This window comes from Castor canadensis, chromosome 6, assembly GCF_047511655.1.
Source record: "Castor canadensis chromosome 6, mCasCan1.hap1v2, whole genome shotgun sequence".
Lineage (NCBI taxonomy): Eukaryota > Metazoa > Chordata > Mammalia > Rodentia > Castoridae > Castor > Castor canadensis.
In genome coordinates this window covers 144,452,423-144,910,992 of record NC_133391.1, presented here as the reverse complement: position 1 = coordinate 144,910,992, position 458,570 = coordinate 144,452,423, and the positions used below count along the sequence as shown (strand labels likewise).

Below are 458,570 nucleotides of genomic sequence, written 5' to 3'. Positions count from 1 at the left end.
CAGGGCCTCACACTTGCTAGACAGGTGCTCTATCACTTGAGCCACTCCACAGTCCAAAGTTTTTTTGTTTTGTTTTGTGGTACTTGAGCTTGAACTCAGGGCCTTCACCTTGAACCACTCCACCAGCCCTATTTTTGTGAAAGTTTTTCAAGATAGGGTCTCCTGAACTATATCCCTGCGCTGGCTTTGAACCTCAGTCCTCCTGATCTCTGCCTCCTGAGTAGCTAGGATTACAGGCTTGAGCCACCAGCTCCTGGTAGTCCAAAGTGTTTTAATTTTATTTGATCCCACTGGTTAATTTTTGCTTTTGTTTCTTGTGCTTTTGGAGGGCTAGCCAGAGAATTCATAGCCTGTATCAGTTATCTGTTTTCCATTTTCTGTTTCTCATTTCAGAGTTTCAGGTCTTATATTAAAGATCTTAAAGATCTTTAATCCATTCTAAGTTGGTTTTTGTATAGGGTGAGATAGGAGTCTAGTTTCAGTCTTTTAGTTGTGGATGACCAGTGTTCCTAGTACCACTTGTTGAAAAGGCTGTCTTTTCTCCAATGTGCATTTTTGGCATATTTGTCAAGAATCAGTTGGTGAACTAACTGGGTGCTGGTGCCTCACACCTGTAATCCTAGCTACTTGGGAGGCTGAAATTGGAGGATCAAGGTTCAAGATCAGCCTGAGCAAATACTTCTTGAGACTCCCATCTCCAAAATAACCAGAACAAAATGGATTTGAGATGTGGCTCAAATGGTGTAACAGTGGCCTAGCAAGTGCAAGGTGCTGAGTTCAAACCCTAATACCATCAAATAAATAAAAAGAATTAGTTGGCTGTAGATGCATGATTTATTTCTGGGTTTTTTGTCTACTCAACTGGTGTATGCATCTATTTCTATACTAATATTGTGCTGTTTTTTTGTTACTATGGTTCAGTAGCGTGTCTTGAAACCAGGTATTGTGATAACAACTTTACTATTTTTGCTCAAGGTTGCTTTGACTATTTAGGGTCCTTTGTGCTTCTTTATGGACTGTAGGATATTTTTTTCTAGTTGTATGAATAATATCATTGACATTTTGATGAGGATGGCATTGAATCTGCAGATGGCTTTGGGTAGTATGGACTTTTAAACAATATTAATTCTTCCAATTTATGAATGTGGGAGTCTTTCCATCTTTTAGAGTCTTCTTCAAATTCTTGCTCCAATGTTTTATAATTTTCATTGAAGGGATCTTCCACTTCATTAGTTAATTTTTTCCAAGGTGTATGTATGTGTATGTGTGTATTATGAATGGGATTGCCATGATTTCTTGGTCAGCATTTCTTTCTTTTCCATGATTTCTTTCTCATTTGGTTGTGTATAGGAATGCTACTGATGTTTGGTGTTGTATTCTGCTGCTAGACTGAGTTGATTTATCAATTCTAATAGTCTTTTGGCAGAGTCTAGGTTTTTCTATGTATATAATCATATCATCTATAAACAAGGATAATTTGACTTTAACTATTTGTATGTCTCTTATTTCTTTCTCTTGCCTAATTTCTCTGGCTAAAATGTCTAATACTATTGAATAAAAATGGTGAAAGTAGAAACTTTTGTCTTCTCCCTGATAGGAAAAAATGCTCAATACCATTAGCTATCAGGGAAATGTAAATCAAAACTACCAGAAGATACCATCTCACCCTAATTAGAATAGTTATTATCAAAAAGTGAAAGATTCTTGGGCACCAGTGGTCATGCCTGTATTCCTAGCTATACAGGAGGCAGAGTTCAACAGAATTGCAGTTCAAAGCCAGCCTGGGCAAATAGTTTGTGAGACCCTATCTCAAAAAAAAAAAAAAAAACCCATCATGAGAAAGGGCTGGTGGAGTGGCACAAGGTGTAGGCCCTGAGTTCAAGCACCAGTACTCCCTGCCCCCGCAAAAAAGCAAAAATTAACAGTAGTAATAATAAATGCTTGAAAGGACACAGAGAAAAAGGAACTCTCATACAATGTTGGTAGGAAACAGTGGTTTTCCACTATGGAAAACAGTGTGGAGATTCCTCAAAAAACATAAAGTAGGGGCTGGGGACATGGTTCAACCATCACTGGCCTAGCAAGCATGAGGACCTAAGTTCAAACCCTGAGTTCAAGCCCCAGTACCACAAACAAACAAACTTCAGACTGGTGGAGTGGCTCAAGTGGTAGAGCGCCCGTCTAGCAAGTGTGAGGCCCTGAGTTCAAACTCCAGTACCACCAAAAAACAAACAAACAAACAAACAAAAGTTCCACAGCAAAGGAAACAACACAGTGAAGACAAATGGTACAGCATGGGAGAAAATATTTACCAGCTATTCATATGACAGCTATTCAGCATATATAAAGAACTAAAAAAAGTAACACTTATCTAGCAAACATGAGGCCCTGGGTTCCATTTCCAGAACAACAAAGTAAACTAAAACAAGTAATCCAATTTAAAAACAGGCAAATGTCTAAATAGACATTTCTCAAAATAAGAAATGCAAATAACCAATAAATATATGAAAAATTGTTAGTATCATTAGCCATCAGGGAAAACGTTTTCTTGTGTGTTGTGAGTTGCCCACTTCATCTGTGGGGAGCAGAACACAAACCTGGAGGTCCCCACCAGGGAAGTGACAGCCTGTAAATTAGGTATTAGTTATTAAGGCTCTCTGCAATGTTCCACACTGTCCCTGGGTACTCAAGATTATAGTTCAAATCCCAACCACCACCACACACACACACACACACACACACACACACACACACACACAAATAGACCTATCATTTTACCTAACTGTCCTACTCACAAGTATGTATATTTCCAAAGTAAAAAAAAGTCAGCATACAAAAGAGATACCTGCACTATTCACAAGAGCTAAAATATGGAATCAACCTAGGTGACCATCAACAGATGAATGGATAAAGAAAATGTAGCATATATACACAATAGAGTGTTATTCAGCCATAAAGAATGAAATCTAGCTGGGCACAGGTGGCTCACGCTTGTAATACTAACTACATGGGAGGCTGAAATTAAGAGGAATACAGTTAGAGGATTTCCAAGATGGCAGCTAGAAGGAGGAAGCAGAAAGCGTGCCTCCTATAGTGAAATCTTGGAGAGACACTAGAGACACACCTTGCAGGCAAGGCCACCGAGAAGAGGCAAAACTTTGACCCCTCCACACCTCCAGCCTGTGCAGAGCATGGAGAAATCAGGAGGGCCTCCGAGCTGCCACCAGTTGCCCACGCCCAGATGGCTTGGGAAGACGTGGACCACAAGGTGAGCTAAGCGGTACATGGTACTCCCATAGACAACCCTGGGCCAGATCAGCATAACCCCCTGGACAGACCGACCCCCACCCAGGGAAAAAAGAGAACAATAAAGACATGTAGTAAAGATGGTGGGGCACCTGGAGTGCCGAAGAGGCGGGGAGGGGAATCCCTCCTGGAACTGTAAATAAACAAGCCGGGCCTGGCTGGAGAGGGTGGGAGTGGGGGCGCACACCTAGCAACCAGAAGTGGGAAAGCTTGTGAGAGTGGTGGAGTGAGGAAAACTCCACAGGAGAGGGGGGAAGACCCACCTCCCACATGAGCTGTAAATAAACACACAGGCCTGAAAAAGTGGGCACAGTGTCGCCTCCCCCAGTGTGCTGCAAAAGGGGAAAGCTTGTAGCAGTGGCATCGTGCACAGAATTTTGAGGAAACAAAGCCTGATGGGCCAGGAGAGTGCTAAGCTCACTCACTCCTGAGATCTGCATAAATAACGCCTCCAGCAACAGCAGGCTGACAACACCTGGCAGGCAAGCTACAGCCGCAGATAGCCATTCACAGACCTGTCTCCAGACTCTTTTTTTTTTCTCTCTCCCTACCTTTGATGAGAAAACAACCGAACTACACCTGCATGCTGAAAAACTTACTGAAACATACTGCATTTGAACTTGAGACACTTTGTGGGTTTTTTTTTTTTCTTATGTTACCCCTTTGATGAGACAACTACAGGACAACATCTGAGGCACCATCTCCAGGACTGGAGGCTGAGGGACGAACACCAAAATTATTAAGACTGAAACTTCATTGCATTTGAACTGGGAGGGTTTTTTTTTTTATTTTACTTATTTTTTAATTTTTAATTTTATATTTTATTTTATTGTTATATATATACATTTTTTCTTTCATTTACTTATTTTTTATTTTTATTCTTATCTTTATTCTTTTTATATTTTATTTTCAATCCTCTCTCTGTCTCTCTAATGCCTTTTCAGCTTACTGATGATTAGTACACTGTCTCTCCTGGTTTATATCTTTGAAACTTTTTTGTTTACACCTTTGTTTGCTTTTTGTTTTTTTCTACTTCATTATTTGTTTTTCCTTTTTCCTTTAACTTCTTTGCTTTCCATCCCCTCTCACCCTTCCATTCTAAATATCACTAGTGCTATTATTACAGCCAGAAAATACTTAATTGCACACAGTACAGGGACAATAACAACACCAAGGGCAATGATGGGAAGACAGAAAAAACAGGGAAACCAGATTCCCCACAGCAAAAAATTAGTACAGGAACCAGAGGGAAATGAAGAAAACAGATACTCAGATCCAGACTACAACAAAATGAAGATAAACTATGCCAGAGGACCCAATGAAGCCCACAAGAATAATTTAAAAGAAGACATACTACAAGTACTCAATGAGAATTTTATAGAGATGATACTGGATAGGATCAACCAAAATGTACAGGAGACACTCAAGAAATTCCAAGACAACAAAAATAGAGAATTTGAAAAAGCAAAAGAAGAAATAAAGGAAACCATAGAAGCACTGTATAAACACCAAAGTCAAACAGAGAACACGATTAATAAAGAGATAAATGAACTCAGGACAAAAATAGACAACATTAAAAAGGAAATGACCCAGGATATGGAAAACCTCAGAAAAAAGAATGAAAGAGAACTGCAAAACAAAATGGAAGTCCAATCCAGCAATATAGAACAAACAGAAGACAGAAGCTCAGAACTTGAAGATGAAATGGTAATTAAAGGAAAAACCAAAGAACTATTAATTAAACAACTCAAAACCTGTGAAAAGAGAATGCAAGAACTCACTGACTCCATCAAAAGACCAAACTTGAGAACCAAGAGGAAATTAATCACCTGAATAGATCTATAACACAAAATGAAATTGAAGCAGCAATCAAGAGTCTCCCCAAAGAGAAAAGTCCAGGACCTGATGGATTCTCTGCTGAATTCTATCAGACCTTTAAAGAAGAACTGATACCAACCCTCCTTAAACTGTTCCACGAAATAGAAAGGGAAGGAAAACTGCCAAACACATTTTATGAAGCCAGTATTACACTTATCCCAAAACCAGGCAAAGACACCTCCAAAAAGGAGAACTATAGGCCAATCTCCTTAATGAACATTGATGCAAAAATCCTCAACAAAATAATGGCAAACCAAATTCAACAACACATCAAAAAGATTATTCACCATGATCAAGTAGGCTTCATCACAAAATGCAGGGGTGGTTCAACATACAAAAATCAATAAACATAATAAACCACATTAACAGAAGCAAAGACAAAAACCACTTGATCATCTCAATAGATGCAGAAAAAGCCTTTGATAAGATCCAACACCACTTCATGATAAAAGCTCTAAGAAAACTAGGAAGAGAAGGAAAGTACCTCAACATTATAAAAGCTATATATGACAAACCTACAGCCAGCATTATACTTAACAGAGAAAAACTGAAACCATTCCCTCTAAAATCAGGAACCAGACAAGGATGCCCACTATCTCCACTCCTATTCAACATAGTACTGGAATTCCTAGCCAGAGCAATTAGGCAAGAAGAAGGAATAAAAGGAATACAAATAGGTAAAGAAGCTGTCAAAATATCCCTATTTGCAGATGACATGATCCTATACCTTAAAGACCCAAAAAACTCTACTCAGAAGCTCCTAGAAACCATCAATAGCTACAGTAAGGTAACAGGGTATAAAATCAACATTAGAAAATCATTAGCATTTCTATACACTAATAATGAACAAACTGAAAAACAATATATGAGAACAATTCCATTTACTAGCCTCAAAAAAATCAAATACCTATGTGTAAACCTAACAAAAGATGTGAATGACATCTACAAGGAAAAGTATAAAGATCTGAAGAAAGTGATTGAGGAAGACTATAGAAAGTGGAGAGATCTCCCATGCTCATGGATTGGTAGAATCAACATAGTAAAAATGTCTATACTCCCAAAAGTAATCTACGTGTTTAATGCAATTCCCATCAAAATTCCAATGACATTCATTAAAGAGATTGAAAAATCTACTGTGAAATTTATATGGAAACACAACAGGCCACGAATAACCGAGGCAATACTCAGTCAAAAGAACAACACTGGAGGTATCACAATACCCGACTTCAAACTATATTACAAAGCAATAACAAAAAACAGCATGGTACTAGCACAAAAACAGACATGAAGACCAGTGGAACAGAATAGAGGACCCAGATATGAAGCCACACAACTATAACCAACTTGTCTTTGACAAAGGCACTAAAAATATATTATGGAGAAAAAGCAGCCTCTTCAACAAAAACTGCTGGGAAACTGGTTAGCAGTCTGCAAAAAACTGAAACTAGATCCATGTATATCACCCTCTACCAACATTAACTCAAAATGGATCAAGGATCTTAATATCAGACTACAAACTCTAAAGTTTGAAGTCTGGAAAAGAGTAGGAAATACTCTGGAGTTAGTAGGTATAGGTAAGAACTTTCTCAACGAAACCCCAGCAGCACAGCAACTAAGCGATAGCATAGATAAATGGGACCTCATAAAACTAAAAAGCTTCTGCTCAACAAAAGAAATGGTCTCTAAACTGAAGAGAACACCCATAGAGTGGGAGAAAATATTTGCCAGCTACACATCAGACAAAGGACTGATAACCAGAATATATAGGGAACTTAAAAATCTAAATTCTCCCAAAACTAATGAACCAATAAAGAAATGGGCAAGTGAACTAAACAGAACTTTCTCAAAAGAAGAAATTCAAATGGCCAAAAAACCCATGAGAAAATGCTCACCATCTCTAGCAATAAAGGAAGTGGAAATTAAAACCACACTAAGATTCCACCTCACCCCTGTTAGAATAGCCATCATCAGCAACACCAACACCAACAGGTGTTGTCGAGGATGTGGGGAAAAAGGAACCCTCTTACACTGTTGGTGGGAATGTAAACTAGTACAACCACTCTGGAAAAAAATTTGGAGGCTACTTAAAAAGCTAAACATTGATCTACCATATGATCCAGCAATACCACTCTTGGGGATATACCCCAAAGACTGTGACACAGGTTACTCCAGAGGCACCTGCACACCCATGTTTATTGCAGCGTTATTCACAATAGCCAAGTTATGAAAACAGCCAAGATGCCCCACCACTGACTAATGGATTAAGAAAATGTGGTATCTATACACAATGGAATTTTATGCAGCCATGAAGCATAACGAAATACAATTCACGGGTAAATGGATGGAATTGGAGAACATCATTCTGAGTGAGGTTAGCCTGGCCCAAAAAACCAAAAATCATATGTTCTCCCTCATATGCGGACATTAGATCAAGGGCAAACACAACAAGGGGATTGGACTTTGAGCACATGATAAAAGGGAGAGCACATAAGGGAGATATGAGGATAGGTAAGACACCTAAAAAATTAGCTAGTTTTTGTTGCCCTCAATGCAGAGAAACTAAAGTAGATACCTTAAAAGCAACTGAGGCCAATAGGAGAAGGGGACCAGGAACTAAAGAAAAGGTTAGATCAAAAAGAATTAACCTAGAAGTTAACACCCACGCACAGGAAATCAATGTGAGTCAATGCCCTGTATAGCTATCCTTATCTCAACCAGCAAAAACCCTTGTTCCTTTCTATTATGGCTTATACTCTCTCTACAACAAAATTAGAAATAAGGGCAAAATAGTTTCTGCTGGATATTGAGGGGGTGGGGGGGAGAGGGAGGGGGCGAAGTGGGTGGTAAGGGAGGGGGTGGGGGCAGGGAGGAGAAATGACCCAAGCATTGTATGTACATATGAATAATAAAAAAAAAAAACACACTAAGATTTCACCTCACCCCTGTTAGAATAGCCATTGTTAGCAACAGCATTAACAACAGGTGTTGGCGAGGATTCAGGGGAAAAAGGAACCCTCTTACACTGCCGGTGGGAATATAAACTAGTACAACCACTCTGGAAAAAAATTTGGAGGCTACTTAAAAAGCTAGACATTGATCTACCATTTGATCCAGCAATACCACTCTTGGGGATATACCCAAAAGACTGTGACACAGGTTACTCCAGAGGCACCTGCACACCCATGTTTATTGCAGCACTATTCACAATAGCCAAGTTATGGAAACAGCCAAGATGCCCCACCACTGACGAATGGATTAAGAAAATGTGGTATTTATACACAATGGAATTTTATGCAGCCATGAAGAAGAATGAAATGTTATAATTCACAGATGAATGGATCGAACTGGAGAACACCATTCTAAGTGAGGTTAGCCTGGCCCAAAAGACCAAAAATTGTATGTTCTCCCTCATATTCGGACATTAGATTAAGGGCAAACACAACAAGGGGATTGATTACATGATAAAGCGAGAACACACAAGGATGGTATGAGGATAGGTAAGACACCCAAAAAACTAGATAGCATTTGTTGCCCTCAACACAGAGAAACTAAAGCAGATACCTTAAAGCAACTGTGGCCAACAGGAGAAGGCGACCAGGAACTAGAGAAAAGGTTAGTTCGAGAAAAATTAACCTAGAAGCTAACACACATGTACAGGAAAGCAATGTGAATCAACTCCCTGTATAGCTATCCTTATCTCAATTAGCAAAAACCCTTGTTCCTTCCTATTATTGCTTATACTCTCTCTTGAACAAAATTAGAGATTTGGGCAAAATAATTTCTGCTGGGTATCGAGGGGGTGGGAGGGAGAGGGAGGGGGTGGAGGGGGTGGTAAGGGAGGATGTGGGGGCAGGGGGGAGAAATGACCCAAGCATTGTATGCACATATGAATAATAAAAAAATAAAAATTAAAAACAAAAAAAGAGGAATACAGTTAAAGGCCAGCCCAGGCACTCAGTTTGCAAGACCCCATCTCCACAATAACCACAACAAAATGGACTGCAGGCTGGCTCAAAGGGCAAAGAGTCTGCTTTGCAAGTGTGAAGCTTTGAGTTCAAATTCCAAAAAAAAAAAAAAAAAAGAATAAAATTGTATCATTTGCAGCAAAATATTTGACACTGGAGGACACCATGTTAAGCAAAATATGCTAGGCATGGAAAAAATCCACATGTGCTCCTTCATATGTGGAAAAAAAAAAAGCTGACCTGAAAATAGAACAGTTTCATTGCTCTATGCATTTATTCACTTTTGTTTTTTGGGGGGAGTATTGTTAGTAAAGCACTCTAGCTAACACTTGAGCCATGACTCCAGTCCTTTTTGCTCTGGTCATTTTGGAGATAAGGCTCACTTATTTTCCAGCCCTACACCCCATCGAGATGGGAGTCTTAGAAAGTTATTTTTTGCCCTGCCTGGTCTCATGGTAAGGCTCAAGTGGTACAGCCCCTGCCTAGCAAGTGCAAGCCCTGAGTTCAAACTCCAGTACTTCAAAAAAAAAAAAAAGAATTCATTATACCAACTATTATATTTCATCTATTCGAAGATATACTTTTCCTCTCCCTGTCACTTTAACCTCTGAAACAGTAATCAAAACTTGCAGAATAGAGCTGGTGGAGTGACTCAAGTGGTACAGTGCCTATCTTAAGCTTGAGGCCCTGAGTTCAAACCCCAGTGCTGCCAAAAAAAACAAAAAACAAAAAAAACCAAAGAAAAACAATAACAAAAAAACTTTCATAGTGGTTACCAAAAGGCTTGGCAGATAATTCTTGAGTCAACAATAGAACACCCTTAAAAAAAAAACCCTCATCGCCAACATTTTTGATGAGCAGAGGTTGGTAATTTAAGTTCTGGAGTCTGGGATTTTACCCTACTTGTAAGCTGACAAGATGTACTGTTACTGTATCGTGGATGTTGGCAGAAAACACAGGACTGTTGGGATTAGAGAAAAAGAACAGGCCTTTCTTCAGGCAGTGATAATATGGTGTTCCTGAAGGACTCTGTGCCTCCCAGTTTTCATGGGACCAACACAGGAGGTTAGATGGACAAGGTGGGGTGTGTTATAGGAGAGGACCAGTGAATTGGGGGGATTAACTTTTTTTTTTTTTGTAGTACTGTGGTTTGAATTCGGGGCCTTCACCTTGACCCACTCCACCAGCACTTTTTTGTGATGGGTTTTTTGAAATAGGGTCTCATGAACTATTTGCCTGTGGTTTGTTTCAAACCACGATTCTATTGATCTCCGCCTCCTGAGTAGCTAGGATGACAGGTGTGAGTAGCATTTTTTATAGTGAGAGCTGATAGCTGGGCTCCTTGTTTGGGACATCACCTTAGCAATTACAACCTTGAGAACTGGCCAGGTAAAGAGTGTTCAGGGCCTTGCATTTTTGCCAGACCGTGGGAAGGTTTGAAGCACTCAGGGTCATGATGATTGCCACCACTCCCAACAAAATGTTTTGAAAAACACAGACATCAACATCTGGGTCCAAAAAAGTAATTCAGAAGAGTTGGTCTTTCAGTATAACAATTATTTTGGAAATACCCTTTAGCAACTTATTTAGCTTCTATTTTTAAACTAATGCACAAAAATAGCATAAAATTTTACACACTTAAAGAACTCCCACAATAAGTGCAAAATAAAATTTGTAAATAAGAATGCATTATGTCAGTTTAATTGGCAACAATTTTCTTTCTTGGTAATACATAGAGTAAGGTGTCTTAAGTATTTCACCTTTTAATATTTTTTCCTGATAAAACAAATCTAGAATTTGTATTAGTTTTAAACAATTGCCAAGGCTGGAATCAAAGATAAAAAGAAGGCACAATTTGCTCTAGTTTTTTTTTATTTGGGGATTTTGGGACTTTTATTTATTTGTTTTCTTTTTCTTTTTTTTACAAATACAAATGAAACATAAAAAAACTACTTCAAAAAATCTTAACATGCTGGGTGCTGATGCCTCATGCCTATAATCCTAGCTACTCTGGTGGTAGAGATCAGGAGGATAACAGTTCAAAGCCAGCCCAAACAAATAGTTTGCAAGACACTACCTGGAAAAAAACCCATCACAAAAAGGGTTGGTGGGGTGGCTGAAGGTGTAGGCTATGAGTTCAAACCCCAGCACTGTAAAAAAAACCGATCTAACAGTTCAAGTAAGTCTATCCGTTGTATTCTAGACATTTAAAACCTATCTCATGATTTAAATTTCAATGGTAAAAACAGTAGGTTTCAAATTATTTTTTGATCACATATCAAAAGAAAAAAGTTCTATTAACATCTTTTATTCAGATAACCACACCAGCCATTTTCCAAATGGCATTTTTTCCACATCAGAAAGTAGTCATGACTCAAGAAATAATTTGGATTGTTTATCAAAGCCTGTATTTGTCACAGAATTTTGAAGCACATAGAATATAAGAAATATTCCAATGAATGAAACATACCAAATATCAGTAATAAACAAAACAGATTGGTTTGGGGAAATAGCTGTTTTTTTTTTTTTTTCTCTAATCCAGTGTATATATTGCAAAGTAAGCAAATTCGGTCTTTTTTTTCCTTTCTGCTTAAAAAATCCGTTACTACTAAAGTATTCCACAAAATTGGAAGTGAAGGACTAAAAGGTCAGGAGAGGGAGAAGGCAGACACTATTAACACAAAAAGAAATAAAATTGTAGAACCTTAAGCAGTTAATAATTGACTAGGATCATCATACTCCAAAGAGAGCAAAAGCTGGTTGAAGAAATTGACCATTCTGCTGGAGCTGGGGTTTATGTGCTGCCTGACGATATGTGATAAACTATTCACTGCCTTGGCGCAATCCCTCTTCCCATTCCAAATCCTGATTTCTGCACCATGCCACCTGTCATCACCTGAAGTTATCTAGAGTCACCAGAGACTTCAGTGCTGGCACTCCCAGGCCTGACCAGGTTGGTTTTGACCTGATAAATGCACACATTTTCCCCCAAGCCCCTGTGAAGGGGGTCAATGCTAGTGGGAATGCATTAGCTCTAGAATTACCACAGTTATCCAAGTAGGAGAGGATCGGGCAACCAAAGGAACCGTAACTGATTTAATGAGCCGTTTGAGTTTCACTGTACTGGCACATTTTAATGTAAATATCTAATATTTCTTATCATGCATGTGATTTCTTTCACTATACTTTCTAGTTTCTGTTGTTGAAATGTGGAAATATATTTTAGCCACTTTGCCTGGCAATTTGACAATCTTTTATTTTTCCTTTTTATATTAGGATAAATTAATTGTGCAAAGGGTTTTCACTGTGATATTTACCTACGTGTATATAATGTACTTTAGTAAAATTCACCCCCTCTATTTATTCTTTCTCAACCCCCTCCCTATTTCTCTTATTTTCTTTATTTTATCAAGTCATTTATGTTGACTAGCTTGGTTTTTCAAGATAGGCAATTCTAGTTTTTTTGTGTTTTTACTTAATTTATCCTTTTACACTATAGCTTACAGCATTCCTTTTTTGTATATATATAACAACTGCCATCATCTCCATTACTGTGTTCACTGGAAATGATGTCAGGATAGACTTTGATCCTTTTCTTTCAGCAGATGAGTTATATACAATAAATGCATTGGCAAAAATATTAACCGTGATGAAACTGGAAAACAATGTGTAATTTAATTTATACATTGCAAATTTTAATTCTCCAAATTCTTATTACTTCTAAAAGATTGTGTGAAAAGAAAGAAAAAGATTGTACTATTCCATACATAGAATTTAGGAATTTTCATTTAAGTCACTTCTCAGAAGTGATATAATCATATATTTTATGTCCTTTTGACTCTACTCATGTGAGCCTGCACACTAAAAATTTTTCAACTACTATTAGAAATTATTTTTCATCATAAAATATTCAACAAACATTTGGTAAGGCTCCTATTTCTTAAAGACTATTTGTTAGGCTGGGAAATCAATATAAAGATGAATAGAACATAGCCTTTATCTTAAAGGGCTTAATTTTTCTTTTAGTGCTGGAGATAGAACCCAGGACCTCACAAATTTCCTTTAAAAGTTTATATGTTTAAATGAGTTTTTAATGACTACATGATTCCTAATTCAAATAATGTTTAATTTTTAAACTTTTAGTTGTAAAATGCAGTGTACACAAAGAAGTATATAAAATGTATATAAGTAAAATACATGTTAAAAATATAAACATCTATTACAAACACCACCCAGATGAGATGGTGTTTCTTCTAGGTTCGTAGAAGGCACACACACCCATGCCCCCATTGTCCTTCTTCCTGCCTGGAGGTAAATATTAGGCCAACTTTTATATCATTGCATTCTTTATGGTTTTGCCACCTACTTATACATAAGTGAGCAATACTGAGTAGAGTATTTTTGTTTTGTTTTAGAAAATAGAAAATGGAATCATATTGCAGGGAGTCTTTTGTTAATTCTATCACTTAACGTAATATGGTTGCTTATAGAGGCATGCTAGCCTATTGGATCAATAGATCATATTTTATCACCTATTCAACTATGTAGAGATTTTGGTTGTTTCCAGTTTGGAAATGTTAAGAGTGAAGCTGCTATGAACATTCTTGCACAAGTTTTTCTGTGGACGTGTCTTTATTTCTCGAGTAAGTATCTAGGAGCAAACTGCTAGGGATGCTGGGCCACATCCATAGATGGTTAACCTTAAAAGAAACTGCCGAACTTTTCCAGAGAGACTGTGCCGTTTTGAATCCTTAAATGATATATGAATTCCAATTACTCTACACCCTTGCCAAAACTAGAAACAATCATTTACTTTTTTGTTTTTTCCATTTTTGTTAATGTGTAGTAGCATCTTATCATAGGTTTAATTTGTATTTCCCTGAATAATGATGTTGAGCATTTTGTAAGGGGTTATTTGCCATTTATTATCCATTTTTTGAGTGTGGTTTTTCTTTCTTTCTTTTATGTAGTACAGAGGTTTGAACTCAGGGCTTTATGCTTGCTAGGCAAGCACTCTACTGCTTGAACCACACCTCCAACCCATATTTGTTGAATTTTACACACAGAGTTCTTGTTTTTGATGGTACAGGGGCTTGAACTCGGGATAGGGTCTAACAGACTATTTTCTTGGGCTGGTTTTGAAACATGATCTTCCTGGTCTCTGCCTCCTGAGAAGCTAAGATTACAGATGTGAACCACCAGCGCCCAGCATTTTTTATACTTAACCATAGGCATAGCTGGGCACTGGTGGTTCACACCTGTAATCTTAGCTACTGGGGAGGCTAAGATCAGGACCATCAAGGTTTGAGGCCAGTCTGAGCAAATTATTCACAAGACTCCATCTCCAAAATAACCAGATCAAAACTGACTGGAGGCGTGGCTCAAGCAAGCACAATGCCCTGAATCCAAAACCCAGTCCCACTACTAAAAAATAACAACAAACCATAGATATAGTGGGAAATTATGCTGTTTAGTAAAAATATTCTTTTCTAACGTAAAAAGTTATAATTCAAGATATTTTTCTCCTTTAAGAAAACTTATTTTCTGTATATTTTTAGGTCAAAGCCAGGCCAAAAGAAACTCTTAATATTTATTTTAGCAATGAAAAAATATTTTTTCTATACTACTACATACCAAATTTATTTTCATATGTGGAATAAAGTAAGGGATGAGGCTAATTTGTGTGTATGCGTTCTGGGGATTGAACCCAGGTCCTCACGCATGCTAAACACATGCTCTGCCACTGAGTTACACCCAAGCTGAGACTACTATTTTTCATGCAGATATTCAATTGTTCCCGCACTGCTTGTTGAAGACTGTTCTTTCCACCACTGAATTAGGTTGGCATCTTTGCTAAAAATTGATCATCCATATGTTAGCACTATGTCTTCATTCTGTTGCATTAACCTATCTATCCTTATGCCATACCACATTTTCATGATTACTATACTAGTAAACTATTAAAATTAGTAGAATATGTTCTCTAACTTCATTCTTTCATTTGAACACTGCTTTGGTCATCCTTATCTGTCATTTACAGATAAATTTTAGAATCAGCTGTCAATTGTTTTAAGTCTGCTTAGGATTGCATTGAATCTGTACATCTTATTTGGTGAGAAATGGTGTCAGTATTCCAGTTCATCGATGTAGTTCTCACTTAGGGTTTATTTCTTCTAGTACTGCTTTATAGTTTTTAACACATTAAAATTTAGCTCAAATTAATATCACCTCATGGCTTTTTATGGTACTTTAAACAATTTTTGTTTTTGAGACATGGTTTCAGAATGCTGCCCAGGCTGGCTTTGAACTTCGTGCTAAAGTGATTCTCCTGCTTCAGAGACTCCACATAGCTGGGGTTTCAGGTACATACCACCGTGACTATTTACAAAATTTTTTTTGTGTGTGGTGCTGGGTTTTTTTGATAGGATCTTGTGAACTATTTGCCTGGGCTGGCCTTGAACTGTGATTCTCTTGATCTCTACCTCCTGAGTAGCTAGGATTATGAGTGTGAGCCACCAGGCACCTGGCTGTTACAATTTCTTTAGTTGTTAGTACACAGAAATCCAGTTGAGTTTGTTGTACATTGGTCTTTTTTCCTGTAACCTTTGCTAAACTTAGTTCTAGTAGCTCTGGTTACTGGCTCTAGTATTTTTTATATAAACTATTGTTATCTGTGAATTAAGACGTTTATTTTAGTCAGGTGCCAGTGCCTCAGGCAAATAGTTTTGAGACCCTATCTTGAAAAACCCCATCACAAGAAGAGGGCTGGGTAGAGTGGCTCAAGTGGTAAGAGCACCTGCTTAGTGTGAGGTCCTGAGTTCGAATCCCAGTGCTGCAAAGAAAAACAGACATTTATTTCAGCTTTTCTAATTTATGTCTCACATTTCTTGTTCCCAATATTTTACTGGTTAGGACTTCTAAGCACCATAGTGAATAGAACTGAATGGAGAAATCCTTGTTTTGTTTCCACCTTTAAGGAGAAAACATTTAGTTTTTCATCGTTTAGTGTGATTTTTAGGTATATGTTTGTCATAGATGTTGTTTATCAGGCTGTTTCCTTTTCTTCCAAGTTTCCTGAGAATCTGATTATGGTGCACTTTAAGGTGATCTTGTATTTGCTGCTCCACACTGAGTTTCTTGGACCTGTGGGTTTAGTTTTCATCAAAGCACAGGAACAGTGGTAAATTAGGCAGGCACACTGACTCATGCTGACATCCAAATCCTCCAGGACGCACTTCTTTCCTGTACCACATGGTGTAGGTGATGCTCCTGTACTACCCAAGACCAAGGCCATGACTAAGGCTTTTCTGTTAGCTACACTTCTGGGTCAGAGCTAACAAGACAACACTACCTGTATTTTCCCAGGAGTCATGGGGCAAAGTGATTGAAGAGACAAAGAATGAACATGAAATAAACAGTGAACTGTATGAATGATTGTAATCCCTCACTCAGGAGGCTGAGGCAGGAGGATCATAAGTTTGAGGGCAGTCTGAGCTACACAGTGAGACCCTGTCCCCAGAAAAGAAGTGCAGCACAGAGCTAGAGAAAGCACTGAAAAGATTGAGGTTCTCAATCCAGCCATGTGGAAATAGCTCTATACTTTGGCTTTTTGGTTTTGGGGGTCAATATATTCTTCTTGTACTAAAACTAACTGGAGATTTTTGCTACTTTCATTTTTGCTCATATGCAATGCAGTCTTCATATGCTACCCTATGATTTCTTCTGAGGGAAAAGGAAGAAAAAGGGGGATCAAACTAGAGACAGGAAGTACACTTAGACATATTGCAGGAATCTAAGTGAAATGGGATGACTTGAATAAATCCTAAAAACCTAAACTATTGAGACAATTGGATAGATTATGGGGGACACTAAGAAATAGACTTTCTTAGAAACTGATGACTAATGGATTTATGGTAAAGGTGATGTCCATATTTCTGATTTGTATAATTATATGGTAAAGACATAGGCACAAAATAAAGGAGGAGGACCAAGAGTGAACAGAGGGCAGAGAGAAACAGGAGTGAGCCCAGACTTGGTCATGTTTTGAATGAATGAATTAGGAGGTCAAATATGGGTTGGATCCCACATGATAAATTAATTTCAAAGTTAGTTCTCTTGCTGAAAGAAACTGCCAAAAATGCAAAGAGTATGGCATAGTTTTAAGACAAATGTTTAATTTCAAACATGCAGCACTGGTACAGAAATGGTGATTAGAAATGAAAAAGAGGAAAAATAATGATAGTATACTCTAATATTTGAAGAACATTAAAACTGTAGAAAAATAAATAACCATAGTTCTTGCAAACTTTTGCCTTTTTTTTTGGTGGTACTGGAGTTTGAAACAGGACTTCACACTTGCTAGGCAGGTACTCCAGCCCTAAAATTTGTATTTTAAAGAGCCTTATAATTTAGCTTCAATCTTATTTATATATGAGGAAAATAAAACCCAGAAGAGTTTAAAAGAAGCTGGGCATGGCACTGCATACCTGTAATCCCAGTGACTCTGGAGGCAGAGGCAGAAGGACTATATATTGGAGGACAGCCCAAGCAAAGTTAGCAAGACCTGATCTGAGAAAAAAAAAAAAGGGACTGGAGGCTTAACTCAAGTGGTAGAGTATTTCCTAGCAAATATGAGTCCCTGGGTTCAAATCCGAATATAGCAGAAAGAGGGGAAGAGTTTAAAAGATTTATCAGAGGACTCAAAAATATTCTCAAGTTTTATTAAGAGAATTTAAATGAAGATACTCATAAAGAATGCAAAAGGAAATTCTAAATTTTCAAAATCTTTAGATTTGGTGTTTTGGTCCTTCACTTCCTTGATACTTCTATAGGAAGTATCCTATCAAAGAGAATGAGTAATCTGTGAAAGTCTCAAGACTAAAATATTGAGATGTTTATGTGATCAGTGGATGTATTCAACGATCAAGTCACTAGTTGACTTGACAACAATAGAAATGTTAAACATACATTGCATGCACATCGGGGTCAATATCCCATACCTAGTACAGCTATTCAAAATGGATTTTCCTCTTCCCTAACCATTCTTCCATACTAAAATGATCAATTTAAAACACAAATACACCACAACCGAGAGTTTCAGTGACTCCTGACGGTGCAAAATGAACGTACTTTCATAAACTCTATCTATGATTCACTGTCTATGTTTGTTTAATAGTCACTATAAAGAACAATGTGTTGCCCAAACACTTAATACAAAGTATACTTATGCAGTGAATAAATACGCTAGAACAATGCTATTGCAAGTCTGACCATTGACTGCCAAGATCAGCATCCCTTTGGAGGTAGAACAGAAGAATCTGGTTTGATGGGCTATGCAGGTGACTCTTTTGAATGTTAAAACATTAAAAACACTGTTCTAGAAGACTAAAAAGGAAGGGAGCTAGTTAGAGATCTGACCTCCAGAGGGTATTACAAACAATATGTGCCTTGGAATTCTTAAATCTTCTCAAAATGTGCTATGTGAATAAACAGCACCATATGCAGATTTCTATCATTAAGATATGACAGCTTGTAGCTCTTTCAAAAGGTGTACCTTCAATGCACATACTTAACAGATATAATGTATTAGTGTGTAAATGTGCTTAAAAGAAAATTGGAGATATAGAATATGTATTTCTTACAGAAATGGAGGCACATCTAAATTACAGCATTTAAGCAAGACCTTCATTTTCAAAAGACATGACAATTTTAAGTGTACAAAACTAATACACAGCATACATTCACTTTATATACTCAAAAAAGCTAAACTAAGGAAATAAAAAGCTGAAAAATATGAGGTAGTGGTACCCAATGAGTGATATTTTTGACATTCTGTTAAATATTATACATCAGAAAGTTACAGAAGAGAAGCTAAATTCTAAGAGAAAAAAATGTGGAGAAGGCAACTGTATAATATAGGAAAAGATTAAAGGCAGAAGTAAAAATATATTCAAGACATATTTTAAAAACTGTTCTATATGCATCACTGACAATAAACAGAAAGTAGTATTCCCAGTAGTATAAAAGGAGAGCAGAAAGGAGTACATGTTTTTCCTTTTTTTGTTAGCTCTAGTCATTCTTATTCTTTCTTCCTCTTTTGCCATTGCCATGATTGTGGAGCACTTGGTTTAGTTATTCAAAATTGTTAAAGATGAATGAAAGGGATGGGGGTATAACTTAGTACTAGCAAGCACTGGGTTCAATTCTCAGCACCACAAATTAAAAAAAAAAAAGAGAAAAAGAAAAAACTAAAAACTAGATTATTAACATTTTTACCCAAAATGGTATGTCTTGGGTAAAACTTGGTTGTAGTTACTGATAAGGAAGGGAAGTGGAGGAATAAGACAGGGAACTCAATCCATAAACTACGGAAAGCAGTAGGATCTGCCAATGGAGTGGGTTTTAAACCTGATGTGTACCCTAATCCCCGGACAGCTTGTTAAAGCACAGAAAGCTGAGCCTTATTTCAGAGCTTTTGATATTGTAGTCTGAGGTACAGCCCAGCAATATGAATTTCTAACAAATTCCTGGGTGATACTGCTGGTTTGAAGCACACACTTTGAGAACCATGCCTCTAATGGAAAGAGTAGTCAAAGACCAAAGAGCCAGGTAGACACTAATTATAATATAGACACTTATTATAATATAAGTATAGGTTTTCAGGACACAGAATATTAGTTGTAAGTTTATCACACGCTCAAATAACCAAATATATAAAAATCAATCTCCAAGGGCTGTACATGATAAAATTAGTGAATGAGAAAATTATTTTTCAAAGATGAACTAAAAAAAAAAAAAGAAAAGATGCTTTCTAGCACTATCTTGAAAAAAGAATAATATAAATTAAAAATCTTCGTCTATGGTAAAATTCAAAACAAGAACATCACCTTTATCCTTGTTCTAAAATTATACACAGTCTTATTTCTGTTGTTTCTTACACCACTTTTTTCACCTTAATGGTGCTGGGCATTACACCAGGGCAATGAGCTATTCCTTCAGCCTAAACCAATTATTAAAAAACAAAATGAGAGTCACAAAAAGAACTCATGTTGCGAAAGTACTGTTTGTAGATATTAGCCATTATTAAAAACATATTTCTATTAAAATTATACCTAAATTTTTACATTTAGAACACCTGACATCTGAACCCAGCTGAGCTTTTATTTTACAGACCAAAATGAATGGATGAAAATACACTACAAAAATTAATGAAGTCGTTCTAATTTTGCTTGAAGAGATTTAAAATTTCCAGTGATGGCTTGTACTACTACTGATGAGCTCATGGACTGAAGTTCAACCAAATAACCACATACGGCATCCAGACAGAGATTTGTAAATCTTCTCCTGTAAAGGGAAAAACAGCTGTTGACTATCTGTAAGTTTAGAAACATTTCCTCCCATAGGGTTGCTTTTCCCCCAAATCTCCTACTCTTACTAATAGTCCCACAGAAAAGCAATACATGCTTAAGTGGCAAATACTTGAAAATACTGAGAAGGAAATGTATGGGGAAGGTTGCTTACCACATACCCACCGTTTTCCAGTTGAAGATTACTATAGTGAGAAGGAGGCAATAGGGATGATTCCTACTAATATTTAAGATATTTATTCTTGGGCTGGGGGAGTGGCTCAAGTGGTAGAATGCCTGCCTAGCAAGCGTGAGGTCCTGAGTTCAAATCCCAGTGCCACCAAAAAAAAAAAAAGAAGATATTTATTCTTTTGGCCTTTTCAAAGAAATACCCTTTAAAATGGCCAATCATATCATGAAGACATAATTGAAATATCTTGCTCCTGGGTCATTAATTTAAAACAGAAGGAGTTTAGAAATAATTCATAAATTTGTTCACTTATAGAAAGGATCTAGGACAATGATGAATGTCATCCAAATAGTTACTGCCAATGTACATAAGAACTCAATCCTCTATACTTCATAACCTTCAAATCTTTCCACATTCTCTCCAATTTGCTTACCTAGGTATTTATCAGAAGTACTTTAAAAGCTTTTGCTAGAAAACAATATTTAATTCATAATTACCTCTCACAATTTAAAACTTGGCTAGGATTCTCAACATATCTTGTCAAAAGTACATGGATACAATCCAAAAGGTGCAGTGGCTTCTTTACTCTGTTCCAGAAAGGATCCTATAAAGAAAGAAAAAAAAAAAAAATACACACACACACACACACACACACATATGCACCTCCAAGCCAACTCTCATTAGTTTTAAAAGCCTGAACTATAATTTCTAATATTCAACCAATGAAGCAAATCTCTGCTCCAATTACTTGGACTTAAATAAGATACCTACAAATATACAATCAAAATACCCCATACTATATCTAGAAAAAAATTACTTGAATTAAATAAAGAAATTAACTTTATTTTACTTAACATTTTCCTTACCCGTGATTTGAACAGCTGATCATAAACTTCCAGTAGTCTAGGTAATGGCACTCCAATTTCATTCATGGTCTGTATTACAAAGCCCACATCCCAGTTCAATGTACAAACTTGCTGCTCTAACAACTGTATAATAAAATCTGGAAAGGGAAAAAGATCGGAAATCTGGATTTTTAACATTTTTATAGTGAGCAATTTATTTTACTGTATTCTTTTTTATTAGCATACATTAATGGTACAAAGGTGTTTCACTGTGCTATTCCCACAGGTGTGTACAATGTGGTTTTATTAAATTCATTTCCTCCATTATATTCTGTAACCTTCTCCCCTCCCAACCTCTTCAAACAGTATTTAGCAGATTTCATTACAAAATCTTGGATTTTTAACTCTTGATACCAAAAGGTAGATTTTATTTGAAACAGAGTAGTTTCTAGGGGGAATCTTCTAAAAATCAATTTCAAAACAAACTTTGGGAGGGGTTATAGATTGGTGGCAAAGCACATGCCTACTATATACAAGCCCCTGGGTTCAATCCTCAGAACAAAAAAGCAAAAAAAAAAATATACCAGAACAGGCCAATCTAGAGATTGAAAGTAGATTAGTGGTTGCCTATGTTTGGACAGTGGTAAGGAATGGGAAGTAACTAATGAGAAAAGGTTTATTTTGGGAGGATGAAAGCATCTTCAAATTAGATTGGGTAATAGACAGACAAGTTTGTGAGTATGCTAAAACTATGAAATGGTACACTTCATAGATATATTAAGAAAAAACCATGACATCTTAAAAAATTTAGACTACAGAAAGGCACAAGAGGAACACAGAGACCATTCACAATCCCACTACTGGAGAAAACCTGATAATTTTTTCAAATATAGATATATCCTTAATTTAGCAGCTTTTCAGAAAGGGATATTGAATGTTGATTTAAAAAAAATTAAATATGAGCTGGGTGCCAGTGGCCCACATGGTAATCCTAGCTACTTGGGAAGCAGAGATCAGAGACATCGAGGTTTAAGGCCCCCGGGCAAACAGTTAGCAAGACCCTATGTCGAAAATACCCAATACAAAAAAGGACTGGCAGAGTGGCTCAAGTGGTACAGTGCCAGCCTAGCAAGCATAAGGGCCTGAGTTCAAACCCCATACTGACAAAAAGAAAAACACACACACAAAAAAAACAACCCTCTAAACTTTGATCAAGTTTGGGGTCTTCTGGAGCTTGTTTTATCATTAAGGTACTAATAGAAAGGAAAGGATTCTTCTACTCTGAACTTTTTGAATTCAAAATTTAATTATCTAGGTTGGGCATGATGGTTCAAGCCTGTAATCCTAGCTATTCAGGAGGCAGAAATAGGGAGGATTTCAGTTTGAGGCCAACCTGGGCAAAAAAATTTGTGATTTCCTATCTTAAACAATGATCAAGTATGGTGATATATATCTGCCATCCCCAGCTATGTTGGGAAGAATATACAATGACAGGGTTCTAGGGTGGCCTGGGCATAAAGTAAGACCCCCATCTAAAAATAACCAAAACAAAAAAGGCTGGCAACATGGCTGAAGTGGTAGAGCATCTGCCTAGCAAGCACAAGGCCCTGAGTTTAACCCCTAATATTGCCAAAAAGAAAAAAAAAACCCAAAAACTATGTTAAAGCAGAAAAACCCTCAAAGGGATTGTGTACAACATGCCCTCCTTTCTTATTAAAAGTACCAGTTTCACATACTTATAAGTATTTATATAAAAATATATGTATCTGAACTGGGTGTGTTACATGCCTACAATCCCAGCACTCAGGAAGCTGAGATAGGAGAATCTCGAGGCTGAGGCCAGTCTGACTTACATAGCAAGACCCTGCCTCAAAAAACAAATCCAAGCTAGAGACATAGCTCAAGTAGTAGAGAACCTGACTATCCAGCATGAGGCCATAAATTCAAAAACAAAAACCGTAAGTGCTCCAGCTGGTAGAATGGCTCGAGTGGTAGGGTGTCTGCCTAGTAAGTGCAAGGCCCTGATATCACATCCAAATACTGCCCCCAAAAAAGTGCTCTTTTATTACCAATAGCATGGAAACAGTGTATTCTGAATATTGTACCTACAAGTATAATTATTTTTAATGACCAAGTCCAACAAATAGGACCTTAGAACTCTGAGATGGTCTGAAAAAAAGTTTGAATGTTCATTAAAAAAAAAAAAAAAAATTGGAGCCTGGAAGTATATCTTGCTTAGCATGTACAAGGCCTTCAGTTCAATTTCCACTACCACAATTGGCAAGTAAAAAACAAATAAACAAAAAAATAGAATCTGGTGTTATATTGATTTGATTTTATGTTATGAGCATTTTCATGTTCCTCAACACTTTTCAATTACACAAAAGTACTTAATATTCTATTTCATGGATGTGTTTTTGGTGCTTCTATTTTATGACTGGGGAAAAATCGTAGGTTGGCAAAAAGCTCATAATAAATAATTACCTATATAAAACTGCAGTAAGTGTATTTGGTCAAGAAAGGGGTTCATATAATTAAAGTTTTCACATAACTATTTGCTTTCTTGAAGAAAAATACAAAGCTGGATGTGGTAGCACACCCTTGTAATCCCAATGCTTAGGAGCACAGGGAGAAGAATACTAAGTGAAGAGGCCAGCCTGTGCTACAGGACCCTGTCTCAAAAAAAAAGAAAAACAACAAAAAAAAAAACCAAAACCAAAAACCAAGGGCTGGGAATGTATCTCAGTGGTAGAGCATTCACTTAGCATGCAATAGATTTTGGATTTAATCTCTGGTACTGCAAAAAAAAAAAAAAAAAAAAAAAAATTCTTGGCAAGGTGGTACACACCTGTTATCCCAACACTCAAGGGCTGTGGGAAGACTGCTGAGTTTGAGGCCAGTCTGGACTACACGGTGAGTTTGTTCAAAAAAAAGAAAAAGAAAATACACATTCAATGTAATATAGAAACTGGATCAATCACAAATTACCCATGTCTAAAATACTAGCCATTTTTCTTTTTTCCTCAAAAGTTGTATTGGGTTACCAACAATCCAGTCACTTAGAGTTTGTCAGTCAGTAAAATCCTAAAATAGATACATGAACTTAGAAAGCTGGTTAAAAAAAAAGTTCCTACTTAACTAATAAACAAATGCTACTATTCCTAAGGGTTTTTTTCTCTTTGGAGAGATAGGATTAAAACTGCTGAACTCAATAGCAGCAACAAAAACACTACATTTTATTCTAAAGATCATCACTATTTTTCAATGGAGAAAAACTATCAAAACAGAAAATAAAACAAGACAGCACCTAGGTTACTGCTTACCTAATGGAAAGAAGCGAGGTGTGCCAGCATAAATTTTGCCAAGGAGGACGATCTTGAGACTAAGAGCATGCATTCTATCTGGGGAGCTCAATGTTACACTATCATTCAATTCTGTAAGAAAGAGACAGATCAGTAGAAACCCCAATTATTTTCAATGTGAAATGTTTGCATTGCTTCTTAATTGTTTCAAGGTTCAAAATACTATAGAACTGATATTCACATTAGTTAGCAGATTCTGTTAGTGTCTGATATACTCTCTAATCTTACCAGGGTACTGATTATGATATTCTGAAGGAAGTACCTTAGTATCCCTTATTAGGTGGCACAAATCAGAAAAATGACTGTGCCCCCAAATATTCACAGGGATCACTCTGTAGGAAAATCTTTCCACTAGCCAGGTGTTGGTGGCCCATGCCTATTATCCAACTACTTGGGAGGCAGAGATCAGGAGGATCATGGTTTGAGGCCAACCTACGCAAACAGTTTGCAAAACCCTATCTTGAAAGTACCCAACACAAATGGGCACTGGTGGCTCATGCCTATAATCCTAGGTGTTCATGAGGCAGAAATCAGAAGGACTGAAGTTTGAAGCCAGCCCCCGGAAAACAAGTTTGTGAGACCCTATCTTGAAAAATACCCAACACAAAAAAGAGCTGGCAGAGTGGCTCAAGTGGTAGAGTGCCTGCCTAGCAAGTGGGAGGCCCCGAGTTCAAGTTCCAGTAACACAAGTTTAAAAAAAAAAAGTTTCATGAGCCCTACATATATTAGCTACACCTTGCATTCTTCTACCAATTCACTAAATAATTTGTGTTAATTTATCTATAATTAAACACTTACCTTTCTCTATGATATCTTGCCAAAGTGTCTGCACCAGTATGGGATCTGAATATCCAGCACAATGAATTATTGCAAGTTTACACTCTGCAAGTTTAAATGGGTCAGCAAATTCCCCATAAAGCTGTGGGAGGAAATCTCAAAATTAAACATCTATCCAGACAAAGGTCAGCATTCAGAGATTAACATAAAGCACTCCTTCAAAATTAAAAATAATCAAATACTTTTAAGTATCTAAAATGTGACACAGGTTGAAGATCCCATATCCAAAATGCTGAGAACAAAGAATGCATTTTAGAGTGTGTGTATATACATAAGATTATTTTGGGGATACAGGATATCCCCAAGATATCCCTACACATGAAATTCATTTATGTTTTATATACAACATGTACACTTTGCCTAATGGAAATTTCATACAGCATCTCTAATAATCTTGTGTTTGACTGTCTCCCATCACAGAAATTCTAGTGTGGAATTTTCTGCTTTTGGTTCTCAAAGTTTCAGAGCATTTTCAATTTTTTTGTTGTTGTGGTTTGCTTTTTGAGACAGGGTATGCAGTCCTATAGCTGCCCTGGAACTCACTATATAGCACAGGTTGCCCTCAAATTCATATTCCTTTTTTCTCAGCCTTCCAACTACTAGGATTATAGTGCATTTCAGATCAGGGATGCTCAATCTGTAAAAATATGGTCAAAATTCCAGATTAAACACAGTGAATGCAGGTAAATATATTCAAGTAGATTTCAGTCTTTGTGTTTTTTTTTTTTTTTTTTTTGGTTAGGAAGATGCTGCATGACATTTATGTTAGAATTAGTTGTCTAAACTAGGGGAAAAGAATCATGGGAATACTGACAAATCTCAGGATGCTTCAGGGTACTTGGATCATGTATAAGAATCACTGAAGAAGAACTAAGAAGCGTATAGAGCAAGAGGTTTGGAGAGTGAACAAAGTTGTTACTTTTTTACAAGGCAAGAAGCAAGGACATAAATTGGCTTAACATAACCCCTATGTGAGGCTAATAGGTTCTTCATAGTGACCGACCTGGCAGGAGCAGCTCAACCTCTAGAAGTCAGCTGCTTGACTTTTATCCGTCTAATGACAAGCTGCCAAGGAGGGCTTATTTTGTAGAGATAGGCTAATCTTTCCCACGAAACAAAAAGCAAAATGCAAAACAAAGAATTTTGAGAAACTGAAGTTCTATAGTGCTCACCTTATTTCTTTTTATTTGCTTTTTATTACCTTAGTTATGTCCATTAGCTCAGAATCCAGCTGAGAAATTGCATCCTGTACAGAAGAATGATGGGAATACTGCCTTTGTAGTGTCTCTTGTATCTGAAGTTGGATCCTAGCAACCTAGTTTGGGCGGAAAATAGGATGTCTTAATTTCTGTATGATAATTCAACAGGTACTTGAAGGAATGACTTCTGTTATCTGAGTTTAAGTTTGCTAAAATTAAATAATGTATAATATAGACCTCTATTGTAGGAAAGTAGCCTAAGAGACTTCATTGCAACATAACAGATGTCAGAGGAAGTGTACTGTGGCAGAGAACTTTGCTGACAACAAGTATTAGTTATGTCCACGACTGTAGCCAGACAGTTGGCTATAGGACTTCCCAGTCGCCTCTGCAGGGAGGTATGGCCATGCCACCAAGTTCATTTCAAGGAATGAGAGTGGAAGTTAAGTATGTGACATTAGGAACTATGGTTTTGGAAGTTTGAATCTGTTTCTTTTCTCTCTCTCTTTTTTTTTCCTTCCTCTCTCACATAAAGTAAAGGTCCTAAGGAATGAGTACCAACAGAACTTGGGTCCTCAAATCAACCATGTGGAAGAAAGCCAACTGCCAATCAGGAACATCTACTCAATTTTTACAAATGACAAATTAGCTTTGGAAAATCTTAAGTTTTTTAGTCTCTTAGTTAAAGCAGTTTAGCCTACTCCATAAATTTGCTTATTAGCTCCTAGAAAAAATGATGAATATAACCCAAATGCTGTTGGAACAGTTGGAAAAAAAAAAAGAAAAATGGCACATAGGAAAAACTTATAAATTACAGCAATGTGTCTGTGTCCCAAATACTGCTATCTTTAAAATCTTTTTATTTACTTATTTTTGTTTCTTTGAGACAGGGTCTCACTATGTAGCTGAGACTGGCCTGGACCTCATGATTCTGCTGCCTCCACCTCCCAAGTGCTGGGACTACAAGTGTGTACCATCACACCCGGCTTCCTTAAAATCTCTTTTAAGATTTATATGTAAACATGAAAATGAAGATAAATATATACAGGCAGAAGAGACTAGAATTAATAATACTGACTTCTCTACACCTATTATTTACCCAGGGAAGATGGGAGAGTGAAATGCCTATGTGACTACTACACTATGTGGATATAGCTTAAGTATCTTTAGAACTTACTTCCATTTTTTCTTCTAATTCATGAAGGAATTCACCATCTGCAGCTATTGATGAAATGGCAGTGGAACTTTTGGCACTAAGAATGGCTCGAGCAATGTACTCTAGTCGTTGCTGAAGTGAAATTTCTGTGCTATGAGAGAAAACCCTTAATTTTAGTTACACAATTTCTGAAGGATTTATGTTACAAACATGCTGAGTTGGATGTAATGTTTTAAACCAAATGAAAATAAAAAGCCATTTCAAACTCAAAATAATTATTAGATTCTTTTCTAATATATGTAATTATTTTAGATTTCTATAAAAGATTCACAAATTTAGGCAATATTTTTGTTCATATCTAAAACGTAACTTCCTATTTTAAAACTTCATTTTGGTGTATTAAAACACAGATACTAGCCAGAGGTGGTGGTGCATGCCTATAATTCCAGCACTTGGAAGGCAGGAGGATGAGCCTGGGCTACATACTGAGACCCTGCCTCAAAAAACAAAAAACAAACAAAAATCCCCCAAAACTTAGATTGTAGCTGGGCACAGTGGTACGTCTATAACCTCTGCTACTTGGCAGTTAGGGATGGAAGAATTACCTAACCCTAGGAGTCCATGACTTGAGCAACATAGCAAGAGCCTTCCCATACCCCCTGCTCTCTCCAAAACCGCTAGTAGTCTAAAATTAAATTAAGGAAAAACATTCTTTTTATTCCTTACATTCTTCACACTTCTACCTTAGTGTGGCCTACATGAGTTCCATTTTCCACTCAGCATTGAGTGGCCACTTGAAAACAAAATCAGATTATGCCACACAGTTTCTAATAACCCTCTCATCACCTTCCCTACTCCCTCAACTTCATCTCCTTCCACGCACTATCCCCAATCTAACTTTCATTTTTGTATCGCTGACACAACAAAACTGTATTATGTAGTGCCTCTGCACAGACTATCATTACTGTGCTTGGGCCACCTTTCCTCTGTTCTGTATGTAGTTGCCTACTTGTTGTCATTGTAATCTCAATTCAAACAACACTTTCTCCAAGACCTTTTCTGACCACTTGTACCTAATGCAGCTACCCCTTCTCCCCAGGGACCTTCTACTATATGATCCTATGTTTTCTGTATTTATTGAACCTGAGCTCTTTCATCAATGGCCACTACTTACTAAAATGTGAGAGGAGGAACAGTGCTGACCTTGTATATTACTGCTTCCTACATGACTTCAACAACACTGGCACTTAAAATGCATTTGCTGGCAGACCTGCTGCCAGGTGTCAGAAAGCTCCAAGCATGGGTCCCAGGGCTGCCAGCTCTAGTCCTTTCTAATCCCCTTACTCTGCCAGATCTAGTTCTTTGACAGCATAAAGCAACTTAGAACGAAAAGCAAACAAACTCACTTACTTTTTGGGACTCACTCAGATCAATCAGTATTACATTTGTCTTTTTTTTTGTTTTGCAGTGCTGGGGTTTGAACTCAGGGCCTTGCGCTTGCTAGGCAGGTGCTCTATACTTGAACCTTGCCCCAGTCCTAAATTTGTCCTTTGTAACATGAGAAAAAAAAACTGACTTTCTTTGCTTTTGAGGCTGCCTTACTTAAACTGCCCTTAACTATAGTTACGGTTACTGCATTTTTATCCTTTCAAATAGAAAGCAAAGGAAAAAAAGCTTTTTTCTCTCTTCTATCTTCCAAAGTAGAAGGGAGTATGACAGTTATTAGTACTGATCAGCCCTTGAGGTCACACATAAAGCACTCTGTACATCTAGGAGTCCTGCTATTAAAAAGGCTTTCCTGCTAGGCACCAGTGGCTCATGCTTGTCATCCTAGCTATTCGGGAAGCTGAGATCCAGAAGACTGTGGTTTGAGGTCAGTCTGGGCAGGTAGTTTTTGAGCCTCCACCTCAACCAATAGCTGCATGCAGTGGTGGGAGCCTGTCACCCCAAGCTATGTGGGAGGCTGAGAGCAGAAGGATTGTGGTTAAAGGTTAGCCCAGGCAAAAAAAAAGTTGATGATGATGAGACCCCATTTCAACAGGAAAAAGCTGGATGTGGTGGTGTGTGTCTGTCTCCCAATGACAATGGGAAGCTTAAAACAGGACGGAGGTCCAGGCTAGCGTGGACAAAAGTGACTCTATCTCCAAAATAACCATAGCAAAGAAAACTGGAGTTGTGGCTCAAGTGGTAGAGCACCTGCCTGGCAAACACAAAGCCCCAAGTTCAAACCCCAGTACCACACCAAAAAAAAAGAGAATTTCTAAGTCCAAGAATATAATAAATTTTTATAACGAGAAGGGTAATAACTACTAAAGGAAGGGCAAGAAAGAAATACTCTTTCAAAGCAATACAACATAATAGAAATGCCTTACAAAGATCTGAGTGGTAATGGTGTCAATGACTACCTAGCTAAGAATGATTAAAAGTAATCCAGAAATGAGATACTGAAGGCCTGGGTTCACCTTCAGTCCCTATGTACCTCTAGCAGAATACAGCTATATAACAGGCACTCAAAGCACTGGATCACCCAACCTTAGGGTATAAAGGTATATAGCTACAATGAATGAAATGTTTAATAACAGTAATTCTTTTTTCTTTTTTGGTGGTATTAGGGACTGAACCCAGGTTCTTGCTCAGGTTAGGCAGGAGCTCTACTGCAGTGCTACATTCTTCATCCTAATAATGTTAACTATTAATTATAGAAACTATAAACTAACCAAAGCTTTTAGTCGAAATTGCCTTTGGCAGCTTAATGTGTTTTCTTTTCCTTAAGAAATTAAAGTCATTTCATGTTTTGCATGTGAGAGGGAACTTTTAAAAATTAAGCAACACTTACGGCTCTGGAAGGCAAGAAAACCAAGAAAGTTTTGGACTCAAATAGGTAATAAACACCTACATTAACACATATGATGTGTACACTATACCTGTAAACACTCACACTTCTACTAACCACAATGTTCTTCAGGCAGGTCTACCAAGGCTGAAATGATCCTCCTGCCTCAGCCTTCTGAGTATAACTAGGACTATAGTGTGCTACCATACCCAGCTCCATAACTGGATTTTTTAAGCAACTATTCTCATTGATATGGTTTAATACTAGCTCTGTTTTACTACCTTCTCAGTCTAATTTAACCAACTTTCCAAAATAGCATGTGTATTATTCCACATGGAAATTCCTTATGAAAATAGAGGGTCAAATCAATGACATGTCCAATATTTTATTAAATGATCTTTTGATATGTCAATCTAATTTAAAATTTTCACTTAACAGGTGTCTTTAAAATCCTCAATACACATTAAGACCTTTTTAGTAATTTAAAAGAAGCTGGGAGAGGAAATTTGCCTAGAATTAGTAATACATTTAAAATTATAAAGCCTTTGAGAAGTTCGTGTTTTTAAATCAACTGTTGTTACTAGGAAAGGGTCTAAAAAACTTTAAAGGAGTTAAGCATAGTTTGAAAAAAGGATCTAATGAATACTTTCTTAAGTACCTCCTGAACATTATTAAAACCAAGAGAAACAAAAGTAAAGCTGTAAACATTAGGTAAATCCAGGTAAAGGCATATTTTATCTAGTGTGGGAAATCTGGGTTTAACTCCATGCATCTCTTTCTTTATTCTTCACAATAATATTATGGCATACCTATGCATGTCGGCCAATTTGGACAGGACACGAGCGGCATTACTAAAACTTCTGTTCTTCTCATAATACCTCCAGAGTAAATCCATGTAACGAACTTTGTTTTGATCTACTTTGGCCATTCGGACTAGATGTGGCTCCAGAAATGGGGATGCAATCTAGGAATTGTACAGTTACTCAGAAAAATTTTCTGACCATCTAGGTGCTTTTTAAGTAGAAAATACAACTTTTTTTTTATTCATATATGCATACAATGTTTGGGTCATTTCTCCCCCAAAGTACAACTATTTTTAAGATGACTACAATTGTGCCTTATTTCATGAGAACAATTAAAATTATAATGCAACATTAATACATAAGAGAGATTTTTCTTAAATGATCTTTGTTTTTATATAGTTAATGAGAGAATTTCTATAACAATTTCATTAGGTTGGTAAAAATAATTGCTATACAATTAAAAATCTATTTTTAAAATTACAACTCTTAATAAACTTCAAGAACACAGTTATTGAAGATTCCTAGTCTCTGAGTTCAAAAGTACCCTTCAAAGTATCGAATGCTATGTACTCATTTAATAGACACAGAAACACTCAGACTTAGAATAAGGATATGTTTGAAGTCACACTGATATAATAGCAGAACTAAAACAAACCTCAGATTTTCTAATTCAGAATCCAGTGACTTCTACCCAACAATATAAAGTATCTTAATCAGCTTTCAAAGAAAGAGAAGATTAATTCAATAGTCTCCTTTGCTTCTTACGAGAAGACATTACATACTTAGCTTTATACTAACGTCTAAAGGGAGGCAAAGGATGAAAAGATGATTTTCTTATAACTATACATGTGCTACAATTATTGATGTATGCTACTTAAATATATAAAATAACATTAAAAATACTGCAACAAAAAATGATTTTTACCTGTAGTAATTTGTCTGCAAGGTCAGCTTGTATTAGCCAATTATAAAGAGCAATACTAAAGAGCTCATCCTTGGATCGTTGAGCCAATTTAAGCATTTGTTCAAACTAAAATAAATAAAACAGCAACAATTAACATAGTTAAATGCTTTCTTATTGGGCATTACAACACCTTAGCTCTAAACTCCTGATAAGAAATCAAGTTAAATGGTAACTTCTCAAAGCTTCTATCTTTCCAAAGGTGATTATGCTACCACTTTCATACAGAACTTCTAAAGCACAGTGACCATTCAGAATGGAATTATGCTATGTCCCTTACATGATGTCCTGCTTCTTCATTACTCAGCATGTTGGGATCAGATGACAAGACTGGAGGACCGGGTTTTTTGGGTACACTAGGAGACTGAGGAGCCGCCTTACTTTGATTTACCAGTTCTTGAAGTGTGTCTGTAATGCACTTGTAACTGTTTAATCTGAAAAGGAATGGAAAAGGGGAAACTATATGATTTAACTAGAAAGCAACTGATTTAATTTAAAATGTACACAAAAATTTGAAGATGATTTTGGAGAATATGTGTACGTATCTAGTACTAAAAATAATACAAATCATGTACTTTCTCAATAGATTTGAGAAGTATTTGATTAAACATAAAAGAATAAAGCCACAAAATGAATACATTAACAAGAAACATGTTTTAGACATGTTATATATCTCCTTTATGAACATACACTTTACTGTTTAACAATCTACAAACTGGTGAAAACTTAAAAATTCTCCTTTCAAATAAAATACTTTCCTTCACCTGGAAATAGAAACTGGGGAGCAGGAGAGCAAGTTTTGTTTTCAAATAATGGATCCCATTAAAAATAACATCAATAGATCTGGGTGCATGGCTCAGCGGTAGCAAGTGCAAGTTGCTGAGCTCAAACCCCAGTACTGCAAAAAACAAAAAACAAAAGCCCAAAAACCAAAACCCTAAAAAATAACATCAATAAAGTCTCAAAAGATAACAGGAAACAAACAAAACTATATATAAATCCTTAAAAATTATCGTCAGACTAAAAAAACATGTCTAAGGTAAAAATTGTAAGCCTGATATAGACATTGATAAAAACAAGTCATTTTTTAAGTAAAAGCATAATTAAATTTTGTGAGGGTAGTACTTAACAATATTATTGTACTAATGCTATCAATTAGAACTTTACACAAAGAAAAGTCTGCATCTAAAATGTTGACAATTCACTAAGGCAGAAGAACTCACCTCTCCTGGAAAGTCTGGAGCCCAACTACATCTTCCTCTGGCTCTCCATGTTTATAAAAATGAAGTCCAAGACCCTGAGGATCCTTTTTCTCTGCAGCAGCAAGAGAAAGTTCTACCACACCCTCATAAAAACGCACTACATGAGAAAGAGAAGAACAAGGACTTAGAGCTTATTAGAGCTGGATATATTTTTTCTTAGCTGGCATATAAAAATAATCATCAATGCTGTATCTCTACTATAAACTGGCCACCCTGGTGACACTATTATAAAATAGTTCTGATGAGTCTACCAAGGAAAATGGTCCTAATATACCTGGATGGCAATTATGCTCCTTCTTTGATAAAAATTTTCACATTTGAAGTAACAGGACAGTTTTAGATCTTTGTTGGTGGAAAAAAACCTTGGGATTTAAAATAATACTTGTATTAACAGTCATAGCCTTTACAAATTAGATTTGATTTAAAGTAATTTTAAAGAAACCCTGAAGTTTTTATTTTTAAAATTTAAGCATCTTAAAATAAATTTAACCAGTAGTTTAACTAAACAAGAACTGAATCTCCAATGTCAAAAAGTTACACATTTTGGGCTGGAGGTACAGCTGAGTGGTAGAGCACTTGCTTAGCATGTGCAAGGCCTTATGTCTGATAAATAGCTCTGCAAAAAAAGTTAATATCTCAAAACATCACTGGGTCATGAATGTTGAAGGAAAATTTGCATCTGAGAAGAGACTCTTCATTATCATCTTGCTTTATTCACACATTGTCACACAAAGAAAATTTTGCTTCTTACCTTGTCTATATTGAGCACATACATTGGGAAGGTCCACTTGATTGCTGATTTTTTGATACTCCTTTAAAGATTCCCTTAACATCCTTTCCTTTTCAGTTTTATTTTGAACTTGTCGGGAACGCTGGAGAAGCTCATTTGCCTAGAAGAAATAATAAAAGGAATAAAAATCAAGCAGACAGATGATGTTGTCAACAGAAATTTTAGGCTATGTCTAAATTGATATATTGTTCATTACCATTATAAATAAATTGATATATTGTTCATTACCAATATAAATTGATATATTGTTCATTACCATTATAAATAAAAACTCTACCAACTTACTTCTTCTTAATTTTAGGCAGAAAAGTTTTTGACCAAAAATTCCTAGCTATTCTTAATTCCTTTCACAAATATGTTAAGCAAGATAGTTTTGTCTGGTAATTCTTTTGCCTAGTCAATACATTATTGGTCAGCAGGCAGTCGGTGTGACACTGATTTATTTTTTTTTTCCACCTGTAGGAGAGGATCAATAAAAAATTGCCCCATTAACTTTAATTCACTACAGATAAAGTATTAGTGATTTTCCTTAGTTTCTAAGGAGAAAAACTAATTATTTCCTAATTATTAAAATTCCATGGGTGACCAGTGGAGTAGCTGAAGTGATAGAGAGCCTGCCTAGCAAGCATGAGGCCCTGAGCTCAAACCCCAGTAACATCAAAAAAAAAAAAAAAAAAGAAAAAGTTCCTTAATTTCTAAATTTAGTGATTTTCCCTAATTTCTAACTGTTCTCTTTTATAAAACACTCTAAAAACACTGTCAGAGATTCTCTATATGAAATACTTAAAAGTATATGGATTTGAAGAAATTATCTTTTCCATCAAGTCCCCTTTTTAGATGAGGTTTCTGAGGTCAGGAGATTAAGAGATCTCCTTGAGGTCATATATTGAGTAAATCAAGAGAGTTCCTGAATCAATGTGAGTCAATGCCCTGTATAGCTATCCTTATCTCAACCAGCAAAACCCCTTGTTCCTTCCTATTATTGCTTATACTCTCTCTACAACAAAATTAGAGATAAGGGCAAAATAGTTTCTGCTGGGTATTGGGGGGGGAGAGGGAGGGGGTGGAGTGGGTGGTAAGGGAGGGGGTGGGGGCAGGGGGGAGAAATGAACCAAGCCTTGTATGCACATATGAATAATAAAAGAAAAATGAAAAAAAAAAAATAATAATAATGCAGTAATATCATTTTTAAAATAGAAAAAAAACACAAAAGTTTCCATTAACAGTGGTTGGCTCTTGAATTAAGACTTTTTCTTATAAATTTCAGAAATTTCTCAAAAAAAAAAAAAAAAAAAAAAAGAGAGAGAGTTCCTGACTCCCATTCTAGGGTGCTTTTCATGAAACCTGTCAACAGCTCAGAAACAGTGGCAGAGCGTCATACCTTAGAACAAACAGCATCATCAGTGCTGTACAGCAGAGGGCAAATGTCCTGTAAATGTAAACTAATGCCATCGACAGCAGCATTGTCTCTGATGTAGCAGTTGATAAGAGAAGCAATCAATGCCCCAGTGAGTTCTTTGTCCCGGATTACCAAATCTTTAAAGGTGGTGATTTTCAGCTGCTCTTGAAATTCCTAGGAGGAGAAGAGAAAAATCTTTCTATGACAATTATAGGAATAGTGTATTTCCATGCAGAATTAAATTTACTTACTAACTAAAAACAATCTGAACATGAATAGATTCTGTAATGCAAAGGAAAAAACAGTGATGGGGCTGTAGCTCTTTGGTGAGCCCTAGGTTTAAGCTCTGGTAATGAAAAACAAAACAAAAGAAAAAAAATATACTATAGAAACAAACTTCCAAACTTGCATATAATCACAAGGAACTTGAAAATGCACATTAGATATACTTTAAATCTCTCACATTTTCCTTTTTATTTGGTGGGACTGGAATTTGAACTCAGGGCTTCATGATTGCAAAGCAGGTGTTCTACCGATTAAGCCACACTCCCAGCCCATACTGCTCTAATTATTTTTAGAGATATAGTCCTTATGAACTGTTTGCCTGGGCTGGCCCCAAACTTCCATCCTCCCAATCTCAGCATCCCAAAGCCTCTTTTTAAATGAGGGAAGTAAAGTCCAGGCAGAGCCAAAAGGACAACTAACTTTAGTTATAACCAGGAAAAAACAATCACTTGGCTACATACTTGAAAAAAAAACAAAAACAAAAAACTTCACAAAGCCCTGGATTCAAATCTCAGTCACACGAAAAAAATATTTTTTTGAGCTTAGGGCTGGGGATGTAGCTGAGTAGTAGAGTGCTTGCTAAGTATGGATGAGAACCTGAGTTCAATCCACAAAAGTGACAAAAATAAATAAATCTTGAGCTTGCATTTTATTTTCCTAAATAAGGTTAGAGGCCTTTTAACATTTATTTATTTTCCTAAATAAGGTTGAGGCCTTTTAACACTGAGTTTGATTGGCATTTTGGACAAGATGACTTGATAAAATGGAGTTTTAAAATATTAAGATGATCTATACTACTTATATTTTACTTATATTATACTGCAAGTAATATATTTTGCTTAGTGATTTCACTGCTCTCTTCTACAAATAAATGGACTTTAACCAAGCCTGAACAGACTTAACCATCATTTTATATAAAATGCAGGAGACAGAGAAACAACTTCATTATAGCAAAAGTAAAAAACCAAATTCAGAATGCTAGTCATTAAAAAAAAAAACAAAAAACAAAAAAAAGACAAAGAAGAAGAAGGCTAGACATGGATGACCTGATTTCCACAAGGCAATACTAAGGGGAAGAAAAAAAAAAAAAAGGAAAGACTGCTCTAGAATGAAAGAGACTTAACAGAGACAAAAAAAAAATCAAACTCAATGACTGAACCAACTAATTAGATACTGATTTGAATGCATTAATCTATAAAAAGATGTTTTAAGACAATTGAAAAATTTTATTTTAGATGTTATGTGCTACCAAAGAATTACTTTTAGCATTAGTTAAGTGTGAGAATGACATCGTTATCCAAGGCAATGTCTATGTTTTAAACTACACATAGTATTTCTAAATATATGGCATAAAGTATGCAAAAGTGAAATGACATGTACAAGATCTAAGTCATGAAAGAAAAAGAAAAAGGATAGATTAAGCAAGGCTGGTAAAATCTTGAAAATGCTGACTATGAGACAAGTGTATGTAGAAGCTAGCATTTGCTATAGTATTTGTTCTACTTTTTGTATATACTGAGTAATGTTTACCCTTAAATAAAGGTAGAAATATATTGTGTTTCCCCAAATGTCCTAGCATTTAGATGAATGTTAATTATCATGACACTTGAAAAAAGATTCAAATGAGGATTGCAAGAGAAATACAAAGCATTCATTTCCTACAGTGAGAAACATGTGTCTTTTTTTTTTTTCATTTTTCTTTTATTATTCGTATGTGCATACAAGGCTTGGTTCATTTCTGCCCCCTGCCCCCACCCCCTCCCTTACCACCCACTCTGCCCCCTCCCTTCCCCCCCACCCCCTCAATACCCAGCAGAAACTATTTTGCCCTTATTTCTAATTTTGTCGTAGAGAGAGTATAAGCAATAATAGGAAGGAACAAGGGTTTTTGCTGGTTGAGATAAGGATAGCTATACAGGGCATTGACTCACATTGATTTCCTGTGCGTGGGTGTTACCTTCTAGGTTAATTCTTCTTGATCTAAACTTTTCTCTAGTTCCTGGTCCCCTTTTCCTATTGGCCTCAGTTGCTTTAAGGTATCTGCTTTAGTTTCTCTGCGTGAAGGGCAACAAATGCTAGCTAATTTTTTAGGTGTCTTACCTATCCTCACCCCTCCCTTGTGTGCTCTCGCTTTTATCATGTGCTCATAGTCCAATCCCCTTGTTGTGTTTGCCCTTGATCTAATGTCCACATATGAGGGAGAACATACGATTTTTGGTCTTTTGGGCCAGTCTAACCTCACTCAGAATGATGTTCTCCAATTCCATCCATTTACCAGCGAATGATAACATTTCGTTCTTCTTCATGGCTGCATAGAATTCCATTGTGTATAGATACCACATTTTCTTAATCCATTCGTCAGTGCTGGGGCATCTTGGCTGTTTCCATAATCTGGCTATTGTGAATAGTGCCGCAATAAACATGGGTGTGCAGGTGCCTCTGGAGTAACCTGTGTCACAGTCTTTTGGGTATATCCCCAAGAGTGGTATTACTGGATCAAATGGTAGATCCAGAAACATGTGTCTTTTAAGTAAGAGTGTTTAATTTGGTCTGTTTGGACCCCTTGAAGTGACAGGAAAAAATTTATGTCATTCTATCTATGTGCATTTCTTTGATAGTGAGAGAGACAATTTTTTTCAATTCCCAAAGGATCTGCATCTGAAATAAAGGTCAAAACTCAGGTATTTTGAATGTAAATAAATAAATAAAGTAAGGCTTCATGCACAAGTTTTCATGTACACTAGAAAACTTGTAGCTTTGATAAAATATTTTCCTCAAATTATCACATATTTTGTGCAATCTTCCTATATTGTACTAACTCTATCATAAACCTAAATACTTTCTAAACCCAAGGGTGAGACTAAAATTCATGGAAAAAGAAAACAAACTTAAGCTTGTAATTCTAGCTACTTGTGTGGCAGAGATCAAGAGGAATGAAGTTTGAAGCCATCCCAGACAAATAGTTTGAGACCCTATTTCAAAAATACCCGACACAGAAAAAGGGGTGGTGGAGTGGGTCAAGGCCTGCCTAATAAGCAGGAGGCAATGAGTTCAAACCCCAGCAACACCACCACCACCACAAAAACAAACAAACAAACAAACAAAAAACACTTGGTATTATCACTATGATCATAAAGAAAAAAACACAAACCTTACCTTTTGAAGTTCTCCTACAATGATGGTGAATTGATGTTCACAAAGAAGTTTCCACAAAGCCAGAGCCTGGTATGATTTTCTCACCAACTGCTGGATGGCCTGAAGTGAAACCTTTTCACTCAGTTGAGCCTCTAATTACAAAATGCAACCAAAGAAGCTTTATAAAATGACATAGGTTAAACTATTTTTAAAATTACAAATAAAAATGATATAGCTCAAACACAAAAGAAAAAAGCAAACAAAAAATATAAAGTTCAAGTTACCATTGCTTTCCTCCATGCCCCATGACCATCAGTTGTCATATTCATGTTTTTATCCTCCTCCTTTATGTATGTGCATCTGTGTTTGTGTATGTATACACAAAAAATTAAAATATAGCTGTGTTTTTAACGATTACACTATCACATTTTCTACCCACTTACATGTTCATAGGCTATCCATACTGATGAATATAAGTGTAGTTACTTTTTATTGCTGAATTTTTCATCATAAGTCTACCACAATTTGGTCTATTTTCCACCTGAAAGACATTTGGATTGGTTCCAGTGATATGCTACAAAACAATACAATAAATATTCTTTCAGGTGGCCTCCGAGAAGGCACAGTCAATTTTCTCCAGGACTGAGTAATACACATTAGTGAGTCATGAAATCAATTCAGTGTCATGATAGCTTTTACCCCATCTATCTACCTATCTATCTATCTATCTATCTACATACCTACCTATTTAAATACCTACCTACCTACCTACCTACCTATTATTGATAGTAAGGGGTGATTTATAAGCAGAGCATAAGTATACCTTGTGATATGAGGTAAGGAGGTTGATAAGGGTAACCACTTTAAGAGAGACAGTACACCTCAAAGGAGGTAAGGCAGGCAGTTGGATAAGCACCAAATGCCTACTCCATCCTTTAAACAGGAAGTACAGCAAAATAAAAAAAAGGGCCAGCAAGAAGGGAAGTAGCTTGGGATAAAATGGCTGATCTTTAAGAATTAAAAAAAATTCCACTGGAAGAATAACTGTCCCTAATGATGAAAAGAAAGGAACTTAGAAAAAAATGGAACAGTGAAAATTTTAGTAAAATTATTCTACTCATATCTGAATATCTGATGATTATGAGAACCTCCCGGACCTTTTCTTCTTATTTATTAGTATTTATGATAGTTAAAAATCACAACCAAATAGTTGATACCTTTTCTTTTAGCTCATATCTCTAACCACTAGGGAAATAAAAATCAAAATTGTAATTGAGTACCAATTCATATCCATTAGATAGCTATTATATATCTAAAAAATTGTCAAAGATGTGGAGAAATTAGAACCTTTGTACACTGCTAATGGGAATGCAAAATGTTTCAGTTGGTTATGGAAAGCAGTATAGCAGCTCTTCAAAAAATAAAAATAAGCTGGGCAAAGTGGCACAAACCTGCAATACTAGTTATTCAGTGGGCTGATGTGGGAAGACTGCTTGAGTTTACAAGTTCCAGATTAGCCTGGGCAACATAGTGAGAACCATATCAAAACAAAACAAAACAAAATTAAAATTAGAATTACCATATAATTAATTCTACTTCTGGGTATATACTCTTAAAAAGTGAAAGTAGGGACTTGAATTTGTGTTTCTACATCCATGTTCATTTTATTCACAGCAGTCAAAAGGCAGAAGCCCACTGACGACGAATGCATAAACAAAATGTAACACAACATAACAGAATATCATTCAGCCTTAAAAAGGAAGGATTCTGCAACAATACGGAAGAACTTGAAGGCAGAATGCTAAGCAAAATAAGCAAATAATAAAATGAAAAATACTTCATTATTTCGCTATATGAAGTATGTAGAGTAGTTAAATTCACAGAAATAGTAAAATGGTGGTGGCCAGAGGCTGGGGATAAGCAAAAAAATAACTGCTTCATGAGTACAAAGTTTCACCTTTGGGAAAAAGTTCTGGAGACAGATGTTGATGATAGTTACACAAGGTCAATATGCTGAATGCCAATCAACCATACATTTGAAAATAAAATGGTAAATTTTATGAAACATAGGTTACCAGGATAAAAAAATAATCATAAAGAAAAAAGTGGTCAATCATGTTTTCTCATGGTAGAAGGGACAAAAAAAGTCTGTAAGTTAAAAGAGTTATGGAAACAAATAATTTTCATAATGTGCCATTTTCCCAATCACATTGATACTTTCATAAAAAAAATTGTGTTATCAGATGACCTAAATCTTAGAGCTGCCTACTGTTTCGCAGTCAAGTAATAAAATTCTTTGACAGAGCCAGGTGCTGGTGGCTCATGCCTGCAATCCTAGCTACTGAGGAAGCAGAGATCAGGAGGATCATGGTTTGAAGCCAGCCTGGGCAAATAGTTCGTGAGACCCTATCTCGAAAAAAAACCTTCACAAATATAGGGCTGGTGGAGTGGCTCAAGGTCCAAGCCCCAGTACTGTAAAAAAAAAAAAAAAAAAACCCCAAATTCTTTAATGCGGCCATGTACATGTAAATAATTTACCATGAAACTTCCTCTGCAGCTCCTGTTGCATTTGCTGAGTATTTCCATTTTCAGGACGCATGAATCCTATCAGCCTCTGCTGCACTTTGGCGGTAGTACTGAAAAAGAAAGTACAGAACATGTGTGTGTGCATAACAGCTGTACTGGAAGTAACTCAGATACCACACAATTCAACCATTTAAAGCATATAATTCAAGTTTTTAAAACGTAGTCATAGTACAAACGTTAACTAAAGTGAATAAGGAAACACCATTAAGTAAGAGTTCTTAGAATTAAAAACAACATGGACAGAAAGAAAATTTATCAAAGACTGAACAGCTGCTACTTAAAATAACTGAGATTTAGTCAACTAAATGAGAACCATTAACTAAAATTTCCTGCTCTTGAGAGCTGAGCATGGGGGCACACACCTATCATCCCAGCACAGGGAAGGTTGAGGCAGAAGAATCCTGAGTTCAAGGACAGCTCGGAATACATAGCAAGTCCCCAAAATAAACCACAAAAAAGACAAAAGATATTTTCCTAATCTTGAGGGAAATAAAAGATCAAAAAAGAAGATGGGGGGGAGATGATGGAGGAGAAAAACTGAGACCAGAATGGAACAGATGGTATATTAAAAAAAAAATCAAGCAATAGAAGAAAATTTACCAAGTTGTAGTTCTCAAGGCACTTGAAGCACTTGAAGGAAGACATATCTAAAATATATCATGAGGTGGCCAGGTGCTGGTAGCTAATGCCTGTAATTCTAGCTACTGAGGAGATCAAAAGACAGCAAGGGCAAATAGTTCAACATATGCTATCTTGAAAATACCCACCCATAAAAATGGGCTGGTAAGTGGCTCAAGTGGTAGAGTGCCTGCCTAGCAAGTGAATTCAAACCCTAGTACCACCAAAAAAAAAAAAAAAGATATTATGGTGTAATTTCTCTCTCTCCTTCCCTTCCCTTTCCTCCCCTCCCCTCCCTTCCCTTTTTTTTTTTTAAAGGTCAGAGAAGTTTTATTTGCAGAGAAAAGAAAGGAAAGGCCACATGGGGGACATGCAGCAGGACCCAGAAACGGGAAGTCCCTAATACCTGAAATTCAATAATAAAGAAATAAAAAGTACAAAATGTTTCAAAGTAAACACAAATCACTTACAGAGGGAAGCGAATCAGATGTGTCAATCTTTGGCATTAAACTTTGGGAAGAAAAAGGTATAAAAATGTACATAAAAATCTGAGAAAAGTGGTGTATGAGCTTAAAATTCCCTGTTAGGGAGTAAGAAGGAGTAATATACTAATACATGTTACAATAGAAACCTCAAACAGGAGTCATAAATACATGGTAAGTGAAGGAAGCCAAAATCAGAGACCACTCACTGAATAACTGCATTTATGTGAAATGTCAAAAATTGGCACATCTATAGAGAGAGTAGATCAATCAGTAATTTTCTGGACTGGAGAATGGGTGAAGGGAGTAACTGCAAATGGACAAAAGGTATTTCTTCTGGATGATACAAATGTTCTAAAACTAAGTTGTGATGATTACATAATTTTACATAAGTCATTGAATTAAACATTAAAACATGAGAATTTTACAGTATATTAACTAGATCTCATGAAGCTGCTAAAAAAAATACCCATGATGAATGAAACTAATGTTGCAGGCACTCTAGGGTTGATTTAAAATCATGTATAAATATTATGAAAAGTAAAAAATTATATTATTTCCTATATGCAAAATTCAGAAAAGATGTTTTAAAAAAAAACAATATTCATTTATGCTAAAAAAAGCTCATCCTGGGCACCAATAGCTCACACCTGTAATCCTAGCAACCCAGGAGGCAGAGATCAGGAGGATCGTGGCTCAAAGCCAGCCCAGGCAAATAGTTCCTGAGAACTTATCTTGAAAAAAACCCTTCACAAAAAAGGGCTGGGAGAGTGGCTCAAGATGTAGGCCCTGAGTTCAAGTCCCAGTACCTCAAAAACCAAATAAACAAAAAAACCTCAGTAAGCCAGGTGCTGGAGCTCATGCCTGTAATCCTAGCTACTAAGGAGGCAAAGATCAAGAGGATCATGGTTCGAAGCCAGCCCCAGGACCCTATCTAGAAAAAAACTCATCACTAAAAAAGAGCTGATGTGGTGGTTCAAATGGTAAGAGTGCCTGCCTAGCAAGCAGGAGGCCCTGAGTTCCACCACAGTACCCACACCTCTCCAATAAATAAAAAATAAAGTAGCAATGGATAGTAAGGGAAAGAAGCCAGACATAAAAGGTCATATTATGTATTTACACTATTTCATTTACAGGACATATTCAGAATAGGCAGGTCCACTGTGACAGACAGTAGATCAATGGTTGCCAGAGGCTGGGAAAGCAGACATGGAGAGTGATACTACACTAACAGGCAAGGGGTTTCTTTTAGGCATGATGAAAATGTTGTGAAACGAGAGCAGTGATGGCTGTATAACCTTGTGAGTGTACTAAAAACCTATCCTTAAAAGGATAACTATGGTAGGTGAAGTATATCTCAACAATAAAGAAAAAAGTGAATAAATAAATGAGCCCTATTTAGCTTACTTTGGATTTCCTAATGGTCCTCCTGCAAACTGGGAATTTCTGTCAAGAAATTCCTGCAAACCTTTCAGTTCTTGTAGCACTGACTCCAGCAGCTGGGAAGGCACACTACTTTCAATCTGTAAGAATGGAAGATTTTTCAAAAGATTAAGAATGCTGAAAAAGTATACATATGAAGAACAAACGCTGTACATAGCTGTAACTGAATATATAAAACTTTAATTTTGAGGTGTCTTATGTTCATAAACAGCTTGTTCTTAAATCAATTCACATCACATCGACCATAACAAAGGGTAATGAAGGATACCAATATCCCTCCCCTCCTACTCTTGTAAGCTTAATGTATAAATTACAAATAGTAAAACACAAAAATTATGTGAACATCCTGATTACTTTTCACATCTTTTTTTTCTGGCTGTACTGGGTTTTGAATTTAGGGCCTTGCACTTGCTAGAAAAGTACTCTATCATTTGAGCCACACTTTTAGCCCCACTTTCCACATTTCATGGCCATGAACCTGACCACAATACAGGATACTTCCAATACCCAAGAAGTTTCCTAATACCCTTTTCTAGTGATTAGTCATCCCATCTCCAAGGTAACCAATTTACTTTTACCTCTATATATTAGTTCTGCCTGTTCTTAAATTTAATATACTATGATAGATAAAAAGTATTCTTAGTCTTAGCAATATGAACTTTTTAAAAGACTATTACAGTAAAAAAGACACTTAGGCCATGCATGGTGGCCCACATTTGTAATCCTAGAGCTCAGGAGGCTAAGGCAGGAGTATTGAGAGACCCTGTCTCAAAGAACAAAAAAATGAATGCAATCAAGCAAGGAAGGAAGGGTGCGAAAGAAGATAAACTTCTAGCACCTTTCTATTTTAAATAGAAAGAGAGCATAAAATAAAAATTGTTCATATTCCAGATTCTTTAAAGAAATCTGTGATAAGACAAAGTTCTACAAGATTTTTGTTTTAGTGTTACTGGGGTTTGAACTCTGAGCCTCATGCTTGCAAGGCAGGTACTTACCACTTGAGCTATTCTGCCCGCCACTAAGACATTTTTTAAAAGCAACGTGGGAAGTATGTTAATGTAAGGAAATCAGAGCTGGGTTCATGAAGGTATTGTGTATATTAGTCACAGTAGAATATTAATAAATTTCTGAGTGAGATTAACTATTATCACTTTTTTTTTTTGCAGTGCTGGGGTTTGAACTCAGGGCCTATACCTTGAGCCACTCCACCAGCCCTTTTCTGTGATGGGTTTTTTTGAGATAGGGTCTCATGAACTATTTGCCCAGGGCTGGCTTTGAGCCTCGATCCTCCTGATCTCTGCCTCCTGACTAGCTAGGATTATAGGCATTAGTCATCAGCACCTGGCAGTATTCGTACTATTTATCCCTCCAACAACCTTATGAGGAAAACATACTAGTCTTTCCATTTTGCAGTGAGGTATCAGGCTGTGAAATGTTAAAGAACTGACCATAATCAGAACTTAAAGAATAGAGACTTAAACCCAGGTAGATGGCTTACTGGGCAATATAGACATCTACATAAACATAAAAGAATCATTACATCTTGTTTACAACATTGAGAAATGTGAAACAATTTAGCTATCCATTAACACCATCTACTGCTTACATGCAAACCATGAGATAATGTTCACACTTACTGCAGTGATCTCTTTGTTGCCACTCTTGAATACTCTCTCCACAACTAAACTAGCATCCCAAATATTTCTGAAACAAAAAATGTTTTAATGACTGTGCTGTAAATGAATAAAAAAACAACTATGGTAGGTAAGAAATTCCTTTCTGTAGAAACATAGTGGCTATATTCAGTTTTTTGGGGGGAGGGCAGTATTGGGGTTTTGAACCTGGTCTCATGCTTGCTAGGCAAACAAACACTCTATCATTTAAACCATGCCCCAGTCCTTCCTGCTTTCGTTATTTTTCAAGTAGGGTCTTGCACTTTTGTCTGTGGCCCTCCTTGGACCACAATCCTTCTACTGCCTCCCAGTAGCGGGGTTACAATCATGCTTTACCATGCCTAGCTTATTTGACAAGATGGAGTCTTGCTACCTTTTGGACCTGGCTGGCCACAAACCACAATCCTCATGGTCTCTGGCATTTGCCATCACACCTGGCCTTTATTCATCATTTAAAACTTAGCAATGGTCTAACATTTACTAAGTTACCTAGAAACAGGAAAAGTTTCAAGCCAAGTATACCTAACTTATTTCAGATAATGAAATGTTGCTGAATAAAAAAAAAATCAAAAGGCTATAGGTAACAAATGGGGAGCCTATAATGAAAAAGAATTCATAAATCTATAAAAGGGTTCTGTACTGTTTCACATTTTTAAGCAAATGATATAAACTAAAACATACTTTTCAAATCAAAGAAAATATATACTTTGATTTATAGTTTTACTTTAGGTTTATGATAATAATTAGATGATTAGACTATCATCTACTAATCAGGTAGACTAATTGCAGAAACAGATGTAATTCTTTATCCTTTCCTATACCTCGAACCTATACTCTCAAGGCTGGCCTTGAGACTTTCATCTAGCCAAGAGAATGAAGTAGAAAAGTGAACAGTGGACCAGTTCTGAGCCTAGGCATTGATAGGCTGTATAAGTTTCTATTCATCTGCATGGAACCTTACCAATGGCAAATGAATAATGTTTGACTGGCTGGTTGGAGGATGAGACCATGTAGAGAACAACACAGTTGTCTCAGCTGAGGTCACTCTAGACTAGTCAACAAACAGGCCCCTAATCACGTGAGAGTCTAGTCAAGATAAACAGTGCCCTCTTCCCCTCACAGTTTAACTGAGTACTCATGAGTAACGAAATAAAACCAAACTGTCCAGTTATTTAGATACACCATTGAGTTATGGGGTGGTATGTAATTCTGTTATTATTGTGTATTATTTCTCATCACACACACATGTGCACATACACACACAAATAAAACAGCAAGGAATATAGTTATATTTAAAATAAAAAGGCTAAAATGAGAGAAAACAATCTTATCAATGGATAAATGAACCAAAACTAAAATAATAGGAATAAGTGATGTCCCAAATTTAGAATTAAAACTACTTCACTACTCAAAGCAGGACAAAGTTAGCAATAATTATTCCATGGGAAACTTACCCCACAATTCGAGAAAAGTAAATGCAAATACCATTGTGTTTTCCTGAGAACACAATCTCTGGTCCTGTCACACAACTCATACTTGTGGCCGAAGGTGCTGGGTTTCCCACAGCACACAATGGAGTTGACATGGCAGGAGGCTGTATACCTTGGACACACACAAAACAAATCTCTTCAAAAATCAGATTCTTAATAACCCAAGTTTGTAATATCTAAACACAAAGGTAGGAATATTATTAAAAAGTGGAGTAAATACATATTTAATTTTGTTTTGTTTGATACAGAGACTTAGATGGGTCATCTGAGGTACACTTTTAAGTTCTGGCAATGCAGAATGAAAAGGGAAAAAGTTGCCATCACAATCCTAAGGCTTGAAGGGAAACATAATAATTTCAAGGCCCAGTTAAGTCCTGATACCCAAATAAGAGAATTTCCAGGCACACTATTGTAGAAGCTTCAAAATAATGGAAGATATTTATAGCTAAATGCCAATACTTGCTTGGATATCACTTCTATTAAATGATATTATCTCCAATGGATAATGATATTATCCCCAATGGATAATATCATTTAATGGAAAAGGTAAGTTAATCTTTTTAATGCTAAACATTAAGGATAATGACTCATAAAATTAACTCATCAAAAATGAACAGTAGTAGTGACCCAAAACAAAGAAAAAAGATACCGTGGGATGGTGTTCCCAGAAAGGATGGATTTGGATAGGGACTACCACTACTAGGAACAGGAGAACCTAGAAAAGGAAATAAGAATATAAAACTTCATGAGATAATTTCCCAATCTTTTGAATGTTATCAAATTAGATATATTTATAAACATAAATGAAGAGTGGCATCACCTATGATAAATATAAGAATTAGGGATTCATCTTATTTCCCACTCGATGTGTAACAACGGTTTGGAAATTTGTTATTGAATTATTCATCTCTTTCCCATGGAATGAATACCAGCTCAGCACTGTAAATACTATTGTTTTCATCTTGTTTTGCTTCTTATCATACATTAAGTATTTAGTATTAATATATCATCACTTTTAAGAATCATAATCTATTGATTTATTCACCAATAATACAGTAGCAATTATTAAAACATAAAAAGCTTCACTGATTAAAATATGCCATGGAGTTTCTAAAAATAGAACTATAAGAAAGTTTCATTTCAATGTGTCATACTCACTAGAATAGACAGGAGACCCCAAAAGGGGACCCACATTACTTGGAGTAGGGAGAGTAGCTGGAAATCTCATCTGTGCTTCACCACCATACCTATTTGTATAATAAAACAGACTGAATTATATTGAGTAAAACTGCTCATCTGAAAACCTGGAGTAACTCCTACTCCTGTTTAGCTTCTAAATATTAGAGAATTTAATGTATATTGATGACAGTAAATATATGCCTAAGATACATAATAAATACCTATTCAATAAATGCTGACTTGAAACTACTACCAGGAAGAATTATGGGACTCTAGTAAACTTTTTTTTGACTGTACTGAAGTATGAATGCAGGGCTTTGTGCTTACTAGCCAGGCACTCTACCATCTGAGCCATTCCACCAGCCCTTTATATGCTGGTTATTTTTAAGACAAGGTCTTGCTTTATGCCAGTTGGCCTGAACTGCAATCCTTCTATTTACGCTTCCCTTTATAGCTAAGGTGACAGGCACATGATGTTATGCCCAGCCATTGGATGAGATGAGGGCTCACTAACTTTTGGTACTGGCTAGCCTCAAACTGTGATCCTCTTGATCTCTGCCTCCAAAGTAGCTAGGATTACAGCCTTTAGCCACTAAGCCAGGCAAAACTCTGGTAAACTTCTAAAAAAGAAATCTGTGATGCATAGAATTTATTTAGTGAAGAAATGCAATTGTAATTTTCATAAGAGATTATGGTTACAGTAGATTTTTTTGCTTGGCATGGTGGTGCACACCCATATTCTCAGCACTCAGGAGGCAGAAACAGGAGCATGTAGAGCTCACAGCTAGTCTGAACTATAGAGTGGGATCTTGTCTTAAAAAACAAACAACCCCAAAAAACGAAGGGTTGGGGATGTAACTCAGTGGTAGAGCACTTTCCTAGTATGCATGAGGTCCTGGGTTCAATTCCCAGCACTGAAAAATTAAAAATAAATTTTTAAAAATCTCTTTTATACAGTTTAACATGATTTAAAAATCCCTTAGTACAAATGATACATATATAGCAGCAATGTTCATTGAAGAAGTTTAAAAAAGACAATAACTAAGATAGAAAAAAGTGTCAAAACACTAAACAGAAAAGGTTAAGAGAACAGAATCCATAGAAAAAGTAATAATGCATATACTGTGCTAGTCAAGCTGTTCCATCAGCATCGTAAAATCTTTCCAGATTTCAAATGTCTGGCAAGACCTTAAACTATCACATTGGTAAAACAACATTTAACAAAGTGTCCAGTACCAAAAGAAACCTTGGCATATACCTGAAGAAAGCCCGGGTGGCCCAAGCAGATACTTCTCTATCACAGGCAGCATTGGAGCAAGCAAGGATAAGGCAAGTTGCACAAGCCTGGTCTTCCTGTTTTAAAAACGAAAATGTCATCACCATATTAAACATAACATTTTAAAAGGAGTTTTCTCACAGAACAAAGCAGGGGCTCAATAAATAATTGTTGACTGAATGAAATCAGTTTTTTTTAAGGTGAAATTTAACTCATTTTAAAGTTTTTAAGGCTAAAAATGTGAACTCTATTAGAAAAGGAGTGATTTCGTTATAACACATAACTTAATACAACTTTTGAAAAAAAAATTATTGCAAATAGTATTTATTAAGATTCTGACTTACTTTCTAGTTTACTTCTCCATTTTTTTTTTACCTCACGGTTTTCCGAACTTCTAAAAAATATCAGTAAGAGCTAACGTTTATTGAGTACCTATGATGTGCTAGGCACTATTTTAAGAGTTTGGGATATATTAATACTTATATCATATGCTACTATCATACTTTATGTTTAAACAAAAAAACAAACAAAAAAAACCCCACTGAATCCTAGAGAATTCAAGTAACCCAGTAGAGGACCCGAGATATTTAACAGGTGGTTTGAATCTCAGTTCTGTATACTTTGATCTGATTTTCAGCTAACCACTCCCAGTTTTAACATCATCAGTGGCAGTTGAAATCATAATGTGCTCACATAATTACTTGGAGCTTCTTCCTCAGGTCATTAAGTGTACTTGTGAACACCTGTCTAGAAATGTAATGTCTTGTGCTTTTTTTTTTTTTTTGCAGGGGATTGATACGGGAGTTTGAATTTAAGGCTTTACACTTGCTAGGCTATCTTGGACTTTTAATAAAAACTATCATATCATATAACTTGAACATCAGATTCTTAACTACATTTTAATAAGAATGTATTATACCAAAGAAAGAAAATCTGAAAGACTTTTAACGTTAGTTCTGCTTTCAAATGTCATTACACATATAGTTACTCAGGTAAAGAAAGAAAGGAAAACTAGAAAGATTACCTGTTTATTATAATATTTTAAGCCCAATACATGAAATTTTACTCTTATACCCACTGTTTCATTGTTTAAAATATCATCACAATAAAAATATGGAATTACCTGATGTAATTTAAAGAATCTTTCAATCTCTTCCCCATCTCCGCCAACATTACTCACAAGTAGATGCCTCAGTTGATCTACAGGTCTGAGTTTATGAAACATAAGACTCCCCTAAGAAATAAAACAAGAGAGAATATGAATAACAAATCTACCAAGGTTGACTGGTAGAAACTGACCATGCTACTAAATTCCAAATAGATAAAGACTTAAAGGAAAAAAATCCAAGTACAATAGTACTAGAAAAAAAACAGAATAAAAAATAGATAAATTCTTTAATATACTTTAGGAGGAAGCACTTGAATAGAATAAAAATTCCAAAATAATTATTAGTTTTGACTACTTACAGGAAAAAAAAATTTCATTAAACCAAGTCAAATGACAAATCAGGAAAACTATTTGAGGCTAAAATCACAAAAACTTGGTTTCCTTGATATGTAAATCCTAATAATTCTTCATTCTATAAATGAAAAAGACAACTCAATAGAAATGTAGGTATAATAGTCCCTTCTTATCCTAAGAGGATACATTCCAAACCTCCTTGGATATCTGAAAATGTGGATAATACCAAACCCTGAAAACAAGCACTGTAATACCAAGACAATCTGATAACATACACAGCTAAGTGACTAAAAGGTGGGCAGCATACAGAGCATGCATACTTTAGAGTAAAGAACAAGTTACATTCTGGGTGGGCTGAAGGCAGAAGCACAAGATTTCATCACAATACTCAGTACAGCATGCAACTGAACACTTATGAATTATTTATTTCTGGAATTTCCTGTTAATTTTCAGACTATATTTCACTGGGGGTAACTGAAACTTGGGGGAAAAAAACTGCAGAGAAAGGACTACTATTGTATAGAATAGGAACAAACAGTCATTGCAACAAACACTTGAGAGTCAATCTTACTCTTAATGACATAGCATAATGAACTGGGAGAGGTTGTAAGGAAACAGGTATTCACAAATATCATTAGTAACTACCTATGGGGAAATCTTGCAATATCTAAGTTATAAATGCTCATACTCTTTTTCCACAGATATAACAGTACAGCTTTACTCACACTCATGCAAAATAATATATGCACCTGACTATGGCATTACTCTTATTATTATTATTATTAATTTTTTTGCAGTGCTGTGGTTTGAACTTAGGGCCTACACCTTGAGCCCCTCCACCAGCCCCTTTTGTGATGCGTTTTTTCTGAGATAGGGTCTCATGAACTATTTATTCGGGTTGGCTTTGAACTGTAATCCTCCTGATTTCTGTCTGAGTAGCTAGGATTACAGGTGTGAGCCACCAGCACCTGGCCTGTACCATTATTTTTAAAAGCAAAAGATAATTCATTAACAGGGGACCAGCTAAATGTGGTACAGCTAAAGGAATACCCTTCAAGGATACAACAGAATAAGAAAGTATAAATCTATATGGAAAGATCTTGAAAATATATTTTTGAAATATAAAAAGCAATAGATATATATTTACATTGTTTGTATGTTGCTAACATATCTCTGGAAAGATACACAGATACTGATGACATGGATGTCTGGAGGGAAGGGAAAAGGACTGGTATTTAATTGTACATACTTTCTTACACTTGAATATTACCAATGCATTATCATTCAAAAATTAAACTATTAGGAAAAAGTTTTTTAATAAGGAGAACTAAGATATATTTTATCTAATTGTTCTTAGAAATAAAACTTAGTTTATGGCATATATCATGTTGACGAACACCAATGACAGAAATGCTATGTTAGAAAAGTAAAACTCTTATAAAGAGCTAGCTCTTTTTGTAGCACTTCTGGTATTTACAAACGTAATTCAAGTTATAAGAGCAGACATTCCAAAGTACTTCAGAAGATGACTTCTTCAGGTGAGAGTACTTGACAAAGGCATTAAACAACCAGGCTGGGGAGTTTAGTGGTAGAACCCTTGCCTCCTGGGAACAAGGCCCTGGATTTGATCCACAACACTGCACAAAACAAAAAAACTCTAAAATATTTAGCATCTCTCTTCTTTTTGTCTCTACTATAAGGATATGTACTTACCTGTGCTGAAAGGAGAACAAATTTCTTTGGCGGTAACATGTGCTGCTGTACAACAACTGGTGAATCGGTTATTGGAATATGATCCTTATTTAAAGGTGTAATTATTTTATCTACTTTTAATTCATCTATGGCAGAAAGAGCCCAGGAATGACCATCAACACGGATTGTCATCTATATAAAAGAAACACTTTTTACTCATCTTATTGAAGTTACATAAAGCAAAAGTTTCTGAAAAGAAAAAAGGAGACTTAATCTCTTAAATAAATGCAGATGTAATGCATTCATAAATAACATAAATATCTTCAAAATATGTATTTAACTTTCTATTTTCTACTACACTGTTTTTAAAATCAGGTATCTTCTATACTAATAATCTTGTTTGCTTTTCTTTTTTGAGACAGGGTCTTGCTTTATGGCCCAGGATGGCCATATTCCCAGCCAAGCATGGTGGTGTGCACCTCTTATTCCAAACTATTTGGGGGGATGGAAGCAGGAGAATTAAGGCCAGCTTGGGCAAAGTTAGCAAGACCCTATCTAAAAAACAAAAAAAGAAAAGAGAAGGAAAAATGAAAAGGAATGGGCACTGCTCAAGGTAGAGTGCTTGCCTAGAAAGCCCGAGGCCCTGGGTGTTCAATATTGTCCCCCTCCAAGTCACCAATTTCCTAATGTAATCTAATATACAGCCAATATAAAATTTCCTGTTGTATCAATGTCTTTTATACCTATTTTTAGAAAACTAGCATTTGATCAAAGTTCACACAGTTTTTCTTTGTGTGTGTGTGCAGGGGGGAGGGAGAATTGTTTGTTTTTTGTGATACTAGGGTTTGAAGTCAGGGTCTTTCATTTTTTGGTACGCAGGTACTCTATTACTTGACCAATGTGGATAGGGATAGCCAGGCAATTTTATGAGTGCTTTCCATGTGTAAACTCATTTTACCCCATGACAGATCCAGAGAGGTAGGTAGTACTATAACTAGTACACGTAAGGAAAGAGAATGCTAAAAACATAATCCTTTGCTACACAATTTAGGAGGTGAAGCCAGAATTCTTGCCCTCCTCCCAATCAAAACATTCCTACCAGACAGGATTTGAATCTCTGAATTTTTACATTGTATCAAAATACAAGGTGCTTAGTAGGTGCTCAGTAAAGTTCAAAGGAAAAAAGAAAACAAGAAAGGCATTCTTCTCACCTTCTTATCTATCTCATTCCCTTATACTGGCTCCTTGAACCATGTCAGAAACTTGGAAGAGTTCATTTAAACCACACTTCCATCCCTGGGAGTTGGATGTTTCCTCCTCACATTTACACAAACTTTTTCAACTCCTACTAAATGAAAAGGTTCAAGTTTGAGAATCACCAGGAAGGAGCCAGTGAAGGCTAGAACCAAAATGCCTATGAAGAGACAGCTCTAGAGAGAGAGTATCTCATTCACACTCCAGTGGGATTAGTTTATCTGGTTTTATCAGCAGGTTCTGGCACTTTGCAGGGGTAACTAGGAAGACACAGGGATAGGCGGAGGACATCAAAGAGAGAAGAGATGGTGCTTCCTCAGCTCATTGTGGATGATGGACTACGATAGATGGCCTAGGTTGGTGCATGGTAGCACGGCTCCTCACCCAGGATGGCCACGTTGACTTCATGGTGGTAGATACATTTAAAATACAACTGCAGCCAGGCATTCATGCTTGTAATCCTAGCTATTTAAGAAGCACAGATAAGGAGGATTGTGGTTCAAAGTCAGCCCTGGGCAAACAGTTCTCAAGACCCTATCTTAAAAAAACCCACTACAAAAAAGGGCTGGTGGAGTGACTCAAGGTGAAGGCCCTGAGTTCAAACTCAAGGACCACAAAAAACAAACAAAACAAAACAACAAAAAAAACCCCCACAACTGTATGTGGGTTTATGTATGCTTGTGCATATAGAAGAGATATACGTAATGAGAAAAATGCTGCTCTTATGTGAAATTTAGTTTAGTACTGAAAGTGAAAGTTTCTATGAAAAAACTTTAGAACTTAGGCAAAACTATGAAGATACTCATAAAATAAAACTCTAAGTCAACTCTAATGGATAACACAATAATTAAATAACTAAAATTACAATAGGTTGAAATGGGATGAAGAAGACCATCTTAGAAAAGATGCATTTATTTTAGGAACATCATGGAAAACATTTTCTAATGTTTTCTTTAAAGATGTTTCCAGTGATTAACACAATAACTTCTGATCTGACAGAGGAAAAATAAAGAATTAGCAGTATGATTTCTAATCGTGTATTATTAGAGGTAAACCAATAAATCAGAAGATAAAGTTCCTTATATTGTTATTCTTGTTCTTTTTTGGCAGCACTGGAATTTGAGCCTTATTCTTCATTTAAAATTGTACATTGACTGGGGGTAGAGATAACTGGTAGACTGCTTGCCTAACACGCACAGGGCCCTGGCTTTAATCCCTAGTACTACCCACACACAAAAAACATTTCTTTAGAAATCTCAGGACAACTTACCTGGGTTTCCATCATTGGCTTTTGGAAAGGAAATGTATCATGGTTGACACACCACAAAATGTCATTATCCTCATTTTCTGAAGCCGTCATCAGTAAAATACCTAAAGTTTAATACACAAAATTTTATTACATGATGTCTAATAATATTTATCCCTAATCATCTCATTAATAATTATTACTAACAGTAACATATACAATGTTAATCTTTAGGTGCAAACAAGTTACAAAATAAGCAAAAATAAATTGTTCACAGACTATGCAATTAGACTGGGGGCATGATTCAAATGGTGGAGTTACTGCCTACTAAGTATGAGGCCCTGAGTTCAGACTCCAGTACAGCTCCTCTCCAAAGAGATCTAATTATTAGTAGTTCTTGATCTTGTACTGTATTCTCTCAGAAGCATATATTTACATTTTAATATTTCTGAAGTTAGAATACAGTTTGTAACTGGTGGGTTTATCAGTTTAATTATTAGCATTATAAAAGCTTATTTAGAACACAAAAAGTGTCACTTATAGTCAACTGTATCTAGTTGGTAAATGAAAGAGTTTAATGTACTGATGAACTCAAACACACATAAATGATGAAGATGTTAGTGGGATGGGAAAAATAAACATACTATAAAAGCAGTACCTAAAAGCCAATCTTACAGTTTGATTTTGAAATATGTTCTTCTATGCTCAATTCTAGCCTCTCCTGCTAATTTACCCCCTTAGACTGACTTTAGGGGAATCAGCCTTGAGTTCACTGGATGGTTTTAGATAAGGGGTCCATAATTAATTAGTAAAACATATGGCTTGTAAAAAATTGAGAGTTTATATCAAGGTGGCAAAAGATGTTTTTTAAATATTAGCTTAAGCCAGGTGCTACTGGGCCATGCCTATTATCTTAGCTACTCAGGAGGCAGAGAACAGACAGACTGCGGTTCAAAGCCAGGCTGGGCAAATAGTTCACAGACTCTATCTCAAAAAAGGCCCATTATAAAAAAGGGCTGGTGGTGGAGTGACTCAAGGTGTAGACCCTGAATTCAAGCCCCAAAATAAAAAATAAAAAAAAATTAGCTTGTGGGAGTTCAAAAACCTCCAATTGTTATTGCATTGTGCACACAACTAAAACAATAGTATTTTTTCTTGCATATATTTCTAACTTAATTTTATTTGTAATCACCATCAAAAAAAATAAAATACTTAAGAATAAATTTAACAAAGGAAGTGCCAAAATTTGTACACTGTAGAACACTGAAAAAAATTAAAGAAGTCTAAATGGAAAGGTATGACATAATTATGGATTTGAAGACTTGATTAACATTCTCTAAGTTGATCTATAGATTCAAGTGTCAAAATCCCACATTTTTTATGTAGAAATTAACATATGAACCTAAATTCACATGGAAATGCAAGAGATTGAAAATAGTCAAAATAATCTTTTTTTTTTTTTTAAATCAAAGTTGGAACGAAGGGTAATTCTAACTTCAAGACCTACTACAGAGGGTGGGCATGGTGGCCAACATTTATAAACCCAGAGGCAGAGGCATGAAGATTGTGAATTTGAGGTCAACCTGGTCTATATAGTAAGACCCTATCTCAAAAACAAAGAAAGAGGAAAACAAAACCTACTATAAAGCAATGATAACCACGACTGTATTACTAGCATAAGGACAACATAAGGTCAGTGAAATAGAACTGAGTCCAGAATCTATACATTTATGCGCAATTCATTTGAGACAATGGAGCCATGACAATTCAATGAGAGAAAGAATGGTCTTTTTTTTTTTTTTCTTTTTTTAAACAAATGGTGCTTGGAAAACTACACATCCACATGTAAAGAATAAAATCAAACCCATTCCTAAGGAATGGAAATATAACTCAGTGCAGAGTTCTTAAATGGTATTCTCTGAGCTCTGGGTCGAGTCCCCAGAACTATACACAAAAACAAAACAAAACAAAGCAAACCCCTCCTTGAACAGGAGAGGTTTCAAACAGATCAAAGACCTTAAATTGAAGAGTGAAAATTGTAAAATACAGATGAAAATAGGGACTAAATCCCCATAATCTTGGGTTAAGGAAAAGTCTTCTTGACATGAATTCCAGTATAGCAGAAAAAGAAAAAAACAAGAGCGAGATATAAATTTGCTTTAAACAAAATTAAAAACTTTCCTTCAAAGGATCCTATTAGAAAATAAAGGAGGAGGTGGAAGGTATGGCTCAAGTGGTAGTATCTGCCTATCTAGGGTGAGTCCCTGAGTTCAAACCCCAACACCACCAAAACAACAACAACAACAAAATAAAAATCTGCTGTAAGAAAATGAGAAGACAACCCATAGAATGACAGAAAATATCTATCTACAAGTCATATACCTGATAAGGGACTTACGTCTACAATATACAAGGAACTCCTACAACTCAATAGTCCTTTTAGTTATTCCACCAAAGGAGATACAAATGGCACATGGAAGGCTGCTCAACATCATTAGCCATTAGGCAAAAGCAAATCAAAATCCCAATGAGACGCCAACCTCACATTCCACAAGTATGGAAATAAAACGACTGAAGATAAGTATTGGCAAGGATCTGGCAAAACTGGAATGTAAGATGGTCTAACTGCTATTGAAAATAGTCTAACAGTTGGTGGGAATGTAAGCTAGTACAACCACTTTGGAAAACATTTTGGAGGCTCTTTAAAAAAACTAAACATAGATCTGCTACATAATCCAGCAATATCACTCCTAGGGATATACCTGAAGGAATATGACTCAGGTTATTCAAAGGCACCTGCATATCCATGTTTATTGCAGCACTACTCACAACAGCCAAGCTATGGAAACAGCCAGGATGCCCCACTACCAATGAATGGATTAAGAAAATGTGTATTTATACACAATGGAATTTTATTCAGCTACAGAGAAGAATGAAATTTTGTCATCCACAGGTAAATGGATGGAACAGGAGAACATCACCTTAAGCAAAGTTAGTCAGGCCCAGAAAACAAAAAGTTGCATGTTCTCCCTCATGTGCAGATTATAGACCTAAAACAAATGTAGTAATATTATTGGACATGGGTTACATACTAACTGGAGAACACGCACAGGAGGATTAGGGAAAGGGAAGGAAACTGAAAACTTGAATGTGGTTGATATGCTCACTGTAGAGGAGTGAATATAGTAATCTCAAACTTGATGAGGCCACCATGGGAAGGGAACTGGAAGTAGTGAAGAGGTCTGGTAGAGATAAACCAATGTGGGTTGTAATACACATGTTCGTGGAGGCAATACTAGGATCTCTCTGTATGGCTATCTTTATGTCAAACAAAATTGGAGACGCGGGTGGAACAGGTTCTGCCTGGAAGAGGGGTGGGGAGGGTGGAAGGGGGTGGGGAGGTGGCCCAAACAATGTATACCCATGTGAGTAAATGTAAAAATGATAAAAAAATTTTTAAAAAGTCTAGCATTATTCAGAGATAAAACGGAGTTACCTTAGGGTTCAGCAATTACAGTTCTACGTATACATACTCCAAAGAAATGAAAACGTATGTCCTTATAAAAACTTGTATATGAACATTTATAGCAGCAGTGAGATTCACAGTAGCCAAGAGAGTAGAACATTCTAAATGCCCACCAACTGATAATGCATAATATATGATATATTCCCATAATGAAACATTATTCAAGAATAAAAAGGAAATAAAAAACTGATATATGCGACATCATGACTTAATCTTTAGAGCACTAGGTTAAGTGAAAATCAAAGCCAGGCAAATACTACAATTCTATTTACATGAAATGTCCAACATAGGCAAATTATTAAAGAAAGGAGTGATGTATAAACCTGAATAAAGTAAAAATCAATGAATTTATACTTTTTTTTTTTTTTTTGTGGTACTGGGGTTTAAACTCAGGATCTCACATTCAATAGGCAGGTGCTCTATCACTTAAGCCACTCTACCAGTCAAAGCTTATACTTTGAACATGCTGATTTTGACAGGTCCCTGTGGCCCATACCTATAATCCTAGATACTTGGGAGGCTGAGATTGGGAGGACTGAGGTTCCAAGCCAGTCCAGGCAAATAGTTTGTGAGACCTCATCTCTAAAATAACCAGAGCAAAAATGGACTAGGGGTGTGGCTCAAGTGGTAGAATGCCTGCATTCCAAGTGTGAAATCCTGGGTACAAACCCATCCCAAAAAAACTCAAAAAAACAAAAAACCCTGGAAAAATCCCAAGATATTTTAAACTTTGTTATTTTTCCAATGCCTCAAAATACCTTTTAAATTTTACCAACTTGTAAACTCTGATAGTACTTTAGAACTTACCTTTACTATAGAGAGCTTTATGTACTTTTGATGGCTTCTCCACTGTTGAAGATGCTGAGAATCCAGGAGGTAAGCGGACGTGAACCAGAGTCAGAGTATTGGGTCTTGCTAATGGCTGTCTAAATGGACAAGTGCTGAAATATAACCTAACTCCTGATGATGGGATAAAATGATGCATTAGTAACAGAATAAAGGACCTGAGATACATACATACTGAATTAATTCTACAGAAACCCAGGACTCTGTTAAACCATACATCACTTTCCCCAGTTATCTTAATTTCTCATCTGGACTATCAGATGAAACCCATTTCTAAGAGAATAGCACTCGAAATTGAGAGGTGAATCAACACATTTCCATAGAAAGAACTTGTTATGACAAGCCAAGCAAATCTGCATTCTAGTTCACTGAATATGAGCTACTTTACCTTTCAGCTCTGGATAAGCATCTACAAAAGGAGTTGCTATTTCAGAGAAACACTTCCATTTTTCAAAATCGTAAATTTTATGAGTTATGACATAGAAGTAATAGCACTTCTAATCTATACTTCCAAATTCAAGTATTGTTAAAATTGTAAAAGCAATAGCAGATATGTAAATAAAAATATATACCTGCATGAGTGACAGCCAGTAACTGACAGTCCAATGATTCAGAATTTTCAATCACTGCTATCTGAACAATTGGCTTAAAAACAGAACGATCAATGGTCCTAAAAGAAAAAAGTGTATTTTTTAAAATGTGTCTAACAACTCATAAAGTACAAGTTCCATCAGTAATATTGCAAGTCTAAATATGTGAAAGCATTTAGAATTAACTGCTTAGTAAAGTTAATCTTTATACACCTAGCTCCATGTACCAGTTTTTATCATATTGTTCTTTTATTAATTTTTCTGTGAATTTAGAAAGTCTTCCAAAACAAAGTTGGGGACAGCCATCAGGAAACCTTGTGTTTTTGATTGTCTCATTTAGAATTTTTTGTCATCAAAGAGAAAAAAGAACATTTTTCATTATGGCTGACCATTGCTATTATCCAAGTACACAGACTAAGGTCTAAAAAGTTGAGGCCTTAATTAAGTGCAAAAAATGTTTGCCACTGACCAAGACAGTGGGAAAATATGTGAAAAGGAATACGGAGGGTTCGACACAGAATTTCTTGGCTTCTAGGTTGTGCTGCAGCACTTTAAGAAACCTAAGGGAAATCATTACATCCTTTAGTTTGCTTCCTCATGAATAAAGTGAGGACATTACAACTGTGAAATTCTGTACTCTGTGCATTTGAATAATCAGAACTGAACTTGTACCACGCAGGCATGTCAAAAGAGTGAGCAGTTACAAGAGGGAGGCTTGCAGCATCAGAGGTACAGCCTCTATAAAACTTGTAACCAATCACCTAAAGCTTAACTTAAAGCTCCAAGACAGAGGGCATGAGAATGAGGGAGGAGGTGAATCTAGTTAATATATATTGTAGGCACACATATAAATATCACAATGAAACCCTCCTGTACATGCTAATATGTGCTGTATATGCTAGTAAAATTGTTTTAAAAAGAAAAAAAGAAGCTCTAACAAAAAAGACTGGGGTGTGGTGCTAGGGTGTGGGTCAGTGGTAGAGTACTTGCCTGGCATGCCAGAGGCTCTGGGTTTCTTTCCTAGCAACATACACAATTCCCAAAGAAAAAACATATCAAGCTGTACTTCATACAATATCAGTCTGTCTCATGTTTCAAACCATCAACATAAGAATAAAACAGTTCTAGAAGTTCTGTTACAAACATAATCTAGTTGTCCCCTTCAACATTCCTTATCTTTTCAAGATGTTTGTTTGGAAGAAATAATTCAATCTTAGTATGCTACACATAAATAGTATCATTGTATCTGCAAATCAGAATAAATCACATTACCTAGCAATGTTTCCAGCAGCAGAGACAATAGAATTCTGTGAAACAGAGGCAACTCTACTCATTCCCTGTCCATCATGGCCCAAATCATAAACCTGTGAATAAAAAATTGTTTTACCTTAAACAGGATTATATATTACAACATTTTATTTAATAAATTTTCCTTTCTAAATATCCTTAAATTTTGTTACTTAATTCAGATGTGGAAAAATTAAGATACTTGAAATCTCATAAAAAGGAGCATTAAGAAGTAGTTGGGGATATTTGTTTTAAAAAAGCACACAGTTACCAAAAAAGCTTAAGAGTGATTATATCTTCTTTCTTATTAAAATAGGGTTATTTTTCTACTCTTAAGAATAGCATAGTATGAATATTTACCTGTATTACTCCTTTCTCTGATCGTGTATACAAAATGTTTCTAGAATTATCAATTGCAATTTGAACAATAGGATCTATAAAAAAGAAAGAAAATATCCCAGAAATTAACAAATGGAACACAAAAGCCACTTATAACAAATAAAACTTGCTGAATTTGGACTTTGAAGCCAAGGGCTTTCATCTCTTTTGCTTGGTAGTTAAAACCTGCAATATTTAGTGCAGGACCAACGCAGGAAACATTTAGATCAGACAGCAGATGGCAAATACTAACAGTGTCATGGACATTACAAGTTAGTCAGCACTAGAAATGAATTTCAAACAAAACCAAAAACAAGTTCTAGATTATTTCTTCATTCAACAATACTTAATGAATGCTCATTATACACTAAAAACACAGACTATACTTAGAACTTGTTTTCAAGAAATTTCTAATTTAAATAGTCCATTATATAAAGGGAACTAAATTAGTTATGTGCCATATGAGGACATTTTGGACCACATATACATATAATGTGGTCCCATAAGATTCAATCACCTAGTGATGTCATAGTCATGTTAGTTTGTGATGCTGTATTACTACAACAAAATCACCTAACAAGGCACCACTCACAATATAACCTAGCAACTGAGGAGCTCACAAATAAAAATTCAGTCACATTGACATTTTTTAAGGTGTCTTATCTCACCAAAGAATTTTGAAATTATTTCACCCATGTAAATCTCTTAGTTCATTAAAAACATGTAGCTGGGTGCTGGTGGCTCATTCCTATAATCCTAACTAGATGGAAGCTGAGATCAGGAGAATGAAGGTTTGAGGCCAACCCAAACCAGGCAAATAATTTGTGAGACCCTATCTCCAAAACAGCCAAAGCAAAAAAAAAAAAAGATTAGAGGTCTGGCTCAAGCAGTACAGTGCCTGCTTTTTAAACACAAAGCCCTGAGTTCAAACTCAAGTTCCACCAAAAAAAAAGTGTATTCCTTTCACGATAAACTTTGCTATCACTTAAAAAAAAAAATCAGATACATTTTAGACTGGGAATTTGTTCTGAAGCAGTGAAAACATTTTTTTAGAGGATGGGTGTAGGGGAGGGTAACTGGTGCTTGAATTCAAGGCTGCTAGGCAAGCACTCTAACAGTTAAGCCACCCCACCCTCCGTGAGCGAAATATTACCTTCCCCTCTCCCTCGCTCGCCCTCTATCTTTCTCTCGCTCTCTCTCTCTCACACACACACACACGCACACACACACACACACACACACACATTTAAGTATGCACAGCTGTTTTGGACACATGATCCATGAAATAAGTATAGGAAATAAGTAACTAAAGAATAAAAGCCACATTTTCTGTAGCTTATAATTCTTTTATCCTTTAAGAGACCTTATAAATATATAACAAATGTTACTTAATATGATAGTGTTTTAATTAAGAATGACAACTTCTGAAGAAAACTGTAAGTCAACAGCATATTAAAAATTTGTTTCCTACTTACCATCTTCTGAGAATGTAAACTGTAGCAAGGAAGGAACAAGGAAAGAAAGTGAGCTCTTTGAGTGGTTTATCTTCCTACATCGTTGACTGAACCAACCCGCTTCTGCCTTAAAAGAAAAATACAGAAAGAAGACTTATAAAGGTATATCTCATAACAACTACTGAATAAGCATGTTTATTAAAATCCTCATCTTCAAATGAAATAACAATGATTGTAAGTAAATAAAGTGAAACATACTATTCAAAATTAGCTATCAAGTTGTACACTGGTGGCTCACGTGTATAATCCTAGCTACTCAGAAGGCAGAAATCAGGAGAATCAAGGTTTAAGGCCAGTCTTGGCAAATAGTTCGAAAGACCCTATCTTGAAAATACCCAACACAAAACAGGCCTGGTGGAGTGGCTCAAGTGACTGACTACTAGCCAAGAAAGCATGAGGCCCTGTGTTCAAATCCCAGTACCACCAAAAAAAAAAAAAAAATTAACTATTGAGTTTTGTTCTGTAATTAAAAATATCTACCAAATACTGACAACAAAAGACTTTCCAGACACATTATAAAATGAAAAGACAATTATAAAAATATAAATAATAATTTAAGCAAAACCACGCATTTGCAAAAGCATACCATGTATTTGTTTACTTGTATACATATACATAAACACATGTGGCTGGAGTTATACCTCAGTGACACAGCATTTGCCTAGCATGAGCAACACCCTGGTTACAATCTGCAGTACCACAAACAAAAACCAAAAACAAATTTTTAAAAAGTAACAATGATTTTTACCTCTAGAGGTTTTGAAGGCATGGAGTAGTGATGGAAGACTTACAGCTTTAATTGTATATTCTTGAATGTTTTACAAGAATAGATTATATTTAAAATCCACCTTTCCCTACTCTATCAAGAGGAAAGTAAAGAAAACTGTTTATAAATGTTAGACTTACTTGATATGCTACTTCGTATAAACAGCCATCCTTTCCAGCCAAAAAAATTCTGCCATTATCAGTAGATGTTATTGTTAAAAGGTAAGTGTTATCAGTAGGAAGAGAATATAAAGGATCTGGAAGCAACTGCATTCCACCAGACATACTGTCATTAAGAATTCCAGAACCTAATTGTTTTGTAAAGAAAAAAGACAAGAATTGGCTCCTTAGGTTTTTTTAAAGTTTAAAAGCATTTTTCCATTATCTTCAGAATTTTTAATAATATGATCAAAAATGTCTACAACATCCTTCTAAAATTACTACAAAATGTCTCCTATTATTGGGGCTGGAGATATGGCTTAGTGGTAGACCACTTGCCTCACATGTGCAAGGCCCTGAGTTTGATCCCCAGAACCACAAAAAAAAGGCTAGATATAAATAATTTGATAATTTAAGTTAAAGAGTACATATATATGCTGTGTTGTAAAAAAACATTAAGTAAAAAACTAACCCACTTTAATTTTAAATTATAATAATTGGTCAATATATTGTTATTTAGACATACACAACACATGGGTCACCATACCTGTTTGCAAATTAGCATAGCTAAGTCCAAGAATTACTATATCCACAGGGGTTGCCAAAACTAAAAGGTGTCGTACATGAGGCTGAAAGATGCCTAAGGTAAAGGAGACACAGAGAACGAATTATATTCTGAAAAATATCCAGCACTTAGGTATTAAAAGAATATGGTTTACCATTAAAGTAAGCTACTAATTAAGTGGGATATGGAACATTTGATTCCAGTTAATTCTAATGTTAAAATATCGCCATATTTGATTATTTAAATAAACAGTAGAAAAGAACCATCTTAGGAAATAATCTGTTCAGTATTTAATATCATTTAAAAATAGTTTATTAAAATATAAACACTTGTATTTACTCATACATCCATGTTCAGAAGGGTGTTATTTACAACAGCCCTAAAGGTGAAAGTAATCCAACTGTCTCTTGACAGATGAATAAACAAAATGTGGCATATACATGCAGTAGATATTCAGCCTTAAAAAATTAAATTCTGATACATGCAACAACATGGATGAACCTTGAAGACATATGCTAAATGAAGCAAAGTAGTCACAACATGAATCCAATTTAAGAAAACCTAGAGTAATCAAATTCATATAGACAAAAGTATAATGGTAGTTGCCAAAGGCTAGAAAAAAGAATAGGAATCATTATTTAATGGGCACAGAGTTTCAACTTTGCAAGCTATAAAAGGTTCCTGACATGCATGGTGCTAATGGTTGCATAACTGTGTGAATGTACTTAATACTACTGAAATTTATACTTAAAAATGGTACAGATGGCCAGTTACCAGGGGTTCACCTGTAATCCTAGCTACTTGGGAGGCTGAGATTGGGAAGACAGGTTCAAGTCCAGCCCAGGCAAATAGCTCACAAGACCCCATCTCCAAAAAAACCAGAGCAAAATGAACTGGAGGTGTGGCTCAAACTGTAGAGTGCCTGCTTTGCAAGGGTGAAACCGAGTTCAAACCCTAGCTCCATTTAAAAAAAAAAAAAGTAAAGATGGCAAAGATAGGTTCTACACATTTTAACAAAATTTAAATGTATGCATATAGATTTTATTTTTCAAATACACTAACAGGAAATATAGTTACTTCCTAGAGAAACTGCTAGAGTACTAACAAGTCTAGAGGGAAACTTACACATTTATGCACATCTTTTAGAGACAAATGAATTCAGAAGGGGACTAAAACAAGCACAGAACATCTTTTAGCGCTGGGGATGAAGCTCAGTGGTAGAATGCTGGCCCAGCATGTGCAAGGCCCTGGGCTTCATCCCCAGCACTGATAAAAATTTAGTTTTAATCCAGGCTAAGTTACTAACTTTGAAGTGTGGGATGGCATGATTAACCATGTGCAATTTTCACTGTCATTAAGTTATGACATCCAAAATGTGTCTCACCGGATGTAAGGGCGATCTGGCTGCGACATGTCACCCCATTGATCGCCAGGGTTGATTCAGCTGATCTGGCTGGCTAGGCAGGTGTCCCCTTCCTCCCTCACTGCTCCATGTGTGTCCTTCCCAAAGCTGCGCGCTCGGTTAAAGAGGATGACCATCCCAGATAGAGGAGGACCATTCTTCGGTCAAGAGTATACGAGTAGCTGCTCTCCCCTGCTAGAACCTCCAAACAAGCTCTCAAAGAGTCTCACCAATAGAAACAAAAGTAAATACATTTTTTTTGGCAGTATTGGGGCTTTAACTCGGCCATGCACTTGTTAGACAGGTATTCTACCACTTAAGCCATGCTTCCAGCACTTTTTGCTCTAGTTACTTTTCAGGTAGGGCCTCATATTTATGCCTGAGCCAGTATGGACTTGATCCTCCCATTTATGTTTCCCAAGTAACTGGGATGACAGGTGTACCCCCACTAAGCCCGGCTTAATGACCTCAAAATACACTTGATATTTCACAGTAAGTTGGTTTGCAAAGTTTGAACTTTATGAAAACAGATTTTTTTTTTTCCCTAACAAAAGCCCTATCTCAAAGCATTTGGTCACAATGCTGTGTCAAAGTATTCGTCTGATTACAAAAACTTTAGTCAAGTTGGAATCTTATAAACGGAACAGGTTTAAGGCCTGGAATAAAGGAAGATGAATAAAACCATGCCTGTATCGAATCATGTCACCTACTCTGGATATCTCAAAATTCATTCCAGCACTTTGAAATGGGAGATGGTAAAACTGGAAGCCATTTCATTTTAAGATGCAACAGGATCCACTGAATCACATTTCTCACTTCAGTCAACTTTCACTTCTCACCTACAAAGTGTACCTTTTTGTTTTGGGCAGTAGTGGGGTTTGAATTCAGGGTCTCACACTTGCTAGGTAGGTACTTTTTACTGCTTGAGTCACACCTCCACCCCCCCAGTCCTTTTTACTTTAGTTATTTTACAGATATATTACAGTCTTTGCAAGGGGCCAGCCTCAGACTGCAATTCCCCCTACCTCCACATTCTGTATAACTGGGATTATAGGCATGTACCACTATTCCCTGCTTGTTTGTTAGGATCAGGTCTTGCTAACTTTTTGCCTGGGTTGGCCATAAATCACAATCCTCTTAGACTCCACATCCTCAGTAGCTAGGATTACAGACATGAGCCACCAAGCCCAGCCAATACACATCTTATGAGCACCTTTATGAAACTGACACAATTGTTTATCTTATCAAAAATTTGAAAGAAAATGTTTAGCACTTATATACAAATATGAGCATCTACAATCTTTGCTACACATCTTTTTTTATGCTCTGATAAAGAAACACAATATAAGGTCAGAGTTTGCTGAAGCAGGACTGTAACTCATTGCACTTTACAAAGGCTTGCTTTGGGACGAAAACCTTGGGCAACTGGTGCCCTCAGCTTCAAAGGCAGCTTCAGTGGTGGCAGCAATGAGTCCCTGATAAGAGCTTTGGCTGAGAAATAGGAAAATGTAAAGCCCTCTTCTACAGTGAGCAGCACTGCTTCCCAGAAATAGCTGACTACTGGAGGCGGGAGGGTTACTTTTTTGGAGAAATAAGGAAAGATTCTAAAAATAACTTGCATGAGGGAGTTGAACACATCATTTGACCTACGTGTCAATTTCACTGGGTCATACATAAGATAAATCATTTATCACATATTTCTATTATCAGTATAATAAATACTGCCCCCAAAATGACAGGCTGTTTTGACCTACTCCCTAGAAGATAGGACAACTCCCTGACTCTTTCAGTATACAAAAAACATCTTGTTGAATTGAGAAACAGTAATTAAACTTTTTAAATTTTTCCATAGGTAATAACCTATAAATGGTAGAATGTTCTGAGAAATTCTTGTGTTTGTTTATCATAAAACTGAAACATTTGCTTCGACAGAAAGTATGGATAAAAAACTCTTGTTGAAAAGCTTGGAAAAAGATGACTTTAACAGAACAATATCCCCTTATAAAAGGCAAACTAAGATATGGACTTGCTCCTAATAACATATTTTTAAGCCCGAACTTCCAATATTTGTTAGTAAAAAATGTCAAAATACTTTAATCAAAGATAACAAATACCCTTATCCCAAATCAAAGACTGCCAGTAAAGGGCGGACTACAGGAGGTCCACGTATTCCCAAAAGGTGTCAATTAGCCAAGGGGAAAAACGCCCCTTCTCCTTTCCAAGAAGCGTCTGTTCGCACCATCCTTGACATCTGTCCATGCCAAAATCTCAGCCCTTGGGCAATTTAAAAAAAAAAAAAGGACCCAGGGGACCACCGGTTTCCGGATCCCACTGCATGGGGTCAATGCAGCCTTTCCTTGCTCTTCTCTTCAAATAAAACCTTTTTGACCCTTGCTTGAGTCCGCCTTTGATTTCCATCTAAGAATAGAACAAGGACCCTCACCAAAATTTCCCTATTTGTTTCAATGGACAAATTCAATTTATTACAATGACTTTTATATTTGTTTTATTTTGTGGGGCTGGGGTTTGAACTTAGATTTCACACTTGCAAAGCAGGTATTCTACCACTTGCACCATGTCTTCAGCCCTGAATAAACCTTTTGGTTTATTGTTTTGGTGGTACTAGAGTTTAAGCTCAGTGCTTCACGCTTGCTAGGCAGGTGTTTTACTACTTGTGTCACTCTGCCAGCCCTGTTTTGTGTTGGGTATTTTCAAGATAGGGTCTCTTGAACTATTTGCCTGGACTGGCTTCAAACTGTGATCTTCCTGATCTCTGCCTCCTGAGAAGCTAAGATTATAGGCCTGAGCCACTCACACCTGACAATGAATAAACTTTTAAATGAAGAAACAAGTCACAGACACATCAGGGTGAAGATTGATTCCAGATTATTCATAAAGGAAATAGGCTTTCAATGTAATCAAATAAACTGTTTATAAAAATGTATGAAGTTATAACTCTCAAGTGGCAGTGATCTTAAAATTTTTCTTTACCTAGGACCGACCAAGAAGTGAATTGTCTATTACTGCCTCTTGTAGGAAGGTATATTTAGGGATATATTTTAAGTTTAAATCAATCCGTTCTGCTTGTCAGTAACTCTGATAAGGGATCTGGTGTTTTGAAGGTGATGCTGTCAGTTAAATAGTGCTTTAATGTTTCTGAGGCTTATTCTGAACTCTGTTCTCACTCATGAGCTATCGAGACTAAGAATATGCAGAGACAAAAACTTCAGGTAAATTAAGAAAAAGTAGTAAAAAGTAAGCAAAATGAAATTCAAGAATTATGAACAGTTAAAGAATAAATTCACAAAAAAAACCCAAAAGAAGCAAAAAATGAAAAAGACAAATTCAGACAATTATTGCAAGTTAATGGTTAATTACTTCTAACCACTTTATACATTTATTAGAATTCAGAATAAAACTATAATGGGAAATTCAGACACTTAAAATGTGTCCTTATTCAGTCCTAAAACATCTGGAGTCTGTGTGTATAGAAACATAATCTCAAACCTTATTATTTTTATTACTTACCAGCTTTTGGTTTCACAAGCCCCACAGCAAGAATAGTCTCACTAAGTCCATCAAAATAGGCAAGGTCACCTCTGTCAATGATTGAAGAAAACATGTTATACATATAAAGAAAAAGTCTTATTTACAAAGAAATTTATTAATTAAATAAATTTACATGTAGAACATAATGAAAAATTAATGCAAGTAAACAAAACTAGCTCAGGACTAAGACCCAGGAACACAGAGCTGCCTAAGGCTAAGCATGAACTAGAAAAACAGAGAAAGCTGTGCTGCATTCTAAACATCTCCCTAACTGGGCTGAAAGCATCCATTGTCAAGTAAGATCAACCTATTGCTGGAACAGAGGCAAAAGTGTGGAGAGGACCCTCTCAGAAGGATGGGCTCAAGGGAAAGAACTAGCATGAAACAGGAACACTGTAAAAAAAATCTCCAGTAACCCAATCTGCTCCCTAAACACAAGGTTATTCTAAAACAATGTGAAACCTATAACTACAATAAATTGCAAATTCAACTAAACTCCTGACTTGGATAAAGATATTTTCTCCCACAATTAAGGTCTACCTGCTATACACCTTAGCAAAAGAAGAGACATACCCATCTGTAAGGATGAATCCTATTTACTGTGGTATCTACTGTCTGACATACAATGTCTGGCTTTTAATAAAAAATTATGAGTCACAAAAAAAAAGAAAAAGAAAAAAAGCAGCATGAAAAAGACTTCTATCTCATCTGGCCAGAGCCCACCACTCTGTCTTTCAGTGTTTCTTCCTGTCCATACTTTCTTTTTTCAATAAAATTATACTACTGCTTGAAAAAAAAAGTAATAACACCCAACAGTCAAAACAAAATAATCAACAAAACTAGACAGCGTGAGTGCTGAAGACTGAATGTTTATGTCTATCTCAAATTCATGTCAAATTCAAATTCTCAATCTGAGAGTATTTAGAGGTGGGAGTGAACTTTTCATGAATGGAATTAATGGCATTGTAAAAAAGAGACTCCAACAAGCTCTCTTCCTTCTTTTGCTATGTGAGGACAAGAAGAAAATATGGTAGTATGTGAACCAGAAAGTGCGCCATCACCAGATAACATATTTGCTGGAACCTTGATCTTGGACTTCCAGTCTTCAGAAATATAAAAAATAAATTTCTATTCTTTATAACCCATACAGTCTGTGATTTTGTAGTAATAGTTCACACTAAGATAAACAGCAAAATTGAACTGTTTGTTCTTTGTGAGTAGGGCCATGTTCATCTCATTCAGTACTATTCCTTGCAGAACAGCATGGAATATACGATAGCTGAATAAATATTTGTTAAATGAATATGTTAGATATTAATGAAAATGTAAAAATTTGGTCAAAGTGAAAACATTTTAAGTGGGATAGTTATTCTCACATTTAACTATTCTGCAATTTCGTTTGTTTTGGGTTTTCTCAAAGAGCTACATATGTCAAATAAAATTATTTATTCTTCTGCGTTTTTTTTTTGGAAGTACTGGGGCTTGAACTCAGTGCCTCAAGCTTGCTAGGTAGGTGCTCTACCACTTGGGCTACTCTACCAGTCTTGTTTTGTGTTGGTTATTTTTGAGATAAGATCTCATGAACTATTTGCCAGGGCTGGCTTCAGACCTCGATCCTCCTGATCTCTACTTCCTGAGTAGCTAGGATTACAGGCATGAGCCACTGGTGCTTGGCTAAATTACTTATCCTTTAGTATAAAAATGAGTATGTCATGGTAACAACAAACGGAGGTAACACTCAGGGTACAAAAGGAGCAATCATACATCACTTCTGTTATAACTGTAACATTTCAACAATAAAAACAGCTATCGAAACCAAAGTTAAAAATTGGTTATACTGGCTTTACAAATATCAAGTTGTCAGATAGTTTCAATTTTGATCCAATGATACAGTATTTTTCTATGTGAGTGCATGCATGCCTGTTCCTGTTCCTGAGAGAACATTCATAATTCTCAAACTCTTGGGCAAGAGTAACATTTAACTATATGGGCCTTCCTATGGTTATTATGCAACTCATTTAAGGATAATATGATGTAGAAGTTAAGTAAAACAAATTTACCTCTAAAAAACCAGAGGGATATTACTAGATTGATGTACTCTATTTAAGCAGGATTGCCTTGGCTTTCACTTACTCTATTCTATACACTTAATTTATACACAAGGCCAAAACCACAAAATAACAACAAAACTATTAAGTCACCAATAAATTATCCGATGCTCACGCCATGGAAATGTAAGAAACACAGAGGTCTTTAAAAATATCAAATCATCTTTACTATAGAACAAGAGTTTGAGACCTAGACCTCTCAATAGTACTTCAGGTTGGGGATATGGCTCAGTGGTAGAATGATTGCTTAGCATTCCCAAGGCCCTGGACTGGATCCCTACCATCACTAAATAAATAAGAGTAGTACTTAGACTTTCAAACTTGTTAACCTGTGGCTTCTTGGGCTTAACTCATTATTAAAACAGTATTTACCCTTTAACATCCACAGATGACTGATACACACATTGAGAAACACTGACCTAGACATTAGATTAATGAAAGACAAACTAGGCAGCTTCCAATAAATAGCTAGCTTCAGTAAGCAATAAAAATTATCTGAATTCAAATCACACCAAAGCAAACCAGCCTTAAATACATACCCATCCTCATAGTTCCACATGAATATGTCACTGTCAATCGTGAGCCAAGCTCTGCTGATAGGAGGGAATACACCCATCATGCAATTACATTGCATATCTGAGGAAGTATGGATGTAAGGTAGAAAGAGTTCAATTTCATTTTTCTTAATCTTGTTTGAGCTTTTGATTTAAAAGTTATTTAAAAAATCATGATCTGGGGGCTGGAGGTGTAGCTCAACAATGGCAGAGTTCTAGCTTACATGTATCAGGCCCTGGGTTAGATGCTCAGCACTGCAAAAAAAAATAAAATAAATCATGATCTACCTTTTTTTCCCTTTTTTCTCTTAACAGGGTCTTGTTACGTTCTCAGGCTGGCCTCAAACTCATGATCCTCCCAAGTGCTGGAACTATAGGAATATACCACAATGCCTAGCTTGTTGCTTGTTTTTTTTGTTTTTGGCAGCACTGGGGTTTGAACTCAGGACCTCACATTTGCTAGGCAGGTGCTCTACCATTTGGGCTATTCTGTCAGCCCTTTTTTGTTTTGGGTATTTTTGAAATAGGGTCTTTGGAACAAGTATTTGACCTTGCTGGCTTCTCACTCCTCCCAATCTCAGCCTCACAAGTAGTTAGGATTACAGGCATGAGCCAACGATGCCCGGCTGTTCACTGTTTAATAATTAAGAGTAAACTACTCATGTACTTAAACATATTTTAAATAAGACGTGAATTTATAGACAATATTTAATTAAGCAAAAATAAGAATTACAATGAAAATGCCAATTTTAGCATTTATCAAGTAGTTAAATATAAAGTAACAGGATACGTCCAAACTGTTCCACAAGTTCAGGTGGTAGAGGAACTCTTCGGATGGAACTGATCTCTGGAAGGTTGGGTACTGACAGCAAACCAGGTCCTTGTAGAGGATAATCCATATCTGACATGCCTGAAACAGTTGGATTATCTACAAAAAATAAAACGAAGAATTTATTTATAAAAAATTTATTTATAAAATTAATATAACTCTCATCAACTGAATACATGGAAGCAATTTTTTTGTCTTTTTGGTGGTACTGGGGTTTGAACTCAGGGCACTTACTTAGCAGGTGCTCTACCACCTGAGCCATCCCCCTAGCCCCCTATATAGAAACATTTTAAGGCATAAAAAAAATTGTGCATGTGGTAGTCCTGAAGGTACAAAGAGAATAAAGGATTTCTAATCTGACACAAACCAGTTACTAGTTTCAATCCTCACTGGAATGTTATTGTTAGTTAGCTATTCACCATTATGACTAAAATATCTGAGAGAACAACTTAAGGGAAGAAGGATTTATTTTGGCTCACAACTTTCAGAGGTTTCAGTTCACAATCCTGTGTGTTAGATAAAACTTTGTGGTAGCTAGAGGCTGGGGTGGAGGAGCTTTTTCACAGAGGGCAGGAAGCAGAGAGACAGAGGAATATAGAAGAATTCAGAGCACATATATCCCACAAGCATATACCCCAATAATTTACTTCCTCTAACTAGACCCCATTTTCTACCTTTTATTACCTCCCATTAATGCCATAATGTATGAATCCATAAAGGGATTAATCCATTCATTAGGTCAGAGCCCTCATAATTTAATTTTCTCTGGAAACACCATCAAAGACATACCCACGAGTGTGCCCTGCTAATCTAGGCATTTCTTAATCCAATCAGGCTGATGATCAAATACCACACAACCATCATCAAACACAACCATCATAGTTATATTTCACAAAGACTTCAATAAGAAAGGAAATGTTTAGTTTAATAACTTACTGGGGAATTTATTATTATTATTTTACTACCCTGAAACAGGAAAATATTTATAAAACCACACTGGGATTCAAACATAAAGCAACTATGAGGGCAGGGCCCCAGTGGCTCATAACTGTAATCCTAGCTACTCCAGAGGCAGAGATCAGAAGGATCACAGTTCAAAGCCAGCCCAGGCAAATAGTTCCCAAGATCCTATCTCGAAAATACTCAATACAAAACAGTGCTGGTGGAGTGGGGTTCAAGTAGTAGAGGACCTGCCTAGCAGGACTGAGTTGCTGAGTTCAAACCACAGTACTGCAAAAAAACCAAACCAAACCAAACCGAAACAAAAAACCCTTTGAGTGTGTGTGATACTGGGAAATGAATTCAGGATCTCCCATTTCTAAGCAAGTGTTTTACCACTTGAGCAATGCTCCCAGTCCTTTTGCTTTTTAGTTTGTTTTTCAGGTATGGTGTCTCGTTAACTTTTTCCTGCCTTGGAACTGTTATCCTTCTGTCTCCACCTCCAAAGCAGCTGGGATTACAGGCATGTATCTCTATGAACAGATCTGCTTTTCTACTTTAAATGTTTATAGATTAAAACAACTCATGACTTTCCCTTTTAGATTTCTCCCACAGACCAATATACCAAATACAAATAACACTACACAAGCAATATCTCATTGGGAACAAAACCATGAATTGCTTTCTATAGTTTGCTTTACCGTCCGGTCCATTAGCACTGATTTCTCTGCTCTCCTCGTGTAGATCTTTTAACGCCTCCCGGAATTCCTATCACACTAACTCTACAAATAATAAAGCATATTTGAGAGAACATGATAGATTTCCAACTTCTTTGGCTCTCTAAATTTACTCATGTATTAATACAAGAAATAATAATGATGGAGCTTGGATCAGAAAACCCTTCTCATTTGCCCTTATGCTAAATACTTGACAGCAGTGAGAGGTTCATTAGGGTTGAGTCTTTGCCTCTCTTGCGAATGTGAATCTGCTCTTCATCCTTGCTCTAACATCTACAATGAAGAAAATGACAGGAAAAAAACAGCGAAAAGAGGCTGTTAGCTCTTCTTTAAAATGCAGCAAACAGCGCCCTAAGTCTCAGCATATCCAAGCTAAGGACCAAGCTGGAGAATCAGGCAAGAGTCCTTTTACCCGAGAAAGCAGGGGCACCCGAGAAAGCAGGGGCACCAAATGGGCTACGATCACTTACTTGGGGCTGACACCATGAGCAGTTCGGAAAGGTCCGGGTACATGCGGTCTTCTTGCAACTGACGGTCGATAAGCCGCCCGGCATTTTCCAAAGCTTCCTGCAGGGTTGCGGCAGACGTAGAAGCCGGCATCACCGTGCCCAGCAAAGACGGCATCTCGAAAATCGCAGACGCCAGGGTCCAGAAATAGTCAACACCTAAGAATAAACGTGAGAAAACCCAACAAGCTAGGTTAAATCCACTGGCTAGGGCGCGCGCGCCAAACGAGCGCTCCGGCGCCTCGTCATGACGCACTTCCGGATCCTCATCATGACGCACTTCCGGATCTTTCTGCGGGGAACTGGAAGACGCCGTTTTGGAGCAGGGAACAGGAAGTTGCTGCAGGGCTGGACGTTGGGGGTGGGGCGAGGGGGCGGGAGGCAGTTTCGAGGGAAGGAGGTGAGGATCGTGGGATGAAGGAGTGTAAAGTTAAAAGAGGTCGTCCCAAGAAGTGAGGAAAGGAAGGGGAAAAGGGAGGGAGTGAGGAAGGAGAGGGGCGGTTAGGATGAGGAAGTGGGGGAATCGGGGGGAGGGAGAATCGGGAAGTGGGAGCCGGGTAGTGCTGTACGCAGAGGGCTGGGTGGTTTTCACCGCGTGCTATGTCCTTGGCCTCGAGCTTCTCAAGTTGGAATCCCTCTAAGGCAACAGTTAAAGCATCAGTTACATTGGCGCGCGGACTAACTTCCAAGGGTAGTTAGGAATTGGTAGTTTGTTAAACAGGTTACAGGGGACCCAAAAATTCACAGTTCTCCACGAACAGCGTATTAAATGAGAATTAAACTCTATTTGTGTTTCTCTGTCGTTGGCTTTGGGACCCGTTTTTGTGAAAAATTATGTGTTTCAAGGTATTTGCAGCATACAGGTGGGGCACTGTGTGTGTTGTGGGGGGTGTTCCCCATTGCATAGAGGGGGGAGAATTCTAGTTCATCCTTTTATCCCCAGCAAATAGTACAGAGATTGGTATAATGTAAGCACCCAATAGATCATCTTGTTCTTTTTGGAAGTTGAGTATCTACTTGTGTTTGGCGTCATGTCTGGTGCTGGAAATATCTTAACACATTTCTCTCAAGGTGCTTCATTGAAAAGACAGACAAAGCAAGTGCATCACTAGGGCTTGGTGTGGAAGCTACAACCAAGCCCAGGCTACGCAATGAGGTCCTGTCTCAAAAACTAAAGGAAATTTAAAAATATAATTCATCTTATTTTTTCCCAATGGAATATGCATAAACATAAGTAGAAGGATAAGAGGAACAAGGGGAGGCAAGAAAGGATTCGTTTTCTATGGAAGGCAACTTGAGCCAGTAAATCAAGGCATATATCTTCAAAACTCACCTAGGATTCAGAATGTCACCTAAGTGAAATTCATCCACTTCTTTGTAATTTAGCAAATCAATAGTGAATTACCCTACATTAGCCTTTTGCCATTTGAACTTTTTCTCCCTAAAACAAAGGCTTGTCTACATTTCTAAATGTTAAAAGTTTTGTGACATTACTAATCTATACACTTAGAATTTGACTTCATGGCAAGTATACGGTAGTCCTCCCTTATTTGAGAAAGATAGTTGCAAGCACCCCAGTAAATGCTTGAAACTACAGGTAATATCAAACCCTATATAAACTTAATAATTTAGGCACAGTAAGAGATAACACCAAGCTAGGTGCCAGTGGCACAACCTGTAATCCTAACTACTTAGGAGGCAGAGATCAGGAGGATCACAGTTCAAAGCCAGTCCCAGAGAAAGAGTTCGAGGCCCTATCTTGAAAAAACACCCATCACAAAAAAAAAAAGGGGCTGGCAGAGTGGCTCACGGTGTAGGCCCTGAGTTCAAATCCCAAAGGAAAAAAAGATAACAATATTAACATAAAACAATTACAACAATATACTGTAATAAAAACTGCTTAGGGGGTCATTTTTTGGCAGAACTGGTATTTGAACTCAGGACCTCACACTTTCTAGGTAAGCACTCTACCACTTGAGCCACTCTGTGAGCAGGGGTCATTATTAAGTAAAATAAGGGTTAATTGAACACAATTACTCTGACACCTTGATAGCATATACAGTGTGGATAAGCTGGACAAAGGGCAGGACAATAAGGATGCCACAAGATTCCATTGCACTCCTCAAAACAACACCCAATTTCAAACATGACTTGTGTGTTTCTGGAGTTTTCCATTTGATTTTTTTTTTTTGGACTATATTGACCCAGGGGTAACTGAAACTTCATGTAGTAGCTACTTTTGTGAAAAACAAAGGGGTAATGGGTAATTGTTTATTTTGGATGACAGTTTCAGAGATTTCAGTCCATAATCCTTGGCCCCATTGATTCTGTGCTTGTGGTGAGGCAGAACATCATAGCAGCAGACATGTGGAAAAGGAGGCTGGTCACTTCACCTTGGACAGGAAGCAGAAAGAAAGGAAGGGACTGAGGCCCATTTATAATTTTCATAGGCATGTCCCCAGTGACCTTTCCTCCAACTGGACCCCAGCTGAAATTTCCAGAAACTCCTAAAATAGTGCTCCCAGTTAGGGACCAAGATTTCAACACACAAGTCCATGGAGTATATTTCATATTCAAACTATAACTCTGCAAAGAAAGAAACAAGATAAAGGGGTCTACTGTACCAGGAAAAAGATAGAATTTTTATTACTGTTGTACAAACAGTTTGGTATCCAGCTGTAGATTTTGAATTTGGTAGATCACAGGTAGAAATATGATGGCCTGGAATAGTTTTTCAACTCTACAAATTGGATGATCTAGCATTGTGGTCTAATATTTCTTCACAGCGACATGGTTCTCAGGGGTCTAATCCAACCACTGCTATTTATTGCATGTTGTCTGTGGCTGCTTTCCCACCATAACTGCTGAACTGAGTACAAAAACAAAGCTGCAAAACTTAAAATATTTACTGTCTGGCCCTTTATAGGAAAAGTGCTGACCTCTCAAACATAGACTAAAACTTTCTGGTCTTAGGACCTCTTGATTCCCTTGAAAAGTACTCAGAATTCCTAAGAGGTTTTGTTTTGCATGTGTTATTTTTATCAGTATTTGTTAATAATTAAAAAAATTGTTGAACTCATTTACAAGTACAACAAACCAAATTCATGTTAATGTAAATGATACATTTTATGAGAAATCAGTAGGTTTTCTAAAAGTAGTGTCCTGAGTGTGACGCCACACACTTGTAATCCCAGTGCTCTCGAGGTTGAGGCAGGAGGCTGAGTTGCTATGAGTATGGACTGCATAGCAAGTCACTGTGTCAAAAACAAACACAAACACTAATGAGAATAGTGGCATTAATTCATATTTTTGCAAATATCTTTAATGTGTGGCTTACTGACAGATGGATTCTCTTATCTGTATCCACTATCAATTTGTTGTAACATGTTGTTTAGTTGAAGTATATAAAGAAAAGCTAGCCTTGGTTACATTGCTTGTAAATGAAGAGTATCTTGGGGGAGATATTTTATTTATTTATTTATTTATTGGGGGGGATATTTTAATACCCCTTTTAGACATTAGTGAATATTGTTCTTTGTACTGTACCAAAACCTGTAAAAGTGGTAGTTTCTTTTTTTCTTTTGAGTCAGAATCTTTTCATAACAGCTCAGGCTGGTTTAGAACTCACTTTGTAGCCAAGGCTAGTTTTGAACTCAAGATCCTCCTGCCTCCATCTGCCGAGTTCTAGAATTAGAGTAATGCACCATCATGCCTGATCCACAAGTGGTAGTTTCCTAGTTATAAAGTGGAATTTGAAACATCAGTGTATTTTTTTTTTTTTACCATGCTGTTGGAGATCAAACTCAGGGCCTCTTATATGCTAGCAAGCACTCTACAACTGAGCTACACTCCTGGCCTGTAAGTGGATTTTTTTTGTGCTTTGTTAAATTAAAATCCATGTGTCTTACCATTTACTTTGAATCAATCTTTTATCCTTGCATGTTTCTGTAACATGTTTGTCATTTGGGAGATATTGATTCACTAAGTTATGTAGAACTTCCAATGTTCACATATTTAATTAGCAAATAGAAAAAATTAACATGTTAATATCATCTGTCTCATCACTTTAAATATTGAGAAACTGTCAAACTTATGGTGACTGTTACACGTTTTTGAACGTTCCAATTTTCTCTTGAAAACTCAAATTCTGTATTTTGCAATAAGTATAGTTTTTTTTCTCATGAAGTGATAAAAGTTTTTCCATTCATTTCAAGAAAATATTTGCCAAGTACATATATATCTGAATAACTGTTTGTAAGTCACCATAACAATAATAAGTGTTTCATGAAAACTCTAACAACCCAATTTTAAGTATTTTTCTTCTAGATAACCATCTACTTTGATATGTATCAGAAGTGCTTTATGTGTACATCTGCCACATAAAGTATTTTACCACCAGAATATTAGGAATACATATACTCAAGGGTCACGATTTATAGTGGCTTTTGTTTGTAGTGGGTATGTAATGTAAATGATTATACTGAGTATTACATTTGCTTGCCACTGCCTTGATTTATGTTGAGGCTCTGGCAGTTTTACTCTGTTGAAATGATTAATTGGAAGGCCAGTAGACTGAGCCAGCTCCAGTGCCCTGTTTTGTTTTTTTTTGGTGGTGGTACTTGGGCTTGAACTCAGGGATTGGCACTTGCAAAATGGGTTCTACACCATGTGACCCACACCTCAACTCCATTTTGCTGTGGTTATTTTGGAAATGGGGTCTTGTGAACTATTTTCCTGGGCTGGTCCCACACCTCTATCCTTCCACTCTCAGCCTTTCAATTAGTTATGATTATAGATGTGAACCTCTCTGTGCCTGGTCTGCCCTGGGTTCTAACACAAGCAGACCAAAATCCAGTTCAGTACAGTTATATTCTGCACCAATCAGAAACTGTGAAGTAACCACTAAATGGAGAATACTTAAACTACTTAAACCAACCAGAAACTGCCAACTAACTGAAGTACTTTCCACTGGAATGATCTAAATAAGGCTACTGTTAAACTTTAACAAATCAAATATTTTCTTTGCTCTGGTTCTGTATTCATCCTATGAAAGCCTTCTCACCTGGTGCTGGTGGCTCACACCTGTAATCCTAGCTATTTGGAGGCTGAGATCAGGAGGATGGCAGTTCGATGTAAGTCTGGGCAAAGAGTTCATGAGACCCCACCTACTTTAGTACATCCCTGTTTATCTTTACTCAGAAAAGAGGCATTGGCATTAATAACTTATTTTGGTAGAAAAGTGAATTAACCTATTTTTTTTTTGGCAGAAATGTTGCAGGAGTTTGCTAGCTGAGATACAGGACTCTTGAGGCAATTAGCAGGAAGCAATGTTTTATTGTGCCAGCACAGACTCAACGTACTCATGTGCAAAGGCTGAGCCCAAGAACAAAGGGGTCTTTCTCACCTTATATATGCTTGCAAGCAGGTTACAGAAGCAAAAAGCAAGGTATAATCCATATATGGTTATATTTAATTTTATTGGCTACTTTACCCTAGTGCTATGTGACTTTCCCCTCCCTGATGCTACATGACCTTCCTCATGCTCAGATTTCATCTCTCTGTTATGCCATCCCCACCTCCGTGCTACTTTCTCAGGACTCAGGCCTAGTCTGTTTTCTTTTGATCCTCCTCTCTCCTACATTATTCTCCCCTTTGATGCTTGGACCCACTTAGGGTCAAAGAGCATCATCTTAATTTAGGGGTTTGTATTTTTAAAACATCATTACATGTAAGGCCATTTGTCATCTTTTTCTCAAGCCCAGTGGTCTCCCATGTTGGTCACCCCCACAAACATAGCATAAAGTGACACTTAGTGTCTGGGCTCAGTCAGTGAGAGGAACAAGTTTTTAGCTTTGGCAGAGATGGAAAATTCATTTTTCATTTCCTTATAAAAGGAGTGAAAAACTTGGTATGAGGAGCTCTCATGGGTAACAGTTACTAATTTGAGGTGAATCACACTCTCAGGGTCGAGACCCTTTTTAATCTATTTTTATACTAATTACTTTTCTCTGTGTTTAATCAGTTGACTTAAGTACAGTGAAATTTACAATGTTACAGTTGCCACGGATGTAGTTAGGGACAGGTTTTCCTTATGAAGGAGGGCTGCATATTTTTTCCTTTGTTAAACCAGATCAGTAACAATAAATAGTAATTATGCAAATAAAAACCTTTTACCATGAGATCAATCAGCCGGTGGTGGTTTCTGCCAAGCATATGGTGAAGACTAGGGTGAGAACTACAGCAGCAGATACAGACAAAGGGTGACAATGCATTACAGTGAGATAACTGGGATGATAAACAACCTGTTTGTCCTGTTGGAGAGTTGACTCCTCAAGACTAGTCAGCTTCCAGTGGTGACTACTGCAGGGCTATCGTCCTGTCTTCTTAGTCCCCTGTTGTTTCCTGGGATGTGGAGTACTGCAGAGGGAAGGTGCTCAGGTTCTGGAGAGTGAACCTACACAGTGAAGCTGGATCAGGGATTCACTACGACTCAAGAGAAGCTGGCTTGACTTGACTGGTGGATCCAAGGAGCAATCTCTGCTACTTTAACTGTGGTGGGGGTAGACAAGATAACAACAAAAGGGCCCCTCCAATGGGGTTTTAATGGTTGGATATTTTATTTTTTATCTAGACAGTATTTTTTCTGTTAACTGAGTAGAATTACCTTGGCCAACAATATACTGTTGGTATATATGTCCAAGAAAACTCATTGTTTAAAAAAGCTAAAACCACCATCTTTAAGTATCAAAGGACATGTTTAGAGCCAGTAAAAATTGTTATTTTGTCTCTATTTAAGTAAAAGACCCTGTCTAAAAATATGAGTTTGTATCTGGAAGAGCTTTAATGCCAGATAGCCACACATACATAAGAACCATTTCTTTATTTCTCTCGGCCTTGGTTATTTTTGGGAGGTCTGGCATCAGTGACTCCATTTGAACTTTGATGGCATTCCCCCCTTTGTCTCCAAATGCTTGTCTCTAAACAGTCTCTTCTAATCTGTCTTCTATCCAAGTACTAACCAGGCCCGACTCTGTTTAGCTTTCAAGACCAGACGAGATTGGGCACGTTCAGGGTGAAAAGGCCTTCGACTGAAGATCTTTCTTGATTGGTCATAGTCAGGATTTGCTTTTTCCTGGATTTTGTTTGTTTGGTTGGTTTTGGTCCCACATCGGGAGGGAATAACGAGCAGATCAGGTGGGAGTCAGTGTCAATTAGACCCTTTTGGCCAAATTTAAGTAACAAAGAGGCTTAGAAGGAGTGGCTCTTAGGCAGCAGGCTTCTAGACAAGGACAATACAAAACAAAATCTAACAAAAGCAGATGTCTAAAAAGCTAACCTGGTTGACACATAAGTAGTTATTAGGGTAATTTTTTAATAGACTTGATTGTAAATGCCCTAAAAGGATCAAAACTGTAATGACAAAAACTTAAGAGTCATAGTTAAAATTCTGATGGACAATTTCGCAACTAACAGAACAGTATATCAGTACCACTAACTTTTTGTTACCATGTTTAATTAAATTTTATATTTTAGAAGGCTTGATTTATGTTGAAAACATAAATATAATTAAAATATAAGAACCAGCAACAGCATCACAGTTTTTATAGAGGTTATATATACATATTAGTTTAGTTGTTGCTCTTGAAGTAAAACCTTAGATTTTTTCATTTTTGGGGGGGGAACAGTGTCAGTGACCCCAAATAACCCAATCACAGACACATATAGGGTACCAACTGTGTTAGAATCTCCCAAGACAATAGTTGTTTAACCATGAGGTCATCTAGAAAGTTTTATATAAACTGTTAGAAAATAAGAGGCATGGAAGAGGCAGAGAGATGGCTCAAACACAGTACAGGGTTTATTGTTTAGACAGGAGCCCTGTGGAGGGAGACCCCAACAAGAGATCTGGAGCCCATTGCCATACACAGGCTTGGGCTAGATATAGGGGGCTAGTGGAAAAGTATCAGGAAGGTCACTAAGGGATATTGTTGCTGGGCAACCAAGAAAGATAAGTTGTAGTTAGGTCACTGTCTACCCAACTGTCCTTGGCATCTATCCAGGGAGATAAAGGTAAGCCATCTGCAAGGAGGAGGTGGTCTGGTCCTAACATGACTGTCTTCATTGTTAACCCCAACATAAACCAACTCTTACATGAACATGACTTAGTTACCTTAGTAGTTAAAACCCTGACAAAAATAATGAGAGAACACAGGTAAGTATTTATGGGGACCAAGTGTGGAGTTAGGAAACACAGTGGCCAAGAATTATGGCTCAGATGTTGATAAGGGCTCACATCCAGATTGTTGATATTAACTATTGGCTCATGACATACAGCAGGATCCCACCAACCTGTAGCCAATGGAGCCCCCCCCCCTAAAATGACAGGCCCAATCTGGCCATCCCAGAGCAAAAAATTCCCTCCATCCAACATGTGGAAGGAGTAGGACTAACACCTTCAATCTGTTGAGGCCAATAAAAACTGGAGGTCTTGACTTCAGTGTAATGTTCCTTTTTGAGTTTTTTTTTTCCTATCTGGAGGGTGCACTTTGGCTTTACATAAGTAAATTTGTTTTAACTCTTACATAAGTGCAGCAGTATTCCCTGTGCTCATCTGCCTCTTGTTTTTCTGTGTTTTAATAAATTCTTGTTGTTTTGCTAAATTTGTAGATTAACCTGTTGCACCAAAAATTCCCTGACAGTTATCTTGACAAAACAAAAACCATTGTAAGATAATTTTTTTGTAAATGTTATCAAAAACAATACAATATTTTAAAGATAGCCTTCTTGTTATGAGCTTAGAAAATTAAGTTTTTAGTTTAACATCAGTACATTAAATTTTGACCTTACAAAACCTTTAATGTAACTGGATTTTAGTTAATCACTTACATAAGCATTTATAAGCTCCATCTTTTATGACAACTTACGCTGTATCTTTATGACAACTTATTTTGTATCCCTGGGGGAGCTTGTCTTTATCTCTTTTTAAAGTATTTTTTTTATCCTTTTATTTAAAAAATCATATCTTTAATATCATGTTACTTGTTGAAAGTAATTTATAAAACCTTTTAACTTAGAACCTTATATTTGTATGGGTAAAAAAATAGAATGAAAGCAACCTTAAAATTATTTTTTTGTATAAAACGAATTTATAGAAAGCCCATTTGTTAATAGACCCCTGTATTATAAGAGAGAATTTAATTCCAGATTGTATTTATGGCAGAATTAAACATGTGAATGTCATTTCCATACCCAAATTCCATGATTTTTGCTGCAGGCTGTACTCCCCTTTTTTTTTCCCTTCTGAATGCCTGCGTCCTAGTGAGACCTGATTGAAATAAGTTTGAAAACCTGTTTTCTTAAAAAATAGCAGCAGAACAGAGTAATAATTTTTACATTGACTCTATAATACGGACTGTTCTCAAGATGTTTACATATTTATGTGTAAAAAGCCTAAGCAGTTTATAAAAGAGATCTTTAAAATAAATAACCTGCTTTTTTGTTACCTTGAGTATCATATTAACCTTATAGCCATAGTTGAAGAACCATTTTGAAGATACTTACACATACACACACACTGTGAGCACACCATTAGATGGATGCATAATCTGACCAGCTATTAGCAAGGGAAACATAAGTATCTCATAACTGTCTCAATAACAGACCAAGCTTACTGTACCAACCTTTTGGAATAGTTTTTTTTTTTTTTTTTTTACCAGCAACAGTCAAAGTTGCTCCTTTTCCCACCCTTTTAGGTAGGTTTTCCCTGTTTATGCTGTCTAGAAGTAAAGGCGCCAGCAAGTTTAGTATTTTTGGCATATTTTAATAATCCTAAATTTTTTGTTTTTTTTTTATTTTTAAGACATAAAAACTCAACTAAAGGAGTGTATTAAACCTTTCATCCTTTTCTGTCTCTAAACATTTTATGACATTTTGGTTTTTTTCTCTCTCTCCCCTCTTTTTCTCTCCTCTCTCTCGCTTCACTTCATCCATGAAGTCCTCATCCCAATTTTGTTTCCATTTCTCCATTTCCCTTTCTCTTCATTCACAACCCTTCTGCAACATTCCTTTTCTTTCAAGTCATACCAGATCTTATGTGTCAGTGCAAGTCCATCCTTCATGTGTTAATTTTTGTAAGAGCTCAGTTAGTGCTGAGCCTCAGTCCTCCTTCAGGATGCCCATTTTGGGTGAGGATGTGCAAAGTGGGGCACCAAATCTGAAAGACTGAAAGACTCTGATTTCTTCTCAGTCTTCCCAATAAATTGCTACCTGAACTTCAATAAACAACAAAGTCTGGTTTTTGAAGACCAGTTTTAGCCTCTTGGCTTTTCCCATTCTCCTGGGTGTTAGGGTTTTTTTTTTCCACAATTACTCTGAAAACTTTATTAATCACAGTTTTATCTAGTGACCCTTCCAGGGGTCATCCTACACCAAAAGCAGTTCAACTACTTCACAAAAGACCGTTAGCTTGTTAGGAGTTAATTCCATAGTCTCCATTAAATCCCTTTTTAAAGTTATTAAGATACACTCCAAGGGAGTGTTTTCACTCTGATTTCCACATATCTCCTCCTGTTACCAGACTGTCAGACAGACATAGAGTGGGAGGGAACTGTTCACTCACTTCACAGCCTATGTCTCAGCTCGCATTTTCATATACTCTCATACAGCACCATACTTCCATACCTCTCCCTGAACCTCAGAAACATGGTTTCACCCCAAAAATGGTGGTTACTAGGATGTCTCATTGGGAGGTGATCAGATCCACTTCTGTCTCCTGGGGCAGGCCTGATTTTGAACCCGGGTTCTTACCAGTCCAATGAATGTACTCCCCATCCCTCCCTGGTTCCTGCACCTCACTGGGTTCCGTTGTGCATCTGAGGCCCCTTACCCTGATTCGCTGGGAGGATGAATCCCCCTCTGGATCAAACTGTCCGTTGGCACCTGGTGGGATCTCCTCCTGGCAGTCCAGGGGGACCCACCCCAGTGACAAGGGAGGTGATAACTCACCATCTCCACAATCCTGGATGAGCCCCCAAGAGATGTTGTGGGGGTTTGCTAGCTGAGATACAGGATTTGAGGCAATTAGCAGAAAGCAATGTTTTATTGTGCCAGCACAGACTCAGTGTACTCATGTCCAAAGGCTGAGCCCGAGAACAAAGGGGTCTCTTTTACCTTATATACCCTTGCAAGCAGGTTACAGAAGCAAAAAGCAAGGTATAATCCATATATGGTTGTATTTAATTTTATTGGCTACTTTACCCTAGTGCTATGTGACTTTCCCCTCCCTAATGCTACATGACCTTCCTCATGTTCAGATTTCTCAGGTTTTATCTCTCTTCTATGCTATCCTCACCTCCCTGCTACTTTCTCAGGACTCAGGCCTAGTCTGTTTTCTTTTGATCCTCCTCCCTGCTACAGTACTGGTGTTTGAACTCAGGGACTCCTGTTTGCTTGACAGGTGCTCTACCACTTGAGCCACTCCACCAGCCCCTGAATTATCCTATTGATTGAAGTTCATGTTTACTTTGTGGTTAAGTAATCTCTTGAAACCAAACTTTGTTGCCCCAAATTATATAACATCCTTCATGTAAGAGAAGTAACTTTTGCCTATACAACTACTTTCTTTCACTTAGCAAACACATGCTCAGTGCCTTATCAGGCATTGTGTTCTGAAGGGAGGAGAGAGGGACCTAATTTAGACCAAACAAAGCCTACAACAGTCTATAAATGCTTAAAGAGCAAGTGAAGTTTAGTCTGAAAGCAAAGTTTTGGAAGTCATGCTAATATTGTTTTTTGTTTGTATTTTTGGTGCTGAGTTGTAGATCCAATAGAAGGCCTTGCTCATACTAAGAGGGCACTCTACCATTGAGCTACATTCCCAGCCCCATGTTAATAATTTTGAGTTTTATTCTAAGAACAATGCAAATGATATTAGACTTGGTCATTAACACTTAGGTTATGTAGATGAAGCATAAATTGAGGTTGAAGATTAAAGTTAATGGGAGGGGCAATGAATAATTTTATGAAAATATTTTCATTTAGTAACATTTATTAGGAGTACACATAGCTTTACCAGAGTTTAGGAATATAAGGATAAATAGTATGCCATTAATTCATTGTATTGATGCTAGTGATGGTGGCTCACACCTGTAATCCTAGCTATGTGGGAGGCTGAGACTGGGAGGATTGTGCTTCTTGGCTAGCCTGGGAAAAAACTTCTTGAGACCCCATCTCAACAGAAAAATAGCTGGGTGTGGTGATGTGCACCTGTCATACAAGCTATGAGGGAGGCTAAAAGGGAGGACTGCAGTTCAGGCTGCCCTGGGGTAAAAGCATGACCCTATCTCAAAAATAACCAGAAGTAAAAGTGGTTGGGGTCATGATGCAAGCAGTGGAGTGCCTGCCTAAGAAGGCACAAGGTCTTGAGTTTAAACCCTAGGACTGTCCCTTTCCCCTCCCCCAAATTCATAGCATCGGTAAGGAGTCACATTGTAAAGAAATCAACACCAACATAAGTTGGAAGTATAATAGATATGTGAATAAAGTGTTTTGGAACCCTTGCTTTATAGACAAGCATAAGTAAGTCAATGAGGATCTTTGGCTAATGGAAGATGCTTTAGGGCATTGTCTGGCAATTCTTTTATCTACTCTGTCTTCTTGGTTTCCCTCCGAGTGCTCTTGAGTCATAAAGTAGAGACTCAGAATTTCTTCTTTAAAAATATACTCAAAAGTGTATTTGAGGGAAATATACTCACAACTGTGGATTGTCGTCACAGATTAGGATAAAATGAAAAGAACGGGAGAATGTTGTCCTCTGTTTAGAAGTGTGTGACGATTGTCACTTGGACGGGAGACGCGCCTTAAAGTCAAGGATTTAGAAAAACTCCAGTTCAATTTCTCCTGCATTGGATTGAATTGGGCGCGGTGTGTCGGCTTTGGCTGCGCTTCCCCGCCACACCGCTAGGGCGGCGCGTATCTGAACAGCTGGGTTCGCTCGGCGGAAGGCGCCGCTCTTGGCGTCGGCGGCGATCCTGACGGCTCTGGGGCAACACTTCCGTTCCGGTTGCCGGCAGCTTGTGAGGAGTGTCTGTTGGGCGTCCTGTGGTGTGTGGGCCATGGAGAGCTCGGGGCCCAGTGAAGGTGGGTTTCGTGAGGCGAGTTCAGGTGGGTGGGCCGTGTTGCGGAGAGCCGAGGCGCCGCAGTAATGAGGTCTTTTCTCTCTCTTGCTGCAGTGACGGGCGCAGACGCGTCGGGACCGGACCCGCAGCTGGCGGTCACCATGGGCTTTACGGGGTTCGGTGAGTGACTGCCCTGGGAAGAACCCAGGCTTGCTATGCAGAGGATAGGAATCGATGGGAGGCCGAGCTGTCACTTTGCAACTCCGAATTTTGCTAGCTCCAGCCTAGTCCTTGTAGTTTCTCGATGCTCTCTCTTTTTCTCTTTTAACCTGCCTATCTGTTGAGACCAGCTCAGATGACACTTAGGAGAAACGGTGAGAGAACGGGGTTGCTTCGTGACTCAGTGGAGGAGGATGTTTGTTGGTGGCTGGTGTTAGCGCTAGGGACCGAGCAGTCCTTAAAGAGGTGGCCCTTTTTGCCATTAAGGGATACCACAATGTCTTATTTCCTTTCTTCACTAGAAAGGATTCTAGTGGAGAATGATTCGTCTTCTCCACTAGAATCGTCAGTCTTTCTGTAGACCCTAGCCATGGCACATCATGAGGTAAAGAAAAAAGCCTCAAAAGATGTAATCTTCACTTAAACACCGTCACTCAAAATCAAGTGTAATTGTCTCCCCTTCTCATTTGTGTTGGGAAAAAATGTCAGGCCAATGTATCTAGGTTTCTTTTTCATTCACTCACTCATTCATTTATTTATTTAACTAATGTCACAAGCCACATATTTACTATCTTCTAGATGATCATATCTGTAAAAGGATATATAAATGTGTGTGTGTGTGTGTGTGTGTGTATTTTTAGTACTGGGGTTTGAACTCAAGGACCTAAACCTTGAGCCACTCTGCCAGCCCCCTCCTTTTTTTAAAATTTATTTCATTTTTTTAGGGTCTCTGAACTGTTCACCTGGGCTGGTTTCAAACTGTGATCCTCCTGATTTTTACCTCCTGAGTAGCTAGGATTATAGGCGTAGGCCACTGGTGCCAGGCTTTCTTTTTCTTTTTTTATTTTGTGATATTGGGGTTTTGAACTCAGGGTCTTGTGCTTGCTAGACAAGTGCTCTACCACTTGAGCCATACTACTAGCTCTCTTTGAGTTTCTTTTTTTTTTACTCAAAAGTTTGCTGTTAGCCAGCGTTAATTTTTATTTTTATTATTATTATTCATATGTGCATACAAGGTTTGGTCATTTCTCCCCCCTGCCCACACCCCCTCCCTTACCACCCACTCCGCCCCCTTCCTCCCCACCTACCCCCTCAATACCCAACAGAAACTATTTTGCCCTTATTTCTAATTTTGTTGTAGAGAGAGTATAAGCCATGATAGGAAGGAACAAGGGTTTTTGCTGGTTGAGATAAGGATAGCTATACAGGGAGTTGACTCACATTAATTTCCTGTGTGTGTGTGTTACCTTCTAGGTTAATTCTTTTTGATCTAACCTTTTCTCTAGTTCCTGGTCCCCTTTTCCTGTTGGCCTCAGTTGCTTTTAAGGTATCTGCTTTAGTTTCTCTGCGTTAAGGGCAACAAATGCTAGCTAATTTTTTAGGTGTCTTACCTATCCTCACCCCTCCCTTGCGTGCTCTTGCTTTTATCATGTGCTCAAAGTCCAATCCCCTTGTTGTGATTGCCCTTGATCAAATGTCCACATATGAGGGAGAACATACGATTTTTGGTCTTTTGGGCCAGTCTAACCTCACTCAGAATGATGTTCTCCAATTCCATCCGTTTACCAGCGAATGATAACATTTCGTTCTTCTTCATGGCTGCATAAAATTCCATTGTGTATAGATACCACATTTTCTTAATCCATTCGTCAGTGCTGGGGCATCTTGGCTGTTTCCATAACTTGGTTATTGTGAATAGTGCTGCAATAAACATGGGTATGCAGGTGCCTCTGGAGTAACCTGTGTCACAGTCTTTTGGGTATATCCCCAAGAGTGGTATTGCTGGATCAAATGGTAAATCAATGTCTAGTTTTTTAAGTAGCCTCCAAATTTTCTTCCAGAGTGGTTGTAGTAGTTTACATTCCCACCAACAGTGTAAGAGGGTTCCTTTTTCCCCGCATCCTCACCAACACCTGTTGTTGGTGGTGTTGCTAATGATGGCTATTGTAACAGGGGTGAGGTGGAATCTTAGTGTGGTTTTAATTTGCATTTCCTTTATTGCTAGAGATGGTGAGCATTTTCTCATGGGTTTTTGGCCATTTGAATTTCTTCTTTTGAGAAAGTTCTGTTTAGTTCACTTGCCCATTTCTTTATTGGTTCATTAGTTTTGGGAGAATTTAGTTTTTTAAGTTCCCTATATATTCTGGTTATCAGTCCTTTGTCTGATGTAATACTGGCAAATATTTTCTCCCACTCTGTGATGTTCTCTTCAGTTTAGAGACCATTTCTTTTGATGAACAGAAGCTTTTTAGTTTTATGAGGTCCCATTTATCTATGCTATCTCTTAGTTGCTGTGCTGCTGGGGTTTCATTGAGAAAGTTCTTACCTATACCTAGTAATTCCAGAGTTTTTCCTACTCTTTCCTGTATCAACTTTAGAGTTTGGGGTCTGATATTAAGATCCTTGATCCATTTTGAGTTAATCTTGGTATAGGGTGATGTACATGGATCTAGTTTCAGTTTTTTGCAGACTGCTAACCAGTTTTCCCAGCAGTTTTTGTTGAAGAGGCTGCTATTTCTCCATCGTATATTCTTAGCTCCTTTGTCAAAGACAAGTTGGTTATAGTTGTGTGGCTTCATATCTGGGTTCTCTATTCTGTTCCACTGGTCTTCATGTCTGTTTTTGTGCCAGTACCATGCTGTTTTTATTGCTACTGCTTTGTAATACAGTTTGAAGTCAGGTATCGTGATACCTCCTACATTGTTCTTTTGACTGAGTATTGCCTTGGCTATTTGTGGCCTCTTGTGTTTCCATATAAATTTAATAGTAGATTTTTCAATCTCTTTAATGAATGTCATTGGAATTTTGATGGGAATTGCATTAAACATGTAGATTACTTTTGGGAGTATCGACATTTTTACCATGTTGATTCTACCAATCCATGAGCATGGGAGATCTCTCCACTTTCTATAGTCTTCCTCTATCTCTTTCTTCAGAAGTGTATAGTTTTCCTTGTAGAGGTCTTTCACATCTTTTGTTAGGTTTACACCTAGGTATTTGATTTTTTTTGAGGCTATTGTAAATGGAATTGTTTTCATACATTCTTTTTCAGTTTGCTCCTTGTTAGTGTATAGAAATGCTAATGATTTTTCTATGTTGATTATATCCTGCTACCTTGCTATAGCTATTGATGATGTCTAGAAGCTTCTGAGTAGAGTGTTTTGGGTCTTTAAGGTATAGGATCATGTCATCTGAAAGTAGGGATATTCTGATAGTTTCTTTACCTATTTGTATTCCTTTTATTCCTTCTTCTTGCCTAATTGCTCTGGCTAGGAATTCCAGTACTATGTTGAATAGGAGTGGAGATAGTGGGCATCCTTGTTCTTTGAGTTTCTTAATAGCTTTCCCACCTGATTTCTAAAGTAATACTTAGAGTAGAAAGTCTAGAGAACACAATAAATTATAAGGAAGAAAATAATCTCTTAAGATCACAATCTAATAATCATGACTTAAAATTTTGTTTGTTTGAGTTTTTTCTGTTGTATATTAAGACATCATACTTATTATTAATTTTTTTTTTTTTGCCAGTACAAAAGTTTAAACTCAAGGCCTTACGCTTGGTAGGCAGGCACTCTATCACTTGAGCCATGCCCCTAAACCTGTATAATTCCTAAAGACAATATTTTGGCCAGGTTTGGTGTTGTGCACTTATAATCCCAGCACTTGGGAGACTGACAAGAGGACTGTGAGTTTCAGGCCAGTCTGAATAGTAAGAGCTACATAGTAAGACCCTGTCTCTTTAAAAAAAAAAAATAAAAAGACAATTTTTAAAAAATTTTTATTGTTTTATTATTCATATGTGCATATAGTGCTTGGGTCATTTCTCCCCCCTGCCCCCACCTTCTCCCTTACCACCCACTCTCACCCCTCCCTGTAACCCCAACCCCCTGGATACCCCACAGAAACTATTCTGCCCTTATCTCTAATTTTGTTGAAGAGAGTATAAGCAATAATAGGAAGGAACAAGGGTTTTTGCTAGTTGAGATAAGGATAGCTATACAGGGAGTTGACTCACGTTACTTTCCTGTTCATGTGTGTTACTTTCTAGGTTAATTCTTTTTGATCTAACCTTTTCTCTAGTCCTGGTCCCCTTTTCCTGTTGGCCTCAGTTGCTTTTAAGGTATCTGCTTTAGTTTCTCCACGTTGAGGGCAACAAATGCTAGCTAATTTTTTAGGTGTCTTACCTATCCTCACCCCTCCCTTGTGTGCTCTCGCTTTTATCATGTGCTCAAAGAAAAAAACAATATTTTTGTTTCTTTTTTTTTTAGTGGGACTGGGGAACTCAGCTAAAGACAGTACATTGAGGATTTTTTCCCCCATATTATAAAATGTTCTTCTAAAACATGATTTTTGCTTTTTTCTGGTGCTAGGATCAAACCCAGTGCTTATTACATGCTAAGAAGTTACTGTACCATTGAGCTACACTTCTAGCCCCAAACATGATTTTTAATGGTTGGATTGCAGATCTAAGTAGAACATAATATTTTTAACTTTTAAACTTCTTACCTATGTAGTTTCTAACTTTATGTTTAATTTTTCTTTTTTGAGATTGAATCTCATATTATAGCCCAGACTGGCCTCAAACTCATGATCCTTCTGCTGAGTGCCAGGATTACAGGTGTATACCACCATGTTCAGCTTTTCTTGTTATTTTTTGGTTATTCTGGGGATTGAATCCAGGGTTTCTTAGACATGATGGGTAAGCACTCTATCACTGAGGTTCACCCTAGCCTGAAAGTTTCTTGATTCTTATTGCCAAAATGCCCTTCAGAAAAGTGGTTTCAATTTATACCAAAGTCAACAGCATGTATAAATGATGTTTTTACTGTATCCCTACCAACACAGAGTGTTATTTTTAATAAAGAAAAAAAAATGAAGAAAGCAAATAAAACTTTACTAACTTGATGAATGAAAACCTTTTTTTCTTTTTTACTTTGTATTTTAAAATTTCAAGTGAACACAGAGATTCTTTCTAATTTCTTTCAACCTTTTCTCAAATTGTAGGAGTTCTATTTTGTATTAATTGTATTAGTAATAATTAAGCATTGGATTTACATGTTTCATATCAAATGTTTTGCTTGTTGTTTTTGGACATGGGTTCTTACTATGTTATCCAGGTTGGTCCTGAATTCTTGGGCTTAAGCAGTCCTCCTGACTCTGAATCCCAAATAGCTGGCACTACATGTATGCAGTTAGAAGCCAGTGTTTGAGAATTTACAGTGGTTCATCTTAGATTATGTTCACAAATAATTGTTCTCTAGTTTTTAAATCCTTCATTATAAGACCAAACTTGGTGGTGCATGTTTGTAATCACAGCACTTGTGAGGCTGAGGCAGGGAGATCACGTTTGCGATCTCATTCCTTTACTCAAGAGAGGGTGTATAAAGATGTTTATGCCAAGTAGGGGAAAATTTTTTAAGAGTTTTAACAAAGTTACAGGGAATTGGCTTCAGTTCTGCAGCTTCACTTCTCACATTTAGCCTCTGATTCTTTGAGAGTTTTTGTTTGTTTCTTTGTTTTGCTTTTGGCAGTACTGGAGTTCCACCAGCTCTCTTTGAGAGTTTTAATACTACATTTAAGATAATATACTAATAATTACCTTTTTTTTTTTACTGCTGCTGTATCAAATTACCAGAAATTTAGCATCCTAAAATAACACAAATTTATTATCTCATAGTTAGATGGGAAGTACATGTGATCTATGCTGGTTTCTCTGTTACAGGTATCAAGGCTGAAATCTCAGACCTCTGTCATACTTGTTCTGTATCTTTGCTTTTAAGGGCTCTGTGATTAGAATGGACTGACTAGGACAGTCTTCCTGTTTTTAAAATCTGTTACCTAATTATATCTTCAAAGTCCCTTTGCCATGTACTGGAACATTTTTTCAGACTCCAGGGATTAAGGTACTGACATTCTCCATTCTGTCTAACACACTAGTATGTTTCAAGGGGTAGAAATTTAGATAAATTAGAAGAGGATTAAAAAAAAGTTGCTTTGTTAATGGTACAGATTGAGCATTCCTAATTCAAAACTCTGAGATTCAAACTTTTTGAGCATATGTCATGGCTCAAAAAGTTTTGGATTGCTGCTGGGCACTGGTGGTTCATGCCTGGCTGAGGTCAGGAGGATTGAAGTTTGAGGCCAACCTGGGCAAGTAATTTGACAGACTCCATCTTCAAAATAATCAGAGCAAGACTGGAGGTGTGGGTTAAGCAGTAGGCTGCCTGCTTTGCAAGTGCCTTGCCCTGAGTTCAAATCCCAGTCACACCAAAAAAAAAGTTTGGATTTTGGCTCGTCATGGACTGTATGCTAGTAATCCTAGCATTTAGGAGACTGAGACAGGAGAATTGTGAATCCAAAGCCTATAGCAAGACCCTGTTCCAAATTTTTTTCTTTTTTTTTTTTTTTTTTGATTTCAGAGGATTTTGCATTTTAGATTTCAAATTAGGGATACTCATCTAGTGAATTCTATGTAAATATTCCAAAATCTGAACGTCTCTGAAATCTGCAACACTTCTGTTACCAAGCATTTTGGTTAAGGGATATCCAACTGGTTCGTTGTAATAAGACTACCATTAAAAATTCTCTATAACCTTAACTCTTTGTTTCTTAATATTTTGTGACTACCTTGAAGCTGTAGACTAAGTGGTTATTGATATGTCAGTATGTGTTCAATATCTAAAGTTTTGGCCTAGTCATAGTCTTGCCACTTTTCCTGTTTTAGGGAAAAAAGCTCGCACATTTGACTTGGAAGCGATGTTTGAGCAAACTCGAAGAACAGCTGTGGAAAGAAGTCGGAAAACACTGGGTAAGAAGTTCAGATAGTTTCCCTTTTAAGTACTGTATAATGTTACGCAAGTATGTTGACAGTAAAAAGCCAGGAAAAAGTTTTCCAAAATTGTTAAAAGAACATATGTGCTAGTTTCTTCACAGAAGCAGAACTTGAAGCATCTTTTAAAAAATGTATTTAAATAGAATACTACATACTAAAATCTTAAAAGTATGTTCGGGGAAGAAACATGTTCTTAGTTAATTTATAGAGTCAGAGTAGCAGTTTCTTTATTATCACTCCTCCTGCCTCTATCATTTCATTTTTTTTTCTTTCCTGCTTACAGTGAATCAGTATTTGGAAGGCTGGGCCAGAGGTGGTTCTCAGATATGTATATACAACCACCTGTTGACCCCAGACAGTGAAGAAAATTGAGACATACAGTTAATGTGGCTGCTGCTGTTGAGTCCCTGCTTTAATGAGTTGTATCAGACGTTTAATGAAGGTCTTTATTTCCACACTGTTTTGATAGCAGATGGTTGGCAGTTCTAATTTGGATTATTTATTTATTTATTTTTTGGTGGTAATGGGGGGTTGAACTCAGGGTGTCACAGTCACACTTGCTCACTAGGGGCCCTACCACTTGAGCCCCTCTGCCAGCTGTTTTTTGCTTTTTTTTTTTGTTTTTTGCAGTACTGGGGCTTAAACTCAGGGCCTTCACCTTGAGCCACTCCGCCAGTCCTTTTTGTATGGGTATTTTTGAGATAGAGTCTTACAAACTATTTGCCCAGGTTGGCGTCAAACCTCTTTCCTCCTGATCTCTGCCTCCTAAGTAGTTAGGATTATGGCATGAGCCACCAGTGCCTGGTGCTTTGGTTATTGTTTAAATAAGGTCTTCCTTTATGCTCAGGCTAGCCTGGGCTGTGATCTTCCTGTTCCTTTGTGCTTCCTTTCATAGCTGGAATAATAGGCTCATGACACTATGCCCAGATGTTGGTTGAGGTGGGTTCTCATGAACTTTTTATTATCCATTCTGGCCTTGAACTGTGATCCTCCTGATCACTGCCTTAGTAGCCACTCTGCTCAGCCAGATCATTCTTACACAATACCATTCTTTAAGGGTGGGGGGATAGCATTTAGACCTAATTCCTGGAAAAATTTAGTTTAAATGAATGTTTTATGCTACTTGGGTTTTATTTCATTTACTTATTTAGTTTTGACTGAGTCTTGCTATATTATTCTGACAGGTCTTGAGCTCATGTGACCAAGCAACCCCCAGCCTCCTGAGTAGCTGGAAGAAAGCCTTTATTTATTTATTTTTGATGAAAAGGCAGCTATACGTGTATTCTTTTTTTTAACCCTTCAGTATTGTGCAAAATATCAAAACCACAAGTACAGTAATGAACTACAATTTACCTGTCACTCATATTTTAGCTACCGTAATCACTTATGTATAGTGTTTTTTTTCCATTTTCTTACCCTCTGTTTATTTTGAGGGAATTCCTAAACATATTTCATCCATAAATGTTTTAGTATGTATCTTTTAAAAATATTATTAGTATGTATCTTAACGTGATAAAGATCCTCTTAAAAAACTTAACCAAAATACCTACTAAGAGATAGGAAAAACCAAACCATTTTCCTACTTTCATATACTACCCAGTATTTCACTTTTAACTCAGACATCAAGTAATTCTTCTAAGAACATCAACTGGATTTCCAGTAACTCAATTTTGTTCTGACATTACCTACCTGGAGACAACACAGGACTACCTCCACTTAAGATGTTAATCATAGGTACCAAGGTGTAACTTGTGCCTCTGATTTACTGTCTGTCACTTGGGGGTTCCCATCACTCCCCTCCTTCTTTTGATAATTTGCTAGGGCCGCTCACAGAACTCAGGGAAACACTTTACTTAGGTTTACTAGATTATAAAGGATATTCTATAGGATACAGATGAGCAGGCAGATGAAGTGATACAGTGGGTAAGGTATGGGGTTCTGGAAGATTCAGGGCTTCTGTGCCCTGTCTGGGTGCAACCACCTCCCAGCCCCTCCACATGTTTAGCAATACTGAAGCTCATCAAATCTATTAGTTTTCAAGAGTTTTTGTAGGTGTAATCTCTAGACTCCTCCCCCTTTGCCCCATCTTTTCCCACAGCAGTCCCATCCTTATGTCATTTAGGGGTCCTACCCTAACTACCCTCAGTAGCATAGACTCTGCTGTGATCAAAAAGGGCTCCTAAATAAATAATAAAGACAATTCCTGTCATCCAGGAAATTCCAAATTTCAAAGGTTTGGGGGACTCCGACAGGAACTGAGGGCAAAGAGCAAAAACATTTCATGTTTTCACAATACCATTATCACATCTAAAAATTAATTTTTATAGCAAGCAAGATACAAAGATGTGCTGTTTGAGTCATATTTGCAAATACTTCAAACATTTAATTTCTGACCATTTTAGTGAATGATTATACTACCAAAGTATAGGTATCTTGTATTTACTTCTTTATGCATGTCATACAAAGTGCTTGAACACAGATTATCTTACATTCAGCTAGGTAAGTTTTAGAGTCCCCCAGTTTGAGAGTCTATATATATATAGATTCTCAATATATATTTGTGGAGATTGAATTGAATTTAAAACTATAATGCTACCTTAAAAAATAAAATCCTGCTTATTTGGAGAATATTCGAAAATGGCACAATCTATTTGAAAAGGCTTATGTAATTGGAGAACCTAGGCTTAAAAATCAGTCCCACATTCTACTAGCATTAAACTGACTGGGTTTTTAAATTTCTGATCTTTAATTTCCCTGTCAGGTGGATATGATGATTCACCTTAGAGGTTCTTGAAGTGATTAAAGTGTTGAGGCATAGTATTTTGTAAACAGTAGAGTACCTTATACATACCATTTTTAATTTTTGTAATTGTTCTTACTAAAGTAGGTACACATGCTACCTAAGAGGAATTTCAAGCAGTTATTAGGTTTTTACATTTAAAAAAATTGTTTATATGTGTATAAATGTGTATCCTACGCTGACCTGGAACTCACTATATAGTCTAGACTGGCCTCAAATCAAAATTCTTATGCTTATACCTCCTGAGTGCTGGGATTGTACCATCTCCTATGTTGTCCTGACATTTGTGGACAGATTAAATATACTGAACTTTCTTGATTTAGTACTGCATCCTTTGACTTGGAATGCTGTTTCTATGTCTGATCTAAACATATGAACTGAACTTGAACATATATTGGAAAGATCTACTTAACTTTAGCATGTACATTGAGAGCTCCAAATCCTAGCTACCAGACCACCATGGAGCATCTATCATGTGCATTGATGATGCTGTTTGGGATAATATGTAGGGGTATGGTAGCAATCACCATTTTGTGGGAAATTACTTACTATAAGTTGTTTTTGTGTTCTTGGCACAAGAATTATACTAGACTATGAAATTAAAAGTTGATATACAATTTCGCTGACAAATTCTAATACGAGAATTACTCATCTCATGATGGTATTGGAGTTTTTCCTTGGGCATTGAAATCAAACTTAAGAAAAATAAGACTTTACCCTTTAATAGCAAGTTTGTCTGTGTGTGTGTGTGGGGGGGTAATAAACTGTTCTGGCTACTAAATGCTCTAGCAGAAAGGATGAATTATTATAAATTCTCACTAAAATATGATTTGTGAAATGTCTGGAAATTTAACTTTACAAATTGTTTTTAAATGTTTCTTATATTCCTGAAAGTTAGTATGTTTGGGACAAATGAAAGATACAGAATTTTTTTAATTGTTCTAATATCAGAACAAAAATGGGGAAGAAAATTTTTCTGTTATTCAAGTACTTACTTTGGATGTGGCTATATATTAGATAGATTATGAACCTTTTCTATTACGTTACTGGAAAATGGATTAGAATTTAATGTCAGTGGATGATTTCAAGACTAAAAAGAGAAGTTGTAGAAATTTTAGAAATTAGATGAACTTTAGAATTTTTGTTTTTTATCTGAAACCTTTTTCCTCTATTTAAATGCTACCTTTTCCTATGAGCCTAGCTATGTCTCTTAGCTTTTTTTAGAGTGATTCCAGCACTTCTTTGGGCATTAATTTTTCCTTGCTTATGCTTCCATAATGTTTAAAGAAATATAAATAAATATTTCTCATGTCTTGAGGATAAAGCTTTGTTTTCATACATAAAAGTCCTAGCATGGTCCATATTAGTTACATCTCTAAATGTTGATGGAGATATGTGGGTGATACAGTTAAAATATTCTCATCTAATTTTTTACTTCTTAACATTTTGTTATTTAAACAGATTTAAAATTTAATGAGTTAGTATAAAATCGTATTTCTTCCTAGTTAAGTAGTTGCTGTACTGATTGGCTTTGAAATCTTCAACTGCTGAATTACATTCATTTGCAATTTGTGTGAAATTAGTTCAGATGGGACATGGTAGTTTTGGACCGTTTGCTGTTAACTTAGATAAAATTTGCAAACACATGGTGTGCTTTTACAGAAATGGCTATTTAAACTTGCTAACTATTTGAAAATAGAGGAAATGACTATGATAATAAAGTGAGGTGCTTGGAAGAATAAAGGGTGTTGGGGAGTAGGTTAATTCACTTTTGTTAAGGAAAGAGCATATAGAGTGTTTTCAGTGTCCTTGGTTCTACATTGGATAAGAATAAATAAGAATGAATGAAAGTCTTTTCTGTTAGGGCACTTAAAATCTGTTGAATTCTGTTTTGCTTTGTCAGCCCATAGTGAGAAAAAGAAATATTTTTTTTGTAAAATTTCTTCCCTGACTTTTTTCCCCCAGTAGCAGATGTCAAAAGAACATCTCTCACTTGAATATGTCGAATCATTGCTAGTCTAAGGAAAATTAATTTTTAAATAAAAAATCAGATCCTTTACTAGAATGAGACAAGTAAAATTTATAGTATCCTGTGGTGAGAAATCCTAGTTAGTGGGTGGGTCACAGTTTCTATATAGGTTGGTGTTGGTGTACAAGCAAGCAGTAAAGGCTATACATTGGAGGGAGAAGCAAGCTCACTATTACATAAGTTAGGTGATGCTTGCTGGATAATTTTACAGTCTCTGTAGACATTCTGGTCACATCAAAAGGACCCAGTTGTGGAGCCAGACTGTCACTGCAATAGCAACTAATACTTCTGTTAATTGGCAAATTACTTAATTTGTCAATGCTTTGAGTTCTTTAACTGTACAGTGTATTGATAATGCCATCTACTTGAGAGGTTGTTATGAAGACTAAAAGAGTTAATTTATAGAAAATGGATAAAACTGCTTTGCATATAGTAAGCTCCCCATATGTATTAACTGCTGTTATTTGTGTTCAATTAAGGCAGAAAGGTAAGATGCTTTTGGTTACTTGCAAAGAAATCATAGAAGATTATGCCTGTAATTCCACCTGCTTGGGAGGTAGAGATTAGAGGATTGTGGTTCAAGATCAGCTTCAGGGGAGAAAGTCAGGCTCCATTTTAATAAATAAGCTGGGCATGCCAGTATGCACTTGTGGCTCCAGCTAGTCTGGAGGCTATGGGTAGGAGGATCTTGGTCTACCTTATCTGAACAACAACTAAAGCAAAAAACAGACTGGGACATGGCTCAAGTGGTAGAATGCTTGCCTAGTGAGGGCCTGAGTTCAAACCCTAATACCACCAAAAAAACCACAAAAACAAAACTTAAAATTTAATATGACAATGATTCTAGAATGGTACTCTTCTAATTCCTGACATGAAGGGGTTTGTTTTTGTCCCTTTTTCTGCTTTGCCAGAGAGCTTTAAGGTATTGACTTTTCTTTTCTTTTCTTTTTTTGATGGTACTGAGGTTTGAACTCAGGGCCTCATGATTGCTAAGCAGATGTTCTACCACTTGAACCATGACCACAGCCTTTGTTGGTTTTTTGTTCCCAGCTGACTGTCCTCATGATCCCAAGTTGTCAGAAGTTTTAATTGTCATATTTAGGTGATCACATTTATAGTCAGCAAGGGGTACCGTTTGAATATTTCTGTTTTGTAGTGGAAGATGTATGTCCAGTACCCTCATATGCAGTAGTGTACAGCAAGTCATTTATAAAACAGCCATTGGTGGGGCATTGTGTTTTGACTTGGAATCAAATATCACCTTCTCCAGGGAGAATGTGCCTCTTAGCTGGAGAAAATTGTAGTTTTCTTACCAAGGAAAAAGAGGGAGCCGGGTGCTGGTGGCTCACAATTATAATCCTAGCTATTCAGGAGGCAGAGATCAGTAGGATCACAGTTTGAAGCCAGCCCAGGCAAATAGTTCGAGAGATCCTATCTTGAAAAAACCCTTCAAAAAAAAAAAAAGGGAAGGGGAATGGTGGTTAAGTATAAAGCTAGTAATTTTTGCCAAGGGAGGGGGAATTGACTGAATGAGCCAGACGAGGTTAGGGGTCAAGCAGGCCCACTCTTCAATCTGGTCACTGTCACTGTGCTTCTGGTTTTTTTTTTTTGTTGTTGTTTAATTTTGGTTTTGTTTTTCTCCACCTCCTCCAGCATCATAGTGTAGGATTTTGACTCTTGACTCACATTAGTCCAGTGAAGAGAGAGAGAAAAAAAAAATCAACATGAACTAGAGCTGTATTATTGGCCTTAACTCCTCCTGCAGGGTTTTTCTCTTCCATGCTTGACATGAAAGACTAGTTCCTTATTGATATTTGCTGGTTATCTTCCTCATCTTTCAAGGCTAAGGAATACAGCATTCCAGATAATAAATTGCTAGTGTTTAACTTTTGGTGTATAGTATTGTATTTCATTATTAAATGAAGGAAAAAAATTAAAGGTTACCTTTTGTTATTTTATTTACTGATTTTTGCAGTTCCCATCTCATATCTTTGGTTATTGAGGATGATGGCAATTGAGAACCAAATGATTCATACAATTCTTAAGTGCCCTCCCCAAGAACCATGCTCCCCCAGCCCTCCATTTTTTTAATGTCGTGAAATACAATGTAAAATTTACTATCTAGACCATTTTTTTCCTAATATATTATAGGAAAGGTGAGTGGCAGCTACAGGTGTTGTTGTAACCTGAGCTGTCAAAGTCTCTCCAGGTGTCTCCTGCATGCAGTTGGAGATCCCGTGGCCACAACAAGCCATAGCCCTTGGAAGCATTCTGGATCTTAGCCATTTTTTTTTTTTTTTTTTTTACCTACTCTTCCCACACTTGCCATCCTTTACCCAACCCACACTTATGGCCTCATGGAAATGTCTGTATGAACAATTGTCTGAGGAGAAAAAGGGAAAACCTGGGAGCAGATGGATTGATATGAGATCAGCCATAGCTAGCAGCTATGGCTGCCCCAGTGGAAGCTCTGATAGATACAAAGAGCTTCTATGGTGTCTTAAATTCAGTTTGCCCAGGGGACATGGCTTGAGGTAAAGATCACTTGAGGGACAACTGCAACTGCTTAGCTAGATGGTTGAGAATACTTTTTTAATGGCACAACTTATGGCCCATCTCACCCCAAGAGCAAATATGGCTTGTAGCATGAGTCATACTGATTTACAAAGAGCCAGCATTTACATGAGAGAGCACACAGGTAAGAAGGAAGACTAAAGCACTGGCAACAAGATGCCTATAATATGGGAAGAGTATGTGGACGAATATCTTGAACAAAGAATAAGAGAGAGTATTGGGTTCCAGTTAAACACTTACTGGAGAGGAGACTTTAAAAATCAGGTAGACAAAGTCAGGCTTGGTGGTGCATACCTGTAATTCCAGCATTAATGAGGCTGACTTAGGAATTTGAGGTTAGCCTGGGCTACTGAGAGAGTTCAAGTCCAGCCTAGGCTATATATTGAGATACTGCCTCAAAAAAAATCAAGCTGACATGATAAATCACTCTATAAATCTGTATCTGACACTTTCTGCAGTGTCTAAGGCTTTTTTGGGGCTCATAAGTGACCAGATCTTAGCCATTTTTAAGTGTGTAGTGTTCTGTAACTTTTGCCACCATCGATACAACTTTCTTAATTTGTAAAACTGAAATCTGTGAACATTAAACAACAACTTCTCATTCTTCCTCTCCCAGCTCCTGGCAAACCACCATTCTACTTTCTATTTCTGATTGTGACCATTCTAGGTTACATAATACAGCTTACAGTTTTTGTATTGTCATGCAGTATTTATCTTTCTGTGACTAGTTTATTTCCATTATAGCATCCTGAAGTTTCATGCAAGTAGCCTATCGCAGAATTTCCTTTTAAAAGCTGAATAATAGAATAATGTTTCATTGTATGGATACACACACACACACACACACACACACACACACATCTACAAACACACAGCACATTTTGCTTATCCATTCATCTATAGATGGACACTTTGGCTGTTTCTACATTTTAACTATTTAAAATAAAGCTGTTATGAATATGGGTGTACAAATATCTCCTCAAGACCCTGCTTTCAATTTCAATTTTTCTTCAGTATTTACCCAAAAGTAGAATTGCTGGTCTGCCTGATAATTCTTTTTTTTTTTCATTTTTCTTTTATAATTCATATGTGCATACAAGGATTGGTTCATTTCTCCCCACTGCCCCCACCCCCTCCCTTACCACCCACTCCACCCCCTCCCTCTCCCCCCACCTCAATACCCAGCAGAAACTATTTTGCCCTTATTTCTAATTTTGTTGTAGAAAGAGTATAAGCAATAATAGGAAGGAACAAGGGTTTTTGCTGGTTGAGATAAGGATAGCTATACAGTCTGCCTGATAATTCTGTGTTTAACTTTGTGAGGAACTGCCATACTGTTTTCCATGGTAGTGGTGCCATATAAATTGTTCAATTTTTGCTGTTACTAGTAATGCTGTAAGTCAATTTTTTTTGTGACTAGGTTAATTTTTAGCCTAACACTGATTAATCTTAAAGTCTAACTGTTGGAAACTTAAAAAAATAATCTTTTCAGAAGCAAGAGAAAAAGAGGAAGAAATGAACAGAGAGAAAGAATTAAGAAGACAAAATGAAGATACTGAACCAACACCGTCAGGCTCAAGTGTAGTCAGAGGTTGCTCAAAGTCATCATCAAGGTGCCTGATTTTCTTTAAAAGGATTCTTTTAACTATCAGTTTCTAGGTGTTCATAACATAATGACATTAAAATCTTGTATGATTTCTCTCATTTTAGGCAACCTTGTATTCCTAGGTCATGTGTCAAATTTGGAATCAGTGGAATTTTTGAAAAATGTATTGCATATTTCCAGACATAATATTGAAATCTTTGCTTTGTGACTGCAAAACATAATCATATAAAGTTGGAGAGATGCTGATAGGCTTGAAATTTTTGTCATGTATATTTTAACATTTACACCTGCATTCATGATCTTTTATTTTTGGCTGTACTGGCGTTTAAACTTGGCCTCCACTTGCTAGGCAGGTGCTCTGCCACTTGGGTCACCCTGCGCAGCCCTGTTTTGTGTTTTTTGAGATAGGGTTTGATGAATTATATGTTCAGACTGGCTTTGAACTACAATCCTGATCTCTGCTTCATGAGCAGCTAAGATTACATGCCTGTGCTTAGCTATAATCTTTTTTGATAGGATCCTTTGTAGACATGGATTGTAGGAAGAACATAAGTGCGGGCACATTGTAAAGTCTACTAAGTTATATGAGAAAGCAGCCATCAAAATTACTTTAAGGCCTTGAGTTCAAACCCTAGTACAGGAAAAAATACTACTTAAAGGTGAAATTTAATATTATGTTACTTAATTATCAAGAACTCAAAAAACTTAAATAGGTACATAGATACTATAACTGGATGAAATAATATAAGAAATCTAATGTTTTGATTTTTTGGTTTGTTTTGACGTGTTGGGGATTGAACCTAGGGCCTCATGCATAATAATTAAGCCCTATACCACTGAGCTACATCCCCAGCCTTAGATATATTTTTGACATATTGGTGCCATAAAGTTTTTCATTGGTTAAATATAATATGCTGCACAAAATATAACATTGAATTCACTTCTGTTCTTGGTAGAAAAAATACAGAAAATATCAGTTACACTGTATAATTTCATTTTTTGCTTACCTGGTTTGTGGTGCAGATCTTTAGTATCCCAGTTGAGGTATTTGAGTAGAATCTGAACTCCATAATAATCTTGGTGTCTTCTACAGTTTGTTGCTGTAGGGAAGAGAAATGGGAGTACAACTCAGATTCTTCCTTTTTATAACAATGCTACCCCAATACTTGTGTAGTTTCTAGAGCATATGGTTATCTTTGTAAATATTGCTAAAGAAAAGGGGGTTAGCAAATTCTTATCAAAGACCAGATAGTGTTTTAGGCATTAAGGAGCCATACAATTTCTCAACTACTCAACTCTACTGTAGATAATATATAAAGGAATTGGTGTGACTATATTCCAATAAAATTTATTTATTTATTTATTTTCTCCTTTCATTTTATCGTTTTCACATTTACTTACAAGTGTATACACTGTTTGGGTCACCTCCCCCACCCCGCCCCAGCTTCCAGGCAGAACCTGTTCCACCCTCTTCTCTGATTATGTTGAAGCGAAAACATGAGATATTATAAGAAAGACATAGTGTTTTTGCTAGTTTGAGATTAAGATAGCTATGCAGAGAGATTCCTAGCGTTGCTTCCATGCACTTGTGTATTGCAACCCACACTAGTTCAATTCTACCAGACCTGTTTGCTACTTCCTGGCCCCCTCTCTATAGTGGCCTCTGCCAATTTAAGATTACTTTATTTGCTCCTCAACAGGGAGCACATCAATCACATTCAAGTTTTAGGTTTTCTTTCCTTTCCCTATTTCTCCCGTGCATGTTCTCCTCTTAATGTGTGACCCATGTCCAGTAATATTAATGCATTTGTTTTGGGTCTATAATCTGTATATGAGGAAGAACATGCAGTTTTTGACCTTCTGAGCCTGACTAACTTCACTTAACATGATGCTCTCTGGTTCCATCCATTTACCTGCAAATGACAAAATTTCATCCTTCTTTGTGGCCGAATAAAATTCCATTGTGTATAAATACACATTTTCTTGATCCATTCATCAGTTGTGGGGCATCTTGGCTGTTTCCATAGCTTGGCTGTTGTAAATAGTGCTGCAATAAATATGGGTGTGCAGTTGCTTTTGTAATAACTTGAGTCACATTCCTTTGGGTGTATCCTTAGGAGTGGTATTGCTCGATGATACCGCAGAGCTGTATTTAGTTTTTTAAGGAGCCTCCATATTGTTTTCCAAAGTGGTTGTACTGGCTTGCATTCCCATCAGCAGTGCATAAGGGTTCCTTTTCCCCCCGAATCCTCGCCAGCATTTGTTGTTGTTGGTGTTATTGATGATAGCCATTCTAACAGGTGACGTGGAATCTTATTGTGGTTTTATTTGCATTTCCTTTATAGCCATGGATGGTGAGCATTTTTCATGTGTTTTTTGGCCATTTGGATTTCTTTCGTAGAAAAAATTCTGTTTTGTTCAGGTGCCCACTTTATTGATTCATTGATTTTTGGGGAGTTTAGTTTTTTGAGCTCTTTGTATATTTTAGTTATCAGTCTTTTGTCTAATGTATAGACAGCAAATATTTTCTCCCACTCTGTAGGTGGTCTCTTCAATTTAGAGACCATTTCTTTTGTTCAGAAGATTTTTAATTTCATGTAGTCCCATCTGTTCATCCTTTCTCTTAGTTGCTGGGCTACTGAAGTTTTATTGAGGAAGTCTTTGTCTATACCTGTTATTTCCAGGGATTTCCTGCTCTTTCATGTACTAACTGCAAGGTTTCAGGTCTGATATTAATGTCCTTAATCCACTTTGAGTTGATACTAATATGTGGTGACAGGCATGGATCCAGTTTCAGTTTTCTGCAGGCAGATAGCCACTTTTCCCAGCAACATTTGTTGAAGAGGCTGTCTATTCTCCATTGTATGTTTTTGGTGCCTTTGTCAAAAATAAGGTGGGCATAGCTGTGTGGATTCATATCTGGGTCCTCTATTCTCTTCCACTGGTATTCATATCTGTTTTTGTGCCAGAACCATGATGTTTTTATTGCTCTGTCTCTGTAGTATAGATTGAAGTTGGGTATTGTGATACCTCTGGCATTGCTTTTTTGACTATTTGCAGTCTCTTGTGTTTCCAAATGAACTTTAGGGTAGGTTTTTCAATCTCTGTGATGAATGTCATTGGAATTTTGTTGAGTTGTGTTAAACATGTAGATTGGTTTTGGTAGTATAGCCATTTTTACTATTTTGATTCTGCCGATCCATGAGCATGGGAGATCTTTCCATCTTCTCTGTAGTCTTCCTTGATCTCTTTCTTCAGTGGTTTGTAGTTCTCCTTATAGAGGTCATTTATATCCTTTGTTAAATTTACTTCTAAGTATTTGATTTTTTTGAGGCTATTATAAATGGAATTGTTTTCCTATATTCTTTCTCAATTTGTTGATTGTTGATGTATAGAAAGGCTACTGATTTTTGTAAGTTGATTTTGTATCCTGGTACACTGCTGAAGCTGTTTATGGTGTCTAGAAGTTTTTGGGTGGAGTTTTTTGGGTCTTTGAGGTATAGGATCATGTTGCCTGCAAACGGGGATATTTTGACTGTTTCTTTACCTATTTGTATTCCTTTTATTTCTTCTTGCCTTTTTGCTCTGGCTAGGGATTCTAGGACTATGTTGAATAGGGGTGGAGATAGTGGGCACCCTTATCTCATTCCTGAGTTTAGGGGGAATGGTTTCAGTTTTTCCCCATTAAGTATGATGTTGGTGATAGGTTTGTCATATATAGCCTTTACAATGTTGAGGTACATTCCTTCTGTTCCTAGTTTTCTTGGAGCTTTTATCATGAAGTGGTGTTGAATCTTATCAAAGGCTTTTTCTGCATCTATTGAGATGATCATGTGTTTTTTTGCCTTTGCTTCTATTGATGTGCTATATTGCATTTATTGATTTGCATATGTTGAACCATCCCTTCATCCCTGGGATAAAGCCAGCTTAGTCATGGTGAATGATCTTTCTGCTTTGTTGTTGGATTCGGTTTGCCATTATTTTATTGAGGATTTTTGGAATCGGTGTTCATTAAGGAGATTGACCTGTAGTTCTCCTTTTTGGATGTGTCCTTGTCTGGTTTTGGGAGGAGTGTAATACTGGCTTCATAGAATGAGTTAGGCAGTGTACCATCCCTTTCTATTTTGTGGAAAAGTTTAAGGAGTGTTGGTATTAGTTCTACCAAGCTCTGGTAGAATTCAGCTGAGAATTTGTCAGGTCCTGGACTTTTCTTTTTTTGGGAGACTCTTTATTGCTGCTTCAATTTCATTACATCTAATAAAGTTTAAAAATAATCAGTAAGCTTGTTAGGTAACCCTTGCAATAGCATGTCATTTCATATTTATTTTTCTTGTGCTGGGGATCGAACCCAGGGCTTTGTGCATGCTAGGCAGATGCTCTTCCATTGAGCTACATCCTCATTCCATCCTTTCTTTCTATACAGTTTATGTGTATATATATAGTTTGCATTATGTATTGTTTCATATCCATTGGTAATCTCTCAATGTCCTTGGTTTCAATATGATAGGAAAGAGAATCTCTCCTTTTTCTTAAAGTATTTAATATTTACATTAGTTTCCTACTTTTGGCATGATTTAAGATGTCAAAAGCGCCAACACAGTGGTTGTGGGAGACTTTAACACCCCATTATCATCAATAGATTGATCATCCAAACAAAAAATCAATAAAGAAATCCAAGATCTAAAATATGCAATAGATCAAATGGACCTAGTAGATGTCTACAGAACATTTCATCCAACTTCTACACAATATACATTCTTCTCAGCAGCCCATGGAACCTTCTCCAAAATAGATCATATCCTAGGGCACAAAGAAAGTCTCAGCAAATACAAGAAAATAGAAATTATACCGTGTATACTATCTGATCACAATGCAGTAAAAGTAGAACTCAACAACAAAAGTAAAGACAAAAAACATGCAAACAGCTGGAAACTAAATAACTCATTACTTAATGAAGAATGGATCATCGATGAAATAAAAGAGGAAATTAAAAAGTTCCTGGAAGTGAATGAAAATGAAAACACAACCTACCGGAACCTATGGGACACAGCTAAGGCATTCCTGAGAGGAAAGTTTATAGCCATGAGTGCATATATTAAAAAGACTGAAAGATCCCAAATCAATGACCTAATGATACATCTCAACCTCCTAGAAAAACAAGAACAAGCAAATCCCAAAACAAATAGAAGTAGAGAAATAATAAAAATAAGAGCTGAAATCAATGAAATAGAAACCAAAAAAACCATACAAAGAAATAATGAAACAAAAAGTTGGTTCTTTGAAAAAATAAACAAGATCGATAGACCCCTGGCAAACCTGACTAAAATGAGGAGAGAAAAAACCCAAATTAGTAGAATCAGGAATGCAAAAGGGGAGATGATAACAAACACCATGGAAGTCCAGGAAATCATCAGAGACTACTTTGAGAACCTTTATTCAAATAAATTTGAAAATTTTAATGAAATGGACAGATTTTTAGATACATATGATCATCCAAAACTGAACCAAGAGGAAATTAATCACCTGAATAGATCTATAACACAAAACGAAATTGAAGCAGCAATCAAGAGTCTCGCCAAAAAGAAAAGTCCAGGACCTGATGGATTCTCTGCTGAATTCTATCAGACCTTTAAAGAAGAACTGATACCAATCTCCTTAAACTGTTCCACGAAATAGAAAGGGAAGGAAAACTGCCAAACACATTTTATGAAACAAATATTACACTTATCCCAAAACCAGGCAAAGACACCTCCAAAAAGGAGAACTGTAGGCCAATCTCCTTAATGAACATTGATGCAAAAATCCTCAACAAAATAATGACAAACCGAATTCAACAACATATCAAAAAGATTATTCACCATGACCAAGTAGGCTTCATCCCAGGGATGCAGGGGTGGTTCAACATATGAAAATCAATAAACATAATAAACCACATTAACAGAAGCAAAGACAAAAACCACTTAATCATCTCAATAGATGCAGAAAAAGCCTTTGATAAGATCCAACACCATTTCATGATAAAAGCTCTAAGAAAACTAGGAATAGAAGGAAAGTACCTCAACATTATAAAAGCTATATATGACAAACCTACAGCCAGCATTATACTTAACGGAGAGAAACTGAAACCATTCCCTCTAAAATCAGGAACCAGACAAGGATGCCCACTATCTCCACTCCCATTCAACATAGTACTGGAATTCCTAGCCAGAGCAATTAGGCAAGAAGGAATAAAAGGAATACAAATAGGTAAAGAAACTGTCAAAATGTCCCTATTTGCAGACGACATGATCCTATACCTTAAAGACCCAAAACACTCTGCTCAGAAGCTTCTAGACATCATCAATAGCTATAGCAAGGTAGCAGGATATAAAATCAACATAGAAAAACCATTAGCATTTCTATACACTAATAATGAGCAAACTGAAAAAGAACGTATGAAAACAATTCCACTTACCATAGCCTCAAAAAAAATCAAATACCTAGGTGTAAACCTAACAAAAGATGTGAAAGACCTCTACAAGGAAAACTATACACTTCTGAAGAAAGAGATAGAGGAAGACTATAGAAAGTGGAGAGATCTCCCATGCTCATGGATTGGTAGAATCAACATGGTAAAAATGTCGATACTCCCAAAAGTAATCTACATGTTTAATGCAATTCCCATCAAAATTCCAATGACATTCATTAAAGAGATTGAAAAATCTACCGTGAAATTTATATGGAAACACAGGAAGCCACGAATAGCCAAGGCAATACTCAGTCAAAAGAACAATGCAGGAGGTATCACAATACCTGACTTCAAACTATATTACAAAGCAGTAGCAATAAAAACAGCATGGTACTGGCACAAAAACAGACATGAAGACCAGTGGAACAGAATAGAGGACCCAGATATGAAGCCACACAACTATAACCAACTTGTCTTTGACAAAGGAGCTAAAAATATACGATGGAGAAATAGCAGCCTCTTCAACAAAAACTGCTGGGAAAACTGGTTAGCAGTCTGCAAAAAACTGAAACTAGATCCATGTATATCACCCTATACCAAGATTAACTCAAAATGGATCAAGGATCTTAATATCAGACCCCAAACTCTAAAGTTGATACAGGAAAGAGTAGGAAAAACTCTGGAATTAGTAGGTATAAGTAAGAACTTTTCAACGAAACCCCAGCAGCACAGCAACTAAGAGATAGCATAGATAAATGGGACCTCATAAAACTAAAAAGCTTCTGTTCATCAAAAGAAATGGTCTCTAAACTGAAGAGAACACCCACAGAGTGGGAGAAAATATTTGCCAACTATACATCAGACAAAGGACTGATAACCAGAATATATAGGGAACTTAAAAAACTAAATTCTCCCAAAACTAATGAACCAATAAAGAAATGGGCAAGTGAACTAAACAGAACTTTCTCAAAAGAAGAAATTCAAATGGCCAAAAAACACATGAAAAAATGCTCACCATCTCTAGCAATAAAGGAAATGCAAATTAAAACCACATTGAGATTCCACCTCACCCCTGTTAGAATAGCCATCATCAGCAACACCACCAACAACAGGTGTTGGCGAGGATGCAGGGAAAAAGGAACCCTCTTATACTGTTGGTGGGAATGTAGACTAGTACAACCACTCTGGAAAAAAGTTTGGAGGCTACTTAAAAAGCTAGACATTGATTTACCATTTGATCCAGCAATACCACTCTTGGGGATATACCCAAAAGACTGTGACACAGGTTACTCCAGAGGCACCTGCACACCCATGTTTATTGCAGCACTATTCACAATAGCCAAGTTATGGAAACAGCCAAGATGCCCCACCACTGACGAATGGATTAAGACAATGTGGTATCTATACACAATGGAATTTTATGCAGCCATGAAGAAGAATGAAATGTTATCATTTGCTGGTAAATGGATGGAATTGGAGAACATCATTCTGAGTGAGGTTAGACTGGCCCAAAAGACCAAAAATCGTATGTTCTCCCTCGTATGTGGACATTAGATCAAGGGCAAACACAACAAGGGGATTGGACTTTGAGCACATGATAAAAGCGAGAGCACACAAGGGAGGGGTGAGGATAGGTAAGACACCTAAAAAATTAGCTAGCATTTGTTGCCCTTAACGCAGAGAAACTAAAGCAGATACCTTAAAAGCAACTGAGGCCAATAGGAAAAGGGGACCAGGAACTAGAGAAAAGGTTAGATCAAAAAGAATTAACCTAGAAGGTAACTCACACGTACAGGAAATCAATGTGAGTCAATGCCCTCTATAGCTATCTTATCTCAACCAGCAAAAACCCTGGTTCCTTCCTATTATGGCTTATACTCTCTACAACAAAATTAGAAATAAGGGCAAAATAGTTTCTGCTGGGTATTGAGAGGGTTGGGGGAAGAGGGAGTGTGCGGAGTGGGTGGTAAGGGAGGGGGTGGGGGCAGAGGGGAGAAATGACCCAAGTCTTGTATGCACATATGAATAATAAAATTAAAAAAAAAGATGTCAAAAGCATCTTAAATCTGTGATTGTCTCATCCTCACTTCCAGTTAGAGAACTTGAATGACTTTGAGTCAAGAATGAAAGTCATGTTCTGGGAATTGGAGGAGCTCTCTGTTTAGTATTTAGTTAGTTATCGCAAATGTATTCAGACTTTCTACTACTCAAAGCACTAGTAAATTAATGCTCCTGACAGTTTTCAGATTAGGGAAATACATGTAAATATCCAAAAATCAGTAACTTTTGTAAGGCCAATGATTGATATGTACTTTTTGCTTGTACTGTTTTCCTCTCCTCTTCTCTGTACTCTCTCATCTCCTTTCTGCTCTTCCACTCCACTCCCCTCCTCTCTTTTTCACTTCCCTTTCTTTCTTTTTTCTCTTCTCTTTTCTTTGATAAGTTCATTTAATTTTTTTATTTGTTAATTTATATTAATTACGCAGAGAGTTTTCATTGTGACATTTCCATACATGCATAGAGTGTACTTTGATAAAAATCATCTTGTGTATTTTTATTGTTGTTCTTGGTGGTACTGGGGTTTGATCTCATTAGAAAGGGGATTTATTACTTAAGTCATGCCCCCAGCCCTTTTTTGCTTTCGTTGTTTTCAGATAAAATGTTGAGTTTTTGTCCATGGGTCTGCCTTGGACTTTGATCTTCCTACCTGTGCCTCCTGTGTAGCTTGGAGCACACCACCATGCCTGGCTTGTTGGTTGAGATGTGGTCTCATTATCTTTTTGCCTGGGTTGGCCTTGAAGCATGATCCCTATAATCTCTGCCTTCTGAGTACCTTGGATTATAGGTATGCACTACCATTCCTGGTCCTGTATCACTCATCACTCTTTCCTTCCTCCTCCTCCATTTTTTAAATGATTTGAAATAGGTTCCAATGTTCAGTTTTCATACATGTACATGGAGTGATTTAATAGTAGTTCATTCCTCTTCACCCACACTTTTTGCCTTCCCCCTCCCTTGGTCTGCACCCCTAAACTCTCCCTACTTTACACTCCTGTCATTTGTTTTTTATAAATTTAAAAAAGGTTTTATTTAGGTCTTGATTTTGCTCTGAGTTAATTTATTTTATTTAATTTTTTTTGTGGTACTAGGGCTTAAACTCAGGGCCTACACCTTGAGCCACTTCACCAGCCCTTTTTGTGTAGGGTTTTTTCAAGATAGGTTCTCACTACCTATTTTCCCAGGCTGACTTTGAACCAGGATCCTCCTGATCTCTGCTTCCTGAGTAGCTAGGATTATAGGCATGAGCCATTGGTGCCCAGCTTATGAGTTGATTCTTAAAAAATTATGAAGTTCTGCCAGTGGGCCATACAGCCTTCTGTTTATTTATTTATTTTTGGTGGAATGGGATTCGAACTCAGGAATTTGTGCTTGCAAAGCAGGCACTCTACCTCTTGAGTGACACCTGCAGTCTGCCATACTGCCTTCTAGACTCTAAGAAATAAAGACAATTCAGACCGGGTTCCTATATATAACTACTTATCAGGACAGGATTTTTTTAATGCTGTGCCTAGACAATTGCTTTCAGTCCCTTTTAGGTGTTGAATTTACATTTGATAATAAAAACTGTTAGTTACCTGTTGCAAAGAAGATAGGGTAAAGATAGCCATTTTTTGTTTTAAGCAGTTATTCTTTCTTTTCAAAGATCTTTAGCTCTAATTAGAGATTAGCAAGTAAACATTATCAGATTTTAGTTTTCCGGAGATCTAAAACAGTTGGTAACTTCATTTATGGGTTACCATAGTACTGTGCATTGGCGCTGTCTCTGAAAAGGGTCATGGTGACCATTTTCCTTGAGGGAAAACCACTGATTAAATTTCCTTTGAAATTTTGTAAACCAGTACATTTTAAAATAAAAAATAGGACAATAAATGTTAGTTGAAAACTTTTAAAACTTTTATGCCAGTGAAATGCTGAATAGTTTAAAAAAGTAATCTTTTTGCAGATACTAAGAAAAAAGTAGCAATATAAATAGGCAGAGAAAAATATTTAAGTTGAATGATTTTAGGGTACCTTAAAGTGGAGTTTCTCTTCACTTCTTTTAGACTTATTTCTTCTTTTTTTTTTTTATAAGGTTTTCTTTTCAGGGATTTTCCTGATTTCTGCCCTCTGATTTAAACGGTAGATTTGTGTGTGTGTGTGTGTGTGTGTGAGTGTGTGTGTGTGTGTGTGTGTGTGTGTATGTGTGTGTGTGTGTGTGTGTGTGTGTGTGTGTAGGATTTGAACTCAGGGCTTTGTGCATATAAAGCAGATGCTCTACCACTTGAGCCATACCTCCAGTCCAAGACAGTAGATTTCTATATGAATTTTATACAGCCAGCTTTAATGACTTGGGCCAACCATCTGGAGAAAAACCATTAGGTACATTTGCTCAGTAGCATTCTTTTCTTAAAGTGTCAATTTTTAGTTTTTCCTGTTTTGGATGGTATGTATTGTCCAGAATTTATCATTGTTACCTGTGCTTTTTTTTTTTTTTTTTTTTGGTGGGACTCGATTTGAACTTAGGGGTTCGTGCTTGCCAAGCAGGTACTTTACCACTTAAGCCATACCTACAGTCCATTTTGCTCTGGTTATTTTGGAGATGGGAGTCTCTTGAACTGTTTGTCCAAGCTGGCCTTGAACTTTGATCCTCCTGACCTCAGCTGCCCAAGTGGCTCTTATTGCAGACATGAACCGCCAGCACCCAGCAGAAATTCAAAACTTTTGATCCCTGACATATGCTCAAAAAGTTTGAATTTCAGAGTTTTGAATTAGGAATGCTCAACCTGTACCATTAACAAAGCATCTTTTTTTTTTTTTTAAATCCTCTTCTAATTTACCTAGATTCCTACCCTTTGAAACACACTGTTGTGTTAGACAGAATGAAGAATGTCAGTACCTTAATCCCTGGAGTCTGAAAAAAATGTTCCAGTACATGGCAAAGGGACTTTGAAGATATAATTAGCTGACAGATTTAAAAAATAGGAAGACTGTCCTAGTCAGTCCATTCTAATCACAGAGCCCTTAAAAGCAAAGATGCAGAACAAGTATGACAGAGGTCTGAGAAACTCAAAGTGTGAGAAAGACACGAGGCACTAAAATTGGCTTGAAGATAAAGGGGGCAACATGAGAGTAGTGCAGCTATTGTAAGGAGCTAGGATACAGAGAGCCAGAAAGAAAAAGGACACCTCAACCCTACTACAAGGAACTATATTAGGCATGCAAGAAGATTCTTTCCTTCCCATATACACTCTTCCAAATCTCAGCCTCCCAAGGATAGCTAAGATTACAGACTTGAGCCACAGCGCTTGGCTACAGATTGTTTCTTCTACTGTGAATTCATGTCTGGGATTGCTCTTCTGGCTGTTCTTCATTTCCTCACTTAAATATTGTAAATAATTATCACGTTAGTTCTACCCTCCCTCACCTCCCCGCTTTGTGACGTTTTGAGAGTCAGTTTTGTAAAATATATAAATAATTTTTTGAAAATCTGCAGTGTTACTGAAATTTGGTTTAGATAAAGATAGTCATCTCACATTTCCACTTTTGGATTTAAAGACATATTATGTGGATACAAATTGCCCCTCAAGAAATATGTCACTTTTCCTGTGAAATACTGCTTTAGGATAGGAGAGAAATAGTGATGTATTTATTCCAATTTGCAAGATAGGAAATGTTTAAGTATTTGCATTTCTTTTTAAAAAATTAATAGTAGAAACAGTGAACTTTGCTTATGAATTTAGTTCCTAAGTTGCAATTGTTCAATTATTAACATTATTAATGCTTAGTTAAAATCTCTTTAATACATCTATTGAGAAAAAAATGGAATTTGACTCCTAGCTGTTTTCTCATCCAGTACATGCAATGTCTCAGGCCCTAGTTCGTGTTTTGGCATCACTTTGAATCAAGGCGTATTTCAAACATGGAATGAATTGTTTTCTATCAGAGATATTTTTGGTCATAATTTTGTAGACTTTGTTTTTCAGAATATTGAAAATATGTTAAAAATTCTTTTATTTTTTTGGCTTGAGCATATTAGAAGCAAAAAAGCCAGAAATGGAATTAGAAGCTGCATAGAAACTTGTGTATCCCATCCAGATTTTATGTGGACATTAGTGGGTAATCAGATGAAATCAACATGGATCAATTGAGTTAAAATCAGTTTAATGTTAACTTCTGAATTGATCAGCTCAGTTAACTTAGCATTGCTGTAAGGATCAGTGCCTAAGTTTTAGAGCTGTGATGGCTTGAATAATTTTGCGCTAAAAAGGTCTGTGACTTCTAAACAAATTCAGCTGGAAACTTGTGCTTTAATCACAAGGCAGATAGAGTGTAATATAAAATTATTTGATTAACTATTATTCATTGAATATGTTCTGTGGTTTGAGTACTGTTTTAGGTGCTGACAATACTATAGTTAGTGTGTCAGATAAGACCTCCATTCTCACTGAGCTCATATTAGAGGGGGATTACTTTAGTGGGTAGATGATACGTCAACAACTAAATAACCAATCAAATAAGATAATTTATTGTGTATATAATGAAAGTAAACAAACTAAGATTTTTAAGATACTGGTAATCGGTGTGGTGTGTGTAAAAGTTCAGAAAGGTGTGCTTTGAGGCTTCTTTGAGGAGATGATAATTCAAGGAAGCCTGAAATGGTAAGCCATATGGGAAGGTGGGAAAAGTGACCCAGCAGAGGGAGCTACACCTTCTCCTGAAACCCCTCATGAGGGTGTACAAACACCCTCATGCTGAAACAACTTTAAACTGCCCAATTAGAAAGAAGGCATGTGGGGCTGGATATGATGAGTGAGGACAATACAGCTCATCTTTGGGGGGATTGTCAGTCTCTTTGTGTGGGGATAACATTTATGTGAGCCTGTACTCCTTTCAGTATTGAACCTAGATGAAAACAAAAAGAAAAATCCCATTTTTTCCATTTAAGTAGTTATTGTTTGCCTTATATATCTCACGAAATTGCAATGAACAAAGTAGAGATTCCTGCTTTCTTTCTGTTTTTTGTTTTGTTTGTTTGTTTATTGGGTCTCTTGAACTATTTGCCTGGGGTGGCCTTGAACCATGATCCTCCTGATTTCAGCCTCCTAAATAGCTATGATTATAGGAATGAGCCACTGGCACCTGGGACTCAGTATGGTATGCCCTAGAGTAGACAAGAAGGCTGCATTTAATCTTGGATTAGTACAGATAAATAATTTGTGGTTTGTATTGAAACATTCGGGGAGTAATATTAACTTCCTTAGATTTATTAGCTCCTTTGACCACAGCAATTGGATTAAAATGCACTTAATAGAGGCATGGTTGTCTTAGTTATTTTCACTCTTATGGGTCTAGTATTGTGAATTTTTCTTCTATATTCTATTCTCTTTTCTCTTTATGAGTGATAATGACTTAATGAACCTGTAATGTATAATTGTTGTGGCTCTTTATCTTTGACTTTATGTTTAGGTAAGGCCATTAGATAAGTTTTTTTAATACTTTCTTAAGGTGAAGTAATATTTGAGTTATATATTTAATGTTTGAGTCAGAAATTGAAAAACATTGGAAAAACTCATTCGTTAAATGAATGAGTGATAGGATTTCCTGAAAAGACAGTACTGTCTTCAGACATTACATTGGAAAGGCAAAGAATAAAGTAGTAGAGACAAAAAATTTCTGTTTCTATGTTTTCAGGGATACAAGCAGTGAAAGTGAAGACAGTTCTGATTCTTCTTCTGATGAGTTAATTGGTCCTCCTTTACCCCCTAAAATGGTAGGAGAACCAGTTAATCTTATGGAGGAGGATATCCTTGGTCCTTTACCTCCACCTCTTGATGAAGAAGAAGAAGAAGATGATGATGATGATGAAGGAGAAGATGGAGAAGAGGAAGTAAGTATTCACTGGGAGTAAATTAGTGTAGAGATCAATTTTCTTAGTGAAAATAAATCTTAATCATTAGTGAAAATAAATTAACATAAAAAACTTATAGCCTTTATTTGATAGGATTTCAGAAAGAAGGAAACAACTCAAAAATCATAGAGAGCAAGAAATAATGTGTTTAATGAAATTACTTAATATAACATTTTGTTAAGTTTACTGTGTATTGAGCATAACTAATGATGATGAAATTTGAGAATATTTAAAAACAAAGTGGATCTAAAATTATCAGCACTACAGTGGAAGATAGGAGGGTGGGATCAGAGTTCATTCATTTTGACATTCTTATATTATTTGGGAAAAGTGAAGAGATACTAATCACCTTTATATTAGTTTAAGGTCACTATGCAAATTATAATTTTAAGAGTAATTGCCCAAAGAATAGAAATAAGGAATATCCTCCAAACTAGTAAAAAGGAAAAAAATGATAAAGAAAACTAATGACATATTTTGTGTATTTGGTACCTGGAGTAGATAGTTTTTAAACACTTTACTTCTCTATGTGACAAATTATTTTCAGTGATAATTAAGAAATGAACAACAGGTCTTAGAAAAATGACCTTTTTAAAATCTGTCAGAGACTTCATCAAAATTGTTATTCTTGAATGTGACTATTCTTCAGTATGCAGGATGCCAGATTTTTCAATCTATGTGTATAACTGATCAAATAAAGCTTTTAAATTTGTAAATTTTTCTTTTACATGAAACAGTAGGTATATTTATGTGTGTCTACACATTAGTGTGCATACATAAGATTAGGAAATGAGGGCTGTCATTCTAGCTACTCCAGAGGATTGAAGTTTGAGGCCTATCTGGGCGTAAAGTGAGACCCTATCTCAAACGTAACTAGAGCAAAAAGGTGGTAGTAGAGTGCTTGCTTAGCAAACACAGTGTCCTGGATTCAAACCATTACCACCAAGAACAAAACCAAAACAACTTAGGAAACAAGAAGCAAGAATAAATTTGGTGATTTCATTGAAAATCTTGTTTTATAATAAATTTCAGAAATTATAACATTGACTGTATCTTTTTCCTTTGATATCAATGATAGAGCCTTTTAAATACCTCTGTTGAAATACTCTCACTAAAATCTCTTTAGTAGAAAAATTCTTCATTTTCAATTTGCTTTAGAATGTTCTTTTTTTTTATTTTTACTTTTTTTTTTATTTTTACTTTTTATTTTTTTCTTTTACTCATACAATGTTTGGGTCATTTCTCCCTCCTTCCCCCTGCAACCTCCCTTAACCCCCCTCCCCCTCCCTGTCCCCTGCTACTCCCTCACTACCAGGCAGAAACAATTTTATCCTTATCTTGAATTTTGTTGAAGAGAAGAGTATAAGCAATAATAGGAAGGACCAAGGGATTTTGCTAGTTGAGAAGATAAGGATAGCTTATCTCAAGTACAGTTGACTTGCATTGCTTTCCTGTACATCTGTGTTACCTTATAAATTAATTCTTCTCAAACTAACCTTTTCTCTAGTTCTGGACCCCTCCTACTATTGGCCTCTGTCGCTTTAATGTATCTGCATTAGTTTCTCTGCATTGAGGGCAACAAATGATACCTAGTTTTTTGGGTGTCTTACCTATCCTCATACCTCCCTTGTGTGCTCTCACTTTATCATGTAATCAAAGTCCAGTCCCCTTCTTGTATTTGCCCTTGATCTAATGTCCGCATATGAGGGAGAACATACGATTTTTGGTCTTTTGGGCCAGGCTAACCTCACTCAGAATGATGTTCTCCAATTCCATCCATTTACCAGCGAATGATAACATTTCGTTCTTCTTCATGGCATAAAATTCCACTGTGTATAGATACCACATTTTCTTGATCCATTCATCAGTAGTAGGGCATCTTGTCTGTTTCCATAACTTGGCTGTTGTGAATAGTGCTGCAGTAAACATGGGTGTGCAGGTGCCTCTGGAGTAACCTGTGTCACAGTCTTTTGGGTATATCCCCAAAAGTGGTATTGCTCAATCAAATGGTAGATCAATGTTTAGCTTTTTAAGTAGCCTACAAATTTTTCTTCAGAGTGGTTGTACTAGTTTACATTCCCACCAGCAGTGTAAGAAGGTTCCTTTTTCCCCCCGCATCCTCGCCAACACCTGTTGTTAGTGGTGTTGCTAATGATGGCTATTCTAACGGGTGAGGTGAAATCTTAGCATGGTTTTAATTTGCATTTCCTTTATTGCTAGAGATGGTCAGCATTTTTTGATGTGTTGTTGAATTTGGTTTGTCATTATTTTATTGAGGATTTTTGCATCCATGTTCATTAAGGAGATTGGCCTATAGTTCTCCTTTTTGGAGGTGTCTTTGCCTGGTTTTGGGATAAGTGTAATACTGGCTTCATAAAATGTGTTAGGCAGTTTTCCTTTCCTTTCTATTTCATGGAACAGTTTAAGGAGCTTGGTATCAGTTCTTCTTTAAAGGTCTGATAGAATTCAGCAGAGAATCCATCAGGTCCTGGACTTTTCTTTTTTGGGAGACTTGATTACTGCTTCAATTTCATTTTGTGTTATAGATCTATTCAGGTGATTAATGTCCTCTTGGTTCAGTTTTGGATGATCTTAAGTTTCTAGAAATCTGTCCATTTCTTCAAGATTTTCAAATTTATTTGAATATAGGTTCTCAAAGTAGTCTCTGATGATTTCTTGGACTTCCATGGTGTTTGTTGTTATCTCCCCTTTTGCATTCCTGATGTTATTGTTTTGGGCTTTATCTCTCCTCATTTTAGTCAGGTTTGCCAGGGTCTGTCAATCTTGTTTGTTTTTTCAAAGAACCAACTTTTTGTTTCATTAATTCTTTGTATGGTTTTTTTGGTTTCTATTTCGTTGATTTCTGCTCTTATTTATATTATTTCTCTCCTTCTATTTGTTTTGGGATTTGCTTGTCCTTGTTTTTCTAGGAGTTTTGAGATGTATTATTAGGTCATTGATTTGAGATCTTTCAGTCTTTTTAATGTATGCACTCATGGCTCTAAACATTCCTCTCAGGATAGCCTTTGCTGTGTCCTATAGGTTCCAGTAGGTTGTGTTTTCATGGTCATTGACTTCCAGGAACCTTTTAATTTTCTCTTTTATTTCATCAATGACCCAATGTTCATTAAGTAATGAGTTATTCTGTTTCCAGCTGTTTGCGTGTTTTTTGTCTTTGTTTTTGTTGTTGATTACTAGTTTTATTGCATTGTGATCATGTAGAATGCATGGTATAATTTCTATTTTTTTATATTTGCTGAGGCTGCTTTGTGTCCTAGGATATGATCTGTTTTGGAGAAGGTTCTGTGGGCTGCTGAGAAGAATGTATATTGTGTAGAAGTTGGATCAAGTGTGTTGTAGACATCAAGTAGGTCCATTTGATCTATGGTATGTTTTAGATCTATAATTTCTTTATTGATTTTTGTTTGGATGACCTATCTATTGATGATAGTGGGGTGTTAAAGTCTCCCACGACCACTGTGTTGGAGTTAATATATGCTTTTATGTCCTTCTTGGTATTTTGATGAAATTGAGTGAGTTGACATTGGGTGCATATAGGTTGATAATTGTTACTTCCTTTTGGTCTATTTCCCCTTTTATTAGTATGGAATGTCCTTCTTTATCTCATTTGATCAATGTAGGTTTGAAGTCTGCTTTGTGAGAGATAAGTATTGCTACTCCTACCTGTTTTCGGGGGCCATTGGCTTGGTAAATTTTCTACCAGCCTTTCATCCTAAGCCTATGCTTATTTCTGTCAGTGAGATGGGTCTCCTGTAAGCAACAAATTGTTAGATCTTCCTTTTTAATTCATTTCATCAAACAGTGCCTTTTGATGGGTGAGTTAAGTCCGTTAACATTAAGTGTTATTACTGATAGGTATGTGGTGATTCTTGTCATTTAGTTGTCTTAGTTGTTTGAGGGTTTGATTGTACCTAAATCGAGGTTACTCTTTACTTTCATGCTTTTTCTTTTCCTATCGTTTGGTACTGCCTGCTGTTTCATGGTTATGTTGAGTTTCACTTTTTGTGTGCAGGATCCCTTGAAGAACCTTTTGTTGTGGTGCCTTTGTGGTCATATATAATTTTAGTTTCTGGTTATCATGGAAGACTTTTATTGCTCCATCTATTTTGAATGATAGTTTTGCTAGGTAGAGTATCCTAGGGTTGAAGTTATTTTTATTCAGTGCCCGGAAAACCTCACCCCGAGGTCTTCTTGCTTTTAATATTTCTGTTGAGAAGTCTGCTGTGATTTTGATGGGTTTACCTTTGTTTGTTATTTGTTTTTTCTATCTTACAGCCTTCAGCATTCTTTCTCTGGTCTCTGTAGTTGTTGTTTTAATGATAATATGCCGTAGGGTAGTTCTAATTTGCTCAGGTCTGTTTGGAGTTCTGGAGGCTTCCTGCACCTGTATGGGCATAGTTTTTTCAGATTTGGAAAGTTTCTGTTATTATTTCATTGAATATATTAGACATTCCTTTTACTTGCATCTTCTCCTTCTTCAATGCCCATGATTCTCAGGTTTGGTCTTTTGATGGAGTCAGAAAGGTGTTGCAGTTTCTTTTCACAGGTCTTTAGTTTAACTAATAGTTCTTCAGTTTTTCCTTTGATTAGCATTTCATCTTTGAGTTCTGAGATTCTGTCTTCTGCTTCTTCTAATCTGCTGGATGGGCCTTGCATTTTCTTTTGCATTTCGGTTTCTTTCTTTTTTTGAGGTTTTCCATATCCTGAGTCCCTTCCTCTTTAATATTGTCTATTTTTGTCCTGAGTTCATTTATCTCTTTATTTATCATGTTCTTTGTTTCACTTTGGTGTTTATACAGTGCTTTTATAGTTTCTTTTATTTGCTCTTGTGCTTTCTCAATTCTCTATTTTTGTTGTCATGGAATTTCTTGAGTGTCTCCTGCACATTTCAGTTGACCATATCTCTATAAAATTCTCATTGATACTTTGCATTCTTTTTTTTTTTTATTTAGAGTTCACATGGGAGGTGTTCCTCCCCCTGTCTCCAGTGTAATGTGCCACACTTTAGCTACTCTTAGAAACCTTCCCCTCTCCAAGCACACTGGGGGAGTTGGCGCCACTCCTGCCTTCTCCAGTCGACTTGTTTATTTCCAGTTCTTGTGGGGACTGCCCCTCCCCCAGTCTCTGGTGGAGTGTGCCACACTTTAGCTGCTGTTACAAGCTTTCCTTTCTTTAAGCACACTGGGGGCGGTGTGCCACACCTGCCTTCTCCGACTGACTTGTTTCTTTACAGTTCCATGAGAGAGTGCCCATCCCCCACTCTCTGGAGCTCAGGGTGCCCTGCTCTCTTTGCTCCTTGTCTTGTTTTTTTTTTTTTTTAGCTGCTTGTTTATTATTCAGTTTGTTTCTTTATCTTTTTTTTCCTGGGTGGGGGTCAGTCTGTGCAGGGGGCTTGCTGATCTGGCCCAGGGTTGTTTGTGGGAGTACTGTGTGCTGCTTAGCTCACCTGGTGGTCTGCTTCTCCTAAGCAGATTAGGCGCTAGTGTCTGGCAGTGTGAGAGCCCTTGTGGTTTCTCCGTTTAACGTGAAGTGGGGATGCTATGCGCAGGCTGGGGGTGTGGAGGTGTCAGAGTTTTGCTGCCTCTTGTGGTTTTTCCTGCAAGGTGTATCTCCAGCATCTCTCCAAGTTTTTACTTTAGTAAGCATGCTTTCTGCTTCCTCCCTCCATTCGCCATCTGGAATCCTCCTAGAATGTTCTTAATGAAGGCAATTGAGTCATTCAAACATGGTTCTTTTGAATTGTTCTACCATCTTTTGCTTTCTGTTTCTCCTAGTTTTTTTTAGAAAGCAATTGATATTTTTTGTCATTGCTTATTTTTCTACTTTTTAAATGCTGGAACATGTTATACAGCAGTGATTAGAGCTATAAAACTACTGTTAATGTACAGTTTAATGATTTTTGAATTATTAAAAATATAGAAAAACCTGTGTAGCTGAGTGTGTATGTGTATGAGTGTGGTGCAGACTGTATAGCTTGGATGTTTTCCAAGTTAAATGATACGTAAAATAATGTTAATTGAAGCTTACATATATTACTATAGTTTAACTGTAAGTACACCAAAGAAAAAAGGAAAAAAAATCCCACAAAAAACACTTGACTGACATTGTCATGAATTGCTACCACATAGTACCAATAAAAAGCAGAGTTATCTTTAGTTGATTTATTTTGATTTTTTAAGGCAGATTATTTGTTTATTTATTGATTTTTTTAGTGATTGGGATTGAACCTAGAACCTTATGCAAGCATGTTACTGCTGAACTAGATCCCCAGCCCTTAGTAGATTTTGTTATTCTTTCTGAGTTCCCTACTGAAACTTTACACTCTTATTATCTGTGTCACTTTCATATCATATCATATCATATATCACTTTCATAATACTGCATCAATTCTATTGATATTTTATTAGAGAAAATTCAGTCATCCCAGTGAAAGGCAGGAAATGAGAAAAAACAGAAGTATTGATAAGTAGATATTGCAAAATAAGAGAGTAGGCATGAATACAGATATATCAGTATTTATAATAGCTGTTAATGAACTAAACTTACCACCCATAAGACTGAAATTCTCACACTGAATTGAAGAATTCAGGTATTTTCTCTTTATTAATAACATGCCTTAAATATAATTACACAGAAAGGTTGAAAGTTAAAGGAATAGAGAGGAATATACCAGGGTTAAGGGCGTGGCTCAAGTGGTAGAGCACTTACTGGGTAAGTGAGGCCCTGAGTTCAAAAGCTCTGTGTATTTTAACACAGTATTTCACAGTGCAAAGCAAAAATTGGCAGAAAGAATATATCCGTTTCTCTTATATAAGTATACAATTATAATGGAAGATTCAGAGATTGTTAAAACAAACTAATAAAGAGTGTAGATTTGAATAATGCAAATAAATTTGATCTCTTGAATGTATGTAGAGTCCTCATTTGCATTTTATTTTCAAGCATGCATGGATAATAAAAAACATCCAGAAATGTCTAGGCACGAAGTGCTATGGGATATTACTTCCTGTGGATACATGAAGAAAATGTAATTATTTTGGGTAATTTTCAGAGTACTATGAAATGTGAGAATGCATCTTTCCTCATTCTTTTTTATTAGTGTGTATTAATTATCTAAAGGGGTTTCATTGTGATATTTCCATACATGCATATATGGAATATATACTTTGATCACATCCACTTCCTTCATTACTCTTTCTTATCTCCACAGTGTGGCTGAATTGGAGATGATGTTTCTAAGGAAGTAAAGTAATTAATGTTAAACAAGGTCATGAGATCCTGATCCCATAGAATTAATGTCCTTATCAGATGAGACACTAGAAAATGTGTGCTCACCCCTCCTCCCAAGGTAAGGAGGAATGGCTGTATTAGGACACAGCAGGTGTCTGTTTACAAAGAAGACAGGTCTCACCAGAAGCCAAATTTGGTAGTACCTTGAGTCCAGACTGTGAGAAAATAAATTTCTGTTGTTTAAGTCACCTAGTCTGTGGTATTTTATTATGATGTATTGAGCAATTAGGGACTTGCAAGCAAGGCTGATAGGATGCTGGTGAACAGAGAAGGGAAACAGGAAATATATAAGCAGGAAATACATTGCTATAGTTAAGATCCAGATGTATGCAAGTACAGTTATTTTGGTGAAACGTGGCTAAGTTTTCTTGCTAGTGGGAATATGAGTGTGATGAGATCAAATCCAGAGGCATGAAAAAATACTTTCAAGAGGAATGGAATTAGAGTGACCTTTGAAGAGTTCCTTTTATTATTATTATTATTTTTTGTTTTAGCATTCACAGCTGTTAGTCAAGTATATCAGGAGACTGAGTAGGAGCTTTCTGGTTTTTATAGGATTGTATATATTGGTTCTTTTCGGAGGCCAGTCTTTCTCTTTTGTAAACAAAGTAAAAAGAAAATACTGCTAGAATTATATGGAGGTCAAGGCAAGGCTGTTAGGGATGTATAACAACTGTTTCAATTTTAAAATTGCACACTACTGGGTAATGCAAAGTTTGTTAGTATTGTTTGTGGCTTACCTGAAACCTTTAGAAGGGAGACAAAATGGGAGTAGGGAATTCCTTATTTATAATTCCATTTTTCCTTTTTTTCCTTTCTGATTTACAGCACAGCTAGTATTTCAAAGACTAGGGCAGAGGTGGTGGGTGAAGCAGATAGCTTAAAAATTTGGAAATATGAATGTAGCTTTGCAGTGGCCTTCCTAGATTTCAAGGAATTACATTGACCTTCTTAAAAATGAAGGCTTTCAGTTTTAAGATGGTGTGGTTTTGATGATCAGTGACAGCCTCAGTCTGTGTTTGAGGTTCTGAGTGAGAACATAACTTTGCTGCCTTGTATTCTCACGTTGAGTCAGATATGTGGTGCATTGACAACCTGCTAGATCAAATAATAATAGAATCAGGGATAATAGGCAAAGGAAATCTATTAATGTCTTGAACGTGAATGTTATCATGGGATTATAGGGAATGAATTGGCATGATTTATTGTAGGTAATTTATATAGCAGTGTTTGGCCTGTATTTTAACATTGAATTCAAATGACCTTACAAAGAACTTTGTTTTGTCAATTGTACCTAGGGGCTAGTAGTTCTGTACCTGTTTATTTAGAAGCTAAATTTTATTCCTTAAAGAAATCACTTTGAGATAATGCTCAGAAAAATAACAAGAGATTGTTTTATCTCTCACGATATTAGTTATATTTTTACAATATGCAGTGATGTATCAGAATAGTCACATTTGCTTATCAAGGCTTAAGCATTCTGTTGGTGTCCTTGATTTTCTCTCTTTTTCTGTTTCTCTTGGTGGAACTGGGAATTGAACTCAGGGTTTCACACTTGAAAAGCAAGCATTCCAAAATGGATCAAGGATCTTAATATCAGACCCCAAACTCTTAAGTTGATACAAGAAAGAGTAGGAAATACTCTGGAGTTAGTAGGTATAGGTAAGAACTTTCTCAATGAAACCCCAGCAGCACAGCAACTAAGAGATAGCATAGATAAATGGGACCTCATAAAACTAAAAAGCTTATGTTCATCAAAAGAAATGGTCTCTAAATTGAAGAGAACACCCACAGAGTAGGAGAAAATATTTGCCAAGTATACATCAAAGGACTGATAACCAGAATATACAGGGAACTTAAAAAACTAAATTCTCCCAAAACTAATGAACCAATAAAGAAATGGGCAAGTGAACTAAACAGAACTTTCTCAAAAGAAGAAATTCAAATGGCCAGAAAACACATGAAAAAATGCTCACCATCTCTAGCAATAAAGGAAATGCAAATTAAAACCACACTAAGATTCCACCTCACCCCTGTTAGAATAGCCATCATCAGCAACACCACCACCAACAGGTGTTGGCGAGGATGCGGGGAAAAAGGAACCCTCTTACACTGTTGGTGGGAATGTAGACTAGTACAACCACTCTGGAAAAAAATTTGGAGGCTACTTAAAAAGCTGGACATCGATCTACCATTTGATCCAGCAATACCACTCTTGGGGATATACCCAAAAGACTGTTACTCCAGAGGCACCTGCACATCCATGTTTATTGCGGCACTATTCACAATAGCCAAGTTATGGAAACAGCCAAGATGCCCCACCACTGACGAATGGATTAAGAAAATGTGGTATCTATACACAATGGAATTTTATGCAGCCATGAAGAAGAATGAAATGTTATCATTCGCTGGTAAATGGATGGACTTGGAGAACATCATTCTGAGTGAGGTTAGCCTGGCCCAAAAGACCAAAAATCGTATGTTCTCCCTCATATGTGGACATTAGATCAAGGGCAAACACAACAAGGGGATTGGACTATGAGCACATGATAAAAGCGAGAGCACACAAGGAAGGGGTGAGGATAGGTAAGACACCTAAAAAACTAGCTAGCATTTGTTGCCCTTAACGCAGAGAAACTAAAGTAGATACCTTAAGCAACTGAGGCCAATAGGAAAAGGGGAACAGGTAGTAGAGAAAAGGTTAGATCAAAAAGAATTAACCTAGAAGGTAACACCCACGCACAGGAAATCAATGTGAGTCAATGTCCTGTATAGCTATCCTTATCTCAACCAGCAAAAACCCTTGTTCCTTCCTATTATTGCTTATACTCTCTCTACAACAAAATTAGAAATAAGGGCAAAATAGTTTCTGCTGGGTATTGGGGGGAAGAGGGAGGGGGCGGAGTGGGTGGTAAGGGAGAGGGTGGGGGCAGGGGGGAGAAATGAACCAAGCCTTGTATGCACATATGAATAATAAAAGAAAAATGAAAAAAAAAAAAAAAGAAAAGCAAGCATTCTACTGCTTGAGCCACACCTCCAGTCTATTTTTTCTGGTTATTTTGCAGGTGGTTGGGGGAGTCTCACAAACTATTTGCCTAGGCTGGCCTCAATCCTCAATCCTCCTGACTTTGGCCTCCCAACTGGCTAGTATTACATGTTTGAGCCACTGGCACCTGGCTTCTTTTTTCTCTTATATTTGCATTAATTACCATCAATCATTTGTATGTCCTCCCCTCACCACCCTTTTATTTTTGTTTTCAGCCTTTTCCTTTCTATTTACCCTTGTCTCAAAGCAAACTTACTAAAATCTTCCTGTAACTCAGTTTTCCCTCCAAAGTACTGCCAATGTCTTTTTATTGCTAAATGTCTCAAAAGTGCTACTTTGTCACTACACATTTTCTCTTTAAATCTTTGTTGTTATCTTCTGCCCTTTTTACTGAAACTCTTCTCTCAGAGCTCCTCAGTGACCAATCCAAATATCCAAAGGTCCTTTCTGAAGTCTCATTCTATAGTGTTATAGCTGTAACACTGGACACTGTTGAACTCTTCCTTGAAATTCTTCCTTTCTATTTGTTTGTATTCTTGGTTTCCTGCCTATTTTTGTTTATTCAACAGATATTTATTAAGTACCTCTTGCTAGTGAGGTACTTTTTAGGCACTAGGGATCTTGCAAGTGATAAAGCAGACAAATTCTAATAGTGTTTACATTTTTGTTAGAACTTCATATAGCCTTACATTGCTTAGCCATAAGCATTTTCCACAGATCTGTACTACTCTAGCTTATTTCATTATTGGCCTGGGTAGAGTTTCTCACATTTTCTTGTTCTCATTAATCCTGTTCATTCAGGGTATCTGGTGGTATTGCTCCATCTCAATGTAACTTCAGATCCAACTTTCTAACTACTCGTGAAAAAAATCCATATTTAAGCTGCATATTTAATATTCTAAGTTCAGCACATCTAAGATTAAACTCAGGGCTTTGGTATCTCCCACATAAACACCTATCGTGACCACTTAGCTGGTCCCTCTGCCTCTAGGATCTTCTGATTTTGTTGCTACAAGATTAAATCATCTGTAACATAAGTCATATTGCAAATAATAGTACTCATTCCCTAAATAAGGAAAAGCAAGCCAACACAGCAGACAGGACTCCCATTTAAGGATTTCTAAATGCAATTTGAGATTTTGTTGCTCAGAAATTTGCAAAACTTTGTGACTATATAGAGAAACATTCTATGTCATAGGAAAGCAGCCAAGTTTACAAATTTGAGTGACTAAATATTTCAGCAAGTATTACTGAATTTAATGTTAGAATATTTGAAAAGCTTTCTTTATACCAGTGCTTCTTAATCTAAATGCAAGATTTGGTGCAATTAAAAACTATACATGCTTATATCCTGCACTTTCAAGATTAATTTAGTAGAATTGGATGGATTCTGCCTTCACTCTTATGACCTGTGTTGTAATAGAAGTTTCTATAAGTAGGTCTAATTCACCTTTTCCCAATCCTGTTGTGGCTACTTAATTAAATAATCACAGTTAGAGCTCATAGATTAATATTTAATGTACCTCTATAGATAATTACCTGTGCCATGTCTTGTGGACACTTAAGTATATGGGATATTGCTTATAAAGTATTGTTTCTTAAGGAGGATAAGGTATACTAATAATGAGCTCACTGAGAAAGGAATCAGGAAAACAATCTCCTAGCCAAGGAGTTGAAAGACCACTACAATGAAAATTAGAAAGCACTGAAGAAAGAAATTGAAGACCTTAGAAGATGGAAAAATTTCCCTTGTTCATTGATTGGCAGAATTAATATTGTTGAAGTGGTCACATTAGCCAAAAGTTACCTACAGGTTCTTTTCTTTTTCTTTTTCTTTTCACTGGTACTGGAGTTTGAACTCAGTGTCATACTTGCTAGGTAGGCTCTCTACCACTTGATCCACTCTGCCAGCCCTCCAGTGACTTTCTTGACACAACCAAAAAATCATAAAAGACTCCAAATAGACAAAACAATCTTGGGCAAAGAATGCAACGCTGGATGTATTACAATAACTGATTTCAAATTAGAGCCATAGCAGCTAAACAGCATGGTACTAGCACAAAAATAGATACATACATAGACCAATGAGATAAAATAGAGGACCCAGAAATAAACCCATATATATATCATGTTAAGCAAAATAAGCTAGACTCAGAAAGACAAGCATCCCATGCTTTCTCATATGTGGAATCTAGGGGAAAAAAGATGAATATAGAAGGGGGATTATTAGGGCAGAGGAAAGAGGTCAGGGGAGTGGTGTAAGGCAGGATAAGAGAGGGTAAAATGAGGGGGTGAATATGATCAAAGTATGTTATATGCATTGGAATATATCACAATGAAGCCTGTAATTTTATACAATTAATATTTATGCTAATGGAAATGTTGAGAAAAAGGATGTTAAGTTGTTGCCCCGTTTCTCTATGACAATGGAACCACTTTGAAAATTTTATGTAACGTTTATAAGAATATTCTTCCTCCCAAATAGCTCAGACTTAGTTTGGTTTTTTTTGGGGGGGGATGACACTACTGGGGTTTGAACTCAGGGCAGGTGCTCTCCCACTTGAGTCACAGCTCCAGCAGCCCTATTCTGTACTTTTTTTTTTTGTAGGACTGGGTTTTAACTCAGGACTTCATGCTTGCAAAGCAGGCCCTCTACCACTTGAGCCACACCTCCAGTCTATTTTGCTCTGGTTATTTTGGAGATGAGGGCTCAGGAACTATTCGCCTGGGCTAGTGTCCCAAATAGCTAGAATTATAGGTGTTAGCCATTAGTGCCCAGATAGTATTTGTTTTAATTGTTATTTATTTCTTCCTAAATATGTGAAGAATGATGTTTCTATAAGTGTTAGTATTTAATTCCTTCTGACACTGGAAAGGCTGTAAGCTCTTAGTCTTTTGAATCTTTCATTTCTATATCCTTTTAGTGTCTGTGTTGAATTATACATACCTATTAAGTAATAATAATCATAATCTCTGAAGGGCTATGAATGATTAAATATTCTAGAAATTGGATTTATAACTCTGACAGCTTATTATTATTATTTTTTAAGATGGAGTCTCCCTATGTAGCCCCAGGCTGGCCTTGAACTTGTAATCATCCTGCCTCAGCCTCCTAAGTGCTGGGATTATAGGCACACACCATCATGTCTGGCTATTATTTTATTTTATTTTTGGTACGAGTGAGGTTTGCACTCGGAGTCTCAGTTTGTGAGACCCGAAGCTATGTCTCCAGCCCCTTCTTTTTTTTTTTTTTTTTTCAGACAATGTGGCTTTTTTTTCCCCTGGAGCCAGCATCAAACCATAATCCTTCCCATCTTCACCTCCCAAGTAGGTAGGATTATAGGTGTGTGCCACCACCACTATCTTATTTTATTATTATTTTTTCTTTCTTTCTTTCTTTTTTTGGTGGGACTGGGTTTGAACTTAGTTATTTATTATTTTTGTTGGTAAGTATCAGGCTTAAAAATATATATTTCCCTAAATTCAGTAATATTTCTTCTATGATTCTATAGTGAGGAAAGAATAAAAGATTTGGACAGAGATTTATGCACAAAGATATTTATAGCATTACTACCTCTAGTGTTGGTTTTCAGAATGTATTCCATGGAACTTTATCCATGAGTGAGGTTAATAGTAGATCTCTTCACTGTTTTAAACAGGTCAGTTCTGTTTTATGTTCAGCTTCCTCCAAGCTTTTTTCTTCATTGTTTTTTGAGATAGAATCTCTCTACTTAGCCCATGCAGCCTTAATCTCTTGATCCTCCTGCTTCAGTCTCCCAAATAGCTGGGATTACAATTGAGCACCACTGCACCTGGCCTCCTCTGAGCTCTTTTGATATTAGTATTCCATGTCTGAAAGTGTTTTAAAACAATGGAAAAACACAAAATATTAACATAATTAGAAATAATGTAAATAAAAGGCTAGTAATAGAAAGGACCACTAAATTGTGGCATAGTTATATAAAATACATATTCAGTAATTATACATGCTTTTAAAAAATTCAGTAGCATTAGGAAGTGATGTAGAACTGAATAAACAGTGTGATTCAACTTCCAATGATACATTTGTATAGGGCAAAGTAGTCCCATTGCTTGCTTCTAGATTGTAAGAGTGAAGATGTTTATTTTTTCCATACTTTTAAAAATTTCTACATTGCTCATAAGCTGTGCCTATAATTAGAAACATTAATGGGATTATGGTTAATAATAGTCCTTTGTTATAAGAAAATTGTAATCTCAATTCAAAAATCTAAAAGAGATAAATCCGAAGCAGGACAATATTGGATATGAATATAGAATTAAGTCTTAAATACTAGTGAATAGTTATTTGTACCGTACCTTGTTCCAAAATGGATTTAATGAAGTGATATAAGGAAGCATAAACTAGGAAGAATGAAGTTGAAAATTGAAATTGTGGAACATAAAATTAATACAGAATAGAGTAAACTGTTTCAAGTATTTGCTGTGGCTACTTGCCATCATCACTTCTTCCCTTTCTTATACCCCACATCCAATTTCTCATTCGTTAATAAATCTTGTTAGCTCTGTTCCAAAGCATATCTTAGATCTTGTCACTCTTTTTGTTTCCACTCTACCACCTTAGTCTGATCCTGTATCCTTTCGACACCAGTAGCCAATTAAGTCTCCAAGTTTTCACTCTTGACTGGACTATTGGATACAGAGTAATACAGGAAGTGAACAATAGCAAAATACAGATAACAGGGGACATTGTAGAGAAGTGATAAAGAGAGTAGTCCCTGTGGCTCTTTCACTTTAAATCCATGTGTTTTTTTTTTATTAGTTTGTTTTTGAGACAGAATCTCGATATATATTCCAGGATAGACTAGAACTGTTTAGTCCTCTTGCCTCAGCCTCCCTAGTGCTGAGTTTACAGGTGTAAGTCAACATGCCCAGCTTAAAGCTGTGTAATTTTCGGATAATTATATAACCTGTTGGTGTCTAACTTTCTTTCCTCCTCTATCAAGTGAGACTGACCAGATTCTTAATTCTAGTTATGTAGACCAACTTGAATGTATATAGAATCCTTAGAATGGTGCCTGGTATTTAAGGTGCTCAACTAATGTTTGCTATTATCATTAACATCATCTTATTTTAACGGGTAGCAAAAAAGGAAACAAAAAGTATTGAAAAATGAAACTAAAAGGGAAGTTTCATGTCATATTAAATAATTCATTCATGCTTTAACAGCAGTTAGGTTTATACATAATTCAGGAGCAGGAGAGGTACTTTCTTTAAAATTTTGAATAAAGTAAAGATAATTTTCCCATTACTATTTAATATTCTCTCTCTCTCTCTCTGTCTCTCTGCCATCCTCAATAAATGGGCTTCAAGATGGATCCTCAAAGCTATAGTCATTTTACAGATCTGTCACCAGGAAGACAGAAGGATAAAGAAGGCTACTTATTTTGAACTTCATATCTTTCTTTCATTTATGAAGTATAGTATTTATTATTGGAAGCCTCGGTTCCAGTTAAAATTAATACTTTCAATATAAAGGATGGATAATAGAGGGTAACTTGCAGCTGTGCACTAAGCATATATTTATACTTCATGTACCACACAATTCTAGCAGAGGTAAATTATTTACTTTGGATTAAAAAATTTTTTATAGCCATTATGAATAGTACTTTCATTACATGCATGAATTTCATTTGAATTATTTTGGACCTCTCTGGTTCTGCTCTTTGCTTATTCTATTGTTTTTTTCTTCAGAAATGAAGTATATCTTTTTGATTCATTTAAAGAAACATTTCATAAAACTAGTCTCAGCAAAGATTGTAGTCAAGTTTGACTGTGTGTGTCAGTTTTATTTACAAACAAAATCATTGAAATATTCATAAGGGAAATGAAACTTTGTGAAAGACTTTTTTTAACTTTATAAAAGAGCTTTTTTATATTTATAAAATAATTTTCAGTAAGAGATCGTAACAGAGAATGTGAGTTTTTAAACGTGCTTCTTTAATGAAGGAAGTTATATCTATGAATAAAATAAGTAATCTTCCGTCAGTTGAATTTATTATTATTATTTTTTAGTTGAGATTTTTACCTATTCCCATATTATTTCTACAACTAACATATAGTTCATTTTTCAGTTAGCACTGGCTCTATCTGTAATTCAGAATTTTTTTTTTTCAAGCTCTGTGTGGTGGCAAATGCCTATGATCCTAGCTACTTGGGAGGTAGATATAGGATTATGGTGTGAGGCTGGCCAAAGTGTGAGACTTAATCTGAAAAACAAACTAAAAAGCAGAAAAAAAAAAAAAGATTGGGGGCATGACTCATGGTTCAAGTGTAGGAGCATTTGTGAGAATAAGGCCCTGAATTCAAACTCCAGTACTGCCAAAAAAAAAAAAAAAACCCAAAAAAAATGTATATACATATTTCCAAGTACATGCCTTTTTGTCAGAATAGGTTGGTAATATAGAAGACCTGATTGATAAGTGTCTTCGACATCATGAACTGTTTTTTGCCCATTTTCTCTTGTAGTCTGCTGGTTTTGAATTGATGTTGACCAAAACTTCAATGCTTATTTCTCATTTGTCCAATTTCTGCTTATTAAAATTCTGTCTAGCTTAAGGGACCATTTCAAATGTGATTTCCTCCAAACAGCCTCTGCAGATGCCATCTGCATTTGCTGTTTCCCAGGCTTTGTTTCTGCCATCTATAGAAAACTTAAATTGTCTTCCCCGTTAAATTATTATTTGTGTGCTTGTCTTAACTCCTCTGCATTCCTTTTGTAATCATATGAAATATCCTTCTAGTACAGGGACCTGTGGATAAAAGGTACAGTAATATTTAAAAAAGCCTCTAATGCAGTGTCCATAGAGATAACACTTGTTGAGTGAAATGGAGTATTTTTGGTTTTTGCAATCAAAATGCTAATTTTATGACATCAAAGTATGTTTTTTCTTGATGATACATTAATCCTTAGTTTTTTTGTTCCCCCCCCCATGGGAAATAGGGATATAGGAGCAAACAGGAAATGTGAGCTAGAAATGCAAGTAAATATCTGTTTCCATAATACCCACAATATATACCTTTTCTTAGCCTTGCAATTCAGTTGCAAAATAGTGTAATAATTGCTACCCCAAGGAAGAATGAAATTAATTAAAGTTGTATAGATTATAGATTATGTGTTCCTCTTTTTTTTTTTTTTTTTGGCGGTACTGGGGCGCTCTACCTCTTGAGACCTTCCTTTAGTTTTTACGTAATGCAGTTCACTTCAGTTACTGGTCAGCAGTTGGGTTTAGTATTACTGTTTAAGTCACTGGATTGGAAATGTTAATGTGTATCATAATTTCTTTTGATGACAAACTTGCTTTTACTCATTCTTGCTTTATTTAGTTTTATCTACAATGGTAATATATTTATTCTCTAAAATAGAATTTGAAGTTTATTATTTTCCTTGGAACTGAAAAGTAAGCAGAAAATTCAGATGGGAAACATCAGAGAAAAGATGTGAAAATCATTTTAAGCATTCCTATTTGTACATAATTTTATTTTTTAAAAGGAAGAAGGTTGTAACTCAGTTAAACAGAGACTTTAGGATTATTTAAAATTTTCATTATCCTTGCTGTCCTGTTTCCCATTATTACAAAAAATTGAAAGTTGGATTTTTATGACTGTAACTAAAGGCTAGATGTAACAGTGACTTTTTAGTTGTGAGCACCTGTTTTCCATGAACTTTGTGTGACTCCTTGGCTGGCACGTTCTGTGGTTGAGAGTCCAAGTTTGGGCCACCACTATGCTTCTCTGTCTTCTAGTCTGAAGCTTTTCATTCCCTTGGCCTTGATCACTGCCAACCACCTGTATTAGTCAGTCTCTTTTCTTCATGCACAGTGAAAGGTTAAAGAATTAATGTGAATAAAAACTGTCTTTTAGTTTTCAGGAGTTGTTATGGGAATGAAATGATTCATGGAAACACAAGATAGGGATTGGCACATTACTAGGTATTTGGATTTGCTGGATTTTATCATTGTTTTCATCATGATTATCAATATTTGATCGTGACCAATTTTAATTGAAGCTGACTACAAAGAAAAGTTTATAAAGAGTATGAGGAAGCTTAATGATTTTAGCTTCAAAGGAGAATTAATATTTTATCTTTATTTAATGTCACTTTTTTATTGTTGTGCTGGGGTAAATTATGACGTTTACAAAGTTCTTACAGTATATCATGGTTGAATTCATCCCCTCTATCATTCTCCTTTAATTTCCCCTCCCCCAATTCCTGCAATTGTTTCAACAGGTCTTATTTTTCCATTTACATAAATGTGTACATAATATGGCACCATATTTACCCTGTGACACCCTCTTCCCACATCCCCCTTGCCACAATGGTACCAATCCCCCAGAATGGACCTGTTTTGCCTTCCTGTTCTTCATTTTTGTAAAATAAATAAATAAATAAATAAATAAATAAAATAAAAACACATTGTTTAAGATAGTGGTACAGGGAGTTTCCTTGTGATTTTTCCATGAATATAACCCTAATTGGTTCATTTACTCCATTTTTCTCCTTTCCGCCCTAGTCCCCTTCTTATAGTGATTTCATCAGGTTTAAAAATTCTATATTTATTCTTATAGGAAGTGCACCAACCATATTCATCTTAACTTCCTTCTTTTACTCTTTGTCTCTTGTATGCGACCTTTCCTTAGCATGACCTATTTTTCATAATATTGCTTATATTTGTAATAGGTCTATAGAGAATTTTTTTAAAACAGAACAATTTAATTACATCTGCAAGGTTCTGTCAGCAGAGGATGCTAGAAGTTCTATTGCAAAATTCAGTGAATGTATTTCCACAATGGTAATGTGTGAAGATCTTCATTCTTTGTAATGGGCACTAGGGGGCAGAAGAAGCATTTTGGCAAGAATCCATTTATTTCCAACTGTTGCCTGTGAACAGTAGAAGGGAAAAACAAAGCAAAACATTTTTTGTTTGTTTGCGACAGAATCTCTCTATTTATCCCAGGCTGGCCTCGTTCTTGGTGATCATCCTGCCTCTGCCTGCTGAGTGCTGGGATTACAGTGGTTTGCTGCCACACCCGGCCTGAGAATCTTTGATAAGTGATGTTTTCTACAAACTGGAACAAGTGAATTGGAGATTGAGATTAATGCTGGAATAATTACTTTTATATTCTTTTGCAACTTAATAATATTATAACAAAAACATTTAAAGTTTATCTTAAAACTTTTTTGTGATATTAGGGTTTGAACTCAGTGCCTCATGCTTGCTAGGCAGGGATTCTACCACTTGAGCCACTCCTCCTAAAATTTATCTTAAAACTTTTTAGGTAACAGATTCTTAAATAGGGTAAGGGTTAATAGTTGGAATTCTGAATATACACACTTCATAACTTAAGGATTTTACTTTTGTTTTCTGGTACAGGGCAGGCACTCTTGAGCCACACTTTGAACCCATTTTGCTTTATTTTTCAGATAGGATCTTATGTTTTGGCCAGGAGCCAGCCTCTGACCATGATCTTCCTACCTGTACCTCCTGCATAGTTGAGACCACAGACACATGCCATTACATCTGGTTGAGATGAGGTCTTGCTAACTTTTTGCCTGGACTGGCTTCTAGCCATGATCCTCCCAATCTCTGCTTCCTAAATAGCGGGAATTACAGGCATGTGCCACTGGACCAGGCCTAAGATTTTTATTTGTGAGATAAGTAAGGTTTATTCTTCTGATTGTTATTGTAATGCAAATTTTAAAATATGCATATCAGATCTTGCTACTTCCATGCTCTAAACCCACTAGTTTCTTCCTACTACATTGAAGTTCCTTCCCTTGGTCTCTAAGGCCCCTGCATGACTGGGTCTCCACAAATCTTTTTGACTTCATCCCTTCAATGTTTCATCTTATTCATTCCTCTTTGTTAACACTGATTGTTCTGCTTTTCTTTGAACAACTATTTTTTTTTCTTTCTTTTTTTGGTGGAACTGTGTTTGAACTGAGGGTTTCCTGCTTGCAAAACAGGAACCACATTTCACTCCAGGCCTTTTTTGCTTTAGTTATTTTTCAGATTGGGTCTTGTGTTTTTGCCTAAAGTCTACCTTAGGCTATGATCCTCTTACCTTTCTTTGCCTGCTGCATAGCTGGGATTGCAGATTCACAACCCTACACTTGGCTTGTTGATTGAGATACGGTTTTGCTAATCTATTCCTCCTCCCCACTGCTAACCACCAAACTCCCAGTCTCTGAGTAGCTGGGATTACAGGTGTGAGCTACCACAGCTGGCTTCCATTGAAGGTTTTGTTGAAAAATGACATAGGAAGAGTAATACTTGTAGTGAATAATGTGGAGAGCAGCGATGAAGATGGCAGTCAGGAAATGATTTTTCAGTGACATAGGCAGAGCTCACATTTTCACATGTTTAAAGATGAGTCATGTCATGCTAGAATTCTTGATTTACCTAGTTTTTTTTTTCCACTCAGAAGAGTATGAGTTTCTATGTAGTTAAATGACTTGCTGAAGGTTTCAAGATGAGTTATCACTGAACCCTGTCTAGATTGTTGTATATCAGGTTTACAAAGCAAATAAGAAGAGTTGAAATACTCATAGATTTGTAGGTTGCCAGGAAGTGATTAGGGTATATTCATGGTAGTTTTTGAAATAAATGTATCATTTCTTAATAAGTTCTTTTGGCTTATTTTTTTTAATTTTTATTTTATTCATATGTGCATACAATGTTTGGGTTATTTCTCCCCTCTTCCCACCGCCCCCTTCCTTACCCCCCCTTACCCCTATTACCCAGCAGAAACTATTCTGCCCTTATCTCTAATTTTGTTGAAGAGAGAGTATAAGCAATAATAGGAAGGACCAAGGGTTTTTGCTAGTTGAGATAAGGATAGCTATACAGGGCGTTGACTCGCATTGATTTCCTGTGCCTGGGTGTTACCTTCTAGGTTAATTCTTCTTGATCTAACCTTTTCTCTAGTTCCTGGTCCCCTTCTCCTATTGGCCTCAGTTGCTTTAAAGTATCTGCTTTAGTTTCTCTGAGTTGAGGGCAACAAATGCTATATAGTTTTTTGGGTGTCTTACGTATCCTCATACCTTCTTCGTGTGCTCTGCTTTATCATGTGATCAAAGTCCAATCCCCTTGTGTTTGCCCTTGATCTAATGTCCGCATATGAGGGAGAACATTTCCTCTTTTATTTCATCTATGATCCATTGTTCATTAAGCAATGAGTTATTCTTTTTCCAGCTGTTTGCATGTTTTTTGTCTTTATTTTTATTGTTGAGTTCTAGTTTTATTGCATTGTGATCAGATAGTATGCGTTATAATTTCTATTTTCTTATATTTGCTGAGGCTTGCTTTGTGCCCTAGGATATGATCTATTTTGGAGAAGGTTCCATGGGCTGCTGAGAAGAATGTATATTGTGTAGAAGTTGGATGAAGTGTTCTGTAGACATCAAGTAGGTCCATTTGATCTATTGTATATTTTAGATCTAGGATTTCTTTATTGATTTTTGTTTGGATGACCTATCTATTGATGATAATGGGGTGTTAAAGTCTCCCACAATCACTGTGTTAGAGTTAATATATGCTTTTAGGTCCTTCAGGGTATGTTTGATGAAATTGGGTGCGTTGACATTGGGTGCATGTAGGTTGATAATTGTTATTTCCTTTTGGTCTATTTCCCCCTTTATTAGTATGGAAAGTCCTTCTTTATCTTATTTGATCAATGTAGGTTTGAAGTCTACTTTGTCAGAGATAAGTATTGCTACTCCTGCCTGTTTTTGGGGGCCATTGGCTTGGTAAATTTTCTTCCAGCCTTTCATCCTAAGCCTATGTTTATTTCTGTCAGTGAGATGGGTCTCCTGTAAGCAACAAATTGTTGGATCTTCCTTTCTAATCCATTTCATCAAACGGTGCCTTTTGACGCGTGAATTGAGTCTATTAACATTAAGTGTTAGTACTGATAGGTATGTGGTGATTCCTGTCATTTAGTTGTCTTAGTTGTTTGAGGGTTTGATTGTACCTAAATCGAGGTTACTCTTTACTTTTGTGCTTTTTCTTTTCCTATAGTTTGGTATTGCCTGCCATTTCATGATTATGTTTGGTTTCACTTTCTGTGTGCAGGATCCCTTGAAGAACCTTTTGTTGTGGTGCCTTTGTGGTCATATATAATTTTAGTTTCTGGTTATCATGGAAGACTTTTATTGCTCCATTTATTTTGAATGATAGTTTTGCTAGGTAGAGTATCCTAGGGTTAAAGTTATTTTTATTCAGTGCCTGGAAAACCTTACCCCATGGTCTTCTTGCTTTTAATATTTCTGTTGAGAAATCTGCTGTGATTTTGATGAGTTTACCTTTGTATTTTATTTGTTTTTTTCTCTCATACAGCCTGCAATGTTCTTTCTCTGGTCTCGGTACTTGTTTTAATGATAATATGTTGTGGGGTAGTTCTCTTTTGGTCTGGTCTGTTTGGAGTTCTGGAGGCTTCTTGCATCTGTATGGGCATAGTTTTCTGTAGATTTGGGAAATTTTCTGTCATTATTTCATTGAATATTTACACATTCCCTTTGCTTGCACATCTTCTCCTTCTTCAATGCCCATGATTCTCAGGTTTGGTCTTTTGATGGAGTCTTTGAGTTCTTGCATTTTCTTTTCACCGGTCCTTAGTTGTTTAACTAATAGTTCTTCAGTTTTTCCTTTAATTACCATTCATCTTCGAGTTCTGAGATCTGTGTTCTGCTTGTTCTATTCTGCTGGATTGGCCTTCCATTTTGTTTTGCATTTCTGTTTCGTTCTTTTTTCTGAGGTTTTCCATATCCTGAGTTGCTTCCTCTTTAATGTTATGTATTTTCGTCCTGAATTCATGTATCTGTTTATTAATCGTGTTCTTTGCCTTACTTTTGTGTTCATACAGTGCTTCTATGGGTTTCTTTTATTTATTCTTGTGCTTTCTCAGATTATCTACTGTTATTGTCTTGGAATTTCTTGAGTGTCTCCTGTACATTTTGGTTGACCATATCCTGTATCATCTCTATAAAATTCTCATCGATTACTTGTAGGCTTTCTTCTTTCACATTATTCTTGTGGGCTTCATTGGGTTGTTTAGCATAATTTATCTTTGTTTTTTTGGAGTCTGGATCTGCATATCTGTTTTCTTTATTTCCCTCTGGTTCCTGTACTAATTTTTTGCTATTGGGAAACTGGTTTCCCTGTTTTTTCTGTCTTCCCATCATTGCCCCTCATATTGTTACTGTCCCTGTACTGTGTGCAATTAAGTATTTTCTAGCTTGTAAGAATAACAGTGGTGATATTTAGAATGGAAGGGTGAGGGGAGAGGTAAAGGAAAGAGGTAAAGAAAAAGGGAAAAACAATAAACAAGTGAAAAACAAGCAAACAAAAAACCCATTGTCAAAGATATAAACAGACATTGTGTACTAATGAATAGTAAGCTAAGCAGGAATTAGAGAGACAGAGAGAGGATTAAAAACATGTCCAAGTTCAAATGCAATAATGTTTCAGTCTTAATAATTTTGGTGTTAGTCCCTTAGCCTCCAATCCTGGAGATGTTGTCTCAGAAGTAGTTCTGTTGTTGTCTAATCAAAGAGGAAAAAAAACCAAAAAAACCAAAACAGCACAAAGTGTCCCATGTTCAAATGCAATACAGTTTCAGTAAGTTTTTCAGCATTAGGTATTGTTTGGTTGTTGTCTCATCAAAGGAAGAGAAAAAAAACAAAGAGTCTGGAGGCAGCTTTGTGAATGTCTATCTGAGGCTGTGGCTCACCTGCCTATTACTTTCAGCCAGCTGTTGCTGCAGGCTTTATTGATTGCAGATCTCAGGAGTGAGCTCAACACTCACCTAGCTCCACAGGCTTTGTTTACTTAGAGTTCTCTTGGGTGCAGCAGCCACTGTTACAAGCTTTCCCCTTTCCAAGCACACTGGGGAAGTTGGCCCTACTCACACCTTCTCCAATAGGCATGTTTATTTACAGTTCATGTGGGAAGTGACCCTTCCCCCCTCTCCTGTGGAGTTTTCCTCCTGCTGCCACTTTTATAAGCTTTCCTGCTCCAAGGTTTCTGGGTGGGTGCCACCACGCCTGCCTTCTCTGGCCAGCTTGTTTATTTACAGTTACGTTTGGGATTGCTCCTACCCCCTTCGGCGGTCAGGGCGCCCTGCCCTCTTTGCTACATGTCTTTTTTGTTGTTGTTGTTATACAACTTGTTTTCTTCTTTTTTGCCTGGGTGGGGGTCGGTCTGTCCAGGGGGCTCTGCTGATCTGGCCCAGGGTTGTCTGTGGGAGTACTGCGTGCTGCTTCGCTCACCTGGTGGTCTGCATCTTCCCAAGTGGTGTGGGAGCTGGCATCTGGGGGTGCGGGAGCCCTCCTTGTTTCTCTGTTTAATGTGGAGTGGGAACGCTACGTGTGGGCTGAGGGTGTGGAGGAGTGAAAGTTTTGGCTCTTCTTGGTGGTTTTTCCTGTAAGGTGTATCTCCAGCATCTCTCCAAGATTTTGTTTTAGGAAGCTCGCTTTCTGCTTCCTCCCTCTAGTCACCATCTTGGAATCTCTTTTTTGGCTTATTACCTGCTTTTGTTATATGACACATAAACATAGAAGGTGTCATTTTTGTATTATCATTGATGGTATCCTGTTACTCCAGAGGCACCTGCACATCCATGTTTATTGCGGCACTATTCACAATAGCCAAGTTATGGAAACAGCCAAGATGCCCCAGCACAGACGAATGGATTAAGAAAATGTGGTATCTATACACAATGGAATTCTATGCAGCCATGAAGAAGAATGAAATGTTATCATTCGCTGGTAAATGGATGGAACTGGAGAACATCATTCTGAGTGAGGTTAGCCTGGCCCAAAAGACCAAAAATCGTATGTTCTCCCTCATATGTGGACATTAGATCAAGGGCAAACACAACAAGGGGATTGGACTATGAGCACATGATAAAAGCGAGAGCACACAAGGGAGGGGTGAGGATAGGTAAGACACCTAAAAAACTAGCTAGCATTTGTTGCCCTTAACGCAGAGAAACTAAAGCAGATACCTTAAAGCAACTGAGGCCAATAGGAAAAGGGGAACAGGTACTAGAGAAAAGGTTAGATCAAAAAGAATTAACATAGGCAGTAACACACACGCACAGGAAATCAATGTGAGTCAATGCCCTGTATAGCAATCCTTATCTCAACCAGCAAAAACCCTTGTTCCTTCCTATTATTGCTTATACTCTCTCTACAACAAAATTAGAAATAAGGGCAAAATAGTTTCTGCTGGGTATTGAGGGGGGGGAGTGGGAGGGGGTGGAGTGGGTGGTAAGGGAGGGGGTGGGGGCAGGGGGGAGAAATGAACCAAGCCTTGTATGCACATATGAATAATAAAAGAAAAATGAAAAAAAAAATCATTGATGGTATCATGTAATGTTCAAAGGTTAATTTAGTTTCTGAAAAATATAAGCATGAACTATTCTTTTTTGAGTTTCTCAGTCCTCAAACAAGTTTAAAATGATCATTTAACAGTGTACTCTCAGGTCATGTTACTGAGAAATGTGCTCCATAATTGTAGTTTGTAGTAGGGCACAAACTATTTGAAAATAATTTGGAGGTAGCTTGGTAATACTTCTAATTGAAGGATTGTAGCCAGCTGCTAGTACTACACAGGAAGGTGTCTTTCTTTCCTGAAATATTTTAAAAGTATAACTGTAGATGTTTTGAACGAAGATTGGATAAACATTCATCAAAACATTTGATAAATGATTCGTTTTGAAAGTTGACTAATATTTACTACAGCACTGAGAAGTATTTAGGGTTAATATGCATCTTTAAAATTTTTGTTTTATATGGGTTATATTTAAAATTAAAATTGTGGTAAAGTACTGAACATAAAATTTATTTACAATTTTAGCCTTTTTCAAGTGTATATTTCAGCAGTATTAATCACAACAATCCCTTCTATATCTGTGATTTTTTTTTTTCTGCTGGTACCGGGGTTTGAACTCAGGGCCTCATGATTGCTCAGCACGCTCTCTACTACTTGAGTCATGCCTCCAGCCCTCTGTGGTCTTACTTTTTGTGCTTCAGTTATCCATGGTCAGTTATTGGCCAAAAATACTGAATGGAAAATTACAGAAATAAGCAGATCATAAATTTTAAATTATGCATCATATTGAGTAGCATGATGGAATCTTTGCCATGTAGCTTGGAACATGAATTAATTCTTCATTTAGCACGTCTACACTGTGCATACTACCTGACTGTTAGTCACTTAAAAGCTATTGATGATTTAAGATTTGCTGATGTGATATTGTAGTTCTATGTGCAGGTAACCCTTATTTTAATTAATAATGACTCCAAAGTGCAAGAGCAATAATGCTGGCAATTCAGATACTCCAGAGAATCCACAAAGCGATTCTTGCATGTGAAAAGGTGAAAGTTCTAGACATAATTAGGAAAGAAAAATAGTTGTATGCTAAAGTTGCTAAGAATGAATCTTCTATCCATGGAATTGTGAAGGACAAAGAAATTCATGCTAATTTTGCTGTTGCACATCATATGACAAAAGTTATGGCCACAATGTGTGTAAAGTCCTTAAGATGGAAAGGGCATTAAATTACAGGGCTTGGTACTATCTGGGGTTTTAGGCACTTACTTGAGGTTTTTGGGCCATATCTCAACTGTGAAGAGGGAGCTACTGTACATTCATATTATTTTGTAACCAGTTGCTAGAACTTTTTCATCTTATATAACCACAATTCTATGTCTATTAAATAGCAGCATCCCATTTCTGCTTTCCACTAGCTTCTGACAGCCACCATTCTTCTGTCTTTATGAATTTGATTGCTCTTGATACCTCACAGATGTGGAATCATGCAGTCTTTTTCATTTGTTTTCGTTTTATGTGACTGGCTTATTTCACTTAGTATAATGTTTCCAGTGTACAATATATAATGTACATTGTAGCATGTATTAGAATTTCTTTCCTTAAGGTTGAATGCTATTCCATTGCATGGGTAGCTATACCACATTTTGTGGATCCATTCATCTCTATATGTATGCTTGGGTTGCACCTACCTTTTGGCTCTTGCTAATTAATAATGCTGCTATGAATGTGGTTGTATAAATACAAACCCTGCTTTCAGTTCTTTTGGGTATATACTTAGAAATGGAATTGCTAGATCACGTAATAAATGTATTTTTAGTTTTTTATGTGGCACCTCCTTACTGTTTTTCATAGCATTTGCACCATTTTACATTCCCATTAGGGTTAGGGAAATGGTGAAAATCGTTTAGTACCTGGCTAGCAAGTATTAAGACCCTAAGTTCAATTCCTGGTACTGTCCCCCCCACCCAAAGTTCCAGTCCCATTAAAATGTTCATACTTGTTGTTTTCTGGATTAAAATTTTTTTTTTTATTTTTAGTAATAGCCATCCTAATGAGTGTGAGGCATTATCTCACTGCATTTCCCTAATGGCTGGTGATGTTAGGTATCTTTTCATGTGCTATTCAGTTATCTTTGCATCTTTTTTTGGAGAAATACCTATTCAAGTCCTTTATCCAATTTTACACTTGATCTTAGCTAAAAGGCAGAGAAGAGATCCCTTCTCCCTTCTTCCCCCATTTATTTTTGCAGCTACTGAGGCTTGAACTCAGGGTCTACACCTTGAGCCACTCTACTAGCTCTTTTTTGTGATAGGTGTTTTCAAACTATTTGCTTGGGCTGGCTTCAAACCCTGATCCTCCTGATGAGCCACCAGCACCTGGCTGCCCATTTTTGAATTGGGTATTCTTTTGTTGTAGAGTTGCAGGAGTTCTTTATATATTTTGGATATTAATCTATTATTGGAAATATGATTTCTTTGGATTGCCTTTTCACCCTTTTGATAGTGTCTTTAGATGAACCAAAGTCTTTTAATTGATTGTGTCCGGTATCAGTATCAGATCCAAGAATTTATTGCCATATCCAATTTCATGAACTTTTCTTCTTTTATTTTTAATATTTCTAGAGTTTTAGCTCTTATATTCAAGTCTTTAATCCACTTAAGTTAATTTTTTAGATGATATAATAAAAGGTCTGGCTTTACTTGTTTGTATGAGATTTTCTAATTTTTTCAATACCATATGTTGAAAAGTCTGTCCTTTCCCCTCTGAATGGTCTTAGCACCCTCGTCAAAATCATTTGACCATATCGGAGAGTAGTGAATTTGAGTTTATGTCTTTACTCATATTTCCTAGTGTTTGCTCTAAGTACTATCTTACATATACCTTATTTACACATCTCCTAGTGTCATTTTATTTGAGTGAATACAGAAACCTTATGTCCCTTTACCTGCCATCATTTGTAATATAATTATCTGAAGTATTTCTTCTGCATGAATTTAGACCCACGTCTCAAGTTTTATAATTTATGCTTCAGCTGTTAAACATAATTTTCAAAATTCAAGCAGAAAAGTAGAGCCTATTGTATTTATTGAATGTTTTGCTTATTCTTCCCTCCTTCACTGCCTCCCTCCCTTTCTCTTTCACCTTTTCCTTTCTGTATAGAATACTTCCTTTAACTATTTCTTTTTTTTTTGAGTAATTCTGCTGGTGATAAATTCTCTTTGTTTTTTGATTTCTTATTCTTTTTTTGGTAGGACTAGTTTGAGTTCAAGGCTTCATGCTCATGAAGCAGGCACTTTACTGCTTTAGATGTATCTCCAGTTCATTTTGCTCTAGTTATTTTGGAAGTGGGAGTTTTGTGAACTATTTGCCCAGGCTGGCCTCCCACCACAATTCTCCTCATGTCAGCCTCCCAAGTAGCTAGGATTATAGGTGTGAGCTTGATTTCTTATTCTTGAAGAATGATTTCACTAGCTACAGAATATTATGTTGACATCCTTTTCTTTTAGCACATCAAAATATTACATCACTTCCTTCTGGCCTTCATGATTTCTTATAAATAATTTCTTGTCATACCAATTATTAATCTCATATTGATAAAGTATCATTTTTCTTTGTTTATTCTCAAGACTTTTATTTCATTTAAAAATGTTTTTATGGGGGATGAAGTAGAGCAGCAGAGGGTGTGAATTCAAGTATGATATATTTCATACAGTGTAAGGACCTTTGTAAATACTCCAGTGTATACCCACCAAGCATAACGATAATAAAAATATTCTTAAAAGGGGATTTATTTGAGAAACATAAAACATGATAGTAGTCTACTTAGTAAATGGCAATAATAACATACTTTCTTTATATTTTTATTAGCATATTTTAGTTGTATAAGGGGAGGGCTCTAAGTATTTGCTGTCATAGGTTAGGATGGGGCCACAGTTTTTTGTTCTGTAATGCTGACTATAATAAGGAATTTATTGTTTAAAAGCATTCTGCCTTGTTAGATTGTCCATTTCCTTGTCCTTTGGCTACATAAAGTAGACCTTTGTTAGGATCTTTTTTTTTGTTAGAGTCAGTGACCTTTTTGGACAACTGTCATTTTAAGCCTTAAAACTGGGATATTTGGTACATAGAACAAACCAAGGAATTCACTACCATGGTGTTCCTCATGTCTTGAGGTCTCTAGCCATCTGCCACCTTTTTTTCAATTGTATGCCTGTTTTATATATAATCCAGGGTTTAAGTTGTCTGTAGTAGAATGAATAGGAAGAAGTACTTCCAGTCTATCATCCCAGAAAGCAGAAGTCTAGTGCTTTAATATTATTTTAAGTATAGTTTTCTCCAATGTTTGCATTGCTTTTGGTTTTTCCCTAAGTTGATATATGCATTTTCCTATCTGAAAATTAGAAAATAAGAACGATTCATTTCCAAATCATTTTTATAAGCAAATCTGGAGTAGAAAGCCATTCATGGAACATTGCTTAGAATTTAATTAGTAAGGTTTTGATATGTTTAGACCAAGAGTGCATCCAGAGACATATTGAGAAATCCACCTCTAGAACCTGGAGGTGTGGCTCAAGTGGTAGAGTGCCTGCCTAGCAAGCATGAAACCCTGGGTTCAACTGCTAGTAGTAGCAGAAAACAAACAAACAAAGACATTGAAAAACCCACCTCTATAATATCTACTATATCAATCAACTAAGAAATATGTTTCTTTTTTCTAAGGTCTTAAAAAATACAAATGATTTTATAGCTGACAGACACTTAGAAAGCATGTCCCATTAATTGCCCTATTCACAGTCACATCAATAGTTTGTGACAGGTGTTTTTGAGAGTGTGTGCACAGAAAACAGAGATGGGGATGGGCTCAGGAGGACAACTGATACTGCAAGCTACTAAGCATGGAAAGAGGTTCCTGGTAATTGTTTTGAGGTGTGGAAGGGAGGTATGATTCAGTTCAAATTAGAGCCAAATATTATGCAAAGCAGGAGATAAGGCATGGCACCAATAAGTATTGCCATCCCTTGCTGTGGACTTCCAGTTTTGAATCAATATTACTTATACTGTTTTGGTCCAAGTAAATGTTTTTTGAGAAGTTATTAGTATTAGCGTCGTTTTCTCTAGACTAAACATGTGTAAACTGAATCTTAGAAAAGTTGTTATTTCTTAACCTTACTACTATTGACACTTTATTCTAGATAAATCTCTGTTGCAAGGAGCTGTCTTGTGCATTTTTAGAATATTAATAGTCAGTATGACCTCCTCAGTTGTAGCTATTAAAAGTGTCTCGATAGAGACAGACCTCAGCAGATATTCCTGGAGCACAAAATTCTTCCCTGGTTGAGAACCACTGAGTTAAGGCCATATATCTAACAAATGGGAGAATGTAGATTTGCATCCAGGCCTGTGATTCCAAATCTTGTGCATAGTAGACTAAATGATGCTAGTTTTCTCATTCCTTTTCCTTTCCACTACACAAAGCTCTCCATCCAAAGTTGAGTAAATCATATTCCCTGACCTAAAGGAAGACATAATGTAAAACTTTTGGGAGAAGTGTTATCTCTCATGATCTCCTGAGGCTTATGCTAGGAAAGGCTTCCTAGTATGGTCTACATGAATTGGGATTAAAGCTGAGGTAGACACTGTTGTTAGTTGTCCCCCAACAAATATTCTTCTTTCCTCTGTAGAAATAGAGCTGGCACAAGGCTTCTGAGAATTAAGGGATCAGTTGAGGCCACGGGAAGTTGGAAGGTAGGAACTTATTGGAGGTGACACTGGGATTGAATTTACCTTTTCTTTCTGCCTGCTTTTTTTTTTAAACTTCTGTTTAGCTGAGCTATTGGTATCAAGTAGAGAAATCAGTCAAGTCTGTAACGAGGACATACTGTGAGAGAGGGTATTGTATGCAACAAAAGCATCAACTCTATAGCCATATAGCTTTCCTTTCCCACTTCTACACCTCCTCCCCTACATCTCCACTCCATACTGCTTTCTGAGGTATTTTAGACTTTCTTATGGAGTGAGAGGTGAGGTCTTGGGCATTTTGTATGGAGTATAGAGGTTGTGTGGGTGTAGTGAGGGTTATGGTCTCAGCAGGCAGCAAAGTCTGCAGCAGCAGTAGTAGAAGCAGAACAGAGAAATGCATGGGAGCCAAAAGAGATGTTTGTTATATTTGATAAATGATGGAATAAATTAAAATGTGGCTGAGAAATCTATTCTTTTAGCTGACTTTATTAAAAAGAGTTTGAGGTGATGTCTCATTGTGTTTCTGTTTGCATTTTCCTGCTGATTTGTGATACTGAGAATCCTTTCATGAGCTGATTAGCCATTTATATATCTTCTTTGGAGAAATGTCTTTCAAGTTCTTTGCCTATTTTTGAATCTGGTTGTTTTATTATTGAGTTGCAGGAATTTTTTAAAATTCTGGATATAATACATATAATACATGTGATTTGCAAATATTTCCTCTACTGTTCTTTTTCCTGCCTAGCAATTTAAACTACTCAGGAAAAATATTTGAAGTTCAAAAGGTGTCAAATTCCTGTTATTTTCTCTAGAGAACCTATATTCTTTTTTTCTAAAGATATCTCAGATATCTTTTTCTAAGCACCCCGAAACAGAATGGAATGAGCACTGAATGCTGTGTGGAACGAGCAGTTGTAACATTTTCGTTTGCCTATACTTGGTTTGTGCATATAATTAAATAAGTGTTATGTGAATGTATGACTAGTGATTGAATGAATAAATGAATTCATTTTATGTGAGATTTATTGGCTCTTTACAGTTATGTTAGAGTGACTTGCTAATTTTGATTGCCTGTGGTCCATTATGGTCCCTGTAACCTAAGTGATTTATGGAAGAAAATAGTCCTCATTTCCAACGTTTCTTTTTGGTGATCCTCATTTTTTTCTAAGTCCAAGCAACTCTGATAGATCTTTGTTAGTGGGTAGACTTCTTATTATGGCTTATAGTAGCATACATACACAACTTTCTTAACTTACGGCTTTACCCCTGAATGGTTGTTTATAATTTGAGTCTTTTAAAAACACTTTAAGGATGTTCATCAGATAGAATTGCTCATGTTATCCCAAACATGTTTACTATTATTGTTGTTTTTTGGGGTAGACCAAAGAGCCTGGGAAATAATCCTTTGGTTGGTATTTAAAACCAAACCAAAACAAAAAGTGATACCTTTTCCCCTTTTCCATTAAAACTGTAGCTTTTGTTGTGGATTCTGATAATAAATTACTTCATTGAAATAATTTAGTTCATGATGTTCCTTGGCAGGAAAATCTTAAAAAATATTTTACAGTTTACAGTTACACTTAGCCATATTTCAAAAAGTCATGAGTAGAAGATCTGGAAGAAGCACAGTCACCATCAAGTGATATGCTACCAAAAGATGGATTGCTACTATTTAAGATGATTTAGTTGTACCAATTAAATGGGTTTTTTATGAGTTATGCCCAAAGTGATTTCTAGTAAAACTGAGTTTAAATGTAAATAACACTTACTTAAACATTTAATTCTCTCCTAATATAAATTCAGAATTCTGTGTTTTTGTTGAAATTGTCTATATATAGGCACATACTGCATTGAATTAAATGAAATAATTCTCATCCCAACTTTTTGTGACAGTATTTCTATTTATTGAATGATGAAAAGTGAGCCTCAGATTAGTTTCTTCACTAAAACATTTCAGCTGATCTGGTTCTTGCAATAATACTTAATACTTATAAGTTTTCATAGGTTAAAAGTATTGTCAAGTAAAAATGGAGCAACGTCCTACATTATTCAATGTAGGGTGAGTCCAGAATTCATTTAATTTTTAAGGTATTTTTGAATTTGTGTTGGAATAGTGACATCTCTGAAATAGGAATATGTAGCACTTTTAAAAATATAGTAAACTAAAAAGCAACATCTATGTCTTGAAAGAAGCTGAAAATCCCCAGCCGTTTGTTTATTCTTGTTCAGTGCCTTCCTGGTTCCTAATCTCTTCCTTTACTAACTTGTGGTGGTAATGAACTCTAGGAAACTCTCAGACGCAAACAGTTTAAAGCAAAATTACCATATTTCTCTGTTGTTGTAATTTTCAAAGTAATTTTAGTCTGGGATATAATAACTTGATCTTAAAACAGATTTTCATTTTTAGAAATCTGAAGTTACTTACTGCCACTCACTTAGCAGACTGATCTATATATCATCTGCTTTTTTTATGATCATAACCATTAATCTAAAATTTGTATAAATTTAAAGATTACAATCTAATGTGATCAACAAGGTAGACAGGCCATTTATCTATTCCTAAATTTTGTGTATATACCTGCCATATACCAGCTATTTTGTGTTTTGAGGATGTAGAGATGATAGATATATACATAGTCTTTGAGAAGTTTAAAATTTGCAGTTTGGTTAGGGTGTAATGGGAAGGGAGGTAGATAAAAAATTACAATGTGGTGTAAGTTCTTTTGATTGAAATAAGGAAAGATTGTCATGGGAGTGCCTAAAATGTCCACTTAACCCAGAATTTGAAATGTTCCCAGGAGCAGATTATATTTGAATTAAGTCTTCAAGGTGAATAGGAATTAGCAAGATACAGAGAAAGACAAGTCTGGATAAAGACTAAAATAACATGATGAAAGAGGATATTTAAATGATTGTGGTTATCATTTATTGAACCCTACCATGTGCCAGACATTGAATGAGAAGCTTTGTATCACTAACTTCACAGTAACCTATTGGGCAGGTGCTATTATCCATAGTTTGCCAGTGAGGAAACTGAGACATATAAATTTCCTGAAGTAATGACATGATTAATGACTTGCAGAGCTAGAGTTACAAATGCTAACTTTTCCACCTTTTTGTCTAGCTGTTTCCTTCCAGGAAAGGACAATTTCAGGACAGAGGAGATGAATAGTTACTATGCTATTGAAAGGTCAGGTGTGTAGGCTAAGTTCTGAAAAATGTTCCAGAATATTTACAGTGACTTGTTTATTAATTTAAGAACTATTTACTGAGAGATTCCTATGTTCTAAGAACTGTGTTAGGCATTAGGATTAAAATGACAAGTGCAAGGTAGTAAAGATAGAGGATGAAAGAAAGAGACACTGAATGAAACCATAGTTTGGGAAATCTTTTTTAAAAAATTAAATTATTTAGTTAATTAATTAACTTATCTTTATGGTACTGGGGTTTAAACTCACGGCCTTGCACTTGTCAGGTAGTCGCTTTACCACTTGAGCCAAGTCCCCAGCTATGGAAAAATCTTTATTGCAAAGAGAAAGATAGCGAGTGGGCAGTAAATGTTGTGTTTTGTTTTGTTATGTTTTTCCTCAACACTGTGTCCCCAATTTGCAATATCGACCAGGAACAGCACCTGGGCTGAAGTGTAAATGAGGTAGGTTTACTCTTCCTCCTTTTCTGTTCAGTTAGGAGGCCTATATTAATATGGGAAGTTCTTTGTTTATATGCTTAAGAGAAAGAGCTATAACAGGAGAAAGACTGAAGATGTAAAAGAATGTCTGTTAGATCCCACATGTTTAAATAAGTAGATTGCAAAGTAATCTATGAATTTTTAAATTTTTATTTTTGGGAAAGATTCTCACTGTGCAGTTCAGACTGGTCTTGAACTTAGGATGCTTCAGCTCCCAAGTATTGGGATTGCCTGGCTTCTAGTTTATGAATTTGTAATAGGCATAGAATTTTAGTATAATTACCATGCTCTTGACTAATTGAGACTTGAATAACTAATGAACTCTCTTATTCAAATGGTCATTGTGACATCTTATGGGTAGTTTATGCATCCCTCTTCACTATCTCTCAATTATTTTGCCCATACCTGTCTGTCATAGCATTGTTATATTGAATTAGAGTCACTTATGTCTGCCTCTTACACATATGCTGCTTCTTGGGAGAGGGTGATGAGTAAAGTCTCTGTCTAATGCCACCTAGTGTCTAGTATAATTTCATTTGAATAAGTACTAATGACTGTTTCTTATTTATACCATTACTGAACAACAAGTCTTTTTTTAATTTTCAAGGATTAAAATGTATATAGCTACCCTGTGAAGATTTTGTTGTCTATTATATATTAAGTCAGAGCACTTGACAGTATGTTCAAGTACAAATACAAGGAAGACATTTTTGGGTGCTGAAATCCAAAATATGACTATTTTAAGGGAAAAATCTTTAATGATTATTTTACATATAATAATTACATTTTTAAAATATATTTTATATTTACATATTTTTAATATATTTTATATTTAGGTTATAGTATGCATAAAATTTATTTATTTCTTTTGGTAGCCCTGGGGGTTGAACTCAGTCTCATGGTTGCTAGTCAGGTACTCTACCACTTGAATCACTCTGCCAAACCCAAAATAAATTTTGATATCGAAGTATGATTAGTAGTCAGAAAGTCAAAAGTTTCATGTTTTCCCTTATATGTGGAAGCTATAGACCTGTAAGTTAAATGTATATATAGATACATATATGACATCTATCTATCTATCTATCTATCTAGTGATACAATACAATACAAAATTGTATTACTCTGAGGGGACTGTGAGAGGCAGTAGAGGGAAAGAAAAGGTTACAGAATGAAAAATACTGTAATAGCTCATCTATATATGATTATAATATAATGTACTATACTGAAAACTGTTGAATGTTAGGGGAGCATGGTGATAGTGAAAGACTAAGCAATGGGGGAGATTAATTTGATTAAAGAACAAAATATACAGGCCTCAAGTACCAAGGCAAAACCCCCTTGGACCATCCATATACACTTAAAGAAAAATGAAGGGCAGGAAGGAAAAATACGTCTTTTTAGGGGTTGGGTACCAGTAGGAGGGGGGTGGGCATATGGAAAGGGTGAATGAGAGTGAATATGTTGAATGTATTTTGTATTCATATATGAAAATAGAAGACTGAAACCTGATGAAATTGTTTTAAGAAAGGGGGAATAAGAGAGGAGGAATGATGGAAGGGGTGAATTTAACTAAGATGTATTGTAAACACATATGTAAATATCATACTTATCCCCCCATACAACTATTATATGCTAATAAAATTAAAAATAAAGTATGTTGAGTAGTATCCTAATTTATGGATTCCCTCAAGTTTATGATTAATCTTTATGAGATTTTCTGTAAGCGTAGTAAGAGAAAGATTGTGTTTAGTAAGACGTTACCAGATTTTATGGTTCTATTTTATTATTTATTACCAGGGAGCAGTGTTTCATAGAAAGTATTTGTTTTATGCTTTCAGCAATCATAATTATTAGGGTATTTTTAAATGCCAGCTGCAATTCATAATTTAGTCTATTGTTTCTCAATGTGGGCTTTTTTTTTTTTGTGGCGGTAGTGGGGTTTGAACTAAGGACACTCTACCACTTAGAGCTGCCACACCTTTTTTATGTTGAGTATTTTCCAGATAAGGTCTCTTGAACTATTTGCCTAGGCTGGCTTCAAACCATGACCCTCCTGAGGAGGCAGAGGCCTCCTGAGATAGGTAAGATTACAGGTGTGAGCCACAAGTGCCTGGCTGTTAGATTCTTTTTGACTTTTATTTTATAGAATTTTGAAAATTATCCCTCCAAAGTTCTGAGGTTTGCTTACCTTAAACATCAAAGCAAGTGTATCTAAAAATATGTGGAGAATTGTAAATTTTATTCAAGATTTTTTACATGTGAACCTTTGATACTCCTTGATTTTCATAACTTACCTTAAGGAAAAACAAATTCCTAATTTCTCTTTGTCAGCACTACTGATTTATTTTCAGATTAAGTTACAAGTTTAGTTTATGTTAACAGTAAGAAATAATTTCATACAACCTGAAGAGTTTCTTAGGGTTATCTTTTTTAAAGATTTAAGATTTATTGGGCTAAGAACAATGACTTATGCCTGGAATCCCAGTTAATTTGGGAGGCAGAGATTGGTAGGATTGCAGTTTGAGGCCAGCCTAGGCAAATAGTGAGATCCCAACTGAACAAAATTCCTGATGAGATGGTGCACGTCTGTGATTCCAGTTATAGTGGGAGCTTAGATAGGATTGCAGGTTTGAGGCTGGCTCAGGGCAAAACCACAAGGCCCTTTCTGAAAAATAACTAAAGCGAAAAGGACAGGAAGTGTGGCTCAAGTGGTAGAGTACCAGCCTAGCAAGTGGGAGGCCCTGAATTCGAACCCCAGTATCACCCCACTCCCAAAATTCAATTACTAAGTTAATAAGTTAGGGGTAATTATACATGCCTGAATCCTATTAAAGAGGGTAAGGCAGGGGGATTGCTTGAGACTAGGAATTCTAGAGCAGCCTGGGTAACATAGTAAGACCTCATCTCAAAAAATAAAAAACAAGAAAGAATGCTTTAAATCAGTTTATTTAAATTATAAGTGATGACTTTAAATTATAAGAGATGAATTATAGTCTTAAGAGTGTAGAAAAAAAATGCCGTTCTTTTTTTAAATTACTGTTTTTTTAAAGCTTTGTGTTAGCCAGTGATGCAATTTGAAAAATTATATATTTCTTATAAATGTCATATGTAGCATTTCCCCCAAATACATTATTTTACTCATTGGTATCATGGAATTTTCCTGTTTCAGAATCCTGTCCAAAAGATTCCTGATTCACATGAAATAACCCTGAAGCATGGCACTAAAACAGTAAGTTTAAAGTATTAGGTTTTCTCATAGTAATAGAGCTTTCATGGAAAAGTGAAGTAATAAAATACATTTTAAATTAAAGCAACTGATGTAATATAAACTGTAGACATTATGAAAAATAGAATACTTAATGCTCAATCAGAATAGCCACTGCCTTTCCTTAAATGGGGACATTTATTGTCAGTGTTATTGTTGGCTTTTAAAACCTCTATTCTTAGGCACCTGCACATCCATGTTTATTGCGGCACTATTCACAATAGCCAAGTTATGGAAACAGCCAAGATGCCCCAGCACTGACGAATGGATTAAGAAAATGTGGTATCTATACACAATGGAATTTTATGCAGCCATGAAGAAGAACGAAATGTTATCATTCGCTGGTAAATGGATGGAATTGGAGAACATCATTCTGAGTGAGGTTAGCCTGGCCCAAAAGACCAAAAATCGTATGTTCTCCCTCATATGTGGACATTAGATCAAGGGCAAACACAACAAGGGGATTGGACTATGAGCACATGATAAAAGCGAGAGCACACAAGGGAGGGGTGAGGATAGGTAAGACACCTAAAAAACTAGCTAGCATTTGTTGTCCTTAACGCAGAGAAACTAAAGCAGATACCTTAAAGCAACTGAGGCCAATAGGAAAAGGGGACCAGGAACTAGAGAAAAGGTTAGATCAAAAAGAATTAACCTAGAAGGTAACACCCACGCACAGGAAATCAATGTGAGTCAATGCCCTGTATAGCTATCCTTATCTCAACCAGCAAAACCCCTTGTTCCTTCCTATTATTGCTTATACTCTCTCTACAACAAAATTAGAGATAAGGGCAAAATAGTTTCTGCGGGGTATTGAGGGGGGAAGCGGGAGGGGGTGGAGTGGGTGGTAAGGGAGGGGGTGGGGGCAGAGGGGAGAAATGAACCAAGCCTTGTATGCACATATGAATAATAAAAGAAAAATGAAAAAAAAAAAAAAAAACTCTATTCTTTGATGTAAGAACATTGCAAATAGAGAGAAGAGGTGAACTCAAATATAGTTTTGTTTTTAATAGTGTGGGAAAATTTCTCATTCTCTTAATTTTTTTCTTTATCAGTAGAAGGCTTGAGTTTGTCCACTTTTCAGATGAATATTGAGATAAGGTACAAACTTTATTCACTGCATTGCACTAAGACTATATTACTTAGTTTGCAGAGTTTTCAAAATATTATCTACTCAGGTTATTTAAAGGTGAATATAAAATATTTGAGGTGCATGATGAAATAATTGTATCTTATTGCAAAGTCACTGAAAGGTGATAGTCAAATGAGTGAAGAAATGTGCATATGAAATGAAAGAATAAAATTATCTTACTTTCCCTTTTCAGTGAAACTACCCTTTTCTTGATTTCTTCATGTAAGAAGAAAACACATTTTAGTGGGTTTGAATTTAGGGCCTTGTGCTTGCTAGGCAGGTGACCACTTGAGCCACGCATGCCCTCAGGCCCATAAAAATCTAAATTTCTAGTGGTGAATATTGATATGCATAAATGTTATTTTCTTTAAAAAATGCTCTTTGGGGTTCCAGTAGATTTGGGTGTAAATGGTCTCAACAGATTAAAAGTAAAAGGCTCTCAAAAAATGTTTTAGAACTACAGCCTTCATTTCCTTCTGATTTTTTCTTTTTAATTTTTTTTTTTTTTGAGATAACCACTGTTAGTATTTTATTTTTTTTTTTCATTTTTCTTTTATTATTCATATGTGCATACAAGGCTTGGTTCATTTCTCCCCCCTGCCTCCACCCCCTCCCTTACCACCCACTCCACCCCCTCCCGCTCCCACCCTCAATACCCAGCAGAAACTATTTTGCCCTTATCTCTAATTTTGTTGTAGAGAGAGTATAAGCAATAATAGGAAGGAACAAGGGGTTTTGCTGGTTGAGATAAGGATAGCTATACAGGGCATTGACTCACATTGATTTCCTGTGCGTGGGTGTTACCTTCTAGGTTAATTCTTTTTAATCTCACCTTTTCTCTAGTTCCTGGTCCCCTTTTCCTATTGGCCTCAGTTGCTTTAAGGTATCTGCTTTAGTTTCTCTGCGTTAAGGACAACAAATGCTAGCTAGTTTTTTAGGTGTCTTACCTATCCTCACCCCTCCCTTGTGTGCTCTCGCTTTTATCATGTGCTCATAGTCCAATCCCCTTGTTGTGTTTGCCCTTGATCTAATGTCCACATATGAGGGAGAACATACGATTTTTGGTCTTTTGAGCCAGGCTAACCTCACTCAGAATGATGTTCTCCAATTCCATCCATTTACCAGCGAATGATAACATTTCGTTCTTCTTCATGGCTGCATAAAATTCCATTGTGTATAGATACCACATTTTCTTAATCTATTCGTCAGTGCTGGGGCATCTTGGCTGTTTCCATAACTTGGCTATTGTGAATAGTGCCGCAATAAACATGGATGTGCAGGTGCCTCTGGAGTAACAGTCTTTTGGGTATATCCCCAAGAGTGGTATTGCTGGATCAGATGGTAGATCGATGTCCAGCTTTTTAAGTAGCCTCCAAATTTTTTTCCAGAGTGGTTGTACTAGTCTACATTCCCACCAACAGTGTAAGAGGGTTCCTTTTTCCCCGCATCCTCGCCAACACCTGTTGTTGGTGGTGTTGCTGATGATGGCTATTCTAACAGGGGTGAGGTGGAATCTTAGTGTGGTTTTAATTTGCATTTCCTTTATTGCTAGAGATGGTGAGCATTTTTTCATGTGTTTTCTGGCCATTTGAATTTCTTCTTTTGAGAAAGTTCTGTTTAGTTCACCTGCCCATTTCTTTATTGGTTCATTAGTTTTGGGAGAATTTAGTTTTTTAAGTTCCCTGTATATTCTGGTTATCAGTCCTTTGTCTAATGTATAGTTGGCAAATATTTTCTCCCACTCTGTGGGTGTTCTCTTCAGTTTAGAGACCATTTCTTTTGATGAACAGAAGCTTTTTAGTTTTATGAGGTCCCATTTATCTATGCTATCTCTTAGTTGCTGTGCTGCTGGGGTTTCATTGAGAAAGTTCTTACCTATACCTACTAACTCCAGAGTATTTCCTACTCTTTCTTGTATCAACTTAAGAGTTTGGGGTCTGATATTAAGATCCTTGATCCATTTTGAGTTAATCTTGGTATAGGGTGATATACATGGATCTAGTTTCAGTTTTTTGCAGACTGCTAACCAGTTTTCCCAGCAGTTTTTGTTGAAGAGGCTGCTATTTCTCCATCGTATATTTTTAGTTCCTTTGTCAAAGATAAGTTGCTTATAGTTGTGTGGCTTCATATCTGGATCCTCTATTCTGTTCCACTGGTCTTCATGTCTGTTTTTGTGCCAGTACCATGCTGTTTTTATTATTATTGCTTTGTAATATAGTTTGAAGTCAGGTATTGTGATACCTCCTGCATTGTTCTTTTGACTGAGTATTGCCTTGGCTATTTGTGGCCTCTTGTGTTTCCATATAAATTTAACAGTAGATTTTTCAATCTCTTTGATGAATGTCATTGGAATTTTGATGGGAATTGCATTAAACATGCAGATTACTTTTGGGAGTATAGACATTTTTACTATGTTGATTCTACCAATCCATGAGCATGGGAGATCTCTCCACTTTCTATAGTCTTCCTCAATCTCTTTCTTTAGAAGTGTATAGTTTTCCTTGTAGAGGTCTTTCACATCTTTTGTTAGGTTTACACCTAGGTATTTGATTTTTTTTGAGGCTATTGTAAATGGAATTGTTTTCATACATTCTTTTTCCGTTTGCTCATTGTTAGTGTATAGAAATGCTAATGATTTTTCTATGTTGATTTTATATCCTGCTACCTTGCTATAGCTATTGATGATGTCTAGAAGCTTCTGAGTAGAGTTTTTTGGGTCTTTAAGGTATAGGATCATGTCGTCTGCAAATAGGGATATTTTGTCAGTTTCTTTACCTATTTGTATTCCTTTTATTCCTTCTTCTTGCCTAATTGCTCTGGCTAGGAATTCCAGTACTATGTTGAATAGGAGTGGAGATAGTGGGCATCCTTGTCTGGTTCCTGATTTTAGAGGGAATGGTTTTAGTTTTTCTCCGTTAAGTATAATGCTGGCTGTAGGTTTGTCATATATAGCTTTTATAATGTTGAGGAACTTTCCTTCTATTCCTAGTTTTCTTAGAGCTTTTATCATGAAATGATGTTGGATCTTATCAAAGGCTTTTTCTGCATCTATTGAGATGATCAAGTGGTTTTTGTCTTTGCTTCTGTTAATGTGGTTTATTACGTTTATTGATTTTCGTATGTTGAACCACCCCTGCATCCCTGGGATGAAGCCTACCTGGTCGTGGTGAATAATCTTTTTGATGTGTTGCTGAATTCGATTTGCCATTATTTTGTTGAGGATTTTTGCATCAATGTTCATTAAGGAGATTGGCCTATAGTTCTCCTTTTTGGAGGTGTCTTTGCCTCGTTTTGGGATAAGTGTAATAGTGGCTTCATAAAATGTGTTTGGCAGTTTTCCTTCCCATTCTATTTCATGGAACAGTTTAAGGAGGGTTGGTATCAGTTCTTCTTCAGTTCTGATAGAATTCAGCAGAGAATCCATCAGGTCCTGGACTTTTCTTTTTGGGGAGACTCTTGATTGCTGCTTCAATTTCATTTTGTGTTATAGGTCTATTCAGGTGATTAATTTCCTCTTGGTTCAGTTTTGGATGATCATATGTATCTAGAAATCTGTCCATTTCTTTTAGATTTTCAAATTTATTTGAATATAGGTTCTCAAAGTAGTCTCTGATAATTTCCTGGACTTCCATGGTGTTTGTTGTTATCTCCCCTTTTGCATTCCTGATTCTACTAATTTGGGTTTTTTCTCTCCTCATTTTAGTCAGGTTTGCCAGGGGTCTATCGATCTTGTTTAGTTTTTCAAAGAACCAACTTTTTGTTTCATTAATTCTTTGTATGGTTTTTTTGGTTTCTATTTCGTTGATTTCAGCTCTTATTTTTATTATTTCTCTCCTTCTATTTGTTTTGGGATTTGCTTGTTCTTGTTTTTCTAGGAGTTTGAGATGTATCATTAGGTCATTGATTTGGGATCTTTCAATCTTTTTAATATATGCACTCATGGCTATAAACTTTCCTCTCAAGACTGCCTTAGCTGTGTCCCATAGGTTCTGGTAGGTTGTGTTTTCATTTTCATTGACTTCTAGGAACTTTTTAATTTCCTCTTTTATTGCATCGATGATCCATTCTTCATTAAGTAATGAGTTATTTAGTTTCCAGCTGTTTGCATGTTTTTTGTCTTTACTTTTGTTGTTGAGTTCTACTTTTACTGCATTGTGGTCGGATAGTATGCATGGTATTATTTCTATTTTCTTATATTTGCTGAGGCTTGCTTTGTGCCCTAGGATATGATCTATTTTGGAGAAGGTTCCATGGGCTGCTGAGAAGAATGTATATTGTGTAGAGGTTGGATGAAATGTTCTGTAGACATCTACTAGGTCCACTTGATCTATTGCATATTTTAGATCTTGGATTTCTTTATTGAGTTTTTGTTTGGATGACCTATCTATTGATGATAATGGAGTGTTAAAGTCTCCCACAACCACTGTGTTGGCGTTTATATATGCTTTTAGGTCTTTCAGGGTATGTTTGATGAAATTGGGTGCGTTGACATTGGGTGCATACAGATTGATGATTATTATTTCCTTTTGGTCTATTTCCCCTTTTATTAGTATGGAATGTCCTTCTTTATCTCGTTTGATCAATGTAGGTTTGAAGTCTACTTTGTCAGAGATAAGTATTGCTACTCCTGCTTGTTTTCGGGGGCCATTGGCTTGGTAAATCTTCTTCCAGCCTTTCATCCTAAGCATATGCTTATTTCTGTCGGTGAGATGAGTCTCCTGTAAGCAACAAATTGTTGGATCTTCTTTTTTAATCCATTTTGTCAAACGGTGTCTTTTGATGGGTGAATTAAGTCCATTAACATTAAGTGTTAGTACTGATAGGTATGTGGTGATTCCTGCCATTTAGTTATCTTAGTTGTTTGAAGGTTTGATTGTGTGTACCTAACTTGATGTTACTCTCTACTGTCTTGCTTTTTCTTATCCTGTGGTTTGGTGCTGCCTGCCTTTTCATGGTTAAGTTGGGTGTCACTTTCTGTGTGCAGGATCCCTTGCAGAATCTTTTGTAATGGTGGCTTTGTGGTCACATATTGTTTTAGTTTCTGCTTATCATGGAAGACTTTTATTGCTCCATCTATTTTGAATGATAGCTTTGCTGGGTAGAGTATCCTGGGGTTGAAGTTATTTTCATTCAGTGCCCGGAAGATCTCACCCCACGCTCTTCTTGCTTTTAATGTTTCTGTTGAGAAGTCTGCTGTGATTTTGATGGGTTTACCTTTGTATGTTACTTGTTTTTTCTCTCTTATAGCCTTCAATATTCTTTCCTTAGTTTCTGAACTTGTTGTTTTAATGATGATATGTCGTGGAGTAGTTCTATTTTGATCTGGTCTGTTTGGTGTCCTGGAGGCCTCTTGCATTTGTATGGGAATATCTTTCTCTAGATTTGGGAAATTTTCCGTTATTATTTTGTTGAATATATTACGCATTCCCTTTGCTTGCACCTCTTCTCCTTCTTCGATGCCCATGATTCTCAAGTTTGGTCTTTTGATGGAGTCGGTGAGTTCTTGCATTTTCTTTTCACAGGTCTTGAGTTGTGTAATTAGTAGTTCTTCAGTTTTTCCTTTAATTACCATTTCATCTTCAAGTTCTGAGATTCTGTCTTCTGTTTGTTCTATTCTGCTGGATTGGCCTTCCGTTTTGTTTTGCAGTTCTGTTTCGTTCTTTTTTTCTGAGGTTTTCCATATCCTGGCTGTTTTCTTCTTTATTGTTGTCTATTTTTGTCCTGAGTTCATTTATCCATTTATTCATTGTGTTCTCTCTTTCACTTTGGTGTTTATACAGTGCTTCTATGGTTTCCTTTATTTCTTCTTTTGCTTTTTCAAATTCTCTATTTTTATTGTCTTGGAATTTCTTGAGTGTCTCCTGTACATTTTGGTTGACCCTATCCAGTATCATCTCTATAAAATTCTCATTGAGTACTTGTAGTATGTCTTCTTTTAAATTATTCTTGTAGGCTTCATTGGGTCCTTTGGCATAGTTTATCTTCATTTTGTTGGAGTCTGGCTCTGAGTTTCTGTTCTCTTCATTCCCCTCTGGTTCCTGTACTAATTTTTTGCTGTGGGGAAACTGGTTTCCTTGTTTTTTCTGTCTTCCTGTCATTGTCCTTGGTGTTGTTACTGTCCCTGTACTGTGTGTAATTAAGTATTTTCTAGCTTGTAATAATAGCAATGGTAATATTGAGAATGGAAGAGTGAGCTGAGATGGAAAGCAAGAAGTTAAAGAAAAGGGGAAAACAAATATACAGACAAGAGGGAGAAAGCAGAACGAGGTATCAGACAAGAGAGTTTCAAAGGTATAAACAGGGAGTGTTAATGTACTAATCGACAGTAAGCTGAACAGACAATAGAGTGACAGAGAGAGGATTGAAAATCAAAGATAAAAAAAATAAAAAATAAGTATATGAAAGTAATATCTATTTATAAAAATGAATTAAAATAAAATGGAAAATAGAAAATTAAAAAAAACAAAAAAAACCCAAAAACCCAAAAAACTTCCAAGTTTATATGCAATGCAATTTCAGTCTTAATAATTTGGATGTCCGTCTCAATCTCCAGTCCTGGAGTTGGTGCCTCAGATGTTGTTCTGTAGTTGTCTCATCAAAGGGGATGCATAAAGTAGAACAAAACTACACTCACACACACACAGAAGAAAAAAAAAAAGCCCCACCAAGTGTCCCCAGTTCAAATGCAATACAGTTTCAGTAAGTTTTTCGGCTTGCAGGTGTAATTCGGTTGTTCTCTCATCAAAGGTAGGGAGAAAAAGAAAAAAAAGCGTCTGGAGGCAGTTCTGAGAGTGGTATCTGCAACTGTGGCTTGCCTGCCTGCTGCTCTCAGCCTGTAGCTGGCGGCGTTATTTATGCAGATCTCTGGGGTGAGCTAGCACTCACCTGGTCCCACAGGCTTTGTTTGCTCAGAGTTCTCCTGTGCGGGGGAGGGGGGCTCGTTTATTTACAGTCCCGGGAAGGATTCCCTTCCCCCAATCTTCAGCGCTCAGGGCGCCCCACCCTCTTTCCAGCGTGTCTTAACTGTTCTTATTGCTTAGTATTCAGTTTCTCTTTTTTTCCCGGGTGGAGGTCAGTCTGTCCAGGGGGCTATGCTGCTCTGGCCCAGGCTTGTCTGTGGGGGAACCGAAGCTCACCTGGTCCGCGTCTTCCCAAGCCGTATGGGCGCCGGCCACTGGCGGCCCGGGGGCCTCCTCGGTTCTCCGTTTAACGTGAAGTGGAGATTCTCTGCGCCGGCTGGAGGTGTGGAGGAGTCAAAGTTATGCCTTTTCTCAGTGATTATGCCTGCAAAGTGTGTCTCCAGCGTCTCTCCAAGATTTCACTATAGGAGGCTCACTTTCTGCTTCCTACCTCTAGCCGCCATCTTGGAATCTCTTTTTAATTTTTGTACTGGGGTACATTGTGGTATTTACTAAATTTCTTACAATATGTACAGTTGAATTCATCCTTCCATCTCCTAATTCTTAATATTATATCTGTTTATTAAATTCGATGATATTTTTATTCTGAAGCTGTGATAATTCTAATTTTCATGGTATTAAATAAATGAAGAAAGGAATTGTAGAGTATTAATATTAAGAAAGAATCTTTTCTATATTTAGTATGGAGAATTTTATTACTGAAGTAGATCATGACTTTCGTATATATGTAACTTAAATACTTCTTTTTAAACTTTTCAAATCAAGTTTAGCTTGTAGAACAGGTAATTTAAAAAATACTTAAGTGTTTTACACATACTATTTTTTTTGTGTGTTGAGTTTTTTTTTATTGTTATTCATATGTGCATCCAAGGCTTGGGTCATTTCTCCCCCCTGCCCACACCCCCTCCCTTACCACCCACTTCGCCCTCTCCCTCTCACCCCCACCCCCTGAATTCCCGGCAGAAACTATTTTGCCCTTATCTCTAATTTTGTTGTAGAGAGAGTATAAGCAGTATTAGGAAGGAACAAATGTTTTTGCTGGTTGAGATAAGGATAGCTATACAGGGAGTTGATTCACATTAATTTCCTGTGCGTGTGTGTTACCTTCTAGGTTAATTCTTCTTGATCTAACCTTTTCTCTAGTTCCTGGTCCCCTTTTCCTATTGGCCTCAGTTGCTTTTAAGGTATCTGCTTTAGTTTCTCTGCGTTAAGGTCAACAAATGCTAGCTAATTTTTTAGGTGTCTTACCTATCCTCACCCCTCCCTTGTGTGCTTTTGCTTTTATCATGTGCTCATAGTCCAATCCACTTGTTGTGTTTGCCCTTGATCTAATGTCCGCATATGAGGGAGAACCTACGATTTTTAGTCTTTTGGGCCAGTCTAACCTCACTCAGAATGATGTTCTCCAATTCCATCCATTTACCAGCGAATGATAACATTTCATTCTTCTTTATGACTGCAAAAAATTCCATCAGGTATAGATACCACATTTTCTTAATCCATTCGTCAGTGGTGGGGCATCTTGGCTGTTTCCATAACTTGGCTATTGTGAGTAGTGCCGCAATAAACATGGGTGTGCAGGTGCCTCTGGAGTAACCTGTGTCACAGTCTTTTGGGTATATCCCCAAGAGTTACACATACTATTGAGGTAACTCATTTTCTTGTCAATTCACTTTTGCCCTTCATGTATTTTTTTTCTTATTCTTCTGTCCTGGGGATTGAACTCAGGTTCTCAAGCATGCTGTGCACAAGCCGTACCACTGAGCTTCTTAGAACTCTACTTCTTATATAAATGTCACATAATAGGAAAGTGACTCTTCTCCCTGGCCTGGTCATTTTTATTTTTGAATTAGTTATCATAAAAGCATTCATAGAGCCAGTCTTGTTTCTTATATACTTGACATAGTACCTTCCTCTCCCACCTTGAAGGATTATTTACTTTTTGTGGCTTGGAGTAGGGGGGAAATTGGGGTTTGAACCAGGGTTTTGTGCTTGCAAAGTAGGTACTCTGTTTCTTGAGCCACAACTCCAGTCCTATTTACCATTTTTTAAAATGTTTATTTTTTTTGATTTTTGAGATATGGTCTTGCTATGTAGCTCAGGTTGGTTTGGATCTTGCTATGCAGCCCAGGATAGTCTTGAATTCACAGTCATCCTATCTCAACCTCCTGAGTGCTGGAGTTATAGGTGTCCCACCATGCTTGGTTGAACGATTCACTCTTAAGAGAGTTATCTTGCTGGGCATGGTGGTAGCACATGCCTGTAATCCCAGCACTCAGCATGCTGAGGCAGGAGGGTGTGAGTTCAAGGCCAGTCAGAGCTATATAGTGAGATCTTGTTTCAAAAAAAAAACCAAGGACTTCTGGGCACTGATAGGTCATGCCTGTAGTCCTACCTACTTAGGAGGCTGAGATCAAGAAGATCACAGTTCAAGGCAAATACAGGCAAATAGTTCGTGAGACCCAATCTCCAAAATAACTAGAGCAAAATGGACTGAAGGTGTGCCTCAAATAGTAGAGCATCTGCTTTGCAAGTGTGAAACCTTGAGTTCAAACCCCAGTCCCACAAAACAAAAACAAAAAAAATAAGAAAGGCTGGGGATGTAGATCAATGACAGAGCACTTGCCTAGCATGCACAAGACTCTGATTGGATCCCTAGCACTGGAGAGAGAGAGAGAGGAGAGGGAGGGAGGGATGGAAGGAGGAAAGGAGGGAGATTTCTGTTTTGTAAGATAGTTTAACAGTTTAGTATATGTTATGAGCTAGCTACGTCGGAAACATAAATGGACATGTTTTTGTCTTTCCACAGCATCAGAATTTATTAAATTACAAAAAATTCCCAAACTATGTCAGTTTTGTTGGCTTTAATTCATGAAGTACTACTGATTTCACTTTGTAGTTGTGGCTCTTCACACTCACAGATTCTTTTCTTCTGATTTCAATTACTAATATTAACTCTCGGATCACACATTACATGTCACATAATAATATATGCATGTTTATAGATAGACATGTATTATGTATTCATATATATGGTCCAGAATGGCTATGAATGGCTTAAAGAGGCCACAAAATTCAGAGGAGCTGTTACTGAAGGCACAAGCAGTAAACTGATACAGATGCAAGAAGGAAGTCTCAGAGGGGGCTAAATAAGAAGTTTTATGAACTACAGGCACAGAGTTGTTCAACATGCAGAGTTGTCAAATAAAGGTCCAGATGACAGGTTGTTTCTAGTGTCATTTGGAAGTGGGCTATTTGTCAGGGGCAGGAGAAACTAATATGGACCTGGCGCTTGGGGATAGAAGTGGAGGTCCTTCCCTGTGACATATTTCCTAGATGAGGATCATAGGAGTGACTGGGTGATGAGTTAGTGTGTCTGCCATGTTTCAGTCTTGGTGTACTCCTTTTATAGTTCTAGGTGAAGAGGGTTATATCTGGTGTGATTGATAAGCTCATGTGTCTGTTGTTTCTTTTTTTCTTTTTATGATGAATAAAGTGAGAGAGTTTATTGAGATAGAAAAGTGTAAAAAGGGAGAATTAAGCCCCCAGAGTTGGGGGAGGGTATCCCAAGGAGGGTGCCTCGTCTAGTGTTTCTGATGTGACATGTTTACAGGTATTATTATTTATTGGCACAAATAGATTACTTATCAGTTTGTATTTCATGTTGCACTGGGAGATAGTGGTTGTTCACTCATATAAATAAGATACAGATTTGTTGTCTTGGCACTTACACTCAAAATGGGAGTAACTTAGTCAAAACTCAAGACTAGGCACAGCCTTAAAGCTGGTGTTCTATTCAACATAGAGTAACTGGATCAGGCTCAACCATTCTCACTGTAGTTTTGTGAGAGGTTTAGAAATTGGACAGTTTAAACCTTTCAACTTTGTCCTGATTTTTCATAATTGTTTTGGTTATTCTGGATTCCTTGCATTTTCATATGAGTTTTATAATCAGGTTGTCAGGTGTTTAAAGAGATCTTCTGGAATTCTGATGTTGTATCTGTAGATCAATTTGGGAAGTATTGATAAGTATTGTTGTCTTGGCACTTACACTCAAAATGGGAGTAACAATATTAGGTCTATTATCTTAACAATATTAGGTCTTCTAATGTATGAACATATATCTTTATGTTTATTTAGATCTTTAGTTTTTTTAAACAATATGTTGTAATTTTCAGTATATAAGTTTTATACTTTGTTATACCATTTATTGCTTAATATTTTATTCTTTTTGATACTATACATGCAGTTTTCTTAATTTCATATTTGATATTTTCATTGGTAGTGTATAGAAATATAATTAATTTTAGTATGTTAATCTTATTTCTTACAACTTTGTGGAACTCATTCTAATAGTTTTAAAAATCAAATTTCTTAGGATTTTCTGTTATTCAAAATGAAGTCTGTAAGTTCAGGTAGCTTTGCTTATTTCTTTCATTATGCTATCTGTTATTTCTTTTTCTTGCACTGACTAGAAGAACCTCCTGTACATGTTAAATAGACAAGGCAAGAGTACATTCTGATCTTGATCCAAATGTTAGGAAGAAAACCTTCATTTGTTTATCATTAAGTATGACAAAAGCTGGTTTTTAGATTTTTTTTAATCATGTTGAAGTATGACAAAAGCTGGTTTTTAGATTTTTTTTATCATGTTGAAGTATGACAAAAGCTGGTTTTTAGATTTTTTTTATCATGTTGAAGTATGACAAAAGCTGGTTTTTAGATTTTTTTTATCATGTTGAAGTATGACAAAAGCTGGTTTTTAGATTTTTTTTAATCATGTTGAAGTATGACAAAAGCTGGTTTTTAGATTTTTTTTATCATGTTGAAGTATGACAAAAGCTGGTTTTTAGATTTTTTTTATCATGTTGAAGTATGACAAAAGCTGGTTTTTAGATTTTTTTTATCATGTTGAAGTATGACAAAAGCTGGTTTTTAGATTTTTTTTATCATGTTGCAGTAGTTTCTCATTAATTCTTTATTTCTTGATGTTTTAAAAAAATCATGAATAGGTATCGGATTTTGTCAGATACATTTTTGGAATCTATTGAAGTGATCATTTAATTTATCTTTTATTTTGCCAGTATGGTATATAACAATAATTGATTTTCAGGTTTTAAGCCATCTTTGTATTCCTTCTTCTAGTAGTAAATCTTATATGATAATGGTGTATATTCCTTTTAATATATTGATATATTCGTGAGCTAGTATTTTGTTGAGAATTTTTGCGTTTGTCTTCATTAAAGAAATAGTAGTTTTCTTTTGATGTCTTTCTTTTTGATGTTGAAGGAGTTAGGAAGGATTTTTTTCCTCCTGACTTGAGTTTGTAAAGCATTGATACTAATTATTCTTTATGTTTTTAAGAAATTATCAACAAAGCCATCTTTGTGTAGGCTTTTCTTTGTAGGAAGATTGAATCCAGGGCCTCACACATGCTAGGCAAGTACTCCACCACTGAACTACATCCCCTGCACTGTGGGAAGATTTTGATTTCTAAGTCAAGACCTTTATTTGTTAGAATTCTGTTCAAATGTTTTCTTTTCTTTTGGTAGAACTGGGGTTTGAACTCAGGATTAGCCCTTGTAAAGCAGGCACTCAACCAATCCATTTTTCTATGGGTACTTGATATGGGACCTTTATCCAGAATAATGTGATACCAGTTTATAGTGTTTAATGTAAATTAAGTAATCATATTTTTAGCTCTATTTTTCACATCTTTTGTTGTAGACCAACATTTGTATTATATAAGTTCCTATTTTCTTTCATTGGGATTAATATGCACTGGAGAATTAGCTAAACTTTCTGTATTCTTTAATTCTTGGGGACACAGGGAGTGAGGATTATAGTTTAGCAGATCTTGTGGAAATTTATGTATTCTCTAATGGGAGAGAATATCTCCCCCCCCCCCTTCTAAGCTCTCATTTTCTGTCTCATTCAACGTCTTTCATAAGACATACCCTTTTAGTGTATGTTAAGTACACTGCTACTTAAGAATGCTAGCTTTGAAAATATCATTTTGTCACTTTGCTGTAGAATTTGCATCATTTCTTTTGTCCATAGGAGGATAGTCAACTTTGAAATTTATTCTGTTGTTCTTTCTTGGTAGAGGGGAATTTGACATTTGACAGACTACATTGTTGTTTGTGTTTCATTAGGTTTTCAGATTTTCAGTCCTCATTCTTTCTTTTAAACAAATCTTCACTAGAGTTTCTGTTTTGTATTAGGCCCAGGTGCTAGCAGAAGACATGGTCTACCGTGTATTTACTACCGTTAAATACAGGTTTGTTTGACCTGTTAAATAGAGGTCAAAAACAGTAAGCTACATATTGGACCAAAGCAATATTTTATGGAACTGATACAACTATTATTATTGATACTATTATATATACACTTAGCTATAAATTTTGAGCTTTAAAAATAACTTTGAAGGTGAGTATACCTTGTTAAATAGATTTCTTAAAGCTCATGTGGCATTACTTGTTTGGTGAATTAATTATTTTGTAGTGCTACAGTTCGAACACAGGACCTTGCACATGCTAGGCAAGTATTGTTTCACAGAGCTACATCCCCAGCCCATTTTGATGATTTTAGATTCCCATGGTCTCATTTAGTTGTACTACATTGTCTTTGAAAGTCTCCTCAAGATTGCATTTTGAGAAAGCTGAATTATTTGTGAGGTTTCCTCTTACAAATACAACCTGGTCTTTCATGTGGAATTGCAGTGACAGCTCTTCTTGAGTATCTGGTTGATAAATTGGGCCAAAACTGTCAATTAGATTAAACTTAAAATTATTTGTTATTTCAAAAGAAATAGTACTTGTAATAACAAAATCAAATAATACTTATCTATTTTCATTTCTTTTGAACCAGGTTTCTGCTTTGGGTCTGGATCCTTCGGGTGCTCGTTTGGTGACTGGAGGATATGACTATGATGTTAAATTTTGGGATTTTGCTGGAATGGATGCTTCGTTTAAGGCATTTCGATCCCTTCAGCCTTGTGAATGGTATGTATTCACTTGATATTTTCATATTTGTCTTAACCTCCTCGTATTTGGAGATAGTGCTTTTGTTACTTGAATTGCCTATAATGATTTGTACCAAAATGTATGCTTGTGTGACTTTATACTGCCTTCATTATTCAAATGCAAATAAAATGAACCTTAAATTTCTTTCTTTTAATTTCATTAACCTATGTTTTAGAGGTATGATGTGTCTGATTTTCTTTTCGTTTTGTTTCATTTCATTTCGAGTCAAGATCTTGTTATGCAGGTCAGTCTGGCCTAGAACTTGCTATGCAGCCCAGACAGGCCTTGAACTTGCAATCCTCCTGCCTTTGCCTCTTAATTGCTGGGATTACAGGTGTGCACCACCACGCCTGGCTATCTCTTTATTTTTAAAAAAATGGTTTTATTTAGAAACTGTTCCTTTATTTATTTTAAAATACCCAAATAAATAGTGTGTAATGTTATGTTTTTGTGTATGACATATGGTAAGCCAGTATCCAAGTAGTGATTGATGCTGCATTGTTCTGGTATGGTCAATTAGCATTGTATTAGAAAGGACTTTTCATGTTGCTAGCATCGGTCACCCTCTTATTTTTGTTTCTGACCGTATTTGATCTTAGTACCATAAGTAGTACCATAGTACTACTTCCTTATGATATAGTTTAATTTGTTCCTTTATCTTCTCTCCAGCACTTTCTAGAGAAGTTCAAAGTGTTGATCATAATGTATGTTGTATCACATCAAATGGCATGTATTGTCAAGTTGTTACAATGTTAATGACTAGAAATTAAGATAGAACCCTAGATTAAGTTGGTAACATGTAACTCCTCCATTTTAAAGTAAATATCTTATGCTGGAGTTTGGAAAGAACTTTATGGAGAAATGCCTTTGTGCTATATAAAAGATCCAGTTTACCATCATCCTTTTACATAACGAGTTTATCATCCACTGATGGTTCCTGCCTGAATTAATTACTACATTGAGGGTTACATGTTGGTACTTTTCTAATTCTGTTATTTCATCTACACTTACTTATTGGCATTCTTCTAAAAGAAGAGATTTTCTCATTAACTGATGTTATTTGGTTGCCCTGAAATGCAGTTCTTACTGGAGTATCAGGATAAATGCTTAGTTATTTCATGTTACCATTTTCAGCTTTAGGACTGATGGTATTAAATGAGTTGCTACTCTTATTGGTAATGATAATTTTTCTTTTTTCTCTTTCTTTTTTTTTTTAAGGTAGTCTGTCAAATAGGTAGACGAGATTGAACTTGCAATCCTCCTGCCTCAGCCTCCTAAACGCTGGGATTTCAAGACCTGGCCGCCATGCCTGCCTTTCCTTTATTTCTTTTTTTTTTCTCTTCTCTTTTCTTTGCTGTTCCTCCTCTTTCTTCACTTTCTTTTTCTTTTTTTTTTTTAGTGTCAGTATTTTTTTATTTTCATGGGTTTCAGTCATTGGAAGTGTATAGTCATTGTTCTTTTTGATTTTTATGTTTTTTGTTGTGTTTTTGTTTTGGGCAGTATTGGAGATTGAACTCTTCCTTATGCTTGGTAGGCAGATGCTTTCTACAATCTAGCCATCTTTGTCTCAGATCTGGCTAGTTGAGTCCTCAGTTACTATGTAATTTATATGTCTGTAAAAACTTTATTTAATTATATGTCTTTAAAAGCTTATTTAGTTTCTGATGCAACATGATGTAGGCTTCCTGGCACATATCTTTCCTAGTCCTGGAATTAGCATTTCCTAAAGTAGCCCTACCTTCTTTGCTGGGGAATGGTATTTAAAGACCAAATCTGGATGTTGCAGTGTTCACTGTCATTGTGATGTCATTGCTTCTTGTTTGAATGGAAAGAGGTACAAACTATAGATGTGTATGTATATGTATCTCTATATATGTACCTGTGTGTGTATGTATCTGTGTTCCTAACAAGGTCATATTGATATTAGTATTTCAAAATCTCAATAAACTATTGATTTCTAATTTTTGTAATTTACAGAAAAGCTACAAAAAGTAGTACACAGTTCATGCATGCACCTTACCCAGTTTCCTTTATATTTAACATCTTGTGTTGCATGTTCATCACAATTAAGAAACACATTAGTGAGTTTCTATTAATTAAATTCCAAACTTTATTTGGAGTCCATTGTTTTTTTCATTAATGACTCCTTCTAGGTACCATTAGGTTTAATCCTCATATTTGTTTAGTATCCTCTGGTCTATGATAGTTTCTTAGTCTTTCATTGTTTTTCATGACCTTGTTCATTTTGAGGGATACTGGTTTGGAATTTTCTAGAATATGCCTCAATTATTATTATTATTATTTTTTTGTAGTACTAGGGTTTGAATCAGAGCCTCATACTTGCTAGGTAGGTTCTTTACCACTTGAGCCATGCCCCTAGTCCTAAATTTGGTTTTATCTGATTTTTTTCTCACTGTTAGGTTGCAGTAGTAGGTGTTATAGTTTGAAGTGTATCCCTAAAAGGCTCATGTGTTGAAGGCTTGCTTACTAGATGGTGGTGCTATTGAAAGGTGATTGGATCATGGGAGTGCTAACCTCATCAATGTATTAATCCATTAATAAGCTTATAGCTGCTCAAGCTATTAAATGGTGAGGCCTAGGGGGAGGAAAAAGGCTCTGGGGTTGTGCCTTTGTAGTATATACCTTGTCTTTGGCCTCTTTCTGTCTCTGTCTTTCTGTCTCTCCCCCTCTCTCTCTCCTTTCCCCTCTCTTTGCTTCCTGGCTTGCTGTGAGGTGAGCATCTTTGCACTTCCATGCCTTCATACTGCCCTGATGTTCTGCCTCATCATAGATCCATAGCAATGGAGCTAGCTGACCAGAGCTGAAACCTGAAAACATGAGCCAAAATAAATCTTTCCCTCTTTTAAATTGTTTTCTCAGGTATTTTGTCACAGCAATGAAAAGCACAATGGATGGTTGGTGAGAGTAACACATTATATCAGGGTTATATGCTATCACAGTTTCAAGGTTCTTCACTGTATAAAGTTACTTTTTCCTTGTCTTCATATGCTATTATTTAGAAGCAATCTCTAAGTACTGCTCATACTTGGGGCAAAATATTCATCTTCACTTCCTGGCCTGGGCAGTATTTAAATAAATTATTTGGTATTCTTCTGTAAGGACAATTTGTATTTTCTTCTCTGTTTATTTATTTAATCATATGCTTTTTACCAATATCAACTACTGATTTATACTTTTGGTTATTATCTAATATTGTTATTTATTATGTTGCCCAGATTGTTTCAGCTTTAGACATCGAGATTTCTTTTAGTTTGGCTCTCATCTTTAATTTTTGGTAAGCTTCAGGCTCATCTTATATTTTTCTCTGCTGTAGTCCTAGAATTAGTCCTTTTTTCCAGGAGAAAGAAAAGAGCAAGCAGGATCTAGATTACTTAGGGGTTTTGCCCCAGGAATATCACTGCTCTTAGGAAAAACAAAACTAGGAAATAAATGCATATAGACTAACTTAAGTATGTAGTATATTTGTAATTATTTCTGTGTCATTCTACCTGTCTTCATTTTCATTATGCTAAATGTGAGGCACACTAATATGTCTGGTACTAATCCAGTACTACTTTGGTTCACTCTGTCCTTCCCTCTTTTTTTTTTTATCTTCCTTTTCAAACAGTGAGATTCGGTTTGCAAAGTATTTTATTGAGGATTTTGGTGTCTATATTCATCAGGAATATTGGCCCATAACTTTCTTTTTTTGATGTGTCTTTACCTAGTTTGGTTCAGGTTAATACTGGCTTCATATAATGACTTTGGTCGTATTTACTCCCTTTGTATTTTTTGGAATGGTTTGAGGAGTAGTGGTGTTAGTTCTTCTTTAAAGGTCTGAGAGAATTCAGCAGTGAAATCTTCCGGGCGTAGGCTTTTCTTTGGAGTTTTTTTTTTTTTTTTTTAATGACTGTCCAATCTTGTTACTTGTTGTAGATCTGTTTAACTTGTTTATGTCCTCTTGGTTCAAGTTTGGTGGGTCATATGTTTATTTATTTCTTCTTGATTTTCTAGTTTCCTATAGTTTAGGTTTCAAAATATTCCCATATGATCTGAATTTCTTTGGTGTCTGTCATAATATCCTCTTTTCGCCTCTGATTTTACTAACTTAGGTCTCTCCTTTCTTTTTTAGGTTAGTTTGACTAAAGGTTTGTCAATCTTGTTTATGTTTTTAAAGAGTCAGCTTTTTACAGCCAGGTGCCTGTGTCTCATGCCTGTAATCCTAGCTATTTGGGAGGCTAAGATTGGGAGGATTGAGGTTAGGGGCCAGCCTAGGCAAATAGGTCATGAAACCTCATCTCCCAAAATAACCAGAGCAAAATGGGCTACAATTGTGGCTCAAGTGGTAGACCATTTGCTTTGCAAATGTGAAGCCCTGAGTTCAAATCCTAGTCTCACCTCCTCTTCAAAAAAAATAACCAAGGTTTTGTTTCATTGAATTGTTGTATTGTCCTTTTGGTCTCTATTTCATTAATTTCTGCCCTAATTTTTATAGTTTCTTATTGTCTACTATTTTTGAGGTTGACTTATTCTCGTTTTTCTGAGAGTTTGAGGTACATCATCAGATTGTTTACTTGAGATCGCTCTGATTTTCGATGTGGGTGCTCATTGCTATAAATTTACTTTGTAAGACTGCCTTTCCTGTGTCCTACAGGTCTGGTAAAATGTGTTCTCATTTTCATTTGAATCTAGGAATTTCTTTACTAATTTTTTCAATGACCCATTGATCATTCAGAAGTGTATTGTTCAATCTCCATGGGTTTGAATGGTTTTTGTAGTTTTCCTTGCCATTGATTTCTCATTTTATTCCATTATGGTCTGTTAGGATACAGGGGATTATTTTGTTTTTTTCATATTTGTTGAGATTTGCTTTGTGACCTAGGATTTGATCTATTTTGGAGAAAGTTCCATGGGCTGCAGAGAAAAACATGTGGTCTGCTGCAGTAGAATGGAATTCTCTATAAATGTCTGTTAAGTCCATTTCGTCTATGATACTCTTTAGTTCTAGGATATCTTTGTTAGTTTTTTGACTGGATGTTGTGTGTATTGATGAGAGTGGGGTGTTGAGATCTCACACTATGATTAAATCGAGATCTATCAGTAACAAACAGCCTTTGAAATCACTAGCTCTGCAACTGTTGATGATGCATTGAGCTACAGGCTTAAGGCTGATCTGTTTATCTCTTTTAAAAAACAAATATAGGGCAAAAATCCCTCCCTCCCCCAAAAAACAAATATAAGGCATATTTTCTCAGGATGACTGGATGATGAGTTTTATTGCATCTTATGATTTCCATTTACTTTATATTAAAATTGATTGTCACTTAGATTTCCACTTATTCACATGACATTTGCAATTCATGTATCTTTCAGTTTCTTGATTAAACAGCTCCAGAATTCAAAAGAAAAACTCCCAAACACCTTTGCCCATTGTTTCACCCTCCTGAGTCAATCCTACATTCAGAAATTTAAAAATTTCTCTTACTAGAAATCAGAATGAATGAGTTTGTGCCTTAGCTGTGACCCATGGTCTCCATTGCTTATTTAGCTAAGCTGGTGCATGACTGCCAGTGTTAATGGGGAGAGAGGGAAATTTCATTTTCTCTTAGATTCTCATCGAAATATTTTTCCCTTCTTTCTTTTCCATAGCACACTGATTTATGTGAAATTAGTTCTACAATTAAGTATTACTATAGAGTCAATGTGCCTAATGAATAAGAGTATGGATTCTGAAGCATATGAATCTGAAACTGAATTCTGTCTTAGCCATTTCATTTGATGTATGATTTTATTTAATTGCTTTAACCCTTGGTTTCCTTGCCTGTAAAACAGAATTAATATCCATTTCCTTGGGTTGTGATGAGAATTAAATGAAGTAATATTTGTAAAACACATGGCACAGGGCCTAGCACGCAGTAAAGCATACCTTAAATGGTAACATGCTTAGCATTTACTTAATATGAAGGAGTTCACTGTGTAGACTCTCAGGTTGCCACATATCTTTAAGTATTATTTCATTTCTGAGATTTTGTTAGTATTGAAACATCATCGTGTACTTATAAATAATACTGCTATTTAGACTGTTATCTGTCTTGATTTCTGTTTTAGGAATATGAGCTATTTCATTTTGGCTATCTATTCTTCATTTTCCTTTTTGTCTTTCTGATCCAGTTCTCTTTATTTGGTTTTTTTTTGGTATAATTTGTGTAAATACTTCTTAAGGTAATATACTTTATTAAATTCCTGCTCTTTTAATTCTTACTACTTTTTGGGGGGGGGTAAGGTTTTACTCTGTTGTCCAGGCTGGACTCGAACTCGTGATCCTTCTACCTCAGCGTCCCAAGTGCTGGTATGATAGGCATGCTCCTGGCTCCATATTACTTTTTTTTATTGGAAGGGGAACATTACTGGGGTTCTCAATTTCGGGCCTGTGCTTGAGCCCTACTCCCAACCTTTTTTGTTTAATTAATTAATTAATTAATTAATTTTTTTTTTATTCATATATGCACACAAGGCTTGGGTCATTTCTCCCCCCTGCCCCCACCCCCTCCCTTACCACTCACTCTGCCCCCTCCCTCTCCCCCCCCTCCAATACCCAGCAGAAACTATTTTGCCCTTATTTCTAATTTTGTTGTAGAGAGAGTATAAGCAATAATAGGAAGGAACAAGGGTTTTTGCTGGTTGAGATAAGGATAGCTATACAGGGCATTGACACATTGATTTCCTGTGCGTGGGTGTTACCTTCTAGGTTAATTCTTCTTGAACTAACCTTTTCTCTAGTACCTGTTCCCTTTTTCCTATTGGCCTCAGTTGTTTTTAAGGTATCTGCTTTAGTTTCTCTGCATTGAGGCCAACAAATGCTAGCTAATTTTTTAGGTGTCTTACCTATCCTCACCCCTCCCTTGTGTGCTCTCGCTTTTATCATGTGCTCATAGTCCAGTCCCCTTGTTGTGTTTACCCTTGATCTAATGTCCACATATGAGGGAGAACATACGATTTTTGGTCTTTTGGGCCAGGCCAACCTCACTCAGAATGATGTTCTCCAAGTCCATCCATTTACCAGAGAATGATAACATTTTGTTCTTCTTCATGGCTGCATAGAATTCCATTGTGTATAGATACCACATTTTCTTAATCCATTCGTCAGTAGTGGGGCATCTTGGCTGTTTCCATAACTTGGCTATTGTGAATAGTGCTGCAATAAACATGGGTATGCAGGTGCCTCTGGAATAACAGTCTTTTGGGTATATCCCCAAGAGTGGTATTACTGGATCAAATGGTAGATTGATGTCTACCTTTATAAGTAGCCTCCAAATTTTTTTCCAGAGTGGTTGTACTAGTCTACATTCCCACCAACAGTGTAAGAGGGTTCCTTTTTCCCCGCATCCTCGCCAACACCTGTTGGTGGTGGTGTTGCTGATGATGGCTATTCTAACAGGGGTGAGGTGGAATCTTAGCATGGTTTTAATTTGCATTTCCTTTATTGCTAGAGATGGTGAGCATTTTTTCATGTGTTTTCTGGCCATTTGAATTTCTTCTTTTGAGAAAGTTCTGTTTAGTTTACTTGCCCATTTCTTTATTGGTTCATTAGTTTTGGGAGAATTTAGTTTTTTAAGTTCCCTATATATTCTGGTTATCAGTCCTTTGTCTGATGTATAGTTGGCAAATATTTTCTCCCACTCTGTGGGTGTTCTCTTCAGTTTAGACCATTTCTTTTGATGAACAGAAGCTTTTTAGTTTTATGAGGTCCCATTTATCTATGCTATCTCTTAGTTGCTGTGCTGCTGGGGTTTCATTGAGAAAGTTCTTACCTTTACCTACTAACTCCAGCGTATTACCTACTCTTTCCTGTTTCAACTTTAGAGTTTGTGGTCTGATATTAAGATCCTTGATCCATTTTGAGTTAATCTTGGTATAGGGTGATATATATGGATCTAGTTTCAGTTTTTTGCAGACTGCTAACCAGTTTTCCCAGCAGTTTTTTTCCCAGCCTACCTGGTCGTGGTGAATAATCTTTTTGATGTGTTGCTGAATTCGATTTGCCATTATTTTGTTGAGGAGTTTTGCATCAATGTTCATTAAGGAGATTGGCCTATAGTTCTCCTTTTTGGAGGTGTCTTTGCCTGGTTTTGGGATAAGTGTAATAGTGGCTTCATAAAATGTGTTTGGCAGTTTTCCTTCCCTTTCTATTTCATGGAACAGTTTAAGGAGGGTTGGTATCAGTTCTTCTTTAAAGGTATGATAGAATTCAGCAGAGAATCCATCAGGTCCTGGACTTTTCTTTTTGGGGAGACTCTTGATTGCTGCTTCAATTTCATTTTGTGTTATAGGTCTATTCAGGTGATTAATTTCCTCTTGGTTCAGTTTTGGATGATCATATGTATCTAGAAATCTGTCCATTTCTTTTAGATTTTCAAATTTATTTGAATATAGGTTCTCAAAGTAGTCTCTGATGATTTCCTGGACCTCCATGGTGTTTGTTGTTATCTCCCCTTTTGCATTCCTGATTCTACTAATTTGGGTTTTTTCTCTCCTCATTTTAGTCAGGTTTGCCAGGGGTCTATCGATCTTGTTTATTTTTTCAAAGAACCAACTTTTTGTTTCATTAATTTTTTTTGTATGGTTTTTTTGGTTTCTATTTCGTTGATTTCAGCTCTTATTTTTATTATTTCTCTCCTTCTATTTGTTTTGGGATTTGCTTGTTCTTGTTTTTCTCGGAGGTTGAGATGTATCATTAGGTCATTCATTTGGGATCTTTCAGTCTTTTTAATATATGCACTCATGGCTATAAACTTTCCTCTCAGGAATGCCTTAGCTGTGTCCCATAGATTCTGGTAGGTTGTGTTTTCATTTTCATTGACTTCTAGGAACTTTTTAATTTCCTCTTTTATTTCATCGATGATCCTTTCTTCATTAAGTAATGAGTTATTTAGTTTCCAGCTGTTGGCATGTTTTTTGTCTTTACTTTTGTTGTTGAGTTCTACTTTTACTGCATTGTGATCAGATAGTATGCACGGTATAATTTCTCTTTTCTTATATTTGCTAAGACTTTCTTTGTGCCCTAGGATATGATCTATTTTGGAGAAGGTTCCATGGGCTGCTGAGAAGAATGTATATTGTGTAGAAGTTGGATGAAATGTTCTTTAGACATCAACTAGGTCCATGTGATGTATTGCATATTTTAGATCTTGGATTTCTTTATTGATTTTTTGTTTGGATGACCTATCTATTGATGATAATGGGGTGTTAAAATCTCCCACAACCACTGTGTTGGCGTTTATATATGCTTTTAGGTCTTTCAGGGTATGTTTGATATAATTGGGTGCGTTGACATTGGGTGCATACAGGTTGATAATTATTATTTCCTTCTGGTCTATTTCCCCTTTTATTAGCATGGAATGTCCTTCTTTATCTCGTTTGATCAATGTAGGTTTGAAGTCTACTTTGTCAGAGATAAGTATTGCTACTCCTGCCTGTTTTTGGGGGCCAGCAGCTTGGTAAATCTTCCAGCCTTTCATCCTTAGCCTATGCTTATTTCTGTCGGTGAGATGGGTCTCCTTTAAGCAACAAATTGTTGGATCTTCCTTTTTAAACCATTTCGTCAAGCGGTGCCTTTTGATGGGTGAATTAAGTCCGTTAACATTAAGCGTTAGTACTGATAGGTATGTGGTGATTCCTGTCATTTAGTTGTCTTAGTTGTTTTAAGGTTTGATTGTTTTTACCTAAGTTGAGGTTACTCTCTACTGTCTCGCTTTTTCTTTTCCTGTGGTTTGGTGCTGCCTGTCTTTTCATGGTTAAGTTGGGTTTCACTTTCTGTGTGCAGAATCCCTTGAAGGATCCTTTGTAATGGTGGCTTTGTGGTCACATATTGTTTTAGTTTCTGCTTATCATGGAGGACTTTTATTGCTCCATCTGTTTTGATTGATAGTTTTGCTGGGTAGAATATCCTAGAGTTAAAGTTATTTTCATCCAGTGCCCAGAAGATCTCACCCCAAGGTCTTCTTGCTTTTAATGTTTCTGTTGAGAAGTCTGCTATGATTTTGATGGCTTTACCTTTGTGTGTTATTTCTTTTTTTACTCTTACAGCCTTCAATATTCTTTCTCAGATCTCTGTACTTGTTATTTTAATGATAATATGCCGTGTGGTAGTTCTATTTTGCTCTGGTCTGTTTGGTGTTCTGGAAGCGTCTTGCATCTGTATGGGAATATCTTTCTGTAGATTTGGGAAATTTTCTGTTATTATTTTGTTGAATATATGATGCATTCCCTTCGCTTGCACCTCTTCTCCTTCTTCAATGCCCATGATTCTCAGGTTTGGTCTTTTGATGGAGTCAGTAAGTTCTTGCATTTTCTTTTCACAGGTCTTGAGTTGTTTAACTAATAGTTCTTCAGTTTTTCCTTTAATTACCATTTCGTCTTCGAGCTCTGAGATTCTGTCTTCTGTTTGTTCGATTTTGCTGGATTGGACTTCCATTTTGTTTTGCAATTCTGTTTCGTTCTTTTTTCTGAGGTTTTCCATATCCTGGCTGGTTTCCTCTTTAATGTTGTCTATTTTTGTCCTGAGTTCATTTATCTGTTTATTCATCGTGTTCTCTATTTCACTTTGGTGTTTATACAGTGCTTCTATGGTTTCCTTTATTTCTTCTTTTGCTTTTTCAAATTCTCTATTTTTGTTTTCTTGGAATTTCTTGAATGTCTCCTGTACATTTTGGTTGACCCTATCCAGTGTCATCTCTATAAAATTCTCATTGAGTACCTGTAGTATGTCTTCTTTTAAATTATTCTTGTGGGCTTCGTTGGGTCCTTTGACATAGTTTATCTTCATTTTGTTGGAGTCTGGTTTCCCTGTTTTTTCTGTCTTCCCGTCATTGTCTTTGGTGTTGTTACTGTCTCTGTACTGTTTGCAATTAAGTATTTTCTAGCTTGTAATAATAACAATGGTAATATTTAGAATGGAAGGGTGAGCTTAGATGGAAAGCAAGAAGTTAAAGAAATGGGAAAAACAAATACACAAACTGGAATGAGTAAACAGAACTAGGTATCAGACAAGAAGGTTTCAAAGGTATAAACAGGGAGCTTTAGTGTACTCATCGACAGTAAGCTGGTCCGCGTCTTCCCAAGCTGTCTGGGTGGTGGCGACTGGCAGCCCTGGGGCCCACCTGGTTTGTCTGTTTAACATGAGTTGGAGATTCTCTTCGCTAGCTGGAGGTGTGGAGGAGTCAAAGTTATGCCTCTTCTCAGTGATTATGCCTGCAAAGTGTGTCTCCAGCGGCTCTCCAAGATTTCACTATAGGAGGCTTCCTTTCTGCTTCCTCCCTCTAGCCCCCATCTTGGAATGACTTGAAGTGCTTCTTTATCAGCCTTGAAGTCTGGAGTCCCAAGCCGAGGAGGCCCAGCCGAGACGCAGGACGGCCACAGACCGAAGGGTGGCGGCAGACCACAGCGGTGCATTCAGGCTGCCAGGGAGGCCTTCTCTGGTCCCGAGGAGTGTTTTAGTTATTTTTCACATAAAGTTTTGTGCATTTGCTTGGGGCCAGGCTCAGACTGTGATTCGCCTGCTTCTGTCTCTCTTGTACCTGGGATTATGTGCATATGCCACAATGCCAAGTTTGTTCTTTGAGATGGCGTCTTGCTAACCTTTTGCCTAGACTGGCCTCAAACCTGGATCCTCTTATGTCCTCCTCCCATGTAGCTGGGATTATTGTGTAAGCCACTATGTCCATCTCTTCCTTATTATTCTTAATGAAGTTTTTTAGATATGTATATATGTATATATATATATATATATATATATATACATATATGTATATATACACACACATATATACATACATATATGTATATAGATATATGTAAGTTTTGTGGTTCTGAGGACCTTTTGCATTGTAAGCATACACTCTATGACCTCAGCTCCTAATGAACTTTTAAAAAGCAATGTTTATTCAGGCATAATTTACATCTAGTAGCATTCTTTTTCTTTTCTTTTTTTTTATTTTTGTAGTACTGGGGTTTGAGGTCCAGACCTTGCCCTTTCTAGGCAGGATCTTTACCACTTGAGCAATACTCCCAAGCCCAATTCGTTCTTTTAAGTGTGCAATTATATGAGTTTTGAGAAATGAATTCTGTCATATTATCCATGAGAATCAAGATATAGGAAATTTCTGTTACATCAAAAGTTCCCTCTAACCACTTTGTAGTCAGGCCTTTCTTCTGGCCCTCCCAGGCAACCACTAATCTGATTTTGTTGTTGCCTCCTATTGGTAGTTTTTTTCCCTTTTAGGTTTATATGAAATTCCTTTGTATGACTATATAACCATTTTTTGTAGCTACTCACTAGTTGATAGCTATTTGGCTTACATCCAGTTTTTAGATTTTACAAATTAAACTTCTCTAAACTTTCCTTTTTCTCTAGATCAGGGTTTTATTTTCCTTAGGTATAAATACCTAGATGATTTACTGGGCTTGTCACGTGAGATGTGTTAAATTTATAAGAAATTGTCCAACTTTTCCAAGGTGCTATATCATTTTCTTTCTTAGCAGCAATATATAAGAGTTCTAGGATCAGGGGCATGGCTCAAGTGGTAGAGCATCTGCCTAGCAGGACTACCATTTGAGCCATGCCACTATCCTGAATTTTATCACATTTCTAAACAAGGTATACATTTTAATGGAAAAGAAATATTATGGACTCGCTTTAGTAAAATTACCTATAGCCTGGTTAGAAATTTGCTGTGACTTTAGTTTTAAGTTTAAGATATACTACTTTGCAAAGTTACTCCTAGCTTGCTAACTTTTAGTATGCTAAGCCAGTAGGTGATGTGTTCTTAATTCCTTTTGCATTGGAAATCTATTCTTAAGTTTAACATCTAAAATATTGAAGCAGCTGATGATATATTTTGGCATGGAATAAATTAGTATTTTCTCTTAGTTTCATTTAATGCCCTGATGGTTTTACCTCATGTCTCTTGTTTTTTTGACCTGTTGTCAGCACTGGAAATGTTATATTGCATACTTGGAAGGAACAGCCAGCCAGCCCTCCATATCTGCAGGTTCTGTATCTGACCAACTGTGGATCAAAAATATTTCAAAAAATTCTGTATTGACCCTTATAGGCTTTTTTTCTTATTATTATTCCCTAAACGTTATAGTGTAACAGGTACTTCCCTCACATTTATGTTGTATTAGGTATGATGGTCTAGAAGTGATTTTAAGTATATGGAAAGATATATGGAGGTCATCTGAAAATAATGTGCCATTTTATGTAAGGGCATTTCCAGATTTTTGACGAGTGTATTTGAGCCAATTCCTTGTGGATATCAAGGGGTGATTGTACTATAGGAAGATGGTTTTAGAGCTTGGAAAAAGAGAGGTAGTATCAACTACTTGTTTTAAGTACTGTGCTAGGTGCCTTTGTGTATATTATTTTTAACTCTTGTCCCAATTCCATATGTGTAAGTATTATTCTCCTGTTTTTCCCCCCAGTGGAGGAAGCTAGGACTTTAGCAAAGTTATACAACTAGTAAATGAATTCTGTGGCTTAGAAGCACTTCTGTGTAATCCTGCCATCTAGTCTCACCTGTCCATTTTCCTTAAAATAAGGAGACCGAGTGCTGAATGGCTTGTTCATTGTCACCCAAACAGTTAGCAGAGAGAGGGGATTTGGATCCCAGGACTCCTGACTCACATTCTGGTGCACTTTTCACTACAGTAGGACACCTTGGCTCCTGAACCCTAAATGACAGCCCCAGACAGCTGTGTTTATCTGTCTTGCATGTCCTGGCTTGTTTTGCTAGCCAAGCAAAAACTACTTAAAAGGATCCTCAATCTTCACCTTCCCACTCCCCTCCACTTACACTTATGTACTCCCACTTGCCCCAAGAATAACTTCACAGAAAGAATTGTGCAATATCACTAAGCCTTCCTCTGGTGTTAGAGTTACTCCCTGAGAGAACATTCACTTCCTTATGACTCTGGTTTACTGTCAGATTGGCTTTCCCCCTCTTCTCTTTGATCGGAATCTTAGTAGTTTAGGCAGGAATTCAAGGAGCAGATGTTATACCCCTTGAACAAGCCCTTTAATTCTCCTTAGTACTGTGTCTAATGACTTTTAATCCTGTCCTTTTAACTCTGTGGCTAGCAGAATTAAGCGCAAAGTGGGACAGGAATGGTGAACTTGATGCTGAACATTTCATTTTCATATCGAGAAAGTGGACTACAGAGGAAAAGAGTGATAGAGGGAAAGCATTAAGTTTTCCTTTGTAACTAAAAACTGAAGTGAATGATAGTATGGGATTGCTAAGATTGTAGATTTCTCTCCAAATGTAAACAGAGCAATTTGGTGGAGCAGTAAGACAGAGAAATGGAACCACTGATTGTTTGTACTCCCTCTTCTTAAATTTTGCTATTTGTAAGATTTCCATTTCCCTTTAAAGACAAAAATGAATCATCACAAAAAACAGTGATCACTTACAGCACTTGATCTTGTGATTAATAAAGAAAATTGACAGTTCCTCAAAATAGGAGTACCATTAACAGAGATAAGGTCTATGAACCAGTTTGTTCCATTTTTACTTTAAAGATCTTATTTAAGCAGTCAGTCTGAACTTTCAAATTATGAAAGATATGATATGTTATATCGGATTGAGATACAACATTCAAGGAAGAACCTCTGGAATTTAGTTTAGATACAGATCTTTTATGAGAGCACATGGCTGTGGATCACTAAATGAAGAAAAGTAACTGTGGTGCTGTGATGGCAGAATGTGCCAGAAACCTGTCTCATCAGAGTCTCTCTGCTATAACACTGTCTGAGGGAGGTGCTGGGGAATCTGCTGAGTGCTGCTGACTAGCATGCACTCCAGGAGCCTGATGTGGAAAAAACTACACGTGCTGCTCGAGGTGGGCTCTGGAAAAGCTGCGTGCAGTACAGAAGCCTGTCAAGAGGAGTACACTATACTGGAAGGAAAGCCCTTTGCTCGTACAATGTCTTTCCAACACCATCTAACATATGCCAACTGGCAAAGGAAAAATACTTAAAGGGCTCAAATTCATTTTTTACAGAGGAGGCAGTGAAGGATGAATTTGGAGCTGAGGGACAATAAATGAATAACTGGCACATATAGTCAAATAGGTAATTTTATATCTTATGGACTTAAATATAAGGTACTTCCCAAGGAGCAGGAAATTTGTGATCCTGGTCAGAATTTTGCTAAGAATCTCATTCTTTTCCACTCTTCTACAAAACATATCATGAGACCAGGGGCACTGTTCTTTTTTTGGTTGTCCTGGGTAGTAGTTCTACCTTTGTTCTTCTAGTTGTCTTTCTATGGGTAGTTGATTTGGACCTTCAGTTCCCTGTGTGACTTGACATGTTGATATTGGATGTTGTACTGAAATGCCTGATATTGTCACTCATTCTAGTCTCAGAGCCACTCAGATATTTCTTTGAATTATCTTTGCCATTAGAATCATTATTCTGAATCATTATATTTAGAATGACTTTTGGAAGAATAAATTTTCTCCAGAACATGAAAGTGTACATTAAAACACCAAGTGCTAATACAGAAGCTGTAACAAGTTCTCCTAAGAATTATATCTAATCTACTCAGTGTGCTCTGTATTTCTCATACTTCTGCTGGCTGAGAATTCATCCCCTGCCTTCCCCTCCCCTTTCTCTCTCCTCCCCTAAACCTTAAATGAAATGCATGGGACAAAAAGTGTTTGAGATTTCAGATTTTTTCACATTTTAGGATATTTGCATATGCATGTTGAGATATCTTATGGATGCAACCCAAATCTAAACATGAAATTCATTTGTTTCATGTATACTGTATGGCCATAGCTGGGGTGGTGATAGTATCTATTCCCAAAGTATCTTGTTGGTAGGCTAGCCTCATGCTTACAGAAAACCTTAATGGACAAGCATCTCCTAACTGTGGCCCTCTCAGCTCTCTGACAGTTGATAGTCTCAGCTCTCTGATAGTTGTGTCTTTGATATTCTCTTTCCTTGGGAAAGAATGTGCTACATGCTGGTAAGGAAGGAGTGGCAGTGAAGCGAACACTTACAACAGAGAAAACAAGCCATGAGTAACTCTGATGGAATTGAAGACATGAGGCAGCAGAAAGCTTAAATAAACAGAGTGAGAAGAGTAAAGGGAAATTAGCTGGAAGTAACAAGCAATACAAGCAAAGGCAGAATATTTGAGTCATATAATGGCAAGGCAGAGTTGGGAGCAACAGTTACTGGTGTTTCTCCTTGGGTCATCAGAGCAGTTGTCACTTTACAAAACCTACTGAATGAATAAGAGTTCTTTGTGAGGCCTACCTGAACAGCTCTTCCCAGTATTCCTTCCTGTAACCTCATTTGACCTTTAACCAACCTCCCTTAGTAAATAGTCCCTTCCATAAACCAAGTTTTTCTTTGCTCTTTGTTGCCCTAATTGGCTTCTATTTCTGCACATTTTGGTGTGTCTCAATATTTGGTAATGCTTATGTTTCCTGTGTTTGTAATGACTATTCTTTTACTTGGACATTTTTGGTTAAATTCTCTTTTAGGGGTTGGGACAAGTAGTATTGGGGTTTGAACTCAGGGCCTCAAGCTTGCTAGACTTGCACTATACCCAACCCATTTTGCTTTAGTTATTTTTCGAGTAAGGTCTTATGTGTTGCCCCGTTCATCATCTCCCTCCTTCCCCCAGCCTGGAGTACCATCCAGTTTGAAAGTTTGTTTAAAACTTTTTTGGGGATGATATATTCATTCAAGCCTGCAAATTTTCTTTAACTGCATTTCACATATTTTAATTTATTGTCTTCTCATTATCTTTCAGTTAAAAATATTTCCAATTTCTACTGTGTTTTCTTCCTTAACCTATGAGTTATTTACTTACTGCTTTATTTTCAGATTATTATTTTTGGTAATATTAAGGCTTGGACTCAGGGTCTTGTGCTTGCCAGGCAAGCACTTTATCCCTTGAGCTGTGCCCAAATTCCTTTTTCTTTAGTTTGTTTTCAGAAGGGTCTCAGGTTTTTGCTCAACTGGCCTTGAATCACAAGCCTCCTACCTCCACTTTTTGTGTAGTTGGGATTACAGGAGTGTGCTATTGTGCATGGCTTGTTTTTGAGACTGTCTCACTAACTTTTTGCCTTGGTTGCTCTCCAGCAGCAATCCTCTTATTTTTACCTCTTGAGTAGCTGATGGTGCACATCACACATCTGGCCTCAAATTATTTTAAAGAATGTTAAAGCCTCCCCATGTGATTGTATATTTGCCTGTTTCTCCTTTTGGTTTTGTCTTTTTTGTTGTTGTTTGCTTTGTGCATTGGAGGTACCAGTACATTTATACTTGTTATTTTCCTGATGGGTTGAACTTTTTGTTAGACACAGAACCAGTGTGTTCTGTGCTTTAAAATTTACTCTGTCTTATATATTGGTAAGGTACCTCAGCTTGAGTAAGTATTTGTGAAGTAATGCTTTTTACCTTCTTTTAGTTTATGGTTTGTTTCTATAAAGTGTCTTTCTCTCTATATATAGGGAATTTTTTTAAGCAAAAGTTTTCTATCCATTCTGGCAAACTTTGTCTTTTAATTAGAATGTTTAAATTAGCTATAGTTAATGTAATTGATAATAAATTTGGGTCTAAGCCATTCATCTTATTCTTAATTTTCTGTTTGACCATTCTGTTTTATTTCCCCTTTATACCGTTTCTTATCTTTTGCATTAATTTTTTTCCTTTCTTTTTTGTCTGGGTATCCAACCTAGGACCTTATTACCATCTCCTTTTCTTTTTACTCACTCAACTCCGGCCACATTGGGAAAATGCCAGGTACACACTTACCTCAGGTCCTTTCTAGCAGCTGTTCTCAGTTCTTGGAATACTTTTCCTCAGAATTTCTCCATAGTGGTCTCTGTCACTTAGTTTCTGACTACTGTATCTAAAATACGTATCCCATCTTCTTGGTGTATACTATCTACCTTTTTGCTTTGTTTCCCCCATTGCTTATTACCAGTTTTCATATTATTACGTATTTTACTTATTTATTAGTTTAGTATTGATTTTGGAAGGAAGGGTACAACATAGGCAGGCCTCTGTATTAGGTTGGACCTTTAGCAGCAACAGTTATTCAACTTTAGGGAGTTGCTTTTGGGCCCATGTGTAACTTCATCCCAGCCACCATAGCTATTGCATTTATAAGCCTATTGTGTTAACATCACGGTGGATGGTGACAAAGGCTAGCTGATATTAACTAGCCAAACAACTTTGTCTGCATGGTTGCTCATTGCTTTTTTTGAAGCTGATGCTTTCTGGGATTAACATGTGATACAAAGAGCTTCATACTTGTCCACTTTCATATGTCTGTCTATATACATATTCCCCACATTTCCTTGTCTCAGTCTTTTTTTGTTTAATTTATTTTTGGTGGTACTGGGGTTTGAACTCAGGGTCCTCATGCTTGCTAGGCAGGCACTCTACCACTTAGCCACTCTGCCATCAACTCCTTGCCTCGATCTCTTGATCTTTTAGAGGAAATTATCCTGCATCTTTTGGAGAGCTTGTATTTCATGTATGTAATTGCTACTTTTTGGTCACTTTGTTCAACTAACTAATGTCATAATGATCATGGGTCAGTGTGAATTTCTTTGGATTATTCAGATGGTTCAACTCCCTTTGGAGTATATTAAAACTATGGGCAGGAAAATTAATCCATCCCAAATTCAAGGATGTAAATGTTTGCTGTTGTTGGGTGTATGTGTCTGTCAGCTGCTTTTGGTCCTCCTTCTAAATAGCATTTAAAAAACATGTGTTACTAAATTAATGCCTGCCTACCACTTACCTGATGGAGACTAAAATTGCCTTGATATGCTGCCAGAGACTCTGGCTTTTAACTGTATATTCTTTAATTGGTGATTTAACACCCTCAGCCTTTCATTGTTTTTCTCCTTTGCATTGGCTGCTCCTAGCAACAGCTATCTAATTCCAATCCTTTTAATTACTTCTGTACTTCCCAAATGCTTGAAATACTGCACCCGTCATGTCTTCTCTTTCACCAAGAAAAGTTTTAGGAATTGTGATTCAATGCTATAGTGTGGTAGGTAGGAACTGTTTTGTAAGACCAGTGAGAGTCCTTATTGCTACCCAGACAGTTGTTGATACAGCTAAAAATCTCATTTTGGAGTTGACTTCATAGGACCACTTTTGTTACCAGCTCTCTTAGGTCAGGTTCTCCAAAAGATATTTCAAAGTTCTAAGATTTGCATCTCAGAAGTTTATTGGAAAATGCTTCTGGGGGCATTAGGAAGATAGAGAAATGGAATTGCTAACTAGTTGCAACAGCAGCTTTAGTTGATCCCATAGGGAGGAGAACCCTTCTTAGATATTACAGATTAAAGTACAGGCCTGGAGTATTTTACTGCCATTGACCATTAACTGTGTGCCGCATTGGGATGGTATCATAACTTTGGGTGATGCAGTTTTCCTCAGGGTGAAGGGGGCTTCTGTATGGCACGTCACACCCTTCATTACAGGTAGTGGCCAGATCAGTTTTAGTGGTGGAGTGAGGGTGGAAAGTATACTATGCTGCTTAATGGTGTAAACAGAAGTGCTGAAAAACTTGTTCAAAGAGTTCAACCATATGAAAGGGAAGAGAGAGAAGATAGAAGGGGTTCCTGAGCAGACTGGGAAGGATAGGGTCTAGGATCCTTGGGTAGGAAGAGTATAATTTTTGCCATTGTAATCAAAGAGAATGAGGAAGAGAGGAGTTCAGTTGCAGATAAATTTGTAACATTATGGGTGGAGGTTGAGGCAGTTCTTACTTGTTCTTCTGGGAAAGAGCCACAAGATTCAGTAGCTCAAGAGGGAGAATTGGTTGGTTTGAAGGTGCAAGGTAAGTTGAAAAGGTTTTAATATACCACTGTGGAGAGTAGGAAGGGAGAGGTAACAGAATAGCTCTGTTAAGGACCCATTTGAGATTATGTTCATGGTTTTGTAGAATTGTCAGGTTTTTTTTTTTTTTTTGGCAGTGCTTAATGTAGTGAAAGTATACACCTTATGCTTTGTGTCTTACTAGATTATTTTATTTTTCTTTTTCATAGTCATCAGATCAAATCATTGCAGTACAGTAACACAGGAGACATGATTCTTGTTGTATCCGGAAGCTCACAGGCCAAGGTGATTGATAGAGATGGTTTTGAAGTAATGGAATGTATTAAGGGAGACCAGTATATTGTGGACATGGCCAACACCAAGGTAAGCATTAGCTAGAATATTTTAACAAATTTCATTCAGGGCACTTCCTCCCCCCCCACCCCCACTTTGACTCAGTGTCTTGCTATGGAGCCAGACTGGCCTGGAACTTAAAATCTTCCTACCTTAGCCTCCAGAGTATGGAATTATAGGTCTATCCCACCACACCTGGCCAGCACATGTTTATTAACAACCTGTTTGACTTGTCATGTAGTAATTCATCCTAAAAGTCAATATATTAAAACAAAACAAGTTAGTATTTCTCACAGTTGTGTGGATTGATTGGGAGGTTCTTCTGCTTTGTACAGTGTCAGCTAGAGCATTAAGATGGCTGTAATGCCCAAAATGGCCTAACTCAGCTGGTTACAGTCAGAGCACTATCCCATGAGCATCTCTCTCTCTCTCTCTCTCTCTCTCTCCCTCTCTCTCTCTCTCTCTCTCTCATTCTCAGTTTCACTTTTGGCCTTGCTTTCTCTTTCAGCTTATCTAGTTTGGGCTCTCTCACACTGTGGTCTTAATGGAGTTTGACTTCTTATCTGATTGCTGGGTTCCATGAATAACGAACACAGAAACTGTAAATTTCTTAATGTCTAGCTTCAGGTCTTTTATGGCATTATAGAGCCAGCTCAAATCTGGGGTAAGGCGAGGTAGACTCTTACCTTTTGATAGGTGAAAGATAAGGTCAAAGTGTGAAAGCTTATATAGGCTAGAAGAAATTGATGCAGCCAACTTTTGAAGCAATCTAACTAGCTACTATGCTCTAGGCTTTAGAACAAGAAGCAAAGAGGGTGTCATTAATCTTTTTATGTAAATATTTTAATAGGATAATGATATTTTAAGATTATTAATAATCAGTTTAATATTCACAATAATGCTATAAAACTAATGGATGGAATCATTATTCATTTTTGCTAATGTGTCTGTGGGTTGGCTATTCATTGATGGGGTTGGCTCTAAACTGCAGATTAAGTCTAAAACTGTTTTATGTACCTCTGTTCCTTGTTGCACCTATGGACTACATGAGGACATGGGTGTCTAATAGTGATGGCAGAAATACAAGGAAACCCCAACTCTGGAAGTACATCTCAATTCTTTCCTTATATCGTGTCCAGTAATATTCTACCAATAGAATGGAAAAAATATGCCCTGGTTTCTAGTGGGAGGAATTGCAGTGCCATGTAGCAATGGTTGTGGACATAGAGAGGGGTGATAGATTGCCAACAATAATGCAGTCTGCCACAGATAATTAAAATGTGAGTGAATATGCTTGATGTAGAATTTTAAGCCTACATTTTAATTAATTTTTGCTCTTTTATTCCCCTGCCTATGTATTGCCTTCTTCTTATACATCAGTTCTCCTGGTTTGTGCCTAAACCAGTTTTGCATGAGATTTGTGTAAGAAAATACAATTCTCATTCTCTTTGTGGATTCCATATTTATGAACTCACTTACTTGCTTAAAAATTTTTGTGAACCCCAAAAGAATACTCATTGCACTTTCATGCTCATTTATGGACATATACTTATACAGGATGACCAAAAATTTGAGTTTGAGCAAAATGACACTCTGTTGTCCCGTTTCAGCACCAATGCACTAATCAAGTGTTTTAAATATTGTCTATTTGATGCTGTGTTTTTATTTTCTTTTTCATTTGTGGTTTTGCTGTTTGAAGCAACTCTCAAGTATGGTGACAAAGTGCTAGAGTGCTGCCTCTTGTTCCTAAGCACAAAAAGTCTGTGATGTGCCTTACAGAGAAAATATATGTGTTAGATAAAGCATCATTTAGGCATAAGATGTAGTGCTATTGTCTGTTGAGTTCAACATTAAAGAATCAATAATATATATTAAATAAGGTATCCTTAAGCCCAAACACACATCAGACAGTTATGTACTGATTGGTTGAAAAATGTGAATAGAGGCTTGCAAAAATCCATGTATTTGCTAATTCAGTTTTCATGGAACTTTGTATGTTGTAACTACCATGAATAATGGGCTGTAATCTATTTTAGGTGGTGTAGTTGAGCTATGAGATTAAATTAGTATAGTGTGTTTTAAACTGTTCTGTGCTGAACCTTAGTGAAATTGTCTCTCAACTCTGATGAAGATCAGTCTTTTGTTTATTGACAAATTATTTATTAACCTGTTCATGTTAGTTGAGTCAAACAAAATTCAACTATGACTTGAACAAGAATTTATGTATACTTAAATCGTAGTGGTGGCCTGAGTAGTTTTTTCAAAAAATATTTTGAACTATGGTTTCTTAATTTTTTCTCAGAAACGTTGCTATTACAGATTCTACTAATATGTTTTAGGGGTAATGTAGTAAGAAAATACAAAGGATGGGACTATCTTAAAGTAAAATTTCTCTCTCTCTGAGGCTTTTGGGAACTGAAAACTTTAAACAACTACTTTACGGAAATGAAAGCTTTAAAAGCCCCTATTTATTTATTAATTAACTTATTTTCTCTTAGTGTATATTGTACAAAGGGGTTTTATTGTGATATTTACAACATGCATATAATGTACTTTGATCATATTCACACCATCTATATTACTCTTCTCTGCATCTTCATCAGCATTTGTTGTTGTTTGCTTTCTTGAGAATCAACAATGTGGTGAGGTGGAATCCCAGGGTTGTTTTGATTTGCATTTCCTTTATGGCTAAGGTTGTTGAACATTTCTTCATATATTTGTCATTTGTACTTCTTTTGAGAACTGTCTGTTCAATTTGTTTGCCCATTTAATATTGGATTGGATTGTTCTTTTGGTGTTTTAAGTTTTGAGTACTTTATATATTCTTGATATTAATTCTTTATCTGATAAATAGGTAGAAAATAAAGATTTTCTCCCATTTTGTAGGTTGTCTTTTGCTTTGCTGAAGTTTTTTTTTTAATTTGATACAATCCCATTTGTCAATTCTTGCCCTTCTTTCTTTTTTTTTTATTTTATTATTCATATGTGCATACAAGGCTTGGGTCATTTCTCCCCCCGCCCTCACCCCCTCCCTTACCACCCACTCCGCCCCCTCCCTCTCACCCCCACCCCCTCAATACCCAGCAGAAACTATTTTGCCCTTATTCCTAATTTTGTTGTAGAGAGAGTATAAGCAATAATAGGAAGGAACAAGGGTTTTTGCTGGTTGAGATAAGGATAGCTATACAGGGAGTTGACTCACATTAATTTCCTGTGTGTGTGTGTTACCTTCTAGGTTAATTCTTTTTGATCTAACCTTTTCTCTAGTTCCTGGTCCCCTTCTCCTATTGGCCTCAGTTGCTTTTAAGGTATCTGCTTTAGTTTCTCTGCGTTAAGGGCAACAAATGCTAGCTAATTTTTTAGGTGTCTTACCTATCCTCACCCCTCCCTGTGTGCTCTCGCTTTTATCATCTGCTCAAAAGTCCAATCCCCTTGTTGTGTTTGCCCTTGATCTAATGTCCACATTAGTCTTTTGGGCCAGGCAAACCTCACTCAGAGTGATGTTCTCCAATTCCACCCATTTACCAGCAAATGATAAAATTTCGTTCTTCTTCATGGCTGCATAAAATTCCATTGTGTATAGATACCACATTTTCTTAATCCATTCGTCAGTGGTGGGGCATCTTGGCTGTTTCCATAACTTGTCTTGCCCTTATTTCCTGAGCCTTATTCAGCAAAGCATTATCTATGCCTATATTTTCAAGGGCTTTCCCTGTATTTTTCTCTAGTACTTTCAAAATTTTCATATATCTTATTAGGTTTGATCCATTTTGAGTTAGATTTTTTTTGGTACTAGGATTTGAACTCAGGGCCTAGACCTTAAGCCACTCCACCAGCTCTCTCCCCCATTTTTTTTTTTGTGATGGGTTTTTTCAAGATAGGGGCTCACGAACTATTTGCCAGGACTGGCTTCGAACCGTGATCCTCCTGATCTTTCCCTCCTGTTTAGTAGGATTACAGGCAAGAGCCACCAGCACCTGGCTATGAATTAATTTTTGTATAGGGTGAGAGATGTAGGCCTACTTTCAGTCTTCTACATGTGGATATCCATTTTTCCAAGCCCTGTTTGTTGAAGAGGCTGTCTTTTCACCAATGTGTGTTTTGGGGGCCTTTGTTGAAAATCAAGTGGCTGTAGCTGAGTGGGTTTATTTCTGGAGCTTCTATTCCATTGATTAACATCTATTCCGTTGATTAACATGTACATTTGTGTGACAATATTGTGCTGTTTTTGTTACAATGGCTCTGTAGTATTTTTTGAAGTCAGGTATTGTAATACCTCTAGCATTGCTATTTTTGCCTAGGATTGCTTTGGCTATTTGGGGATCTTTTGTGGTTCCATATAAATTTTAGGGTTTTTTTTCTGTTTCTATAAAAATGACATTGGCTCGATGGGGACTGCATTGAATTTATCAATTGCTTTTGATAGTATAACCATTTTTACAATATTGGTTCTGCCTAGCCATGAACATGGGAGTCTTTCCATCTTCTAGTGTTTTTTTCAATTTATTTATGCATGGTTTTATAGTTTTCTTTGTAAAGTTCTTTTACCTCCTTAGTAAAGTTTATTCCTAGGTATTTAAAAAATTTTTTTTGAGGCTATTATGAATGGGGTTGTTTTTCCAATTTCTTTCTCAGCCTGAATATATTGAAAAAAAAAAAGCTACTGAATTTTGTATATTGATATTGTATCCTGCTACTTTGCTGAAAGTGTTTATAAGATCTAAGGATTTGTTTTATGAAGTTGTCTGTGTCATTTAAGTATAGGATTGTGTCATCTGCAAGTAAGGATAATTTTATTTTTTCCTTTCCTATTTGTATATCTTTTATTTCTTTCTCTTGCTTTATTTTTTTTTGGCTTAGAATTCAGTACTAAATTAAGAGTAGAGAGAGGAGACCCTCTTTCTCCTGACTTTAGAGGAAATGGTTTCAGCTTTTCCCCATTTAGTATTATGTTGTCTATAGGTTTAGTATATATATCCTTTACTATGTTGAGGTATGTTCCTTCTATTCCTGGTTTCCTTGGGACTTTTTACCATAAGGGGTGTTGACTTTTGTCAAAGGCTGTTTCTGTGTCTATTGAGATGATTATATGATTTTTGTCTTTTTCCTGTTTATGATGCTGTATTACATTTATTGATTTGTGTATGTGGAACTATCTTTGCATCACTGGAATGAAACCAACTTGATCATGGTCTATGATCTTTTTAATGTGTTGTTGAATTCAGTTTGCAAGTATTTTATTGAGAATTTTTGCATCTGTGTTCATCAAGACAGTTAGTCTCTAGTTTTCTTTTTCTTTCTTTTTTTTTTTTTTTGTCATTCCCTTATTAGGTTTTGGTATCAGCATAATACTGGCTTAAATAGAGTTAGGTAGCCTTTCTATTTTATGGTAGAGTTTGAGGAGCATTGGTGGTAGTTCTTCCTTAAGGATCTGGGAAAGTTCAGCAGAGAATCCTCAGTCCTGGGCTTTTCTTTGTTGGGACACTCTTTATTACTGCTTTAATTTCATTGATTGTTCTAGATATGTGTAGATGGCTTATGTCCCCCTTGTTCAATTTTGATAGGTCAGATGCACCTAGAAATTTACCCAGTTTTTGTAGATTTTCCAGTGTATTAGAATATATGTTTTCTAATTATTTCCTAATGATTCTTTGAATTTTATTGCTCTTTGTTGTGATACCCTATTCCTTACCTTTGATTTTGTTAATTTGGGTCTTCTCCCTCTTTGATGAAGGGTTTGTTAATCTTATTTATCTTATCAAGGAATCTTTTCAAACATTTTTTTCATTGATTCTTTTATTGTTCTTTTAGTCTCCTTTCCTTAATTTCTATGCTGATCTTTACCATTTTTTTCTGCCTACAGCTTTTGGGTTTGACTTGTTCTTGTTTTTCTAAGAGCTTGAGGTATATTGTTAAAGCCCCAGTTTATTACATTTTTTAAAAGTTTGTGCTTATGATAGACAGTCCTTCTAAGAAAGTATGAGGAAGCGAGTTTTTAAAATTTGCTGGTCTCTAAGCTCTTTTTATTTATTTTAGCTACCTAGGGCTGCTTATGTTATGAAAAGACTAATGGTTTGTGGATTTAAGGTTTAGCCAAGAAAGATTCAAAAGAAAGGAATTTAATTGGTTCTAAATCTAGCTCTTTCTGTATTCCCATCTAGTCCCTGTAGTAAGATGATTAGGAAAGTAGGTCAAGGGCAGCAAAAAAAAAAAAAAAAAAAAAAAAAATCATAGGAATCAAGAAAAGCAAAATACTAGCTTAACTTATTTACCAATACATAAAAAAGTTATCATACATGTAACTACATATTATACCTTACCCCATATTATCTCTTTTTATTTCAAAATCATGGTTTATTTTACTGCATTTCCCCAAAGCAGATGTAATCAGTTGACTATTTATTTGTCTTGGAAATATTACTGATATCTTAATTATAGTCTTTGACTTGAGTGATAGTTTTGGTAATGTGGATAGTGTTATTTATATGGCAGGTATCATAGGACACTTGAAAAAAATCCTTTTAATCCTCTTTTCTGATGGTAATGGGACTTGGACTCAGGGTCTCATGCTTGCTAGGTAGGTGCTTTGTCACTTGAGCCACTCCTCCAGCCCTTTTAATCCTCTTTTCTGATTCCTAGAGAAATTTGTAGCTCATGTTTTTTTTTTTTTTTTTTGACAGAATTTCGTCTGATTTATTTTTATTTTTTTTTCATTTTTCTTTTATTATTCATATGTGCATACAAGGCTTGGTTCAATTTTCCCCCCTGCCCCCACCCTCTCCCTTACCACCCACTCCACCCCCTCCCTCTCCCCCCCCCAATACCCAGCAGAAACTATTTTGCCCTTATTTCTAATTTTGTTGTAGAGAAAGTATAAGCAATAACAGGAAGGGACAAGGGTTTTTGCTGGTTGAGATAAGGATAGCTATACAGTGCATTGACTCACATTGATTTCCTGTGCGTGGGTGTTACCTTCTAGGTTATTTCTTTTTGATCTCACCTTTTCTCTAGTACCTGTTCTATTGGCCTCAGTTGCTTTAAGGTATCTGCTTTAGTTTCTCTGCGTTAAGGGTAACAAATGGTAGCTAGGTTTTTAGGTGTCTTACCTATCCTCACCCCTTCCTTGTGTTACACAATTTCAAATATCAAGAAAACCAGTCAAAATTAAAGATACAAAGAGTAAGGAAAGCCAGGCAAGTTCTTAAGCAATAATACAAGAGATGCCAAAACAAGATGACCCATATGTCAGAATTATTAGAAAATACTTCAAGTTAGTGATCATAACCATGTACAAAAAGGAAAAGCAAACACTTTTGAATCAAATGCAAACAGCAAAGAAAAACAAACCATTTCAAAAATAGAAATTTGATAATATTAAAACACAAAAAATAAGAGTTAAAAATTTGCTAGAGGGGCCCAGTAACAGAATGGAATTGTCATAGGCATCAATGAACTGGAAGAGTCATTAATGGAAACAATCCAAAGTGAACAGAAGACAGAGAAAAGAATATAATGAGCAGAGTTTTATTACAGATCCGTAAGACAAGATCAAAAAAATTCAGGATTCCGTGCCAGTCTAGCAAGCATGGAGCCCTAAGTTCTAACCTCAGATCCACAATCAAGACACACACACACACACACACACACACACACACACACACACACACACACACACGAGTGTAGTAGAAGTGGAGAATATAATACACAGTTCTGACATTGGCATGCCAGGAAGAGATGAAGGAAAGTATAGAAACTGAGAATTTTTCCAAACTGATGAAAGATACCAGTTTACAGATTTTCATGTTTAAGCATGAATCCCATGCTTAAAACAAGTCATCTTAAAACTGACAGAAAAAAAATGAATTATCTTCCAAAGAGTGACAGCTAGCATTTTAACAGCAAGTCAGAAAAGGATAGTCTGGTATAGCTTTACTGTGCTCAAAGAAAATTATTGCTAATCTAGAATTCTATGTACATCAATTAAAATGCTATTTGAAAAAAAATTCAGGATTCCTATTGTACAATTAACAGGAGAAGAAGATAAGTTCAGAAAAATACCTAGAGAAATAGTGACTAAAAACTTCCCAAATTCGGCAGCAGTGCAAACAATGTATATACATACAGTGAGTAAATGTAAAATCGATAAAATTAAAAAAGATAATAAATTACATCCATGTTTAAAAAAAGAAAAAACTTCCCAAATTCAAGAATCACATGAACACCAAATAGGATAAACTGAAAATAAAGCAAAAAAACTAAAAATAAGTTAGTTTAAAACCTGCACCCAGGCCAGGCAACAGTGGCTCTCAACTGTAATCCTAGCTACTAAGGACGCAGAGATCATAAGACTCACTGTTTGAAGCCAGCCCTGGGCAAATAGTTTGCAAGACCCTATCTCAAAAAAAAACCCATCACAATCTAAACAGAGATCTGCCATATGATCCAGCAATCCCACTCCTGAGTATATACCCAAAGGATGCAACACAGGTTACTCTAAAGGCACCTGCACACCCATGTTTATTGCAGCACTATTCACAATAGCCAAATTATAGAAACAACCAAGATGCCCTACTACTGATGAATGGATCAAGAAAATGTGGTATTTATACACAATGGAATTTTATTCAGTCATGAAGAAGAATGAAATCTTATTATTTGAAAGTAAATGGATGGAACTGGAGAATATAATTCTGAGCGAGGTTAGCCAGGCTCAGAAGACCAAAAATCGTATGTCCTCCCTCATATGGGGACTTTAGATCTAGTGCAAATGCAGCAATGTGGTTGGACTTGGACATGGATCACATGCTAAGGGGCGAGCACATACGGGAGGTATGGGGATAGGCAGGAAACCCAAAACTTGAAAGCGTTTGATGTCCCAACTCCAGAGGAACTAATACAGAAACCTTAAACCAACAGAGGTTAACATGAGAAAGGGATCAGGAGCCAGTGTAAAGATCAGTTAGAGATGAATCACCTTGGTTTGTAACACATGGGTATTTGAAAGCAATGCTAGGAATCTCTCTGAATAGCTATCCTTAACTCAACTAGCAAAAACACTTTGTCTTCCTTATTATGCTTATGTCTTCTCTTCAACAAAATTAGAGATAAGATTAGAACAGGTTCTACCTGGAAGCTGGGGGGTGGGGGAGGAGAATGACCCAAACAATGTAAGCACATGTGAATAAATGAATAATAGTTAAAAAAAAACAAAACCCATCACAAAAAAGGGCTGGTGGAGTGGCTCAAGGTGTAGGCCCTGAGATCAAGCCCCAGTACCAGACAGGGAGAGAGAGAGAAAGACATATGTTGAGGCAAAAATTCACTTAATAGCATTTCTTATAATATTTGTTTAAAAAAAAAAGTGAAATCATGCATGACAGCAAATGCCTATAATCCCAGCTACTTGGGAGGCAAAGGCAGGGAGATCACGTGTTCAAGGCCAACCCATGCAAAAGGTAACTCAAGACTCTGCCTCAAAAACAAAAGGTCTGAGAACACAGCTCTCAAGTGGAAGAATGCTTCCTTCATGTACAAAGCACTAGATTCAATAGCCAGTACCACAAAAAAAGTACAATAGAACTTAAAGCATGCACCTTAAAATATCAGGAAAAGAAAACACATGGAAGAAAAGAAATCATGAAGATGAAAGTAGAAACCGATGCTGTAAAAGAAAAACAATCTCAATGAATGAGATCAAAAGTTTCTTCTTAAAAAAATTAAATATATTTGATAAACTTTTAACAAGACAAAGAAAAAAAGAGAGAGAAGACTCAAATTACCAGTATCAAGGAAAAACAGGAAGGGACATGCTTCTAAAATATTACTAATAATTCTACATATATATAAATTTAGTAACCTAAAGGAAATATACCGATTCCATGGAAATTACAAACTATCATAACACACCCCGGAAAAAAATAAGAGTATGGATAGTCCTATCTCTTATAAACACATTAAATTCATAGTTAAAAACTTTTAAAACTAGAAAAAGAAAACTTCAGGTCCAAGTAGCTATAATGGCAAAGAGAATAAAAAGGAGCATTTAGTGAGACAAGAGGAAAACCAAGAGAGTACAGTAAATTTGGAAGTCAAGAAAAGGTGTTTTAAGGAGAGCTCAACTGTGTCAAATGCTGCTGAGTTACAATATTATAATGTATTCTATAATATTGTAGAAACAAAAAAATAACCATTGGATATGATATGATGACAGAGTGGAGGAAACAGAAGTGAGTTAAGTTACATCAATTCCACCCAACTGAAGCACTGAGAAATAATAATTAAATGACTGGTTCATTAAAATCTAAAGGGTTTTCAGGGATTCCATTAATCTCTTTCAAAAATAGAAATTTAGGATTGCAGAGTGGCTCAAGTGATAGAGTGCCTGCCTAGCAAGTGCAAGGCCCTGAGTCAAACCCCAGCAGTGCCCCAAAAATAAATAAACCAGAAATTTAAGGCTGGGGCAAGCTCAAAAAAATCAAAGGTCGCATGTTTTCTCTCATATGTGAAAGCTAGACTTCTAAGTTAAATGTATATAGAGAAACATATCTGATTATATATATATATTATATATATATAATTATATATATATAATATATATAATACATATATATAATACATATATATATAATATATATATAATACATATATATAATACATATATATATATATATATATATATAATACATAGTGAAAGAGAAACAAAATTGTAGTAGTGAGTCCATCTGAGGGGGTCTAGGGGAGGTGGGAGAGAGAGAAAAATGTTAGAGAACGAAAAATATTAAAACAACCCATTTATATATGAATATAATATAACATACTGTACAGTAAGCTGTTGACTATTAGAGGAGCATGGTGAATAGAGAATGAGTAAGTAAAGAAGGGAGGGTGTTAATTTGATAAACGCATGATATATATACAGACCTGAAGCACCAAGGTGAAACCCCTTGGACTATCAATATACACTTAATCAGAAAAAAAAAAAATGGCAGTAGGGAAAAATAAATCTTTTCCAGGGATGGTTATTAATGGGAGGGCGGTGAACACAAGGAAAGGGGGAATGAGGGTATATAAGGTGGATGTATTTTATATCCCTATATGAAATAGAAGAATGAAACATGTTGAAATTGTTCTAAGAAGGGGGAAGAGGGAGAATGATGGAGGGGGTAAATCCAACTAAGATATATTTTAAACACATATGTAAATATCACAGTGTATCCCCTGTACAACTATTATATGCTAATAAAATCATTTTTAAAAATTTAAGGCCAGGGGTGTGGCTCAAGTAGTAGATCTCCTACCTAGCAAGCGCAAGGCCTTGAATTCAAATCATATAACCGCCTAAAATAAACAAACAACAATAACAAACAAACAAACAAAAAACACAGAAATTTATCTGCTTAAGAAAAAAAAAGAATTTCTAATGACTACCAGTTAACAGTATCTGGCCTACTTTTGTCCCATTAAATGTATAACTAGGAAAACAGCTTTTGATTTGCAATAAAAGGAAAACCCTAGTTACCCAGTACCTGCTCAGCATTTGAGAACATAGATCCTAAGCTATCTTGACTTTCCCACCATGACCCACTATTCCACGCTGTCATTCTACCTCTGCTTAACTCAGTCTATTTTTACTGACATCTCTGCCTAGTTTCATAATCTAAGGTACAGTTGGCTTACTTCCCAGTGAGTTGCTACTTTACCAATTCACTGTCCTCACTCCCAGACACAGAGATTATATGGATGGTTGCTACTCATTTCAGTCCTTTGAATTTTACTTCCTTTTCTTTGTTCAATAGCAGCTCAACATCTCACTCAGCCCATACAGCTCTTGAACGCAGGCCCTAGAAAACTAATCTTTATTGATTATTTATTTATTAGAGTTGAAAAAGCAAGAGGACCAAAAGAAAATGACCCCTATTACAGAAGATGTTAACAAAAAGATATGCCTTAGTTGTTCAGTAGTCAAAATAAGAACACAAATAGTAGACTGCACAGAAGAAAATCCAAAAGACTGTTGTTTCTTATTTGTAAAGACAGGAGCATGACAAAGGCAATGGGAATGTTAAGTGCCCCTGTGTTAAAACAGTGACCAAAATTAGTCATAACAAAATGGAGTTCAACTAAGGACTCTTAAATGGATCTAAGCAGATTCAGTACCATGGCTAACATAAGTGGAAAAAAATTTAAAAGTGACACCTATTAAAGACCAGTTAGTGATTAAAACACTTTTTTTTAATCAAATAAACTAATTTTCTCTCCACTACCTTTATATAAACATAGTCCCTTCTGGGAAAAGATTATGATTCTCTTTACTTAATAGCCTTAACTTGGAAATTGTCTAGGAGAATTAAGTAACCTCTTCTCTCTCGTAATAGGCTCTAGTTTACATAGAGCATTACTTATCCATAACCAATATTGATTTCCTACACACACATACACATGCTAATTTACACTAATCTGTCCATACTCTTGTGGCTGCCCCAATGAAAATAGCTTTAAAACAGCTATCTGCTAGAGTGCTATTTGTAGTCACAGAATGAGGTGAGACTCCATGACCCACAAAATGAAAGTACCCATGTCTTTGGCATGCTGAGCTAACCGACAAGAGCCACCATCTATGAAGAAATGAAATCCAGGAAAGAATATACTGTGAACTGGCATCTAAAAGTTCTTCTTAAACAGAATCCATTCACAAGCTTTCAGGAATCACCAAACCTACTGCAATTGTTGCAAAATTTGTGTAAACACATTTCTTTTCTTTTTTTTTTTTTTGCAGTAGTAGGAGTTGTGCTTCTCTTCCTACATGCTTTCCCAGCTAGCTGGGGATGACAGGAGTGTACCACAGCCATTGTTTGAGATTGGGTCTCATAAACTTTTTGCCCAAACTGGACTCTGGCAATCTTCCCAATCTCTGCCTCCCAAGCAGCTGGGATGATAGGCTTGATCCACCAAGCCCGCACCAGCCTGTATGATTATATTTTTCTGGGGAGTATGTTCACAGCTTTAATTTGGGAATGGCACAAATTTTTCTCTGAAGAGTCAGTAAGTATTCTATGTCTGTGGGCCACCTGCTCTCTGCTGTAACTTTTCATATCTACTACTGGAGTACAAAAGGAACAACAGACAATAATAAAGTAATGGACAAGGCTGTGTTCCAGTAAAACTTTAAATTATGAAAACAGAATGGAGGCTGGATTTGGTCCATAGGTCATAGTTTGCCAATCCTTTTTGCAATCCATCATACTTAAGTCATTTCCTTCCATGAATCAAGGACTCTAAACTCCAAGTCCTTTTAGTTTCTGAGCAATATTAATATCCATTTGAAGACATAAAAGAGGTAAACTCACTCTCAACTCCAGTGGCCTATTCTAAGATGTTTCAACAGTCCTAAGTATGGACAATTCTACCATTTACCACAAATGGCTCCTCTTCTGAAATCATGAATTCTCAATAACAACTGATTTAATATGTAATAATAACCAGATATGTTGTAGGCTCTAGATATTCCATTTGTTGGCCATGTAATCACCTATCTTTCTATTTTCTACCTTTATTTTCAATATCCTAAACCTCAACCATTCTCTCAACATAATCCTGAATGTCCTTGCATTGTACCTACAATAAAAAAAATTTTTTTTAAACTTTTATTCTGGAATAACCACCTCCACCTCCTCAATCATTATATTATATCCAAACACCCAGGGTCTTGAATAAGACTCAAGGATATCATATGAATATACAGAATGATCACCTCTACAAACTTATCTTCTCTAGGCATTAATGCTCCCACAAACTCTTCTAATATTTTTTCTCTCACAACCACCAATAGCTATCCTAAGTCTTTATGATCCTACTGAAGGCCCATCCCAATATCTTTCAACACGGAACTAGGAAATGACCCTGCCAGTACATGGTAGCACTTTCCATTTCCAGTATAAGCATATCTTTATATGAACCACCATTATCCTTTCCATTCTTGATGCAGAAATACTCCCTTCCACCCAAAGCTAATCTTTGTTCTTAGGCTTGATCACACCCTACCACTATATCAAGGACTTTCATCATTACTTAGTATATATGGGTTTTTCAGAACTATATTAGTTTTCAACTGCTGTGCAGCAAATTACCACAGACTTAAGGGCTTAAAACACCACTAGTTTATTACCTAATACTCGGTAAGAAGTCCAGTGACAATGTGGCTAGATTCTCTGCAGTGTCTCAGACTGAAATAATGATGACAACAGGATTGCATTTCTTTCTGGGGGCTCTGAGAAAGAATCAGCTTCTAAGCTCATTGAAGTTGTAACAGAATACAAGTTCCTTGTGGTTGTAGGACTGAGAATGCCATTTCCTTCATGTCTATCAGCTGATACCAGTCTTGCTTCTTGAACCCCTCCATCTTCAAAGACATCAGTGGAAAATCTTATGTTGCAGCTCCACTAGACAAAAACGATGCCCACAAATCACTGCAAAACAATCTCTTTTAGTCATATCTCTTGTTGAAATAGCCAAGGAGCAATACCCTTACACTTCCTGGAGGTACCCTGGTTTAGTTGAGAAGATCTGAGACATACTCTTATTTGGAAGAATCAATAGTGTGACTGAATACTCTGGAATGCTCTGCTCTTTTGGTCTTTCCTAAGTTACACAGCCACACCCTTGGCTTTTTCTCTGTACCACACTTTCAAAAGCAATTTATTTATGAAAGTATCCTTTGCCATCTGGATAGGCTAAAAACTTAACAAAATGTAATCTAGTCTGTGATGAGGATTTCTTCAATTTATCTTCCTTCTCTCAGACCTTCCTATAAGCACTAAGAAGAAGGCAGGAAGCACCCTCAACACTTTGGTTAGAAATATCCTTAGCTCTGTATCCAAATTCTGCACTCACAAGTTCTAATTCCGTTTTTTAAAACCAACAGTAGACAATCTCATATCAAAGCCTTCCCACACTTAGAATCTCTTTTGCCAGTAACTACTATTTTTTTTTTCAAGAAGGGGTCTTCCTTGAGGTCCAGGTTAGCTTCAAATTCATAATCTTCCTGTCTCATCCACATTTAAGGAGGAAGGTAAAGAATTCTTGGGGGGCATCTTAAAATTCTTCCTACAATAAAAGCTATAGATATAACAATTCTGAAACTACTTTCTATGTACTACAACATAGAACAAATGAATAAATATAGCTATAGGGGTAAAGTCAAGTTTTTCACTATTGGAGAAGTAAATAACAAATATTGAATTGGAAAGGATATATAAATCTCTATATAAATTATATATACATATATAATTTATTCTTTGGATAGTTGGTTTGTCTCCCCTCACCCCCCCCCCCACACATGCCCACTCTGTCTTCTGGGTCTAGAAGCAATGATATCCCAGCAGCAACAAATACATCTAGTACCCAGATTTTGATTTCTAAATTGAATTCCTTATTAAAAGCAGCCACAGTTCACTGGAAAAATAAGTAACATCAGAGCAGGAAAAGTACAAAATAAGACTGGAATATTCTGTTGTATCAGAATGTATGAAAGTATTCCCAAAGAAACTGATAGAGATATGTCAAAGACAGAAGCCAGTGTTAAAGAATTTCTGCTGGATAAAAAGTTCTGAAACTATTTAGAAAATGGAAAAAAATATATACTGTACTTCAGATAATTTTACTTTGTAGAGTTATGCCTGTGATTAAAACCATCAGTTAAACTACTTAAGGAAGCAAAAATATAGTTAGAACTCAAAGTTATTTAAATAAATATTAAATATTTTACTTCTTAGGAAAAAGAATTTACCAATAAAAAGAAATGACTAATATATTTCATCTCCAAATAATAAGGGAAATTTTTGGAATGACTAGACATCAAAATACTACATGTGTTATTTAAAAATAAATATAGTTTTTGAAAGCATTTTTCCCAAAAGTTTCTTATAACTCTTGTGATTACCATAATTAAAGCCAGATCATATAAAACAAAATTCTCCCCCTACAAAGTGCAAACATTCTAGAGTCCCCTGAACCTGTCTTCTTGATGTTCCTTTGACACTGAAATGGGTTGAGGGCAATCCTAGACAAGGGTACAACACTAAATAAATTAATAAAAAGTTAATAATGAGATTATATGACTATTACCATAAGTATTCACTTATTAAAAACCTACACTAAGACATCTTTGAATTCAAATTCATAAAAAATTGATAATTTATGGAGTTCTGATTTATAGAATTACATTGGCTTGCCAGTCACATATTTCTAGGCTATAGGCCAAAGAGACTCATATGAAGCTCAGTGTGTCTAAGAGTTGAAAGCAACAGAGGAAAGTAATGTACCAAAATTCTGGTTTAAGATAAAAGAGTTTTAGATGACACTATAATTACATAATTACAATTTTTAAAGAATGTTTTTCAATGGTTTAAAGATTAATTGTAAGCTTATTACTGCTTATTCTTGTCTTACTCTCCTAATCTCATAAACTGAAGAAGTAATGTCCCATTTTCCTACATAAAATAACCAAAATATTCTATAAACTCTAGGTCACTAGTATTCATATTTAGGAGAAGCTGAAGAACCAGATTTTCTTTTCTTTTCTTTTCCTTATTTCTTTTTTTGAGACAGGGTCTCACTATATAGCTTGGGCTGGCCTTGAACTCAATATCCTCATACCTCCCTCCTGAGTGACAGATGTGCACCAGCACAGACTTCATTTTCAAAGGAAATCTTATGGGGAACTCCAACACAGGACAGACAAAACTGGAACTTCTCTGACTAAAAAAGTAGGAGGTCCCCTGCCCCTCACTCTCATGTACTCTACTTTAGCTCCCAAGGCACTTGCATCCAATTTCTAAGATTATAAAGCACACAAAGCAATAAGGGACATGAAAGTTCTAATATGTTAAGAAAATATTTCTAACACACGTAAGGAAATAATAGACATAAAATTCAAATTTTAAAAGCAATTGTACTTCAGTAGAATTATGAATCATTTTTATTTTCCATATTTTCTATAGTCAACAGGAATGATTGTTAGGTATCTATTAAACTTTGTAAAAGATGCAATATAATTATTTTCTCTATAATGTATCCTGTTACAGTATCTAACAGAAAAGGCATTTCAGTACTCCTATAACTGCTCTTAAAATAAATATACATTTATATCTGCATAAACATAAAATGATATAAAGAACAAAGAAACTAGTTTAATAACAACTTAACAATATAATTAGAAAGGCCTGTTTATGTTTGAAGTATAAAACACTTTACCAGGATAGATCAGATATATTAAATTGCTTCCTTTAGTGTCCTAGTCATTAAATTTTCCAATAAAACCATGAGCTACACTCCCTCATATGTGGACATTAGATCAAGGGCAAACACAACAAGGGGATTGGACTATGAGCACATGATAAAAGCGAGAGCACACAAGGGAGGGGTGAGGATAGGTAAGACACCTAAAAAATTAGCTAGCATTTGTTGCCCTTAATGCAGAGAAACTAAAGCAGATACCTTAAAGCAACTGAGGCCAATAGGAAAAGGGGAACAGGTACTAGAGAAAAGGTTAGATCAAAAAGAATTAACCTAGAAGGTAACACCCACGCACAGGAAATCAATGTGAGTCAATGCCCTGTATAGCTATCCTTATCTCAACCAGCAAAACCCCTTGTTCCTTCCTATTATTGCTTATACTCTCTCTACAACAAAATTAGAAATAAGGGCAAAATAGTTTCTGCTGGATATTGGGGGGGGGGAGAGGGAGGGGGCGGCGTGGGTGGTAAGGGAGGGGGTGGGGGCAGGGGGGAGAAATGAGCCAAGCCTTGTATGCACATATGAATAATAAAAGAAAAATGAAAAAAACAAAAGAAATTGTGTAACAGATTCTGAATTCTATCCACCCTCTGGACAATGTCTTTTTAAAAAATTAGCATATATTAATTGTACAAAGGAGTTTCATTGTGATATTTCCATGCATGCATCTATTGTACTTTGAATTCACCCCCTCTATTGCTCTTTCTTGTTCTCCATCCTTCCATCTTCATCAATTTTAATGGATTTCATTTTTTTATTTTAATGTATGCATATAAAAGATTTAAATCATAATCATCTTACCACTACCCTCTCCTTTTACTCCCCCCATCCCAAGTGGTTCTCATCCCCAAATAGTCCCATTTTATACTCGTATGATTCTGTTTTTTTTTTTTTTTTTTTTTGGCACTTCTGGGGGTTGAGTTCAGGGCCTCATCCTTGCTGGATAGATGCTCTACCACTTGACCCACTGCCAGCCCTTTTATTGCATTGATTACTTTGAGATATGGTCTTGCTTTATGTCAGGACCAGTCTGGACCATGATCCTACTATTTGTGTGTCCCCATATGGCTAGAATGACAGGCTCACACCACCACACCCAGCTTTTTTTCTGTTGAGATGGAGTCTCGCAAACATTTTTGCCCATGCTGTCTGCAATCGTGCTGATTTTGCCTCCCATATAGCTAGGATTACAGTTGAGAGCCACAGGTGCTGTGCTCATTTTTCTTTCTTTTTGATTCTAGATTCCACATTTAAGAGAACATGCAATATTTGTTCTTCTCAGTCTGACAATGCTAGTTTCTGTTTGTGTTTTTCGCTGCTAGTCAACCTGATTAGTTTTACACTTCAAGTCCTGACCTGTCTCTTATGAGCCATTTTTCCTTTCAATTTGGGTTGAATTTTCAAGGCCTTTACAGTGCAATTTTTATTGATCTGTGTACATGTGCTAACTAGGGCCTGTGTGGAACTTGGACAGTGTTGTTTTAGTTCTTGATGCTTTTCCTATGTTAATTCTGGTAGTGTTCATATACATGAACTCTAGTGTGAACCAGGACTTTTTGTACAGATTTAAAGGATATCTTTATCCTGTTTCCCTCCCTCCTCTCCATGTTTTTCCATTTGTTCTTTTTTTAGTACGTTTTCTGTTTTGGAGGTCTTTGTGGAAAACCTGAGCTTTAGGCTTTTTATGCTATGTAGCACTTCCTACAACTGGATGTGCCTCTATGCAAAGCTAGAGTAGGGTGGGAAATTTAAAATTAATGTACCCCATTGTGGTTGCATCTGTGTATTGATGAAAAGGGAATGGTAGCATTCTGTCGTTGGTGTTTTCCTAATGTAGAATATAGAGTCTTGGAGAGTTCTCTCCTATACTGGCTTCTGTGTGGTGAGAAGAAGCAGACAATTGCTTTATTTCTCAAGGTAGCCTAGCAACACAGCACTAAAAGTACTCTTCCCCACAGTGATCCCTGTCAAGGCTGATAGAAGGCCATTCTGCTGGTTTAAGATCTGGAAAGGCAACAGATACCTCCTCACTGCAGGCTGCTCCTGTCACTGGGAAAGTGAGCTGCTATATTGTTTCTGGCATTCATGTCTTATAGCATGGGGGGAGTCAAGAGATCTTTCTCACATGGAGATACTGCTGCTTGTTGAAAGGGTGAGAGCTGTCACCTCAACTTACCTATTGTAGGAAGCTAATTCTTTGACAGATATAGTCCATTGTTATTTCTAGTGCCAGCACTGAGGGTAGATGCAGCATAGTTGCTTGTGCTTGCCTGGCATAGGGTAATTAAGACCACAAGAACCTTTTTTTCACAGGACTGTCCTACTCCTTATCTCTGCCCTCAGTCTTCTACCTAGAGATAGCAGCCTTTTCTTGGAACTCCCTGTCTGCTTTGATTCACCATTGTCAGTTGTAGAATGCCCCAGAGCTGAAGTTGGGTTATGTACAAGGCAAAAATAACCCCTACCCCCGAAACTCATCATTGGCTTGTTTCTCTTTTTTTTTTTTTTTTGGCTTGTTTCTTAAGACTTATGTTCCATACCATTTCTGCTTTTTCTTATCTACTATTCATTCTTTTCATGGCCACTTTCTTTATTCCATTCAGAGATTTTTGTTGTAAAGAAATAGGGTAGTGTGTGTGTGTGTTCTGAGTGGAACTAGAACCTCCTTCAGTTCTTTGGTCAAAATTATGAGCTTTGGTTTTATAGTGTCATTTCTTAGTTGTGAATAGCAGAAGCTGATTTTATTTTGTTTATAATGAAAATGATGAGAAGGCTGGTAAGCCACAGATGAGGTGAATTTATAGGAACAGTGCCTCAAACTGTGCTATAGACCTGGTTTGTTGATGAAATTGTGATGGTTAATGCTAGACATTGGATGGCATAACATTACTTTCAACCAGGGAACTTTATTTTGCAGGAGAGAGGGCACTATATAATCCTTGAATCATAGCTCAAGTGAATGTGGTGACTAGAGCTAAACAGTATCTGCTCTCAAATGTATGGGAGGCTGGCAAAGTTAGTATCTGACTTTTCTACTTGTCTAGTATGTCTTTAGCTCAAGTGAATGTGGTGACTAGAGCTAAACAGTATCTGCTCTCAAATGTATGGGAGGCTGGCAAAGTTAGTATCTGACTTTTCTACTTGTCTAGTATGTCTTTAGCTCAAGTGAATGTGGTGACTAGAGCTAAACAGTATCTGCTCTCAAATGTATGGGAGGCTGGCAAAGTTAGTATCTGACTTTTCTACTTGTCTAGTGTGTCTTCTGCTGAGACTCATTTGTTAGGGAATTCCCTAAACATAGAAGGGGGCTCCCTAAACATAGAAGGGGGCTCATGGTTTTTGTAGCCAGAAAGACTAACATGTATTTGTACAGCTGGCTGCCCCATTCACACATTTGCTTAGTTCAGAAACCTTAGTATCACCTATGATTGCAACTCAGATCTAATTCCTTAGGGAATCTTGTTGTCTCTATCTTTAAAATATATCCCAAATCTATTCAATTCTCAACATTTTAATGATGTTTCCTAGTTAGAGCCACTATCAATTTTCACATGATTCATATTATACTTCTAAGCTAGCCTTATAGATTTATCTTTTATATAACTTTGGTTTTTTTTTCACCACAGAGCAAACAATATTTTAAAAAATATTTATTTTGGTGTAATTTCATACTTACAGAAAAGTTGTACAAATAGTGTATGGAATTGGTTTACAACCTTTTTGTTTTCCTTCCCCCACTTTCTTTTCCCTTGTCTCAACTAATACAAACTAACCAGCCAAACCCCCTAAACACACACATATACATAGACACATACACACACTCTCTCTGTATATCTGTGTTTCATTTTCCCCACCTTTTTAAACTAAGTTGCAATCATCATGCTCTTTTATTCCTAAAATCTTCAGTTGGTTTTCCTTATTACATTTTCTTACATAGCCACACGTTTAACATTGATAAAACACTATTACCTAATTCATTCTTTTTTTTTAATTTTGTGAACCATTCTTTTTTTTTCTTCATTTTTCTTTTATTATTCATATGTGCATACAAGGCTTGGCTCATTTCTCCCCCCTGCCCCCACCCCCTCCCTTACCACCCACGCCGCCCCCTCCCTCTCCCCCCCCAATACCCAGCAGAAACTATTTTGCCCTTATTTCTAATTTTGTTGTAGAGAGAGTATAAGCAATAATAGGAAGGAACAAGGGTTTTTGCTGGTTGAGATAAGGATAGCTATACAGGTCATTGACTCACATTGATTTCCTGTGCGTGGGTGTTACCTTCTAGGTTAATTCTTTTTTTTTTTTTTTTTCATTTTTCTCTTATTATTCATATGTGCATACAAGGCTTGGTTTATTTCTCCCCCCTGCCCCCACCCCCTCCCTTACCACCCACTCCACCCCCTCCCGCTCCTCCCCTCAATACCCAGCAGAAACTATTTTGCCCTTATCTCTAATTTTGTTGTAGAGAGAGTATAAGCAATAATAGGAAGGAACAAGGGGTTTTGCTGGTTGAGATAAGGATAGCTATACAGGGCATTGACTCACATTGATTTCCTGTGCGTGGGTGTTACCTTCTAGGTTAATTCTTTTTAATCTAACCTTTTCTCTAGTTCCTGGTCTCCTTTTCCTATTGGCCTCAGTTGCTTTAAGGTATCTGCTTTAGTTTCTCTGCATTAAGGGCAACAAATGCTAGCTAGTTTTTTAGGTGTCTTACCTATCCTCACCCCTCCCTTGTGTGCTCTCGCTTTTATCATGTGCTCATAGTCCAATCCCCTTGTTGTGTTTGCCCTTGATCTAATGTCCACATATGAGGGAGAACATACGATTTTTGGTCTTTTGAGCCAGGCTAACCTCACTCAGAATGATGTTCTCCAATTCCATCCATTTACCAGCGAATGATAACATTTCATTCCTCTTCATGGCTGCATAAAATTCCATTGTGTATAGATAGCACATTTTCTTAATCCATTCGTCAGTGCTGGGGCATCTTGGCTGTTTCCATAACTTGGCTATTGTGAATAGTGCCGCAATAAACATGGATGTGCAGGTGCCTCTGGAGTAACAGTCTTTTGGGTATATCCCCAAGAGTGGTATTGCTGGATCAAATGGTAGATCGATGTCCTGCTTTTTAAGTAGCCTCCAAATTTTTTTCCAGAGTGGTTGTACTAGTCTACATTCCCACCAACAGTGTAAGAGGGTTCCTTTTTCCCCGCATCCTCGCCAACACCTGTTGTTGGTGGTGTTGCTGATGATGGCTATTCTAACAGGGGTGAGGTGGAATCTTAGTGTGGTTTTAATTTGCATTTCCTTTATTGCTAGAGATGGTGAGCATTTTTTCATGTGTTTTCTGGCCATTTGAATTTCTTCTTTTGAGAAAGTTCTGTTTAGTTCACATGCCCATTTCTTTATTGGTTCATTAGTTTTGGGAGAATTTAGTTTTTTAAGTTCCCTGTATATTCTGGTTATCAGTCCTTTGTCTGATGTATAATTGGCAAATATTTTCTCCCACTCTGTGGGTGTTCTCTTCAGTTTAGAGACCATTTCTTTTGATGAACAGAAGCTTTTTAGTTTTATGAGGTCCCATTTATCTATGCTATCTCTTAGTTGCTGTGCTGCTGGGGTTTCATTGAGAAAGTTCTTACCTATACTTACTAACTCCAGAGTATTTCCTACTCTTTCTTGTATCAACTTAAGAGTTTGGGGTCTGATATTAAGATCCTTGATCCATTTTGAGTTAATCTTGGTATAGGGTGATATACATGGATCTAGTTTCAGTTTTTTGCAGACTGCTAACCAGTTTTCCCAGCAGTTTTTGTTGAAGAGGCTGCTATTTCTCCATCGTATATTTTTAGCTCCTTTGTCAAAGATAAGTTGCTTATAGTTGTGTGGCTTCATATCTGGATCCTCTATTCTGTTCCACTGGTCTTCATGTCTGTTTTTGTGCCAGTACCATGGTGTTTTTATTATTATTGCTTTGTAATATAGTTTGAAGTCAGGTATTGTGATACCTCCTGCATTGTTCTTTTGACTGAGTATTGCCTTGGCTATTCGTGGCCTCTTGTGTTTCCATATAAATTTAACAGTAGATTTTTCAATCTCTTTGATGAATGTCATTGGAATTTTGATGGGAATTGCATTAAACATGTAGATTACTTTTGGGAGTATAGACATTTTTACTATGTTGATTCTACCAATCCATGAGCATGGGAGATCTCTCCACTTTCTATAGTCTTCCTCAATCTCTTTCTTCAGAAGTGTATAGTTTTCCTTGTAGAGGTCTTTCACATCTTTTGTTAGGTTTACACCTAGGTATTTGATTTTTTTTGAGGCTATTGTAAATGGAATTGTTTTCATACATTCTTTTTCCGTTTGCTCATTGTTAGTGTATAGAAATGCTAATGATTTTTCTATGTTGATTTTATATCCTGCTACCTTGCTATAGCTATTGATGATGTCTAGAAGCTTCTGAGTAGAGTTTTTTGGGTCTTTAAGGTATAGGATCATGTCGTCTGCAAATAGGGATATTTTGACAGTTTCTTTACCTATTTGTATTCCTTTTATTCCTTCTTCTTGCCTAATTGCTCTGGCTAGGAATTTCAGTACTATGTTGAATAGGAGTGGAGATAGTGGGCATCCTTGTCTGGTTCCTGATTTTAGAGGGAATGGTTTTAGTTTTTCTCCATTAAGTATAATGCTGGCTGTAGGTTTGTCATATATAGCTTTTATAATGTTGAGGAACTTTCCTTCTCTTCCTAGTTTTCTTAGAGCTTTTATCATGAAATGATGTTGGATCTTATCAAAGACTTTTTCTGCATCTATTGAGATGACCAAGTGGTTTTTGTCTTTGCTTCTGTTAATGTGGTTTATTACGTTTATTGATTTTCGTATGTTGAACCACCCCTGCATCCCTGGGATGAAGCCTACTTGGTCGTGGTGAATAATCTTTTTGATGTGTTGCTGAATTCGGTTTGCCATTATTTTGTTGAGGATTTTTGCATCAATGTTCATTATGGAGATTGGCCTATAGTTCTCCTTTTTGGAGGTGTCTTTGCCTGGTTTTGGGATAAGTGTAATACTGGCTTCATAAAATGTGTTTGGCAGTTTTCCTTCCCTTTCTATTTTGTGGAACAGTTTAAGGAGGGTTGGTATCAGTTCTTCTTTAAAGGTCTGATAGAATTCAGCAGAGAATCCATCAGGTCCTGGACTTTTCTTTTTGGGGAGACTCTTGATTGCTGCTTCAATTTCATTTTGTGTTATAGGTCTATTCAGGTGATTACTAATTCATTCTTCATATTTGACTTTCATAAGTTGTCCCAACTATCTTCATAACTATTTTCCTATAGTTGTAGTTCTGATTAAGAGCACACATTATATGTAGTCATTATGGATTTTGTCTCCTTTAATTGGCATGACCTCTTCTGGCTGTTTTTTTTTTTGTTTGTTTTGTTTTGTTTTTTTTTGTCTATTCTTGACATTTAGAAAGACTGCTTTTTACAAAATGTAGGATTTGGTTTTCCCTTTTTTTTGTATAATTTGAGTCAAGTTACAAAGTTAGAAATCCTGTCTCAGAAACAGTATCATGTCCTTCTTATCATATCATGAAGTATACTATACCAGTTTATCCCAGTATTGGTGGTGTAAACATGGATTACTTGTTTAACTTGGTGTCTCCCAGGTTTCTACAGTAAAAAGTTACTTCCTTTTTGTAATTAGTAATTTGCAGAGAGATTTTTGAGGCCTTCTAATGCCATCATTCATTTTGTATTTATCAACTAGCATAAGTAAGAGAAAGGAAGGGATTTGTTTTATTCCCTCTGTCTCCCTCTTCTTCTCTCCCTCCCTCCCTGCCCCCTACCCCCCTTCCCTCCCTTTTTCGTTTTCTGTCTTTTTTTTGGACACAGTCTGACTTTGTATCCTAGGCTGGCCTCAAATTCATTATCCTCCTGCCTCAGACTCCCCAGTGCTGAGATTATAGGTATGGTCCACTTTGCCTGGTCTTTGGTTTATTTACTTGATTATGTTAACATGCACTCAAAAGTTCTTATTTTAGTCAATGGTTTATAATCCTTTACTGTCATTATTTATTTATTTATTTATTTATTTATTTATTTTTTCATTTATTCATATGTGCATACAATGCTTGGGTCATTTCTCTCCCCTGTCCCCCGCCCCCTCCCTTCCCCCCATCATTATTTGTTTTGATGCCTTAATTTTTCTAAATTTGGCTAATGGAAGCCCTTTCAACCTGTACTGTATCCTTTTAACGTTTTTCCATCACTTTTTCAGTTTTTTCTTATTTTTTGGCACTACAAACTGTTCCATGTTCACCTTTTCCATTTCCTATCCAAGTCCTGTAGCAGGTCATTTCTCCAAGAAGCCCTGGTTTTTTTTTTTTTTTTTTTTTTAATTGGAGAATTATTATTAGGATCTAGGAACTCTGTTGCCAGTTTTTCTAGAGTACATTGGTTAGAGACATTCTTAGCCTATCAACTAGGGAATAAAATACACACACATACTTATACACCTATATTTTTATACCTGTCTATCAATTATCAGAAATTCATATAGATGTTCCTGATTTCAAACAGACCCCAGAAAGTTTATTCTGATCTTCTCCATTTCCACTTTGTAACTTTCTTCTCCAACAGCAGGAAACCTGACTCATATTATCCTCAACATGTTTTTTCATTGACTTAATTCTTCATTGAATTGAGGAGTTTTAGAATTGTTAATGCATACCACTGCAAAAAAGAAACAAATGCACTAACTAGAATTCAATATTTATTTACATTCCTTTTGTTCCTAAACTGAGAGAATTTTCTAGATTCCTCAGGCTTTGTAATTAATTGCCACAAATATGATGGCCTAAAACAACAAAAATTTCACAATTCTGGAAGCCAGAAGTCAGAAATCAAAGTTGTTAGCAAGGTCACATTCCCTCCAGTGACTCTAAGAAGAAATCCGTCTTTGCTTCTTTCAGTTTCTGGTGTGTCCCTTGGTTTGTGGCTGTGTAACTTCAATCTCCACCTCACTTTTACATAGCCTCCTCTTTGTGTCTTCTCTTCTCTCTCTTAGAAGGACATTTACCATTGTATTTAGAATCCAATCAGATCATTCATCTAGAGATTCTTAGCTACATCTGAAAAGACAGTGTTTCCAAATAAAGTTTGGCATTCAGTGATTGCCAGTACTAGGATATGGACATATCTTTTAGTTTGTTTTTTTTGGTGGTGGTGGGTCACCATTCAGTACACTGCAGGGTATATTATCTATTACCTTCTGTTTACTTTTTCAGTATATGTATTACTTTTCTGAAATACAGGAAGGTTAATTTGTTGATGTTAAATTTTAGGTCTCCCAACCTATATTGTTCCTGAATATGTAAAAGTTTAACATTCTTTCAAAAGTCAAATAAAATTAATAAAGAACTACAAATTATGATTACTGTTATTAAAGAAATGGACAGGTACAATGGTAAAGAACAATGGGGTGAGTTGTGTTTACTTAGAGAGCCAGGGAGTCCTTACTTGAGCAAGTGCCATGTAAACTGGGATTGGAAGAATGAGAAACAGCAATCATGGGAAAGTTTAAAAAGAAAAAAAGAGATTTCCAGCACATGAAAAAAAGCATGCAAGAAGGCCCTTATATGGGGAAAGAGGCAGGTGTATTAGAGGAACTGAAAGGAGAGCTGTGTATGTTGGGCAGGAAGGATCAAAGAAAATGGAATTTTTAAAGACTGTGTAATGAGTCTAAGCTAATAGGCAGTTATATACAAAGGGGTGGCACATTTAGAATTATATTTTACTGATTGCTATATGAAACATATGAGGTAAAAGTCAAAGTAAAGAGATTAGTAACAATTCTGTTACAGTACATAGCAGATGAGATAATAGCAGTATGAGATAATGTTGGCTCATAGAAGAGTGACAGTGGAAAAAAGGAAAAGTGGATAGACTTGAGATGTATTTTGAATAGAATTGGCAAGACCAGCTGGTGGATTAGGTTTGATTGCATAGATTGTTTGGGATTAGGGTTACTGGAATACTTTAGGATGGCTTCTAAGTTTGTAGCTTGAGCAACTGGGAAAGAAATTGAAAATGAATTGGATAGTAAGAAACAAGATATCTCTATTAGACTTATTATGTAATGTGCAGGTGGAATTTCATATAAGTAAGTAGTTGGAAACACAAGACTTGAGTTCAGATATGGAAAATTGGATTCCAGCTTCTTACCTAGTTTATGCATTGCTTCAATTCATGCCTTCTTACTGAAGTCTAAGAGTGTCCACTTCTGTGGTCCTCATTTATATACTATAAACTCAGAATGTCAAAACTTGTCCAGTTACTATTTGAGGCACAGTGAACAATTTGGATGGAGATGATCTGTAGGCCCATATATGGAAACTCCAGTTCCAATTTATTTTTTCCAAACATGTATTGTTCTTTTCCTTATGCATTCTGCTGTTTTTAGTATAACTTTTACTTTAGACTTTGTCAGAATAACAGACACTACCATAATTCTAAAAAGTATTAGATACTTTTCTACCTCACCTGAATCTCACTTACTGTATGAGATCATTCTAGCTGACTGTGCTACCTGGGAGAGGAGTGTGTGTGTGTGTGTGTCTTTGTGTTTATTTTTGATATGTACTTTGTGTTTGATTCAGTGTGTATATCAATCTTTAATGCCAATATCATGTTGCTTTAATTTAGTGTTTTTATGTTTTCTATATTTTGTAGAGCTAATAGTCTAGAATCATTTAAAATGATTTTCTTTTTCTCATGTTTGTTCTGACAGATTAATGTCAAGATTGTTAACACATTTTTAGGAAATAAGATTTTCTTCCCAATATCTTGCCTTTGCTTATCTGTAAATGCTTTCTATTCTTCTTAATTTCCATTGGAAAAAAACCCCATGATCTTTCAAGAAAGGCATATCTTTTTTATCTGTTCTTTTTTCCTCCCCCTAATTGAGAGCATGTTGTTTTCCTCTCTAGTTCCCACCTTATTAAGTACCTGTTAAAGGTATGTACTATGCTAATTCCTAGGTAGGGAGTAGTACGCAAATGAATTAAACAAAGTGATATACGGCACATTGTAAGATAAAATTGGGATAAAATATTTAGTAGTTTGTAAATAAAGAAGCATACTTTGAGGGGACTGAAAAGTTTTACTTTTATATGCAATATGTCAGTTAATTTTTTTATATGTCTGCTATTTTTTTTTTTTTTTACCTTTTAAAATACCTCTTGTTCCCTTTGTATTCTTTTAAGGGTCACACAGCAATGCTTCATACTGGCTCATGGCATCCCAAAATAAAGGGAGAATTTATGACTTGCTCAAATGATGCGTGAGTATTTTTGAGAGTTTATCTAATACATTGATATCTTTGAGTATTTTTAACATTTGTAACAGTCTTGGCAATGAAGTATGAAATCGGGTATTAGGAATACTGATGTTTCTATATTCTTATTCTTAACGTTGCTTTAATTTTAGTTCATTATGTAAGGTTTAATTAAGCAAATATAGTTCCAATAGAGTTTATCATAGGACACAGTGGATCAGATTAATGCTAGTAAGTTGACCCAAATGGCTTTGAAGTTGTGACTGATAATTTACTTTTTATGGTTAAGGTTGATTTTTATCTGAAATGAAAATGTACACCAGTTTTCTTTTTTTGCTGTTACTGTACAAGTCAGGCTTTCTATATGAGGATCACTACCCTTTATCATTCATTATTCATATATATGTATATATACACATATTTATTTATTTATTTATTTTACTGGTTTTTAGAGAAATCTGCCAAAAATACATTTGGATGGTTTGCAGTTTGACCTTTTCTTGGCCTTTGACTCAGTGTAGTAATTATTTAGGTGCTTAGCTGTAGATCATCAGTCCAGATACCTGGTTTATTCAGAAAATATAGCATGCTCACTGTGTGCCAAGTACACTGTATGATCTGTATCTCTGTCTTCTTGGGGTTTACATTCCCGAGTGCTGGGACAAGGTACAGATATACCAAAAATGAAATAATACAGTTTTATGGAGAAATTAGTGTTAAGAATAATGTTAAACTAAAGCAAAAGCATAGAGAGAAGAGAAGGATCTACTGCACACAGCTTAGTTAGAGAACATCTCTGAGGAAGTCACCTTTCAATTGAGCCTTAAATCATGCAAGGGAGACAACCACAGAGGAAAGAACTTCCCAGGACAAAATGATAGCATATTTAGTAAGAGACATTGAGATAAGAATGTAAATAGAGCATATTTGAGGAAAAGAGAGACCAGTGTGTTTGATATTTTATTGGTTGCTAGGAAAGGTGAGAATAATAGGAAATTAGTTTTGAGAGGAAGGCAAGGGCCCGTCATATAAAGTGTAAGCTATACACTTACACTATAAAGAGCTAGGATTTTAGTATAAAGAGCACCAAATCAGTACCATAATATCACTGAAAATTCAGTGAATAGGATGGTCTCTTTACAGGGTGTTAATATTTTCTAGTGAAATAGAATTGCAATAATAATTAACCTTTTTTGAGACATGAGACAGTAGAGGTAAAGAAGCCCAAAATGGGGTTTTGGGGCCTGCAAATATATCCACATGCAGAGTAGTTTAAATAAAATGTCTTGTTTTTCAGTAACATAACGAATATGAGTTAAAAAAAAGGAATATGACTTAAATTAAGCTATCAATATTTAAAAATATTACCGGCTAAATATACTTATTATCCTTGGCAATGAAAAGCTTCCTGTTGTTTTAATATATGCAGTTAGGATCAAGAATCCTGTTTTTGTTTTTACCTTAAGACATTAGCATAAAAAGATTAAAAATTTTTTTGAATAAATGCTGAATTAACAAGATAAAATAAATCTGTAATACTTTTATAAATCAGTTTGATTGTCAAGTGAATGTTTTATCATGTGACACTAAGATAATCTAAATAGATTTCAAAGGGAAAATGAATAGCAGTGGTATATTGGTTATGTTCCTTCAGACTGGAAAACTATATGAATTGTTAGGAACAACTAGTACCTGTTTTGGCATCATCTGAATTCTTAGATCTAATACTATGAAGTCTATCCTAGAATAAGAAATATTCTGTGATTCAGGGATTAGTTCTTTGAGGGCCTTTGGGCAAAATCTGCACTGGACTTTTTTAGTGTGCCTCATATCTCAGAGGGCTACTCTACTTTTCATTGCTTTTATCTTGTTCTCTTCTATGTTGGTGAGCGTAACAGACATATATATATATATATATATATATATATATATATACCACTGTACTCCCTTGTAGATTTTGATAAGAGTATTTAGGCTTTAACTAGGATCATTTCAGCAGGCTCTCTCATGCTCATATGGATAATACCTTTTTTCCAACCTGCCATTTCTGCTTTTTGCCTCTCCCACCTTTTTCTCATTTTGGACAACTGGAAAATACACATTTTTATAGACAGTCTCTCTGGATAAAAGCTACTCATCTCAACATCTCCTGCGTCATTGTAGTCTTATGCAGTTAGTGCTTAAAACACACAGAAAGTGTTTGCCATGCTGTGATCTAGAGCAGTATTGGAGTCAATAGGGACTTACTGTAATGTAAGTATTGGAGTCAATACTTACATGCATTGACCAGGCTATTGCCAACAATGCATGTAAGGAATACAACTGTGAATTAATTTAGATGCAGTAAGAGTGAGGAATCATTGGCATTTGTTAAAAGCTATTCCCGTGGAGGCCAGGGTGGTTCTGACCTCGCTTATACCAAGTTAAATTGAGAATTTCTGAGTGTGAGTTAGAGATGCCTGTGTCTTCATGTGTCACGGTTCAGCATGAAACAAGAACTGAGATCAGGCCAATTTAGGAAAGAAATGAAAAGAGAAAGAAGGTGAGATGGAAATCTTTTTGATTTTTCCTAAGTAAATGTTAGGGAAAACCAGATGACAGTAAAGATAGAAATGCTTGCTTATTCAAAGGAAGTCATTTCTACTTGAGAATTGATAAGATGTGATGAGGAAACATTTTATAATTTGTAGTAGCAGTTTATAGTAGTTTATAGAGCGAGAGTGCAAATGACACTAGTATAATCTTAGTCTTTAGTACAGAATTTGTATTAAGCAAATTCCAACTCAGCACAGAGATCTGCCCATAATTACCCAGTGAGTGAATGAGATGCTTTCATTTATTTGAGTTTCCATTGCTCACTCGGGAATTTGTATTTCACAATTGTTTCAGATCTGTTACGAATGCATCTTCTATATACAATTAATTGTCACATTCATATGTTTGACTTAATCAGTTTTTTTTTTTTAATGCTATGCCACTTCTAATTTTCCCACTGCTATTCTAGTTAAACATCTTGATTTTTATGAGTCCTTGCCATGACATTTTAGGAAGGACAGGGTATCATGGGCTGAATTTTGTTCCTCAAAATTCATATGTTGAAGCCCAAACCCTCAGTATCTTAGAGTGTGACTGTATTTGGAGTTAAGGTCATTATAGAGATGATTATGAGTCTGTGAGAGTGGGCAATATAGTATTACTTCTGCAATGAAAGGAAAAGCAAACTGTTGAAGTTAAGAACTTGTGAATGATTTTTTAAAAACATTAACTAATAAATAATCAGTACAAAATTCAGCTGTGGGGAATTGCTTTTTATGGCAGAGGTTGGGGGAGGGGCTTTGAGAAAGCTGTCTCAACTGTTTGCATTTCAGAATAAGTCTTGAATTACTTCCCAATACATTTAAGAAAAACTTTTGTAAAGTTTTGTCATCTCTCAGTGTTTGTTATGTCTTTCTAATCCTGTCTATTTTTCTGTAGTAACTCACTGTGAAATGTTTGTGCATTTCAGAGGTTTTAAGGAGGAGGAGAAAGCCAGTAAGTAATGTCCATCTCCTGCCCTATTAGAGGAGGAAATAGGAAAAATAGCTAGTAGTGGGCCCACTGTAATTAAAAAAAAAAAACCAAAGTCAAAAACAGTGGGGACTGTGAGAGTAGATCTAGACTGGAATGAAAAAGGGGGAACCAATGGATGTCACAAAATAACCAGAGGACCCTTTTTTAAGCACTTGTGAAAAATGGCCCCCAAATACTGAATAAGTCTTTGGGGCTAAATTTCTGTAATAGCTGACAGAAGTAAGAACAGAGACTTTTATATGTAATTTTTTGGTGGGACTGGGGTGGGAACTCAGGGCCTTTCACTTCCCAGGCAAGAGCTCTCCGACTTGAGCTACGCCTTCAGCAAAACTTTTCAACAATATTAAAAATACTTACTGGCAATGGCATCAGGTAGGTACAGGGTTGTTAGAACTAACTTGCTATGGAGAACCTGGATAAGCTCACAGGGGGATTTGAAGTATGTGTACTAGTATAAATTGCTTTTACTAAAAAGTTGGAAATTAATGAGAGAGATGTATTTACTGCTAAGTACAGGGAAATACTAATCCAGAGCCTCAAAGATATTACCATTTAAAACATACAAAATATAGTGAACCATGATTAGATTGTTTTACTTATAAGTAAAGGAAATAATTTCATATTTAGATCTTTTATATAATGTGAAATGAATAGAGATTAAAGTCTAGTCAATGTAATTTCTTTTGAACAACTGAATGTCATGAAATGTCAGTATTATGAAAGAAAAGGTAGGGACTGCTCTGAATAAAAGAATCATGGCAGTCATTACATAAACCATCTAATCAGTGAACCTTGATTAGATCTTATTTCTTTTCAAGAAAAGAAGGAAAGAAAGGACCAAAAAAATAAATAAATAAATAAAAAGGAGACATTTTGGGGGGCAGTTGGGGAAATTTATATACTAGATGATAAGGTTGCAAAAAATGGCCACAATTCTTTATCTTTCCTTATATTCATGCCTTTTGCAATGTGACTGTGTATCTACTCCTATTAAGAAGAGATACTTATTTTCTCACCCCATTAATCTGGGATGACTAACAGAATGTAGAAAAAATAATGTGACACTTCTGAGCATAGGCTTTGTAAGACATGTGTGATTACACTCCCTTTGAGCAATGTAATTGCTATCTGATCAAGCTTTAGTTACCCTTTTGAAGGGTAAAGGTTCTGGCAGAGGAGAGCTCAGTTGTCTCAATTTAGGTCAATTTAGATCAATTGAAAGCCAATTCCCAAACTTTTGAGGGAGCTCAGCCTAGATCATCAGAACTGATCACAGACACATGAGTTAACCCAGCTAGGAGAGAATAACGAGTTGACTGGTAGACTCATGAGAAATAATACATGCCTGTTCTCTTTCTTTGTTCATTCCCTCCCTTCTTATTATTGAAATGAGGTCTTACTATATAGCTCAGGGTAGCCTTGAACTTGTGATCTTCCTATCTCAGCCTCTGGAGGCCTGGGATTATAGGCATATACCACCATATCTGATTATGTCTGTTCTTTTAAGCCATTGGAATTTGGGAGATGATTTATTCTGTATCAGTTATAAACTGATACAGGTGTTTTTATTGAATTATATAGAATCATGGTTATGAAGAAAAATGTCTTTGTTCTTTGAAGTTGCCATCTGGTGATTAGAAATGAAGTATAATGAGATACAAAATTTACTTTTACATGACATAGTAAAAATACAGTGTATGTGGAGAAAGAATGAGAACTATTAAGATAGGTATGCTATTTATTGTAAAAGGTACATGGATGTTCATTATATCATTTTAAGTTTTTTTTTTAGCTTTGAAGATTTTCAAAATAAGTTAAGGAAGTCTTCTTAATATTGGTTTATAGATGTCATCCTCCATCCATGTCTTTTTATTATGTAAAAGCTTTATATGAGATGTAGTAAAAAGAATCTTGAAAATTATAGTTCATGAAGTTTTTTCTTGGATTTTTTTTTATTTTTATTTTAAGTATCTGCACATCAGTGCTAGTTTAGATCAGAGCTCAATGGTCATTGATTATCTACATTAGATTTTACATAGCAGAACTTCCTGTGTGTGCCTTAAACTGATAACACTTGTATGTCCGTGGTGAAAAGGTACTTTAGTCTTCATTTGGAGAGTCACAATGCCAGAGAGTAAAGTAAGTACATTAGAAATCGTGAGAGTATTACTAAAAAAAGAAACCAGCATTTTCCAGAAAGATTAAAACAATTCTTTCTTCCACAGCCAATGACACTTTTTACACTCTTGGTGTAGTGTTCCCAAGAATGCACTTTGGAAAATTAAGATCATCATTAGTAAATGCTTTTTGATGGTGGAATTCAGTAAATTATAAATAGTCTAAATTTTGGTTGTAGTTTATAAAGATGAATTATACAATTATAATTTTTGGCAAGTTTTGTCATGTCGTAAGGGAAAGAGCATGTACTTTATAGTGAGAACCTGAGTACTCTACTACTAGCTTTGAGTGAATAATTTACTATTAAGGTTTAGATTCCTATAAAATAGGATAATATTAGATTCACAAGAGTCTAATCTGGAATTAACATGTAAAGTCTAGTGTATTGTTGACTTTCATGCATAGAATTTCCCTTGGATTCTTTTGGATGTTGGGAAGGAAGTCTTCCTCATATTTCGGTGAGCATCTTTTATTTGAACAAGTGTGGAGCATATTGATTCTTACAGGCATTATGTTTGGAAGGCTGCTAGGCAGATTTCACTTGTTTTTTTATAATCGATAATATACATAAACATTATTGTAAAATTCTCCAAGGAATTATGTTTTACATAAATGGATTTCAGAAAAGTAAATTTTCTGTAAGCCAAAATTTTTTCTCTTCTACTTTAAGTAGTTTGGGGGGGATTTGCAACCATTAATTGCATCATTATTTATGAGTTTTTGAGTATTGTTTAATGTCTTCATAATTTATAAATGATTACATTTTGTTGTGCTATGCCTAAGAATGCCTTGGCATATGTAGGCCTATTTATATATAGCTTTTTGAATTCTTTATTGTTACTTTACTTTTTGTTTTTTTCCATTTCTGTTAATTGTTATTTCTTATTGCTGTTAGTGTGACATTATAGAAATACCTCTTGTTTCTCCTTCAGTGTTCTGCTTCTTATAAGAAGATTGGAGCTTGTGTAGGTCTAAACTTTTTAGAATTGGGGCACAAGAAGAACGAATAAGCTATTAATATAGCATATGAATTTTTTAGTACATGTATTTTTGCCATCTTATTTGGAAGGTAGGAGGCTTTTTGTTGCTTTCTTTCTGATTCTGAGCAGTTTTTTGTACTATCTGGGCTGCCAAGTAAATAAGGTGATGTTTTATTCACAATGTTTCTTTTTTGGTGGTAACCTTCATAGAAACAGAAAATGTAGGGCTTAGCTCATGTTCTTGCAATATTTAGTTTAGCTTTTATCTAATTCTGATTATTTGTTAACATAATCTCACAGTTTTTCATGTAAGGATGTTTTCTATAACTGTGGATAGCTACCAGCATTTAAAAAAGTTAATAGCGTTGATTTCATTTTTGTTGACTGGATTATTTAAGTATACATACAGTGCTTACTTTGGCAGAACATATACTAACATTGTAATGATACAGAGAAGATTGGCATGGCCCCTGGGCAAGGTTGATATGAAAAAAAAATATATATATATATAAATAGTAACCCTGCCTAATTCATGGATTTATTATATGTGGTTTTGACCAAGTGTGGTCAAAAAATAAAAATTTTTAAAAATCAAAAGAAATTTCAAAAACAAAAATTTTAAATTCTCACATGTGCATTCTTTAGTTCAGTTGATTTGGAGAAGCTCTCAGTCAGTCCTGTGTTATCATTCATTGTGTTTAAATTGTGTGATCTGTTGAGTGTTTTCCTGCTCTTAATTTTGTGAAAATAGACTATGTCTCCCAAAAATCAACTGGTGCTCAAAAAGCAAGATAAGTTAATATGCTTAATTTAAGTGATAATGTAGAAATTTTAAGTTTGGTGAAAGGTAGCATGCCTTTAGTGAAAGTTGGGTGGCTGTTACTGGAAAATGAATCAGGCATCCATGGCATAGTACAGAACTCTGTGCATCCTGAGCATTCATGGTTTTTCTTTAGTGGCACTCTCTTTGCAACCACATACCTGTGGCTACACATTTTACAGCATTTTTAAAATTCATTTATTCACATGTGCATACATTGTTTGGGCCATTTCTCCTCCCTGCTCCCCACCCCTGCCCTCTCCCCCCTCTTGCCTCCCTCTCTTCCAGGCAGACCCTGGCCTCCCCTTATGTCTACTTTTGTTGAAGAGAAGACATAAGCATAATAAGAAAGACAAAGTGTTTTTGCTAGTTGAATTAAAGATAGCTAGACAGAGGGATTCCTAGCATTGCTTCCATGTACAAATGTGTTACAACCCAAGTTGATTCATCTCTAGCTGATCTTTACACTGGTTCCTGATCCCCTTCTCATGTTAACCTCTGTTGGTTTAAGGTTTCTGTATTAGTTCCTCTGGAGTGGGGACATCAATCACTTTCATGTTTTGGGTTTACTACCTATCCCCATACCTCCCTTACGTGCTCTCCTCTTGTCAGGTGATCCAAGTCCAACAACACTGCTGTATTTGCCCTAGATCTAAAGTCCGCATATGAGGGAGGACATACAAGTTTTGGTCTTCTGAGCCTGGCTAACCTCAGTCACAATGATGTTCTCCAGTTCCATCCATTTACTTACGAATGATAAGATTTCATTCTTCTTCATGGCTGAGTAAAATTCCATTGTGTATAAATACCACATTTTCTTGATCCATTCATCAGTTTTGGGGCATTTTAGTTGTTTCCATAACTTGGCTATTGTGAATAGCACTGCAGTAAACATGGGTGTGCAGGTACCTCTGGAGTAACCCATGTTGCATTCCTTTGGGTATATCCTCAGGAGTGGGATTGCTGGATCATATGGCAGATCGATGTTTAGATTTTTAAGATGCCTCCAAATTTTTTTCCAGAGTGGTTGTACTAGCTTACATTCCTACAGCAGTGTACGAGGGTTCCTTTTTCTCCACATCTTCGCCATTTTTTATACTTTGTAACCCAAAATAAGCTAATAAAAGATATTGGAGTCAAATTTACAGAACAAGCAAGAGTTATTTATATAACCATGTACATGGTTACTCCTTTTATAGACTTTTTTAATTTATAAAATTCCTAGTACTTTCAACTTAGATACGTTTTTATCATATGTTTGCCTTTTAAAACTTTACTTCAGTTGCCTAGGGATAAAAAAATCTAATATCACATTAATCTTGATGTGAGTTTTATGTAATTTTTACACGGAATGTTCATGTATTCTATATTGCCATATGAGACATGGGTAAGATGATTACAGTCTTCAAAAATGTGGAAGAACAGCTTGATAAAGTCTGAGTTTGTTATGTTTTTTACTATATTTGTACATTTTTTACAGTTTTTAATAACCTGTTTTTTAAAAATTTTTATTGTTTTATTATTCATATGTGCATACAATGCTTGGGTCATTTCTCCCCCCTGCCCCCACCCCCTCCCTTACCACCCACTCCATCCCCTCCCTCTCCCCCCGAACCCCTCGATACCCGGCAGAAACTATTGTGCCCTTATCTCTAATTTTGTTGAAGAGAGACTATAAGCAATAATAGGAAGGAACAAAGGTTTTTGCTAATTGAGATAAGGATAGCTATACAGGGAGTTGACTCACATTACTTTCCTGTGCATGTGTGTTACCTTCTAGGTTAATTGTTTTTGATCTAACCTTTTCTCTAGTTCCTGGTCCCCTTTTCCTATTGGCCTCAGTTGCTTTTAAGGTATCTGCTTTAGTTTGTCTGCGTTGAGGGCAACAAATGCTAGCTAATTTTTTAGGTGTCTTACCTATCCTCACCCCTCCCTTGTGTGCTCTCGCTTTTATCATGTGCCCAAAGTCCAGTCCCCTTGTTGTGTTTGCCCTTGATCTGATGTCCACATATGAGGGAGAACATACGATTTTTGGTCTTTTGGGCCAGGCTAACCTCACTCAGAATGATGTTCTCCAATTCCATCCATTTACCAGCGGATGATAACATTTTGTTCTTCTTCATGGCTGCATAAAATTCCATTGTGTATAGATACCACATTTTCTTAATCCATTCGTCAGTGGTGGGGCATGTTGGCTGTTTCCATAACTTGGCTATTGTGAATAGTGCTGCAATAAACATGGGTGTGCAGGTGCCTCTGGAGTAACCTGTGTCACAGTCTTTTGGGTATATCCCCAAGAGTGGTATTGCTGGATCAAATGGTAGATCAATGTCTAGCTTTTTAAGTAGCCTCCAAATTTTTTTCCAGAGTGGTTGTACTAGTTTACATTCCCACCAACAGTGTAAGAGGGTTCCTTTTTCCCCGCATCCTCGCCAACACCTGTTGGTGGTGGTGTTGCTGATGATGGCTATTCTAACAGGGGTGAGGTAGAATCTTAGCATGGTTTTAATTTGCATTTCCTTTATTGCTAGAGATGGTGAGCATTTTTCATGTGTTTTCTGGCCATTTGAATTTCTTCTTTTGAGAAAGTTCTGTTTAGTTCACCTGCCCATTTCTTTATTGTAATAACCTGTTTTTGCCAGGGAAAAGTACTGAATCATTGCTATGTAGGGATGAGTTGAGGATTAGCATTTTTCTTTATCTTGAGATCCATTTGAAAAACATTGTTAATTATTATCATTAGTTCATCTTTTAAGTGTCACATCTTTTTGATTTTAGTATATCTATTTATTCATTTATGTGTTTATTTAAAAAAAAATGAATGTGGGAGTCTCCGAAGAGTTGAATGGCACACTTGTTTATATCATTAACAGGGGATTTGATGGAGGATAATTTGAATTTCTTCTGGGGCAGACAAGGTAGTATCAGTACAATCAGTCTAATCCATGCATGAATAAAGGAATCTGTATGTATAACTAATATACCACTATTCACTCTTTTGTATGTGCTGACCATGTTGACCATTCATTGAATAGTAGTATGTGAAGAAGAATATTCTTGCTGTGAAAATTCATGAATTTAGTTGCAGGGGTGGAAGTAAAAAGTGTTTGCAAATTGGAGACTTTGTAATTCTTGAAACTTAAAACTAAAATAAAAATGTTGCTTTGTTTTGAGTTTTTGACTTCTCCCCAAAAGAATTGGATATTTTAAAATATTTTTCTTTTTAAAATTATCTTTCCCATGTCTTTCCTAAGTTTCTGTGACAAAATTTATTTGCATATGACTTCTGAGTCCCTTTTCTGTTATGTCTTATAAGCATGTTGAATATTCAACGTGCATGTAAGTGGTCACCTCATCTTTTTAGTTTCATATTAATAAAGATGATGAAATTGGAGTGGCGCATCCCCATTTCTTACGGGAGTGTGAATAGTGAGTTGTCCTTTTCCATTGCTGTTTTCTAAATCTTGTGTGTTCATGCAACTTGGAAAAACTATTTCTGTCTCATAAACTATCCTTCCTTGTGATAGTACTTTTAAAATTTGTCTTGATGAAAATATTACATTTCATTGTAATAGTCATAAAATCAAATAGGCTATAAAATAGGAATATCTCATAAATTATTAATTATATTAATTACAGCCTTCTCCTGATGCATGTTTCCTTAATGAGCTGGGTTCTATTCATTAGGCTAGAACAGAAGTTATTTTTGGGAGGCTGTATCAACCCATAAACAAGCACATCTCATGCAGACCCACTTAACAGCGCTTCATGTGGTCACATGATTGCAGCAATATCAATCAAACATTGTGTTTTTGTGGAGGAAATAAGGCTCACAGATTACAGTCTTTCCAACAAAAATTTACAAATATAAATTTGTCTCTACCTACAGTATCCGAAGATGTAGGCCTGCTTCTTGTTTATACCATGTAATTTGTAGTGATTAGTACTCTTAATTTTACCCTGGCAGTTTTACTTATGTGTCCCAAATAGACTTCACATTGTTAATCTTTTTTTCATAACCTATTACACGATTTATTGGTTTTTAGAGAATAATGTATCTTTTACAAATACACAACTTTTTAGGTTTCTTAATTCCTTACTGTTCTTGCTGAAAAACCATTTTGTTTGTCAACCAGCAAATATTTATTGACAGCCTACTATATTTGGCCTCAGTTAGACCCTGTAGGTAAATAAAATGGTTTTGCTCTTAAGGAATTTATAATGCATTGGGGAAACAGACATCCAAAACACTCATGAATAATTTAGTGAGTAATTATAAGAGTGTAGTGCTATGAAGGAGCAACATATGAGAAAGATCTAAAGTGGTCTATATAATAAGTAGAAGCTTCTGAGGAAATGATGTCTAAGCTGAGAGAGAAAAATGAATGGTTATTGGTAGGCAGAGAGAGGGGATCCCATCTTAGATATAGGAAACAGCACATTGAAAGGCCTTTTCAAAGAACTGAGAGAAATCCAAAATTACTAAAGCAGAGAGCAAGATATAGAGAGCAGCATGAGGTGAATTTGCTGATGTAGTCAGTGGCCTCATAAACCATTTTGAACACATTTAGGTTTTATTCCAAGGGTAACCACAAGAGGTTAAAAGATTTTAAGATGGGGCATGGCAAGACAAATATAAATGGCGGGGGATGGGGAGGGTAAAGCACTGGCATGTTTGTGGAGAATACATTTGATGGTCAAAGAGGAGGTCATTTGTCTGTGATTCTTTTTTATGCCTATAGAGTTTTCACAGCTCCATCCATATGCTTCTGATGCATGAGATGAGAATCACTGAGCTAAGTCTAACTCTTACTTAGTTTTACTAATAGAAAAATTGATGCCAAGGGAAGTGACTTATCCTAGGTCACATAGCTGATCTGCAAATGGACTTGAGAAAATGTTTCAGAGCTCTTTTACATCATTTGCTTTAGATTTAGGAAATGAACATTATCGGTTACAATATATTTTCTAGACACTGTGGGTTGGGTATTGGATGACAAACTCTATGTAACATATTGTATGGGAGATAATGCTGAATGAAAAAATGGTTTCTACAGTAAATTTCTGAGTGTCACCCACTGATTCCTGATGGTCCCTGAGAGCCTTTCAGCAGGTCAAAATTATTTTTATAGTAATGCTAAATCATAATTTGCCTATTTTTCATTGTGTTGACATTTGTACTGATAATGCCAGAGCATGGTGGATAAAACAAAACTCCTGGCATCTTGGCTTGTATCAAGGCAGTGGCACCAATCTATGCTGGTGGCTTTATTTTCCTCACTGTCACATACACATAGGCGGGAAAAACAGCAAAAAAAACCTAAGCAAACAAATTAAAAAAAGCATACCAATTTCACTTAACATCTTTGAAAAAATAGTAAAAATTGTTATTTTTATTAAATTTCAACCCTTGTATATATATATATATTTACTATTCTACCTGATGAAATTTTAGGGCAGATAAAGCACTCTGCAGCATACCAAAGTAGGATGGTTGTCTATAGGAAAAGCATTTGTATAATTGTTTCCTTTTTTTTTTTCATGAAACATCATTTTTCCTTGAAAGAATTATCCATGAATTATGGTGTGAAGATGGATTTTTGACAAGTATTTTCTTTTTAAAAAATTAAGTCAGTTTTAAGGAAAACAATTTGTAGCTCTTGTGTCTAATCATAAAATTTGCCTTTCAACCAAATTTTGAATTTTTGAAGTTTATATATGTGCCTTTAAGCTAGACAGCTCCCAATACTTAAGAGCTTTTTTCAAATCAGTGATCAGATTAACACTTTTTTCTTTTTTTTTGGAGATACTGAAATTTGAACTTAGGGCCTCTTGCATTCTAGGCAGGTGCTCTACCACTTGAGCCATTCCTCCAGCACTTTTTGTAAATTGTTGTAATAAAATGTATCAGCAATTGGAAGATTTTCATAATGTATTCACCAGTATTTTTCAGATGACCAAAACATTATGTTGCAAAATCATGCACAGCTGAAATATGTAATTCAAAGTGCAAGATAGGCCTATAGATTTCAGTGTGAGAATATGAAAGTTGTATTGACAGTACTCCTTATTGTACTTTTGTTTTTTAAATCATATTGTGCTGGGGGTACGTTGTGATATTTACAAAAGTGCACTGACTTCTAAGATACTGCTACTTATAGTATTAAAGAAGAAAACCTGCAACTATGTGAAAGGGCTATTAAAATACTCCTATTTTTATCCACTACATGTCTGTGAGGAACGTCCTTCATGAGTTTTAACCAAAACAACATATTATATCACACTGAAGTAGGAAGTAGATATGAGAACACAGCAGACCTTTATTAGCCAACCTTTAAAAATGTAGAAAAGTGCTATTTTTCTTACTACTTTGTGTGTATGGAGGAATATTGCTATATCTTTTTGCATACTTTTTTTGGTAAAAATGTGTCATTTAACGTGTAATGAATTTATTACTATTGTTAATTAGTAAACACATTTTAAAATTTTTGTTGTAATATTTATTATAGTAAACATTTTACCTTATGTATTATGCATTTTGCTAAGTTGCTATCCATTACTAGTCTTTTAAAGATTTCTTTGTCAGTCATGACACTTAATTTTACTGTACTGATGGCATACAATTAAAGGTTCTATATTCATTAGATTACTTCAGTAAAAAATAAAAGACTTATATAACCTGAAAAGAAACCAGAGTGGAGATTTTTTCAATTATTCATATTAGGCTTCTCCAATTAGTATAATCTAGTGAGGTTAGTATATATACATTGATAGAACAGTTGCTATATATATTTTCAAAGCTCTGTATTTTTTCCATGTCACCCATAAAATTTATAAGAAATACAGTATCTGCAGGGAATAGTTGTAGGACTCCCCCATTCCTTAAAATTCACAGAGAGTCAATTCCCTTATATAAAATTGCATTATATAAAATGATGGTATATTTACAGATAATGTATGCATATCCTTCCTTGTATTTGAAATCATCTTTAGATTACTTATAATACCTAATGCAGTGTAAATACTATATAAATAGTTATTATAAACCACCACACTCAGTTTTTTTTTCCCCTGAATATTTTCTATTTGTGATTGGTTTATTCAGTTAAACTCAGCAAACGTTTATTTTACATCAGTTGTGGGTCATGATCTGCATTTGGCACTGGGCTCTGAGCTGAATGCATGGAGATGAATACAATATAGTCTTTATACTTTAGGATGTTTTCCAGTCTCCCAGGATCATTGAGTATCCATTGACACTGTAGTTTAATAGCAAAGGAGTGGGGATAACTCATTCTGGATTGTTTCTTCAGAGTAACCTGAAGCCCCAGTTGAGAGACACAAATCCCATAACGTAAAAGAGGTGTTTTTCTATAGGTACTTTTCAGCTTTTGGAGGTTAGCTGAGACTTACCTGGGAAAGAGAAAGTTCTCTCCATTTAGGATGGTGCTTAAGTGTCCAGTAAGTCATAGTACCCAACTGTGAATCCTTTCTCATGTCAAAATTACCCCAGCTCTTGCTTTTATAAAACTCCAACAAAGTAAACTTGAGATAAGGAAAAAAAAATAGCCGGCTCTTTATTTGTGCTATGGGGCCAGGAGCTTTAAATACTTGTACTTAATTGACACAGCACTAGCTCAAAAAAGAAAGTGATTTGCTAGTGTGCCATCTATTCAGGGCTGGAGTTAGGGATTGGAACTCATGTCTGACTCTGCCACACCACGTTTCCCCCTAGCTTTAGTAATGTTAGGCCCACAACCATCTATATCCTTTGAGGACATCTTCGCTCAGAATGGGTGATCTTGTAGTAAAGCTAATCCTGCTTCAAAATCGCATTGTGTGTGAACCTTTTTGGGTCATGACCAGCATTTTCTTACGAAACAGAATAGAGTAGGACTTGCCAGAGTGTGTAATTGGTGGTACTGTTTGCTGAAACTTTTTATGTGTATGTGCAAGGTCTTCATAAAATGTATTTCTAACTACACTTTTTTACTTTTTTTTCTTAATTTGAGTGTCGGGCATGATCACAAATCCAGCATTCTTTCTCCAGGGTTTGTAAGCATTCCATTTTTCTTTCAGTTATAAGATAGTGTAATGTAGTAGTTCTGAGGATGAGCTCTGGAGCCAGATTCTTTAGAATCCAGCTTCTGCCATTTACTAGCTGTGTGGCCTTTGGCATGTTATTTGTCTCTCCATGACTCCATTTTGTCTTCTGTAAATATGGTTGCATAAGCACTAATTGTGCTTAGAATAGTATTACATAGCAGCACTCTATCAAAGTTAACTGCTGTTGTTATTGTTTTTATTGTTAGTATTAGTGAAAGACTTGAATTCTCCTAGAGGGATTGTGGATATATTGCCTTAAGAGCCTCCTACAGAAAAATATATTTTATTGATTAATTTATTTGTTGCAATCTTTACATTGTCTATAAGAATACTAGCTTTGACATTAGCTTAATGTAATACTTTCATTTTATTTCATATACTCAGATTGTTCCTATTTTGCGAAGTTCACCAATATAGCATCTAAGTCATGTATCTGTTTAGGGACTGTGGAAAATTGTGCACCTGACTGTACCACGAATTGACTAGTGAAGAACTGGCTGGCTCTACAGCCAGATTAGGCCAGTATTACTGGCTCATAGAACATATGTGCATGTCTTGGTTCACTGTATTGTGATCTATGTACATACCTAAGTCTGCCTGACCTGGTCTCAGAGAGGTTTGGAGGAAGAAGTCACTGAATGATCAAGAGAGACTTCCCAATGAAAATAATTTTTGAGTTTGGGGTTGAAAGATGAACAGAACTCTTCTTGGAAAGTGGCTTAAGGAAAATAAATGCCAGTGCCCATTAGATTCATACCAAGTTCTTAAGCCAGAAGCCTTAGGATAGTATAACAAGACAAAATTAAGTGAAAGCAACAAACAGAAGAAACCTAGGGTGTTACCTTTTAGGGCACCAGCTACACATTTTTATAAGAACTTACTGGAAGCCAGGCATGTAGGTGAGTCACCTTGTAATCCTACTTTGGAGGTGGAGGCCAGCTTGCCTAAAAACTTCACGGAACCCCTCATCTCAGCCAGTTAAAACTGGGCACTGCAATGAATGCCTGTCATCTCAGCTATGGGGGAAGCATAAATAGGATTGCAGTCCAGGTGGGCCTGGACATAAAAGTAGACCTTATTCCAAAAAAGAGGGGCTGGCAGTATAGTGGAGCCTAGCAAGTTGAAAGTCCTGAGTTCAAACCCCAGTACCAAAAAAAAAACCTTGGAAAAAAAAAGAGGTTAAATATATGATTTAAATATGTGCTGGAGCGGGCAGAGTGTGGCCACATGGGGCTTTGACCAAGAGGCAGCTGTCAGGATCCATATGTTCCTCAAGACCGCCATCTTCACGGATACTAAGGAGTTGAGCATTGTATTTGAGATGAAGCATATTGTTGAGGGTGTTCTCAAGTGACCACAGCATGAGCTGCAGCTGTACAAGGAGGACCAGTTTCTAGATGATGGAAAAACACTGGGCAAGTGTGGCTTTACCAGCCAAACAGCACCACCACAGGTCCCAGCCACATTGGGCCTGGCCTTCTGGGCCAACCATGCCTTTGAGGCCCTGAGCGTTGAGCCTATCTCCAGTCCACCAGAGCTTACAGATGTGATGAGGCCTCAGAATTCTGGAGGCAGCACCAATGAGCAAGCTGTGCAGTGAGGAGGGCCCACCCTCAGATGCTCATTCTCCCCAATAAAAGAGATTTGGGTGTCAACAATAACAACAAACACAAACAGACACACATATATATTGTATATATTTGTATGTGATCTATATATACGCATATATAATCAAACATTTGATGTATATACATACATATATACATTGCATTTCTTTACCTGTCTTATGTAAGCAGCAATCTTTTGCAGTGAATAATTATGTTTTGAAATGGTTATTGATGCACTCTGTTAATAGACTCATACCTTGAGAGGCCTTAGCTCCCATTAGCAGGCACTGCCTAATGGTAGTTTCTATAACTACAGGCAATAAATGCATTGGAAAATTCAAAGGATTTGACTGCAAAAGTCCAGTGTGGTTCACAGAATAATTAGTATAATGTAGTGATATACTCGATAGTTTTCATGGAAGCCTTAAGCATTTGCATTAATAATTATTAGTGGTAGACAATAACAAACATTAAATTATGATGTTATCCCTACTTCCAATGCTCAGTGTTCTGGTAATGTAAACATAGGTTGACAGAGTTCTCAAGGTTATGAATTTACAAGTCAATACTATTTTTTAGTGTTCTTTGTATTTTATTACTTGAAGTGTTTAAAATATGATATGTTTATATATGTTTTATAATTATAAAAGTATATCAGCATTGCAGAAATCTTAAGATAATTCAGTGAGGCAAGCTCTCATCCATGATTCCTGTGCTCTTGAGAGCTAATGTTTCCAGGGGAGGGAATACCTTAGAGTGTGTGGTTTTTTTTTTAAGTGGAAGTGGGTTTTGTGCACTCAGGGCTTTGTGCTTGCAAAGCAGGTGCTCTACCACTTGAGCCATACTTCCAGTTCATTTTTGTTCTGGTTATTTTGGTCTTGCAAACAGTTTGCCCAGATTGGCCTCAAATTGCTATCCTCCTTATCCTAGCCTCTTAAGTAGCTAGAATTACAGGCAATGAACCACCAGTGCCTGGCTTCTTAGAATGTTTTCATATGTACTTGAAACTGCTCTAATTATAGTTTACATAAAATTTTACTTTTTTAAGTCTTTTTACTTCTTAAAGTCTTTTTAAATTTTAGTTTTGAATTAGTATACGTTAATAATATGAGATTTCATTTTGATAATTCCACACATATGTACAGTGTACCTTGTGTAAAATTGCCTTTAGGAATATCAAATGAATTTCACTTTCAAACTTGGGTCCCATCTCCAAGTTATCTCATTTGTATGCAAATAATCCAACATCTACAGAACTCCCAAATTCAAAATACTTCTGATCCCAGGAATTTTGGATGAGGGATATTCAATCTGTATTCATTTTAAGTATCATGATTTACCAAGGCATTTTGTTATTTTTTCTATTATGAATAATATTGTGCTGAATCCTTTTATATAAAAAAATGCAACCGGTTCCATATTTTAGATTTTCTTCCTGTATTTACTGTCACTTATATTTAGATACAGAAAAATACTTGAGAACAAACAATCTCACTCTCCAAAGGAGGATCTTTTGTATAAAATTCTTCTTTGACTCAATTACACAATTTGATCAGTTCTGTGATTGCTACTACCATATAGTTCTTATCTTATATGGCTGGTCAGGGGACTGGATGAACTAGCAATTTCTTTAACTTACCTGTTTTGGACATGAAATGTTTGTTCCACCTAGTTTGCTGATTTTGGAAAACATAAAAAATTATTTGGTTCTTCAAGCACTTACAGTTGAAATCTGTAATTTCAGTATTTGAATTATTATAAGCATATATAATATTACCTTCATTTATAATCAGTACTTTATGTTAGAGGTCCTTGATCTTAAACAAGCTTGCCAATATTTGAAATAGCAAATATTTTATTCATGTGTGCATTTTGTTTTCACTAGAGCCCTCTTTTGGTAGTATTAGTGTTTGAACTTTTTTTTTTAAAAGAACTTTTATGTTATAATTTCAATTAGGTGCTATCTTTTTAAAATTAATCTATCAGTATTCCTTTTGATGTTCTTGGATTGTTAGAAATTACAGCAAAAATTAATGGAGTATAGGAAAGGGTAGGCTGGTTACTCTTAGAGAGCCGCTATCTGGGTGATGATAATGAGAATCAGTGTAAATTCCTTTATGTGAAATTCAGCCATTCCTGCCATAACAGTATAAGGGGGGCCTCCCTCATATTCAGTTGTGCAAAATGTGTGGTGTTATTCAATACAGGGTCATACTGTAAAATTGATCAAATGACTGGGGTGAGCCTATTGTGGAGGCTAAGAGCCAGTTGATTTATATTCAAATTAGTGTTTAAAAACATATTATTGAGATTAACTGAGTTTAATATTTTAATTTTCTTTTTGAAATGGAATTATGTGTTAGAAATAAAATCATTGAGATTACACAACCTGAGTAACTTTCAAAACAAAAAAGATCAGTTGAATTGAATTGGCACTTTGTAGTGGTGCTTATGATATGGAATGAAATACGTGATCAGCCAGCATGAAAAATGTTAGCTGCTCTTTCAGAACAGCAAAACTAGTGCTTAACATTTATGAAGTTCATTAAAAAAAAAAGAGCTTAACAAAATCACTGATGCTAATGACCACCCACGTTGCTATTGTGATTAATGCTTATGGGCCCTGAAGAGCATTGGAAAGTCACAAACCCTGAATAGATTGACCATGAGTTTACCAAATATGGGGTATTTATTTTCCCTAGATAGTTTATGGAGACCAGGACATTTGTAAAACATTGTTTTTGCACAAGAGTAATAGCCAATGTTACTGAGTACTTACTAAGTGCCAGGTGCATTCTTGTAAGAACTTTGTGTTAATTCATTGAATTCTCTCATAAGAAAAGCTGGGCAAGTTCAGGGTCTTTTTTTTTTTTTTTTCTTTCTCCTCTTCCTTACCTGCTTTTTGTGTAGGAATCTGAAGTCATTACTTTGTTCTGGTATGCACTATAATTGCAGAGGATGGGAGGTGCTACAGTCTGTGCTAAGATGAAATTTTAATGTTGTAGTTGAAACAGTGGTGAGTCTTTACAACTATAGATGTAAATGCTAGGCATCTTCTAATAGGAACATTTTCTTCTGGTTGGCATAATTATAAACATCTCATTAAATACCTCACTAAATATGTATTGTGAAATTTATGTGAAGTGAATGTATTATAGCACTAATATTACTATATTTTCCATAAGAACTAGCACAACCACTGTATTTTGCTTTAAATATGCCAAATATTTAATGCTATTCAAGTTCCATTAGTAGTGACATTCCACAAGAATTTAATTTGGTTTTGGATGCAGTAAAAAGCCCTTCTGAATGTCACCTTCAAAAAAAGTATCGGCCATTTGTTTAGGAATACTTCGTATGATGTTATTTGTCTAAACTTTCTGATACAGTGTGCTGATTACTTTTTAAAGATGCTGAATTACACATGTAGTGTATAATTTTTTGTTTTGAATTCACCATATTTCACTTTGACTTATTTTTTTTTCTCCTGATTTGTTCTTGATTTATAAATACCCCCTTCTTGGTGAGAGTTTATTTCTCTGTTCTGCATTATCTATTGGTTGTCTATATTATTCATATAGGAGACTTTAATTCTTCTGTAGAGAATAGCAGGTGGTCCAACAGTGATGTCATTCTTATACTGGAAGGTCTAGTTTTGTTGTATCTATTCCCACCCCCCACTCTATCCCTTAGTTAGAATATTAAAAATTATTTTCTACTTATGTCTTCATAATTGTATGTATTCTTATCGTACATCTTCCTCAATAAGCAAGCTGTATTGAGCTTTCCTCTTAGTTTGACTTGGTATTACTTTGGTTATTTTTTTTTTTTTTAATCACTTCTCATTTACTCCTCCCCCTTCTCTTTTCTTTCCTCTCTCCTCCACCTCTTTTCTACTTTTTTACTTCTTCCTCCTCTCCTGTTTTTTCTTTATTCATCCACTTCCTCTGTTATCTCCCTCAACACCAAATGTTAATCCAGGGCCACTTCTGTGTAAAGTTGTATAGAAATATTGATTTACTTGTTTGTTGATTATCAGAAATGTATTAATGGACAGAATTGTAAAGACATTTTGAAAGCCTTGAGAAATGATAAACTGACTCTGGTTACCTCTTAATAATCTTAAACTCATTTGTATTTCATACATTTAAAAATGTCACCTGTAAGCTGAGGTATAGCTCAGTAAAGCACTTGCCTAATATGTGCAAGGCCCAGGGTTCAATCCCCAGCATGAAAAAAACCCAGTCATCTGCTTTAGTTACTTGTTTTGCTTTGATTGATGAGCTACATTTCATTGTATTTATTGCTTATGCTCATAACTTTAGAAGATATTTTATAGGTTTAAAAATGCTCTCTTTTTAAATAGAACAAAATTTTCATACTTGGATTAGCCAATTTAAGCAAAACTAGTGATAATTATGAGGAGAATTTAAAGCCAAGAAAAGCTAATAATAACAGTATTTCCATTTAGTTTGAATTATGAGTTTAATTCAAGAGGGATAAGTACCAATACTACATTTATTTTTTTATGTAAATATTAAATATTATAGTGTTTTGGGGGACTAGGTCTTCAGAATCAGTATAGATTATGTACTGCCTTCTAGTGAATCATTTTGATTCTATTGTATCAAAGCCATCTCCATGACCTCTTGTACTATATGTCTTCTCTTTAGATTCAGCGTTTTTATTGAGAGGTAGGTCATCTAGTTGTAGGGGTAAAAGGAAATTTCTCCTCTGCCCTCTGAAGGTTCAGTGGAATAAACTGAGGTTCAGTGGAATAATAGACCAATTAAATAGGAAAAAAGGAACATGAATTTAACAAGCAAAAAGGGAAAATCATTGGAGTGTGATTATTCCCTGGCTCAATGTGATTTGAGACTTTCATATCTGTTTTTTTGTAGGGCTGGGGAATAATAGAAAATGTAGACAATTTTTAAAGGAATAGTGCATAATTTTTAGGGGAAGTCAGTGGCAGAAGAACATATAAGGCCTGGAACAAAGTCTGTTGGGCTGCTGAACAGCCCACTGTCTATGCTTGCGAGGGGGAGAATCAAGAGAAGGCTAAAGGGACCTTGATTCTGACGTAGGTTCTAAGGTCTCTCAGAATGTTGGAGCATCAGTGTTTAGGTTCTTTTTTTTTTTTTTTCTGGGAACCAACACACTTGAGCTCTTTCTGTTAAAGAAGCATATTTATAAGCTATAAGGTATTCCTTTCCAGGACTCCCATCTTAAAGTAAAACATGAGAATCTGCCTGTAGTAATTAAAATATGAACTATCATCCATCTATATCAGATTGAAACCTTTCCTTTTTATTTTTGAACTGTTTCAAATCTTTAAAATTTATGTGTCTTGCTGACTGAACATAATTTGTGTTTCTTAAGTATTATTGGTTCCTATAGCAATTTATTCAAATTTGGCAGCTATGTACCTCAAATTACAATTTAACTTGAAAGATGTGCTTCAGTAATTCATTATAAAAAAGTGACTCAATGAATAGTCCTTTTTTTCCTTCCAGTACTTGGTTTGAACCCAGGGTATCACACTTGCTAGATAAGTGCTCTACTACTTGAACCACACCCCAGCTTTTTAAATTTTCTTTTGAGTTTTTATGAGATAGGGTTTCATTGAAAAGCACAGTCTGGTCTGGAAACTCTCTCTTTAGTTTAAGCTGATGTTCACCATGTGATGCAGCTGCCTTGATCTCTGGAGTACTGGAATTATAGGTATATACTACAATGCCTTGCTGAGAGAGAGTAGGCTTATTTTTTAGAAGCCTTTTTTGGGGGTAGGGAGAGATCTACTCTGGATATCCCACCAGATTCTTATTTATTTTTATTACACAGACAAAGCTTACAGAGCCAATCTTGAGACAAAAAAATACAAATGAAAGCAGTTAGCTTTTCTAGTAAAGCATTGACTTTACCTAAACTAGTCATGTGGTAAATCTGTGATTGGCAGGCTCCTGTCATAGGTGGCATATTGCCACTACTACTGTATCAGCTGTGTCCTTGTTCTTGTAATTCCATGAGACAAATGGTCTATTACACACACTGACAGGGAAGATCTAAGAAGGATGGTTATGATTGGTTATTACAGACTCTTTTGGAAATGCAAATTAGTACAACCGTGATGGAAGGCAGTATGGAGATTCCTCAAAAAGCTAAAGACAGGCTGTCCATTTCTCATATTATTGGTATTACAGGAGAAAAAACATAAGAAAATAGAGGTTATAGTATCATCCCTTTAAGTATTATCTAATACTTTCCTCCTTTAACATTATCTCTTTAAATGATTCTTTAAATGCCCCATAGGCAGGGATGTTTTGTACTTTTTGATGTCCCCTATAGCTTCTTCCAAACTTGCAGAAAAGTCAAATGAATATGGAAAACTAAGAGGTGAGATTATTATGGTCAAACTGTCATATGTTAAAATTCTTACAGAAATATAGTCTTCTTGCCAGGCCTGGTAACACACATCTGTAATCCCAGTACTAGGGAGGATCACAATCTACAGCCAGGAATACATAGTGAATTCAAGGTCAGCCTGGACTACATAGCAAGTCTCAACACAAACAAACAAACAAACAAACAACAACAACAACAGAAAAGTCTTCCTTTAGTCCAAATGGTTAAAAAAATTCGTGAAAAAATGCTCACCATTCCTGGCCATAAAGGAAATGCAAATCTAAGCCACACTAAGATTCTACCTCATTCCTGTTAGAATGGCTATCATCAGGAACACTACCAACAACAACAAATGTTGGCGAGGATGCATGGATTAAGGTGGGAATGTAAACTAGTATAACCACTATGGAAAACAATATGGAGGCTTTTTAAAAAACTAAAAATAGATCTGCCATATGATCCAGCAATACCACTCCTAGGGATATACCTGAAGGAATGTGAGTAAGGCTACTACAAAGGCACCTGCACAGCCATATGTACTGCAGCACTATTTATAATAGCCAAGCTATGGAAACAGCCAAGATGCCCCACAACCTATGAGTGCATCAAGAAAATGTGTATTTATACACAATGAAATTTTATTCAGCCACAAAGAAAAGTGAAATTTTGTCATTTTCAGGTAAATTGATGTAACTGGAGAACATCATCTTAAGTGAAGTTAGTCAGGCTCAGAAAACTTAAAATTGCATGTTCTCCCTCATATACAACATGTGGCAACAACAGATGAAGATTAGCCACCATGATGGGAAAAGGAATGATAATTCTCTAGAATCAAGAATTCATTTTTGATAAATTATCTTTTAATCTCTGTAGTGATTCTCATACTTAGCAAATGAATTTATTCTTAATAATCAGTGGTTAGGATTTGCTTAATGTTTAGTTTTTACAATGCTTTCATAAAATGAGCATTAACCCTATGGAACACCTGTTTGTAATATTTAAAATTGGTTTGGTTTCAAAGTATTCTTTTGATAAAGTCAGTAACATATATATATATACATATATAGTATATTTCTTAGAAAAAATATAAAATATTCTTATGCACCCCAATTTTTTATTTCACATGAAAAAGAATTCATCCAATATTTTTCCTTCTGTATCTGGCTTATTTCATTGAGTATAATATTCTTTAGGTTTATCTATATTGCTGAAAATGGCAAAGCTAATGTACAATGAGAACTATAAGCAATAGTATTGCATACTGAAAGTTTGCTTACAGTCTAGATTTTAAGTACTTTTACCACACATAAAAAGTAGTTGTGTACAGTGATGCATATTTACTTGACTATAGTTAGCATTATACGTGTATATGAAAAAGATCATGTGGTATACCTTAAATATGTGCAATAAAATAAGAATATCCTGATGAGCCTAAAAAAAAAAAAAGAATTCGTTTTTTGGCAGTTGTTTTGTTGGCATGGTGCTAAGGTTTGTTTCCTTCCCAACAAGGACAGAATCTGCAGTAGGAGGGTCTATTCAAAGGGCCAAATCATTATAAGGGTTATTTTTTATAAACTAGGTCTCATTGCATTAGCAAAACTTAATCCTCTGGTGGGTAGAATCCCTCTTATTATAGTTGATATTATGCCATACTGCTTTTTAGTAATAAACTAGAAAGGTTCTCTGTTGGTTTAATATACAGATAACATCTAAAGTTTTAAGTACATTTGCATTTGCTGATTACATATATAAAATTGTTGCATGTGTTCATGTGGGAAAAGAAGAAATAATTTGTGGGTTAATGGAATTAAGGATGGAGAAAACAGTGATAATGATAATAAACATTTGAAAAGCCATGGCAAATGCTCCAGGTACCCCTTGTGTTAGGCACCCAATTTGTGCTCATAGTTCAAGGGTCTATATATTTCATCAAATTCATATTCAGTTTTTTTTGTAGTTAAGTTGAAGATTTTCTTCACTCTTTAAAATGACATTATGGAAACCTCAGAAAACTTGAGTTTGAAATGTGCAAGTTGGAGCTTTAATTTCTTTATCCATCAAGTGTAGGCAAGTTTGATTGTTTTGAGGAAGCTTAGTTCTTTAGACTGAAGGTAGAAAAAAAATTCCATTTCACTTCTTAAGATGAAATTGTAAGAGTATGAGGAAACTGATAAAATTAATGATAAAAATGAGGCTGTCTCATAAGACATGTAGCTTTCACTGGTAACTCTACCGTTTTTATTGCAGTATTTCTGAGTTAAGGTTTTAGAAAAGATATTCTATCGATGTTGATATTTTCTAGTTGTTTTATTTCAGAGGCAACTTACGTGCAGCCTTTGTTTTTATGCACAAACATTTGCAGTAACTCTTGTAAATTGAGACTTAATTACAAAACAAATTTTTTTTAGACTTTTAGAAATAGCATTACCCTAAAAGAAACCATTTTATGTAATAGCAAAAGTGATGATCCTATACATCTTGCCTTTTCTTCATGTCCCAATAGTGGCAAAATGTGACATTATAAGGTAGTAATAAGAAAGATTTGTTAATATAGCTGTGGTTTTGTTAAACTTGAAATATCTGTAACAGACTTACAATTCAGGAAAAATTTATTGCATTGTTTGTCAGCACATTCAGAGCTATTTCTTTGGATACATAAAACTCTAACTGAAAGTTGCAAAGCAGTTTTACAACCTTAAAAAGGCAGATCTTTTAAGAATCTGTTCTTGGTATATACTATTTCTTTTTGCTGCCTTCATATAAGACTGCTTTTGTGTCATTAGTAACTGAGCTGATGAAATAGCTTAGCTGGTAGGCATATTTTGCTGCAAAAGTCATTCCCTTTTGATCTTAACAAGATGAGTTGTAGTCATTTATTGTTAGAGTCTGTTTCTTGATGAAAGAAGAACCTTGAGTAGATTTATTTTATTACACATTGAGTTGATGTGTGAAATTACTTATGTTGTCTGTATTTACAACTGTTAATTCCCAGGAAAACAGGTGTCTTTATATTACGTAGCCCACTGGAATTTAAGCTTTTTTTTTTTAAATGAATCCATAAAGATGTCAAAATTTTCATTTATTTAGTGTTATTTCTATCGTTTGAAAAATTGTTAGAAGCCTACATGGGTTAGATAACCCTTTCAGGGGTAATTTTCTAGAAAATAATAAAACAGTTTACAAATAGAAGACTTAAATATGCTCAGCATATTGCCTGGGAATAAGTAATTATTTTCTTTATAGGATTTCACATAATATATAAGAATGTTAGTGTTACTAGCTTTTAATTGAAATATAATTCACATTCTATGAAATATACCCTTTTAATATATACAATTCACTGGTTTTTACATGCTCATAGAATTATTTTTTTTCTTTTATTATTCATATGTGCATACAAGGCTTGGGTCATTTCTCCCCCCTGCCCCCACCCCCTCCCTTACCACACACTCCGCCCCCTCCCTCTCCACCACCTTCAATACCCAGCAGAAACTATTTTGCCCTTATTTCTAATTTTGTTGTAGAGAGAGTATAAGCAATAATAGGAAGGAACAAGGGATTTTGCTGGTTGAGATAAGGATAGCTATACAGGGAGTTGACTCACATTGATTTCCTGTGCGTGGGTGTTACCTTCTAGGTTAATTGTTTTTGATCTAACCTTTTCTCTAGTTCCTGGTCCCCTTTTCCTATTGGCCTCAGTTGCTTTTAAGGTATCTGCTTTAGTTTCTTTGCGTTAAGGGCAACAAATGCTAGCTAGTTTTTTAGGTGTCTTACCTATCCTCACCCCTTCCTTGTGTGCTCTCGCTTTTATCATGTGCTCATAGTCCAATCCCCTTGTTGTGTTTGCCCTTGATCTAATGTCCACATATGAGGGAGAACATACGATTTTTGGTCTTTTGGGCCAGGCTAACCTCACTCAGAATGATGTTCTCCAATTCCATCCATTTACCAGCAAATGATAACATTTCGTTCTTCTTCATGGTTGTATAAAATTCCATTGTGTATAGATACCACATTTTCTTAATCCATTCGTCAGTGGTGGGGCATCTTGGCTGTTTCCATAACTTGGCTATTGTGAATAGTGCTGCAATAAACATGGGTGTGCAGGTGCCTCTGGAGTAACCTGTGTCACAGTCTTTTGGGTATATCCCCAAGAGTGGTTTTACTGGATCAAATGGTAGATCAATGTCTAGCTTTTTAAGTAGCCTCCAAATTGTTTTCCAGAGTGGTTGTGCTAGTTTACATTCCCACCAACAGTGTATGAGGGTTCCTTTTTCCCCGCATCCTTGCCAACACCTGTTGTTGATGGTGTTGCTGATGAATGCTCATAGAATTGTAAAACCATTTAATTTTTAGAACATTTCTATCACCTCAAAAACAAAGCCTGTAGTCATTAGTAGTCACTCCTCATTTTCTCTAGCCCATGGCAACCACTAATGTAATTTTTTGTTACTTTTTGTATGTTAAAAAGGTACATTGAAAGTGAAATAAGTAATAGTTTGGTACCATTGATTCTTCATGTTAATGAAATTATGTAATTAAATGCTATGTGCATTAAATAGTTGTAGTGATGTGTTACTAGGATTTTATTTTCCTCCTGTTGGAAACAGTAGTTAGCACTGTGTGTCCTGATTAGGCATACTGGTATATGATTAATTATGTAGTGTTTTTACTATGATTTTGTTGAGTTTACTCTTTTTGGTTTGAAAATTTGAGATAAATGTGTCTTTTACTTTTTCTTCCAAGTTGGGATAAATACAGTGAACTTGATTGTATTTTTCTTTGCTTAGAATATATTTCCTTCATGAAACAAATATTTAGATGGTAGTAATAATAGAAATTGTGTTTATAATACTTTAAAATAACTGCAGGTTTTCTCAATCTTAGAAACACGCCTTTTCTGCACATAAGCAATTGGCATTCTTTACAGATCACACATAGTGTTCACTAGAACAAACTCTTAAGTTCCTGATTAGCTGTTCCACTTTGTACACCTGATCGTTTGAATGACCAGTGGATTACTAATCACAAGTATGTACTTATCACACAAGATGAGTCTAGTTTTGCCTGTTTGAATCCAAGGGTTGAGAGTGATAGGTAAAAGGAGTATTTTTTGATTGTAGGGAAGGTTCTTTTAGTGCACAGATCCTTATTATAGTCCACCTGGAATTTAGTTCAGCTGAGGACTGTCAGAATCATCTCAAGACTTTTATTGTATTAAAGTCCAACATGTATGGAATGAAGAGGATGTTGTGAGTTGATTATATAAGAATTCCGGGAGAAAGACATGTGTAAGAAACATCACTGTAAGGCTTCTCTGACTCCATTCAGAATGCCTCCAAAAATTAATAATAGTAATTGTTACTCTATTTCTATAATGGCTTATTTTTTTTTTTTAAAACTGCCTCTGTAGTAATAAGCAATGGTACATACTATCAACAGCTAAGGTACTTGAAGAACCCATAGATATTGAACAGATATTCCATTCCAGAATTCATGCCTCAGGTTTCTTTCTTCTTTGGATTTAAAAATCAAAATATTAGTTTGTCATTGCTGAATATTGACAATAGATGCTTGGAGCCCAGATCGACTGGACAGGTGGAAAATGAGTGGTGAGTATCATCACACAAATGAGCAGCACACTGCAATTTTTATTGTGGTACACAAAAATATTACCTAAATCCGTGGTCTCAGGACCATTCTTATATATAGACACACACACTAGATTTTATAATATTTCTCAGGAAGAATGAGTTTCCCTTTAAAAAATTTTGTTCTGCCTACAAAATTTTAAGAATAAATCTTGTATAAATCTTGATTCTCTTATGTAAAATAAGAAAATGAAAATCCGTGCTGTTTAAAAATTGCAAAATATGTTATGATAAGCAATAGCAATATAATGAAATTTTGAATTTTTTGTTTTATGTTAAATTGTTTTTCAAGGTTAGCTACTCTTTGTGAAGCTCCCAAAAGATGCCTTTTCACTGTTTTTTGTGCAGGCAGTTTTTTCTGTACCTATAGAAGACTACTTCTCTCACTGCTCCCAGTTACCATGCCTGGCTTGTGTAATTGGGTAGTCATCAAGGGGGAAAAAAAAAGAGAGAGAGAGATGGATTTTTTTTTTAACCTTTGAAAGTGATATCCTTTTCAGCCTTGGCAGATTTCAGTGTTCTATCTTTGTCTCTGAAATCTACATCGGAAATGCTCAGAGTTCCCATGCTGGAGTTAGGAGAGGTTGTGGTGAGGAGGATCCTGTAGCACTTTTCAGAAATTAGAGGGTCATCCAGCAAAACTAGGCCACATTGTCCAAGGATCAAGTGCACCCAGTAATATCACTGGGATTTGAAGATCTGCATGCTTTTAAGCTTATCTGTAATTTAGTCTGGTTTCTATTTATCTGTTCAGCACAATTTTTGTAGTTGCTGAAAAATGCTTTACTAATATCACTTGTACATATAAACATGTATTTCCTTTTCATCTAATTTTCTTTTCCAGTAGGTTGCCAAGTTGTATGTATTCACAGTAGGAACTCCTCATTGAGTCCCACCTATCCACTCACTTAGCTTCTTCTTGTGGTATAAGAGTGTATGTATTAAGTGATTCAGTAAATGCTTAGAGAATTCTATCTTTGTGGTAGGTGTTCAGGAGTGATTTCATGACCTGATCCTTTTCCTAAATTATATTAATCCAGTTTTTTTTTTGCGTGTATTCAAAGGATCTAACTTCAAGTTAAAAATTTTTTACTGAATTTTTCACTAGTTATACAATGGCTTCTCCTATTAACTTGCTCAGGTTTTGTTGCACAAGCAGAATATAATGCAGTATAAACACTGAAATCACTAAGGAATAACACCACAATAAATTAACTTATCTATGGCAAATCTTTTAACCTGCGTCCTGATTATGGAGTTTTTTAAGCATATACTTCTGCCTTCAGTATACTGAATATTACTTATTACTGCATCAGAACCATCATTATGAATATCCTATACTGAACTGTACTACTCAAGGTAAATGTCTGTGTAAGGGCCATTTAATTACTGATCTGAGAAGTGTATAGGAGACATTATAAAGAAAATGGTCTTGATTATTCTCTCCCTGTGGATGTGCCCCCTTCATTATGACTCTGGGAGGAGGAGTCTATATCCTTACCTCTTGAATTTGTCTGGCCTTGTAACTTAGTTCATTGCATAGAAGTGGCAGAAAGGATGATTTGTCAATTATGAGGCAAAATCCTAACAGTCCTTGTACATATCTACTCATGGACCCTTGTCTAATCAAGATGAGAATTAGCTTCAGCTAGCCTGCTGAACATGTCTCCAAATGTCTTTCACTTCATTTAAGAGTTAACCAACCACACTATATGTATATAAGGCCATTCTGGATAAGGCTGCCTTAGCCAACCTTTCAGACTATTGTAAAAATGGTGAGAAAGCACAGCCATGGTGGAATTATCAGCTGACCTTAAGAGAAATACATGTTTATTGTTTTAAGCAACTGGATTTGGAGTATTTTGTTGTACATCAGTGTCTGAATTATACACAATGAGTGTTTCTTTGAGGATAAAAGTTTTAGATTTTAGCTCACTTTTTGATTCCTTGCTGCTTTCTCAGAAAAATGTCCTGAATGATGTTTTTAGCAAAATTAGTGAATGATAGACAAAATTAACTTATTTTCATTGTTGTTGAACCCCCATGTGTTTGTTGAATTGAACTGTTCTCTTGAAAATAATCTTGTTCACTGGTGGTTTGGTGCTCTTTGAAAACAGCATCTATATATTATTGTACTGTTGGCCTTATTGGGGAAGGATAGGAAGTCTTCTGTCATCCTGTATACATTTTTCAATCTTATTCATGCTCAGTGTTTTCATGAAGTGTGTTAAAGGGTTCCTCATTTACTTATTACAAGCATTTTTGAGCACTTAGTGTATGCATAGGTCCTGAGCCAAGAGCTTTGATGAGTGTACAGTCTAGGAAGACTATAGCTAGTAAATAGAAAATTAAAATAAAGTGGGGGGGGGGTGCGTCAATTCCTATGCTATGAGCACATAAGAGGAAGCAGTTGAGGGATCAGTGGCTCTCCAAGGAAATGATCTCTAATTTTGAGTCTTGTGGGGGAAATGTATGTAGAAAGACCTAAAGGTAAGAGAAATGGCTGACTGGGCTGGAAATACAGAATCAGTAGAGGTCAGTGTCAAGATATGAGTACAGAGTGTAATTAGGAACTATTATGAAAGATGTTATAATACATATCATTGTGAAAACATTAGAGGGAAGCAAACTAGAGGTAGGGATACTAGTTAGGAGGGTATTGCAGTAATTTATGTTACAGACGCTGTAAGTATAAATTAGGATGCTAGTTATTGAGATAAAAAAGAAGTACAAGTTTTAAGTGAAAGGCAAAATTGACAGCACATAGGACTGACCAAATGGTAATTGTAATGGGGGGAGGAATGAGGGGTGGGGTGGGGAGAGAAGGAAATGGGGGGGGGAGAGAGAAGAGATTGAGATTGATTGATTGAAGGTTGAGAGTCTCAAGTATAGTGTTAAAATGTTTTGATTCAAGGATGATAAGATGTTTTGGGCTGAACAAGAGGTTGGCTGGGTCAGTGAGCACTGAGGTGGTAGAGTATCACAGTAGAGTGGTGAGATTTGAGAGGAAAACAGTTTCATTTTCAAGGTGTTACTTTTGATTATATGTGAAATTTGCAACAAGTTTCTGGAAGACTGCTTTTTTTTCTCTGTAGACTGCTAATTTGTTTGGCTCTAAAATTCAGGAAATATCTGTTAATGGAGGTACAGCTTTGAGATTCATGAGTATATGGGAAGGGAATGATGTGAGCCAAGTAGGGAGCTTTTCACTTTTGAAAAAAGGACCTAGGACTGAGCCCTGAGGGAATGACAAAGTAAAGTCCACAAAGAGTATGAAGTAGGATCAACCAAAGAGATAGGGTGATAATTAAGAGAAATGTGTCACAGTATCACATGTTTTTTCTTATGTGTGGAAACTAGGGGAAAAATGACACATAAGTAGGAGGGGGGCTGTTAGGGAAAAAAGAAGGGGATCAGGCATTTGGAGGGAGAGTGGGTAAGACGGGGGTAATGGTGGAAATATGATCAAAATACATTATATAGTTAATATATGCTAATAAAGATGAGAGTGTTGTGTAACAAAATGTGTCAAGGATGTAAGAATGGTTATCAGGATCAAAAGCTGCTATGAGATCTAGGAAAGTGCTGTCAAAAGAGTGTCTTTTGGTTTTAGGAACATATACATACAGTTTGTTTCTAAGCACAAGTTGTTCCCTGTACTTAGAATGTTCTTTACTCATTTTTGTTCCTTTTTAACTTCCAGTCTTCTTTCAAGATGTTTCTCTAATGTTTCTACTTCTGTGAAGACTTCTCCCAGCAAAAATTATTTCCCCATCGTTTTACAACTCTGAGATTTATAGGATCTCATAGTTCATATTGGGGGTATATCTGTGGATTCCTGAATACCAAGTTTGAATTCATTCTTTTATGACTAGCATCTTGTGTTACTCGTCGTTTTATTTTTAGCATTCCATTCAGCATGTGGCAAGTAGGTAGTACTTGGTAAGTGTTTGTGAATTTGAATGTTTGATTTTGTATGGAGTCCTAGGCAAAAGCAACATTTAAAATTGCGTATTAGAGCCAGGCACCAGTGGCTCACATCTGTAATCCTAGCTACTCAGGAGGCAGAAATCAGGATGATCATGGTTCAAACTCAGCCTGGACAAATAGTCCATGAGACTCTGTCTTGAAAATACTCAAAACATTCAGGTGCTGGTGGCTCACACCTGTAATCCTAGGATCAGGAGGATTGTGGTTCGGAGCCAGTGCAGGCAAATAGTTTGCGACACCCTATCTTGAAACTATGCACCACAAAAAAGGGCTTGTTGGAGTGGCTCAAGGTATAGGCCCTGTGTTCCAATCCCAGTATCAGGAAAAAGAAAAGAAAAGAAAAGAAAATATTCAAAACACACACACACACACACAAGTGGAGTGGCTCATTTGGTACTGTCTGCCTAGCAAGCCTGAGGCCCTGAATTCAAACCCTAGTATTTGCCAATCAAAAATTGCATATTAAAAGTCACTTCAAATCCAAACTATCTACATCTAGCTGTCTGTTGAACTTTATCACATGGTACTGCACAAAACAGATATGAATACCAGTGGAACAGAATAGAGGACCCAGATATGAATCCACACAGCTATACCCACCTTATATTTGACAAAGGTACCAAAAACATAGGATGGAGAATAGACAGCCTCTTCAACAAATGTTGCTGGGAAAAGTGGCTATCTGCCTGCAGAAAACTGAAACTAGATCCATGCCTGTCACCATGTACTAGCATCAACTCAAAGTGGATTAAGGACATTAATATCAGACCTGAAACCTTGCAGTTAGTACATAAAAGAGCAGGGAATACTCAGGAAACAATAGGTATAGGCAAAGACTTCCTCGGTAGAACTCCAGCAGCTCAGCAACTAAGAGAAAGGATGGACAGATGTGACTACATGAAATAAAAAATCTTGTGCACAACAAAAGAAATGGTTTCTAAACTGAAGAGACCACCGACAGAGTGGAAGAAAATATTCTCTGACTATACATCAGACAAAAGGACTGATACCCAGAATATGCAGGGGAGCTCAAAAAACTAAACTCCCCCAAAATCAATGAACCAATAAAGAAATGGGCATCTGAACTAATCAGAACTTTTTCTAAGGAAGAAATCCAATGGCCAAGAAGCACATGAAAAAATGCTCACCATCCCTGGCCATAAAGGAAGTGCAAATCAAAACCACACTAAGATTTCCCCTTACCCTGTTAGAATAGCTATCATCAAGAACACCACCAACAACAAATGCTGGCGAGGATGCAGGGAAAAAGGAACCCTCATACACTGCTGGTGGGGATGTAAGCTGGTACAACCACTATGGAAAACATACGGGGGCTTCTTAAAAAACTAAACATAGATCTGCCATATGATCCAGCAATCCCACTCCTGAGGATATACCCAAAGGAATGCAACTCAAGTTATAACAAAAGCACCTGCACACCCATGCTTATTGCAGTACTGTTTAGAGTAGCCAAGCTATGGAAGCAGCCAAGATGCCTCACAACTGACAAATGGATCAAGAAAATGTGGTATTTATATACAATTATTCAGCCACAAAGAAGAATGAAATTTTATCATTTGCAAGTAAATGGATGGAACTGGAGAACATCATGTTAAACAAAGTTATCCAGGCTCAGAAGGCCAAAAATTGCATGTTCTCCCTCATATGCAGACTATAAATCTAAAAAAATTGTATTAATATTATTGGACATGGGTCACACAATAAGGGGAGATGCGTGCACAGTTGGAACAGGAAAAGGGAAGGAAACCTAAAACTTGAATGTGGTGGATGTGCTCCCTGTTGAGGAGCGAATAAAGTAATCTTAAATTAGCAGAGGCCACTATGGGAAGGAGACAAAGAAGTAGCTAAGAGTCTGGTAGACTTGAACTAGTGTGGGTTGCGATATACAAGTACATGGAAGCAATGCTAGGAATCTCTCTGCATAGCTGTCTTTATCCCAAACTAGCAAAAATGCTATGTCTTTCTTATTATCTCTTCTGTTTTCTGTTCAACAAAATCTGAGAAGAGGGTGGAACAGGTTCTGCCTGGAAGCTGGGGAAGGGTGTTGGGGGATGGAGCAGGAAGGCGACACAAACAATGTATATACATGTAAGTAAATGTAAAAAGGATAAAATAAAAGGAGAAAGAAAAAAAATTCTCAAAACATACACACACACACACACAATGCTACTGGAGTGGCTCATTTGGTAGTGTCTGCCTAGCAAGCCTTGGGCCCTGAGTTCAAACCCGAAGATTGCCCCGCCATTCCCCCCCACCCCCCCGCAAATTGCATATTAAAAGTCACTTCAAAGCCAAAGTATCTAAATTGAGCTGCCTGTTAAACTTTATCACATTCTTTTTTCTCTAATAATATTCACAATGCAAATTGTCTCTTACAAAATGCAGTATTATATAACATTGAGGAGGGAGGAAGATAAGTAGTTTTTTATAATTATCTAGGAATAGACTGGCCCTGTTCTCTCTGCTCAGCCTCTGTCTCTCAAATGATCATTCAGGAAAGTGCCAAAATATGTAAGAGTCAATCAAACAATCTGTTCTTACCAGGAGGGTAGGAGTAATTCAGTAACTTCTAGAGGATTAAGTCTGTGTATCCATTTGGAGTGAGTACACTGAGCAACTTCATGCTTAATAATTAAGCTACCCAATGGGTTTACATCAGAAGAGAGTTTGCTTTAAAAACCTACTGGAGCACACTGAGGTATTAGTTACTTTTGATCAGCATGCAGCTCTCATAATGTTGAATGAAAAAAAAATAGGCCTTGCATTTTGATTTATGACTGAAAATTGGCAATATCCCTTTCCCCTTCATATTGGTACTTGATTTACTCAAATTTTTCTTTTCTACATTTTTGTGATGTTTTATTCCAGGGAAGATAAAGCTTGATCATTTGTGCATTTATCTTTAAAGGATATTCGCAGTTACAGAAATAAAAAGAACGACCTCTGCAATGAAAAAACAAAATGCTATGGAGTTTAAAATCTTTTTTATGAAGTTTAGTGATTGTCTTAGACAACAGAAGCAAGGACATGTGGGGGTTAAAGAAGGATTTCTAATTCCCTTGAAATCCAAAAGGAGAAGCCAGTGATAACAGCTTCAGAGACTGCTCATAAATAAATTTCTGGATTGAGGAATTATGGCCTGTCTCTGAAACATGTGTAAAATTATATGTAAAGGTCAAAAGCGCAGCATTAATATGTGTGACCAGATTCCAACTGTAGTAGGCAATCCCTTCCCTCAGGCGTAAAATGAGATAGTTGAACATTGTAGAGAAATATGCTGTGTAAGCCTGTAGAGTGCATTTTGTTTGGTGTTAGGATTATTGAGGCAGGACTGGGAAAGTCTTGTTAGCCATGAAGAAAACAGACTACTGAATGCATGTGGTTTTGGGGGTCCCTAGGAAGTTGCTGTACTTCTGCTGAGCATCAAAATCAGTTCTGCTTAGTTGACTGAGCCAGAGTTCTAGGAGTTAACATTCTTTATTATTATTATGGGTCTGCTTGGTGGGGTACAGTAGCATTTACAAAGGTTCTTACAATGTATCAAATGTATCATTTATGAAGGTTCTTACAATGTTTCAAATATATCATTTACAAAAGTTCTTACAATGTGTCAAATACATCCTGCTTGAATTCCACTCCTTCCACTGCTCTCTTTCATCTCCCCCATTCCCTAATTCCTGGAATAGTATCAACAGGTTTCATTTTTGCATTTACATACATGTGTATATATTATTTGCACCATATTCACCCTCCTACACCTTTCCTCACCACCTCCCCCCTCCCACCAATGCCAACATTCCCCCATCCAAGCAGAACTTGTTCTGCCCTAGGAGTTACAATTGATGACTCCCTTTCTTTCTTTTTTGGCTATTTTATTTTATTTTTATTTATTTATTTTTAATTATTCATTTATTCACATGTGCATACATTGTTTGGGTCATTTCTCCCCCCCTGCTACCATGCCCTCCCCTCTCCCCCACTCAGTTCCAGGCAGGTCCTGTTCTGCCTATATCGCTAATTTCGTTGAAGAAAAGACACAAGCCTAAGGAGGAAGACAAAGCATTCTTGTTAGTTGAGTTCAGGATAGCTATATAGAAATATTCCTAGCATTGCTTTCATGTACATATGTGTTATGACCTATGTTGATTCATCTCTAACTGATCTTTACACTGGTTCCTGATCCCCTTCTCATGATAACCTCTGTCGCTTTAAGGTTTCTGTATTAGCTCCTTTGGAGTGGGGACATCAAACACATTCATGTTTTGTGTTTTCTGCATATTCCTATATCTCCCGTGTGTGCTCTCCCTTTGTCATGTGATCCAAGTCCAACCACATTGCTGCATTTGCCCTAGATCTAAAGTTTGCATATGAGGGAGAACATAGGATTTTTGGTATTCTGATCCTGGCTGACCTCACTCAGAATGATTTTCTCCAGTTCCATCCATTTACCTGCAAATGATAAGATTTCATTCTTTTTCATGGCTGAGTAAAATTCCATTGTGTATAAATACCACATTTTCTTGATCCATTCATCAGTAGTGGGGCATCTTGGTTGTTTCCATAACTTGGCTATTGTGAATAGCACTGCAGAAAACATGGGTGTGCAGGTGCCTCTGGAGTAATCTGTGTTGCATTCCTTTGGGTATATCCCCAGGAGTGGGATTGCTGGATCATATGGCAGATCTATGTTTAGATTTTTAAGAAGCCTCCAAATTTTTTTCCAGAGTGGTTGCACCAGCTTACATTGCCACCAGAAGTGTACGAGGGTTCCTTTTTCCCCACATCCTTGCCAACACATGTTGCTGGTGGTGTTTTTGATGATGGCTGTTCTAACAGGGGTGAGTTGGAATCTTAGTGTGATTTTTTTTATTATTCATATGTGCATACAATGTTTGGGTCATTTCTCCCTCTTCTCCCACCACCTCTCTAATCCCCCCACCCCCTCCCTTCCCCCCCATCCCCTTGCTACCCGGCAGAAACTATTTTGCCCTTATCTCTAATTTTGTTGAAGAGAGAGTACAAGCAATAATAGGAAGGACCAAGGGTTTTTGTTAGTTGAGGTAAGGATAGCTACACAGGGAGTTGATTCGAATTGATTTCCTGTGCATGTGTGTTACCTTCTAGGTTAATTCTTCTTGATCTAACCTTTTCTCTAGTTCCTGGTCCCCTTCTCCTATTGGCCTCAGTTGCTTTAAAGTATCTGCTTTAGTTTCTCTGCATTGAGGGCAACAAATGCTATCTAGTTTTTTAGGTGTCTTACCTATCCTCATATCTTCCCTTGTGTGCTCCTGCTTTATCATGTGATCAAAGTCCAATCCCCTTCTTGTGTCTGCCCTTGATCTAATGTCCGCATATGAGGGAGAATATACGATTTTTGGTCTTTTGGGCCAGGCTAACCTCACTCAGAATGATGTTCTCCAATTCCATCCATTTACCAGCAAATGATAACATTTTGTTCTTCTTCATGGCTGCATAAAATTCCATTGTGTATAGATACCACATTTTCTTAATCCGTTTGTCGGTGGTGGGGCATCTTGGCTGTTTCCATAACTTGGCTATTGTGAATAGTGCCACAATAAACATGGGTGTGCAGGTGCCTCTGGAGTAACCTGTGTCACAGTCTTTTGGGTATATCCCCAAGAGTGGTTTTACTGGATCAAATGGTAGATCAATGTCTAGCTTTTTAAGTAGCCTACAAATTTTTTTCCAGAGTAGTTGTACTAGTTTACATTCGCACCAGCAGTGTAAGAGGGTTCCTTTTTTCCCTGCATCCTCGCCAACACCTGTTGGTGGTGTTTCTGATAATGGCTATTCTAACGGGGGTGAGGTGGAATCTTAGTGTGGTTTTGATTTGCATTTCCTTAATGGCTAGAGATGGTGAGCATTTTTTCATGTGCTTTTTTGCCATTTGAATTTCTTCACCTAGGTATTTGATTTTTTTTGAGGCTATTGTAAATGGAATTGTTCTCATATATTCTTTTTCAGTTTGTTCATTATTAGTGTATAGAAATGCTAATGATTTTTCCATGTTGATTTTATATCCTGCTACCTTGCTGTAGCTATTGATGGTTTCTAGGAGCTTCTGAGTAGAGTTTTTTGGGTGTTTAAGGTATAGGATCATGTCATCTGCAAATAGGGATATTTTGACAGCTTCTTTACCTATTTGTATTCCTTTTATTCCTTCTTCTTGCCTAATTGCTCTGGCTAGGAATTCCAGTACTATGTTGAATAGGAGTGGAGATAGTGGGCATCCTTGTCTGGTTCCTGATTTTAGAGGGAATGGTTTCAGTTTTTCTTCGTTAAGTATAATGCTGGCTGTAGGTTTGTCATATATAGCTTTTATAATGTTGAGGAACTTTCCTTCTATTCCTAGTTTTCTTAGAGCTTTTATCATGAAGTGGTGTTGGATCTTATCAAAGGCTTTTTCTGCAACTATTGAGATGATCAAGTGGTTTATTACATTTATTGATTTTCATATGTTGAACCACCCCCGCATTCCTTGGATGAAGCCTACTTGGTCGTGGTGAATAATCTTTTTGATGTGTTGTTGAATTCGGTTTGCCATTTTTTAACTGAGGATTTTTGCATCAGTGTTCCTTAAGGAGATTGGCCTATAGTTCTCCTTTTTGGAGGTGTTTTTGCCTGGTTTCGGGATAAGTGTAATACTGGCTTCATAAAAGGTGTTTGGCAGTTTTCCTTCCCTTTCTATTTCGTGGAGCAGTTTAAAGAGGGTTGGTATCAGTCTTCTTTAAAGGTCTGATAGAATTCAGCAGAGAATCCATCAGGTCCTGGACTTTTCTTTTTGGGGAGACTCTTGATTGCTGCTTCAATTTCATTTTGTGTTATAGATCTATTCAGGTGATTAATTTCCTCTTGGTTCAGTTTTGGATGATCATATGTATCTAGAAATTTGTTCATTTCTTTAAGATTTTCAAATTTATTTGAATATAGGTTCTCAAAGTAGTCTCTGATGATTTCCTGGACTTCCATGGTGTTTGTTGTTATCTCCCCTTTTGCATTCCTGATTCTACTAATTTGGGTTTTTTCTCTCCTCATTTTAGTCAGGTTTGCCAGGGGTCTATCGATCTTGTTTATTTTTTCAAAGAACCACCATTTTGTTTTATTAATTCCTTTTATGGTTTTTTTGGTTTCTATTTTGTTGATTTCAGCTCTTATTTTTATTATTTCTCTCCTATTTGTTTTGGGATTTGCTTGTTCTTGTTTTTCTAGGAGTTTGAGATGTATCATTAAATCATTGATTTGGGATCTTTCAGTCTTTTAATATATGCACTCATGGCTATAAACTTTCCTCTCAGGACTGCTTTGCTGTGTCCCATAGGTTCCGGTAGATTGTGTTTTCAATTACATTGACTTCCAGGAACTTTTTAATTTCCTCTTTTATTTCATCAGTGACCCATTGTTCATTAAGTAGTGAGTTATTCTGTTTCCAGCTGTTTGCATGTTTTTTGTCTTTACTTTTGTTGTTGAGTTCTACTTTTATTGCATTGTGATCAGATAGTATGCATGTTATAATTTATATTTTCTTATATTTGCTGAGGCTTGCTTTGTGCCCTAGGATATGATGTATTTTGGGAAAGGTTCCATGGGCTGCTGAGAAGAATGTATATTGTGTAGAAGTTGGATGAAATGTTCTGTAGACATCAAGTAGGTTCATTTGATGTATTGTATATTTTAGATCTTGGATTTCTTTATTGATTTTTTGTTTGGATGACCTATCTATTGATGATAATGGGGTGTTAAAGTCTCCCACAATCACTGTGTTGGAGTTAATATATGCTTTTAGGTCCTTCAGGGTATGTTTGATGAAATTGGATGTGTTAACATTGGGTGCATATTGGTTGATAATTGTTATTTCCTTTTGGTCTACTTCCCCTTTTAATAGTATGGAATGTCCTTTATCTCATTTGATCAATGTAGGTTTGAAGTCTACTTTGTCAGAGATAAGTATTGCTACTCCTGCCTGTTTTCAGGGGCCATTGGCTTGGTAAATCTTCATCCAGGCTTTCATCCTTAGCCTATGCTTATTTCTGTCGGTGAGATGGGTCTCCTGTAAGCAACAAATTGTTGGATCTTCCTTTTTAATACATTTTGTCAAACGGTGCCTTTTGATGGGGAAATTAAGTGCATTAACATTAAGTGTTAGTACTGATAGGTATGTGGTGATTCCTGTCATTTTTTTGTCTTAGTTGTTTGAAGGTTTGATTGTGTGTATCTAAGTTCAGGTTACTCTCTACTTTCTTGCTTTTTCTTTTCCTGTAGTTTGATGCTGCCTGTCCTTTCATTGTTATGTTGGGTTTCACTTTCTGTGTGCAGAATCTCTTGAAGAATCTTTTTTAGTGGTGGCTTTGTGGTCACATATTGTTTTAGTTTCTGCTTATCATGGAAGACCTTTATTGCTCCATCTATTTTGAATGATAGTTTTGCTGGGTAGAGTATCCTAGGGTTGACGTTATTTTCATTCAATGCCTGAAAGCTCTCACCCCAAGATCTTCTTGCTTTTAATATTTCTGTTGAGAAGTCTGCTGTGATTTTGATGGGTTTACCTTTGTATGTTGTTTGTTTTTTCTCTGTTATAGCCTTCAGTATTCTTTCTTGGCTCTCTGTATTCGTTATTTTAAGGATAATATGTCGTGGAGTAGTTCTATTTTGCTCTGGTCTGTTTGGTGTTCTGGAGGCCTCTTGCATCTGTATGGGAATAGATTTCTCTAGATTTGGGAAATTTTCTGTTATTATTTTGTTGAATATATTACACATTCCCTTTGGTTGCACCTCTTCTCCTTCTTCAATGCCCATGATTGTCAGGTTTGGTCGTTTGATGGAGTCTGTGAGTTCTTGCATTTTCTTTTCATAGGTCTTGGGTTGTTTAACTAATAGTTCTTCAGTTTTTCCTTTTAATTACCATTTCATCTTCAAGTTCTGTGATTCTGTCTTCTGTTTGTTCTATTGTTCTAGATTTGTCCTCCGTTTTGTTTTGCAATTCTATTTCGTTCTTTTTTCTGAGGTTTTCCATATCCTGGGTCATTTCCTCTTTAATGTTGTCTGTTTTTGTCCTGAGTTCATTTATCTCTTTATTAATCGTGTTCTTTGTTAAACTTTGGTGTTTATACAGTGCTTCTATGATTTCTTTTATTTCTTCTTGTGGTTTTTCAAATTCTCTATTTTTGTTGTCCTGGAATTTCTTGAGTGTCTCCTGTACATTTTGGTTGACCATATCCAGTGTCATATCTATAAAATTCTCATTGAGTACCTGTAGTATTTCTTCTTTTAGATCATTCTTGTGGGCTTCATTGGGTTCTTTGGCATAGTTTATCTTCATTTTGTTGGAGTCTGGATCTGCGTATGTGTTTTCTTCATTTCCCTCTGGTTCTTGTACTAATTTTTTTGCTGTGGGGAAACTGGTTTCCCTGTTTTTCTTTCTTCCTTTCATTGTCCTTGGTGTTGTTATTGTCCCTGTACTGTGTGCAATTAAGTATTTTCTAGTTTGTAATAATAGCTTTGGTAATATTTAGAATGGAAGGATGAGAGGAGATGGAAAGCAAAGAAGTTAAAGGAAAAGGGAAAAACAAAGAAGTAGAAAAAAATAAAACAAAGAAACAAGCAAAAAAGTTTCAAAGGTATAAACAGGGAGAGATAATGTACTAATCAACTGTAAGCTGAACAGGTATTAGAGAGGATTGAAAATAAAAAGTAAAAATAAAATAAAAATATAAATAAAAAATAAATAAATGAAAAATAAATAAAGTGTTAAAACAATCTCCAAGTTCAAATGCAATAAACTTTCAGTCTTAATTATTTTAGTGTTCGTCCCTCGGCCTCCAATCTTGGAGGTGGTGCCTCAGAAGTAGTTTTGTGGTTGTCTCATCAAAGGGGAAAAAAAAGTAGAAAAAAACAAAATAAAACAAAACCGCATAGAACAACAGCAAAAAAACCCCACAATGTCTCCCATGTTCAAGTGCAGTACAGTTTCAGTAAAATTTGCAGCATGCAGGTGTAGTTCGGTTGTTGTCTCATCAATGGTAGGGAGAGAAAAAAAAAAAAAGAGTCTGGAGACTTCTGGCTGTCTGCTGCTGTCAGCCTGCTGTTGCTGGAGGCTTTACTTATGCAGATATCAGGAGTGAGCTTAACACTCAGCAGGCTCTGCAGGCTTTGGTTACTCAGAGTTCCTCTGTGAGTGAGCCGCTGCTACACGCTTTTCCCTTTCCAAGCACACTGGGGAAGGTGACACTGCACGTCATTTGTCACGCGGGCGTGTGTATTTACAGTTCATGTGGGTAGTGGGCCTTCTCCCCTCTCCTGTGGAATTTTCCTCCCAGGCCACTTTTACCAGCTTTCCCGCTCTTGATTGCTGGGTGTTTGCTGCCGCTCCTGCCTTCTCCAGCAGGGCTTGTTTATTTACAGTTCCCTGAGGGATTCCCTTCCCCCACTCTTCGGAGCTCAGGGCGCCCCACCCTCTTTGCTATGTGTCTTTTTTGTTGTTATTGCTTGTTACTCAGTTTCCTTTTTTTCCCTGGGTGGAGGTCAGTCTGTCCAGGGGGCTATGCTGATCTGGCCCAGGGTTGTCTGTGGGAGTACCCTGTACTGCTTAGCTCAACTTGTGGTCCGCATCTTCCCAAGCCATCTGGGCGGTGTTGCCTGGCGTTCGCGCGGGAGCGCTCCTGGTTTCTCTATTTAACGTGAAGTGGAAATGCTCTGTGTAGGCTGGAGGTGTGGAGGAGTCAAAGCTTTGCCTCTTCTCAGTGATTTTTCTTGTAAGGTGTATCTCCAGCGTCTCTCCAAGATTTTACTTTAGGACGCACGCTTTCTGCTTCCTTCCTGTAGCCACCATTTTGGAATTCGTGATGTTTTTTAAAAATCATAAATCAAGTCATGTAACTCCTCAACTTAAAATCTTAGGCTTTGGAGTAAGATCCAGACATTTATCACTTTCCCACTTGATCTTGCATAATCTGGTCCTGGGTCTCTTTATTTCATCACAACTGGCCCTCTAGTAACTTACGCTCTTTCTCATTCCTTGGCTTTAGGCATCTGCTCCTCTCCCCTCCTGGGTTGCTCTTAGTTCCACTTTTTTGATAAATTTTACTTCCTTGGCGATAATTCTTTAATCTGTGTTGTTTCTCTTTTATGCTTTTTGAAGTTCTTTTACTCTTCCTTCACTGTGCTTGTTATAGCTTTTAGTCTTTTCTCCTGTGATTTCTTCCGTTGCTTTGAAATCTCAGTATATTATCTTTTCTTGCCTTTTTAAGGGCTTTCCTTCTGCACTTCTCCCTTTCTCAAGTCATCATCCTTTATTGGCTCATCTCAATCAGTGTAATAACATTCTTCAGTAACTTATTAATAAGTAAGTAACAAAAGATCGATCCTTTTTCACTCTACATCCTCCTTTAGTTACTGCTTATTTTTTATGCTGTTCTCCATAGCACAACTTCCAAAGTGAATTTCTTGTCTGTAGTCTCTGTGTCCTTCCTTGTCTGTCATTTATTCTACACACTTTCTCATTTAAGCTCTGATTCACACTGTTCCACTGAGGGTGTCCTCTTCAGAGTTCTCAATGTCCATTCTGGCAAATTTCATGGGTCAGTTGTGCCACCTATTTCAGTACATCAGTTAAAGAGATAAGTAGTAGTGAAGGGCAGCGAAAGAAAATTTATTTAATGCTGCCCAGGGATGAAAGAAAGAAAGCATTTCACCCATCTTCTGGGTACTGACACAAACTTTAGGTTTAAATAGAGGAAGAATTAGGTCAGGGGGTGAGAGGCATGCATAATGAAGCCATCTTGGTCAAAATGTGGTGTGGTCAAAGCTTATTTTAGTTCTGATCCTTCAAGGTAGTTCAAAGTATTCATCCTTTAGAGGGGACAATTCAGTCCCTACAAGATTATTCCTGCATAGGGGTTGTCTCATTGTGGGGTAATCTGTCTGTGAGGTGGCTGCTGTTTCCAGAATCTGAGGTTTAGGATAGTGACTAGAAGCTTTTAGGTACCTTTTCAGGGGTCTGGGACTGAGTGTTGTAAGAATTTACAATAAAATGCCTTAGTTTTATCTTTATACTTTCAGCTTTAAAGAGAGATGAGATAGGTTAGGAATACCAATTTTTAGACAGACACTCCTTGAGTGATTAACATGCTAATGTGCAGAGGTGAGCAGGAGTCTGACCTAACATTTTAAGACAAAGGAGACAGAAGCAAAATGCAGGCAGGGATGGCACGCTTTTGTTCTGCTTTTAGGTAACTTGTGGCATAAGAGAGTAGTCAGTGCTTTTTAGCAAAAGCAGTTTCTAAGTACCTGTTGCAAGTTCTCAGCAACATTCAACACGTAGTACCATTTCTTTCTTGAAATATTCATTCCCCTTGACCTTGTGACTGTTTAATGCAGTCTTCCAGGATTCCAGTGCTAAGGTGGGTGAGGCTGGCAAGAAGCTTATTGAGGGAGAAACTTGCCTGTGAATGATACAAGGGGATCGAAGCAAGACTGGCTACATCTCAGGAACCAGATCCAACACCTGTGAAAGTTGAGGGAGGAGGAAGTATTATGGGGAGGGAAACTTCAGATCATGATACAGATCTAACAATCTCTGACACTCCAATGGGAGCCCTGGAGCAAAAGGTGCTCATTAGAGGAGATTTACAAAAGGCAAACGTGGCCAGACCATGTTACCCACGGCATACTAAGTGATTGGCTGAAGAAGAATATGTCCTTGACTCAAAAACTGAGCAGAGCTGCTAGAGTGGCTCAAGCTAGAGTGCCTGCTGAGCAAGTATGAAGCCCTGAATTCAAACTCCAGTACTGCCAAAAACAAACAAACATAAATAAATAAAAAACTGAGCAGGTCCCCAGGCTAACCAATGAAGATTGACATTTAACTGTATAGCTGAATGGTCAGGTATTTCTTGAAGGGAGATCCTAACAGCACACTCTGTGGTTTCCCACAGTAACTACCCATTTCACTATTTTCTCCCACCTTACTATTCATTTCATCCTAGTTTCCTTTGCTACCTTCTCAGTTCACTCTCCCTAAGTTAGAATGTAGCAGGGGTTGACCTGGATGCTTCTCTCATTTGTACTCTCTTCTTAAATCCCATGTTTCAAAATACCACCTCTGTGTCTGACTTCTAGCTTTACATCTCTAGTTCTGTCCTCTTCACTCAACTCTAACTCAACTCCAACTGTCTTCTGGATAACTGTTTGACTGTGTAACAGGTACCTTACCATATATGACCAAAATAGAACTCTTAGTTTTCTTCCTTAAATGTGAAACTCTCCTCTTTTCCCCATTTTGGTAAATAGTATTACACTCATCACTGAATTTTCTGGATCTGAGATGTATGGGTCATTCTTGATTTTCATTTTCTTTGTCATTTTTACATGGAGAACCTTAGCTAGTCCTATCTTTTGGTTATACCAAAATATAACCCATATTTGCCCCTTTCTTTTCCTCTCCAATGTAAGTCATCTTGTCTCATCCATTGTAATTTGTCATATGGACTCTGTAGTCTCTCTTAACTGGACTTCTTGCTTTCTTTTTGTCATTCCAGGATCCTCTAGAATAAAAATGCTATCAGTGCAGGGTTTTACCTGTCTTATTCATCACTGTATCTACAGTACCCAGAATAGTATCTGGTACATACTAGATGTTTACTAAATATTTGTTGAAGGAGTGAATGAATGAATGAGTGAGTGAATAAAGGAATAGTTCTCCACATGGAATATATAACGTACATCAGATTATGCTCTTTTCTTGCTGTAACATAGTAAGAAACCTATATTTGTTCTCCACTCTGCTCCTCATTCCTGACACAGAGTGATATAATTTCCCAAGTGATGAGGGTGATAGGAGCAGCTTATACAGAGCTCTTAAAATCTGGGTGATAGGAGTATTTTTGTGTGAATGAGGTGACTTTTGGTTGGCTCCAGATAGGTTCAGTATGGGGGCTAGTAACTGGAAAGATCATGGCATGATTACAAGTCTGTAACTTTCAGACTTTCCTGACCCCCAGGGCTAGAAGCCGAGTTATGCTCTGTCGTGCTGATGTGGTGGAGCCTCCGCATCCCTAAACTGGGTTTGGAAGACGCAGCCACATGCCAGGCAGTGCTGTCCCCAGCTTAGTGGGGACAGAGGTGTGCTCAGGACTGACCCAGATCTGATCCTATGTATCTCGTCATCTTGCTATTAATATGTATACTTCATCAGTTTTTGGTTTTGTTTTGTTTTTTAGGCAGGGCACAGTGAATAGGCTGGCTGCAGTGCAGAGTTTGTTATTGTTGTTTTTGTTTTTACTGGAACCCAGAGCCGTGTACTTCCTAGGCAAGTGCTTTCCCACTTGAGCCACATCCCAGACCTTTTGTTTATTTTATTTCTTTATTTATTTGCTACTAGCGTTTGAACTCAGAGCCTTGCACTTGTTAGGAAGATGCTCTACTGATTGAGCCACACACACCCAGGTCTTTTCAGACAGGGTCTTGCACTTTTTGCCCAGGGCCAGCTTCAGATTGTGTTTCTCCTGTCTCTCCTTCCTATGTAGTTTCAGATTGCAGGTGTGCACCACCGTTCCCAGCTTGTTTTTTGATACAGGCTTGCTTTTTGCCCAGGATGACCTTGAACTGCAATCCTCCCATCGCTGCCTCCTGCACAGCTGGGATTACAGGTGTGAGCCACTCCACCTGGCTCTTTTTTCTTTTGTCTGCCTAAAACAGGCTTTGGTTTACCAATTTGAAATAGAATCCAGACTATAAGATTCTATATCATGTGTCTCCTGCCTGCTTCAGTAACCTGAATTCATATCATATGAACCTGCATTCATATCATAGCATGCTGTGGCCACTGCATCATTCTCTGCATTTCTCAGACCAAAGGGACCTTTTCACATGTTGCCTCCTCTTCCTTTGATGCTCTAAGGCAAAATGTCATAGTCTCAGACATAACTTCTTTAGTCACTGTATGTAACTTACATTCCTCCTTCCTAAGATTTTCTCATATACTTCTGTGTTATTTGTTTATACCAATTAATTCTTACAGCTATTTGATGTATTTTGAGTTTGGGCATTAGAACGGTTAGGCTTTTAAAAACATGAATTAATTGCTGGTAGCACTTTCTTCCAGCTCTGTTCATCAAACAATTCTTTTTTACCTTCCAATACATCTAAAGTAATGAGGCCAAAGTAAAGGGCCAGAGCCTATAAAATTGAGTTTTGATTATGATCATTTTAGGAAGGCCCTATGTGCTATGCTGTATTTGGAACTTTTTTCTGCAGCTTTTGAATGGCATTATCAAAGTTATTTATACTTTTGAAAAAAAAAAAAAAGAAAACCATTTTTATGACAGCATAAAGAAGATATATACTAAAGACTGGGAGCATCATGGGTTAGTTCTGTATCTACACAACAGGTAATAATGTCTAATCTAGGATTTTGATGGCAAATTGGCCTCACAAAAAGGGGGAGATTTGTGAGAATTTATATCTGATTGGATATTCATTCAGTCATGAGTCATTGGCACTTACTCTGTCTCACACCCTAGTAAATGCAAAATAGTTCTCAGTTGAGTGGGAGAGAAAGACAGTACTAAATTAACTGTTATGGTTTATGATTAGTCCTTTGAAGCAGACAGAGTAAAATGGTATAGGAGGACAGAGAAAGGGGAGGATAACAGAATGATAATTATTGGAGAAAGGTTAGGAAAGACTTTCCCAGGGAGATGATATTTTAGTTAAGAATAGAGGAGAAAGGAACAGCCATGAAGTACGATGATGTTCTAGACAACAGAAGCAACATGTGCATTATAGGAATGGAGAGGGAGAATGAGACTACTTCCTTGAGTAGTTACATTCCTTAGTTACATACTTGGTTCTCCCAAGTTTTAGATAAAGAAGGTAGGAGAAGAATTCAGTCAGAAGGAAAAGTAGTATATTCTCTATTTGACCTGTTAAGTTCTAGTGCCCATAGGATAATCACATGTCTGGTCAATAGTTGGAAATGTGCAATTGCAGACTAGGCAATAGATAGATATATAGAGGCCTGAGTCATTATTTAGGTACCATTTGAAGACATAAGGTTAGTACAATCACCCAGGAACCCAAAAATCAGATGCAGGTCAGCAGAGGAGATGGGAAATGCAATGTGGAGGAGGAAAAGTCCCCAAGGAAGAGATAGGTCCAGGGAGAATAACTGTTCCATTTGGCAGCCAGGCATTGGTGGTCTCATAGAATTTAGTTTCAGTAAATTAGAAAGACAAAAAGACCACAGGAAAAACATGAAAGAAATGCTGGTAGAGAAGGAAAGAGATGTGGTGAGATGGAAATAAGGTAATATTCTTTAATGGTGCATGGATATAGACAGAATGAAGAAGAGGAATGAAGCTACCAAGCTGAGTAATTATAAGCATGTCAATGTTTTAGAATTTTTTGTGGTTTTTTTTTTCTTTTGGGCTCCAAATCAGGGCATTTTATAGCTCTAAGTGTAACAAACTCGCTGTTGGTAGAGACATATGAATGTCAGAAAGTGGCAGTGTACAGTGTAATCAGCATGTGGAAGCAGGTTTCCAGTAGTTAGCCATTTGGCTGGAATTGTACCCTATTTATAAAATTTTAGTAACATTGATTTCTGGTCTGTGTTCCTAATGATTCTTAGTTTTACTGGAGATCAAAACAAGTCTGTGTTATTTTTCTTATTTAATTATTAAGATGCAACATTTTGAGTAATTTTTTCCTATAATTAAATCCACTGGTTCACTAAACATATTTCAGCTTATTTGCAAGGCACAATTTTGGTGCTAAAGTGCACATAGATTTATAAAACTGGACTCTGTCCTCAAGGAGTTCGTGGTGTAATATGGGGGAGAAAAATGCACTATGTAAAATATAATGTATGACCAGTTTTATATGCGGACTGCAACATTGAACTCCATAGAAACACAAAGTGAACATTTAGGGCTGGAGGTATTATTCAAGCTGTAGAGCCCCTGCCTTGCAATCATGAAGCCCTGAGTACAAACCCTGACACTACACCTCCTCCCCCAAAAAGCATATCCAACAAAGTGAACATTTAGCCTGGAAAAGCCAGGAGATGCTTCCTAGGTATACACTGATCTGAATCTGACCCACCTCTTTCACATAGAGTATTCTCATTTAAATAGCCCATTTGATTCATTTAGGAGCCATTGGCTTTCACATTCCTGTGTTTCTAATAGAAACAAATTATTTGGGTAAGGCAGTGGTGATTTTTTGGTGCGGGCTATCTCAGTTAACCACTGCATTAGTCCTAATGGACTGCATTAGTCCTTGGAAACAAGACATTATGCAACATACTGCTAATATTAAAAGTCCAGACACTATGACCAAGGAGGTTAACAAGGTCATCCATTCCTTCCATCACCCAAACCATTTTTCCATTAAGTCAGTGAAGGGAATTTACACCTGAAATTTCAGTTTATTCTTTGGATAGAGTAGTTAATCCCTGTAGAGCCTTAGTAATCGTTCCAGTGAGGACTGTACTGTGGTATATATGTGCAACACGAAGCTCCAATCATTATGCAAACTCCTTCCTTTTCAGCCAATATCAAGTCTAATGCTAGTCAGTTCTACTAAGCCATCTGGCTAGTTGGTCCCAATTGTTCTGCTATTTTTTTGAGAGTGTTGGTTATAATGTAGTAGGGAGGGGGGCCAGAAGAGAAACAGAGAGGCTATATTCTGATAATGAGGCAGGGGGAAGGAATGGCAAAGCAAAGATAAAACTTAAAGAATTGAAACATGAAGAATGTCACATAGCACTGGGGAAATGAAATAGCCAATAGTCACATGCAGCCACAAAATAAATAAATAAATAGCCCATTTGAGGTTTAACTTTCCTGCATAATTCTAGCCCCGAAGTTGCTATCCAATTCTGTTTCTCTAATTCTAGTGCTCCAAACTCTGCGTTCTTTGAAGGCACAGAATTAAGAGATATTGGAACGAAAGAACACACAAATGAATCAATGCATGTAACCAGTCTAATGGTTTTAGAAGGATGTGGATTCTTGTTTTATTCAGTACTATATTTTCAGCACTTAGAGGATATTACTAGGTCCATAATATTCTTTGATTGACTGGAAAGAAGGAGGGATAGAGAGAGAAAGAAAGAAAAAAATTTAATGTATTTACTTCTTAAAGAGTACTGGAACAGTAAAACATTTAAAATAGAGATTTGATTATAGTCTAAAAGAAATTGAATTTCAATGTATTTTAACTTTTATATATTTCATTATTGCAAATAACCCCACTTGGTATCATTTTCTTTCTCATGGTTTTCAGGAGAACAGGAATTATAGGCATGAGCCACCGTGCTCAGTTTTGGGCATGGCATTTTTGTGATAAACAATAGCATTTACAAATAAGAAGCCCCCAAACATTTTTATAGTATGCTGGAAATGTGGATCATTTCAACTTTGCTGTCATAGTTTCTTCTCTCCTATTTCCTTAACATGCCATGATTTTTAGATTTTATTCTACCTTATTGATTTTTTATAGGACATACTTGTTTGCTTAGAAAAAAAATTTTCATCTCAGAAGTTAGTATCTTATCTGTTATATGCAATACAACCTACAATTTATAAATATGGAATTTTAATATCCATAGAAATGTAAATAGTCTTGGTAATCAACATATGTTGTAGTTAAACTATAATTTTATGTAATAAATTCACTTAATTTTTTCACTACCCTGGTTTTATTTTTCCCCTGTCCACATGTGAATCAAATTAAGATAGTTTATTTGGAAGTTGTATTGTCAAGGAGCTATGGAAAGCTTCTTTGGCTTATATTTTGAAAGTTTTTTCCTTTGTGTTTAGCCAACATCTCAACCCCTTTGGTATCCCATCTGCTTAACACACGACAGCTATGGCACATTTCCATTTATCTGGGTCAGAATATAAAGAGGCCCATAAGTCAGCCTGGATATTACCTACCATTGTTATGGGTTTGAAATAGTGAAAGACAGAAACTTTTCTGTTGATTGTTCCTAGGAATTGATACAAACAGACCTATTATTGGTGGTAACTTTTTTTTTATTTTAATGTTTCTCATTGAATTGTAGAAGTTACTGAACTTTTGGAATGCAAACACTTGTCTCAAAGGAATAGCATGTTGCTGTACTCCCTTACTACTTTATTACTCTTCATATTAAGGTCTTATGATAATACTAATGATTTTGTTTTGCTTTTTGACTCTTGACTCAGCCTTCCTTTGAGGGACTAAACTGATCTAGGGAAGATCCTACTTTTGAAAGTGAAAAGAATTAGATTTTTCTCCTGTGTAGTCAAAAATCCTTCAATTAGGAAAATAACCATTAAAAGTACAGATGATTTTCATATCAGAAATGTCACTAATTTTCTATTGATTTGTTAATTTGGTTACTTATTTGTTTTCATATACCTTATCTTACTCCAAAAAAGAATTTGAAGAAGCTCAAAATAATAAGTGTGAAATAACACTATAAAAAATAAAGTATTTAGAGCCATGGGAAAGGGTGAAGGAATAAAGTGAGCTTCAAAAAATAATTTGCAGAAGGTCTGACTTAGTTGGAAAAATTAAACTGTAGATTCAGCTGTAAAGTTGCTAGTGATTAGAAAAAAGATGGTGGCATGTTCTATTAAGAATCCAGGACCCCCTAGAGAAAAACAGACTTTTTTCTTTCAACAGAGTATAAAACAAAAACTTTTTCCAGGGATACTCATGTATGGAACAATGGTTATTATAGACTATATCCTTAATAGTAAAAATTTTTAATAGCAAATTTTATAATAATTAGATATTTTCTATAGAAAAGGCACTGTGCCAAGTGATATATATATAATATCACTTTATATATATATATGTAATATGCTCAATTCTTGAAGTGTTATTTTCAGATTAGGAAAATGAGGATTTGAGTGGTTAAGTGACTTGTTCAAGATGGCACAGTAAATTTGGAGAGTAGATTAAAAAATAGGCAAATCTTGGGGTTGAAAATGTAGCTCAGTGGCAGAAAGCTTGTCTAGCATGCATAAGGCCAAGGGTTCAATTTCCAGCCCCACAAAACAAACACCCCAGGGAAATCTAACTTCATTATTCTCACAGTTAACCATTTTAATATGATATACATATTGCTATTTTTTGCTGCTCTACCCATAACACAAGTAAAGACTGGAACCTAAACTGTAATTCGGTAAAAGCCATTCTAAGAAGGGATCAAAGCAATGTACTCTAAATGTAAAATCACTTTTCTGAAGGTCTTATTTGAACCAGGAGGTAAACGTTAGATTACTCAGAATCTTCTTTTTAGTATTTATTAAATCTCTTTGATGATCTAGGGGAAACTACGTACCTTCTTTGCAGAAAATACACATGCATACTATTTTAGGCAACTCTGCCCCTTTTCCTACCCACCCCACAAAAATGCAAAAAATAAAAACTATCTGTAGATCTAGATTTGGACAGCAGAGAGGCTTTCAGAGTTTATACTGATAAATAGTGTGACAAATGGAGACAAATCCTTTTGCTTTAATTGGCAGCTCAGTATTAAATGGTGGGTAAGGCTTTAATCAGGAGATTTTTCACTAGATTGCAAAAGCTACATCTCATAGTACTGTAGATAACTCCTAGGACTGAGCAGAGTTTGTGAAAACTATCTTTAAAACATTATTAAAGCAGTACCTGCCTTATTAGGATGTTTTACATTTGTTGATCTTGGTACTTAGTAAAAAGATGGGTCATTTTAGCAGTTGTGTTCTGGTCCTCATTTATCTTACAGTAAATTTAAGTCCACTTTATTTATACTAATTAACTATAAACATAGGTGAAATCAAATCTTTTAATATTTTAGGGAGACATGTAATGATTTCTCATCCTGGGAACTAGACTAATAACACTGTAAATAATATTTGTCAGTTTCTCTATTAGACATCAAACAATGTAACTTAGAAGTGCCTTGCTTATTTAGTAGTGTCTGACCTAATTTTATGCCATGATTATACAATCATTGTAACCAGAGGTCCACACATACTTTAGGTGTTAAAGTAGAGATAAGTACTTTCCACCCAGGTGGATCAGAATTAAAATCCTAACTCTGCCACATGGTAACTGTTTGAACATGGACAAATTACTTCTTGTACCTCATCTCTAACATGGGCCTGATGGTATTTAACTCATAACACTGAATTTAAAATGATATACTACCTATAAATCCCTTGACTTTGTGATAGTGTATTACAAATCTGGTAAGTGCTTAGCTTTTACTGTTATTATAGTACTTAATGATAATGTTACAGATGGGGAACTTCTCTTTATACTTGGTATAATTGCAAAAGCCCTGACTAACCAGAAAGCAGGTACAGAGGATGCTGAATTTCAGTCTCCATTTTCAGCATTGGCTGTTCTTGTGTGTAACATTTTTTCAGCATGGTCTCACCAGGGCCTTTTCTTAGCCTACTTCTGATGGCAAAATGTTGCTTGTGTGTTTCCATTTACTCTGTTGATCTAGTAGTTATAGCTTCTCTGCATGATTTTAAACTGGTGTGTGGTGAATTTTATTTATTTATTTTTTTTCATTTTATTCTATTTTTTTAATTTTTAATTTTTTTATTATTCATATGTGCATACAATGCTTGGGTCATTTCTCCCCCCTGCCCCCACCCCCTCCCTTACCATCCACTCCCAACCCTCCCCCGCCCAATCCCTTGATACTCGGCAGAAACTATTTTGCCCTTATCTCTAATTTTGTTGAAGACAGAGTATAAGCAATAATAGGAAGGAACAAGGGTTTCTGCTAGTTGAGATAAGGATAGCTATACAGGGAGTTGACTCATTAATTTCCTGTGCATGTGTGTTACCTTCTAAGTTAATTCTTCTTGATCTAACCTTTGCTCTAGTTCCTGGTCCCCTTCTCCTATTGGCGTCAGTTGCTTTTAAGGTATCTGCTTTTAGTTTCTCTGCATTGAGGGCAACAAATGCTAGCTAATTTTTTAGGTGTCTTACCTATCCTCATATCTCCCTTGTGTGCTCTCGCTTTTATCTTGTGATCAAAGTCCAATCCCCTTGTTGTGTTTGCCCTTGATCTAATGTCCACATATGAGGGAGAATGTACAATTTTTGGTCTTTTGGGCCAGGCTAACCTCACTCAGAATGATGTTCTCCAATTCCATCCATTTGTGGTGAGTTTAAAAATCTAAATCTAGGTCAACCTTGTTTTTTTTTAAAATTATTTTTAATTTTATATGTATTTTGTCATTGTACTGGGGGTACATTGTGACATTTACAAAAGTGCTTACAATGTATCTTAAATTCACTCCCTCCATCATTCTCCATTATTCCCCTTCCCTTATTCACCTTCCTACACACTTTCCTTATATCCCTCCCCCTCCCACTTGTTACCCCCACTCTCCCACCAAGACAGGACCTGTTTTACCTTCCTGCCCTCCATTTTTTTTGAAAAAAGAAAAAAGGTTATTTTTGTTTGTTTAAGGTACCTATAAAGAGAGTTTCATTATGAAATTGCCATGTATATACGTATTATATCCTGAATTGGTTCATCCCCTCCATTTTCTACTGTCTACCTTGGTCCTCTTTTTAATGGTGATTTCAACAGGTTTAGAAATTCTGTATTCACTCTTGTATAGAAAGTATATCACCCATATACCCATATTCACCTTCTTTACCCCCCCACCCTTTATTGCCCTCTCCTTAGTGTGAACTGTTTTTCGTTCTTGTCCTTCATTGTTTAGGTATCCATTGTTGAGTGGTGTTTTTTCCTTGGTATTATAACTGCACATGTTACAGATAAAATACTGTAACTTCCCTGTACTTCCTTGCCCTTTCCTCCCATCCTGTGGTGTTTAGCAGTTTTCAGTAAGTTTCCTTGTGTCTTGTTCCTACACAAATGTGATGCATTTCATTATCATTTACTTTCTTTCCTTCTTTTCCTCTTCCTGTGGTCTCCTATAAGTCTCACTTTTGGGTACATGTTCTGTGTATATTTGTATGTAGGTATAATATTGCTTATATTTATATTGGGTCTATATTCCACATATGAGAGAAAATATTTGGCCTTTGGCTTTCTGAGTCTGGCTAACTTCACTTAAGATGATGTTTTCCAGTTCTGTCCATCTACCTTGCAAATGACAAAATTTCATTCTTCATTATAGCTAAATAAAATTCTATCGTATATTAATACTACATTTTCTTAATCCATCACTTATGGAGCATTGTGGCTGCTTCTAATAGTTTGGCTATTGTGAATAATGCTTCAATAAACATGAGTGTACAGGTATCTTTATTGTAACCTGATTTGCATTCTTTTGGATATATCCCTAGGACTGTAATTGGATCATATGGTAGTTCTATTTTTAGGTTTTTTGTTTGTTTATTTTTGTGGTAGTGAGGTTTGAACTCAGAGCCTCACACTTGCTAGGTAGGAGCTCTACTGAGCCATTCTGCCACTCCCTTTTATGTTTATTATTTTGAGGAGCCTCCATACTGTTGTCCATAGTGGTTGTACTAATTTACATTCCCACCACCACGTATAAGGTTTTTTTTTCCCACAGCCTCACCAACATTTGTTGTGGTTTATGTTTTGATGGTAGCCATTCTTACAGGGGTGTGATGGAATCTTAACGTAGCTTTGATTTGTATTTCCTTTATGGCCAGTTGACCATTTCTTCATGTGTTTTTTGGTCATTGGGACTTCTTCCTTTGAAAAAGCTTTGTTCAGTTTATTTGCCCATTTCTTCTTTGGGTCATTGAATTTTGGGGAGTTTAGTGTTTTTTGAGTTCCCTATAAATTATGGTGATTAATCCCTTGTCAGATGTATAGCTGGCAAAGATTTTCTCCCATTCTTTAGGCTCTCTTCAATCTGTTGACCATTTCTTTTGTTGTGCAGAAGCTTTTTAGTTTTATGTAGTCCCATTTGTCCATCCTTTCTCTTAGTTGCTGAACCATTGGAGGTCTATTTAGGAAGTTATTGTCTATGACTATGAGTTCCAGTGTATTCCACCATATTTCCTCCACTAACGTCAAAGTTTTAGGTCTTATATTAAGGTCCTTAATCCACTTTGAATTGATATGGAATGTAAGAGACATGGATCTGTTTTCAGTTTTCTGCATGCAGATACTCAGTTTTCCAGCAACATTTGTTGAAGAGACTGTCTTTTCCCCACTGTATGTTTTGGGTGTCTTTGTCAAAAATCAGATGGGTATAGCTGGATGGATTCATGTCTAGGTCTTCTGTTCTGTTTCATTGGTCTTCATGTCTGTTTTTGTGGGCCAGCCTTGTTTACTTCCACATATGAACTCTTCCTCAGCTCCTGCTACCACTTCTACATGCTGTTCTTCCTCATACACAGAAAAAAAATCTATTTGTGAGAGCTGCATGCTGGTGGCTTATGCCTGTAATCCTAACTACTTGGGAAGGAGAGATCAGGAGGATTGTGGTTCAAAGCCAGTCCCCGGCAAATAGTTCATGAGACTATCTCAAAAAAAAAAAAAAAATCACAATAAAGTGCTGGCAGAGTGGCTCAAGTGATTGCCTAAAAAGTGTGAGGCCTTGTGCTCAAACCCCAGTGCTGCCAAAAAAAAAAAAAAAAAAAAAGTGAGAGAAGAATGGGATTTATTGAGGGGAAAATCCCTGATGTGTGAATGAATGTATCAGCAGTATCACAGGTCTAGGGGGTGGGGGTAGGAAAAAAGTGTAGGAAGTTGGAGACAGAGAGAGACAGTCACAGATGGAATCCATTACACTTTGGAAAGTGTCTGCTCATTGATTATCTTCATTCACAAAAGTAAAGCTAGTTATTTCTTTGGTTAGATAGTAAGGACTATATTTCTGTAGTCCATAATGTACTTGACAAAGTGAGACTTTCATAATGACTACTTGTTCATAAAATATGCAAAATAGTAATATTCTGTTTTGTATTGCATTGGTTTTACAGATAGGGAAAATTTGCATCATTCTTTCTCAAAAGTATTACTTGAACTTTAATATCTATAGCATATAAATCCAAAATTGTTTTGACCTAACTTGTTTCATGGATCCATATAGATACGCGCAACACTGTGAAACGTGAGGTAGACAATACTGTATCTCACATACAATTGACAGCAAGTCAGTTGTTGATATTTATACTCAACTGACTATTGATGTTAATTAGTAAAAACTTTGTGCCTATATTTTTCTCTGTAAAGCAGAGAGAAAAGTAGTACCTGTGTCAGATTTGCGAGGATTAAATGATAAAGTGCTAGTACAAAGCCTGCTTCATTATGCACATTTCAATGTTAGTTGTTATGACTATGAGTCTAAATTTTAGTTCATATTTAAATCATTATTCTAATATTTTTATTTTATTGGAAAACACATTTTGACATTTCTTTTTTTTTTCTTTTTTTATTATTCATATGTGTATACAATGCTTGGGTCATTTCTCCCCACTGCCCCCACCCCCTCCCTTACCACCCACTCCCAACCCTCCCTCTACCCCAAACCCTCTCAATACCTGGCAGAAACTATTTTGCCCTTATTTCTAATTTTGTTGTAGAGAGAGTATAAGCAAAAATAGGAAGGAACAAGGGTTTTTGCTGGTTGAGATAAGGATAGCTATACAGGGCATTGACTCACATTGATTTCCTGTGCGTGGGTGTTACCTTCTAGGTTAATTCTTTTTGATCTAACTTTTTCTCTAGTACCTGTTCCCCTTTTCCTATTGGCCTCAGTTGCTTTAAGGTATCTGCTTTAGTTTCTCTGCGTTAAGGGCAACAAATGCTAGCTAGTTTTTTAGGTGTCTTACCTATCCTCACCCCTCCCTTGCGTGCTCTCACTTTTATCATGTGCTCATAGTCCAATCCCCTTCTTGTGTCTGCCCTTGATCTAATGTCCACATATGAGGGAGAACATACGATTTTTGGTTTTTTGAGCCGGGCTAACCTCACTCAGAATGATGTTCTCCAATTCCATCCATTTACCAGCGAATGATAACATTTCGTTCTTCTTCATGGCTGCATAAAATTCCACTGTGTGTAGATACCACATTTTCTTAATCCATTCGTCAGTGCTGGGGCATCTTGGCTGTTTCCATAACTTGGCTATTGTGAATAGTGCCGCAATAAACATGGATGTGCAGGTGCCTCTGGAGTAACAGTCTTTTGGGTATATCCCCAAGAGTGGTATTGCTGGATCAAATGGTAGATCGATGTCCAGCTTTTTAAGTAGCCTCCAAATTTTTTTCCAGAGTGGTTGTACTAGTCTACATTCCCACCAACAGTGTAAGAGGGTTCCTTTTTCCCCGCATCCTCGCCAACACCTGTTGGTGGTGGTGTTGCTGATGATGGCTATTCTAACAGGAGTGAGGTGGAATCTTAGCGTGGTTTTAATTTGCATTTCCTTTATTGCTAGAGATGGTGAGCATTTTTTCATGTGTTTTCTGGCCATTTGAATTTCTTCTTTTGAGAAAGTTCTGTTTAGTTCACGTGCCTATTTCTTTATTGGTTCATTAGTTTTGGGGGAATTTAGTTTTTTAAGTTCCCTGTATATTCTGGTTATCAGTCCTTTGTCTGATGTATAGTTGGCAAATATTTTCTCTCACTCTGTGGGTGTTCTCTTCAGTTTAGAGACCATTACTTTTGATGAACAGAAGCTTTTTAGCTTTATGAGGTCCCATTTATCTATGCTATCTCTTAGTTGCTGTGCTGCTGGGGTTCCATTGAGAAAGTTCTTACCTATACCTACTAACTCCAGAGTATTTCCTACTCTTTCTTGTATCAACTTAAGAGTTTGTGGTCTGATATTAAGATCCTTGATCCATTTTGAGTTAATCTTGGTATAGGGTGATATACATGGATATAGTTTCAGTTTTTTGCAGACTGCTAACCAGTTTTCCCAGCAGTTTTTGTTGAAGAGGCTGCTTTTTCTCCATCGTATATTTTTAGCACCTTTGTCAAAGATAAGTTGCTTATAGTTGTGTGGCTTCATATCTGGATCCTCTATTCTGTTCCACTGGTCTTCATATCTGTTTTTGTGCCAGTACCATGCTGTTTTTATTGTTATTGCTTTGTAATATAGTTTGAAGTCAGGTATTGTGATACCTCCTGCATTGTTCTTTTGACTGAGTATTGCTTTGGCTATTCGTGGCCTCTTGTGTTTCCATATAAATTTCACAGTAGATTTTTCAGTCTCTTTAATGAATGTCATTGGAATTTTGATGGGAATTGCATTAAACATGCAGATTACTTTTGGGAGTATCGACATTTTTACTATGTTGATTCTACCAATCCATGAGCATGGGAGATCTCTCCACTTTCTATAGTCTTCCTCAATCTCTTTCTTCAGAAGTGTATAGTTTTCCTTGTAGAGGTCATTCACATCTTTTGTTAGGTTTACACCTAGATATTTGATTTTTTTTGAGGCTATTGTTAATGGAATTATTTTCATATATTCTTTTTCAGTTTGTTCATTATTAGTGTATAGAAATGCTAATGATTTTTCTATGTTGTTTTTATACCCTGCTACTTTGCTGTAGCTATTTATGGTGTCTAGGATCTTCTGAGTAGAGTGTTTTGGGTCTTTAAGGTATAGAATCATATCAACTGCAAATAGGGATATTTTGACAGCTTGTTTACCTATTTGTATTTCTTTTATTCCTTCTTCTTGCCTAATTGCTCTGGCTAGGAATTCCAATACTATGTTGAATAGGAGTGGAGATAGTGGGCATCCTTGTCTAGTTCCTGATTTTAGAGGGAATGGTTTCAGTTTTTCTCCGTTAAGTATAGTGCTGGCTGTAGGTTTGTCATATATAGCTTTTATAATATTGAGGTACTTTCCTTCTATTCCTAGTTTTCTTAGAGCTTTTATCATGAAATGGTGTTGGATCTTATCAAAGGCTTTTTCTGCATCTATTGAGATGATCAAGTGGTTTTTGTCTTTTCTTCCATTAATGTGGCTTATTACGTTTATTGATATTCTTATGTTGAACCACCCCTGCATTCCTGGGATGAAGCCTACTTGGTTGTGGTGAATAATCTTTTTGATGTGTTGTTGAATCCGGTTTGCCATTTTTTTACTGAGGATTTTTGCATCAATGTTCCTTAAGGAGATCGGCCTATAGTTCTCCTTTTTGGAGGTGTCTTTGCTTGGTTTTGGGGTAAGTGTAACACTGGCTTCATACAATATGTTAGGCAGTTTTCCTTCCCTTTCTATTTCGTGGAACAGTTTAAGGAGGGTTAGTATCAGTTCTTTAAAGGTCTGATAGAATTTAGCAGAGAATCCATCAGGTCCTGGACTTTTCTTTTTGGGGAGACTCTTGATTGCTGCTTCAATTTCATTTTGTGTTATAGATCTATTCAGGTGATTAATTTCCTCTTGGTTCAGTTTTGGATGCTCATATGTATCTAGAAATCTGTCCATTTCTTTAAGATTTTCAAATTTACTTGAATATAGGTTCTCGAAATAGTCTCCGTTATTTCCTGGACTTGATACATGTCTTTTTTGTTATTGCTTATTATTCAGTTTTTTTTTCTTTTTTCCCTGCGTGGGGGTCGGTCTGTCCAGGGGGCTATGCTGATCTTGCCAACGGTTGTCTGTGGGAGTACCACATGCTGCTTAGCTCAACTCGTGGTCTGCGTCTTCCCAAGCCGTCTGGGCGTTGCCGTCTGGCAGTGGCATTGGAGCCATCCTGGTTTCTCTGTTTAACGTGAAATGGGAATGCTATGTAGAGGCTGGAGGTGTGGAGGAGTCAAAGTTTTGCCTCTACTTGGTGGTTTTTCCTGTAAGGTGAATCTCCAGAGTCTCTCCAAGATTTTACTTTAGGAGGCACGCTTTCTTCTTCCTCCCTCTAGTCGCCATCTTGGAATTTCCCAGTTTCTCTAAGCTGTTTAAAGCAAAAGGCTTAAACAGTAAAAGTCCTTTCATTTTCTTTTCACAGGTCTTGAGTTGTTTAAGTAGTAGTTCTTTGGTTTTTCTTTTAATTACCATTTCATCTTCGAGTTCTGAGATTCTGTCTTCTGCTTGTTCTGTTCTGCTGGATTGGCCTTCCATTTTGTTTTGCATTTCTGTTTCATTCTTTTTTCTGAGGTTTTCCATATCCTGAGTTTTCTCCTCTTTAATGTTGTCTATTTTTGTCCTGAGTTCATCTATCTCTTTATTAATCATGTTCTTTGTGTTTCACTTTGGTGTTTATACAGTGCTTCTATGGTTTCTTTTATTTCTTCTTGTGTTTTCTCAAATTCTCTGTTTTCGTTATCTTGGAATTTCTTGAGTGTCTCCTGCACATTTTGGTTGACCATGTCCAGTATCATGTCTATAAAATTCTCATTGATTACTTGGAGGATTTCTTCTTTCAGTACGTTCTTGTGGGCTTCATTGGGTTCCTTGGCATCATTTATCTTTGTTTTGTTGGAGTCTGCATCTTGCTATCTGTTTTCTTTATTTCACTCTGGTTCCTGTAGTAATTTGTTGTTGGGGAGAAATTGGTTTCCCTCTTTTTTTCCGTCTTCCTATCATTGCCCTTGCTACTGTTACTGTCACTGTACTGTGTGTAATTCAGTATTGTCTAGCTTATAATAATAATGATCTTGATATCTAGAATGGAAGGGTCAGAGGAGAGGGAAAGCAAAGAAGGTAAAGAATAAGGGAAAACAAAACAAAAAACAGAGCTGACGAAATAAATAGGGAAGGCTAGTGTACTAATCAACAGTGAGCTAAACAGACATTAGAAAGAGAGGATAAAAAAAATAATAAATAAAAATAAAAAAAGTAAATAAAATTTCCCAAGTTCAAGTGCAATAAAGTTTCAGTCTTAAAGATTTGATGCTAGTCCTTTAACATCCAGTTCTTGTGTTGGTGTCTGAGTAGTAGTTTTGGTGGTCTCCCAAGCAGGGTAGAAGCTAGCATCTGGCAGCATGGGAGCCCTCCTGGTTTCTCCGTTTAACGTGGAGTGGGGATGCTATGTGGGGGCTTGGTGTGTGGAGGTGTCAAGAGTTTTGCCTGTTCTTGATGGTTTTTCCTGCCAGATGTATCTCTGGTTTCTCTCCAAGAGTTTACCTTAGGAAGCGCACTTCTTCTTCCTCCCTCTAGTCGCCATCTTTGACTCTCCAAGTTTCGCTATTTTAGTGTAAACTTATAAAGTAATACTGATTTCACTACTTAACTCTACAGTTCAACTAAGTTGTTTAACTTTCAGTCAGGAAAACCCATCGAGTCCTTTTCAAAAGAATATTTCATTTTCAGATTTGCACTGAATCACTCTTTGGCACATAAAATTTTATCTTTAGAATCTGTTTTGCACGTGTGGAGTCGGCTGCTTTTCAATGTGCTTAGTTAAATGGAAATTTTTTATATGTATTGCATGTTAAAGGCACTTAAAAAATAAAGAGCAATGGCTGCAGTCATGTTCAATTTTAGCAGAAGCCTGCTGATACCAAGGAGAAAAGTTGCTCTGTAAGTACTAGTAGTCACTGGCAACAGCACCTGTGGTAAAAGTGTGGGTGGAGGCAGATTTCTGTAAGCTTTATCTTGCCCCCTTTATCCTGTGCTGGTCACCAGAATCTCCCATCCTCTACCTCCACCCACTGTACATTTTGCTCTTGTCAGATGTAGCAGTCTAACATTACTCCCTAACATAAATAACAGTCACCAGTAATCATTGGCATACCACATCTTTCTTCACATTTTAAAGCCAAATCCAGATATGATTTCTTACTTTGACACTTTTTATAAGAAGAAGTGGTTAGTGGAATAGAACTGAATGACTTGCTTTATTCCCCAGATGCATTCATTTTGAATTTCTTGCTCCCCAATTAAGTATGTAGAATTGAAGTCAGAGAGTTATAGAATTCTTCTGTCCTCACTGCCTCTTTTCAGAAGAGTTAATTTCCATCAGAGACTTGTAAGAAATACATACTCCTAAAAGCACTGGGTATATACTACCTTTATTATTTCCTAGTGTCTTTCTCTCTTCTCAAACTGTCCATTTATGTGAATAACGGCATGATTCTTCTGTTGACCCAGTAGCTTTGAGAATTTGTCTTGATTCATTTGTGGCTCATATACTATAGCGATGATTCTGGCTCCATTTCTGGAAAGTGAATCCAGGCAAATTTGGGGGCATACTGCTTGTGTACTGGGCACACTCCCTAACTGACTTGCAAAGCCTTTCCCATTCTAGTCCTAACCTGTTTCTACCTTTGTCCTCATGTGTGCATGCATCCCATAACCACATTCACATTGTCTTTCTTTCAAGGTCTTTGTTCATGACTTTTTGTTTGCCTAAAATCTTGTCCTTCAAATCTACCTCCCAACCCGTTCTTATCATTGAGGAGTGAAGTTGAATGCTGCATCCTCTCTCTCGTGTCTTTTTCTCCATTTAATTCCTCTTCATCTTAGCCCAGTTTTACCTTCCCACTCTTTATATTGATTAGGTTAACCTTGAACTTATGACCTTTTTGCCTCAGCCTCCTGAGTGCTGGGATAACAGACATGTACCACCATTCCAGGCTGCTATCTGTATTTATTTATTTTTGGTGGCACTGAGGTTTGAACTCGGGGTTCATACTTGCTAGGCAGGTGCTCTTCCTACTTAAGCCACTCTGCCAGCTCTCCTATCTGTATTTAAATCATATTTTATCACTATGGAAAGTATTATAGAGGATCCTCAGAAAACTGAAAATAGAACCATGATATGATTCAGCAGTACTTCTTCTCGGCATATATTTGAAGGATTGTAAATCACGATACAATAAAGAAATTTGCACATCCATGGTTAGTGCATTATTATTCACAATAGTCAAGCTATGGAATCAGCCCAGGTGCATTATAACTGATAAATGGATTAAGAAAAAGTTACACACACACACACACACACACACACACACACACACACACGGTGGGGGGAGGAGGGAATAGGAATATTATTAAGCCATAAAGAAGAATGAAACTTTGTTACAAAATTTGCAAGTAAATGGATGGAAGTAGAGAACATCATGTTCTGTGGAGTAAATGAAGTAAGCCAGGTTCAGAAAGACGGAAGTCTCATGTTTTCTCTCATGTGTGGAAGATAGATCCAAATACAAATCCATGCCTTATCGTATTTCCAATAGTGGCACTGTTAGAGGAGACTAGGGGAAGAGAGAAGGAAGAAGAATGGTAAGAGAGTGAATAACACTGAAATACATCACATCTGTGTAGTAATAAGACACAGTGAAATACACTGAAAACTGCTCAACAATAGGGGGTAGGGAAAAGGGTAAGGAAGAATAATCGAGATTAGATTGATTAAAATGCAATATATTTACAGGTAAAATACTAAGGTGAAAACCCACTGAACAATTAGCAGACACTGAAACGATGAAGGACAGGAATGTAAAATAGGTCATTTTCAAGGGAGGGCAGTAGTGGAAAGGGAAGGATAAATGAAGATGGTAAAGGAGGATGAATATGGTTGATGTATTTTCTATATGTATATGGATATGAATCATTGAACCCTGTTGAAGTCATTTCAGGAAAGTGTGGGGGAGGGGCTGGGTGTCCTTGGCTTACACCTGTGGTCCTAGCTACTCAGGAGGTAGAGATCAGGAGGATTGAAGTTCGAAGCCAGCCTGGACAAATAGTCAGTGAGATCCTATCTCTAAAACACCCATCATAATAAAAGGGCTGGTGAAGTGGCTCAAGGTGTAGACCCTGAGTTCAAACCCCAGTACTGCAAAAAACAAAAAACAAAAAAAAAAAAGGGAGGGGGGAAGAGGGAGAATAATGAATGGGATAAACCAAACCAGGGTACATTATATGTATATATGGAAATGTCACAATGACACCTCCTGTATGACTATTATGAACAAATAAAAACGTTAAAAAATAATATTTCATGCATGAGTGCTCTTCACCTGCCATCTCTCATCATTTTCCATTTCTAATTCCAAAGCATTCTGACTTTGGCCCTCGATGTTTATATATGATGATATATAGATTTTTATATATCTATTTGTACAGACTTTTACATAGGAGAATATTTAACATTTTTAATTTAATGTTTCTATAAGGCTGTTGAATGACCATTTTAACCTGCAGTAGTCCAGCAGGTCACTTGGGCTAGGTTTCTTTGTAAATGTAGGGTCCTTCATTTCTACATACTACTACCCTGATTGTTGTTGTGGCTTGATTTGATGAAATAAAAGTTTTTTTTAAAATGCTTCAGTTTTAGGATTATTTGGATTATAAGAGCAGGTATAATTTTTGTCTAGTAAGAATATTACTCACCAGGCACCAGTTGCTCACACTTATAATCCTAGCTACTCAAGAGGCAGAGATCTGGAGGCTCGAGGTTTGAAACCAGTCAGGCAAATAGTTAGAGAGACCCTATCTCAAACAACCCATCACAAAAAAGGGCTAGTGGAGTGGCTCGAGGTATAGGCCAAGAGTTCAAGCCCCAGTACTGCAAAAAAAAAAAGAAAAGAAAGAGAATATTACTATATATTTTAAATTAGATATCACTACCAGTTTCATTTGATCAACTTTCTCATCAGAGATTTCTTAAAGTGTCCCTCAGAAATGTTTAATTATGAGTGGGATTTTCAGGTATAATTCCAACTGAAACTTGAAGAAGATGGGGCAATTCACTGGTTTTTAGTGTATTTACAGAGTTGTGCAACAATCACAATAATTTGTTTTATAATATTTTTGTCATCTCAAAAAGAGAACATGTATACTTATTCCCTATTCATATCACCATCTCTAGGCAGCCACTAATTTGCTGCCTGTACTTGCTTTTTATGAACATTTGAGATAAATGGAGTCATGCAATATATGGTTTCCTATGTCCAGCCTTTTAAACTTAGGATGTGTTTTGAGGTTTATCCGTGTTGTAGTATATTGTGAGTTGAACGTACAAAAGATATGCCCACATTATATCCCTAGAACCTGTGCAGGTTACCTTATCTGGAAAATGACTCCTGCAGATGTGTTTGTAAAGAATCTTTAGATGAGATCATCCCAGGTTATTCAAGTGTCCTTATAAGAGATACAGGAGAAGAAGACACAAGGTGAAAAGCCATGTGAAGGTAAGACACCCAAAAAACTAGATAGCATTTGTTGCCCTCAACGCAGAGAAACTAAAGCAGATACCTTAAAGTGACAGAGGCCAATAGGAGAAGGGGACCAGGAAGTAGAGAAAAGGTTAGTTCGAGAAGAATTAATTTATTTTATTATTATTTTTTATTCATATGTGCATACAATGTTTGGGTCATTTCTCTCCCATCCCCCCCCAACCCCTCCCTTACCACCCACCCCACCCCCTCTCTCTCCCCACCACCCTCGATACCCGGCAGATACTACTTCGCCCTTATCTCTAATTTTGTTGAAGAGAGAGTATAAGCAATAATAGGAAGGACCAAGGGTTTTTGCTAGTTGAGATAAGAATAGCTATACAGGGAGTTGATTCACATTACTTTCCTGTGCATGTGTGTTACCTTCTAGGTTAATTCTTCTTGATCTAACCTTTTCTCTAGTTCCTGGTCCCCTTGCTACTATTGGTCTCTGTTGCTTTTAAGGTATCTGCTTTAGTTTCTCTGCGTTGAGGGCAACAAATGCTATCTAGTTTTTTAGGTGTCTTACCTGTCCTCATATCTCCCTTGTGTGCTCTCGCTTTTATCTTGTGATCAAAGTCCAATCCCCTTGTTGTGTTTGCCCTTGATCTAATGTCCACATATGAGGGAGAACATACGGTTTTTGGTCTTTTGGGCCAAGCTAACCTCACTCAGAATGATGTTCTCTAATTCCATCCATTTACCAGCGAATGATAACATTTCATTCTTCTTCATGGCTGCATAAAATTCCACTGTGTATAGATACCACATTTTCTTGATCCATTCATCAGTAGTGGGGCATCTTGGCTGTTTCCATAACTTGGCCATTGTGAATAGTGCTGCAATAAACATGGGTGTGCAGGTGCCTCTGGAGTAACCTGTGTCACAGTCTTTTGGGTATATCCCCAAGAGTGGTATTGCTGGATCATATGGTAGATCAATGTTTAGGTTTTTAAGTAGCCTCCAAATTTTTTTCCAGAGTGGTTGTGCTAGTTTACATTCGCACCAGCAGTGTAAGAGGGTTCCTTTTTCCCCTCATCCTTGCCAACACCTGTTGTTGGTGGTGTTGCTAATGATGGCTATTCTAACAGGGGTGAGGTGGAATCTTAGCATGGTTTTAATTTGCATTTCCTTTATTGCTAGAGATCATAAGCATTTTTTCATGTGTTTTTGGCCATTTGAATTTCGAGAAGAATTAATTTAGAAGGTAACACACATGCACAGAAAAGCAATCAAGTCAATTCCCTGTATAGCTATCTTTATCTCAACTAGCAAAAACCCTTGGTCCTTCCTATTATTGCTTATACTCTCTCTTCAACAGAATTAGAGATAAGGGCAAAATAGTTTCTGCCTGGTGGTGAGGGGGTAGGGGGGAGAGGGCAGGGGTGGGGTAAGTAAGGGATGGGGCGGGGAAGGGGGAGAAATGACCCAAACATTGTATGCACATATGAATAAAAGAAAAAAAAGTGACATTGAACAATATAGAGATGAAAAAATAAAAAAAAGATGAAGACAGAGATTGGAGGGAGGTCATAAGACAAACCAAAGAATGCTGACATCCACTAGAAGCTTGAAGAGGCAAAGAAGGAATTTCCCTGATAGAGCCTCCAGAGGAAGTGTGGCCCTGCTACTCCTCGATTTCAGATTCCTAACCTCAAAATTACAGAATAAATTCCTGTTGTTTTAGGTCACTCAGCCTATGTTTATTTGGTATAGAAGCCTCAGGAAAATAATATATGGTGTATATCATTAATTTGTGCTTTTTTTCTTGCCAGTTAGCATTTCATTGTATGGCCATTTTACATTTTATTTTTACATTCACTGGTCAATACACATTTTGGTTGTTCCTAGCTTTGGGCTGTTATGAATAATGCTTCTGTGAACATTCATGTACATTTTGGGCACATGCTTTTAATTTTCTTCTGTGTACTAGGAGTAGAATTGCTGAGTTATGTGGCAAATAGATACTGAAGACTGAATATTTGAGTTTTTACCAAATTCATATGTTGAAATTCTAATACTCAAAATGATGGTACTAGGTGGTGAAGCGCATGGTAAATAGTTAGGACTGAACCCTCATGAGTGATGAGTACCCTTATGAAAAATTCTCAAAGCAGGTCCCTTACCCTTCTGCCATGAGAGATTATAGCACAAAGATGGCTCACTATGAACTAGGAAGAAGGCTCTCACCAGACACTCAATCTGTGCCACTCAATCTCAGCCACTAGAACTGTGAGAAATAAATTTCTATAGAATAGAAATAAACCACCTAGTTTGCGGTTATTTTGTTATAATAGCCATAATGGACTAAGACAGTCAGTGCTTAATATTTTTTTATTTTAAATTCATAAGTAATAATTGTGCATTTGTGAGATTTTGATGTATCTATATTGAAGAAAAATTAAATCAAGCTAAATAATATATCCATCACCTCATGAACTTATTTTTTGTAGTGAGAATGTTAAAAATCTATTCATTTACAATTTTGGAAATATACATTATCATTAAGTGTGGTCACTTCAGTGCAGTGGGCCAATAAAACTTATTCCTATATTATTACAGAAACTTTGTATCCTTTGTTCAATCTCTCTCCTCTCCTCTTTTAATTACCTTTCTACTGTCTTGTTTCTTTGAGGTTGACCTTTTAAGATTCCATATATAACTGTGATCATTTATATCTATCTTTCTGTATCTGACTTATTTCACTTACTACAATATCCTCTGGGTCCATCTATGTTGTCACAAATGACAGAATTTCCTTCTTTTAAAGGCTGTATTATCTTCTGTGTGTGTGTGTGTGTGTGTGTGTGTGTGTGTGTGTGTGTGTGTGTATTGCATTTTAGTTTTGCACTACTGGGGACTGAGCTGGCTAGCCAACTACTGTACCACTTCAGCCATGCCGGGAGCCCTGTATTATATTGTTAAGTCCATTTTTCCATTGATAGACATTTAGGCTGCTTCCATATCTTTTCAGCTATTGTAAACTGATGAAATAAACATGGAAGTGTAGACATCACTTTGACATGCCAATTTTATTTCCTTTGTGTATGTACCTAGAAATAAAATGCTAAATCATATGGTAGTTCTATTTTTAGTTGTTTGAGGAGCCTCCATACACTTTTCCAAAATGGCTATACTAATATATATTCTCACCAACAGTAGTGTACAGGGGTTATCCCCCCTTCCCTCCCCTCCCTCTTGATAATAGCCATCCAAGCAATTGTGAGGTGATAGTTCCTTGCAGTTTGTTTGTATTTCCCTGATGATTACAGACATTAAACATTTTTAAATATCTTCTTTTAAGAAATGCCTATTAGGTCCTTTGCCCATTTCAAAATCTGGCTACTTGTTTTCTTTCTATTGAGTTGTTTGAATTTCTAATATGTTTTAGGTATTATCCCCTTATCAGATATATGGTTTACAGATGCTTTCTCTTAGTCCATGTGTTATTTGTTCACATTGTTGTTTCCTTTGTTGTGCAAAAGCTTTGTTGTTTGATCCAAGCTATTTATTTTTGCTTTTGTTGCTTGTGCTTTTTGGTTAAGTTTTTCTTTTTTTTAACCAGACCAATGGAATAAGCTTTACCTGTATGCTTTCTTCTAGTAGTTTTTTAGCATTGAGTGTTATGTTTAAGTCTTTAACCCATTTTGAGTTGATTTTTATATATGGTAGGAGATAAGGGTCCAATTTTATTGTTCTACATGTGGATATTCAATTCCCTGAACACCATTTATTCCTTTCTCCATGTATGTTCCTGGCACCTTTGTAACACATTAACTGACTGAAATTACTTGGGTTATTTCTGAACTTTCCATCCTTTTCCATTAGTTAATGTGTCTGATTTTTATGCCAGTACTATGCTGTTTTGATTACAATAGCTTTATAATACATTTTTAAATTGGGGAATGCCATGCCTCCCATTTTGTTCTTTTTGCTCAAGATTGCTTTGATTATTCATGGTCTGTTTTTAGTTCTATATAATTTTTTTATTTCTATGAAAAAATAGGAATTTTGATAAGGATTACATTGAGTCTTTAGGTAGCTTTGGGTAGTATGGAAATTTTAACAATTTTAATTTTTCCAGCTCATGAACTTGGAATATCTTTTGTCTGTGTCATCTTCAGTTTCTTTAGTCAGTTTTTCATAGTTTTCACATACTCTTCATTAAATTTATTCCTTAATTTAAAAAAATCTCTTGATGCTATTGTAAGTGGGATTATTTTCTTAATTTCTTTTTCAGATAGATCATTGCTAATGTAGAAGTAGGAAAACTGAACAGACCAATAATGAGTAAGGAGATTGAGTCAGTAATGAAGTCTCCCATTAAAAAAGCCCAGGCCCAATGATTTTACTGCTGAGATGTAGCAAACACTTAAAGAACTAAATCCAATCCTTCTCAAACTCTTCCAAAATGTTAAAGAGGATCAAATACTTCCAGACTTATTACTCAGTCAGCATTGCTCTGATACATATCAGAGCCAGATTAAGGGGATTATAGGGAAAAAAACTGATGAGCACAGATGCAAAACTCCTTAAGACATCCTAGGATATGACATTCATCACACAGCACATTTAAAAGTTCATGATCAGATGGGATTTATCTTAGGCATGCAAGGATGGTTCTGTATAGTTAAATCAGTAAGTGTGGTACAGCATTTAACATGATGAAGTATATAATCATCTTGTAATCAATAGATGCACAAAAAATGTTTGATAAAATCTGACATCTACCCATGATTAAGATGTTTAACAAAACAATACAGAAGGAATGTACAACACCATAAAGGCCATTTATGACAGACCTACAGCTAACATTATGTTCAGTGGTGAAAAGTTAAAAGCTTTTCCTGTAATATCAGGAGCAAGGTAAGGATGTCCACTCTTGCTGCTTCTATTAAACTTAGTATTGGGAGTTATAGCTAGTATAAATAGGAAAGAAAAAGAAATAAAAGTCTTTCAAATAGGAAAGGAAGAAGTGAAATTGTCTATTTGCTATTGACATTATCTTATATATTGAAAATTCTAAAGAATCCCCAAAATTGTTAAAACTGATAAATTCATTAAAGTTGCAGTTTGCAAAAATCTGTATTTAATATTTTAGAAAACTACCAAACTGTTTTCCAAAGTGACCATACTATTTCATATCCTCGCCAGTAATGTTTGAGGGTTCTAGAATCTCTGCTTCCTCACCAATACTTTCTGTTGTCTGACTATTTGATTATAGCCATTTTGAGAGTGGAAAAATGTCACTGTGATTTTTATTTGCATATTCTTTTAGTTTGTGTGTTTGTTTTTCTTGGGGTGCTGGAGACCAATTCCAGGGCCGTGTACATGTTTGCAAGGCCTGTACCACTGAGCTACATCCCCAGCCTGATTTTCATATTCTTAATGACGTCATTGTCTTTTCATGTGCTTATTAGGCATCTGTACATCTTTAGTGAAATATGTATTCAAATCTTTTTCTAGTTTAAACAATTGGATTGTATTCACTAAATAATTTTGGATATCAATAATTTATAAGCTACATGATTTGCAAATATTTCCCCACTTCTTTTCATTCTGTCCTTTATTTTTTTTTTTCTTTCTTTTGGTAGGTTTGAACTCAGGGCTTCATGCAGGCACTCTACCCCTTGAGTCACACCTCAAGTTCATCTTGTTTTGGTTATTTTGGACATGGGGTCTTGCAAACTGTTTACCTGAGTTAGCCTCAAACCAGGATTCTCCCAATGTCAGCCTCCCAAGTAGCAAGGATTATAGGCATAAGACAACAGCACCTGGCATCTTTTTACTTTCCTCATATCTTTCAGAGTACCTAAGATTTTTTATTTTTGATGAAAGTCTAACTTCTTCACTTTCCTTTTTATCATTTTTGCTTTTGGTATTATATCTAAGAACTCATTCTCTAATCTGAGGTCATGAAGATTTACTCATATCTTTTAAGATTTTTATATTTAAGTCTATGAACTGTTTTGACTTATTTTTATATACTGTGAAGTAAGGCTCTAAATTCATACCTTTTTAAACATGTGGACTGCCAATTATCTCCAGCATCATTTGTTGAAAAAACTATAAACAAACTGCCCATAAATGTAATTATATAAGTAGTTATTTCTTATAGCATTTACTCCTGACTCTAATTCTAGATTTCATAAGGCCTTTAACTTTTTCAAGCCTTTTGACTGAATGAATATTCTGAGTTTTACTAGAACCATACAGCTTCAGTAAATGCAAGTATAAAACATTAACACCAAATAAATTTCTCATAAATGCAATTGTATTCTTACAGCAGTTACTGAGTATATATTGGGCATTTTTGAAAAGAAGGTAGTTAGATTTGTTCTGCCAAGAGGGCCAGCAAGTTTCAGACTCTTATATCACTCAAGTTGCTTGTGTAGTCTTCAGAGAAAAATTAAACCAAGATCTCTTAAGTGATTTCCATGCAAAATTAATGCTTCCCTTGCCTTCTGCCAAATGCTGTGATGCATTTATGTAGCAGATGCCAGAAAGTTTAGAACTTTTATCTGGCAAGAATTCAAAATTCTAAGACAGAAAGCATTTGTGCCTGGGGCAATGTAATGACCCCACCTGTGTCTTTTTCTTGTCTTCTGGATGTTTTCATTTTATGTCCAGAAAGGCCCAGGCAGATCCTTCTTCTATTTTTAAATCTTTTTTATGAAACACAGTTTTAATTTTATAAGACCAGATCTCACTCCAACTTTTAAAATATGTGTTCTTCAGCATAATATGTTTTGACAGATACCTAATGGCCTAGCACTTTAGCATCTGTTTTTTAGGCATAGATTCAGAGAATCAGAGCCATAAAACCATAGTGTAATTAGTCACTATCAGATGTTGGATAAATTTGTATCTCCTACATCTATATGGTGGTTAAACTGCTTTTTACCCCCTTCCCGTTATTTTGATAGCTAGCTAAAGCTGGTAATAAACCACTGAAATAAATGGAAATACTTGTTTTTGGATTTATTAATTTTGGGTTTTTTTGTGTGTTTTTGGTCCAAGAGGAAGAGCAAAAAGGAACTAGTATTTATTGAGTGCCTACTGTGTTCCAAGTATTGTCCTAGATGTGTTTACATCCCTAATCTCCTTTAATCCTCACAGTCCCTTCATTGTTGGTATTATTATCCAATTTTAGAAATGAAGAACTTTAAACAAGGCTGATAATGATACTTTAGGCTTGCCTGGGGCCTTTTATATTGTAATTCTAAAGTATCATCTGACATTGAGGATGTTCAGATATAAAAAAGAGAAATTGACTATCATAATTTATCCCCACTGTTGTTGAGCCAAGGGTAGAAAGAAAAAGATACATGTGGTGCTCCTCAACTTTTGGTGCTTTTTTTTTTGTGTGTGTGGTACTAGGGCTTCTTTGAACTTTAAGGGCCTCATGCTTACTAGGCAGGTGCTCTACCAATTGAGACATGATCGCAGCCCTTTTTTGCTTTAGTTAGTTTTTTCAATAGGGTCTTTTTGTTGCTGCTGCTGGGGCTTGCCTTGGACCACTGTTCTCCTATGTATAAAGCCTTCCTCATAGTCGGTATAAAACAGGCACACGCTATCACATTTGGCTTTTTGGTTGAGATGACATCTCACTAACTTTTTGCCTGGGCTGGCCTTAACTGCGATCTTCCCAATCTTTGCCTCCTAGACAGCTGGGTTGTATTTGCTAACTCTGGAATGAACAGATATTAAAAAAACAAAAACAAACAAGTAAGCAGTACAGAATGCATTTAGTAGGGGAGAAGTCTATATAATGTTCAGATACAAATAGTGCTATAACAATTGAATATTATATGCCAAAAATCAACCTTGACTCATACCTTGCACTATGTACAAAAACTAATTCAAATACATTATAGATGTGTTTATAAAACTTGTAGGGGAAATCAGAGGAATTTCTATGACCTTGAATTAGGTAAAGATTTCTTAGATTTGAAGCCAAAAAGTATTGATAAATTAGACTATATCAAAATTTAAAATATCTGCTATTAGAAAGTCTGCCTTAAAGAATGAAGAGACCGGCTGGATGTGGCAGTGCATGTCTGTAAACCAAGGTAGGTGGGAAGTGGAACTAGGAGGATTGTTTTCCAGGGCTGACCGGGGTGAAAATGCAAGGTGCCAGCTGAAAAATAAACTAAAGAATAAAAGGCTGGACATGTGTGGCTCAAGTGGTAGAGTGCTTGACTAACAAGTACAGGGCCTAAATTCAAACCCTAAAAAAATCCCTCCAAACCTAAACCTTTGAACCTAAATTCAAACCTTCAAAAAAGAAAGGGCAACTTATAGACTTGGAAAATATTTGCCAAACACATAACTCATCAAGAACTTGTGTTCAACAAGGGGATTGGACTTTGAGCACATGATAAAAGCGAGAACACACAAGGGAGGGGTGAGGATAGGTAAGACACCTAAAAAATTAGCTAGCATTTGTTGCCCTTCACGCAGAGAAACTAAAGCAGATACCTTAAAAGCAACTGAGGCCAATAGGAAAAGGGGACCAGGGACTAGAGAAAAGGTTAGATCAGAAAGAATTAACCTAGAAGGTAACACCCACGCACAGGAAATCAATGTGAGTCAACTCCCTGTATAGCTATCCTTATCTCAACCAGCAAAAACCCTTGTTCCTTCCTATTATCGCTTATACTCTCTCTTCAACAAAACTAGAGATAAGGGCAAAATAATTTCTGCTGGGTATTGAGGGGGTGGGGGAGAGGGAGGGGGCAGAGTGGGTGGTAAGGGAGGGGGTGGGGGCAGGGGGGAGAAATGACCCAATGAATTGTTTTATTATTCATATACACATATGAATAATAAAACAATAAAAAAACTACTTGTGTCCAGTTCTAGGGGATATAGCTCAAGTGTAGAGAACTTACCTAGCATGTACCAAGGCCCTGGTTCAATCCCCAGCACTGTCAAAAAAGAAAAGAAAAACTAATTTGTATCTAGAATAAACAGCTATCAAAATTCAGTAAAAGCAAAAGAAATAACTAAGCATGCAAAGTAGCCAGAAGCTTTGAACACATGCTTCACCAAAAAGAGAAATAATATGTGGAAAAATCATGAATGTTACTGGTCATTTTGGAAGTTAATATCACAGTACACTACTACTATACACCTATTGGAATGGCTTTACAAACATCTGGTGATTCCGTGTGTTGATGAGGATGTGGAGCAATTAGAATGTTCAGGCATCGTTGGTGGGAGTGCAAAATGAAATAGCCACTTTAGAAAATAGTCTCTTATAAAGTTAAACATGTGCTGTTTGTGTAACCAGATAACCCCAAACTAGAAATAACTTGAAAGCCTTCATTTGGTGAATGGATAAACAAAATGTGATCCTCCATACAGTAAAATTTTATTCAGCAACAAAATGGAATGGAGTAGTGAGATATAAAACAACCATCAGGTTCTTTTAAATCCTGGAATTCTGTTTTGCCTTTCTGTTTCTCCTGTGCACTGTTTTCAAACCCTTATTTGAGCTCACATTTTGTTCATTGCTAGTTCTAAAATTTATTTAGTTACAACTTTTTTATTCAGGTGGGATCTCACTATGTAGGCCAACTGGTCTAAAACTCACAATCCTCTTGCCTTAGCCTTCCAAATTCTGGGATTACAAGTATAAAGGTAAGGTCCAAAACTGGGGTTGATAACTCTGATAAGTGAGCTTTGGTAATGTTAAGCTATTGATGAAGTTCCAGAGTAAAGTTTAGGGGAAGACATAAAAAAGTTATTTTAAAATACAATCAAAAAGACGTAATTTAGAATAAATCACAAATATTTGACAGCCTCAGATAAAATGTTATTTGAAATCTTATGCATTTAAAAATCAATTCCATTTCATTTGTCTATAGATAATATCTCAAAATGCATATGTGGGAAGTACAATTATTTTACTCATTCATGCAACATACATTTAGTGTTTGAGAGATACAAGGTACAATTCATAGGCATACAAGGACTAAAACAAGTAAAACCAGAACTGTTGCTGTCAAGGACATCTTTTTGTAAAATGACTAGATGTTTATATGTGTAATTATAAGTCATACTACCTGGGGCAAGTTCTCTAGTTTTGTTCTTCTTCAAAGTTATTTAGGTTCTCCCAAGTTGTTTGGATTTCTGTATGTTTTAAAACTAGTTTATCCAATTTCTGCCCCTTGAAACCCTGCCTGAATTTGATGTAGATGACTTTGAATCTAAAGATCAGTTTAGGGAGAAAAGCAACCTTAGTAACATTATCTCTTCCAATCCATGAATACAGTACATCTTCTCATTTGTGGTTGTCTCCTTTCATTTCTCTCAGAAGTGGCTTCTCATTTTCTGTTTATAAGTACTACACACTGTATTTTGTCAGATTGCACATTTATTCATGCTGTTATGAGTAGTTTTACTTTCATGATAATATAGAAATAAAATTGATTTATGATTACTGACTTTGTACCCTGTGACCTTGCTAAACTCACTATTTCAAGAATCATTTTTGTTCTTTCTTGGGATTTTTTATATAGATGATTTTGTGGTCTTTTAATAAAGATAATTTTATTTTTCCTTTTCAATCTGTAGGCATTTCATTTGCTTTATTGCATTAGCTGGCAATAAATATACAGAAATGATGAATGCTGACTTCATTGCTTTGTTCTCAAGCACAGGAGAAAGCATTTAGGTTTTAACCTGTAGGGTTTTTTTTGTAGTTGTCCTCCGTTAGGTTCAGGAAGTTCTATTCTCTTTCTAGCTGAGAATTTTTTTTTTATCATGAATGGATATTGGAATTTTTCAAATGCTTATTTATTTTTCTATCAGTTGAGGTGATTGTACATATTTTTCTTTTGTAGTCTGTTGACATGATGTGTTGTATTTTTTGATTTTCAATCTTTTCAGTTTTTCTTTGTACTTCTGGCTAAATAACAATTTAATCATGATAAATTATCCTTTTTGTACACTGTTCATTGAATTTGCTAGAGTCTTGTTAAGGACTTTTGTGTGTCTGTTCATTGAGAATATTTGTCTGCAGTTTTCTTATAGCCACTTTGATGTTAGCATCAGAGAATGCTGGCTTTCTAGAATAAGTTGGAAAATATTTCCTCTTCATTTTCTAGGAGTTTGTTTTTCTATTCTCTACTAAAGGTTGACTATTCCTTATCAAAAATGGTTGGAACCAAAAGTATTTCTAATGGGATTTTTTTGGAGTTGGGAAACTTTGCATATCTATAATGGAATATTTTGTGGATGGAAATCAAATTTAAACAGGAAGTTTGTGTTTCATATACACCTCAAACACATATCTTAAAGTAATTTTATACAAATTTTAAATAATTTTGTGCACAAAACAAAACACAGGATATGAGGTATAGAATTTTCCACTTGTGGCATCATGTTAGTGCTCAAAAAGTTTTAGATTTTGGAATATTTTAGATTTTAGTATTGGGAATCTTAATCTATATTTTTTTCCATAAATATTTAGTAGAATTCATCAGTGAAGTTTTATAGAATTTTCTTAGTGGGAAGGTTTTAAGTGATATGCTTTGCTTATTATATTGAAATAAGAATATTTCAGTAATTTATTTATTATTGAGTGAACTTTGGTAGTTTGTGTATTTCCAGGAAATGTTTCCATTTTATGTGTGTGTGTGTGTGTGTGTATATATATATATATATATATATATATATATATATATATATAAAATCAAACTTACTTGTATAAAGTTCTTCATTAAATTCCCTATTATCCTTTTAATGTCATTAAGCTCTATAGTGAATCCATTTTTCATTCAGGATATATGTATCCAATTTCCTTTTAAAATAACCAATCTCAGTCAATTAATTTTATTGACCTCTAAAACAAAAAAGCTTTTGGGTCATGTTTGGTCATGCACATCTGTAATCCCAGCTATTTGGGAGGTTGGAGACAGAAGGATTATGCTTTGAAGCCCAGGCGAAGTTAGCATGAGACTCTTACCTGAAAAACAAATTAAAATCAAAAGTACTAGAGGTATGGCTCAAATGGTAGAGCACTTGCATAAGCAAGTCTGAGGCCCTGAGTTCGATCCTCAGTACCAAAATAGATTTTTTATTTGTTTTCCATTTGATTAATATGCACTCTTATTTTTATTATTTCCTTTCACTGCTTGCCTTGTATTTAATTTTTTTCTTTCTCTTTGTCCCTAGTTTCACAAAGTTGAATCTTGAGTAATTGATTTTCTTTCCCCTACTATATTATACAGTTAGTTCCATACTTCCTTTTTATGCTCTGCCTTAGCTGAGTACCATAACTTTTGGTATGTTGTGTTTTCTTAATTATTGGATTCAAAGTATTTTTTTAACATCTCTTATGATTTTTTTCCTTGATTTGTGGATTACTTAGAAATGTTTTCCTTTATTTCTAAATATTTGGGAAAAGACACACTTCCAGATAAATTTCTGTTATTGATTGCTTATTTAATTTTATTTTTTATAGTTTATATACTTTGTCTGATTTGGACTATTTTTAACTTGTTTAGATTTGTTTATGGCCCAGAATATAATCTGTCTTGATGAATGTTCAGTATGCACTTGAAAAGAATGTTCATCCGCTTATCTAATGAAGTGTTCTGTAAGTGTTAATTAGCACTTAATTAGCATTTGGTTGGGAGTGTTTTTCAGGCCTTTGTATATTTAAGGGGAGAGTCTACTTTTCTGTTACTCAGTGAGAAGTCTTGAAATGTATAGCTATAAGCATGGATTTGCTACCTGATCTTTTATTTCTATTATATTTGCTTTTGTATTTTGAAGTCTTGCTATTAGGGACAATTGGTAGAGTCAGTTATTATTAAAATTTCCTTTCATCTCTGCTTAGATTTCTTATTCTGGAAGTCAACTTTGGTCATGCTAGGGCTTTAAAAGTTTGTACTTTATTTCCATCCTTTTACTGACTGCCTGTCTATCTATCTTCCTTTCTGTCTTTCTATCTAATCTATAAAGTAAAAACAAAATCTGCCTGTGTCTTGCTTTTATCTAATCCAATCTAATAATCTTTGCATTTTTAATTAGAGTTTTGAGCCATTCCCAATTAATACAGTTATTGATGAGGTTGGATTTACATCTAACATGTTGCTATTCGTTTTATGTTTATCACATTATCTTTCTTATGTTTTCCTACTTTCAATAACATTAAATTTTGTTTACATTTTATTCCACCGTTATGTATGCATTATTAAAAATTTGTCAGTGAATGTGCTAGGAATTATAATGAATGTTTTTAGCATATGAAAGTCTCTCTTCCGTTCCTCCTTTCCAACCTTTGTGTTATTATTGTCATACCTTTTATTTAAACACATTCTATACATCATAATACATTGTTATTATTTTATGTTTTCTTTCCCCACTCTGGATCATAAGGCTTTTCAGTGTCAGTGCTCCTTTCTCTGGACTGTCAGTAAAGAGTGTATTTTGCTCCTGCCCCAGGCCTAGACTGCTGTGACTTGTTGCTTAGTGAAAGTTCAGGGGCAGAGTTGTGTTTCTACGCCTCTCCCAGAGGCAGAACATCTTTGTCTAGGCCCTAGAGGGGATGTCTTTCTTTTTTTAGTGACTTATTTTCAGTGTGTTTTCTGGTTTATGTTATAGAGCAGTACATTAGCACATGTAAGTAATTTATAAATTAATGTATGTTCTTTAGGAGACATATATTCAGTAGTTTGATCATGGCGTATAGTCAGCAGAGTTTGTAGGCCATTGCCCTAGAGAACATGAACTAATAAATAACTGATAGATTTGAAGTAGAATTTGACTTTTGTTTTTTGATTTGATGACAGTACAACTCAGGTGTTTCACTTTATTTTCATGGGTAACTTTATTTATAAATGGAGAATGTTTTATAGTGCATGTTTTTAAACTAATGTGCTTAAAAGGCAAAGCAGGGCTGGGGTGTACTTCAAATGGTAGAGTGCTTACCACCATGTGCAAGGTCCTGGGTTCAACCCCCCCCCTCCCCGTCCCAGAGGAATAAAAGACAAGAGGGTGTTTATAAACTCTTCCCTATTTTAAAACTCCTTTCTTTCTTTCTTTTTTTTTTTAACAAATAAAATCCCCTTTTTCTTTAGGACTGTGAGGATATGGGAAGTTGAAAATCCAAAGAAGCAGAAAAGTGTGTTTAAACCACGGACAGTGCAGGGTAAAAAAGTCATTCCTACTACGTGTACATATAGTAGAGATGGAAGCCTCATAGCAGCTGCCTGCCAGAATGGAAGCATACAGATCTGGGATCGAAATTTGACTGTAAGTCAGTGCTTATGTTTTCTTTCTGTTGAGTACAACTACCTACCTTATAAAGACAAACATGCTGAAATATTATGAAGTCAATTTCCTGAGTTTAGACCTAACTTAAACTTTAGTGTTAGTTGAGACTTTTGCAATAAATGGCATTTCAGCAAATATTCCAGCTCAGTATATCCTAGTGTGTTTTAGATTTTGATTTAAATTTGCTCTTTTAGTATAAAATTTCAAAAACAATGCAACTTATTTTATAATATCTCAATTTATTTGATTTTAAAAGTGAAGGGTTTGACAGTAATATAAAGGAAGATTAAGCAGAGAACTACACAGTGCCCTTTGAAATATGTTGAAAAACCATGGAAAGTCTAGGATCATCTCTCAGTCATTTTGCAGTTATTTCTGTAGTAGTTTAAGTAACATAGTGTTTTACTATTCCATTCCGTAACATTCTGTTTCAATGAATTTTAGGTTTTCCCTTTATAGTTTTATGTCATTATTAGAATAAATAAATCTTGGCATTGAAAAGGATCATATAATCCATAGAGATAATAAATGTAAAAAACACTGACTAATTTTGTAAATTACCAAGAAGCTTAAAAAAGTTCTTTGTGGTATGTATAGATATTTAAACAGAAATGTTTGATAAGTAAAACAGGTCTAGGTTACCAATGTTAAAATAGAACTCTACACAAATGCCATAATACAATTTGGATTCTTTATTTTAATAAAAAACTTCTCGTCAAAATTACTAATTTAGTAAAGATTAATTGATTATGTACTATATGTCAGACATTAGTCTAGGTACTGAGAGTACTTACCAAAAATTCCTACTCTTGCTGGGTGCCAGTGGCTGATGCCTGTAATCTTAGCGACTAGGAGGCAGAGATCAGGAGGATTGCTGTTTAAAGCCTGCCCAGGCAAATAGTTCACAAGACCCTGTCTCGAGAATACCTAACACAAAAATGGCTGGTGGAGTGGCTCAAGGTGTAGGTCCTGAGTTCAAGCCCCAGTACCACACACACACAAAAAAAATCCTACCCTCATGGAGTTTACATTCTAGTTTTAAAAATATATATTATAAAAATAATATTCTGTTTATCTTTGTCCCTGAAGCATTTATGTTTTGAACAAGATCCTAGAAAACATAGTTATGTTTTCAGGGAGATGAAGTAAAGTCGGCTGTGTTAAGTATAAGGTAAAAAATAATGATGCGAGAAAAAATTCATGCTGATAATGCTGGAAATATCTTTGGCATTTTCTGTTTGTCAGATCTTTTTATTTCTGTTTTCATCTTCACTATAAACCCCATAAAGCTTCATAACAGTTCAGAGATTTTAAAACTCCTTTGAATTGTAAACTGAGGTTTAACAAGCAATAAATCTTTTCCTAACTGGCTTTCATCGTCTCTGGGTGTTGTTGATTTAATTGTAGAAATGCTAAAACATGTAGTTTTCTTGTATAGCTTTAATAGTAGTGTTTTGGTATAGTTCATATATATATGTGTGTGTGTGTTTTTCTTAGAACCCATCTATTTTTATAAAGTTCAGTATTGTTTTTGAAGATTGACTTTGTGTATCTTGAAATAATGAGTGTATACTATTTCCAGTTTTGTGAGAAATAAAGCCATATGAATGCCAGTTTCAAAAAAAGAAATCTCCTAAGCCATTTTACTAATCAATCTTTGACTCTGTGTCATTAGAATTTAATAACACATGAATGTATAATCTATTCCATGTCCTATTTATTATATTTTATTTTTATTTTTATATTTGCATATTAACGTGTTAACTGAAAACAAATTGACTAGAAAAAACTTGCCAGCAGGAAACACAACTTGACTTAAAAAAAGATTTAAAAAAATGTCTGATCTGATATTTCAGTTACTAAAAAAAAAAATCACAGAGAAACACTAAAGCTAAAGTGAGAAAGCCTATTGCAAGTAGCTTTCTATGTAAAAGCCAAAAGTTAGATAATGGTTAGTACGTTTGGCTATATTAAGTAAAGCTATCACAATTGACACATTTAGTCACAGAATTCTCATTTGACCAATTTGAACTTTAGCAAATTAAGTGAAGTATCTTCCTTCCTTCCTTCCTTCCTTCCTCCCTCCCTCTCTCCCTTCTTTCCTCCCTCCCTTCTTTCCTCCCTCCCTCTCCCTTCTTCCCTCCCTCTGTACTAGAGTTTGAACTCAGGGTCTTACACCTGTTAGGCAAGCACTGGACCATTTGAGCCACACCCCACAATCCTTTTTGCTTTAGTTTATTTTGAATAGGGGCTGGCTTTGGATCCTGATCCTTGTATCTCTGCCCATGTAGGTGGGATTAGTCCTGCAGCACTACATCCAGCCTAAAGCATATTTCTTTATAAGTTAAGTACCTCTATTAATGATAAATCTCTGTGTCCTCATAATCTGTCTTTACTCTAAAATTATGATGGCCAGTATGCTAAATACTAGCCACATTTGTCTGTTTAAAGTTCCATTCATTAAGCCAGGTTCTGGTGACACATGCCTATAATATAGCTAATTGGGATTCTGAGATTGGAAGGATTGAGGTCCAAGGCCAGCCTGGGCAAATAGTTTAAAAGATCTCAACTCTAAAATAACCAGACCAAAATGGACTGAAGGTGTGACAGAGTGCCTTCTTTGCAAGTGTGAAGCCCTGGGTTCAAACCTCAGTCCCAACTAGAAAAAAAAATTACATTAATTAAAATAAAATGCAATTAAAATATCAGTTTTTCAGTCATGGTAGCCACTTTTCAAGTATGCAATAGCTTTATGTGATTAATGCTACTTGTCAAACAGCATGGATATAACATTTCCATCTTTGCAGAAGGTCATGTTGGACATTGCTGCTCAAGCAGAATGTTTGTTTGGCCAAGGTCCCTTTCATTCATGTGATTATGAGTTATCTTTGAGTTTGAGGTGTCTTCTGAGGTACTTAATACTTGTGTGCACTACCTCCCAGGCTCCTCACTCCCCTGTTATTTGTAATATTCAAGTAGAAGCAAGGAGGTCAGTACATGGTTGGAGTAAGATGAAGGAGAGGCATAATAATGGGGGATGACATTGGAGAGGTAACACCTGATTCAGGGCCTTTGCACATGTTGAACCCTTCAGTCTACAACCCTCTTCTCCCTTATATTCAGAGGGCTTTCTCTCTCACCTCTTTCAGTTCTGTGCTTCAATTTTTTCTCCTTAGCAAGACTTTCCCTAATCACATCCTGTTTAAAATTATGAGCTTCTCTTCACTAGTGACATTCTCTGTGCCTTCAATGTTTTTTCTGTAGTTCTGATTTCCTCTGACATGTTGTGGTGTTTGTTTCACCTCTATATTGTTTTTTTTCCCTCCAGTAGTATGTTAGCTCCATGAGGGAAAAGACTATGGCCTCTTTTTGGCTCCTGCTGTATTCCCAGAGCAAGGAACAGTGCCTAGTATATAGCTGACCTTCAGTAACTGTTTGTTGAATGAATAAGTGAACCAATATGCTTTTTGTCATTGTTGTTGTTTGTTTTTGCAGTTACTGGGGTTTGAACTCATGGCTTTGCACTTGCTAGGCAGGTGCTCTGCCACTTGAGCCATTCCCCTATCCCTTTTTCTTTGGTTATTTGTGAGACAGGGTCTCATGTTTATCCCTTGGCCAACCTGGACTGAAGTCCTATTAATGCTTCCCATCTAGCTAAAATGATAGGTGTGGACCTCTATACCCAATTTTTATTGGTTGAGGTGGCGTCTTATGAACATTTGCCCCCACTGGCCTCAAATCACAATCATCCAAATCTCTCCCTTCTAAGTAACTGGGATTATAGGTGTGAGCCACTGGTCCTGACCTGAATCTGTGTCTTCTGAAAAATAACTTAAAATGAGATGATCAGTTTCTTTCAAAGAACATATTAAAAAATATCTGAGTTTTGTGAAATAGTAAGATAAAGATGTAGGTATGTGCAAGTCTTGGTGGGAGAAAATAAGAGACATTAGGGTAAGTTTTAGTGTCCCCTTAATGGTGTACTAATACATAGTATATACAATCTGTATATTTGACTGATTTTTGGATTATCTAATAACAGTTTTTAAAAACTGTTTTTGTGTCTCTCAAGTGTAATTTCTGGCTCTTAAAATAGTTCAGCTTGTATAGTCTTATGAATACCTAAATGACTTCTCTTCATATGCAAACCCCCATCAAATTCGTTCTTGGGTCTTATTTTCCTCAAAGCAGGATTGCTGCTCTTTAATAGATATCGAGAACCTACAATATGCTAGCTGTCTGCTAAAAGAACATACTATGTTAGTATTGCAGTTACTTTGTAGAATAAATTTTTGTCAGGACAATGGAGATCATCATGTTCATGGAGTCTTTCCTTCCTTTGATATTGGTGATCAGCAATTGGCATTTGGCTTGCCAATAGATACTGCCAACAACTTGACCCATTTTTCATCTGACTGCCTCTTCCTGGTCCTTTGCTCTTCAACACCTGATTTTGTGAAAATCACCACTTACCATAACTCTTTACCAGGAAAGCCTCAGGCCTCCTGGACACTTTAGGGACATTTCTCCAGCTCAGTGACTGGTCAGTGCCCACATTAATCAGCTGTGTCAGAGAATGAACCAGAGAAAGTTGAGCAAGGACTAATGATCACATCAGGAGTGGGTGGTAAGGGAGGGGGTGGGGGCAGGGGGGAGAAATGACCCAAGCCTTGTATGCACATATGAATAATAAAACAATAAAAAAAAAAGGAGTTTAACTTCTCAGCAGATCAGGCCCCTAGTGAAAAGGAAATAGGTAAGAGGGATCAAGAATTCAGGAAACAGCCACCAGTGATAACATACCTAGCACAGCACAAATTTTTAAATGCCTTCATTTGATGTCAGATAAGCCATGTTAAAAGGTTGAATTATATCCTTCTATACGTTTCCTCTTTATTAATGCATGTGTACACAGATATATGGATTTAAAAGTTTGCTTGTTTTTATAGAAAGAAAATTTGCAGTTTGCTTTATATGTGTTTGTATATACATATTTTATATGTTTGTCCACTTTCCACTGGGATATATTCTTCTGTACTTTTCTCCATATGTGCCTATCAATGTACATCAGAAGTGTATTAACTAGTAATCTTGAGCCCTTTCTCTCTCACTGAGAAAGAGACAAAGAAATTTAAGCCTGTAAGTAGTTTATTGAAAAGGTTAGAGAATAATCTGTGAGATAATTTCTGAGCAGATTCTGACTTGTCTAATGACCAATTATGGAAGAGTTAGAGAATACAAAGGCCAGGGTGGACAGTCATAGGGTGGTAGGTGGTATGTAGTATGGATAAGCAATGGGATTGATTGAAATTGCATAGTAATAATGTTGGTATTTACTAAATAAAGTATAACTACTCTGCATAAAAAGTCACATTAAAAGCCTCTTTTCTGAATCATGTTTTTAAGAATCACTTCCAAGCTAATTTGATACAACAGATATTACAGTCAGCAATAAAGCAGAATAAAGAGAATTGTTTGGTGGAAAAGGTGACACTTGAGTCTCTGGGTTAATCAAGTTACTTAGTCTCCCAGAAATCACTGCTTACTTTTGGACATTTTTTATTTCGTGTTCCTTGTCAATAAAAATAGTTTTTAAGAATTCAGATTTTGCTTTTTAGTAGTATCTTTTAACAAATTTTCATAATACAGCTTTTTTATTCTTTTGCTCTTAGACCTCAAGTAAACTAATTAAAACCAAATTCTGAGACTGAACTATTTTCTATAGTGTTTTTTTAATGGATCTTTGTTTTTTTCTGCTTTTTGACATTCTTACGAAGATGTTGTAATTGCTAAAAATAAAAATTACTTAGTTTTATAGAGGTTTAGTAAGTATGTGCACTAAGACTATTGTTGCCTTCAGTGGGGTTTGAACTCAGGGCCTCACACTTGCTAGGCAGGCATTCTGCCACTTGAGGCACTGCACCAGCTCTTAAGATTATAGATTATTATCATAAAGGAAACATTCTGTGAATCAGGGCTGTTAATATTTAGTCATCTGTTACACAATCTTAAAAAGTCATATAACTTTGATTTGGAAAACATTCTTACATAGTTATTTACCATTTACTATCTATAGTTGTGAAGAAACATAAATGAAATTTTTCATTTCACTTAAAATTTCATTTTAAAATTTCCATTTGAGATCATTTTAGTAAAAAACAACTTTTTTCAGCCTTACTTAAAAAAATTTTATAACATGCTACTGTAGCTATCAACCTTTTTTTTTCATTTTTCTTTTATTATTCATATGTGCATACAAGGCTTGGTTCATTTCTCCCCCCTGCCCCCACCCCCTCCCTTACCACCCACTCCGCCCCCTCCCTCTCCACCACCCTCAATACCCAGCAGAAACTATTTTGCCCTTATTTCTAATTTTGTTGTAGAGAGAGTATAAGCAATAATAGGAAGGAACAAGGGATTTTGCTGGTTGAGATAAGGATAGCTATACAGGGAGTTGACTCACATTGATTTCCTGTGCGTGGGTGTTACCTTCTAGCTTAATTCTTTTTGATCTAACCTTTTCTTTAGTACCTGTTCCCTTTTTCCTATTGGCCTCAGTTTTATTTTGTAGTCTCTGAAGGTCCTTTATCTTGATAGTGATTGCATTATTATTATATTATGAGTTAAACAGGGCCTCAAAGGCTAAGACCCCCTCTTGTAGCATAGGCCAGTGTGTTCTACCAGGTGTCTGCTCCCTTCTTTCCATAAAGACCGATAACTTAATAATAATTCACAACCTTCACCCCATAATAGATATTCAAGTTAAAGTAGCATTTTTTGGGTGGGGGGAGCAGGTACTGGTGTTGAACTCAGGGCCTCCACCTTGAGCCACTCCACCAGTCCTATGTGATGGGTGTTTTTGAGATAGGGTTTTGCAAACTATTTGCCCGGGCAGGCTTCAAACTGTGATCCAACTGATCTCTGCCTCCTGAGTAGCTAGGATTACAGATGTGAGCCACTGGCATCCAGCTAGTAGCACAATTTTGACTGTAAGTGGGGAGAGTACTGGTAAGTTATGGAGGATAAACCTACATTTTATTTGCAAACAATCTTTAAATACCAAATGATTTGGAAAATGTTTCTAGTATGTTACTTTGAGAAAAAAAATGGTCTGACTCTCTGCACAAAGTTTTATTTTTCCTCTCCCCTCCCCTCCCCTCTCCCCTCGCCTCCCCTCCCCTTCCCTTCCCTTCCTTCCCTCTCCATCTCTTCCCCTCCTCTCCTCTTCCCTCCCCTCTCCCCTCCTCTCTCTCATCCTTTCCTCTTCCCTCCCCTCCCCTCCCCTCTCCTGTCCCTTCCTCACTCCTCCTCTTCTTTTCTGTTCTTTCCTGGGACTGGAGTATGTACTCAGCCCAGGCTGGCCCCAAAACATAAAGTTGGTGCTCTATTGCTTGAGCTATAGCTCTTGGTTTGACTCTTTGAAAAGTATATTAAACAATGCTAGAAATTCAAATATAGATTTTTGCCCTTCATTAAGCTTCATACTGGAAGTTTAGAAAAAAATATAGAGAGACACAGCTAAAAGTCTACCACATAGCTGAGCAGCCCATATTATAAATGACACCAAAGGCATACAATCACAACATACATTAATTGCATTTTCTTCATTTTTCGTGGGATTGGAATTTGAACTCAGGGCCTTGCTGTTACAAAGCAAGTGCTGTACTGCTTGAGCCACACGTCCAGTCCGTTTTGCTCTGGCAAATTTGAATATGATGTACCCAATTTTGGGTCTATATATGTCTGAGAATATATATGAATTAGTTTTGCAAATATTCAAGAGAACTGGGCAACATCTGAGATTGAAACTGTTCCATAGTGTTTTTGACATGTATATTTTTAAATTATTACTTTTCTAATAAGTATGCCAGTAATTCAAAACACAAATATCCTTCAACAGTATGTTAAATTAGTTGCCTTAAACTTAAGTTCTAATTTGTCAATTATTTTAATTTAAGCTATAACTTTTTTGTAGTTTTAAAAAGATCCTGTATTCTAGGCAAAGATGAAATAAAGTGCAAGTCTTAATACAGAGTTATTATTTCTCTCTTTCTCCTCTGTTGTTGTTATTAGGTGGGACTGGGGTTTGAACTCAGGGCTTGCACTTGCAAAGCAAGTGTTCTACCACTTTTGTCTACTATTATTGTTGCTTTTACTGAGTATACTTATTGCTGTTCAGACAATATTTTAATCACTTTATGCATAATATTTCAGTTAATCCTTATAGCAGCCCTAATATGTAAGTGCTGCTATTGTCATTCATAGATAAGGAAATCCATACACAAAGACATTGAATTGCTTACCTAATATAGTTAGTAAGTAGCATACCTGGGGTTCAATCTTAGGCAGTCTGATTCATGAATCTCTTTATCAGGAACCAAAATACTATGGCCTGTGTACCAAGTCTAGCCTACTATATGTTGTTTTTTTGGGCAGTTGTTTTGACAAGGTTGAGCTATGTAGCCCAGGCTGGCCTCAAAACTTGCTATCTTCATGCCCTGGCTTCTATTGTATGTAATTTTTTTTTTTTTTTGTAGCCTGTAAGCTAAGAAAGATTTTCACAGTCTTAAATGGTTGTATTATTTTTCTATGGCTTCTATAACAAATTACCACAGATTTAGTGTTTTCAAGGGCATATTATCTTACATATTTGTAGGTTAGTAGTCTTACTGAGCTAAAATGTTGGCAGGGCTATGTTCCTTTCTGGAGGTCCAGGGAAGGATCGGTTTGCTTGCTTGTTGAGCTGCTAAAGTCTACCCATATTCTTTGGTTCATGGTTCATTTCTTTCCTCCATCTTAAAGGATAGCAAGAATGAGTTGAATCCTTTTTATATTGTAGCATTATGACCTCTTTTTTGCTTCCCTTTGTCACTTTTAAAGCAGTCTCTGTGGTGTCATTGAGCCTACTTAAATAATCCAGGATAATCTCCCTAATTTAATATCAACTGATTAGTAACATTAATTCAATTTGACACCTTGATTCCCCTTTGCTGTCTGAAATCACAGGTTCTATGGACTAGGATGTAGAGATCTTCATAGGCATTATTCTGCCTACCATAATAGTTTTTAATGAAAGTTATATAAAATTCAGATTTCAGTTCTATGAATAAAGTTTTATTAGAACAGCCTTGCCAATTATTTATGTACTGTCTATGGTTACTTTTGCACTAGAATAGCAGAGTTGAGTAGTAACAGAGAATGTAATCCTCAAAGCCCAAAATATTTACCATCTGGTCCTTGATAGAAAAAGATTATGATCCCTGGCTTAGAATTTCTAATTTGCTTTTTAGTGGCTTACTCTTAAATACTAATGGACAAACAAGGGTCACCAGATGTTTGAGGAATTCTCTAATGAAATATCAAGACTAGAGCAGGGTAGGTATCTCAGAGGGAGGAGAGAGAAAATGTAGAAAACTGAAGAAAATTTTCAGAAAATAAAACAATCCTAATTATAATTAATTATATCATTAATCTTAATTGTAATATAATTAATACTATTATATTATAATTATATTCTCAGATAAGAGAGACAGACAGAAACAGAGACCCTCCTGTTCCTAGTTTTCCTTCCTAGTGAGCTAAGTCCATGGTCTTACATTTGAGCAATTGTCTTACCCAACCAAGAAACTAGAGCAAAGTACTACAAAAAAGTGACTGTTTAGAGATCAAGAAAATGCTTTGGAAAATAAACAGGTGATAGCAGAGGAGGAAACCACATAAAAATCTAGAAAGTAGATATAGTTAAGGAAATCTATATAGTAGAATAAAAGGCAAGAGAGAGAGGATATGAGACTTGAAAGTTCAATTCAGACACCAGTATTTGACTAGAAGGTTCTAGAAAGAGGAAATGGTGGAAGATAGAACCAGATAAGAAATAATTACCTCCCCAAAGTCTCAGAACTGAAAACAAAATAAAACATGACTTTCCAGATGGGAAAGACTTATCTGGAAAGAATGAAAAAGACTCCCACCAAGCCATCTATTATGAAATTTTAGGACAAGAGGGCTAGAAGGGTCTAAAAGACTCACAGAGAGAGAACAAAATAGAAAACATGTAACCAAAGGATAATGAGGCCCTATAGTTTAGGAGGTTGGTAAGACAGTTGTGGACTCAGCTTGAAGTTAGGGAGGGAAACCAAGAGCAAGAGGGTCTGATGAATGGGAGAGTAGAGAGAACATATTGTTCATTCTACAGAAAGTTATCCAGCACCTTCTCTGCTCTAAGAACTGTTCTTGGTGCTGGTGATACCAGAGTGAAGAAAACAGAGATCCTGTCCACTGCTTTCAAAGGCTCTGAAGAATTAGAAAATTGGTATTTTGTCTCTATCAATAAGGATATATTGTCTCTTTTACTATTTTCAAGAATGACTTTCTCAGCACTAAATTCAGTAGTTTTCAGTCCTTGCTCTGGATATTAGCACTCTGAAACAGCTTTTCCTCCATCCAGTTTCCCTTTTGCTCTAAACTTAAGGCATGGGTAAGCAGCCTTGACATGTGTGACACTTACCTTTTGTTCTTACTCTTCTCAGCTTTGTTCTGACTGTGTTTCCTACTGGCTTCATGTTAGCATAAAGAGAAGTCAACTTTCTTAGTCTCCTTTGGAGAAGATGAACTGTTTTAATTCAGTTGTCACCACTTTTAGTGCCTGCTAACTGAGTCTGTTTCCCTTAATTCTATTGTAAGCATTCTTCACTGCAGACCTGTATTATCTGCTTGTGGAACAGCTTCACCAGGATGATATTCTAGAACTAATCTCAGTGTACCAAAACACAACAGTTCATCTCTTTTAGAAACCACTGTTCTATTTGGCTTTGCTATCTTAATTATTTTTCCATTTGGAGCTTCAAAATATTCTCTACCTCCTGCAGCTAGTGGCTATCTTACAAATTCTGTTTTAGTGTTTCTCAGATCTGCCACTTCAGTTTCATCTCTCTTGCCTTTGGTCTGCCCTCATCTCCTCTAACTTATGTTGTTGGATATTCTTACCTTTGTCTGTCTGTACTCTGTGATGTATGCCTAGCCCCAGTTTAAATCATATCAAATGTAACACTCATTCTTCAGTGTTTATCACATAGTGAATGAAGTCTACATTTCCTCAAACTGCCAATTATAGCCTTTTAGTTATGTCTTAATCCAGTCTTCAGATATCTTCCATGATTTTCCCCATGAATAAAAATCTGCTTTTTAAAAAAATTTTTAAGGGAAATAGTACATTTTTGTTATAGAAAAGGAGAAAAGTGATTATAGGTAGGGTCTCTTCCAGGTGGAATGGAGGCACTATGTGCAGGGAAAAAAAGGGGGGAGAATTTTAATTTTAGGTTATTTTTATATCATCCTTAGTTTGGAAGTGGGGAGAAAACTCTGTCTCCAGCCTTCAGGCCAGGAGGGATATCTGGGCGGTGATAGGACAATAATATTGCCATTTGTAAATCTGTGACCATTTTATCCTCAGGCCTCACTTGAGAAATGGAGCCATTCCCAATAACAGCTTCACCCCTACCCAGACTCCTGTGCATGCGCTAACTTCCTTAACCTCCCTCTTCTATAAAAGCCATGCCTGGCCGAGAGTCTGTGCTGCACCATCTTTTCCTGGCCAGCCTGGCAGTTCAGGCCTGGCATTAAACTTTGCTCTTGGATGTGAGACTTTTCTCGTGAGCTTTCTTTGTGAGCGGCATTTTTCCTAACAGGTGGACTCATGCATATACCTATGCTGATTCTCAGGTACCCTAACTCTATGCAGCAGGAAAAGAAAACTACCTTTTTTTAAAAATCAGGCCATAGTATATACTTTTGTTTCCTTATAAGCATACTCTTACTTACTGCTTTAATGCCGTTCCTTATTCTGACCACTTCGCCTTATGTTACCTTCTTGAAAGCCCCCAACTGCTAGTGGGATTCTAATCTATTGAAAAGAAGCTCAAATCAGATGTGTGTACTCTAGGATGGTCTTGAATAATCATGGTGCTCTGTTACGGACTAGAAGACTATATATCTAGGAGTATAAACCCTGAAAACATTTAAGTAAAATAATTGGTTTAAATGTTTTTTGAAATAATTTTCCATTTAAAAAAATCTCATCTTTTTAGTAAGTGAAGAGTGCGGTGCCACAGTTTGGCCCATGGTTATAGTGAATTTACGCAGACTGCAGACATAACCAGGTAGTGACATAATGTTGGCTCAAGCTGTTGGATAGGGAAAGGATGATTCAAGTCATGAAATAAGGCAGTACTTTGATGTCTGTCTTATCTCCCCACTAGTCTCCTTCACACTAACTAAGGTCCAGGCTAGGTGGTCTCTTTCTACTTATCAAATTATTTCTTAACTTTGTCTCACCTTGGGGGCTTCCCACTTATATACCTGCTGCCTATAGGCCTTTGTCATGGTTATTGCCTTGGATGTCAGCAACTTTGGAGGTGGCATTAGGAGGACTGTGGTTTGAGGCTAACGCAGAAAAAAATGGGAGATACTATCTGAAAAACAAACTAAAGCAAAAAAGGACTGGGTTGTGGCTCAAGTGGTGGAGCTTTGTCTAACAAGTGTGAAGTCCTGAGTTCAAGCCCCAGTATTCTCCCCCATCTCCCCCAAAATTTGAATGATCCATATTCTTACTGTTGTGAATTATATTTTCAATTGTGCACATAAGCAGTGAAATTTTTAACCCTGAGTTCTCTTGCCACTTGAATGTGGAAATAGATAAAGGAGGCTATCTTTTTTTGCGCTAAGTTGTGTAAGGGCAGTGAAGTTTATATATCCCTGTTATGAGCTCTTTGAAGCAAGGAATTTTTCTTCCTTGTCTTTGGATCTGTTGGTGTGCAAAGCACATGTAGCAGGGACTTAATAAGTATTCGCTAAATTCAATTTCAATGGTTTAATTTACCTGCAGCCTACATTTTTGAATTGTATCAAAAATATTTGCTCTCGAAATCTAATTTTGAAATACAAACCTTACACATAGTATCCCTTTTTCCTTCCTTCCTTCCTTCCTTCCTTCCTTCCTTCCTTCCTTCCTTCCTTCCTTCCTTCCTGCCTGCCTTCCTGCCTTCATTCCTATCTTCATGCCTTCCTTCCTCCCTCTCTTCCTCCTTGCCTCCCCTCTCCTCCCCTCCCCTCTTCTTTTTTCTTTCTTTGTCTTGGGATTTGAGCTCAGGGCTTTGTACTCGCTAGGCAGGTGTTCTATTCCTTGAGCCATGCCTCCAGCCCTTTTTACTCTGGTTCTTTTTGAAAACAGGGTCTTGCTTTTTGCCCAGGCTGGCCTGGACCGTAGTTCTCCTATTTTAGGAGACAACATGACATCATACCCAGCTTTTTTCCATTGATATGGAGTCTTGCAAGCTTTTTTGACCAGGCTGGCCTTGAACCCATGATCCTCCTGATCTCAGCCTACCATGTAACTTGAGATGATAGGCACATGCCACCATGCCCAGCTATTGGTTAAGACGGGATCTCACTAATTTTTAAATTTTTTTGGCCTGGCCTAGCCTTGAATCATCATCCTCCCAGTCTCAGCCTCTTGAGTAGCTAGGATTGCAGGTGTATCCTTAAAAAAGGCAAAACTTAGACCGGCATGGTGGTTCGCACCTGTAATCCTAGCTACTCTAGAGGCAGAGATCAGGAGATTAATGGTTTGAGGCCAATCCAGGCAAACAGTTTGAATCAAATATGTAAATATCGTAAGCAAGCAGGTAGCATAATCTTGTATTTTCTTTACATTGAGTAAATATGAGAATTTGGTTCAAGAGGATGTGAAGTTCTGCTTTTTCACTGGTGACAAAAGAATTTAGGCAAAATATAAAGGTCAAAATGAAAGATCTTAAGAAAGAATAAATTTTTTGTCTGCATTGTGTGCAGTCATGGTTAGAGACAGTCATTTGATAATTTTGTTTTCAGTTTCATTAGATAGCTCATGATTTCCTCTGAAAACCTAGTATAAGCTTTGCTTTATGTAATGGCAGTCAAAGTTAATTTTGATTATTTTTTTCTGATTGTAAAAATAACTCATTTGTAAAAACATTAATCGAAAACATAAAATAAGTCACCTGTAAGTACACCACCCAGCGATAAACATTTCTAGGTCGTTTTATATATCCCATATAATATGTATGTATCTTGCATGTGTGTGTTTTAATGTTTTAGGGTTTTTAGTGGACTTTACAATTATTACCCTTCTTACCTGCCTAGAATATAAATATATGGGGAAGTAAGACCAATCACTAAAGCATAATGGATAAAAGCCAGAATCTACCTTTATTATAGATAAAGGAGGAAAGCCAGAAATGTGTGCAGTAGGACAGATTTGCCTACCCTGTCTCAGTCACCTCTGACCCCAGCAGACTGCCCCAGGAAGACCAAGGGCATGGAGGTGCAGAGAAGAATTACAGGGCAGCTAAAGATCCAGGAAGGGAAAGGAAAGAGCCATGTCAGGTATTCTGTTATTCTTCCCACATGGGCAAATCAGATTGATAAACTAGCTTCCTTCTCAAGAGAAGACTGAATAAGGTTGTGGGAAAATAATCAGATCAAATAGGGCTTTATAGGGTATGTAAAGGAGTTGGGATACTCTTCTGAGGGATATGGGAAGCCATAGATGGATTTGAGGAGAGGAATGACATGACCAAGTTACATTTTTATTCTGCATGGAGAATAACCATTGGGAAGAAAGGTGGAAGCCCAGGGCAAAGGGCTGGGGAGCTATTTCAGATGTCTAGGTAATTTCCTAGATGAGGTGGTAGTGGTAGAGGTGGTGTTTGGATTTTGAAGAATTTTTGAGGCTAAAGCTGAGAAATGGATATTTAATGTAAACCTCATTTTTTCACAGTGTTTAAAATTTTGCCTTTTTTATTGTTTATTCATTTATTCATATGTGCATACATTGGGCCATCTCTCCTCCCCTTCCCCCACTCCCTCTCTCCTCCCTCCTCCTTCCAGGCAGAACCTTTTCTGCCCTCTTCTCCAATTTTGTTGAAGGGAAAACATAAGAGATAATAAGAAAGACATAGCACTTTTGCTAGCTTGAGATAAAGATAGCTATACAGAGAGATTCCTTGCCCATGTGTATTACAACCCAAACTGGTTCATCTCTGCAAGACCTCTTCACTACTTCCTGGTCACCCTCCCATAGTGGCCTCTTTATTTGCTCCTCTACAGTGGGCACATCAAACACTTTAAAGTTTTAGGTTTCCCTCCCTTTTCCTCTTCCTCCTGTATATGTTCTCCCCTTAGCGTGTGACCCATGTCCAGCAACATTACTGCATTTGTTTTTGGTCTAAAGTTCGCATATGAGGGAGAACATAATGATCTTTGGCCTTCTGAGTCTGGCTAACTTCTCTTAAGATGATGATGTTCTCTAGATCCATCCATTTACTTGCGAATGACAAAATTTCATTCTTCTTTGTGGCTGAGTAAAATTCCATTGTGTATAAATACCACATTTTCATAATCCATTCATAGGTAGTGGGGCATCTTGACTGTTTCCATAACTTGGCTATTGTGAATAGTCCTGCAATAAACGTGGGCGTGCAGGTGCCTTTGTAATAACCTGAGTCACATTCCTTTGGGAATAGTATTGCTTGATCATATGGCAGATCTGTGTTTAGTTTTTTAAGAAGCCTCCATAGTGTTTTCCAAAGTGGTTGCAGTAGCTTACATTCCCACCAGCATCCTCACCAACATTTGTTGGTGGTGGTGTTTTGGATGATAACTATTCTAACAGGAGTGAGATGGAATCTTAGTGTGGTTTTGATTTACATTTCATTTGTGAAGTTTACCTTTTTTTTTTCCTGTCTTTTTTTTTATTCATATGTGCATACAAGGATTGGATCATTTCTCCCCCCTGCCCCCACCCCCTCCCTTACCACCCATCTTTTGTTAGGTTTACACCTAGGTATTTGATTTTTTTTGATGCTATTATAAATGGGATTGTTTTCATATATTCTTTCTCAGTTTGTTCATTATTAGTGTATAGAAATGCTAATGATTTTTCTATGTTGATTTTATATCCTGTTACCTTGCTATAGCTGTTGATGGTGTCTAGGAGTTTTTGAGTAGGGTTTTTTGGGTCTTTAAGGTATAGGATCATGTCATCTGCAGATAGGATATTTTGACAGTTTCTTTACCTATTTGTATTTCTTTTATTCCTTCTTCTTGCTTAATTGCTCTGTCTAGGAATTCCAGTACTATGTTGAATAGGAGTGGAGATAGTGGGCATCCTTGTCTAGTTCCTGATTTTAGAGGGAATGGTTTCAGTTTCTCTCCATTAAGTATAATGCTGGCTGTAGGTTTGTCATATATAGCTTTTATAATATTGAGGTACTTTCCTTCTATTCCTAGTTTTCTTAGAGCTTTTATCATGAAATGGTGTTGGATCTTATCAAAGGCTTTTTCTGCATCTATTGAGATGATCAAGTGGTTTTTGTCTTTGCTTCTGTTAATGTGGTTTATTACGTTTATTGATTTTCTTATGTTGAACCACCCCTGCATTCCTGGGATGAGGCCTACTTGGTCGTGGTGAATGATCTCGTTGATGTGTTGTTGAATTCGGTTTGCCATTATTTTATTGAGGATTTTTGCATCAATGTTCATTAAGGAGATTGGCCTATAGTTCTCCTTTTTGGAGGTGTCTTTGCCTAGTTTTGGGATAAGTATAATCCTGGCTTCATAAAATGTGTTAGGCAGTTTTCCTTCCCTTTCTTTTTCATGGAACAGTTTAAGGAGGGTTGTATTAGTTCTTCTTTAAGGTGTGATAGAATTCAGCAGAGAATCCATCAGGTCCTGGTCTTTTCTTTTTTGGGAGACTTTTGATTACTGCTTCAATTTCATTTTGTGTTAAGATCTATTCAGGTGATTAATGTCCTCTTGGTCCAGTTTTGGATGAACTTAAGTATCTAGAAATCTGCCCATTTCTTTAAGATTTTCAAATTTATTTGAATATATGTTCTCAAAGTAGTCTCTGATGATTTCCTGGACTTCCATGGTGTTTGTTGTTATCTCCCCTTTTGTATTCCTGATTCTACTAATTTGGGTTTTTTCACTCCTCATTTTAGTCAGGTTTGCCAGGGGTCTGTTGATCCTGTTTATTTTTTCAAAGAACCAATTTTTTGTTTCATTAATTTTTTTTGTGTTTTTTTTTTTTTGGTTTCTGTTTCATTGATTTCAGCTCTTATTTGTTTTGGGATTTGCTTGTTCTTATTTTTCTAGGAGTTTGAGATGTATCATTAGGTCATTGATTTGGCATCATTCACTCTTTTTAATATATGTAGTCATGGCTATAAACTTTCCTCTCAGGTCTACCTTTGCTGTGTCCCATAGGTTCCAGTAGGTTGTGTTTTCATTTTCATTGATTTCCAGGAACTTTTTAATTTCCTCAATGATGCATTGTTCATTAAGCAATGAGTTATTCAGTTTCCAGCTGTTTGCATGTTTTTTGTCTTTATTTTTGTTGTTGAATTCTAGTTTTATTGTATTGTGATCAGATAGAATGCATGGTATAATTTCTATTTTCTTATATTTGCTAAGACTTTCTTTGTGCCCTAGGATATTATCTATTTTGGAGAAAGTTCCATGGGCTGCTGAGAAGAATGTATATTGTGTAGAAGTTGGATGAAATGTTCTGTAGACATCAACCAGGTCCATTTGATCTATGGTATATTTTAGGTCTACGATTTCTTTATTGATTTTTTGTTTGGATGACGTATCTATTGATGATAATGGGGTGTTAAAATCTCCTACAACCACTGTGTTGGAGTTAATATATGCTTTTAGGTCTTTCAGGGTATGTTTGATGAAATTGGTTGCATTGACACTGGGTGGATGTAGGTTTATAATTGTCATTTCCTTTTCGTCTGTTTCCCCTGACTGTTTTCGGGGGCCATTGGCTTGGTAAATCTTCTTCCAGTCTTTCATCCTAAGCCTATGCTTATTTCTGTTGATGAGATGGGTCTCCTGTAAGCAACAAATTGTTGGATCTTCCTTTTTAATACATTTTGTCAAAAGGTGCCTTTTGTTGGGGAAATTAAGTCCATTAACATTAAGTGTTAGTACTGATAGGTATGTGGTGATTCCTGTCATTTAGTTGTCTTAGTTGTTTGAAGGTTTGATTGTGTGGACCTAAATTGAGGTTACTCTCTACTTTCTTGCTTTTTATTTTCCTGTAGTTTGTTGCTGCCTGCCCTTTGTTGTTCATGTTGGGTTTCACTTTCTGTGTGCAGAATCTCTTGAAGAATCTTTTGCAGTGGTGGCTTTGTGGTCACATATTGTTTTAGTTTCTGCTTATCATGGAGGACTTTTATTGCTCCATCTATTTTGATTGATAGTTTTGCTGGGTAGAATATCCTAGAGTTAAAGTTATTTTCATCCAGTGCCCGGAAGATCTCACCCCAAGGTCTTCTTGCTTTTAATGTTTCTGTTGAGAAGTCTGCTATGATTTTGATGGGTTTACCTTTGTATGTTATTTCTTTTTTTACTCTTACAGCCTTCAATATTCTTTCTCAGATCTCTGTACTTGTTATTTTAATGATAATATGCCGTGGGGTAGTTCTGTTTTGCTCTGGTCTGTTTGGTGTTCTGGAAGCGTCTTGCATCTGTATGGGAATATCTTTCTGTAGATTTGGGAAATTTTCTGTTATTATTTTGTTGAATATATGATGCATTCCCTTCGCTTGCACCTCTTCTTCTTCTTCAATGCCCATGATTCTCAGGTTTGGTCTTTTGATGGAGTCAGTGAGTTCTTGCATTTTCTTTTCACAGGTCTTGAGTTGTTTAACTAATAGTTCTTCAGTTTTTCCTTTAATTACCATTTCGTCTTCGAGCTCTGAGATTCTGTCTTCTGTTTGTTCGATTTTGCTGGATTGGACTTCCATTTTGTTTTGCAATTCTGTTTCGTTCTTTTTTCTGAGGTTTTCCATATCCTGACTCGCTTCCTCTTTAATGTTGTCTATTTTTGTCCTGAGTTCATTTATCTCTTTATTAATCGTGTTCTTTGTTTCACTTTGGTGTTTATACAGTGCTTCTATGGTTTCTTTTATTTCTTCTTGTGCTTTCTCAAATTTTCTATTTTTGTTTCTTGGAATTTCTTGAATGTCTCCTGTACATTTTGGTTGACCATATCCAGAATAATCTCTATAAAATTCTCATGGATTACCTGTAGGATTTCTTCTTTTAGATTATTCTTGTGGGCTTCATTGGGTTCTTTGGCATAGTTTATCTTCATTTTGTTGGAGGCTGGATCTGAGTATCTGTTTTCTTCATTTCCCTCTGGTTCCTTTACTAAATTTTTGGTTGGAGAAACTGGTTTCCCTGTTTTTTCTGTCTTCCCGTCATTGCCCTTGGTATTGTTATTGTTCTTGTACTGTGTGCAATTAATTATTTTCTAGTTTGTAATAACAATGGTGATATTTAGAATGGAAGGGTGAGAGGAGAGGGAAAGCAAAGAAGGTGAAGAAAAAGGGAAAAACAAACTAACAAGTAAAAAAAACTAAAACAATCAAAAAGTTTCAAAGATATAAACAGGGAGAGTTAGTGTACTAATCAACAGTAAGCTGAACAGGCATTAGAGAGACAGTCAGAAGTTTGAAAAATAAAATAAATAATTAAATCTCTAAGTTTAAATGCAATAAAGTTTCAGTCTTAATAATTTTGGTGTTAGTCCCTCAGCCTCCAGTCCTGGAGATGGTGTCTCAGAAGTAGTTCTGTCATAGTCTCATCAAAGGGGAAAAAAACAAAAACCAAACCAAACAAAACAAAACAAAACACTACAATGTGTCCCAAGTTCAACTGCAATACCGTTTCAGTAAGTTTTTCAGCATGCAGGTGTAGTTCGGTTGTTGTCTCATCAAAGGAAGAGCGAAAAAAAAGAGTCTGGAGACAGTTCTGTGAATGGCTATCTGGGGCTGTGGCTCACCTGCCCTCTGCTGTCAGCCTGCTGTTGCTGGAGGCGTTATTTATGCAGATCTCAGGAGTGAGCTTAACACTCACTTGGCCCCTCAGGCTTTGTTTACTTAGAGTTCTCTTGTGTGCCACTGCCATTGCTGCAAGCTTTCCCCTTTCCAAGCATCCTGGGGGAGGTGACGCTACACCCGCTTTTTCCAGCCGGTGTGTTTATTTACAGTTCAGTGGGAAGTGGGCCTTCCCCCTTCTCCTGTGGAGTTTTCCTCCCACCACCGCTTTTACAAGCTTTCTTGCTCCTGGTTGCTGGGCAGGTGCCGCAGCTCCTGTCTTCTCTGGCTGGCTTGTTTATTTACAGTTCCATGGGGGATTTCCCTCCCCACCCTCTTCGTGCTCAGGACACCCTGCCCTCTTTGCTTGTGTCTTTTTTGTTGTTATTGCTTGTTACTCAGTTTCCTTTTTTTCCCTGGGTGGGGGTCGGTCTGTCCAGGGGGCTATGCTGATCTGGCCCAGGGTTGTCTGTGGGAGTACTGTGTGCCACTTAGCTCACCTTGTGGTCTGTGTCTTCCCAAGTGGTCTTGGCGCTGGCATCTGGCAGCAGCATGGGAGCCCTCCTGGTTTCTCTGTTTAACGTGGAGTGGGAATGCTACACACGGCTGGGGGTGTGAAGGACTCAAAGTTTTGCCTCTTCTCGGTTTTTCCTGTAAGGTGTATCTCCAGCGTCCCTCCAAGATTTTACTTTAGTGAGCACACTTTCTGCTTCCTCCCTCTTGTCGCCATGTTGGAATCAGTCCAGTGCCTGGTTTTTCAATAGTGAGTGGATTCTTTGAGAGTTGAGAATCTGGATTACATGAAACAGACGAAGCCTGCTTCGATTTTGCTATTCTAACTAATTTCAGACAATTAATTTTATTTTTATAAATTCGCAATATGGAGTAATACTCTCTAAGTCTTAAAAAAAGATATCCCACCCCCCAAAAAAGATTTTTGGCATCTTATGAAGCATGACTAAATCCTCTGCAATTGTCTATAAGTCTGGTTATGTTATCTAAAATGATTGGACTCTACAGGATGGCTATAGTCTCTGGAAAGCCTATATAAGGGATGCCTCTCTTTAGTAGAGATATTTCCTGAACCATGTTTCTCAGCTTCAGGACAGCTATGATTTATTTTGTAAGCTGACAAGGCCAAACATTACTGTTTTAACCATTATAAACAAAATAGTAAATGTTAAATGTTCATTTAATAGAGCCACTAGTAGGGCTTTATATACAGAAAGCAAGGTCTGCGCCAAAAATGTGAAACAGTTCTCTGGTCTGCGTGCATTCTTTGTAACCTACTCTTTGATTCATTGCAACTGGAGAAGTAATACAACCAGTGACAACTTAGCTCTAAAACTCTTAGGACTACAGTGAGTCCTCTCTGTTTTGTTTTGCCTTCTACCGGTTACCAAACCTTAGCAATTTGCAACATTTCTTGAAACATCTCAGAAACATTTATTTTTGTTTGTTAAAAAAAGGCCTTTAGAAACTTCTGTTAAACTTCACACTTCAAGAAATTTTAAATATTTATCAGTTTTGTTCTTTATCACAGTTTAAAAAGGCTTTTACCTCAATCCTGCAAAGTAATCAAGGGTCAAATCTTAATGCAGATATATTTTTTAAAGTTATTGTCCAAATTTTTTTTGTAGTTAGTTATAGAAAGAACTATTCTCCCTCTGAGCAGTCTGATAAAGAACTTTCCTTTTTGCCACCAAAGTTTTGCCCTGGGTGGAAAACACTGGTTTTCAGCATAGGGTGGTTAAAGATTCAGCACAGAGTGACACTCTTTTACTCTGAAAAGCAGTTCTTAGATATTCCCATCTGGAAATATGGCAGAGAGGAAGTACTTACTTATAAAACTACATTTTTTTAACAACAGAAAATTACATTTTACATTGTGACCAACTACACACATAGCTTTGTACAAATACACAGACATATAAAACTGAAAAAGATGGTGCTGGGATATAGCTTAGTGATAGAACCTATGCTTAGCATGCATGAGGAGCTACCATTAATCCCTAGCACCAAGAAAATAAACATAAATAAAAAACTCTGAAAAAGAAGTTTACCACACTATTTTTAGTCTTTCAATGTGCAGTATTCTCCATTATTTTTCATTTGCATATTCCATTTCATAAAATCAGAAATCCATTTCTGATAATATCCTATTATGTTAATAAGCTATTAAGCTAATTTTGTGACCCACTAAAGAGTTAGAATCCAGAGTTTGAATAACATTTCTGAAGCATGTCCAAAGTATAATATGATCTTCCTAGCAACCTTTGTAAGTCTAATAGTCATCTTTTCACAACATGGCTGAAGCCTACACTTAGAAAACAGAAGTTGGATTCAAGAATCAAAAACAGAAGAAATGACTTGAGCAGTGAAGGAACAAAGGTTATCATGGACACATCAGGCCTCTGACTGCTGAGAGAGGAAGAGAAGTACAGATATTTAGAACAGGGGGAAGTAAATGCAAAAAATAATTTTTTGCCAGGCGCTGGGGTTTCACTCCCGTAATCCTAACTACTTAGGACCCTGAGATCAGAAGGATTACAGTTCGAGCTCAGCCTGGCCAAATAGTTCGTGAGACCCTACCTCCAAAATAACCAGATCAAAATGGACTGGATATGTGTAAGTGCGAAGCCCTGAGTTCAAACTTCAGTCCCACCAGGAAAAAAAAAAAAGATTTTTCAAACTTGAGATTTTTATAGAAGCCGTTGAAGATTTCTGGTATGCCATCAGAAATCAACCTGTGGTTCAAATGTGCTGTGCTGTTGATGTCTTTAAAAATTACCAAAAGTGATTTGTAAGGTTCTTGCCTATCACCTTTCTGTAGTTTACCAAGAATCTCATCTTTAACAACCCAGGCCAATTTCCCTGAGTAAGTATGTTTCCCAAAGTCCATTTGTTTATATACTGCTTTCATAATTATTGACACAACTATACCTCACCTTATTGTTTATTTCACTGTTAAAAATGGATTTATTTAAAATTTTTAAATACTTTCTAAAGTCGAGGTGAAATTCGCATAACATTAAATTAACCATTTAAAGCTCATAGTTCATTCATATTTACAATATTCACTGTGTTGTACAACTACCAGCTCTCTCTCGTTCTAAAACTATTAGCCTATAGCTATGAAATAATCGCTGTCTTCTTATTCCTAAAAGTAACATTGTAATGCTACCACAAATAGAGCACTAATTTTTAAATGCATTCAAAATCAAACAGTTACAAATACCAACTGGATACTATTGTTGACCAATGCTCTGTGTCAGAGATTTTTCTGTGTTTAAACAATTGACATTAGAACATCATAGGTGCATAGGAAAATGTCACAATGAACCCCATTATTTTTTATAGAATATTTTATTAATGTATTCTAATAAAATGGTATGTTAGTGTTATAGAGGTATTAAAGACAAATTAGTACTAAATCAAGACTTTCTAGGCTAGGGGAACAGCTCAAGTGATAGAATGCTTGCCTAGCAAACATAAGACCCTGAGTTCAAACCCCAGTGTACCCTCTGCCCCCTACAAAAAAGGACTTTCTGCTTGGAATACTCAGAAGAATTAAAGGAGAATTTTAAAAACAAAACTTTTCTTATCATGAGATTCACTATTATTTAATACTGTTCTCTTTACCATCTAAATATATGTTAGTATAGCTGAATTCATCCCTTCCTTGACTTCATTATTAAAGGAATTGCATATTATTCCCAAAGTCTTCCATAACCAGTTCCCTGGAATTCGGAGAGTATGTTGTACTAGGTATGGTGACTGAAGTTTTATTGTTTTCCTTCATCATATAACGTAGGTATTTACCAAACAGCAAACTAGATACTTTGAGAGCTTTAAAGAAAAGATACAGGCATCACTCTCAGATAATAGAAAATAATAGAAATCTTTGTTGTAAGAATCAATTTGTGCATAATTAACACTTAAAACTTGTAATAGTTAATAGGCAAATAGCTTGTGTTCATAAAGCTCACTGGCTTAAGTCGTTTGGAACTTATAGACTATAGAGAAAGTGTTAATAAAACTGGCTGCTATTACAAATATTCCAGACTAATCCAATGTAGCTCATCTTTTTTGTGCTCTTCCACAAGTTCCCCAGAGATAGCTCTGATGTGATTAAAATTAAAAAAAAGTACTATGCCTCATAAACCTAAATTTCTCATCCGCACAATAGTCTTTATCTCTACCTGGTTGTAAGAATTAAATTAGATAACCTTTGTGAAAGGGCAGAACACAATGCTGAGTACTTAATTGAAGGTCATTAGTTTATTTATTCACTCATATTCATAGTCTTGTTAATAGGTTGTATAACTACATCAAGACAGTTTTCCTATGGAAGTCAGTTGGGTTTGTTTTGATGTGACATAGTAAGTTTAACCAGAGAATTCACCACCTTCCCAGTGCTTCAATATTAGTAATGGCAATGGTGATAGCAATAGTAGCAATAGTAGCAATAGTAATGATTAGTATAATCATTAATTTTGTTCATCTACTATGTAGCAGGAGGTATTCAAGATGCTTTCAATGTACTTGCTCATATATAACTCTATGAGATTAGTATTCTTATACCTATTTTAAAGATGAAAGTTACTGAGATCGAATAATTTACCTAAGGACACACTGTAAGGGTTGGGTAGACCTGGATTTCTTTCTAGGAAGTCTGGCTCCAGAACCTATTAATCATGATCTCTAGGACCTCTCAGAGAGTGGAATCCCATTCATTTGCTCCAGCTAATCGGGCTGGCAGCAAGGGAACGACTGAGGACTCATTCTCCTCTAGGGGTTGTTCAGAAGCCATGAAATACACATTTTCAAGGGCAAATTTATCTGATAGACAATCTGGCTTACATAGAGGGATAAGGAACAGCAGAGCTGGGTGAATGGGGAGTAGAAGTAGGATAAAAGTAGGGGAAAGGAGCATAGTGAGGAGATAACCACAGTTAATTAGAATCAAAATGGAATAGAGGTTGAAGAACAAAAGAGAACAGTTCAGAATCATGTAATTAGGCAAGAAGCAATTACTAGAGACTTCCCCTTAGCTTCATTTCTAAGTGTAATCAGTCAAATTAAAATACTTCTAAATCTTATATATATTTCCCTTAAGGAATATAAAGTGACCAGTCCACATAATTGAAGGAAACAATTCATTCTGTACTATATTTATGCATTGTATTTTATTACCAAGATAGCGAGTTAAGATTGTAGAAATGGCATAAAGTTAAAACATTTTTGCTAAGTTTAAGTGGCCATAACTTAAATGGAACTTTTTGTCATTGACTAGATCTAGTAGCCAGATGACATTTTGCTATTTTTATTTTTAAACCTAGGAAGATTTGCCTATAAACCATTTAGTTGCAGAACAAGTTTTCCAAATGCTCTTGAGTTAAAACATATGGAGATAATAAAGATACTTGGATGGGGCTTGAATGTTTTCCCACACATAAACTGTGTGTCTCAAAGAGGGAAAAATATTTTAGATATTTCACTGAAATACTTGTTTGGATACATGATAGTTACTATTTTTGTGTTGATAAATTAAGAATGCTTTATTAGACAATGTATGATAAGCCAAAAAGCTCTATTATATTCCTACATGCACCTTCTTAGAAATCACCTTTCTTGAATAAATTTGAATATACAGATGGTCCCTGACTTATGATGGTTTAACTTATTGTTTTCCTGCTTTCTGGTGGTGTGAGAATGACACACATTCAGTAAAAAAACATATGTAGAATTTGGGATTTTGATCTTTCTTGGGTTAGTGATAAGTGGAGGCTGCTCTCTCTTGGAAGCAAGCTGCAAATTCCACTCATGTGAATCATGTGATCACCAGAGCAAACAACCTGTAATCTACAGTGTGCTATATTGCTAAGCTGTGGTGTGAGAGGTAGTCATATTAACTGCATTTTTGACTTTTAATATTTTCAAGTTAAGATAGGTTTAGGAGATGTAACCCCATCATAAGTTGAAGAACATTTTTGTATAGGGTTGAAGTCTATGCACATGGGTATATTCAAGTTTGATAGTAGTTAGTAGGGAGCTTCTCTATGTACAAAGATAAATTTGGACCAAGTACTTCCATTTTATACTACAGGTGAGTATTTTCCAGTATTTAAAAATTTAATATATATTTTATAATTTCCAATTATCTAGAAGACTGTTAAGCTGGTAGAGTGGCTCAAGTAGTACAACGTTTATCTTACAAGCATGAGACCCTGAGTTCAAATCCCAGTACCACCAAAAAATAAAAAAGACTGTTAAGTTTTACTTATTCTACTCTGTGTGTTATAACACAGTGTGTAAATTGAATATGCTTTTTTCAAACAGATCTCTATTTTTACCCTCTTTTGGTGCATTGTGGTGGAGTAGGTGTTGAGAAGGGAAGCCTTTTTTTTCTCCTTTGAGAAAACAGAGCAACAGAGACTTTTATCAGCCTTAGGCTTTCAAATAGTCATTTTGTTATCTATATGGAAGCTAGGTTGGAAGAAATTAAGGCAAGAGGTAGGGGGTCAGGTAGCTTTTGGGTGAGTCCAGTCCCAAGCAAGAAGCGGTAAGAACCTGACCAGTTATGTGGAGCACAAATGAATACCAAAGATTAGATTAAGGATATATATATATATATATATATATATATAGGATATAGGAGACATGTTATACAACTTGACAAGTGTTTGTATATAAGGTGTGAGGGATGAATGGCTTATTAGAGTAACTGGAGATTTATGCCACCTGTCAAGGTGAGGAGATTTGCCCATACAAAGTAGAGGGAGAAGGGAAATCTTTAGATGTATTGAGTCACAAAATCCTCAACTCCATATCCAACTCAGTTGAATAAGTGAGTGAATTAATTTACTAATTCTTGGGACTTGTGTCCATACCTTTTACTGTCTTTCCCTGGAACCTGAGTATAAAACACTGACATGTTTTCGACCTGGGACTGTATATCTATTTGTAAAACCTCATTGAGACCTGATGCTTTTCCATCATGGTCCACCAACCTATTTTCCTTGGTTTTGCTGATTGAATTCTCATGCCTTGACCCTATGCCTCCTGTATCTGCGTTTCTATTTTGCTTTTAACCTCTGTCCCATGTCTAGCTATGAAGAACTAGCTTTCTTCTACCTCAATTCAGCTTTGGAAGCATATCTTATTGGAGATGTATTTCTCACTGTGTCTTTGGACTAATTTGATAGGGATAGGAGAGGATACACCGTAGTATAGAAGAGGAACACCATACTAGGTTGTGAGCCACTGCTGTTTCAAAACTTGCTATTTAAGGTAAATTGCTTGACCTTTCCATATCTCAGTCTCCTGTTCTGTAAAATGAATAGGTTGGGCTGAAGAACCTCTAAAAACTTGATCTTCACTTGCAATAATTCATCACAAAATTTACATCTATGGTATTGACTGCCCAGAATTGGATTTAATAGAACTGTGGCCACAAAAGTAAATTCCTGTTATACTTTAAACATAGTCAGATCTTTGTTAAAGAAGTGAAATAGAAGAATAAATCTTAATGAGAACAATTTTGATAACATCAAATTTAAAAAGGTACTAAAACTGGAAATGACTTGTTTTGCAAGAATTATTCACAAAAGGATTAAGTTAGCCTGATGGAACTTACTACAGAATATATTTTCTCAATGACAGTAGTCAAAAGTTGGAGTAACTTGATTAAAATATATTTGAAAAATAATGGGAACATATCAAAAGGGCACAGGAGCCACCTTTAAGGAGCTCCCAATAGTGGCAAGTCTATGAACTATAACTATAGTATAAATTAAATATCTGTGGGTCCATACTGATATAAATAATTTAATGTAGAGAGAAGAAGTAACTCTTTTACATTAGTAATTGTAGAAGAAATGATAGAAAGTCACCATCAGGCAAATGCCAGAGAAGTAATTATTGCACTCAAGAACCTGTTATAGATATTAAAATTAATTAGACAAAGGTATGAGGAGAAACATATGTAGTATCTAGGTATTTCCTCACAGCATACTTATCAACTATAAAATGAGAATTAGTAACTTTACAGTGAAGAAACTTCCTTGATACCACCTTAGCCAAGTGATTGAAGGTAACAGTTACCTATAATACAATGTCATAATAACTCCTGATATGATACATGAGAAGATAAACATTACTTCTGTTATATTTTTTTGCCAAAAATATAAAACTGCAACCTAATAATGAGAAAGCTTGAAACAAACCCAACTTGAGAGAGAGTCATAAAATAACTGACTAGTACTCTTCACACTTGTCAGAATCATTAACTATCCCAGATTGGAGGGAGACTAAGGAGATGTGACAGCAAAATGTAATGTTGGATCCTGGATTCAGTATGGACCAGAAAATCGTATCAGTGAGGAAATTGCTTCATAATATTTTAATAACTTTTTGTAAGTCTAGAATTACTTTAAAATAAAAGAGATAAAATTATGTTTTAACTTTAAAAGTGTTTTTGAAACAGCATTGGTGTCAACATGGACAGGTCAAAACAGCTCACACAAAACTTCTTCTCCTACACAACTGTATACTAAGCCTGAAAATGCTAAAATGAGTAAATTTTGAAAGAAATAATTTAGGACACCATGATCTGTTTAATAAATGGAGAGGGAAATATTTGGTCTTTAACATCCCTAAGGATTTGTTAAAATTTAAAATAGGAATACATTCAAGAAGTCTATGACTTATCTTTTGAAGGTGACTTTCTAGATGAAATCATGTCTCCTAGTGCCCCTAAATAGATTGTAGCTCACATGATTCTTAGAAGCAGGGCATAGCTTCTACTCCAAAGCCAAAGAGACCAAGTGTTTACTCTCCTGGCCTCCTTTGTGTATTGGGAAGCAGTTATTCTACCTAAGCATGGCTAATCTTATCTATCCACTCTAGGCTCTACTTCAGGAGCTAGTGAGAGGGAGCACATTCTGATGTGGCAGGAGGAATAGGGACAACATCCAATTCTTGGGGTTGCAGTGCCACCAGAGCTGTTGCATTCAGCATAGTGGGATGTCACTGGTACCTCCAGGTTAGTTCAAGGTCTTGAAACTGTCTGGGAACTAGGCTGTCACAAGCCTTCCTTATTTCTATACATTTTCTGAACTTGGTTCTAGAGCTTTTCCTACACTTTGGTGATCTACTTTTTATTTTTTCTATTTTCTGCTACAGTTGAGAACTCCATCTGATAGGTATTGATATACAAAAGTTTAACCATTGTACCTTTCTATCTCCATCCCATTAAAATGCATTTGTGTTGCAAGAGGTGTTTTGAAGTACGTATATTTTTCAGCACTTCAGGTTTTACTGTGATTTTACTTGAGTTAGCAAATTGAGTTTAAATCATTATGGTGCAGTGGTTAATAGTGCAGACTCTGGAGATATGTCTGGATTCAAATCCAGGTTCTGCCACATATTAGATAGTCGAGTTTTTACAATTATCACACGCAGACAATAATAGTACCTACCCCAGGACTTACTAGGAGAACTAAACACACATACACACACTGCTTAGAACAGTATATGATAGGTAGTGAGCTTTATTATTTCAGTGTTGGCTATTCTTTTATTTTGATTCTCACATCAGCTCAGAAGTTTATTTTTTATTGATTTTTAAAAAAATATCTCAGTTGTAATTTTATAACTAGTTTCTTTTGAAAACTCTTTTTGATATATGTCCATATGAATTTGAGATTAGCTATTTCAGAGTGCCCAGAAAGTTCTTATATTTGACTGCATTTATTGAATGCTGATAAATACTTCTGAACATATCAATATTTAAGCACACCAACATAATAGAACTTTTTCTAGCTTTTTAAAAATTATTTTTTCTACCTAAGCAAATTTATATTTGACATTTGGGTTTGCATAAAACAGACATATTTCTCAAGTGACCATAAGATAAACCAACGTAAAAATGTCTTTTCTTCTCTGTATATAATTAAAATTTCAGGGACATAGTAGTTCCAGTGGCAGCAAATAAGGCAGCCTTCTCATGAAATGAACCAGACAAGCAAGAATCAAGACTACTAAAGGTGCTCAAGATTAATTCCACATGTACTAGAGGAGGGTGTGAATTAAAATTCTCTTAATCTAAAATTGTGAGCTTCTGTGGGTGAGATTATTGTTTTTTAATAACAAAATAAACTGAAAGCAAAGGAAAGAGAAAGATAGTATGGGTAAGTAGAGTATACCTCTTCTGCATCAGCTATCTACACAAATTTGTTCAAGAGGTAAACTAGATTGCCTAAGTCTCAGTGGATTACATGTTTACCTGGCCATTCAAGTCATGTTTTGTTTCATTGTGCTGTGTTTTGTTATTCTATATAATGTTCCACTATTTTTATAATTGGCCAAAATGGGAGGTTCAGCTAATCTAAGGACACTTACTGTATCCCACAAAATGTCTAAAATTTTTATTTATTTTTTGCCAAACATAGCTCATTTCTATCTACAATTTTTTAAAGATAAGATACAGTAAATCAGTTGAAGAAACAGGGTAGGGTCTTGGGCCATCGAACATTATTATACTGTAGCACACTAAGAAATGCAGAGCTTTGGTGTAGGAACTAGTTACTGCTAGCCTGCAGCAGGGTATGGACCAGCCTAATGGCCTTCTGTAAGAACTCTCTGTAGCACTCAACACAATTCTGGTACATCATTTCAAAATCAGAATCATTTCAGTAATAAGTTTTTTGTGGATCATAGCTCCCAAAGTAGTTCAGTTTTAGTGCCCCGCACTTTTCATCTTGATTATTTTCCTACTGGAGTCTCTCAGATTGCTTTCATCCATACACAGAGTATTATCAAATGTGACCAAGTCTTTTTTGGTAAGCTGCTGGGAAATATGACTCATAAGAGTACCATATGTCTTCATGTAAGTCTGTCCTTGATAATCAAGAGGGGTTCTTATTTCATGTGTAGATGTACATGTCACTGCACTGTCTATCTTCCACTTACTTGAAATATTTTGATCAATTGCAAGTTTTCTGAAAAGTGCTTCTACAGTGCTTGATGGGTATATGTTACCCAGATACACAAACAAACAGTGCTTATGTGGGTACCTGCTCAGCCAGTTTTCCCTGTGCAGATTTTGATTGATAAATGCCCTTCATGTTGCAGTATCTTTCCTTTTGGGGGTGAAGGGTAGTATTGGGGTTTGAACTCAGGGACTAAGTCTTGCTAGGCAGGTGCTCTACCACTTGGGCCATTCTACTAGTCCAGTACTTTTTCTTTTGATGAACTTCTCTGCTGTGTATTTTATAGGACAAAGTTTACAGTGATGCTGAGATCTGAGATCAGATTTTGTGAATTGATGTATTAGGGGATCTACTCTGTTCTTCATAGTTGCTAGAATCTATACAACATTGGAATTTTTAGTTGGCTTGCTTACAAGGGGAAATGATAACTGACATCCAGCCTTCACAAGGAAATGAACTTGATGTTTTCAAAAGCAAGACTAAAATATTAGTTTCAGCTAATTGTCTTTAAATATTTCTAGAACAATTTCATGTCCATGGTACTTAAAAAAATCTATCTTAACTAAATGAATTTTTAAAGTTCAGTAAACATAATTAGGCTCTTCACTGACTGTCCAAGGGTAAGTAAATTTAAACATTCAGAAGAAATTGTGAACATAAAAACAAACCCAAAAAGAATATTCATTTAAATAATGAACACCGGCACCATTGTGTCAAAGCTTTGAAATTCTTTCCCTAGTTGCCTATTGGGAGAATAATTTTCATAACAATGAAAAACCTGAGAAATTTCCCCACAACTTCAGCATTCCAGTCATGTGATTATGATTCAGTAAGGCAGTTTTAGTCATTATAATATGATCATGATTCTTTCCCAGTGGATATGAACATCATTATCCATCTCTGAAGAATCATCAAAACTTTCCTCAGAGTTTTACTATAGTAAAACTCTGTTAAAGCAAAAGAGAGTTCTCACTGGGACTGATGGTGAGGGAAGCTAAAATTTTACTAATTACTTTCCTGACTCATTTGTGGGTCAGAGACTATGATCTGTTTTGAAGTCTGATTCCTCATTTTCTTAGTTCTTATATTCTTTAAGTTTATTGTATAGTTTTCTGTCGGTGGCTCTGGCTTTTACATGTTAGATGATGCCAGTGTCACCTGTCTTGGATCACAAACTTCTTGAGGGCAGTGACTTTCTTGGCTCGGGTTTTATAGCACTCTCGTGATGATCATGATAACAGAGGGGTTTACTCTTTTGATTTAAAATATACCCTTGATTTCTGGTGAGCATATTCTAAGGATTAATAATATGGCAACAGTTTCTCAATGCTCATCTACTTTTAAATTGCCTATGTCATACAACAATAAAAGAACTGATATCATTTGCTGATCACTTTCTGGATGCCAGAAGTGTGTTTCAGCACTGTACCTTTATTATTTCATCTGTTTCTCACCATAACTCACTGAAAATGATATTGTTATTGTTGTTATTATTATTATTAGATGAGAAAACTAAGGCTTGAAAACAGTGAAAATCACTTGCTTATGGCATACAACTAGAAACATTATACCCAAGAAACCCAGGTCTGTCTGGACATTTGCATTTGCTATCAATTCTTTTATGTTTCTGAAATCTAAAGAAGTTTTTTTCTTCTCTTGTACAATTCTTATAGTTAATTACCATGATTGTAAAAGTATAACCTTGAAAAACAAAGATGTTTCACTTCAGTTATTAAGGTAAAAAAAATTTTTAATTGCTAAAATACCCATTCCATTTAACTAACACTTAAAAAAAAACCAACCAAAACCTGTTATTTTAATTTATAATGCCATTTAGAGTATGGGAGCAAACATTCCTGACAGTTACTGTCGCTGCTGATGCATTTTATATTTTCATGATAACTCTTCTGTGGACAACTCTATAAGACTACAGTAAGACAAGTCTTACTGTTTCTGATGTGGTATTCACTAGTCTTTGATAAATAGACTATATTGTGTGGCTTTTTTCATTGAGAGAATGATGGAGTTAAAAATAATCACAAGAATAATTTTAAAAGAACATGCTGACATTTAGATCTAAAGACTTGTCCTCTAGGCTATGAAGTCTTAAAAGTAGGTCATACTTTGGGTTTAAACTCTGAACAGATACTTGCTTTCTGTATTAGTTTACCTTTTGATCTTAAAGCAGCACTTATTCTTGACTTTAGTAAATCTTAAGTTGTCCTCCCTAATTTGGAAATACTGTATGAAATGAAAAATCACCAGTGATTCAAAGGAGAAAATTAAAGAAATATATTTGGCACTTTTCTGCTCTGTCTCCTTAAAGAATTGAAACTTTTCTTCTGTCAGTGGTCTAAACTTGAAATATGAGATAGCTTTAAAAAAAAGTACAGAAAAGTTGATGCTCACTTAAGTAAAATTGAGATATAGAGTAACATCCTTAAAATTCTCTAGTAAGTACTTTTTACAAATCAGAAAACAGCAGAGTTCGAGGATGTTTATAATAAGCTACACCCTAAACATAGCCTGTCTTGCTGAGTTAGCATAATTGTCAATTCACTTGCTTCCCAATTCTCTAGTTATTACAGGAAAACTGCTGTGAGTCTTTGGAACTATTTTTTTTTTTCTGCACAATTCTATCCACTACAAACCACTGAAGAACATGACCTTCAGTTTTTTCTCCTTTATTTCCTTGATTCATAGGATACTTTCTTTCCTATGCTTAGAATTTCTCTTCCAGACTCTCCTGCCCTATACTGCCTACTTGTAGTAAGTAGAAACATCAAGCTCATTTCTCTGCTAGAGGTACTAGGGACTCAATACTTATTTTGCATATTGATTATCATTATTCTACAGTAGCATAGACAATTTTTATATGCCAACTATTTTAGAAAGGCCTATTCTGCGGCCAGAGTTACTAGGGATGGTGTTTTATTAAAAGTTACTTCAAGAGTTTTAGGTCTAATAATTTTCAATATAACCTTTGATTTAAACATACCTGTAGAAATTTTGAAAGGATGATTGCTAAAAAAGTGTGGTTATCTCTTTCTTAGAGTAGGTGTCTCCTTATTAGTACAAACTACTTGCAATTATGTAAATTTAACAAGTATTTATTTCAAGATAAACTAACTGGTGCTAATTCATTTAACATTTTATTTCTTTTAGCCTGTTGTTACTGCCCTCCCCAGTATTACCATTTGCTCTTTGCTTCTTGCTATATTAACTGTATGTTTTCCTTCCAGGTGCTTAGTAGAGTTTTTCCTTCTTTCCTTTCTTCCTTATTTCTCTGCAGATTTATTTACTGAAAATAATTTAATTTAATTCTTCAGGTATAGAAAATAAGAATTATACCACTGTTTTCATTTCTATTTGACATAATAATTGTGATCTCCAAAACTTTAAAATAGGGAGACTGTTGAAAATGAACATATAGGTTACAATCTCATACCCAGATATTTAAGGGTTCCCACTTAAAATGGCCTAAAAAAAAAAGAATATTTCCAGCATGAAATTGTCCAGATAAGGCACATACCAGGTATGCACAGATTAATGAACTGAGTTATTGAGTAGTATGGAAATCCTCAAACAAAAAATTCAGTTTTGTTTTGTTTTTTTCTGCAAGAATTAGGCTGGTGACATCCTGTCCCACAACATTTGCTAGCCTTGGGTTATGTTTCATTTTATTTTAGTGCAAAATAAAACATTTCCATTTTGTCTTCTTATGTTCTGATTAAAAAAAAACATTTAAATAAAGGGAGACTGAAGAAGGGGCCTAGACAGTTTGCCTTTGGGTCTACACATGTCTATCTCTATATAAAGAAGGTTGGTTCCCTTTAGTTTTAATCATATTTTCTATTAGTAGGAGTAATCTTAATGAGCTGCATACAATTCATTGCATCACTTTCCCTTCAGCTAGTTCTTCTAAAAATGATTTAGGAGTTTTTTATCATTCTAATGATATTCTAATTCTTCCTCTGTGACATACACAAATTTTAAGGTACTTTCTTTTATCATTAGAAAACAGATTGTTGATTCTTCTTAGCTGTTTGTAACATATTGCAGTCAGGTAATAGCACTGATGTTTTTAATCTTCTTTAATTTTTTGGCAGCACTGGGGTTTGAACCCAGGGGCTCAGGCTTGCTAGGCAGTGATGTTTTTGTCTTGCTTGAGCTTTCTGTGTTGTTAACCAAAGAAATCATTGTTTGTTGTGGATTTATATTTGATTTTCATATTTTTAATACTCTAAAAATTTTTATTAGCATAAATTAATTTTACAAAGGTGTTTCATTATGGTATTTCCATACATACATGTAATGTACTTTGATGAAATTCACTCCCAGTTAACTCTTTCTTAAGCCCTCTACCTCCTTCCCCCTTTTATACAGTTTTTAGTAGGCTTCATTATTCTATTTTCTCACACAAACACACACAGACACACATAGACACACACACACACACACACACACACACACACACACACACACACACACACGTTCTTCACCCTCCTCATCATACTTTCCTTTCTTCCTCTCTGATTCTGTGTCCAAATTGAGAAAACCTACATCTTTGCAGGTTAGTGCCACTGCAGATTTATAAATAATGGAGTTTGGAGGGGGGGGTTCTTATTGACTTGACATTCCCTTCCTTTTTTCTTATCCTGTGAGCTCTGTCATTTATCTCATCAGATGTTTTCAAACGTTCCAGGATTTTTTCTTGCCCACCTATTTCCTACTCAATTATCCCCTCTCCTTTATATGAAAAAGTATGGACAATATAGGCTGAAATTCTGTTTGTATAAATGTGCTTATACCACCTTAATTTCTCAGCCACCCTTCCTGCAGTCTTCAATGAAGAGGTCTTTCTCTTTTAGTTCTTTACTAATTCTTCCTCCTGGGCAATGGATCACATGCTTCCTCTGAACCTAATTCTATCAGTTATTACCTTTTCTTTATTTTTATTCTTTTCATCCCTATTGGCACCTAGAAAATATGTTCAAGTTTCTGCTTTTTGTTGTTTTTATTTAGCAAAAGTCTCCTTCAACTTCTCTTTCATTTTCAGGTTTCTATCCACATTAGACTATATTTGCTGCATCCACTTCACAAATTAACTACAATTGCCCATACCAAAGTCGTTGACTACGACTTAAATTGCTCTGTTCATACTTCTCCATTGCCCAGCTTCAAGCCTTTACCTGGCCCTATGCAGACGTTCCTAATGTATCTCCCTGCTTTCAGTTTTCCCTTTTCTTACCACTATTGAGTGATCTTTTAAAATATGAACATGATCACATTACCACTCTATTCTTAAAATATTTCAGAGACTCAACCTTGCCTACAGTGCTAATTATCTCTTTTATGGAGGGAGGACCCAGGTGCTCCACTTTTCCCTAGTTACCACCCTTCCCTGTCACCCCTTCCTGAGACTGAGAAGCAGCTATGAGTTCCTTCAGGGCTCTATGACATTTCACTCAGCTCAACTCCCAAGCTGCCCCACAGGCTGAGTTTGTTGACTCTCTGGGTTATCCCAGGACACCCTTTTTTAGGATAAAGACTGGATTACATGCATGGCTAAAGGATACAGAAAACACCCATCATTGTAAAGAACATTACTTCTTTCTTCGCAATGGAAAGAGACTCATTAAGCATTGTGTTGGTTTTACTGTTTTATCCTAAGAGTGAACACTTTTATGTTAGCCACTCTTCTTCCATTGCTTCAGCTTAACTTATAAAAGAAAGCCCTGGACATCTCTACTGAACAGCTCCACTTGGCAAGTCTGATCCCCTTTCATGTTACGCTAGACACTCGAAAACCCATTTACCAAACGTGATGCCCTGTGCTCAAGAGAAAGGAAAGCGCTGCCTCCATCTGCAGGTCATTTTGGACACTGACCCTCCCAGGTGAGTGTCAGCACAGTGAGATGGAAACTGGGGCACTCTTGCAGGGCACTGGGGAAGAAGGGTGACAGGTGTTTTGAGGCCACTCCTAATTTAGGTCTTCATGTAAAAAGTGTTCTTTTTTTTTTTTTTAATTCATATGTGCATACAATGCTTGGGTCATTTCTCCCCCCTGCCCCCACCCCCTCCCTTACCACCCACCCCACCCCCTCTCTCTCCCTCCCACCCCCTCGATGGAGAAACTATTTTGCCCTTATCTCTAATTTTGTTGAAGAGAGAGTATAAGCAATGATAGGAAGGAGCAAGGGTTTTTGCTAGTTGAGATAAAGATAGCTATACAGGGAGTTGACTCACATTAATTTCCTGCGCATGTGAGTTACCTTCTAGGTTAATTCTTCTTAATCTAACCTTTTCTCTAGTTCCTGGTCCCCTTCTCCTATTGGCCTCAGTTGCTTTTAAGGTATCTGCTTTAGTTTGCGTTGAGGGAAACAAATGCTAACTAATTTTTTAGGTGTCTTACCTATCCTTGTATCTCCCTTGTGTGCTTTCGCTTTTATCTTGTGATCAAAATTCAATCCCCTAGTTGTGTTTGCCCTTGATCTAATGTCCACATATGAGGGAAAACATACGGTTTTTGGTCTTTTGGGCCAGCCTAACCTCACCCAGAATGATGTTCTCCAATTCCATCCATTTACCAGCGAATGATAACATTTCATTCTTCTTCATGGCTGCATAAAATTCCATTGTGTATAGATATCACATTTTCTTAATCCATTCATCAGTGGTGGGGCATCTTGGCTGTTTCCATAACTTGGCTATTGTGAATAGTGCCGCAATAAACATGGGTGTGCAGGTGCCTCTGGAGTAACCTGTGTCACAGTGTTTTGGGTATATCCCCAAGAGTGGTATTGCTGGATCAAATGGTAGATCAATGTCTAGCTTTTTAAGTAGCCTCCAAATTTTTTTCCAGAGTGGTTGTACTAGTTTACATTCCCGCCAGCAGTGTAAGAGGGTGTTTGTTCTTTTTGAACAAACTCTGGTAGAAGACCATATGATGCTGCTAATGACCTCTGGCTCTTCAGCGCTATCTACTACTGCTGTATTCTGAGTTCTACCTGTAGTTCCCAAAGTAATGAGCTATTTCACATTTATGAATCTTTTATAGTCTTGGTCCTCCAGTAGGGTAATATTTCCTATATCCCTAATGGCCTTCTTATTCTTCAAAGACCATGGCCAAGCATCCTCACCAGCCTTTACTTGACTCCTTTCTACCTTTCCCAGTCTATTGCCATCATACTTCCAAGTAAAGTTGACCTGGTTTTGGATGGTTTTGCCATATATTTGTGAATACTGCTGATGTTTGTCACAGAATTTATAGTAGCTATTTGTTTTTGTGTTTACTTCCCTTTCCAGACAGAGCTTCTTGCTAGTAAGGAGCTGTTTTATGAATGTTGCCATCTACCACATTGTAACATAGTACCTTGCACATGGCAAGGATTCCATAAATGTTTGTAGAATGAGTGAATTTCAACAAATATTATTTGGTGCTTCTTCTGTTGACTCACTATTGTGCTTTTAAATTTAGATCATAAGTTTTGAATTGTATGTTGTAAGGAAAGTGGTTATTAAGCTAATTACCTGTATGCAGGCACACTCTATAGATAGGTATACTGTTGCTTGGTAACCACTCAAGGTCAGTTAGTCAATTAATGTCTGGATTTGCATGCACAATAGATGTAATAACTTGACTGGATGCCACTTTTGTCTATATTGGTATAAAACCCACTGCACTAAGCAGGCTGGGGGCAGGGGGAAGGAGCACTTGTTACTGAGTTGCTGCTGCTGCTGATGGGGACTAACTGACTGGCTGATGGCTATAATGGAAAATAAAGCATATAAACTCCTTTCTGGCTCCTGTTTGAACCCTGTGTCTGCTCCAGCAAAGGACCTATCTGCTTGAAGCAGGGTATTTGACTTACATATGTCTTTAATATCATTGAACTTAATGCTGACTGCTGTGTCATATAGTTTCAAGGAGATCTAAAGAGCAGAGAATATGAGTTTGTAACTACTAGTGACTTTAGTCTATTTGAATATTAACTCTTTTGTTCTTGTTGTCAGAGTGTGTGGTATCAACTTATCCATACATTCCTTTTCTAATCAAATTATAATAAACCAGAGAAAAGATTTCATAACTTTTATTATCAGTCTTTGCTGACTTCCAACACCCCCCTCCTTCTTTTGCAGGTAGCTTCTAGAGTACTCAGAAATGCAAATCTGATGATTTAGTCTTCTGTTTTTCAGTTTTTCTTTTTAATCACCTGTATACAATCCCTTTTTTATAGTCTCCCACTTAAATTCTTGGATAGACTTCTTTGGAAAGTTTGTTAGCAGAACTGTTCTACATCCCTTCTGCACCTGCAGCTGATAACACCCACTGCTTTCTACCCTAAGCATGTGGTTCCCATGGATAAACATAACAGCACATTGGCAGTGTTTATGTTCAAGGAACCAGTTTTCCCCAAGCATCTGCTGCACAGGCACAGAAACAGATAAGTTTTTTCAGCTATTGGCTGCCAGGGAAACAGAAGGGTTGCCACAACACAGTTGACATACAGCCACCCATAGTCCTAAAGAATCATCAACTCCTGTTGTTAGAAAATCAAAATCAGTAATGGACTGTACATTTTTGATGCTTGACTTTGTCTTGGTTCCCAATATTTCTATGTAGAGATTGGACTGTTCTCTGCAGCAACTGGACCATCTTTGGAAGAGTACATGCTTTTGTTTGGTTGAGTTGTTTTTTGGGGGGGTGCGGTATTGGGGTTTGAACTCAGGTCCTTGTGTTTGCTAGGCAGGTGCTCTATCACTCAAGCCACACCTCAGGCCCCTCAATCAACTTTTTAGAAAAGTATGTTTGAATCTCTCCGGTCACTGCAAGTTGCTTTGTAGTGGACTTGGATTGTGCTTCTTTGAAAGATTGGGCTCTTGACTGATTTTGATAAGCTTGGCTCCAAGGAAAACCCAGAATCCTTTTTTCCCTGGCGCCACTGGGCCCACCACCCCGCCTTCCCGCTTCCTCCCCTCCCCACTTCTCTACCACCTCACTATTCCTCATTTGAACTGGCTGCCAGAGTTCACAGACAGCTGGGCAGAGAGAGTGGCTAAATCGCCCAGCTGCCCGGGAAGCTTGGCGGCCAGGCTGAGGGAAGGAAGCATCGGCTCACTTTGAAGGTCGGCTGCCAGTGAATCTCAGGCAGCTGGACTTCAAAGGGGGCACCGCCGGGTTTTCCCTCCCGTCTAGGCAGGTCATTCCACGGAGCTGTGCTTCCGGTGTTGGCATGGTGGTTTTCAAGTTCTTCAATTAAAGAGCTGAATTGGGAGCTGCGCTTTTGTTCACATTTGTTTTTCTTATGGGATATAGACAGTCTAAGCCCCTATCCCGTTATCCCAAACTTAAAGAGTTAAAAGATTAAGGAGAAAAGGTAACATTTTATAAAGGGCAGTTAAAAAGATCCACAGCAATAGGATTTCCTTTTTGCCAACTTGTCCCTGTGTTATTTACCAAGTTTTAAGTTACTTCAGAAACTCTTAGTATGATCTTATTGAATAAAGTATAATTGGCCTAGGCTTATAGACTGAATTTACCTGGTGGCCTAGAGTCAAATGTAGCTATGGGTGATAGTTTTATCTGTTTATAGAAAGGACTATACTAACCACTATCTCATATTTGACTTCTCCACTTTTCACTTTAAAATACAAGCAGTAGTGGAGAGAGAACTGGCCCAGTAAGGGAAGAACAGCATTGCTGCATGAACACAGTAACTTTACTTGCAGATGAGGGTCAGAGTAGAAATTGCTCAAAGTCAGAAGAGCTGTGAATATGTACCATGTATAATGGTGACTGAAAGCCCAGAACCGGAGCCATGCTGCCTAGGTTCAAATTCTGGCTTTGCCATTTACTGGTCACCTGACCTAGGGCAGTTAGGAAACTCCCAGGAAAGTAGCCATAGTATAGTACTTACCTCATGGGTCTGAGAAAATGTAGCTCATAGTAAGTGCCTAGTAAATGTTTAGCCACTGTTACTAGGTACCAGCTCTCATTGAGTGGGAATAAAGGGAGATAACATGACTGGTTTGTGATTTTTACTGCCTCATGTGGATAAAAGACTGGTAAGTTTTTGTCTTAGATTGAATTTTACTATTACAGAGTAATAGTAATAGTAAAATTTAATGTATTATGTAATTTGAAGGAGAAGAGAGTTATTTAATGTTATTGTTCCCTCTTGTACTGTCTGCCCTGGGAATATGAAACTAGTTTCCTTGATACTATTAACACTCTCCCAGACACCAAAGGTGGGGATGGGGAACATGGCAGCTTATCATAAAGTGGTGTTTTGGTGAATATTACAGCTCCTGGAGCTAGAATCAAGGTTTGGCTTTTTGCTCTTGAAAATTTCTTGTTATATGTCTTTGGGTAAATTACCTCACTCAGCCTCAGTTTTCTTGTTCATGAGATGAGAAAATTGGAGACTTGTTTTAAAGATGAAATTAGAAAACGTAGTGTTGCTTCCCTGAGTAGCAGCATGGTCAATAAGTGTAGCTGCTGTTATCCACCACCATTAGTGTTGCACATTAAAGTTGTTACTGAATTACACAGAAGCCTTAATTGAACTAACAATGATCTGACAAATAGAGGGCTGAAGAAGGTTTTGTTCTCTCTTGATCACAGGTGAGCTAATTTTGGGCCAAATCTAGCTGGCCACCTCTTTTTGCAAATCAAGTTTTATTGGAACATACAGTCGTATCCATTTGTTTTGCTGCTGTGTTCATGCTGCAATGGCAGAAGTGAATGGTTGTGACAGTCTGTAAGGTCCTCAAAGCCCAAAATACTTACTGTCTGGACTTTTCCAGAAAAAGTTTGTTAACCCTGGCTCTAAATATGCATTTTCCCAGTTAAGGTCCAGAGAATATTAGTTCAATCTGTGCTGGTATGTATTATCTGAAAAAAAAAAAAAGAGATTGCATAGTCAAGTAAGCTTTGGGAATGTTAAAGAGGTTGATTTATTCCAGGACTATTACTTAAAAGACTCTGGCTTTTAATATACTGATGTGTATTGTGAATCTTCAAGACAAGGCCATGGTATGCAAATAAACTCTAGTTTCTCAGGCTTACATAGCCATTCGACATGATGCTATAACACAAAACATTCTCTGGGAAACCTTGCTTTTGGGCTATCTTTCTGGAAAGACTTTTTTCCTAAATCATTCCTCTTGGTGATTTAGGTGATATTCTCATTTGAGAGGTATACAATATCATATTCTGTATTAGTTATCTCATTTTTTTCCCAGTAAAAATATTTTGCTTAAAATTAGAACAGCAAAATATGCCGTATATTTAATAGTCTAATTAGATCATATCCCCCAACTTCAAATGATTCTGTATGATTTCTGAAAATTATAAATCAGAGTATAAGAAGATAGGCTATTTCATTGCATGTCTTTTTGAAATTTTAAAAGCACAAGCCCTCATAGGGCTTTAAAATATTTTTGCATCCAGATTTTTGAAACATAAATCTAGAGTGCCTAACTGGTATACAGACTGATCTCAGCTAGGGTTTATAAGAGGGGAGATTAATGTGAAGGTAACTTGTGCCCTAGCCATAAGGGGTTTGTTTTATAGACTAAAGTAAACACCTTGAATTTCAAGTTGCAAGCACACGGGGAGCCAGAAGATTCCAGCGCACTGCCGTCATGTTCTGCCTATGACTCACACATCTTAGTGGCTGAGCTTTCTCCCACAGCTGCAGCTTCCAGCTGGTCACCAGATAGAGCCCTAGGTAGTCACACACTGCAGTCACCTGGCTTGAGATGACCAAACAGGCATATAATTGCAGCATAGTCCAATTATGATGGAAGGCTTGCCTTTCTCTTTGCCAAACACAGGTGGAAATTAAATGCTAAGTCACAGCTGTTTTCCGAAATCCCAGTGGTTTTGGCAGTGAACCTGGTCTAAGACTGGAGAATCCTGCTAGGAAATACAACCCCAGTTATACATGCCCTCCCTTTGGCTCTCATTTGTGACCTCCTTCATCAGTAGTACAGGTCAATACTTACCATTTTATTACCCAACAAACCTTACACAATGCTGGATTATAGTTGATGCAATAAATGCTTTATGAAAGAGCAGAGTTCGTACATATTTACCCAACTTGCACATCATTTCAATTAAATTCCATGTCTTCATTTATTTCTTTTATGATGTATATGTAAAGGGGTCCTTATGAATTGTAGTTGTCATTATAAATAATGAATTTGACCATTTTTATTATCTTACTTTTATATTATGGGGGATGATGAATAGACTCATCTTTAAATAATTTCTTCAAAAGAAAGGAGCGAAGGAAAAAATCCTGATGTCCTGGAACATAATTATCTTTATTTAAAGAAGTTAGAAACTTGGACGACTGTCAACTGAATATGAAACATTGTTTCCTTGAAGCATGCTCAAAAGTTCAAAGTTTCATTTGCTATTGTTTACTAAATATTTTCCTCTTGTTTAGCACCATGTTACATAATGACACATTATATTATACTCTAGCAGTCTCATTAGGGTTCTTGGAGTTCAGGTGGCATGCCCAAGAATAAAATAATTTGCAGCTGTCCTACTTGAAAGAAAGGGTCAGAAATGTGGGGAAAGAGCTTTCTTCTAGTAACTTAAGCATAACTCTTCTCCTCCTTGTCTTGTAAGAATGAGCTGTTTCCAAGCATTCTCTTCTGTCACTTTTATATTACCTGCTAGAATCATCACGTTATTTGATGTCAAAGAATGTATAGAAAAAATGCCTATAATTCAGTGAAAACAACTTCTTAAGGACAATGATTATTCTTGTGAACCATGGCAAGAATTAAGAAACATTGCTATAAAGAATTTTTACTCTCATTGGTAGATGCAAAGAAGGCAAGAGTGCAGTGATTATATGAAGTGTGAGACATGGTAAACATGGAATAAATTTGCAGGATCATGGGACTGTGATGAATATCATTTAGTAGAATATTAAGTAGAGGAGAGTCAACCTTCTTATTAACAAGTTGATAATAATGCTCCCGTATAATGTTTACTATGCACCCAACACTGGTCACATTCTTTTTATGTTGTATTGGTTGATGTTTGCAACATAACAAACTACCCTAAAACTTAGTGACTTAAAATGACAAACATTATTTTTCATAGTTCTGTAGGTCTATGTACAGTAATTCTGTACATAGTTCTATAGTTCTTTGGTATTGTGCAGTAATTCTGGTCTGGATTGAGTTGGCTGATTTCTGTTGGCTCTGTATTGGATCAGCAGTTAATTAACAGCTCAATTGTGGATGGATGATCTAGGATAGCCTTATTGATGTGGCTGTCCCTGGCCCTTACCTAAAATGCCAGTTGGTGCTGTGGGGATGACTGAGAGCTTAAATCTGATCATCCAGGAAGCTGGTGCATGCTTTTTCACCTGGTGGCTGGGTTCCAAAAGCAGCAAGAGAGCAATCCCAATGTGCATGCCCTCACTGACCTTTTCTTGTGTCATTTGCTAATGTCCTGTGTTAGGGAGGAACAGATACAAGGTATCATTAGACAGGTAAGAAATTTATTTCAAAAATGTCAGTGAGGGAAAAATGAGTACGGAACCAGAGAAGGCTGATCGTCTCCAAGTAATCAGATGGTGCTTGAGGTCTGACCCCTAGGAAAGAAAGAGGGAACTAATGGGAAGAGGAATGGAGGAAGGCTAAGAAGAATCTCAGACAACAGTGCAGTTCTAAGAAAGCTTTGGCCAGGCCAGTGGGAAGTCCTTCAGCCTGTAAGGCACCCTTAGTATTTATTAATAATTAATACCAACTACAATTGTGACTACTGTTTGTTAAGGATATAGTAGTCAACAATCCCTCTGAAAAGGACTAGGGGACTTATCAAAATGTATACTTGCCCCAATAAGTAACAGTGTCCTTTCTCTGAGGAATTTCCCTGCCTTGTTTCTGATTTGAAAACAGGCCCATTATTGGAAATAGAGCAGTGGAGCGTGGGATCATGACTTTTTACTGGGGTGGCCACCCCCAGCCTCCTACTCTCTTTTTGATTGTAGATATTGAGCAGTATACTTGTTGGCTGGCCACTCTTCTTTCCCCAGGGATGCCATGGTCTTTCTGCTATCACTGCAACTCCCCATGCATCAAGCCCCCCTTGGATGCCTCTCTGATTTTGCCAGTCATTACAGTAATTTCAGCTTCTGCTATTAGTAACTAGATATTACATGTTGGATATTATTACCTTAGATGCCATAATCCCCATAGATATTACTGACCCAGCTCTGTGACTAGCCCTGAGCTACAGAAGAGAATTCCTTCTAAACTTCTTGGCAACATTGACTCCCTTTACCTATTTCTTCTTTTCTTCCTCCCTCTCTCCCTCCCTCCCTCCCTTGGCAGTACTGGGGTTTGAATTCACGGTCTTGCACTTGCTTTGTAGGTATTCTACCACTTCAGCCATGCCCCTAGCCCCCTATTCATTTCTTGATGGCCTTAGTAAATGTTATTTCCTTTGGGCCTGGTGTTGAAAAATAATATTCTGTGTTTTCTGGCTTGACAAAGTATATCAATTCCAGCATGCTAACTTCCCCCCATTATCTTATTCTTTTCTTAATTATCTGCAACTGAGGCATCTCTGCTTTACTCAACCTTGGCCACCACTTTTCCAGGCTTCTCATACTATTCTAGTAGCAGAATGTGTCCCATCTCCTGGGAGCCTTGATTGGATGTTAAAACCTATGTCCAAAAATAGTTTCGTAAGGCCAAGGATATAGCTCAGCGGTAGAGCACTTGCCTACCACATGTAAGGCTCTAAGTTCAATCCCCAGCATTACACACAAAAAAGAGGGGGCTATCCCAAACCAGTGAATCTTGTTTATCTAGTTTTTTGTTTTGTTTTGTTTGCTTATTGGTTTTTTTTTTTTTTTTGAGACAGGTTCTTTATATTCCAAGATATCACAAAGAGTCCTCTACTAGTGACAGCTATATAGAGGATAAGGTTTTCAATGAATCAGATATTGCTGTTCATGTAGGCCTTACTTTTTGAAATACCTTGCCTGTGCTAGTAATCATAACTGAGTGACAAGATATGTGTAGTAATGTTACTTTTACAAGTCATCAACTGTACAGAAGTGACATTAGAAGCAAATGTCTATTATGGTAGATCAGAAAGAAAAGGGTTACAATACAGTGTTTGAGTGCAGACTCCCAGCTCTACCATTCATAAACTGTATGGCCTCAGATAAAGTACTTAAGTCTCTGTGCTTCAGTTTCCTAAACTGTCAAATGGGGAGGATAGTAGTAGAACCTAACTTATAATAGTAGAACTTTGTGAAGACTAAATAGGCAAGGTAGAAAAGCTGTAGTGTATAGGATAGACATTGTGTAACAGTTAGCTGCTGCTGTCATCATCATCATTCAACAGGCACATTAAAGATAGTTCTAGGCCTATAGCATGTGTACAATGGCGTATACTAGGCATATATGAGGAATAAAATAAATATATTTAATAAAGTGCTCATTTGTTTTTATTTATATTTGCTCATTCAATAGATATAGAAAATAGTCCATATAAATTTATGAGCATGATAGGAAGGACTAAATGCAGTTGTGTGGCTGGGGGAGGTGGCCCAAATAATGTATACATATGTAAGTACATGTAAAAATGATAAAATTTTAAAGAAATGCAGTTGTAATTTTGTTGCTCAGGCAGTCTGAAAACTGTCTCCTCATACTAATCTTATTTCTTCTTTATTAAAACAAATAAATGTTTTGAAATGCCTTTCTAATTTTTTTAAGAGGGAAATCAAACTATAATCAGGTGAAATTAATACCTATAGGTTTAATTTTATTCATGACAAAGTGAAATGTTCTTGCCACAGAAATACTGTCATCTGAATATAGGGGAGATGTTAACACTTTGCTTGTGTTTGCAAACAGGTTCATCCTAAATTCCACTACAAACAAGCTCATGACCCAGGCACAGACACTTCTTGTGTGGCTTTTTCCTATGATGGTAATGTCCTTGCCTCTCGTGGAGGTAAGTTAAAAGCCCTTTTTGATGTGTTTTATATATAAAATGATCATATTTAACTCTTAACAGTAATATCCAAGCGCTTAGTAAACTAGTTGTGGTTTTATTAATGTACCTTTGCCCATCTGATTTTTTTCATTTCAACTTGGCAACATGATTTGTATTAAAAGTTATCAAATAAATTTTAGAAATAATGTACTTTTGTTTTTATTTTAGCTCCAAGTTTCATAAAAGTTTGAACTTCATGGATGACCTTTGCTTCTGCCTTTGGAATTTTGTAGATGATCATCTAAATTCTTTTCATTCTTTCTCTACCATTTTATAATTCTGTGTCTGGTGTTTCAAAATGCTCTGTTGAACACTAATTTTTTTTTCCCCCAGTTCAGGCACTAACTCAGTTCAATTAAAAAAGAAAAGTTGTATAACCAGTTTTTACATTTTAAATTATTCTATGTGGTTTTATGGTACGCTTATATACACTAACATGGTTGTATATATGTTGTTTTCAATTTTTTTTTTTTGCTACAACTTTCTCACATGGTTAAGGCTGTATGTTAATAGAGGGAGATGAGTAATAGCCAGGGCAGCTTATGAGCTATGCATTATGGGAAAGAATGGGACATGGCTGAGGGTCTTCCATGAACTTACTTATAGCAATAGGGCAACATTCCAAAGGTGGGTTTTGCAGAGTTAACACAGTAAAAGTAGTAAGTCCAAACCAGTTGTGGATTGGTGTGTCTATCAAAAGTTGAGTTTCAGAGGAAGTCCCTGGGGAGAAAAGGAGGATTTTTTTTTTTTAAATCAAACTCTCCACTCACCTCACTATCTGATCTTGATTCCTTATTGGACCCAAGGGGCTGAGGTAGGTCTCAGCTGTGGGCACTGGGGAGAAACACTAGCAAAGACATTACTTATGTGAGTTTGACTTTTCTTCTGGTCAGAAATTTGTTAGTAGCTCTATAAAAATATACACAAGGGATTCTTAAAAGAAGATCCATTGCTCTTTAAATGACTTGGGAAAGCAGAACTCCCCAGCAAAGTGAAGAATGACAACAACAGGTAGAATTACACTGGAGGGCAGGGAATAACATACTCATTCTCATTAATGTTAATGGATAGCTCTGCCCACAAACTATTGGGGAAAAGAATCTGTTGTGAATTGAACTATTTTTGGTCCTAATGATTCTTCTATTAAATCTTCCTAAGAAGTTGGGTTATGCTTAACACAGAGGAACTACCATCTGCTCTAAAATCATGCTTTAGAGTAGGTTTCTCCAGTGTTCTTTCTAGCCTGTAGATGCTCCATCAATTTGGAAAGTAATTTGTAGAAGGCTGACTCATTATCATATAGCTTTCTACTGTTCTTGCAATATTACTGCTTTCAAGCTCCCAAGACAGTTAAAAAAAAGTAAAATATGCTTATGTGCATGTGGCACTCTCTCAATCCTTCCCCCCCCTTTCTTCTTTCTTACTTCCCTTATACACAAAGTTTAGCAAACTGTAAACTTGAAATGAGTTCTTTGTACAAAATTCACATTTTTGTTTCTCATTCCTGTCAGGTGATGATACATTAAAACTATGGGACATCCGGCAATTTAATAAGCCACTTTTTTCAGCCTCAGGTCTTCCCACCATGTTCCCAATGTAAGTAGCATAATTTAAATGTACTTATTATATTTAAATTATTATATTATATTTAAATTATTTGAATACATTTAAATAATTTAAATAAATTTCTTTATCTTAATGTTAATTTATGTCATGTCTTTTAGAATTTCTAGAAAAGGGACTTGAGTGATTGAAGTATGTTTTTTGAAAGATGTGTTTTTTCTTTTCATTTTGCACTTTAAAAACTTTTGAAGTTGAATGATATATGTGTATATTCATTCATGTGTTTACATGTGTATATTTTATGTGCACACATAGATCCTTAGTTTTTCAGACTGTCTTGTTCTGGGTGACTGAAAACTGTTAACTGTATTCTACTAAGTTGGCAACTGAAGCTTTAAAAGATTTTTGAGGTACCTGAGATGGGATTTCACCTCTAAGTCCTGTAATTGGTACTTAGGAAACTGTTTATATTTTGGTAGAAATGAAATTTCACACCAGTGTTAAGTGATCACCAACAAAGTGTGAAAGTAATGTCAACATAATCATAGAGCAAAGCATCACTGTTTTTACAGTGATGTTTATATTTTATTTAATTTACTTACTATGCTGCATTGTTGTGGGGATTATGAGCTTATACTTATCAGTTCTTTTTTCATAGGACTGACTGCTGTTTCAGTCCAGATGATAAACTCATAGTCACCGGCACCTCTGTTCAAAGGGGATGTGGCAACGGCAAACTTGTTTTCTTTGAGCGTAGGACTTTCCAAAGGGTGTATGAAATAGACATTACAGATGCGGTATGTATCTTCTTTTTCTTCACAATTTTGAGAAGATTAGTCATCTAGTCATCTTTTGTTTAGTTTTGCTTTTTTTCCTTTAGTACAACATAAATGCTAGCCCTCACAATGCAGTATAACTGTTTTGATTTTGTTATTTTTTTCTTCCCAACACAGGAATTGTCAGTCATTGCAGACTGATATACTCTATCCCTTCCCCTGACCCAATATTTCATATGGGCCCAGAGTTAGAATTTCAGCTGGGCCTGAGTTGTTTCCCCTTCTCTGCCAAGAAAATTGCAGAGGGAGTAAGCTGAGTCATGTAGAATACAAAGAGGGGCATCCCACATTGTACATGTTTGGCTGGACCCAGGCATTGTGGATAAGTGGGAAATACGCCCTCAAATTGATGAGGTTTATCATTGTTTCCTAAACTCTGAAAACTTTGACAGAATTCTGCTTGTCGTTAAGTAAGGCTTAGTTCCCACTGAACTTAATTGCTGTTTAGTTAACTGGAAATTTAAAATATTTCAGATTTAACTTCTACATCTTAAAAAACAAGCAACTTAAAACCCTTAGTTTTCTTTACACATTTATATAAGCATGAAAACTTCAGCCTTCATTCACGCATTCATGTCCTGAGACTGGAACCACATATAATATAATAATTAATGGTGAAGATTCTCAAAGGAAAATTTGAATTCTTTTAAAGTATATATTATTATTTAGATGGTAAAGCAAATCATTGTAATTTTCTGAGTATGAAACAGGCCAATTAATATCTGTATAAATTTTCTTTGGCTCATTGTCAAATCCTTTAGTAATGCCCTGTATCTCAAACAGTGTTCTTATGTAGGTTTCTCCAGTTGTTTCAGCTCTGTGTAAACAGTTGAGATGTATTGTGCACTTAAGTGATTCAGACAATTGAACAACTGGTTTTAAATCACCAGTAAAAGGCTCTTGTCTCTAATGTTCTAGTATTACTATGGAGTCTTAATTTGTAGGCCCAAATTTGAAACCATGTTACAGTTTGAATATTATAGTAAAAGTAAAACAACAATGAGACAAATTCTAGATGAGTGCTCAAGTTTTATAGATTCTAATCTCATGACATAACTTGAAATGTTCCAGCACTTGTAATACATTTTTGGGGTGCATCCAGGAGCCAACTAAAATACTAGAATCAAAAGAACAATAATTGACCCTATCAACTTTAATCTCAAAAAGTAAAATAATTATAATTGGTTGGTCCAGCTCAATGATTATACATTTCAGTGTTGTTCTTGGTGGTGTGTTTTTAAATTATAAATTGAATGTACATAAATTAAGGAATGCAGAAGTATGATTGAATTTTTAAATACATGCTGGACTTTTTACATGCTATTTGCTAGAAAAAGCAGTATGTTAAATTTTTGTTTTCTATGTTGCTTTCTTAGCTAGAATCTTTCCATAGCATTTAACTACTGCCTTATATATGTTTTTGTCTGTTTTCTTTGACCAGGATGTAAGTCCACAAGGGCAGAAACTTTGTTTTGTTCACTGCTGCTTAGTACTTAGAACAGTGTATGGCAAGTATGTAGCTCTTAATATTTTGTGAATGATTTGGAAGAATACTTGAGAAGTTCAGGTAATGCGTTCTGTAGAACTTAGGTGTATCATGGCAGGGCATGGGGGTAGGAGAAAGGAATTTAGAGTTAGAGCAATAAACTGGCTCTGAAAAATCACAGTAAGAAAGTGCTTTTATCTTGTTATTTTTTAAAGCAAAGAATGACACATTCAGACTTAGATTTTTGGAAAAATTAACTTGTTGAAATGAAAAGGTTAGATTTACAAGATTTGGTGAGCATTTGTATATGAAGCCTGAGGTTTATAACTTGAGAGGCTTAGTGAATGTCCCCTGAGATAAAAATCTATAGAAAACAAATCAGATTTTGGAAAAAAGACAGTGAACTCTGCTGTTGATATGTTGTGCTTAAAATATTTGTAGAACTTTTGTATACAGATGCTAGGAAGGCAAATGGGTAAATGAGTTTGGTGCTTAAGAGAAAGAAGATATAGTTTGGGGAGAAATATTTTTGGGGAGGGGGGAAGAAGCATTTATAGTTGAAATGTTGGTTGCTGATTAGTTTGATTAAGAAAAGGAAAGGGCATAGAGGATAGAAGATAAGCCCTAGATATAGTTTGTAAGCGATGAGTGAATGAAGAGAATCTAGCAAAAGAAAAGGATTATTAAGCAGAATACATCATATACAGAGTCATGGAAAAGTCAGGAAACAGGTTTTCAGATCCATTTGAATAAATGGATGAAGAGAGAATTTCAAATACACACCAAACCACTTACCTTAAAGAGGCCTTTTAAATCATTAATTTAGTGGTGGTGGTGATGGTGGCGGTGACAGGGTTGTTGTTAATATCAGACAGCATAGTTTTCTGTTTATATAATAGAATGTTATGTTAAAGGGGCTTTTGAACTGCCCTTTTGACCTATTGCCTCAGTTTTAAGTCCTCTTGGAATGTAAGAAAATAAACACATTTCTTAGAATGGATAATGGGTAGATGCTTTGCTAGAAGAGCCCAAAGATACCTTTTTTATTTTCTTATGTATTTATCATCAAAAACCAAAACAATCATTGTTCTTTTAGTAATACTACAATTCACTCTAGTAAGGTACTTAATTGTGTTGAGTTTTGATTTGCATAAAAGACAGCATCTCATACTTTCAGCATTAACAGTTGGTAGTGTACTTGTTTGACTAAGCACAGGTAGTAATGCTTTGTGTCTGTCCTAGATGTGTCCATTTACCTTAATGAATTATGACTCATTGTATTTTTTCTGCCCCTTTTTCTAAAACAGAATAAATTCTTAGATAGTTACATTCTAAGACATATAGATAGATGATAGAGATAGAAAGATATGGAGCCAAACATTGTTTTCAGTCAGGATATGATAAGCTATGCAATTAATATCTTATTAACTAAAAAATTAGTTAAAATTTTTAGGTAATTGTATAAACATTACCTAAAAATAGCTTTAAAATATATTTCCATATTTGTTGTTGAAGCAAAGTTTTAAAATTTTTTTTAAACTTGCCTTAACTCTACATTGTTAGCTCTCTGAATATTTTTCCTTTTTAGTTACTTAGTGTAGAAATTCTCAACTTCTTCACTAGGAGATAGAAAATGTTTCTTTAACTTTTACTATTTTCACTGTGTACAATGATGTTTGCGCATATTTTGTAATTCTATTACAATTATTTTAGATGCTTCCTTTGTAGTCCAATTATGTTTCCGTAAGTTAAGTACACATATATTCTTTACTTATTATCTAATTCCTTGTGGTTTAAGTAGTATGCTTGGCCTCTTTTCTTTGTTTTTTTTTTTTTTTTTTTTTTTTTTGATGAGACTGAGGTTTGAACTCAGGGCTTCATCCCTGTAAAGCAGGCACTATGCTACTTGAGTCACTCCTCCAGTCTCCAGACCTCTTTTCTATGATGAATTCCAGAATATAACTTGAATCTTGAGTTTACACATTTACTTTTGTTTTTGTGTAGATAAGACCTTACTGCTTTTTAGTTATTATACAAAAGGCCTATATTACTTTGCTTTATGTAATAAAAGCATAGGCAAAAAAGGATTGATGCAATGTAATTTGGAGATGACATATTCTTTTTCAAAGAAGAATTATGTTTAGAAGAAATTGTAAAAGTTTAAAAAAATCATTTATTCAAGGAAATTCATGGGAATAACAAAATATTGTTTGCTTAGTAAGTTTTGATCAAATTATAACTTGTAAAATGACTAATAGAATTTTCCTTAAAAAGTATAAACTAAGGGACATGGCTAAGAAAGTTTTGAACTGGTATTAAGATGGATGGTCTCTTTACCTAATTCATTTCTGGCAATAATTTTAAAGAGATAGCAGGTATTCTCTGGGGGTAAAGTGGAAAACAGTAGAAAGAAAAAAACCCACAAATTTCACAGCTGAACCTGGCTTCTTTTCTTATTCTTTTTTTGATTAGATAATTTGGTGAGGAGCTTCTTTTGACTGAAGAGAATGAGAATAGAAAGAAAAAACTGAAATTTTATTTATTTTTTTTGGTGGTACTGGGATTTGGCTTCATGCTTTCTAGGCAGACACCTACTGCTTTAGCCATGCCTTCTGCCCTTTTTGTTCTGTTATTTTGGAGAAAGGAACTTGTTTTTTGCCCAGGCTGGCTGGGACTACAATATTCTTATTTTATACTTCCTACAGTAGCTAGAATGACAGGTACACACCACCACACCCAGCTGTTGTTCAGATGAAGTCTCATGAACTTTTTGCCCAGATTGGCCTCACACAGCAATTCTTCCAATCTCAGCCTTCAGATTAGCTAGGATTTCAGAACTACCAGCACTTGGCTTAAACTTTTATTTTAAAAACACAACTACAGCATCTAACACAACTGATCTAACACATGGCCTCTAGAGGAAAGGGAAAGGATAGTCCCTGGATATTTTCAACTACATTGCCTTGGACATTTGTACGTTGATTGAAAATCCTAGTACTAACATAAGAACTATAATTGTAAAGGTGTTTTAAGGAAGAAAAATTCATTTGTCATTACCTAGGGAATATGTGGTTATAAGAAGGAACATTTTAACCACCGAGTATTTAGCTTAGATATTTGCTTCTTTCTGCCACCACTTGCTCTCCAGAATATCCCCTTTTTGTAAGAAATTAAATTTAGATTATGCACATTTCACTCATGTTTCCTAAAAGAGAAAACTCAGAATATCTAAGTATTAGGCGCCTTCTATGAATTTGAAATCTTGTGGTTGTTTTCATAGAGCTAATTCAGTAGTTTGAGAAAGTACGTATTTTGGATCTGCCTTCTTGGAATTCTATCAGTTTTTCTCATCTTCATCAAGTAGAGGAAAGTGAAATAAATATAATAAAAATAATGACTTTCCATTCATTATTAATATTAACTATGGCCCTCTCCCAAAAGATAGCAAGAACTTGAAATTTTTCCACAATGATATTTATGTACTCACTTAGTTACAAGTTTTATCACTGCCCCTTATTTTCATGAGTGTTGGTTAAAATACACATAATTATTGTTAAAAATATGTTAAGTCAAAGTTCATGTACTTAACCCAAAGAAAGGAGAAGTTCTTATTTAGGGTCTGTTTGCCTATAAAAGAGAAAATCCACTATATCTATTGAGGAAAAAGTAAGATCCATGTCATGTTTTAAAATATATATTTCTTTTAAAAAACAAATATTTTCTGTGAAAATACCAGCTGTTCACTAGTATTGAGTTCACATTATTTTCCTCACCTTGTAAGATCTAATTGCTCACAGATATATTTCAAAGAGAACTATGTAAGATTTATTTTTGTGTATTGTTTTTTGTTTTTTTCTTACTGAAAAAGTAGCATAAGCCAGGTGTGGTGGCACATACCTGTAATTCTAGCACAGGAGACTGCAGCTAGAGGATTATGAGTTCAGGCCAACCTGGGCTACATAGTGAGACACCAAAAAACACAAAAATAAAATTGAAAAAGTAGTATATACTAAGTCTAAAAACTGACAAAGATAGAAAAGATCATGAAGAAAATAAATACATCTGATCTTACTATTCATAGTGATTCTAAAAACCACATTTAAATTAGTACATTTTGATGCTCAAGAAAATTATTGTATGCGTTAACATACAAAATGACACATACCATAAAATGAAAGTATCACAATAAGTATATGTTAGCATTTTTATTTCACACAAAAGTTTCTGTGTTCTTATTAAGAGAGAATGTTGATATTATTAAATTCAAAGAGACTGGAGAGGAAGAATAAATGGATATAAAAGAACAATGAAGTTAAAAAAAAAAAACCCTTCCTGAAGCTAGCTGTTTATCTTAATTTGTAAGTATACAGATGACCATTCAGACTGTAGTTAGCCTCTGTTATTTGTACATATGGAGGAGAGCAGAAAGGTAATTCAAATTAATGGATATTCCAGACAGCCTCAGAATTGGCTTTGGAATGTATCTTTGTTCTTACATTTGAATGTAGATATATCTGATCTGGGAATTCACTTCAAACAAATTACTGAACCTATGCCTATGAAAGCTTGCCTCTAAAGGAGCAGAGGAACTCATCTGTTCTTCCTTTTTGTACTGGGAATGGACTGATCATCTGTCTTACTGATAGAAAGTCCTAGTTCAGGCAGAATTGCACCTCTTACAAGTTTTCCAGAAATGCAAGAGTCAGTGTCTTTGCCTATTCAGGATTGTCTAGGGAATAGCACACAGAGAGAACGTGAGCTTTCAGTAGTACGAATGCCAACTGAAAATAAACTTGAAGGACAGTATTTGGCATTTATCTGCCTTCTAAAATTTAGCAAAATCTTCTTAATGCAAAACACAAGGAAATGGAAAAATGGACTTTGAATTAACTAGATTTTTAAATCTGATTTTGTTATAGAGCAATAGGGCAGCTGGTTGTCTAGAGAATAGCAATTGCTTTAAATTATGTATTATTTTGAATAAAGTGATATCAGCTTAATGAAATTTTACAATGTGCAGAAATTTAAAGGATCCTTACTAGCATATTTGTATCTAATAAAACATGTATAGTTCCCCATCACCAAGATAGGACAGTGTACTCAACATAGGTATGTGGAGCATTTCCTCATTAATGACAGAAAGGCAGAGTATAGGAACACTGGTTGTTTCCTGGTCTTCCAAAATGTATAAATATTTGATAGGGTACCTGGGTATAAATAGAAGATGATGGAGTTTAGTGTAAATCTGCCAGTACAGCACTCACATGTTCCTTTCTCTAGTACTGTCTTTTCCAGGTCAGGCAGTAACTTCCAGCATGACTATTAGGAGAATGTTTTTATTGTCAGAAGGCACAATCATCAGTAAGTACTATTTTCACTAGGAGTATCTTTTTAGTCACTGAAGAAAAGAAGGCAAAGAGGATAAAACAATACTGCATTTTTGCTGCTCTCATAGTTTGGATTATGAAGGTCACCATGAAGACATTAAACCCTTTCTTGGGATTTCCTGAAGCAATCATAATTTAATTGTAATATAATTTATGTGTAACACACATAATTTAAATGTAACTGGTACTCTCCTTACATCACCTACCAAGTTAGCTTCACAGTGTCCAAGAGGAGCTGGTATCAGTAAGACCAGATGAAATGACTTCCTAGTTCTCATAAAAGTATTATGGTAGAGTGATTCCAGATCAGTAGTACTCAGGATTTGAGGAATACAGTCAAATGTTCATGTGTAGGCACAAGAGGGTAGAGAGAAGAGAAATCACTAATTTCCTTGTGTTTTAGCTGTCAATATCTGTCTTATCAAGTCTTAAAAATTTTTAGGAAGGAAAATAACATGAACTATCATAGTGCTGATTCTGTTTTATTGTTTTTTAAAAATATATACTGTAAAATTGACCTGGCTGTCCTTTGCTCAGAAAAACTCAATAATCAAGATAAAATGTTTTAATGCAACATTACTAAAAACAAAAACCTAAATTAGTGCAACTAATTCATGATGAATAAAATACTAAAATTTTAAATAAAAATGGAATCACTAACAATACTGTGCCACTGTATTAGAACCTGAGGTGCAAAAGGAAAATTTAGTTGGATTGATCCTGTCTTTATTTAAAACTTTGATAATTTGTTCGTCACAGATATTATTTTTATTTTCATGGGAGAACAGAGTTGGGGAAATGGTAAACTCACTTTTCCTTTAGTGATGATGTCTTTGCATTCTAGACATCTTCCCAGTTCCACCTACTGCTTTTGCTTTTCAGAGAGTACACTGTGCCTCCTGTCCAGGTTTTATAACTACATTCAGAGGGAAAGACTGGAATGTGTTTCCCCTTACCCACAACCAACCAGGAACTTTTTTATGCTAAAAAAGTTAACAGTGGTAATGGAAAACACAGGATAAAACAGTACAAATTTCAGCTGATTGTGTCTAAGAGGAAGGCTCTACATTAGCTGCACAATTGAAGGAACATTCACATGATAGGAAGTAAAATAATGTCATTGATCCTAGTGTGAGTCACCTCTCTTGCTCTGGTGTTTTGTTCTTTGACACATGCCACAGGCAGAGCTACTGGGTTTTGCTTAAGTGCCACCTGGTATCAGGCATACTTTGCACAGTTTCTCAATACTGTTTTCTGGAGTTCATCTCTTTGTCTACGTGGGAACTATGACTTAACTCTCCTGTACAAAAATTAGATTTATTTTAACAGAAGATTTTACAAAACCTCTCTAAAGAATTCACTTATTTTCTTTACTTTAATCTCACATTCTCATGTTCAGAGCCCACATCCTTTACTCTAGTCCTCATGGACTTGGAGAACAGCTGGTCAACATCCTCTGTTTCCTTGAAGATTATAAAGTTGCTGTTCAGTCTTCTCTTGTCTAAGTGAATCAAATTTACTCTTTTGTTCTTTTTTAAAAAAGCATTTCCTTGTGGATATTTTCTCAGCACTTCTGTTATTTGTGATACTCTCTTCTCAGACATTCTAGATTATCCAGTGAACAAATTGGAGTAAGGGCCTCCTGGGGCTGAAGGTAGTGTGTGTGTGGTAAGGGCATCTTATCCCTAATGCTTAGTACAATACATGGCATATAGTAGATATTTGGTGAAAATGTCTTTGTTGATCTTGCTTTACTCTTTATTGTATTTTTATTCTAAAATTTTCTTTTTGGGACTTTCATTATGTTCTTTTTTTTATTAGTATTTAAAAAAATTAATTGGAAATTTCAAAGCATAAATATATTTTCTTTTAGATTTGATGAAAGAAATGCACATTTTATTTTGTCTGCTTCTTTAAAACTTTAGATTCTTTTTCACACTTACTAAAAATAGCTGTGTTTTGAGTTCAGTGGAAGAAACCCACATTTACTGCAGATGTGCAAAATATTGTCAATTTAAACTCTAATGAATAGAATTTGTTTTCATTATTATTAATGTGGTCTATTTTGTGACACATGCTGTGCTTCAAAGTAAAAATCATTTGTTGGACTTTGACACTGTTTAAAGCCTAATCATTATCCTTTCTTGTAATAGGCAACAAATGCTGTTATGTTTATCGTAACCATTTATCTCCAGTCTCTCTTAAAAGAACAGCTTTATAAAATTTTCTTTTAACAAATAGACACTTAATTCAGGTGCTGTATTCAAATTTCTTTATTGAGATTCTCTATTCAGTATTCTCTCCTTTGAAATAATGTTTATTCTAGGAATCCAGATTTAAAATCAATATTGTGGTGTCTTTTCCTGCATTCACCTATTTGACAATAATCTCAATTTGGAAGTTGCAATATGAGTTGAAGGGCCAGTCACATGCTGTCTCAAGCTTCATGAGCAAAAAAAATGAGAACCAAAGAGGGCGCTTGTCCAGTTTAATAATTTATTAACTTTCTTTTTTTCTCAGAGATTTTATTTTTAACTAATTTTTTTTGTTTTGTTTTCTTATTGTCATATTATTGTTGTACTGGGGGTATATTGTGATATTTACAAAAGTACTTACAATATATCTTAGTTAAATTACCCCCTCTGTCATTCTCCTTTGTCTCCCCTCCCCTACTCTTAGAATAATTTCAACAGGTCTCATTTTTTCATTTTTATATATGAGTGCATAATACTTCTACCATAGTCACCCTCCTACACCCTTTCCTTATATCCTCCCCACTCCCATTGGTACCAATTCCCAGACAGGACCTCTTTTACCTTCTGTCCTCAATTTTTTAAAAAAAGACATTTTTAAGGGAAAGGAAAAGAGAATAATAGAGCATCAGTAACATCATAAAAACATTACATCTGTGAAGGTAGATGATTTAAGAATGTGTATTGAAAGCTGTTGAATAAGGGGGATAGGAAGAGAGGGGTAAGGGAGAGTAATGGAAGGTGTTGAATGGACCAAAGTAAAGTATACCTACAGTGGGGATACATTGAGAAACCCCTTTGACATCAATTTAAATATTAACAATGAAAAACAGGACTATAAAATAGGTACAGTGTGTGTGAGGGGGTACTAGTGGGAGGGAGGAGGGTGAATGAAAGAGATTAAAGTGGGGGTATATGGCTAATGGACTTCATACACCTATATGAAATAGAACAAAGAAACATCTTGCGATTGCTTTAAGTGGGGCAAGGAGGGGGTTAAGGGGGAGAGACGATGGGGGCAATGTAACTAACATATAATATAAGCCTAATCAGAAGTGTCACTATGAATCCCCCCTATACAAGAATTATATACTAACCAAAATTTTTAAAAATAAATAATTTTAAAAAGACATTTTTGTTTGTTTAAGATAGCTATATGGGGAGTTTCATTATGGTATTTCCATGTATATGTGTATTATAACCCAAATTGGTTCATCCCTTCAATAATCAATAAAAACTATATTAAAACTGCTTATTATGTTACTTACTAGTGTCAGCATTTACAAATTAATATTTTCTAGTCCTTCAAAACTATCTAGTGCTTCTCTTTGCATTAAATAGAAACTTTTTATTCCTTTCTATATGCAAGAATTTATTTTATTTACTAAGTATTTAAACTTATGTATATTTCCTTGTATAGACATGTTGGCTGTGAATGGCAAAACTGGATGAAGAATCAGTCACTGGATAATATAATCCTGAGGGTCAAACATACTTAACTCCTCTATAAAATATCAGAGTGGGGGGCAATCTTGGCTTTATAGATGTTTAAAAATGTTCAGAAATGACACACTATTCTTTACATAATGTGTAGGCATGTAGTACCATAATGACTAGTGCTCTGTTATCTAACCCCAGCACCACATTGCACTCACTGATGGGCCAAGTAAGGAAGAGACTGTGTCTTACAGAATTTTCTGACTGTTTTCTTTTCCCAACCTGAATCTGATGAATGATCTTTGGTAACAAGTTTTCCAGCTGTTCTATCAGAACTCTCGCCAAACTTTAACAATTTTACATAGTGTGGGGGAAGAAAGAGGTCTATAATTAACATATCCCAGGATAATGTTTTCCCATTCTGTAGTAATAGATAATAGTCTTGTGGGAGGAGGAGTTTTTGAGACCCCCCAAAAGGCTAAATAAAAGAATATGACATTTAAAACATCTTTACCTGTACTATTTTAAGATAAATAATGATTTGCATGTCCCATACAGGTCATCTATACAGGAAGATTCAACTTTTCCTGTATTTTTTTTTTAGTTTTATATACTTGATAATTTCTAAGATCTAATCACATATATTTCTTATCTAGTACTTAGGGATTAAATAAGTTTTGCTTGCTTATGTTTTTTTCATATAAACAAAGGATTGGTGAATATTATCTTTATGCCCTTCTCTAACCTTTGATAAATAAAGGTAAAGGGCCTGGATCCTTTTAGATTAGATTAGATTGGGAGAGATAGCATAGGTAGTCTTTCCCAAGCCTTTTCACAACCTAGTTTCCACAATAAATAGTAATATGTGATATCTATAGATTTGGTGCTTTTCTGCTGGAAGTGAATCTATAGCTCAAGTGTTCCAAGCACCACTCAGGCCTGAGGTCTCCATGTCTTGGCATACCTGTGCCCGCTTCTGGGAAACTCCGCTCCTCTAAGTGGATCCCCTGTGTGGGGGCTCTGATCTCTGAGCCTTGCAGACCCACCATGTCATTCACTCTGTGGACTCTAGCTCTGCCTCCTGTTTGTTTCCTGCTCCCAGACTATTATTACTGAGAGTAATTACCATTACTCTTCCTTTAGTCATTATTTGTGCTTTCTTTACCTTCATAAATTCTTCAGTAACAGTATTATAGCACACTAATATTTAGTCTTTTGAATTAGATGAGGAAAATTGTATTTAATTTTTTTACCCAAGAGACCTGTTATTTTCTCTGAGAACTTTTTTCCTGATGAAATTCTTCAAGCACGTTTATTATCAGATACAGATGTGATTTATTTAGTGCCAAGGACAACTACCAGGTTCCAGATTTTTGCTGCTTTAATGGGTTACCTTAATTTTAGGGCAGAGACTATAAGTCAATTGATCTTAATAAGTACATTTTCCATGGGTTTGATGGGAATTAACTTGATAACTAGATACCAATTTTAAAAAGGATAATCCATGCATCTATACCAATTATTTATGGCAGATATAGAACAATATTTCCTTTCTTGGTTTTTCTGTACCAACTTTTAAATATATATAAAAAATTGTTCTGGCTAGTTTTCTTGTCATGATGGGACTTCTGTCTAGCTTATTAGTGAAAGATTTATTTGAATCAAAAGGAAGAAGATTTCCAGCAAAAATGAAACTGCTACAAGTCTGACCCATGGCATGGCTTTCTTGGAGAAATGTAGAGAGGAATGAAAGATAAGTGTGTGCTCACTTAGACATGTACAGAAATGCATCCCTTCACTCTCTTCCATTCAGGGGATGTCTCCGTGAGAATCAGATGGGTGTTGAGAAGTGTTATTTATTGGAGACTGAGGCTTACCAGATTTGCCTCCTTGAACTTAAAGGGATGAGACTGAGCACTCTGGCTCATGCATGTTGCAAAGGCATCTCAAGTTTGGGAGAAGCAAGTCTTTGAAAGAGAATGGAAGGAATGAATATAGGACAAGTAACCTGAAAAGTTGAAATAATTCTCACCTAACTCTTCTACCTCTCTGGTCCAATATTTCAATGTAGGAAACAATTTTCCATTCTCTGTGAAGTAAGTCTTGGACTTGTAAGAATCTGAAGAGAGTTCTTTCTGAGTACCTTCCTGTTTTTCTATGCCTCTTTTTAGTTGTTTTAGATTCACATCTTGATCTGTGTTCTTAGCCTTGTAAACCAATACACATGGCTATTCAAATGTGTTGGGCAGTCCTGCGGATGTCCATAATTCTAAAGCTCTTTCTGTACAAACTTGTGTGATAGTCTTCTTCATGGACAGTTGTCAGGTTTTTGAGTTAAAAATTTTGATATTGCTTGTTCTCAAGGAATCTCTGGATTAACTTATCCATTCTTGTATGATATGACAGAAACCAAACATGAAAAAACCAGATGGAGTTTGGTTTACAGTGTAGGTCAGCAGCTGGAAAGGATCAGGAAATGGTGTTTCAGCATAATCATATTTAAGACATAAAATTATGAAGGATGTTGGGCTTCTTTTCACATGTGAAGTAGAAAAAGGGTAGTGTTTGGATATGCACATTACTGACACCTAAGATGTTCCACAGGCATTGATTTCTTTTATAGTAACATTTGTGAACTGGGAACTAGTGGGCTTTTCTCTTACAGTTTTAGTGATAACATCTGCTTTTTTTTTTTTTTCCTTGCCATGCTAGGGATCAAACCTAGGGCCTTTCAAATGCTAGGCAAGTGCTGTGCTACTGAGCCACATCCCCAGCTCCTATTGCTTTTTAATATAAACTTGCTGAGGTTTCTGCATCTGGGCTAGGTGAGTTTAGAAATGATTAAAATTTTTCCTGTCTCTCTTCCTCCCCATCTTTCTTTTTTTTTTTTGGTTTATTCATATGTGCATACAATGTTTAGGTCATTTCTCCCCCCTTGCCCCCCACTCCTTCCCTCCCCCCCCCCCGTCACTTCCAGGTAGAAACTGTTCTGCCCTTATTTCTAATTTTGTTGAAGAGAGAATATAAGCAGTAATAAGAATGACCTAAGTTGAGATAAGGATAGCTATACCTGAAGATTTCTAGCTTTGCTTCCATGTACAAATGTGTTACATTCTAAGTTGATTCATCTCTAACTGACCTTTGCTCTAGTTCCTGGTCCCCTTCTCCTATTGACCTCTGTCGCTTTAAAGTTTCTGCATTAGTTCCTTTGCATTGAGGGCATCAAATACTATCATGTTTTTTGGGTTTCTTACCTATCCTCATACCTCCCTTGTGTGCTCTCGCCTTATCATGTGACCATGGTCCAATCACATCGTTGTATTTGCCCTTGACCTAAAGTCCGCATATGAGGAAGAACATACAATTTTTGGTCTTCTGAGCCTGGCCAACCTCACTCAGAATGAAGTTCTCCAGTTCCATCCATTTACTTGTGAATGATAAGATTTCATTCTTCTTCATGGGTGAGTAGAATTCCATTGTGTATAAATACCACATTTTCTTTATTCATTCATCAATACTGAGGCATCTTGGCTGTTTCCATAACTTGGCTATTGTGAATAGCGTTGCAATAAACATGGGTGTGCAGGTGCCTCTGGAGTAACCTGTGTCACATTCCTTTCCTCCCCATCTTTCAAAATAGGGCTTTGAATGGTTAAGTAGTATAAGGGAATGAACAATGGAGATGGAGAAATTTGCCTACCTGTCCCACCTCTGTATAACCTTGGGAAAGTTACCCTCCTACAGTCTGAAGTTCTTCATATTTAAAATGGAATAAGATTAGTAACTTTGTAGTACTGTTGTGAAGATTCAACTACATTAAAAATATAAAACTCCAGATGCTGAATAGTTCTCTTTCTACCATGTCCTAAAATATAAGTCCATTTCTCTCTTTGGTTCCCAATTCCTCCTGTTTGTTTGTTTAATTTTTGCAGTAATGGGATTTGAACTCAGGGACAATACCTTGAGCCACTCTACCAGGCCTTTTTTGTGATTGGGTTTCTTCTAGATAGGGTCTCACAAACTGTTTGCCTGGGCTGGCTTCAAATCACAGTCCTGATCTCTGCCTCCTGAGTAGCTAAGGTTACAGTTCTGAGCCATTGGCGCCTAGCCTTCCTTATTTGCTTCCATGGTTTCACTTAAAGTAAACCAAAAGAACAAAAGAAAGAAATTATTTGGGATTTTTTTTGGCCATTTCACTTTGCCAAGGGGTAATTTCAAAATTCCTGTTTTGGTACTTTGACACTGTTGGTTGAACACAGAGCTCTCTTTCTGCCTCCACCCTTTATCCTCTGGTCTCTTCAGGGAGGAAGGTCTTGTAATTCCTTTTGGTCATCTTACTTATGGTCTCCAATCCTGGTTATTGTCTCTTAGTGGCTGCTGTTAGAGCTTAAGTACTTTGGGGGAAGTTTGTGATTACTATGCACTGCCAAATTCTAAGGCTAAAATGAGAGTGGGTTTTACTTTAAAAAATAACACTGATTTTGTGCCAAAATGAATTTTAGTTTTGGCAGCTAATGGAAGCATTAGTGGACCCACATGTTTTGGTAAGATGAAGTAGATTAGTGTAAGAATAAAACAATTAATAAATTTAATTAAGCAAATTGGCTTATTAAAATATGTATGCTAATTTCAGAATCTAGTTCTTTGTACTGCAGTGGCCTTCTGCCATTTGAATCTCATGATACAAGGCAAGGGTTTTTTCTTTGAGCTTGTGGCTCTCATGTCTTGATGTTCTCCTTTGATCCTTTGATTCAAATGTGCTCCCTACTCTTCACTTGCTGCATTGCTCAGTAAATCTGTAGATCTGAGTGTGTTGCCAAGGAAGCACCTATCCAAGAAGAGGGTAAAGGAATTTGGGCTGCTTTGGTTGATTAAGTGATTGCAGTCTCTCTACATATTTATAGCTCATCTGTCTTCTGATAGTTCCTTAGGCACCTAGCAGGCACGTGTCCATTGTTGTTAAGCAAAGCCCAATATGTATGTTTGACAAGTTAGCAGCATGGTAGCTCTGCTAGCTCCCCAGCCCTGCCGCTGTCTCAGGGATTGTTTGGTTTGGCAGATGGCCAGCTCTCTGCTATAAGATGCATTTCCTTGACAGGACAAAGTGTGGAGCCGCATTAGCTGCAAAGTTTACAAAGGTTAGCTAAACACACACAATAAATATTAATAAACAAAAAGGCCCACCCACCTTTGACTTTGAATTCTGTTTCTTCATTCTGTGTTTTGGAATTCCTGTAGTATTTGATTAATAGCCAGTCTTAGGGTAATTGAACCATAAGTATCCTTTGCCTAAGTTAGACTGCTCACAGGCCCCTCATTGGCTCCTTCAGTGACTCATTGCCACAGTGGACAGATCTCTGGAATGACTGTTTAGTTCATGGGGTCTTATTTGCCTCTCCCTGCTTTGGCATGAAAAGAGGATTAAATACGCTTTCTTCTAAGAGCTTCTGCTGAGCAGTCATGTGTGGTGTATCTTGGAGCTCTGGAAGATAAAGGAATAGAGGTGCAGTGCCCTTGGACTCCCTGGAAAGCAATCAGATGTTGGTCTGTTGGCCTGAGCAGTTGCCTCTCTCTAACATTTACACCCGCAGCGTAGAGGGAGAGAGTAACAGTAACCTGCTGCCCCTGGAAACTGCCTATTTGGCTGGGTGTCTTGGAATTTATCAGGCCTACATTGTGGATCTTTTCCAATTCTGCACCCTGCTCACTTGAAAACATATTTGAGAACCAGTAATCTTAGACTGTTTAGCCAGACCTGTAGAGAACCAAGGAAGACAAATAACTCTAATACCATGTCCTTAAGATTGTCCTGGGGCCATTTGTAAGTGACTAAGGTTTCCCAAGGCACTTGAAAGCCCCTCTCATTTTTTGCTTACTCTCTGTTTCATGCATATCCCCTGTCTCCAAGACCACATAAGGAAGAAAATAATCCAGCTGCATTTGTAGGATTCCTGTGTGTAATAATGATATGGAAAAATCAGTTTTTTCCTCATGGAGAGTAATGATTTTAACTTGAAAACTCTACCTACCAAAGAAATCCACTTAGGCATAGCTTTTAATTCATTTCTTTAGCAACATTTACTGAGTACCACATACTAACCTAGGCACTTGGGATACACAGCCAAACAAAACTAACTCAGAAGTCTTGCCATGGAACATAAATTCTAGCATGGGAGCCAGACAATAAGCATAATGAATAAACAAATTACAGATTATGTTAAAAGGTGTTATATGCTATAAAAAAAAGAACAAAAGAAATACAGAGTAAGAAAAGTTGAGGGGCACAGTTTAAAATAGGGTGGTCTAAGTAGTGATGACATTTAAGTAAAGACTGAAAGAGATGAGTCTTAGCTCAGCTGAACTTATTCTAGATAGGGTTACACAAGCATGACGTTAGAAAGTTATGTCTGTGACTCTCCTCATGTTTCCATATACCTGGCTATGACCATCAGAAAATTTCCGGTGGTCTAGGCATGGTTCTCAAAATTAATTTCAGTGGCAAAGCACCTGGAAGTCAAGCTTCACATTACAGACCATAAACCATTGTTATACTTAATTCATCTTATCAACCAGGAGCAGTTTTATTAGGAGAAAAATTGTTTTTGATACATATGCATCATAAAGTAAGTTCCATGAACATATGCACAAAGTAGCAGCAATCAAAAAAAAAACCTGTCAAATTAAGTGTAATTCATTATTTTCAAGTTTTTTTTCTGTTAGTAGTTACTCACTACTGTGTGTTTTATTATCTTTTAGCACTTGCTAGCAGTTATTGGGTGTCAGGCACCATCGATTTAAGGAAAATTGTGGAAAGAAAACCTAAAATTACAAAAACCTGCCCTTTCAACTTAATTCTCCCCCCACAAATGGGGAAAATGGAAACCCTCTAATTGGCACAGGTTATGAACCAGTCTTCCAAAGTATTGTCAGATATGGATTAGAAGTCTTGTAAGATCTTTTTAGCTTTCTCCTTAGTTTTTCTGGAAACTCAGAGAAGGATTTGTATCTATTTAACTTACAACATTTTTGCCAGTCAGATGAAAGTCAGAAGTTCTATCAAAAGAGATCTGAGATTCCCAGATAGTCTATAATGAAAGGTTGACATAGTTAAAGACAAAGAAGATCAGCCCAAGGTAGATTTAGAAGACAGAAATTCCATTATTTTCATTTCACTATTAGAACTATAAAATGGGAACATCTAATTGTACTCCTTTCCCCCTTTAATCCTCATACATAGCTTGGCAAGTTACCAGTTATTAATAAACTTATTTCTTGCTCTATCAGAGTGAGTTTTGTACAGCCTAGTGCAGGGTATATCTGCCTACTACAGTTTGCTTTATTATGTTTCATTTTAATTCTGTTCATGATATCCTTCCCACCTCTGTCCTCTTACTGCAGACAAAAAATTAAAAGCAAGTTTTTAGAACTCAGAGCTTGGGGTTCTTTATAACCCAAGAACATCACTTCACCGGAGATGAATGCAGAGGATCATAGCTTCTAATAGACTTTCTCTTAAACAGCTTTTCATTCAGGTTAATATCAAGTTTCTATATTGTTTTTTTGCTTCACTTCTGCCATTGCCTTGCCTTTTTATCTCATAGATAGGAAGATATGATTAACTGCCTATCAAAATGTATTCTTTCTGAGAAAGCTTAATGAGACTTGGATCTTTGTGAACTAAAACAATAACCATCTGGCCTCAATCTGCAGCCCAGAGGGACATATTGTATGTGTGTAAAAGCATGAAGCATTAAAATCTAAATCTGCTTTGGTGGTAAGCACGACTGCATTATATGAATTCAGCATGCCACAATGCCAACCTCACATAGTAATGGAGCTGGACCACCTAATTTTGTAAATTCAAGGCTGTCAGGATTAGGGGCTCATGTCAAAGGAAACATCTTTTTTATTTTTAGAGTTTCGCATGGATAGTAAGTGGTGGAATGGAACTCAATCTCAAGAATATAACCTTACGATTTAGAAGAAAATGTCTGAAAAGTTACATGTTACTATTTGGATGATATTTGATTTAGTAAACTTGTCATAAAGTACCAACAGGATTTATTTCTCATTTTTATTTGGCCTGTTTAGTTAACTTGCATTCCTTTACTTTTCAGAGTGTAGTTCGCTGCCTGTGGCATCCAAAGCTGAACCAGATCATGGTTGGAACTGGAAATGGATTAGCAAAAGTCTATTATGACCCCAACAAGAGTCAGAGGTATTTCATAAGTATTGCCTGTTTTAGATGGATGACAACAACTGGGGGGAGGGCTTTGTTTCGCCCCTGCTTTTATTTATTTTCCCCTTTGATGGGGATCCACCCTTTTAGAAAATGCAGCTGGCACAGAGTAAAGCCGCAAACTCCTGGTATTGTGCTTTAAAGAGGATTTAGATATCACCCTTGATCTATACTGAATTCAAAGTGAAAGTTTCCTGGGGATTTGCAGTTCTTTAGTTGAAATGTTGAGTGCAAGGGGGGAAAAAGTCTTGCTCATTTTGCATACCACCCTGGACAGTGGCATTAGCAGTGATACATGTGAGGGATTAACAAAGCAGAGAACCAACCACTTACAGGAAATGAAAACTCTTGTTCTTGTTCATTTTGGTACCTTTCTTTTTGGCTTTGAGCAGTTACTGATTTGGATACTTGGCAAGATTAGCTCTGCCAGCAGAAAGGGATAGCACATGCCCACCAAATATCAAATGAAAGCATATCAATTATTCCCATGGTCTGGAAAGTTCATGAGAGACTTAGTTCCTCAGTTATTTCCATTTTCCTTGGCACAAGGGCAGATGTGTCACAACCTCAGAAAGGATGATCTTGTTTCTCTCTCTTAAGGTATACTTAAAGTTCACATGCTAAATTCAGTGGGGGTTCCCTCTATACCTGTTTTGAGGTCTCATCCTTTCTGAGGAAAGGAAAACCATCCTCTGTTAATGAATATTCACTGACCACAATTTTGCTCTAAATAGAAGCAGACATCACTGTCTTCCTTCAGACCCTTTTGGACTAAATAGGGTTGAAACCCCTCCCTATAAAATAAGGTTATGTATTATGGGTTTTTTTTTTTTTAAGAATAAATTGGATTCTGTTTGTTTTTTTAACAAAGAAATTTAAAATGCTTATGAATTAGCATGAAAGGAAGTCTGTTTCACTAAAGAAAATTATGAACCTTCTTTGATAAGCCCCCCTTTAGAAGGGTGCTATCTTTACTTGGAATCTGTAAGAAATTTGCTTATTTATATTTGCTTCTTCTGAAATAGGTAGCTCAGCATTTGCTAAGGAGAATTAAAATGTTCTAAGCATACTTATGGTTAGTACCACACATTCTCGGCTATAGCCCCTTGAGAACACTCCATTCCACTCCATTCCAGACACTTGCACTCTTGTATTTAAGCTGTGGATATACCACAGGTTACTTTCATCTAAGACATAAACTAAAATTTGAACCCTATGACTTTTAAGTGAAAAGGCTGGTTAAATTTTGTTATTTCTTTTACATCTTTAAAGTTTTTAGTTATTTTTTTTTTTTTGTAGAGGGAGAGAGAGTGGACTGGGTTAGTTGTTTAATTTTTTTTAAACTTGTGTCCTAAAATCTCTCAAACGCTTTTGCTTGGTAGTGACCATTGACTGACAGACTTACATTTCTTTAAGTTTAGTAATACTTTATTACCAAGACCTCCCATCTGTTGTCATTGCTCAGAAAGTTAAGATCTTGACAAGATGCAAGATGGTGTATGCACAGTATGTTCCTAAAAGTATCTGATGCTTTTGATGTAGATTTTCTATTCCTACGATGAACTGAAGAAAATAATTTTTTTTACCTTTCATTAGGGGAGCAAAATTATGTGTGGTTAAAACCCAGCGGAAGGCAAAACAAGCCGAGACTCTAACCCAGGACTACATCATCACTCGTAAGTTGTTAGCATGCCTCTCAGTCTTACGGTCTGTATTCTCTGCCGTGGTGTTGCTTGCTTGGTTTTAAAGACAGAAAAGCCTTCAGAGTTGAGGTATATATTACAGAAATTTTCATCAGGTAGACAGGAGTACGAGTTACGTGACAGCTGACCCCTTAAGCTTCTGTGACTCATCACAGGGAATAGGTTGTTACATGTAACTTTCAACTCAAACCAGAAGGGCCCATGTGAGCCATATGCATTGCTCCATAGAAGTCTCCAGACTATTATTCTGTTTTCCTAATAAAAAAGAAAGAGTACTAGTCTTGGAATCATGAAGTCTGGGTTTGTCCCATGGACTTTCAGTGGGATATTGAACAACTGAAATTCATCAGGTGAGTGAGGAGTTTAAATGAAGGGTCTCCTCCAGTTCCCTCAGAAATCTATGACCGTGTTTTAGACTGATCTGGAGGCATTTATATATATAATTAACTACCTGGGGTGTGAGCAGAAAGCTTACCAGGGCACAGTGACTTCTCTCAGGTCTGCCATACAGCCTCATTAATCTGTGTTCCCAGAGCCACAGCCTCAGACCTGTAACAAGTGATGACCAGGAAGGAAATCTTGGATGAGAGTGACTGTTAGTAGCGGATAGCCCTGTGGACTTTTATCAGTGTCTTAGTCTAAAGCCCAGGGGGCGCTATACTGCTGGATTTCTCCCTGGTGGTGGATCTCATGTAAGATCAAGTCCCTGGGAGCTTATGATCAGTCAAGAGATCCCATGACACTTTTTGCAAGAGTAGAAGTGCTAAATTCGGTGTCATAACCAGTCTAGCTCATGTAATTACACGCGGCCTACTTAAATTCCTCTAGTCGTTTGAAGTGAAACACTATTTTCCCCCTCCTAAAAATACTGTGTGTGTCGCGTTGCCTGACACAGCGATAGGCAGTTGTGTTTTCAGCTCCCCTGACTCAAGGCAGGCATGTTTTACTTTGAGTGATACAGTCAACAAGAGGGGCATAGGACAGGAGGGAATCCTGGAAAAGTTTCTGAAGTGTTAAAAACACTTCATTCATATTACAAATTCCCTTTAAACCCTTACCTTCCTTCTCCTGGTTCCCTGGAAAAGGTTTTTCTTTGAAACAGGTTTTAGTCTGCCTGTAAGGGTTGAAAGAAATTATTCCAGTACTTTTTTAAGGTAAGTAAAAGATACTTCCCTGATAACCTTCTCCTCCAGATTATTATACTGTTTCCCTTTTGAAATTCTTATACTCTCCTATATTCTGAATTTTAATTTTAATGTTGAATAAACATTCAACAGTAATTAAACAAGTATGACTGATTTTTATCTTCTTATTTTGTGCACCATATCAAAGGTGCATCCAGCCCCATGCCAGGAGATCCAGGCACCTCTGCATTCCTGGCAACCTTTATCCCAGTTTCAGTGGGATAAGTGCTCCTCCCTTCCGGTTACTCAGTGTTGTCAACTACTCCTGAGAGGTGGTCACATTTCAGAAACGTGTGAAGTGATTCCAGTATTTATGAGGCACCTGAGAAAACTTCAGGACTGATGGGCAAGCTGTTGGCATTATTCACATTTGGGTCCTATAAGAAAAAATAAGAGGTAGTTCCATTAAGTGTTTCTTTTCAAACCCATCAAAATTAAGTTTTAACTACTAGCATGGTTTGGGAGATGTGGAGCCTTACCAATGTTTCTTTGACAGTGTTTCCTGAGTGTCATTAGCTGCCAGGAGAGGTGAACAATGAGTCTAGAATCAAACAAAGCTGGCTAATTGGTTACAGTGAGACTGTCATTATGAGGCTATCATTATGACTTCCATTTCATGTTTTGTTAGTCATGCTTTAGCTATGTTTTTGGATGGAGGGTTATTATTATAATGAAAATCTTCAAATGTGACTTCTTACAGCTCATGCATTGCCTATGTTCCGTGAGCCTCGTCAACGGAGTACAAGGAAACAACTGGAGAAGGACAGACTGGATCCCCTGAAGTCACACAAACCTGAACCTCCTGTAGCAGGCCCAGGTGACTGTGATCCAGCTAGTGACCTGAAAGAGAGTAGAGGGGTAGGGTGGGGTAATTAATATAGAAGTGGGAAGATCTTTGGCCTAGGTGCTTCTTATCTTCAGAGAGATTTTACTTCAAAGTATTTTTCAAATATTTTGGTTTTAGCACCAGAATGTTTTTCTAATAGATCTGATACAGAATTGCACTTGAGCCCTTAGGTGACCTTAGTGGAATTCTGGGGCTCCTTGGAGTTGTTTTATTTTTGTGGTATTGAGAATTGAATTCAGGGGACTGCCATTGCTAAGCAAGCACTCTACCACTTGAGCTACACCATGAGCTCTTCTGGGGCTCCTTGGAACCAGTGTTAAAACCATTGCTCTCAGTATTGGAGTCATATATAACACTGGGCACTTTGACCAGGATCCAGACTAGATTACATTTCACACAAAGCAGAAAGTGGCCATGATTTAACTCCATGTCAATAAAATGGAGCTGCCAGTAAGTATCCCTAGATGATGCATATAAGAGTTTTTAAGAATATAGGTATCAGCCTTAAAAGCAACTGAGGCCAATAGGAAAAGGGGACTAGGAACTACAGAAAAGGTTAGATTAAAAAGAATTAACCTAGAAGGTAACACACACGCACAGGAAATTAATGTGAGTCAACTCCTTGTATAGCTACCCTTATCTCAACCAGCAAAAACACTTGTTCCTTCCTATTATTGCTTATATTCTCTCTTCAACAAAATTAGAGATAAGGGCAAAATAGTTTCTGCTGGGTATTGAGGGGGTGGGGGGGAGAAGGAGGGAGTGGAGTGGGTGGTAAGGGAGGGGGTGGGGACATGGGGGAGAAATGACCCAAGCCTTGTATGCACATATGAATAATAAAACAATAAAAAAAAGAATGTAGTTATCAGAAGGAAGCAAGGCAGCATTGTCTGTAATACAGCACACACTATTACTGGAATCCTATTTCTGTTATCATCTGTGTACTTGCCATTTGTCTTAGGCTCCCAAACCTATAGCTTTTGACTTGTTCATTCATCTGAGCCTGAGCCCTGGACTTGCTTCTGTTTTCTCCTCAAGTCTTAAAGACATTTGCATATGTAGCCCTTTTTTTTTTTTTAACTTTCTCTGCTACCAAAGTTTCTAAATAATATTCTTGCCTGGATCATTGCAAATCCTTCTAGGTACCATATATCAAGTCACTCCTTGTTCTCACCCAACTTCCATTCATCTTACAGCTTTTATCCTCAACTCCTCAAGCGTTCATAGTGTTACTTCCCTCAAACCTCCATGTGCTTCCCACTCTACACTTGTATTTCCAGAGTCAAATTCCTCTACAGTCTGACTGGAACCCTCCTTTGTGGTTTTATACCTCACTTCTTTCCTATTCTGATCTTCTGATGTGACTACTGGTTCACTCCTATTCCAATACCCATTGTTCCACATTTTTGTAGTTAACTCACATGCTCATTGAAAATAGCACTTTCTACTTTCTGAACCTTCCTAAAATGGATCCAGTCTTCTCAAAAAGACTCACCTAACCACCTCAGTCTAAGTGCCATCATAGTCACTGGCCACACAAATTCTCTGGCAGTTACTCATTCCCTTTACTTTCTTCTTAGTTTAATTTATGAAATTAATCTTGGTGTTATTTGGCTTGTCATCTGTTTTTCTTTCTAAAAAGTCAGATGTTTTTCTTACTAGGCACCATGTTAAGAATCCAGCAGGGAACAGTGCCCTGCTCTTATGGAGCTTTCTCTCTGCCAGGACAGTTATAGTACAGTAAAATAATGAGAATCGGTTTTCACCTGATTTGTTTTCTCATAATACAAATCAAAGTAACTATAGGGAACTTGGAACATGCAAGCCCTAACATATATTTGTTTAAAGCTAAAGTAATAGCTAATGAATATTGATTATTTTTATTTATTGAATTTCAAATGTTCATGCTGGAAAAATTTTTTAAGGCAAACTGTAATACTTTGCTTATTGGTATCATTCTATAAATTAAGCAGGTAAGATAATTTTTTTTTAAGTCTCTTCCTGTTTTAAAATGCTGTGGTGAAGTTGAGACTTGGTTATTTCTTACTTTGGTTCTTATTACATGATAGCTTAAAGATTCAAGTATTCATGATAGCTTAAAGATTCAAGTTTGTGTTCGATGACTACAGCACACACAGGTACAACTATGTATTGCAGTACTCATTCTACTTCCAATTTTGTTTTTTACTTTTAAAACAGGTCGTGGTGGCCGAGTTGGAACCCATGGGGGTACATTGTCATCCTACATTGTGAAAAACATTGCTTTGGACAAGACTGATGACAGTAATCCTCGAGAAGCCATTTTGCGTCATGCCAAAGCAGCAGAAGACAACCCATATTGGGTTTCTCCAGCATATTCCAAGTAAGAAAATAGTTTTTTAGAACCGAAAAATTGGAGCCTAGGGGCGCGGCTCAGTGATAGAGCATGTGCTTAGTGTGCATGAGGCCCCAGGTTCAATCCTCAGCACCAAAAAAATTAATAAATAAAAAAACAAAAGTAGAAGATTATGTTTAATGAATTGAGAAGAACAAACAATGGTATTTTGAAGTTCTAACTTCCCTATTTCTTATTTTATACTGAGCATGAAAAATGGAGCAGGACCTCATAGTCTTGAAGCCTATTAAGCCTTTATCTTAAAACTGTAAAATGGTAAGTTTTAAAACTATACTAGTAGTTTATAGCCAGGTATAAACTATTATGTGAAGTCCGTTCCTACCTATGATTTCAAAAAACAAAGTTACTACATTATCTTAGTGGTGGAGGGTTAAAGCAAACTAAGGAGAGCAACTTGTATGTCTCTTAATTAAGGATCAGTTTTTTATGTAGAGAGTTACATATGTAAGTAACACTGCACAGTAGATCTAGCCTCTAGATTCCCTTGAATGACTTAACATGGATGAATGTGCAGTTCTTAAAGCTACTAAACCAGCTACATTTATACTAATAAAGGTACTATTGTAGAATTTTCAGTTTTTAAAATTTTTAACTTTATTAGAACTAGTTGATGACTTAAGTTTAAAAAATAGTGTGGAGAGTTCATATATATTCTTTACCCAACTTCTCCTTATGTTAACACCTTACATAATCATAGTACAATTAATTATTAAAACCATCAGGTTAATACTGATACAATACTATTAACAATAGTGTTATTATTAACTGCACAATATTAACTGCAACTATTAACTGTACAATACTGACACTATAATATTAAGCTACACACCTTACTTGGTTTTCACTAGTTTTACACTCATATCCTTTCTTTGTTCCAGGAGTTTAGTTGTTGTTTCTCCATGGTTCCCCCCCCACCTCCCCCCCCACCCCCGGCATAATAGTTTCTTAGTTTTTCTTGTCTTTCATGACCTTGACACTTTCAGTGAGTAGTGGTTAGTTATTTTTGTAGACTCAGTTGGGGCTGGCTTTACATTTTCTCATGAGTAGAGTGAAGCTATGCATATTTGGCAAAAGTAACAAAGGAATAATGTTGAATCCTCACATCATATCAAGGGTTTTGTGATATTAAAATGTCTTACTGGTGATGCTAACCTTGGCTGCTTGATGTCTCCCAAATCTCCCCACTGTAAATTTGAAGGATTGATAAATTGTGTTTCAAATTGATAGAGTTCTTAAGTTTGTATTTTCAGATATGCAAATTGTATTTCTCTTCAAACTTTTGCTGTTTAATTTAGTCCCTGAGTGGTTTTACCTATAATATTTTTTAGTGTGGTGTTTGCCTAATGTTGATATCTCTCTTTCTTCTATTCTGTATTTCATAAGTGGAATTGTCCTACAGGAAGACCTGTCCTTTCTCCCACATATGTTTTTCAACTTTTTTTTCCCTAATGGTAGTAGGACTCCTACTTTATTCTATGGATTAAAATCCAGTACTACCATTGTTTAGTTTGTTCAAATTGTTCCTATTTGGGCCAATAGCAGCTCCTTCAGAATGGCTCCTGTCTTCTTCAACAATCTTCCCCTTATATTTTTAGTGTTTTCCAGGATACTCCAGGCTCACCTTTGTTTTTCTTGTCCCTGTCTTAGGAGTCACCACTTCTTTACACATCCCTGGGACCCTTGTTGCAGAATGGTGTTTACAAACTAAGAGCTGGGTGCTAGGTGTGCTCAGTGCTACTAGTGCACAATTGCTTCTAGGTCCTCTGTGCTGACAAAACTAGGAAGCATGTGTGCACAACCTACACATGTAGACATCTGTATTTATGCATTTATCTGTCTGTGTTTTAAAAAACATTAACTTAAACTGAAGCCTCTGTTCTCAGTCCTATACCACAAGGCTCAGCTTTTCCCCTGTCTGTAGTTGTAACTTCTTTCTCCAATAGTGAGAAACCCAGCTCTTACTTCTTCTGTTCTTTTGTACTCATAAAGTAGTTGCTGGATTGTTGACTCATACCTTTGTAAGAAACACTTTAAGTAACTATATTGTAGCAGTTCCTTTTGTCTTTAGGCTTACAGTCCAGTCAAAATTCTGTTTTCCAAAGTTCTTTAAATGAGATCTTTTCTTCTTCATCCTAGTCATTATGGTTATGTTACCATTTTAAATGCACCTAGGTATTTGTTAGTATTTATATTCTCTTTTTGGATTTGTCCCACATTCTCCTTATTTTGGGGTGTGTATATGAAATATTGTTGTGCAAGGATTCAGAGTTTAAAAGAGATAGTCTCAAAGAAGTCCCCTGCTTCGTCCCCTGCTTCTCTATTCCCATTCCTCCTTTGAGTACCTTTCCTACCCACCCATATATATGGCTAACTAATCTCTGAAGTTTCTGCTTTATCCTTCTTATGTCTCTTCTGCACAATTGAGCAGATAATGAGTATTTCCTAATATCCCCTTTTTTCTTACATGAGGATAATGTGGTATAAATATTTGATTTTTTTTCTTTTTTTGAAAGTCTATAGTGAAGTATAATTACAATATATGAACATCTAAAGGAAAATGCCAATATTTTAAATATTAGAGTACTCAAATCCAGCTTTCATAAAATTATTCCTAATTTGTGATTATCCACAAAGTACTTGGTTATCTAAAAGTTTCTTCATTAACATTTTAGAATGAAATTTAATTTTGAATCATCTTTAGGAAAAGTATTTATAAACACATTGTCTCAATGACATTTTGAGTTTTTAATTTATCAGTTAATTTATCAGACTTTAACTTCTTTTTATTCCCCATCTCTATTGAAGTATAATTGATTTTTAAAAATTATATGTATTTAAGAGGTGTGACTTGATATAAATAGTCTTCGTGGCTTTGACTTTTTTCACTTAGCAGTATGCCCTAGAAATCACACTATATCTTTTCAAAGAGCTTGTTCTTTTTCACTGTTGTATAGTACTCCATTGTATAGATATAGTGTGATTTATTTATCATTCATTCTTTTATAGCACGGTTTATTTAACTTTTCATTCTCCTATGAATGGAGTACTTAGTTTATTTCCATCATTTTAAAATGTTGAAACTATTTCAGGAATGGGAGGAGAGGGATAAAGGAGAATGATGGAGGGATGATTCAACTATTTTAAGAACTTTTTTAAATGTCACAATATACTCCCAGTACAACAATAACAATAAATAAATAAATAAATAAATAAATAAAATAAAATTATTAATAATGCTATAGTGAATAAACTTGTACACATATGTTTTGCACTTTTAGAGATATATTCACTTTTGGGTGTGTGTGTGTGTGTGTACTGGGATTTGAACACTGGGCTATGTGCTGCTCTGTCACTTGAGCCATGCTCCAGCCCTTTTATGTTGGTTATTCTGGAGGTAGGGTCTTGATCCCAGGCCAGTGTGGACCACAATCCTCCTATTTTATGCTTCCTGCCATTGCTGGGATAACAGACATGCACCACCACACCCAGTTTGTTTTCCATTGAGATGGGGTGTCACAAACTTTTTTGTCCAGGCTGACCTTGAATTGCATTCCTGCTGATCTCAGCCTCCCAAGGAGCTAGGATTATATGCGTGAACTGCTGGCACCTGGTTTTTTCTTTTCTTTTCTGTTCTGTTCTTTTCTTTCTCTACTCTTCTCTTTTTTTCTTTTCTTTTCTTTATATGTGTGTGTGTATATATATATGTATAAAATATATATATAATATGTACATAATATATATGTTTATGTACTGCTAAAATGTTCTCTTTATGAGAAAACTAGACCCTGGTCACTTTTCAAAACATTAATGTGCTAGGAAAAATTCCTTATGAAACAACTCAACTTAACATGTCATATTTATATTTGTCCCCTTTCTGTTGATCTTTAAGAATGACTTTTCATAAAAGAAAAGCATACTGTCTTAAGTTGGGTTCCATAGCAGTCCCCGAGTTAGTGATTTATGTAAATGTGATCCCTTAGAACATGTTCCTAAAACAACAACAAAAACAGTAGGAGAGCAGAAAAGTGTAATGAAACAAGCAAGGGTGCAGTATCAAGCCAAGTTCCATGGAAGGTCACCTTGGCACTCCTGCATCATAACCTTGGCAACTGTGATCAGAGTTATCCTAGTTAGGAGCACAGCAGCTAGACTATCTGGACTCCCTTATCTCCTTATCTGGTGGTTGTGGTTAATGGCTGGAGATGGGATTGGGAAAGACATTCCCAGGCCCTGCCAGCTCTCCAGGGCTTCAGAGATATGTACTACTGCTGTGAGTGAAAGCACACTGGATGAGAATGCTAAGGGGAATTGAGGGGATCTGGAGGGAGCACTGTGTCCTCTGGTGTATGTTTTGTAGCAACATAGGCTTTACAGTGCAGTGTCAATGGTGGTTGTCCACACTGTGTGTTAATAACCAAACAGCACAGATGGAACACATCAGAGCATTGAGTTGGATAATATTACAACAGCTAAGAGGGTCATGTCAAGGCTGGCCAGCTAAATAGTGTGCATTTAGCTTCATTTGTATAGAGTGTGTGTGTATAAGCTAATATATGGCGGTCAGATAAGCTTACAGATTATGCCTGTGTGACACTTTTGTTTTTCTAATGGAGCAGTTATCTCCTTTTGTTATAGGGGATCTTGAATACTTGAAAAATCTTGTTTAGAAATACATCAAATATTAGCGGAGAACGAGAGAAAGCAGAAATGTAGTTTAAAATTTGCTAAACACGCTAGGCATCATTTTAGGTTAGTTTTTTAAACATTTTTATTAATGTATAATAGTTGTACATGGGATTTTATTGTGACATTTCCATATATGCATACAGTGTACCCAGGTTTGGTTCATCCCCTCCATTATTCTCCCTCTTCCCACACTCTCCTTCCTAAAATGACAGGTTTCAGTGTTCCATAGTCATACAAATTTAGAAAATACACCAACCATATTTACCCTTCTTTTCCCTATGCATTTTACCCTCCCCCTCCTATTTGTACCCTCCCCTTAACATGACCTCTTTACATTCCAGTGCTTCATTGTTCAAGTATCTATTCATCATTCAAAGGGGTTTGCCTAGGTATTTTACCTATAAATATATTGTACTTTAATCAGTCTAACCCCCTCCATTATTCTTCCTGCCATTTCTCCCTACTCCTTATTGTTCAACAGTTTTCAGTGTGTTTCTTTGAATCTTGCTCCTACATAGATGCAATATATTTCAATTTTATTCCCTATCATTCTCTTCTTTCTTTCCTCCTCCAGTCTCCTCTAACAGTCCCACTATTGAAAACATGCTTTGTTTCAGTATCATAGAGTATAATAATGCTTGTATTTGTATTTGGATCTATCTTCCACATAAGAGAAAAAACATGAAACCTTTGTCTTTCTGAACCTGGCAGTAAGCATCATTTTGATGGCTTACTGCTCCAGATACATGTGTGTGTTTACACACAAAGTAAATCATTAAGATATCTCCAACAATATTGAAATAATACTGTTTGCTGATTATTGGTAGATATTAGCAATCTATTATTTATAAGAAGGTATCAAAAACTTAACTTACCATTGAAGAAAATGGAATACTAAGGTAACTGTTAGAACCTGCTGGGTTGCAAGTCATTGCTGCAACCTAGACCAGGAACCTGACCTTAAAACTTCCTAGTTACTCTTCTAACATCTGATAACAAATTACTTTGATAAAGGGTCACCTTCAATTTAGTATGTAATTTCATGTCTGAGTTTTTAAGTAATACATTGATAAGGGAAAAAAAAAAAAGTCCAGGAGAACTAAAAGGTAGACTATGAGAACCAAAAGCCTCCCTTTTACTTAACTCCCAGTTCCTTCATTCTATTACTTAGAGACACCAATTGCTGTAGATTGTTGGTGTTCTCTCAGAGAATTCATGTATAAATGTGGAGATATGTGTATAGATAGATGCAGTCATTGTTTTAAAACACAGGTATAGAATATATTTTATAAGCTGACTTTTGGTTTTATTTGTTTTTACTTAGTACACATCTGGAGATTGGGCCAGATCTATCCACACATATATAGCCCATTCTTTATATTTTCTTTATATATTCCATTATAAAGAAATTTTACTTATTATACTTTTCTAAAACAGAACCCTGTTCATAGGCAGTTACATTGTTTTCAGTCTTTAGCTTTCATAAATAATACTGAAATTAATATCTTTGGGCATCCATATTTGCCCACATGTGCAAAACTTATAGAAATAAAATTGCTGTCAAAGGATATTTGCATTTTAAATTTGTTTGGATAGTGCCAAAATTTACTCCAAAGAGACTTTTTAACCAACTTACCCAGTGCCTTCTTCCCCTCATCCTTGCTAAGAGAATATATTAATTATATCTTTGCCGGTACTGGTAAAAATTCATAATTCATTATAGTTTTTACTTGCATTCTTATAATTTTTAAAGTATCTTTTCATATGTCAAAATCTATTTTGTTCCATCTTTTTCCTTCCACCCAATTTTGTCACCTTACATTTTTTGCACACTAAGTTCATGGCACTGTCTGTCTGTTGCATGTAATTTGTTAGCCAGGTTGCAGGACTGTTTCTCTTGTGTTCACCTGCTAGAGTATACTGTATTCTGCCAAGTGACTAAGTGTTTGAAAGGAAGCTAATATCTAAAAGGATCTTTTCATAAAGGTCACTGTAATTGAGAATGTGTGTCTAGTTGTTTTTCTTCACTGCAATTGACTTCTGTCGGTGATGAAATGATTTATTTACTGTATCTAGCTTTACTACAGAAAAGCACAAGTAGAATTCCACAAATCTACTTGGCTACACATGCCATATACTCACCTGTATTCTCTGGTAATGATAATGAAGAGTCTTTGAATCTTTACATTAATCAGTTGAGTGTTTAAGTTTCAGTCCTGACACTAGCAATTAATAGCGATGCAAGTTTTTGAACACAGCAGGCTCACAGAGGACTCTTGTTCGGCCACACATGGGCAGATTCAGTTACAGTTTCTTGTAAAAAGATGCTGCTGGAGGGAGGGGAAAGGAGCTGGCTGGGGAGTGGGCAGGATGTAGATCCAGAATGCTATTAGCTTACATATCAGACAGGGATAGATGTGTGTGTGTGATCCTGGAACATAGCCAGCAGCCTGCCAAGCTGACAGCTCTGTCAACCATGGCTACTTTTCTTGCCAAATAAGCTGCCATTGTTGCTGATTCAGTCAATTTAATTTTCAGTGTGCATATCTTGTGTGATACAGGATAGGTGGATGTGTGTATATGGTTGTGTATGTAATAAAATATCATACCTATAAAGGATTCGTTTAAAGTCATGCTGAGTTCATAGGCAATATTTAAAGAGGTTATTCCATGAGCAAGTGAAGATTTATATGTGTGTATGTGTTTGTGTATATATATAATTTATGTCAGGAGGAAGCATAAACCCACAGAAAGAAAATTATCTTTTTTTTTCCCTGAGTTAACAGGATAACATAACATTTGGATGATTAATTGTCACTGTCTACCATATTCCTATGTAGAGGCCAGTGGTTCTCAGAGTGGTTTTGTGAACTGCTTGCATCATAGTTGGGTGTGTGTATTGGGGAAAAGGGTAAAACAAGGTAGATTTCTAGGCTCCACTGCAAACCAACTCTGACCATGGGATTTGGGCTGGGAATTGACATTTTAAGCAGTACCCTGAGTGATTATTCATTCACATTTAGTAATAATAAAAAAATAATTATTTAAAACAAACCACAAATTATTCCCCATTAAGAAAATTGATACTTATGTAGACTAGGTGACTTGTATGAAGTAAGGAATGTCTCATATTTAAAGGAAGCTATATGATAATAATGGCACATTTATTGCACTTTAAAAACTTTATACATATTGTTCATGTAATCCTCACAACATGAACAATAAGGCAAGGTATTATTGCCCCCATTTTATAGATGAGGAAACTATAACTTGACCGGTGTTCCATAGGTAACAGGTAGCAAAATTGAGATTTGAATTCAAGCAGTCTCCCTTCAGAGTTAGGCCTCTGATTTTTAATTACTACAGTGTAGTCTTTCTTATTAAAATGCAGATTATAGTAGTTATTTGAAAAGTTGAGTGATAGTCAAGATGAAAGGTGATTGTGTGAGCTAGCCTGCTTTAGCAGAGGGAACACTAGATTAAGAGTCACAAGTCCTGGGTGTGGTTCCACCCCTGCTCTTACCTGGTGAGTCTCTTACCTTCACTGGAGGCTGTTCTCCTCTATGAAGTAAGAGGGTTTTAAATAGAAATTGTGGCACATAGTTACAGATTTTATAAGTGAAGAACCATGTTGATATCTAGCCTATCTCTGGCCTCCGTGTTCTTCAAAGATTTTATCATTCTAGTATATTTATCCCCTTGATAATAAGGTAACTAACAGTGATTTTTACAAAGTTCTTTCTGGTTTTCTTTTTCTTTTTTTTTCATATCTTTTCTGCTTCCACAATTTCTATAGGTTTCATATGTGTCCCTTTCTTTACTCTTCACACAGTCTCTGAACTCTTGCACATAACATTTTGAGTTAATGTGCTCTATTTATAAGTCTAAGATGTGTTTATTTTTTAAAACATTGCATATTCATTTTCTGAAGAAAATAGAAAATTCTTTATCTAAAAACATCTTCTTGCCTCTCATCTTCTTGTGTGTCAGTATATATATATTTTTTAATCTTTGATTAGCTCTTCACCAGAATGAAGGAACCATTTTAAGCAGACTCTTTTGGCCAAGTCTTTTATTGAATCTTAATAATTCTGTAATTGTGATGACTGGGTCGGAGTTCATCTGGGCTGTATTCATTCTAACAGGGTTAATAAGTGTGTCAGATGGTCAAGTCATGGCTATAACTGGCTTTGGCTTTGAGGTTTTCCTTCATAATAAACAATGGGCCCTGAGCCAAAAAAGCCTGTGGTTTATACTTACATACTAATGATTAAATAATATGAGTGATTTCTCCTTATACTTATTCTGTTACCCAGGAGCTTGCTTTATGCCTCTTGAATGAATCATATCAGAATAACACTCTTAATAAAAAAGAATTACTTGTGGACTTCCTATCGCAGCTGAAAACATTTTGATGACTTCATTCTGGCTTGAGTGCTAGAGGAGTATAGAAGGCATAGGTTAAAACTTAGTCAGAAGAGAAAAACCTGTTGACATATTGAGTCTCTCACACAAACAGTGCACCTCAAAAATGCCCTTTTAGAAGATTGCAGAGAGCATCTTTACTTACCAGTAACTGCTTGATACAAACTTCTCTGGATGGAAATCCCATCCACACAGTTGCTAGAAAAGACTCAGTTTGTACAAATAACCTTGAGAATCAGTTTCTTTAAAAAAAAAAATCTCAAGGAAAAATTAATGAGCACAAAGTATCACCTAATCATAATTTGTAAATTTGAGAGAGCTATCTGCTTATACTTATATATTTGTTTCATGAAATCATATACTGTTAGCAAGTACAGAGTATACTGACACAGAAACAAAATAAAACAAAAAGCCCTTCAACCCTTCTCCGGTTAGTTCATTTAATGGTTGGTAGTAATAAACATATTGAAATTTAACCTACTGTCCTTGTTAACGCCAACAGATAATGTATATAGTCAAGTGAAAAAATGTGTACTAGTCTCCAGATGAGTTAATCCAACTAGAAAATGCAAGTTTTACATCAGCCCATTGTAAGTTTAGGTTTTAGATTAACACTTACAAAAATGGGTAAGTACGTGCCACTAGCTACTGAAAGAAAGAGTCTGGAGAAAGCTGACATCAATAAAGTGGGTACTTTATTGGTTCTCCAGTGAGGCTTGCTATGTCCCTTGTCTCTATGAACCTGTTGGGCTCCCAAAGTAATTATACATGCGGCTGAATGAAATGCTCCTTTTATCTCCATTTTATTTAAGTCAATCCCTTTATATGTTTTTTTGCTTGGGGTAAAGGAGATAAATCTGCCATGAGGCTGTAAGTTTGAGTTTATAACTTCTCTCTTGAGAAATGAGGTATAGATTGTTGGAAGAATTGATTAAGTAAAACATGAGGAATCATGGGTAATAGAAAAGCTTTCCTGAAATAGCGGAATATATTTCTTGCACTTTGTGTATGTGTCTGTGTGTGTTCTGAATTGCTGCTGTTTCATTGTCCATTTGGTTTGCTTTGTACTACTCTTTTTGCAGAAGCACCTAAAGCATCTATGTTAAGATCAGTGTACAAATTCCATTTCTTTAACCCCAGGAAGGAATCCAGACTTAAGAATTAAAGGGTTTGTTGATTGTTCTTATTTGTTGCCTCTTGGCTTTAAAACCAGGAATTTCTAGAAAGGCCTTTAAGTGTTTTCAAATTCATTAACATTTTATCTTTTGCATATGTCATTTTACTTTTACTTGACATGGTTGATTTTTTTATAGTAGTTTTCTGTGCCACAGACAAATTAGGCCACTCCACAAGAAAGAAATCTAGTTCTGTTCTTAACTTTGCTAGAGATTACCTAATCATCTCTGTTTCTCATTGTCTTGGCAGAATGGTGACTAAAGAAACCCATTTAAAATGCACCAGATAGTCCTAAATTGAATTTTTAAAATCTTTCTCAAGTGTGGGTTTCCAAACTTTTTCAAAAGACTAACTGCTGGAAATAAATTCAAAGATAAAAGTTGCTGAAAAGAATGAATAGCTGCAAAGTTAAGCTATGATTCACTGTGCTCCTACCAAATACTGCCATTCATGAGGCTGGATAGATGTTCAATGTGCTAAAGTTGAAAAATGTTTTTTAAAGAACCTAGTCTTTATTTAGCAAACTGCATACAGGTTTTATTAAAGGTGCTGGTTGGGGACAAGATCGATTGCAGTGAAAGAGAATTGTTTCTGTGGGCCACACTTCCCATCACCTGCCCATATCTTACTCTAAAGGATAGGCCTTTAGAGTACAACCCCAAACCTCACCCTTTCTAAGTCTTTCACTTTGTACAGGGTCAACTTCTCCAGAAAGATAGCTATTTTCTCACAGTTGAGGAAGGTGATCATGTCTTTACGCTAAGAAGACAGATCCTTATGCTACAGTCTTATTTCAAGGTAGTGCTATTTTCTTTGTTTTCCCAAGCTAGGGAGGGATGGAGTTCTCTTTAGATACTGTCCACTATGATCTACCAACCAGTGCTGTTAAGGGAAATGTAGGAATTTAGAGTAAGTACTTAGGAAATTTTATAGCAGTTTTATGAATCTGTTTAATAAAATTTTCATTTGTAGTCTTTTAATTATATTTTTCTGGAAATATATTCATCTGCAAGGAATTAGAAATAAAACAAAGACTGGCTTTGGTCACAGATGGTTTAAGAAGCACCACCTTAGACACAGCCCCAAGGTGCCTCCTTTATGTCCCAGAAAGAGGGCTCTTTCTTTCTTATTCCGAAGCCCAGGTTTTTGGTGTTTTGTTTTTGTTTTGTTTTTTAAGGATATATTTGTTATGTAGGGGGAGATCCATAGTGACAATTCCGATTAGGCTTATATTGTACATTAGTTATATCACCCCCATTGTCTCTCCTCCTCAACCCCCTCCCTGCCCCACTTAAAGCAACTGCAAGAGGTTTTTTTGTTCTATTTCATATAAGTATATGAAGTCCATCAACCATATTCCTCACCTTAATCTCCTTCCTTCATCCTCCCCCTTCCCATTAGTACTCCCCACTCGTACACATACTGTACCTATTTTACAGTCCTGTCTTTTATTACTGATATTTAAATTGGTGTTCAAAGGGGTTTCTCAGTGTATGCCCCCTTTGGATATGCTTTATTTTAGTCTGTTCAGTCCCTTCCATTACACTCCCCCATTTCTCAACAGTTTTCAGTATACATCCTTAAATCCTCTACCTTCACAGATGTTATGTTTTATGATATTACTAATGCTATATCATTCTATTTTCCTTTCCCTCTTTCCCCAAGTTCCATATAATAGTTCCACTACTACAGATACGTTCTGTATATGTATTTGCATATGCTCATGTTTGTTTTTGTGTATATATATGTTTATTGTTTGGATCTATCTTCCATGTATGAGAAAAAGCATGTGGCCTTTGTCTTTCTGAGCCTGGCTTACTTCACCTAATATGTCCTCCATTCTCATCCATTTATTTTCAAACCATGTGTCATTATTCCTATGACTGAGTAAAACTCCATTGTGTATATATACCACATTTTCTTGATCCCTTCATCAGGGTAGGGCACCTAGTTTTTTCCAAAGCTTGGCTATTATTATGAATAGTGCTGCAGTGAACATTGTACAGGTGTCTCTATTGTATCCTGACTTTCTGTCCTTTCAGTAGATGCCCAGGATCAGTATCACCAGATCATATGCTATTCTATATTTCACTTTTTGAGCAATCTCCATACTGCTTTCCATAGTGGTTGTATTAATTTGCATTCTGGCCAACAGTATAAGGGTTCCTGTTTTGCCACATCATTGCCAGCACTTGTTGTTATTGCCCTTGAATATGGGCACTCTAATTGGGGTAAGATGAAATCTAAGTGTAGTTTTGATTTGCATCTTTTGTATAACTAGGGAAATTGAACACTTTGTCACGTATTTATTGGCCATTTGTACCACTTCCTTTGAGAATTCCCTGATAATTCATGTGCCCATTTCTTCATTGGGATGTTGGGGTTGAGTTTTTAAGAGTTCCTGTAGATTCTGGATATTAGTCCCTTAATGGATGAGTAGGTGGCAAAGATTTACTCCCGTTCTGTGGGCTGTCTCTTGAGTCTAATGACTGTTTCTTTTGCTGTGCAGAAGCTTTTTAGTTTGAGGCGGTCCCATTTGTTCATTCTTTCTTTTAGATGCTGAGCTTTTTGAGTTCTACTTAGAAAGTCATTTTCTATACCTATATGTTCCAGTATATTTCCTACTACTTCCTGGAGTTGTTTCAAAGTTTCAGGCCTTATATTAAGGTCTTTGATTCACTTTGAGTTGATTTTGGTACAAGGTGAAAAATAGGTATCTAGTTTCAGTCTTCTACATATGGGTATCCAGTTTTTCCAGCAACATTTGTTGAAGAGGCTGTCTTTTCTCCATTGTGTGTTTTGGGCTCCTTAGTCGAAGATCAGTTGGGTGTAGAAGTATGGGTTTATGTCTGGGTCTTCTATTCTGATTCATTGGTTTTCCTGTCTGTTTTTGTGCCAATACCATTCTGTTTTTATTGTTACAGCTCTGTAGTATAGTATAGTTTCAGGTATTGTGATGCCTCCAGCATGGGGCTTTTTGCTCAGAATTGCTTTGGCTATTTGAGGTCTTTTGTGTTTCCATATGTATTTCAGGATTGATTTTTCTATTTCTGTGCAGAATGTCATTGGTATTTTGATAGGGATTGCATTGAACATGTGGATTGCTTTTGGTAGCATGGCCATTTTCACAACTTTGATTCTGCCAGTCCATGAGCATGGGAGATCTTTCCATCTTCTGCTGTCCTCTTCAATTTCTCTCTTCTGTCATTTATAGTTTTCATTAAAAATGTCTTTGGTTTCTTTCATTAAATTTATTTCGAGGTACTTTATTGTTTTGAGGCTGTTGTAAATGGAATTGTTTCCTTGATTTCTTTCTCAGTCTGTTTGTTGTTGGTATATAGGAAGGCTACTGATTTCTTTATGTTAATTTTGTATCCTGCTACTTTGCCAAAAGAGTTTATAATTTCTAATAGTTTTTGATAGAATTTTTAGGGTCTTGGAGGTATAGGATCATGTCATCTGCAGATGGGGATAGTTTGACTTCTTCCTTCCCTGTTTGAATACCTTTTTATTTCTTGTTCTTGCCTTATTGCTCTGGCTAGGAATCTCAAAACTATATTGAATAGGAGTGGGGAGAGTGGGCATCCCTGTCTCGTTCCTGACTAGTGGGAATGGTTTCACTTGTTCTCCATTTAGTATAATGTTGGCTCTAGGTTTGTTGTATATAGCCTTTATTATGTTGAGGAACATTCCTTCAATTCCTAGGTTCTTCAGAGCTTTTATCATGAAAGAGTGTTATATTTTGTCAAGTCTTTTTTCTGCATCTGTTGAGAGGATCATGTGGTTTTTGTCCTTGCTTCTGTTTATATGCATTATTACGTTTATAGATTTACATATGTTGAACCATCCTTGCATCCCTGGAATGAAACCAAGTTTGTCATGATGTATCTTTTTGATGTGTTGTTGAATTCTGTTTGCCAGTATTTTGTTAAGAATCCTTGTGCCTCAAAAACAGACATGAAGACCAGTGGAACAGAATAGAGGACCCAAATATGAAGCCACACAACTATAAGCAACTTGTCTTTGACAAAGGAGCTAAAAATATATGATGGAGAAATAGCAGCCTCTTCAACAAAAACTGCTGGGAAAACTGGTTAGCAGTCTGCAAAAAACTGAAACTAGATCCATGTATATCACCCTATACCAAGATTAACTCAAAATGGATCAAGGATCTTAATATCAGACCACAAACTCTAAAGTTGATACAGGAAAGAGTAGGAAATACTCTGGAGTTAGTAAGTATAGGTAAGAACTTTCTCAACGAAACCCCAGCAGCACAGCAACTAAGAGATAGCATAGATAAATGGGACCTCATAAAACTAAAAAGCTTCTGTTCATCAAAAGAAATGGTCTCTAAACTGAAGAGAACATCCACAGAGTGGGAGAAAATATTTGCCAACTATACATCAGACAAAGGACTGATAGCCAGAATATATAGGGAACTTAAAAAACTAAATTCTCCCAAAACTAATGAACCAATAAAGAAATGGGCAAGTGAACTAAACAGAACTTTCTCAAAAGAAGAAATTCAAATGGCCAAAAAACACTTGAAAAAATGCTCACCATCTCTAGCAATAAAGGAAATGCAAATTAAAACCATGCTAAGATTCCACGTCACCCCTGTTAGAATAGCCATCATCAGCAACACCACCAACAACAGGTGTTGGCGAGGATGCAGGGAAAAAGGAACCCTCTCACACTGTTAGTGGGAATGTAAAGTAGTACAACCACTCTGGAAAAAAATTTGGAGGCTACTTAAAAAGCTAGACATGGATCTACCATTTGACCCAGCAATACCACTCTTGGGGATATACCCAAAAGACTGTGACACAGGTTACTCCAGAGGCACCTGCACACCCATGTTTATTGCAGCACTATTCACAATAGTCAAGTTATGGAAACAGCCAAGATGCCCCACCACTGACGAATGGATTAAGAAAATGTGGTATCTATACACAGTGGAATTTTATGCAGCCATGAAGAAGAACGAAATGTTATCATTCGCTGGTAAAGGATGGAATTGGAGAGCATCATTCTGAGTGAGGTTAGTCTGGCCCAAAAGACCAAAAATCGTATGTTCTCCCTCATATGTGGACATTAGATCAAGGGCAAACACAACAAGGGGATTGGACTTTGAGCACATGATAAAAGCGAGAGCACACAAGGGAGGGGTGAGGATAGGTAAGACACCTAAAAAATTAGCTAGCATTTGTTGCCCTTCACGCAGAGAAACTAAAGCAGATACCTTAAAAGCAACTGAGACCAATTGGAAAAGGGGACCAGGAACTAGAGAAAAGGTTAGATCAAAAAGAATTAACATAGGCAGTAACACACACGCACAGGAAATCAATGTGAGTCAATGCCCTGTATAGCAATCCTTATCTCAACCAGCAAAAACCCTTGTTCCTTCCTATTATTGCTTATACTCTCTCTACAACAAAATTAGAAATAAGGGCAAAATAGTTTCTGCTGGGTATTGAGGGGGTGGGGGGGAGAGGGAGGGGGCGTAGTGGGTGGTTAGGGAGGGGGTGGGGGCAGGGGGGAGAAATGACCCAAGCCTTGTATGCACATATGAATAATAAAAAAAAAAGAAAGAATCCTTGTGTCTATATTCATTAAAGATACTGATCTATAATTCTCTTTTTGGTTGCATCTTTATTGGTTTTAGAATAAAAACCAATGAGTGTAATGCTGGCCTCATAGAATGAGTTTGGTAGTGTTCCTTCCCTTTCTATTTCCTGGAAAAGTTTGAGGAGTATTGGTGTCAGTTCTCCTTTAAAGGTTTGGTAAAATTCGGCCATGAATCCATCAGACCCTGGTCTCTTTGTAGGAAGGCTCTTTATTACTGCTTCAATTTCATTGCTTATTATAGGTCTATTAAGGTGGTTAATACTTTCTTGGTTCAATTTTGGTTGGTTATATGCATGTAGAAATCTATCCATTTCGTCTAGATTTTCCAGTTTACTTGAATATAAGTTTTCAAAGTACTCTGTTATGATCCTCTGTATTTCATCAGTATTTGTGATTATGTCTCCTTTTTCATCTCTGATTTTATTAATTTGGGTCTTTTCCCTCCTACATTTTGTCATGTTAGCTAAGGGTTTGCCAATCTTGTTAGTCTTTTCAAAGAACCAACTTTTTGTTTCATTGATTCTTTATATAGTTTTTTTGTCTTGATCTCACCTCTGATCTTTATTATTTCTCTTTGTGTACTGGTTTTGAGTTTGGTTTGTTCTTGTTTTTCTAGGAGTTTAAGGTATATCATTAGGTTGCTTATTTGAGAAGACTGGTTTTTTTTTAACGTAGGCACCTACTGCTATAAACTTGCCCTTTAGCATAGCCCTTACTGTGTCCTGCAGATTCTGGTAGGTTCTATTTTCATTTTCATTAGATTCTAGGAACTTTTGATTTTTTTTTCCCTTATCTGTTCAGTCACCCACTGGTCTTTTAGCAGCATTTTGTTCAGTCTCCATGTATTTGAATATTTTCTAGGGTTTCTTTTGTTGTTGAGGTCTAGTTTTATTCTGTTGTGATCTGGTATGATACAGGAGGTTATTCCAATTTTCTTGAATTTATTGAGACTTGTTTTGTGTCCTAAAATATGGTCTGTTTGGGAGAAAGTTCCATGAGCTGCAGAAAAGAATATGTATTGCCTGGTTGTTGGGTGAAACACTCTGTAGATGTCTAATTTGTCCATTTAGTCTAATGTGTGAAGTAGTGCTGAAGTTTCTTTGTTGATATTTTGCCTGGATGACCTATGTATTGGTGACAGTGGGGTATTTAGGTCTCCCACTATCACTGTTTTGGGGTTTATCTGTGCTTAGGTCCATTAGAGTTTTTAATGTAGATGAGTACCCCTATGTTTGGTGCATATGTTTTAAGAATTGACATTTTCTCTTGATGAATTGTTCCTTTAGTTAATATGAAATGACCCTTATTGTCTGTTCTGACTGGTTTTGGTCTGAGGTCTACTTTGTCAGATATGAGTACTGCTACTCCTGCCTGCTTATGGGGTCCATTTGCTTGGAAAACCTTTTTTCACCCTTTGATTCTAAACCAGTGTTTATTTTTTTCAGTGAGATGAGTCTCTTGTAAGCAACATATGGTTGGGGCTTGTTTTCTAACCCAGTTTGCTATTCTGTCTTTTGATTGGGGAATTGAAGCCATTTACATTCAGTATTGATATTGAGAGGTGCCTGTTGTTTCCAATCATATTTATTTACCTATTCCTGTTTACTGGTCTGCGTGGTTAAAAGGATTTATTCTTTCTTGAGTCTTCCTGTCTCACTCTAGTTTCTTCTTCTGTGTGTAAAAGTTCTCTCAGTTTTTCAGCAGTGCTGGCTTGGTAGTCATGAATTCCTTTAGTTTTTCCTTGTTCTGGAAGGTTTTAATTTCTCCTTGAATTAGGAGAGATTGTTTTGCTAGGTAGACTAGTCTAGGTTGACAGTTTTCTTTCAGAGCCTGAAATATGTCTTTTCATGACATTTTTCCATTTAGAGTTTGTGTTGAGAAATCTATTATTCTAGTGGGTTTGCCTTCATATGTGACTTGTCTTTTCACTTTTTAGCTTTCAGTATTCTTTCTTTGTTCTATGTATTCAGTGTTTTGATTATGATGTGTATTGGGAGTGTTTCTTTTTTTGGTCCTGACAGTTTGGTGTTCTGTAAGCTTCCTGCACCTGGATGACTCTCTTTCTCAAAGTTAAGGAAATTTTCAGCTATTCTATTGAATAGGTTGTCTATGCCTTCAGTTTGTATCTCTTCTCCTTCTCTAACCATGATTCCTAGGTTTGGTCTTTTCATGGTGTCCCAGATGTCTTACATGTTCCATTCAAATTTTCTTAGTATTTTTTCATGATCTTTTACTATTTGACCTAATTATTCTACTTTGTCTTCTGCTCCTGATACTCTGTTTTCAACTTGCTCTACTCTGTTCACCAAGCTTACGATTGAGATTTTTATTTGGGATATTGAGTGGTTTATTTCAGATTGATTATTTTTCAGGGTTTCCATATCTTTATTGATTTCTTCTTTCATATCCTACATAGTCTTCTTAGTTTTGTTCATCTGTTTGTATTCTCTTTGAGCTTCTTTAATTGTTTATTCACATCCTCTTTGAGATTAAACACTAGCTTTTGTGTCTCTTCTTTGAGCTCATTAATCATTCTTACTATTATTTTTTGGAATTCAGTATTTGATAATTCTTCCTCTATACAGTTGTTTAAATCCTTAGTGGTGGAGTTGGCTTTTGAGGGAAAGCAGTTGTCTTGCTGTTTTGTTTTGCATTGAGATTTGTACATCTGGAGTTGTTTTTGGTTCAGGGTTTCAATCCCTTGCCCCTGTGGTTGGGGTTTTGAGCTTTTGCTCCTGGGGTTCCAGCAGTTTTCCTCAGAGAGGGCATGCTGGAAACCTTACACTGCACACTGGGACAAAGTTCTTTTTGTGGTGCAGATTACTGCTTTCCTTCCCTCAGTGAGGGAGCTGGAGTTCCCAATCTTTGAAGGGGAGTGGGGAGTCTCCCACAGGTGGGCATGGTGGGGAGTGCTAGGCCTCTGTGTACCTTGGGGAGGCATGCCTCCTTGTGCCCACAGAGTGGCAGATTACTGCTCAGTGGAGGAGCTGGAGTTCCTACTCTTTAATGAGGGTTTGGGGGCTCTTCTGCAGGTGGGTGTGATGGGGAGCATTGGGCTTCTGTGCACTGTGGTAGACCTCCTGGCACCAGCAGAGTAGCAAAGTATGGTGCCAGGGGTTCGCTTGTACATGTAGCAGCAGATTCCATACACTGAGTAGCAAGCTGATAGTGACCATGAGCAGCAAAGCCAGTGGGCTTTTGCCTTCAGGTGCCTGCAGAACAGTGGAAGCCCTGGGGCCTGCTTGTACTGGGTTGTGGGCTTCCAGGAGGCAAGTAGACCAGCTGCTGTAGGCACAAAGGAACAAAGCCTATGGGTTTGTACATTCTGGCCCCTGCAGAGCAGCAGTGGCCATGGGGTCTGCTTGTGCAGGGGCATGGATTTCCCTGGTGTTTCAGGGTGTGGGGTGGCAGGTTGTGAAGCAGGCAGATCATGGAGCTCTGAGTCTCTTTGTGTATCGGGAAGTGGGACTTATAGTGGAGCTAGGAGAATTGTAACCACGTGGAGCCTTCTGGGGCAAGGGATTGGGAGTGCTGACCTGTGAGCCATTTTTCCTTGTAGTTGGTTGCTTCTCAATTTGTGGATTCAAAGAGCTTTGCTTTTCACTTGTTATGGGACCTCATGTATGTTCTTTGGGGTCCCCAGTTTCTTCCTTCTTTTGGATAGTTACTTGCTGCCAGGGTTTAGGGATGTCAACAATCTGTCATCTTGCCCCATCTCTCTCAGGTTGGATCTTTAATTTAGAAATATTTAATTTGGGCTAAATACACATTACAAAAGGTACCATCTTAAATATCTTTAAGTGTTTAATTCAGTAGTGTTAAATTCATCCACATTGTGTTCACCTAATATCTAGAACTCTTCATCCTGCATTAAACACTCTCTTCCTCCTCTTTACCCAGCCACTGAAAACCACCATTCTGTTTTCTATCTCTATGAGTCCAGCTCCTCTAGGTACCTCATATAAGTGGAATCATTGTCTTTTTGTAATTGGCTTATTTCACTTAACAAATTGTCCTCAATATCAGCATGTTGAGTAATATTCCATTTATGTATTTATCTAATTTTGTGTATCCATTCATGCATCAGGTTGCTCTCACCTTTTGGCTTTTAATAAATAAGGCTGCCATGAACGTGGGTGTGAAAATATCTCTTCAAGATGTACTTTTCAATTTTTTTTAGGTATGTTCCTAGAGGTGGAATTGCTAGATGATATGGTAATTCTATTTTCAGTTTTTTAGGACCTTTCATACTATTTTCCATGGTGGCTGTACCATTTTCCGTTCCCATCAACAGTATGCATTGGTACCAATTTCCCACATACCACCCTTTTGATAGTAGCCATCCTTATAGGTATGAGGTGATGCATTATGCGGTTTACTTCTACATATCCTTAATGATTACTGATGTTGAACATCTTTTCATGTGCTTATTGGCCATTTTTCTTTTTGAAGAAATGTCTGTTCATGTCCTTTGTCCGTTTTTTTTAATGGGGTAGTTTTGCTGCTTTTGTTGGGGTTCTTTTATATATTCTGGATGTTAATCTCTTATCAGATCTATAATTTGCAAATGTTTTCTTCCATCCTATGGGTTGCTTTTTTCACTCTATTGTACAGAAGTTTTAAATGTTGGTATAATCCAATTTATCTTTTGTTGTCTGTGTAATACCAAGAAATTATTGCCAAATCTAATGTTGTCAAACTTATTAAAAATGTTTTCATCTAAGAGCTTTATAGTTTTATTTTTTATGTTTAGATCTTTAATCCATTTTAAGATAATTTTTATTTATGGTACAAGGTAAAGATCCAGTTTCAGCCATTGCACGTGATTACAGTTTTACCAAGCCACAGATTGACGAGACCTTAGTTCTTAAATGCCATTATTCTCTACCTGGCCAACAGAAAGAAAAACAGTGAAAAAGCAGCAGGAAAATTGTTGGGAAAAGTTGAACATCATTTTATGCATTGATTATCACAATTTGAGAAAGGGGACCATGGAAACTTGAAAGTAGATGTCAGGATTTGACATTGCATACACACAATAGGCTGGCACCATTGTCGATTGTTCAAAAGTGGAAATTAAAATGAGTTTCACAGAGTTTTGCAAGAATAATCATGATTTTTAGGTATCCCACATTCCAATCAATTTGTCTCCTAAATTTAAATTCCTAGTGAGGCAAAGGAAATTGTTGTGGTCTATCTAGTAATTGTAAATGACAGCATAAGTGACTCTAATGTAAGACATTTACTCAGTGAGTTCACTGAGTTCCATGCTAAGAAAGAAAAAGTCCCATGCTCCTTTGAAAAACCAGTATTTTTCTTTGGCCTTGGCTACTAGGAAATTGAGTGCTAAATTCCATGCTTGGTTTTATATCCTTTCATTCCTTGATTCTTAACCTTCTGCTCTTTTGTTTTTTTCTTTTCTGTGGGGTGGTACTGGGGTTTGAACTCAGGGCCTCACACTTGCTAGGTAGGCATTCTACCACTTGAACCACTCCACCAGTTCCTACTCTTTGATTTTGATATTCTTTATAAATCAACATTACTGAGGCATAATTTATATAGAGTGAAATATAAAATGTACCCATTTCAAGCTTTGACAAATGCTACACTTATGTAACCACCACTTCAATCAAGATTGTAGAACATTTTTATCACGCTGGGACATTGTCTCTTGCCTCTTTGTAATCTCTCTCTATCTCTCTCTGTCATATTCTCTCTTCACCCCGCCCCCCACTTGTCATTAAATAGTTCCATTGATTCTGTACCTTTTCACGTTAGCCACCAACAAATACTTTTAGAAGTAGGTGAAATATGCATTAAAGTAAACCCTTAAATAGACTTTTCTAAGTTCTCTTCCTATGATGTGCCATTTAGTTTCTTTCTTTTTTTTTCCTCTAATATCCAAAACACAGCATTCAACTGCTTAGTACTTAAGTCTTACTAATAGTTAATACTGGTGAACTGTTATTTTTGAAATATTGCCAGATATCCTTGGAAAGTGTTCCTTCAACCCACCCCACTTTGAATTAAATATCAAACTCAAAGGATGTTTTTTAGGCCAAACAAATTTGTTCCTGTACAGGTTTGTCTATAAGTGGTCAGCATCTTTGCCAGGAAAAAAAATAAGTAACAAGCACGAATTGCTTTGTTGTAGCACATTTGAAAGCCGTGGCCCTGCTTTCTAGTAATTCAGCAACTCAGGGCCTCTGAAAATCTGCAGCTGCCTTTTGAAATGTTAGAGCTGTGATCTGTGCATAGATATAATAACAGTGCCACGAAATGACAACAAGTAGTTTAACCAACTGGATTGTATATGGGAACAGCTTTTGGGCTCTAGGTAGTTGTATGAGGTAACTGAAGAGACAGGAATTGTAACCAAGTTACGCACAAGGAATTCTAGAATATGACTCATGTCAGACAACATCAGCATGAGTTGTGGATGGTTTATCCTTCCTCCCCCGGATAATAAAGAAACAGTCAAAGGTAATGTAAAGTTTTAACCCCGCTTTCACTTGCCAAATAAAAGGAATTATTGTTGTTTTCATTATCGTTGCCATTCTGGAATTATCATGATATAATGAATTGAACTCTAAATGAAGATGTAAACTGAAGTATGTCATATAATCTTCAAATATTATACTTTAATGTTTCTTCATGATGTAATAAAGCTGTGTTTAGAAGGAAATTAACAATAACTTAACAAAAAGGGTATTACAGTATTAGCCATTTGACATTTTCTTGGAATTGTTTTCTACATGAATGGCATAAAAAGCAAAGTCAATGAACCAAGTATGTTTACAAAGCAAAGAGTCCTCATGCAAAGCTTGTTTGATGTTCTATGCAATATTTCAGCAGTGATATTGTATAGTATTATTATGGCTGTGTCAGTGATGTATCCTAACATGCTTGGTATTTCCATGCATTGATCTAGGTATGAGGGTCAACACAATGTTCATTTGTTTTGTTTTAAAATATTTTTACTGGCTTAAGTTACTACATATAAGTTAGTTATTATTTTAAACTCATTAGATAAGAAAAGTGTGTACCATAACCACATGTATTTATATTACTTATGTCTAGGAAGAACTCAGCTATAAATCAAGATCATGTGGTTTCTTCCTTGGTGACTATAAATTGTTCTTTCAGGTGGTCCCAGTTTGCCTCAATTGGAGGTAGAGGTGGAGAACAGGTTATGATGTGAGACATTCCACTGAATTTGAATTTGTTCTATTGAATTTGAATTTTCATTTTCTTTAAAAGAAAGACAGTATTTTCATAGTCTGCCACAGAGGGAAAAACTTTAAAAAAATGTTTGGCTCTTTTTCTGAATATAATTAAATTTCCATTATCCTTTTCCTTGCCATAAGTTTAATGATTTATATTTACTAGTTGAGATATTATCAGTTCCCCAGATTTGCTCCCACTTAATGAAAGAAGCAAAGTCTAATATAAGACTTACTGACTAAATTTTTCCTCCTCTTTTTAAACCTTGTTTTAGGACGCAGCCCAAAACTATGTTTGCCCAAGTTGAATCTGATGATGAGGAAGCAAAGAATGAACCGGAATGGAAAAAACGTAAAATTTGAAAAATCTCATTTGTGAGCTGTTTGCATGAGGTGGGAGGGAAGCAGTGTTTTGTTTTGGTTTTGCCTATGAAATAAAAAAATACATTTTTGTGAACAGATTTTGTCCTTTCCATTATTGAACTATTAAAAAAGTCGCTATTTTTGATGATGATTGTGCTTACATTTTCTTACCTACAACTATAAACTGTGTTGCAAGTAAACAAGGAACAGATTCGTAGCCTATTCCCAAGTACTTTAGGTATTTGGAGACTTTATTCAACAATTACCAATCTTGTACAGATTCTCGTAATCTTAGGAGGAAAAATGTATATTGAGATGTACATCTGTCTTGAGCAATTCTAGGAACACAACAGAAATAGAGATCAAAAAGTTTAATATTTCTGTATAATGTCACAACAGTTGTTTACATGACTGTAAATAATTAGACTGATTTCAAGCCAAAAGCATTGCCATACTAGGAAAGACAAACATGTATCTGATTATGCTTCAACAGCAGCCTGCAGCGGTTAGGAGTTAGGAGAGAATGCTTTGAAGTCAGACCACTGTGGGTTCCAGTCCTGGCTCTGCACCTGCTATCTGGGTCACCTTGGAAGAGTTATTAAAATTCTCTCTTCTACCTCATGAAAGTATACCTACCTTGCAAGATTGTCAGAGGATTAAGTGAAATACACCTTGTAGAGCACTTAGTACAATACCTGGCATGCAATAAATATACAGCAAATACTTGCTACTTTAAAATAAGGACAATTTGCCTTATTTTTATCAATATCCAACTAGAACAGTATAGAAATGCTTTGTAAATTTAAGGGATGTATAAAAAGAAGACACTAAAAATCACCTTAAAAGATCTTTATGTGACTAGAAAACTAAAACAAAAAGTTGGCAGCTTCTCCAAAGTAAAAATGAATCAATAGAATAAAATTGTGTGCACTGATTTCACCATTGACATGGGATCATTTTTACATGTTAATTAGTTCCCAGTAGACAACTCAGGTTTTCAGTACTAGCCTTTTGTCCTCCTGTTCTCATTTGTTCTAGTGAATTAAATAATTATAAAATTGAATGATGATCTAAAAGGTGTGTCAGAAAACCCCTGGTTCTCTGTTTCAATTCCCTCTTGCCGACCTCACCTCTATCAAAGCTTTTTTTTGCTAACAGTTTGAATTAACTGACTTAATTCTCACAAAAGCTTCATGAATAGGTAAAATTGCTAAGCACATTTCACAGGTGTGGCCAAAAAAAATAAAAAGATTCTCAAGATGTCAAATAGTCGGTCTAAGGTCACAACCACAGAAGGCTGTGTAAAGACACCCAAGAATTCTTAAACATCAGTAATTAACAAACTGCCCCAAATTTCCTATTCCTATTGAAATGCAGTTCATCCAAAATCAATTACATATGAATATTTTGTTCCAACTGCTTAGGTTTTATAAATTTATTGCTTCAAGGATAAAATTTACTGAAAGCCTCTCACATTTCCCCCGTCTTAACATAAACTTGCACCATATGGAAGATTTCGTCTTGGACAGCCAAAAGTTGCAGTGGAGGGCTGATGGGATGGGGGTGGGGGATAAAAACTTAATCATAGTGGTCTTGGCAGAATTTCCTATGATGTAAGTGCAGAGAAAGGCAAATTTAGCATGAAGATGATTTTCTCACTGTTACCACAACGTACGTGGGCCTTTTCATGTCTGGGGTGATCTGTCTCACTCTAAGAGGATTATTTTTCCCACAGAAGATTGGCAAAATATACGTAAGGATTTCAATTTTGAATTGGTGAGGGAGAACCCTAGAAACGGGATTGGACAAATAGCAGGTGTTCATTTGGCCTTTAGTTCTATCACTAGGACATCACTAGATGTCCAACATCACTGTCTGCCCCCATACAACCTGTGTCCCTTACCTTGGTCAACTACATTTCTAGTTGCTCAAAGAAGGAATCTGGAAGTCATCCTGATTCCTCCATTGGGCCCCACTCTTACTCTATTATTTGCCAATTCTTCTCCATGTTCTTTGAATCTCTTATATTTGCCCTTCTTCTTCCTACCTACATTACTAGAATTGAACCCTCTTTTAGCCTTATTGGAATCACCCAGGACCCTCCCCTCCAACTAATCTTACCTGCTTTTCATTTGGTCCTTATCTAATCCATCTTTCATGGTACCATCTACATTAGCTTTCAGAAATCAAACTCTGTCATTTCATTCCTTTGTCTACAGACTTCCAGGGGGTCTATGTCAGTAGTTCTAGTTCATTTTATGTGGCATTTAAGGACATCCAGGATTCAGCCTCTCCCTATCTTGCTTTAACTTCTGCTGATTTACCACATGCTTCTGAGGTTCAGCCACATTTTACCCAGAAGGTGTCCTGTTTTTTTGGCACCCAAATGTCTTTGCATATGTGTCCTTTTCCCCCACCACGTGTCTACCTGGAAAATTCCTATTTGTTTTTGGAGATGGGAATCAATTTCACTTTCCTGAGCAACCTTCCATGATCCATACAGACAAACAGTCTGTGCTACCTTCTCTGCTGTCATGATTGCTTACCATCTCTCCACTGTAGTCTCCTTTTATGTTCCATCGTGAGTGTATACATGTGCATAGTTTGGGCCTGGGGTGTATTTTTGTGTCTGTTTGTCCCACTGGGATATAGATTATGACAACTAAAGAGCATAGGTTTCAGTCAGTAAATTTGTTTAATGAATGGAACGGGTAATGTTCTATTCCCATTTATCTTCCTAGACTCTAGCCCTGGGAAAGTAGTCCAAAAGATGCTCGTTAAATTTTTGCGGGAAAGGATGAGGAAGAGATGGGAAGAGAATGAAGTCTGACAAGTGCTTCTGCTTCACAGAGGGAAAAGAAGGTTTAGTGCCTAAAGATGGTCTAGATCCAGGTATTTTTTTTTTAACCACTTCTCTGTTGGGATCCATTCACAGGTAATTATTGTGATGACTCAAAAAGCAGGATTGCCTGTGCATGTTCTGACATGGCATAAGCCATAGCCACTGTGACATCCTCAGGCACTGTCCTTCTGTCCTATTGGACTTCATACTGTGCAGGGTATGGGACCCTGAGTAACCAAATATGTGAGATATTGCTAACTAAATTAAACTAAACTAAACTGCACTAAGACCTCTGACACACTGGTCCCATTCAATGTTAGACAGTCAATTATATCGCTTTGTAGTCAGACCTTAATAATTATTCTCTGGAAGATTTTTAGCCTTCTGTCCTCTTAAAAGAGTTCAGCTTCATGATCACATGAAGGAAGCATAGAGGACTGAACACTTCTATATGTGATCTAAGAACAAATATAAATTTAAGAAAAGCTTTCAAGGATCAGATGACTATCTCAGGTAACTATAAGCCCTTCACCATTTAATAGCCAATGAGTAAGGTGGGGTAGAAAAAAGTGAGGGTAACCAGGTGCTTTCTGACAGGTGTACAGACAATCTAGTTCAGTATCTCTGTAGAGGTGTTATACCTCATTCACTGGTCTTGTGTGTGAGGAGGGTGACCCAGTATGAATTTGAGTTAAGTAGTGATATTACTTGACTTTTCTTGATGGACTGGAAGTAAGAGGACAGATTTTATTCTGGGACAACTGCCATGAACAACTTGGGTTGGCCCAGAGATTATGGCTAAAGAAAATAATTGTAATATTCTCTCCTTCCATTCTTTTGAGGCACCAGACCTGTTATCTTCTTTCCTATATCCTCTTCAGTCAACTTACCTGTCAGTGGGTTTGTACTTGATCTTATCTCCCCATAAGGACCCAGATCCAGCATTGTGCCTTCCTAATCCAAAGTGTCCGTGGGTTTGTGAGCCTATGAGTTAATCTTTGTCACAGCCAGTTTTATTCTGAGATGTCTATGACTGAATAAGCAATGGTGGTTCTGCTGTTTATAATTCACTTTGAAGCATGGGTAGCTGACAACAACTGGATTCTCTCCTCATATCTGCCTGACAGAGCTGTCATGACCAGATGTCTGGTGCCAGTCCTCAGATCTCAGAAGTTCTTCAACTATGGGAAAGGATAAACATATGATGGAATTATATTTATTACATTAATCAAAGTTTCTTAAGTGATATGGCTGATATCTTAGAATCAGCATGAAATATAAAGTCAGAAGTTTGAATTTGTGTTCTTTCTTTGCTATGTAATTTTGTAAGTTTAGAGTCACATGAACTATAAAACTCAGTTTCTTCTGTGAAATGGAGGCAATATTAGCACCTAGCCAACATCCAGAGGGTTTATGGAGAGAATGAGCAGGGGCGGGGGGAGGGGAAGGAGAGAGGGAGAGGGAAAGAGAGGGTCGCATAACTCTGGGATCTGTCATGCTTTATATTAGCATTTCATATATATGTAAAATGCTAATATAGTTGTTGCCTCTTGTGGCTTTTTATTACCATTATCTTGGTGAATGTATATGAAGACAAGCCCTCGTCTGTATCAGCCCCGTAATCATGGTAGCTGAGAGGATGCTCTACTAACAGGAAGAATTTGATTCTCTGTATTTGAGAGGTTGCCATCCAATGTGGAATTTACCCAGGATTTGGCTAAGTCTTCAGTGGGGCTCTGGTCTAGTTTATTCTGCTTCTCATGAGCCAACTGGGACCTTGAACCTACTGCTGTTGGCCTCACTGTTGGCTTGTCCAACTCAATGACCCTCATGGTGCTGGCTGTAACAGCATCTGAAACCTATCCAAATTTAGAATAATGGGAAAGTTGTCTTCTGTATTTCTCATAGGCTATTTTGATACTGCCTTTTACTTTTTTGCCCTTGTTTTCCCCCAGTATTAAAAAGCATTGTGTTCATTTCATGGGGATCTGTATGGTCTTTCTCTTTGACTCCACTGCCTCTTGTTTATCAAAAATAGCAAGTCAACCATGACAAATGGCCAGCAGCAATTTTGCCTCCAAAGTACAAATGCTTTTTTCTTCCATCAGTCTTGTTGGAAAACTGCTTTTCATTTGAGGGAAAAATCTTGTTATTCAGAGTAATGTAGTATAGGGAAAGCTTTGGAAGCAGGAGACCTGGGTTCAAATCCCAGATTTGTCAAGTTACATAATCTCTTTAGAGTCTCAGACTCTGGGGGATGCTATGAGGATCCCAGTGTGAAATCACTTCAAAAGCAAAAAAAGAAAAAAAATGCTACCCAGATATCTTCATTACTGTGTCTTTTCAGAGGGATCCTATTAGAAATGCCATTTCATGGCATATGTATTTTATCTGAAACAGGAAAGTCCTCAAGAACATGTAGATCTCTCTTCATCTCAGAAGTTTCTAAGCCTACTTTAAAAAAATATATTATGATATATTCATTATACAAGAGGGGATTTAATATGACAGTTCCAATTAGGCTTACATTGTACATTAGTTTCATTGCCCCCATCATTTGTCCCACCACCACCCTCCCTGCCCCATTCAAACCTCTAAGCCTACTTTTGAAGTCCAGTCCTTTCCTTCTCAGAGCCTCCCAACAGCCCTGGCTCCTCCTGGAAGGTGGAAACTAGCCTCTGAACCATACCCTGAGCCTTTCTCCTCTTAGTTTGTCCCAGTGGCATGTTTCTTCTTCTGTCCAGATCCCAGGCTCGCAGAATTCCAGAAGGGTCACACACTATGACTCTCTTTTTTGTCTAACAATTTGACTAGAGGTGAGCCTTGTGAATATGCTTCAGGACCAGATGTGAAGTCCTAACCTAGCTGTGACTAGAATTCCTTGCATATTCCATAATTTGGTCATTATAAACAGTCAACGATAATCAACATTATCCTTTTAATTTATGGGATGTGAGCTTCCAATTTTTCCCCTTTATTCAAGATTGCAGAAATATAAATAAGATGACAAAATTCCACAAAAAAACAAATGCTCTTGCTTTTATCTCTTGAGAGACCCGACAAGCAGTCCCTCACTTTTGCCTTGTGTGTCTTGGGAACTGCATCACAAACTGTGCTGTGGCAAAGCAAATACTGGTCAAGCAGATTTCATTTACCCAGAAAAACTGTTGTAATTCAGAACTGAGCATTCCAAGTTAGAGTTATGAGCAGCCATGTATCATGAAACCATAGAAGGCAGCGGAAGGCCTTTGCAGTAATGTGCACAAGCAATGCTATAATGAAAGTCTTTTATCCCTGAGAAGAATATTAGAGATGTCTACTCTGAACCCATGTTTAACAGATAAGAAACCTGGAGCTCTGAGGGCTAGCCACAAGTACTAAGGCACACAAATAATGTAGAGAGCTAATATTAGAGCTGAGATCATAACCAAGGTTCTTGCCCATTGTTCCTTTAGTTTGACTACACTTGGGGTCAATGTCCTATAATCATTCATTCAGATGAGACAGACCTAAGTTGGGATCCCAGCCTTGCCAGAAATTGTATGACCTTGGGCAAATTATTTCACTTCTTTGAGCCTCAGTGTCACTGTTAGGGCTGAATTGTGTCTCCTCCAAATTCATATCATATTGAATCCCTGATCCCAGTACTTTAGAATGTGACTATTTGGAGATAGGGCCTTGCCATACTTTGGATCTTGAAAGACCCACCCAAAGCCCCTTGCATTAAAGTCTTGGTTCCCAGGGTGGTACTATTAGGAGGTGGTGGAACCTTTAAGAGATAAGGCCTAGTGGGAGGTCTTTGGGTAACTGGGGGTATGCCCTTGAAAGGGACTGTGGGACCCTGACCCACTCCTCATGCTGTTTTGCATCTGGCCATAAGGTGAGCAGTTTTCCTGTACTACAACACTCCTGCTACAATGTGCTGCCTCACTGTAAGCCAAAACAATGAGGCAAATTGATCATGGACTGAAATCTCCAGAACTGTGAGCTAAAATAAATCTTTTCTCTTTATGAATTGATTGTTTCAAGTATTTCATTGCAGTGATAGAAAGCTTTAAGGTGGTGATCAAATTAAAATGAGACGGCTAAGGTGATGGCTAATCCATTCTGACTGATGTTCTTAGAAGAAGAAGAAATTTGGATGCAAAAAATGACAGCAAGGATGGGATGCACTTAGAGAAAAGGACATGTTGAGGACACAGTGTAAATGTGGTGAGCCAAGGAAAGATCCTGAGGAGAGGCTAACCCAGAAACACCTTCACCTTGTACTTCCAGGCTCCAGAGCTTTGAGACAAAAATACTGTGCTGTTTAAGCTATCCAATCTGTGGTATTTCGCTATGGCAGTCCTAAACGAATGAATATGGCCCTCATTCATGAAGCTGATACCTGAATACTTAACTCATGGATTGTTGTCAAGAGTCAATGAGATGCTTAATCTAAGAAAAAGAGTTAATCAGAGGCCAAGACACAGTAAATACTCAGTGAATGATATTATTATGGTTATGCAAAGGTCCAATGAAGTATACATAAACTACCCTACTGTGACATAAATTTGACCTCATTAAAATGAACTTGCCAGTAATTCTGGACTAAGCTCTTAGTCTTCTCTCAGTTTAGTTTGTCCTTTCTTTGTCTTTAAAGGTTTTTAGAGGTAGATATGGATTATCTGATTGTCATTTGTCTTTCAAATAAAGACCAGAGTAACTGAAATCAGTCTTTTCATTTCATCCTGATCATTTTCTCAGTCATAATGAGTCACCTTGGAGTCTTTTCATGAAGCTGAGGTGTCTACTTAAAATTCAGATTGTTCTTTTAAAAATAGACTTTGGAGAATGCAAATTATTCAGAGGCTTCACTGAATAAGACTTCAGATTCTTGAGGATTCCGAGCACAGGTCACTCTCAAATCCACTCTCTGTTTGCTTTTTAAACCACCCACAATTCTGAGGCCACTTTGAAAGGCACAAAGGTGAAATGAAAAACTATCCCAGGACCACATGAGAGGAAAGTGCAGAGGGTAAGGAAGGGGCTGCCTTGGCAGCAGCAGAAAAATTGCAGTGTGCTTTAGCAGTGATTCTTGAAGTCACCTCCGTCTTTGAACTGTCCTCTGCAGTTCCTCCAAGATCATGTAGCATACATGATCAGGCTGAAGGCCATGACTGAGTGGGAGTGCTGGCTGATGAACTAAGTGTGCTGAAGAGTACAATCTCTAAAATGCCTGATGGCCTTGTGTAGGATAAAAAGGGGCAGCTGGTTCTCCTTCAGTTCTATTCTCTGAGTGTGCTGGCAAGACCCAGGGTATGAGCCACAGCAGGTGGAATAACTTGCCCATTTTGAATTTCATTCAAATCCCAGAAAGTATAATTCACACAAGGGCATCTGAGCATGGGCTGAGATTTCTTCTCATGCCACTCAGCTTTCTACAAATCCTGCCTCTTGATCCTGGCCACTCCCGTTGGAGGCAGGGCAACGAGAGAGTTTCTGTTTTGCTTCTAAAGAAACCAAGGCACAGGACTTAAACTAGACTTATACTAGCAGGTGTGGATAAGCTGACACTGAGATCAAGAGCTTGTGTACCCCCAAAGTGGCATTTTATGGGCATTGTTCATAAATATCTCAAATATAGAGAAAGTGATCTGGTCTTAGAGGAATGCAAACCAGAGACCCCACAGAAGTCAAAGCCGTGACTGCAGTATAAGTCATGTACATGAGTAGCATCTGTCTGGGTGGCACATAATTGTGGTCATGGCTGCATTACTATCTTCTCGCTCAGCCATTTGTTGAAACAGTCATTCTTTGGAAAATGGGAGTTAGACTGTTACCCTTCTGAAACCCAAAATGCCACCAATGATTCTTCATTTCATATGGTCCATTCTGATGGCTTGTGGTGTCTTACAAGCTGCTGAAAGAATGTTGCCCAGAGCAAGGCCCCTGGGTAAAGACACGCTATGCGTTCAGTTGCCCAGTGAAGGATCTCAACATGAAACCCAACACAATCAGAAACTTATTCCAAAACATTGGCCTGCTTCAGTCCATCTGGGAGCACTGATTGGAAAATACCGAGTTCTGGGCCCCATCCCCAACCATTTAGCTTCAACAAGTGTCCAGGTAATCCTGAAACAGGAGGTCATGGACATGGCTCTGTGAAACAGTTCCCAAGACAGGATAGGGTTTCCATATTCTGTTTTGAGTCTGAGCTTGAGTAGATCTGTGACACTTGGTGTCTCAAGTACCCTCAAGAGCTTGACAGCAATGTGGCCAAGCCTAGGGGAGAAGACCCAAGGAATGTTTCAGTCTTGGCTCCTTACAACGTCTCAATTCTCTGCTTTACTTTTCTTTTTTGCCTCATGAATGCCATACTCTTGAGTTCTTAAGTTACGATGACAAAGGTAATGTTGATAAAAGATGTGATACCTTAAATTCAGATATCATTTATTAATAGCTTTCACTTTTTTCCATTTTTAATAGGATGTATTCATTGTATACGGGGGATTCATTGTAACAATTCCACATAGCCTTACATTGTACATTGGTTAGATCGCCTCCACCATCTCGCCCCCCCACAAACCCCCATCTCACTTAAAGCAATTGTAAATAGTTTCATCATTCAGTTTCATATACATATATGAAGCCCATCAACCATACTCCCTCACTTTCATGTCCTCCATTCACCCTCCCCTCTCTCACAAGTACCCCTCCACACATACACTGTACCTGTTTTACAGTCCTGTCTTTCATTATTAACTCCAAGGTCAATGTTCAAAAGGGTTTCTTGAAGTACCCCCACTGTGAATATACTTTACTTTGGTCAGTTCAACCCCTTCCACTACTCTTTTACCCTTTCCTTCCCACCCCCCATTATTTAACAGCTTTCAATACATATTGTTAAATCCTCTACCTACACAGATGTAATGTATTTTGATATTGTTCACTAGCATTCTCTTTTCCTTTTCCTCCTCCCCCAAGTTCCATAGAGTAGTTCCACTATTACAAACATGTTCTACATATGAGTTTGTATATGGTCATGGTTTTTTTTGGATGTTTATTTTTTGGATCTGTCTTCCATGTATGAGAGAAAACATGTGGCCTTTGACTTTCTGGGCTTGGCTCATTCCACTTAACATGATGTCCTCCAGTTTCATCTATTTACCTTTAAACCACGTGACTTCATTCTTCCTTATGATAGCTTTCACTTTTATCTTTTGGTTTTCATTCTAATTCATTCTAATTTTCTAGAATTTCACAATAAATTATTTCACTAGTGAAGAAATGGAGGCTCAGAGATGGGTTCTGGAGCCAGCACTGATATCCAATATCACCCTGTTGTTTGAAAAATTGAAGGTAAAATTGAAGGCTGCTCTGCAACCTGCCTGTTGAGAATCTATGTGCTTGAAGGCCTGGCCGAGGAATTCAGTTGTATTTGACTATGAGGGCTCTCTAGAATCTGGTTCTGACACTGTCTATTTCTTTGCTTTCTTATCTGCCCAAGTGCTCACAGAACTAGACCTGTGATAAAACACCACCCAATCTCCATGGAGGGGCAGTCTTCCTGTAGGCCCTTCTGCTTTTCTGTATAAAACCCATGGAATATCCTGTATCTGTTGGTACGATCAGGGGTCCAGGAGTTGCCACTATTACTTTACTCCAGACAGTTACCAAAAAGACGTTTAAAATGACCGTGAAAATATTTAAGACTTTTATGTGACCAGATTCTCCTTCCTGAAATTGGACCAGCTATAACTAAATGCTTCTGTTCTCTTAACGAAGTTGTCTCATGTTTGATGTAGACTATGTTATGAGTCAGAAGATGTGTGCTCTGGTCCAGGCTTGGCCAACAACTTTCTGAGATCTGGAGAAATTTATCAACCTCCTAGATTCATCCATAACAGAAAGTTTCTCACTCTAAACTTTCTGGGTCTAATATTTTTCAATCTAACTCCCAGCAAACTCCTGGGAATGCTAAATTTATGTGAATGAGTGCCTTCCTTAGGAGCCAGATTGGGGATATGAAGACTGCTTTTTGGTAAATTTCCAGAGATACAGAAAGCAGAAGGTTCATAGCTTGGGGGAAACATGAGAGTAGGGATATGTTTACATTTTCTGGCCCATGAAACTTGTACAGATGCTCATTGCCTCTACTTTCTGCTTTTGTGGTGCTACTTCATGGAAGCCAAGAACTTCTTGCAGTCAGAGTAGGGCATGCAAGGAGAAGCTAATGAGGTAGCATTGAGTACTCTCAATACCTGGCAGTGCATGGAAACGTGGTGGACAACTCTAGCTTTAAGCAGCAGATTTGATGCCCCCCGGTAGCCACCCAATCTTATGACCAGGCACAGGAATGTCGCTAAGCACCAATAAATCACAGAGAGGCTGGGCCTTCACAGATGACTTTTCTACCACCAACTCCAAGTACATTCGTTAGAATCTGGATGTGTAAGTCAGGAGCAGAGATTATATTTCAATGATATCATTATAGCCTCAGTAGTAGAATCTCAATAAACATGTTCTGAATGCATGAACGGCCCTGCAGAAAGGGATGATAAAAACCAGAGAAGAATGAACAGCTTTTCCCAAGTCTGGATCATGGAACACCAGGACTAAGGATGTGGGCCTCATCTCAATTTCTCTTTTTCACTCTTTGTCTGGAGTTGGTGCCAGCTTTCACCATTGTGAGGGCCCTTGAAGAAGGAGGGTGTCTGAGCACACTTTATCTTTTCCTATATATTTAAAATTTTTTGTTGTGGTTAAAAAACAAAACATAAATAGCCAAAAAAACACATGAGAAAATGCTCACCATCCCTGGCCATAAAGGAAATGCAAATCAAAACCACACTAAGATTCTACCTCACTCTTGTTAGAATAGCCAATATCAAAAACTCCACTAATAACAAATGTTGATGAGGATGCTGGTAGGAATATAAACTAGTACAACCACTTTGGAAAACAATATGGAAGCTTCTTAAAAAACTAAACATAGATCTGCCATATATCCAGCAAGACCACTCCTAGGGATATATCCAAAGGAATGTGATTCAGGTTATTACAAAGTCACCTGCACACCATGTTTATTGCAGGACTAGTCACAATATCCAAGCTATGGAAACAGCCAAGATGCTCCACTACTGATGAATGGATTAAGAAAATGTGGTGTTTATACACAATGGAGTTTTGCTTAGCCACAGAGAAGAACAACATTTTGTCATTCACAAATAAATGGATGGAACAGGAGAACATCATCTTAAGAGAAGTTAGCCAGGCTCAGAAGGCCAAAAATCATGTGTTCTCCCTCATATGCGGACTTTAGACCTAAAATAAATGCAGTAATATTACTGGACATGGGTCACACACTAAGGGGAGAACATGTACAGGAGGAATAGGGAAAGGTAGGAAACCCAAAACTTAAAAGTATTTGATGTGCCCACTGTAGAGGAGTGAAAAAAGTAATCTTAAACTGACAGAGGCCACTATAGGAAGGTGACCGGGAAGTAGTGAAGAGGTCTGGTGGAGATGAGCCAATTTGGGTTGTAATACACATATGCATGGAAGCCATGCTAGGAATCTCTCTGCATAGCTATCCTTATCTCAAGCTAGCAAAAACTCTATGTCTTTCTTATTATCACTTATGTCTTCTCTTCAACAAAATCGGAGAAGAGGGCAGAACAGGTTCTGTCTAGAAGTGAGGGGGTTATGGGGGAAGAAGGAGGAGTGGGGGAGCATGGAGGAGAAATGGCCCAAACAATGTATGCACATATGAATAAATGAATAAAACAATAAAAAATAACATAAAATTTGCCATCTTAGCCAATTTTAAATGTTTATAGTTTGGTAGAATTGAGTATAATCATTATAATGAAACAAGGACCAATGTCTTTTTTAGAGCAATTTCTGAGACCTAAAAAAATACATGGCTCAGAAATGAAATGTAACAGAAGAAATGGCTATAGACCTGCTTTTTAAATTTTTAGATCTATTTTCTGCAAAAATTGCTAAAGTACTGGAGCTATGTTTTTATGGTTTAAAAAAAATCCTTTAGTACTTTAAGCTGAAAAGGAAAAGACAACATGATTGTCATGGATATTGCAGATGTTTTTTCTGCATTTTTCAATTTTGGGCTTTTTTTATGATATAAAGTCTTTAGATGGTGAATTCTTATTTCCTCTTAAATTAGTTGAGCAGGTTCTTAGTCAAATAAAGCTGGGTTGCAGTATCACATATCACCATTAGGGGCGCTATCTGACATGATAGCAAAGGGGTAGAAAATAACTGAATAAAATTTTCCTCCTTTCTTTCTCTTTTTGTGCCCCCTGGATGCCAAGCTCTATGCTAGGCCCTTCAAATACAACAATAAATAAGACAAAAGCCTCCAGGCAAGACAGATAAGTCACCTCAATAACAAGTGATAAGTTTAGGAGAGATCACCCATTAGTTTGTGGTTTAGCAGGTGAAGCATCAGGTGACCAAAAGCAGGACAGGGCCTGGGAAGTGGGGAGAAATTGAGATTTGGAACAACTTGGTGGGTTCATATTTTTGGGTGGCTATGGATCCAGGTGGCCCTGACCCCCTTGATCACTGATCCCACTCTATCCACTGGGATTCATAAAATGGTCCCCTCAGACCATTTGGTTTGCCTCACACAGTACTAATTTTTTAAACATGTGTTACTTGCCAAAACGAAATACACATTTTTAACTTCTTATAAAAAAAATTGGAAGGTCTAGCAGCAATTGGCTGACCTCATGGCAGACCATTACCAGGTAGCTTGTTCCCCTCCTTTTAGTTCTTCTGTGGTCTGGTTGGATAGGGCCAGTATGTAGTGAGTGTGTTCTGGCACTGCTGTACCAGTTGTGAACTTATTGGTGAACTATTTCTATTCTGATTGGTAGTGTTTCCCACACTCTGAGCCATTCCCCAACAGCTCCTCCCACCCACTTCCCTGCAATCTGGCCATAATAAGGATCCATCCGGAACTTCAGGGCCTCCAGGTCCCTGCTTCAGCACTAAGCTGAACACCCTGTTTCTGATTAATCCTTGCCCTAGGCCATAATGATCAGTTAAATATTTTGAATATCACTCCTGCCTTTAGGGGATGGCATCTGAATGTGACCTTGGGCTGGACCATTACTCCTGGAACAGGGAAATGTGGAAAGGCCCCAAGTGCAGAGGATGAATTCAACCCCAGATGACTTTGGGGTTTATTTCTTCCCCCAAACCTTAATTATAAAAGCTGTTCTATTTTCAGAAGTGTTTACTTTTCCATAGCATGGTGTTAAAGTGGTCAATCTGGAAAGGATTATGTAAAATTTTATAACCTAAGGGAGACGGGAATTTTTTTTTTTTGCAGCTACAACATATTAAAATAATGTGATTTTTTTCATCTATGGAATGCCAGCCCAGAGACGGAATTAAATTCTTTGTAGTCAGCGTCAGGTAGCAGTACAGCTAAAATAATAATGCATCAAATTCATTTGTGCTTTCAAAAACCAACCTGTTTGCCTTTCCTTCACAGGCAGCTCATCTGTGTGATCTGAGGGCCAACCTCAGAGGAACCTGTTGTTTCTCCTCCAAGAAATCAAGTGTCCAGAGAGATGCTTGTTCCGTTCTCATCAGAAGCCCATGGGCACTGGGCCGGTGGCTGGCTGTAAACTGGGAGTCCTGAGCAGAGGCCAGGGAGTCTGAGCATGTCTTCAGGGTGAGATATTTGATTACACAAGGGAGGGGAGCTGATTGCCAGTCCTCCCATCTGGAGAAAAAATTCTGGGTGGCAGGAGCTAAGGATAGGGTGAAAGAAAGTGATACACTGAGGAGAGTGGGGTGAGGTGAGGAGAAGAGGCCAGTCCTGGTCCAGCTCCATCAGCTGATGGAGGCCAGCTTCACCTCCCCTGTGTTTATCTGAAGTGGAACTAAATGTGACTCAGTCACTGTGGGGCTGAGTGGGGGCTCTTTGCACTGTTCTACAACACTGTCTTTTCCTGCTGTGCCAGAAAAACCCATCTCTCACTGCACTGGTCAATGGGTTAACTCTGGATCTTCCCAGAGTTGGGGGTAGAATAGTGGGGAAGATAGTCTCTTCTGGAATAATCCCAACCCCCTTGAAACAAAGTCAGTGTTCCCTCTTTCTTTTCCCTCAACAGTTGGAATTTGCTGCTTGAGTATATTCAGCTCTTATTACATTGAATCCTAGTTGGGGCTTGCAGACCTCTCTTCCCAGCTAGAATGTGAACCATGTTATGGCAATGACCATACCTTCCACTCTTTTGTAGAGCCAGCATCTAGTGCCATATCTGGAACAAATAAATGCTCAGTAAATACTCACCAACTGAAGGTAGGCAAAAATCCAGATTAGGTTAGCATTGATAATGTTTGCATTTTTCTACAACCACATTGCTTTCAAGGATCCAAAACAGCAAGAGTTTGAAGAGCCAGAGAAATCATAAAAGGAATATGCCACACAGTGAGAGCACAGTGACCTATAAATATAACTGGTATAATTTGAGTCATTGATTTCTTTAAGAACCTGGAAAAATTAGCTGTTGGTTTATGTTAAATAATAGCTCAAATATATGTATTACCCTCCATTATCAGTCTTAGCCTTTTCTGAATAAATCAGAACATACCACTCATCTTCTATTCATTTAAATCCCAATTGAATTCCTCATGTACTCTAATTGCATTGGCCACTAATTGAGCCCTCACCATCAGCCAAGCCCTGTGGAAGACATGTGCTTGCCACAGGGGCACTATGAGGCAGGTGAGGAACTTGAGGCTCAGACTGGCTATAAGTCAGCAATGAACTGTGGAAAACCCTAGCTCTGTACTTAGAATGACTTGGTTTCCAAATTTTGCCTCTTCTAATGATGGCATGTTGGAAAATCTACCTAAGCATAGTCATTGAATTCAGAATATTTGGAAAGAAATGAAGGTGTATTTTGGACAATCAGTCCAATCAGAGGAGTGGTGGTATGTGGATGTCTTACTGCATGTCACATCCACACATATTTACATAGACTTTGTGACCTCTTTGTTCCCTTTCTTTGGAACATGGGAGAGAAGGCTCAGAGGTCAGGCATACTTTTAATTGTGCTAGTTCCGGAGTTTGGTCTGTTCAGTGAATGAGCTAGATAGGCCTTTCTTTTAGACATGAGAGATTTATGACCTGTTCAGCCTCAAGGCCCACCACAAAAACCTCTCTGAGCTGTTACACATTATCTTCCAAATATCAACTCAGATTAAAAGAACCATATGGCCCACTGACAGTTATTCACTGGCTTCTGTACAGTATGTTATTGTACAGCGCTTCCTTAGGAACTATAATTAGGTGATTGTGTAAGGAGTCCACAGTGCACGTTTGAATAGCAACTCTATTTGGCTCATGATGTCACTTGCTCTCTCTGGTCCTTCTCATTATATGGTCTTTGCCGTGGTGTGGCTGGAATTTGATACATGTGGAGTCAGTCGGGCCATGAGTTTTCCGTGAGGTAATGATGGCACTTTGGGTGAGTCACTTGGTCCATACCTGAAATAATGATGGCCTAAGCATCAAGAGTTCTGGGAATCTCACTTTTTAGTTGCTCAGTCACCCAAACTTTCAGAGGCTTGTTTATCTGGAAATTGGAGTTTGTGATACCAGAAGCCTCAGCTATCTTACTCCATTTTGGATTGCCATAACACAGTGTCACAGGCAGGATAATTTACCAAGAAAAGAAACTTATTTCTTATAGTTGTGGAGGCTGGAAAGTCCAATAGCAAGGTGCTGATCTGGCAAAGGCCTTCTTGTGTTTTCCCATGGCAGAAAGTGAGAGGGTAAGAGAGGTTGAGGTCAGGGTGAATTTAGCCTTTTATCACAAGCTTACTCTGCAATAACTAACACACTCCCACGATAAAGGCATCCATCCATTTGTAGATGACCTAATCATTTCTTATGGGTTCCACCTCAGGCCCATTGCATTGGAAATGGATTTACCAACATGTAACTCTGGGGGACATATTCAAACAATAGCATTTATACACACACACACACACACACACACACACACACATATGAATTTTCTCCCTTTTCTTCCCTCCCACACCCAGTCATTGCCACATCTTGAACATCCCCGCTCTTTCAGCCTCTCTCAACTCTTTCCACATTGCTCTGTTTCTATGGCCACTACTCTGGTCACAACCTTAGACCACCAAACCAGATCCTGTAGAGGGCAGTTTCAGGGCACCTGCCCTCTAATAGACTGGCTGCTTCCATAGTGAGGTTTCCAGATGTATCTTAAAACCTTCCAGTGGCATCTCTGTACTGTTATCAGTAAAATTCTTAATCACCTATAAAATGCCACATGAACTGCCCCTGTGTATATCTTAAAACTCATTTGGTCCCTCTTCCCTGTGCTACCAGCTGTTCAGCCAGACCAATAGTCTCGTCAGCAATTCAAATGTATCAAGAGCTCTCCTCCTTGAGAGCCCTTTGCGCTGGATGTTCCTTCTGCCCAGAATGTTCTCCACCCTCTGCAGTCCCTTCCCATGCCCTATTAATCTGATCATTCTTCAAGATTTACTTGGGTTTTGCTTCCTTGGGAAATCCTCCTGAGACCCCACCTCCATTTTCTAATCCCACTACAAATAGTCCTACTCCTTTATCAGCATGTCACAACTCCAGTGATGTAATTACCTGGGTAAATACTTATTTAAAATCAAGAAACAATCTAGATTGTTTCTTGAACCCAATCTATTTCTGGTATACCAAGTGACACCAAGTGTCTCCATCGATAATCATGTGGAGAGGATAAAGTTAGTATTCATCTCTGGCCTTAATTCTTCCATTACTATTGTTGTTACATTATTTTGTATTTGGACATCCTGGAAAAGCACCTTTGCTATTTGGTCTCCTGCCTCACCTTGGTTGGGAAGGCAGGGCTCTGTCTAAGAGAAACTCATCTCTGGGTTTTCTTAGCCACCAAGGCCTGGTTGGAAAGCATGGTAGGAGTCAGGAAGAGACATTGGTTCTCTGAATGTCAGAGTTAGAAAGGAGCTAAAGGATCAATGAACCCTATGGCCACATGTTGTAGATGGGGAAACTGAGATCAAAAGATATTGAGCATTATGTTGAAGAGCAGAGCTAAGGAATGGATTCAATGTCCCTAACATGTTCTTTTGTCAAGGATCTATACATACATGTATACAAACTGTATTTATGCATAATAAGACTTATAGAAAGTGTATAGTTTTCAGTTCCATTGCCTCAGTGATCCTCGTAGCACCCTTGAGAAGAAGGCATTCCTTACACTCCTTTTTACAGTTGAGGAAACACAGAGAACTCAGGTGTGACTTAAGTTGGGTCAACTCCACTTAGAAATACCAAAGCCTCACTGAGTCTCCAGGTTTCTGATTCTTGTGTGACTTGTTTTCCCCACTATACTGTTCTGCACCTCTTACAAATTAATGCTTGGGCAGTTGCACATCTGGTGAGAAATACATTGATTTGGGCACCACAGCAATGAGTCAGTTGTGAGCAAAGAAAAGATCTGCTGCATTCTCTTCTGTGCTCATTTGGTGGCCATGACTTTGGTAACCACCCCTCCATTTGCTAAATGAAAGTGCCCCAGGTCATAGGCATTATGGGAAAAGAATGCAGGTCCTCAGAGTCAGAACCTGGGTTAAATCCTGTTTCTGCTACTTATAGCTGGTGACCTTACCTAGGCTGTAGGAACCTTTCTGAACCTTAGGTTTCCCTTATAAAATGTGAGTGCTAACTGATTTCTCCTTGGTTTGTTCAGGATTAAATGAGACAGAGAAAACAGAAAGCACTCCATCCATAATATTTTTTCAACTGCTGTATAATAATTGTACATATTTATTAGGCACAGGGGTGATGTTTCAGTACATGCATAATTATCCTCGTTATCTGTGATGGGCTTGGTCCCAGGACTCCCCTGTGGAGATCAGAATCTACAGATACTCATTCTTTTATATATGGGGATTTAGTGTTTACATGTCATCTACATGCATCTTCCTGTGTACTTCAGATCATCCTTGGATTACTCACTCATAACACTCCATACAATGAGTACTACATATACTGTTGTTATACTGTAGTGTTAAGGGAATAATGACAAGAAAAAAAGAGCATATACATTTGGCACAAGTACAACCATTGTTAGCCTATGTGCAAGTACAGAATGGTGATGGGACATGGACTGTGCTTAACAGTGCTGGAGAGAACTGGGGAGCTGTGAATGGAGATGATGGCAAGGTCTGTACACATATCACTTCATTACCCTGGATTCTACTTAGTGCTTGGCAAGTGGCAAATTCAAGTTCTGCTGTTTGGAACTTTCTGGAACATTTTTTTAAAAGATATACTCAAAGTCCAGGAAATCATCAGAGACTACTTTGAGAACCTATATTTAAATAAATTTGAAAATCTTAAAGAAATGGACAGATTTCTAGATACATATGGTTATCCAAAACTGAACCAAGAGGATATTAATCACCTGAATAGCTCTATAACACAAAATGAAATTGAAGCAGCATTCAAGAGTCTCCCCAAAAAGAAAAGTCCAGGACCTGATGGATTCTCTGCTGAATTCTATCAGACCTTTAAAGAAGAACTGATACCAATCCTCCTTAAACTGTTCCACGAAATAGAAAGGGAAGGAAAACTGGCCAAACACATTTTATGAAACAAATATTGCACTTATCCCAAAACCAGGCAAAGACACCTCCAAAAAGGAGAACTATAGGCCAATCTCCTTAATGAACATTGAAGCAAAAATCCTCAACAAAATAATGACAAACCGAATTCAACAACACATCAAAAAGATTATTCACCACGACCAAGTAGGTCTCATCCCAGGGATGCAGGGGTGGTTCAACATACGAAAATCAATAAACATAATAAACCACATTAACAGAAGCAAAGACAAAAACCATTTGATCATCTCAATAGATGCAGAAAAAGCCTTTGATAAGATCCAACACCATTTCATGATAAAAGCTCTAAGAAAACTAGGAATAGAAGGAAAGTACCTCAACATTATAAAAGCTATATATGACAAACCTACAGCCAGCATTATAATTAACGAAGAAAAACTGAAACCATTCCCTCTAAAATCAGGAACTAGACAAGGATGCCCACTATCTCCACTCCTATTCAACATAGTACTGGAATTCCTAGCCAGAGCAATTAGGCAAGAAGAGGGAATAAAAGGAATACAAATAGGTAAAGAAACTGTCAAAATATCCCTATTTGCAGATGACATGATCCTATACCTTAAAGACCCAAAAAACTCTACTCAGAAGCTCCTAGACACCATCAATAGCTATAGCAAGGTAGCAGGATATAAAATCAACATAGAAAAATCATTAGCATTTCTATACACTAATAATGAACAAACTGAAAAAGAATATATGAAAACAATTCCACTTACAATAGCCTCAAAAAAAATCAAATACCTAGGTGTAAACCTAACAAAGGATGTGAACGACCTCTACAAGGAAAACTATACACTTCTGAAGAAAGAGATAGAGGAAGACTATAGAAAGTGGAGACATCTCCCATGCTCATGGATTGGTAGAATCAACATAGTAAAAATGTCTATACTCCCAAAAGTAATCTACCTGTTTAATGCAATTCCCATCAAAATTCCAATGACATTCATTAAAGAGATTGAAAAATCTACTGTTAAATTTATATGGAAACACAAGAGGCCACGAATAGCCAAGGCAATACTCAGTCAAAAGAACAATGCAGGAGGTATCATGATACCCGACTTCAAGCTATATTACAAAGTAATAACAATAAAAACAGCATGGTACTGGCACAAAAATAGACATGAAGACCAGTGGAACAGAATAGAGGACCCAGATATGAAGCCACACAACTATGAGCAACTTATCTTTGACAAAGGAGCTAAAAATATACAATGGAGAAAAAGCAGCCTCTTCAACAAAAACTGCTGGGAAACTGGTTAGCAGTCTGCAAAAAACTGAAACTAGATCCATGTATATCACCCTATACCAAGATTAACTCAAAATGGATCAAGGATCTCAATATCAGACCACAAACTCTAAAGTTGATACAGAAAACAGTAGGAAATACTATGGAATTAGTAGGTATGGGTAAGAACTTTCTCAACGAAACCCCAGCAGCACAGCAACTAAGAGATAGCATAGATAAATGGGACCTCATAAAACTAAAAAGCTTCTGTTCATCAAAAGAAATGGTCTCTAAACTGAAGAGAACACCCACAGAGTGGGAGAAAATATTTGCCAGCTACACATCAGACAAAGGACTGATAACCAGAATATATAGGGAACTTAAAAAACCAAATTCTCCCAAAACTAATGAACCAAAAAAGAAATGGGCAAGTGAACTAAACAGAACTTTCTCAAAAGAAGAAATTCAAATGGCCAAAAAACACATGAAAAATGCTCACCATCTCTAGCAATAAAGGAAATGCAAATTAAAACCACACTAAGATTCCACCTCACCCCTGTTAGAATAGTCATCATCAGCAACACCACCAACAACAGGTGTTGGTGAGGATGCGGGGTAAAAAGGAACCCTCTTACACTGTTGGTGGGAATGTAAACTAGTACAACCACTCTGGAAAAAAATTTGGAGGCTACTTAAAAATCTAAACATTGATCTACCATATGATCCAGCAATACCACTCTTGGGGATATACCCAAAAGACTGTGACACAGGTTACTCCAGAGGCACCTGCACACCCATGTTTAATGCGGCACTATTCACAATAGCCAGGTTATGGAAACAGCCAAGATGCCCCACCACTGACGAATGGATTAAGAAAATGTGGTATTTATACACAATGGAATTTTATGCAGCCATGAAGAAGAAAAAAATGTTATCATTTGCTGGTAAATGGATGGAATTGGAGAACTTCATTCTGAGTGAGGTTAGCCTGGCCCAAAAGACCAAAAACCGTAGGTTCTCCCTCATATGCGGACATTAGATCAAGGGCAAACACAACAAGGGGACTGGACTTTTAGAACACGATAAAAGCGAGAGCACACAAGGGAGGGGTGAGGATAGGTAAGACACCTAAAAAACCAGATAGCATTTGTTGCCCTCAACGCAGAGAAACTAAAGCAGATACTTTAAAGCAACTGAGGCCAATAGGAAAAGGGGACCAGGAACTAGAGAAAAGGTTATATCAAAAAGAATTAACCTAGAAGGTAACACACACACACAGAAAATTAATGTGAGTCAATTTCCTGTATAGCTATCCTTATCTCAACTAGCAAAAACCCTTGTTCCTTCCTATTATTGCTTATACTCTCTCTTCAGCAAAATTAGAGATAAGGGCAAAATAGTTTCTGCAGGGTATCGAGGGGGTGGGGGGGAGAGGGATGGGGTGGAGTGGGTGATAAAGGAGGGGGTGGGGCCAGGGGGGAGAAATGACCCAAGCCTTGTATCCACATATGAATAATAAAACAATGAAAAAAAAAACTTAATAAGGAAAACTTGAAAAAAACCAAAAAACAAAATTAGAGATAAGAGCAAAATAGTTTCTGCTGGGTAGTGAGGGGGTGGGGGGGAGTGGGAGGGGGTGTGGGGGAGGTAAGGGACCTGGTGGGGGGAGGGGGGAGAAATGACCCACCATTGTATGCACATATGAATAAAAATATACATAAAAAATAAAATATAAAAATAAATAAATAAATAAATAAATAATATACTCTATCTATGGTCGATTGAGACCTCGAATGCAGAGTCCAAGAATATGGAGGACTTACTGTATTCATTGTATGATAATCAAATCATCTAGTATACCCATTGCCTCATACACTGATCATTTCTCTTTGGTGAGAACAGTGAAAGTCCTTTCTTCTAGTGATTTATTCGAACAGTCAAAGGTAGCCTAAAGCAACCTAACTGAAAGAGAAATGTCAGAAAAGTCTATCCATTTGAAGAGTGACATGAAGCCAGGTTTGGTTAAGGAGGTCAGGTTCACAGACTGGTGGTGTGGATTGTACTTCAGCTGCAAGGACCAGTGGTCACCTCCTGTTGGCATGCCTGTGTCTCCATATGTCACTCCCAGTTTGTATATATATGCGTGTGTGTGATTGCTCATGGAGTATGTGGGAGTAGGAACCAGGCGGTGTCTTCACAGCAACCCAGGCCCCCAGCAGCATCTACTCATTTCTGCACAAAAAAAAAAAAAAAAAAAGAAAAGAAAAAAGAGAGATTGAATGGGATATTCAGGATGGCCAAGAAATTGAGACATTTATGTATTTCTTGAAATATCTCCTATGTATAAAAGGAAAGAAAGCTATCTTAGTTTGCTTCCTGTTGCTTTGTATTTTGAGTAATTATCTGTGTGTCCTTTTTTCCCAATAGATTACGGATGAGGCAGAGGTTTTATCTTGGTGATAAATGGCACCCTCAAATAAATAAAGCACCCATTCATTAATTTCTGTACCCATCCATCCAACCATTCATGTAACCATTCATCCATTCTTTCTTTTATGGTTAAAAAAAATTGAGGTGCCAATATTCATATTTCTCCCAACTATGGCCCAACCTTGCTTCCTACTCTCAGCTGCTCTGTTTGAATTGTTATGGGAACTTGGCTTGACCAAACCAGTCAGCCAAGATGGGAACATTAACTTCTTTGAGCAGATAGTTGTCAAAATTTATATGAAAATTGGTGTTAATTTGTTTTGTTGGAATGTGCCATCACAGAAAAATGACTCTATCGTGGATGTCTGCTGTTCTTGTCTATCTGGCATCTCTCACCGCTTCTTTAACACCCAATTTTCTTTTTGTTCTGAGACCATGCAACCTAGGTGGGGTCAGCCCATCTACATGCTCCAGAGGTAGGCACATCCCGTAGAATAGGACAGAACTATTTATCCTCTATACCAAAGTGATTGGTCAAGAAATTGGCCAATCAGAACCAAGATTCTTGCTGAAATTTTGAAATAAGAAACTCATACATTCTATTGGGATAGCTCAGACAGTAGGATCTAACTCCACTTTTTGCTACATTGTGGGGGAAGACAGCCTGAGAGTGAAGCCAACATAGAGGAAGACAGTGAGATAGCAGAGCATGAGAGGGAGCTATGATTCGTGACATCAGTTTATTGTCACTTTTTATGAAGTTAAATCCACCCCAGGATTTATCTGGTGCATAAGTTAGTCCATTCTCTTTAATTGTTTAAGCACCAAGCATTGAGCTTCTGTTGCTTATAACCCAAAGTCTTAAATAAGGATGGTTTTTGAGTACCTGCTACATGTGAGGCAGGTGCTCTGGACTCTTCAGACTTGGCCCCCATACCAAGGAGCCCTCAAATTAGCAGAGAACGCAAACAAGATTTGAGCATATCTTATCTTCATATTGGCATGTAATTGCTGTAAGAAAAGATGTCTATGTCATCAGCCTGACCTGCACATGAAGGACTTTGGCTATAGAATCACAGTAAAGAGAGGGATAAATATAAGCTAGGGAGAATTTGGAACATGGAAGGTAGGAAGAACTTTCTTCTCACCAGAAGGAATGACTTGGGCAAGAGTACAGTGATGAGAAAATATGAACGTTCAGAACCTCAAACAGGACATCCACATCTAGAGAGACTGAAGGCAGAGTTTAGGTTAAAAGGGAAGATTCAAGGGACAAAGCAAAGTGATTACTTGAAAAAAAAAAAAGCCAACCCACCAACCAACCTATCAAAAAACTGAAGAAAGACTTTGTTTGAAATAAATTGTGGGGCTCTGACTGGCAGTCTGGGCCATTTGATTGGCAGCAGAATCAGGGAGTCCTGTTAGGAGCCAATTAATTGTCTATTTGAACTATGGTGCAGGGATGGGAAGGACCAGATGGAAAAAGAAGGCTGGCGGTCATTGAAATCCCAGCCTCCAAGAACATTCTGCAGAGAGGCTTTGGCTATATTTGCTCAAGAATCTTCCTGTGTTATCGTCTGAAAGCCATACTTTTTATTTCATGCTAAACATTGTCAGTGGGAGTAGTGGCAGATTCATCCCAGAACCTGAGCCAACTTGCCTGGCATGCACAATTTAATGTCATTCCAGAGCTCGGGGCTGGCAGACTCCCTCAGATCCTTACCCTGTGCTGACTCCTGCCTTAACCAGAGTTAGGAGGTCAGGAGGGAGCATCTATCTTCTTTCCTTCCTAATAGAAAAGGTCCAGGATGAGACTCCAATCCTTATTGGCATGAGACAGGTGTTATACTTTGTCAGGGAAGCTATTCCACTGGCTTTAGACTTGTGCCTTCTGATCACCCTCAGCCCTTCTCTCCCTAGATCTCCTCATACCCCATCCTTGAGCAAGTCCTAAGAGCACTGCCATGGCTGTGCCCTGGTCTAGTCATCCTCACCACTTGTGTGGATTCTCTCACTGGCTTCTCTGATGATCTCCCTGCTTCTGCTTTTGTCCCTTTACAGCCTGTCTTGTGCAAAGCGGTTGGAACAATCCTTTAAAAACTCTCTGAGACCCTGTCACCCTTCTTCTTAAAACCATCTGATGTCTTCCTGCCTGCATCAGAATGAAATCCTAAATCCAAACCATGGCCCAGAAGATTCTACAGGATCTGACCCTTGATTATTTTCACCTTTATTTCCTACCACTTCTCCATCCTTTTGAGCCCTTGTACTTGGTATTTTTCCTGCTTGGATGTTCTGCTTCTCTTCTTGACCTATAACATGAAAGTATGTGTCTGTCAAGATAGACTAAGAGATGCTACAATACCAACCAACCTGATAAGATCAGTGGGTCAAAATAGCAAATCTTTATTTCTCATTCACCTTGCCATGTCTGTTGTGGGTTCCTCACAGTCACTTAATGTTAACAGAACAACCACTTTCTTGAATGTTGTTAGCTGCTGTCTCACAGGGAAAGAAAGAGACTCCGCAGGATCTCATAACAGCAAAAAAATGCTAGGCTCAAAGAGGCACGTCACTCTTGCTCATGCTCAGTGGTCAGCCATTGGCCTCAGGCACAAGGGAACCTCAAGTATAATCTTACCAGGTACCCATAAGAAGTGGAAGGGATCTGTATTATTTTGTGAACAGCTCTAAAGACGACCAGAGCTGTAAAGTATGGCAGGGTCATTCAAACCATAGGTCAGAGGGTGGGAGGAGAATGAGGCCAGGGGAGGAGGGTTGTTAGTTCAGCTCAAGTTCAAGGAGAAATGAGAACATGGCTGAATTTGGCTGTTCACTGGCCCAGTCCCAAAGATGCATGAAGAAAACTTGGTGGCCATTTTTAGGTCCTCAGACCAAGGGCACCTTTACACAGATGGTATGCTGAGAAGATATCCACCCCTGCAGAAATACCTTACCTTCTGATGTCAGTGATTCTTCTAAATGCTAGGATAGCATCTACCATGTTATGTCCAGCAGAATACTTCTATTAGAAGCCAACGGATGTTCTTTGGTCAAATAAGATCTTGAGGTGCTAAGTTTAACAAGCTTAAGAGTGTTCCTCCATAGACCTCAGAGCCTTCCTTACTATGCTAATGTGTGTTATTGCTTCCTGAGAGGGGACTGAGGTGGGAAGCAGTTCCCCCAGTTTTTAGAATCAATGAAGCCCTGCTTCCGTGGATGCCTCCCAGGGTTCAATGAGCAGTTTGCAAAATGCTGGTTTGCAGTCCTCCTGATTTCCCTGTGGAAAGCAAACATCCCTGGGTAAGGGAGGGGTGGGGCATCTGTGGGAGTATGAAAGCCATACAGAGGAGGCCTTGAGAGGGTGGCCTGGGAAGTAGGTGGGGAGACAGAGGATCTGAAAGGGAGAGGCAGATGAGAAGATCAAAAGTGGGCTTCTTCCAAGGATGACCACCGGCCTAGCCTGGAGCCTGGCAGAGCAGGAGTACTTCGCCCCATCGCCTGCTATGTTTGCGCTTTCCTGACACAGGAAGCTTAATGAGCCCAGCATACTGCAACTCTGCTCTGGTTCCTGGCTCCAACCAGGGGGTTGTAGAATTCGTGGCTGAGCTCTGCAGTCCCTTCTGCCTGGAATGCCCTCCCCTCTGAGGTTTACTGTGCATCCTTTAACAGTCCTTTAGGCGGCAGCTCCAGGAAGCACTCCCTGATAGCTTTTACCACCTCGCCCCTCTGGGCTGGATTTGTTATCCCTGGTCTGTGCTCTAGTGACATCCTGGGCATCCAAATTGTTGCCCTTGCCACATTTTTATATTCAACTTCTCCCTCTAATCTTGGAGCTCCTAGAGGGCTTTGTCTTCACACCTCTAATATACTCTCCTGGCAGGAGAAAGATGCTCAATAGTGAACTGAATGAGACCCAAGCATGGAAGCAGGAGTAGGTTAAAATTCCCTGCATATACTACTTTAAAGAATTTCCTGCTGGATACAGTGGCACATGCCTGTAATTCCAGCTACTCAGGAGGCAGAAGTAGGGGTCCCAGACTGCCCAGGAAAAAGTTCAAGATCTAAAAAACAAACTAAAAGCAAAAGGCTTTGAGATGGGGCTCAAGTGTTAGAATACTTGAGTGTAGGACCCTCAGTTCAGTCCCCAGCAGTGAGAGAGAGAGAGAGATTCCCAAGTTAAGTCTGTTCTCCATGTTTGAAAACCTCACCCTTGTATGTCATTGCCCATCTCCACTGGCGCTCTGATGTCCTGTAAGTTCATGTCTTCTTTTGATCTCCTTCACTCTCTACCCATCCCATCTAGCTTCTGTCTGACCTGTTTCCTGGGTCACCATTCTCTTGATGGCCAGCCAGTTCTGGGACACCTGACTCAGGTTGGCCTTGTTCAGAAATCCTAAGGGAGTACTAGAATATCAGTGACTTGCACTTAGGTCTATGTTCCCCTAAGTAGGAAATAAATACAAATATCTTAAGAAGGCAATCTAACTTAGAGGTGAGAAGAAGGGCTTTAAAGGTTGAGATTGGGTTTAATGACTAGTGATTTAATGATTAATGAGAAAGGACGCAGAGAATGGGAGGCTATGTTATTAGCTGCTCCCTTAGCCACTCAGCCAGGGCTACATTATGACTTCTGTGGACTCCAGGCACACAAAAAATTAAAGCACGCTCATGTGTATTGTTAAGAAGATGAGTATAATGAAGGCCGAATTCATTATAATATGTATTTATCATTGTTATATTCGCTCCTCCCGCCCCCCGCTCTTAAAAAATTCCAAATGGGTAAAGTTAAGCGGAATTAAAAATAAGTATTAAATGGTGAAGTTAGAGATAAAGAGGACTAAGTCCTGGAATTCTGTTTAATAGCAGGGCGACTGCAGTCAATAATAGGGTGCTGTATACTTCAAAAGAAGAGGATTTGGAATGTTTAAGCACAAAAAATCAATTAGGTTTGAGGTGACAGGTGTGCTAACTACCCTGGCCATTACACAATGTATAAACTCAACTTCATAAACTTGCACAATGTCAATTGAAAATGAAATAGAACTTTAAAATACATATTTCAATCAAAACATTTTTCCCAGCCTCTAAAAGTCTTGTAGCTCTGGGCACTGTGTCTGCTGTGCCTAATGGCTAAGTCTGCCCCTCCATCATTTTGGGTTATACATCCTTTCTCCCTGGAATGTCTGTCTTCCCACCCAGTTCAGCCTTGCCTACTCTCTACCCTGTCCATGTGACAGACTCCTACTCATAGTCAAGGTCCAGCCAGAATGTCATGGTCTCCCACCAGATTCAGCAAGTTAAACTGCAGATACACTCATTAAACTTGAATTTCAGATAAGAACAAATATTTTAGTATGAGTATATCTCACATATCACAGACCCCAGATATTGGAGGAGACACACTTGTACTAAGACATTATGCATGTTTATCTGAAATTCAAATCTTGTGGGATATTCTGTATTTTATTCGGCAACCCTACTTTGTGCTGTTTCTGACTCATTTTCCTTTCAGCCTTTGCTCCTACCAAGGCGTTCTAGCACTTTCAACACATCTCTGCTCTGATACACCTCACCCTGTGGAGTATCACTGACTCCCTCCCCGCCCTTCCCCTAGCCTACATTCCCATCCTCATTACATTTACCTGCCATGGCCTGGGGTGTGAAGTGCATGAGTCTTCACGCATAAGTCAGTGTGTGCTTTCCCTTATTTCCCCAACTGTTTATTTTCAGGGATGACTTGGCAGCATTTGGTTTTAATTTCATTCAGGATGTCGTGTGTCTGAATATAAAGATGAGTTAACTGTTGCATGGGATTACAGTAGCACTTCTGCTAACAAAGGTGCTTCCCAACAAGACACCCTGGGTTCCACATTTCATCACTTCATGGAAAAAAGCCAGAGGCTTTAGCTGAGACCTGTATCCCTCCCGCCATTGTTCCCAGGGTGGACAGGAGGTGGGGGTGGGGGATCGCAGGCTCTTGATTCTGTTTCTCAATGAACCATAGCTCTAACTTAAAAGCCAAAGCTATAAATGTTTTAGAAGAAAATAGAGAGAGAGTAAATCAGCCACAGCTCAGATCGGATCCTTCTGGTTTTGAGACTCAGGGTCAGGAAATCCTGATTTTCCACCTCCCTGTTGGGAACGGATTGATTGTTTTAAAAGTTCTTTTACAACTACTTCACTCCAACCCAGATTCCCTCCTTAACACAGGAGAAAATTAGCCTGAGGTGATGTGTGGGCACAGCCACACGAGGCCTCGGCCTCGGCCAGCCAGTTTCCAGGCTCCAGATCCTGCACCCTTCCCCCACTGTCAGCAGTGAGGAATCCAGAGCTGGAAGCCCATCAAGAGTGGCTTCCCAGAGGATGGACAGAAGGCTCTGAGGGGAGCCAGCCCTGAGCTTGGCCAGAGACAAAGTGTTAGCATTTGAAACAACTCTAGCCTGTAAAGGTTTTCCCAGGGCATGGTGAATGTTTCTGTTTTATTGCTAAAGATTTCCCAGTTTTCAACACACTCTCCCTTTCTCAGTTCAGTGAAATTTCCAAAGTTGGCCACTGGTTATTTTTTTCATTCATGATGAGCAAGAAACCACAGTGTCCAAATACCAAGGATGTATGTGGGTGTGAGTTTGTGTGTGTGTGTTTGTACATGTGTTTAGGGAAAAATGTCTGGTGGGGAGCTGCCCAGTTGTTCTGCCCCTTAATTAAGGTCTAGTCTTGCTCTTGGCTCACCCTGAAGCTGGACGTGACATAGTTTCCAGGGATGCTCACCAGGTGTAGTGAGAAAGAAAACAGAACAATGAGCAGTGTCAAGATTGAGTCCAATTGGGGAGTTCTGTACCTTACGTCCCTCCTAGACTGTCAAAACTGTTCATTAGTCTAATTACGGCTCTGATAAGCTCTACAGAACTTTTTTAACATAAAGAGTGAGGTAATGCTACTTAATTCAATATTTTCCAAAATTATTTGATCAGAGGACTACCCTGTCTTCCTGCTTTTATTTTGAGGAGCATCTCACCTCATTAGTAATACTGAGAACAAACTTTAGAATGGCTCTTTCTAAAGGGAGTGATGGTAAGCAAGCAGTTTTTCCTTCTCTGTGTTCCCTCTCTAAGTCACTGACATCACACCAGAATTTAGAGAAAAACACAGCTGGTTTCAGTACTGTCCCTGACCTCCATCCAGCCAGTCCTGGCAGAAGGACTCTAAATACCCTAGCCTGAAAGGCCAAACCAGTGGCTCCTTTGAGTCTCCAGGCCAGAGTCAGTGTGCACAGGGCAGTGTGCTAAGTGCAGTCGGTTGGCAGCCTTGGCTGGTGGCCACACAGAAGAGCCATTAGTCACAAGGTGTCTGTGGCACAGTCTGGGAGGAATTATGAGCACCTCCCTCAACCTATGGTGGTCACATGTCCTCTCGTCACTGTGCTCACACTAGAATATACCAAATAAACTACAGCCACCACTCACACAATTCCAGGGGTTCTGCTCCATTGCCATGGGGAAGCTCTGTGAACCATTTTCACCGAGACTTGTGCCATGTGGGGGATCCATCCAAGTTCCTGCCTGCCTCAGGGTTTTACATGGCCACTTCCCCTGCCTGGGATGCTTCTGCTTTGTTGGAACAGTTTCTTAAATTCAACTTCAATGTCACCTCTAATTAAGGCAGCCCCCCCACCCCATTACTTTCTATTATATATCCTGTTTATATTTTTTATAGCACATCATTCCTTGGATGACTACATATTTACTTTTTTTTTTTTAATATTATCTGTGTCCCTCCACATAAATCTCTGCCCTCTATGAGGACAGAGATTTTTGTTTTGTTTTGTTTTGGTTACTGTTGGATCTGTAGTGCCTCAAAAAGTACATGGCACAGTGTAGGCACATCATAAGTATTTGTTGAATGAATAAATGAGGAACAACTTTTATTTTTCCCACCTGACTGGTGATTGGTTATTGGGAGTTGATGAACATGACCATTGACCAACCAGTGGGCTGTGTGATGGTGAAGGGGACAGTTCACATTAAATGCTTATGGATGGATACGGGCCCAACTATGGTCCACTGGCACTTGAGGAAATACAGAAGTACAGAGGGCAATAGAAATGAGCTTTTATTTGTAAAAAGTTACAAAATGATATTGTACAAAAATAAAGTCTGTAGAGAACTTTGGTTGTATAACACAAACGACTGAGACAGATCAGAGAAGTTAGAACTTCCAAAGAAGTGCACTTCTTACTGTATCAGATGATGATCACAATGATAAAGAAAAATCACAAACTTTACCCTTTTGTGTATTTGGTGGAGCAATTTGCCTCCATAAGAACCTACTCGTGGTATGCAGGTAATGCTGGAACATGTGGCCCGCACCCACTGAGCCCTGCAGCTCCTTGGGGCAGGGATTCTCCATGGGAAGCTGGGAACTGAGGTTGAACCTGGGGACATCAGCCATGCATCTGCCAGGATTCTCTGAACTGAACAGACAATCCTGGGGCTACATCCAATTTGTGCCAGACAGCTGGTGATGGCACAGTTTTGAGCAGGAGAGGATGAAAGAGAAAGCTTTTTCCTCTGTTTCCCAGTCATACAAGAGGAGTGGACAGGACAGAGAGGAATGGAATCATGCAGAACTTGGGTCTTTGGGGACAGAGCAAGGGATGTCTGGTAACTGCCACTTCTTGGTTTCTTTGCAAAATTAACATGATTATTTGAGGGAGGCCAGTGGGTCATTTAATTATTAAATCTTTCCTACTTTTGTGGCTAATAGCCACTAAGGTAGTGATAGATTATCTCCTGGATAAAAATCCCTTTTATGAAATGTGTAAAAGCTCTATTGTAGGGCCCAGGGCAGCACCCATATGTCAGCTGCCAGACAAATCCACAATGGGAGCACATGGGAGGTGACTGCTCCCTTCCATGTCCTCCCCTCCGAATTCTGAGTGTAAGGCCTTGTGTGTGTGCTGTGGCCCAGCCAGACACCTCTTCCTGTCCATCCTCCCCAGCTACCTTCTCCCCAGGAGCCATCAGGTGGTCAGGAACTGCAAGCTACCAGGCTTGCTGAGGACCAGGTAGACCTCCTATCCTGGCAAGACCATGGGTGTGCTCCTGCATGCATGCCCTCAGGAAGGTGGCAGGTGAGGAAGGAGGAAGAGACGCCACAGGGCAGCGCAAAACCCTGGCTACACGGCAGAGTCCTTCACTTTACCTGTAGGTTGACATTAAGTCTAGGACTACCTACCAAAAGAAATTCATCCTTTTATATACGTGGTTACACATATTATAGATACACATGGAGGAGGAGAAGAGCTTAAATACAACAGAAAGTGGAGCGTGTGGCATATCTGCTCAGTGATGGAGCCACAAAGAAACGAAGCCAAGTGCCAAGTGCCAATGGTTTCTGCACACTGCTCCTGGCAAGGGAGCCGTCGAAACGCTCCTTCTGAGGCAAATAAAAATGGGGAAATGCTGAAATCTGGGGAAGTTCATAAGGGATTTTCTTAAAAAAGGTAAAGTAAGTGATTTTTGTCTAGCGAAAACCTTTTTAATACTTTGAAAAGCATGGACCCTTGTTTCCAATTAAAATTCCCTTTTGTCACCTTTCTTTGCATTTTGCGAACACATATACTTTGGCACCTTTGAAAAGAAACTTTAATAAATAAGGGAAAAAAGAGAATTCATTAGTGAATGGTAATAAATAACAATAACTTAAATCTCAATAAATATCTTCTCTATATTTCTGTATCTGAAACAGATGCATTGCATCGAGTAGTTTCTCTGGCCACTGGTGACCACGCATAAACGGAGCTGGGTATGTAACATCCGTCTCTCTGTAAACCGAGAGGCCCAGGCTTTTGTCCCTGGCCAGGGCAGCTGGGGCCTTCTCCACTTGCTCTCCTACAAGAATGCTGCCGAAAACCACAACTCGCTTCCTGTTTCCGAGGACATAAAGGAAATACCTCCAGGTTTGTTTTGAATCGTGAGGACACAGCCTTTGGGGTTTCTAGCCAACTTCTTCCCACCCCACACACCACGTTCAAAATCAATCACCAACTCTTGCCCCAAAATGCTGGCTGTAGCAAACCTCAGCTCTCAAATTCAAAGGTTATTATCTTTTGTGTCTCTGCTTCCCCCGCCCCCCTTCCTTTCCAGGGTATGAATCCATTGAGTGACAGAAAAATAAACCTTCTTACTTTCAGCAGTAAAATCCTAGCGACACAAGTGACATCGGGATTATCACATCTCCTGGTGTCTTCAGATACGTGAAAATGCACCACAGGAGATACACTGGTCTGCTTCTTCATGTGCATCCGCGACTATGACCATGGTTGGTGATGGTGGACTGTATCAGATAAACGCTGGCAACAGCCAAGCAGGGACACCAGTCCTGAGCTTCTGGTGACGTCGGCTGCCATCCTGGAGCACCGGGACAGCCGTTCTCTCTGCTATCCAGTTTTCTGCAGCTGGACCTCCCTCTACCAGGCTCCCATGATGGCTGCCTTCTTCCTCCTCTTTCTCCTCCTCTTTCTCTTCCTCCTCCTGCACCTTCTTGGTCCTCATCTTCCGTTCTGGGCAAACATTTCCTGGGAACCTTGGTCCCTTTCTTTGCTCTGTAGCAGGAATGCAATACACAGCAGTCTCTGGAGCCGGAGTCAGATACAACCACACCGTTTAGCGGAATGCTTTCTTAGAATATGGTAAACCAGGTTATCATCTAAAAATGACAGGTCATCATCAAAGGCGATGGGTCTGCAGCACGCCTGCCCTACTTTGTCACTCACTAGCCTTCTATTTCGGGATAAGTTTTTTAGTATTTTGTCATACATCGTCTCAGCTGCATCACAAGAGCCACTGCAGTACCGAAAGATCAGTTCCTCCTTGGTTTCGTAGCCCAAACCCAAGTCAGTGACATTTAAATGTATTGCAGTTAAGACACAACCTCGATTTTTGCCCCTCTGGCCTCTGCGGCCTTTTCCTCTGGCATTTTCTGCGTTGGCAGCTGCTGCCTGGCGATTGCGCTCTCTTCGAGGAAGAACTGCCATTTGTTTATCTGGTGATCTTTTCAGCCTTTTAATGGTGGCTTGAATAAAATCCATGACATCATCAAACTGATCAGGGTACTCCTCTGGCATAGTTGCTGTTCAACAAGAAAAGAGAAGTATCACATGAGACAAAAATGATCACTTCAGCAGTCTCCTAGATCAAAGTGCCCCCTAAGTTAGCCAGAATCTGACCCACAGCAAAATGGTCAGCCATATGTTAAAGGATAAGTGCTCACTGTAACCCCCTAAGAACAGGGGCTAAAAAGCACCCTCCTACACTTCCCAGAAGAAAGAGTTACTTAAAAGAGGAGACTAACATGAGGAAGGCCAGGTGACACACTTCCTTGCAGAAGGCAAATCTTTATAAGTATAGTTTTCACTTGAATGACATCTGCCAGTTTTAGCAAGTCAACAGAGTGGTGGCTGTGAACAGGCTGACCATCTAAGACTGTTTTTCTTGCTCACTGAAATGCAGATTCCTGGCCCCACCCTCAGAGACCTTGAGTTTTCTGGTCTAGGAGGGACCAAGAGGCCTGGCATTTTTAACAAGCTCCTGAGGAATCTTTTGTGCATGATCCATGAGCCAAACTTTGAGAAACATCTTCCATATCTGCTACTTTCTCTGGAATACTAAATGCTTGCCCTGAAATTTACCCTGCGTCTGCCTGGCTGAGTGGAACACCAACTATTTGGACAGGACACTCAAAGAGTTACAAACTCAATTCTATTTTAAAAGTTCTTTAAAAAACATAAAAGAATGGAAAAAAAAAAAAACAACACATCTATTTCACTTTTTAACTAGCTTGCCACTTCCTTTGAATGGAATGACTTCAACAAAAAAGGACAGTAATTGAAATGTATCACTGGGAGCAATTGAAATGTATCACTGGGGGCAAGTGAAATGAAAGACTATTTGAGACTATTTGAGCCCTGATCCCTGGGGGTCACTGCTGCAGGCTGTCACAGGACTCCCTCCCATTGTCTCTCTGCAAATGAGACAAGAGCTATGTGCTTTAGGGAGACCTCATGAAGGAAAGATGAGAGGAACTAGGATGTGTGAGTCCTGGGGTACATGCAATGGGCAACCTCTCAATGCTTTCTAAGTATTTGCATTTGTTTTGCAGGTGAGTAAGAGAAAAGTAACTATTGGAACAATTCAATACAGTTCTAAAAGGAAAGCTGATCTAACTCCTTTTTAGTAGGGACCAAGCCTTTCATGCTTGCCTCACCCATTTTCAGGCAATTTAGTGGGTTTAGGGTTACATATGTCTTAGAAAAATGTACTTCAAAAGAATTGCTAGCAGGATTTGACTATGTTAAAGCATAGAAAGGTTACATTGTGTCTATCCAACCTCAAAGTATTGCATCATAAATCTATTCAATTGTTAAAACATAGCAAGTGTCCTACTATGTAAAAAGATTGGGGATTGAAATTCAAGAGTGCATTGTTGCTGGTTATCTGAACTTTATTGTTGGATGATTCAGCTGCACAGAAGGGACAAAACTAGTGTCCTGAAGCCCTACCATCTGCTGTCCAGAAAACTCCAACTACCCTGATCTGTCTCCCGCACCCACCTTCACCCCTCTTCAATCTATTTTCCACCCAGAGGGATACTGTTAAATGTGAGCTCAGATTATATCCCCCCTCTACTCAGAACCTCCAAGGCTCCTTACCTCCCCAAGATATAAGCTATACAGGCTAACAGGCCCATGTGGTCTGGTCCTCCCTCTGCCCCATCCTTTGCTATCTCTGACCCCATCAACTTCTCTTCTTACTCCCTTCCCCCCAGCTACCCTGGCTTCCTTACTGCCCCCCCAACATAGGGCCTTTCAGCCTTGGCACCACTGATATTTGGGGCTGGGTCATTCTTTGTCATGGGAGGCCGTCCTGGGCACATGAGGATGTTAAGTTGCAACTCTGCTATCTATCCAGATGCCAACAGCAATCTCTGACCCCAGTCGTGACAAACAGAGGTGTCTCTAGACTTGACCAAATATCTTTGAGGGGCTAAATTATCCAGGTTGAGAAGCACAACTTACACAGCCAGGGACTCAGGAATTTGTGTTGGCTGCCTCCTCTCTGAAAGGCTATTCCTCAGAAAACCATGGGCCACTCCCATGCCTCCTTCAAGTCTGTGCTCAAATGTCATGGTTATCTAATCCCACCCTGACCTCCTTGTTTAAAATCCAATCCCTCTCCAACCCCTGACCCTTCTGCCCTGCTCCCCCTCCTCCAGCACATTGCTCCCTACATCCTCACACTGTCTCACTGAAGTCTTCTGTTCCTTATTTACTGTCTGTCTTCTCTGACTCAGTGACAATTTAAGAGGCAGGAACTGTGTCTGGCTTGTTCACTGATGGATCATAAACAAGTGCTTAGAATCAGGTCTGGTCCCTGGAAGCTCTGATCACTGTTGAATGAATCAGGTCACTTTCAGAGGGGGAAGAAGGAGTTGTGAATTTTTCAAGGAGAACTGCGTCTTTGTGAAATGGCAGGTTCCAAAATAAACAGCCCAGATCCCAGGGAACTCTGGGGTGCCCGGAACAGCATAGTCATTTCCGGCCTGAGTGGCAAGACTCCTTCTCCACCTTCACCTTCCTACTGCTTCCTGTGCTGCCCACCTCAGGCCAGTGTCTACCTCAGCCGGGGTCTTCTGAAGGGGGCTGGAGGTGGAAGAGCAACGCCTAACTCTCATTTCCTTTGGACTCTTTCTCACTGTAGTTCCTTCAGGAACTTTTCTTAAAATAGTAACAGCAAAACTTGAAATCACTCTGATTCAAGGAAACAAATGGCTTAGTTTTTTTTTTTTTTAAATGAGCTGCTGGTGCTATTTGTGATTTCCTTCACCAGTAAGTTATTAAAGAGGAAAACATATGTGTGTCTGTATTTATTTGTAAAAATAAGTATTTTCCTGTATTTTGTAAAAGAAATGCATATATAGAAATCCTAACTTCTAAAATGGATATAGTAGAGTGATAAATAAACATACAAAGGAGTCTTTACATTAAAAAAAAAAAATAAAAGACTGTTTTACTCATACCATGGGGTCCCTGGTTCTATTTAAGAATTTCAGAATAGATCATTAATTTAGGAACCTGGAAACATGGAAAGTTAAGATCGATTAGCAATCAACTAAAAAAATAACCAGAAATGAGGATTAAACATTATTAAAATTTTAAGATAAACTAATTGCAAAATATTTGAGTTATGAAAGTTCAAATTCTCTGGTGTAGGAACTCATGAGTTTATTATACAATATGTTTAAACCAGCATTTAGTGTTCTAATTTAGCCCTAGATTCCTTCAGGTTTCTTGAAAAACATTTCCTCCTTTTTAAAAAACATTGTGACTGCCTGGGTTTGTCATAGGCTTTATTTAGCAGATAAAATATGGACTGTTCAGTTAGTTTGAATTTCAGATAAACAATGAATACAATTTTGATACACTTAGTCCCAAATATTGCATGGACAAATATTGCAATACTTGGGACATATTTCTCCATTATGAGAAAGTTTAGTGCTTTTTTTTCTTATTTTAAATTTTACTTGGCCTTTTCATGGTGATCCGTGTGGAACGTGAATGTACAAACCACTTAGAATTTTGGGTGTTATGGCAAAACAGAGAAATTAACACTGACTTAAAAGGGCACCTGGCAATGGTCAGCATGTAAAATTTGTCCAAAGCCATACCACGTACAGCACCAAGGGTGAACCCAATGGAAGCCACACACTTTGGGTGATTATGCTAGTCAATGTAGGTTTATTTGCGAGGCAAATCACCACTCAGGGTGTATTGACAATGGAGGATGCTATGCAGGAGAAGGCAGGTGGTAGAGAAATCTCTGTAACTTCTTCTCAGTTTTGCTATAAACCTAAAACTGTTAAAAAAAAAAGGGGGGGGGGGCTTCCTGGCACCTGTGTTAAACTAAGAGAGTACTCACACTGAGAATGCTTTTCTTTGATGAGAACTCTCTCTCCTACCTTGCTACTAAAGCAAAAATATTATTTAAGTCCCAAGCTGAGGTTGTAAGTGACTCTTATGGAGCTACAGGTTTTTCCTTCATATTCCTAAAAGATAGACCAAGCAACAAATATTTATATGGAAGATTTTACAGATGTGAATTCTGGGCAGATGAGTTAATCAGAAATGAGACAAAACATGGTATTTTCAAATCACAAACCAAGTAAATTTCCAATACCAGGCTTTTTGATATCATTTAATTCATTCATAAAGATGGCCAAGATTTATCAATACTAGTTGTGGGGTCAAGAGGGGGCACATTAGGAGCCTCTGTAGAGGGTGCTGAGCAAACCTTACTAAACCTATTCTTAAGAATTCCACCAGGTGTGGTGGCATATGTCTGTAATCCCAGTTACTTGGGAGGCAGATGTAGGAGGATTGTGGTCTGAGGCTAGCCCAGACAAAATTAGCCAGAGATTCTATCTATAAAACAAACTGAAAACAAAAGGACTGGAGGGGTGGATCAAGTGGTAGATAGTTGCCTAGTAAACTTAAGGCCCTGAGTTGAATCCTCAGTACTTCAAAAAAAAAAAAAAAAAAAATTCTGCAAGAAGCTCTAGCCCAGTCCAGGCAAGAAACCCAGAAACCCAGTTACTTCAATCTTCCAGGAATTCCCTGAGCTGAGGGGAAACAAAAGAGGCCTGGGTTTAGATTAGTCCCCTAAACTACAAACTAATGTCATAGCACTTTCTTATTCATCCTAAAAGGTGCTCAGTAGAATGTGAGAATCACAAACAGCCCTCACTAGTACTAACTTAGTAAAATACTTGCAAACCACAAAAAACAACATTGAACAAAAAGCAGGTAGGTCCAACACCTCTCATTTCCCTGATACACTTAGGGGATATATTTTCGAAAAAGATGTCTATTTGCAAGCTAAAGTTTTTGACAAACCAAAATGCCCAAATGCACTTAAGTCATCCTTCAGCGTGTAACCAAATATTTTGGCATTATTCTATTTAAAATATTTTAGCTTTGATGTGTCCTTTGCATAAACAGTGTAATTTAAACAAATGAAACCTTGTACTGGACACAACGCTGGGAACAAATGGTTCACTGCAAAGGCTTTGCCTCCCTTGATTATGGGGGAAAAACAGTAATGTCACCTTAGGAACAAAGGACTGGGATAGTGACTATTTTGTAAGGTTAATTGAATTTTTATAGGAACAATGGCTCTGAATACTCCTTGTACTAAAAATTACATAATTCAAAGTACATCTTGGTTAAGCTGGTATTGGTGCACAAAGTATTCTCCTACAATGTCAGATTTCTTTTAAAAACAGAACAGGTTAACTACATGTTAGTCAGAAGGTCACTGTTACACGTGTAGCTAAGTTGTCCTCCTTAGCCTGGTGGGGCTGGCATCTCAGCTGGGTTCAGTCTGGACTCTGAGAATGGAGGTTCTGTGAGGTTCTGAGGGTCTCAGGAAGAAGGGGGCCTCACCCTAGTACCCACAGTGCTCTCTCAGAGAGGGGAGGTTTGTCGAGCTGGGCTTGAGATCTGCGGAGTTGGTTTTTGGCAGACACACAGCCCTAGAGAGGCGATCCAAGTGTCTCTTCCTCTGGCAGGACCCGCCTCTCCACTGCACTGAAAAGTGCTCAGCTTGTGTCCTGGAAGGACTGAGGCTAATGTGCTGAGGCTCTTGGGGTGTGAGGTATCCTGGAAATCACAGTATGTCCACCCTCACGGGGGCAGTGCCCAGTTCTGGGATGAGGTGAGATTTGGGGATCAAGGCTACAGAATGTTGCACCGGGGGCTGCTGAAGTGCTGGGTGGTTGTCTTGAAAGGCTGTTTGTGCACAGCAGAAAGGAGGAAAATGGAACTCCCCTGGGAGGGGGAGATACTCATCTGAAGTTCTTTGCCTATCAAGCTACAAATTACTGTGTAGACCAAGTACTTGAAAAACACAAGAGTCTCTCTCTCTCTCCTTCCCCCCCCTCTCTCTCTCTATGTATATATAGTCATATAAATATAAATATATACACATAGAGAGAGACACACATACTTATACATACACATTTTTATGAAAAGAGCAGCCTAATGTCGTTATAACTTTTCAAGAATGACAAATGTCATTTTGGGGGTATAAATAATTTTTACCTTCCAATAATATACAAACACAATTTTCTTTCATTAATATTGAACTATCCTTATAAGAACTATTATTACCTTTAAGATTCCTCACATGGTAAAATTCCATCAGGCTAGATCTTAACTAAAAGCTCCCTTGTCAGTACAAAGGTGGAGTGGATGCTTATCTTCATGCGGAGTTAAGTTTAAACCTGACAATACCTCTGTGAGGGTCAAGTAGCAGTGAACATAATCTTCCCATGGGTGGGGATGCTGAGGTTCAGAGAAGACAAAAACTGGCTCAAAGGCCACACGGCTTGTCCATATGGACGCAACTGGTTTGGTTACAAAGCTCAAGTTAGTTCTGGTGCTGCCTGATACCTTTGCAGAAAACAGTGCCATGCAGCTTTTCAAGTCTTATGGCAAGGAGTAATTTATACAGAACCAGGGGAATGATATGCTGGCTTCACTTCAACCATTATTTACCAAACACAGAACAGGAAGTGAGAAGTTTGCTTTCTGTTGAAAAGTTCAGTATGAACTTGGGAATAAGCAGATCCCAGAGTTGGCCTCCACGGGCCATAGAAAACAGCCAACGGGCTCCTAGGAGGGAGAAGCCAGGCCATTCAGGGGCAGCTCTCTGGTCCTGGTTCTTGCATATCACCATGTCACTCTAAGGCAGGTCTGGCAATTTCCCAGTCCCAACCGGAACACCAGCAGCCAGCAGCAGCGGCAGATTCAGACAGAGAGGCCCCGTCTCCGGAAGCTAGTCATACTCTGTCTGGCACTGAATGAGGAGGCTCTCACTACAGAGCTGGAGAGGATGGAACCTGGGATTCCAGGCTAGGTCAATCCCTGAGCAGTCGCATGACCTTGGACTAGTCATGTAACCCTTCTGAGGTCAATCCATGCCCTCTGGGGCCCTCCCAAGCTCTAAAGCCCTGAAGTGTGGACAGTCCACATTTGGCTGGCAAGTGTTGGCAGACATTAGTTTCCAGCTACCTATAACAGGGAGCAGCGTCCGGCTCAGCCACCATAAGCAGGGGCCTCGTGAAGGGCCACAGAAGGTAGGGTCTAGCAGTCAGTGGGATTTGGGGATCTAGCAGTACTCAGCTTCTTCAGTTAACCTCTTGGCTCAGCGTGTCTGCTGTGTTTGAAATGATCATTGCCAATCCTCTCTCAAATCAAGTTGCTTTCCGCGCCCTATTTAAGAAAGGCAAAAAGATGGGAGAGAGGACTGTCTGCATTTGCGCTTGAAAACACCTAGATTGCAGTGTGGGCATTCTCAAACCTCAGTTTGCCTCTGCCAAAGTAGTGCTGGACCCATAGCTGGCGGAAACCTGGTGTGGTGAGAGGACATCTTTCAGTCTTCATTACCCAAAAGCCAGACACCAAACTTGCCACTTTCTTAAAAATCTCAATTTTATTCTCTTTTGTTTTTTCATTTCCAAGTAAGTCTAGGTCATACCCAGTTCATGACCCCAAGGCTAGACTCATCTGTGGCAACTGCCACCAAATGGATTGTGGGAGCCCCATAGCTTGTCCTGAAGGTGATCTATGGGCTGTTGACCCTTGTTACTTGACTTCCAGGGATCTTTGAAACATGCAGTAACTGTTGATGAGAATGCTCCAATTCTCTGAAAAGTTCTGTGAAGTCTTATCATCTACTGCTGTTTAAAAGTGATGATTTTATCACTTATTTGAGCTAGTGTTTTTTTTAAAAGCCCATAGGTCATTAAGCACTGAATGCTGCTGCATCTCCCATTATGTAAGGACCATCCTTGCTTTCCTATTTTGGACACAGAATTTGTCTAGTGTTACATAGACTGTCCTGGTCAGAGGCTACTCTTGGGTTAACTCCAAGAGGGGTCCACAGCTTCTATTCTCCTAAAACAATCAGCAGCGAGGCAATTTACAAAGTCACCAGGACCCTTTCCAGAGCTACCAGTGCATTCTCCTCATGACCAGTGGTTTGTTGACAGTAAGGCATGACATAGGTTTATTTGAAAAGTCTTTGTGCTATAAAAACACCAGTAATTTTGTTGTTTTTAAAAAAAAAAAACAAAAACATTTCTGGATTCTCTCAAGGCAGAAGAAAAAGACCAACCAGAATGCAAACCACTTCAGAATATAGAAAAAGCAGCCTAGGGTATACTTTTAAAAGCCACTTTGCCCACTAAAATGCCATTTACTTACTATCTCCACCCACTTTGACCAACATGGCACACACTTACTAGTTATACTGTATTTTGAACTGTTAGCCTACAACCCAACTAAAGAAATTTACAATAAGTGTACTGGAAATTACTTCATGAATACAAATAGTCAAAACCCCACTTAGGAAATAGTATATTCATTTCATGATTCCTATTCCAATTACTGTGATTTCTATGTACGTGGTCCATACTTGTATTATAGTTATGCTAATGACTTACAGTAATACATCATGTCCCCCTGAAGGGAAATTGCCCCTTCTCCTGCTTTTAAATCAGAAAACACCCAACAGGGCATCCATTTGTTAGCTAATCCATGAACACCTGGTGTGAGATAAAAGCACTCCACAGCTAGCAATAAACACCCCTTACTAACGAGCACACACCATGGGCTCTACTACTGCCTGTATTTAAAAAATATAATAAAAAAACTTAACAGGGAAGGGCGAGAAATTACCCAGTAAAATTAAGTGCACAAAAAGCAACTAGGGAAAATAACCCCTTGTGATGTTATCAGAGGCAGGTGGTAGTGGGGGTGAGGGACTCCAAAGGAACCTGGTGAAAAGTCTGCTTTCTTCTTCCTGAAAAGCACTGCCCCCAGCCTGAAAGCCACCTGGGATCTCACAGGGATTCTGAACTCAACTTGCCTGGTGCTTCCCAAGGGACCATCTGAGCAGCGAATGAAAGGCACACTTGGACAAAAATAAGAAGGGACTAAGAGACGATGACAGGAAAATAAAAAGGGTGAAAAAATGCTCTTTATCATCTGAACTTGTCTGATAGATTCCTGTGGTTAGACTTTCTACACCCATGAATGAACTTCCTGGAGTCTCAAAGATTTTTCTGGTAACCAGGCACAGGTATCATTTTGAGATACTTGCATCTGCAAAACGCCAATGTCTGGTTTTTCTCTTTGCTGTTATTTGGATGCCATCAGAAGAGTCAATCTGGGTGTCCTGGGCCGGCAGGAAGTGATCTTGTGGCCTGGTGGCACGCATTAGTGCTGGACTCAGGCTGCCTTGGCCTAGATCCTGCTTAAGTTGCTTCCCCCTGGAAGCCTCACTTTCACCTTAAAATAGCAATAGTCACACCTGCACCATCAGGTCAAGATTAACATAAGAAAAGATTTGAGCTCAGTGCCTGGCTCCCAGAACGCATATAACAAATGGGGCCCCAACCAAGTTAATGTGTTATCACCAACACAAAGATCAACATTACAGTCACTAGACAAAAGCAAGGTTACACCAAAGGGAATCCAGACCAAGGTCCCTGTTCAGTTTAGCATATTCTACAGAGGAAAGACATCTGTCCAGGCCCTGGAGACCCCTGGCATGGCAGTCTGTGGACAGAAGGAGCAGTCAGTCTTAGGAGTCTGCACCTCTCTGTGTGCCTAGAAATGATGACAGTGAACTACACAAGCAGCGAGACGTTCAACGGCTTTCTATGAATGAGATTTTTCTGTCTTCAAACTGAGGCATGCGTCCCTCTGGGATGCATGAAGGTTTTTTGGAGGTCCCATGGTAGTTTTAAGGGAGATGTGTCTATTTCTTCAACTTCTACATGTGCTGTATCCTACAACCAGGCCTGTGAATGCTCCTGCTGCTGGTTTTCCTTCTCTACCTCCTCCTTTACAGTCCTCCTTGTTCCTTCCTGCCAGAGATACGCTTTCTCACACATCTCTCCTGTTTTACTTTGGAGCCCTGTCATGGGGACAAACATCCTCAAGTGCCATGTGGAAATATTTTGGCACAGGCTCCTTGGGACCATATGACATCAGGTGCTCCTGGCACAGACACAGGTGTACCATGAACATAGTATTTCAAGGAAGTTTATCTGAATCTAGTCATGTAGAAATAACCAGACAAACCCAGCTTAAAGGGCAGTCTGGGAAAGAGTAGGCAAGAAGAGCCCAGACTTTTCAAAAAATGTTGATGTCATTGGGAAAAAAAAAAAAGACTAGAGAACAATTGTAGATTAAAGAAGAATAAAGAGCTAGACAATCAAATACAATTTGTCATTCTGGATTTGAAAATATTTTAGAGGGTATTATTGCCACAATTGGGGAAATTTGAATATGAACTATCTGTTGGATAACGGTATTATATCAATGTTAAATTTCCTGAGGTTGATAACTAAATCATGTTTATGCAAGACATTCTTCTTGTTCTTAGAAGAAATATGCTGAAGTATTTAACATTATGGGACTGGAGGTGTGGCTCAAGCTGTAGAGCACCTGCTTTGTATGCATGAAGCCCTAAGTTCAAACCCCAGACACACCGAAAAAAAAAAGTTAAAGTATTTAATGTTATGATGTTTGCAATGAATTCTGAAGTGGTTCAGGAAAAAGTAAGGCAAACTGCTACAAAGATGTCAGTCTAAATGCCATCTTAGTGTTTGATATACCCTGGCTGAGGCAGAGGCCATATGAATAAACCAAGAAGTACCGAAGCCATGGCTCCACACTTCATCCTGACCAGGCTTAGAATTAGAATCCAGAAATGAGACTGCTGTCATGGGGTGTATAGTGACATGTATATTTGAATTGAAAATGAAGTCAGACCTTTTCCGATCAAAAAGTCAATTTTATTTGGATTCCTTAGTTTAAGAGTTTGCCATGAACCAATGAAGTAAAATTGGCAGAATTTTGCCAAAAATATATTTCAGTATATTTCCCCAAATGAGGTAGAAATGATGCACAACTACTTAGAAAAAGGTTAGATGTCAACTTAAAAGTGTGCAACAGTGTTCAGTATTTTTGGTGGTAGGTTGGCAGGCAAAAGACCATGGACTCTTAAAAGCCATACCTTTCCTCCTCAGTTACCTTGTTAAAGCCACACAAGGTGGGCTTTGACTCTACTGAGCTAGCCACAGAAGCTGGTTTCTAGCAGTGACCCTATTCTGCTTATGAAGCCAACTCTGTGACCACAGAGGCAGTTGCTCTGGCACTTATGTGGCCATGCTTGGTCTCCATGTGAATGTTCCCTGCCACTTGGCAGAATGGGAGTGATCTGAGAACAAGTATTTCCTCTAAGGCCCCCCAAAGGCTGTCTGCCTGTCACTGACAGTTAGGGAGCCTTCTATAACTGTGAAAATTACCAGTATTGTGGGAATCCAAGTTTCTCCCCTTAGAGCCTCCAGATCTGGGCTAGGTCTACTCTGGCTCAAACAGAAATAAAAAAAGAGACCTAAATAAAGGAAAGTTAATACTCTCACTTATCCTTTCTATTAGCTTGTTGTTTGCTTTTCCTAGAAATCTGTGTGTTAGGGTTCCTAAATGTTTTTTCAGCAAGCTAAATGTTTTCTCAGTGTACTCATCTGGGAGCATGTTCTGTGTTAAGCCAAAAGGACTGGGTTGGGGACTAGATGTCTGAAGTTTGAATTCTGGTTTCATCACTTACTGGGTCTGTGAGCTCGCACAACTCCAGATCTCCTTGCTTCACTTGGAAAATGGACATAATCTTGTCCAGCAGAGCTCCAACTTACTTGATTTTAGGATGAGATATAAACTTATTTGTTCAAAACTGGGTTAACCACATGAATAGTTAAGAGGTGCTTGGACACCAACTTCAATTTTCAGTTTTTATTTTGAGCTGTTCACTTACTTGAGGGTTAATAGGTTGATTCAATTGTGCCTAGGCCTAGAAATTTTTTAAAAAATAAAGGCACAATATGGCAAAATGAAAAATATGCCTATGCCATAAAACCCATTCGTGAACAACCTGCAAGACAGTTTTGAAGCAAGATCTTCCTTGCTGCCTCTGGCTGCTCCACTGCTCCAGAAAACAGCAAAGCCCTTCTTTTCCTGGATCTTACAGCCTTGCATAATCACCTATATAATCCTACTGTAATGTTCCCCTTTCCTTTTCCTTCTCAATACCCACCTTCCAAGTACCAGTTCAAATCCTCCTTTCCTGAATTCTTCCCTGCTCTGATCTTCAAATCCCAGTGACTGAATTGGTAGGAATTCTCTGTATAAATCCCTCACAACAGCCATCCCTACCTATACGATTGACAGTTTGCCATCCAACAATCCACCTGCGGTAGTTTACAGCTAGATCACAAGCTCCTTAAAGTTCTCAGTTTTGCCTTTTGAATGCTGTACAGCACCTAGCACCGAAGTGTATTTAACACTTCTTCTTGACTGAGCTCGAGTGAGTAATTGTAGAATAAGAATTTCATCACTGTAGAATAAGTGCTAAAGAAAAGAGATCAAAGAGACATGAGAGTGCCAGACAGCTTTCATTTTTGAATTAGATACATGCCACCCTTTTAAGTGTGATGTCTTCAGATTGGTCAATTCACAGTGAGCCTCAACTGCATGGACAGACTGGGGTCAAGTAAAGGATCTGTGTTTCCTAAAAGAGATGAGCACTTTCTTAATGCCAAGAGACTCTTTCCAGGTGGCAGAGCCCCTTTTCAGTTTGCGTGGTGTTTTATAGTATTTGCTCCTCCACACAGTCTGAGGCAACTGGATAGTGCTTATTTAGTTAGAATTCGTGTCTTATAATTTGATTTGAAAGTGTAACATGTACTCAGCACTAGAAGCTTCCTCAGCTGTACAGTGGTGGGCTGAACGTTACTACAGTTTAATAAAAAAGTTATTTTTTTGGTTTTTGCTGGGTAGGTTTATGGAGCATTTTAAATTAAATGTTCAAATGGAATCAATAAAAACAGAATGCTCTCTGTCAGTAGGGGTGGCCTCAAACTCACCCACCCTTATCACATACACAAGAGAGTATACCCTGCCAGGGACCCTTTTGCACCAGGCAGGAAGGTGGTCTCCTTCACGTGACCATGGCAGTCTGGTGGGAAAAATCCCATAGAAGTATGTGGGGCTCAGCAATTAAATTGGGGAAGGGACAGATTTGTGAAACCTGGGAAGGGCCAGAGGCGGCTGACCCAGGGGCAGAATCCCAGGCAAGGCTGGCCTCCCTATGTGCTGACCAACTGACCATGGGACCCAAAATAGCCTTCCTCCAAAGGCCTGCATTTCTCTCACTGTCTGTACTATGTCATGCTGCTTGAAATTCTGCCATTTAGAGTGGTGTCCTGGCAGAAGCTATGGCAGATTGGAGTTCATTGGATGCCTGGTAAGGAGCCACTGGAAATAGGAGGATACAAATATCAACTGTAAGCTGTATTTATGGCCTGCAGGCATTCCAAAGCAATATCTCAATTAATGCTCAGGTACATTTAATATTATCCTGTTTTACAGATGAGGACACAGAGATATAAAAGATGTGAAGTCACACCCAGTTAAGTGGCAAGGTTGGGGTACAGACGCTAGTCTGATCTGAGTGCTTTCTTTGACCCCCACCTTTGACTTCTTGCTCCATGCTCTCCTTCTGTAGATTATGGGGCATGGCATGGAGGGAAGAGATTCTTCTGATAATCTGTGAGTTACAGTTCAGTCACACAATGGTTTATTCATACAGGCTTTTATGGACTAGCCTGAACAGTTGATAGCTTGACTTAAAAGATTATTTCTATAGGAAATTTTATGTATGACCAAATTGTTGGGTTACAATCTTATTATAGTACAATTAGGAAATTACTTGTAATTACAATTTAACAATTGTCTGCTCTATTTGGCTTCCAATCACAAAAAGTTAAGCCCAACGTATCATCCCAAGTTTCCTTCATGTTTACTCTTTCACATGTACAGCAGGTGCACATTCACTGGAAAGTATGATACACGAAGACAGGAGCCAGGGCAGTGCCTGGCACAAACAGGCATACATTAACTGTTTGCTGAATGAATATGTGCATTTAGATCACAAAAAATTAAAATCACATGTACTTTACGCTTTTAGTTATAAACTAGACTCAGTGTTGAAATGTGGAATAAGACTGCAATGATCTCAGAAAATCCTTTACAGCAGGTCTTAGTTGTTAGTTGAAGCCATTCCTCCTAGTCTCAGTGGCAGTAGCCCTACCTCCTGCCATCGTGGCCACTGCTACTTTGAACAAGTTGCTTTTACTTTCTTCATCTCAGAACCAGCTTTAAAATGCTATGGCATCTGTGAGTTTCACCTTATAGACTCCTTGAACAGTCTCTAAATCCCCACCTTGGAGAAGACAGTGGCCAAAAGAAAAGTCTTGGATGCCCCCAAAGACAGATCAGAGATGTCTCTCTCTGAGCTTTAGATAAGTTAGAAGTTGCTGCAGGAGGCAGCCATGGGCCATTTACTTCAAAGCCCACCTCCAGGCAAGCAAGTTAGCCAACAATGAATCCTCTTTGCTTAGTTCTTATACATAGGAATAGAATTCTGGACACTTCATTTGCATTAGAACCAGCAGGACACATGCAATCTCCAGGGTGAGTATGGGGAACCAGTACAGTGTCAGCCCCCTTTGAAGAGCACATATAACTGTTTATGTGACAAAAGCTCTTTTGCTTAATCACTAAGCATCTGAAGGGAACTAGAGGGCCAGAATTTATGGTACTTTCTATTTTCAAATGAAATGCAATGACTTAATGTTTTTCTCCATCAGCCTCAGCCAGTTGCACTGTGTACAGTGCAGGATATAAATGTCAGCACAGTGTCAGGTGCGTGTTGACACTGGTTGAGTGTTCAAAGTCTGCACACTGTCATTATTTTGCCTTCCCTGCACTGACAGCTTGCTACCGAATTGAACATACCTGGAAAGAAGTCAATTTGGCTTTGAATGCAGCTCAGTTTCTCTTTGGGAACATTTCTCTGTCGGGTTTCCTCTAGCATCTAGGTCTTCCCATAAGTAAAGCAGAATTGGGTGAGTTCTGCTGGTTTGAATGCAAACAGAATGGTTGGAGTCTTGTCCATTGATGATTTAGCATCAGTTTGGGAAAAGGGAAATAATCCTCCTCCCCCATGTCATGCTCAACCCCTTACCATCACTGGGATTGATGCTGACTTGCTTGCTTTGGGGCTGGTTGTACCTTATAGGAGCCACAGATTTTCTTAGGTTCATGAAGCTATAGTGATTCAACCCTGAGTACACATTAGACCTACCTGGGTAACACCTAAAAGTCCACATCCCCAGGCCACTCTCCAAGCCAATTAAATAGAATTTCCTGGGGTGAGGCCCAGCTTCTGTAGCTTTTAAAATTCCCCCAGGCCATTCCAGTCTCTTCTTAAGAGTCTCTTCCCAAAGGACAGGTATGACAGATATGTTCATAGCCACTGGCATTTTGGAGCAGAGAGGCCTTCCTTTATTGGACAATTGTAAACTGTTCACCAAGTTCTAATGTAAGTTATTTGTTCAAAGTCACAGAGTCACTTTAAAGCAGAGTTAGAACCAGGAGCCAGTATTTAACAAGCCCAGGTAGACCGGGTATGGCAATTAAACCTCCATGAATTCATCAGCTGTGTAATCAGACAATCATTTTTTTCTCCATTGACATCTGAGTTACAGAACTGTTACTGTTGTATTCCTGTCCCTCTGGACTCCCCTGCTGCAAGGATGTGACAATAATGGCAGGGAGGGTATTTTAAATTTAATTTTGATCGGAGAAACATTTATACACAGTAAGTTTGGGTCTGAAATGAAAGCCTTTAAAGATAGGTTTATGAAATTGACTGATAGTACCTCTTGGAACAGGTACTTGAATTTTAAGGGATCTCCTGTGCTTTCTTTCTAACCCTGTCACTCTTGAAATTCTTATAAAAATGCACTTTTTCCTCTTTCTTGCCATTTGTGCAAGAAGATGCTTGTTGTCATTACTGTAATTAGGCACAAAATAAGCATATCACATTTCATGGGTTGCTTCCTAGCCCAAGGCCAGCAAGTTTAGGGGATTCTTAGCACCAGCCTGACTTCTGCTGGGCTGCTTCTACTGTGGTTATGGCCACAGGTTTGTTTCAAGTGCAAAATAGCTGGAGGTAGAACATGGAGGGGGGAGGAGCCAGTGTGGTGCCCTGGCTACGTACAGCTCTCTGTTGCTTTATTTGGGGGTTGTGCCAACTTTTCTACTACCGCCTTTGTCACCTAGATACCTCCTAATAATCTCTATAGCTTGTGATCTCACAGCTTCCCTTCACGCAACAGATAAAACTTCTGAGCAGTGGAGGGTAAGTTACAGCAAATCACAGTTGCCATGCTCCCATCGGTTTGCTTTTTGAACATGTTAATTTCTGAGCCATAAATCACTGCCTTGTTTTCTAATAAGAATAACCCGTTGTTACCTTAAGAGCTAGCATTGTCACACGTGTCTTGGACTTCAGCTTCTTCCCCGTCTCAGCCTGCACTATTTATCCTTAAGTCTTTCTAGAACCGGAACTTTTCTGAACAGATTTGACACTCCCCAGATGCTTGTTCTGGAAATCGAGGCCTCTCTGGATTTTTTTCTGTCTCTGGCTTGGTTTTGTGAAAACCCTGCCATGCAGGCGCAGTTTAGGATGAAAGTGCAAACGTTTTCAGAATTAAGCACGGCCAGGTACAGCAAAGCAGATAAAGGGCTATGGAAGAAAGAAAAAACGGGGGTGCGAATATATGATGCGGGGTGGGAGAAAAGGGGACTTGCGTGTGTTGTAGTGGTGGGAGAATATTTGTTCATCGGAATGCGAAAGGGACAGCACTCCATACCTCTGTGTTGGATCAACCGTCCTTGTCACTTACAGGCAAGGCGTCTGGCGCCCTTGGGCAGCAGTGGGCAGCCACGCACCCCTAGAGGGCTTCAGCGCCCGGCCGCCTTGCGGCGCGCGGGTCCAGAGGCACAAAGCCTTCCCGGGCCGGCCTGGGGTGCGTGCGTGCGGCGGGTGGGGGTGCCGGGGGGTCGCCAGCGGCCCCCCGCGGGGAGGGAACGGTTCTTACAGTCACGGCTCAGCGCGAAGGGCGCGCGGCTGCGGCCGAGGGAGCGGTCTTCGGCGGGCGCCTCGGGAAGCCTCTTACCGGCGGGCAGCGGGAAGGCGGACGCGGTGTGGAGCAGCACCAGGCAGACAGCCACGACATCCCATAACTTCATCTTAGAGTCCCGTCCGGCGGCGGCACCTGTGCGAGCCGGCGGGGGAGAGAACCGTAGAATCCAAATTAGGCTAGGGCGCCAAGGGCCACGGCCTCCCCGCGGGTTCCAGTGCCCTCTCCAAACTAGTCACTGCCCTCCTCCCGCACCGCTGCAGGCCTGCGGTTCCCTGAGCACCCCGCCTTCCTTTCCAGGTCCCTCTCGCTCCCTCTCCCTGGTGCGTCCCAGGTGCAGCTGCACTCCCCGTCCAGGCCGCAGCTGACCTCCTCGGCTGCCGGGTCTCAGGAGTAAGATTTTTGAACAGGGCCGGCAACCTCCACAACACGGCGACACTGGGATTCCTGGCCTGTCCTCTCTCCTGGCGCGTGGCCCTCCCCATTCCCTAGGGAGGGGTGCAATCTGGTAGTCCCCATCCTGAGTCCTCAACCTCAACCAGGGACCTTCCTCCCTCCTGGCAGCTTCCAGAGGCCCCGGCAGCCGGTCCTCGACCCCAGCAAAGCAACTGGCTTTTCCCTTTGGGAATAAAATCAAGCGCACCCCTCGGTCCGGGTTGTGATCCTCCTCCCAACTAGGCGGCAGCAGGAACCACTCGCCCAGCCGCCTACGCTTCAGTCTTCCCATCTTAATAACTATTTTATTGCCAAGAACAAGTTAGTAGGGACTTGGAGACTTTGGGCCTGTGTGGAAATGCCTTGGTTAAGTTAGTTAACTCCCGAAGCATCAACCTCGCTTAAAATACCGGTCCCACCTCTTAAATTTATGAACATTAAATAACGCATGAAAAGCACCAGCGTGGCACAAAGCACTCAATAAATGTTTTACCATTGCCGTCAGGCAGGCATTGCATATGTTTTGAAAATTTTAATCTTCTGTGCTATACCCGAGAACTCTGGATTTTTTGCAGCTTGATGAGATTCTGACCCTAATCCCTTTCCTCGAAAAGAAGTCGCTAGTTCCCTGCGCCTTCTCGCCAGGACCCGGACAACGCGTCGGAGGAGCAGGAGCGCGCCGGCACCAGAAGGCCTAGGTTAGAGTGTGGCGAGGGTGGGAGTCAGCTCTTCTCAGCGAGGGGGTCCTTTGGACTTCTGATCCTCAAACCCGTAGAAAGGAGGACCACGCATTCGTGGGTGGGCAAGAAAAAGACGCAGTAAACTTGGCTAAGCCCCACCCAGGGAGATGGGGAGGGACCGAGGCACCTCTGGGAATGGTGCTACCCTGTCCTTACAAATCTCAGTGTTCTAGTCTCCAGAGTCTACTGACTGGAGACAACTCTCAAACTAGTTGATTCATGCAGCTGATCATTCCCCATTTCTCTCAAACGAACTGTTAGGAAAAACTTGAATTGCTTCCCGCCGAAGGAATAAACAGTTTCCAGGTGAATGCAAAAAACACCTCCGGCACCTTTCCTCTCTGCTAGCTCCCAGGTGCGCCCGCTAACCCCACGCCCTAGTCTCCACCCAGAACACCAGCCCCGACCCCTATGCAGGCCACCCTGGCAAGCGTTTAATTCGGCCGCCACCTCCCACCGCTGCGGAGACGAATGCATTTTCCATCCCTTGGGTTTCTGTTCTCTATGCAGCTGTTGGGCTCGGAGACTGGGTAGGGACTAGAAACTCCAAGCGACCAGCAGCTCCGAGCGCCTCTGGCTGTGCGGGCTGGCTCGCAAACCCGGGAAAAAGCGACGTCTCCGGGTCCCCGCGCGCAGGCCCAGGAAAACTACCAGGCCGTGCAAAATGAGCGCAGAGAGGCGCTTTGGCAACGGGGAGCAGGGGAACGCGAGGCCTCTCGCCCGCAGGGAGCTCTGCCAGCTCCTGGGTGCGTGCGAAATGGCTGGCGGTCCCGACAGGCAGGGAGGCGCGGGGTTAATGCGCCATCCCAAATCGCGGTGCCCGCCAGCAGGAAGCGGCAGGGGCACCAGATTTCCCTTCCGCATTAAGAGGGTTTTCCCTTTTTTCCCGCTTGGCCAACGGAGAGGGCTTTTTAAATTGGACGTGGAGAGCCTCAATTAGAAGTGTGGCGAAGCTGGCAAAAGAGGAAACGCTGAACACTCCCCGCCTCGCCAGAGGAGGCTCCCGTTCCCATCCTAGGCGGGTGCCGCGAGCGCCCCGAAAGCGCTTCCTTCCTCCGCCCGGGCGGGCGGGGCGGGCGCATTCTTCCCTGCGAGTGTTGCAGGGAGCGGCTCCAGCTCCTGTGGCTTTTTAGTTCCCGGTATTTGCTGGGAGGCAGAAGATGGGGCGGGCGTCTGGGGTCACCGTGCACAGAGCGATCTACTGGGACTTTCTTCTCAGAGCCCATCTGGGCCCCACCCCGCCGCTTCCCTGTTTGTCGATCGCTTTTTCCAGATCACATCTGCCGGACGCGTCCTCCCGCAACGCTCGGCCTTTGCTAAGCGTGCGAATAGCCCAACGCGCTGCCATGTGCGGGAACCGAGCTTTCCTCCCCACGTAGGCACAGCCAGGTGACACCGCACTCTCTCTTGCGCCTGGCAGGCTGGTTCTCCTCTGGGTCGGGGACTAACGCACCCTGGCAGGGTAAATGGTGCGCGTCATGGGCGCCGGCACCTGGGGGATCCCCAGGCCTGGGGCGGAAAGGACGCCCAGGAAAGCCGGAGTAGAGTCTGCGAAGCCGCGGCTTGTCAATTCTGAGTTCCCGGCACCAGGGGGCACCAGAAACCGACCGAGTCCCGCGGTGCCCACGCGGCGGGGAAGCTGCGTTGACATTTTAAGTATAAAACCAGAGAACAACCAACCACTCCCTCTCCGATCCTCCCTACATCCGAATTAGCCCGGGAACCTGTGGCTGTCCTCACAGGCATCCCTGCTTTTACAGGCCTTCTACCCCTCCATTCTTTCTCCCTACTTTCTCTCTTCCCACTTCACCTGAGGTGGTTTCTTGGCAACCTGCTTCTAGACACCCTCTTCCTCTCGTCACCGAGACAGCTTCGCAGCGAGTGAGCGCTCCTGCCACCAGTGCCCCCGCACCTTCTTGTGCTGGCAGGCTGGGAGGTTTGTTTGGGCTTTGCCTTCAAGATCCAGGTTTCAGGGAGGTGGGGGGGAAGGAGGCGGTGGGGTGGGGAGAGGGGTTCGCTGTAAACCCGAGGGTTTTCTTTAGGGGTAGACACAGAAATTACTAAGAGGTATTGCTTTGCTTCATTGTGCCTAGTGTCACTGACTGATGGAGACTTAACACTCTTCTTCATCCCCAGTAACTGCCAGGCCAAAGACGAGAGAGAGAGAGAAAGAAAAAAAAAAAAAAAAAGGATGCTTCAGGCAAGCCAGCTGAGAGGGCGATTTGTCTGTCAGAGGACGCAAGGCTGGGTTCCAGACCCCGGAGCACTGGAATCTCCTGAGGGAGTGGGCTAGGGACGCGGTGGGCTTCCTGGACACCCGACACTTGTCACTTGTTGAAAAGGCGACACTTCCCCCATCAAAGAGAAGGCGCAGTGAAACAGTGAGGACTTGGTCAGGGCAAGAAGGAGACCCAACTGATCCCACTTTGAGGGCTTTGCGGGAGGGGTGCGCGCGCGCGGGGGTGTGTGTGGAAATTGCATCTCTTTCTTGAAACACTTAAGTATACATTCAAAATATGGAGGAAGATGTAGCCCAGTGCTCTAACATACCCGCAGCAGGGGCGGGAGAGCTGTGCTTGTCTCCGCCCGTGAACACAAATGTGGTGAGCTCCAGGCTGGACAGTCCTCCCAGTGCGCGCTCAGGGGCTCTGCAGGCGGATTCTGCCACTGGCGCCAGGAGGCTGGGGGGACCCCGTGAAAAATCAGGTCCCTCCTGGATTCGTGGGATCCTTTTCACTGAGTGGGGTTGGGAACCAACCCACGCGGAGTCAGCCCCGAGGTAGTGCAAAGCACTGGTGATGGGGGTGCAACTGGGGGGAGGCACAGAGTACAGGAGAAAGAGGCTCAGCGGAGACTTTGATGGAGCCCTGAGGCCGCATGTGTCCAAGGAGCCTCGGTCCTAACTTCTGTGGGGATGAGGACATTAGGAAAGGCCAAGTAAGGGCTCAGAAAGGGCAGGAATGTAGCTTTGCAAAACCTTGCCTGGAGGAGGTGAGCCCTGCGTTTTTGGGTTCTCAGCACTTTGCAGCACTCTCCCCCCTCCCGACCCTCTCCCCCCCACCCCGCCTGCACTTTCCCTCGGAACAGACCAAAAAATCTCAATAGTAAGTCACACTCTTGACAACGATAATATCTCTGCAGCTGCACGTCAGGAAAAGACACTGTCGGTAGAGGGTTCAAAGGTGACCAAAGTCCTGCACCGTTCTGGGACATGACCAGAAGCGCGTCCTGCCAAGCTGGGGAGGGAAAGTGCCCCTCTCAGGCATCTAGGATCCACGGGCATCAGGGGCCCCACAGAACTTTGCCCGCGTGGAAAGGGCAACCTGTCCCTCCGCAAGGCGAGCCTCTCTCCCGCTCTACTTCTCTCTCCTCCGTCCTCCCTGAGTCTCGGTTCCTTGGAGCCTTTTTGCTTTCCACTCTCAGCGCCCGCTCTGGTCCAGCCGCACCCTTCTTCTGCCTTAGGCGCCCAGCATCCGCCCGCCCCCCGCCCCTGCGACCCCAGCCCGCTCTCTTACTTACCTCGGATCCGGTCTCCGCAGACCCCCGGTTGGACATTAACTCCAGGTGGCCGGAGTCCCAGCCAGGAGACCCATCCGGGCCGAGGGCAGGAGCGCGGAGCCCCGCTCAACAGGTCAGGGGCAAGCGTTTTCAATTCTGGGGTCGTGCGGGGCAGCGAGGGCAAGCAGGAGGCGGCGGCCAAGGTCCCAGCCGCCGCCGCCGCGAGCAGGGCGAGGGCTGCCGACACCTCTCCCGCGGGCCTCCGGCACCCCCAGTAGCCGAAGTCCGAGCAGCCGCCCTTGTCTCGGGTGGGGGGTGACACGGCTGCGCGCGCCGCGCTCTGGGCTGGGGCTGCAAGGGGGCCCGGGCGCCGCGGGCGACTCAGTGGCTGCGGCCACACTCCGCGCCTTCTCGGGGCGCAGTGGCTGCGAGTACGAGACGGGCCTGTCTGATGCTGCCGCGGGAGCTGAGGTCTTGCCTGGAGATCCGAACGAGACACCACGTCAATTCGCGCGGGCTGTCCCTTGAAGACATGAGGGCGCCAGGAGCGCAGGCTGGTCGTGGAGAGCCCGGGCCGGGGGGCCGGGGTGGGGGAGGGGAGGCGCGGGGCCCCGGGTGGGGGGAGGGGTCCGGAGGCTGCGGCTAGCCCTGCGGTGGAGGGGAGCAGAGGAGAGCCGCGAGGAGGCGCCGGAGCTCCCGAGGCGGGGGCGCGGGGTCCGAGTGGGTGACGCGAGGCGCCCCTCGCCGGGGTGCAGGGAGTGCGCTGAGCGCTTGGAGACGCCGCGGGGCTCGCGCCTTGTCCTGGCCGGGTGGGTCCGGAGGAATGTGCGGAGCGCGGCTCGCACCAGTCGAAGGGGGCAATGCGAACTTGGCCTCTGCGCCGCGCGCTCGGAGG

General features: G+C 37.3%; 3 protein-coding genes, 2 non-coding genes and 1 pseudogene across 8 annotated transcripts; 2 read left to right on the top strand and 4 right to left on the bottom strand.

The window, feature by feature from the left end:
• Positions 1–17,414: 17,414 nt before the first annotated feature.
• Nup155 (nucleoporin 155) lies at positions 17,415–76,458 on the bottom strand. The gene is made up of 35 exons (XM_074077582.1): positions 76,171–76,458; positions 73,986–74,123; positions 73,181–73,277; positions 70,513–70,583; positions 65,565–65,657; positions 65,000–65,166; positions 64,055–64,160; positions 62,562–62,635; positions 62,187–62,278; positions 60,897–60,994; positions 60,286–60,438; positions 55,977–56,077; positions 53,474–53,644; positions 51,422–51,532; positions 50,281–50,375; positions 49,002–49,090; positions 48,493–48,558; positions 47,808–47,955; positions 46,318–46,384; positions 44,645–44,760; positions 42,090–42,187; positions 39,573–39,703; positions 36,114–36,305; positions 34,694–34,832; positions 33,904–34,039; positions 32,961–33,114; positions 32,645–32,749; positions 31,726–31,880; positions 28,105–28,234; positions 26,930–27,043; positions 25,690–25,810; positions 24,853–24,963; positions 21,551–21,687; positions 21,182–21,288; positions 17,415–20,492 (listed from the first exon to the last, which is right to left on the bottom strand). Exons 1-35 carry the CDS (start codon positions 76,322–76,324, stop codon positions 20,354–20,356), a joined length of 4,176 nt encoding a protein of 1,391 aa, XP_073933683.1. The 5' UTR covers positions 76,325–76,458; the 3' UTR covers positions 17,415–20,353.
• Positions 76,459–89,232: 12,774 nt separating this feature from the next.
• Wdr70 (WD repeat domain 70) lies at positions 89,233–401,722 on the top strand. 3 transcript variants are annotated; one of them, XM_074077579.1, is made up of 18 exons: positions 89,233–89,343; positions 89,436–89,501; positions 96,265–96,348; positions 105,268–105,388; positions 119,561–119,756; positions 158,108–158,167; positions 173,126–173,259; positions 193,369–193,522; positions 222,057–222,133; positions 303,630–303,804; positions 350,654–350,753; positions 352,307–352,391; positions 353,017–353,155; positions 371,874–371,974; positions 373,592–373,671; positions 375,583–375,699; positions 377,929–378,091; positions 401,541–401,722. In XM_074077579.1, exons 1-18 carry the CDS (start codon positions 89,319–89,321, stop codon positions 401,626–401,628), a joined length of 1,965 nt encoding a protein of 654 aa, XP_073933680.1. In that variant the 5' UTR covers positions 89,233–89,318; the 3' UTR covers positions 401,629–401,722. The 3 variants fall into 3 exon arrangements, with proteins under 3 accessions (XP_073933680.1, XP_073933681.1, XP_073933682.1); XM_074077580.1 differs by lacking the exon at positions 158,108–158,167; XM_074077581.1 differs by lacking the exons at positions 89,233–89,343; positions 89,436–89,501; positions 105,268–105,388 and having other exon boundaries at positions 96,279–96,348.
• On the bottom strand, positions 103,345–103,475 carry LOC141424503 (small nucleolar RNA SNORA44). Its single transcript, XR_012449415.1, has one exon. It is a non-coding gene; the product is annotated as a small nucleolar RNA SNORA44 (small nucleolar RNA).
• On the bottom strand, positions 154,842–154,962 carry LOC141424541 (small nucleolar RNA SNORA51; annotated as a pseudogene).
• On the top strand, positions 229,264–229,365 carry LOC141424425 (U6 spliceosomal RNA). The gene has a single exon (XR_012449359.1). It is a non-coding gene; the product is annotated as a U6 spliceosomal RNA (small nuclear RNA).
• A 30,942-nt stretch (positions 401,723–432,664) lies between the features above and the next one.
• Gdnf (glial cell derived neurotrophic factor) lies at positions 432,665–457,924 on the bottom strand. 2 transcript variants are annotated; one of them, XM_074077577.1, is made up of 3 exons: positions 457,697–457,924; positions 452,961–453,137; positions 432,665–435,959 (listed from the first exon to the last, which is right to left on the bottom strand). In XM_074077577.1, exons 2-3 carry the CDS (start codon positions 453,109–453,111, stop codon positions 435,475–435,477), a joined length of 636 nt encoding a protein of 211 aa, XP_073933678.1. In that variant the 5' UTR covers positions 453,112–453,137; positions 457,697–457,924; the 3' UTR covers positions 432,665–435,474. The 2 variants fall into 2 exon arrangements, with proteins under 2 accessions (XP_073933678.1, XP_073933679.1); XM_074077578.1 differs by having other exon boundaries at positions 453,039–453,137.
• Positions 457,925–458,570: the final 646 nt, after the last annotated feature.

What these genes read in the sequence shown, in the direction of transcription:
- Wdr70 (XM_074077579.1), top strand. Translation starts at nt 89,319, where the DNA reads ATGGAGAGCTCGGGGCCCAGTGAAG. An exon ending in CATGGGCTTTACGGGGTTCG is followed by an intron (nt 89,502 to 96,264) that starts GTGAGTGACTGC and finishes TTCCTGTTTTAG; the next exon opens with GGAAAAAAGCTCGCACATTT. An exon ending in ACCTCCTGTAGCAGGCCCAG is followed by an intron (nt 375,700 to 377,928) that starts GTGACTGTGATC and finishes CTTTTAAAACAG; the next exon opens with GTCGTGGTGGCCGAGTTGGA.
- Gdnf (XM_074077577.1), bottom strand. Translation starts at nt 453,111, where the DNA reads ATGAAGTTATGGGATGTCGTGGCTGTCTGCCTGGTGCTGCTCCACACC. An exon ending in CTTCGCGCTGAGCCGTGACT is followed by an intron (nt 435,960 to 452,960) that starts GTAAGAACCGTT and finishes CTTGTTGAACAG; the next exon opens with CAACTATGCCAGAGGAGTAC.
- Nup155 (XM_074077582.1), bottom strand. Translation starts at nt 76,324, where the DNA reads ATGCCGTCTTTGCTGGGCACGGTGATGCCGGCTTCTACGTCTGCCGCA. An exon ending in CAGAGAAAGGAGTAATACAG is followed by an intron (nt 62,279 to 62,561) that starts GTAAATATTCAT and finishes TTTTATTCACAG; the next exon opens with GTTTATGATTTGGGCCATGA. An exon ending in AAATTGGCCGACATGCATAG is followed by an intron (nt 28,235 to 31,725) that starts GTATGCCATAAT and finishes TTTCTCTCATAG; the next exon opens with CACAGAAATTTCACTTCAGC.